Source organism: Phascolarctos cinereus, unplaced genomic scaffold (assembly GCF_003287225.1).
Source record: "Phascolarctos cinereus isolate Bilbo 61053 unplaced genomic scaffold, phaCin_HiC Scaffold_4;HRSCAF=312, whole genome shotgun sequence".
NCBI lineage: Eukaryota > Metazoa > Chordata > Mammalia > Diprotodontia > Phascolarctidae > Phascolarctos > Phascolarctos cinereus.
Window position 1 is genome coordinate 448,677,798 of NW_027555847.1, and position 576,716 is coordinate 449,254,513.

Sequence of the window (576,716 nt, forward strand, 5' to 3'; positions counted from 1 at the left end):
AACACCTCTAGTGTGGATGCAACAGGTTCTACTACTTTTAATCAGCAAAGTGCCTGGCATATGGTGGGCCAGCTAGGTGACACAGTAGATAGAACCCTGGGCTTGGAACCAGGAAGACTCATCTTCCTGAGTTCAAATCTGGCCTCAGACATTTACTAGCTGTGTGACCCTGGGGTGAATCACTTGACCCTGTTTGCCTCAGTTTCTCATCTGTAAAATGAGCTGGAGAAGGAAATGGCAAAACCATTTCAGTATCTTTGCCAAGAAAACCCCAAATGGGGTCACAACTCGACAGCAATAAAACTGGCACATGGTAAGTATTTAATAAATGCTGTATCTAGTCACCTGCCTCAAAAAAGTGTGATCATATTAGCCTCTTGGTATACAGCCTACTGGTAAGAGTAAACCAAATGTTAGCCCATGAAGTCAGGAGTGGAGGATTTGAGGTGTTGAGTAATAAAAAGAGAGCGGAAGGAAATAAGCATTTACATAGCAGCTGCTATGTGCCAGGCATTGTGCTAAATCCTTTTGCAAATATTATCCCATTTGATCCTCACAGTAACCGTGTGAGGTTAAATGCTATCATCAATTCCATTTTATAGTTAAGGAAACTGAGGCAAACAGAGGTTAAGTATCTGAGGCCAGATTTGAACTCAGGTCCTCCTGACTCCAGGCCCAGTGCTCTATACACTGTGCCACACCAGCTGCCTCCAAAACATCTAAGTAATTAATTCAGTTGGATTCAATAAACATCTGTTCAGCATCTGCTGTGCCCAATGCCTCAGGTAGTTGCTTACTGAGACTGTAAGTTGCACAGAATATGTATCATTCTGCATTGATAGGGGTAGTTTTCCCATCAGAAATTCCCTTTGCTGGTGAAATAACAAATGTAGTCTGGGAAAAAAATATGCAAGGCATCGTACTAATCTCTGAAGTAAAGTTAAAAAAAAGATAGTCCCTCTCCTCAAGGAGTTTTCATTCTACCAATGGGCCTACTATGTAGCTCGATTTCCTATCTATAATGGCACAGAGTATTTCTCAACCTAATCTCCCTGCTCCCAAAGTAAAAAGGTTTTGTATCTGAGCCCTTTTGAGGCTCTATTGAATTAAGCCCTAAAAATCTGCAATGCCTCTGAGCTGTTGAGGTTGACAGATTTTTGTGTTTTTCATATATTGAGAAGTTTTTCTTTTATTTTTGTCTACCTTTTAAAAAAGTATTTCTTATTGGTCACATTCCATGCCTCAATGAGGAATCAGAATAGGACTCCAGTGGAAGAAATAGAATCTACTTAATGTAATTTATTTACTCATTCTTTATGATTCCTGGTAACAGTAATGTATGTGGGGCTGTTTGTTCCTACATGAAATGGCCCCAGACACCTGTTTGTAATTTCATTATCTATTCTCTGTCAGCTGGCATTCCTTCCACAATCCCATCCTCCTACTGTTTCAAATCTTCTGTCCACCTGTAAAGAAAGGGAGGGAATAACAGAAGGGGAAATCAGATAGCCAAGACCATTTAATCAGTAACCTTAATCTACACTCAAGTCTAAGTAGATAGATTGTGGCCTGAGACTGGTTCTATGTCACGGTCAGATGGGGGACCTAGGCCTTTTCGTTTGTTTTAGAGGTATTTGTCGTAATATGGATCATACAGATTTGGAGCTAAAAAGGGTCTTCTCTGAACACTGATGATATTTGTCTTTCCAGTTATCCTTTTATGTTTGCAGTGATCCTCCCAAATATTTGTTAGTGCCTTTCTGTATCCATTTCCAGGGAAAGGCAGTACAGTACTGCCATCTCTCTTTTCTTTTCTCTTCATGTGTGTGTGTGTGTGTGTGTGTGTGTGTGTGTGTGTGTGTGTGTGTATGTTTGTGTGTATGTGGTGGGGGTGGAGGGGCAGTAAAAGGGTAAGAAGGAAGGGAAGGAGAACTTGTCCTTGAACGCGAAGTAATTTAATTTAAAAGACTAGATCAGGACACAACTTTGTTCTCTCTCCACCCTACACTAGGGTTTCTCTATCACCTACTAACTTGCTTAGAACAGAGTACTTCAAGTTCAGTCCTAGGGTTAGATCACCCTTACAAAGCAGTCTAGCCAAATTCCCAAGATGCTAGGTCACCTGGCAGAGATTCCAGATGGAGCACTGCCATTCCCTCACATTCTTACTGGCCCCCAAACAAACAAAATGTATGATGGGATTTAGCTGGCAATTTGCATTCTGGGAGCTATCAGATAGACTGAAGGCAAAGACATAGAGATCCCAGCACACCATAAGGTGAAGATGCCAAGCCTGTGAAGGGGTGGGGAAGGGGAGGGCAGGAACAGAAGGAGAGAAGAATGGGTCAGTTCAAGGAGGACCTCATAGAGTGGAAGTGGGAAAGGAAGCACAACATCTGGTCCATATTTTAACTGACTATTCTTGGTGATGAGGTACTAATTTCAATTGTTTTGCCAATCATTCAGATACTCTAAGTGCAGGCTAAAATTTGGCACAACTCTGATCCCCTCATACTAGTTATGGTTCTGCCTTGACTTTATAGACTTTGAGGCAAGCACCCCATTCCTCTGAAAATAGTTATGCAGAGTCTTCTCCAAGATGTCAAACATGGTCATGGTCCTCTTCTACCCATTCTTTTAGGGAAATGACATGAAGTTAGGCAACCAATTCTGACATAATACATAGTTCCAAATGTTTTAATTGAAACACATTTAACTTGATTTACTCTTCACTATAGTTTCATTAATAACTAACTATACAACGAACTAAATAAGCACCAATGTTGAGCAATGTAGTGTGCCCGCTCACATTGGGGTCAGACCTCAGTACACCTCAGCTATGCAGAACATTGCTTGGAATTTAATTCCATAAGGAGCAAAATGCCCCTAAGTCAAAAGGATTAGTCTAGGGATAGAGTTAGAGATAGGGAAAAGGAAAGGGAAAGGGATAAGGATAAGGATTGAGATAAGGATAGGATAGGCTTGAGGATAGGGATGCGAATTGGGCCTATGATTTAGTTGGCTTAGGGAACTCCTGGGTAAGGAAATTATGTCTACCAATGAAGGTCAGCACCCTCTTTGCAACTGAAAGTCATAGTTGCTTAGAGCACTGAGAGATTTGCCCAGCTTCACGAAACTGGTGTGTATCAGGAGTGGGACTTGAATCTAAGTCCTCCCAGCCTCCACTAACCCACACTCACAAATGGAGGGGAAAAAAAAAAGTTTTGCAAAACATGAATATCTCAAGCTAGAGGATTGGCATAGAACAAATCTATCCAAAATCTATTCTCTTGGGATAAACTTACATTAAATTACGTGGCTGATTTAACAGTCTTAGCTATCTAATTTCCCCTTCAATTATTCTCTGCCCTACCTTCCATCTAGACAGATGATTTGAAGCAGTAAAAGGATGAGGTTGCTGTAAGTCAGCACACCAAGGAATGCCAGCTGACAATGAGAGAGTAGAGAGCAGAATTACAAACAGGTGTCTGGGACCATTTCGTGTAAGAGTATAAACAGCCTTATGTACCTTACTATTGTCATAAGAAAATTATTAAATAAATCATGTTAAGGCCATTCTATCTCTTGTACTCACATCCCAACTTAGTGCCTCATTGTTGGATAATGGTAGCCCTAAATTCTTGAAGAATATACTAAAAGAGCATAAGTTCTGGCAGATCTTACCAAGTTGTTAAGTTTTCACACACAGGATCTTAGATTTAGAGCTGGAAGGGACCCTAAAGGTCGTCAGGTCCAACCTCTCATTTTTCAGATGAGGAAACGGAGGCACAAAGAGTTAAATAACTTTCCTGGAGTCACACAGCTTAAAAGTATCTATGGCAGGATTTGAACTCAGGTCTTTCTAAGTCCAAGTCCAACATGATTCACTATGCCACCTAGCTTCCTAGTCTGGTGAGGTGGTAGTGAGTTGCATGTTCTCCAAGACTTAGCCTAGCTAAATTCCCTTAATAAAAATATTCCCAAGGCATGTACCCCTCCATATTTGTTTTCTTATCACACGTTCCTTACATGTAAACCTTCCTCCAATGGTAGTGTGGAAACTTGTGGGGGAGACCATCTTTTGTATATGGTGGGAAGAGGACTTCTTTCTCGTCATTTACTTTGCTACAATTTGATTAAATGAATTTCGCTTTGAATTAACATGCCATTTGGTTGGTCTAGTGGAAGAAATACATCGGTGGGAGGTCATGAGATATGATTTTTGAGAGGATGCTGATCCATGAAATGCCTTAAACCTGAGATAGCTTTCTGGGATCCATGTTTGGGGGGAGAGGGAGGAGGGAGGATTTTTTAATAAATAAGATACTGGAACTGACCCTGCTACCTTTGAGGAGCTTAAATACTTGAAGAGATAAGAAAATAAAAAGCGTCTAAGATAGTGCAGAAATCAGTGCTAGATTGTGGTGTGAGCTCCAAATCCTTTAGAGGTTCGGAGGATGATAGCGGCTGAAGTAATCAGTAAAAACTTTTTGAAGGTATTGTTATTTGATCTTGGCCTTGAAGGATCGATAGGATTCGTCTTGGCAGAGGAGAACAAAAAGGACACTCCAGGTGGAGTCTTCTGGTTCGAACATTTATGAGCTATGGGACTACAGGTCGCTCACGAAACACCTCGGAGCCTCAGTCCCTGTATCTTTAAAATATGAAAAATAATACTTGTGCTATAGGGATTGTTGCAAGAAAAGTACTTTAATTTTTTTCAGATCATGGCATGTGTGAGTTTATTATTAATATCATAAGCACTACATACCAAGGCATAGAAATCGAAATACATATTTGTGAAACAGGAAGTCAACCATCTTGACTGGTTTGTGTTGGAGAGTAGTGGAAATAAGGATGGATGAGGAAGGTAGACCCATTTTATGGAGGACCTTGAAAGCAAGAAGACTTTAGATTTGATGAAGTAGTTAACAGAGAAGCATCGTAGGTTTTTGAGCAAAGAAGTAACACAATGACTGTCTAAGAGAAGATTAATCTTCAATAAATTGGAGTGGGGAGAAAATAAAGTTGAAGAAATGAGTTTTGGGGAAGTGGTTGTAGCTATAAAGGAGTTAGGGAATGAAAACTTGGACTAGGGTGATGGGTGTTAGAATAGAGATGAGAATATTCTGAGGAAGAGTTCAGCTGGACTTGGGAATTGACTAGTAGGGGGAATGATGTTGATAGTCAAAGATTCTGAGTAATTGAGAGAGTGGTATAAGCATTGATGGAGACAAAGAAATTGGGGGAAAGCTTATTTTCAGGGGAAAGTTTGCTAGGTAGTGCCAATGGACCCAACAAACAAGCATTTATTTAGTACCTTCTATGTGCATGATACTGTGTTAAGTGCAACAGATATAAAGATAAAAACAAAACAGATCCTGCCCTTAATGAATTTACATTTTCTCTAGGGGAATACAAAATGTACACACAAAAGTATAGTGCAAAGAAAATGGAAGCATGAGAGAGCATTAACAATTGGAGAGTTAACAGAATCTTCACGGAGAATATGGCCATTGAGCTGAGACTTGAAGGAAGCAAAGGATTCTGAAAGGCAGAGGTGAAGAGGTAGTGCAGTCCAGGCATGGGAGGTGGCTTTCCTGAATGGACTGAAGCAGGAGATGGAATAGAAAGTTTAGGACAGTTCATGAAGGAGAGTAGTATGAAATAAAGCAAAAGAGTTAGTTGGATGGCTTTAAATACTAGGCCATGGAGCTAATCCTGTTGGGCAACAGTTCTTAATCTAGTATCCACGGACTGATCTATCACCGCGCCCTCCCCCACCTTCCACTTATAAAGGGCCTATGGATAGATTTCAGGATGCTATGAATTTGGATGAGAAAAAAAATGTGTGTATGTGTGTGTATATACATATACACATATACACATATATGAAAAATATCTGTACATATATGTATATATCTTTTTTTCACTGACCTAAAATGAAATTTAGAAATTCTTTTAATGATGAATGCATGCAAGAAACGTTATTCTTAGAAGGGGTTCACAGGTTTCACAAGACTGATAAAGGGATCTATGACACACAAAAAGATTAAGAACCTCTGCTATATAGGCCATATTTAATGGGGAACCATAGGTTTTCCACTTATCTGGAAATGTCTATGACTAATTAGATTATAGAAAAGAATAATCCTGGAATTCTAGAGTGGGAAAGGACTTTTACAGTCACCTAGTCTCCTAATCACCTAATCTCCATTTTACAGGTAAAAAGGTCAAATCCCAAATTGTTTAAGAGACTCATCCAAATTTGTAAATCTAGTTTGTGGCTGAACTGAATCTACAAGGTATATAGTACCACAGCCTAGGTGAGAGGTCAGGATAGGAGATATAGATTTAGTCATCATTAGGTTGCTGGTTTGGCTTTAGGGCCCCCTAATTCACTCAAAGGTTTGATTTGGGATTTGGTTGAGTTCAGACAACCCAGGAAGTACCCAATCTTGTGGTCTAGAGAAGTGGCATCAAACTGAAATAGAAACAGGGAGCCACTAAAGCATACATAAAGATCCCTATGGATCACATATTTTACTTAGAAAATCACATATTAACATGATCTTCTGGTGCATTTTTATTTATTTCATTAAATATTCCCCAATTACATTTTAATATGGTTCTGGCCCCTACCAGGCAGTATTGTAGCTTGCATGAGGCTCATTAACCAGCTTCATTTGGTTGTTGTGAAGATCAAATGAGATAATGTATATAAAAATGCATTGTACAGTGTATGCAAATATTAGGAGGAAGAACGTAATGGATTTAGCATTAGAGGACATGGGTTTAGATCCTGACTGTGCTACTTACTATTTGATAATGGACAGTAACAAGCTTTTGGAATTTCACTTTTCAACTTCATAAAATGCAGCAGTTGGACTAGATCAGGGGTTCTTAACTTGGGGCCAATAAATTTGGTTTTAAAATATATTTTGATAATTATACTTCAAAGACTATTGTGGCTCCCACTGTGTGAAGGCCAGCTGTCCTAGATTTTTACTCACCCCTAAGGTGAGTAAGCACCCTTAAGGGGCTTGGGAATCTAGGTTCTTTGCAAATGGCTTCAGCACCCACTGATGGTGTTTCCCCCAGTGGTAGTGAGTGGTCCCTTGCATTCCAGTTCCAGTAACAGTCAGATTAGCAAAGGAATATTTACTATAAAAGATAATTGAACAAGTTATGGCATATTGATTGTGATGGAATACTATTGTGCTGTAAGAAATGATAAGCAGGATGCTCAGAAAAACTTGCTTTACATGCAATCAATTCAAATAAAATCAAATTAGTGAAATTAATTAACTTGAAGTAATGAAATCAATTAAAATTAAATGAAAGCAATTAAGTTCTCTAATAATGGTATATTTTCTCTGTCAGTTTCTGCTCTCTTCTGTGCTTTTCCACTGATCTGCTCCCTATTGGGTGACTTTGTTTTGTGCTGGGCATATCTGCCAAGATGTTCTCTGCTGCTATCTATGGTCTTCAGCTTCAATAAAGAAAGAGAGCTAGATGTGGAGTCGGAGGATCTGAGTTCAAATCCTGGCCCTTACACTAACTACTTGTGTGGCCTTTGACAAGTCACTTCATCATTCTGGATCTCAGCTTCCTTATCTGTAAAATGAGGAAGTTGGACCAGATCGGTAGTTCTCATTGAGTTGCATTGAAGGTTTGTAATGATAATCCAAGGGGTTCATGCTAAAAATTCTTTAGTGTTACCTCAAGCAGTCAATAATTACCAGATTATGTTAAAATACATATATCTTTGTTCTGCAGCAAGTATGTGTGTATTGGAAATATAGGTTTGTTTCTGCAGCAATTAGAAAGCACCATAATCACACACACACACACACACACACACACACACACACACACAATGATTTTGGTGTTCATGAAAGGATTATATCAAATTCTAATTTCTTTTGATTAACAGCATGTTCTTGCAGTATTTCATCCTGGCATCAAATTGTTTCCAAACTGCTGTAAGGGTTCAACATTTTACTGTAGTACAATTCCAATGAATTTGAATTTGAATGCTATATATAATGCAATATTCTATTGCACCAGAGTACCTCCCTCATTCCCCTCTGTTACTTTGTAATTATACCTTATCAGCTGTGTAATCATGTGATCAAGATGATACAAACATTTGTGCTCTTGTAGCACCAAATATTAAACTGTTTAAAAACCATGATCACTGGGCATGTGCATTACAAACTATCTCGAAACCATCACGAACCATCACAAACCTTCTGCAGAAACAAACCTTACACTACCTCTCATTGCAGTATTATGACTAATTTAAACTTATCTTCCACTTATGTTATTGTTCTTACATCTGGCAGATTTTTTAATTGAGTGGCAACACTAGTCAGTCATTCACTAGAAAGTGTAGACAGTGCACTAGTAGGAGAAAAGAAAGAGATTCTTTCATGATGACAAACACAGTTGACCACAAACTAACTAAAGCTGATGTTGTCAATGAATTGCTGGGAGCTGAACAGATATTGTCACTCCCAGCCTCTGGTTATTTTATAAATTTCCCACCTGCAGCTTGGTCATTTCCTCTTCCTTATTACCCTATATAAACCCTGTCACCAGTCCCCTCTGTGGGTACCCCAGCACTTGCTGTGTGGTGCCTTCAGCTGCAACTAATTTGCCCCGATTAAAGACCTCAATTTTGTTATATTGGCTGTTTCCTCCTGAACTCAGGTTGCCGCTTACAAAGGTTAGTTTATATATTAACATTATTGAAAACAAAGCAATATGTGTCATTGAATTTTCAGTATGTTTATCATTTCATATAGCACTTGTCATTAGCTAGTAGAAAAATAAATATTTTATTCTGTGCCTAGCTACTTCTTTTCTTTAATTGATTAGATGACTAAAATAAAAAATGAATTTCTATATCTCAGCAAAAGAACTATAAAATTATCCTACCATTTTCCACCACATATTTCTATAAGCAAGCATTTTCATTTTATTTTTGTTGTAAATAAAAATAAAGAAATAAATTTAAAGAAGAACGAGATTCAAGATAGTGTTTGTCTGGTGCTGAGCCAAATACTGCAAATCTTTGTTCAAATGAAAAGTCCAGTGTCAAAACCAAGCTTCTGTGTAATTATTGTATTATGTTAAACATCTTCCAAGTGGTAACTTATTTAATTAAAAATGTTATAATATTTAAAATAATTTGTGTAACAAAGAAATTTAATATAAAGTCTTATAGATAATAGTAAACATATGAAGGCTTCTAAATTATTTCTAATAGTTACAGAATGTCCCACAGAATTATTTTATTAGTTTTATAATTTTAATTGTATACATAGTTTTGTATATATTATATTATTCTTGATGTATAATATATAATTGATCTTCTAATTCATAATTATTTTGTTTTATAATTTTATATTTAGAATTTTCTTAAATATAGACAGAATAAGATTTTATATTTTATCATTATAGTTGTATAATGTACATTTTAATTTAGATTTTGGGATCAAAACTTATCATCATCATTATTATCAGCACTTAATGAATAATCTAAAGGAATATTATGAGTAGAATACAAAATTACCCTGGGTATTCACAACTCATTTTTGTTGTTGTTGAAGACTCACAGAACAGAAAACATGACCCACTAGTCTAGATGATCTGTATAGTTTCTACTCTTAAATTTATGATCCTGTGATATTTGCTGAGTGGTTATGGCAGCTTCTAGGATCTCAACTCTGAAAAGTTTGTAGCTTCAAGCTATTTTATCTCTTGAGATGCTGAGCCTACCCCGCCAGACTCAATCAGTAAATTGCAAAAGTCCATCTTCTTTAAAAGTTTTTCTTTTTTTAAATTTAACTTGCTTTTCTCATCTGCTACCATTCAGATTCTCTCTTTCAATGTCTATCATTTCCCTTGTCCCTGCAAATCCTTCCCAAGGGAACCATTTAACAAAATTGCATAAGATCTGGGTGAAATTGTGGTAGGAAGATGTCCCTCACTTCTCCATGAAACTCTTTCATGTTCCATAAAAATTGCAGAGCCTGAGTGAAGACTAAAATGGGCTAATGACCTTTGCCCTACTCTCCCCTGCCCCAGGGTAGGCAGAGGGGTGGGAGGAGGTAGAGTGGAGAGAGAGGCATATTGTTGTCTTTACATATTCAGATTCTCTACTGGGCCTAGCAGGGTTCTGAATATATGACAGATGCTCAATAAGTACTTTTAAAAAGAATGAAGGTGTCCTGTCAACTAGAATGCTCTGGAATGGGCGCATGCCAAGTTGTAAGAAATACCAAATGCCCCAGTGATTTTAATTTCTCTCGTTGCTTTCATACCCTCAAGAATGGAGTCATTGTGATATAATGAAAAACATCTGTGATATAATAAAATAATTTATTATTAATACTAAAAATTAATGCCAAAGAATAAATAATAAATATATAAAAGTATGCATATGCTCTCTGAGGCCATTTATCCTCCCTGATCCTCAGTTTTCTCATCAGTAAAATGGGGTTAATGTTTTTCCTACCTATTTCACAGGGCTATTGCGCGGATCAAATTAGATAATAAATATAAAAAATTTTGAACCTGCAAAGGAGTATCTAACTATGAGTTATCATTACAAGGAATGAACCCTATTGTATGGGGTACGACGTCCCTTACCAATAAATTGGAGACTCAGAGATTAGCAAAAAGAATAGTTTGTTTATTGGCTTTCTCCAGAAAGGGCTCCCTCAGGGCACTCAAAAGATGGCTCCGACCAAAGAGAACGGAAAGTGTGTTCAGCTCAGCAATGGCTCTTCTTCCCATTGGCTGGGCTTCGGAGCTCACAGTCTAGGCTTGAAAGAAAATCTTCCTATCCCATTAGCTGGGAGGCAGGCTTACATTCTAGGCATGAAAATTCAAAAACAAAGAACCAGGAAACAGGGTATAGCCAATCCAAACATACACGTCCTTATTTAGTAAACCTAATGCTGACATAGCAGTGGCCTGGTGATCAGGAGGGAGTTTAGGGCCGAATTCCCATGAGTTAGGTAATTCCTAGGAAACTGAAATTTTGCTATTTCCCCTCCCTAATCCTCTTCCCCCTTATCCCAGAGACAAGGGATGGCAGAAAACTAAGGGCAAGCAGTTCAGGTTGGGGGCAGGGCTTATTCCTTCTGTTGTGTGCTTAAAAACAGGGTCTAAGCAGGAGAGGGTTTTGAAAGAACAAGAACTATTGATCCCCTGAGGAGGCTACACTTTTGAGAGATCTTTCACACTATGCATCAAAATGTCATGATAACAGTCCAGATAGTTAAGAAATTAAAAAAGACTTAATAATGCTTCCAAATTAGGCCTAAGGATACTGCATTCCTGATTCATTGCCTCTCTCAAATATTCATTTATAAAGAAAACTGGGATCTTGACCATAATACTATTCAGAATGTCACCTAGAGGCAGGTCATAGGACAGATGTCATTAAACAAATTACCCTTGAACAGCTTCCTAATTCATGGACCCACCTAATAAAAGCAGATTTCCTGTCCAAAAAGGGAACAATTAACCCCTAGGTTCTTGTAGGTCACACTATTGGAGTATAAGTTCTGGCAGGTTTTATCAATCTAGAAAGGCTTTGAGTCTAGGCCTGGTAACACACTCTGTTTCTATGCTCCTAAGACAAGTACAAAAAGGGTCATTGCCAGAAGGCTAACTACCACAGGATGAATAATTTCTTTGGACACAGCAAACAATAAAAGAGACAAAAGTCAAAAATTGTCCTCAGGCCACTGTGTCCCCTTCCTACAACCCCTGAGATAGTGGTAAAATAGGGAGAAAGGAGGTACTAAGAAATTTTATTATCTATAGTCTTTATTATCTACAGTCTTAATTGATCATTTTTGTGCAATGCTAAAGAAGCCCACAGTCAATAAGCATTTATTAAGCACTTACTGCTGAAGAGACACTATCAGAGGAACTGAACCATACCCACATGACATTCTTAATATAAAGGAAACCATAGGAAATACAGATAATGCCGCTAAATGAAAGTACTGCTTTCAAGTTCTCCCCCATAATGCCAGTGTGAATGAAGAATCTGGGAAAGTTAGCTTTATCATGAACCCAAAGACAAAAAGAAACATAATTTTGTTTTGTCATCTTGCTTTGCAGTGCTCCTAACGCTCCTTAGCAAATGGACCAACCAAGAGAACGATGTATGGGATATTAACAACACTGTAAGGACAATTTTGAAAGACCTAGAAATGATCAATGCAACTAACAACCACAACCCAAAAGGAATGCCTCTGCCGGGGCAAAGGATTCAACATGCAGAAAAACACATTCATTTTTCCCCCTTTTTTAAAAAAAGTATTTACTTTTAGTTTTCAACATTCACCTCTATAAGATTTTAAGATCTGAATTTTCTCCCTCTCCCTCTCCATGGCATGTAATCTGATACAGGCGATACAAGTACAATCATATTAAACACATTTCCACATTATTCGTGTTCTAAAGAAGAATTAGAATCAAAAGGAAAAACCATGAGAAAGAAAAAAATAGAGAGATATAATAGTATGCTTTGATCTGCATTCAGACTCCATAGTTCTTTCTTTGGATGAAATACATTCATTTTTAAAAATATTTATTTGTTTTTAGTTTTCAACATTCACTTTTATAAGGTTTTGGGTTTTAAATTTTTTCCCATTCTTTCCCTTCCCCCTCGCCAAGACGGCATGCAATCTGATATAGCCCATATATAAATAATCATATTAAACATATTTCCACATTAGTCATGTTGTAAAGAAGAATTAGAACCAAAGGGAAAAACCACAAGAAGGGGGGGGGAGGAAAAATAGTATGCTTTGATCCGCATTCAGACTCCATAGTTATTTCTCTAGACATGAATAGCATTTTCCACCATGAGTCTTTTGGAATTGTCCTAGATCTTTGCATTGCTGAGAAGAGCTAAGTCTATCAAAGTTGGTCATCACATAATGTGGCTGTTAACTGTGTACAGCATTCTCCTGGTTCTGCTCACTTCACTCAGCATATAAGTTTTTCCAGGTTTTTCTGAAGTCTGCCTCCTCATATTTCTTATGGAACAACAGTATTTCCATTACATTCATGTATCACAACTAAACACATTCATTTTTGGACATGACCAATGTGAGAGTTGTTTTGCCTAACTTGCTACAAGCATTTTTTTTTCTTCTTTAATAAATTGGTGGGAGAAGGAGGGAGAGGAAATAAATAGTCTTTAAAAATCCAAAAATTAAAATAAGACTAGAGAGCATGAAGTTTTTACTCATTTAATGCAACAATTAATTGAAACCATTTGTTAGCACCTGTCTCCTAGGAAAGAAGTAACAAAATTCCACAAAGATGTTTTTAAAGTCATATCCTTAGAACTCAGTTGCATAAGTTAACATTATACAAAATTCCATAACAATTGTGACCATAGAGAAAATTTTGCTCAATGACTATTTGATTTTCCATAAAAAGTGAGTTACCACATACGAAGACCTAAGACCCTTGTCATGGAAAATGTCTCTCACTAATATGCGTACTAGATGAGTAGTCTGTTAATCATTCAACAATCCTTTATTAAGCACTATGTGCCAAGACTGTAATAAGCCCTAGAGATTAAAAGGCAAAAATACTCTTGCTGTTTTCAAGGAGTTCACCTTCTAATGAAAAAGACAACACATAAATAATTGTGTACCTACAAGACATTTACAGGGTAGATGGGAAAGCCATCTCAGAGGAAAGGCAATGGGGGTACAGAATCCAAAAGGCCTCCTGAAGAAAGGGATATTTGAGTTCAGTCTTGAAGGAAGGAAGAGAAATTAAGAGGTAGAGGTGAAGAAGACCAAAATTCCAGGCATCAGGTCAATTTGTGCAAAAGCATGGAGGGTAGAGATAGTCATATATGAGAAATAGCAAATATTGCTGGATTGTGGAGTGAGTAGAGAAAAATAATGTGAGAAGACCAGAAATACAGGAAGGATCCATGTTATAAAGAGCTTTAAATGACAAGCAGAGGACTTCATATTTGATCCTGAACATAATAGGGAACCAGCTAGTGAAGTTTATTGGGGGTGGAGGTGTGGGAATAGTTACATCTTTACTTTAGAAAAATCACTTTGGAGGCTAAATGGAAAATTGATTAGAGTGGTAAGAGGCTTGAGGCAGGGAGATCATTTAGAACATGATTACAGGGATCCCGTCCATATCATGGGGGTTAGGAGCAGGGGGCCCCTGAGATCTGGAAAATCTTCATAAAAATTTTTGGCCCACCATACCAGAGAAGTCAGAATTTTTTTTGTTTCTTTTACAGAACTTTATTGTAAAATCTGGGATAGGTATTTGATCATGGGCTATATGTAGGTCAATGTTAAAGTAAAAGTACTTTTTCTGTGTCGTCTGCTGGCCTTTGTGGGTTGTCTGTGGCTTCTGCAAAACTGCCCAACAATTCCCATTTAATTTCTTATGCTGACTCACAATATATCAACCACAATGAGTAAAGTCATGATGTAGAAGGGATAACTGTGCAAGAGTCCAGGTGAGAGGTGATGAGGGCATCAATTTGGGTAGGATGGTGGGTACGTGAGTAGAGAAAGGGAGATGTATAGTATATGCAACATGCTGTAAAGGTAGAAACAGTAAGATTTAATAACACATTGGATAGGTGAGATGAGTGCAAGTAAGGGGTTGAGGACCCTACCAAGGTAACTAGCCTGGGTGATTGAGAGCATGGTAGTGCCCTTGAGAGTAATGGGAAAACTGGGCAGAGGGAAGGGTTTGAGGGGAAAAATAATGAATTCCCAGTGATGACATAAGGCTATGAATCATGAAACACCATGATTCTAGAAGAATTAAAATTATAACTGAACAAGAAAGCAAGGGAAAGTTCACAATGAATGTGAGCAGGCTACAAGTTGCCAATGTTTACTTGCATGTATGAAGTTTCTTAAAAGACATCAAAGATACGTGTGACCAGGAAAGGTCACTTGTCCAGATAGAACATTGGTACCCCAAGATACTAAAAGAACAAGAAGAAGAAAAGTCACCATTCACATTGGGTGGATCCCCTATGGAGGATTTAGTGAAAAACCTGAACAAGAATTACCCAGGATGAGAAGCATGGGGATATTGTGACGATTCCATAAAAGGATCAAAGCCTAAACCTCCCATAGTCATTACAATCTGGAATAAATCTGAGTCCTTGTGTGACATCATCTTTTCTTTATTGGGGCAACACTGAGATATTGGCAGCATTTATTTTGTAGCTCCCTGGATTTCTGCCTGACCTAGTTAGACATTTAGCATCACTGGCCTAAATAATTTCATGAAGTGTGCCAAAATATCCCAAAGCCAGAACTTAAGCTGGAAAAAAGCAGGAGTGAGGAAATTCAGTTCCTTGGATAAATTGCAGGCCCTGAGGACTCAGGATAAAGATGCCTTCTATGAAATGAAACATGCACTGGATCCTTGAAGTAGAGAGTCACCCAATCTCTGGCCTGGATTACTGGGTCCTGCTAGCACCCAAGCCAGATATCGATGGTATTTTTATTCACCTCTTGCTTTCCTCAAACTGATTTGCACGCAGTGTCTCCTTCCCTGATTCCCGTGTGCAGCTCCAAATTAAGGTTCTGCTACATGGGAAGGATCAACTTTGGACATTCTCTAGGACTTTCTCCCTACAGAAAAGAGAAACGTTTTGGACTTAAAGGTAGTTTGACCCTTTGTGCACTTAAATGGGAAAGGCTGACAGAGCACTAGGAGTTTATTTAGTAAATCCCTATTCTGCACCTATGCTATGGTGAATAATTCTTGAGAGATGTCAGGGGCTGGGCATTATGATGTATTATAATAGGGATTCCCTAAAAATGAAAAGCAGGCATAATCTTTGTTACTCCCAGACTCTTTTGTTCAATTTTGCCACAATCCACTTGCAACTCTTTGGCCTTTTCTGAAATCAGCCATTAAAAACCAATCACAGACTTCATTTTGAGATGAATGAAATCCACCAGTAGCAAGCAATCTCAACATCTGAGATCCAAACAAGACACTTCATCTTCTCCCAACTTCCTAGGGACCAAAAAAAAAAAGTGAGTCTGATTTCTTCTCTAATATCCCATTGCTTTTGGCTAAAATAGGAGAACAAAATGTTTATACCTCCTCAGAAGTATCCCCCAAGTCCCATTCCATTTCCCTAAATGTCATAGGAAATCTAACCCAAGAAATATTAATAACTCCAACCAAACATAAACAGGCTTATATTTCAGAGACCATTGGTACTGGTAAGAGAATTAGGGATTCTACCAACCTCTAAACCTATGATAGGTATAGAAATAGATGGGAATGCACATAAGGTCTGAGTGGTGAGAGACTGAAGTGTCAGATTATGAATTTTCCCCTCATTCTACTTGGTGTTAAGGATGGACATGTTTCTTGGGAAATGAAAAGAGCATATATTCCTGATCACTGGGCAAGTTCTCATTAAGTCAAAGTTTGGCAAGAACTCTAGCACAAAAGAAAATTCCGGAGTGCAGTTCTTTGCTTGGGATTGTGTTAGAGATGGACCCAGATGTTAAAGCCCTTTTCATGGAGGACTAGCATGGAATGGAGGAAAAGGAAGACCTCTGGACCATGCCTCTCTGGAAGCAGTTCTTAAACATGAACTTTAAAATGAAGCAACCTGGGAGGGTGACAGTGATGACCTCTGTGTGATTGTCTATCTGGAGTTTTATTTTAGTTTTGTTGGGCTGTTTCTTTTTCTCCCTTTGGCTGAGGGGGACCCTCCTACTCCTCCTTTACTTAGCACCCCTCACTGTACTGCTGCTTTCCCAGGTCAGAGACCTCTATCCCCCACCCCTTACTTTCAGTGAATTTCTGTGAAAAATATTAATATCAAAAATAAATGGAGAAAAAAACATTTTCACAATGAAAAAAGGGGGGCCCAAAATGAGAGCCCAATTTTTAAAGCATGCATGGATACACTCTTCCTGGTGGGTAGTGCAGAGCACATGCAATGTTCTCTTTCTGCTGCAAACATAACACTTGGAACTTGGCAGAGCAAGTTTCCAGCCATGAGTAAATGAAAGGCTGGTACCAGGCAGGGATAAGTTTTCTGGTTGCCTTTGGAATATAACAATGATGGAGACAGAACTAAGTTGGAATACAAAAGGATTCTGCCTTTTTTGTGTTCTTTCTTTCCTGACAGCTTTCAAGTGAGGAGGAAGAACTGCTGTAGACCTCCAGGAGAGGCAGAAGCATCATTCCCTAATTCTCACCTGATTGTCACCTGTCTGTGAACACAGAGCAATTCTGTTTCTTTTGTCTCTTGTGTTCATTCTTGAATGAGTTTCTGGAGGCAGAAGAGACCAGGTTAGGACCTGGTGATCTATGAAAGGTCAGAGGAACTATCCGAGGTCCAGCAACCAGAGCTGGAAGCAGAGTCTTTTGCTGGCAGCGGTAGCAGTCGTATCCAGCGAGGAACTAGCTCTGAGGACTAATCAGCTTCACCCGGCCCAGCAACAAGCCAGCCCAGTTGAACAAAGGAACTGCTCCTTCATCAGCTTCACCACACCTGGAAGTGAATTTTGTGAGGATTTGGTGCAAGAGGAAATTACTCCCGTGGAAGTGAGAGAAGGGAAGAAAATAAGCCTTTATCCATCACCTATTATCTTCCAGGTACTGTCCTAAACTCTTTTACTAATATTGTCTCATTTTATTCTCACTACAATCCTGTGAGGTAGGTACTACTTTTATCTTCATTTTACAGTTTAGGAAATTGAAGCATATAGAGGTTAAGTGACTTGTCCAAGTCACAAAAAGTGCCTGCCGCTAGACTTAAGCCCAGGCTGACTCTAGGCTCAGTGTTCCATCTACTGGGCCGCCAGCTGCCATGGCCAAGATGTGCTGCCCAGGGTGAGGGGGGCCAGTGTTTAGTATCACTTTTATTTTGAACCTATTCTCCCCAAGGACTGAGTAGGTGCAGAGGGGAGAATGCACCGTATTTGAGGGGGATGTTTTCATACTTGGAACATTGCTGTACCTTCTCAGAATATATCCCTTTATAAAAGCTAGAGATATCAACTGGATATTAGGGCATTTGGGACTGGGGTTCACAAGCAATGGTACTAGAATCTCTAACCCTTCAGGTTTATCCCTCAAGCCTGGAGAGGAAGAATAGACAGTTTTCCTCTGGGGGCCCAAACTGGTCAATAGGAGTAGGAACTGAGGAGAGAAAGCCCAGAGGAGGTGCTATGACCCTCCTGAAGTTTGCTTTAAGTTGAAGCATCTGTCAAAGGCCAGGAATTTACTGCGAAACCAGTGGAGAAAATGGGCAAAAAAATACTAGAATTGTTTTGCAGTTATTGGGGAAATAAGTGTAGGAAGGGATTGGGGAGAGAGGAGAGGAAAGGCTAAGCCTAACTACAATCAATAACTTGCAGGGACAACTTTATCCTTTGTTCTAAGGGACTTGGCATCTGGGCTTGTAAATCCTCTGGGCCAAGTCTCGGAAAGAGCAAAGTAAGAGGAACTTTTCTTGATCCTTGGGAAGGAATGTCTGCTTTTTCTAAAAAAAAAAAGGGTAGTTTAAAAGTACATAGCAGTAGGTGGAGAGAGGAAGGAAAGAATAGGGACAGCCTTGTTGCCTATTACTGAGAGAGAGAGAGAGAGAGAGAGGAACAGCTCAGAAGCAAGCAGCAGTGGTATGGCTCAGACTCTGAAAACAGAGCAGGCTCTAGTTCTAGCCTCTAGCCCAGTTTGAAACCTGTAGAGAACTAACAAGGGTAAGAATCCTAGACCAAAGGAGAGCCCAAAGAGTTTTTTAACTCTGAGGCAACAGAGCTTCCTAGTTGATTGACAAAGACTGAGTCCAGTAACATTCTACTATTGCTCAGACTTAAACCCAAGTCATGAACTTTAAGAGCTCCGATCAGGAGGACAGCAATCAGACTTTGTCCAAACTTTGTCTTGAATCAGACCACTTGAAGAGCACTGAAAGCTTGCAGGTCTCCAGCCTGACCTGTCCCTGAGATTCTGGAGTAACACCACTCCCAAGAAAGCAGCAACAGGGCCTGCCCCGACCTTCCCTACAGAAATGCACAGAGTCTGGCCTTAAGATCAAATCTGAAGTCAGGAAGTAGCCTGGAAGAATGAGCCAACCAAAGAAGAATCCCATCATATAAACTATTATGGTGACAGAGGTGCTCAAAACACAAACCCAGAAAAAGAGAATGATTTTAAAATATCTACAGGTTATATCTCAAAGAAAAATACAGCTTACACACAAATTTGACTAGAATTCTTAGGAGGCATAAAGCAGTTTTTTTAAAAAAAGATTTTAAAATGTTTTTGTCAATGAAATGAGTGCTAGAGAAAAATATCAAAAAAGAAACAAAAAGTATTTTGATTTTTGAAAGGAATTTACAACTTAGTGAAAGAGGTATAAAATCTTACCCAACCAACAAACTCTCAGAAAATTAGAATGAATCAAATAAAAGATAATGACTCTCTGAAACAACAAAAAATATTAAGAGAAAGTCAGAAGACTGGAGGGAGGGGAAATAAGGTCTCTCACAGCAAAAACAACAGACCTGGGAAACAAATGAAAAAGAAAAAACAATTGAGTCATTGGAATACCTGAATATCATGACCAAAAAAAAGCCTAGATGTCATATTTCAAAAAATCTTAAAATAAAATTGTTCAGATTTCTTAGAACCAGAGGGCAAAGTAGAAATAGAAGGAACTCACCAACTACTTCCTGAAAGAAACCCCGAAATGAAAATTCCCGGAAATATGATAGTCAAAGTCCAGAACTTCCAGGTCAAAAGAAAAATACTGAAAGCTACCGGAAAGAAAGAATTCAAGTCCTGAGGAGTAAGTATCACACACAATTCAGTAACCACCACTCTCAAGGAGTGAAGAGCTTGGGATACCATGTTCTAGAAAGCAAATAAAATAGAACAAGAATAACTTACTCAGAAAAACTGAAACTACAAGGGAAAAAAAATGAACCTTTCATGAAGGATCTTTAATGACCTCCAACAATTCCAAATGAAAAGGACAGAGATGTGTAGAGACTCTGAAATTCAAACATAGGATTTAAGAGAAACATAAAAAGGCAAACACAAACAATAATAAAGTACTGAACAAGAATGAACTGTTTGCATTCTGATATGTGACCCCTAAGAGCCCTATCATCATCAGAGTTCATAGAGTCCAATTAGACAACTCCTGGGAGTGGTTCTGTTATGTTTTGATTAAGTTAAAAGAAAAATGGAGAGGGAGGAGAAAGAGGAATACATGCAGTGAGGATGTGAGGAGAAGGCAAGGTAAAGGAAGGTTAGGGAAAATTATCCCATATAATTAGAGTGAGCAAGTATATATATATATATATATATATATATATATATATATGTATATACACAAACAAGAAGGAGGGGATGGAGGAGATTGGCTGATACTTGAACTTCACTCTCCTCTGAACTGGTCAAAGGAGGGAAGAATACACACATAGAGTTGGGTTAAAAAAAATATCACTCAACAGCAAAATAAAAGGGGAAGGGAGAAGGATGAATTAGAGGTCTGTCATATTAAGGGACGGATTACTCCAGAGCTAAACAAACCCTAAGAATGTATAAAACAAATCATAGCTCTTTTTAAGGTAGAAAAGTATGAGAATCTGAGGAGGTATCCATAAATTGGAGAATGGCTGAACAAATTATGTTGTATAAACATGATGGAATACTCTTGTGCTATAAGAAATGATAAAGAGAATGGTTTCAGAGAAACCTGGAAAGACTTATATGAACTGATGTGGAGTAAAATGAACAGAACCAGAACAATTTATACAAAGACAACAATATGGTAAATACAAACAACTTTGAAAGAATTAGGAACTGTGATCAGTTTAATGACCAACCACTATTCTAGAAGACTAATGATGGAACATGCTACTTACCTTCTGATAAGAGGTGTGAAGAACTCAGAACATGAAATGAAACAATTTTTTTTGGACATGGCCAATGTGAGAGTTTGTTTTGTTGGATTATTCACGTTTTAACAAGGGTTTTGTTTTTCTTTCTTCCTCAGTTGGGAAGAGGGAGGGATTACAGTGGGAGAAAGAGAAGGCAGATATTTGCTGATTGAAAAAAAATTTTTTTAACTACATAATAGTACACTGACAATGAATTTCAGTGGAACAGTGTCAATTGATCTGTTTAAGTTATAGATAAGATGATGACCTAACAAGTTAGAGCCAAACAAGTTAGAGGAAGTCCCCACACTAAGAAAATCATAGTTCCTTAACACATCGACATTAGTGTGGTTTTATGGATGTAGGATCCAAGCTCCAGTGTATGGAGGTGTGGAGGCACTCCTTCTTTGTTCTAAGACTAGTCTTACAACTCATATATCAGGGACTCAGTTCCTCCTCTACTTATCTTGACCCGGTCTTCTCTGGTTTAGAATTCCTGTGGTCTTCTTAGGGCCTTCTGTTCATGTCTAATAAATCCTGTTTTATCTGTAGCCTCCTTCCTCTCTCCTGTACATTCTTTGTGAAAACAAACTTGCACCAGTAAAGTCTCAAAAAATACTAGCAAGATTATTGCACAAATCATGAAAGTAGAGCCTTCTACCACCTTGGACCTGTGCCAGTTCCAGCTCTGGCCTGTTTAAACCACTTGTCTTAGCCCAGTCTTCAGCCAGTTTTAATCCCTTTTGCCATCATGACACTTCCTCCCCTTTTGTCAAACATGATTAGAAATTAAACATGTTCAACAAACCAGAAACATGGTCTATCTAAATTAGCATGACTCTTTCAAGTAAGAGGTCAAGTTAGGGCTCCTGCAGAAAAGTATCCTTCTATGGAATTGCATAGACCATCAGTAGGGTACCACAGTGGCCGCTATAATATTACAGGTGCATGAGTTAAAATGTTGGGACACCATTCCCATTAGTTTCCGGCTTAGTAGGGCCTCCATCTGAAGAGTTTATTGATAATAATTCACACAGATACAGAATGTCTCTTAGCTAGTGAAATTTTGTGAACATGCCAAAAAGATGTAAACCAAGTCATATAAAAGAACAAAAAGCAAATTGTTAAAATTACACTAATAAATGACTGAGCACTCCATTAGGATCCAGAGTCTTCAGTTTTCACAGAGATTCTGTTCAGGAGGACAGATCTAGATAAAAGAAAGAACAAGGGAGGAGTCCCCATGTCTTTAGACAAATTCCCCCAGAGTCTATCTTTTTTTCTTTATGAAGAATGTATAAGATATGGTTTTTCCCCAATTCCTGTGCAAAAACCATGATTCCCTATTGGGCCATTCTGAACATTTCCCATAAGCATATGATAGTGCTTTTCCATTCTTTCCCACCATCCAGTTGTCTTTTTTTTTTTGTTACTATTAGCCCAAGATGCAACCAGTTCTTTATATCCAGGTTGTAAGGCCAATTGTTTTACAAAGATGCTGCTTTCTATTCCATCTGAGTATATTGCTTATCCATGATATCCTCCAGGTCATTTTGGGTAGGCTTTAGATTGAAGATTCCTGTAACCAGGGAAGGCTGAGGAAATCATTGCATCCTTAGACGATGCCTTCCACTATAAATCCTTTCTATTCCCAGAGGCTTCAGTCTTTACTCTATTTTAATACTAATATCCTATCTGCCTATGTCCTCATCATATCCTAACAGAAATATCCTGACTCAAATACAGAGGTACAGAGGGACATTTTGGTACCTTACTAGTACTTTGACATTTCAATATAGATTCATTTGTCCTTTCTTCCCAGTATGCTTAGTGCCAAGAGAATATGGACTATAAAAATACAGAAGTAAGAGTTTTTGAAATGATTACTGGGAAGAAGAGAAAAAAGAAAGCAGGAGGGGGTGAAGAATGGTGTAGTACACCATGTCTTAGGGCTTTAAGTGACGTTGTGATTCTTCCTCCCCTCCTGCCAAGGTTAGACACTGGGTAATGATATAGTCAAGTTGGCCCAGTGCCAGGAGGTTCTGCTGCTCTTGCTAATGACTTGTCTGTGGTCCTGCTGGGGTCTGTGTTCATCCTGACCACAGGTAGGCTTCTTCACTCCCACATAGAAGCAATCTTTTGGTGCAGGATCTCAGTGGCTCCACATCATGAAGACTTTATGTTCCAATAGTGAAGAGCAAGTCCTCCCCCAAACTCATCTGTATCACGTAGGTTGAAAATGACTATGATAGTTGCTTAATCAGAAAACTACAGTCATTTGAATATCTAACATAGGGGACAGGGAGAGAAGAACACTGACTTTAGGAGGAGATTGCATCTGGTATCTGTGTCTGCTACTGCCCGATATTACTAGACTTCCTGCTTTGATTAAACTGGATTGATTTAGTACATAGTCCAAAACACTTGTTATCAACAGCTATCAATATCTAGTATAAAACACAGACCTTCCATCTGGCATTTAAAGCTCTTTGTAACATGGACCTTTCCTACCTTCCTAGCCTTCCTATACTTAGCTCTCCTCCACACTCTCTATGGTCTCACTGGCCTATTTGCTACTCTTTGAACATAATGCTCCATCTCCCAAGTCTGGGTCTTTACCCTGGCTGTCCCCTTGTGATTCTCTGCCACCTCACCTCTGCCTCTTAGCTTTCCTGGCCTTCTTCAAGACTCAGCTCAAATCCCAACTTTCGTAGGAAGCCTTTCTGATTCCCACCGGATATACTTCGTTATTTACATCTCTTCTACTTCATTAAAATGTGAACTCCCTGAAGGGAGAGGCTGTTTTTGCCTTTATTTGTATCATATTATATTAGTATCATATCTTACATATAAGTGCTTAATAAATGCTTCTTGACTGATTCACTCAGTTTCTTGTGGGATGAGGGCTTGTCTAAAGTAGAATATCTTGAATATCTTGAATCTTGAGCAGGGTTCTTGGTAACAGGGGGAAAAGAGAGTGAGCTCCTATAAACCTTGAAGAACACACAAAGAAATTTAGCATGTTGAAGAACTTCAGCATCCTGTCAATTGGTCAACAAGTATTTGCTGACCATGTGCCAGGTACTGTGTTAAGTGTTGGGGATAAAAAGAAAGGCAAAAACACTGTCCCTCCCTTCAAAGAACTCATATTCTAGGTGGGGAGACAACATGGAAATAACTAGATACATACAAGATAAATACAGTGTCAATGGAAGATAATCTCAGAGGGAAGGAATTAGCTGTGGTCTTCCAATTATCTGGAGAGACCTAAAAAGTATTTTATTGAAGGCAAAATGTAAGCAAAATCCTAAAGAATGCCAGGGAAGCTAAAAGGTGGGTGTTAAGAGAAAGAACATTCTGGGCATCAGTCAATCAAATATGTGGACCTGGAAGATAGAGTGCCATGTTTGAGGAACAGCAACTGGACCGGTGTAGCTAGACTGTGGAGTGTGTGGAGAGGAGCAAAGATAGGAGGGTGCCAGATTGTAAAGGACTTTTATATTTGACCCTGGAAGTATTAGGGAGGCAGCCAAGGAAGTTTATTTAGTAATGATAAAAGTAGCTAACATTTTTATATTACTGTATTTCATGTACTGTGCTAGCACTTTAAAATGTTATCACATCATTATATTAGTAGTAGTTTATTGAGTTAGAGAATGACATGGTCAGACTTGAACTTCAGGAAAATCACTTTGGTAATTAAGGAGAGGATGGATTGGAGTGGGGAGATACTTGAGGTAAGAAGACCAATTAGAAGATATTTGTATGCCATAGTCCAGGTGAAAAGTGATGAGAGTGGTGGCTGTGTGAATGAAGAAAACAAAACACACACGCCAGATGTGATGTAAAGGTAGAAACAACAAAATTTGACAATAGATTGGTGATGTGTGATGAGAGCAAGTGGCAAATCGAGGATGAGATCATGGTTACAAGTCTGGGTGCGAGGATGGTGGTACCCTTATTGGGAAGAAGAAAGTCAGGTAGAGGGAACAGTTTGAGCGGAAAGATAATGAGTTCTCTTTTGGACCTGATGAATTTTAGATGCCTGCAGAACACCCAGTTTGAGATGTCCAAAAAACAATTGGTGATGTGGGTCTGGAGCTTAGACAAGGGACAAGTCCTAGATTTATAGACCTGAAAATCATCTGTGTAGGGATAATAATTGAATTCATGGGACCTAATGAGATCACCAAGTGAGACAGTATAGAAGGAAAAATGATAGAGCCTTGGGGAGTGACCTGGGTGAAAAGTCAGCAAAGGGGATGGTCAGACAGGTAGAAGGAGAACCGAGAGAAAGCAGTGCCACAAAAAAAAAAATCCCAACACCTAGAAGAAGACAGTATTCAGGAGGAGATGTTGTCAAAGGTTATATAGAGGCTCTCTGACATTCTATCCTCTTTGCAGCTATTGCCTGCTCAAGAACTTTTTAAACCTCCATCTTGGATTTCTTGTGAAGGAGAAGAAGGGCTCCTGCCTGATCTGAAATGGTAACAATGATGCTGCCTACACACAGTATTTTGCACATATGTTTGCCTAGATGAGCCTGAAACTGAAGTTCAAACCTCAAACCTCAAACTGTCTCCTTTGGTTTGCATTTCTTTCTCTGAGCACAAGTGCCTGAATAGAAATCCTGAGATATTTTTTTCCTAGTCTTGGCAACAGCCTCATGAATTTGGAAGTTCCCAGGTTCCTCCACTGATCCTGAATGGAACCTGGAGGAGTTTTTTTTTTTTATCAATACTATAATGCTTCTTGGAAAAGATGAGGATGAGTCTAAGCCATGCCCTCTCTTGCTAGAAAATATGGACTTTGAGGGACAATGCAGAGAGTGCTGAGCCAAGGTGAAGGTGAAATAGCTATCTGTTCAGCTGTACCATTGGGAAGTTCCCAAAGTGGGCAATATTGCACCCTGAGGGGCACTGGGATGATGGGAGAGGGAAGGTAATAGCCTTGGGTGTGTTGAATAGATAAGAAAATTTTGAAAAACTGTACATATTTCATCTGTTGTACAACAGAGTTAAAGTCACAGTGATTACATTATTTTCCAAATAAACACACAAAATGCAAGTTATAACTATCAGTGGTCAAGCCCGCCAACAGGTCTTAACAAGCAGGTGTTGGCAGGTGAGTGTGTCATGCATTATCCAGAAGTCCAGCATGCATCATCAAGAATATGTGTGTGTAATGACTTGTTTATAATATAATGCTATATGGTTACATGATACAATATTGCATCATCAACATTTCAGTGCAGGAAAAAACCCCACAAATTTACAATAAATTATTAAATTTAGATGTCACTTTTTAAAAAAAATTTCTATTTTTTTAAAAAATTGTTAAAGGATTAAAGATTTCCAGGAGGTATTGAGAAATTTTTTTAAAAAGGGGGCAGTAGGCCAAATAAATTTGGGAACCTCTGACTTAGATGTTCATATTTTAATATTTAATGTTTTAAATATCAGCTTCTTAGAAGAGCATAATAAGATTTATGGAGTTAGTGTTTCCTGTTTTATGTCTTTGTCAATGAATATATATGAGTTTTTTGTGTTTTTGCATTTATTTGGTGGAGCAAAAATAAAAAGCTGTCCAATACCTGATCTACATTATACATTGAGTACTTTACTGCTCCTTTTAGAGGAGAGTGGTTACTTTTCCTCAAGGTTCCCATCATTCTCATGCTAGTAGCCAGTTCTATGTTGATAAGAATCAGATTCATAATAAAATTCCCCCTTTCTCTTTTGAAGGATGAAATTACCATCAAGTCAAGTCAAGAAGTTGTTAGCTGATATGCTTTTGATAGAAGAGAGAATTCTGGCAAACATCTGGACAGTTGAAGTCCCCCATCCCACTATGTCATGCATCAGTGCCAGGTCTGTAATGTTTCCCTCAGCCCTTGCACTGTTTCTTCTTTCTAAGTGGTCAGTAGTATTTCATAATGACAAAACTGCTTTTGTTGGTCCTCCACTGACCTTCACCCAAATGTTCTCCACCAGGTTTGCCCCATCCAGTTCTTGAATTTACTCCTAAATAATCCTTCTTTTTATTTATAAGCTTCTTTTTTTTCTTTCTTTTTGGTGAGGCAGTTGAGATTAAGTGACTTGCCCAGGGTCACACAGCTAGTGAGTGTTGTGTGTCTGATACCGGATTTGAATTCAGATCCTCCTGACTCCAGAGCTGGTGCTCTATCCACTGCACCACCTAGCTGCCCCCTGAATAATCCTTCTTGATATGAAATAATCACACACACACACACACACACACGCACACACACACACACACACACACCCCTACACGCACGCACACTTTTGCGTCGAGGTCATTATAAAATTTGGTTCCATGTGAATATGTTCTGAATTTGAAATCAAAGGGCATGTGGGTTCAGATCTTGGCTCTGTGGTCATGTGACCTTGGACAACATACTTTCCCTTCTCTGGGCCTCTTCAGTTTCCTGAAGAGTTTAGACTAGATGATCTCTAAGATACTCTCCAGGTTTCAACCTTTGATCTTGTAATCCTATCACAACAGAGGAAAGAAGTGCACTTGAAATGAATTTTAACTCCCCTTTAAAGTATGTATGAAGTTTTCAATGAGCTTATTTTCACACACTGAATGCCAGAACAAGAATTATCAGTGAAGCAACATCAGCACTGTATGGGATGGAGGCAGTAATGTTATTAAACAGCAACATGAATATCAGCATCAAAAGGACACACAACCAGAATAATGAAATGTTCTTGGTCATGGTGGGACCATTGATATCAGTCATAGGCCAACCAGGAATATTTCAGGGAAATATCTATCTGGAATATTTGAATTTGATTCAAAATAAATATCAAAATATTAATTAAAAACATAAAACATTAATTGGCTGAGTTTTCCTAATCTAGTCTGACATTGCTTCCTGGAAAGCTTTTTAAACCTTCTGTCTTTTTTTTTTCTGCTTGTTATTGAAAAAGTGTATAGTACAATTGCTCATCTCTTAGCGGGCTTACAGTTTTCAGACTGACAGAAATGGATCATGACGCAGAAGCCAAGACTTCTGCAACTGGGTGGCCCACTAGATAACGTGTGGGATTCAGGAAGGCCTGAGTTGGACTTGCCTCAGATACGTACAAGTTGTGTGGCCCTGAAAAGTCATTTAACCTTCCTTGCTCAGCCTCAATTTCCTAACTTGTAAAATGGGGATAATAAAAGTATCTGCCTCACAATGTTGTTGTGAGGATCAAATGAGGTAATGTATGCAAAATGCTTTACAAACCTTAAAGTACTATATAAATGCTATCATCATCACCACCATCATTACTTAGCCAGAGCCTTTAGGAGACGTCATACTCACTCAGCAAAGGTCTTTCAACAAAAACATAAAATTATATGCAATCATAAGTGAACATTCCCTGGAGGGAAGTAGAAGGACCCAATGTATGGAAGACAGACTAGTCCTGCTCTGTTTTATTCAGTTGCCAAGCAAATGGAATGAAACCCAAAATCACAGCATCTGTCTCACTCAGTGAACTCTGAGTAACTAGCCAGCTCTCTAACACAGACTTGAGCCAAGTCTTTAGCAAAACCCCTTCCCTGCCCCTGAAGGTTTAGTGAGGAGCTAATGAAAAGGAATCTGCCAATTTTCAGTCATTTGGGGACACTCCAAGCTAAGAATGCATGTTGAGAGAATCAGGGCCTAAGAGGCCTGTATTTGGAGAGCAAGCAGGACTCTTTCCTGTTCCAAAATACTTGCCAAAGCCATGTCTGAAATGTCAGGAAGGAGCACATTTCTAATTTGACAGGTCAGCAAAAACAGTCACTTAGCTGAGAAGAAATGAGACTGTGAGCTGACTTTCTCCTTCCTTCTTCCTCCTCAGGATTTACTGGTCTTAGGGTAAGTAACTTTAGACATGCCCTTTTGAATTGGAAGCTCTAAAAACTTGGCTGGACGAAAAACACTCAATTTGTTCTGCTCTGTGAGTTTGGGGCTTGGTTTTTGTTTTGGTTTTTTTAGGGGTGACGGGGGAATAGGATGAAGCAGGAACTGGTTGGCAGAAGCATTCATCATGCTCTGATTTTGAAACAGTGGTTTAAGAAATGTTGCTTTATAAATAAATAGAAGTTTATTATTCCCTTTGAGCAATTACAATATAATCTTCCTATTATTCTGCTCTCTTCTCTAAAGAGTCTCCAGGAAAGGCTTTGTTTTGGGTTTCCTTGTAACTCCCTGGCTTTTTAAAGGGGTCTACTATGTAACTAATCCTTGAGATCATGACCCGAGTTGAAACAGCAGAGAGAAACTGTCTTTGAAGGAGAGATAGTGATTTCACAAAAACAAGCATTTCAATGATTTCCTTGTAGTATCTCGGAGCAAGGAAAGAGGTAATTAATTAGGAGGTAGGTTTCTGGCCAGCTTTTCTTCCCTCTCCTGGAGAAAAATAGAGGGAGGGAGGTGGTTGTTTTTGTTGTCTGAGTGTGATAAATCACAGACACTTCAAATGGACCAGTCACTAGGAATTGGGGGGAAAGGGGATTTGGCCTAAACTTGGATTTAATGTGTAGAAAATACCTTGTTATGGAAATTTCCCCCAAGACCAAGTGCTAGAAAGGTTACCTGAGGCCATTGAGAGGTTAAGTGACTTGCTCCCCCAGGGTCACACAGCCAGTAGGTATCACAGGTAAGACTTGAAAGCAGGTCTTCCTAACTGAGGCTAGCCTACCTACCATCTATTATATGCCAGATTGCTTCTCTCTAGAATTAAAATGCACTCTCACCCAGTTTATATATCATACCTTGAGACTCCTTGAAATGAAAGGCAAAAAGATTCTTCGTCTTGAGGTTTGGTCATGTATCCATCTGTCACTCCATTTAGTGAACAATAAGCCTTCGTCTTGACGCTGAGACTTGCGAAGTCATGCTGGAGACAGTGAGTCAGCTGTGAGCTGTGGGCCATCTACCAACAAGCTGTCCATCAGAACCCTGATTCCAACAAAGATACTGGGCTGACGCCTGATGATTTTGTGTGAACAAGTCTACTGGCTTTGATTTTAACGATCAAGTCAGCATTTTACTCCCATTTCTCAGCACACTCAAAACACACCCTTCTTTCCCACACCCCCTCTCTTCCAACTCCCTCCCATATAACCAAGTGTATTCAGTCCCTACCTTCCCTCCAATCTACATGATAGCCTGTTTAGAGAAGGACCCATTCCATTTTCTCTGCTGCACACTTCTCTGTATGCTTTTCTTTCTTTTCAACTTATCCTTATGATAGTCCTTTCCCCCATCTTTAGCCTTTGAAAAATGACTAACACAAGACAGGTGTGAAAACTATTGCACAGTTCCAAGGCAGGGGTTGGCGATTATAGCATGCATGCTAAAGATGGCTGGAGGACTGGGGATCACTGCCACAGTTTGCTCTTGAAAGAGTCAGCCAGGTGTAGTAAAAAGAGGACTGAGTTTGAAAGCAAAGGATCTGAGTATGAACCCAAAGTCTGACAATTACTCACGGTGGGAACTTGGGTAAACGTCTTCATTTCTTTGAGCTCTGTTTCCATATGTAAAATAAATGGAGTGTATAAAGGACTACATAACCTGTAGCCTAGAATGTCAGCTCTGGGTTTAATTGGTCAGATTCAGTTGTGAGAATGCTTTTCACAAACCACTCTCTTAGGTTCATGCACTCAATAAATATTTCCCTGGGAAACATCAGAATTTGGGACATCTTACCCCCACCCAGAATGTCCACGTAAGCACTCAGGCTAGTACCACATGAAATGCAGGGCAAGCTTTATTTCACCCCACAGAAAATGCAAAATGCAAAGGAATCGTATATGAGCCTATAGATACTCAAGATGATTCTCCTTCCCTCTCTTAGGGGACCTAATCTTCCACCCATGGACTTATATGGTCTTCCAGACTTAAAAGATTGAGGCTCTCCAAAAAATGGAAAGTGACTTGATCCCCTTCTAACTCACAATACTAATAGAAGACAAATTCTGTCTAAATTCCTCTCCCAAATTACAACCTTTTCTGCTTCATAGTCACATGGCTCCTCCTCGTCTTTGGTTCAAAAACTCTTCCACCATTCTGACATTGCTTTACCATAGATGCTACCTTTGGGGCAGAGAAGTTCACTTCTCCTTGGAGTGAAGAGTGGGCAGGGCTGTGGTGTAACTAGCTCAAACCAAGCTCAGAAGAGCCAGTATCAAATTTTCAGTGGGAGGATTTATACCTTGGAAATCAGCAAATGTTACAAACCAGAGCTTGATTTATTATTTTATTGATTGTCTAGATTTAAGAAAGTGATCAGGAAAATGTAAACAATGTAGATTAAACTTAAAAGTGGGTCTTGGGAAGGTATTTGCCTCTCCCCCCTGTAAGAGATGATCTCTCAAAAGTGAAGCCTCCTCAGGGGATCAATAGTTCTTAATATTTCTTGTTCGTTGCTTTCAAAACCCTCCCCCACTCAGACTCTGTTTGTTTTTGTTTTTGTTTTTTAAAGGCTTAGCAGAAAGAATAGCCCTGCTGCCTTTTCTTGTCTCTGGGATAACAGGGAAGGGGGTTAGGAAGGGAAAATTGCAGTAAATTTTGGTTTCCTAGGAATAACCTAACTCATGGGAATTCGGCCCTAAATCCCCTCCTAATCACCACACCACTGCTAAGTCAGCATTAGGTTTACTAAATAAGGACATGTATGTTTGGATTGGCTATTCCCTGTTTCCTTGTTCTTTGTCTTCGAATTTTTGAGCCTAAGAATGTAAGTCTGCCTCCCAGCTCATGGGATAGGAAGATTTTTCGCACCTAAGATTGTAAGCCCGCCTCCCCAGCCAATGGGAATAAGGGATAGTGGTGGGTGGAGGTTTGTGTTAGGACATATAATCTCATTTCTTTTTGCTTTCTGTGCCTTGCCTCTCTCCTCCTGGAAGTGTACTGGGGGAGCAGACGCCCCTTCTCTTGAAATTGTAATAAAAAGTAACCTTTGCTTCCACCTTGAGAAGTCTCTGAGTTTAATTGATTTAGAGTTGCTGTCCCACCCCCCCCCACACACACACGCAGAGCTGGTTGTTAAACATTTACCAGCACACTCCTGGAGATGGGGGGAGGAGAGGAGATTGTAAAGATAAGGGACTTTGTGCCTTTCCCTCAGCAATATATCTGCTCTCTATGTGTATTCTGGTCTCAGTCTGTTCTCTCCAATTCTTTGTCTGTTTTTTTTTAAAGGTCCAAGTCCAAGAGTGTAGCTCAATTCTAAGTGAGCCAAGTCTCAATCAGTTATTCTGAATTCATTGCCAGTGAGTTTCCAAGAGTAAGGGTACTTAATTATATTCCATTAAGGAGATAGCATCAAAATCCCAAATGTGATAGGAATAAGGATGGATATTTATACTTTTGTCTAAGGCTTCATCCTACTACCCTGTCAAACCTGACCAAGCCACTCCTATACTCTCCCACAACCCCCAGCCCCCTGAACTGCTACATCCCTGTCATGTCCTAGAATGAGCCTGACACATTCAATTTCTGGCTTGGTCTTCATCTACTTAGCCATATCCCTTTCTTCTTTCCATCACGTTGCTATATTTACTTATTCATTCATTCATGGTCATAATTTAAACACACAGCTTAATTAGAATATTAAATGCACAGTAAAAGTAGAAGCATTGAGGGCACCTAGGTAGCACAATGGATAGAGCACTGGCACTTTTCATCAACTCTGCATATCCAGTTCCCCTGAAGGTACAAAACTCTTTTAGGCTAGGGTCCCCCTCTCTTCTCTTCAGTCTCCCAGCCATAGCACAAGAGCAGTAGAGAGGGCCAACCTGGACATTCAGTTTCTTATTATAGATCTCCTAATCATGGACACAAGTAGCAAACACAACTAGGTTAGAGAGGGCTGCAGAAATGTCACCAATTTTTCCAGTTGTAACTACATGAGCAAACAAGAACATGTCCTAACATCTCTTCTCCCAGGGGGTTATAAACCACATTCTGAGGCCTGTTTTATGTCCCTGTCTGTTCCTGCACCCCAGCACTGAAACAAAGCCCGAATCAAATGCCCCAAAGGCTAACACCCCTGTGGTGTTGCCTGACTGTCCTAAGTCTAATACTGTTAGTCACAAGGTGACAGTCCTCAGCTATCATCATGTCTCTCTCAATACAAAGCTTTTTTTTTTTGCCTTCAAATGCCACACACTCTGTCTGATGTCAACCCCCTTCTCCTACTGCCTTAATCAGCCTTATGGGTCAAAAGGGTGGATGCAGCTGTGTTGGAACATCAGCGTACCAACAAAGGAGATAGAATGGCTCTGATAATATTACATGAAGAAATAAATCAATAAAACTGGTAGAGAGTTGGGGACTCTGCAGAGCTATCTATCAAATAGCTATTCACTCACTCCTGGGGTGAATACAAATGAGCAATGAAATGAGAAAGGCATTATAAAGAGCTTACTATGTACCAGGCACTATGTTAAAGGCTGGGGATATAAATACAAGCAAAAAAAAGATAGTCATTGAAGACAGAATGTTAATCTCACTAATTTTGTTTTCTGTGCTCCTCTTGAGAAACAAGCTGGTCACTGAAGCTTATGGATCAATTTTTTTTTTCCAACTAATTTGCAAGAACAATTTATGAAGCATTACTAATGTTGAGTAGATTTTGGCACTAGAATATGCCTAGGAGATATCTTAAGGAGTATCATAAGTTGGTCCAAACTCTTATCAGAAGAATATGCCTGCCTTTGTGGAATATCACAGAATCTCAGAGTTGGAAGGGACCTCGAAGGTCATCTAATTCAAACCATCCCTGAATAAAAGTCCACTTCCCTGGCAAGCGGCCATCCAGACTCCATTAGAAGACCTCCAATGAGGGAACCAACCATCCCTTTCTCTTTGGGACCACTATAACTATCCAGAAAATTTTCCTTAGATTGTGCTGAAATTTCCTTCTCTGCAAATTCTACCCATTAATTCTGGTTCTGGCCTCTGGGAGCAAGCAGAATAATGTGATCTTTTGAGATGTTGATGTGTTTTAAGATGCAATTTGTTATGCTGATTAAAAACAAGTGATGAAAGGAAAGTAAGAGAAGAACATCAGGCCCATTTAAGTTAAGTAGGTTCAAATTCCCAAATTTCAAGGTGGTTTTCTGGTAAAGGAGAAAGAAGTTACCATCCTGAGTGATTATTTATGAATAAAGGAAAAGCCACTTAGTGTTATCAGGTAATGTGACGGTCATTTAGGCTGCTCTTGCTGATTCTGAGAGAAATAAAACCTTCTCCAAAAATGTAATTTTGAAGGAATAGATGGATTGTATTTTCTTAATTTGGCTCTCACTTAGCTATGACTCATCACTGTCTGCCTGCACTCATGTGACTTGGAAAGGCAAATGGATGTTGACAAGGAAATCTAGCCCTCCAGTTTACAGATGTCAGCCCTGCTCAGCCTGAAAAGCTAGCAATGAGAGTGGTGCCTATTTCTTGTCATTTCCTCATCAGAAAATTCAGGGGTCCACACGAATGTCTAATATGATATTCCAAGAAAAGGCAGCTGATCTCTAACTTTAGAAATTACATCCACTGTGGCAAATACTCATGTCTTCTCTGCCTTCAGGCAGGACAAAGGCAAAAGTAGCAGAGATAAATGTCTGTTTACCCATTCCTAGGACTCCTGAGGATATCTGACACTTCTCTTGAAAATCTAGCCCAAGGTCAGCATGCCTCACACTCTAGATGCTCTTCTTTACTCTATCTGAGCAGTCAATCAACAGTATTGTGCATTCTTTTAGATGCTAGGGGAAATATCTAAAAATGATCTCTCTTTCCCAGCCCTCAGATCCAAGGATGGTTCAGGACCACTCTATTAGGAAGTGAGCTTTTCAGTGCCTGGTCCAACTGCTCCACATCTTCAGAGCTGAGACAAATCCCCCCACTCTTATGGCATCTACAAGGTAGGCTCAAATCAAATCTAGATGTGGTTTCTGAGATGCATGCTCTGTGGTTAGCTACCAGTTAATGAATTGCTAGGTAACAGGGACTTTCTGGTCACTACAATATTAAAGAAAAAGAAAACCAACAGTTTTCTGTGTTTATTATTATGATTATGTTGTTATTCATCAGTCATCTCAAAGATGACCAATGACATCATGATGTGATTGGTGATGTCTTGACTTGCCAGTGAATTGGATTTAAGCGAGGAAGAGTTGCACAAAGTCATCAGCTTTGCTCTCTCTTCCAGGGTCATGAAGTCCAGTGGCAGGATACAAGTCAAGATGACAAGTGATGGTCCAGGATACAGGCCAAATTCAGAGAATGGAGACAATCACTTATGGCTAGGGTAGCATTTGAACTAGGACTTGAGGGATGGTTAACATTTTGATAAGTCAAGATAGGGACAAAGGTCATTTCATTCATTCAGCAAATACTTATTAAGTGAAAAGCAATGTTCTAGGTGCTGAAGATAATAAGGACAAATAAAAAGCACTCCCTGCTCTCAAGAAGTTTATGGTCTACTGGAGGCTACATCATATAAACAGATAAATTCAAGATAGTCTGATGAAGGAGAAAGAGGCATTAACAACTAGGTGGATTAGAACAGGCTTCTCATGGGAAGTAATACCTAAGGTAGACCTTGAAGGTATCTATGGATTCTAAGAGGCCAGGGTGAGAAGTCAATGCAATCCAAGCCTGGTATGTGGCCTGATAGAAGAGATGGGTTTAAGGTCTCTCAGTTGCCCTTAACATGATTTAGCTTGTCTGCTGAGATGGTTTTACAGGAGTGTGGCTGCTGAGCATGCTACAGCTTTTTGGATCCACAGGAGAGAGTTTAGTCACTAGTGGACACCAAAGGTGCATGAGCAGACCTGAAAAGGAGTCAGCAAACCCTCACACCAGAGGTGCTGATCCTTCCTAAGCACCCCATTAGCCCCATTTTATTATATAGTTACAAATTTATCAGCAGTGATCCCATGGAGCATGTGCTTTGGATCCATGGAGATGGACCTCTTGCTAAAGCGACCTTTTGCTAAAGGAGAGGTGCTTTGCTTTGGGATAATGCAGCAATCCCTTTTTGGTACCCATGACTGGAAGGCATGTCAAAGAAGATTGAGCTAGGTAAAGTCACTAGCTCTATGGGTTATAAAGAGTAAAAAGAGAGACAGTTTCTTCTCTCCTTCAAGGTAGCCTCTTTGTTGGAATAAAACCAATTCCAGCTCTCTCTAGGATGTCTAGAAAGCTACAGGTGGGGAGAGGGGTTCCTTCTCCTTCCCTTCCACCTCCCCTACTCTTCTGACAGTAATGGCAACTGCAGGTACATGGCAGCAAGAACGTGTGCTTGCCTAGGGGAGTTTGAGCCTGAAATCCCTGAACATGAAGTCCCTGGCTGCTTCTTCTGGTCTGTTTACTTTCCCTCAGCCCAGGTCACAGACAGCTTTCCTGAGAAAGACACATTTCGAGGCCTGGCGGTAACCTTGTGAGTTCAAGAAGCTAGGAGTTTCTGAGGGTACTGGCTGCCAGATTCCCACAACGGAACCATTTCTTGGAGGAGAAGCATCACTTCCAGGAGGATGCTGCATCTGAAAGAACTAAGAAAACCTAAGCCATGCCCTACTTTTACCAGGGCATCAGGACTTAAGACTTTCACAGTGTAGGTCTAAGGTGAATGAGAAATATTTTTGCCTTTAACTTTCATAACAGTATACTAGGTGATGGATTACTACATCATAATTTATGACTTGTTAATGCACTTGTATGAGTCTTTTGGGTTTTAAGCATTTCTTTTATGGTGGGAGAAATAAATAACTATCCTATACCTGATAAAATATTTTGTACTTTTTTCTAGAAGGAACCCTAAATATCCCTTTAGAGGAGATGCTAAATATGACACATCCAAGATTTGTTTATAATATTTTCCTGGCACAAGGTGGAATAGGGGTGAATGAGCCAGAGGGTAAGAAATAGCCCGCATCTCTTTCTTTTTTAAGGCTAAGGCTTCCGCAGAAATGAACACAGGTTCACTCTCACCCAGAGCTGGAGTCCTTGGTAAAAGGGGCCCTCTAGACCATGGATAATATAAAAGTAGTAAAAGTAGTAAAGGACTTTGTCCCTGATCTTGAGAAGTTAAAATTTTAACCAGTAAGACAAGGCAAGGTGGTGGCTAGGTGGTTCAGTGGACAGAGTGCAAGCCTGAAGTCAGGAAGATTCATCTTCTTGAGTTCAAATCTGACCTCAGCCACTTAGTAGTTGTGCTACCCTGGGCAAGTCACTCAACCCTATCTGCCTCAGTTTCCATATCTAGAAAAATGATGAAGTAAATGACAAACCTCTCCCGTATCGTTGCCAAGAAAATCCCAAATGGGATCATGGAGAGTTGGACACTACTAAAACAACTCAAGAACAACAGTAATAATAATAACAACAAGAAAAAGAGAAGGCAAACACAAATAACTCCAAGTCAACACAAATGATTGAAATATAAAGATACCCACACTGCGCATTAGAGCAGTGCAGCAAGAGACAAGTGCAAATAGAAGAGTGGAGACAGTTGGTGGAAAGTTTCAATTTTGTCTGTAAGGATCTTATTTTTAGGACAATAATAACTGATGAGGCTGAGTCTTGCTACAATTTGGCATCAAGGCTGCCATCCTAAGACACACAAAAAAACATCATCGTTGAGATTCATGGGCAAATGCCACAGTTTTCCCAGCATCTCAGGCTGATTGAGCTAAAATAATTATAATTTTTTGGTACCCAGCAAGCTTGAGCAGTGTGATCTTATGGACTCAACACAATAAAAAATTTCCCCCACTATCCTGTCATATCTACTGGAATTCAATCATCACGCACTCTTCTTCTGGGGTTTTGAAATGTACGTAAATCTCAGGAGTTCCATATTTAAAAAGTAGTTTAAATATAAAAACTAAATCCAAGAGGTTAAGTGAGATACCCAAAATCCCATAACTAGTAAATTAAGAGAGCCAGAATTAGAATTCAAGTCTCATTATTCTCAGCCTAAGAATTTTTCCACTATGCCACTGTCTGCTTTATGCTCACTTAATTGTCAGAACCTTATGGGGATTTATTTATTGGAAGAGCTGACTGAGAACAGAATAGAATGCTGGACGAGTTTGTTTTGGTAAAGGGAAGAGTGGAGAGAGAGAAAAAGAGGTGCAGATTACAAGATAGAGACGCCGGTTACGTTAGAGCAACAAGAGCTTTGACCCAGGGTGCCAATTTAGAGGGTGCTGAGATGCTAGCAGTCTTTCCTCGGACTTGAAACTATAGAACTCAGTATCTAGTTAACAAGAATAATTAGTTAAAATAGGAAGTTATCAGATGGCAGGCTGAAATGAAATCCTCTCCTCTTCCTCTGTTCCACATTTCCCTCAACTAAAAGTTATCTATTTTGGTGCCACTTGTCGTAAGTGAAGTTTATAGTATTTGCCCTGGGTACAAAAATTCATAGGGACAGTCACAGATCATGGTTCTGCAAAGGGCAGACCCTTTTAGAGCACCATGTCTAGGGGATCTGGGTGGTAAGGAAGGGGAAGCAAGCATAAGAGGACCCTTAACTGAGTCTTTGGGATGGGGAGAGGAGCAAAGTTAAGAGGAAAGGGTTTGAAAAGAGAAGCAGGAGAATCACAAATGCAAAGTTTGTCTGCCTGATAGAAGCTCTATGGATACTGGGCTTTAATTGTTCCTCAGCCATACAGGAAGTCAATAGAGGGGTGAGGTTATAGAATGAAGCCTGGCTTTCTCCTAACCACCCCCTTCTCAGTCAACCTCTCTTTCCACCCACCCCCACTTCCCTTTCATTTTCTCCAACAACTTGTTAGGAAAATTAGGAGAAACTGGCAGATGCAACATGATTCTGCCTCCTGGAGTAGGACTGAAAAAATGAGTTAATAGGAGAGAGCTATTTGCCCAGGTCTCTAGGCAAGTGACTGTCTTTGTCCCTGTACTATGCAATCATGCATTTTAGAATCTGGTAGACTTCACTCAATGCAGTTTGTTTTAAATATGACTTATGCCAGGGGGAGAAAATTAAATTAGCACCACTTGGGCTTGTAAGCCACTAAATAAATTTTATTATGCAGAATCCCATACAAGGCATTAAGAAAACGGAGCTGTTTTTAGAACAATGGTGAGCAAGTGGGCTATAGACGTAAGCCACAAGAGGACAGAAAACTGTATATTTGAGGTGCTTTGTGTAGAGCAAAGAGTCAGATGACTTGTTATTTTTTCCAGACCTATGATTTCACCCTGTGAAGGAAGTCACTGATGGCAAACTCCCTCTTCCAGGGTAGGTCTCCACTCTTCTGTCACTTAGAGTACTAGAAAGGTTCTGGGGGTACTGAGGAGCTAAGTGACTTGTCCAGGGCCACAAAGCCATGATATTTTAAGGTTCACACGTGAGCTCAGCACTACTAGACCTAAAAATCAACTCCCTATCGACTAAGCCACAATACCTCATGATTCTATGTACTTAACAAACACAGGAAAGATAGATTGCATGAGGAAAAATGAAAATGGCAAAGCTAAAGGAAAGAGAAATTCTAAAATGTCTATAACAAGAGCTGTTATACCCAATGTCCCATGTGTTTTTATCAGCCTTTGTAAATCATGCAATGAGTGAGGGAGGCACTTAGAATTAGATAGTAGGAATAGGGGAAAGGAAATAAAGTTGCAAGCAATGGTAAAATTCCTAATGTATTAAAAAAAATTCAAAGGAGAAAACACAAAAAAACATGTCATTTAGCAATACTTGGTTGTCTGCTGTCTAATGTCTTTGAGATCAGTGAAGCAGAGAGATTCAGGGAGTCGACAAGGCTCAAAATCAACTAATCTCCATGAGCAGACTGATATTCAAAGAGGATTGGAGCAGAAGTCTTTGTTAATCATAATAAAGAATTTGCCGTATTCAAATGAAATAACAGCAGAGTGGATGCATGCCAGGGCAATACCAGTATTCCAAGCAGGAATAAAGGCAAAGCAAGGAAATTATAGAGCCTTCATCTCAATGTCTGTAATTTGCAAAATAATGGAAACAATAGCAGGGTAAGTTTGCCAAATGCATTTACAAATGGAGTATCATTCCCTTTAATCAAGCAGAGATAACCAGCAAAGCTGGAAAGATGATTTTTGGTTTATGAATTTCTTTTTCTGATAGAACTAAGACACAATTAATAATAATGCCACTGCATGTGACTTATTTTAGATACTCAGCATATTTTATGTGAAAGATATTTCCACAACGTATCCATTATTAGACATAAGGGAAAGATAAAAAGTTAAGCAAAGAGATAACGCAAAATGCCCTTTTAGCAATACACACGTTACGCTTCCAGGTGCTCTCAGTGGACAAATTCATACTACTGCCTAGAGCACAAAAGGACTTAACCCAGTCCTATCGTCCAAATGTCTGACATCGTACTAGAGCCAGCCAAGACAGACCACTGCTTTCCTCCTCTTAAAGATCCCTAAATTAGGAAATTGTACATTTTCTCTTGGTTCCTCTTCTAGTGTTTAACAGGCTTCACGTCAGTAAACTGCTTCCCATGTCTCATTTGCTGCAATTTAAGCCTATTTCCTATTGTTTGGGCCTTAGTGAAGATAGAGAACAGCTGGTCAGCATCCTCTTTCTTGTGCTTAAAAACAATTATTAAGTCACTGCTCAAGGCCTTCTGATCTAAATCAACAAAATGGCCTTATCCTTTCTGTATAGGTCTTTTTTTTTTTGGCTTTATTTATCCTTAATTTCCTCTGCTCCTCTACAAAAGGTCTACTTGCCTCTTAAAATGGTAACCCCATACCACATACAGGACCCAAGTCGTGGTCTGGATAATGCCAAGAATAGGCAGCTGATATAAAATGAAATAGACACAAACCAGTATAAGCTACATTGGACACAAATCTATTTGGGGATGATTTCTGCTCTCCTGTTTGCCCTGGGGGTTGTAGAAAGCTAAACTTGTGAAGCCAAAATAATCAATATTTATTGAAATGAATTGAATTGAAACAGTCCAGGCTTAACCACAGGCTACACCTCTAACCATGACTTCTGACAAATAGCTCTTACAGATGAAGGAAAATTCCTATTTTCTGTATAAAATATAAGGCTATATGAAGAGGATAGAATCTGATAACAATAAATGGAAATTTATACAGGTGTAGATTTCAACTCAACATAAGAGAAAGTTCCCTAATGATTGGGGCTATACATAAATGGAATAGACTTCCTCACTAAGAAGTGAGTTTCCTGTTACCAATGATGTTCAAAGGAATGACCATTTATAAAAATATAATACATTCATGTATTGGCCAAGTCATGTATTGGCTTAAATTAAATGATATGTTATCTAAGGTCACATCTAACTCTATAATTATTTGATTCTACCAATAAGTTTTGGACCAAAGTGCCCTCACCTACAGCCAAAAGCTCTTTGTAATACAAAGTGAATGAGACATTCAAGAAAAAATGCTTCTTCCTTCCTCCTTCGTACATTTTCATCCTCAGTATTCTCCTTACAGTACTATCCATTTGAGGTGATCCTTAGCTAACAACAGTTTTCTGCTTATAGCACCTGGGGACAACTCATAACTCACATACGATTCTTCATAACAGTGTACTCCAGGTTCTAGGTACTCTGTGCATCTGTAAACACTCAAAACCATAACTCACAAACCCCCACCGAGGTGTTTACTTTTACTTGTCAGTTGAAAGTAAAGACATTTTTAAAAATAGCACAAGAGCAGGAATAGAACTTCCCCCTAATAAACCTGGAGTATACTCTCCCATAAATACACTTGTTATCAATGGGAAGAGTAGACAAACTTAAAGCACATACATTATCTCCAAATTACTTTGTCTATATATTGTTTGTACATAGGTATTTGGATGTTTTCTCTTCTATAGACTGTGGGGTCCTTGAGAGGGCTATCTTTTTGCCTTTCTTTATATCCCCAGGGCTTAGTACAGTGTCTGACATATAGTAAGTGCTTAATATATGCTTTCTGACTGATGATTAACTGAATAGAGTGAGAACATTCTGAGTTCCAGTCCTGCCTCTGACACATTTATTGTCATTTCAGTCATGTCATGTGACCCCATTTGGGGTTTTCATGGTAGAAATACTGGAGTGGTTTGTCATTTGCTTCTCCAGCTCATTTTACAAATGAGGAAACTGAGGCAAACAGGGTTAAGTGACTTGCCTAAGGTCACACAGCTAGTAGGTGTCTGAGTCTGGATTTGAACTCAGGAAGATGAGTCTTCCTGACTCCAGGCTGGTGCTCTATCCATCGAGACACATAGCTATCCTCTGTCATAGATCAGCTGTAAAACCACAGGTAAGTCACTTATTCTCTCAGTATCCTAGTCAGCTCTCTAGTACAAGTTACAGATAAATTGTTGATCTGTATCAATAGAAGCATTTTCCACACTGGATAGAGCACCAGCCTGGAGTAAGGAAGACTCATCTTACTGAGTTCAAATTCAACCTCAGCCACCAGGATTTCCAACACCAAAAAAAATTACAGGTCTGGGTCAAAAAAAAAAGTACTATAATTGCACTGAGTCCCAGAGTACCACAAGGTTTCCTCAGACAAATCCATAATAATGTTGCATTAGTCCACAGAAACTCATTTAGATTAGTCTGTGGTAGCCTTATCAGTTGCAGCAAGCTTTGAATTGTGGTATGCTTTGTGTCTTCCATAGTTTCATAAGTTTACATGAACCAGACATACCTGATTCGCTTATTGGAATTGGTCAGTCTTTAGCAATGACCTGTACTGCAACACTTCATCCCAATTGGGCCATATGCTGATAGTCTGACTGACTGACATATCTTCAGTGACTCATGTTTCTTATTAGGCAATAATAACTAATAATAGCTAGCATTTATATAGAATCTACTGTCTTCTAGGTTCTGCGCTAAGCACTTTATAAATTGTACTTCATTTGATCTTCACACCAACTCTGGGAGGTAGGTGCTATTATTATCTCCATTTTACAGATGAGAAAACCAAGGCAGCCATGATTTAAAGTGACTTGCCCAGAGAGTCACATGGCTAATAAGTGTCTGAAGCTAGATTTGAACTCAGATCTTCCTGATTTCAGGTTCAGTGCTAAATCCTCTGAACTACTTAGCTGCCTTATCCCTGCTATGACTCCTCTTGTCTCCCCAGTCAGAGTACATCTGAAGTTTTTGATTGATGAAAATTTCAATAATACCTATGTGTCCCAGTGTTCAGAAATCCCAGGGCTTGGTGGTGACTGCTCAGCATAAATAGCAAGTATATATACACACACATATATTTGTATGTGTGTATGTGTATGCATATATGTATGTGCATACACATACATATACTTTCCCCAATAAACAGCCAATTTTACCTAATAGCAATGGATGAGCTTATTTCTTGGCTCAATTCTGATGTCTTAATAGACATATCACTTCACTTGCAGGTGCAATTGTCAATGCAGCTGATATTCCCAGACAGAAATGCAAGAAATCAAACTAATCATCTACATTAGGAAAACAAAGGGGATGAAAAATGCACATTGCGCAAACTCTGATGGGCCCATGGAGAGGCATCCTAATTTGTCCATCAGTATTTCTTGTAATGTTTCTTGTTCAGTGTTACAGATGTATAATGAGCTGGGCCCCAAATTAAGTAGGAGATGGAGTTTGAGAGGGATTACATTAGGAAGTTAAACAGTTCTCTCAATTACTTCAAACTATCCACGACTGAAAAAAAAATCTCTTCAATACTTCTGAACAATGTCACGTAGTTGTACTTATAGAATATCATGTTCTCAAAAGAATTCAAATGAGAAATGATTTATATTCAGCATTCCATCTCTAGCTTCATTGAAGGCCCATCCTGGTATGAGGCAGCTAGGTGGTACATTGGGCTTGAAGTCAGGAAGATCTGAGCTCAAATCCAGCCTCGGTCACTTCCTAGCTGTGTGACGTTGGGCAGGTTAACCTCTGTTTGCCTCTGTTTCTTCAATGTAAAATGGGGATAATAATAGCACCTGCTTCCCAGAGCTGTTGTGAGAATCAAATGAGAAAATATTTGTAAAAGTGCTTAGCACAGTGCGTGGCACCATAGTAGGTGCTTAAAAATGCATATTCCCTTGCCTCCCTTCCCAGACACTGCCTATAATGCAGGGCCTCCACATCTGTCTTTGGAATATCACATTTTTGGGGTGAACTCGGGTGCCACCTCCTTCATGGAACCTTCCCTGACCTCCCATCCATCTTTTAGTGTTTTTTTTCCCTACTCAATATTCCTAGAATACTTCACTCACTCATTGTATCAACTTTTTATTCTTTGCATGTGTCTTATTAAACCCAGTAAGTTTTCTGAAGTCAGGGACTGGTTCATGCTTGCTTTTTATTCCTAGCATCTAGTTTGACTTGCAAACATACCTAGGTGCAAAAAAAAAAAAAGAGTACAGTGAGGATGTCCATTAAAAAATTGTTGCATTAAATTAAGGCCAAAGGGTAACAGAAAAATTCACAGTCAGCATAAATAGACTATAACCTGTTTCAAATAATGACTTGAGCATGAGAAATAGCATTATCAAGGGCATGCATGACTGGAAAAGGAGGGTTAGTCAATTATGTTGTGAGACTGAAAGGCAACATCTGGAAAGCCCAAATGGCTGATTAGGATTAAGACAGCTTGGTGATGCAGTAGATAGAGCGCTGGGTACAGAGTCAGGAAAACTCATCTTCCAGAGTTCAAATCTGGCCTCAGACACTTCTAGCTGTGTGACCCTGGGCAAATTACTTAACTCTGTTTCCCTCAGTGTCCTCATCTGTAAAACGAGCTGGAGAAAGAAATAGCAAACCACTCCAGTATCTTTGCCAAGACAACCCCAAATTGGGTCACAAAGAGTTGCTCATGACTTAAATGACTCAACAATAACAACAAAAAGGAAGTTTGGACAGAGTCTTTAGATAGGATTCATGTGACAACCTGGATAACAATTGCATGGGATAAAAAGGTATTTCAGTCATTCCTTTCTCTACCATTGGAAACCTGGCTTTTGACCTCATCACTCTGCTAAAATTGCTCTCTCTAAAGTTACCAATGATTTCTCAATTGCCAAATCTCATGACGTGGGTCCTGAAAGTTCCTCATCCCTCCTCATCACCAAGTGCAGTTATCTCTTCCACATCACAGAAGGATTAGGAGCATGGCACTCCTGCATAAAATTTTTTGACCCTCCCTTCATACCAGAGAAGAAGTCTGAATTATTATGGTATTAAAAGATAAAATATATGTATGTTATACAACACTATACATATATTTTATACATTCCTGAGTTTCTAAACTTTTGCTATATCATCTGCTGGCCTTCATGTGTCATCTGCAGCTTCCACAAAACTCCCCCCAAATTCCCATTTAATTGTGATATATCAAAACTGTGATGGGGAAAGTCAAAATGTGGAAGGGATAACTGTAAAAGGATATGGCAATCTATGACCTTGCACTGTTCACAGAGCTACCCTTATCTATGGGTGGAAAAGGTGATTGCCTACCCCGTATGATTTGAATGACTCTGGCAAAGCACCCTTGCCTAAAAAGATTTCTGTTGCCCATCTGCCACACCGCCTGAAATTCTACCAGTAGAGGTCCATTCCTGTGGGCTAAGGAAAGACCCTTTTAAAATATAGATTTCTGAGAGAATTAATGCTTTGTGTGGTGGGTTTAAAAAAATGTATCCACATATTGATATGTACTAGTTTAATTATATCACTAAAAGTCATAACTTGAGTGAGGCTATCAAGGCTTGTCCTAAGGAAAGGTAATTTAGTGGGTACTGACAGTACTTTCCATCCAACTATGTAGTTCCTTTCCCTGATAGCATTGGCAAATTTCCTCCTGTGCTCAGCTCTACTCCCAGCAGTAATGGACCTCCCTGTGCTGTCCAATAGCTCCTTCTTTTGGTGCTCTCAATCCCCTTCCCAGTCATCCCCACCAGGCCACACCCCAGGCTGGACCTGGCCCCATTGAAAATGTTGTTATGCTGCTCTGAGATCACTTTCTTCCTAACATAAATCTATGATCCGAGAAGGGAGCCATCTCATAGGAACTAGATCAGAAGTGATTAATCCCATAATAAAAGGATTTGTTCTGTGAAGTTTGGAGTCAAAGGGCTACACTTGAAGATCTAGAGGGCCATATGTGGCCTCGAGGTGCAGGTTCCCCACCCCTGATCTAGAACCAAAAGGGGCCTTAGACATCTTTTTCAACTTCTTCATTTTATACATGAGGAAACTGAGTCCTGGAGAATTAAGTAAATTGTTTGAGATTGTATAGGTAGTAAGTAGCCAGGTAACAATTCAAACTCGAGTCCTCTTAAATCCAGCACACTTTCTATAAGCCCACAGCACTGAGGAAATGGGAATTTTTATAGAAGAGTCAGAATAGGGCAAAGGATAATTGAAAAACAACATAGTGCCTGGCACACAGTAAGTGCTTAAAAAATGTTTGTTGACTGACTGACATCTACATAGTCCAGGGATGACAGACCTAAGAGGAGCCCTATAGTGAGGGGTTTTGGTAACCAAGAAGAGAACATTATGACAGTATTTGTTGCCTGAAACAGCAAAATGGCACTGGGAAGTGGGAGAAAGGCAGTGGGAGGGCACCAAGTAAAACTTTGTCTACTTCTAATTTTTTCCCAGGGTTTTCCTGACTTGTATGTAGAAAGACAACTGAAAAAAATAACATGAAAATTCCTTGATTCTGCCAGAAATGATTGGATTTTCCCCCCAGAATTCACTTAATGAATCCACCATTACTTAATGATCTTACTAGGCTATTTCTGCATCACAAGTTTTTGAAACCAACCCATGATTGTGGTTCTGAACCTACACAATTCTTAGTCCTGTTTTTGTCATCTATGCTGTGTCTGGTAAATGTAAATCCACTCTCTGTCGGTGTCTCATATTGAAGGCCTCTTTTAAAGTCCCATATACTTTTTTCAAAGCTACTTTTTTTTTTGGTGGTTATACTCTTTACCCAGTGAGTTTCTAAGACTCAATTCACAGTAAATAATTTTTCAGCTGATGATACAGTCAATTTCCAACCAAAATGGGGATCAGTGAACTGTCTTATTCTTTTTATCTACCAAGGACCTAAATATGGTAGGAAAAATAAAGAAATTATTGACGACTCTGGAAAAATAAATCCTAAAGAACACTGTAGGAGAGCCTGCTGACTCTCACTCATAGTCCTCACTATGTACCACTGAAAAGGAGAAAGAAGATGGAAGGATGGAGAAAAGTAAGTAACACTTTGGATATAAGGAGCCAACTCTGAACCTTGGGTCTCACTGACCTGTAATTAGCTTCTAGGAGCTCCAGCTTCTTCTCTTTGAGTGAATCCAGGAAACCTTGCCTTTGGTCCTAAAGGGCATTCATCTTTCACTTCTTAATAAACTTCCCTGATCAATGAACCTCAGTTCAGGTCACTGAGCCTTCTGGGTCTTTCTATTCCCAGAATCAGCTTGGCTCTTTTGTTGCAGAGACCTGTCACACTGGAACCCTAATTACTGATCCTCCTTTTTCTGTCCCATCATCATTACTAGGCTCCCTTTTTCAGCACCTATTCAAATCTTTACATTCTAGTCCCTGTCTCTATATACTCCAGACTGCAATTGTGTATTTCTTAGATTTTGTTTATAATAGAACAGAAAATATAAAAATTCAGAAATAATATAACAAGGTAGGATAATTAGGGGGGTGTGTATGTGTGTGTGTGTGTGTGTGTGTGTGTGTGTGTGTTTTAAATTGTCCAGCCCCAGACTGAAAGGAACTTCAGCCTTCCAAATTTATTTAGAACTAATGTTCTCCTAGCCAGTTTGGGACTTGTGTTCTTTTCTAGGCTGCGATCCAGGTGCTACTTCATATACTCATATCTTTCTATTCCCATTCTTCATCTACTCCTCACATTTTCATTCCGAACACACCCCAACTGAATTTGGTATATTTCTATCAGTGTTGTCTAGGTAAAGGTCTTTGACTCATTCTCCCAATCCCAGGCTCACCCTAAGCTGATCAGGAAGCCTCCACCTGATGGCAGGGTCACCTTGTGATTTCCCACCCATATACTGTGCAATGGCTCAGCTAAGTAGATTCCATTCCCACCAACCCCCAAGGCCAAACCAAGGGAATAGAAAACAGGCACAACACTCCCATCATTTAAAGAAAAGAAAAGGCTCCTGCTTCAAACCAACAATATTCATAACAGAAACTCTTTTCTTTATATATAAACCTCACCTTAATTTTATTGGTTGATTTGTACCCCAAGCATGCCTGAAAATTTTCTCCTTAGTCCTATAACCAAGTGAGAAGGATTCTTCTTGGTTTTTAAAAAGGAGTCAAGCTCATGTGACTGGGGATAAAATGGGCCCAGAGATGCTTTCTGAGGTGATCCAGACAAACTGGCCTTCCTGCTGTGCCCCAAAACTCCCAGTGATTACAAGTAACAGGTAGGCTACCTGACTTACAGATTTTGTGGGTCTCCAGGATCATAGGGGAACACATACGTCCCACCAGGAGTCTGAAAGATATGTAGGACAAGCCAGTGACCTCATTGTTTGGACCAAAACCAGAAACATCAACCATAAGCTGGCCAATTCTTGTATTAAATGAACCTTCAACCTCATTGTGATGTTAGTAGATTCAAAGGATGATAGTAGATTCAAAGAATGAAGTCATAAATAATAAATACTGGGTGCATAATAGCTGCATAACAAATGTTTGTTTAATTGAATTAGATTATTGAATAAAAGCTAGGATAATTTATATATATATATGCATATATATATACATACATACATATATATATGTGTGTGTGTATATATATATATATATATATATATATATATTCCTATAGTACCTAGTACAGTGCAGGATATAATAGATGCTTGATAAATATTTATTGCTTTGATGTATTACATATGCTTACACTTTCAACAGTACAAATAATTCACACTTTTCTCATTTGTTTTGTTGGTATGCACACTAGTCCCAAGGAATACTGGAGAACTAAGTGTTATTTGAAGTCTGAAATTGTCTACTTAGAGCTAAGATTCTTATAGACTTGAGGACAATATTGAGAGAGCAGAGGTTGTGAATGTGCTAGGATGACCCATGTGCTACTATGCTTGTTTGTTTTTGCCATAGAGTGTTCTTCTCCTACCCTCACCCTTCAGGTTGCTACTTTGAATATAAAATGCTTTAAAGGGTAGTCTGACAGTCATGTACCAGAGAACCATAAAATATCAGATTTGGAAGAAACCTCAGAGATCGTCGAATCCAACTAAAAGTTGGCTGTACAGGTTTTCTATTTGAAGATTTCTGCTGATTGGAAACTTACTGCCTCATAAGACAGCACATTTCTCTTGAATGTAGCTGTAATTGTGAGAAAGGTTCTCTGTATATTGAACTGAAATCTGCTTCTGTGCCAGCTCTATCCATTGTTCCATATTTTGCCTTTTAAAGACAAACAAAAAAAAGTCTAAACCTTCTTCTAAATGAGAGCCCTGCAAATACATGAAGAAAGCTAGTGTAATAGGGATCTGGTACGTGTGCAAAGTATTGCTCAGTTGATGCAGCTTCCCTCCAGAGAAGCCTGATTCTCAAAGTCCCAATGATTTGTATTGGAAGTACATTGGAGAGATCATGGAGCATACATAGACATCCTGGTCCTGGTCTGCTAACCATGTGGTTTGGAAGAGCCTTTTTGGTTTTCTGACGGCCAGAACTGGTGGGATCCTCAGAGTGGTCTGAGTCAGCCCCAACAGCATCTCTTTGGCCGTTGTTTTCTTTGACTGTCCAAAAGTTGGACTAGGGAGTCTAGGGAGAGATAATACTGCAAGGGGAGAGCTTTAGGGCCTTTTCCCCCTTGAGACAAAGTGGGCCCAAGAAACGGGGTTGGCTTCTATGTTTGTTCTTTCCTGGTTATGAAGGTGACCTGGCATCTCAGCACCACAGACTATAGGTTTGCAGCCAGCCTTGATGCATTGGGGAGCAAGGAGTAACCTCTGAGAGTGACCTTTGGGATGCAGCCCGTTGGATGCCAAGGCAAAAACCACCCCAGTAGTTATGCAACATCTGGATGTGAACTTGTTGGGGCCAATGTTATATAAGAACTGAGCTAAGAGTATATCCCCAAGGTGTTTTGGGGAAGGGAATATTTAATGCTTTGTTCTTGCTATATCTTCAAAGAAAATATCTCTTTGAAAACAAAGTTAATACGAGCTCTAGTTTTGTTTTTTTCTGGGGGTCAGGAGGTGGGTTTTGCCTTTCTTTGTGTCACCAGGACTTAGCACACTGCTAGGTACTTCTTGACTAGACTTGGTTATAGCTTTGATTTCTTCTGCCATTGCATATCTCTTGACCATTTATCAATTGGGGAATGGCTCTTATTCTCTAAATTTGGCTCAGTTCCCTAAATTTAAGAAATGAGAACTTCATCAGAGAAACTTGCTACAAAGATTTTTCTTCCAGTTTCCTGACCTTCTTCTAATTTTGGCTATATTGGTTTTGTTTATGCAAAAACTATTTTTAACATTACAAAATCAAAATTATCCATTCCACCCATTGCTAGCCTTTCTATCTTTGTTTTGGTCATGACCTCTCTTCCAATACATATATTTGAGAGTTAAATTCTCCCATGCTCCCCTAATCTGTTTATGATATCACCCTTTGTGTTTAAATCATGTCACTCTTTTGAGCTTTTCGTGGTATATGGTGAGACATAATAGCCTGTGCCTACTTTCTGCCAGACTTCTTTCCAATTTTCTCACAGTTTTTGTTAAAAGGTGAATTCTTGCTATAATTGCTGAGATCTTTTGGTTTATCAAACACGAGGTTACTGTACTTATTGGCCTCTGTATAATGTGTGCCTGAGCAATGAGGTACTCAGTGTTGGGCCTGGAGTCAGGAGGATCTGAGTTCAAATTTGGCCTCAAACACTTCCTAGATGTGTGACCCTGGGCATGTCACTTAACTCTGTTTGCCTTAGTTCCTTATCTGTAAAATGATCTGGAGAAGGAAACGGCAAACCAGTCTAGTATCTTTGACCCCAAATGGGGTCAAAAAGAGTTGGACATGACTAAAACCACTCAACAACAACAAAATGTATGCCTCATTTATTTCATTAATCAACTAACCTGTTTCTCATCTGATACACAATTATTTTTATGATTATGGTTTGAGACCTGAAACTGCTAGGCCACCTTCCTTCTCTTTTTTTCCTATTGATTCCCTTGATATTCTTGACCCTTTGTTCCTCCAGATAAATTTTTTGTTATTATTTTTTCCTAGCTCTATAACTTAATTCTTCAGTAATTTGATCAGTGTAGCACTGAATAAGTAACTTAGGCAGTATTGTCATTTTTATTTTATTGGGTTGGCCTGCCCAAGAGCAATTAATATTTCTCTAGTTATTTAGATCTGTCTTTATTTATGTGAAAAATATTGTGTAACTGTCTGTGTTCATATAGACCCTATGTGTGTCTTGGCAGTTCTTTTAAATGGAATGTCTCTTTCTATCTCTTCCTGATGAGTCTTATTGATAATATATAGAAATGCTGATTATTTGTGTGGGCTTATTTTATATCCTTCAACTTAGCTGGTTTTAATTGTTTCAAATAGTTTTTTAGTTGAGTCTCTAGGGTTCTCTAAGTATACCATCATACATTTGCAAAAAAAGTAAAAATTTTGTTTTTTCATTGCCTGTGCTCATTCCTACAATTTCTTTTTCTTGTCTTATTGCTATAGCTAGCATTTCCAGTACAATATTGAATAGTGTAATAGATATCCTTTTTTCATCTCAATCTTATTGGAAAGGCTTCTAGTTTGTTCCCATTACAAATAATGCTTGTTCTTTGTTTTGGATGCATACTTGTTATTTTAAGAGAAATTCCATTTATTCCTTATGCTTTCTAGTGTTTTTTGATAGGAATGAGTGTTGTATTTTGCCAAAAGCCTTTTCTTCATCTATTGAGATAATCATTTGATTTTTGTTGTTTTCATTATTGATATGGTCAATTATGCTTACAGTTTCCTAATATTGAACCAACCCTGCATTTCTAGTATAAATCTAGCCTGGTTATTGTGTATGATCTTTGTGATATATTGCAAACTCCTTGCTGGAATTTTATTTAAATTTTTTGCATCAATATTTATTAGGGAAATTGGTCTATAGTTTTCTTTCTCTGTTTTTGCTTTCCCTAGTTTAGCTATCAAAACCGTATTTGTGTCATAGAAAGAATTTGGTAGGACTCCTTTTTTACCTATTTTTCAAATTGTTTATATAGTAGTGGAATTAATTGTTCTTTAAATGTTTAGTGGAATTCACTTGTAAATCCATCTGGCCCTGGGGGTTTTTTTCCCCCTTAGAGAGTTCATTTATGTTTCATTCAATTTCTTTTTCTCAGATAGGATAATTCGAGTATTCCATTTCCTCTTCTGCAAATCTAGGCAATTTATATTTTTGTAAATATTCATTCATTTTACTTAGATTGTCAGGTTTACTGGCATATAGTTGGGCAAAATAGGTCGTAATATTACTTTTATTTTATCTTCACTGGTTGTGCATTCATCCGTTTCATCCTTGGTATTGGTCATTTTTTCTTTCCTTTTTAAAATTGAAATTAAAATTGCATTTTATTCATTTTTCCCCATAAAACCAGCTCATATTTTTATTTACTTTCAAATTTTATTAATCTCTCCTTTGATTTTTCAGGATTTCTATTTTGCTGTTTAATTGGGTTTTTTAAATTTGTGGTTTTTCTAGTGTTATTTTTTTAGTTGTATGCCCAATTCATTGATCTGCTCTTTCTCTACTTTATTGATATAAATATTTAGAAATATACAATTTCCTCTAAGTACTGCTTTGGCTGCATCCCACAAATTTTGGTGTGTTATCTCATTGTTGTCATTACCTATAGTGAAATTATTGATGGTTTCCATGATTGATTCTTTGATCCACTCATTCTTTAGGATTGTTATTTAGTTTCCAATTAATTTTTCATCTCTATGTCAAAGGTCTTTTACTTAATGTAATTTTTATTGCATTATGATCAGAAAAAGGTGCATGTTAACATTTCTGCTTGATAGTTCAATAACTTCCTTTTTTTAAATTTGGGATTTTATTTTTCCCCCATTTTCAATATTCATTTTTAAAATTGAGTTCCAAATTCTCTCCCTCCCATTCCACCCTCTTCATAAAAAAGGCAAACAATTTGATATAGGTTAGATCTATGTAGTCATGCAATAGTTCAGTAACTTCCAAAAGAAGCATTTTCATTTTATTCTGGAAACTTTCCCAGTTGGTTAATGTTCATCTGCAAAAAAAAGAGCCACTCTTCTTTGACAACCCACAACAACCAGGATGACTTCTCCAGGGAATGATGGAACCTGTTTTGGTACTGCAGAGGCAAACAGAGCCCCAGGATCTGCACTAGAGCATCCAGGGCCTGCCAAGGCCAGCACAGCAGCTGTTTGTTTCCTCAACTCAAAATAGAGGCTTAACACATACAAGACCCACAAACACACATTGACAGAAAAACTTAAAGGAGCATCAGTAATAACTTATAATCACTGTTATACTCTCCGGGAATAATGATACTTCAACATATGATGTAGTTTGCAGGTCACTGAATCAGCTCTTTACATTTCATCTCAGCACTGTCCAAACAGTTTCCTCTAGGTCGATGTCTTCTGGAAAACCAAGCCAGGGTTGAGCTCATTGTCCTTGTTAGTAATGATCCTTCATGATGCAAAAACTCCCCCTTCTACCAGTCAACACTTAGCAAGGGCACCAGGATCTCCAGATCTCTTGAATTCATGGAATTGCTTCTGAAACTGGACACATCCATCTCAAGATCATTGTTCCATCACCTAAACCCAGGGAAGAAGTTTTAAAAAAGAAGTTGCTAGAAGTCATGGGTCAGGCTCAGGCAAGCCTAAGCCCAAGTGAATGCTTTAGCTGAATACAAAGTTTGCTATTTCTACCAGAGTGGGAGAAGGGAACCAGACCCACCTCTTCGAGGAAGTGCTTGAAGACTCCTGCTATCCTTAGCAGCTAGGAGGAGATGAATATGGCAGAAGGTAGATTACTTTTTAAGATTCATTGAATCATTACTTCTTTCTCCTCAGTGAGCAGGAAGGGAATTGCTTTGCACTGAATTATTTTCCTGGGAGTTAACAGGGCATAGGCTCAATGTTCCATGGCATATACCTCAATCCAAAATACACATATGCACATACTATCACTAGTTGCATAGCTGTGGGACATTCCACTTAACCTCAGTTTCTTCATCTGTAAAATAGGAATAATTCAGTTCAATAAACATTCCGCAACTATGTGCAGGTGGCACAGTGATTTCCATTCTCTTCTCCAAGATGACAAGGGGCCCACTTTTTTTTTTAATTCCCTAGGGGCAAAGGAGGTGTCTCTTTCTATATTTTCCCATAGAATAGTATTCAGCATACCATTGTTGATTGACAGAAAATGTTTTAACAGGTAAAACAGTAGGTGGGTGAGTTTCTATGTCTACATATGTGTGTATGCGATGGAGAGAGAAGAGAGTTTCAAATCCTCAGTTCCTCTTGCTTCACCACAACCTAAAGGCCTGAATGTGGCAGCTATGGAATCTTATAGGAATATGAAAAAAGACATGTGAGTTTTGTTGTAGTTTTTTGTAGAAGAACTTACCACCTGAGGGGATATCATATATTATAGGTACACTGAACTATAGGCAATTGATGTGCTCCTGGGAAGACATGTAAAAAATGATTTTTTTGTCCAACAACTCTGACTTTAAATGCTTTAGAAAGCAGTTCTATTTAGAGAACAGGCCCTCAGCAAAACTGGGATGTAGCTAACTTTTTCGTACGATGTTCTCTCATCTTTCCACATTATTTCTTAGCCTTCTTCATGGGAATTTTCACTGTCACACCACCCTATCAAAACCTGCCCCTAAGAAAGAATGGCATAAGACTGTGTCTGACTCCAAGACTAACCTAGCTAAACTCCAAGTTGACGCCAATGGGATTTGGGGAGGAGAAGGCGCTTTGTAAAATTGTTGGCTAAGGTATGGAATGATTACAGCCTATGTTTCTGGTGAGAAGACCTATATCGGTAAAGTCAGAGTCCTTTTGAAGATTTAAGGAACATCCAGCAGAGGGGAAGAGGGTTGTACTGCTTGTAGCTGCTCTGGTAAGACCACATCTAGAATATTGTAATAATAACAAATAATAATAATTCTTACTGACTGCAAGTCTAGCATTTTTTCCACTGTTCCTCCTCACTTCCTGGATTAAGTGCTGGAAAGGATCGTAGAGGTCATCTAGTCCAACCCCCTAATTTTATAGATTAGGAAATTGAGGCCCAGAAAGCTGGTTACTTGTCATCCAGTTGGTCAGTGACAGAGGCAGGATTTGATTCCAGGTCCTCTGACTCCAGCTCCAGCGCTAATTGCCCTACATACCATGTCCATGTTTTGTGAGTGCAGATTTTCATATGCTGCATTTTCTCAAAGCAGGTTGATATCTGCATTGAGGTGCAAATGGAAAATGTCTGTTAAATAGGAGGACTCACTAAACCAGTTCAAATAGAACATAACATTTAATGCCAAGCTTCCCTCCCTAAAGAAATCCGTCATTTAACTTGTTCCAGAGCCCTGAAGACAACCTTTCCGGTTTAATAGGAAAAGGAGGAATTCTTTGACAGCTGAGAAACGAACCCTGGAAAGTACTCAAGCTGGTTACAAATCACGTACATTTCCACCTGAAGTAATAAACCATTTATTAGCGCCTGGTGCCTAATAGTCACCTTTGTGGCTAGAACAGGGTTGTTGCTGATGCAAACAATTTGCTACATTGTTTTGAATATAAGCATTTGGAAGCAGAGAAAGCCACCGCTAATGACAGGTCACAAACATTCTCCATATGCATTCCTTTATGTTTCCCTCCCTCCCTAGACTGGGCTGGCTCCTGTTTTTGTTATGGAACAAAAGCCTCACTCCCAGCTGTGGCGCCAAAATCTAGCGCACACTGTAAAAGTAACTGACAGCTCGGATGTGTATGTAGTGAGTGGAGGCCAGGAGCGGCTCGACCAATCGCGGGCCGCCTCTTTCACTGAGCCACACATGTTTACAGGCAGCATTCTGCCGGTAGGAAAAGAAGGCAGAGGGAAAACCCGGACCTGGATTTCTGCTCAGAGCCAGAGCGCTCCGGGAACGGAAAAGTGAAAGTGGGTGAGACTGAGCTAGCGAATGAGGATCGGGCGTCGTAAACAGCAGAGCCTGCTGAAACCCTGCTGTGTGCCTTGACTCATCCCTGGAGCCTTATAAGAAGCTTTCCTTGCAAATTCCTTACGACTTCCTTCCTACAGTCCCAACAATTACAGTTCGGGGAAGAAAGCAAAGAATGTTTGAATGCTGCTGGGGGTGACTCACATAAAACTGAGAGAGTTGATTCAGTTCAACAATTTTCTGAGCACCTATTGTGTGCAAGGCACTAGAGATACCGAGAGGGAAATGGCACAGGCCCTGCTCTCCAAGACTTTGAAACCTGTTGGGGTTTCAGTGTTTACATTCAAGCCCATGTGGTCCTAGGAGAAAATTTGATCCCCTGGATAGATTTACAGTTTTGGTTCCCAACCTTTCAGAATGAAATTCTATATTCTCATCGTCACTATAAATTAATATTTAGTAAGTATGGGGTTAGTGGCAGAGAAACTTAAGGACACTGTGGAGTCTAGAGGGCAGAAGGCCCTGGCTAGAATCCCGCTTTTGACATTTCTTTCACGAATATAGTGTCTTTCTCCTCAAAATTACGTTGTACTTATTTTGCATTGATTTTGGATGTAGAAGGAGGGGGGTTGGATTGGAGCATTCCTCTTACAGTCGGACAGGTGCACAAGGGAAATGTGCTCCAGCCCACCTCACTAGAAGCCCAAGCTGGCATTGGCTGTATCCCAGCAAAGAGACTACCTGGAAAGGCAGAGCATGGAAGCCTTCTCTCCTCACTCCATGTAGCCCACCAAGTGGCATGATCTTCCTGGATCTCCACTGTCAATCTGCTTTGACATAGTCCTCTTTAATCTTAGTGCCTTCCCTCTGAGATAATCTCCAATGAATACTGTATATAGCTTGTTGATACATTGTTTTGTATGTCATCTCTCCCATTAGACTGTGAGATCCTGGAGAGCAGGGATGATACCTTTTGCTTTCTTTGTATCCCTAGCACTTAGCATAGTGCCTGGCACATAGCAGGAGTTTAATGAATGCTTGTTGGTTTGACAAGGCAAGCATATGCCTTGCTCCATGGGAAATGCCTCAAACCAACCCATTACCCTCCTGTATATAACATATGTGTACATGTTGTATCCTCCATAAAATATAAACTCCCTAGAGAGCAGTATCTGTTTCAATTTTATCTTTGTGTCTCCCTTGTCTAGCAGAGCGCCTGTTGAACAGTTGGCACTTAATAAATACTTTTTGATTGATTGAGCCTAGGTAAGCCATTTAAGTTCTCTATATCCTCAGTCAGCTCCCCCAGGTCTTATCTACTAAGTCACAAACCAGTTGGTGGAGGGGATTTCTACTCCAGGAATGCCTGCCCCACACTCCTGAAATCACAAATTACATAAAATCATTTGCTTATTTGCACTGTGCAGAGTGATGCTAGATGCTGCTGCTGTTAAGAAGAACTTGTCTCTGCCTTCTAATGGCTTATATAATCTAAAAATGAGAAGAAAAGCTGCCAGGCTCTGAAAATCTTTTCAGTAAATACACATGAGTGATCATAAAGGTATATAAATGTCAATCTCCAGAAATAAACATTTGTCCCCCAGAGACAAAGAAAAGGGAAACATCACATAAGGGAATCTTGGAGAAATGTTTGTTGAATTAATTATTTAATTAATGGGATGTCACTGTGTCATTTCTTGATTTCAATGTAAAATGAGGAAACTTCTGGAAATAAAAGCATGGTAGCAGAACCAACCTTCCAAATAGAATAAATGATATTCTATACCATTAAAATGGTATGCTTTAAGCAGTACCATGCTCACAAACATCTCTCCTCCCCAGTGGATAGAAATGTTCCAATTAATAGTCATAGCTGGAAGGGCCCTCAGAGGTCACTGAATCCATCCCCTACAATTCAAGAGATGAGGAAACTGAAGTCCAGAAATATTCAATGACTCCCCCAAGGTGACATTCCTAAGTAAGTGCTGAGCCAGCATTTGGACCTGGACCTCTGACTGTGTGAATGTAGTGCTTTTTCCACTACATATTTTTTTCCTTTGGCACCTTTCCCCAAGTACCCCATTGCTCAATATTCTCCATATTTCCTTCAGTTGCCTAGTTTCCTTAGACTGGTCATCTCCCTCTACCCTCTTCTGCTTAGGGTTCTACAGTTTGACATTACCCATAATTTTCCTCTCAGATAGTACTGAATTTCCAGATCTTTACTGATTCTTGTTCCACCAAAACTTCCCTGTCTCTTTCTATTCCCTCAAGAACTTACTAAGTAATTGACTAACTCTTTCCAACTAGCAATTCCAGTTAAAGCATTAAGGAATGATACTGTGTTACCTTTCAACATAAGATTTGTGTTCTGAAGGCAATCTTATAACTAAATATCATTTCAATAACCAGGTGATAGGACTTGGGAAGAAAACTGGCATGTGGACCTTTGGGGTCCTTCAAACGATCCTTTGTAGGCTCCTGCCAACTCAGATTACAGGAAAATCCAGGCCTGAGACAAGGGCGCTGATTTTTGACAGGCCTGAAGAACAGGTGCTAATTAGAACTTTGGGAATGAGTTGATATCAAAGAGATGTTACCAGTAGTTGTTCTCCCTGGTAGCATATTTAGACTTAGACTAATTATGATCCATCCTTTCAGCATTGATCATAGAACCACATAATGTTAGAGATGGGAAGAGATCATTGAGGGCCAAACACTTCATTTTTACAAATGAGACAACTGAGTCCCAGCAATGTTATATGATTTACCTGCTGTCACACAGTAAGTGAGTGGTTTTGCCCATTGTGTGAAGTGAAAAGGTATGAAGTTACTATAGTGTTCCCAGCTGGCGATAGCCTCTTCTCCAGGAGGAAGAAATCTGTGGCTTAAAAACAAAACAAACAAACCAAAAATGAAGAAATCTGGCAAACACCTTCATTTTTTAAAAATGCCTTCTCTTGAATGTTAAGTGAATAAGAAGCAATTTCACTGGAGCTATGTTTCAATTCTCTTTAAAAAGCATCATTAGTATGAAAGTGTAATCACTAGTCAGTGTCACTGCTCAATGCTTGGGCTTTCCATCGCCCTAACAAGTCTCCATTGGCCTTTCCATGGCCAATTGTACTCTTTGAATTCAAAAGGGAAAGAAATATTTTATAAGATACAAAGGGAGAGACTAGTCAAAAGCAGTATACACACACACACACACACACACACACACACACACACATATACACACACTGAGGAAAAGCATACCCTTGGGCTAAATATAAATGTGCAAATGTAATTAGGGTACTTGGTGGCATGGTATTTGAATCTTTTCCTTCTTGAGGCACATATTTTTACAACAAAAGTCTAATAATATGGAAGCAGAAAGCCTGTGCCCTCAGCCCCAACATCTACCATCAATGGTTTCAAGTTTCTTCTTTCATACTCAGGGAAAGAAGATTAAGTATTGAATGAATGAATGAATGAATGAATGAATGAATGAATGAATGAATGAATGAGAATAAAGAAGTAGCATAGCAAAGAAATACACAGCAGGTGCATAACTAGGCTTGAATTACTTCCATAATGCAAGTGGGGCAAAAATCTCAATCTACCAGGCAGAACTCCCAATTCTGATGGCCTTTGTGGCCACTCCTCTCCCTGCAAAAGTGCAAAAACTTGTAGGTACCCCTAGCAAGTATTTGGTTTGCTCATGAATCATCAAGTATCATGTACAATGATACAAGGCCCCAAAGCTGCTGAAGAAGGAGGGGTGAGGTTAGGAGTTAGCTACCTCAACATGAGTCATCAGTGTGATATGACAACTCAGAAAGCTAATTTAATCTTGTTAGAGTCATGAACAGGTGATTTTCCTACTGTACTCCAATGACATTTTGAGCATTATCATTAGTTCTGGGGACCACATTTTAGATTGAAAAGTTGGAGAATATCCAAAGAATATCCAGCAATTGGGATACTGAAAGGTCTTTGGGTTCATAGCATATGAGGATTGGTTAAAGGAAATGAAGGTGCTAAGTCTGGAAAAAAAGATTTAGGGGAATAAAATGTGTCATAAAGCATTTGAAGGGCTGACATAAAGAAAAGGTAAGAGGGTTCTTGTTGTCTCCAGAGAATTAAATAAGGGGAAACGGGTAGAATGAAGGTGAAGAAAGATAAACCAACATAAGAGAAAACTTCCTAACAGTTAGAGATATCTAAAAGTAAAATGAGCTGCCTTAGCTCACTGGTTTTCCCCCCTCAGTAGATTCCCCTGCACTTGAGTTCACTTAGGAAGGAAGGAAAAATAGATAATTAAGCACCTACTATGTGTTGGTCATTATGCTAAGTGCTTTACAAATATTATCCCATTTGATCCTCATGAAGAAACAAAATTTTATGAAATGGGATAAAAGGAAACAAGCATTTATTAAGCACCTACCATGTGTCAGGAATTTTACAAATGTTAACTCATTTGAGCTTCACAACAACCCTGTGAGGTAGGTGCTATTATATCCCTATTTTACAGATTAGGAAACTGAGGCAAATAGAAGTTTAAGCCTGGGTGACTGGGAGGATGATGGTACCCTCAACAGTAATAGTTCAAAAGGATCAGAGTATTTTTGGGGGGAATAATGAAAGGTTAATGAGAGAAATGATACCTAAACCTATCTAAAGGAAGAAAAAGATTTCAATAGGTGTGGTTGTGAAGGTATTTTTTCTAAGCTTGAGGACAGATTGTTCAAATGAATAGAAGCAGGAGAATTCAAGGACAGAAAAATAGCTAACAGTCTAGTTTGAGTGACATAGAATGCATGAACAGTAGTAGTGAGAAATAAGATAGGTTACAGAAATGAGTTAGAGCAAAATTGTGGAGAGCCATAAATTCTAGGATTAAAATTTTGTATTTTATCCTATAGGCAATTGGTAATTACAAGGTTTTTTAATCAGGGGAATGATATTCAACAAATATTTACTAAGTCCTACCGTGTAAAACATTGCACTAGGACCTAGGGATGCAAAGACTAAAACAAGACAGTTATTATATTTTTAAAAATATGATTCCACCTGTGCATTGGGAAGATTATTTTGCAAGCTGTGTGAAAGATAGATTGGGGTGAGGACACTGGAGGCAGGGCAACTAGTTAGGAAACTATTTCAGCATTGAAAATGAGAGTTAATGAGGACTGAAAGAAGGGGTGGTAACAGTACGGATAAGGAGGAGAAGTTTTGAGGAGGCACAGGGAACAAGCCTTGATAAATGATTGTTGTTATTGTTTGTACTTCATTCTTGAAGAGGACCATGACATCAGGAAGATGATGCCATGACTTGCAAACGAACTGGATTTAAATGAGGGAGGGCTATGCAATCCAGAGCCATCTAGGTCCAGTGGCAAGATATAGACCAGGATGACTGGAGATGGCCCCTGGCTATTGATTGAATGTGGGGAATAAGGGAAAAGAGCAAGTTGAAGATGACTTGGAGATTATAATGTGAATTACTGGAAGGATGACTGTGCCTTAATGGAAACAAAGAACTGGAATAAGCAGCAGTTTTGTGGGAGGGCAGGGTGAGAGATGATGAATTCAACTCTAGATATGTTGAATTGCATTTGGTAAATTCTCAAAAGAGCCTTGAACTTCTAAAATGTTTAATCTGGCCAAGAGAAAGTGCAGGGAGGACATGTTGGTGCCTTTTGGACTTAGAAGGGACATCATGAAGAAGAGGGTCTGGACTCATTTTGCTTGGGCTCAGAGGGAAAGAACTAGGAGCAATTGGTGGAAATTAAAGAGGCACAGGTTTAAGCTCGATATAAGGAAGAAATCCTAATAATTAGAACTGTCCAAAAGTGGGCTGTTTAAGGAGGTGGTGATTTCATACACCTGTCAAGGAATTTCTCACCTGGAGTGGATTAGATGATCTCTGAATCCTTTCCCGCTGAGATTCTAGGATGTTGTCAATAGAGAGCAAAGAGAATACTGTGTCCTCCTTCTGGGCCTGTAAGGTCAGAAGGAATGGACAGCTTTAGAGAGGGATGTGAAGGGAATTGTTGTCTTCTATGGAAAGTTAGTTTTCAGCTAATGAGAGGAGAGTGTAAGAGGTTTGAGAAGAGATTGAGGAAGGAGAGTTAGATTTCCCCCCTCCTCTTTATCCTCTATATGCAATCTATGAAAAACTCGTCATCATGCAAGATGACGTGAACCTTGAAGCTTTCACCTCCTCAGCACCCCTTGCCCCTGGGGGCCCTAGGGGAGGGGTGGACTTTGGAGAACTCCTCCCAGATCTTCCACTATTTAAGTGGAGGGGGTGCCCAATACAGTCACCTCACAATTTCCCACCTGGCTGTAAGACTTCATCACACTCTCATGCAGCTTACCCTCAGACCCCACCCCGCCTTTTCAGCTTCTTTGTATGGGTTGTCTTCTTCTCTTTAGATTAGCAATTTCCTTGAGGACAGGGGCTGTCTTATGCTTTTCTTTGTATCCTCAGGGCTTAGCACAGGGCCTGGCACATAGTAAGCTCTTAATAAATGTTTATTGACTCTGACTCCGACTCTATCACCAAGTTCTGCTATTTATTTTTCCAAAACGCATTTTATAGCCTGTTTTCCTCTTCATTCCCATTGTAATCACTCTGGTTTTATGTACCTGTCTCTTCATGCCTATAATACGACAGTGGTCATCTAGCTGGATAATTGCCTTCAATTTCTTTTCTTTCTAAGCAATCTTGTATACTACTGCTAGATTAAACTTCCTAAAATATTGATTAAATCATGTCATTCTACTACTCAAGCACCTGCATTATTCCTATTTCCAATTTCCAATCCAAATTTGTGTGGGGTCCTGGCTTTCAATGCTTTTTCTAATGTGGTTCATCTCTAGCATTATTTTCTTCTAGTTTCCAACTTTCTTCTTGGGGGGGGTAAGGTAGGAAGGTATTACTAGGTAATACTTGCTCAATCACTTGTTTTAAATTTAAGGTTTTATTAGAAAAATATTAATCAGTTTGAGCATTTATATTTACTTGATAACTAAGTGTTTAATTTCAATGCATAAAATATTATAATATTTTTTGTTCCTCTAAGTTTACATTTAAATTTTTTGTCCTTTCATTTCTAATTACTTTTATTAATATTATCATAAAGTATATTCTGTTCTTCTGGTTCTGTATTTTCCTGCCATTCGCATGGTTTCAAAACAGTTTTTCTAGATTTGTTTATTCCTCAGATTTGTCCATCTTAATTGCTGTATGGTGTTCTATTATATTAGTATATTAAAATTTATTTAGCCATTGCTCTACTGCTGAATTTTCCAGTTCTTTCCAGTCTTTTTTAATTGCTAAGAAAATATATAATTTTTTTTTGGTGTTTTAGATAATAATATCAGGGATTATTGCTAACAATGAAATGGGAGGGAATGGTCATTATTATAATTTCTGCTTTGTACTATTATGTTACTCTCAAAAAAGATTTTGCTAGTTTTCAACTCTATCAGAAATGAATGAGTGTATTTTTTTCTCCGTAACTCCACCAGCATTGAGTTTCATTACTTCTAATTATATCTGACAATTTTATGGCTGTAAGGTAGGACTCAAAAATTGTTTTAATTTTCTTCTCTCAGATTAAGTAAGCTTGAAGATTTCTCCAAATAATTATTGACAATTTGTGTTTCTCCTTTAGAAAATTGTCTTTTCCTATCCTTTGACTTGGGAGTTATCATTGTAACTTTTTGAAAATTATTTGTTTTAGATGTCAATATTTTTTGTCAGTCATTATTTCCCTAAATATTTTCCCCAATATATTTTTTTTAAATTATGTACTTTTTCCCAGCATGTACTTTCTATTCTAACTAGGCAAATCAACTCATCTTCATCATATACTATGTTTATTTTTCCATATTTCTGCTCCTAGTGTTTCCCACATCTTGATTGCACAGAATATCATAGAATTAGAGCTGGAAAGGGCCTTAGATGTTACCAGATCCAACCCATTCATTTTATAGTTGAGGAAACTGAGGCCTAGAAAGGTTAACTAATTTGTCCAGGGTCATACAACTAATAAATGTCTGTGGTAAGATTTGAACCCAGCCATTCCTGACATACATTTTTAGAAGCAACCATCACAAAGCAAACTTGTTTTATTTGACTATAATTTTGTTGCAAGGGTATGGGGAATTTGGGGAGCAGAATGAGGTGTAGTTATAGTGATACAAAAAAAGAAAAGAACATTAATGACTTTTAAAATATTCGAAAAAATCAGAAGGAAGTTCAGAAGGGGACACAAAAACAAGGCAATGTTGGTACTACCATAATAAATATAATATATATTTTAAAGTAAATTGAAAAAAAATTATTGATTCTAGTTAGCACTCAGAAAATTCATGTTACCCCTAACTCTCACATCACAACCAACCCAATACCTTTTCCTGCCATTTATGACCTTGATGATGACCTTAGTTATATTTTGGGCACAAAGTAATACAGCTGCAACCTAATAATATGGAAAAACAATGATGTAATTCTGAAAATCTGCCTAGGTGCCCACCATTTTTCGTTGTGATCTATAAGACAGAGTTGCTGGGATGAATCACTGATGCCTTTTACATCAACACTTATGGCCAGAGTGGTGAAAGCTTATTTTTCTTCAGGGAACTGAAGGTGGCTCTAGGTCCAATGGATAAATGATAAGCTTCTAAGAGTAAGGAAGTTGAAAATTGGATTGGAATGCTTGAAAAATATATTAAGAGCCCATTTTACGGATAGCACTGTGCTAGGCTCAAGGAGAGATGAAAAATAATTTTTTTTTTGGCTAGGCAGTGGGGTTAAGTGACTTGTCCAGGGTCACACAGCTAGTAAGTGTTATGTGTCTGAAGCCAGATTTGAACTCAGGTCCTCCTGAACCCAGGGCCAGTGCTCTATCCACTATGCCACCTAGCTGCCCACTGAAAAAGAATTTTTTAAAGAAACTCTTCCTGCAGTCATGAGCTTATAATCTAATGAGGATGTCTATATTTATATCTATACATAGAAACCATAATTCAAAATAGAACATGACATATGTGTAGAAAGAGCTACAAAGTTCTAGAAAAGCTAGAAAGAGGAAGTGAGAGCGTCCAAAGACAAACTTTCTATGCTTTACATTTTGCCTAGGGCCTTGTGTGCCAGAGGCTGCAGAGTCACAGAAACTCAGAATTGCAAGTGATCTCAGAGGTGGTTTAGTCTACCAAACCTGAACAAGAATCTCATCTACAGCATGCCTAACAAGTACTCATCACACAACCTTGGGTTGAAGATCACAAGGAAGGCCACTATCTTCTGTTATGGCTTATTCGACTTTGAGCCAGCTCTAATTGCTAGGAAGGTTTTTTTTTTTAACATCAAACCCAAAGCAAAAGTTTCAACAGTTGCTACTAGTTCTCTCCTCCTCTCCCAGGGCAAGAAGTTGAATTTTTCTTTCATTTGACAACCCTTGAAATATTTGAAAACAGTTATGATATCCATATCTACACACCCTCCTCTAGGCTTGTTTTCTCCAAGCACCTTATACTTTTCTACTTCTTCTCGTTCTCGTTCTCCTTCTCCTTCTCCTTCTCCTTCTTCTTCTATTAAAATATTTTTAAAAATGTTTTGCTATATTTTTTGTTTCCAATTACATGTAAAAATAATTCTTGACATCTATTTTAAAATAATTTTGAGTTCTACATTCTCTTCCTCCTTCCCCTCCCCCCTCCACATTGAGAAGGCAAGCCATTTGATATAGGTTTTATTTATATATATATATATATATATATATAGTCATGAAAAATTATTTCCATATTAGTAATGTTGTGAAAGAAAATACAAAGCAAAAAAATCATAAAAAAATAAAGAAAGTAAAAATAGTATCCTTTGATCTACATTCAGACTCCATCAATTCTTTCTCTGGAGGAGGACAGCATTTTTCATCATAAGTCCTTCAGAATTGTCTTGGATCTTTGTATTGCTGAGAACAGCTACAGTTGATTATCATACAATATAGCTGTTGCTATGTAGTGTTCTCCTGGTTCTGCTCACTTTACTTTGTATCAGTTCACGTAAGTCTTTCCAGGTTTTTCTGAAAAGGATTCTGCTCATCATTTCTTATAGCACAATAATATTTCATCACAATCATATACCACAACTTGTTCAGACATTCCCCATTTGATGGGCATCCCCTCAATTTCCAATTCCAAAAGAGCTGCTATAAATACTTTTGAACACATAGGTCCTTTTCTTTCTTTCTTTCTTTCTTGCTTGCTTGCTTGCTTTCTTGCTTTCTCTTTCTCTCTTATCTCTTTGGGAAACAGGCCTAGTAGTGATCTTGCTATGTCAAAAGGCATGCACAGTTTTATAGCCCTCTGGGCATAGTTCCAAACTGCTGTCTTGAATGGTTGGATCAGTTCACAATTTCACCAACAGTGCATTAGTGTCCCAATTTTTCTACATCCCCTTCGACATTTGTCATTTTCCTATCTGATAATAGGTATGAGGTGGTACCTTAGAATTGTTTCAATTTGTATTTCCCTAATCAATAGTGATTTAGAGCATTTTATATAACTATAGATAGCTTTGATTTCTTCATCCATAAACTGCCTGTCCAAATCCTTTGACCATTTCTCAATCGGGGAATGACTCATATTCTTATAAATTTCACCCACTTTTTTATGTTTGAGAAATGAGGCCTTTATTAGAGAAACTTGCTGTAAAATTTTTTCCCGAGTTTTCTGTTTTCCTTCTAATCTTGAGTGTATTGGTTTTGTATGTGCAAAACCTTTTAAATTTAAAATAATCAAGATTATCCATTTTATACTCAGTTCTTTCAACCTTTTTCATATAGCATGATCTTAAGCCTTATCGTCATTCTGCTCACCCACCTTTAGACAGTATTCAGCTTATCAACAGTCTTCCTAAAATGTCAGTCAGTCAACTAGCATTTTTAAATGTCTGCTAAGTGCCAGTAACTATTCTAAGTTCTGGGGATACAAAGAAGGGCAAACAAAACACGCAAACAAAAAGACTGTTTCTGTTCTCAGGAGCTCATTAGTCTAATGGGGAAGACAACATGCAAACAACCTTGTGAAAACAAGGCATATACATGATGCACTGAGGGTAGTCTCAGAGGGAAAGCACCAAGATAAAGAAGGATGGTGAAGGACTTCTTGCAGAAGGTGGGATTTTAGCTGAGACTTGAAGGAAGCCAGGTAAACCAAGAGGTAGAATATCATGCATGGTTTATATACATATAATCTGTAACCCAAATTATAAATCAAGCGTTTTTCTAAGTCTTCAGCTCATAATAGATTTTGACATTAGATTTTAGGTGTTAGAACTCTCAGATACAGCATGAGAATAAGGTACCAAGTAAATGCAACATGTCAGTGTAACTTGGGCTATATAGAGCATGTACAGATATGCCTGCTTCTAGCCAGTTACACATATGACTTAGCACTTGGGCTCTACAGAGATGACAAACTTTATGGCGGTTTTTGGCCATGGGATGGCTCAGCCCAGAAAGGACACATCCCTTTGGTGTGATGTAGAAACCCTTGAGCAGTCCTTCGGTCTTCCCCAACTCATGATAGCAGCAGTGGGACAGGGTGCTTCTGTCCCAGTTAAAGGGAAGATCATATTCCAGTTCCCACTCTTCCTTTGTCTCTCCATATGGCATCATGTAACTCTGAAACTTCCAGTCATGAGGGGAAGGGAGGGGTACATCTGGAATGGGCTAGGCCTTCTGGAATCATGACAACAGTTCTCATATGGCAATTAAAGTAAGGGAATTCCACTAGGCCCCCAACTTCCCTTTTTACTTGTGTTTCCTTTCCTGAATGGTGACCAAGCATTAACCTTGGACTGGAGGGTGGGTAGGGTAGGAAGGACTCCACAGGTTCAAGACTCTTTATTTCATCAGCAGGTTTTATGTAACTGTTTTTCTTGGTTGCAAGAGAGAATTCAATGTGGCATACTACTGGCATACCAGGAGATGACCTGTGTAAACAATAAAAGACATGAATAATTCTCATAAAAATGACTGACAAATTGAATTCAATACAAGATGGTTTAAAAACTTTAGGAAATTCAGCAGCTATTACATATCATAACAGTAAAGATAATAATGATATCCAGATTTTAATTTATTTAAACAAGGTTGCTATCATGGGTTGGGGGGTGGAATGTCTTTCCCTGGAGATGCTTAAAAATATGATAATAAATATCTGACCAAAATGATAATGGCATTTCCCAGGAACAGAAGCCTGAAGTACATACTATCTTGAGATTTTTTTCATCCTAAGACTTGAAGATAGCCTATGAGGAAGCCAGATGAAAATATATAATGAAGGCTATTAAGAGTACAATGAAAGTGTGAAATATTGCATATAATGGCAGATTTTTAAAAAATTATTGATTGGTTTTTCTTTCTATTTTTCTTAAAAGTTTTTTGTATAAGCGATGGTTTTCTGGGAGGGAAAGGATACAGGCAGAAATCTAGGTGATGTAAAAACAAAAAATATTAATAAAAATCCTTTTTTTAAAAAGTATACTCTAACACAAAAAGCAGTTAATAACATGTCAAACAGTTGTATTACAGGTCTGAGGAATATAGAGACAGGGATCCTGGATCCTGAATTTGCAACTAAATGCTATGGTCCTGTCTGTGGTAACATATAGCTCTAGTGGCTAAATTGGATTACTGTGACACAGAAACATGGTATTCAGCAAAGGATGGATCTAGAGAGAGGAAGAAAATGACAGAAAGTCTAAGCTACTTGATGTATTACTGCATTGTACTGATGTTAAAGTAGCAGAGAAGGAGATTTGTTTAGCTAAGGGAAAGTTTGCATTTTAGAAGGATTAAAATTATTTAAAATTAGTATTATTCCCATTAAAGTCTTCGATGAAAGAGAATTAACTTTAGAGTCAAAAGACCTGGGTTCAAATTCTGCCTCTGATTCTTACCTGTATGACCTTGGGTAAGTCATTTAACCTCCTTCCTAGACCTCAGTTTCTATAAAATTAGGAGGTTGGACTAGTTGATCTTTGAGGTTCCTTCTGGCTCCATCTGGAATCTGGATGATTCAATAAACCTGAAGTTATACTCAAGTTCTTGAAGGTTATACCAATAGAGAACAAACTCTAGCAGGGCCTGTCAAGATGACAGTATTTCAAGTATGAGACCGAAAGGGACGAGTAGTGGCACAGTGGATAGAGTAATGGGCCTAGAGTTAGGAAGAGCTGAATTCAAATGTGGCTTCAGACCCTGGGCAAGTCACTTAACCCTGTTTGCCTCAGTTTCCTCATCATGAGCTGGAGAAAGAAATGGCAAACCACTCTAGTATCTTTGCCAAGAAAGCCCCAAATGGGATCTTGAAGAGTCAGACATGACTGAAAAATGACTGGACAATAACAACAAATGAGACCAAAGATGGACTATATTCCTGTCATCTATTTATCATTGTGCTAAGTTTGGAGAGAGTAGTTCAACAGGTGATTAGACACCAGGTGATGACCTCAGCTCTAAAGACCCTATACTAAAGTCTGTGATAATTCTAATCTGCATCTATGTAGGAAGTATCCATACAGATGAAACCATGGATCCTCGAAGTATTCCTGTCTTTGGATTGGAAAGATTAATGGAAAAGGGAACCATGAGGGAGGAATAGTACTAACTAGGGGATAACAGCCTGTGATCAAATCAATAGAATGATAGTAATTCATAGAGTAGTAAGTTTGCAAACAAACTAAAAAAATACAAGTAGATTATATTTCTTACTGTAGTGTGTAGAACTGAAAACAGATCAATGTTAAATAAACATGAGTAAAATAATGGCAGGTTAAATAAAGCCCTGTGTGAATATAGTGAAAAAGAAAGAGGAATGGGGGAAGAGGGGACTTAAGGGATGAAGTTTAACAAAGACCATCAATGTAATTATAGGAAGAAAAAAATGAAAGAAATATGAACATGTAAAAAGAATCTGGAAAGGGAGGAACAGAAAATATATAAGCACATAAAATGAGGCTTACGGGTAAGAGAACTTCAGAAAGGACAAAGTAATGGAAAATAATTATGAATAATAAGTTATACTGGAGAAAAAACAGTAGACTTGAAAATAATGTCAACCAATAGAGATGAGCCAAAACATTGAACTAAGGTACCCAACACTGAAAAGTGAAAGAAAATATTGGAAAACAATTGATAAATACTTTTCTTCCACTTGTAGGATAATAGAGCATTGTAATCTCTAAGTAAAGCAAGCAAAATAAGATGCAATAAACATCCTCACCACCTCTGCAAACTTAATGATTTAGGGAGGGTCTATGAAGGGAAATGAGGATGAGGGATGTTATTGATAGACAAAGCAGCTCTAAGAGACACTTCAATACAAGATATAGCAGCTAGTAGTAGACTTTTGTCCTGTCCTGGACATCAATGACTTAGGAAGAGAGATAATAACTTTGTGCAACTTTGTCTCATTTAAATCCAATTCATAGGCAAATCATGAAATCACCCTGTGATGTCATTGGTCCTCTTCCAAAATGAAGGTCAAACAACTGGTTTCCACTTTCACTCCCAACCTTGTAATGACAGGAGTAAATTTCAAATTATACCTCAATATCAACATTTCCTTCAGTGAAGTTCTCTTCCAGAGCCATCCTTATGTAGAACTGATCCTAGGTTCTTAAAAACATAAGCATAGTACAACTTCTGGTAGGTCGTACTAAGAAAGACTTCAAATACAGAGACAGTGATAGATTGTATATCTGTTTTCTGAAGGCTACTCATATGAAACTCAGATAAGTTAGTCATCAAGTTTGTAGCAAGCTGATTAAGTTTGGCCACAGCACTCAAGAAGACAATCTACTAAATTATGAGATTTCAATCTATATCAGTGAATACATCTACTCCAATGAAATGATAGGGCCTTTGAAATAAATATCAAAATTGAAATTTTCAGAAAAAGTCAAGATACCACTAGTAAACCCAATAACAGAACTACACATTCCACAGAATATCCTTGTTCTATAATTTATCTACCTTTTATTATACTTTAAAAAATATATGCATACATCTATGCATGTATGTCTACTTCTATAGTTCAGGGTGAAATTACATCGAAACTCTGTTGTGTGGTTGAATAGGTCCAAGTTAATTGCTCCTATAAGAAAAAATTAACTGGGTGGAGGTTTATAGGCTCTTAGCCCAGAAAATTTGAATAAGTCCCTTGATTTCAAACTATTGTTTGTCAGCTGGCATAGCAGACATCATACAAAGTGACTTTTGAGTGCTGCCAAAGTGTAGAAAAGTACTTTTTCCTTAAATCTTTCTAACAGGCAAGGTTGTATACAAAGTAATTTATAAAGAATATCGAAATGAACTGTTCTCAAAGAGGTTTAGATCTATTGAAATAAACAAAGAAAAACCCCACCAACAACATCTGAATCCCACCAAAAGGAGAGAAAAAATATTTACATAAGGTAAGTATGTGTGTATGTGTGTGCATGTGTGTATACAGTACTATGCCACAAATTTGGGGGTATGGTGAATGATCTCTGCAAAGATTGAACAGTTTAAAACAGTGCTTTCTTGAGCCTGATTTCCTACCTCTCTACAACACTGTACCATCTATTTAAAGGTTTTGTGAATGTTTTGTGTTTTAGGAATTCAACACTCAGAGAAAGAATCTTTTCCCTCCAGGAAAAGGCAAACCCATATGTCAAGTAAACATTAGTTTAGTGACCTGCGTAAGTAACTTAAATTTTTTTTAAACTGGTAGTAGTTGGACAAAGGAACAATGGCTTACTACTCCTTGAAACTCTGTCTATTGATCTAGTGTCATTAATATTTTTCTCACTTTCTTTAAAGAAGTAACACAATTTACCTTCTACCTCTTGCCAGCACATATCCTCTGACAAAATTAGGTTGATTTCTTCAGAAGTCTCCCTACACAGATTCACACTATTACCACCTTTGTTCCTTGCTTACACTTCTACCATAGGGGATAACCTCCTTTTATTTATCCTGTCCGTCCTTTCAAGCCCACCTGCTTTGTAAATTTTTTGCCATGTTCTAGACTAGTTGTTAACAGGTAAAGTATATCATTAGTTAATGGGTATATAAGCATAAGAAATTATCTTTCCTGAAATTTAGACAATTGAGAGAAGTATAAATAACACATGATTCAGACGTTAATTCTGTTCAGATAGCAATATAATTTGAAGACTCAGCTCTCTCCCCTCCATATATGTACTTTCAGGAAAGCTATCTCATATTTGAAATAGTTCGTACGTCAGGTAGCAAAACCATAGCTCATGAGCCCCCCTCAATGAATATTCTTTTACTAGGCCAACCAGAAGTCATGTTAATTCAAAGCAAGAGACTTAAACAGTATAACAAAAAAAAAGTGACAAGACGGAGTCCATATAGGTTTAGACTCTTTCTTCAATCATAATACCTTTAGTGTCAGGGAACATAAATGATTTAGGAATGTTCATGGTTGAGCAATTAATGTCTCTAATATTGTGGAACTTCGCTTCTGGGCTTGCTGAGTTGCTCTCTACTACTACTCCTGCTCTCTTATGGGCATTTTCACCCAGCTGCTCTTACTGTCTGGTACCATCTGATTGATTTTTAGCTGTGATGTGGCTTCTTCATCACATTGTTGCAGCTGCTGCTGGGGTCTCATCTCTGAAAAACTCTTCGCTTCAGGATATTTCATCTCTTTTGAGATGTAGGCCCTAGCCAGCTGTACCCAGCCAGCCAGAAAAGCCTTTAGTTTTTTACATCTTTTTAACTCCTTTCAAGTTCTCTTAGTTGAAACTCTTATTTGACTTAGTACTAGAAAATTCTTTTTAATGTCTTCCTGCTCTATTACATCTAGTTGTGGTCTGTGAAAAAGCAACGTCTGGGTAGAAAAGACTAAAAGATCCTGGTAATCTTTGTTTTGCTTTACTCCAGCAATCAAATCACTGTACTTCATACATCATTGATCACCAATATCATGTCATATATCTACATCTAAGGCCCCCTCTGAAGGTTCATTATGTCATGAATAGATAGCATAGATAGATGTAGCAAGTGTTTATTAAGTACTTACAATGTGCCAATGTAACATGCTAAGTATTGGTGACATAAATACAAGTCAAAAAAAAAAAGATCATCCTTACCTGACAAGAGTTTACATTCTAATAAGGAAAGACAACACATAATAAGGGAGCTGGAAAGAGGGAGAGGGGGCAGTGAAGTGGATAGGAAAGACCTATGTAGAGGGAAAACTGAAAAATCTGGGAAGTCAGTAGCAGATCCAGAAGAGACGTGAACAGAGACGGCCTGGGCTCCTCATACAATAGTGATCTTGGGCCAGAACTCACCAATTAAAGAAGGAACTGCTGAGGCAATAGCAGAGAAGTAGAAGTAACTCTAGGTTCTTGAAGGCTACACCAGTAGACTAGTCTGGTAGTTCCTATGTCAAGCTAGAAATATTTTAAGTATGGATCCAAGAACATATTACATACCTTTGATGGGATTCCATGGCTGGTAAGCCAAGCATACCATAGAGAATAGGAGCAAACTCAGAAGACATTGTCAAGGACAGAGCAAGACCCTAAAATACACAGTCTTAATTCAGCTCTTTGATATACTAAGTACTTAAGAATCCAATCAAAATGTACTTAAAGTTCAAGACTTTCCCAGGGACATGTTATTGTGAATGAGATCTCTTCCCCAACAGCCCTATGACAAACATCCACTAGTTGAGTAGTTATTGTGGCTATTGAGTGAAATTGTGTGATAAAATTTGCAATGATGCATTCCCCCATAAGAAGTGATTGCCTAGTAGCTATCTCCAAAGACAGCCTAGTCTTCTATCCTCTACAAGTATGAGTGCTTTGACCCTAGTCAGTTACCCCTGAGGATTCCAGTTAGTTCAGGGAATGAACCCTAGCATCAAATAACTTTTCCTGAGTAATAGGCTTCATGGCTGCCATTCCTTTAGAGTATTATTGTATCCTATGACCTTGGTAATGAATCTGCACTGATAATAATAATAATGAGAGCTATAAATTATGCAGTGTCCCAAAAGTATTAGTGAAGGTTTAAGTTTTAATAAGCTTAACATTCCACTAACTTTTGGAATACATTAAATAAATGATAATAATTATTAATAAACTTATTAATTATAACATATAAATTATGTTGTATATAGTTATTTTAAATATAAATAGAATTATTTGTATTATAATTTATATAATGTTTATATATAATTTACATGATTAATAATTACTAATTATATATTATAATAAGTTTATTTATTAAAGCTTAAAACTGGACTAAGAATTTTGGGACACCCTGTATACAGTTTTGAGATGTGTAAAGAACTATACATATATTATATCATTTGATCCTTACAGCAACCTGGGGGGTAGGTGCTATCATTATCCCCATTTTACAGATGAAGTAACTGAGGCTGAGAAAAATTAATTGAATTGCCAAGGGTCACATAGCTAGTAAGTATCTAATGTAGGATTTAAACACAGGCTTTCCTGATTCCAAGTTCAACATTAGTCAGTATGTCACTTCAAGCTGTATTCTTGAATGAATTCTGCAGAATTAGCTTCATTTAGGGAGTTACTGATATCTGTTTCACTAGCCTTTAGCCCCTTTCTAAAAAAATACAAAACATAAAACAACTTTTTTTAGTATAAAGGGGCTGGTAGTCATTAGGCAACCCTTGTTCTGCAACAGGAATTTTTGTCCCACATGCAACTAAGTAGCATAGTGGATAAAGTGTTCAGTCCAGAATTAGAAGACCTGAGTTCTTAAACCAACTGTAAAGGACCTGTGTAGGAACATGCTATCTACCTCCAGAAAAACAATTGATAAATAGAAGTGTGCATAGTGTGGTTCTACATATGTTTATTAACTGTGTTAAATGGTAGCCTTTTTTTAGTTCAGGGTGGGAAGGGAGGAAAGGAGACAATTCAGAACTTAAAATCTAACAAAAAAATTAAATTTAATTTAAAAAAACCTGAGTTCAAATTTAGCCCCAGATACTTACTAGTTGGGTGAATCTGAGCAAGTCACTTAATCTTTGTTTGCCTTAGTAACCTCAACTGTAAAATGAGGATTATAACCCTACCTACCTCCTATGGTTGTTGTGAGAATCAAATGAGATAATATTTGTAAAGCACTTATCACAACATCTAGTAGGTAATAGTTGCTTGATAAATGTTAAAGCTTTAATTAAATGCTAGAGCATTGAGGTGGCACAACAGATAGAGTGCCGGACCTAGAGTCAGGAAGACTCATCTTCCTAAGTTCAAATCTAGCCTCAGACACTTACTAGCTGTATGACACGGTTTGCCTTAACCCTCTTTGCCTCAGTTTCCTCATCTGTAAAATGAGCTGGAAAAAGGAAATGGCAAACCACTCCAAGAATGGCAAACCACTTTGCCAAGAAAACCTCAAATGGGGGCACAAAGAGTCAGACACTACTGAATAACAACAACTATTACTATATTTGACATACAGCACAAGTGAACATTAACACTGATACACAGAGAAAGTTAGCTAGGTAATCAGACTTATCAGTGTCATCCTGCTATAATCAGCACTATAGCCACATTATAAGGGCCACTGTTTCAAAAGGTAGTCTCCCCCTGCTTTTTATATGCTGCTTTTAGGCAATCTCAGATCTGGAAAGGGGTTAATATCTTCCTAGTGTTATTGGCAACAGCTGCTTAACTCAAATCTAACTAACTCTTGGTATTTTTACCCCCCACCCCAAATTGCTCTATGCTGTTTTTTAAACAAAACAATTGTTAGAGATTACTTATTTTAATATCTGAGAGACAGTGTAGCGTAACAATGAACATTAGTACAGATAACTCAATCGATTAGTAACCCTTGTCTCTACTATAGAATAAAAGTTCTTTGAGAGGAGGGACTGTTTCATTTTGTGTCTTGGTATTTTTGGTGCCTTTTGTGGGTGCCAGTACATGTTGCTGTTGTTTTTCAGTTGTGTCTGACTCGATGTAACACCATATGCATGGGGTTTTATTGGCAAAGATACTGGAGTGATTTGCGACTTCTTTTTCTAGTGTGTCCCCATTTTACAGATGAAGACCTGAGGCAAATGAGGATTAAGCGACTTGCCTAGGTTTGCATACCTGGCTAGTAAGTGTCTGAGCCCACATTTGAACTCAAATTTTCCGAACTCCAGGCTTGATGCTCTATCCACTGTACCACCAACCTGCTGGCATATAGCCATAAATGCTTCCTCTATTCACTCTCAAAGACTTGTTCTCATATGATCAATCAATAAATTAGCATTTATTAAGCTCCTACTAGGCACTGAGGATACAAAGACAAAAAACAAATAAGATAATGTCTGCCCTCAAGGAGTTTACATTCTATCAGAGTGAGACATCTACACATATAAATACATACAAAATTGCAGGTGTGGGGATGGGAAAGCACCGGAACTGGGAGGAGGATCAGAAAAGCCTTATACAGGAAGTGGAGCTTGACCTGAGCAAAGAAAACAAGGGTTCCTACGATGGAGATGAGGGGGCATAGGATGGAGCACAATAATATGGAACATTGTATGTGAAGAACAACTGGGAACACTTTATGGACAATGGACAAATGGACAATAAAACTAGAAAGGTGTTGGAACCAGATTGTGAATAGCTTCAAATACTCAAAAGAGGAACTAATATTTATTTCTAGAAGTAATAGGGAGCCACTGGAGCTTATTGAGCAGAGGAGTGATATGGTCAGACCTACAGTCAGTAAGTCAATCAATAAATATCAAAGGTCTACTATATGAGAAAAAGAAAGTTCTATCCTTTAAGGAGCTACAACCTAATGGGGGAAGGCAACACATGAAAAGACACTGGAAAGGGGAGGAGGGCTGAAGGGAAGGAATCTGATGTGGGGTTGTTACAGAAATGTACAAAGGAGTGCAGCTGGGTGGAAATTAAGAAATGGCTGGGCTTCGATGGAAGTTCTGGGAGGAGCTCTCTCACTCTACCTTCCAATCAGAGAGAGAGTGCCCAGGAGCAGAGGGTCCTGATGAGGTGTGAATTCCAGGGCTATCCTTTAGGAACATTACTTTAGGAAATACATGTAAAATGGTTCAGAAAGAGTGGAAGCAGAAGACCAATTAGGAGGCTATTGCAACAATCCACCCACATTAAAATTAATGCATATCCTTAACAATGGAATTATTGGGTATATGATAATTTTAGTCATTTTATTTTGTATACTGCCAACTTGCTTTTCAAAAAGAATCTACACGTTTGCAATTAAGTGGAATCCAAATCTCATAGATTTAGACTGTAAAACTGGGAGGGACTTTAGATATCAATCTACTCAACACCTTCCCTTTACAAAGGAAACAGTCACCCAGAGTTCATGTCTGTGCTGAGACTAGAACCTAGATCTTCTGATTCTTGGTCCAACATTCTTTCAGTCATGTTGATGAAATTTGGAGTCCTTGAGGGGCAGGCATGAGGGTACCACTCTTCCATGGCAACAGTCCCTAGTCTCATGACTCAGGGTAAACAGCTAAAACAGGAGAGGGATGCTTTAGTTCTTCCAGGCATTCTCTGGCCCTCACCTCTGCCCTTTGGGAAAATGTAAGGTAAGTCCAAGGATGTGGGGCTCAAAGGTTGGCTTCATTCCCTTCCTTGACCTGACTTTACTGTCTAACCCCACCTCTACTCTGCTCCTCACCCTCCACAAAAACCCAGTTCTTTTAGAGGGGATAGAGAACTTCTACACTTGGGGAAGCATTTCTCCCTCCTCAGGGTGGCTCAAACAGAAGCCTGGAATCCTTGGGTCTCTTGCCCAATACCAACCCCTCCTCCTCCCATTCTCATCAGGAAAGTTTGAAAAGCTGAAAAGGACAAAACCCTTAGGGAAAGACAAGAGGATTGATGAGGGAGCAATGTCCCTAGGAAGACACAGCCCTCTAGTAGGGGTGGAAGTACTGTGTCCCTTCCTAGTTTTACTTTGGCTTTCATGGACACATCACTATTAGGGGAAGGGGGACTAGGACCCTAGCTGTCATTCATCTTTAGAATACTTCTTTTTCCCAGGTGGTTGGGTCACAGTTTCGGGCATTGAAGGGGTCTGGAAGCCTCAGCCCCTGACAAAAGAGCCAGAAAACTAAACTAGTTCCTTGCATCTCTACTCTCATCAACCTGTCACCAGTTACACACTGCCACCTTCACCTCATCCCACACGAAGGCTTCACCTCTGCCTTCTTTTAGAAAATAATATAATTACTTGTTCACAGTCCTTGAAATCTCCAGTCCTGGAGCAAATTTCCTTGGTGGGGCAAATACTCTGAGCCTCCCACTCTTTCACTGTAAGGAAAATCTTTTATTTTCTTTCTCACCTACTAGGATATTAGGTATTAAAAAGTCCCACCTTCTTGAGATTTAACTATACCCATTTCTCACTATTTAGCTAATAGTTTCTTTCTTGAAAGGGACTTTCCTAGCTAATCTCACCCTTCCCTTATACGCCCATAGTTTCTAGATTCTTCATTTTTTTTTCAGGTCAGGAAAGAAAAGATCAAGCTGAGTCTTTATAAATTCTTCTAATCCATAACAATTTCCTTCTAATCAGGGAAAATTAACCCTAGCAACCAAGTTACTGACTCCCTCAATTAATCCCCCCTTCCCTTCTCTTCTCTATCAATACTCAATTAGCTTTGAATCCCATGTTTACTAAGACCTAAAGTTTTACTGCCTGCTCAGGGCAACTTTCTTTTTTTTAAAAAGCCTTTAAAAAAAAAAACAGTTTTAAAATAAATTATATGATAGCTTCTTCCTAACTTCCAGAAATTTAATTAACTTACTCATGCTACTATGAAGCTCTACCCAACTTCATTCCAGTTTTCACTGAGATAGAGAGTCAGAATTGTTGAGGTGAGCCACTGACTTTCCTCTCAGATATCATATGAATATTCATGTCATAGTATTGAGTGGCAGCAGCTAGGTGGCACAGTAGATAGAGTGCTGGTTCTGGAGTCAGGAAGACTCATCTTCCTGAGTTCAAATCTGGCCTCAGATACTTCCTAGCTGTGTGACCCCGGGCAAGTCACTTAACCCTGTTGGCTTCAGTTTCCCCCTCTGTAAAATGAGCTGGAGAAGGAACTGGTAAACCAGTCCAGTATCTTTGTCAAGAAAACTCCAAAAAGTCACAGAGTTGGACACAACTGAAATGCAACAACAGTATAGAGTAGGAAATCCCATTCCCACAGGAATTTGAGGGTAGGCCCATGTCCAGAATGGGAAAGTCTTTCGAAAACATGGTGTTACCAGTCTCCATTATTCTCCAAGTAGACCAATTAAAACAACAATGACAAATGTTAGGTATCTCCTATCTATAAATCAAGGAGGAAGGGGAAAGAAGGATATAAGGAAATATAAACTATCAGAACTCCAATCCTATAGTGGATTCTACTCTGTCAGGCCATTTTCCAGAGTGTGTATGATGGAGGCAGTCAGGCTACTTGTTTCACTGGGGATGGTTTGGGGAAGGAAGTATGGCCTCTGGAATGTCAGTACCTGGGGCAAAGCTGTGGCTTCTCTGATCTCAGTCGGGCTCTGAAAATGACTGGCAGTAGTGTGATAAATGAATGGATTGTGAAAAGGAGAGACTTATCAAATGTTTGATAATAGTCTAGGTGTTTGCACCAGGGTGGTTATAGAAGAAGAAATGGATGTCAGGGATATTGGAAGAAGAATCAAATGATTGAATGAGGCGGCCAAATCCCTGGCATTCCCCTGAGGCTAAAATCCCATCAACTGGCCTTTCTTTGTGGCTACACTCAATCTCCCAATTCTCTTTACCCTTAACCTAACCTAGACCAGCCTAGACCTCCCTATGTACCCAGCCACTTCCCACCCTTAATCCAATCTAGGCTCCATTCTCCCTTGGCCACCCCCATAGTTCTCTTACCTCATAGACCACTTGGCCACTCCTAGATCTCTCCCATACTCTTTCTGTATATAAGGTCCATCTTGTCTCCATTAAGACCCTCGGATTATTATAATCTAGCCACTGCTCAGATTTTCACAATGTAGCCAATAGCTCCCAGAAGCTCAAATTCCTTAAGTCTTTGGCTAAAATGGTGAATTTTCAATAAACCTGGTTTTTGGCTAAAAAAAAAAGATTGGATGAGACATGGGGAAGAGTTAAAGATGTCTGCCAGGTTTCTAGCCTTTATAACTGGGAGAATGAAGATGAGACTATTTCATTTTTGTTTTTATGTTTTCAGTACCTACCACAATGTCTGACACAGAGGAGGTACTTAATAAATTATTGAATGAATGGATGAATGAATGAAATCAGGAGAAGATGAGTTCTATTTTGTACATGTTGAATCTGATATGTCATTGTGGTAGAAATAATCAGAGGGCAATTGAAAATTTGGGCCTGAAGCAGCAGGAAAAGGTCAGGTCTAGAGATAAAGATTTAGGAGTCATCCACATAGACAAGGAAACTAGTTTTATGTCCTGAGAGTTGATGAGATTACCAAGGGAGATAGTCTATAAAAGGAAATAGTATTGGGGAAGTCTTCCAATTAGGAATTGGGAGGAAGAAGATGAAACCACAAAGGAGACTGAGAAAAAGTAATCAAATAGATAGAAGAAAAACCAGGAGAAAGCAATATTCCAGAAATGAGGAGAGGAGAAATGACCACCAAGAGAGGGTTGGTCCACGGTATCAATTGCTGCACATAATTCAAAGATGAACCACATAACTTCTGGAGTTAAAAGGTACTTCAACAGCCATTCAACACAAGCCCCCTAAAAGAATCTCCAATACAACATGCCCAACAATGACTACAATAATAATGTAACCTTTGAAAGGGTTCAGAACTATGATAGAATTATGACTTAAGAAGGCTAGTGATGAAGCATCCTTTCCCTCTCTTGACAGAGGCAAAGAGTGAGAAAGCATTCTCAGACGTGGCCAATGTGATGTTGATTTGTTTTGCTTGACCTAACACTGCTGTGTTGCTCCTGGAGCCTCTTCAACTTAATAATATTCTTAAAATAGTGGTCCTTAAATCACCGGAGTCAGGAGGACCTGAGTTCAAATCCGACCTCAGACACATTAATACTTACTAGCTATGTGACTCTGGGGCAAGTCACTTAACCCCAGTGGCCTCCACAAAAACAAACCAAAAAACAAAAAACAAAAACCAAGCCAAACAAAACCAAAGGAAACAACTGAACAGGACACTACTGATATAAGCTGACTTGGGCAGCATTTAGTCCTTGAAATAATCCTTTTCTTAATGGAACCCAAGATTGAATTAGCCTTTTTGGCTGACATATTACATTGATTCACGGTAAACTTTCAGTCCACTAACAACACCTCTGTGGTCTTACCAGACAAACTGCTGTCTTCCGTCTTGTACTTGTGAAATTGATTTCTTGAGCTTTAGTGTCAGACTTTACTACATACATCCTTATTAAATTTCATCATATAAGATTTAGCCTAATTTTCTAGGCTATCAAGATCTTTTTGCATCTGATTTAGCAAGTAAATTATTGGTAACTTTTGAGAGGGCAGCTTGAGCAGTGAGGATAGAAGTTAGAATTCCATCAATCAGAAAACATTTATTATAGGCCTACTATGTGCCAGGCACAGTGTTAAATACTGGAATGCAAGGGATTGAGGAGGGAATGGGTGGTACAGCCAAAAGAGAAGAGAGATGAAACTGTGGCCCAGCGGAAAATAAGGGTCAAGGGAAGAGTTGTGGTTGTTGTTGTTGTTGTTGTGTGTGTGTGTGTGTGTTTTAAATAGGGAAGACCTGTTCTGTTGTATGTAGAAAAACAATCATTCAAGGTCTAGAAAAAATTGCTGAAGTGTACATAGAATTTTGTACAAACCTGTCAGACTTAAAGCTTATTTATGGTCCTGAATATACCGGATGGAGATAGAACACTTTGAATTTAGGAATTATGTAAGAAGCTACATAAAAATTCACATTTATGTAGCTTTATACTTTGCAAAACCTTTTAATACATAGTCTCATTTGCCACCTCCCCTCCCCCATAACCCTATAGAAAGGAGATAATGCACATTCTCCATTCCACAGACTGGGAAACTGAAACTAGGGGAAGTTAAGTGACTTGTTTAAGATCCCCACAGCTAGAAAGTGGCATTTAAAACCAGGTTTTCTGACTCCAAATCCCAGTGATCTTTCCACTACACCACCGTTGCTTATATTGCTTGAAAGAGTAAAATGTAGTATTTCAGAATATCCAAGAAAATCTGTATTCCCCTCATATCCAGGGCACCCTCCCGCTTCCCTCCCCAACTTCAAATGTGTACAAAATGTGATTTTAAATAAATATCTGTAACAGAAGCGTCGTTGCCATTTAGATGACGATTAACATGGTTCATTGTAAATCCCTCCATTTAAACAAGACAGACCTGGGGGGAGCCAAATAAATGCACACAGGGTGACTCTCCCATGGGACAACTGGCCAGCGTTTGCCCCTGTTGCTCCAAGCCCAGGAATTTAGTGTAGGGTTGGTAGGCAGAGAGAGAGAGAGGGAAAATAATCCAGTCCGGGTTTTGGTTGCACAGGGACTATTGGGCTGCGAGGAATGGCTAGTGAGGAGGGGAGAGGGGGCGGTGGTGGAAAACACACAACACAAACAGCTCGAGCGCCGCCGGAGAGCGGGGAGCGATAGGCCCGGGAGCCGGCGGCTGGGGCAGGGCCCGGGCGAGGCGCAGCGGCCGGCTCGGGCCGCTTGCATGGAGCCCTCGGAGGCGGACTGTACAGGCTGTGGCTCCCCGCGGGCAGCGCCGGAGGCAGCCCACCGCTCGCACACACCCACCACCGCTGCCGCCGCCCGCAGCCGCGGCTCTGCCCGGCGCTAGGAGAAGCCGGCAGCCCGCCTCCCGCCCGGGCTGGTCCGCCGGGCTCGGGCGGAGGAGAGGCGCCGCCGCCGCCGCTGCAACCCAGCGCCTTAGCACGGGCACTTGCATGCCTTGGGAGGTGGTCCCAGCGGCCCCTTGTTGCCCCGACCCCCGGCGGGTTGCGCCTCGAGCGACAACCCGAGCCCGAGGAGGAGGAGGAGGAGGAGGGCGAGGAAGAGGAGGGCGAGGAGGAGGAGGAGGTGGTGACAAACTCTCCCGCTTTGCACTGCGGCCGGGAGCCCCTGCGCCAGGCATGCAGGCTCGGCGTTTAGCCAAGCGCTCCAGCCTGGGGAGCCGCCGGGGGGGCGCAGCGCTGCAGCCGCCGCCGGGCCCGGCGCAGGCGAGGGAGGGCGCCCTGCCTGGGCTGCCGCCGCTGGCTCCGGCCCGGGAGAGCTGGAGGCCGCCTCCCCCGCCTCGCCGAGCCGGAGCCGGAGCCGGAGCCGGAGCCGGCTCCGGGGCCGCCCCCCCCCTCGCTGCCGGCGCAGCCACGGTCCCCGCCCCGGTGCTGCTGCTACTGGAGGAGGAGGAGGAGGACGGCGAGGAGGAAGGGGGGAGGAGGAGGAGGGGACGCGGGAGGTTGGAGGGGAAGCCCCGGGGGGGCGCGGAGGAGGAGGACGACGACGAAGAGGACGACGAGGACGAGGAGGTGGTCGTCGAGGTGGTGGAGGAAGACGACGAGGAGGACGTAGAGGAGCACTTCATGCCCCCCGCGGCCCCGAAGGGCCAGACCCGGGGCTCCCTAAAGGTGCGTCCCGCGCTTCGTGCCCGGGGACTGGGGCGCGGGAGGGGGCACCTGGCCAGGGCGCACTGGAGGCTGGCAGTGAGCGGCGGGGCTCGGAGGGGTGTGTCAGCTGGAGCCTCTCCTGCACCTTCCTGGGTCCTGCCTGTGCACGCGAGTGTGTGTGTGTGTGTGTGTGTGTGTGTGTGTGTGTGTGTGTGTGTGTGTGTGGTCCCCTGGAGGGGTGAACCACTGGGTACGCTACCAGCCCCCCCCCCCAAGCTTCTCAACTGCAACCAATTCTCTCTTCCTTGAGGCTTGCCCAGCTTCCCTGTGTGGGTAGGAGGTGGCACCAGGTGAATGCTCCTTGGGGAGCACGGAGAGGTGTCGTGGAATTTCTCCCACTCAGGGGAAGTGGGAGAGAGAGAGAGAGAGAGAGAGAGAGAGAGAGAGAGAGAGAGAGAGAGAGAGAGAGAGAGAGAGAGAGAGAGAGAGTGTGTGTGTGTGTGTGTGTGTGTGTGTCTTCGTGTGTGTCTGTGCGCGCGCGCGTGTGTGTGTGCCATACCCTGGGGTGGGGGAGTACTGTTGTTTTCAGTCTCGGGCTGGGTCTGTCAGATATTGAAGGCGAGCAGCAGCAGCAACAGCAGCTTCCCATGTTTATCGGACCAATCGCCTTTCTGCTTAGGACCTGTTGTTGATGCGTCTCTAGTAGTAGGCACTTGTTAGATGCTTATTCCTCTGTTCCCGTTTCATAGAAAAACAAACGAGCTTTTCTTTCGTATGAGAAGGTTGCTTGCAGTTTTAGAGTTCCCCCTTTTCCCTGCCAGTGTTTAAAAGGACCGTAGTTATTTCCGCAAAATTGCTGAATTTTTTTCAAAAGAAAAAAAAATTAGGGTCAGCCTGAGGACACTAGCAATTTTAAAAAATGAGCCTTTTTTCTAAGTGTATGTTGTTGAAATTTTAGAGTGCCCCTTCTGCGCTGAAGCAGAGGCCAGTATTTTGGTTTTTATGTCTTCAGCAGATGATATGGGGTTTATTTATTACACAACTGACTGTCTAGAGTTTTCAGGCATGGGATTGGATAACACAGAGATTGCATGAATATGTGTTGCCAAGAAGTTTTGAGAACAGCAGTGGTAAACTGTTGAGCAAGGGATGATTACTTTTCATTATTGCTGGGTTTGTGTGTGTGTGAACTCAATAGCTATTAACTTTTGTGGAACAGATGTGTATTGGAGTCAAGGGAATCATATGAACATGCCTGTTCTTTTAAACTTTCAACTGAAAAGGTAAAGATTATAAAACATACGTACTTCTCATGCTTGTGGAGAATGTCAGATCCACAAAGAAACAGTTGTTAAACAGTAGCAGAGGAGCAGTGGCTTCAATAAGCTAGTGAGGCACTTTCTTGAAAGCTGTCAGGACCATTTTTTTTTTTTGGACAGCTGCCTTCTCAGGCCCAGACCATGAACTTCATTCTGATTACCCATGTACTCTTAGAAAGCTTTTCAGATAGTGTGGTTCTAGTTTCTTCTAATTGCTTTTAAACTGGCCGTGGAACCAGTAATCTTAGGGTGATATATCTCTTGAAGAAGTGTTGCTTATCTCATAGAACATCACCTTTTTTAGGGGAGGGGGATCCTGAAGTATAACAAGTCTATTTTGACCTTGTCAAAAAATTTAAGCATAATTTAGGTGTCAAGAAGAACAGTGGCAGTTCTGATGTGCTCTAAGAAAATGCAAAAAAGAAAATCTAAATTAAAAATAAAATGTATTTTACTAATGTCCTATTTCACTTCATTATTGTATGGAAGTAACCCTAGGTTATCAAAGGCTATGCCAGCAGAGCAAATGGTCTGGAAGATCCAACCAAGCTCAAAAAACTTTGAGTGAGGGCTGGTTGATGGAATGTATATTAGAGGAAGATGAGAAAATTGGACATCAAGTAACAAATTTTTCTGCCACAGCAATTCAGAGAATATTGTCCATTCGAGAGACATTGAAGTGGACTGGAAAGATAGCTGGGTTTGGAATCAGACCTGGATTTAAAGTTACTCAGGCAAGTCACTTATAAGAACAGAGCCACATTTCCTTATCTGTAAAATGGGGATTATGTTTGTAGTACTCTCACTGCACAGGGTAAAGAAAGTGCTTTGTAAACCTTGAAGTGCTGTACTTATAAGTGTGGGTTATTATTGTTATTATTATTATTTCTTCTTCCTCTTCTTCCTCTTCTCCTCCTCCTCCTCTTCCACCACCATCATCACCACCACCATTACTTCATTTTAGAGGGCTTATGATCTTCATTGGTGAAGGTAATACCTTCAGTAATAAAGTCAAGGATTTTTGAACTATAAATATAAAGCAAGTAAACTAGGTGGTAGTGATTTGCATTTCAAAGAAGACTCATCACTTTTCAAAAGGATTCACTGCTGGATTCTATTTAAAATATTCGTTTTTCTAGAAATTTGGTTTGTATACAGCTTTTCAGGAGTATATTTATTGGAAAAAGAGAGATATACACCTTGATCGTCTTTCATTTATTGACAGGGAATTTTGATATCCTTTATCCCAGGTGGTCTACTAATAGAATAGAAAAAAAATTATTTTTGTTATCAGAATATAACATGTACCAAGTCAGTCTCTCACCTGATTAACTTATCTTATTCATTTAAGATGTGTATCTATCTTTTACAGAAAGGAGTTGAGTTGCCTTATGAATCAAACAATGCAAAATAAAATATGTAGCACTAAGAACAGAACACAGGTTCTGGTTAGAAAGCTTAAGCAGATATTCTTAACCAGGGGTCTGAGGCTAGATTTCTTCAGTTCTTCAGTCCCTATTAAATAGGGAGAAAATCACCTTTTAAAGTTTTCATTAACTTCCAACTAAAATTTAGTTTTTCCTTCAATTATTTAAAATCATAATTCTGAGAAGGGATCCATTGACTTTAATCTACTGACAAAGGGGTCCACAACATGAAAAAGATAAAGCACCCCTCATCTAAAGGAAACAGAGGAAATAGGTGCTAATAGACATTTGAGATAAATTGTTAGATTGCTACTGTTGGAAAGTGAAGTTCCTTGATAGGCAAGGCAAACAAGAAATGTTATATTACATAGTTTTCATTTTCTGGGAGGAGGGAAAGCAGACACTTTTATCTTTAAACACAAGCTTTTTTTCTTCTTCTTCTTGAATTAAGCTTGAATGGAATTTTAGCATGTGGATCCTTTTTTAAGGGCCATTGGGAAGAATAGTGTATCTTCAACTTTTGGTTTATAAAAAAGTATAAAATGTTTAAGGAGATGGAGGACATAAAATTATAACCAGTGAAGGCCTATCTTGGGTGATTGTCTTGGGAGTGGGGTAGGGTGGCTAGTAGGTGGCCCATTGCTTCATTTTATTATGCTCTAACTTTATACAAAACCAGAATTTGGAGAATTTAGATGGGTGGATAGATAACAAGACATTTGTGTGCCATAGACACTGTGCCTCTTGTGCATAACTATCCATAAATGTGACTGTGCATCATGGAGAGTGGAATTTGCTAGCATTAAAATATATATATATATATATATATATATATATATATATGGTTACAAAAAGTCATATGGTAACGTGTCTTTTATTGTACCTTCCTGTGCACTGTATCCTGTACAGCTACCTACCTTACTACCTCCAGATTTTGTTAAATTAGAAAGGCTGAATGATAGAATTGTTAGTCGTATTCTGCCAAGGTGAGTTCCATAGGAAATCTGGATTAGGAATATTGTTTCTTCATTGACCATCTTTCCAAGAGTAGTTAACATGTTGATTATACTCTCAAATATCAGGTGTGTACAGAGACTGGCAGGTGCTAGATTGAAGTGAATTCATGGTTTAAATTGCCCAGTAGTAGATACTGGGTAGCACAGTGAAAGTGATAGGCTTGGGGCAGCTGGGTGGTACAGTGGATAGAGCACTGGCCCTGAAGTCAGGAGGACCTGAGTTCAAATGCGGCCTCAGACCAAACACTTGACACTAGCTGTGTGACCCTGGGCAAGTCACTTAACCCCAATTGCCTAAAAAAGGAAAGAAAAAAAAGAAAGTGGTAAGCTTTAGATGTGATGGGTTTGGGGGAGTTGCAGTCCTGTTGTGAAAACTTAATAGCCAGAATTGTATTCTTTGTCCAAAAAGAAGGCCCAGAGGCCTAGTTCCTTACAGGCTGGGCAGCTAGCGTACTTGCAACTGGAGCTCTTTCCTAAGGAAAGAACTTTGGACTTTTCTATGCATCTGTACTAAATTCCATGCTACACAGAACAGAGGAGTTGACATTAACTTGAAAAGTTCTTAGGGTGAGTATGACCTGCTAATAATTTTGTTCATAAATGAATCTCGTTATGATCCCATCATGGTAAGCCAGTTGCAAAATGTATTTGTGAATAATTAGCTGAATTGACCTGTTAGCTGACCATTCAAATGTTAAATCTCTGTTGTCTGTTTATTCATTTAAAGAATATTTATTGACAGTGTAATCTGTGCAGAGCACTAATAGATGCTCTGAGGGATACAAAGATGTGTAAAACGTGGTCCTTTCTGTAAATGGGGTTTCCAGTTAGTAAGGGACAAACCAAGTATAAGAATAACTATCAGTGTGTGATTAGTGAGGGAAGCCTTCCCTCAGTTCTGGTCCTTTCCCCCAGATGTAAATGTTATCTTCTGCCTCAAATTTTCATTTTGTCTTGATGAGAATAACTGACCTTTATAGAAGAACTTTAATGTTTGCAAGAGTGATATACATGATCTCTTTTGAGCTCTCTTTTGACCTCTTCAGATTCTACTTCATATTATACTTACCTGGAATAGTCTCTTCCCCGGTAAAATGTAAGATCCTCAAGGTCACGAATTACATTATTTTTCATCTTTGTGCTCCCAGTACTTTGCCTTGTACTTTGCACAGTTTTTTTGGATCTAATCTGTGATTTCATTGTTATAGTAGTTTCCAGTGAGGAAACTCCCTCTGCCAGTACAGAGTAGCACCTCTTCTGCAATTTCTAGTCTTGCTTGCCTGGGCCATTGAGAATGTGATTTGCCCAGGTCTTCCTGAAGAGAAGGCCAGCTCTCTCTATCCTAGGCCAGGATGTTTATTACACATAGTAGTAGGTGTTTCCTCAATGTTTGTTGAGTTGAATTAGAGTGCACTAATAATAGTTAATAATAGCTAGCATTTATGTAGTACTTTAACATTTGCAAAGTATTTTACATCTTACTTGACTTAGAAATGGCACAACCAAAACACTATTGTTTTTATTCATCCTCCATTTTCAAAGAGGACTAATGACATCATGATGTTGGAGTAAAATAGTTGATGATGACTGTATCTTGTCTTTCTGGTGAATTGAGGTGAGGCAGAGTTGCACAAAGTCATCAGCCTCACTCTCTCTTCCAGAGTCCCAGTGGCAGGACCGAAGTCAAGATGTCTGGCAATGCCTGGGATGCAGAACAAAAATACTATAAGAATTCTGAGAAAGGAGACAATCACTTATGGCTAGGATGGTTTTTGAACTAGGACCTGAGGGATGTTTAACATTTTGAGAAATAAAGATGGGGGCTAAGGTCGTTTCATTCATTCAACAAACACTTATTATGTGAAAAGCAATGTTTTAGGTGCCGAGGATAACAAAGACAAATGAATAGTGGTCCCTGTTCTCAAGAAGCTTACTGTCTACTGCAGGCTGCACCATGTAAGTAGATAAATTAGTAAATTCAAGATAATCTGAGGAGGAAGAGAGAGCATTAACAACTAGGTGGGTTAGAGCAGGTTTCCCATCAGAAGTAACACCTGAGGTAGGCTGTGAAGCAATCTCTGGATTCTAAAAGGCTAGAGTGAAAAGGCAGTGCAATCCAAGGCTGATACGGAACCTGATTGAGGAGATGGAAATGGAAGATGAGGTGCCGAGCTGCAGGAACAACAAGCAGGTGTGAAAAGGGGTAATTTGAAAAAGAGCCTGGGAAGGTTGGGTTGAGCCAGATGGTGAAAGGCTTCAAATGTTGAACTGAAGAGTTTCTATTTTATCTCAGAGGCAATGTGTGACCTCTCTTTTTGTTTTAAGAAGACTATTTTGCCAGCTGTTTGGAAGGTAGACTGAAGAGAAGAGTGACTGGAAATAAGGAGACCAACTAGGAAACTTGGAATAGTATGGATTAGAGGTGATAAGGGTCTGAACTGTGGTTCCGGCCTTGAGATTGGAGAGAAGAGGATGGATGTGAGATGTTGTAGAAGTAGAATCAGCAAGATATGGCAACTGATTTGAGGAGGGGTGAGTTTCAGGAAGAGGAAAGAATCAAAGATTATGCTAAAGTAATGAATCTGAGACTGAAATAGGTAATAGGCAAATAGACTCATTTAGAGGAGGAATGGGTTGGGGGAAGGGGAGGATGACTTCTATGTTCAGCATGTTGATCATGTGATGCCTATAGGACATCCAGGTGGAAGTGTCCAGGAGGCAGTTGTTGTGACGTGGGACTGGTGCTCAAGAGAGAAATTAGGGCTCGATAGAGCACTGGGCTTGGAATCAGGAAGACTCATCTTCATGAGTTCAAATCTGGCCTCAGATACTTCCTAGCTGTTTGATCCTGGGCAAATCACAGTTCCTCATTTGTAAAATGAGCTGGAGAAGGAAATGGCAAACCATTCCAGAATCTTTGCCAAGAAAACCTCAAATGGTGTCATAAAGAGTCAAAAACAACAAAATAGATTTGGGAATCAGATACACAAAGATAATTGAACCTATGAGAGCTGATGTCATCACTAGGAGAGGGTGTAGAGAGAGAATAAAAAGTGCCCAGGCCAGAGTGTGGGGGGAACACCCGTGATTTTTTTTTTACTATTATTATTTTTTTTAAGGCAATTGGGGTTAAGTGACTTGCCCAGGGTCACACAGCTAGTGTCAAGTGTTTGGTCTGAGGCTGGATTTGAACTCAGGTCCTCCTGACTTCAGGGCCGGCGCTCTATCCACTGCACCACCTAGCTGCCCCGAACACCCATGATTAAGGGGAAGGGTATGGATGATAAGACAACTAAGAAGGAATTATGAGACAGGTTGGAATAGAGCTAGGAGAGAGCCTTGTCATAGAAGATGGTGGAGAAGAGTATCTTCAAGAAGTGGGAGGGAGGGTGGGGTTATCAGTGTCAAATGCTACTGAGAGTTCAAGGGAAGAAGATTGAGAAAAGGTCACTAGATTTAGCAGTTAAGAGATTATTGATAACCTTAGAGAGGGCAGTGCAATCAAATCCTGGGGCTGGAAGCTGGTTTGCAAAGGGTTGAGCAGTATTTGAGAGGTGTAGAAGTAGATGCAATGAGTGTGGTAGACTTATTCCAAGTGGAACAAATAGTATGAACAAATTTATGGAAGTGGGAAGAGATAAGGCAAGTTCAGGGAACAGCAAATAGTCCAGTCTCATTGGAACATAGGCTGTGTGAAGCATAGTAAGGGAAGATAAGACTGGAAATGTAGATTGCGGCTAGTTTCTGAAGGGCTTTGGATCCCAGCATAGAGAGCCTGTATTTTATTAAGTAGGCAGAGTTACAGAGTTGTAAGGGACCTCAGAGGCTAATTTAGTCTAGTCACCTAAACAAGAATCCCTTCTATGTTATGTGCACCAAGTGATCTTCCAGCCTTTGTTTAAAGACTTTAGGGAGGGGGAATCCACTGTCTCCTAAGGTGTCTCAGGCATCTACTTCTGCACTGGGCTTCTGCTAAACTGGTCTTCTCCAACACAAAATGAATTTCAATGTTTCCACAGTTTCCTCACCTGAAATTCCTTTATTTTTCAAATCCTACCCTCCCTTCAAATCCCAGCTCACATCCCATTTTCTCTGGGCTACCTTCCCTGACTATTCCAGCTCTCAATGATCCATTCTTCTTCAGAATTTCCACTGTTTGTTGTTTACACAGTTTATTTTGTACTTAGAGATTGCCTGTTATTTGCTAGTTACTCTTGTATGGTAATGATTATTGCATAACAGTGTACAGTGCCTAGTCTATAATAAGTGCTTAATAAATGCTTGTTAACTAACTAATAATATGGTTAATGTTTAAGAATTATATATTAAATAATGTAATAAATCATATTGCTGCTAAGCTTTAAAGTTTCCAAAGTAATTTCCTCACAACAACTCTGGGAGGTCATATGGGTGTTATGACCTCACTTTATATATAAGGAAACAGGAAAGTTACGTGATTTTCAGACTTGACTCAAAATTCTTCAAAACCAATGTTCTTCCCTCTTCCCTCTGCCACATATACATATTTTGTATTTTAGGGTCATTTATTTTTGGACATTTATTTACATTTGTTATATTGTACATATATTAAGGACACTTAAGGACATTTATTTTTATATCACCAACTTTGGTTATAACAACAGATGATGTTTATATGGTGCCTTAAGGATTACAAAACCCTTTACATGTATTACCTTTATTTCATCCTTGGAATAATTCTGTGATATAGTTGTTGATATGGTAATTCTAGGAACCTAATGTTCAGAGGGTTGGTAAATGACTTGTTTATGATCATACAGCTATTAAGCATTAGAGAAAATGTTCAAATCCTTATCTTTTTGTGTTATGAGTCCTAACTTTTTATACCACCAATATACTGTTTTTGTAGAAGGTTGGGGAAGAGATGAAGGTAGGATATGAGACTTGAGGAAAGTTCCAGTTTCCAAATACTCCTGGAAAGGCGAAACAGAAAAACTATCTGTGAGATCATAATTTTCTGCATCTAGCCAGAATCCAGATGAGTTCACCAGTTAACTCATAAGGTAGTGTCATCTGTTGGAGATCTTTGGACTGGGAATCAAGAGATATGAGTTCTAGTTTCATCTTCAGTAGCCAGTTAGTAGCCAGGTGAACTTTGTGAGCAATTTTTGTGAGCAAGCCATGTAAGCAAATTACCTACCATCTTTGAGCCTCACTTTCTCTATCTATAAAATAAAGGGGGTAGATTTGATAATCTCCGAGGTATACTCTAGCTTAAATTTCTGAACTCTTTCTAGACTAGGTATAAGGTATCTGATCTTAATCCTTGTATTTACTTCTCTTCTTCCTTTTCCCTCTCTTTGGCTTTCATTCTATTGAACTAACTAGAAATTGCTAACTCAGATGTAGTTTTTCTGTTTTTCCTTTCCAGGGGTATTTGGAAACTGGAACTTTCCTCAAGTCTCTTCCATGCTATCTTCATTTGTCCTCAAACCTCCTATACTTGGTTCTGTTCCTGGCTCCACTCACCAATCCTGGGCCTCATCCTTGTCATTGAAGTCACCTCTTTGGACCCTCCTATTTCTGCTGTCTTCCTCCCAACTGTAATTCTGGGTTCTCAGCATTCTTGGTAGAAGAGGTTACTATGGTAGGACCCTGTCTGACTGAGTTCCTGGCTTATTTTTTCCTGTCCCTTCAAATCAATTCAGAGGAACGCTGGTTTTCAATTCCCCATTATGGCTGACCCATAGCCCAAGTTGCCCCTGCCCAAGCTTCCTGGCAATGGGGAGTCATTGTAAGATTTTAAGCTGGACTTTTGGAATTGTCTCTACGTATATTTAGGAATTTACCCCCTATGGAATTATAGCTATGAAAGATAGTTGATCTATTTATTTTCTATTTTGCTTTTATAATGTGACTTAATATTCATATCACATATCCATTTTGAATTTACTGTGATATTTGGTGTAATACATTGATGCAAACTTAATTTCTCTGAGACTGTTCTGACAATTTTTGTTAAATAAGGATTTTTCAAACAGTTTTTTAGTTAAATTAAAAAAATTTCTTGTCTAAAAAAAATTAAAAATAACTAAAAAATGAAAACACCAAAAAAAAAAAAAAGAAAATGCCTGGAGAACAAGGGAAAAAAAGATTTTAGGCTGAAGAATGGAAAGATTGATGTGGTGGCTCTGTATGTAATGATTGGAATGAATATTGAAGTCAAGGAGACCAATTAACAAGTTTGTAACCATGAGGTTAAAGGCCTGACCTAGTAGTATTTGTGGTAAAAGATAGGAAAGGACACGCTTCTAGTTGCTCTTTTTGGTAGTAACTAGCCAGTATGTTTCAGCTGAGTTTTAAGGTCATAAAAAATAATGCTTTTCTTTCTATTTGCTATAGCAGGAAGATATGCATAAAAATTATCTAACAGCAAGTCATGTAGATAAAGTTAAAAAAATTGGTGCTAGGACATGTCCATGTTTGATACCACTTGAAATAGAAATTATGTTGTTTAGTCGTGTCTAACTTTTTGTGACATATTTTTGGGGGAGTTTTCTTGACAGAGAGATGTTGGAGTGGTTTGCCATTTCCTTTTCCAGCTTTTTTTTACAGATGAGGAAACTGAAGCAAACATGGTGAAGAGACTTGCCCAGGTTCACATTACCTAGTAAGTGTCTGAGGCCAAATTTGAACTCATGAGTTTTCCTGATTCCAAGCCCAGTGCTGTATTCACTTTGCCACCTAACTGCTTACTCCTTACTCTAATTTTTAGCAGTAGTGTTTTGATATGGACATGAAAGGACCTTTAATAGCTTAGCACCTTTAATCAAAGGCTGCTGATAGACTGATGGACACTGCCTATTGTCTTAAGTTGCTTTTAATTATTTTCTGAATGAATGTAACACAATTTAAGGGTTAGCAGTAGTTGAATAATTTTGTCAGTGCTTGAGTATATCTTGATGCTTATTATGCAAGATATCATCTTGAGAAATAGTCTTAAAGTTAGGAGAAAGCTGGCATATTGTATATTGATATGTTTTGTTTTTATATCATGCTTTTCATCATTTTTTTGTCTTTTTTTACTGTATCTTGTTACCATTTTTTTAAACAGTACCTTAATTTTTAATGTATTTCTAATTCTCTTAGCCCCTCCATAGGGATCTATCCCTTCTAACTTAAAAAAAAAAAGAATGAGAGGAAAGGCAGCTCATCAGAACTAAAACACCAGCTAAGTAACTAAGTCTAGTAGTATATGCAATACTGAATGAATGTCTTAAAAACTTGTTTAGAAATGTGAGACAGTCTTGGATCTTGAGGAGCTCACATTTGAATAGGGGAAGATAGCCACTTAGGGGAGGTTTTACCTCCAGGGCAGTTGAAAAAGCGCAGTCCTTGAGGCACAGCATCAATGCTGATAATAATGCATAGTCTTTACTATCTTTAACCTCTCTGCAAAGAAAGGGAAGAGATTTTTTTTCTAAGGCTCAAGCATGGTTATTATTACTGTGTTCATTTTCATTGTTTTTTTTTTCTATTTACTTTATTTTCTATTTCTATTTAGTCATTGTGTATAATGATTTCCTGATTCTACTTAAATACACATCAATTCACGTAAACCTTCCTATTCCTCTCTGAATTTTTCATATTTCTTATGGCATAGTACCACATTACAGCAATCCCATATCACAATTTGTTAAACCATTTCCCCATTGATGGATATCCATTTTATTTCCAGTTTTTGCTGTCATACACACACACACACACACACACAATACTTTTATCAATATTTTATGTACATATATGTGTATTTGAGTCTGTCTTTGACTCTGGCATAGCATTTGGAAGGCATGTCTCACAAATTGATCAGGTAGTAATTTGGTGTTAAGAATCACTCTATAATAATAACACACACTTACATGGCACTTTAAGATTTAACTAAGTGCTTTTCTCGTAACAGTCTTGTGAATTTTGTTGTGTCAAGAGTGTGAACCTCATTTTAGGATGAGAGCCTCAGACTCAGAGATAAGTAATTTGCCCATGATCTTAAAGCTTAAAGATGTCACATAATTCACAAGTGTTTGAGAGAGACTCAGGATGACCAGATTTAGAGCTGCGAAGGACATTAGAACTCAACTCAAACCAAGATCTCACTCTTAGGCTTCCTTCATTATACTAGGCTGCCTTGCTGTTATACCTTCTGATATCAAGTACAATTCTGTATAAAGTGGGTGTGAATTTTGTGTCACATTTAGGGCACTTAATAACTTTAGTAACTACGTTTTATTACTGTTAGAAGATTAAAATGATCCATGAATGAGGTATTCCTTTGAGGACCATCTTGTAGGGAAACTTGACCATCTTTTCATAAGAGAGTATGTTTACAATGCAGCTAGGTTGCCCAGTTCTATATTAGTCTTGCTGTACTTGATATTTCTAAGAGAGCTTGTGTGCCCACTGCTACCCTTCCGTTCCTTGTGTTCTCTTTTCAAAAGAAGACTGGATTAAAGTGCAAGAAACTCTCACTCAGGTGGGAAGTTGGTACTGATTAGTAACGAGTCTGAATTTTTAAAAAATGCCCTTTTTGTTACTTCTGGGTATATTCAGTGACGCACACTTGTAGCTCACAACTTGTGTTACCTTTCAAGTGTGCCCTAGTGAATCTATAAAGATAATTTGAAATGAGCATATTCATTGATCATATACATGTAAATCAGATGATTTATCCTAAATAGGTGAAAGACTGCATAGTAATCATGAATTTGCTTGGCAGATTCCTTCTGTGTGCCTCCGTCCCCCCCGTCCCCCCCTCCCCCGATAATGTAAGGATAAGAATTCTGAAACATACTTCCCTACTTCCAAAAAAGCTGCAATTATAGTTTGTAATCTCTCTGTGCCTTAATAGATGGCCTTCATGAGTTTTTGTGGACTAAAAACTCATCACCTGGTAGCCAGTCTCCTGGTATTGAGCCTTTCTTAATTTATCTAGTCTGGACCCCAGATAACAGATATGTAGTCTGTTGTCATATGGAATCATTGGCTCCTGGTTGCTCCATTCTAATTTTCAAGCAGTTTGTTATTTGGGGAAGGTTTTGTACCTTTTGTGACAAGCTGTTAATTCCCTTTTCAGTTCTTTCGTCCATGGCTTTCATTTCTTTTTCAGTTTTTTTCTCTCTGTCATTTCATTTATAAAACCCTTTTTAACTTAAAACCAAAATGACTTCTTGCTTTATCTCTTCTAGGAATTCTCATTGGATTTTTGCCAAAGCTGTATTTTTCTTTGAGGCTTTGCTTGTAATTATCTTTTTCCTGGGTTTGTGTCCTGAGCATTCCTGTCATCGTAATAGTTGTGTGTGAGTGTATGTGTGTTGGGATTCTTTTTTGTTTGTTTCTTTGTTTTCACATTCTTCCATACTTCCACCTAACTTTAAACTTGATGTTATGAACAGGTTCAGCACATTTCTGGGAAGAATGTGTGAGCTACACTTTTGTCCTTTTGAGTTCTGCTGCTAACTTGGGTGTTGAGACTCATATTGTTCCAGGATGTCAGAGACAGGTTAGGCTTTCAGTGCTCCTGTTATGGTCTGATCCAGGGTAAAGTCTTCTTGCTACCCTCCTGGTTTTCAAGTTCCTTTGGGACTGAGCAGTATTAGACTGTTGCTAGTCCCAGTCAGCCATTTGGAAAGCTTTTCTGGTTCAGAGTAACACAACTATAGGCTCTCCTTTATCTGGGATTCCTGCCTTGGTTATTTCTCTGTGGGCTTCCCTTTGGGCTAGAAGCTGGAACTGAGATATCACTTTACTTCTGGAATCTGAGACACACCACTGCTACTTGCTTCTGAATTTATCCTTAGTTCCTGCAACCACTTCTTACCCTGGAATACCACCCTTGGGGAATCAGGGCATCTCCTTAGGCCACCCTGCCTCTGTGACCTCGAGCTTGGCTGTAAGCAACAAAGCTGACTGTTGACATCTGTTCCCATTGTGGTGCCCTGGGATAAGCCTAGGTGTGCCTTGGTATAGGTCTGGGACCTCCTCTTGCCCTTGTGTAAAGCCTCTCTCTTGCACTAAAATGCTTCAAGTAGTGCTATCCTGGTCAGAACCCTTCTTTGGTGTCTGTAGACCTCTCTGTCTGTTTTTCCCTATGCAAAACTGGGTTGGAAAATGACTCAATATGACTTGGTATTGGATTTCTCTATCAGCATTCACTCTGGTGCATTTTCTAAATCCGTTTGGAAGAGAGGTGGGGTTTTTTTTGGGGGGGTAGAGGACAGGGGGCAGATTAGGTGTACTTATGCTACTCTGCCATCTTGGCTCTGCCCTGCATTTAGCAGAAACATAGTCTGTAGGTAGGCCTCTGCTCAAAATCTTTCTAGCTTAATGGACTCTGCCAGATTCTGCAGTAACTATTATAGGATTTGAGAGCACAGGGTAACCTTTTCATCAAGCCATGAAACTGTATTGCATTTATTTTTCAGTGTTTTATATAATCCTTTTTCACATCATAGGCATACTAATGCCATGCCTGTGAACTTTGATAAAAACCATTCTGCCTGTAACCAACCTCCCCTTAATGCTGTCAGTCCGTCCAGACAGTTTATCAAAGCTCCTTTTACTCATATTTACATACACCTCAAGTTATATATACTCATATAAACATACTCATCTAGACATCTCAACTAATTTTCTTATCTAAAATCTGTTTGTGTCTTAACTTTCCTCTTGACATCCAGTCTTGTCAACTCGGGTTGAAAGTGTCCCAAAACCTATTCCAGAACTCGTAGCAGCAGGGTCATATCACTGGCTTCCCAGCTATTTAACTCATTTAACAATTCAGTAAAAGACAGTTGACATTTAAAAGATACATCAGTACCTTAAGGATTTGTGATATTTTCACTGTTCCCTGGCCCTCTATGACCTTACCTAGTAGTTGGTCTTCAAGACTTAACAGTGGCTGATAAATTCACCAGCCTGCTGCTAGCAGTGGTGATGAGACTCTCCAAATCTAGTTAGTTTTATCCTCAGGCAACAGACATACTTTGTGTTACTGGGTCCATACCTGAACCGTTTCCAGCTTGGGTCGGGCCTGCCAGAGCTTGTGTTCTCCTGGCGTAACCTTCAGCAAATCACTGTCACCTTAATATAAGGATGAGGCATTAGAGTAGGGTATTAAAAAGATATCTGTCCTCCCTCAAGTCCTACTCCCATGCCTCATCTTGGCATGGAGGTAGCCCAGGGTTCCTTGAAGATTATGCCAAAGGAGGACAACATTTGGCAGATTCTCCCATGCTGGAAGGACTTTGAGGGGTCCTGGCAGTAGACTATGTCTGTTTTATGGGAACTGAGCATAGAGACACTCATCACCAGTAGGCTGGCCACTTGGGGATGATTACTTTGGCCACAACAATGCACAGAGCAAAAGAAATATATAAAATGGCCCTCCATTTTATGCGGCCCCCTTGGGCTTCTGCAGGACAAATAGGGGCAGAAAGTGCTAAGAATCACATTTTTAGGTCAACTATAAATGCTCATACTTTAAAGGTGAGACTAGTATGTATTTGGTACATAGTTGTTTGCATATTGTTCCCTTTCTCTGTTAGGTTGTGAACTGCTTGAAGGCAGAGACTGTTTTAAACTTTTCATATCTCCAGTGCTTAATAGTGCCTGGTACATAGTAGGTGCTTAAGAATTATTGACTTGATCCAGTGATCAGAAAGTGAATCTACTACTGGAAAATCTGAGTATATCTGTTACATCATCACTGCTAATGAAACCAGAAAAAGAAGGAAGTTGCAGCTAAATAAAAGGATTCTTTCATTCAACAAGTATTTATTAAACACTTAATATGCCAGGCATTGTGCTAGATATTGGGGATATAAAAAGGTCCAAAATATATTGGGTGTCCACAAAGCTTTAGTATAGTTTTAAGCTATTAAAGTTTAGGCATGGGGGACATGTGCAAAGATGTAGAGATGGGACATGGAATGTGGTCATTTTAAAAAATTGATTCATTTATAGTTAATTGATTTTTGCCCTGTAGCTGCCTAAGTCATAGTTCATTGTCTTTGAATTTAGTTCAGAAATTCAGTTGAATTAAGTTTAGAAATCTGATTCTCTACCTAATCACTGTTCTATTCTTTCCTCACAGAAATCTGCTATCCTTGGGGGATGAGGGTAGACACCAGGGAGTCTGGTCTAGTATCTTTATACTACTGGACTATCCTTCAGACATGTCTGGTTTGCTATCCAAAGAAGTCTGGCCCATTGTCTCTCACTTTGCAGGTGGATTCAAACAATGAATATTTCTTAATCACAGGAGGAAAGGAGGGGGTTTTTGTTAGCTTCTCATTCTCAATTTCTTACCAGTCATATTGTCCCCTCTGCCTCAGCTCTGTAACCAATCATATTGATTTTGCCATTGATTATTTTTATCAATTATAACTTGTTCTCTGCCTACGAAGTCCTGTTTTTAAAATCTTTTGTACTCCCTCAAAACTATAAGAGGGAGCTGACCCTCTCATTTGAGGTCTTAGCTTTGTTGAGGAAACTGAGATCTAATTTACTGGTAAATTCGTGCTGTACTAATAAATTGTTCATGCTTGGAACTTTGTGCCTCACTTTAATTTTAATTGTTACAGTATATTAGTGACAACATTTAGGCCAGTTTGGCAAGTATAGAAAGCATGTGAGAGGGATTGTGAAAGGTATTAAATGACAAACAATAGTTTGTATCTTATCCTGTAGGTAAGAAGGAGCCACTGGAAACTCTTGACCAGAGCAGTGAAGTAGTCAGAGTTGTGCTTTAAGAAAATTAAGTGGGGCAGCTAGGTGGTTCAGTGGACAGAGCACTGTCCCTGAAGTCAGGAGGACCTGAGTTCAAATCCAGCCTCAAACCAAACACTTGACACGTACTAGCTGTGTGACCTTGGGCAAGTCACTTAACCCCGATTGTCTCACTTAAAAAAAAAAAGAAAGAAAGAAAAGAAAATTAAGTTAGCAGCTATATGGAAAATGGATTGGAGAGAGGAGACTTGATATATTGAAGCCAATTAGAGGCTTTCTCAGGCAGGTGGTAATGAGGACCTGAACCAGGGTAGTACCCATGGGAATAGGGAAAGGAGACAGATATGAGATAATGTGGAATGACTTTGCAACTGATTGATATGAAGAGCAAGGGAGAGGGAAGAGATGTGGAAACCTCCAGTGCTGTAAACTTGAGTGATTAGGATGGTGGTACTTGCAATCGAATTAGGAAGGTTAGGAACAGGGGGATGAATTCTGTTTTGGACATGTTGCATTTGAGATGCTTATGGTATACCCAGCATTCAGGGAGCTTAGAGCTGAGTATGTAGATCTTAGAGTCATCTTCCTAGAGAATTTAATTAAATCCATTGTAATAATGATAATAATAATTTATATAACTAACATTTATATAGTGCTTACTGTGTACCAGGCACTGTGCCTAGTGCTTTAGGAATATCTCATTTGATCACGACAATCCTGGGAGGTAGGTGCTATTATTATCCCCATTTTCCAGATGAAGAAAGTGAGGCAAACAGAAGTTAAGTGACTTGCCCAGGGTCACACAGCTAGCAAGCTAAGGCCAGACTTGAACTCAGGTCTTTCAGATTCCAGGCCCAGCACTCTAAGTACCACCTAGCTGCATTGTAGCTAAAGAGTCTAAGATGATAGAGAATGAAGAGAAAGGTCAGAGCCCTTGTATACATCCAGGAATAGGTAGGGGTCAATCAATCATGATCTAATGGAGGGGACCGTGAAATAGTGGCCAAACAGGAGAACTAGAACAGAGCAATGTCACTGAAATCCAGCAAGAAGAGAGCATCCAGAAGAGAGGGGAGTGATCAACACTATTAAATGTTTCAGAGAGCTCCCAAATGATGAGAGTTGAGAAAAAAGTCCATTGGATTTGGTAGTTAATATCATTGCTAACCTTGGATAGAACAGTTTTAGTTGGGTATTGATGTCTGAAGGTAGATTATAAGGGTTTGAGAAATTAGTGGAAGATGAGAAATTGGAGACAAAGCTTATAGAGAGGATTTTTTAAAAATGAATTTAGCTTTGAAAGAGAGAAGAGATATAGGATATTAGTCTGAGGGGGAGGAAAGGTTAAGTGAAAATTTTTCAAGGCTGGAGAGAGCATAAGGAGAGCTTGAAAACTGGGTAAGAGAAGGGGTGATTTATGGGAGAAACAGAAAAGACAGGATGGTAGAATGAAAGCTTCTTGAGGCAGAGACTATTTTTGTATCCTTAAATCCTATTAGTTATTCATTATATATATATATATATATATATATATATATATATATTCCTATATAATTATTCCTTATATATATTATAATAATTCCTGCCACGTGGTGGGGGCTTAATGTTTGTTGATTACTTGATTAAGGGGATCCAGGCATCAAGTTGACAGGTTTGACTTGGCATAGGGAAGGCAGGGAAGTGTAGAATAATGGAAGACTGCAGTGAGGAGAGAGAGTAGCTTTAGGAGAGGTGAGGAAGAGGAGGTTATGGTCAGATGATGATTTCAGTTTTAGATAATGAAGCTTGAATATTGAGGGTGATGATGAGATCAAAGCATGCCTATCTTTGTTTGTGACTGCAGTAAAGTGAAGGCACAGATCATAGGAGATGATGAGGTTGATGAACCATGAAGCCAGAGTAATACTGGTGGGGACATTGACGTCAAATTAAAATCTCTAAAAACAGTTGGAGAGGAAGACTGTGAGCCAGGTTTCAAAGTCCTCAAGAAAGGAGGGAGAATGACCTGGAGGCTAGTTAAAAATCTAGATGGCAGTGAACCTCAAAAAGCAGTTGCTGAAAGAGGACACATTAATTAGCTCTTTTTGGAGAGATGAGTGATGGGGCTGATTTTATTTCATATTCAGAGGCAAAAAGAAACATAATTTTGTGAGATTTTTGGTCATCTTGTACTGTAGTGCTCATGGTAAGAATTTGCAGAAAGGTCAGCATGAAAATGATTGCAGTCTATGTGCCAGCCTCAGCTTTAGAAAATGAAGAGGTAGAAAAATTCTTTGAAGAAGTTGAGGAGACCTTGTCAAATCAATATATGTTTTATTTCTCAGTGATTCCAATTGCAAAGGTGGGAATAGGTGAGATCAGTGAAAACTCTCTTGGAAAATATGATAATATGATTCACAAATAAGGACTGAGAAAATTTGAAGACTTGTAGACTGCGCAGAAACTTCACCCTTATACATCATAAATATTTTCTTTGAGAATGAAATCAGAAAGTACTAGAATGGAATAGCATTACAGAAAAATGAAACACTGTATTTAGACAGATAGGAAATAAAGGGAACACACATTTATTAAACATCTGTTATGTGGGGGGTACTGTGCTATTTTACAAATATTATTTCTCTTGAGCCTCAACACATTTATCAAGCATCTACTATGTGCCAGGCACTGTGATGTTTTTTAAATATTGTCTCATTTGATCCTCACAACAACCTTGGGAGATAGGTACTATTATTATGTACATTTTTCAGATGAGGAAACTGAGGTAGGCAGCCATAAGTGACTTAGCTAGGAGTCAGTCTTTCAGTTGTGTCTGACTTTTTATGAGCCCACTTGGGGTTTTCTTGGCAAAGATACTGGAGTGGTTTGCCATTTCCTTCTCTAGCTCATTAAAGATGAGGAAACTAAGGCAAACAGGGTTAAGTGACTTGCTCAGGGTCACACAGCTAGTAAGTGTCTGAGGCTGGATTTTAATTCAGATCTTGATTCCAGGCCCAGAACTCTATCTACCCCTCCACTTAGCTGAGGCATTTACTAAATGGAAGCAATTTCTGAATTGGCTTATAAAGTAAGACTACTGACATGTTAGAGCAAAGATCAAAATGAATACAACACTAGAAGAATAAAAATGGGGAAAGATAGGACATGCAATTAAAACAACTTCAACTTGACTTTGTAAGTTATTGATGTAAAGAAATGGAAAATGGTTGGAGGAAAGGACATGGGCACCAACTACTGTATAATAATTTCACGTAAGTTTAAACAATGTAAATCATTTGTCACAACCAGCAGACTCATGAGATCCTTAAAAGCATCTTGGTAAGCAAATGCTTGGTTTCATTGCTGAGTGGAGAGAGTTGGCAGCCAAGGCCAAAATCAGTTTAGAATATGATTTCAGTGGTAAAATGTTATGGAGAAGAAGAATGGAAGATTATGAGCAGTGTTACCTTGTAAAACATTGAGAAGTAGTAGAGGGAAACAAAGAGATGAAAAATGGAAAATATTTGCAAATATCTTCTCTGTCAAGGATAGTGGAGCTACCACATTTGTACCTTAGAATCCCAGAAATGCTTCTATAGTAAATGAAACAGCACCGAAGCAAACAGAGAAAGGCACTCAACATAGACTAAGTAAATATAGAGGAAGCACATGCTGCAGGTGACAGTGCTCGGGGCCTTGAGGGATCAATTCTCCAGTTAGCTCAAAGAGGGAGAAGAGGCCAGAGGAGTGGAAAAAAATCTTAGACCACTCTATTGCCCAAAAAAGACAACTGAGCAGGCAGCAGTAATACTGACCCATGTGCTTACTTTTCATCTATTCAAAGTTTTTATGATAATAATTTATGTACAAATTGGGGGTACCTTTTGAGGAGGGCATTAGAAAGAACCAACAGGATTTCATAAGTAAACTATATCTTTAATATTACATAGTTAAAAGAAAGATATAAACATACAAGATTCCACTGTGTTTATTTTTTGTTGACCATAAAATTTTTGATTCAATACAGCAAAATGCCAGTGTAAAAGCTTTCCAGCAAGGTGTCTCCCATGTGTATTGTCAACATTGGATGATTTTTCCAAAGAGCTAACAGACTGAATCTTCTTTGTTGACCCTGTAGGATCATTAATTTCAAATGAGACATAAATAAGGCAACATATACTTGCCAAAAGTTTTTTGCTGCTGTCATGGAGGAGATCCAGAACAGGTGCTAAGTTGAAGACAAATTTCATTTGAAGTCCTATAATTGCTTTTGTTTGTAAATGACCTGCTCATTGAATACAGTCCTGGAACATTGCAGAGCTTCCTAAATGAGACTTATAATCACCTAAAAGAATTTGGGCTAACCATCCACCCAGGAAGAGACAAGTGGTTGAAAAATGTCTGTTGTCCAGGCTGTGATATGCAATTAGATGAACAACAGATGGAGTATATCCATCAGTACATAACTCATACACATACACATGTGTGTGTATACATATATATGTGTATATGCACATGCATATATAGTTACATATATTATGTGTTATACATTATATCATTATATATTATTTGTATCTGTATTTATGTACACCTTGTACAGATGCTACAAATGTTCACTGAGTTGGGTTTAAGATTGAATAGGAAGAAGAGAAGAGGATAGATGTCCTTTGTTAACTACAGAGTTCTTCTAATCACTTCAGACCTCTTCTTGAAACAAAGGCCCAGCTTTTTAATACCAGTATTCTTCTTGTGAGATATGCCCATGAGTCATTTAACGCTACAGTTTCTGAAATTTAAAATCACTCAAAGGGCAATAGAGAGAGACATTGTGGGTGTAATCAGGCAGCTGTGACATATTACAAAGGAGGAATTTTGAAGAATTGGTGTGGCATTAGCAAGACATCTATGAGCAAAAAAAAAAAGGTTGGTTGGTCACATGATGAGAGTGAAGGATAACTAGTGGACAGTTCATTTGCTTCATCAGTTACTATGAGATACTAGGAGGAATGAAGAAAAGCTCCTAGGACTTTGGGTAGACCTTCTGGCTAATTTGTGGACAAGAGTTGTTTAAGATGGGCTGGCAGAGATAGTTTGTAATATTGCATCCTTGGAGGGAAACACCTCCAGAAGATGGCAAAACCACTGGAGTATTAGAATATGTCTGAATATTATCAGAGACCCTCTGAGTACCAGTAACATTTAAAAATATTTTATTTTTTACCTAATTACATGTAAAAACAATTTTAACATTCTTTTTTTAAAAAGGTTGAAGTTCCAAATTCTGTCTTTCTCTCCTTCTCCCCTCCCTGAGGTGGCAAGTGATCTAATATAGGTTATACATATGCAATCATGTAAAAACATTTAGTCATTTTGTGGAAGAAAATTCAAGCCCTTGAAAGAAGAAAGTAAAAAACAGTGTGCTTTGGTCTATATTCAGATGCCATCAGTTCTTTCTCTGGAAGCAGATAGCATTTTTCATCATGAGTCCTTTGGAATTGTCTGGGATCATTGTATTGCTAAGAATAGCTAAGTCATTCCTAGTTGATCACTATACAATATTGCTGTTACTGTGTTGTACAGTGTTCTCCTGGTTCTGCCTCTTTACTCTGCATCAGTTCATGTAAGTCTTTCCAGGTTTTTCTGAAATTATCGTGCTTGTTATTTCTTGTAGCACAATAATATTCCATTACAATCATATACCACAACCTGTTTAGTCATTCCCCAACTAATGGAGATCCTCTCAATTTCCAATTCTTAGCCACCACAAAAAGAGCTGCTATAAAGATTTTTGTACAAATAGGTCCTTTTCCCTTTTGTTTATTTATTTGTTTTTTTTTTTTATCTCTTTGGTATACAGAGCTAGAAGGGGTATTACCATTGATTTTTTTTTCCTTTGGTGAGGCAGTTGGGGTTAAGTGACTTGCCCAGAGTCACACAGCTAATGTTGTATGTCTGAGGCTAGATTTGAACTCAGGTCCTCCTGACTCCAGGCCCGTGCTTTATCCACTGCGCCACCTAGCTGCCCCCATTACCATTGATTTTTAATTTAAAAAAATAGTTTCTTTGAAACCGTCTTAACATGCAGAAGGTCTAAACAAGCTGTAAATCAATTATTTGTGAAAAGAAGTCAGTAGATAAAGTGCTGGATTTAAAGTTCGGCAGACTTGGGTTTGAATATTTTCTCTTGACATTTTCTAGTTGTATGACCATGGGCAAATCATCTTTCCTCCCTAAGCCTTAGTTTTCTCATCTATAAAATGGAGATAGTAATACCTGTGATACCTGCCTTAAGCTTAGTTGGGAAGCTCAGATGAGCTCATCTATATTAAAGAAAAAAGAAAGGAAGAAGGCAAATGTACACTGATTAATTAATTGATGGCCAAGCATTGTGTTAAATACTTTACAAATATCTCATTTGATTTTCATAATAAGTCTGGGAGAAAGGTACTTTCATTATCCCCACTTTACAGATGGGGAAACTGAAGTAGGCAGAGTTTAAGTGGCTTACCTGGGATCACATAGCAAATGTCTGAAGTTGAATTTGAACTCAGGTCTTTCTGACTCCAGAACTGACTCACTGTGCTACCAGCAACCAAAGTGTTCTTGTACTTTTCAAAGTTTAGAGTGTTATGCAATAGTTAGCTATTACTATTACTTAATATATTATTTATTTATTTATTTATTGCCCCCTGTGTGAAGCCATCAAATCATTTAACCTTTCTGGGTCTCAGGTGTACTCATTTGTAAAATGAGTTAGATCAGGTGATCTCTGAGGATCTCTACCAGCTATAACCTGTGATTCTCAGGATTGTTAGTATTTCATATGTCTGCCTAGGGAAGTAAAAAAGGCAGTGGAAAAGAAGTTTGGATCAGAATGTTTCTTCCTGCTGCCCAATAGCCCTTGAATTGCAAAGCAGCTGGAAATCTGTTTATATTGTAGTAACAAAGGCCAAGGAGGAAGTAGAGAGAGGAGGAGGGAGGCTTTATGAAGAGGTTTTTTGGGGTGGGTGTGGAGAGGGCCAAAATACCTACTCTTTATTATTTTGATTTTTAGAACCTCTTGCATCTGAACAATTCCAAGTGCTCCTACAATGGCTTTCTTTATAATTTTTCTAATGTTATTTTATGTTGATAATATGTAGAGGTCCTTAGCAGTATAATCCTGGGCAAGTCATTGAACCTGTCTGGTCCTCAGTTTCCTCATCCGTAAAATGAGGATGATAATAACTACCTCCCAGAGTTGTAACAATCAAATGAGCTATTTGTAAAGTTGCTTTGCAAACCTTAAAGTTCTATGTGAAAGCTAGCTATTATTATATATATTGAGCTAGATTTTCCCCTTTTAGCCCAGGAGGGAAAAAAATAGTTATCTTCTTGGGCATGAATGGAAGAGGCATTCCTTCTAATGAGTTCATTAGTATGTTCAGTTGTATACTTGGCTATATAGGAGAATGCCCTGGCTATTGTCTCCAGCCATTATCTTGTGGAAAAGCTTCTTTGTAAACCTCAAAGCATTATATAAATGTGAGGAGGAGGAGTTGTAATTATTGCATATCCATCAGAAAAGGCCAGCTGACCCCTTTTGGAATGTGTGTAGTTAATGGACCTGGTTAGAAGTATAATGATGTCACCTCTGCGCTAACATTCTGTGAAGAGGCAGTATAGCGCAGGGATGTATTTGCTAGCTCCGTGTGTTTCAGCCTGGGGCTCATGCCCAAGAACTCTGGACACAGAGCTGCAGTACTCCTGCCTTAGAGAGGACACCATTCTCCACCCATTGGATAGGATGTGCCCAATATCCTAAACCAGGGGTAGGGAACCTACAGCCTTGAGGCCACATGTGGCCCTCTAGGTCTTCAGGTGTATTCCTGGGAAGTTTGGATTCAGTCAAAGAGCCATACTTGAGGACTTAGAGGGTCACATGTGGCCTTGACGCCCCGTCTTAAACCATGCTTATCTGAGTTCACTTCCTCCTCTCCCTTTCCTCATTTAGTAACATAATTGTATCTATCCTATACCATGATGAAAAATGTCCAGGATATTTGTAGGTACTTCTCCCCTTTCCCCCACCATTCCCCCATATATTCACCAAAATTTTAAGGTTGATATCAAAACCATTTTTCTTCTCCTGAAGTCACAGGGCTGGACTTGGGATATTCCAACTCCAAAGCCAGCAGCAGCCTCAGATTCTCCACTGTATTGCCTCCAGTGGCAGAGAGGGAGGAGAGAAGAGATTGTTTGTAGATATTACATGTTTTTAAAATTTTTTTAAATTTTTAAAATTTTTTTTGTGGATTTTACATATTATGGCAAAAAGTAAAAACAACTGGCATTTTCACAATGAGAGGTATCTCATTGTGGAAAGGTTACCTAAGAATGTGACTTCTTAAGCATTGCTTAAGACATGCTTAAAACATGCAATGAGAGATGGACAGCCGGGTTGAACAAGCAGAATTTTAAGCTTAAAAAAAATAGCTAGCATTTATATAGAGCTTTAAGATTTGAAAAGTGCTTCACAAATATTTTCTCATTTGGTTCTCACAGTAACCCTGGGAGGAAGGTGCTCTTATTACCCCCATTTTAAAGTTGAGGAAACTGAGGCAAACTGAAGCTAAATGACTTATTCAGGGTCACACAACTAAGTGTCTGAAGCACTATTTGAACTGAGCTCTTCCTGACTCAAAGTCCAGTGCTCTGTCTACTGCACCACCTGGCTACTATTATTTAATTATTTTCATCAGTATACACAGCTAGATAGCTAAGACCTAAACACTCTGCTTTTCCTTAGTAGTTTTTTAGTTTAATTCTTTCAGCAATATCCTCAACTCTTAATTGTCTGTTTATACACAGCCTAAATCTGTTTTAAATATCAATTCTCACACATAAGGATACATAGAAAAAGGAATTTTCTATGCTTTTCAGGAACAGTTGCAAGCTAGGAGCTAAACTTTTAATGGCAAAAGAATTGATTAGTGGATTTTATTTTTTAATAAGCTTTTGGTTTACATAAAAATGAACACTTCCAGATGTAGCCATGATTATTTTGCAAGTTATCCTGACTTTATATTGAAGACTTTCTGACTTTTGTTCACTACCTATATAGATATAGATAATCTATGTATGTATGTATATATAAGATTGAATATTGAAAAGTTTTTTTCTCCATAGTAATATATCTGTTCAAATAATGGGTAAATTAAAAAAATGAATCACAGAATTTTATTCCCAGAAGGAACTTCTTATTTTGTTCAAAAATTCTCATTTTGCAGAAGAGGAAACAGGACTCATGGGTTTGAATGACTTGCTCAGGGTCCCACTGCCAATTCGTGACAACCAGAACTACCTGACTTGGAGTCCCTGTTCATTTGAAGCTTGTTAAAAATTGCATCTTAACCTATTGGCTCTTCTTGCCTTCTATCAATCCATCCTACCCCCCTACCTGCAGCATAAGCGGCTGTCCCATTTGAATCAGCCATCCTCACCTACCTTACCTTCCTACCTCAGACCATTTTTCAGATTGGATGAGGGTACCCTATTCACTGTTCTATCAAATTCTATCCTTTTGTCATCTGTTTGCTTAGGAAAGGAGGTGAGCGCGCTCTTGTTCCAGAGCCTCAATTTCCCACAAACTGATTTGAGAAGGGAGTAAATATTTATTTTTATTTGAGGAGAAAATTTAGATTTTTTTTAAGGTAGCTTTTGAGTTTGTGGTGGTGTTTTCCTGTCAGTTTCTACGTGCATGTTTGTAAGACAAAAACCAAAACTTGTTTGACCGTTTGAAAGCATTTTAAAATGTGGTTGAAATTTTTATGTAGACTCCTGGATTCAAAGCACTTTTTTTTTGGTATGCTAGCCTGTTATGTGCTTTGTGGGATACAAAAATTAATGGGGTAGTTCCTGCCTCTTAAAATTTGGGAAGCCGAGTCACAAATGAAACTAGACAGTTTTCTCTAGATTAAGCTTAGGAAATAGAGGCTTGGGAAGAGTAGAGATTGCCAGTTATGGGTGTTTCAGTTTAATTTTTAAAATATGTATCAAGTGCTTATTAGGTGCAAGACTCTGCTGTTAAGCGCTTACATGCGTGGCACTATGCTAAGCACTGCAGATACTGAGGAAGACAAAAACCATGGCCTCTGCCCTTAAGGAGCACACAGTTTAATGGGGAGATAACATGCAAGCAACTATATAAATAGAAGTTATGTACATAGAGTAAAGTAGATGTAATTTCAGAGAGAAGTGGGGAAGGCAGTGAAGAGCTTGAGAGAGGCCTCTTGCATAAGGTAGGATTTGAGCTGAGTCTTGGAGGAAGTGTGGGAAGCCAGGAGGCAGAGGGAAGGAAGGGGAACATTCTAGGGAGAGCTAGTGAAAACTAGAGTTGAGAAATTGGTTGTTGTGTGGGAGGAATGGAAAGAAGGTCAGTGGATCGAAAAGTGTGTGGAAGGGAAGGAGAAAATTGGAAAAGGAGGAATGGATCAGGTTGTAAATTTGCAAGGCATTAGAAGCCAAACAAGATTTAATAGTTAATCCTGCAGGTGATGGGAACTCCCAGAGTTTATTGAGGAGAATAGGGACATGGTCAGACCTATACTTTCAGAAGATCACATGGGCAGCTGAGTAATGAGACTGGAGTAAGGGAAAGTTGAGACAGGGAGACCAGGGAAAAGGCTATTGGCAGTAAACCCAGGTGGTGGTTCTGTGGGTAGAGAGACAGACATGTGTAGGAGAGATGAAGACATAGAGGAGTCCTAAAGCTAGAAATGACTGGTTTTGACAAGATATGTAAAGTGAGCGAGAGTGAGGAGTTGAGATGGTGTTAAGTGCGATAAGAAGATAGATACAATGCAGACAGTGCTCACAAGGAGCGAACAGTTGAATGTTACACCATTCCTCACTTAAGATGCTCCATGCCTAGAGCATTCTTTTTCCTCATCTCTGCCTCCTGGCTTCCCTGGCTTCTTTCAAATCCCAGCTAAAATCCCACCTTCTTCAAGAAGCCTTTTTCAGCCCTCCTAAATCTTGATGCCTTCTCTTTTAGAGTACTTCCAATTTATCCTGTATAGATGAGATTTGTACATAGTTGTTCGTATGTTGTCTTCTCCGTTAGACTATGAGCTTCTTGACTGGCTTTTGCCTTTGTTTGTATCTCCAGTGCTTAGCATAGAGCCTGGAACATAGTAGGCACTTAAGGAACGCTTGTTAACTGGCTGACTGACTGAGTGGGGAGAGGGGAATATGTGTACACAAATAACTATGATAAGAGAAAGATGTGCAAAGAAATGGAATAACCGCAAAATGTAAATGGAAGCAAAAAACTTAATGTTGTGAGAGGCAGCTGTGTGGTACAGTAGCTAGAGTGCTGGGCCCGGAGTTAGGAAGACTTGAGTTCAAATCCAGCCTCAGATACATCTTAGCTGTATGACCCTGTGCAAGTCACAACCATTGCCTCAGTTTCCCCTACCATAAATTGGGGTTAATAATAGCACCTACCTTCCAAGGCTCTTGTGAAGATGAAATGACAAAATATTTGTAAAGCTTGCTTAGTGTAGTGGCTTTGCACATAGTAGGTTTATATAAATGCTAGCTATTATTATTATGAATTATAATGATCAAGTTTGACTTGGAAGAAGAAATAAGAATACGTGCTTCTGTCTCTTTGCAGAGGTGGGGAAATTATGAATGTTGAACATTATATGTACCATCAGAACTTAGCAGATGAGTTGATTAGTTTTAATGAACTATTTCTCCTCATTTTCTTTGTTACAAGAGGTCAGAGGGATAGATTTGAGGATTAAGGTGATGTAAATATATATATATGTATATATATATATTATGCATTGTATATAATATAATTAATATTATATGTGTGTATGTACACATATGTGAAATATATACATACTTACGCATAAGTATATATACACATACTTCTCTGTCTGTATGTCTATATCTATATCTTTATGAAAAGGTCCAGGCAAAGTGGTATAAGAAATTTGAGAAAGGCATGACTGTTGAACTTGGAATAAATTAGACCCTATTCCAGCATTGTTAGAAGCACTAGAAATTATTACCTCAACTAGAAGGAAAAAATAGAGGCAAGGGAGCCATGTGGGGGTAAGGATTATTTATGTCTACCATGTTAATGGACAGGAGAGTTACTTGAAGGCATTCCTCTGTAAGGTTTCCTCTGCAATAAATGCTAGAATTTAGGCCACAGAATCTGTGGCCATTAATATGTTTCTGATATATATTTCTATTAGTTATATGGATGTTTCAAAGGTCCTGAAGAGCCTTTCATTCTCCCAGCTGCCTTACCCATGAATTTCTGCCTGTAAACACATATAACATTTAGTTTGAACCATACAAGCCCTTCTTTATTCTACCTTTCATTTATTTCTGTACTTGTCTTATTTCTTCATGCTAGACTGTAGCCTCCTTGAGAGCAGTGACTGTCTTGTTAAGTTTTGTATTTTTCCTGTGTTCCTCAATCTTTATATTGTGATAAGTTACTTGTACAGTCCCTAGATCCCAGATCTATACCTACGATTACATCTCATCCTACCCACTAGTTTGATGTGCTAAGTAAAAGTTTGCATCTAATTTATTCACCCATTATTAATTGTTTCTCGAATTTTTAAGTCTTTCTTTTGTATGATACCTCTTCTAGTGGCTTTTACTCTCAGTATTTTCACTACTCACACTTTCCCTTAAATCTGGCATGAATGTTTGGGATTTGGGAATAGTAGGCTAACCTTTAAAAAAAATTAGCACAAAGTTGAAATCATTCTAGTTGTTAGGAAAATGTTTCTCTCCTTATAATATTAAAATCTAGGCATCAAGGAATCTTTGCCAACTTAAATGAAGTGAAATGAATGTTTTGCTTGGTTTTCCATTTTGTCTGACTTGACAGCTTTTACTTTGATTCCCATAGAAACTTCAAATGTAATCTATACATTTTCATTGTGACTGTTTGGTGGGTTAATAATAATGATAATATTAATTCCCTCTGTAATCACTTTCATCTGGAGAATCACAAAGCATTGTACAAACATTTATTAATTCACCCCATTTGAGATAAGTACATAGTAGAGTCACCATTTTACAAATATAGAAGCAGGCAGAGGCTACATCATTTTCCTTTTACTGTATAAGAAGTCAGTAGCAGAGCTAATATGAACTCAGATTTGCTGACTTCCATGTTCTTTGAGTGTTTAAAAAGCCCATTGTATTATGCAAAGGAGATTAAAAATTTAAACTCAAGATTTTTTTTGCTAGAATAAATTAGGAGATGAAATTAAAGTTTCTTTCTTCTGTAAGGACAAGAATAGTCATGCCATGTTGATCAACGTGGTCCTTAACACTGGCTTTTTAAAAAGAATTGTTTTACAATAGAGAACAAAACTCAAAACAGCGCTAATTCCTATAACAATATCATTGCAGAGGTACAGTTCAGCGAAAGTGAATTGGAAGGAGAAGCCAGCTACCCTTCCTCCCACTCAGGCAGTCACCTAAGCACTTGTTCTTAAGTATTTTTAGTGCACTTTTTTTTTTGGCTTGGTGAAGCCTTGTCAGGGAGATTTAGGGGGAAAAATAGGAGAGGAAAAAAAAGGGACTGGGAACATGTTAGCAGAGATAGGAAAATTCTTTTTAAAAAAGTGATTAGGTACTTGAGAAGGAATATTTATTATCTTCCTTCTCTGTATACCTTTGACTTCTCTGGTTGATGATGATTCCACCTCGTATTTATATAATTTGTAGTACTTTTCAAAGTGAATTCACATAGTCAGTAAACATTTGTTAAGTACCTACTGTGTGCCAGACTTTTTGCTAAGCAGTGGGGATACAAAGAAAGGTAAAAGACAGTCCCTGCTGTCAAGGAGCTCTCAGAGTAATGGGGGAAGTGACGTGTAAACAACTGTGTGCAAATAAGCTGCATACAAGATGAATTGAAAATAATCAACAGAGAGAAAGCATTAGAATTAAGAGAGATTGGGAAAGGCTTCTTGTACAGGGTGGGATTTTTACTGTGACTAGAAGGAAGCTAGACATCAGAGGTGTGAAGGGAGAGCATCCCAGGAATGGAAGATAACCAGTGGAAATGACTGGAGCTGGGACATGAAGTATTATTTGAGAGGAACAGCATTTTGTTCTCTCAACAATCCTATAGGAGGAGGTCCGGATAGGCTTTTTCAGACCTTGGAATAATGTTTATTTCTTTCATCCGTGTTCACCTTCTGGATCCAGTCATTTGCCATGTCTTGTCTATTCCTCTTCCATAATAACTCTCATGTCATCAGCCTATTTTATAGATGAGACTGAACCCTAGAGTGATTAAATGACTTTCCAAGGTCACATAGCAGAAAAAGCTGGCACTGTAAGCCAGTTGTTCTTACTCTTAGTGCAAAGGTTTTGCTGGCTTTAGTCTTTCCCCCTTGTACTGCTTTTTCATGATTTTCTTTGCTCGTTTTCTCAGTCCCTCCCAGGGTAACTAGGTGACACAGTGAATAGAGCACCAGCCCTGAAGTCAGGAGAACCGGAGTTCAAATCCTGATTCAAACACTTCCTAGTTGTATGACCCTGGGCAAGTCACTTAACCCTGTTTGCCTCAGTTTCCTCATCTGTAAAATGAGCTGGAGAAGGAAATGACAAACCACTCAGGTATCTTTGCCAAGAAAACCCTAGATGAGGTCATGAAGAGTTGGACATGACTAATCAACAAAACCACAACAGCAGCAACAACAAATCATCCCTCCTCTATACTTGTAACTATCATTATCTTGACAAATTTAGACCTGAGTCCTCTGATTCAAAAAAAATTTTTTTCTCTTTATTGAGTTCATCTCTTTATGTACTTTTTGCTACCATCTTTGCACAGTGGATAACAAAATCTACATAAAAATAATTCATATTTAAAGAAAGCTTTAGGTGACAAAGGGCAACAATATCAATTCTGTGAAATAGGTACTTTTACCCATTTTACCAGTGAGGAACCTGGGGAAGAAAGGTAGAAATGACTAACAATGAAAGAGTTATTAAGTGTTATAGAAATGGAACTTTGAAATCAGGTCTCCTGAATTCAAGCCTAGGTGTCTTTTCACAGCCTGGTGCCGTTTCTCCCACCCTATCTCCTTTTCTCTAGAGTCCTGTGTGACCTCCAGTTACTTCTGCCTCCCAGTTCTTCTGTCTGTTGGACAAATTCTCCTTTTTGTGTTCAGAGTCATCTTCTATCCAATCCCTATATATTGGTACACTCCAAAGCAATGCCATTGCATCTCTTTTCTTTGTTTATACTCTTTCTTACAAATATCATTCATTTCCATGGCTTCAATTATTAGCTGTCTCCAGAGGACTCATAAATATATATATATATTATATATGTATATATATATAATATATAATATATATTTACATATATGTATGTGTATATACATATATTTATATCTATATACATCTCCATCCCTGTTCATAAGATTAAAGGACCATAGATTTATTGTTGGAAGGGATTTTAGGTGCCATTTAGTCTAACCTCCTCAATTTACAGGTAAGGAAACTGAGACTCACAGAGGTTAAGTGAGGCAGGTAGTGACAGAGGCAGGATTTCAACCCCAAATTCTCTGACTTCAAATCCAAAGCTCTGTGCACTATACCGTACCATCTTTGTTCTCTCCCTTATTGGATGCTTTCATTTGGTCAAATCACATTCAAAGCTGAACTTACTATCTTTTTTTTGGGGGGGGGCTAGGCAGTGGGGTTAAGTGACTTGCCCAGAGTCACACAGCTAGTAGGTGTTATGTGTCTGAGGATGGATTTGAACTCAGGTCCTCCTGAATCCAGGATTGGTGCTCTATCCACTGTGCCACCTAGCTGACCCTGAACTTATTATCTTTCTCCCACAAACTTGTTTGCCAAACTTTTCTATTTTTTGTTAATGGAATTACATTCCTCTTAATCATACAATCAGTCAATAAACATTTATCAAGTTACTACTATGTGTCAGACACTGTGCTAAATACTGGGGATATATATATGATAAAAGAAAGACAGAATTCCTGTTCTCAAGAAGCCTACAGTCTAATGGGAGGAGACTATACAAAAAGGGAGCTAAAAAGCAGAGAGGTCTGGAGGGAGAAGCAGCGATGTTCCAGAGCAGCACAGCCAGATGAGAAATGAGGAAATGTTCTGAGCTGAGCTGCTTCTGAAAATGGAGATTTGGGAGTTCATGGCTCACCCTTCAAGCAGAGTGGCAAAGGGTGGTGACGAGATGGATTACTCAGGCCAATTGGATCTTGCGAGTTGTTCATCCAGGCTCAGACCTTGGAATAATGTTTATTTCTTTCATACCTGTTTGCCTTCCGGATCCAGTCATTTGCCATGTCTTGTCTATTCCTCTTACATAATAACTCTCATGCCATCAGCCTACTTCATTTCTCCATTCTCTCTCACCCAGGACTATTACTTTCTCATTAGTTTCCCTCCTGTCAGTCTTTTGCCTCTCCAACTCATCCTTTACATGGTTAGCAAAATAATACTCCTAAAGGCATACTATTTACCTACTCCAAAAACCTTTTGTTTCTTCTTGTTGCTTTTGGATAAAATACAAACCTTTTAGCTTGGTTTTTAAAGTCCTCCAAAGACTGGTTCTAACCTGCCTTTCTAGCCTGATTTCATATTTTCTTCTCCAAGCACTTTGGTTTAGCCAAATCAGACTGCTGTTTGTTCTTCAATTTTAGTCTTGTCCTTATGACTTTGTGCTCATGCCTAGAATATTCCCTCTATATTCCAACTGTCTGTTGAAATCTTTTTCTTCCTTCAGGGTTCAGCTTGTTTGCTGCCATCTCCTCAAAGCCTTCCCTAGTCTTTTAGCTAAAAGTGACCTTTATCTCCTCAACTTTTCTTATATTACTTGATCTGGCTCTCTCCCTTGCACCCTTGTATCATACATGTGAGATCTCTTTCCTGTTAAATTAAAAACTCTTTAAGGGCAGGAACTGTCTTGATCTTTTTATTTTCAGTGCCTAGCACAGTATCTTGCATGTATTACTTGCTTAATAAACGTTTATTGATTTCACTTGGTGATAAGTAACCTCTTCTTATCAATTAGTGACAGGTAAACTCTCCTTATCAATAAAAGCACCTAAAACTTGTGTAACATTGATTACTTCTCCCTCTTCTCCTCCCTCCCCCACTGTCTGGGAGGCCAGGGGTGTTAGATTTTCCTTCTCCCTCAGGGTCCTCCAGTACCTTGAAGGGGGTTGGAGAATTTGAGAATGGAGTATCTCTGCAAATGGCTTCAGCCCCTACTGATGGTGTTCTCTCAAATGTAGGGGTGGGAATCCCCTGCCCTCTAGTTTCATTTAACCATTAATAGATTAGCTTTTACACAGAAATGTTCACTTCAAAAAATATAACCACAAATATACAAATTTACTTTCCCAATATATGAGAGGCACCATTTCAGTCTCTAACGGGTGAAAAAGGGGTTCATAGCTTAGCTTGGTTCCTATAGAGCACAGTACTAGTTCCAAAACTGAGCCACCTCCCCAGGATTGAGCCCTAGGCTCGCTGTCTTCTCAGAGCTTCCATGCCAGGCTGGCTGGCTGTACCAACCTGCCTATAATCCTTGCTCTAAAGTGGTCACAGCTCAGACTGCTAGATTTGGAAGAAACATCCAGCACCTGAAATTGAGAAGGATAAATGACACAGAACAACAGAATTCCAGACCCATTTCTGGGAGCTTGGGGTAAAAAGAAGGAGCAGAGGAAAGAAATTCCTTCCCCTCTCACTGGTTCAGTTCTTGGCACCCATACTGTGGAGGAACTGTGACATTTTTACCCTCTGGATGCAACAAATAAGAGTGGCCAGAGAGGAGAGTAACCCTACCTGTATGGTAGAGGATGCAGAGGTCTCCATGTTAGACAATATGGACATGCTCCAAAGGCCCCCCAAAGGGTGCCATTTAGTTGAACTTGGCTCACCCACACAAATGGGTTATACTTGTTAAGCAAACAAAACCAAACCCAAATTCCTCCTTTACCCCCCAAAGAATCACTTTATTGTTTATTTTCTTATTATGATTGATGGAAACACTGTAGGCTCATAATTTTAGAGCCATATTTTACACATTTCCCTTCGATATCTATTATATCAAGTCTATCACTAGGTCTTGCCAATTCTTTTTCTTGGTTTTTATCATATTTGCCTATTTTGTTTTTCATTTCTATGATCATTATTCTGCAACCTGCTTATTGATGTGGGAATCTTATCCAAATGGACATGCCCTTCTGTGCTATCAGATTAGATTAGTATGAGCAAAGGATTATTTTTTTAGTATTTCTTTTTTTATTAATTTATTTTTAGTTTTCAACATTCACTTCCATAAGCTTTCAAGTTTTAAATTTTCTCCCCTTCCTTCCCCTCCGCCCTCCCCAAGACAGCATGCAGTCTGATATAGGCTTTACATATACATTCCTATTAAACATATTTTCGCATTAGTCATGTTGTAAAGAAGAATTAGAACCAATAGGAGGAACCACAAGAAAGAAGAAACAAAACAGAAGGAAAAAAAAGCAAATAGTATGCTTTGATCTGCATTGAAACTTCATAGTTCTTTCTCTGGATGTGGATAGCATTTTCCATCATGAAACTTTTGGAGAAGTCTTAGATCCTTGCATTTGAGCAAAGGATTATTAAGGTCGCATTTTGTTCTTTTGAGTTATGGAGGATGCCAGAGATACCATTTACCTAAAATCGCTCTTACTATTTCTGTGGAAGAGATGAATATATGTAAACTTTGTTGTTTAGTTGCTTTTTAGTTGTCTGACTCTTCATGATCCCATTTGGGGTTTCCTTGGCAAAGATATTGGAGTGGCTTGCCATTTCCTTCTTCAGTTCATTTTACAGATGAGGAAACTGAGGAAAACAGGGTTAAGTGATTTGCCCAGGGTCACACAGCTAGTAAGTGTCTGAGGCCACATTTGAACTCAGGAAGATGAGTCTTCCTGATTGCAGATCCAGATATTATTAGATGATTTTGGAACTGGTTGAATGGCCAGTCTCAGAGTAGTCATTAATGATTCAATATTGTCAAAGGAAAAATATTAATACTGTTTTCTATGTTTTAGGCACTTATCTTCTAGAAAGAATTTTTATTAACATTATTCTAAATCCAGACATTTCTGTCTTAGAGAAGAAAGAAGGAAACAAACATTTATTAATCACCTAGTATGTGCCAGGCACTGTTCCATACACTTTAGAAGTATTATCTCATTTGATCTTCACAACCACCCTGGGAGGTCAGTGCTATTATTATCCTCATTTTACAGTTGAGGAAACTGAGGCAAATAGTGGTTAAGTGACTTTCCCAGAGTCACACAGCTAGCATGTGTGGGAGGCTGTCTTTGAATTCAAGTCTTCATGAGTCCAGAACTAGCACTGTATTGTACCACTAATTTCCTTTTTTTTAAAAAATGATCTTTTTTTGGTACTTATCATGTCCAATGTCTGCCAACACTACTCTTGGAAGTATTTTCTGAATAATTTTTGAGACTTTGACCCCTCTTTTTCTTATTCCTTTATCATGTTTGTCAATATTTTTGGTCTTCTTTCCCTATGTGCATGTCTGCATCGATATCACAGACAACTGAAGTATATGCTGATTTAATTTGGAAAATCTTAACCAGTTCTTCATAGAATTTCATTACCTCCTTATTCTCAGCAATAGGATTGGCGCATAAACTGGACTTTTTGAGAATGTCTGTCCTTAGAATCGCAATCAGATGAATAGATGTCCCATGAAATGATGCTTCTTGTTAGCTTTGTACAATTAAACTATCTCTACCAGTACCTTAATTTGCCTCCCTAAGGAAATCCTGTGAGCCATCCTTCCACTTAGCTGTGGCTTTGATGTATCCTTTAGTTTCATTTATAGTGAAGATGTTACAGAAAATATGATTCAATTCCTCCAGTAGTATTACCCCTCATTGCCTCCAGGTGCCACAGCCAATGCCATTTCTGCCATGCTTCATCTAGCCCCATCCAGCCCCTGCCCCAGTGTCCACAGTGTCTCTGTTCTGTGTTGTCTTGGGCTGGAAAAATGAGTCATTGTGAGTTCTTTTGGATTATTCCACTCAGAGTTTGATTTGACACCTTTTTTCAAAGTATTTTAGAGGGTTGGGTTGGGAGAACTCATCAGAAATGTTCAATTCACTTTGCTGTCCTGGCTTTGCTTCTAGCTAAGTTAATATTAATGGATGGTATATAAACAGAGTGATTCTTAATACTCTGCTTTCTTTTTTTTTTTAAACCACAGTGCCATCATCACTGCAGACAGAAAGGAAGCCTCAGTTTGCTTGTCTGTAAAAGGGGGATAATAATGCTTATGCTGTTAACCTCACAGATTTATTGTGCACAGATTGCTTTGTAAATCTTAAAAGCACTATGTAAATGTTTATTGTTATCAATTTGTTATGGTTGCTGTTTTTTGAGGGGTAGGGGAATGTACTTCTGAGATTTATGGCTGGAAGATACAGAGAGGAATATTTCAGTGCTTCCAACAACTTGAACTATGTAAAAATGGAATGGGCTTCCTAATGAGGAAATGACTTCCCAGGAACTGGGGTTCTTGAACAATGTTTAGATCACCACTTGATGGGGATGTTTTCAAAGGAATTTGTGCTTCAGGTGCTAACTGGATAGATGGCCTCTTCAATCCCTTCCAAATGAGATTCTAGTGAGTTTGTAGGCGATACTAAGTTTGTTTCTGTTGTGATCAAATGAGATTGTGGTGTTGGAGAATTTGTTACTTAATTCAGTATAAAGGGAGCTATGATGGTGGGTTGATTATTGCAGTAAGAGTAGGTACAGATCAATGGGAATCCTAGACTTCCAAATCCATTGCCCCGAATGATGAAGAATCATTAAGTGTAGTTTCCTCACTCCCTCTACCCCCAAGTGACCTGTCTAGCTCTGTCTTTCCTTTGGGGATGTCCATTAAACTTAGAAGGCTTTGGCTGGTACAGATGGAACTCTTTATTCTGGGGTGTGGGTAGAATACTGCATATACTGTCAGGCATGGTTGGTGTGTTGGTTGGCTTTGTTAAACTGCTTCCTCTTTCTTTTTATCCTTTGTTACCTGGACTGGCTCTCTGGGGAGGCAAGTGTAGGTGATATGAAACCAAAAGATATCAATAAAAATAAGATTAGGAACAAAAAAAGAAAATGGAGCTGTGAATTGTACAGCACACTGATTATGTGATAAATCTAACCACTGGAGAATGATGGATAACTTCTATGGATAGTATTCCACTTCACAGAATAAAACAATAATGTTGCATAAGCTAAGGAGAAAAGATTAATTTTGTTAGGTTGCTTTGAAAAATAAGAGAATTCTAAGTTGTAGATTATAGCAACATTCACTCTAGGATAGAATGATATTCAGTAGGAACAAATGTAGGTTAATACATTAAAGGAAGAAAAATAAATTTTTATACATACAAAGTAAAGAACATTTGGAAAACCAGTTGAATGCAAGTAGAACTAAAAATTACATAGGGATTGTATTATATACAAAAATTGAATTTGAATCATTCATTAATTCTACTTTGTGTGTTTGTGTCTCTGTATGTGTACGCAACTGTGCATGCATGTGTGTATGTGTTTTTAATCCTTGTGATAATGGAATGTTACTGGTATGATGTAGTAACTTGGAATTCATTTCAGTATCCATAGCATTGGTCAGGTTCTTATAGAGGACTGTTCAAAGTTCTTGTCTATTTTAAAAACATTGTGGAGAGACTAGAGAGGAAATACATCCTCCATGCAGCTGCAAAAATGATTTTTCTAAAGTGTGAATAAGACTGATCATGTCACTGCCCTGCTCGGTAAACTAGTGGCTTCCTATTACCTGTAGAATCAAACATTACCTCCTCTGATTGATATTTAAGGCTCTTCACAAGTCATATGATCCAAAGATGGCATACTAAACATTTTCTCCAGTCCCTAGTAACTGTTAATGCCTCCTCCCCTGAAAGATGAACTTTATGCTAGATGTAGAATAATTACATTTGAATAGGGATGAAAAAATAAAGTCGATAAATAAAATTAAGAAAGAGAGAAACATGACAAGGTAGTAACTTTATGACTTTATTTATTCTCAGCACCTTAAAACCTACCTCCACCTTCCCAGCAGGGACATACACTAACCCATGGGCTTGTACTTGGGACCCACACTTTGAATCTCCTGCTGATGCAGAGACCAGTGGTATACTCCAGTCTCTGCCCACTCCCCACCCCATGAGGCAGGCATAGATTTTGCTCAGCCATGTGAGGAGGGGCGGTAGGGAATCAGGCTGCCTTCTGCCAGCAGTGGCCCTTTGGCCAGGGATCCCGTAGACTTTTGATTCTAGAACAACACTTGTGTCCTCCTCCCTTCCTGCAGAAAGGGTGCAGATGCTGATTCGGCCCAACCAGAGAAAAAAAAGAACGAGGGCCGTAAAAGGAACTGGGGTAGGAGGGTGACATAAATGACTGGGATTGAAAGATAGCTGGGGCAAGTCATATACCTGTGGTGCTACTTAGAGTAGGGATGAAGGCTGTGAAAATGTAAATTCTCTAGTGTAGAAGGGGAATGTGGTAACTTCTCAGTCTATCTCTGGGGATGCACCCTTCATCAAAGGAGGAGACAGAAAATGAATTGCAGGGAGTAATTGAAGGAAAAAAGTCTGAAACACCAGAGATTTCAAGAAGAAAATTCAATTAAAAACCTAGAGCAGACGCAGATAAATCAACAGAGAGAATCCTAAAACTAGAAGAAAGGATGAATAGTAAACACTGAAAGAGAGTGCAAAGCTTGCTTAATAAATTTTACAAGATAAAGAAAAGTGAACCAATGTCTCATAAAACAGAGCTCCATGGAATCTCCTAAGAAAGCTTGGAACAATAAAAAGGAATCACATAATGATTCAAAAGAGAAATAAATCCATGAGAGAAAAAATTAAGAAGGAACAAATGTCAAAATTTTTAATTCTTTACACATAAATAATTAGAAGATTAGAAAAAAATGAATCCACATTGACTCGTTTCTCCAAAGGAGTGAGAGAGAGAATAAGAGATTTGGAATACAGAAATACTGAAGTGGAAGAAGGTCTTGCAGAAGAAGAGAAAACGCAATAATGTTAAAAGAATACAGGATCTCTTTATAAGCAAAAGCCTTTAACCTCAAAGACAGGATGTGCAGGATCATAGGTCTCTGAGAACACAGAGAACTGAAAAACCTGAACACCAATAATGCAGGAAATAATGTAAGAAAACTATTGAGAACTTCTGAATACAGAAAACAAAGCACCAATCAAAATAATCCATAGGTTACCTCCAGAAAGCTCCATGCTTTAAACTCTAAGATTCACACATATGTATAGACACATGTGTGTATATATATATATATATGTGTGTGTGTGTGTGTGTGTTTGTATACATATATACATGTGTGTATCTATATATGCACATCAGTAGCTAAATGAAACAATTTCAATGAGAAACAGTAATTTCTGTAAGCTCTTAAGACTAACGCTGTGAAATATAAAGAAAAGGAAATTCAAGTAACATTAGACTGTAGGACACCTACTAACTAGAAACTGCAGAAGGGAATGAAATAATATATTCCAAAAAGTAAAGGAGCCCAGGGTACAGTCCAAAGTAATATACCTTGCAAAGCAGAGCCTAATCATCAATGGAAAATATGTTCAACAAAAGAGAGGCATTGAGCTGTTCTTGTAAACTCCACCTCCCTACTCCCCTGAAGAGTGCTTGTTCTGTAGTCAAAAAGACTCATCTTTGTGGGTTTGAATGTGGCCTCAGATACTTATTAGCTGATTGACCCTGGGCAAGTCATTTAACCCTGTTTGTCACAGTTTCCTCATCTGGAAAATGAACTAGAGAAGAAAATGGCAAAACAGAAACGAACAGAATATTCCATTTGCAAATGTACCAAAGAACAGGTAAATAAGAAAATGGTAAGTCAGTCCAATACTGAGGAATGACTAAGTAATAAAATAAATAACCTCATCTCTAGAGTGTTTTTTTTTTGAGAGAAACCTATGAATTTCAAAAGAAACAAGAGACAGGCAAAGTATGTAAGTGGATAAAGATCTAAGTGAAATTTAAAGGAATAGGATAATGAACACTAGAGGAACATAACTGAACCAGCATATTCTAAACCCCACAACTCTCCTACAGATGATCATTACATTTTGTAGGAAATAATTTCCAAGTGGGAAGGTACATAAATAGGGAGGTAGAAGATGTAGGGGAATGTGTTTTGCTGCCCTATCAAGTCCATGGATCAATAACAAAGAAATGATAACTCCTAGAGTATTTCAGCAAAAGAGGGGCAGCAGGAGAATGGGAAGGATAGCAGAAAGGAAGATTTGAAACTAGAGAATGAAAGGGGAGGTCTCAACCCCATGGAGGGATGTGATCATACTGAGGAGCACTCCTGTGTGGAAGGAGGTGTATGTTTACAATAAGAAAATGGGATCCTTATAATAAATTTAATCTGGGAGGTATTAGTAGACTGAGAGACTCTGAGACTGAGAGTGTTTTTGCCTCCATCAACAACTGCCTGTAAATTGGAGTTCCTATGGCCAGCTCAGAAGGGTAGGAGGACATGGGCCTGGAGGTGAAATAGGATGACCAGTGGGAACAGTAACGATCATAGAAAGGGCAAGGAGTAGAATTAGACCACAGTGGGGCAGCTAGGTGGTGCAGTGGATAGAGCCCTGGATTCAGGAAGACCTGAGTTCAAATCTGGCCTCAGATATGTAACACTTACTAGCTGTGTGACCCTGGGCAAGTCACTTAACCCCATTGCTTAGCCAAAAAAAAAAAGAATTAGACCACAGTTTGGGACACAACATAAAGTCTACCAAGAGGTACTGTTACTCCCATGATCTCCCTCATGAATGGGTACTTCTCCGAGTGAGATACAACAGAAAAAAAAATGAACGGTAGAGTAAGATCTAGAAGGATAATAGAGGTGGCAGAGTACATAGAGTGCTTGGCCTGTAGTCAAAAAGACTCATCTTTGTGGGTTTGAATGTGGCCTCAGATACTTATTAGCTGATTGACCCTGGGCAAGTCATTTAACCCTGTTTGTCACAGTTTCCTCATCTGGAAAATGAACTAGAGAAGAAAATGGCAAACCACTCCAATATCTTTGCCAACGAAACTCCAATTCCGACATGACTGAAACGACTGAACAACAACATAGAAATTATTTAGAAGAGGGAGCTTAAATCTGACACTTTAGAAAGTTTAGCTCCATGAGGAGTACAGAGAGATTAGAGAAGGACTAAATAAGTTATAGACCAAAAATCAGAAAATAAAAGTTCACATATCTAAAAAGCAAAGAGCTGCATAGAATCCAAATGAAAGGCTAGAATAAAATTTACTATACATTAGGTGAATCTAAAAAAGCAGGAGTTGCAATAATGCTATCAGACAAAGTATAAATCAAAGTTGATAGTATTAGCAGAGATAAATAAGTAAATTGAATTATGCTTAAAAGTAGTCGAAGACAAGGAACCAATATTAACATTAAATTTATGTGCACCAAATGTCATAACATTTAAACTCATAAAAGAAAAATTAACTGAATTGAAAAAAAGACATAGCAGCAATAATATGAAACTTTAATGTTTCTCTCTCAGAACTGGACAAATCCAACAGAAAGATAAACGCACAGGAAAATATAAAATTGAAAGGTCTTCACAACTCAGTCTCTTCCTGCTTTTCCAGTCTTCTTATACATTATTCACTCCTCTAACAGAAAGACATCTTTTCCTCTTTTTGTATTGAATGGCTTCATATATCTTCCAGATCTTTTTTTTAAAAATAGTTTGCTGTCATGAGTAGAATTTTTATGTGCCTTTTCCCACATTATTCCACGAACCCATTTAGGAGTCTGTAGTAGGGAGTCAGGTAAACAGAATTATGCTTTCAGACAGTGAAAATTCAAAAGATTAGATGATGCTGGGGTAGGACTCACTTTGCAGATCTACTTCCTTCCCTTAAATAAAATATGTAGGAACCTTTAAGATACTTTATGGAGTATTTCCTATATTTATACTATAATAGTACCACAGAGGATATAATCAATTTCCTGTTTCTGTGCTACAGAGCTCTATATGGGTATATGGAATGTATGGGGGGGGAGACAAGTGAGAGGAGGAGCAACATTGCACATCTTGAGATAAGGGGGAATGTGGGGGGAAGCCAAATCCCCCTAAGAGTAGCAAGCTTTCACTAAACCCAACCATAGAAGAAATATGAAGCTACTCAATTAAAAACAAACAACTGTGTCATTTTGAAAAGGCAGAATGGGGCATTAAATTTGAGGGTGGAATAGTCATTACATAGAGGGTTGGAGATGTGAATGTAAACTTGGCTTAACATATTTTCTGGGAGGTGATACTGTTCTGCCAAGTCTCCAGGCCCATCAAGTTTGAAGAGTATTTTCTATCACGTTTCAGCCTTTGCTAAATTTATAATCAGTTATCTTAAATATCAAGAGTATAGCTGCCTAAAAAAAAATAATTCTAAACACATTTGAGGAAGAGATTGATTTTCAGTTTTCAAAATACAGTTTTAATGGTTGACTCTTTCTTGCTGCCTTCCAAATGCCTGAGTAGCAACGTACTAAATGCCAATCTAGCAATTATAATTTGTTCAAAGTGTTTTAGTGACAATATGACACAAATAATCAGTGTATAATAATCATATTGATGATAAAAGACTCCAACAGTGAGTGAAGTGTTTAAAAGCATTTTTGCAAAGGTAAAAAACCAAGCCACTCAAAGACATAATATGCTTTTATAGTTCAATACTAATAGTCATCTCTTGAGAGAAAGATAAGAGATATTGGGGCATCTTGGTGGCTCTAGGCCTCGAGTCAAGAAGACTAGAGTTCAAATCTGACCTCAGATACTAGCTGTGTGACCCTGAGCAAGCCAGTTAATATCTGTTTACCTCAGTTTTCTCATCTGTGATGTGATAATAATGTGATAATAATAGCACCTATCTCCCAGGATTGTTGTGAGGATCAAAGGAGATAATAATTGTAAAGCACTTAGTAAATGCCTGACACATAGTAAGAGCTATATAAGTGTTAGTTATTGTTAGGGGTTGGCACCTGAGATGATTTTTGAAGGAAGTTAGGGATTCCCAAAGGTTGAAGTGAGTACAGAAGTCATTTCAGGCATAAGAGGTCAATTACTTGGGGAAAGGAATGGAGGGGGAAGGTCCTGCAATGAGGAATAACAAGTAGACAACTGGAAGCAGTGAAGGATAAAATTTTATTAAATATATTTTTATTTTAAAAGTATTTAATCAGTCAATAAGCATGTACTGTATACTAAGCACTGTGTTAGGTGCTGGTAATACAAATATGAAAAATTAAATAATCTCTCCTCTCAAGGAACTTACATTCCAATGGGGAATGAGTACCTTTAAAAATATATGTACTATAAATATAAAGTGAATAAATATAAATATATACAAAGTAAAGTACAAAGTGGTTTGAAAGAGAAGATGCTAACAGAAAAGGTTTTATGAAGAAGATGGTATTTGTGTTACATCTTAAAGGAAGAGAAGGGTGCTTTGAAGCAAATTGAGGTAAGGAAAGAGCCCCAGGTACATGGTATGGCCATTTTAAAGGCAAAGAGAACTGGAATGGGGAGTCAGATGGATCTTTAGGTTGGAGATGGAATGGGGCTGGACAGATAGGATGGAGTAAAGTTGTGAAGGGAGTTAAAAGCTGAACAGAGGATTTTTAATTTTATCCTAGAAGCAATAGGACACCACTAGAGTTGATTAAGTAGGGGAGTCACATGGTCATATCTTCCCTTAAGGAGAATTACTTTAGCATTCAACTTGAGGTAGTGAACTTAAGAAAGCCGTTCATCATGTACAAAACTGAACTTATTATCTTTCTGCCAAAATACTCCTCTCTTCCTAATTCCCCTGTTACTGTTGAGAACATCACCATCCTTCCAGTCACCCAGGCTCACAACCCAATGGTCATCTGGTTTCTTGACTCACCACCCTACCCCCTTCCAATCTTTCCCCAATTTCTATCTTTTGTACCTTCACAACATCATAGTTTATACTACTCTCCTCGGACATTTGCCACCACCCTGGTATAGGCCATTTTTTCCATCACACCTGAACTATTATAGTAGCCTTTTTTTGACCTTCCCACCTCAAGTTTTTCTGCGTACTTACTTGTCTGTTGTCCACTCGGCTATCAAAATGATCTTCCTGAAGCATAGATCTAATCAAGTCACTCACCTGTTCAATAAACTACAGTGGCTCCCGATTACCTCCAGGATAAAATATAAAATCCTCTGTTTGGCTTTCAACCCCCTTTATTACTTGACTGCTTCCTACCTCTGCAGTCTTTGTATAGCTTACCCACCTCTAAGTATTTATTCTATACTACCATAACTCTGGCTTCTTTGCTGTTCCCTGAAGAAGATGCTTCATTTTCTCTCATTCCTGGAATTCTCTCTGTCCTCATCTCTGCCTCCTGGTTTCTTTGGCTTCCTTTAGGTTTTAAGTAAAATTGTGCTTTCTGCAAGAAGCCTTTCTTAGTCTTCAATGCTAGTGCCTTTCTTCTGAGATTAATTATATGTACATATCTATATCTATCTAGAAAACATATCTAGATTACATAATAATAATTGATTTTATCTTAACCCTTTGAAGTGGTAATGATATATTAACCAGAGAGAATGATTAACCAGAATACTCCATTCTCCAAGTACTTTGAACAAGTTTACCAGATAACAGAGTATAATTGTGAAGTCCTTTTCAATGCCTAACTAATCTTGCAGTGTGACTCCAAAACAAAGCTGGGGGTCTTGGGGCAGTCCAAAAGGTTTTCATCACAGTGCCTTGACCCTTCTCTGAAGTCGTTCAGGGCACAACAGGAGTGCAGCCAAGGCATTGCCCAGCTTTAACACATTATATACTAATCCTAAATAGTTTCTCTGCCTTTGTGCCAAGTAATATTTTGTACTTAGCTTTCACCACAAGAAGAGTACAATATAACCTAAGAGAACAACAGTAGGCATACATTTTCCTGGAATGTAGTCAAAATCAAAGTAAGACATAATAGATACATGAGTAGTGATGCAGAAGACAAGAGGCCACAGACGTAATGTAAAATGGGTATTCAGAGACAGAGGAACAAAAGAAATGAGAAAAGCAGAAAGAAGACAAAAAGGTTAAGATGCATGACAGTTAGTCTAGGAGCCTTTGCTAAGTGCTCCCCCTGTGCCAGACATTGTGCTAAGGGCTAGAACAGGCCTGCACGACATACAGCCTGTGGGCCACTTCTGTCCCACCAGAGGATTTCAGGCAGCCCAAAAAATGTAGAAGATGTAAAGGAAAGTAAAGATGTAACTAGTGCTTTGTCCATGCCCTGCTTAACCTGCCTTCCACTACTCACTATTATGCCCATCACATAACTTGGTGGTGGGTTGCCACTCGCTCCTGTTTTGTCACATGACCCATGGCAACCAGCTATCACCAGTCTGTCTCTAGTCTGAGAGGAACGAGAGTCGTATCTTTTCGCTGTGTTTTTGGTGGTTACAGGCGTTTAACAGGGACAAAGTGAGTGAAGCCATGTGCCAATGCATCTGACACCCGCTGTGAGATGAGCAGTAACAACTTCAGAACTTCTTTCCCTCCCTTGCTACATGGCCACCTTCCGAGTTACAATATATGTGAGCAGTTGCTGTGGAGATTTTTTGGTTTTAATATTGAAATTTTTGGGGGTGAATTTGTAAAATGGGTGGTAAAAAGAAATGGAAGGTCTAAACAGAACATAGAGTGTTTAACCCGGAGTGGATAAATAGATACTTGTTTACTTATATGAGAGACAAAATATTTTGCTTTGTTTGCAAGCAATAGGTGTTCTGAAGGAATATAATCTTCATTGCCATTTCAAATCAAAATATTCTGACTTAAGCAAAGTGGACACCAATGAAAAACAAATTAAAGCATCCAAATCATTGAAAAATCTCACTGGGGAGCAACGGTTTTTCAAGAAAATAAACTGAGAAAATGAGGCAGCTCCTAAGGTTAGTTTTTAGATTTCTAAAACCGACAACTTTGAAGTAACCGAGAAACTGATTGGTTTGTACTCCATGTGAGGTCAAACTATTGGAAAAGAAATTTCAAATCAAGTGTACAAGTGTGTAACTGAAAAGTTAGGCATACCATTTGAAAACTTAGTGGCCATTTGCACTGATGGTGCTCCATCCATGTGCGGGAAAAACCTTGTTGCAGTAGCTCTTGTTGGAGAGTTTGCTGGCAAAAAACCCCCCCAAAAACTAAATATCATTACATTGTACATCAGCAAGTGTTATGCAGCAAAGTTTTGAATTTTGACCATGTAATATCTGTGGTACTTTCAATTGTAAACTATTTGTTCAAGGGGACTAAAACATAAGTCATTCCAAGCATTTCTTGAAGAGGTTGGTGCCACCTGCAATGATATAGTCTGTCACACAGAAGTTTGTTGGTTGAGCCGTGGAGGAGTATTGCAATGTTTTGTTGCTCTCAAGGAAGAAATCAGTTAATTCTTAGAAAATGACTCAAAAAATTTCCCAGAGCTGCATAATGAAGTTTGGAATAATGACCTCTATTTTTTATGTGACAACACAGGTCATCTAAATGAATTGAATTTACAGCTTAAGGGAAAAGTCAACTTATTTTTCAAATTATTGCTTCAGTAAAGGCTTTCAAAATGAAACTGAGGCTATTCAAAAGCCAATTGCCAAAAGGAGAAATGTGCCACTTTACTATGCGTATGAAACATATTCCATTGTGTGAACATGCTGAGTTAGGAAAAAAATATTCAGATGGTATTGAACTTTTGATCCAGGAGTTTGACAGAAGACTGACATTATCCAAAGAAGATGACATTAAATTTAAGTTAATTGAAGATCCTTTCTCTGTGGATATACAGAAACTCCCTGCGCATTTACAGCTAGAGATTGTTGAACTTCAGTGCTCAACAGTTTGTTGAAATAAATGCAGAGAAACCAGCCTTCAAGACTTCTACAAGAGGTTGGACAAGGAAAAATTAAAAAATCTGTGAGATGATGCTTTACAGATTTTCACTATATTCGGTAGTACCTACATATGTGAACAAACCTTCTCCATTATGAACTTGAATAAAGACAAACAATGATCAACTCTAATCGATGAATACTTGGAAGATATTTTGAAAACATTGGTTTCAAAAATGACACTGGAGTACAATAAACTGCTGACAAGAAGTGAAGAAGTGTAATATGTCCCATTAACTAAATGTAAACAGTAAAAAAACCTGACAAATGTATTAAACCTTGTACTGCTTAGCAAAGTAATTTTTAAAACATTAATGTGATTTCATAAGTAAAACTCTTAAGTAATAAGTGTAATTAATTGATATTGAAATTTCCCTTTTTTAATATAGCTTATTTGCAAAGTAGTTTAATCATTAATTATACCTTTACCTGGAAAGTGAGCCGCTAAAAACCTATCTGCAGCCGGAAGAAGCTTAACTTATTTTAATTTTGTTCCTACTCCCTACTGTGGAATTGTGCAGGTCTGGGCTAGAGGTACAAAGGCAGGCAAATAAAAAAAAGAAGCCTTTGTCCAGATGGAACTTTTCTATTGAAGAAAACAACATGTAAATGACTAGATACACACAGGATGTTGAGTAGATGAAAGGTCATCTCAGAATATAAGGCAGTGGTAGTTGGGGGGCCCTCCTACAGAAGGTGGTAGTGGAACTGAATCTTTTTTTTTTCTAGACTTAAATACTAAAACTTAAACACAATAGAGAAAAGAAAAAGAAACATATTATAAATTTAAATATTGAAACTTAAATACAGTATAAGAAAAGAAAAAAAAGCATGCCATGTGCACAGCAGAATGTAAGAGAGGATTCAAAATAAATAGCAAGAAATTTCCGTTTCGAGAAAGCCTGTATAATAAATACTACTTATTGTGTTGAGAGTTGTAGAACTGAATTTTAAAGGAAATCAGGGACCCTGACTTAAGAGCAAGGGGGAGGGTAGAGTAGCACGGATCAGGTTCGGCAGATAGAGGAATGGATCATAAGGTATATGAAATGGTTTATGGTGTAAGGTACTTGGGAAGTTAGGAAGGAGCCAGATTCTAGAACTTCAAATAAATGTTAAACAGACAAGTTTGTTTTTGATCTAGGAAGTAATAGGGAGCCACTGAGTTTATTGAGTATTGGGGTAGCGTGGTTAGACCTAAGCTTTAGAAACATCATTTTGGTAGCTAAATGGAGGATGGATTGGAGTGGGACATGGAGGTGGCTCAGGAGATAGAGTGCAGGGCCTGGCATTGGGAAGATCTGAATTCTGTTAGTCATAAGAATGAACCTTACAACTTGAAGTTGTTTTAGAAAGAAATTTTTTTGGTCATTTGGCAAAGGAGAGAGCTAGAAGAAGGCAAGGCTCCCTTCTGGTTCTCTGTGAGGTTTACATTATACAGACAGTTCTCACTTTGGACTGTTTGCAGATTTCTATATAAAGCATTTTTAATATAATGAGAATTTTCCTGTCGATGTGCGGGAGAGAGGGAGGGAGGAAGGAGTCTGTGTGCCCTGCAGGTAGGGGGCTGGTCCATGGTTTCAGGACATGTCGGGGCCAGGGACAGAGAAGTGAGAGCTAGAATGGAACACACAGGGCTGGGGCCAGCCACTTTGGGGCTTGGCTGGAACCCAAGAGAAAGAACATGGTGGAACTGGACACATAGAATGAGCACAGCATTGTACAGTAAAGTTATCATAGGTGGGGTTTAAAAAACATTTTTTTTTTGAAAAATGGATTTCTTTCAGAATTACTTATGTAAAGTCAAATTTGTGTAATGCAAATTACTATAAAGTGAGAACTGTCTGCATAGGGTTCAGACCACAGTACCAGCACAGGAACTTCAGAACACCATGGAGCAGTTCAGCAATTTTATAGAGAGAACAGTTACCAGACAAGATCCGTTGAGATGTATATTAGTTAAGTATAAACATTTAAATTTGGGGAACCCAAAACACAAGCACTGTGTGGACCCAAAACAAGACCAGAGTAGTATCTTCAGCATTCCCTGCCTGGCTTCCCTGAGGTCTCTGAGGTCATCCCCACCTTTACAGCAAACTTTTGGGTTAGACAGTATTCCAGCTGCAGAAAGCTGACTTCGGACAACATAATAAACAAGGTTTTCTGAATAATATAATAAAAAATATTTCCCTGAGGTTCAAATGCAACCTCTGACACTTTGTAGCTTTGTGACCCAGGGCAAGTCGCAACCTGTTTGCCTCAGTTTCCTCATCTGAAAAGTAGGCACGATAATAGCACTTACCTCTGAGGGACGTTGTAGGGATCGAATGAGATAATAATTGTAAAGTGCTTAGTACAGTGCCTGGAATATAGTAAGCATAATGTAAATGTTAGCTATTATTATTGTTATTATTAAAATATAGTATATAGAAGCTTTGGACTCATTCTTCCCATCTCTAAATCCACTAACAACTTAAGCCTGAAAAGCATAGTGACTTCCACCTTCAGTGATCTAGGAGTAACACTGGAGGTTGGAGTATGTATAGAAGGAAAGCTATATTTATTGCTCCTGAGCCCCTATTCAATAATGTTGCTTCCAGTAGCAGTTGCCAGTGTTTATCACCCCAATACCAGTTAGCCTGTTAATGTTTCCTGTATGTCATTGACAGCACCAGTGAACTTTTATAGAGGATTGTTTGCTAAAAAAGATATGCCCAGAAATGAAGTCCAAAAGCATTTCTCTAATCTGGGAAACCCTTTCCCCTCTGTACTTTGATGTAGAGCAGACTCAAGTATTAGTGATGACTACCAGACGTTTGCCCCACTAGGTTCACTTCTGGATGTGGCATAGATGATGGAAGAGTTGCAGGACATGATGTCTCAGTTGCTGGGTCAGTTGCCCACTGGAGCAATTTAAGGGGGTTGTCCTTCAGAACTGGACCCTTACCAAGCTTGATTGCTGTGACTGCGATAGACTCTCCTCAGGCCTCCTGTTGCTGAACCTTTGGTGGGTCTTCTGACCTTGAAAAGCTCACAAAGTTGTGACCGAATCCATTCCATCTCCAATTTTCATTCACCTAAAACCCAACATAGAAGAACATCAGGGGTATGTGTTCACATCCCCTACTGGAAGCCTTATAACACTTTTTCCTCCTGACTCAACAGCCCCCTAGGGAGAGAGAATAATTTTGTCTGTCTATATACCTTTTGTATGCATGCCCAGTTTCTTGCTCAGCAGCCGATTAAAAGGCTTTTCATCACTGCTCAGAAATAGAAAGGAAATGTCACGGAATACCTGTGCATGCTTTGAATCAGGGGCAGGACCTCCTCCCTCATGAACCATCATGTATTTGCAGAATGAGGTTCCTAAGCCTTCCCAGGTACCAGGTAAGGTAGATTGCTCAAAGAACCGGCCTCTTATTTGTCAATCTTCTGTTAAAATCAGATTCACCTTATTCTCTCAATAGTCACTGCTCTTCCACATGACTTAGAAGCTAGAAAGAAATTTAGAGATGATTTGACCCAAATGCCTCACTGAGTCCCAGAGAGGTTAAGTGACCTACCTTTAAATTAAATCACAGTATGTGGATTTCAACAGGAAATTGATGTTATTTCATTGTATTACATAATAATTTCATGTGAACAAATGTCAACTATAATTTTAATGAGCGACAAACCTGTCCTGAGGCTTGGCAGGAAAGAATTCTCCCTTCTTCCTCAAAAGCTTGTATCTGAAAAAAAGTAATTAAAAAATAATCCAAAAACTGCTTCTGATCTGGTTATAGGGTTCTCTTGATTATTCATTAAAAGGCTAACTAATGGAAAGTTGTTACCCAAGGCCAGGTAACTTGGAGATACTTTCTAGGGTGAATTGCTCATTGTAGTGGTAAGGTTGTACTTTAAGCAAAAATGTAGCTTTTCCAAAAAAAAAGGGGAAAAGGACCCATTTGTACAAAAATATAGCAGTTCTTGTTGTGGTGACTAAGAATTGGGAATCAAAGGGATGCTTGTCAATTGGGGAATGGCTAAACAAGCTCTGATATATTATTGTAATACAATTACAATGTAATATAGTTGTGCTGTAAGAAATGACAAACAGGATGATGTCAGAAAAACCTGGAAAGACTTACATTAACTGATGCATAGTGAAGTGAACAGAATCAAGAGAATGTTGTACACAGTAACAGCAATATTATACAATGAAGAATTGTGAATGACCTAGCTCTTCTCAGCAATACAATGATCCAAGACGATCCCAAAGGACTAATGATGAAGCATACTATCTACCACCAGAGAAAGAAATGATATTGATTGAATACACATTGAAGCATGCTATTTTTTTCTCTCTTTCATTTTTTTCTTTTATTTGAGTCTTGTACAAAATAACTAATATGGAAATGTTTCACATAATTGCACATGTATAACCTAAAAAAACCCTCAAAACTTAGATTTACTTCGCACATAAAAGAAGAGGATAATTGTTTAGAAAAGAATCCTGAATAAAATTCCTTCAAGTAGCATTTTCTCTCATACATTTAAAATAGAATTAATTTTCAAAACAAAACCACCCCAAAAAGATTTTACATACAACTTTTCAGGAATAATAATGATGATAAAGACACAATGATAGCTCACCTCTGTACAGTGCTTTAAAGTTTATAAAGAGCTTCTCCACACAAAGTGTAATGTAAGTTACTTGTTGCTATGGGAGTAAGTCTGCACTATGAAATGTATTTTATGTAAGGGAACTGTTAATTGTAAAGAAAATGAAAGAATTACACACACACACACACACACACACACATATCTTATTGTGATAGTTTGTGCCATTATGCACATTTCTTATAGGAAAACTTTATCCACTTTATTCTTAATTTTACTGCTTTGTGAATAATGTTGAGAGGAAATTCTAATATACTTGGTAAGCTTGAGAGAGAAAAAAATTATAGAGGACTATTAGCATAATCAGTGTTAATCCTTCCTATAATGCAACATTAGTATAATTCTAAGAAAGCAAGCTATTTCTTTAAGATGTGCATGCCATTTGTATTAATAGTCTGGCTTATACAATCCCATCTACTCCATATCCAACAAGGAAGTACATTGTTAGTTAAATCATCTTTTTATGAGTATTCTGATAGGATAATAAACTTCTGGTGGAGGCTTGAATAAAAGAGAATGATTCAGCTTCAGTGACTGGTTAGAAACCTGCTGTCATCTAAAAGCTCTAGATGTTACAGTCTTTGAAATGAAAATAGAGACTGAGGAGAACATAACCAGAATGAAAGAAATGAGGAAAGAATTTGAGAGATTGTAAGAATCTGAAAAGGATGAGGGTTGGAGTGCCAGGCAGGAAAAGAGAAATCTTGAGTAAAAACACAAAATATATAGTTGAAATATCTACAAGAATTAAGTGATAGGAAAGAGGTCCCAGAAAAGATATGAATCAGATCATTCAGAAAAGTTTGAGTCATATTGGACATGCCCCAAATTGACAGCTTGGTATGATGGAGGCAAAAACTTTTTGCTTTTTATCTTAAGAATTATGGAATGATGCCATCATTTCTCATGCTGTGTTTAAGAAACTCTTAGATTGGGGGTGGCAGAAGGAAGAAGATCTATACTGGGAAGCTATTTCAGGCTGAGGGAGGTTGACTAACCAGAGATCACTCAGTCATGTTGATCATTTCTTCTCAAATATTGAGTATCAGTTTGCAATATCATAGATTGAAAGCTGTTAGAGATCTTTGAATTTATCTTTCTGTATAAGTGAGAAAATGAAGACCCAGAGAGTTTGTGACTTGCCTTAATGTCACACAGGTCATAAATGACAAAACTCAGGGCTTGTGACTCTAAATTCATTGTTCTTTGTACTACACCAGTCAGCTCTGGTATGCTTCAGTGGCATAAATTATAGGGAGAAAGTGTTCCTCTTAGTCGTAGTCACTAGTAGAGAGAGTTTGTGGGAGTAAAGAGATCTGATACATTTATTTATACCAGCACTGTATTGACAGAAACACCAACAGAATGTTTCCAAAGATTAAAATATGACAGGATTTCCTACCATAAAAGGATGTGTAATAGACCTTGCAAACCTGAGACTAACTTACAGAACACTGTATGGAATATGACTTAAGTCTCTAAAATTTCATTTCAAAAAGCAGGGACTAGTTAGCTTGAAAGTGAGATGAGTTGAATTATTAAGCTGAGGTTAGAAAATTCATCCTCTGGGCATTGATAACATTGTTGAACCTAGGGGTTCAATGAGTCCTTGTTAAGATGTTTAGTTACCTATTCTTGCTACTATTTCAAATGTTCTTCAGCTCATATTCTTTTTATCTTAAGAATTAAGCAAAATCATAATGTAGTCAAAAGGGCCTATTAAAAGCAATAGTACTAGATTTGGTGGCTGAGAATTGGTAGCTCTTGTTCAAAATATATGTTAAATCAGTATGGCCTCAAGAATTGAAACTAAGGAGTTTTATTTTCATTTTTTTTGATTACTGATTTCTAAAGAGGGCTGGTATAGCATAGTGGATAGAAGCAGAAGTTACAGGAAAACCTAGGTTCAAGTCCCTCATCTGACACATATTGGGTCTGAGACCTTGGGCAAGTCACTTAACTTTTCATTCCTTTGTTGTTGTTCAGTTGTGTCTGACTCTTTGTGACTATTTGGGGTTTTCTTGACAAAGATACTACAGTGATCTGCCATTTCTTTTTCCAGATCGTTTTACAGATGAGGAAACTGAGGCAAACAAGGTTAAGAGACTTGCTCAGGGTCAGAGAGCTAGTAAATGTCTGAGGCCAGATTTGAATTCAGAGATGAGTTTTCCTGACTCCTGGTCCTGCACCCTATCCATCATGACTTCTAGCTGCCCTTTCACCCATCTAGGCCACCCTTTAAGGGCAAAAGATACAGAGAAAGTATTGACTGTATTGATAAAGGGAGTGTCTTTATTGGGGAGTTCCCTATGCCAGTGAAATCAAATCCAGTCACAGTCTCTGTCCCCTAATTTCTAAAATCTGGACTGCCAAATTCTATGTTTATATAAATTGATTAATATAATAAATAGGTTCTGTGAAATGAAAAAGAAAAATCTGATTATGAGATGTGAGATTTTTCTGTTTAGCTTTTCTGAGACTAATATGTTTTACATACATCATATTCTAATCCTAAACATCCATGGGCTATTAGTTATATCCTAGTTTTAGGAAGGAAGAAATTGAGTTTCAGGAATATTAAAACTACCATGAAAACAAAATGTAAAAGTTCTTATGGACACTGGTGTGCTCTCCTTCCCCCTCTCCTCCTCGTCTTTCTCTCCAGCTTCTTAGAGGAAATAAGACCTGGGACATATGGGAAGTGAAGAAACAATAGTCAGCTGGAATAGCAATTGGACAGTGTTCCTGCATGAATTCCCCTTGGAGGTAGAAAGGAGGAGATACTGCTTGCTTTAAAGCAGAGGACCCCACAGTATGAACACCTCCTAATTTAGCATTAAGGTTATAACATGGCACAGTAGAAAGAGCACTGACTCTTTGGTCAGAAGATGTAAGTTCAGATCTTCCTTCTGATTCTTATAACTTGGGAGACTGTGGACAAAGAACTTGACCTTGTTGGACCTGTTTCTCCTCATCTGTAAAGTGAGGGGTTGGAATAGATGGCCTCTGTGGTCCCTTCTTAACTGTAGACTATGATCCTATAAAGCAGGTATGGGGGGAAAATGCCCAGGACACAATGTTTTAAAATGAATTTGAGTTGGAAATTAAATATAAGATGCACTTCATAATTTTGTATTTTACAGAAGCTGTTTATATAGTGTCTGTCACTCGTCTGATGTTTTCCTGGCAAAATGTAACAAGATGTTTCTTGTTAAGAGTAATTTTTTCTTTGTAGTTGTGTTTCATAATTTATTATGACTATTAAGAGTTCTTCATAATTTTTAACCTGATATTTCTTTTAGGTGACGAAAAGAGGGTCTTAGAACTTAAAGCAGCATTTACTTAATTTGTTTATTCAACACTGAAATACATTTCTTGAATGCCTACCTCATTCAGGGCATTGTCCTTACACGAGGATGGAGGGGGGTCCTTAATGACCTGTGATAAATAAAATAAATAAAATAAAGCGTTTTTAGTGCATTCTTAGACTGTTTCAGAAACTGCACATTATTAATATCTATTTATGCTAAAATAAGTGGTGTTTTCTAGCCTATGCAAATAGTTTCACAACCACCAAAATTATTATATCGCAATACTAAAAGGATTCAGGATTTTATTAGTGTGAATGTTTCCCTTGCTAATTCAGATTGCAACTCCCTTATGCCTTTTTACGACTGAAGAAAAATCATCATCTTGTGATTCTTTTTCTGATAATGATCTTCCTTGAATTTAGGATGGTTCAGACAGTTAAGAAGCCTGTACTCTATTGTGAAATTGTTTTATCTGCAGACCAAAGTATCTGGGAGAACTTTTTTTTTATAATTAACTTATTTATTTTTAGTTTTCAGCATTCACTTCCATAAGCTTTTGAGTTTTAAATTTTCTCCTCCTCTTTCCCCCCTGCCCTCCCCAAGACAGCATGCAATCTGATATAGGCTCTTCATATACATTCCTATTAAACATATTTTCACATTAGTCATGTTGTAAAGAAGAATTAGAACCAATAGGAGTAACGTGAGAAAGAAGAAACAAAACAAAATAGAAGAGAAAAAAGCAAATAGTATACTTTAATTCAGACTCCATAGTTCTTTCTCTGGATGTGGATAGCATTTTCCATTATGAGTCTTTTGGAGATGCCTATCAAAGTTAGTCATCACACAGTGTGGCTGTTACTGTGTACAGTGTACTCCTGGTTCTGCTCATTTCACTCAGCACCAGTTCATACAAGTCTTTCCAGGTTTTTCTGAAGTCCACCTGTTCATTATTTCTTATAGCACAGGAGTGTTCCATTACATTCATATACCACAACTTGTGGGTTGTTTTCACATTTTTATGATCTCTTTGGGATACAGTCTTAGAAGTAATTTTGCTGGGTCAAAGGGTATGTACATTCTTATAGCCCTTTGGGCATAGTTCCAAATTGCTCTCCAGAATGGCTAGATCAGTTCACAACCCCACCAACAATGCACTATTAGTGTTCCAATTTTCCCACATCTTCTGGGAGAACTTATTGCTAAGAAGTTTGCTCCATGGAAGTTCCTGGAAGATATAACTATAGCTACTCTTTGGCAATGACAAATTTAATACCATCTCCTTCCTCATTTCTTCTATTGATGCCAGCTCCCAAAAGAAGGATGTTAGTGATGGTGAGATGGTAAAAATTTCTCCAGGAGTTTATCTGCCAGCTTTTTGTCTTGTTTTCTGTTTCTCCATTAGGGTCACTCTAGTGCTTAACTATTGACTTGAAAAAAGTGTCTGCTGTTACACAAGACCTGAAGAATACAGATTCAGAAAAGAAATGGTGACTTTGTCCCTAAATATTTTGTTGTTGTTGTTCAGTAGTTTTTCAGTCGTGTGCAACTCTTCATAACCCCAGGAACCATACCACTCTAGGCCCTCATCCTTCACTATCTTTTGAAGTCTGTCCAGGCTTATGTTCGTTGCTTCCATGACACTCTCTGTCCATCCCATCCTCTGCTGTCCCCTTCTCCATTTGCCTTTAATCTTTCCCAACATCAGGGTCTTTTCTAATGATTCTCGTCTTCTAATTATGTGGCCAAAGTATTTAAGCTTTAGCTTCAGTATTTAACCTTCCAATGAATGGTCTGAATTAATTTTTTTAAGCGTGGACTGATTTGATCTCCTTGCTGTCCAAGGGAATTTCAAAAATCTTCTCCAGCACCACAATTTGAAAGTGTCTATTCTGTGACACTCACCTTTCTTTATACTCCAATTCTCCTAGCCGTATATTGCTACTGGAAAAAGTGTAGCTTTGACTGTATGGACGTTTGTTGGCAAGGCAATAACTCTGCTTTTTAGTATGTTGTCCAGATTCACCATAGCTTTCCTTCCATGGAGCTAGCATTTTTGAATTTCATGGCTGCAGTTGCCATCTACAGTTATCTTTGAGCCCGAGAATACAAAATCTGACACTGCTTCCATTTCTTCTCTCTTTATTTGCTAGGAAGTGATGAGACCAGTTTCAATGATCTTAGTTTTTTTTTTTAATGTTAAGCTTCAAGCCACCTTTTACACTCTCCTCTTTCACACTCATCAAGAGGCTTCATAATTCTTCTTTACTTTCTGCTATCAGAATGACATTGTCTGCAATCTGAGTTGTTAATATTTCTCCTGGCAACCTTAGTTCTGGCTTTTGATTCATCCAGCCTGGTATTTTGCATGATGTACTCTGCATATAAGTTATATAAATAAGGTAACAATATACAGTCTTGTATACTCTTTTCCCAGACTGATTGGTTTACCGATCAGTTGTTCAGTATTTGGTTCTGTTGCTTCTTGACTCTCATACAGGTTCCTCGGCAGACAAGTAAGATGATCTGATACTCTCATCTCTTTGAAGACTTGCCCACATGTTGTGATCCACACAGTCAGAGGCTTTAGTGTAGTCAGTGAAGCAGAAACAGAGATTTTCCTGGAACTCCCTTGCTTTCTCTGTAATCCAGTGAATGTTGGCAATTTGGGCTTTAGTTCCTCTGCCTATTTGAAAACCAACCTGCTCTTCTTGTAATTCTTGGTTCGTGTATTGCTGAAGCCTAGCTTGCAGAATCTTAACATAAACTTAGTGGGATGTGAAATGAGCACAGTTGTTTGGTAATTTGAACGTTCTTTAGCATTGCCCTTCTATAGGAATGGGACATAAACTGATCTTTTCCAATCCAGTGACCGCTGTTGATTTTTCCAAATTTGCTGACTTATTGAGCACAGCACTAACTATACCCCTGTTCTTCTCCTGTCCTCTTGTCATCAGACTACAAAGTTGGAGTTGGCTTCAGTAGTGAGAAAGAACTGGATTGGAGCAGAAGTAAGGCTAGGATCAAACAATGTTAACCCTAAACAAAAATTCTGAAGTAGATTAAATTTGTCTTCATGTCTCTAACCTATACAACATCTTTCCCATCTGTCCCCTTACAGTGCTTCTGCTGTAATTCGTGGCCTTATCGCTTCTTACCTGGATCTTTGCAATGTCTCTCTTCTCCAGTCTGTCCTACAAAGTTGTCAAATTGATGTTCCCAAAACATAGATCTGACTATGCTGCTATCCTAATCAAAACTCTTAAGTGGTCCTATATTAATTCCAGTATAAAATATAAAATCTTCAGTTAGGCATTTGACAAATTAAATATTGAAATCCACCAAAATGCCCAGCTATTTTTGATATGGTTTGCTATCTATCTAAACCTACTCCCATGGGCGTTTTGTACAGATTATTTTTAGAACCTGTATACAAAATTATATTTTATCTTGCTAAATTTGATCTATAATTCTGTCCTATCTGATTGTCTCAAAAATCTAATTCTGCCGTATAATATATTAGCTGTCTGTCCCAGCTTTGTGTCATTCAAGGCATCAATAAAATTGAACAGAATAAGTTCTCTATAATCTCTCTCCTTCCTAACTTTTATTTTATGTTACTGCCCTTACTAAACATTTTACGTTACTGTCCACATATTCTTCATTGCTGTCATAGCCTAGTAACTGTTCTGGTAGATATTTTTTATATCTCCCACTCCAGGCCTTTGGATAGACATTCCTCCACGTCCAGAATGCATTCACTCCTCTCCAGAACCTCTAAGAATCCTGAGCTTGCTTCAGAGTATGGCTCAGGTGACAGCTATAACATGTGACCTTTCCTGATTTCCTTCCCTTCCCCCAATTGAGTAACCTTTCATTTTGTGCATACTTATTAGATATCATTCCAGAAATATTTGCATTTCACCAAGGAATGGTATAAACCTCAAAGTTTGCAATTGGAAAGAATGATTTTCAGAATTTCAGCTTTGTGTCTGACCAAATATACTTGAAATATACTTCCCCCTCCCTTGCCTCAAATCACTATCTAATGGTGTGTGTCAGGGTACATCTTTGCTCTTTTTTCTGTTCAACACTTTTGTTGATGGCTTGAATGAAGAGATAGAGGGATGCCTATCAGTTTTACCAAATGACACAAAGCTGGGACAGACAGTAAAATGTTATATGACAGAATGAGGTTTTTAAGAGATTCAGAGAGGATAGAATGAGACATCAAATTTAACAAGATAAAATGTAATTTTGCACATAGGTTCTAAAAATTGTCTGCATGATACAGCCATGGCAGTAGATTTAACTAGACAGTAAACTATATGGAAAATAGCTGGGGATTTTGGTGGATTTCAATCTTTAACTTGTCTGTCAGCAGTGTGATTTGGTTGCTAAATGGGCCAAAGTGATTTTAAACTGCATCAATTATATCTAGAATGAAGGTGATTGACCAGGTGTATTCTATGCTATTCATACTAGGTCTAGGGTTTTTCATTCAGTTTTGAGGAAAACACATCAGTAAGGTCACTGAGAAGCTGGAGGAGGGCAGCTACTAAGATGATGAGGTAAATTGAAACTTTGCCATGTGAGGGTTAAGTTGATGAAACAGAAGGCTTTTATCTCAGGGAAGGGAAGACACAATAACTGTCCTCAAATATTTGTTAGATTGTCATGTGAAAGAAGGATTAGACTTACTCTTTGTTGCTCCAGAGGGCAGAACCAATGGATAAAAGTTCTAAAAAGGCAGATTACGGCTTAGTATAAGGTAGAACTTGCTAATACTGAGATGTCTCCAAAAAATAGAAAGGACTGACTTGTGAGGCAGCAAGTTTCCTTTCACAGGAGTTGTTCAAGTAGAGACTAGATGAAATATTTTCAAGATGTTATGGAGAGGATTCATGTATTAGGTAACAGGTGGGCTAAATGACTAAGGTGCCCTCTAAATTATAAGATTTAATGTTATAATTTATGCTATAATTTATTATAATAAAATGTATTAATTTTATAATTTATTATTCATAATAATTATTTATACAGAGGCTCTTTACTTCATATGTGGCTAACCTTGAGATAAGGAACGTGGACTTGTCTTTGGACAACAGATTCTTTGTCATCCTTAATAAGTAAAGAGTACCACAGACTCAGAGTTGGAAGACCTAGATTCTAGACCCAAGTTTGTTTTATAACTTTATAATTTAACTACTCCGAGCTATACTCATTAGCAAAATGGGAATGATCATAACTATAGTACCTATAGAACCTACTAAAGTTCCTTTGAAAATAAAATGAAAGATTGTATTTGAAAATGAATGATCATAACTATAGTACCTATAGAACCTACTAAAGTTCCTTTGAAAATAAAATGAAAGATTGTATTTGAAAATGTAACTGTAAGGTGGTGGTAATGATAACAATACATCTAAAATACTCCGTTTCATCAGCGTGGGTGGCCCCAGCATTCCTTAGGAAATGATTTCATGAGTTACTGGTGGCCAAAAAAATCATCATCTGGTAATCAACTCTTTTTGGTGATGAGTTATTTTAAACTTAGGCTAGTCTTTCAGTGACAGATTACTGGGTCATATTTGAAGCTTTTCTGGCCTTTTATTTTTCCCTCTTAAAAAATCAATAAATTAATCAAGCATTTGTTAAGCACCTACCATGCTAGGCATTAGGGAAACAGATACAAAGAATGAAACAATCCTTACTTTTAATGTCAGGGAAGACAATGTGTAAATGTAAAAAATTAGTACAGAAAACCCTTAAAATAAATACAAGGAAGTCAGAGAAGGAGGGCATGAGCTTTATGTGCAAGGTGATGCTTGGGCTGCATCTTGAAGGAAGAGCAGGACTCTGTGAGGGAGAGGTGAGAAGGGAATGCATTCCACGAATGGGAGAGTCAGTGCAAAGGCTAGGAGATGGTATATGGAGATATGGGTGTAAGGAACAGAGAAAAAGAGTAGGCCAGTTTTGCTTGGCCAAAAAGTATGCAAAGGGGAGTAATATATAATGAGGCGGGGAAGTTGAGAATCATGTGGAAATTGTGAAGCTATGAGACAGTGACTGTGCCTTCAGCAGAAATAGGGAAATCATGAAGACGGCTGGATTTAGGGGGGAAAATAATGAGTTTGGATTTAGACATAGCATGTTTGTAATGTCAGTTCAAAATGTACAATAGTTGATAGGTTATGTGGGACTGAAGCTCAAGCTCTGAGAAACTGGGCCTGGATTTATAAATTTGTGGGTCACTGAAGAAGCTACATAGTTCAGTAGATTAGAGCCATGAACTTGGACCCAGGATGACTAGAGTTTAGATCTGGCATCATACACTAACTAGCTGTGTAAACTGGGCAAGTCACTTAACTTTTGTTTGCCTCAGTTTCCTCCTCTATAAAATGGAGATAATATCAATGTCTACCTCTCAGGGTTTTATTGTAAGGATAAAATGAAATATTTGCAAATTTGCTTTGCTAACTTTAAAGCACCATATAAATACTAGCTTTTATCTTTATTAAATTATTATCATTATCTGCATAGAGGTGATAACTAAATCCATGGGAGTTGGTGAGAGCTTTGGGAAAACCTTAGCACTCAGCCAGGTAGGAAAACCAGAAGTCTTGCAAAAACCCAGAGAGGAGAGAAAATCCAGAAACAGAGAGTGGTCTGCAGTCACTGCACCAGAGAAGTGAAGAACGAAGACTGAGAAGAGAATATTGGATGTGGTATTTAGGAGAGTGTTGGTAAGGTTGGAGAGAGAAGTTTCAGTTTCGGTTGAGAAGAGGAGACAAAGTGGAGGCAACGGATGTAGACAGCTTTTCATAGGAGTTTGACTTGAGAAAGAGAGAATGGATTTAGGGTGATAGTTTGAAGTGATGATAGGATCTGGTGAAGATTTTTGTTTTTATAAGATTAGGAAGATTTGAGCATCTTTGAAGGTAATCCTACCTCAGTATCTCATAACTGCATGTGGATGATCTGGAGTTCTCAAAGGCTGTGCCAGTGAAGCTCGCACTCTGAGAAGTCTTATTAAGAAAAATGTTAACATTATTGTTTCTTGTTGTCTTCCTAATGCATACAAAATCCCTAGGGCATATCTCTACTTTTATTTTGTGGTAGGAGCATATCTCTTCTAAATAGAATACCCTCCTAAGTTGGTGTTCTCAGCTCTGAATTGATACTATGTTGAATTGATGTTCTACCAATACACATACTGTATCTTTTCTTCCGGTCTTATTATGGCTTTTCTCTTTGAGCAGACCCCAGTTCCATAAGATTACTTAAACCTCTCCCACATTTCCACTCGTTAGCTTTCTCTTTCCTGACCTTTCAGAAATCCATTTTCCTCTGTCTTCCTCACTTAATGGAGGACATTTCTCCGTAACTTACTAGATGGTTTGCATTTTGGTTTGTTTAAGCCAACCGTCCCATTTTACAGTTGAGGAAATGGAATCCCAGGGAGATTAAGAGACTTTCTCAAAAATACCAGCAATAAGCATTAGAGGCAGTATTTGAACTCAGGTCTTCTGACTCCAGAGGCAGTGTTCTCTTCACTGTACCATGCTGCTTCCACTGGTAGTGGATTCCCTCTCATTGGGACTGCTCAGGCTAAGGCTAGTTGACCACTTTTTAGCTGCTTCCAACTGTTAGATTCTGCCATTCTGTGATTCCAGGCCTGCTCTTGTCTTGGGATCTTTCTCTCTTTCCTTCATTAGTGATTTAGGTTAGTTAGTCTCACCTGAGCTCCAGTCTCTTGCCTATTGGATGTTTCTAGGTAGACATTTTCAACTCAATAGGTCCAGAACAGAACCTTTTCCCTTATACCGACACCTCTTCTCAGCTTTCCTATTACTGTCAAGGGTCCTCATAAATTCTTGAAATATTCCTCTGAAAAACCAGGCTTTGTTAAAGCCCATTGTGATTCAAATGGAGCTACTTGACTATGCTTTTAAACCCAAATCTCTCTGGCTTTCTCCAAAAGTAAGTACTTGCTCATTTTTGTGGTTTTGATGACTCAGAATGAGTGTAAATAGCAATTGTTTCTGTTCTGGCCAGAAACTCTAAGCGTCTTCCCCTCCCAGATTAATTCTTTTGTAAAGGCAAATTGCCTCAATTCTTAGCTTTTGATCACTGAATGGGTTTTGCCTCAGACAAGCTAAGACCTGGGAAAGACCTTAGCTTAAAAAGGCCAAGGTCTCCCACTGCATCTGGAGCTATCTCAAGTCATGCTGACCTGTGTCTTGCCACTGGACTCCAGTGACCCTGGAGAAGAGAGTGAGGCGGATGACTTTGCACAGCTCTGCCTCACTTAAATTCAATTCGCTTGCAAGTTAAGACATCACCTTCCTGATGTCATTGGTCCTTCTCTGCAAGAATGACGGATGAACAACAACAATAACAAGGGTTCCACCATCTTTCCATTCACCCAGATTCAGAGACTAAGTGTTGTCTTCAACTTCTCATTTCTCCCTTATCCCACTTACCCAGTCAGATGCCAAGTCTTGCTGATTTCGTCTGTACAGTATTTCACATATCTGTCTATTTCTTTATGCTCACACAGCCACCGATTTAGTTCAGGTCCTTATCACCTTTCTCTTAGACTAATTGTCCTAATTGGCCTTCCTTCCTCAAGTTTGTCCCCCTCTCTAATCCTTGACTTTACTAAATAAAATACATGTCTTACCTCCTCCCCTTTCCCTCAAGGAAGGGAAAAAGGAAATAAGCATTTATTAAGCAAGCTGCTATGTGCCCAGCACTGTGCTGAGGGCTTTACTAATATTATCTCATTTGATCCTCACAACAACCCTGGGTAGTAGGTACTGTTTTTATTATTATCCTTATTTTACAGATGAGAAAACAGAGGCTGACAATGACTTGGCTAAGGCCACATGGCTAGTTAATGTCTGAAGTAGAATTTGAATTCAGGTTTTCCTGACTCCAGTCCCAGCACTCTATCCGCTATGCCACCTGATCAAATAGGAACTCTTCCGTTTGGCATTGAAAACTGTTTACAACCAGAACCTTTGCTACTTTTCCAGGCTTCTTAACACATTGCACCCTTCCACATTATCTGCAGTTGGGCCATACTGTACTTCCTGATGTCCTTACACACACTGTCTTTGTGTTGGCTGTCCCCCTTTCCTGTGGGGCTGTCCCTCTTTATCACCACCTCTTGGAATCTTTGTCTTCCTTCATGCCTCAACTTAAGTGCCATCTTCTACAGGATGCCCTTGCTTGTCCCTCTAGCTGATACTGCCTTCTCCTTTAAAATTATCTTGTATCTTCATTGTATGTATCTTCTATATATCTGTTGGTGTGGATGTGCAGGTACATGTGTGTGCACTAATGAATATGCACATGTGTACTTTTGTGTGTATGCCATCTCACCTGATATTATCGAAGGGAAGCTTCTTGAAGGCCAGAATCGTTTTACTTTTTGTCTTTGAATGCTCAGCATATCACATAGTGAGTATTTAAAAAGTGCTCATTGATTGATCAGTGTAGTCCAGCCCCCTTCATTTTACAGATGAGGAAATTGAGATCCAGCAAGGTTGTGACTTGTCCAGCTTTGCATAGATAATAAGTAAGTTGCAGAAATTTGTATCTCCATTTTTATATTAAATTGGAAAACTTTTTACTGTCAGTTCTTATATTTCTGCAAGCTTCTCATATTAAACATTTCTTAACCATTCTCATCTTTCAGTTTTAAAGCCTTTCTTTGACAATATAACCCTATGTATTAGCCAATTCCCCCTTTTTATGTCCTTCCAGCCATAAAAAAGAGTTTCTTTTGGAAGAGATAATGTTTCTATACTAACACTATGTATTCCATTATATACATTTTTTAAAAAAATCATTCAAAATAAGTTTATGCACATAAATACTTTAATATTTGCAGTTACTTTCTTGGACTCAGTGGGGCTGAATGTTTTAGCAGGTTTTTATAGTCATCTGTGCAGCTAGGGAGATTACTTATTTGTGATTTGTAAATTTAGCGCATAATTTGAACTAAAATATGAACTTGTTAGTTTTCAACTTGATTTTTAATCCCACCTGCCAATCATTGTTAAATAAAAATAAAAATGGTTTTAAAAAATAAAACTATTGGAAAATGGCAACTAATTGTCTATAGTCTATTTTGTTACCTTCTATGAAAACTTGATATACTTACAAAAGTGTTTCTCTAGGCTACTAGGTATTGAGGTCAATAAAAGGTAAAACTTGAATTCTTAATAATCAGAAAATAAAAGGTTCCTCAGTTTTTCAATCTGTTCTCTTACTTCTAGTTAAGATCATAACTAACATCCATAGAATCTTAGAATGCTGGAAGAGACCTTAAATGCCATCTAATTCCCCTCTTACTTGGACAGTAATTTCCATTCCAAATGATCGATCATTCAGCCTTGGCTTGAAGACCTCTACTGAGAAAGAACTGACTGCCTCCTGGGTGAAGTGTACCATTCCCTTTCTGGATAACAATTTTTTTCCCCTTACATCAAGGCTAAAGTTGCATCTTTGATTTTTCTACCCACTATTCTTAGCTCTACTTTCTGGGGCCAAGCAGAACACATTTAATCCCCTTCATGGTTTCAGCCTTCAGATATTGAATGATAGCTGTCCCATTCCAACCCCACCAATTGTTCTCTTCTCCAGTCTAAACATACTGAGTTCCTTCAAGTGATCTTCATCTGGCATGACCTTTGCACCCCTCATCATCTTCGTTGCCTGTCTTTGGACAATATCTAGCTAATAAGCTAATCATTCCTGATGTCATTCTTAAGATTTGCTACCCAGAATTGGATGCAGTCCTTCAGATATGGTCTTATTTACTGGGGCATGGTATAGTAAGACCATCACCTTACTAATGCCAGATATAAGATTCTATTAATTCATCTATTAATATAGGCTAAAGTCTTATTTATTTTCTTGGAAGCCATTTAATGCTACTAACATATTCAATAGGCATTCCATTAAGCCAGCAGACCTTTTTCACATGAATAAGGAAGGGGAAAGGAGGGAAGGGAAGGCAATAAGCATTTATATAGCACTTACTATGTGCCAGGCATTGTCCTGAGCACTTTACAAATATTTCATTTGATGTCACAACTCAGCAAGGTGGGAACTATTATTATCCCCATTTTATAATTGAGGAAATCGAGGTAGACAAGTTAAGTGACTTGCTCAGGGTCACAAAGCTGGTGAGTGTTTGAGGTCAGATTTGAACTTAAGTCTTCCTAACTCCAGGCCAAGCCCTCTATCTACTTTGCCATTTAGATGCCTTGAGGCTGAATAGATATACAACAACTCTTCCCCTACGTTATATTTGTGAAGTTGACATGTTGAGCCCAAGTGGCGGGCTTCACATGTATTCTCATTAAATTTAATCTTGTTAGGTTCAGCTTATTGAGATATTTTAGAATTTTGACTCTGTCATATATCATGTTATCTATGCCTTCTTGGTTTATGCTAGCTGCAGGTTTGATAAGCATGCTATCTATGTTTTTAATTTGAACAGCACAGGTCCATGTAGATTCTTGGAGTGCTCCACTAGAAACTTTCTTTGAAGATAGCATAGAACCATTTAAGACTTGTCTTTGAATATGGCTTTTTTAAACTTCTGAATCGATCTAACAGTATTATTTGCTAGCTCACACATTATCATCTTTTCCAAAGGTTATCATGAGACTCTTTGTCAAATGCTTTGCTAAAAGCTAGGTAAACTGTAAGTTATAGCATTCCCTTTGTCTACCAGCCCAGTAGCCTTGTCAAAAAAGGAAAAGGCTAATTTGTCATGCCCTTTTCTTGATGAAAACTTGAAGTCTCTTGGTGAGCACCGGTTCCTTTTCTGAATGTTTAGTAACCATCCTTTTAATTATGTCTTTTGTTTTGGTTTGGTTTTTTTCTTCCAAAAATAGAGGTCATACTAATTGTAGAATCTATATTCTTCCTTCTTGTGATACATTTAAAAAATCTGTTTTTCAAGATTGATTAAAATAAAGTTTCCTTGAATTTATACCATTTATCCTTCTAATCCCCAAATTCAATCTTTTAATTTGGTGGGAAAACAACCAAATGTAATAGGTTTTCTTAGAGTAGTAGGTTAAGCTGTATATTATAGTTTATGGGAATTTAATATTTTACTCAAATTCTTTCATTAGATTAAAAAATGTTAGTGTTGTGTTGTTTCTTTAGTATAAATTACTAGAAGAATTTCAAAACACAACCCAAACCTTTTTAATAAAGATTTTCACAACAACTTTTCACTCTAAATGTACAATTGGCTAATTTGCCTCAAGGAAAGCCAAGTTGTGCCTTGTTGAATATTAAATCATCAAGTAATTAAAGTCAAAACTTACTTTAATTAGTCTAGCATTGATTGTGTGAGACAGTGTTGTGTGTTTGGAATGTACAATATAATGTTCTGTTTCTGTTTTTAGATTTTAAGGAGTGAGGGCAGTTAAGGTGGCACAGTGGATAGAACATGGGCCCCGGAGTTAGGAGGACCTGAATTCAAATCTGGCCTCAGATGCTTACTAGCTCTGTGACCCTGGGCAAGTCACTTAACCCCTGATGACCTCCCCTCAAAAAAAAAAAGATTTTGAGGAGTTACACTGAAAAATTTAACCTTTCACTAGGTCACTAGGAAACCTCCATCAACTTCAACTATGACACAGAACTAAAACTCAGATATTACAAAAGACAAACATTCTAAACCTTATCTTTCCTCCAGAGCTCTGGACTTTTCTCTTCACATAAAACATACTGAGAAAATTGAGGGCATTTTAGTGAGCTTGCCTAGATTCATTACTCTAAACCTCTCAATGTCCTCACATTTCTTCTTCTTTCCAGCCTGAAAGGAAGTATAATAATTGCTCGCCATTCATGGGTTTCACATTCACAGTTTTGGTTATTTGTGTGTTGGCTATCAATAATTAAATGGGAATTTTTGTAGATATGCAGTGTACTGTGGAAAATCACAGACGATGGGCATATGTAAAGAAAATGACAAAAAAAGAGTAACTTGTAAATTCATAAATACTATATATTATTAATCTGTTTTATCATCTATTACCCTAAGTATACACATATGTTTATTATAAACAGTTAAATTTTGTTAAAAGTTTTGGTGTGCTAAAGAATTACAGGCCACGAATTTCCTTTGGGAATGCCTCCTCTTTGTTTCTTTAGCATCCAGACCCAGTCCTGTGATTTTCTCCCTCAGTGTTTTTTGAATCTTGTGCTTTTTGTAGAAGGAAATCTGTGAAGCAGTTGCTGCATACAGTGCAAGATACTAATCTCTCTTACGTAGAAACTGTAACTTTTTTTATGGGTGCAATGTGTTGTTTTCCTTATTTTGTGTATCAGATAAATGTGATCAGAATTATTAAAAGTAAAGGTTTGGAGTGGGGCCTAGAGTTATGTGTTGTTTCTCACATTAGTGGGGATCCTGCACCTCTAACCCCTGCAGATGTCGAGGTGACAACTGTAGTAACCTTCCTTTTTGCTAAGGAATATAGAATCATAGTTACAGAGTGAGGAGGGACCTTGGAGCCCTTCTGTTTCAACTCTCTCATTGTATAAATGAGAAAACTGAGGTCCAAGAAAATTAAGGAACTTGTTCAACGTAACACAATTAGTGTTAGATGTGGGATTTGAACTCATGTCTTCTAAATACAGAGCCATTGATATTTCCCCTATACAATATTGCCTCTCCATGTACCCTTGATTCCATCTGCTACTTCTCCTCCCCCAACTCCCACCAATCCCACCATGACTGTCAATCATCTTCCCTTCTCCTGTGCATTAAAAATGTCGCCCTCTTAACTATCTCCTTCCTCCTATGCCTACAAACTAATTCAGTCTTTCTCGTTTTTTTTTTTGTTTGTGTTTTTGGTTAGGCAACGGGGTTAAGTGACTTGCCCAGGGTCACACAGCTAGTAAGTGTTATGTGTCTGAGGCCGGATTTGAACTCAGGTCCTCCTGAATCCAGAGCCGGTGCTCTATCCACTGTGCCACCTAGCTACCCCTAGTCTTTCTTGTTTTTTAAAAAAATTTTTTTGCATTGAACCTGCCATTCCCTTCGAGCCATAACCCTGACTTTCCTCTTTTTCAGTGCCACCTTCTATGAAGAATAGTTTTAGCTTGCTGTGTTTGCATCCTTGATATCTCCGGTGCCCCTTGCAACCTTGCTTCTTACCCCACCACTCTTCCGATAAAGCTTTTTCCATTTTGCTGATAACCTCTATTTCTTTTGTCCTTTCTTGCACTTCCTATGGTATTTGCCACTATTTACCTGCCTCTTTTCCCTTTGATATCAGTTAAATGTATAATAGAAAAAGAAGACGAGTTTCACAGTATGATGAGTAGAGGTGAAGGGGAACAGCCTGAGTGATCCATTAATATCCTTAGCATGTTGAGTGTTTCCACTGAGGTGAACTTCTGGGAGGTGAACTCATGGACAGTTGGTGGTTGGGATTGTCAGACATGGTTGGACCAGAAGCAGTGTGATCTGAATTGTTGGAGGGAATATTCACATTGATGAGATCATGGATCCATTTGGGTATCAGAGACTGTCTCTTCCCTTTTGATAACCTTTCTTCTTTTGACTGTAACCCTATTACGCTGTCATGGTTCTACCATATATCTGCATGCTCTTGGTTACTAATAACTTTCCTAGTCCTTAAATATCAATTTTTCTGAAATTTCTGATTTTGGCCTTCTCATTTTTTTTTCTCTTCTCCCCCTTGGTGATCTCAATCCACTTGAATTGCTTTAATCATCACCTCTTTGCAGATATATTCCAATTATAAATCTCCATCTGCAGTGTCAGAATTTCTGCTCTGTCTTGCTGGCACCTCAAAGGCAAAATGAACTCATCTTCCCATATCACGACCCCTAAAGTCTACTCTTCCTAACTTTTCCATTTTTGTTGATGGGTACCATTAATCCTATTTGTCATATGCTCAAAATCTTAGCTATTTTTTATTTTTTTCCTCTCTCTTTTTCTCCCTTCTCTGCTCCTTTCCAGTTAGTTGCCAAGTTCTGGGAATTCTACCTCCATACTATATCTCTTCCATATGTCCTCTCATTTCTATTCCTAGTATAACCACCCTAGTTCAGACTTTCTTCTAACCTATTGTAATAGGTTCCCTGTTGATCAGCTTGTTATCAATCTAGACCTTCTCTAGTTGATCCCTTCATACCATTGCTCGTGCAGTTTTTCAAAATACCGTCCGATCATCTTACTCCACTAAAAACAACAACAACTTTCAGTGGGATTCTCCTTTGTTTCCCAGATATAGTATGAACTCCTTGGTATCAAGACCCTCTATAAAATGGCTTTGTTGTCTCTTTATGGTCAACTAGCATTTATTAAGCACCTAAAGATGGCCAAAAAAAAAAGGTCCCTGCTCTCAAGGAGTTCACAGTCTTTAGAGCCTTATCACATGTTATTTCTCTTTGACATACTTTATATTCTTCCAAAATCAAATGTACCTTGCTCTGCCTTTTCACCCTGATGTTGCCCATCTCTGTGCTTTTAGGCATGCCATTCTCCGTATCTTAAATGAACCATCCCGCGTCCTCATCTCTACCTGTTCAAGTCCTTCCCAGCTCAGGCAATACTTTACTTCTTTCACCTAGGTTTATCTATATAGATCCCATGCATTTATATTATGTTCTCTCTTTTTAGTTGTTCCTGTGTAGTTATTTCTCCCTCTCTATTCATTTGTAAAGTCCTTGAGAGCAGATTCAGTATAGTTTCTTTGTACCTTTAGCACATAGCAGTGTTTTTATAAAATAGTAGATACTTAATAAGTACTTTAAAAAAATCCCCCCCATGATGTTTTGTTTTTACCTGCTATTTTGCTTTTTCCCTTTTTAATCAGCCAGTCATAATTTAGTATAGAGAAAGAATGTACCCAAGATTTAAAAAATCAGCAGATACCTTACTTCACTGGGTTTGGGGCTAAGGGAGTAATATAATCAAATGCCTAGGAATTGGAAGCATTTATATATTTATTTATAACATTTTTTCATATGGTTATTGATAGCTTAGATTTCTTCCTCTGAAAACTACCAATTCATATCCTTTGGCCATTTATCATTTGGGGAATGGCTCTTATTCTTCTTGTAAATTTAATTCAGTTCCCAACATATCTTTTTTTTTTTTGTGAAAAACTAAGTATATTTCCCTTCACCCTATCCCGCCCACCATTAATTCTATTTTCTCTTTTGACCCTGTCCTTCCTCAGAAGTGTTTACTTCTGATTACCTCCTCCCCCAATCTGCCCTCACCTCTATCATCTCTCTGCTCTCTTGTCCCCTTCCCCCCCTATTTTCCTATAAGGTAAGATAGATTTCCATACCCAATTGAGTGTGTATGCTATTTTCTCCTTAAGCCAAATCCGATGAGAATAAGATTCACTCATTCCCTCTCACTTTCCCCCATTTCCCCTCCACCATAAAAGCCTTTCCTTGTCTGTTTTATGTGAGATAATTTACCCCATTCTATGTCTCCTTTTCACCTTCTCCCAGTATAAACTTCTCTCACACTTTAATTTTATTCTCCAGATATCACCCCTTCATGTTCAACTCACCCTGTGCCCTTTATCTGTGTGTATATATGTATGTGTGTGTGTGTGTGTGTGTGTGTGTGTGTGTGTGTATATGTATACATACATACATACATACATATAATTTTTACCCTTCACCTACCCTAATACTGACAAAGGTCTTATGAGTTGCAAATATCATCTTTCCATGCAGGAATGTAAATGGATGCAACTTTAAAAAGTTATTCTACTATAGGTATTCATTAGGACTGGATAAATTTGTCATGTGTACTTATCTTTCTGCATACCTCATGATTAACCCGAACTACATTTAAGGAGGAGAGTTCTGCAAGCTAGTTTTTGTTACTTTTATCTAATGGGGGAAATGGTTACTGCACGTACTCTCAAGGGTTGCATTTTAAATTCATAGAGCAGGTCAGTAACTTTCACCATGCTTTCCTCTAACCTTTTCTGCATGTGGCTTAGGACCCAAAGTTGGGAGGAATAACTGAAACACTGTGTGACAGGATTCCAAAGATACTGACAAGCTAGGACATTGAGCTGAATCGAATAAGATGAGATTTAATAGAAATAAATATAATATTATACTTCATAACTTTGAAAATTCTATTTCACAAGTAGAAGATGGGGAAGCAAGGTTAGAAAACAGTTTATCTGAAAAAAAAAAAGATGGAGGGAGGGAAGGGTACTTAGTGTACTGCAAACTCAATATGAGTCAATAGTATGATTTGGTAGCCAAAAAAGCTAATTTGATCTTGAGCTGCTTTGGAGTTTTTAGTGGACTGCAAATTCAATATGAGACAACAGTGTGATTTGGCAGCCAAAAGCTAATTTGATCTTGGAAAGGCATAGCTTTCCAGGAATAGTATTGCTATATTCTGTCCCAGTCAGACCACATTTGGAATATTGTATTTAGTTCTGGGACACTGGTAAACTGGAGAGCATCCAGAGAAGGACAGTTAGAATGGTAAGGCCTCTGAGACCAGGACATTTGAAGATAGTTGAAGGCACTGCAGGTGTTTTGCATGGAGAAGAAAAGTCTTGAGGGAGGCAAGGGAAGATGGGGGTTTGAGACATACCATCTGTCTTATCTGTCTTAAAGTATTTGAAAGTTGTCCTGTAGAAGAGGGACTAGATTTCTTCCGTTTTACCTCAAAGGGCAGAAGTAGGAGCTGTGGGTAAAATTAGGCAAGCAGTAAGGAAAAACTTTCTGATGGTTTGAGCTATCCAAAAATGGAATGGGTTGGAGTTCTTCATATCCACTGCCTGGATATGAATATTAGCATTCTTTTTAAGATATAGATTAGACTAGATGGCCACTGAAATACCTCAAGACTCTGAAATTCTGTCATTTTAACTAAGATTAAACATTCCATGTAGTAAGGTTCAGCAACCAATATATATTTAGTGTCCTCTCTTGTCATAGAACCAAGTTTTCAAAGTGAACTTTATCATCAACAATTGAGAACATTGTGTAGGCCTCTTCCATATTTTAGGCTATTCTGGGTGCTTTGAGTAAGAAAGACCTTCCTTCCCAGCTATCATTTCCAAACCATGTTGTATACCTAGGGACCAACATCCTCATTTGTGCCAGAACATCGAACTCTGTCACTGGGCACCACCTTGGACTCTTTCACCTTACTTTGCTTGGAATCAGATCTCCCTATCACTTGCTGGCCACAGTTTCCAAACCCTGCCATCATATATCTCTCCTTCTCCTTCCAGCCCCCTTTTATGTGTTACATTCCCCACCCGCCATCAAAGCTCTTTAGACAGCAGGTGCTGTCTTACTTGCTTGCATTTGTACTTCCAATTCTTAGTTTGGGGCTGGGAATCTAAACCTGACTGTTTTATCTGTTTGTCTCTATGTCTACCTGTCTTTCAGGGGACAAACATTGTAAAATAGTTCCAATAATGTTGTTGGGCATGGTTAGTGGATATCTTCTTTGGAATGATTATTCAGGACAGTTCATCCACTCCTTGAAGCCAAAGTATGCAGATCTGGATAGTGCAGGCCAAAAGAGAGGTGATTTCAGTCCAGAGACCCGTTCTCTGGCAGGCAAAGAGATCAGACACGTCTATAAACGATTTTTAGGGGCTTGGGTTAGGATCTCTTTAGAACCAGTCTCTAAGAACTGGTTGGCTAAGACAGGTAGCTAGGCACAATTTACTAGGGCATTTACCTGATGACATTTGACACCTTATTTGACACAGTAAATCTCTAGGGTAGGTGGTTATTGTTTTGAGTTCACTTGAATGCAGGCAGAAGAACGCACTGAACAAGTAGGTGGACTGATGTCAGAAACCACCCTCTTCTGAGTGAGCTGCTATGACAGCAAAATTGTGATGCTTTCGTGTTGAATAAAGGCTAATTTAGCTTCACTGATTATCCTACAGAGCGGCAACCAATTCAGAAAAGGCATCATTTAAACAGATTCACCTTACAAATAGATGCTGTTCACTTCTTGTTAGAAATAGCAGTGTTCCAACAGTGTTCCCAGATGCATTGTTTTGCTTTCTCTGGAGAAACAAAAGCTGTTCATGGCAATCAAAATTCCAAATTGTTTTTGTAAGTGAACTCATTAATTGGTTGTATTCTTATGTAATTGAATATTGAAGTGTTGTTTTCTTTTAGGAAATTGCTCTGGATAATATACATGTACACACAGCCCTATGTGTACATTATGGAAGGATTCTAGACTGGATATATAGAAGGAAGTCAGTGGTTTGCAAGAATAATGCAATTGAAATAAAGAATTAATCAACTTTAGAGGGTTAATGATGTAGTAGAAAGACGGCTGGCCTTGGAGCACAGAGAATAAATTTAGATTTAAGTACTGCCTCTGTCTCTATGATAGGGGAAAGCCACTCAACCTCTTGTCATTGCAGGAAATTCCCTAGGAATATAAATTACAGATAATCTGCTTTGGTGGAGGGGATGTGTGGTCTGGGAATTCCCCACACCAATGAGGTAATAAGTCTGGACCAAATTTATGAATTCATATAGAAATATAAGTGCACATATGATGTGTGTGTGTTTTTAAATTTTTAGCTGAGATCTTTGGTTTCATTGCTATAGGGAACTTCTGGGGAGGAAAATCTTCCTACTGATACAGATTTTCAACCATTGTGAATTTGAGAATTGCCCACACTGTCAGTATGTATACGATGTGGGTCTTCAACACAGATTTTCCTAACTCTGAGGACTACTCTCTATTCACTAATCATGGGTGTGTGTGTGTGTGTGTGTGTGTGTGTGTGTGTGTATGTGTGTGTGTGCGCGTGCATGCTGGGGGGGACAGAGAGATAGGAGGAGACAGAGAGAATAAATGTATTTTATGTAATACCGTGCCTTTGTCATACAGTGAATACACTTGGCTATTGTATAGTCCAGCCTGTATGAAGAATCCCTCCTTAACAAGAGCTCATTAATCCTCTTCTTGAAGACTTCTAGTGAAGGAAGCCTTTTGAAGCAGTCCCATTCCTTTTGGGATAGTTCTTAATGTTTGAAAGTTTTTTCTTTACATCAAGCCTAAATCCTCTCTTTGAAACTTCTGCCCTTTGCTCCTAATTCCACCCTGTAGGGCCAAGCAGAACAAGAGAACAAGTCGGGTCCTTTTCCTCCTCCTCTTCCTCTTTGTATTTCCTTCTCCTCCTCTTTCTTTTCCTCCTCTTCCTCCTTCTCTTGTGATCTCTTTTCATGTCTTTTCAGCCTCCTGATTGCCCTCTAGCTTATCTAGTTCATTCTAGTTTAATTCTAATGGGAGTTCCACCTCATTCAGACCATATCTGGAGTCCTGAGTTCATTTCCAGGAGTTGTGGACTCCTGTATTCAGTTTCTGTTGCAAAATTCTTACTTCTCTTTTTCTGGACATAATCCTTTTAATATAGCATAGGTTAGCATTAAACTTTATGGCTGCTGTGCCGCACTTCTGACTCACTGAGCTTGCAGTCCACTACTCCACGTCTTTTTCACATGAATTGTTGTCTAACCAGACCTTCTCCTGCCTATATTTGTGAAATTAGTCTTTTAGAAACTAAGTTTGACCTTCACATTTTCTCTGTTAAATTTAATCTTGGGAAGCAATGAGGTGTAGGGGCTAGTGAGCTGGACTTGGAGTCAAGAAGACTTGGATTGAAGTTGTGCCTCTGATACATTGATTAGATAGCTCTCAGGAACCCAGGCATCTCTTTAAGACTAAGTTTTAACAGCAGATGCTGAGTGGTGTTGATAGAGGGAATTTAGTCCTTAAGAGTTCCTTATGCCAATGAAATCATGAATCAGGTTTTGAAAAAAATCACCTTATTAGACCTGACCCATTGTTTTTAGCCTAATTAGTTTCTTCTAGAGTTTAACTGGCATAAAAGGTGTTAGTTGTTTCATCACATTTTGTGTCATCTGTACATTTGACAGTCACACCCTCTGTGCCTATAGCCAAGCAATTGGTTCTGTGCTATTCATCAACATTTTTTATCAATGACAGATAGCTGGAGATCATTAGAGATCACCTTCCAAGTTGGCAAAATTAGGTCTGGTTATTCAGCCACATCCAAATCCTATATACTATTATGTGGTATACTATTGTGTGGGACAGCGACCCCAACCCAAATTAAACTCAGAGACTTCTCAAAGTGGAAAGCAAAGGTTACCTTTATTGCAATCTCACCAGATGGCTGTCTGCCCCTCCGATACACGTGGGGAGAGAGAGAGAGAGAGAGACCTCCTAACAGGGACCGCCTTATAAAAGCAAATCTCCGCCCACCATGAAAACAAGTCTCCACCCACCACTATCCCTTACCCCCTTAACTGGGGGTGGGCTTACATTCTAAGCTTGAAAGTTTCTTCCTATCCCCTTAACCGGGAGGTGGGGCTTACATTCCAGGCTTCCAAGCCAAGGACAAACGGCTCAGGTTGGGGGTGGGGCAGGGCTTATTCTTTCTGTTAAGTGCTTAAAAACAGGTCTGAGTGGGGGAGGATTTTGAAAGTCCTGAGTAGGGGAGGATTTTGAAAGTCGTAATCAAGAATTATTTGACCCTTTGAGGAACCTTCACTTCTGAGAGTTGATTTCTCACACTACCTTCTGAACTCATTACCTTAATTACACTGAGAAGTCTTCACTGGGACATCCCATTCACTATGCTGTAGTCCGTAGTCCTCCATTTTATCCACAAGCATAGCATGAGAGACTGTCAAACGATGCCTTGCTAAACTCTTGGTATACTTTTCTGCTCCACCAGTCTAGTAAAGTTAGTTTGGCATGAATTGCTTAAAAAAATTGTTGGTGCCTTTTGTTCTTACATCACAATTATTTGTGGATATGCCTCTCTTGTCCTTGGAACTGAACCCTTCTGGGTAACAAAGAAAAATTAAGAAGTGAAATCAACAGTACAGTGATCAACTGATAACATATTCACCATTCTGTCCCTGTATTCTTTGACACTCTGCCAAGAAAAGGGAGATATATGTCATAAGCTCTTCTCCAGGATCAAGATTGGTTATAACACTCACTCCTCATTAGACTTTCTTTTAGTGTTTTCGTTTTTGTGATTATAGTCAACATGTATATTGTTCTGGTTCTGCTTACTTCAATCTATATCAGTTCATGTAAATCCTCTGATATTTCTTTGAATTCTTCATATTAGTCATTTCCATATGGCACAATAAGAGCATATTTCAGTCATATACCAAATTTATTCAACCACTTCCCAATTGATGAGCCTCCATTTTATTTCTGCTTCTTTGTAGTGCTTCTCTTAATGCTTTGGGATGCCATCTCCTTGGTGACATATATCCAGTGATAGTATTACAGGGGTATGACCTATTTTTGCTGAAACCTTGCTTTTAGTTATCTCTCTTCCTTTTGTAAGTATTTGTAAACCATCTTTCTATCACTGTGTTCTAGAATTTTGCCAGGAATAGAAGTTGAATTCAGTGTCCTATAGTAGATAGGTACTATCCTTTTTCTTTATAGAAAAATGGAACATCTTATTTTCTTTAAGATTTTTCAAAGATTATTGACAATGGCTCAACAATCAGATTTTCTTTCAGTACACTAGGATGTATATATTTCATCTAGGCTAGGTGCTTTAAACTCATTGATAACAGCTACATGCTGCATGACTGTCTCCTTATTTAACTTGGTTACCATTCCCTGCTAACAATTTTTGTTTTATCATTCTTCATCCTTCTAAGTCCAAAAGGCTTTTTTTATAACATAAAAAGTGGTTCAGCCTTTTCACTGTAATATGTTATCAACTTCATCCACTCCAAAACAGTTATTTTTCCTTTGGTCCTTCTTTTGGCATAAATATAGCCCAAAGCAAAAAAACAAAAAAACAAAAAAAATCTTTTGTTGTCCTTAGAATTCATCACCAGCTTCAGCTAGTTCTGGGTTTTAGCAGGTCTGGCATTATTTTTATTGAATAGTATTACACTTTTGTAGGTTCTGTCTTTGCTTTTATCTTCTGTTTCTCTTTTAAAAAACTGAATGTGTTGATAAGTTTCTCATGCGTCCACATTAATCTCTTAAGAGACTTCCCTTTTTCCCCCTCATTGAGATCACTTCTGCTAGTATAGAAAAAAAAATTATCATAAAGTACAAGATACTTAAAAACCTTAATGAAAATAAAATGCTTTTTTCTTTGCATAATTTCATTGGTTTTCAAGGTCAGGGAAGGAAATTGCCCTTGAAAATCACCACTTATTTACTCTTCTGAGATAAGCAATGAAAAGTTCAACTAGAAAGCAATTGGATTTCATTGTTTTATTACTAGTATCACTTCTAATTCTATCAAGAGGATAAATGAAAGTGAATAAATCTTTTCTTAATAAATAGATATTTAAAGAATTCCATGAGTGTCATTTTTTTGGAAATACAACATTTTGCAAAGTGAATTTCCAAATTGCATGGGAATTTCAGATGTAAAGCAAAACCTTAATGATTGGAATGAAAACTAGCATTCCTATACACTCAACAACAACAATATTAACAAATTATTAATTTTTTGTTCTGTGTACAAAGAACCATGCTAGTCTTTGAGCAGAGGAATACAGAGTTAAGTCACCTAAAGTAAGTTCTTCTCTCAAGGAGCAAACGGGGAATAGGACAGATACTGTGATATGCAAACATATGTGATAATATTAATGTGTTAATAGTAATATTAACAATGATGATGATAATAGCGAACATTTTTGTAGCACATATCGTGTGCTAGGCACTGATATATTAAATCAACGAATAAGGCCCAAACAGGAAGCTTGTTATCAAATGCAAGTAAGAGAGTAGTAATAAATCAGGGAATGCTTTTTTGAGGAGGTGGCATTTGAGTTGTACTTCAAAGAATTATATCAGAATCCAATAGAAAGAGCCCATCCCAAGTAGAAAGAACAACTTGAACTATGGCTATGGTATGGAAGTAAGAGAGTACAGATTGCTTTAAGGGGCAGAGGAGTTCCAATTGACTGTATCCTTAAGTATCAAATACTTTTCTTAGACATTAAAAAAACATGGCATCTCTATGTTTGATGAAGGAACTTGGGAGTAGTGATGAAAACAACTGAGAACCATAGACCCAATGACCAGATGAGTTACTGGGAAAGAGGACAGGATTGTACTAGCTGTCAAGATCTGTCTATAAACAGCCAGCCTTTTATGAAAAGATTCAGAAACACAGGAAAAGTGACTGGAGATGAGGAGATAAGAAAGAACAAAAGCTGAGGTAAGAAAGAGTGGTAGCATTAGAGGCAGGGAAGGTCAAGTAGTCATCTGTACCTCATATAATATTACTAATAGCTCACATTTATATATAACACTTGATTTTAATAGAGTTCACATACGTTATCTCAACACTTAAAGTCAAATTCTCAGGATACCTCTGGGGGGCAGCCTTCTATTTCTGAGTACCTCCCATGATCATGTCTTTCAAACTTGTCTTTTAAACATAGCCAACTCATCCTTCTCTCCTCCCCTTACATTTCTAAGTCTTAGTAAGGTGAATAAGATATAGTTAAATATTTGATGCTTACCATGATCTCAGAGTTCCCTTCCAACCTAGATATTCTGAGATTCTGGTAGTCATGTCATCCATTAAGTAACCAACAAGCATTTATTAAGGGCTTAGTGTGTCCCAGGCACTGGGCTAAATAGAATATCCCTTGTCTTTGAAATGGTTGGATTCTTGTAGTCATGTCATCCATTAAGCAGCCAACAAGTGTTTATTAAAGGCTTAGTGTGTCCCAGGCACTGGGCTTAATGGAATATCCCTTGTCTTTCAAACGGTTGGTACAATTCAACAAACATTTATTAATGTTCAGAGGTGCTGTGCTATGTGCTGAGAACACAAAGAAAAAAAAGAACAGTCCCTGCCCTCAAGGAGCGTTCATTCTACTGAAAAGATTTAACACTCAATCGATATATAAGTACAAGATAATTTGACTCTAGTAACTAGAGGGATCAGGAAAGGCAACATATAGGAGATGGTGCTTGGACTGAGACTGGAAGAAAGCTAAAGTTTCTAAGAATTGAAAGTGAAGGAGTATATTACCGACATAGACAACAGCTTGTGCAAAGACATGGAGGTTGGAAAATAGGAAGCCTCAGTTTGAGAACTAACAAGTAACACAAGCTTTGTGTATGGCTTTTCTCAGAAATTATGAACCTTAATTTAAGTTGTCGAGATGTCTATTTTCTCCTTTTTTACTTTTCCCTTTTTGTTCAGTTTTTCGGTAATTCCCTAGCTTCCTGTTCATATTCTTTCCTAGCAACTCTTGCATGTCCAGAAAATGAGTTAGGGGCTATTCTGTCTTTCCCACCTTTCTGATGTTTTTTTGTATGTTGAGTTTGGTGATCAGCACATTTGGGGAGCTGAGTGTGCTTATTGTTACTTCTTACTGGCATTGTCCTTTAATGGCTCATAATCGAGGTACTAATCCTCCTCTTCACTTACTTCATGTGTATGTGTGTGTATGCATATATTGTAAATACTTATATTTGTGTATATTGTCTCCCTATTACCTATAGAATATAAGCCTTGTGAGGCCAGGAATTGTTTCATATGTGTCTTTGTATTCCCTGTACTTAGCATAGTGTTTGGCAGATAGTAGGTGCTTAACAAATGCTTTTTGATTGATTGATGTGGAATTGATGGAGGAGGGATGACTAGATAGAAAATTTTTTTAAAAAGATCTGAAATTTTTAGTGAGCTATAACCTCAATATGAATTTATAATGTGACATGGTAAGCAAAAAATACATCTCAGGTCTCATTAAGAAAGGCCTGGTTTAGTGTCCAAAGCAAAGGAAGTGATGGTCTGCTTGTTCTTTGCCCTAATCAGATGTTGTCTTGAATACTGTGTTTAGGTCTGGATGCTATAGTTTAGGAAGAACATTTAAAAGCTGGAGAATATCTGAAAGAGGGTTACTAAGATAGTGAAAGGAGTGGAGATAATGTCATAAAAAAGGTTGGTTGAAGGAATTTTAATTATTGGATATCTAGTCTGATTGAGATGGAGGTGTGGAAAAGACAGAAATAGGAAAAGGCATAATAATTGTTTTCAAGTATTTGGAAGGATGTCATGTAGAATGAAAATTGGACTTGTTTTTCTTGGACTCAGAGAGAACCTGGACTAGTGTGTAGAAGTTGTAGATACCTATTTTGGTTCAATGTAAGGAAAACCTCCCAATGATAGCTATTCAGAAACAGAATGGGATGCCATAGAAACAGTCTTTTCTTCCTCACTGGAAGCCTGTATGGAATTTGTATGTCTGAGCCTGACCTCCCCTTTGTGTGGAATACTGGAAACAGCCCTATTATTTGGAGTCAAGAGACTTGGGTTCAGATTCTTGTTTTACTGCTTACAACCCTTTATAACCTTGGGGAAATTGCTTAGTTTCTCAGGACCTCATTTTCATCTACGAAATCAATCAATCAATCAAATAATATTTATTAACCACCTACTATGTTAGGCACTGTGTTAACTAAGCACTGGGGTTACAAAAAAAATAATCAAAAGACAGTCCCTGCCCTCAAGGAGCTTGCAATCTAAAGGGGTGGAATGGCTTTCAAGGGACCTTCTAGTTCTAAAGTCACTGTTCTTTGCCCCTTGGAGTTTATATTTACATGGTGCTTTAGGTTTCGTAAAACACTTTACTCACAACAATCCTATGAGGCAGGTAGAACAGGTAGTATTATCTCCATGTTACAAATGACAAAACCCAGTCTCTGAGAGATTAAGAGGCTTGCCAGTAGTTATGGTTATGTAATTGTCTAATACAGGATTTGAAGCCAATTTCTGGACTCCAAGTCTAGCTCTCTCTCTCTCCCTCTCTCTCTCTCTCTCTCTCTCTCTCTCTCTCTCTCTCTCTGTCTCTGTCTCTCTCTCTCCCCCCCCTCTCTCACACACACACACACACACACACACACACACACACAATCTATTGCCTATTAAATTCTAAGATGACATAGTTACTTTCTCCTAAGGTTCCCATCAGATTTGTTTCATTTAACTACCTCAAAATTTTCAGCAAGACAAGAATTTACCAGATGCTCTGCTTTTAGGAAAAGACTTCTAAGAAAAGTCTAGTTCATTAAGGTCCCCCATTACTGCCATTGCTTGTCTCTTCAAGTTTGGGCATTCTGCATTAGGTAAATGGCTCCTTTATATGATTAGGCTGCCACATAGTTATGACTTCTGCTTCTCCTTTTGCCCCAATGTGTGCTCCCACGTTTCTACTTCTGGGAATGTGTATATTTTCATGTGATACAGTGCTATTCTGTTGTCTCTTCTATAAGAACTACTTTTTAAAATAATTTATATCTTTTAAATATATATATATATATATATATATGTATATTATCAATTTAACAGATACCAAATAAAATGAGCATTTCCTTTTACAGAGTAAAACAGAAAAAGAATATTGTATGTGAAACTGTGAATCTATTATGTAGTCTTGCTTTTCCTTTTAAGTATAATAAATTCAGTTTAATTATAATTCAATGTGATTATAATTTAGTATATTAAATTAAATTAATTTTTTCAATAAACACAAATATATTTTCTCCCCCTCCTGCCCACTAGAAAAAGAAAAACAAAACACATATAACATATATATATATATATATATATATATATATAGAGAGAGAGAGAGAGAGAGAGAGAGAGAGAGAGAGAGAGAGAGAGAGAGTGTCAAGCAAAATAAATTGACTGCATACAAAAAAAAATTCTTTGTCTCAATCTGCATCCTGAATCTGTTATCTACCTCTCTATCAGGAAGTGGGAAGCATGTTTCATCTTGGATCCTCTAAAATTGTGATTGGTCGTTGTGTTGATTGGTCAGTCTGTCAGCAAGCATTTATTAAGCACTAACTATGAGCCAAGCACTGTGCTAAATTCTGGGAATGCAAATATAGGCAAAAAGAAAGACAGCCCCTGCCCTCAAGGAGCTTATATTCTAATGGGAGGAGACCGACACATAAAAGGAGACTGAAAAGTGGGGGTCAGGTACCCAAGCTGGGGGTATGGTGACCAAATCTGGAGACACCATGGAAGAGCTGGGAGAGGAATAAAGAATGGTGGGCCTGGGGCCTTTACTCAAATTGGAGGTTCCAGGGGGAAACTCATGGGTGGGACAAGAGAGCCTCAGGGTAGAGGAATAGTCCAGTGTAAGAAGGCCCTTGAGACAGAGATGAAGTCCATAAAGAAACAGAACCAGAAAAGGAACGTTTTTAGGTGTTGTTTCAAGTTGTTTGTCTTTACAGATCAGCATGTGTCTTTTCAAAGCTGCCCTGCCTGTCTCTGTTTCCTACTTATCTTCTTTCTATTCTGTCCTGTGAATTAAAAAAAAACACCACACTCCTGTAACCCTCTTTTCTTTCTTTTTTTGACATCTCTAGCACTACCTCCCTCTTCTCCTCCCCCCAATAATGTATACCTTTCCATTGCCATGTTTCATTTAATTAGCTCAACCTATCAAATCTCAGTGATTGTAAGGATTATATTTTTACTTCCTTGTATCTTAAACGTCTGCTCTGTTAATCATCACGTATTGATATACGGACATCTAACTAGGTAAATATTGTTGCTAACCCTCTTTCCTATTATTTTCTTCTTGAGAATTGCTGTGTACTTCCTACATTATCATTCTTCCTGTTTATACATCATGTCTTCTATAATACCTGATTTTATAGTTTTATCTTTTTTTTCCACTTTCCTTTTCAAATTTTAGTTTAAAGCACTCTTGAATCAGGTCAGTGAATCTTCTGCCAGGTGTGTTCTTCTTAGGTTTTGTGTGAGACACAAGGAAGCAGCAGCCCAGAAATCCAGGGCCAAAAACTGTGATCCTGAAAAAACAGCTCCTACCCTTCGATGTCCCCTAGGAAGCTTGATCTTTACTTCCCATATTCTCATATTCTGTCTCTCTCTGTCTCTCTGTCTCTCTCTGTTTCTCTGTCTCTCTGTCTCTGTCTCTGTCTCTCTCTCTGTCTCTCTGTCTCTGTCTCTGTCTCTCTCTGTCTCTCTCTCTCTCTCTCTCTCTCTCTCTCTCTCTCTCTCTCTGTCACCTAAAGCCAAAACCTCTAACTGGTGAAAGAAAATACCACTTATTCCTTCAAGTCCTTCTGTTTTCTGCCCAAGATTTCAAAGCTAGGAGAAACATATCTCATGTTTGTTTTGGAAATTTTTTTTTTCTCACATGAATCTGAAGATGTGTGTAATAGTTATTGGGTCTAATAAGACATGAAGGCCTCCAGTCTGGCCTCAGGAAAATAGATACTTTAGGAAAATAGTAGGCTAACCTCTTGATTAGCCACGTCAGGTGCACATCTCTGGGCTCTGTGGCATGGCCGCCACTATTCTTCCTTTTGGAGTTTTGTAAACAAAATTCCTTATTCCTGTTAATGGCCTGGAAATCTTTTTTTTTTAAATACTATGGATGATCTTTCGTGATCTGTGGTGCATAGTATGCTGTTGATCAGATTTAGAGCTGGAAGGGATCTTAGAAGTCATTGAGTCCAACCCCTTCATTTCATGGTTGAGGAAACTTGGGCCCAGAAAGGTTAACCGAGTAGCACAGGATCACACAGCAACTGAGCATCTAGGCATCCCAGAGTTGGTGAGCCAGTATTTCTAAATGGACCCTTCCCACCTTTTCATTCTTCTTATTTCTTTTACCTTCCTGACCCCCATGTCCTCTGATCCAGGGACAATAGTTTCCTTGCTATTCCTTGCACTAGACACTTGGAGTCATTTCCACTTTCTGTCATTTTCACTTAACTGTCCTCCGTGCCTGAAATTCCCTCCCTCCTCATCTCTGCCTCCTAACTTCCCTCAATGCTCAGCTGATGTTCCACCTTCTGCAAAAAGTCTTATGCTAGTGCCTTCTCTATGTAGATTATCTTCAGTTTATCTTGTATATATCCAGTTTGTACGTAGTTCTTTTCATATTGTCTCCTCCATTAGACTGTGTGCTCCTTGAGAACAGGAACTATCTTTACCTTTCTTCATAAACTCAGTGCTTAGCGCATGTTAGGCACTTAATAAATATGTGATGACTTTTTGACTAAATGTGTTGACTTGAGTATCTGACAGGATTTGAACCCAGGTCCTTCTGACTCTATGTCTCATGGTCTATCCACTTTGGGATTTCCTTTTTGGGGGCAGGGCATATGATTTTATTGTAATAAGGAACTCATGATGAAGGAATTTTAAATGAAAAAACCTCCCTCTACCAAAGCAGATTCTGGATTTTTCTGTTGTGGGGTGAATTCTTACACCTGTTGTATGACTGTGGTGTTTCATAGCTGTTTTTTCTTTGTCCTGATTCCCTTCTGCCTTGCTGGAATCTTTTTTCCTCTAGTTTCTTTCTTGAATAATTCTGAAGTTACAGAGTATATTCTAAATATATTCCAAAGTATAAAATGGCATTCCTTAAGCCCTTTCACTGCCTCTACAAGGAGACTTGCTGCTGTAACTACACAGGGATAGGAAACATGGCATATACTCTAGGTTCTGTGGACAGATCCTGTGTGCATTCTGGTATAAAGTACCCCTGCCAACTTCCAAGACAAATGTGCCTATTTACCCTTATATCCACATGGTCACTCCGCTTTCTTATTAGGTGTTAATAATTAGAAGTAATTATACCTACAGATGTTAGCAAAATATTTTTACTCACCTCTTTCTGCCTCTTACTGAGAAAGCCTTGTTGTCCTTGGATTTCTGGTAGGTTTACTGAGCTGTAAAAGAAAAAGATTCAGCAGTCTTCCAACTTGAAGATTCTGTGACCAAGAATTCAGTTTTGCATGATCATAACATTTATAGTTTTTTATCTTTACATTTTGTCATATTTGGTCCTTTTTGTTTAATAATGAGATCATGGCGAACTTAATACACTTGAGCAAACATTTTAAATTCACCAGCTATGTATACATCACTGTCCTAGGTGCTGAAGGTGGACCCTATACACAGCCTTTTATAGTTTGAGAATGGAAAGTGCTGCATGTGTCAGCAAGGTGGGAAGAAATTGCTCCTTCACTTCATGTTACTTGGGGAGCTGCCTGGAAGAGATGGAATTTTAGGTCTTTGAATAAATAGAAGTAGTTTGGAAAATGCCATGGTTGTCTATGACTCTTTCCTGTGATATCCAGTTAGTTACCACGTCCTGTCAGTTTCATCTTTGCAGCATTTTCCACAGCCATTCCCTCCTCATATTCTTTTTATCATCCTAGTAGTGGCTCTCATTATCTTCTACTTAGATTATTCCATTAGCCTTGGAATAGCTCCTCCTATCTCCACTCTCTTCTCATTAAAATCCATACTTCCCAGGACTGCTTCCTTATATACTGATCTGCTATTATAATGTCTCTCCTCAAAATCCTTTAATAACTCACTAGTGAATGAAGTCCAAAGGTCTTAGCCTGGTGTGCAAAGTTTTCTATGATCTGATATATTCAACAAGTATTTATCAGGCACCCACTGGGTGAATGGCACTGAGCTTACAAAAGTTGGTTGGTTATATGGTAAGAGTACAAGCTGAAGAGTTTGGTCTAAAAAAAAACCAAATGGTAAAGAACGCCTGTTGCCTAGACTATGATATGCCATTGAAAGAACAACTTATAAAGATCTTCCATTAGTATAAGTATCTTGGCCAAACAGTGTAAATGAATAATGTGTGGGGTCCAGGATTAAATAGGAAGAGGAAAATGGGCTAGTTTGTCCTTGGGAAATTGTACTTTTGGCATTAATAATGGTGATAGCTAGCATTTATGTAGTGCTTTAAGTTTTACAAAATACTTTACATGTGTTATCTTATTTAATCCTGACAACAGTCCTATGGGGTAGGTGCTATTAGTCCCATCATTTTATAAATAAGGAAACCAAGGCTGAGGGAAGGTGAGTGACCTGCCCAGGGTCACATAGCTATTAAGTGTCTGAAGCAAGGTTTGAACTTACATCTTCCTCACTCTGTGTCCAGCACTCTATCCACCGTACCACCTAGCTACCTGTCAAGGATGCTAATAATTCACACCAATGATTAGCAACTGTACAATACCACCAAAATAATATTGTTTTTAGTGATTTGCCTAAGATGTAAAATTGCAATTCCTAAAATTGTTTAGGCTTTTTAGACTAAAATAATGCCAAAGTCAGTAAAATTGTTAGTTTTGACAAATTGTCAGTATTCCCTGAAAAGTACATAACCTGAAATACTTCTCTGTGGATGTCCCTCATTTCTTGCTCTTGCCACATGACTATTTTTGGTCATACATTTCTTTGATAATGTCCCTTACTCTGCTTCTCTGGCTTAATTCTTCACCTCTAGTATGTTGCAGCTTGCCAGTACCCACCTTACATTTCTTCATTGTCCTTTGTTTGATCCTCAATTTCAGAAACTGTAGTGATACATGAGTCAAAACTGTGTAACAGCAAAAAAAAAATGTTGCTGTTTAAAAACGTAGGGCAGCTAGGTGGCACAGTGATAGGGTGCTAATCTCATTTTCTTTGACCCTGGGTAAGTCATTTAACCCTGTTTGCCTTAGTTTCCTCATCTATAAAATGAGCTGGAAAGCAAATGGCTAACCACATTAGTATCTTTGCCAAGAAAACCCCAAATGAGGTCTCCAAGAGACAGAAATGACTGAAAAAGATGAACAACAACAATTAAAAACGATGGGTCTTTGCTTCTGTCAATGAAACAGAGGTAACCAGAAAACTTTTTTTATATCATTCATTTCTTTGATAATATCCTTTATACTTCTTTTCTTTCGCAATTCTTTGTTTCTAATGGGACTAAGCCTGTTCACAGCCATTCATAAATTCCATTGTATTTTAGGTGAAGCTCAACTTGTTTTTTTTTTTGAGTATGTGGTGTTCTATGACTTGCAACCTTACAATATCATCCAAAGAATATTGACATTAAAAGTCCAGTTAGCTCTCTTGTTCATTTCTGGGCCCAACTTATTGTCCATTTTCAGTGCCTAAGACCTACATACTGAAAGCTGATCTTTATTATTCACCCAACTTCATATTGTAGCCTGAGCCATAGACATTTTTTATCAGTTTGGTTTTCCCCCCTTGTGATAGTTAGGCAGAACTCTTCAAAGCAATTTGGGTCTCATTGTGACACTCTGCAGATGAGAAAATCTTATTACTATTATCTTCAGAAAGTGTTTGTTAATTGACTATTACTATAGTACTTTAAATGTTACCTGATAGGATCATAAGAAATCTCCCTTCTTATTCTGTTATGGTGCCAGAAATTGCCATAATTAAAGATGCTTTTTGAGAGACAGTGTAGAGTACAAGGTAGAGTTGGCCTCCAAGCCAAGAAGACCTAGGTTCAAGTATCACCTCTGACACATATAGGTTGAATGACCATGGAAAAGTCACTTAACTTCTCAGTGTTCTGGGCAACTCTTTAAAGACTTTAATTTGTAGATAAAGTGCCAACCTGCATTGGCTGAAGAAGTTTTCTCACCTGGGAGTTCTCTTTATTAGCTGAATCACAGATCCACTCTCTATTCCGAGTCATCATCCAAATTTTGTTCTGTAGCATTTTTCTGGAGATAAATAATTTTTAACTATAAAAGCATTATGTGCTATGTGGAATAACACACAGCGAAGATGCAATAGAAACATTTATTAAGCACCTATTGGTGGCAGAGCACTGTCTTAGCTTCTAAGCAATCCATAGTTTGGATAAGACCTATGCTCTTGCTTCCAGAATTTACAGTTCTTTAGGGGAATAAGATACCAACACAAATATCTATGGGACATAATATTACTCATTAAAGGTATTAAAAAGTTACAGAAGAAGGTATAAGAGGAAGTTTGCATTACTGAGAGTTAGAGATGGAGAGAGGGAAGACTCCTGGAGAAAGCTGGATTTGAATTGGTCTTAAAAGGATGGGTAGCTGGTAGTGGTGGTGCTTGCCTGTAGTCCTTGCTATTATGGAGGCCAAGCTACAGTGAGCTAAAACCAACCAAGTGTCTACTCTAAGTCTAGCACATATATGGTGAATCCTCATGAGGAAGGTGGGGACCACATTGCCTATAGAGGGGTAAACTAGCCCAGGTCAGAAACAGAGTAGGTCAAACCTACCATGCCGATCAATAGTTGGATTGGGTCTGTGGGTGGCCACTGTGCTTCCAGTGTAAGATAGGGAGATCCAGTCTCCCAAAAACACAAAACCACAGACATACACATGCACACGCATAAACACACACACATTTAGGAATCAGCAAAGAGGGCATGAGATAGTCGCAGCCCTAGGGAACAGTCTGACCTAAAACAGTGGTAGAAAAATACAGTGTATAGTAGAGAGTCGAGAACTATCCAATTTTACTAGAATATGAATGGAAGGAAGTGATAGGAAATGTACTCAAAAAGAGCTGTGGAATATTTTGAATGCCAGGCAAAAGACTTTGAACTTCATAAAGGAGGCAATAGAGATTCTGAGGGTTTGTGAGCAGAAGAATGAGATCAAAAGCTAGCAAAGCAGTAGAAGTTTTTCTGATGAATTTAATAATTCCTCTTGCCAACTAATAGAGGGTAGGGTTCTGTAGGAATTCAGCTAATGAGACCTGGAAATATAGAAAGTTCTGGAACATGGAGTGCCACCAAGAGGAGAGAGGCAAGGAGGTTAGAGGCCATTACCCTGGCAGCTTAGCAGCATTTTGAATGGCCCTGCTTTGGGGGAATGAAGGACACTAAGAGATAGTAAAGGACATTTCTGAAGACAAATTTCACCATAGGATCCTCAATTCAGAGCTGGAAAGAAATTTACAAGCCATCTAAATCCAAACCTTTCATTATACCAACGAGGAATCTGAGACCTAGAGGGTTAAGTGGCTTGCATGAAGTCCTCCAGCCAGTTAAGTGACAGAGCTGGGATTCAGATGGTCCTCCAGCCCCAAATCCAGCACCCCCCCCACTACAATGTGATGCCTCCTCTGTCTTCTCTCAAAAGGCTTGTGTCAAGAGCTGACTTTGAGCAGATCATTGGTCACAGATATAGAGCTGGAAGGGACTTCACAGGCCATGTAGTTCACACTCCCTCTTCCTTTACAGATTAGAAAACTAAGGTCTAGCAGGTCAAGAGAGATTAACTTTCCCAAGGCTACAAAAGCAGTAAGCATTAGTTAAAATTTCAACCCAGTGAGGTCACTGCTCTGCAATGTTCAAAACCTCAACACAGAAGCATGTTGTCTACAAATGATTTAGCACCACGGTCTTCATAACAAAGGTGCAGTGAGCTCTGGGATGAGTGGTACTCCCTTTTAGCAGCTGTTACCTCGCTCCCAACATAGCAGTTTTGCTTATAAGACACCTGAGAAATAGTCCCTGGAGTAGCTAATGCATACTACTTTATAAAATGTGACTAAGGATCAGAATTTAGCAAACATTTTCATTCTATTAAAGAAAAAAATTGTATAGCACCACTTAGGAAGTAAATCACTTATTCCGTTCAATTCAAAAGAAATATTTGTCAGATGTCTACTATGTAAGACATTGGGCCAAGTGCAAGGGAAATAAATATCAACATAATAGTCCCTGTCCTCAAGGAACTTACATTCAGCTGAGAACAGAACAAAAGGCATTGTGGTACAAAATGAGGGATTTGAATCAGCCAGCATCCCAAGTCCTTTTTATCTATAGATTTGAGATCCCATGACCTTTTGCGGTATTCTGGGCCGTAAAGAAATTGGTTCAATTCCCTTCACAAACCAGAGGTGATAGAGGATGTCACCAAATGAGCAGTTGTCATCTCTTTTACACTTGGACTTTATGCTAAAATTCTGTGTGATACTGAGAAACATTTAACCAGCATTCATCTCTTTTTTTTTATGCCTTGCTGATGTCAATGATCAGAAGATTGTAAAACAAGCTTATATCTATTATAACTTTTAAGTAATCTTAAAGTTGACCTTCAAACCCATCTAAAAAGGTTTATTGACTTTATTATCTTTACTATTTTAACATATTGGAGGAGAACCTTTAATATAGGATTTTGAGATAAGGAGACAGATGCCTTTTTTTAAATAGTCAATGCGCAGTAAGTACAGTGGGATGTTGTGTTCCTACAGCTACGTTTCAGTCAATTATGTAAGGTTAAAATGTTGGCTGCTGTGCACTATCACTGGTAAAGTTTGTTCACTACTGATGCCCTCATCAAGGATGCCTTGATGTGTATATAGATTATTTCATAAATAGGCATATAGATTGCTGGTTATTTATGTTTGGGTAAGAACAAAATCTGAAATTTATTCCACACCTTTGGTGTCTTTCTCTCATTCAGATACTTAGAAAGTTTTTCTCAGAAAACCCTCAAAATTGTTTGGCCTCTAGCAAGGTCCTTCTCTGAGTATATTTGCACTAAGTTTTGGTCAGTGCCATTTACACTTTCACTAGGAGCATATCATAGACAGTGATGTTAAAATCCAAATATTGGAACTTCCTTGTCCCTGATGGTGAAGAGAGGTTTTTTTTTTTTATTGAAATCTCTGGAGACCTCTTCTATCTTTTGCCTTTTTGATTCCAGTTTCATCCTTAAATGCCCTCTGAATGAATTTGCTTAGTGGGTCTTTCACTAAGCTGTTTTTATTTTTTTCTAATGCCTCTCTTTATTTTATAATAAAATAATGCTTGTAATCTTCCACCATCCTCCTGAAGAGGAGTTTTATTCTCAACTTGTATTTGTTAATTGAGGTTTTTAGGATCTTTATTTATTAGATTTATTTATGTCAGTGAGTGACATACCCTTTTCAACATCCCTGGTAAAGCCTGAGGTAGCGATTATGGCCTTGGTTAGATTTGCTCTTTTGTTTAGTTAATCGCTAGAAGGACCAGGTGCAATACTTGATGCAAAAATTTTATTATAATTTTACTGTGAAAGAAAAAGTTTTCATTCTGTTTTATTTGTCTTATGGATAAAAAAATGCATGTATCAATTGACACAACTTGGTCCTTCAAGGCATTCTTAAATTCTGGTCCTTCTAGTGTTCAACATTCTCTCTACATTCTTATTTCCACTCTTAATTGACTTAGAAAAATTATTCATAAACAACGTGAAGGTAAGCAAAAGACATTTCTGAATTAGTACAGTCCAATTTGATGAGATTTCAATGAATATGCCATTTTGCTGTTTCACCTTCTAGAGATTAAATTTTGAAGAGAAAAAAATGAAAATAATACCTAGAAAAAAAGGAAGGATAACATTTCCTTCCTTTCATTCATTCTTTTTTCTTTCTTCCTTCCTTTCTTTCTCTCTCCTTCCCTCCCTCTCTTTCTTTCTTTCTTCCTTCCTTCTTCCCTCCCTGCTTCCTTCCTTTTCTTCCTTTTTCCCTCCCTTCCTTCCCTTCTTCCCTCTTCTCTTCCTTTCTTCCTCCCTTTTCTGACAGAATCTTTTTTTTCCAAAAACCTGTTTTGTTTTATTTTTTTAAGAAGATTAATATCTTCAGATCTTCAAAGCTCATGTTCTCTTGAAAGCTTTATATAATTGTCCCTCAACCTTTCATTAAGTCTGCTTAAAATGTATATCCTTTCTTTGCACTATGCTGATTTATGCTCACTTGTAGTTTGCTTTGTCAGTGTTTTTAAGCGTTATTCATGTATATTTTCTTTATGTGTATTAAGCTCTTTGAGACACGTGGTCTGTGCCTTTTCTTTTTTCTTTCTTTTGCATTGCCTCACACTGGTGTAAGCATAGAGCACAATGATGATGACTAAGTGTTTATGACTAATGATTTTTATGTTTCATTTCACAGGCTGGGAGCATTAAGCGTGAAATGACCTTCACCTTTCAACAGGAGGACTTAAAACGTGACTTTAGTAAAAAAATATCTTATCAACAATTGTTCCCTTTGGCCATGGCAGAAGATGTGAGAACAGCTGACACCAAAAAAGCCCACAGAGTCCCTGAACACGAAAAAGAGAATACTCGATCCATCTGTCTCCTGGAACAGAAACGCAAAGTTGTTTCGTCAAATATCGATGTTCCTCCAGCAAGGTAGGAAAGACCAACATGGACCCACTCGGCCAACAACTGTTTATTAAGTGCTTATTGTGCCAAAAATATCTATGGGTCTGGCCTTGTAATTATGTGGAAAACATTCAAAAGCTCTGATAAAGCGTCTTCTTTACTCATCCAGGATGATAAACAAAAGCCTCTTGCCAAAAGATTTCTTTCTTGAAATGCTCTACATTTCAGAGTCTGAGCTGGAGTCAGGCTTGGTAGTTGGAGCCTCTGTAGAATGGGTATACTGATGGAACAATACTTTAAGATGAGGGGATAATAGGAATAAAAATAGGAAAATCTATCCCCCAAATTTAGTGTGTAGGAACAGACATAGGCACAAAAATGAGTGCGTGCTGGTCTTTTTCTATGATGATATGTTAGGTATTGAGATAGAGACTGGATCTGTTATTTCATTGATATTAGGAATGTATAGGTAAGAAAACTATTTTTACCAATGCAAATTTGGACCTGCTCTGCAATGTATAGTCCTAGAGAGTTGCCTGGCACATCAAGAGGTTGTGACTTGTGCCGAGGCACACAACCAGTATGTGTCAGAGGCAGCACTTGAACCCAGGTCTTCCTGGTTCTGAAGCCAGCCTTCTAGCCTCCATACCATGTTGCTTCTCAGTTATAGCATAGAATTCACTATAAGGCAAGCCAGCCTTGAAATCTCTCTGAGAAGGCTTATTGACTTTATCTTACACTACTTTACCTATAAAGTGTTCAGGAGCATTGACTTAAATGGCATTGCATCAGAGTTTCGATGTCTATACTACAGATTATCACAATGGACCAAAAAAAGAAATAGAAAATAAATCCAGGTAAGAAATATGTTGTTTTAAAACCCTGATGGTACAGTTTAAAAGAAATTGATTGATCAAAGAGAACAAATAGAAATCTCACATACTCTTTGAGCTGCTACAACACAGATAGTTGCTTTAGTTTTAACATATACAACATATTTTGTTGCAAAAACTTTTCTAGCAAAACATTAAGATTAAAAAAAAGATTTAATTTTAAACAGATGAATTTCTGACAGCTAGTTCAAGGATAAGAATCTTTAAAAAGCAACACATGCCCTTTTCGTATTCTAATCTCTTTGTTGCTAATAGGGAGATTATTTGGTTTGATTTGGCAAAAGTTTCAGAAATTGGCAGGGAGTATTGTACATTGAGGTGGGGAGAAAAACCTGAAAAATGATAGCTTGTTTTCATTGTTTGAACTCTATTTTGGGTTTAGTTCAGAAGTAACTTCCCTAGAAGTTGTTTTTCAGTGTTCTGCTGTCTCGCCAAATTTGTAAGACTTTCTAAAATTTCAAACCACTTTGTTTTCCCCATCTTTGCTGCCAAATTACTCAAGTGTGTTAAATTCTCATATGCCTGCTACATGTTTTTAGCTACTTAGAATTCTTCATGTGGCTTGTCTTTCAAAAAAAGTGTATGTAAGGTTTGGGTTTTTTTTCCTTCAGTTGATCAAATTTTTTTCCCTGGGGATTTGGTAACTGCAGGTTGCTTTCACGTCTAAGAATTATGTAAATATGGGTTGTTCAGTAGAAAACACATAAAGTTATACATTAGAAGGTTGAAACCTTAAGTTCTACTTTTCTTTCCTTCTAAGCTTTTAAAGAAAGAAAAGAGTAGACTTTAATAATGTTAAGGAGCTTAGTGACAATTCAACATTACAGTACTAGAATTTAAATTAATTTAATTTGCATCGTCATTTGTATTTGTTTATGCACCATTGGCATTTGTCTCAGGTTCTTGCAGGTCTACAAGTACTAAGTACACTTTCCTACTTTAATGTAGTACTTACTGTGGTGATGAGAATCAAATGTTGTCCCAAAAGTCTTGGTGCAGCTTAAAGCTATTAAATTGCATATAAAACTGAATATGTAGAATGTTCTGCAAGCTTTAAGTGACTATGTAAATGCCAGCTATTATTATTATTGTTATGGGCACCATATTAGGAAATGTTATATTTTGAAAGAGGGGAGGTAAGGATGAAAGGAGGAGAAAAAGTCAGTATATTTCTCCTTTCTTCAGTGTTCTCTGATTATATTTTTCTACCCTCTTGAATTCACTAAATGTAATTAAGAAGCATAACAGTCAAGCTAGGGTTATGTAGCAAGACTGGTGAATGATGTAGAAAAATTAATTGGGTTTTAAATCTATTAATGTACAGCAGAATACTCTAGTGACAAGATGTGATTTACACTTATTAATTTCTTAAAGGAAATTTTAGTTGAATTTTCATCATTTGGGGTTTCTGGTAATCCAATAATTTCGTCACTGTGGTGTGAATTTAATAATTTCAGGTTGGCAAACAGCTGGTGAAATAAATTGATCATTTTCTCTGATGATGATACAACGTAAAGAAATCGGTGAATGTAATGGTGTGTTTTCAAATTATTTTTCTTTTGTCCCGAAAATTAACACATGCTATTGTGTCAGCTTTAGAATGCATATTTATGACAGTTAAACCTTCCTTTATCTTCTGTGTAGATCACAATTTTGTCTTAAGTAAATTAGCTTTTAAGGAGACAGGCACTCTTTCTATATTTTATTTATGATATAAGAGGAAACAACAAAGCTTTCAGTTATTATTACAAAAGCATTGCCATATCAATTCTCTGCTCAAGAAGTTTTAGTAGCTCCCTGTTGCCTCTAGGATAAAACACAAATGCTTATCTTTAGTATTTAAAGCCCTTCACAATCCAACCCCAACCCATCTTCTGAGATTACATTCATATTATCTTCGGTCATACCCTCTATTGCATTCAATCAGAACGGGCTGTTTACTGTTGTGTGTTTGGGACATTGCATTTCCTGCCTCCATGACTTTGTACAAGCAGTCCCCGGTTCTAGAAATGCTTTTCTACCACACCTCCACCTGTCATAGTTCCTAGCTTCCTTCAAGTCTCAACTCCAGGACTCTCTCCTACAGATAGACCTACCTGATCCCCTACGTTTTTAGTGTCCTTTCTTCCTCCCTGAAATTACTTTCTATGTAGTGTATATATTATTTGTATATATTGTATATATTATTGCATATATTTGTATGTACTATTTTTTGTATTCTTTGTATCTATTACTTGTTATATTATTTCCCCCCATAAAGGTAAGCTCCTTGAGGTCAGGGATTGTTTTATTTTTCTCTTCCTATCTCCAGAGACTTGTATATCACTCAATAAATGCTCATTTAAAAAGGTGCCATTTGGGAAACTGCAAACTCTACCAGGAAAGTGGCTTTAATATGCATATGCAAAATGGTCACTGGGATTTATTCATTGACTCTCTTAGAAAGAGAGGTTTTGACTTTTTTCTAGTTGGCAAGGTATCATCTTAGTAGGGTTACTGCATTCCTAAATAGCTAACTTTGTATCAGAACTAGGAGAATGTGAGTCATTGAAAACTCCTTTTGTAATGATGTGTTCTCCATATTAATTCAGTTAACTTTAGTATTTCTGGACTAGCTCTTTTAGACTTAGAGTTACTTTATTATTAATGCTTTCTGGGGAGAGAAAGAATAGGAATACTTTTCTGCAGACCAAGGAGAATTTGTAAGTAGTTTATGTTATAAATTAGGTAATATAAGCAGTGCTGAGTTAAATGATTATACACACTTTTTGCTATATTTTTTTTTACTTATAATATTGCCCTTATCTCTTAATAACATTTCACATGTATGTTTTGTTCACTTTACCTATATTGAAATCTCTTAGAGGACATAGTGTTTTTTTGTTCTTTTGGCATATTCCTCTGTGACACTTAATTCTCAGTAATTACCTGCCAATCAGCTGTATGACTGGGTAAATATTTAGAGGTAAAATCTCCCAAGAACAAATATATACTTGTATGTGAGCTCTGTGTGCAGCTGCTGATTGTTCTGGTGAGTTTCCAGCTATTAAAACTTATAAAGATAAAAAGTACTAATTAATAACACATATACTTGGAGCTTAATTGTGTGATATTCTTGGGCTTATTTTTCTAATCTGAAAGATTTACAGGAAAACATTTGTAAATAACCCAATAATTTTTGGTGAATGCTTTACAAATGCTAATATCAACAAAAAAAGTAAGAAACAAACCCACATCATTAATTGGTAGTTACTAGGAAGACTGACTGATAAATTGCATAAACCCTTTATGTAATCACCAAGTTGAGTTTATATCCATACCATTTATGTACAGAGGGTTGGAGCCTTTATCTTTGTATATCCTTCTGCTAAGTTCTTCCTTATCTGATGAAGTAACAGGAAGAAGTTAAAGATTTAGGTCTGAATCTTGGGCATTATTAACTTGCTTCCTGTGTCCCTTCACCACTTTGGGCCTCAGTGTCTTTAGCTGTAAAAATGAAAAGATTAGACAAGATGATCTTCAAGGTTCTTTCCAGTTCTAAATCCTGTGATCTTTATCTCTTCCTAAAAATTTTCAGATCATATACTGGAACTGCTGTTTTGAATCAGATTCTCCCTTTTTAATCAAGTCACTGACCAGTTATACTTTAACCAACTGCTTACCTGATGATGATGATGATGATAGAGTGCTGAATTTGGAGTCAAGAGACCAGAGTTCAATTCTACTCTGATTCTCCCTAACTCTGTGACACTTTGCAAGTTACTTAACTTCTCTGTGGCTCAGTGTTTTCAGGTGTAAAATAAGACTAATAATACTTTGCTACTTAGTTCACAGGCAGTGTGTTAAGTGCTTCACAAATACAGTCTCTTTGATCTTCACAATAACCCTGTGAAGTAAGCCCTGTTTTACAGTTGGGGAAACTGAGGCAAATAGGGTTTGTTTTTTTTAAGTGACTTGCCCAGGGTAAGATAATAATGAAAGCATTTTGCAAACCTTGAAGTGCCCTAGAGATGTGATCTATTATTATTAATATAGGTTAGAAAATATTTAAGGGGCAACATGGCAGAATTGCTGGAAAGCTAACCTCAGAGCCAGACATATACTGTCTGTGGCATCCTAGGCAGCTCTTGAAAACTGGAAGTTACACAGAAAGTATCTAACTGTGTTGGAAGTGGAAATGTCTTCATCCAGGTATTCCCCACAGCAGTAAAATTACAGGTGCAGTCCCTATCCTTAGAAAACATTTATATAAAGATACGATAGCCAGTTCAGTTGTCTGGTATGCTCATTTCCCTCAGAGTGTGCTTTTTTTGCTTGTAAGATCAGATACCTCTATGGATCTTGATAAATGCTACTTCTTCCAAGAAGCCTCCCCTTACCATTATTTTACCCTGGGTGAGTCATTTAAACCTCTTTTTGCCTCTGTTTCCTCAACTGTAAAATGGGAAAAGTAATGGCACCTAACTCGAAGAGTTGTTGTGAAGATCAAAAGAGATCCTATCTGTGAAGCAGTTAGCACAATGCCTGGCATTTCATAGGTATGGATGCTTCTTTACAACTTCACCTTCGCCACCCCCAACAGCTTTCTACCCGAGGCCTGGAAGTGATCTTTCCCTTCATTTAATTCCTCTAGTACATTATTTATCACTCCTTTATGACAAACACATGTAGTTTGTATGTTTTGTGTACATGTACTCCCTCTCTCCATATATATGGATGTGGCTTTATGTATATGGCTGTTGACATAGACATGCATATTGTATTCACATTTTCACAAAAGATGCATGATTTTTTCAATATTGGAACCCACATCACCTAATGCAGAGTAAATCCTGACTGACTTAGAAGGTAAATCCCAAGGAGCTGTTTGAGGCATAAGGAAATTAATGATTGCTCAGGGTCTCAGAACCATTGGCATTAGAAGTCAGGTCTTCCTGACACCCAGCCTGATATAATGCAACATTATACCTGACATATATGTTTGTATGCATGTATGTGTCTATTTTTATAGCTTAATAGTTGTACAGGCATGTATACATACATACATACATGGAAAGAGGGTGAGAAGTATACGCATATAAACCAGAGCAAGGCCTCCAATATGTTGACTACATCCTTTGTGGAGGCTTTTCAGAAAAACAGACAGGAATCATGAAGGATGCAAAAGTATTTTGATCTGTACCAGCAGGAGTGCCCTTATGAATGAGATTTTAGATGTATTGAAATACATACATATATGAATTATTTTTTCTGATATTGAATATCGATTAAAGGTATTAGCTCTTAACTAGAAAATTTTCTTCCAAATCTATATGCCATCCATCCTTTAAAAACATTAGCAGTGAAACAAGCATTCTTGGATAACTCAAATTATTAGAGCATGGCATTTGTTACTCTGTTTTGCCAGACTTTGTATTTTTGGAGGGTACTGATGTTTAATTTGGTTGGATTTCACCCAAACAGCAATTACAATTTGATTATGCAAAGCAGTGACTGTCTTCTAATTATAACTGTACAGTTAAAGGAAGCTATTAGCAAACCAGTTGCAGCAAGGAAAGAGTAAAGAATTAGCCAAAAATTTTCCAGAACTAACAGCAGTTTATTAGAATACTGCAGAATATCAGTCTGCTGTTAGAAGAATAAAATGAACCAAACTATAGTATTTGTTTTGCTTTGTTTTGTTTTTCCTTGCAACTGTCTCTTCTTTGCTGTTTGCAAATCATCTTCTCTTTATTTGATGATAGTCTAGAATTTTCATTGTTTAAATGAACCTGAGAGGTTAAATAACCTTTGAATGCAGAGTGTAAATGATCAGAAGGGTCACAGTACCTCAAATACTCATTGGAAAGGTTATGAACTAATTTGGGTGGCATTCTAAATCAGAGTTTAAAAATTTCTGTTTCATGTTGTATTTCTTTTGCTTAAATTTTCTTTGTATTTGATACAAGATGAACAAGGTATATAATATAAAAATTTTTTAATGCTGAAGTTATAAGCAAAGGAAGCATTTGGAGTTTGATTCATCTTGGGTATGTTCAATAAATTGCATGCTCCTTTGAGGATGGTTTCATTTTTGTCTATGTTAATAGTCAACAAATATTTATCGAGTGCCTGCTGTGTGCTAGGCACTCTGCTAAGTGCTGAGGATACAAAGAAAGACAAAAGGCAGTCCTTGCTCAGAAGGAGCTCACAATCTGATGAGCAAAGACAACACATAAAGAGAAGCTGAGAAAAAGTTGAGGGGGAGGGAGAAGGCAGGAACATGGTGAAGTCCAGAAGAGGACATCCTGGTGGAAAATGATGGGATGGCTGCCCTCTCTGATAGCTATCTTCCATCCTCCCCAGTCAGAGGGAGGGAGGGGCCCTGAGAGCAGAGGATACTGACAAGGTATAAGTTTCAGAATTGATGTGATCTTGCAGGTTAATGAGTTTCTAGATGCCATGATGAAGTCAAGGAGTGCAGTTGGATAGGAAATGATGAGATGGCTGCCTTACGTATTTCTAACACTTAGCACAATCACCTCTACATTGTGATCCATAAATATTGGATGAAATTTTTTTCATTACTGTATCACTATCAAAAACAGTATAGTGACTGGGGCCTCGCTGGTTCAGTTATCTGGTACGATAATTTTCCTCACTGGATGTTGGAGTAGATTGTGAGAGTATGGAATATGCTTTTTTTTTCTTTTATGAGGCCTTTCCTCACCATTATCTGTCCCTCAAATCCCTACTCCAGGACTGGAAATAAGCTTTCCCTTAATTTAATTCCTAAAGTACATTATTTCTGCCTCTTTTATGACAATTATCCCATACTTTCTTGTATTATAATTATTTGTGGCCTTATTTTTTCTAATAGCTAATATTTATTTAACACTTCAAGATTTGCTAAATGCTTTATACATATCTTATTTCATCCTCACAACTACCTGGTGAGTGAAATAAGTGCTATTATTAACACTTAGATTTTACAGATGACAAAATTGAGTCTGAAAGAGGTAAAATGATTTGCCCCAGGTTATACAGCTAGTAATGTCTGAGGCAGGATTTGAGCCCAGGTCTTCTTTTTAAACTCCAAACATAATATTCTATTTATTCTATAGCCTAGAGAAGAAGACTACAATCTTAAGAGCAGAAACTCTTTTTTTCATCTAGATAGCATCCACAGTGATATATACTCACACATAGTAAATTAGCAGTTTGTTGAATAAATGAATTAAATTCTATTTTTATTAAGTTTTATGACCTTCCTACAATCTTCCCCATACCATGATCTTCCAAGAAACAGGATCCTCAGATATATTCTTAGCTATCCTTTTTGTTGTCTCTTCTGTTACTACAATTCTTTGTATTTTGTTAGGTGCATTGGACTTAGAATATAAAGTGTCTATAGAATATAAAGTGTATTGTCTCAGCAGAGTTATCCTACAGTGCTTCCATTTTTCAGTAGCCACTCAGGGCATTGATATAGTAAGTTTTGTAGAGTGGCACTCCAGTGGCTTCCTATCATTCACTCAATAAACATTATTAAGCACCTACTATGTGCCAAGCACTGTACTAAATGCTGGGGATACAAAAAAAGGCAAAAGACAATCTCCGCTCTCAAGAAGCTTTTAATATATCATCTCTAGGATCAAATATAAAATCTTCTTTTTGGCATTCAAAGCTCTTTATAACTTGTCCTTCCCTACCCCACCTTTCCAGTCTTTTTACATCTTATATGTCTTCCTAAATACTCTGCCATTTGCTGACACTGGCCTCTTGTGGTTCCTTGTAGAAGATATTCCATCTCTAGAATCTGGGCATTTTTGCCAGCTGTCTCCCGTGCCTGGAATTCTCATCCTCTTCTCTGCCTTCTGACTTTCCTGGCTTTCTTCAAGTCTCAGGCATTAACTAGCTCTGATTAGGTCTTCAGATATGTTGGAAATTATATGGTTTGCAGGAGAGAAACATAAATTCCTAGGTAGGACCTGGAACCAACCTAGTCTCCAATAAGCTCTTGATCATACTTCTGGTCCAAACAGCCTAGAAATGCTGATGGAATAGATTTCCTAGGTTTTCTCCAATATGAATTGTTTTTGTTGCATTCTTAATATGAAACTCTTTTCAGCCCAAACCAGTCTAGCTTAGGATATATAGTTCCATGCTATTTTCTCTCCAGAAGCCATCATAATAGGATATCACAGATTGATAAGAACACACTGATTGCAAAAAATCAGTCAATAAAATGAAGTAATTTTTTTTAGTAATCCAGTGGTTTTTTTTCATAACAGTGGTATGCTCTAAAAGTGTTTCATTACCTGTTATCCCTGTGTTCCTGAAGTACACCTTATGCAATTTTAGGATTCTGAGAGACATGGATAAATTTGGCTGTCATAGCATTTTCAAGGCTAACACATTTGCATTCTCCTTATTTTTATTGGCTTTAAATATGGCATTTAGAATCTAGCTGTCTGTTTCCCACAATTGGATATAGTAACCCTTCATTATAAGCATTTATTATTTAATGCTAAATTATAATGGAGCACCTGTACAGAAATGCATGGCAGACTGTCATGAATACCAGTTGAATGTATAATCTAGGTCATTAGCATTAATACAAAAGTAATTCAGTGATACTGCAATACTTACCATTGATACTCATTTGATTGTATACTTTCTTTGTTTTCCCTTTTCTTACTGGATAAATTTGTTGGTCACAGAATGGACTGAAAAAAATTGGAATTCATGCTATTGCAAACTTTGCTATCTTCAGTTCTTTAGATCTTTGATATATACTTCTGTTCCAAGTTAAATCATTGGGTGAGTGGTAAAATATTTTTTAGACTGGAGACCTGGATTCAGTTCCCAGCTCTATCACTTATTAAGCATGTGACCTTGGGAAATTCAGTCAACCTCCAAAAGATATGAACAGGCAGTTCTCCAAAGAAGAAAAGCGAACTATCAACAATGTATGTGTTTTACATTTAAAACTTTATTGAATTATTTATTTGGCAATTTCTAAGTGTTATAGATAAGAGACTGCTTTAAACACCATAGAAGAGAGGGTTTTCTTTTTTTGCTTTAATAACAAAGAAAAAGAAAAAGAAAAAAAAGAAATCAATATACCATCCCAGTTGTCAGTAAGAAGTTAAATCCTTACCCAAGTAGAGGCCAATACAAACTTCAAAATAGTGGTACATTTATCATGTGACTTATTCCTCAGACTCTAATCTAGCAAACATGTCCACATTATTTGGTTACATCTAAGTAAAAACATTCCAAAACTACATTTTTTAAAAGTTTCTCTTTCAGGAAATTAAAAACATTTTAAAAATATTTCTTGTAAAACTTAGCACTAAAGTTTAAAAAATTGCAAAAACCTTTTATAGTCATTTTTGTAAATAAAGTTTAATTTCAATCTTTACTGAAGGGAGAAAAAGATCTTAAGTTTCTTATAAATATCCTCTAAAGACATATATTTAACTCTACCATAAGCTTTACCTGAAAGAATTTCCAAGGCTCCTTCACCAGAAGGGATCACCTTAATGAGTTACTTTCATTAAACCTTGCTTATATGAATAAGATCCAACTTCATTGACACTTGAATTCTTACCTGACTTTATTTCTCTTCATTAAGTTACTTTTCAAAATGGCTGATTTGAAAAAAAAATTCTTAAAAGAGGAACTCTGGTTAAAAGTAAAATGCTATTCTTTTCTTTCAAAATGACTACCTCTGTGGTTCCAATTAAACCTATAAAGTTTTGGGGGAATAGTTTGGGGGGGATTGTTGAAGGGAAAGACTTCAGATTGAACTCTTATATTTCCCATGATTTATGTGAATAGCATGTTCACATAAAAAAGTGTTCCAAATTGCTAATAATTTCACTTCATACAGAGCAAATTAATAGAAGATGCCAAAAGACAGAAAGTCAGTGTTGGAGTGGTTGTATTATGACAGACATTCTAATACACTGCTGGTAGTCCTTCAAATTGGTTTGACCATATTAGAAAACAGTTTGGAAGTATGTGAAAAGTCACTAAATTGCTCATACACTTTCACTGCTGGACAGATACTCCAAAGAGGTCAAAGACAGAAAGAAAGGCCCTAATATTTTTGTGGTAGGAAAAATTGGAAAACAAACAAAACAAATTGTGGCATATGAATATAACAGAATGTTATTGTGCCTTAAAAATAAATATGAACACTTCAGAGAATAAGAAAACTTGTATTAACTTATACAAAGTGAAGTAAATAGAACCAGCAAAATAGTGTGTACAGCAATTACAATAAGCCAAAAGGACACTAAAACTAAATTTAAGATTATGTAATTGTAATAACATGATGATCCTGGTTTTTGCTTACCTGTTTTTCTGCATAGATCCCCTTATACCTTGGCACTGTGAACTGGCCCAAGTTCACAAACTGATATGATTTTATTAATGGAAAAGATATTAAAGATGCATTACAATTTGCTTTGCCTCTATACTCTCAAGAACCACACAGTTCTTTCTGTCTGATTTTCAGCTAAAACTTCTGTGTGTGGGGTTTCCTCCTATGAAATTGTGAGTTCCTTGAATGGGGAATATGCCCAGAACTTAGCGGAGTACCTTGCCTACAGAAAGTGCATAATATATGCTTTTTCATTCCTTCATTCAAAAGAAGGGTCGATATTTGGTTAGAGTAGGATGTCTAAAAATGACTGATATTAAAATAAAAGGAATCAATAAAACTTTAATTTTAAAAATAAAAAATTAATAATAAAGGTGTTAGGTTGATAAATGAACTTGCTTTTAAATTCTCTTCCTTGAAACCTCACCATTGTACTTTTGTGTTATGATCTGCCTAGGCTGCTAGCAACTGAAGTTCCATTTTAGCTATGAATTAACTTTATTCCAAGAGAATAAGTTCTTTTTCTCTGAAAATTTTTTTAAAACCCTGAGTAAATGGATTGTCCCCTTCCTCCCATAATTGATTTTGTATTCTCATGAGGGAGAGAAAAATGAAAAGTTGTTACCCAAGATTTATTCAGAATGACAACTTTCAGAGTATGTAGTCAGTATGGATTTCAACAAGTGTTCTGTGTCCACATCTTTAGTACAGTACAATGACAACTGATGTTATATTATGTTCATTTTAATTTTAGAGCTTAATGTATTTTGAAAATTAGTTATTTATATTTCATAGTCATATCACTTAAAAACAATTGTAATTTAGGGTATGTCATAGGGAAACTTTTAAAGTTAATATTTATTTCTTTTTTTTATATCACTGAAATTTCTCCCCATATTCCTTCCTTTATTCTTCCCTCAGAGCCATCCTATAAAATATATTTTAAAAGTCAAGAAATGAGAAAGAAATCAGGAAACTCATGAATATATTGGAAAAGTCTGAAAGTATGTGCAGTGTGCCACACTCATGGACCCTCTACTTCTGTAAAAAGGTGAATGGGGATATCTTCTCACATCTCTTCTTTGGAGCTGTGGTTTGATAATTCTGCCACATTCACTTTTGATTTTTTTTTTCAGTTTTTTGCAGGCCCCCTTAGATAATCATTGAGAGGCAGATTTTGGTAATAAAACTTTTTTGGCCATGTCAACCCTTAAATCTTAGAAAAAAATTAAAATGCCCCTCAATCCTGTGTGGGCCTCCTTCTGCTTTCTGTAGTGATGGTGTCAGCATGTCAGGACACAGGATAGAGGGTGCTAAGACTCACAATTCTTAGGCCATCAGTAAATTTTAATTTGAGTTTTGGTTCTCTAAATGTGAAATCCTCGTCCTATGACCAATGAGTGAGCATTTTGCTAGAGGATCCAAATCGTACCAATTTTTACATTCTTACTGTGAACAAAACTTAGAAGAAAGAAGAAAGTTACAACTAAATAGAAGGATGGATCACAGGTACTTCTTGGAGAAACAAAAAAGGTTGGAGGGAAGGTTACTAAAATAGATTTTCTTGTATATCCCAAAGCTACAAGAAATATTGTTTTGCAGTACATTTGGTCTTCACATATTGTAGTACTAATGATCATTGTTTGCAAAAAGACAACTTTGCAAATAATTTTACCCCATGCACCAACATTGGTTACTGAGAAAGAAGTTGTAGGAAATGAAGGGCTTTTTAAGACACTGCAAAACAAATCAGTATACATACTTGGTGACCTCAGTGCAAAAGTGGAGACAAGTGAGGATAGATAGAAATATATGGGAAAATGGGGTTCCCTGAAAAGAAATGAGAAAAGCCAAAGACAGAGTTTACACAGAAGATTTATGCCTCTATATCATGAGCAATTTCTTTTAAAGAGAATTAGTAGGAACTGGACATGGTGAGAACATAACATAACATAAACAGATAACATAAAAAAAATGAGTTTGACTATATTTTAACAGACAAGAAAAGACTTCTTAAAGAAGTAGCAGTTATCCTTAAATCAGTTGTCTGTACATAGTAGACCATTGATTCTTCAGAGCTAAGATCAGAATTTATGATAAATGACAAAAAAGGATAATAGTGAGGAAAAGGTGCCATACAGTCAAGAAGATTTAACCTTGAGTTATTTAAACATGCTATTGAAAATCAGAATGGAAAAGAATGACAGAAAGGACATCAGTATTGATTACAATAATTTAGTCCAGAAGTTAAAACTATTTTAGCACCAAGGAGATCAAAAGAATCAACAGAATTCCTCAGTAAACATTTACTTGCCATGTGGAGAGAGAGATGACTGCTAAAGGCAACATTAGGCTAGCATATAAATACATGTAAAATCATAAAACAGTGGATCCATTGGAGGGTAAAGCTGGTCTAAAGAAAACTTGGCAAGATATCTTACCAAGTAAAGTCATCCAAAGTTGGAGTCAAGGATAAAAACAAAGAAAACTGCGAATAGAAGAAAAATGGAAAAGACTTGCAGAAACTGTTTTCTCCAAAAACAATGGAACCATCCCACTTGGATCTTAACATCACAGTCCCTGAGGTACTTAGAGAGAAAACAGAAACAGCACTAATGGGAATAAAGTTGGGAAATACAGTCTGTATTTCTGGAAGGGATACAGTTATGAGGGTATTGAGAAACTAATTTACGTGGTATCCTAAAGAAGGCGAAGTTAACAAAGTCGTGGAAGAAATCTCAGACTTTTTATTAATACCAAAAAGAAGATGAGAAAGCATTACCTACTGACCTACATACCTTCTCTCCCATCTATGCAAAATATAAGGATCACCTACACACAAATTAAGTGCATTTTTGATGAAAGCATTAGTAAGGAACAAGCAAGTTTTTGCAAGTGTTATTAAAATAATGGAACATCTTTACCATCTTATAATTGACTGAAAGCTGTAAAGAACATAAGGTCCCACTTGCTTGCTTTTTGTTGGTTAAAAAAAGTATTTGATTCAATAAAACAAAACTCCTCCCAGCAGGCTATTTCATAGAAAAATATCTCCTATCCATGCATCAAAACCATTCAGGATTTCTTGGAATACATAATAATAGAAATAACTATCCAGCGATGTTCTGCTAACAAACATCAGGTAGTGTATAAGACAGGGAAATGTATGCTTGCCAGAAGTATTTATCTGCATGAAGGAGAAGATCCAGTGCAGAATTCAGGTTGAAGAGGGATGCCCAGGGGATGATGGGACCTCCAGATGCTCCTGTCTGTGAATGACATTGTATTGATTTCCTCAACCTCTAAGACCTTGCAGAGCCCCTGAAAGATCTGTAATCACTCAAAGGAGATTGTCCCATATATCTGCACAGGAAAAATGAAGTAAATGAAAAGTGTTTATTGCCCGGATTTTAGCATGCATTTGTGGGCAACCTTTAGAACTTCTCCATCAGTACAAATATCTGAGACAGAAAATAAAGATAGTCAGTGAACTGATCCAGAGTTGAAAAAGGAGGAGAGTAGACTGGATTATTTTCAGGAAATTGTAAAGCACTTTTATTGCCTGTAAAAACAATGACCTATCTTTTCAGTACATCATTTTACTAGTATTGAAGGGCAACGAGACTTGGAACATCACTGTTTCTAAAGAACTAAGGATGGGCATCACACAGAAAGCAAAGGAAAAGCACAGGAGGTGGAGCCAAGGTGGCGGAATGAAAGCAGTGACTTGCTTGAGCTCTCCTCCAAACCCCTACAAATACTCATAAAAAATGGCTCTAAACAAATTCTGAAGCAGCAGAACCCAGAAAAAGACAGAGTGAAACAAATTTCCAGCCCAAGACAACCTGGATGATTGGTCAGAAAGGTGTATTGCGCCAGGCTGGGAGCGCAGCGAACCTGGAGCAGGCCTCAGAGGACTGAATCGCGGGCAGCTGTGGAGGTTTCCAGACTCCTCAATCCACCAATACCAAAGACAACTTAGAAGGTCAGTGGGAAAACTCTGTTTCTGTCACTGCTGAGAAAGGAAGGCGGGGTTTCAGCTCCATTCCCCAAGAGCTTGGTGGGGGGGGGCAGCTGCTTCTCGAGCTTCCGGCCCACAGACTCAGGGGGAATCCAGTGGCTGATCAGAGAGGGATTGCAAGGATCTCTTTGCCAGTGCTGAGACAGGAATCTCTTGCTTTGCCCATGTTTGGATCTGGGTCACAGTTCTGGGGCGTGCTGGGGTGAGGAGGAGCTGGCTTGGTGGAGCTTGTAGTGATGTGGAGAGGAACCCCTCACAGTTAGGACAGAAAGGAGTACTTGTAGTCACAGGCCAGGAAAGGAGTAAACACCTCGCCCTTATCATACCACCTTGGAAGAACTGAAAATTTACAGGTCCCTACAAGTATCTCTGAAAACAGCTGTACAAACCCCTGAAGCTTGGGACAGTACATTCTCCACATTGGAAGCAGATTCTACTTAACAAAGAGTTTAAAACTCAAGTAATTGGCTGGGATCATGAGCAAGCAGTGCAAAAGAGTCAGACTATATTATCTTACTTTGGTGAAAAGAAGATCAAAATATACAACCAGAAGAAGACAACAAAGTCAAAGCTCCTACATCCAAAGCCTCCAAGAAAAATATGAATCAGTCCAGGCTTGGAAGAGCTCAAAAGGGATTTTGAGAAGCAAGTAAGGGAAGTAGAGGAAAACTGGAAGAGAAATGAGAGTGATGCAAGAAAATCATGAAAAACAAGTCAACAGCTTGCTAAAGGAGACCCAAAAAATACTGAAGAAAATAACACTTAAAAATAGCCTAACCAAATGGCAAAAGAGGTCCAAAAAGCCAATGAGGAGAAAAATGCCTAAAAAGAAAAATTGGCCAAATGGAAAAGGAAGTCCAAAAGCTTACTGAAGAAAACTTCCTTAAAAATTAGAATAGAGCAATTGGAAGATAGTGACTTTATGAGAAATCACAACAGTAGAACAAATCCAAAAGAATGAAAAATTAGAAAACAATGTGAAATATCTCTTGGAAAACAACTGACTGGAAAATAGATCCAGGAGAGAATTTAAAATTATTGGACTATCTGAAAGCCATGATCAAAAAAGATAGACATCATCTTTCAAGAAATTATCAAGGAAAACTGCCCTGATATATTAGAACCAGAGGGCAAATAGAAATTGAAAGAATCCACAGATCTCTCCTGAAAGAGATCCCAAAGGAAAACTCTAGGAATATTATAGCCAAATTCCAGAGTTCCCAGGTCAAGGAGAAAATATTACAAGCTGCCAGAAGGATAACACAAGATTTAGCCGTTTCTACATTAAAGGACTGCAGGGCATGGAATATAATATTCCAGAGGGCAAAGGAGATAGGATTACAACCAAGAATCACCTACCCAGCAAAACTGAGTATAATCCTTCAGGGGAAAAAATGGTCATTCAGTGAAATAGAGGACTTTCAAGCATTCTGATGAAAAGACCAGAGCTGAATAGAAAATTTGACTTTCAAACAGGACTCAAGTGGAACATGAAGAGGTAAACAGGAAAGAGGAATCATAAGAGACTTATTAAGATTGAACTGTTTACATTCCTGCATGGAAAGATGATATTTATAACTCATGAGACCTTTGTCAGTATTAGGGTAGTTGAAGGAAAAAAATTATATGTATGTATATGTAGATAGATAGATAGAGGGCACAGGGTGAGTTGAAGATTAAGGGGTCATATCTGGAGAATAAAATTAAGGGATGAGAGAGGATTATACTTGGAGAAGAAGAAAGGGAGAGGTAGAATGGGGTAAATTATCTCACAAAAAAAACAGAAAGAAAGTCTCTTACAGTGGAGGGAAACGGGGAAGGTGAGAGGGAATGAGTGAATCTTATTCTCATAGGATTTGGCTTAAGGAGGGAATAACATACACATTCAATTGGGTATGGAAATCTGTCTTACCCTACAGGAAAATAGGGGGAGAAGGGGACAAGAGAAGGGGGATGATAGAGGGCAGATTGGGAAAGGGGGTAATCAGAAGTAAATACTTCTGAGGAGGGACAGGGTCAAAAGAAAGAATAGAATAAATGGGAGGGCAGGATAGGATTAAGGGAAATAGAGTTAGTTTTTCACATGTCTACTGTGGACGTGTTTTGCATAACTGCACATGTACAACCTATATTGAGTTGCTTGCCTTTTGAATGAGGGTGGGTGGGGAGGGAGGAAGACAGAAAATTTGAAACCTAAAGTTTTAAAAACATATGTTTGAAAAAAAATGTCTTCACATGCTAGTGGGAAATAAGAAATATAGGAAATGGGATACAGAAGTCTGTCCTGCCCTACAGGAAAATAGAAGGGGAAGGGGATAAGAGAAGGGGAGAGAGATAGAAGAGAGGACAGACTAGGGGAAGGGATATTCAGAATGCATGACATCTTGGGGTGGGGGGAGGGGGGAGATGGAGTGAAAATTTGGAACTCAAAATCTTGTGGAAGTAAATGTTGAAAACTAAAAATAACAAATTTATATTAAAAAAATGTTGCAAAGGTAAAAAAAAAAGGAAAAGCACAGTATGAAGCCGACTGCAACATATAATTAACAAGGAATTCTGAAGAAGAAAAGTAGTATAGGATGTCAATAAGGAAATTTATGACAGTAAGAGAAGATGAGTGGTCACATGGTGAGAATGAAGGATGATAGTTGTACAGCCAGAGTGTTTCACTGGTATCCTTGCAATATCAAGTGAAAACAAGGACATGAATGTCCTTGAATGTATGGTACATGAAGTGAGCAACCCCTTTGGTTAGTTTTTTTGGAAAAGCATGGACAAGAGTCACACAGAACAGGTTGGCACGGATGGATTATAATCTACATCCTTGCAGTGAATCAGTGAGATTGCCTTGGATCTGAATCAATGAGATCATCAATTCATTTGAGTACTTAAGAGATTTTCTTAGAGGAAAATGCAGCTAAAGAATGAAATTTCAAAAAAGTGAAAAGATTTAGAAAAACTCCCTCCCTAAAGTTTGTTGTAACATAATTTGATCTATGTTCTGATCTTAAAAGGGGCTCATGATTTTTACTTTAAAAAAACAAACCCTATGCAGAACATAGAATGCAACCATGTAATAAATAAAACTTCTACTGTGGACAACAACTTCTAGACTGATGAAATATTTTCCATTTTGGATTTTCCTCCATTTGCAAAAAAAATTATTTATATGGAGCTTTGGTATTCTAACAGACTGAGGAAGTAAGAAACATGCTTTATTTTATAATATTTTATAAATAATTTATTTTATAATACACTTAGTGCAGTGCCTGGCATATACTAGGTGCTTAATAAATGTTGAATGATTGATTGAATAATAGACACAGCACGAAGAGGTACAAAGAATTCTGGATTTGAAGTCAGAATTCAAGTTCTGCCTTTGGCACAGTGGAGTGACTGAGTCAGACAGTTAACTTTTCTGTGCCTTAGTTTCTTTATCTGTACAATATGGTTTGGTTTGCTCTGGCTTGGTTTACTCCCTACCTCATAGAGCTTTTTTGAAGAAACTTCTTTGTAAACTTTAAAGGATTTAATACATGTTATAATAATGATAGTTTCCGACAGTTGGTTGTCCAAGGTTGCAACATGGTTATAATCTTTTTGGCTGCCGATCAGAACTGACCAGACTACACCAAGTTCCACAGAGAGCTGAGAAGGGGAATCTTTACCAAAAACATTGGGATGTTTCCTCATGGAGCTCTTCTCGTTTGCCACGATTGATATATGCTCTAACCTGGAGAGTGAGCTCTTGTATTTTTCTCTCAAGCCTGTTCTTTGAAGATGCTGCATAATTTCACAACTGCTGAGCAGAAGGCAGCAGTTAGTAAAGTCATTCTTTGGCTGTTAGTGTTAATCATTGTGCAGAAATACCACTTCTGTGAGGTGCCAGACATTTGTACCTCATTAATAAGTCGCAGGTTGGTGTTTAACCTGTACTGCACGTGTAAAACTCTGTAGCTGTGAGTGTTTTCACATGGGAGGCTAAGTTTTCAGGACTGTGTCATGGTTATGCCAACCCTGTCGAGTTTTTTTTAAATCATCAGTTTAAAGAAAGAATCTAGTAGTGTTCCCCACTTTTCCACAGAAAATGATGCTAAAACAGCTTGAAAAAATAGCATTCATATAGGAGAAGAAGTTACAGCAAAACAAAAAAGTTATGCCTTGATTTATGGAAAATATATTGAACTGAGATTTTACCTTATACTAATAACACAAAATCACCTGCAATGGGTAAAAGTAGTATACCTCAGAAGAGTTTTAAAAGTAACTGCACAGTATACCCTAATCTTTGTTGTTATTCAGTTGTGTCTACCTCTTTGTGACCCTACGGCCCATGTCCCTGTGTCTTTGTGACTCCATGACCCCATCATCCTTGGGGTTTTCCTTGGCAAAGATACTGGAGTGGTTTGCAATTTCGTTGGATGAAAGCAAACAGGTCCAGTGACTTGCCCAGGGATACACAACTAATAAGTGTCCGAAGCTGGATTTGGACTCCGGTCTTCTTGACTTCAAGTCCAGAACTATCTCCACTAAGCTACCTAGCTGCCTTCTAGGCAAACAGAGATTAAGTGACTTGCCCAAGATCACACAGCCAGTAGGTGTCTGGGACAGAATTTGAACTCAGATCTTCCTGACTCTAGGCCCATTGCTCTGTCTGCTGAGCCACTTAGTTACACTAGAACTGTACTTGCTTTTAAGAATCAGAAATGTGAACTGTGGATTATTAATTTTCAAAGAATTAGAATAAAATACATTCTTCACAAAAAAAGAATATAACTCTTCTTTAACTCATAAGGCATTTCACTATTTTTCATTGTTTTAAGGCAGACCTGCACAACTTGGCAGTAGATAGGGCCAAAATTAAAATAGGCTAAACTTCTTTGGGCTGCAGACAGATTAGACCAGATACAGACTGACAATGGTTGGTTGTCATGGGTCACGTGACAAGCAGGAACATGCGCAGTGGTGACCCTACATGTTTTGTGGGCTATCCAGATTCCTTTGGTGGGCCGCAAGTGACCCATGGGCCATATGTTTCTCAGGCCTGTTTTAAGGCAGTCCTTTTGCACTATAGACATGAAATTTGCTGAAATCCTTAGTGAATACAAAGCATAGCCTGGAAGTTATGTTGTTGTTTTTCTTAAACAAATCCTAGATATTAGGTTGCCATTTTTTTCTCTTTCTTCTGAAGTAGGAAGTCAAATGTTAGAGAAGGAAAGACACTCAGGTTTAGAAGGTTTTAGTTTTTTTTATTTAAAAAAATTACTCTTGTCCCAATAAAGTATTATTACATATTTAAAACTTGCTTGACAGATCGGTGCTGACTTTATGCATGGTATTTTTTCTTTTAAAAAATACTTTGAGAAACCTGACTATTTTCTCATCTTTGGTGGCATATACTGTGTATGTATGTGGAAAAAAAAGTATATATCTATATGTGTGTGTGTGTGTCAGTGTATACACATGATTTTCTCTTTCAGAACTTAATATATACACTTCTGTTCACTTGAATAGATGGATGAATAGGTACATTAACCAGAAATCTGATAAAATATGTGTGTTCTCTTCCTCCCCCCTCTAGGTATATCATACATATACATATATGTACATATGTTTGTGTGTGTATGTGTGTGTGTGTGTGTGTGTGTGTGTGTGTGTGTGTGTGTGTGTGTAGTCATGTATGTGAGAGACTTCCTGGGCATAGCTCCTGATAGCACAGCTACATTGATGTAAGAACCATCCATGTTGTCTGGCATTTCTTCAGAGAGAAAAGATTCTGTTCTGTTTCAATTTATTCCACTTCCTCCTGGCGCACCCTCCCTCCCCCGCCCCCCACCCCCCACCCCAGCCCTAGCACATTTTGTCTGCAGAGACAAACTCCTTTGCTGCTAGATTTGGGCTTAGCTTGGATGGAGAGGATTATAAAAGAGGACATTCTCAGGACTAATCTCCCTTCATGACTACGAATTTACTTAAAATGGGCTCTGAAGGAAAGAAGAATCCATTGAGTTACTTAAAAACATTTGGTTTATGTTCATAAATTATCAGGCCTACCAATGACAGATGTACTAGCTTAAATACCAACATTTGTTTTGATTTTTTTAAGTCAAATTCTATGTGTTTCTTGCTCTAGAGTAGATGGACTTAAGGGAGTATGGTATAATAAGAGCACTGGATTTGTAGTCAGAAGAACCAGGTTCAAATCTAGGCTTTGATGAGGATTATCTGTGTGACCTTAGGCAAATACCTTTACCTGTCTGAGCCTCAGTTTACTCATCTGCAAAATGAGGAGGTGGACTTCTTGCTCTCAATCTATGACCCTATGACATCATATCTTCTGCTAGTTATATGTTTCAGATGTTGTGCAATTAAGATGGTCTGAAATGCAACAGAAAAATGAAGCCAGGACTCATGCTTTTAAAAGCTTAAAATAACATATCTGCCCTGTATTTTTTATTTTAAAAATTACACATGCAAATCTACTTACAGTTTGGGTCCTTTTAGTCTTTGTTCCATGGGATTCATTCATTTTGATGTGCATAAATAACTTATTCTTGCTGTATTGTGTTAGTAGCATCCTTGAGACATTTGAAAATGTGTTTTCCTCTCTTGCACTTCTCTGATTTACATGTTTTGCCCACATTTTCTGCCTTAAGCATCTTAACATGTTGCATGTTGGTTACCACCTTAAGATTTATTGAAACAAATTTATTTTGTCTTGACAAAAGATGTTCATTGGATTCATACTTAGGGACAGCAATTGTTAGATGCTTTCTCTTTCAGTATTTTATTTTATTTCTGTCTCTCCTCTGTCTTTCTCTTTCCCTCCCTCCTTGTCTGTCCCTATCTAGCTGCCTTTTTCTCTCCCCCATTCACTTGAATAGCTGTTTCCCTGGAATCTTAACGAAATGTACTTTTATTCATTATTCTGGCCAGAGAAGGATTTCTTTCTCAGACTCAGCAAGGCAGACACATAGAACAGACAAGATCACAGATTTAGAGCTACAAGGCCAATGAGTCCAAATCCCTGGTTTTACAGTTGAGGAAATGGTAGCATATCAAGATTAAATGACTTCCTCAGCATCCCACTGTTAATAAATGTCCATGGCAGGATTTGAATCTAGGTCTTCATGATATGAAGTCAAGTGACCTATCGCTTATGCTACGCTGTGAGAAAGATGGCCCTGTAAGAAGCAATAGCTGGAGGGGTCTTACATGTGACGCCCTGCATTAAAGAGAACTGTATCAATTTTAGTGTCTTCTACCCTTCCTTCCTGAACAAAGAAGAATATATCCTGGGACATGTCCTATATTAAGTGGTATATTACTGAAGATGCTAATTGTATTTTCATGGTTTATTTGGGGTTTAGAGCTTTCTATGTTGAGTCATACATACAAATAGAAGGAGTTCTTATTCTACTGGAATCACAGGATTTCTTTTTCATTCTGAATCATGCCTAGCTGAACAGAGCCCAAAGTTGATTTTTAAAGGTGCGATGGCTAAGTCAGCTCCACCAGATGTGGTAAAGGCTGAATGGTGGTTTCCTTAAGTAGTACAGTTTCTTTTATAGAGCACTATGTGTGCAAGAGTGAGAAAGAAGCTTTCTGTTCATGTTTACATAGTTTCAGCCTGGTTGTGGATAGCACTGGATAGGAAGTGTATATATGTATGTTTGTATGCATATGTGTGTGTGTGTGTGTATATATGTATGTGCTCACATTATTATATACACACATATATATACACACACACATCTACACATACACATATACATATACGTATATGTGTATATATGTACATATACCTAGAAGTGAACAGAGAATATTGACAAGGAAGGATCCAGACACTGAACCCTAGGCCGTCAGTCCCATCAGGTGCTAGTGTCAGAGTTAGTCCCTAGATAGAGAGTGCAATGGATAGAGCTCTGAACCTAGAATTAGAAAGACCTGAGTTCGAGTATGGCCTGAGACACTTACTTGCTATGTGACCCGGGGCAAGTCACTCACTTAACCTCTGTCTGTCTCAGTTTCATCATCTGTCTTATCATCTGTGGTGATAATTATAGTACTTATATCACAGAGTTTTGAGGATCAAATGAGGTAATTTTTGTAAAGTGCTTAACAGTGTCACACACATAGTAGGTGCATAATAAATCCTTCCTTCCCTTCCTCCTCCCCCTTCTCTTCCTCTTCTTCATCCCCTTTCCTCTCCTCCCTCTCCTCTCTGCTCTTCTCTCCTCTCCTTCCCTTCTCCTTCCCTTCTCCTCTCCTTTTCTTGAATCTGAATGGCCATTTCACTATAGTTTCTAGATCATTTATAATTGCTAGTTTATTGAAGATGGACCCTGGCTTCCTTTTTGATGCTTCTAGGTAACCTTTCATAAACTTAGTATAGTAACCTTAAAAGGATGGTAAAGTCATAAGATTTACATAGAGAAGAAAGATTAGAGATCATTGAGGCTAATCCCCTTGTTTTACCTATGAGAAGATGGAGGTCCCCAACGTCATAAAAGTGATAGGGAAGGTAGACTCTTAAGAGCAGCAATAGAAAAAGAAAACTTTTTATGTAGTTCTATAGTCATGGTCAGCAGCATGGAGAGACAGTATGGTGTAGTAGGTAGAGGTCCTGACTCAGAGTCAGGAGGAAGTGACTTCAAATCCCACTTCTCACTCTTACTACTTTGTTACCATTGGTAAGTCACAAACTCAGGGCTCAGGCAACTCTCTAAGTTATATAATGGCCATACCTTGCATTGTACATAAAGACAGGAAGATATCAATGTGAATCCAGCTTCAGATACTTCTCAGCTGTGTGACTCTGGGCAAGCGACACAACTTTTCTGAGTTAGTTTCTTCATCTGTAAAATAGGAGTAATGGAATCCTCTCTTTCAGAATTATCATGAGGAGTATATGCAATGAGATCTGTAAAGTGCTTTGCAGGCCTTAAAATGCTACATGTCAGCTATTATTATGGTGTAATGGATAGAGTTATGGATTTAGACTCAGGAAGACCCAAATCCAACTATGGAGGCTTATTAGCTATGTAGCCCTAAGCATGTCACTTAAGTCATTTAACTTCTGCCTCCTTTTCCTCATCTGTAAAATGGGGATAATAATAGCACTCACCTACCTCAGAGGATTGTTGTGAGGATCAAATGAGATATTATTTTTAAAATAGTCACACAGTATCACCTGAATAATATTGATATTAAAAAGATGAGACTTTGTTTTACAGTCAAGTCGGGATCATTCAAAGAATCTGACAATTTCCCAAAGGCAATCCAGCTGCCTTTCTTTCTCTTTTCAGTTCTGAGCCCAGCTCATTGTCCATTTGCTATGTCTATCCAAGGTTTACATACTGATGGATAAATTAAATACGTCATTGATCCAACTTCATGTCATAGCCTGGACACAGGCATTTACTTAGACCAGACTCTTTTGAGTGATTATGGATCTCATTCAGAAAATTTTGCAACGTTTGGAGGCTTGATACAATTGGGGCAATGTCATCTGCAAAGAAGGTCAAGAGAAAACCTCAACACCTCTGAGGAATCTCTCTTTCACTGGAACCCTGCTGGACAGTCTTCATGACAGTAGCAAACGAACATGTCTTCCTGTTTAATATTTCACTTGATATTAATAGTCAAAGATTCAGGAAACAAAATTATTTTTATAGTTAAGTCTCTCAAGGACTGTCGTGATGTTTTGGTTTGGGGAGCCACTTTGTTCACAGAGAGCCTAAAAAGTGATAGTTTGATTTACTCAAGCAAATGCTTTTTTTTGTAGTCAGCAAATAAATCAGTGGGATATTGTTTTCCTTATATTGTTTAATCAATTGTGTTACTCTAAGGATGTAATCTCTTAAAGAATTTGGTTTGTGAAAGACTGCTTATTCCCTTGGGAAGGACCTTTATCGAGGATGACTTCAATATATGTGGCTTTTTTTGTATGTGTGTGGGGGTGTATGCATGTGAATATATGTATGTATATTTTTACATATATGTTTTATTTTATTTTACAGAGATGGGAAAATAAATGAATAATCAGTCTTTTTTTTTAACGTGGTCTGAAAATTTCCACCTCCTTTTTGGTATCTTTCCCTTTTTCAGGTACATTGATAACTGGTCTTTGAATGCCCTCAAAATTCTTTCACCTCCAACTTGTATTTCCTCTTTGTATTCTTGATCTAGTTTAGCTACTTATCTCATCTTTGTTTTCTTTGGTGCCATTTCTACCTCCTCTAGAAGGACATCTGGGATAGAGAGGTTAGAGATTAAATGTGGTGATTCCTCTGCCCTTGATGGTAAAGAGATTTTGCATAGAAATCCTTGCTTTTTTTTCATACCTGTTATCCTTATTTTTCATCCTTAAATGCCCTCAGGATGAGTTTGGTTAATTGGATCTCTTACCAAACTTTATTTAAGCTTGTTTTTTTTTTCCCTATATGCCACTCATTCTTTTTTTTTTATGAGGTGATATAACTAATAATTTTCAACCATTCTCCATAAGATTTCATAAATGAATCTATATCCTAAATTAGTATCATCTCTTAACTTGAAAGAGATATTATTTGCTGATTAAGATAAGTTCTAGCTTTTTTGGGACTTTTTATCTTTATCATTTAATTGACATAGGAAATGGTTATAATCAGTGTCAATGTCCATCTCTCCTTCCTTACTGCATTTAAACAGTTTTTAAAGAATAGGTCAGGTTATAGTTGTTTTAATTATATCACTCTTTTTATTTTATTATTTTCATAGTTTTGCATTAAATTGATTTACTCATGTAAAGAAAGAAAAAAGATCAACTTTTCCTCCAAGCCAGTGACATCAGTGAATTCATGCACTGTAATTTTCTCCAACATAAGCAATATAGCATAGATGTAAGTATAATTCTCAACATAGCATAGAAGTACACATTATTCTTTTATATATTTTCTATTTTAGAACATAGTACAAGGTATGAATTAATTGGCCTTATTTTATGGTATAGCTAGACATAATTAATAGAATCACTGAGTGATTTTTTTTTAAGCTGGAAGGGACCATCTAAAACTACATTGTCATTTAAAAGATGGGGCAACGGATGAAAAGAACAAAGCAAAACGAGGAAACAAAAAAGCACTGTATGTGAGACTTGAAGAGGTTAGTTAGAAAAACATTCTACTTATAAAGTGGATTTTTAGATTTTTTAACTATATTTTGTTTCGTGAGGCAGCCCTAAAGCATAGGTTGGTCTTGTGGCAATTATTTTCCTTTAGAGGAAGAGATGAAACCTTTTGCTTTTTTTCTAAGGATGGTACCCTTGTTTCAGAGGGAGGGATTGTGGAATTTAGGAGATGGCAGCATGGAATAATAAATGAGATCATTGTGATGCAGTACTGCCCACAGACCCACAGAGGATTATGATATGAGAATCTTCTAAGTTAAAGCTGAAGGAGGATGAAAGTCCAAATGCAATGAGTAGGGTAATTTGACCATCCTAAAGCATAGCATTAAGGCAGCTCAGTGGTGCTGTGGATAGAGTGCCAGGCCTGGAGTGAGGAAGACCTGAGTTCAAATCTTGCTTCAGACACTTACTAGGTGTGTGACCCTGGGCAAGTGACTTACCTCTGTTTGCCTCAGTTTCCTCATCTGCAAAATGAGCTGGAGAAAGAAATGGCAAACCACTCCAGTGTTTCTTTGTCAAGAAAATCCCAAATAGGGTCATGAAGAGTCAGACATGACTGAAATGACTGAACAACAACAAAACATAGCATTGTTATTTTAATCAACTTTCCAAAGTGCTATGCAAATATGAGAGTATTTTTAGTCTGTTGATAATGGGAATGTTAGCTCTATGAGCGGAATATAGCATTATATACTCCTTTTTTTCTAGTTCCTGTATCTTTTAATCTCTCCTTTTTCCTTTTTTTTGAGGTGGGACAACTGGTGAAGCTTTGCCCAAACCAATGATTTCATAGATCTGGGGAAATCTCAGTATAACAACTCCTTACACTGATGCAGATCAACAACTAATTTCTAATTAATGGTCTTAGAAAGTTACCTGGAGCACTGAAAGGTTAAGAAGCTTGTCCAGGATTCACACAACAATATGTGCAGAAGTAGGCCTTCCTGACTCTTAAGCCATTCCTCAGTTCACTGGACCATGCTACTACTTCATCTTTATACTTATTTTTAAAAATTCTGTTGAATGAGAGGGTTGGCTATTGCTTCTTTCAGTTTCTGTTTCTAGACTATATTGGCTCTTGTCCCCAGGTCACATTTTCCTTTGCGGTAAGATAAAATGCTAGATCTATACTAGATATCAAGCTTTTTCTTCTTCATCCAGGGTGACATGGGTGGTGACATATCAAATATGCATCCATTTGACTAGTTTCCAATTTTTCCATGGTTGGTGGTAGGTTATCTTACAGCTTACTGGTGGCGGCTAAGTCATGTCCATGGGTGAGAGGAATGACTGGCCACAAAAAGGAAAATCGACTTCTTAAGAGTTCCTCTGGTATATGGGATAAAGGACAAGAGTTTCCTGATACATAACCATTGGGACTGGTGATGATGGAAATAGTGTTTGCTATGCCGTCTACTTACTTTTGGGATGCAAGGTAGTGTCATGATTTGATAATTTGTTCGCTGATTGGTATAGTCCCGTTGTCCATCAAGTGATGCTGTCATAAGCCTTGGAAATCACTAATCAAAAGTGGAGCTTCAACAGCTGTCAGCTCCGAGATATCAGAAAATTATTGTTGTTATTAATATCTCTTATTAAGGTACAAGCAATGCCATGAGACAGACTTTTCATTTATACTCTGATTTCATTTATACAAAAGACAGCTTTTGTAATTTAAAGAATCATTACTTATACTCAATTTCATTTATTTCTCTTGGGGATCAGTGATGTCTCTGTTCCAATACTAAGAAAACCAAACCTTAAAAATGGTCTAAGCCAGTCAGTCAATACACATTTATGAAGTGCCTACTATGTGCCAGGCCCTATGCTAAGCACTGGGGGTACAAAGAGAGGCAAAAGGACAGTCCCTGCCCTCAAGGAACTAAATCATTCTAAACAGGTCAAGGAAAGGAATAAATTCTCTTAGATATCAGAGTTATTGCTTTTGTGCTTCTAAATGGTCCTCACCCATGTTAAGAGGGATTGGGAAGAAGGAGGTGCTGCTACTATCTACCTCAATAGAAACCTACGAAAATGATTTCTTATACAGAGAATTGAATTGTCATGCTAGAAGCTTTCCTTTACCTTTCTGGGCTTGGATCAGTTCATGAAAGGAAGTATTTTATTATAACTTATGATAAACTAATACTCTTAAAATGTATACTTCTTTAGTGTAGTTTATTGTGATGTTTATTGTTGTATCTTCAGATTATTTTTTTGGGTGGCTTCCATTCCCCTGAGTTTCATTTGTTTTCTGAACAGGAAGAATGATTTTTTTTCCCCTTGATGAATAAGCAATTATTGTACATTTTAAAAGACATTAAATGTGCTCTGTTAACAAAGACCTAAGTGCTTCTGTTTTTTCATCAAATGGCAGGTTAACCCCAGTTGATTGTAATTTACTTAACAACAATAATAATAACAACATTAACAATAATAGTGTGCGGAGTGTTTTATTTATAGGTAGCACTTATGTGCACTGTCTGGCTGGGTCTCCACGTGGCAGCTGCTGTTTCTGTCTTCAAGATTCTAGAGGACCCCAAAGGGGTCTGTCTCCCTTTATCAAAGATCCACAGGGAATGACAAGGCTGTCTTTAGTTTAAAGCTTTCAATTGTTTGATCATTCAATAGTGATATTCTCTCTTGATAAAGGTATCAGAACTAGTATTTTGTTACTTTTAGTGGGGTTTGGTGTTTGTTTAATAAAATGCACAAACTACACATAATATTTTATAGATGGGATTTACAAGATTTAAAAACAATGAGGTGAATATGAATTCATCTTAGTCTGACCTCACATGAAGTTGTCAGTGAATCAGAAAATTCTTCAAATGCAACATTTTAATATATTTTCTGGTCTTTATGTGTGTGTGTCACTTTTATTTTAGTAGAGTAGAGCTTAAAAAATATTCTGCATATATTGATCAATATAGGAGCAGCTAGGTGGTGCAGTGGATAGAGCACTGGGCCTGGAGTCAGGAAGATTAATCTTCCAGAGTTCAAATCTGTCCTCAGACACTTCCTACCTGTGTGACCCTGAGCAAGTCACTCAACCCTATTTGCCGTAGTTTCCTCATCTGTAAAATGAGCTGGAGAAGGAAATTTCAACCCATTCCAGTATCTCTGCCAAGAAAACCCCAAATGGGGTCACAGGGACATGACTGAAAAACGGCTGAACAAACTGATCATTACTGGCTGATGATCTGTGGAAATAAAGACTGCAGATAAGATCTAGTTTAAAATAGAACTAATCACCCACTCATCTTGATAGGTTCTTTGGACTATTTTTGAATGACAGTCTGTGTAATTCATCTCTCGCTAATTTGTAGCCTCCTGTTTTATGGTTTTACATTTTCTATCTGAGGATTACAAGGTATAGGACTATTTAAAAAATTCTATACTACTTTTACAAGGTTTGGAGAGTTTTTTTAAAGACAAATTATATTTAGAACCACATGGATGAGTTGTTCATATTTTTTAATGTTTAGGTGTATTATATTTTTCCTATTCCTACTGAGTCTTTCTTGGGAAATTCCTTGTGGAAAAGAATCCTACACCTGAGTCCTTCTTCTCTGCTTCTAGGAAGTAGGAGTTTATCATTGTCTGCTTGATCCTAAACTTATTTGTGTGTGCTTCAAGTTATACGAGAGTTATGTGCTCTGTTCCCCTCCCTTCTTGAAAGAGAACTGGGCCTAGAGACAGAAAGACGTGAGTTCAAATCCAGCCTCTGCTGTGTGACCCTGGGCAAATCATTTAACTTCTACCTGCCTGTTTCCTCAACTGTGAAATGAGGATGATAATAGCACCTACCTCCCAGGGGTGTTATGAGGTTCAAATGAGATATTATTTGTAAAGTGCTTAGCACAGTGCCTGGCACATAGTAGGCACTTGATAAATACTTATTCCTTTCCCTTTCTTACATTTGAGATGAAAGAGATATGGCTTAGTGTTCTAGGGTTGCAAGCATAGACAATATTGCTTCTCCTTGTTAGTAATTCATATTCTTTGGTTCACATGCTTACATGGTTTATTGCAATCCCATTATTAGTTTGTGTCTTGACAGGTATGTATGTATATAAATAGAATGACATGTAAATCTGGAGGCTTATTTGCAGTCCTTAAGATTTTTTCCCTTTTGTTTATCTGCTCCATTCCTGAGATACATCTTTTCCATTTATGGAACCACAATAAAATAAACTCATTGCTACTAGAAGGAATGGGTCAGTCCATTGCTCCATGGCTGCACTCCCCATTCTCATCCCATTAGTGCACATATCCTCCCTAGGAGCAATAACTAAGAGTATCATTTTGTTTAAATTCCAGTGGTACTCTTTTGTTCTAAAACCATTAATTCATCTTCCAAAAGATCTACTTTGCTCTAATTAAGAAGTAGCTTACGCATTGGTTAATTAAATATTTAATAGCTTGATTAATAGGGAAGATTTGTAGAATTTTGAGTAGTCTGTGTTTGTCATAATGACTTTTCTGTTGACCATCTTCCCAAATCAATCATATGTCTGTTATGCCAGTCACTATGCTACACACTAGGAGACCAAAAGTGTAAAAGGCTTTGTCTTCAAGGAGCTTATATTTCCTAATATTTTCCTTACCAAGATCAACATCATCAAGTTTTTGAGTATTACCATTTGAGCACATGCCAAATACAAAGCATATGGAACTGAAGATGAGCTCTCTATCCCTAAGTCACTTAGAAAGAAGAAGTCCACTTAAGGAAATATGTTTAGTACTAACCAAAAAAAGTTGTATTTTCTTATTTTTAGAAAATTATTTTTTCTGTGTATGTATTTGTGTGTATATGTGTATTTTTGCCAAGACCTGTGATTTCATCAGTTGGGGAGTTTCTAGATGAGGAAATGCCCTCTCACCAAAGTATATTGGCAACTGCTTTGCCATTTAGGGTTTTAGAGAGTTTCCTGAGACAAAGTGAGACTTACTTAGAGTCACACAACTAAATATAGGTCAGAGATAAGATTTAAACACAAATGAGACTTCAACCCAGGTCATCCTTACTCTGAGACTATCTCTTTAACCAGGAATAGTTTTTCACTGATTAGACCCTTCACTAGCTGCCTTGCTGCCTGGACCAGAGATCATACCCTGAAAGTCTTAACTCTTTCAGCTCCAGGACACCCACCCTTGAGCCTCCAAGGCCTTCCTTGGTGAGTGCTTCAGGTATGCTGCTATTTTATACTAGCTCTCACCATGTTTCATTTTATGCCACTGTCATTTTATCATCACATTAGGTGCCTCATAGCCAGGAAAATACCCTGCCTCCCTTCCTGCTTTTCCATTTCTGGAACCACAATAAAATCAATTCATTGCGAATAGAAAAGAATAGGTCAGTCTATTCCCCTATGGCTCTACTCCCCATTGCTGTAACTTTCTAAATCAAAATTTTTTTCCTTGGCAAATGTGTGTGTGTGTGTGTGTGTGTGTGTGTGTGTGTGTGTGTGTGTAGTATGTGTGTTATATCTTCTTCGAACACAAGCACTTTCCAGACAGGGGCCATCTTTGTTTTTGTTTTTATATCCTCAGCTTTTAACATAGTGCTTGGCACAAAACAATTAATAAATACTTTTTCATTCATTCACTCACACATTATTTTTATTTCCTTAATATCAGTTTTTTTTAATATTGAAATTATTAATGTGCTTAGAATTACACAGATTCCAGGTGGTAGTCCCTCTTTAGTCAGTGATTCTGATGAATTTTCAATGTCTTCTTGTTTTATTGCAATGTTATTTGTCAGATTCATCTTTCCTCTTTTAATTATCCACATCAGGTACATTTAATAAGAAGCAACAAAACACCAATCAGTTAGCTCCGTGAAATAAGTCTTCTGCCTCCATGTCTCTGCTAAATCTGTCCTCTCTAAGGTGACCAGTGACTTCTTCCCCAAAGTATCAGAGAGCTTTTTTTTAGACCCCATATTCTTAACCTCTCTATGACTCTAAATGTTCTCGATCATCCCCATACTTTTCTCTTTTTACTTCTGTGGAGCTGTACTTTCCTTGTCCTCTTCCCACATCTCTTAATAATTCTTTTTATTTTTCCTTTACTGGTTCTTCCCACTACCTAATAGTGGGCATTACCCAAAGCTGTATCCTCAGCTTTCTGATCTTTTCCCTCAGTATACCTTTAATGAACTTAGCTACAGACTTAAACTATTATGTCTGTGAATGACATATATATATATATATATGCATATCTGTATATATCTATATATAATATATATTATATATGCATGTCTGTATATATCTATATATGTGTATGTATATGTATATATATTATACATGCATATCTGTATATATCTGTATATATGTATGTGTGTGTGTGTATGTATGTGTGTACACACATACATACATACACACATCCATAATACCTGTATGGAGACACACACATATCCAAGCCAGACATTTGCTTGAATCTCATATTTCTAACTTTCCATAATGTATATTCATGTAACTTAACCTTACTCAGCTCAAATTCATCATGTCTAAAATGATTCTCATTTTGCCTGACTCAATATAAATTAATAGTGTGAAGTGGATACCAGAAGAAGCTAATAAAAATATTATGCAGGACTAATAACAATATAGTCTGTTGAAATAGGCAATAGCCCCCCTCTCCAGTATCCTGCACATTTTAAGAGGAACATTGATTGGGAGTAGATCAAGAAGAGGGTACACAAAATGGTGAGGGAACTCAAAGTTATGTTATATGAGGAATGATGGAAGTAACTAGAGATATTTAGTCTGGAGAGGAGACTATACAGGGTGATATAATAGATTCTTCCTCAAATTTGAAGGATTATCATGTGAAGAAAAGTGATCAGATGTGCTCTGAGAGTTTCCATAGGGAAGAGCTAGGGCAAAGGGGTAGAAGTTAAAAGAAAGTTAATTTGGGCTCAACATAAGAAAGAAGTTCCTAATAGATTGGAATGAGCGACCTTGTGACATAGTGAGTTCCCTTTCACCAGAGATGTTCAAGAAGAAGCTAGATGGCTACTTGTTGGAAATATAATAGAAGGAATTCTTGTGTCACGTAGAGGGACTGACTATCTCAGTGGTGTCAATTGCAAATAGAAACAAGGTCCACTAAACCATTCATAAGGTCCCTGTGGACTGCATATTGACTTAAAAACTGTATTTTATATTTTTATTAATATGTAACACATTAAAATTAGATAGGAACTACATTTTAATCTGATTTGGGCTGTACTCAGGAGTGTTGTGGACTGCATGTAGCCCGCAGGCTGCATGTCTGCAAACCTCTGGACTAGATGACCTCTTAGTTTCTCTCTAAGTTTTTATAATTAGCCAAAATGCACCCTCCATGCTAATCAGGCCAGTTTCTCTTTGTTCTTGTAACACATCATGCTCATCCCTCTCTCCCAACCTCAGACCAGAGATAACCTTCCTCCCACATAAAAATCCTGTCTATCCTTCAAGACCCAATCTCTGAAGTTTTGTCTAGCAATTCCAACTAGGACTGATTCTCTCTTTTCTGTAGTCCTGTTGTAACATTTAGCTTAGCTCTTAATTGTTCTACCTTGACTAGATTTTAAGCTTCTTCAGTTCAGAGGATGCAAACTTTTTTGTACATATTTTTTATTCTATATAGCATCTAGCATTACACTGAATTTGTGTTTTGTAAATGCCTATTGATTTCTTTGACCTGTGTGTGATGGTAACCCTTTGCAAAATGGTTACTCTTTTTAGTATTCTTTTGTTCTCCCTCTAAACTTATATTGAAATGCTCTGATTTCATTCTCCAATAAAAAGGCTGGCTATATCTCCCCACAACATGTCATGGGTACCCCTGAGGGGTCAGAGATGTCTTTCTCTAATGCTATCATTTTTTATTTTATCTTTTTTTAAATTTTTATATTTTTTCCAATTACATATAAAAACAACTTTTAACATTTTTTAAATTCTCCCTTCTCCCAAATTCTTTTCTTTCCTCCTTCCTCTCCCCCCTACTTGAGAAGCAAGCACCTTGATATAGATTATACATGTGTAGTCATGCAAAACATATTTCCATATTAGCTATGTAGTGAAAGACAACAGGCCAAAAAAAATCCAAGAAAAATTAAAAAAAGGTTTGTTTTTTTTTAAAAGTAGGCTTTGATCTGCATTCAGACTCCTGCAGTTCTTTCTCTGGAGGTAGATAGCATCTTTCATCCATAAGTCCTTCAAAATTGTCTTAGATCATTGTATTGCTGAGAATAGCTAAGTCATTCATCATACACTATTGCTGTTATAGTGTATAATGTTCTCCTGGTTCTGCTCACTTCACTTTGCATCAGTTTACATAAGTCTTTCTTGGCTTTTCTGAAAGAATCCTGCTCATCACTTCTTACAGCACAATAGTATTCCATCACAATCATACACCACAACTTGTTCAACCATTCCCCAGTTGATGGACATCCCTTCAATTTCTAATTCTCTGTCATCACAAAAATAACTACTACAAATATTTTTGTAAGTACAGGTCTTTTTACTTTTTTCGGTCTCTTTGGAATACACACCTAGTAGTGGTATTACAGGATCAAAAGGCATGCAGTTTTATAGGTCTTTGAGCATAGTTCCAGATTGCTCTCCAGAATGGTTAGATCAGTTCACAACTCCACTAACACTGCATTAATGTTCCAATTTTTCCACATCCACTCCAACATTTGTTATTTCCATTTTCTGTCATATTAGCCACTTTGATGGATGTGAGGTGGTACCTCAGAGTTGTTTTGCAGAGAAAGTTGCATTTCTCTAATCAGTGATGCTTTGAGCAATTTTTCATATAACTACAGATAGCTTTGATTTCTTCTTCTGAAAACTGCCTTCTTATATCCTTTGACCATTTATTAATTGGGGAGTGATTTGTTTTCTTATAGATTTGACTAATTCCTCTATATATTTGAGAAATGAGGCCTTTATCAGAGACACTTGCTGTAGAATTCCCTCCCCCCCCAGTTTTCTGCTTTTCTTGGCTGCATTGGATTTGTTTGTGCAGAACTTTTTTAATTTAATGTAGTCAGAATTATCCATTTTACTGTCCGTGATGCTCTCTATCTCTTGTTTTGTCTTGAACCTCTTTCCTGTTTTTTCCCTCTCACGGTTAACTGTTATTATAGTACTGTGCCCCAGTACCATTTAACTAACATATCAATTAGCTTTTACAAAGAGATGCTTACTTTGAAGCTATAGTAAACAACAAACGTTTTCCCACGGTACCTGGGGATACAACTTTCCTTTTTACCGTCTCAGTCCTTGGGGAGACTGGGCTCATACTTTAGGCAGTTTTTACGTAGCATTTCACCCCACCAAGTTCACTTCCAAATCTGGTATGGCCAGTGGGTAGGTGAGTCTGCACCTCTGCTGCTGCTGGGTTAGGCCAAACATTTCCCTTAGAACTTCACTCCTCACCATCTGGCTTCTAGCAAATACCAGCATGGAGCCTCACTCCTCTGGCTCTGGTGACTCACCTTCCCTTTCAAACTCACAAGATCACAGCTATCTCCAGTCTCCTTCACCTAAAATAGGCAAGAACAAACACAAAGAAATCAAGATGAGAGGATCATATTCACCGAACAAATGTTGGCCTCAAATGGGGAGGCACTGAGACCTCTCTCCTTATGTCCTTGTGTCTCTCACCCAAACAGAGCCAGACTCTGATTGACTTTGGTCTCTGAAATGTACCCCAGTTCTGCCTCTGCCACTAGTCAGCATTCCCATTCCTCCTCATGTGCTTAGCAGACCAGAACCAGTTGCAGAGTGTCTGCATATTCTCCAAGCTGGGGAGCAGGACACTTCCATTACACATTATCATGCCTTTCTAGAAGTATCATCATCCCCTCTTCCAAATTACAGATAGCAGTCTTCAAGTTGGAAGAAACCTTGCCACTACTTGCTTATTCTACAAATTGAGAAAGAATAATAAATATGTAGCATTTATGTAGTGTTTTAAAGTCTACAGAGTGCTATTATAAATATTATTTCATTTTATCCTTACAACAACCCTGGGAGATGGTTGCTGTTATCATTATCATTTTATAGATGGGGAAGCTGGGCAGACAGAAGAAGATTAAGTGATTTCCCCAGGGTCACACAGCTAATGACATCTCTGGGATTTGTATTTAGGTCTTACAGACTCCAGAACCAGTATTCTAGTCACTGCATATGATAGCCTGATAGAAATTATAGGCAGCATATATAGGAGCATTGAACTAGAAATCTGCAGACATGGGTTCTAGCCCTACCTGTGCCACTAACTAGCTGTGAGATCTTGGGAAAGTCACTGTGAATACCTTTCCAGTACTCAGTTAACTCATCTGTGAAAAGAAGGGATTGGGTGAGATCACCAAGGTAGATCCTGTCTGGGCTAACATTCTGTCTTAGTGACCTTATGAAAAAGCCTTATGATATTACCAGAAGCTTTGGGGATTCTTGATTTCATTTCTGTTGTCTCTGCTTTGATTTGTTGAAGCTGAATCTCATCTTATTGTTGCTGTATTGCATTTGTTTTCTTTGTATTATTTAATTTCACCTCCATATCTTGACCTAGGTTAAGATCTTCTCTAATTTTAATTCATATTTGTGTCATCCTTTCTTGAGGCATTTATAGTAATAAAAATATTACATAAAATTAAAACTGTCACCCAGTCATTATACCATCTAGTCTGATGCTGAAATTTTTATTCTTCTTGTGTACAGAGCAGCACTGAACTAGTTACACTCACTTTTACATTGATTCTTAAGTGAATCTGAGATCTCATTGGTATGGGTGTTTCCTTCATTATTCTAGATCACAACCCACTCGTGCCTTCCCCTCCTTTGCAATTCTTGTTCGTGATTCACCTCAACCATTTCCTCTTTTCAAATTTAGCATTGGAAAAACTTCCGTTTTTACTTTAGCTTGATTCTAAGCCTGATTAAATTCTCCTTTATAAAAAGCCTCCTAGTCTTTCAGTAAAGTGGCTTGCTTTAACTATCTTTATTTGTGGCTTTACTATTTTAAAACCCATTTATTTTGATATTGTGTATCTATGGAGAAAAACTTCGTTAATTTGTGCTAACTGAAAAAAATCACTTCAAAGTAGTGAAAAGGCTAAGTGATAGAATATTTTAAAGTAGCAGATGTATTACTTTCAAGTAGGTACAATTACTCAAATTAAACTAACAGCATTCCATGGTAAGTGTCCTTAGGAGGTCCAATTTAATTAAGATGTATGAACTCTTTTTAATGAACATATCAATTATCTTTAAATAGATGCTTCTGAATTGTTTACAAGTATCATCAAGTATTTCAAACGTTGCTCCTAACTTTTTTACTTGTCCCAAAGATTTCAGTTCAGCTCAACAAATACTTATTTAAGATCTTCCTCTGTGGAAGATATGATGCTTAATGCTCAAGATGCAAAGTTAAAATCAAAATAGTCACTCCTTTCAAGAAGCTTGCATTTTACTGAGGGAGATAAAATGTGTGCACAGATAAGTATATACAAAGTAAGATCAGAAAGCATCATTGTTCTAGAGTTCAAAGAGCTCTCAGAGTCCATCTTGTACATCCTTCTTATTTTATGAATCAGGAAACTGAGACCCAGGAGGTTAAGTGAGTGGTCCAAAGTTATACAGGAAATGAGCACCAGAGGTAGATTTGGAACCAGTAACAGATTTAATAGCAAAGTATACTACTGGTAAAATACTTACAATTGAGTACTTTAATAAAGATAAAAAAGGAAAATCAGTAAAGCCATATTCATATTCTTAATTTGAAATGTATAATAATTGGATAGACTGGTACTTTAGCAAATCTTTGTTAATATTCGCTCCTTCTTAAAATTATTTTGTGGTACAGTGGAAAGAATACTGATTCTAAAGTCAGAGGACTTTAGATGGATCTAAATAAAAGTATATTTGTGGAAGAAAGGGCCATGCCCCAACCTTTTTTTCTTTTAGGCAGTTGGGGTTAAGTGACTTGCCTAGGGTCACACAGCTAGTAAGTGTGTCAAGTGTTTGGTCTGAGGCTGGATTTGAGCTCAGGTACTCCTGACTTCAGGGCCGGTGCTCTATGTACTGCACCACCTAGCTGCCCCCCCCCAACCTTTCTTTCAAACTACCTTAATAATGATGACAGTTTTAAAAATGCTAAGAGCAATTTCATATATCATAAGTAAACAGTTTGACTTTCCTGGGTGCTTTATAATTAGTCTTTAATGTTTTCCTTATATTTCTTCTGAATCTTCTGTATCCCATTTTCCATTGAGTTCTCGTCTTTTTGTTACAAATCCCTGGAAGTCTTTCAGTTTGTCAAATTTCCATTCTTTTTTTCATTCACTCAACTTTGCTTCTGTGTGAGGGGAAACTTAAGTAGTTCCTGTAACTGCAAACGACTGTGATTTTTGTGATACTATTGATTTTTTAGTTTATTTTTCGCAATAGGAATGTCTAAGTGGTTAGCTGAAGTGGTGAGACACTATTTAAAAGTAGTAGGAGAAGGTGTATAGTAGTCCATATGTGTGCAGGCATGTTAGGGGCAAAGTGAGGCAGGGAAGTGGACAGCCTGGCAACATTTCTGAAAGAGGTGTTCAGGATTGTTGACTTCCCTTGGATGCTCTCCCAGAAGCATATCTTTTTTTTTTAATTTATTTTTTCCAATTACATGAAAAACATTCCAAAAACAATTTTAAGGCTCATTATAAAATTTCAAGTTCCAAATTCTCTCCCCCCCCTCCCTTTCCCTTCCCCTCTTATTGAAAAGGCAGGTAATTTGATATAGGTTGTATATGTGCAGTCATGCAAAACATATTTTCACATTAATCATATTTTGAAGCAGCTAGATAGTACAGTGGATAGCGTGCCAGCCCTGGAGTCAGGAAGACCTGAGTTCAAATCCTGCCTCAGACACTTACTAGCCATGTGACCCTGGACAAGTCACTTAAACCTCTTTGCCTCAGTTGCCTCATCTGTAAAATGAGCTGGAGAAGAAAATGGCAAATCAGTCCAATATCTTTGCCAACCCCCCCCCAAAAAAAAACCAACAACTCCAATGGGGTAACAAAGAGTCAGGCATGAGTGAAAACAACCCAACAACAATAATAACAAAATATGTTATAAAGAAAACACCCCCCCAAAAAAAAAGAAAAAAAAAGAGTATGTTTCCTTCTGCATTCAGACATCATCAGTTCTTTCTCTGGAAATAAATAGCATTTTTCAATTGTCCAGAAGCATATATTTGAATGAAATAATGCATACTATTTAGCAAAGTGAGATAGTCTTCAAAATCTGGTCTCTGAGATTTTTGCATTTGTTCAAATATTAACCATAATCTTCGTAGTTAGCATGTATACTAGCAACTCCCATTGCTGTCACATTTATTTAATAAAAACAAGTCTTTCCTTTGGTAAAATTTATTTCTCTCTGACATTTTAGTCCACTATCAATTAGCTCATTTTCGTGCAACAATATCCAAAAATATTTTGTGTTAATTGCTTGATAATAAGTACAAGTCACGTGTGGACATGGGTGGAGAATACTGAATTATTTAGAAATTCATTAAATCAGGGCTAGCTAGGTGGCACAGTGGATAGAGCACTGGCCCCGAAGTCAGGAGGACCTGGATTCAAATCCAGCCTCAGACCAAACTCTTGACACTTACTAGCTGTTTGACCCTGAGTAAGTCATTTAACCCCAATTGCCTAAAAAAAGAGAAAAGATATTCATTAAATCTTCTTCACTAGAATCATAGAAAATATGATATTAGATTTGGAAAAGACCTTAGATATCATCTTATCTAATCTCCCATCCACTGCAAGAATACCTTCTTTAGCATTTATTCATTTACTTATTTATTAATTCAACAAAATTTATTGAGTGTATACGATGTGTAAGACATTTTACCAGGTATTATGGAAAATAAAAGAATTAGAGATGGTCCCTGCCTTGATGGAGCTTATAGTCTAATAAGGAAGATAAGACATATACATGAATAATTATAATGTAAGAAAGAATTGAAAGTGTGATAAGAGGGGCTATAAATTGATTATAAAGTACATGCTTTAACACTTATACTGAGGGAGTGCTCATTACCACGTTAGCAAGTCTCTTCCAGATTTGGACAGCTTTATTTCATATTTAGGTGTACAGTAGATGGAGTGCCAGACTTGGAGTCAGGAAGACTCCTCTTCCTGAGTTCAAATCTAGCCTCAGATACTTCCTAGCTGTGTGACCCTGGGCAAGTCACTTAACCCTGTTTGCCTTAGTTTCTTCATCTGTAAAATGAGCTGAAAAGGAAATGGGAAACCATTCCAGTGTCTTTGCCAAGAAAACCTCAAAAGGGGTCACAAAAAGTTGGACATGACTGAAAAACAACTAACAACTGCAAATTTCATAGAAAGTTTTTCCTGATATTGAGCCCCAAACCACTTTCATGAAATTTCCAATCCTTAGTTCTAGCTCTATACTTCAAAGAAACATAGAATAAATCTAATCTCTCTTTTACAGTCCTTTAGATATTTGAATACAAGTATATCCTCAGTGGCTGCTCTTCTCCAACTTAAACTTGCCCAGTTTCTTCAATAATTTCTTATATTAAAATGTTTTTTAGATATTTTACTATCATGATTGCTCTCCTAGACATACTGCAGTATGTAATGATGCCTTTTAAAATATGGTGCTTAGAACTGAATTCCATGCCTTATAAGGTGACTCGACCAGTGGGATTGTTACTTTCCTTAATTTGGAAGCTATTTTTACTAAAGCAGCCTGTTTCCTTAGATTACATCCACTGTTTTAGCAGTGCTATTCTTTTAGTTCATATAGTTAATTAAAATTCCTAGATATTTTTTACATATACTACTATTGACAGGTCTTTACTATCTTGTACTTCTGTGGATGATTTTTTTGAACCATAATATAAGATTTTACACTTCTGTCTTGTTTGATTTCAGCTTATCATACAATTAAGTGGAAGTCATATAATTTAAAAAAAAACAACATAGTAACAGAAAACAAGGTGGCACGCTTGTGCTGACAGGTTACCAGGATGGAACTGGCATTCTAACCTTTGGATAGCTTTTAGAAGTTGACCCTCCCGAGCAGCACAAATCTGAACATGCAAAATTGCCTTTTTCTTCCCCCTCGTCTTGCTCACTATCTTTTCTCATACACCTTGCTAGCAGAGAAAAAATGTGCCACACTGGAAGGAGAGCCAACTTTGAAGCTAGGAAGACATCACTTAACTTCTCAGAGCTCTAGAGACAACTCTTTCAGACTCTTGAGTTGTAGAGGAGATTCTCTCCTGCATTGGTAGAAGGAGTTTCCTCACCGGGAAGTTCCTTATGTCAATAAAAAATGTAAGTCCAGCCCCATCCCCTACCTAGCAGTTATGTCTACCTAAATATTCCTTACAATTTCTTAATTTCAAATTTAAGACCTGAAACATAGACTTCAGTCTTTTTTTTCCTGCCTAACGTCAAGCTTGTTGACTCTCAGGAATGATGAGTCTTTTAAGTCTAAATTAGCTAGACTTGTGTTGTGAATATAATTGTTTGAAAGTCTTTCACGCTACTAGTTTCAATAATGTGTCCTTTGATGATTTGGACGGGTGACGAGCACATGGTGCCATCTTTCATTCTTTAGTGACTTCTGTTGTGTAAACTAGCTTATGGCCAAATGCTCAGTCAGCCTGGAATTAATTAGCAGATTCCCTCATTGTATGTGAAATGCAGTGTTAGGGACACCTTCTGCATCTGAGGAGACAAGAAGAGCCTTTGGGCTGTTTTATTTGCTTATCCTAATAATTATGCATTTAATTTTAAATGATGCTTGATATTCATAGAATAGGGTTCCCTTGGCCCAAGAACTCCATTAAAAGTACCCCTAAAGTGTTCATTTACCTTAACTGCAATTTACTTCAAGCTGTAACTGCTTTTGGGGAGGATAGGGTCATAAGTATGAAGCATATATACCCAAACATGGTTACACAAGATTTTGGTTTGCAGGGCTCTCATAGACACTGGGGAATGTTGGGCTGTAGAACATCTCTCTCAATGGATAGATGCTGGAAGCACGGAGACACAAAGGGTTAGCTCCCTCGTGGGACCTGCATGGTGCATAGAGCTCACCCTCAACCTGAGACAAGAGACAGTCAATCATAGCTCTAGAGTTGGAAGGGACCTCAGACATCATTTAGTCTAACTCCTTCATTTTATAGATGAAGAAACTGAAGCAAAAAGGTCCAAGATGGAGCCCAACCCATTTGGTTACAACACAATACTAACAAGGATTTAAAATGTGTAATACTAAACATCAACTCTTGGTGCCACTATAGGGACTGTTATAATGGTTTTAGAGGAGCATGATTTGGGAACTAGGACTTCTTGGATTCAAAACTGTAGACAGTTCACCGAACTACAGAAGACCATTCTGTTTAGAGAGCTCAGATATAGTCTCGAATTGTGCTACTTCTACATTAACATAATAAAAATAAAACCATAAACCTAGTTAATGTGAAGTAGGTTGTGTATTTAGACTTTCAGGATTTCTGATCTCTTCTACAAAACTTTGTTTGCTTCTGTTTCTTGATAGGAAGAATGGGGTAGTGGGGGTGGGGAGAAGGACCCCAAACTTTAAGATTTAGACTACCAGTATCACAGAAACTAGATCCAGACCTAGAAGGGCTCACAATCTCTCTAGTTATAGGTTCATTGATCTAGTTCTGGAAGAGTTTGATTCCCTCATTTTACAGATAAGGAAACTGAGGCCCAGGGAGCTTAAAGTACTTATCCAGGTTCTCACAGGTAGTAACAATCAGAGGTAGAATTTCAACCCTGGTCCTCGAACTTCAGAAACTTCCCTTTCCCTTGTACGACACTGAATCTGCATTCAGATCATAGTAATACTGCCTATTGCTGAAATTGACTTGAGTTTTTTACTTTCTTATTACTCAGGAGATAAAACAATGATAATATAATAATAATTATTATTATAGTTAAGATGTATATAGAACTTTAAGGCTTGCAAAGCACTTCACATATGTCATACATTTTATCCTTACAAGCCTGAGAAATACATATGAGAAAACTGAGGGAGTCAGAGGTTAAGTGACTCGTTCAGAGTCACACAGTGAGTGTGTGAGGCAAGATTTGAACTCTGGTCTTCTACTCCAGGTTCAGCATTCTATCCATTGTTACGAAGACATTTCTAGTTTTTGTATTATATGTACCTCATAGGCTTTTGTCAGAAAGTTGCTTTGTAAACTTTAAAGCACTATGAAAATGTGAATTCTTATTACTAATGATACCCCATGGTTCTCATACTAAGAGCAAATGCTTTCAATGATGTTGAACTTATTGGTTGATGTTAGCTTTCAAAATTCACATTTAGAAGGCAGGGAGCTAGACAATGGAGACAGTTTTGTTTTGATAGCACGTACCACCCAGAAATTACATATACACACCTTTTTTTGTAATTTTTTAATTTTACACTTAAATACAAAATGAGCAAAGGAAAAAAAAGCATTGCTGTGTACACAGCAGACCAAAAGAGAGGGTTTAAAATGAAACAATAAGTTTCCATTTCAAGAAAGCCTATATAATAAATGTTACACCTTGTTTTCAAAGCTGCCCAGCTTTCTTTGCTTCTTTGTTGCTTTTCTTTTGTTTGCTGTGGTGCACTTTTTATTTTATTTTCTCACCTCCTTCCCCTCTCACCCTAAAAAAGACTACAATTAAGTGTGGAGATACACAAACACACACATTCACACATATACATAGAGATCTACAAACACAGACACACACACCCATCTATATGTATACATATACACACACATATAAGTAAGGCCTATGTACTATACTTATTTCCTCCTATCATCTGTTTCTCTGAAGGTGGATAGCATCTTCCTTCACAAATCCAAGTCTTTTCATGTTTTTTCTAAATCAACCAGTTCATCGTTTCCTATACCATAGCAATATTCCTTTCTGGATTCAAACAGCATCTTCCTTCATAGGATCTTAGAAGTTAATTTGGGTATTTATAATAGTCAGAATGACTTGGTTGCTCAAAGTTGTTCTTAAAACAGTACTGCTGTTACTGTATACAATGTTCTCTTGGTTTTGTTTATTTCACTCTTCATTATTTCATGGAGTCTCTCCATGCTTTTCTAAAGTCATTGAGCTCATCATTTATTATAGCAGGGTAATATTCTATCATGAACATATACCACAGTTTGTTTAGCCGTTCCCTAATTGACAAGCATCCCTGTAACTTTCAGTTCTTTGCCATCACAAAGAAAGGTGCTATAAATATTTTAAAACATGTCAGTTCTTTTCAATTTTCCCTTATCCCCTTGGGAAACAGACCTAATAGCGGTATGGCTGGCTTACATGGTATAGGCAGTTTAATACTCTTTGGGCATAATTCCAAATCTTTTTCCAAAATGGTTGGATCAACTCACAGATCCACTAACAATGAAGTAAGGTCTCAGTTTTTCCACATCCCCTCCAACATTTGTCACCTTCCCCTTCTATCATTTTAGCCAACCTGATAGGTATGATATGATATCTCAAGGCTGTTTTAATTTGTACTTCTTTAATTATTAATGATCTAGAGCATTTTTTTCATGTGACTATAAATTGTTTTGATTTCTTCATTGGAAAACTGCCTGTTCATATCCTTTGACCATTTATCAATTGGGGAATGACTCATATTATTATAGATTTGATGAAGTTCTTTATATAGCTGAGATTTGAGACCTTTTTCTGAGGAACTGTCTATAAGTTTTTCCCTGGTTTTTTGCTTTCCTTCTGATCTTGGCTAATTTGTTTTATTTGTACAAAACTTTCTAATTTAATGTAATCAGAATTATCCATTTTACATTTCACAACACTATCTCTTCTTTGTTCATAAATTGTTCACCTATCCATAAGTCTGACAGGTAATATGTTCCATGTTATTCAAATTTTCTTGTAACGTCTCACTTTATATCTAGGTCATCTATCCATTTTGACTTTATCTTGGTAAATGGTGTAAGATATTGGTCTATGCCCAATTTCTGCCAGGCTGCTTTCCAGCTTTCCCAACAATTTTTACCAAATAATGAAATCTTATTCCAAAAACTTAAGGCTTTACACTTGTCAAATACTGGGTAACTATATTCATTTGCTGCTATAGATCGTATGTCTACTTTGTTCCACACATCTTTTTTTTTTAAACGGGAGTCACATGACACTTGGATGCTTTGTGTAAAAAGAAATACAGCCTTCCAAAATAAGCTCACTGCATGAGAATTTTTTTAGTACTAATTCAGAATAATAATCCTGAAAATCCATTCATACATCAAGCACTCAGAGAAAATGGACATGAATAATAAAACAAATTTTTATTTATGAGTTACAATCCTGTATACTAATGGAAAGATGCTAGAAGCACTAAAACACTGAGGAATGGCTCCCTGTCTGGACTTGCATGGCAAATGAACATTACCTCAAATCTGAGAAAGGATACTATCAATCATAGAATCAGAGATTCTGGGATTTGGGAGGCCAATTAGTCCAACCCCTTCACTTTACAGATGAAGAAACTGAGGCAAAAGGCTCTGAGATGATCCCCCCCTTACTACCTCCTGCTCCCCAACCCCATAAAACAGCTGATTTGGGCAGAAAACTTACTCATGCTGAGGGTTGCTATCTCAGAGAGAGGGAAATATGCAAATTTTTTTTAGAGATATGCCTCAAATGTCACATTCCTGGGTCATCCTTTCTTTATGACCTGGGTCTGCTACTCTAGCTTCTCCTGAAAGGGAGGGGAAAAGGAGAGGTGGAAAAGGGAAAAGAGAAGCTTGAGATTATACTTCTTAATATTTTAGACTTCTTCCTTTAAGGAGGAAAGAAGATTGTTCTTCTTTATCCTTTTCTATACTTTTCCTTGTTCAGCTGGGTTTGCAGTCATCTGCTTCTTTTAGTGGGTCCTGATCATATCGAGGGGAGTTGTAAAGAAATCTTGCTCAGTTGTTCTCCAAAAGCTGCTTCTTCAATCAAAAGACAAAGGCCCAGTTTACCTTCCTCTGACTTTGTACTTTGGTTTAGACTGCTCCATGGGCAAATACTACATATGTAGACAGAAGGCTGCCAGCACATTCCAGAAATGTGGACAGTCCTCAATTTACAAACAAGTTATTTTCTGAAACTTAGAATTTAGAAAGTATTTTCCCATAGAAATATGATTATAAATACTATTTACCATCATAAGATTTAGAACTTGAAAAGATCTTAAAGCTCATCTGATCCAACCCCCTTATTGTATTCTGAACTTAACAAATACCAACTAGAATGGACATCTGCATTTTATAGATAGTAGAATAGAAAAAGAAGATTTTTACCTAAACATGTAGGTCTCTCTTGCATACACCTTACTTTTTCTTTTAAGTATATAATAAGATAAGTTTGTAGCTTTTGGAGCTGTCCAACTTGGTCTTCTTTCTGGTCTTCCTTCTGGTTTTTTTCCTCTCCATTAAAAAATACCTCAATGACTTTTTTTTTCTCTTGATTTTTTGCTACCCTATTCCTAAGTTCTCTTCTGACAGATGTCTTCTCATATCTCTTCTTTTGAGTCAGACTTTAAAAAAAATATTTGCAACATTTACTTTTGATTTTCTATTTACATTGTTGTGGACATTTTGTTATATGCATTATGTTCTTGTCTCTGCTTACTTCACTGCATGAGTTCAAAAAGGTCTTACCAAATTTCCCTGAAACCATTTACTTCATCATTCCTTACAGCACAACAGTATTCCATTGTATTCATATACCATAATTTGCTTAGCAGTTTCCCAGTAGATAAGCACCCCCTTGGTTTCTAGTTCTTTGCTATTACAAAAAGAGCTGCTATAAATGTTTTTCCTCATCCTTTGATCTCTTTGGAATATAGACTTAGTCAAGTCAGGTCAATAAACATTTGTTAACCACTTACTATGTTCTAGGTACTTTGTTAGAGACTGGGAAAACAAAGAAGGGCAAAAAGTCTCTGTTCTCAAGAATCTCACAGCATCATGCGGGAAGAGAACATGCAAAAAAACCCATACAAACAATGATATAGATAGGTTTAAATGGAGAATCTTGAAGGGAAGGTAGTATAATTAAGGGTCATTGGAAAAGCTTCCTGTAGGAGATTAGATATTAGCTGAGACTTGAGGAATAAAGGGAAAGCAGGAGGCAGAGATGAAGAGAGAAATCCAGGCATGGGAGACACAATCAGTGACAAGAAATAGAGTCAAGAGATTTAGGGTCTGGGGGGAGTAACAGCAAAGAGTCCAGTATCACTAGATTGTAGATTACATGGAGGAGAGTAAGAGATAAGAAGATTGGAAAAGTAGGAAGAGGCCAGGTTATGAAGTGCTTTAAAAGCCAAAAAATTGAAATTTGATGCTAGAAGTAGTAGGGAATGATTGGAGTTTATTGAATAGGGTTGACATATGGTCTGAAGATTGCTTTGACAGCTGAGTGGAGGATGGACAGGAATTAGGAAAAACTTGAGGATGGGAGACAACCAGAAGTCTGTTTATTGCATTATTTAGGGAAAGGGTTGATGAAGGTCTGCATCAGGTGGTGACAGTATAAGGGGAACAATGGGGGGATATGGGAGAGATGTCATGAGAGTGAAGTCAATAGGACTTGACAACCTATTGGATATGAGGCCTGAGAGAAACTGAGGCATCAAGGTTGTGAGCTTTGGTAACTAGGAGGATGATGATGCCCTTGACAGTAATAGAAAAGTTAGCAAAGTAGGAGGGCTTGGTAGTAGTCTTTGTGGTCTTACTGGATCATACATACAGTTTAGTGACTTTTTAAGCATAGTTCCAAATGGCTTTCTGGATTTACTGGACCACTTCACAGATACATGAGTAAGACATTAGTGTACATGGTACCCCACAGCCCCTACAACAATTGTTATTTATAATTTTTTACTTTTTTGGTCATCTTTGCCAATCTGATGAGTGTGAAGTAGAAACTCAGTGTTCCTTTAATTTGCATTTCCCTAATTATTAATTTGTAGCATTTTCATATATTTGTCTATAGCTTGCATTTCTTTGAACACTGCCTGCTCATGCCCTATGACCATTTGTTTATCTGGGAATGGCTCTTGTTCTTGCAAATTTGAATCAGCTCCTTATATATTTTGGATATGAGACATTTATCAGAGAACCTTGCTGCAAAGAATTTTATCCCAGTTACCTGTTTCCTTTCTAATTTTAACTGTGTTGTTTTAAAGAACTTTTTAATAATATGTAATCAAAACTGTCTATTTTAATCTTCTGTGATCTTCTCTACCCATTTTTTACTCATGAATTCCTCCTCTACCCATAGATTTGAATAGTAATTTATTCCTTGTTCCTCTAATTTGTTTAAGCTGTGACCTTTTATATCCAGGTCATGTACCTATTTGGAGATTATCTTGGTGTAGGGTATAACATTTAAGCCTAATTTCTGCTGTGCTGCTGTCCAGTTTTTGCAGTAATTTTTGTCAAATAGTTAATCCTTCTCCTGGTAACTGGGGTCTTTAGGTTTGGCAACTGTATTTGTTTGTTCTTATATATTATATTGTTCCACTGATTAACCTCTTTTAAAAAAACAATTACCAAAATATTTTTAATGCTTACTACTTTGTAGAACAGTTTGAGATCTGGTACTGATATACTCCTTTCCTTTCTTTAGTGGTTAAAGTGCTGGACTTGAGTAAAAAAAAGATATAGCTCTGAATCCTTCCTGAAATGCTTTCTAGTTATATGACTCTGGTCAATTCACTTAGGCTCTCCAAGTCTCAGTTTTTGTCACCTGTAAAATAATAGCTCCTACCTCACAGGGCTGTTGTGTTACCTCAAATGAGATAATTTGCATAAAAGTCTTTCCAAATTTAAAATGCTATATAAGTGATGTTTATTTTTTTTTTATTGAGAGCAGTGTGGTGTAGTGAGAGGTAGCTAATCTTGAAGTCATTAAGACTTAAGTTCAAGTCTCACCCTTGACATCTATCTATAGCTGTGTGACCATGGCAAGTGAATTTACCTTTCAGTGTCTCAGACAACTAAGATGAGTTACAGAGAAGTTTCACATCTTCATTGTTGGAGAGAATTTCTGTATGGGGAAATCCCATGCCAATGAAATCACGGATCTTTTCCTCCCCGAAAGAAATATTATTAGCTTCCTGACGCCTCCCTTTCCACTTTGGGCTGCTGTAATTGTTAGCAAGCTTTTCTTTACATAGAGCTGAAATCTGTCCCTCTACAGCTTTTGTTAGAGTCATCTTATTAGTTCATTTGATCAGAGCTTTTTGCTGGTAAACTCACTGTCAAATTATGTTCCTGTGTGGTCTGGTTAGAATTGCACTGAGAAAAACTGAACCACAGGCTTTACCTGTAACCCCACTAACCTGTGTATCATGAGAGACAGTAGAGGACTCAGAGCAACCCCTTATCTACCAAAATATATAACTCCATTACCTTACTGATGAGGAATATAAATCTTTGTAGGAGGTGTAGCACATCATCATAATTTAAAAAAGCTCACGTATGTTAGGGCATTGAGATAACTGTGAATTAAAGTGCTCTGCTTAGTTCCTACCTCAAGTAGTGAAAGAATATCTGATTTTTTTCTTCAGAAATGTTTATGTTATTTCTTGAGCATGATCTTTATTTTAAGTAGGCTTTAAGTTGTCACTTAGTATCTTAAGCAAACTGAAAGCTGGACTCTTCATTTCGGATTTCAATATTAACTTATATTTTAGTATTAAATGAGAACTTTTACTATCTAAAAAGGCAACATTTCTCTTCACCTCTTTTTAGAGACTCTTTATTCCTACTGAGAGTGCCTGAAAGATGTGGGTCTATGATGCTTTCCCCCACTTCGTTTTCCCAAAAGTATTTAATTAATATTTGGGGCTTTTGTTGCAACATTCATACCCTTAGAGTGCAATCTCAGCTTGTAGGTCATGGTTTTATTTATTTCAATATTCTATATGCATTTAGATTGCTTTAGAGACTTTAAGTGATATGAATGTCCAAGAAAATCTCAAGGAAGCTAATTTAGTCCATTTTAATAGCATAAGAAGACTGGTAGATTATTCTGTTAGTAAAGATAACAACATCAGAAGAAGACAATAACTTAAAAATCCTGTTTAATTCAACTACATTTGAACTTCCATTTGAAGAAGCACCCATATCATCCATGCTCACTCCAAACCTCGTTCAGTCCATGACTCTAGAATGCTTCCTGACTTTGTTCCCTTCCACTTGTGTGGAGACCTTTCCCGTTCTCTAACTTTTTTTTAAATTCCTTTGGAATTTAAGCTCTTTGAGGGCAAGAAATATCTTTTTGCTTATGTTTGTATTCTCAGAGCTCAATACAGTGCCTAATACATATTAAGTGGTTAATAAGTATTTTATTCTGTCTGTCTTTCTAACTATCATCTATCTCAACAAAAACTTTTAAGTACCTACAATGTACAAGACATCATATTGTGTTCTCAGATTATAAAGGCAGAAAATGACTAGTTCCTAACCTCAAGGAGCCTATACTCTCATGGAAATGATAGTGTCCAAAAGTAGTAGAAAGATCAAGCTAAGACAGAGGGCCCAAGTGTAGCAGTGGTCATTAGAGAAGATCTTGGAGGAAAAGGGTGAGGTAAGGTTAATATTTTAAAGACAGGAAAATATAATTTCTTTGAGATATTTACTTCAAGCTGTACAACATTAAGAAGAATTTACAGTAATAGGAAGCATAGTGGAGAGAGCTGTGTTCTTGGAATGAGGAAGAAATGGGTTCAAATCTTGTTTCTGCCACTTACTTAGATGTGTGACCCCAGTCAGTTAGCATTCATTAAACACCTGTTCTCTGAGCTTTGGCTTCCTTATTTGTAAAATGGAGGTAATAATATATCATAGGTTTGTTGTGGGGTCCAAATGACCATGTAGATAAAGTAATTTTCAAATTTTAACATGGCTTTTCCACATCATTATTATTGGACAATGCAGAGATATAGGTTATTGTGCTTTCAGGAATGGGACTTGGGATTATTGATTTAATAGGATCACAGAGGTGTGTATAGTCGAAGCCATGGTTTTTTTCAGTAGAAATGTATGGCTATGAGAGTCGGACTATAAGGAGAGCTGAGCACCACAGAACTGATGATTTCAAATTATGATACTGGAGAAGACTTTTGAGAGACCTTTGGATAGCAAGGAGGTCAAATCAGTCAATATGTAAAGAAATTAATTCAGGCTATTCACTGGAAGGTCAGATACTGAAGCTGAAGCTTAAATACTCTGGCCACATAATGAGAAGATGGGACTCAGTAGAAAAGACCATGATGCTGAGAAAGTTTGAAGGCAAAAAGAGAAGGGGACAGCAGAGGATGAGATGGGTAGATAGTGTCATGGAAGCAATGAATATAAGCTTGAAGGCTTTTAGGAAATAGTGGAGGATAGAAGTGCCTGGCATGCTGTGGTCCCTGGGATCATAAAGAGTAGAATACGACTGAATGACACAACAACAACAAGGTTCACAGAATATTAGAGCTCAAAGGGATCTTTCTTTAATGATCATTTTTCCTAACCCTTGATTTTATAGATAAGGATACTAAGAGAAAATAGCTTTCAGAGTTGAATTCTAAGTCAGCAAATCAACAACCATTTGTTAAGTGTCTGGGAATACAAATACTAAGCAGAAAAATAGCCCCTGGCCTCAAGGAGCTTATACTCTCAGGTGAAAGGTAGTATATAAAAAGAAACAGAAAAGGAGAAGTTGAGGGAGAAATTTCCCTAGGCATAGTGGACAAAATCCAGAGTCCAAAGTGGAGTCTAGAGGAGAATGAAGACACATGTGACCAGCACTTTCTTAAATGGAAGTTCTGGGAGGAAATACTAATCAGAAGAAGGGGATGCAGGGACAAAGCAGACTTACAGCGTGAAGAGCCTATAGGAGCATACAATGAATATCCAGGTTAAGAAGGCTGCTTTGGCATAGTTCAGAGAGTTAAGAGAGTGAGGAGTCGAACTTAGACAGGAATATTAACATATTAGAGGTTTTTTTTTTGTTTTTCTGCATGACACAGTAGTTAGATAAAAGGAAAATACTGTAAAAGAAAAATAATTTTAAAGGATGTTATTCATGTAAGCAGTATACCAACACTTCACTAATTTAAGCTAATTGAAGGAAAATTGATTTGAATTTCTGCAGTCAGAATTTCATATATATGTGTATATGTATATATATATATATATGTGTGTGTGTGTGTGCGTGTGTGTGTGTGTGTGTGTATATATTTCCATAGAAAAGAAGTTTCATTACTACTTAATGAGATTGTTGTGAGGATCATAAAATTTCAAAGTTGGAAATGGTTCAATCTCCAACCAGTCTAACTTTTATATAACCTAAAATCCCCTATTCATTATTCCAAATAAGCGGTAATATAACCTTCCTCTGAAGATGCTGAGTAGGGAGAAACTTCTTTTGTGCCATGGAAACCTATTCCACTTTTAGACATTTCTCACTGTTACGTGATAAGTACTTTGTAAATATTTTTTAAATTTTTAAATTTTTGTTTTTTTATTTAATTTATTTTGATTTATCAACAATCACTTCCATAAGCTTTGAGTTTTAAATTTTTCTCCCTCTCCCCTCCACACCTCTCTCCCCAAGACGGTGCACAATCTGATATAGGCTATACATATACATTCCTATTAAACATATTTTCACATTAGTGATGTTGTAAGAATTAGAACTAATAGGAAGAACCACCGGAAAGAGGAAACAAGACAAAACAGAAGAAAAAAAATAGCAATTAGTATGCTTCAATCTGCATTCAAACTCCATAAGTTCTTTCTTTGGATGTGGATGTACTTTGTGAATCTTAAAGTGCTATGTAAGAGTGAATTGTTATGGTTATTACCATGTACAATAAGTAAACTAACAAATTATTGCCTGGTACAAGCGTTAAGATTATGGATTTGAAGTTGAAGGGACCCCAGCGGTCACTAGTAGATCCTTTCACTGTACAGATAAGGAAGTCTGGAAAAGTGGAGAGACTTAGATAGTTCAAACCTCAGGTCTTAAAGACATTTTAAATCCAACCTGTCTAAAACCGAACTGATTGTCTTCCCCCCCTCCACACTTTCCCTTCTTCTCAACTTCCTCATTACCATCAAGTGCACCACCATTTTCCTGGTCTTCCAGGCTCACAACCTCAATTTCTTACTGTTTCTCAGTGCTCCCTCATATCTGATTCGTTGTCAAGTTCTCTTGAGTCTACCTTTATAACTTCTGTCCTGTGTGCCTGTAAGGGAAACTGAGGAGATCCTCCCCAGCCCATCGCATGACCGCCTCATGACCTGACATAAATAATGTAATTTAAAGTTAGTATGTGTGACCAGGAGTACCAAGGGAACAGAACATCAAAGAATAAAACAAGCTATGTTGCCAGGGTGGAACAACTCTTCTCTCAAGGAATATCTTAGATTCCTTGAGGAAAGCACGTACATATCCAAGGAACTGGCCTCTCCTTGGATACATACATAAAAAAAATAGGCATCTGGAGCTTTGGCCAAGCTCCACTTTTGTTCTCAGGTTGTTCTCCTGAGGTTTACATAGATATAAAAAGGGTCATTAAAAAGGGAAAGGGACTCTTGGAGGTCTTTGTTTCAGAGATGGGGACGCCCACTCTGTTGACTTTCCCAACCAAGACCCTGACTGCTGTGGTACAGGACTCCCCCAGCCAGATGTTCAGCAGTTGGTGCTTCCTCAGATTGGTGATGTATTTCTTCTTCTTTATCTCTCTATTTTTCTGTTAATAGTCTTTGCTTCTAAGATTGTATAATCATATGTAATCACATTTATATGCATGTATGTTTATGATTATTGCCATTATTAAATCATTTATAAACTAGGAAAAGGGTGAACATGTCTTTATGGGTACAGATCCGAACCTGTGAAACAAATTGTAAGTGCTTCAGCTCGTAACACCTTACTGTTACAGTGCCCCCTAGTCTCCTGCCATCACCCTGGTACAGGCCCTCATCACCTCATTTCCCAACTACTGTAATAAAGTGACTTCTGATTGATTGGTCTCTTTGCCTCAATGGAAGTCCATCCTCCACTCAGCTGTCAAAGTGATCTTCTTGAAGTGTAGGTCAGACCATGTGTCACCCTCTGTTCAACAAACTCCAGGGGCTCCTTATTACCTCTAGCATCTAGCCGCATAATCTTGCTTCTTCCTACCTTTAGTCTTCTTACCTCTTTACTCTCCTCTATGTAGTCAGCAGTCTAGTGATACTGACCTCCTTTCTATTCCTTCCACCAGACCAGATCTCCTGGCTCCATGCCTTATCACTGACTGTGTCCCCTATTCCTGCAATTCTCTTTCTTCTTATCTTTGTATCCTGGCTTCCCTGGCTTCCTTCAAGCCTCAGCTAAAATCCTTCCTTCTGTAAAAAGCTATTCCCAATCCCCCTTAATGCTTCCCTTCTAAGATTATCTCTAGTTTAATCTGTGTCTTGTTTGTAAATAGTTATTTACATGTTTTCCCCATTAGACTCTGAGCTCTTTTAAAAAAAAATTTAACATTATTATTTAAAGTTTTGAGTTCCAAATTCTATCCTCCCTCCCCCTGCCCCGGAGATGGTAAGCAATCAGATATAGGTTATACTTGTGCAATTATGTAAAACATTTCCATATTTGTCATTTTGTACAAGAAGACTTGAATAAAAGAAAAAATTGAAGAAAGTGAAAAATAGAATGCATCAGTCTGTATTCAGTCAATATCACTTCTTTCTCTAGAGGCAGATAGTACGCTTTATCATTAGTGTTTTGAGGTTGTCTTGGATCATTGTTTTGCTGAGAAGAGCTAAGTTGTTTACAATTCTTCATCTAACACTATTGCTGTTACTGTGTACAGTGCTGTCCTGGTTCTGTTCGCTTCACTATGCATCAGTTCATGGAAGTCCAGGTTTTTCTGAAATTGTCCTGCTTGTCATTTTTTATAGCACAATATTATTCCATTACAATCATATACCACAACTTGTTTGGCCATTTCCTAATTGATGGGCTTCCCTTTGGTTTCCAGTTCTTAGTCATCACCAAAAGGGCTGCTATAAATATTTTTGTACAAATAGGTCCTTTTCCCTGTTTTTGGATGTCTTTCAGATATAGACCTAGCAGTGGTATTGTTGGATTAAAGGGTATGCGCAGTTTCATAGCCTTTTGGACATAGTTCCAAATTTGAGCTCTTTTTTAAATTTAAATTTTATTTTTATTTTTAGTTCCACATTCTCTCCCTCCTCCTTCACCTCTACCACCCATTGAGAAGACAAGAAATATATCCATTATACATATATAGTCATGCAAAATGTATTTCCACACTAGCCATGTTCCAGAAAAGAAAATAAAGGGGGAAAATCTTTCAATCAGCACTCTGAGTCCGTCATTTCTCTATCTGGAAGTGGATAGCATCTTCTATCATGAGACTTTTGGAATTGTGGTGTATTGTTGTACTGAAAAGAGTTCCTAAGTCTTTTACAATTGATTTGCCTAATAATATTGCGGTTACTTTGTAGATTGTTCTCCTGATTCTGCTCACTTCTCTTTGTATCAGTTCATATAGGTCTAATTGGGTTTTCTAAAGCCATCCTTTTCATCATTTCTTAAAGCACAGTGGTATCCTATCAAATTCATATATCATAACTTGTTCAGCCATTTCCCAATTGATGGGCTAATCCTTGGTTTCTAATTCTTTACAATACATATTTTTACACTTATTAGGCCTCTTCTTGTTTCTTTGATGTCCTTGAGGTTTAGAGCTAGTAGTGGTAATGCTGGGTCAAGAGTATGCACAGTTTTGTAACCCTTTGGGCATGGTTCCAAATTGTTCTCCAGAGTGGTTAGACTAGTTCACAACTCCACCAACATTGCATTAATGTTCCTGTTTTCCCACATCCCCTCCAACATTGGTCATTTTCCTTTTCTGTCATGTTAGCCAATCTGATAAGTGTGAGATGGTACCTCAGAGTTGTCTTCATTTGTATTTCTCCAACTATTAGTGATTTAAAGTATTTTTTATGTGACTATTTATAACTTTGATTTCCTCCTTTGAAAACTGCCTGCTTCTATCTCTTGACCATTTAACAATTGAGGATACACTCCAAGCTCTTTGAGAACAAGGATTATTTTTTCTTTATATTTTCATCAGTTAGCATAGTTATCTGGCATATAGTAGTTGCTTAATAAATGCTTCCTGACTTGACTTGTAGATGGCCTGTAAGAGCCTTTCTCTATTTCATTCTGTGACCCAATAACCTATGAGAAATCCTAGAAAAGTAATAATATAATTTGGATTTATGTATCTGTATAAGTGGTATCTCTCCACAGTAAAATATGATATACCTCAGGAGTATAAGAACTGGTTTTTTTCTTTACATATCCTTTGCATAGCACAGTGCCTAGCATAAGGTGGCATTGTTATATCTAACTAATAGATTTTAGTTGACTTGAATATCAGTGAGTGGAGAAAATAGCAAACAAATTATGTTAGCATGCTGAATTTAAAGGTAGAGTGGCTCTTATCAATACAACAGTACAGCACAATTCCAAAAGTTTTCATGATAGAAAATGCTATCCACCTCCAGATAGAAAACTGATGGACTCAGAATGCAGATTGAAACATTTTCCCCCTTTATTTTCTTTTCTGGTACATGGCCAGTGTGGAAATATGTTTTGAATGACTGTACATGTATAATGGATATATTTCTTGTCTTCTCAATGGGTGGGAGAGGTGGTGGAGGAGGGATGGTTAAAGGTAGACAGCATCCTTGTCATCCATTTAAATTTTTAAAAAGTTTTATTGATATCTTTTGTTTTATATTACCTAGATTTCCCCCTGTATCCTTCTTCCTCCCTTCCACTTTCTTTTCCTAGAAAGTCAACCGTTATAATGAATAATTTAAAAAGAAAAGAAAAAAGAGGAAGAAGTGAAAAAATAAGCAACACTGATTAATACATAAAATAATCTGATGTTTTACTCCTATGGAAGCCCCTTCCCGCTACATCTACAATGGAGTTGGGAGAAGTGTCTTCCTGTATCTCTTCTTTGGGGATAAGTGCGTTCTTTATAACTTTGCAACATTCATATTCTATTGTTTTGTGGTTGTTCTTTCCATTTACATTGATTTAATCATTGTGTATGTTGTTTCCAGCTCTAAATCTAAGATCCTAATGGAAGTTAGAGGAAGTTCATCTGTTTCTCTATTGGTGAACAGAGGCTTTTGTTATGTTCGAAAGGTGCTTTTGCTAGCATCTTTTTTCCCCCTGGCATCCAAAAGTACTGTATCAATACAGCAAAATTAGGTGTAGGGAAATATGTATGATAGGATAGACCAGGGGTGGGTAACCTGCGGCCTTGAGGCCTCAAAACCACAGGTTCCCCACCCCTGAGATAGACCATATCTTACGGCAGTTTAGGCACATGGATAGGAATACTTATAAGTGAAATAGATACCGTATCTTATTTATAGCCCGTAAGAGCATCCTGCATTCCATGTGAATGCTGGGGCCCAATTGTTGTAACTCCTGCCATCCCAAGGCATGCTTAGAAGGGAGTGAAGAGGGAGATCAGACAGAAGGCACACTTAGTTTGTCATAGCTGCACTCAACCTTGCTTCTAGTACTTATATAGAAAGAGGGATGGGGCCAGAAGGAGATCTGCTCTACAGCTGACCAGAAAGTGTGACCTTTGATTTCTGAGGGCACAAATGTCATTGTTTAGAAAGACACTTTCGGGGCAGCTAGGTGGCACAGTGGATAGAGCACCGGCCCTGAAGTCAGGAGTATCTGAGTTCAAATCCGGTCTCAGACCAAATACTTAACACACTTACTAGCTGTGTGACCCTGGGCAAGTCACTTAACCCCAATTGCCTATTAAAAAAAAAGACACTTTTCAAGTACTTTTGGGTTGCAAATGTTTGCTTCTTATAACAAACACAAGGCTTTATGGGTCCCAGGACTCAATTTTGGGAAGCTGTAATATATACCTAAGAAGGAGGATTTATTAGAACCACTATTATAGACGTGGAGCAGCTGTGTGGCATGGTGCATAGTGTGCTCAACTTCCTGAGCTCAAATCTGGCTTCAGACACTGTGTGACCCTGGGCAAGTCACTTAACCCTATTTGCCTCAGTTTCCTCATCTGTAAAATGAACCAGAGAACAAAATGGCAAACCACTCAAGGATCTTTGCTTAGAAAACCCCAGATGAGGTCACGAAGAGTTGCACACAACTGAAATGACTCAAAACCAAATTATAGACATGGATGCTTTATTAGAGTCATGATTTTACCTGTGCTGGTACTCCTTCCACTGCGGCATATTGTAAACTCTTCACACTTTCTCATAGTGTAGGAATCTTGTCCATGTTTTTCTACTGATTAAAAAGATTTACTCAATGCTCTAGAATTTTCCCCCTCTTCCTACTCTTATTCTTGGGACCGCAATTTATATATCAATGCCCCTCATATCCTCATGTCCTAGTTCATCAGCAGAGGAGAGTCAAAAGAGTACTGTCTTGAGAGTTAGAGCATCTGAATTCAAATCCTGTCTGAGGCAGTGGATGATGGTGCCCTGGATCTGGAATCAAGAAGACTTGAGTTCAAATCCTGCCACACACACTTACTAGCTCATTGATCCTGGGCAAGTGACTTAACCTCTGTTTGCCTCAATTTCCTTATCTGTAAAATAAGGATAACCATAGCACCTAACTTTCAGAATTCTTGTGACGATCAAATGAGCTAATATTTGTAAAAATTATAAAAAGAATACATTGGCAGACTTTAAAGTGATATATAAATCCTAGCTATTATTATTGTTATTCTGTTATTATTTCAAATACTACCTGTGTAGCCTTGAGAATTCATTTTACGTCTGCGAGCCTCAGTTTCCTAATTTATAAAATGAAGTGGTTGGACTAGATGACTCCCAGGACCCTTTCAGCTGTAGATCTTTAATCTCTTCATCTGTGACTTCATTGAACCTCAACCACGCGTCGGGATAGTCATGCCCTCGATCTCATTACTGCTTGCAAAAGTCCTACTGGCATAGTCCATGACTATAAAATCCCACCATGTGGCCATACCTGCTGCCCTTCCATCTGTCCCTGTGTCTCACCATTCCTAAATCTGTCTGTGAAAATGTTGTATCCCCTCAGAGAATGTAAGCTCCTTGAAGGCAGGGAGTGTTTTGCTTTTGTATTTGCAGCCCTAGGACCTGCTTTATACTAGGTTCTCAAATATGTCTTGATTGATTCTTCACATGTCTGAAGGGGTACTGCCCTACTACTTGAGCCATCCATCAGTCATCTCTCTTCCTTGCTACAACTGGCCTACCTCTTCTGCTGGTGACACATGTCCTAAATGAATTCTTTTTTATTTTTAAATTTGCAACCAAGTCATCATTCGTAATATAGTTCAGCCTTCTTGTTTGCCATATATCTTTTCCCTGATAGGATTCCTCATCAAAAAAAATCAGTGTTAGAGAAAGACTCTTCTGGCAGCCATACTACCCTATTGGAGTTCCTGGAAACTGGACTACCTAGAAGCCATTTATTTCTTCTCTGTTGCCTCGGAGTGTGCCATACCCTGACTTAGCTTCATGACATTTCTCTCTCATAGTTCGGTCATGATTTTTTGTCCTGTAGACCTATTTCTATCTTCCCCTACCTTGGGAGAAGCCTCACTCTCTTTTCCTGAGTCGTCAATGGTCAGTGGCAAGACAAAAGTCAGGATGACTAGTGATGGTCCAGAATGCAATGGATGACCTTGGCATCTTCAGTGTCTGACCAAGTTCTAAGTGTTCCATGGTACTTTTGCGACCTTCATGGCCACTAGAACAAATTGTTTCCATTTCACCCATTCACTGGGAAAAGGTGTGAGGCCTGTCAGTTACCCTCAGCCTGGTTTTAGCTTGTCTCCTGAGATGCTTTACTGAGGTGTGCCACTGTTCATGCTACAGCTTCTTGGAGCCACAGGTGAGAGTTGGGTGAATATGGACAGCGGAGGTGGATGAGCAGCCCTAAAAAGGGCTTGGCAGCCCTCATACCAGAGGTGCTGGTCCTCCTGAATACCCCATTACAACACTGGCCTCCTTGCTATTCCTCACATAAAACGCTTCCATCTCCTGACCTCTGGAATTTTCCCTGGTTGTCCTCAGTGCTTGGAATGCACTCCCTCCTCATAGTTGGCTCCTGGCTTCCTTCAAGTCCCTTGTAAAATCCCACTTCTACAGGAAGTCTCCTGATTTCCATTTTTTCTAGTTCCTTTCCTTCTGGTGGTTATCTCCTTCTTGTCCTGTATATGACTTGCTTATACTAATAGCTGATTGTGGGCTGTCTCCTCCATTAGACGATGACCTCTCTGAGAGCTCTGACTGCCTTTCTGCTTGCTATTCTGCAGCTCTTACCTTAGCACAGCATCTGGCATATGGAAGGTACTTAATGTTTATTGACTGATAGAACAAATTATTGAAATTAGTCTTGTAGAAATGAGTTTAATCATAGGGTATTAGAAGCAGATTGGATTTTAAGAGCCATAGATCTAGACCTGGAAGGGAACTCAGAGGCCATTAGTCTAATCACTTCATTTTACCAATAAGGAAACCGAGGCCTGGATTGTTCAGTGTTACATAGATACTTAATGGCAAAGCTGGGAACTGAGTCCGGGTCTCCTGACTCCCAGCCTTGTCCTTTTCCACACTGTACCAACAATTTTAGTTTGTTTTTCTTTGAACATGACTTCTGTTTATTTAAGACTTCTGTTTATGATGTTGTTATTTGAAACAAATGGCTGTAAGGTTTATTACTACTTGCAAAGGGAAGGTGTCTCAACTTTTCTTCATTGGCCATTTTTCTTGCTGAAGGATCTAGGTTTCCTTGGATTGGCATCCATGATCTTATGGCAAAGTGTCGAAATGTTAGAGAGTTTTCTTACCCTGCTTGCACTTGAATGACTGAAAGGACCAGATGATTGACCTATGTAGTTTCCATTATCAGAAACTTCGTATGCCGATGCGGTAATCAATTTTTCTTCAGGGTTCACTCCAAGTTTGGGGCAGGCATCAACCCCCAAGATGGTTGGCATTAATTTGAAAATATACTCTCTTGGCTATCTGTCTTACATGACTAAGAGAACACAAGGATCAGTTTGCTGGGAAAACATGAGAACTATCCCCCAAAATGTAGCTTTATAGGAATAGAAAATGGGTATATACAGACCAATAGGTTGTCATCCTCTGCCCCACCATATATAGTACATATATCGTACTCTTCTATAATAGTCTGAATAGTCTGAATAGTGGATATCCATCCACTTAAAATGTTTGACACCACTCATGTCTTCATTGTATGGTCTCAGAGTAAAATGTTTAAAATCAACTAGTTGAGCATTCACTGCCAACATGTCATTAGGTGCTATAGTCATGGTGCTTCCTACCAATAAATATCTCATTTGTTCTCTTTATATTGATTCCCCTCCGCTGTACAGAATAAAAGTATTGACTATGCAAAAAAAGAAAAGGAAAAGAAAAAAGAAAATATACTCACTTTTTCATGAGCATTTGCTTTCTAAAATGTCTCTTCAAGAGCTGGACAGATCCTAAAAACTCAAAATGAATAAAGAAACTCGAGAGCAGCATCTAGCTTCAGCTGCTTTTGAAGAAAGAGTGATATTTGACACAGAACGGTATCAATGGGGAAGGCCACATTTAACTTTTGTTGTTTGGGTTCAGCACTGGAACAAAACCAGTTTTTCTTGTCTCTTTTTTGTCTGACTATGGCAGAAAGCCCAGAAGTATGAGTTTTTGTGCCAAGAGATGGTTCTAAAAATAGTGCCGGGTGGGCAGGAAGATTGTTTCCTCATGAATGCAACTGGTGTGTGACAAGTAGTGTGTGCACCACAGCTCCCAAAGGGATGGGCAGTGAAGCATGGTGTTATCATCTCTGCCACAGACTCTGCTCCCAACTGTTGGAGTTTAGAAACATTAGCCTATGCTGGTTTACTTTTCACTACCGACTCTAGCCAAGATGAAGTTTGCAGATCAAACAGTTGCTGCCTTGCCTGCTGTTTTCTTTCTTTGGAATGTAGGAGTTTAATTATATGCACCACAATGGTGAGCTTTCAGAGATGGGAACAATACTTTGGTCATGCATTGCTTAGGTATTGGTTATTTACAAAAGGTATGGACCTCATATATTGTCCTGTGCCTACAGGAAGTAAAAGGGTTTTTGTTGGTCTCCTGATGAGACTTTAAAAGTGGATTATTTATTGTTCATTGGTTCATTGGGGTACTTTGAGGGGACTGAACATCATTGAACAACAGACTGTAGAACATAAGTGGAGCGTGCACTAGACCTGTTGGAAAAGTCAAGCATCAAGCATTTTTCATCGTTTCCCTAGAGCAAAGCAGGCCCCAGCCAGAAAAGTTTGAGTTCAGAGACTTAACCTAGCCTTTCAGTCCAGCCAACTAAACAAAATATAATTAAAAAGCTTAGAAATCACATTGCCTGAAGGTTGCTGAACTGATATGTTTTTGAGTTTGGTTCTTCAATAAAGGTTTACTTTATTTCAATATTTTTTCCTGTCCATATACATAAAATTTTGCTTGGCAGCTTGAGAGATTAAGGTTGATTGATTTTTATGGTAAAAGCTTATTGTGCCTTAGGAGATACTACAAAATATCCAGGGCATGGTATGTAATGAAATCATCTATGTTGAATGTATTAAAATTGAGCAATTAAACTCAGCATGCTAGTTGGTTCTAAAAACAAATACTTCCTAAAAAGAGACTAGTGACTCACAATACAATGAAGCAGTGGAAAGACTTTAAAATCTCTCCCTGACATTTCTCCTAAGCCCCAATCTCATATTTTCAGTGGCTGCTGGACCTATATCACCCAAACGCTCTGCTGAACAATAAAATCAGTATGTTCACTGTTACTTTTCTTCCTTTTAAAATATATCCTTTATCCTTACTTCCTGACTTTGTTGAAGATACCGCCATTCTCCCAACCACATAGGCTGGCAACCTGGGGAGTTGTTCTTGACTTTTCCTTCTCCCTTATCCCCCACATCAAATGAATTGTCAAGTCTTATCAATTCTGTCTTTGAAATAACTCTTCCATCTGTCCCCATCTTTCACACCACCACCCTTCTAGTCAGGGGGCTTATTACCTTTTGCCAGGGTTATTTTAATAGTCTGCCCTTTTCAATTCATCTTTTACACCACTACTAAAATAATCTTCCTAAGGTACAGGTCTTACCTGCTTCTTTCTGAAAAACCTTCTGTGACTCTCTTTTGCATAAGGAATTTTAAAAAATCTATTAGTGTAGTAATCAAGGCTCTCTGGAACTGGTTGCAACATAATCTCTGATACCTCTATGTGTTTGTCTATACTGCACCCTCCCCTCATACCATTACCTCTCTTCTGCATCATTTAATATTCTTTTCTAACTTTTCTTCCTGAAGACCCATTTTAGGACACCTAACATCCACGATACTTTTACTGATCTCCTTGCCACCATTCAATTTCTTTTTTTTGGGGGGGGAGGGGGTTAGGCAATTGGGGTTGAGTGACTTGCCCAGGGTCACACAGCTAGTAAATGTTACATGCCTGAGGCCGGATTTGAACTCAGGTCCTCCTGACTCCAGGGCTGGTGCTCTATCCACTACGCCATCAAGCTACGCCCTTCCCTCCTTCAATTTCTTTAGTCTACTATACTTGACATTTTCTACATATTCATTACCTATGAGCAGCAGCATGGCCTGATGTATGAACCACTGAAAGTGGAGCCGTGCAGATCTAGTTTCAAATCCTACCTGAGACTAAACTCCTTGAAGGTAAGGATGGTGTCATTTTTTTCAGCTTTGTATCTACATTGCCTAGTAAAATACTTTGCACATAGTAGGTGCTTAGTAAATGTTGAATTGAAGATTTCGGTATAGAAAGAAACCTCTATGCTAAAAATGCATAGGAGTCCAAGGAAAAAGGTGCATTTAAATCTGGCGTGATGGCATTTGGATTGAGAATTACAGCTACATAGAGCTGTGAAAATAACAAGATATTAGTAGATAGGGTTCTCATTTAACTTTCAAACATAACAAGGCAACAAGCCTTTGAGTCTATTCCACTCTGGGGTTTTTTGAGGTGTATTCTTGCACTCTAGATTATGGAAGATGAAAGGAGAATGCCCTCCTAGCTAAGACCATGCAACCCATATGGCCACAGAGGATCCTTGTGCAATGTTTTGTTGACTCATGGAACATGAAGGCATTTCCTTGGGTATTAAAGGACAGAACCGAAGAACAATTTCATGCAGTCTGTTAATTTTTTTTATACTTTGGTCTCTCCTCCTCCTGAGGGATAAAGGAATCTTCTTTGAAAGAGATCTTCTTAGGTATTTAAATTCAGTTCAACAAACATTTTGCTGTTTTTGTTCAGTAGTGTCCAACTCTTCATGACCTTATTTGGAGTTGTTGTTTTGTTTTGTTTTGTTTTTGGCAGAGATACTAGAGTGGTTTGCCATTTCTTCTCTAGCTCATTTTACAGTTGAAGAAACTGAGGGAAACAGGCTTAAGTGACTTGCCCAAGGTCACACAGCTAGGAAGTGTCTGAGGGTAGATGTGAACTCAGAAAGATGAGTCTCCCTGACTCCAGGGAGGCCGTTCTATCTGCTATGCCACCTGGCTGCCCCAAACATTTATTCAGCACCTGCTGTGTACAAGGCATTGAGCTAGGTGATGGAATTACAAAGACAAAGGTTCAAAGTTCTTGTGCTTAAGGAGCTCACATTCTACTTGGTGACAGAACACTTTAAGTTGTTAGTACATACAGAATAATTTGAGGAGGCATGGAGCACTAACTCCCAGGAGGTAGCACCTGAGTGGTCATTGAAGGAAGCCAGAGATTTCAAGGTGAAGGTAAAAAGGGAATTATATCTGATAGCCCCTCTCTTTTACCCAGTTTGATCTCATTGTTCTGCTTTTGGAGCATCTAGAGTTTTAGAATATGATGTTTAATTGCATGGCTAACAAGACCTAAAAGTATTATCACTCTTTGTTGATATACAAAATACATAATATTCCTCCCAATAGCCACTTATGCTTATGTCCTATATGAATTCAGAACAAGATGTATGTTTGAGAATTTGCTATTTAAATGTCAGCATGGGAAGTTGCATATATTCCATTGGAGATCCATGGTGCCTAAATACTTAGCTTAAAGAATTGAGTTAAATTAACAGAGCAAATTCACTCGAATAAAACCTTGCTGATTTACTTCACTGTGCTATTATACTTTGTGGAAACGGCTTCCTTTCTATTGTAGTTGGTATAGTTTGGAGGTAAGCAACCATTTAGAAATGAGATGCAAAGTTATGCAACTTGTTTGGGGTTCTTGCTTGAGCTCCTCTCCTTTTTTTCTCCCATTCCTCCCTTCCCCTTTTCTACTAATTTGAGGATATATTTGAATTGATGATCTCTTTTTGATGCAAATATTCACTGTGAAGGTTAAACTTATCCATTCATAACTTAGTATTAATTACTTTATTCAGAGTACTTTACTCCTAACTGAATTCTTTAATAACTGAAAGATGTCTGACAAATGTATTCTAAAAATGAGAGAACAATAAACATTGTCACTAATTGTTAACTGTTCTTTATCATATTGTGGGGGGGGGCTAATACTATTATTTTTTTCCATTTTGTTTTTTCAACTTCTTATCCTTGAGATATTTTATAAAAATAATCCCTTAGTGCTTTTAAAAATGTGTCTTGCCTCCAACATAAATTTCCTTTGTGTGTAAATACAGTGGTGTGGTCCAAACATTCTTCTCAATTTTGTCTTCCTGTGTGCCTTTTCAGTTTCTTTGACCAAGGCATCAGAAATTGTAATTAAGGTCCAAGTCTGGTGATTCTATTATTACTAATTATTAAAATATGTAATTTTAGAAAGACATATAAATTTTATAACTTTATAAATAAAGACAAATAAGTTTTCATGTATTTGTTGTCCCTCTGCCAGTTTGATCTGTAACTATTCAGAGGGTGATAATGGCTTAGTTGGGTCTCATGCTAAGTTTTCTATAGAGTTGGTTTGCTTCAACTGCTTTTCACTGTTTTGTTCATAATTTTAGCCACCTTAAACCTCAATATTTTGAAATTAGCTTATATTTTAAGATAGTGTTCTCTTTCATTAATGTGTCTCTGTTCTTGACAAGGAGGTCAAATGTTAGCCATCTGAGGAGATTTCTGGGTTCTCTTGGGCTCTGTGCCATGACAAGTGCTTTACATCAGCTAAACTTTTGCAGAAAATTTTTGATAATTAAGGTCAACCTTATTGCCTTTACCATTTTTCATTTTCAGATTTGATGACTTGTTTCTTTAGGTCAGATTGAAGTTGTTGCATTGCTGAAAGATCCTTTTGTTTCACTTTTTAAATGTTGTTTTTAACTTTTGCCCTAGGTAGTTAATTGCATCCAGATAACTGACTGATATGACTCCCTTGTAATTAACTGGTCTTTCTATCAATCTAGTCAGGGTGTGTGTGTGTGTGTGTGTGTGTGTGTGTGTGTGTGCATGCGCGTGCATGTGTGTGGTGGTGGTGGTGATGGTGATGATAATGACGATGGTGATGTTTCTGGTATATTCTCCAGAAGAAAGGATTCATGATACATAGGTGTATATGTGTGTGTGTGTATATATATATATATATATATATATATATATATATATATATATATATATATATATATATATACACGTTCTGAATAACCTATTAGCCTTAGGCCTCTGGTTTCTAAACCTGAGCCATATTTTTTCCAACATACTTTTTGCTCTTCTTCCTTATGGCCACCTTCACATTTAGGTTTTGAGGTCTTAAGAATATGGTAACTTAGTGTAGATTATTTTGTTCAATTCTTCTTCTTCATTCTTCATGATAGTTTTTTGCCACATAAACTTAAATTATCTTCACAGTGGGTCTTTTTGCTTATGCTTGTCACTAGTACTGCAAAGCAAGATGACAAGTGTGCCCACAGTATAGTAGGATTTTTTTTGTGATTGGGCCAAAACCATCTCTACCAAATCCTTTGTTGGCGACTCCAAAGACAATTTGGCCTTCAATTTAGCTACTATCTTCTTTTGCCTTCTGCTTTTACCGCAAGAATATCAGATGCATTGATATGGGTCACTTCTTCTAATAGCATGTCACTTCACTAGTCATTGGATAAGGATTTTATCCGTCTTTGATCTGCAGTTAAATTAATTTTTAGAGACAGTCTAAAAATTGCAGGACTCTTTGCCCCTTGCTATGCCACTCTACCACTGTTACTGTGGAAACAGAGTGGTACTGCCTGACTGAGAACCTTTGAAAAAAAAATTTTTTTGTTTCATAGGTTGCCATGGCCAAAGAATTAATCATTTAATGGCCAGCCTACTTATGATGGATCTCTTTATTTAGCTAGGTTAGTCCCTTGGACATAGTCTGTTGCTGGGGCTAGACTCATAGCCTTTCCAGCATGGTATAATCTGTCAGAACTTGCCTTTTAAAGGAATAGCCTTTGAGAAACCAGACACATCTGTGCCAAAGTGAATCCTGGAGTAAGACTTTGTCTCATCTAACAACTAGCTGAAAGATCTATGCTAAAAGAATGTGAATGGTATGGGAGAAAATATGGAGCAATTGGACCAGAAAGAGATGTGGGAAGGTTTTTCCCCTTCGCTATTTTGCCCTGCAGTCCAAGTGGCTGTAATTGTTCTCATGTCACCAGTACACCCTACAGAAAATCTTGCCTGGTCCTCCTAGTTGTTAGCACTTGCTCCCACTGCCTAAAATTATTTCCAGTTTATTTTCTATGCATTTTGCATTTTGTTATCTGTGTGCATATCTCCACCCCCACCCCCCAAGTAGCCTAAGTTCCTTGAGGTGAAGGACCTTTTTTATTTTGCCTGGTATGTAGTAGGCTCTTAAATAAAGGTTTTTTGAATTCAGTTGAATTGAAAGAGACCAACTGTCTGAAGCCAGAAGATCTAGGTTCAAATCCCATATTGGTGCCTAGTACTCAAGTGGCCTTGGTCAAGTCCCTTATCTTCCTTGGGTCTCAGTTTTCTAGTCTGAAAATTAAGATATTGGATAAGATGGCTCTGATGCCACTTCCAGCTATAAATCTATGATCATAAGATTTGATTTGAATTGAATCATTTTGATATGGCTATAACTCATATATCATCATAATGAAGTATCACTCGGTGAAATTAAAACACTAGACTTTTAAAGTAATGAAGAACTTTGGATCACTGAAAGCACCGTGCAGTTTCCCAATGCAGTTTGACCAAATGTCCTCCTCTAACTCAGTTCTGGAGCCCTGTTACTGTTTGTCTGCTAAGCTTCCTCAAGGAAGACTTACTGATGAACTGAGTCAGGCTCAACTACATTTCATAGCCTGGGCAATGTGCATTTTTCATTCACTTTGATTTTATGGTCAACACTTAAAAAGTAATCTCAAGTCATTATGGAATTTACTGAGTAGGCTTTGGAGTGATCTGGGGCTGAATCAGTCAATCAGTCAATCAGCAAGCAAATAATTAGTTTGATGTTTACTATGTGCTAGGCACTGTGCTAAGTGCTAGAGATACAAAGAAAAAGCAAAAAACAGTCTCTGCTCTCAAGGAACTTCCATTATTATTGGAAAGACAACATGTACATAAATAGGTAAATATAAGATACAAAGTAGACAAAAAGTAACCTAAGGGAGGATGGTACTAGCTCTGGAGAGATTAGGAAAGACTGATGGTGGCACTTGAGCATAGCAGGAAAGGAAGCCACAGATTCCAACGGGTGGAGTGGAGGGAGGAAATGGACATCTTGAACAAAAATACAGAAATAGTGTATCATTTGTGAAAAACAGAAAATAAACCAAGTTAGCCAGACTGTAGAGCGTATGAAGGACAGTGATGTGTAAGGAGACTGGAAAGAGAGGAAGGGACCAGGTTGTAAGAGTTTTAATGCCAAACAGTTGGCTTTACATTCAATTCTGGAGCCACTGCAGTTTATTCAGTATTTATTTATTTTGAGCTTTTTGTGACTTGGTCAGACCAATGTTTTAGGAAAATTAGTTTAGCTACTAAACAAAAGACGGGTTAAGAGTGGAGAGAGAATTGAAGATGAAAAGACTAATTAGGAGATAATTGCAATGGTCTAGGTGAGAGATGATAAGAGACTGTAATTATTATAGTGTCTTCTCCAAATGGTACCATTTAGAACATGGTACTTAGCATCTAGAGGAGAGCAGCTAGGTGGTGAAGTAAAGAGAGCACCAAGCCTGAAGTCAGGAAGACCTGAGTTCAAATGTGGACTCAGACACTTACTAGCTGTGTGATCTGGGCAAGTCAGTTAAACTTGTTTACCTCAGTTTCCTTGTCTGTCAAATGAGATGGAAAAGAAAATGGCAAACCACTCCAGTATTTCTGCCAAGAAAACCCCAAATGGGGTCACAAAGAGTCAGATGCGACTGAAAAGACTAAACAATAACCATTTATACAAAATCTTTATTTTGTTTGTACTTTGTATAAGTCTTCATGATAACTAGCAAAATTCCATAGGTGAACATATATCTTTTGCCTTCATATCTATACTCAGCAAGTTACTGAACAAAGTTATTTTCATGGTTATTCCCACCATAAAATCTTATATAATTTTAACATGTGAACAGAAGATGCTGTGAGAAAAGCCTTTAAATTTCATTCTATCTCCTAAGTTTATGAACTTTTTTCCACAAATCATCAAATAAACATCTTGAATTATGTTTTCTACCTCTAAGTCAGTTTGTGTGATTGAATGTATGTAATCTGCCATGGAAAATTATCTGTGAAAACTTGCCCTTCCATTCTCATGTTTTCATCAAGGATGCCCTTGGTATAGGTGATAATTATCATAAAATTCCCCTTCCTCCCTCATTGCAGAGGTAGGAGGACCATGAGTGGGAAAAACCAAATATATTGTCAGATTTAGTTTATATGATAGTTTTGTTGAACTATTTTTTCCCTTTTACTCTTTCTTACAAAGGATGGCTTATTGAGTAGGGGAGGGAGGAGGAATGCATTCAGAAATGAAGGTGATGTAAATGTAAGAAATATTTAAAAATAAAAATTGACAATTCCTAGCTTCATCTTCATCATCACATGGTACAGTAAGGTAGGGAAACCCCCTAAAATATGGTAGTTCTATTGTTGTCACTGACAGAGCAATCAAACACTCTAGATATGCCAGCGGATCCGTTTCCATTTTCAGCCTGTTGTTGTTCTAGTTCTGTCTACACATGTTCTCAGGACGATCTACCTGGCTGGCTAGATTTCTTACTAGGTATTCTATAGATTTGTTTTCTCCTTAACAGCTTTTCCCTGTTTTGTGAGGCAATGCTGCTAATAAATTCCTGTAATTTTCCAGTATAATGTTTTGCAAAAGAATTTATAATCCAGCCTTGCCTTTTGTAGCTATTATCTCTCTGGTATATATCTCACAGGTGCTGACTAAAGTGGTTTCCAGGCCCTTTATTATGATTGTGTTACATCAGTGTAAAACTTTTTTTTAAATGGTGCTAGTCAGTTTTTAAAAATTTTTGTCCACTTTTGTTTTGGGGTGGGATTTTTTTGTTTGTTTTTTTTAAACTTGACTGCTTGTGTAAACAAGCTGGGTGGAACTTGCAGCATTTTCAAACAGTCTTCTCATTTCAGGCTTTCTTCTAACTGGTATTTACTTTGACCTTTGTTCTAACATTTCAGGCTGACTGCCCACAGGCAGCTGATTCTGAAATGATTCCAACCTTTGTAACCAGTCATTTCCTCTTTGTCAAGATAAGAGCTTTTATTTTTAATGTTTTGGTCATTGTTTCCCATATCCAATGCCTTCCAACTTTCTTCTTCAGGGAATTATTCATGATACATAGACTTTTAGTTTTTAAGTCTTTTTCATTTCTTAATCTTGAAGTCTGCTTCCCAACATAGTTTTCATCCTGCTCCTTTATATCTTTTGAGTATCAAGATACCTATTGACACTGTAGTGGGTATTGTCAAATTGTTTGGTTTGGATAATCATGTCAGGTTCTTTGTTAAAGATCTTTCTTTTCCATCCTTTCCAATAGGTGTTGGTATGTAAACTGCAGCTATCTCCAGTTAGTAAGTTGCCTTTTATCTTCTATATTAGAGATTGTAGGATTCTGGAAGAAAAAAAAATGGAGGAAATGAAGGAAAGGATTACGTTTTGGAGGTGGGGCAGCCTTCTGGGTCTCTGTTTATTTGAAAAAGCCAGTGAGTGGCTCACTGGTTCCTCTAGTCATAGCATTCCCTGACAGTATCTCATCCTGCAGCCCAGCGATGGAGGGACCACAGACTATACCTTCAGACTCCTTTGTAACCCAGGAATGCTACCATGTCTAAATTGTTGACCTTCACAGGCTGGCCTTGCCAGTAAACATAAAGTGATTTGAGACTCCCTCGCTCCCACCCTGACTGTCTCCTCAGTTGTTTCTGGCTAAAACCTCTCTAACAAGAGAGAAACCTTTTATCCCACAATTATAGATAAAATATATAAAATTCAAATGCCTGGCTGAAGCAATACACTGACTAAAATTAGTTGATCAACAAGCATTTATTAAGTGCCTTCCATATACCCATGGTAGGCACTGGGGATATAAATACAAAAGGTGGAAAAAAATACCAACTTCTCAAGGGGCTAATGCTGGAAACAAGTATGTATATAAGAATATACAGAATCCATATAAAGCCATTAAATACAAGATAGTTTGGGAGGGAGAGCTCTAGTAGTCAAGGGCTAAGGAAAGGCTTCATGTAGAAGATTATACTTGAGAATCCCCTCTGAGAAGAGAGGGATTCTGTGAGGTAGAGGTTAGGAGGGAGTACATCATAGGCATGGAGAATGACAGATGCAGGGGCAGAGAGACAGAGATGGAGTGCCATTTGTGAGAAACAGAGAGAGGACCAATTTGACTGGAGTATAGGAAGCATGAAAGGAAATAATGCATTACATAGAAAGATTAAGTTAGGCCTAGATTGTGAAGAGCTTTATGTAGATATAAATTTATATACATATAAAGGACTGCTTATTTTATCCTATAGGCCATAGGGAGCCATTGAAGTTTATTGAGCATGGGAGTGGCACAGTAACATTTGTGCTTTAAAAAAAAAGTTTGGCAACAGCATGTGGGACAGACTGGAGTGTGGAGTCTTTTTGTCAGGGAGCCATTTGGGAGGCCATTAAAATAATCTAGGTGAGATGACCTGAATTAACACAGTAGCTGTGAGAACAGAAACAAAGAATCAGACGCAACAATCAGTATTCTTGCTTTATGTAACTGAAAATAAAAGGCATGAAATTGCAGCTAAATAGTCCATAAGTTCTCATCAAATAAAGGAGTTGGCAGAGTTGGTTTTTACCATGCAGCAGGAAGCATAATTTCATGGGACTTTTTTATCTGACAGTGAAGTACTCATGATAATTATTTTCATGGTGGTCTTTTTACAAAAACTTATACACTAACTTCTGTTGCAAAGGGTAAAGAGGTAGAGAAATTCCATTAAGAATTCAGCAAGTAAATTAAAAATCCTCTAAATTAAATAAAAATATTCCTTGATATACTTTGTGGCTTCATTTAAAAAATGAGTATAGATGAATATGATGAAAAATGTGGTTTAGAAGTAAGGAATGATAGTGGCTTAAGACATTATTGTTGTTTGTCCTTCTTGCTCAAACAGGACCAAAATGACAACATGATGTTAGGGTCAGTGGACAGTGTGTCTGGCTGTGGCTGATCATGCCAATAGGAGCTTGGAAGGCTCTACTGCATATGACCATTTGAGAGGGAGATGTCTCTAAAGTTGCACATCTTATATTTCTTTTGAAATCATATTGCATTATATATTTGTATGTATTATATCATAATATATTATATTATATTATATTTCTATATATTATAATATGTTAAATTATATTATGTATTTCTAGATATTCTATATATTTACATATTATATATTTCTGCTTTGCTCATAGAGCACACACCTTCTCTAAAGTAGACACATCATGCTGTACAGTCCCATGCCAGTGTCTCTCAGGTCTCACAATCCATACCAAAGTTCTTCAGAGAGACCTTGAGAGTATCCTTGTATTGCTTCTTCTGACCCCATGTGAGCACTTGCCTTGTGTGAGTTCTCTGTAAAATAGTGTTTTAGGCAAGCATACATTTGACATTCCAGTAGCATGGCCAGCCCCTCAGAGTTGTGCTCTCTGCAGTAGAGTTTGAATGCTTGGCAGTTCAGCTCGAGAAAGGACCTTAGAGGCACTGGTGCCTTTTCTTGCTGGGTGATCTTCAGAATATTCCTAAGACTCCACAGAATCCTCATATCTATATCATGTGAATACTTTCTGTAAGAAAAGAGTCAAATGGTACTGGACATGTTGAACACCAAACAATACTTTTTAAAGTGAAATTGTTTATATTTTAATAGAAAATAACCCATTCTGATGGAGTCATTCCTGAACCAGCTGTGTAAAGACAAATTCCTATCTTTTTACAGCAAAGATCAAAATTAACGCAAAGCTAGAAGAATACAAATTTAGAAAGGTTACATTGTACAATTAAAACAACTCAAACTTGACTATTTAAACAAGTTATTGACTCCAAAAAAGAGGGAAATGGACAGAACAAAAAGGACATTGACAGCAACTATAACGATTTCATAAAAAGTTTAACTGTCATAAATCAGTTGTTATACTAAAAAGACAAAAGAGCCTTAAAATTTGTATAATCAGAAATACTTGACTTACTTGCCAAGTACCAGAGACATGGCAGCTAATGTTAACATTGCTGTAGAATAGTGACATCAAACTCCAGTAAAAAGGGGTGGGGGGACACTACCCTCTACATAAGGATCTCTGTGGGCTGTATATATTGCCTTAGTTTTAAAATGTAACGTTATCTTGCTTTATTGTATTTTTATTTATTTTGTTAAATATTTCCCAACTAAATTTTAATCTGGTCCAGGCTGCAGTGGGGAGTGTTGCTGCAGGTTTGATGTTTCTAGTGTAGAATATGAACTCTCTTGTGAAGTTTTACCAGGAAGAATGGTAGAAAGTTGTGAAAAATATCATCTTATAAAACAGTGACTAGCAATGGAAGGGGGAATCCACATAAAAGAATGCTTGGTGAGTGAACCAACTAAACAAAGTCACCCTGAGGACATTTAAGGATGAAGCTAGAAATGGGACGAATGATGGAACAGGATCTGCAAAAATTTTTATAATAACAATAGCTGGCATTTATATAATACTTTAAAGTTTGCAAAGTGCTTTACAAATATTACTTAATTTGGTCCTTACAACAACCTTGGAGGTAGATGAGGAAACTTACGTAGACAGAGGACAAGGTCATACGACCAGTAAGCATCTGAAACTACTTTTAGACTCAGGTTTTCTTGACTCTCGGTCCAATACTTTATCCATTGTGTCACCAAGCTAAAACAACAACAACAATAATAATAATGGTGATAACAACAACAATAATCTCTTTATCATCAAGAACAGTAAAGCCGCTATTTGGATTCCATGTACGTTGTCCAGGAGATGTTTCATGAGTAAGTATAAATGACACTGAAGGCAAAAAATGTGGGGAAAGCAGCCATCTTAGACAGTGTCTGCAAAGGAGGTCTGTTCTGCAGGCAAAGTAGTGGAGGGGAAAATTGTGGACCTTGTTGTTTCCAAAAAAAAAACGGGGGGGGTTGGTATAGCAATCAAGTAGAATTTCACTATCCATATGTCTGATTCCCTATTAATATGAAAATTTTATCAGACTAATCTATACATGTATAAAGAGCATCTTTAATATGCATAGAAGAAAGAAGTAGGCCATCTTTTACAAGCAGCATTCCATGGTAAACTACTTCTCTACACACTTGACTGAAAGATGTAGAGATTACAAGATCACACTGTTTGCATAAAAGTGAATATTATTTGTTGACTATGAAAAAGGATTTGATTCACTAGAGCAAAATATTGCTTCAAAGGTTCTCCTTCAGTAAGGTGTCACCCATGCATATGCCAAGATTATATTGCTTCTTAAAAGATATGAGAAAAAAGAACCTTGTTTAACAGCACTGATCATTAATATCAAGTGAGGCATAAAACAGGGAGATATATTCTCACCAAAAGTATTTGCCACTTTCGAAAAGGAGATCTAGTGCAGAGTCTAAATCAAAGAATGGTTCTCCACCATCATTCCTATATATGGTGAGGGCCTACAGATCCTGCTGTTTGCATCTTACTTGGCAAATACGATTTGTAAGACAATATTTGTAAATGAGATAATATTTGTAAAAAGCACTTAGTGCTGTTCCTGACATGTAGTAGGTGCTATGTAAATGCTTAATCCCTTCCCCCTTCCCTTTCCTGTTTGTAGATATCATTGTACTCATTGCACCAAACTCTAGTTCTGCAGAACCTCCTAATTGATATCTATGATTACTCCATTTGGAGTTTGGATTAACTACCCACACAGAAGAAATCATGTGGATGAAGAAAACTTATTTTGTAGACTATGATTTCCGTTATCTGAACAACCTACAGAGATTTTTCTCAAATTATATATCTTGGACAACCACTGCAAATAGATAGTAAGTTTGGCTCAGAATTGAAGGAGGAGGAGGCGGCAATCTAGTGCCATTTAGAAAATGAAGTTTTTTAAATGTCCCCCGAGGAAAAAGAAGGGCTTACGGTTTTTAATACCAGTATTCTTTTGGTGATGTCATTTGAGACATTTATAGTCTGAAGAAATGAAACTGAGGATTATCCAGAGGACAATTAAAAGAAGTCTAGTTGGGGTGATCAGACTGCAACATGTTACAAGCAGACAATTAAGTACATAAGAGAGGTATGGTATAGAGGATCACATCAAAGAAACATATACTCACATAAGCACTGAGCTAGAGTAAATGCTGTTCAGGCTATGTGCTCTGTTGGCAACCTCACTATGTTAGGAGAAAGGGCCAAATACCCCTAGCAGGTTGTCTGTAGTCCCTGTGATAAACTTACAGAAGAACATGAAAGAGTTCTTCTTTTCACTGTGGGCAGACATGAATGGGTTGCACTCTTCAGCATTGAAGGGATTAATCATATCTGTTAGCTGATAGGTAGAGTGCCATATTGAAGTATTCTTAATTTCATCTCCATAGTCCATTTGTTTTCTAAATATTAGCTTTTGATTGTCATTCTGTTGCCTATTTCCTTGATTCCAGCGTCTACCTTCTGTTATAATCATTGATTATAAATCTTCGCAGTATCAGAGGACCATAGAATGATGTAACGTGTAGAGATTTTAGAGATCAATTCATAATTGTTAGAGAAAAATAGGAGGTGGGTTGGTCAGAAATTTTCTCCTTGTTCTTTGTGATCATCCTACAATCTGAAGCTATGTATAAATTTTGTTCATGTAGCAGATTCTTTATTTCAGGGTGTTGAAGATCAATATGCGTTAGTGATATTTATATATGTTAATATAGTCTTTATAATAGTTGGGTCCCTACCTCATTGGGTTGTTGTAAGGATTCTTGAAATAACCAAGAAAAGTCAAAAGTACTGGGGGGAAAAACTGTTAATAAGCTAAGCAGAAAACCAACCTAATATCATCTTTTATTCTGTCATTTTAAACAGTCCATGCAAATAGCTAGCGTTTGTATTATACTTTAAAATTTGAAAAATGCTTTACATACATTATCTTGTTTGAGCCTTATAAATCCAATATGTAAAAACTATCCATCAGGTGATAATGCACATAACAGAGCAGTATGAAGGAAAGTTGTTGGGTGTAGTTAATATGATGAGAAAAGGGTCCTGAGTGACAAAATCCTGAGAAGAGTCAGTGAAACAAGCCATGGAGGGAGAAAGGTGAGCAAGTGTGGCAGACAAGATGAGAGGGTGAGCTGTGAAGGACCTCAGGGAACAGATACTTGCCTCCCCAACACCATGAAAAGCAAAAACCTACCTTCTGAAGGAAAGAGTTTGTAATGATTAAAAAGTGGTTCATATAGTGAAAAATAGAATGCCATGGGAAATACAGCTTAAAAAAGAAGAAAAAATGAAAAAAAAATTCCTATTATGGCAAAAATCCATGAAGCTAGTATCCTGAGAGTGAAGAATGGATTGTGATATCAGGAAAGTTTAGGAGAGAGAAAAAAGAGAGAGGCAGGGAATTAGGGGGGAACTTCCCTGAGCTGAGATTGAAGGAAGACAGGGATTCTGAGAGGTGGAAATTAGGAGAGATTGTATTCCAGGTAAATGGTCCTAGATAGTCTGTGCAAAGATCCAGAGGTGAGAGTGTTGAGTTTGGAGAACAATTAACTTGCCAATACAATTTGTCTGGATCATAAAATTTGTGAATGGGAATAATGTGAAATCAGTCTGGAAAGGTAGGCAAGAGCCATGTTGTCACAGGCCTTAAATGCCACTCTATGGAGTTTGTATTTTATCCTGCAGGTGATTGCTGAAGGTCATTGTGGGGCAGCTAGGAGGCATGATGGATAGAATGCTGGGCCTGGAGTCAGGAAAGCTCAACTTCCTGAGTTCAAATCTGGCCTCAGATACTTGCTAGCTCTGTGACCCTGGGCAAGTCTCTTAACCTGTTTGCCTCAGTTTTCTCATTTGCAAAATGAGCTGGAGAAGGAAATAGCAAACCACTTCAGTATTTCTGTCAAAAAGGGTCACAAAGAGTGAAACATGCCTAAAAACTAAGCATTTTGTTGAATTAAGTATGAATAAATCATACTGTATTCATACTGCAAGTTAATACGTGGTATATAAAACCACATTAAAAAGATATACTGTCTGTCCTTTGCATGTGTGTTATTTTTTCCTTTGAAACATAAACCAACAAGATCCATCGTCCAACTCTTATATAGTCCAGTGGCTTTTGGGAAGCATCCTGAAATGTTCAGAAAACAGTTATTTTCCAAGTCCTTGTCCTCTTTCCCCACTTCAGTTTTTCAGATGTTCAAGCAGTAGATAAAAATAAAAAGCAAATGTAAATGCAGATCAAAGGTTTTCCAACAGAATCTAGTTTTGTCTCCAGCACTTTGTAGTTCTGCCTATTTATAGTATTAACTGTATTCAAGTTCCATAAACAGAATCTTTTGAACTCAAAACAAAACAGAAATTAGTACTAGCTAGTTAGGTTCCAGAATAGCAAGAAGACTTGTTTCCAAAACTATTTCTTAGTGGCTAATTCTGCCCACCAGTGAGCTATTGCAATGTGGTCTGATTTCAGCAGGAGTCCAGGATCCACACTAGAAGGCAGAATTTGCCCTGTGTGATTAGACAAGCGATTCAGAAACCTCTTGGAGGCAGGAAGCTAGAAATAGTAGATCGAGGAAACAGATGCATAAAGCCCAAGTTAAGCCAATAAACGCAAGAATTTCTGGGCTTTCTCTTTGTCTGGCCCCCATGCCTGGGATGTTTTAACGTCTTCCACTCCAGCTACTGACCTCTCCCTGGTTTTCTTTAAGTAGCACCTAAAATCCTACCTCTTACCTGAAGTCTTTCCCAGCCCCTCTTAATCCAGTGCCTTCCCTCTGTTAATTGTTAACTATTTATCTTGTATATAGCTTGCTTTGTAGATACTTGTTTGCTTGTTGCCTCCCTTGTTAGACTGTAAGCTCCTTGAGGGCAGGGACTGTCTTTTGTCTCTTTTTGTATGCTTAGCACTTAGCACAATGCCTGGCACATGGTAGGCACTTAATAAGTGTTTAATGAATGAAAGATGTCCTGATGAGCAAGAATGTTAATCTCAATCTGGACAATAATATACCTGTGTTTAAAGTTAAGACCATTATGTTTAAAGGGAATAGTCTTAATCAGAGAATATGAAAAGAGCATAATTCTTTTGGGGAAGGAAGTACTCTATTAGGAAATAAAATTAATTTTTCATTAGCAAAAAATGTTTTTAAGGGGCTGAGTTTGAGATCATTTTAATTTTTCCCTTATCTATCCAAAGTGCCTGATTGTTCATCTCTTATACAAACTGTTTATTTTTACGATCTACCCAGTGATAAGTTAATGTTGCTGTTCATTTTGGAAAATGTTATTGCATCTTTATTCAAATAAGCAGAATTTGAGTCTGTCGATGCTATATTTAGTACTCCTTTAAGACGTGTAGGAACTCCCAAAATTACAGGAAAAAGAAGTTTTACAAATTTTAAAAACATATCTTGTTCAATCTTCCTGAGAACCCAATGAATTAAGTGCATTATCTCCATGAATTAGGTGCATTGTTTTTTCAGATGAAGAAATGAGGCTGAAAGAAGTTAGTTAAATGACTGGCCCAGGGCCAGTCTGAGGAGGTCTTCTGACTCCAAATGCAACATTCTATACACTTGTGTCTCTAATACAGATATCTTTTCCTTTATGGAAATGTGTAGCTTATTATATTATTTACTGATAATGAATGTGTATAGAAATAGAATGTAAAAATTGGAAGAAGAAAAGAATTTAGCATGGTGCGTTTCATATCAGTCAGTGAGCAAACATGAAGAAAAAAAGGCACACTGAAGTGGACAGAGGGCCTAGATTTCATACCAAATCAGAATCTTTGAAGGATATTTAGTCAAGAGGCCTGATATGTCTTGTGGTACTTCCTAGGTCCCTTTCTGGAAGGACCATTTGTTTGTTCTTTTCTCCCAGAAGGGAAGAAATAGGAGCAGTGACTGGAAATTGCAGAGATTAATTTAGACTTCATGTAAGAAAACACTTGTAGAAATAAGAGCTTTCCCAAAGTAAAATGGACTGCTTCAGGAGCTAGTGGTCTTTTCCTTATTAGAAGCTTTTAGGCAAAAGTTGGATGACTTCTTATTGGGTATATTGAAGAGGGAATTCTTTTTCAATTGTAGATTGAACTAGTTGGACAATCCCTTTTCCCTTCAGAATCTAAATTTTAGAATTCTGAAATACAAAGTTTATATATACCAAATTTTTTCAAAAAGATATTCTGTCAGGGTTGATTATAAAATTGCAGTGCAAATGTACCCACTTTCAGAAAACATATTATTTCTTTTAAATTTACTTAATTCTTAATCTAGTTAATTGGTCACATTATGAAATGATTATTTGCTTTCCAAAAGGTTTCAATGCATGATTTCTTGAAAGAAGAGGTCCATCTATGCATTTAAGTGTTTTTTAAATCATTAACTATTTTTGGAAAACCTTGGAAACTTAAAACGAAGGCCTTATAAGTTAAAATTAAATGAAGAAAAATAAAAATAAAGCACTTCTGAAGTTATAATGAAAACTATTGGAAAATGTTAAATTTATTAAAACTTGATTCAGATACAATTTTAGGGGAAAATCTACCACATAAAATGAGGTACACCTATATACCACGTTAGTAGACTCATTTAGGTCTAGATTCCTTTACAAGAGCTCCCCCAACATTGAGAGAGGGAAGATAGTAATGCAGCTGCAACTTGTGAGTTTTGTGTTTTTGAATCAAAAACAGGATCAGGGTAGAGGAAAATTACATTATTTGTAGTTTTGGACTATAACCATTATAGAAAAAGTAGGGAAGTCTGGGAGGTGGGGTAGGGAGGTGGAAAGGTGGTTAATATATGTTTTGCTTGATTATGCACCACAATGAGACATTATGTAAACCTGTTTAATTCTATGAATAAATCTGAAAGTGATCAATGGAGTGAGTAGGTAGAAGAGAATTGGATGCTGTGGTCTTCTTAGTCATTTTTACTTGCTAAATAAAAGGATTAGATTGTCTGTGAGAGCCAAATAAAGCAAATAAATGTCAACAACCATGAGCAACAACCATGGATTAGTTTCAATTAAGAGTGCCTCTGATGAGGGTTTAGCTTACCCAGGGTCAGGGAGATGGATTAAATGACTTATAGAAGCTTTTCCAGACCTATAATTCAATAGCACTGTTTTATACCAAAAAAGTTAACCTCAGAATCTGATTGTTTTGATTTATGCCATGCCATCAGTAACTGCTTAAATGTTTAATGATGTGTCTTTTATTGCTAACTATACTTGATAAAGGGTTATACTTGGAGTCTGAAAGTCCTGAGTTCAAATATGACTCCAGACAGTGAATAGCTATATGATCCTAGGCAAGTCACTTGACTTCTAACTACCCCAGTTTCTTCATCTGTAAAATGGGGACAGTAGTAGCCCTAACCTCACAGGGTTGTTGTGAGGCCCAAATGAGATAAATTATGTACAGTGCTTTGCTAACTTTAAAATGGCATATAAATGCTAGCTACTTTTATTTTTTGAAAATTGGATATGACTGATTCTAGCAAGGAGGGACTTGAAGATTTCTTAAATGAATGTTTGAAAATTTTCCCCTTTGTGAAAGCCCCTGAGTCTTTCAAGATAAAGAATTATGTAACTGTGACTTGACGAAAATGGAGAATTAATTTAATGATGCAATTATCATTTTAGGCACAGAATGTGCAAAGGCAGGGAGGTGGGAGAAGGAAATATAGGGAAATATCAAGCCGTTTTACATAGAAAATGCTGTGTGGAGAGGAAGTAATTTAGAACCAGTCTAGAAAGATTTGTTGAGCCAGATTGTGAAAGGCATTGAATGTCAAACAGAAAAGTTTGTATTTTATCATAAAGGCAATGGGGAGCCAGCCACCAAAGCATGTTGAGCAGAGAGTGACATGGTCAGACCCATATTTTACAAAAATCAGTTTGGTAGTTGTGTGGTGGATTACAGAAAGGAAAGACTAGAAATGAAGAGACCAATTACATGATAGCTACAGTAGTCCAAGGAAGAAGTGATGATAGGAGGGAAGTAGAAAACTGGAAAAGAATTTTTACAACCAATGTCTCTGATAAAGACCTCATTTCTAAAATATATAGAGAACTGAATCAAATTTATAAAAGTACAAGTCATACCCCAGTTGACAAATGGTCAAAGGATATGAACAGGCAGTTTTCAGAGGAAGAAATTAAAGCTATCTGTAGTCATATGAAAAAATGCTATAAATCACTAGAGAAATGCAAATCAAAATAACTCTGAGGTACCACATCACACCTGTAAGATTAGCTAACATGACAAAACAGGAAAATGATAGATGTTGGAGAAGATATGGGAAAATTGGAACACTGATGGTGGAGTTGTAAACTGATCCAACCATTCTGAAGAGCAATTTGGAACTACTCCCAAAGGTTTATAAAATTGTGCATACCCTTTGACCCAGCAATAGCACTTCTAGGGCTGTATCCCAGAGAGATCATACAAATGGGAAAAGGACCCACGTGTACAAAAATATTTATCGCAGATCTTTTTTATTGTGGCAAAGAATTGGAAATTGAGGGGATGCCCATCAATTGGGGAATGGCTGAAGAAGTTGTGATATATGAATGTAATTAAATACTCTTGTGCTATAAGAAATGATGAGCAGATACACTTCAGAAAAACCTAGAAAGACTTATATGAATTGATGCTGATTGAAATGAGCAGAACCAGAAGAACATTATACACAGTAACAGCCACATTGTGTGATGACTGACTTTGATATGCTTAGCTCTTCTCAGCCATGCAAGGATCTAAGACAACTCCAAAAGACTCACGTAGAAAATGCTGTCCACATCCAGAAAAAGAATTATGGAGTCTGAATGCAGATGGAAGCATACTATTTGCTCTCCTTCTCTTTTGTTGTTTTGTTTTGTTGCGTCATTTTCATGGTTCCTCCTATCAGTTCTAATTTCTCTTTACATCATGACTAACGGGAAAATATGCTTAAATATAAATAGAGTCTATATCAGATTGCACACTGTCTTGGGGAAAGGGGAAGAGAGGAAGGGGAAGAAAATTTAAATCTCAAAATCTTATGGAAGTCAATGTTGAAAACTAAAGATAAATAAATAATTTATTTTTAGAAAAAGAAAAAGAAGTGATGAGAGGGTCTAGACACCAGGTAGTGGCAGCCATGTGAAAGGGGAGAAGGATTTGGATCAAAGAGATGTTGAAGAAGTATAGTGGATAGTTGAATGTATGCTTCTACAAAGTCTTTCCTGATCCCCCTCAATGCTGATGCCTTCTTTATGTTGATTATTTCTAGTCTATATATCTTATTTGTATATGGTTGTTTGCATATTGCCGCTCTCATTAGACAGTGAGCTCCCTGAAGGCAGGGACTGTCTTTTGCATTTCTTTGTATCCCTAGACTTAGCACAGGACTTGGAAAATAGTAGGCACTTGATAAATGTTTCTTATTTTACTTAATAAACAAAAAGGCGTTTATTAAATGCTTACTAAGTGCCAATCACTGTACTAAGTGCTGGGGATAAAAATACAAAAGTAAAATTAGTCCCTTACTTTATGGTGCTTACATTCTAGGAGGGGAAGACCACATAAAGATAAGTCTTAGCAATCTGTTAGGTAATGGAGTGTGGGGGAGAGGAAAGCATAAAGGTTAACTCTTTGGTTCAGCCTGGATAACCTGAAGGATGTGGTGATACTCTCTCTAGAAATAGGGAAATTAAGAGGACATTGGGTTTAGGGAGAAATATGAGTTCCATTTGAAATATGACACATTTGAAATTACTAGGGAATATTCTGGTAGGGAGGTCCAGCAGCCATTGGTGATACAGAGCTGGAGTTCAGGTGAGGTGAGGGTTGGATGTAGAAATTTGGGAGTTGTGTACTTAGAGATGTTAGTTGAATCCAGTGAGAGGATGAGATCACCAAGGTATATGTAGCTGTGGAAAGGGGCCAGGACAATTCTATGGTACAGCCTCACATATAAAGGTTGGGACATGGGTGATAATCTAGGAAAAGGACAATTACGAACAATTAGAGAGGAGGAAAACATCACCAAAACTTATTACAGAGAGAGTTTCCAAGAGGAAGATTTAGTTAGCAACATCAGATGCTGCAAAAAGAATAAGGACTGAAAAGACCTCTGGATTTAGAAAGTATGAGATTGTTGGTAACCTTGGAGAGAAGATTCTGTTAAGTAATGGGGCTAAAAGCCAAATTACAGAAGGTTGAAAGTAAGTGGGAAGTGGGTGGAGCCAAGATGGCAGAGTAAAGCCAAGGACTCATCTGAGGTCTCCCAATTTACCCTCCAAACAACTTTAAAATAACTCCTCAAATAAAATTCTAGAACCAACAAAAAAGTCAAGGTGAAACAGTTTCCTAGCACAGAGCAATTTATGAGGTTGTCAGGAAAGGTCTGCCTCAGTGAGGTGATGGTCAGACTTGGAACCTAGCACAGACTGTGCAGCACAGACCACTCAGGCACCAGCAGTAGACTTTGGAAGTGGTTCAGCAGCAGCAGCTTCCAGGGCTCTCAACCCACAGACAGTAAGGGGATTGAACAACTGGTCAGAAGGAGATTACAGGGAACTCTTTGATGGCACTGGATGCAGGACTCTGTTGCATTACCTATATACATACTTCCAGGTTTCAGTCCCAGAACTGAGGAGCACTACCTCACTAACGCTTGTGGCCACAGGGGTGATGGGGGCCCTGGTCACAGTTCCAGGGTACGGAAGAGTGCTTATGGTCACTCACAGACCAAAGCACGGGCCAGGAGAGCAGTGAACACACCACTTCTTAAATCATACCACCGTGGAAGAACTGAAAACCTATGGGTGCCAGAACTAGCTCTGAAAACAGCATCAAGAAAGTCCTGAAGTTTGGGACGGTACCCCCTCTACCCCAGGAGCAGAGTCCAACTTTAACAGAAAATTAAAAGTCAAGAAGTAGTCCAGAAAAATGAGCAAACAAAAAAGAAGAGCCCAACTATAGAAGGTTATTATGGTGACAGGGAAGATTAAGAAACAAACTGAGAAGAAAATAAAGTCAAAACAGATACATTCATAGCTTCAAAGAAAAATGTGAATTGGTCACAGGCCCAAAACAAATTCCTGGAAGAGCTTAAAAAAGATTTTAAAAATCAAATAAGATAGCTGTGTGACCCTGGGCAAGTCACTTAACCCCAATTGCCTAAAGATTAAAAAAAATCAAATAAGAGAAGTAGAGGAAAAACTGGGAATGATGCAAGAGTATTATGAAAAGAGAATCAATAGCTTGATAAAAGAGGCACAAAAAATTGAAGAAAATAGCATCTTAAAAACAGAATTGGCCAAATGGTAAAAGAGGTACAAAAATTCATTCAAGAAAACAACTCCTTAAAAAGTAGAATTGGCAAAATGGGAAAAGAGGTACAAAAGTACACTGAAGAAAATAATTAATTGAAAATTAGAATTGAGCAAGTGAAAACTAATGACTTCGTGAGACATCAAGAAACAATAAAACAAAGTGGAAAAGAATGAAAAAATAGAAGGAAATGTGAAATATCTTATTGGAAAAACAGCAGACCTGGAAAACAGATTGAAGAGGGATAATTTAAGAATTATTGGACTACCTGAAAACTATGATTAAAAGAAAAAAGAGCCTAGATTTCATGTTTCAAGAAATTATCAAAATCCAGAGTGTAGCCTAGAGAGGAATAACTGATGAACTGGCATGATAGAAATATGAAAATTGGTTGTATAAACTGAGGCTGAAGAAAAGACTTGGAGTTTAAGAGGGAGAACATGAAAAGTGTCTTCATATATTTAAAAGCTGTCCTCCATCATTTTGCTAGTAGGAGGGAAGTGTAGTTCATGATCTCTTCTTTGAGATTATTATTAGTTTTTCAGTTTCTTAAGTTTAGTTTCCTTTTTAGTTATCTTTTCATCTCCATTTTTGTAGTCATGGTGTATATTGTGTTTCTGGTACTGTTTATTTCATTTTGCATACCTTTCCATTTTTTATAAATTTATTATATTCATAATTTCTTATGGTACAGTAATATTCCATTGTATTCATATAAGATAATCTGTTCTTTCATTGCCTATTCAGTGAGCACCCCCTTTACTGCTAGTTGTTTGCTATGCAAAAAAGTGCTGTTATGAATATTTTGTTACGTAATTAGAATTTTGTTTACATCTTTGACCTAGTTGGAATGTATAACCAGTAAAGAGATCATTGGTTCAAAGGGTATGGATAGTTTATTCACTCTAATTTTGAATTATCTAGTACCATTAAGCCATTGCAATTCTCCTTAGAATCATACAGTCTCATACCAGATTTCAGTGGCTTCAGTACTCAGTAACTAAAATCAATGCTGTTTCTTTTTTTAATTAAAATTTAATTGAAGAATATCAGATTAGTAAAAGAACTCACAGCTCATCTAATCCAAACATTCCCTGGCCAAGAATCCCTTCAACAAACAACGAACAAGGTTTCATTCAGCCTTTGCTTAATTTTTTTTTAGGCAATTGGGGTTAAATGACTTGCCCAGGGTCACACAGCTAGTAAGTGTCAAGTGTTTGTTCTAGGCTGGATTTGAAGTCAGGTCCTCCTGACTTCAGGGCCAGTGCTCTATCCACTGAGCCACCTAGCTGCCCCGCTGCTTACTTTCTAATGACAAGGAGCCACCTCCTTTCTTCATGATGGAAGAGTGAGAGAAGAAATTCAGGAAGTTTTTCCTCACTTTGAACTGAAATTTGCCTATAAAACTTCTACTCATTGTTCTTCCATCTGCCCACTTGTCCAAACATAGCTGGTGCAAACCCTTTTTCATAGGACAGCCCTTCAGATTCTTGAAGACAAACTATCATTTCCATCCAAGTCTTCTCCCCCAGGTCCCACATCCCCATTTTATTCAGAGTGTAAATCTGAACTCACACGCTTACTAATTGTGTGACCCTGGACAGATCACTTAACTTTTCTCAGCTTCAGTTTCTTCATTTGTAAAATGGAAATAATAATAGCACCTGATTCTTAGGGTTATTGTGAGGATTAAAATGAGATAACATCTGTAAAGTACTTTGCAAACCTTAAAGTTCTATATACTTGCTAGTAATTATATTATCATCATCATCATCATTAGATCTACCCGTCTGTTATCCCTTGCTTTCACTACATGGTTAGGCCACTTCCATTTCTGAGGAAACATTTCCTAAATAGTATTCCTTTATAATAGCTGGGTATAGTGAATATGGAGTGCCAGCCCTGGAGCCTGGAAAACTCAGTTTCAAGACCTGCCTCTAATGCATACTATGTGATCTTAGGCAAGTCACCTAACCTCTCAGTGTTCCAGAAGAGTCTTAAGACTAGATGGTACAGATGAGTTGTAGCTCTGGATCAGAGGACACAGTTTCCATACCAAGAGTTTCTCACATGAGAGCAGGAACCATCTTTTGCCTTTTTTAATATCCCTTGTTCTTAGCACAGTTCTGGCAAATAGTAGGCACTTAACAAATGTTAATTGACTGACTGATGAAATCACAGGGCTAGCCTGCCCCACCCCCCCGAAAGAACATGTTTAAATATTCAGAAGAAAAGATCAAGTTAACGTTCTGAGATTATTATGTGTCTCTGAAGGAGAAAAATAAACCTTAAGTGAGAGAGTTAATCATTCACTACGTGTAGAAATGGTGGAATAACCCTACTGACTTTTATTTCAGCAAAGCAGGCTGTTTGTTGATTGTATTCCAAATGGTAGTTAAGTTAATGTTTTGTTTAGCTTGGTACAATCTACTGGAATTTCTTCCCTTCTGTTTACATTGCTTTTTCCTTTTGGCAGGCTTTAGCCCACTAATATTTGCTGTGTCTGAGGTTCTGAGAAAATTATTTACTTTAGGCATCCAGGTGAAATGTGCTGACTAGTAGTGGAGAGGGAGCATACAAATTTGGTCCACACCTTTAGTATTGAAAAGAAAGAACCATGAACCAAAGCAAGAAGACAGAGTCCTGATAATTAATGTAAAAGGCTCTAGTCACACGTGTGCTTTTGTCATTTCATCCTATATCATTAGGAAGGAAATAATATAGTAGACCAGGCTGACATTCTTTTCCAGCATTGTATCAGCCCTTTCAGTTTTGCAGTCTGGTCAGTGCTGTGGCAGTTTGGCCAGGCCATGGCACAAGGATTCATTCTGAGAGTAAATAGAATAGATCCTAATCGGATGAGGTTTCTCTGCTCCAATCAAAACCAAATTCAACTTAGTAGGTATTTGTCGAGCACCTTCTTTGTGGCATTTCCTTGTATCAATGATGGCACTAACTGGGGGGGGAAGGTTTTTTTAAAACTTGGTAAGTACAGAATAGTGAACAACAGCACAACAGATGTAGCCCCCAGATTTTCTAAGAACATTATGAAGATATAACCACACCCCATCAAAGGATTCCAAAGCCCGTTATAACATCTTGTGACTATCCACCAAGTCATGTCTGTATTTGTTTCTATTCAATCCATTTCTTTTTATGCCATTGTTTCATTCGAAGTTGAATTTTGTAGACTTATATCATCATCAGGTCATTATTATGCGCTAAATTGCATGACAAGGACCATAAGTGATATAGTGGTACTTAGAATGAAGAGATCAATATGGATCAAAAGTGAAGGACTATTTAATGGTGACAGTCAAGATGAGACTCATGTGGGACCTTAACTTCTGAGGATGGTTGGGATCAATAGATAGAAAATGAAAAGGTATCCTAGATAAGGACAGTGAAGCATGACAGAAGCACAAACAAGCCTGTGTAGAAGACATTGAAAAGACTGGCTTGATGGGTTTGGAGGAATGGAGGAAAATAAGGTTGGACAGGTCATGTGAGACAAGATTTTGAAAAGCCTTGAAGGACAGAATGAGAAAGTTTTATTTAATCCAATGGGCAATGGAGAGCCATTTTAAATTCTTAAACAGGGAGCAAAATTGCAAAAGAGATACTTTTAGGATGATTAGTATAATAATAGTTTTTGTACTTTCCACACAACAATGACATTCTCTCTCTCTCTCTCTCTCTGTCTCTGTCTCTCTCACTCTCTCTGGTGTTCAAGTATTGTTTTCATCTTAGAGATGTTGAAACATAGGCTCTGAGAAGTTAAATCCCTTGCCAGTGGTTTATAAATTGCATTGTGTACATTATCTTATAACAGTCACATGAGATAGCTACAAGTCAAATCGATTCAAGTCAATCAAGCATTTAAGCTCTGGGAATACAAATACAAGCAGAAAGAAAGACAATCCATGCCCTCAAAGAGCTTACATTCTAATGGGAAAACACACTACATAAAAGGAAGCTGAAAAATGGGGGTGGGGGACAGGGAAAGCACTTGGTCAGGCATGGTAGAAAAGGTCCAGAGTCAGGAATGGAGCTTGAAGAGGAATGAAGACATGGCTGATCTGGGAATTTTCCTTAAAGTGAATTCTCTAGGAGGACCAGCCAGTCAGAGAAGGAAGGAGATAGAAAGGTGAATAGTAATTCCGGGATGAGAAGTCCAGAGCGGTGATTGAATTTCTAGAGTGAGGAAAGTCCAGTATAAGCTAGAGAATGGATCTGAACTCAGGTGTCCTGACTTCAAGCCAAGCATTCTATTTCCACAGATAGTTACATGAGAACTTCTTTTACTATTCAAGATTACAGATGCTAATCAAACAACCTTAAAAATATTTCACTGATGGCTTTTGTCCTGCATGTTCTTTTCAATTTAAGTCACACACAGAAAGCTTCATCACCATCAGTAGTGTCAAATTTAAAAAAACAAAAGACAACCACTATGATAGTCCAAAAACTGTATTCTGTATTTTTTTCTGAAGGGTGGCCTCTTGAGACCCAATTTTTAATTTAAAAGTTTCTTGTACTGCTAGATTAAAAACAGAGAAAAAATAAATAATGACATATGAATCAGTTGTCTGGATTCAGATGACTGGTGTTTATATTCTGGCTTTGCTACTTACTACCTGTATGACCTCGTTAGCCCTAAGTTTCTTTATTTATAAACTGCATAGATGGACCTAGAGAATCACTAAATTCTTTTCTAGTTCTAAATCCTATTATCCTGTGTAAACTCTAATTTCTCTTGACATTATGAGGGTGCCTACCTACCATGCCTCATTCTTGCTCTGTCATAAAATTCTTGATGACATCATTTACTCCTGTTCTTCTTTGGAGTTCTTTGTTGGTTAAATGTTACCACCTGCTCATACCCACCATATGCTTCTCTATTTCTCTCTGTGTGATACTCATCTTTAGTTCTTTTCAAGCAGTGGTATTCCACATCTCACTGCCAAATAGCAACTTAGATAAAATGTTAATGTTGGAAAGATGGGCCTTTGCTTTGAGGGAAAGCTTAGAGTCAATAAAAGCTTTACAATTTCCTGAAAATAAGGTTGCCTGCTCTCCTCTTTTTCAACTCTGGGCTCAGCTCATTGTCAACATTTAATATGTTTTCCATATATCCATACTGTTGGATAAACAAAATAGGGTGTCTATCCAAAGAATGTCAAAATCTGGTAAAAACCATTCTTCATCCACTTAGGCTTTCCTGTATGGCTGGATAAACCAAACTTCTTTTAAGTGCCTAGCAGATCTTTTCTAGGAGGCATTGTGACTTTATCGAGCCACACAATGTACCCACAAATAGGAGCAAATGGAGGACCTCACTATCCAGAGGGAATCCCTCCCCAACCTGGGCTCTGAACTGTATCTCCTCCATCACAGTGATGGGTATCTTTGGAGATCAAGCATCAATCTGTTTTATATCTAATGTTTACTATCAGTGCGCCTCTGAACAGGATTTTTTCTGTTATATGTTTCAAGGAATCCTGAATGACTTTGGTGTCTCCCCATTCATTATAATAATACCCCACTCATTGCCCATACAAAACAACAAAACTCCTAATAAAACCCTAATACTCCTCTAATAACTCAAATTGTAGCTTATGTATACCTACCCATCCTGTGATTATTGGCTATGTTTAAATCTGTTGTAGCCTAACTTAAAAAAAAACTTTAAAAAAATTGATACCTTTTATTTTTACATATCAATGAAGGTATAATTGTTTCCTGTGAAGAGTGTACTTTGAGTAATTATTTCATATCTTAGTATCAGTCATTGGAAGAAAATGTGAGATATCATTTAATCCAACTATTTTATTTTCCATATGGGGAATCTGGGCCTTGAGAATGAAATGTGTATGTGTATGAATGTGTATGAAAAGACATATACAAGATCGCACAGGTAGCAGGTAGCAGAACCACGATGAAAATTCAAGTCTTCTGTCTCCAAATCCAGTACTCTTTGCACTATGCTATACCCTGTAGAGTTGGATCAAAGCTTTTACATTTGTGGAATCTGGAATCTTTCTTTTCCCTATATGCAGTTGGTAACAAATGTCTCTGTATTCACACAGCACTCATTTTAGTTTAATAGCTTTCTATCTCAGTGCAGACATTAGCTCCTTTCCACTGTAAAGTAAACTTAATTCTTCCAGGTCAGAGTTCAGAAGTCATTTTGTTCTGGTGAGACTCACAGTTTTTAAGAAGTATAGTTCACAAACATACTTCATTAGCAATTTAAAAGTCAGTTTCCTTTCTTTGACCTTAAAACACTACTACTCTTAATCCTGATATTTATGCTTCATCATTGATAAAAATATCACCTGGGCTTATAGCCAGTCAAATTCAGCTGCAAGGAATAACTATTTCTTAATTATATTTGAATGATTGCCCAACAGATATAGGATTTTAGCTATATCCATAAAACAAGAAAATATTTAAAAATGATACCAGATAGGTATTTCTTGTTTTAGAACTCAATATCACACACTAGGTATAAAAAGGATTAGGCTAACTTGTTTCTGGTGCCATGTGGTCAGTGTTTACATTCCTTTCTCAATGCCTACATTGTCCGCTCATCAAGTATTTTCTTCCTCTAACCTTCTTTGGCAGAAACCTTGAGATTATTTTTCTCTTGAGTTGTTTAGTTTCCATGATAGGTTTTTAAAATTAAACCTTTAACCCTTTGTATTTAGACCTTATATGCAAATCACAATCAGATATGTGAAAAATTCTAGGGCTCCTACCTGATATCTACCTTTCAATCATTGTAACATCATTCTATTGATGGATGAGTCTGAAATCTGGACTCAGTTTTGTACTCCTTTTATTATGTACCTGAAGCTTTCTTTCCTTTGGGGGAAGATGAGAAATTTTTTTTTTAAAGTAAGCTTTCATTGATATCTTTTTTTTAATCTCACCTTAGTTTCCCACAACATCTTCCTCCCTCCCCTTCCCAGATGCTGTCCCATGTAACAAATACTGTTTTTTAAAGAGAAGAAAAAATAAATACAATTGATCAATAAATTTGAAAACTTGTGCAGTGTGAACACTTGTGGACCTCCTAGTTCTACAAAGAGGTGTTATGAGAATGTCTTCATCTATCTCTTCTTTGAGAAAGCTTGTTCTTAGGGGCGGCTAGGTGGTGCAGTGGATAGAGCACCAGCCCTGAATTCAGGAGTACCTGAGTTCAAATCTGGCCTCAGACACATAACACTTACTGGCTGTGTGACCCTGGGCAAGTCACTTAACCCCATTGCCTAACAAACAAACAAACAAACAAAAAAACAATATTGAGAAAGCTTGTTCTTTGTAATTTTGCAACATTCACTTTTGTGTGTGTTCTTTCCATTTACATTGTTGTAGTCATTGTGTATATTTTCTTAGTTCTGCTTAACTTCACTCTTGCTATTCATATAGATCTTTTCAAGCTTCTTTGTATTAACCACATTCACCATTTCTCACAACACAGTAGTGTTATATTCATGTACCACAATTTGTCTAGCCATTCCTCAATCAATGGACATCCACTTCATTTCTGATTCCTTGTTGTCACAAAAAAGTGGTTATAAATATTTAGATGCATGTGGAGACTTTCTTCTTATTTATCAATATCCTCCTTGAGGTATAACCTAATAATGAAATACCAGTGTTAAAGGGTATGTACATCTTAGTCACTTCACTTGCATTATTCCAAACTGTTGTCAAAAATGATTGTACTGATTCACAGCTCTATGAACAGTGCCCCTGTGTGTCTATCTTCCTGTAGCCCCTACAACATTGACTATTGCCATTTTTTGACATCTTTGCCAATTTGTGGGGTGTGAATTGACACTTCAGGGTGGTTTTGACTTGAATTTTTTTTATTAGTAATTTAGAGCATTCTTTCATGTAGTTGTTAATAGGTAGCAATTCTTTTTTTGAGATTAAATGTAAAGATTAAAGATTAACATCCTTTGATATTTTAAAAGGTTCCTCTCTGCCTGTATTTTGCATGGTTATTAGCATAAATGAGTTTTGTACTTTGTTAAAGGTATTTTCTACATGTGAGATAATCACATAGTTTTGGATTTTTAAAATACTATTTATTTTTCTCCCCAATTACATGTAAAACCAATTTTTAACATTTGTTAAAGTTCCAAATTCTATCCCTTTCTCCCTCCCAGCTCTACTTTCTAAGATAGTAAGCAATCTGATATGTTATACATGTGCAATCATGTAAAACATTTTCATATGGGTCATTTTATGCAAGAAGACTACAACAAAAAAAGGAAGGAAGGAAGGAAGGAAGGAAGGAAGGGAGAAAGAAAGAGAAAAATAATATGCTTCAGTCTGTATTCATATAGGGTGTTTTTATTTTTAATATCATTAATTATGTTGTTTTGAACTATCCTTGCATCTATGTTAGTCATAATGAACGATTCCTTGAATAAATCACTGTTGTCTATTTAACAAGATTTTATTTAAAATTTTTTAATTGAGATTCATTAATGATATTAGTCTACAGTTCTGCTGTGTTTTATCTTTCCCTAGTTTAGATATTAAGATTATGTCTCATAAAAGGAATGTGGTAGGGTGCTTTCTTTATCAATTTTTGAGAATAATTCATATGGTATGGATGCTAGTAGTTCTTTAAGAGTTTGATAGAATTCTCCTTTGAATCTGACAAGACCAGGAATTATTTCTCCTAACTTTTTGGTTGATTAGAGAAATGCAAATTAAAACAACTCTGAGGTACCACCTCACACCTATCAGATTGGCTAATATGACAGAAAAGAAACGTGATAAATGTTGGAAAGGAAAATTGGGACACTAATGTACTGTTAGTAGAGTTGTGAACTTATTCAACCATTCTGGACAGCAATTTGAAACTATGCCAAAAGGACTGTAGAACTGTGCATACCCTTTGACCCAGCAATAACACTACTAGGTCTGTATCCCAAAGAGATCAAAAAGGACGTAGTTGTACAAAAATATTTATAGCAGCCCTTTTTGTGGTGTCAAAGAATGGGAAATTGAGGGGATGCCCATCAACTGAGGATGGCTACACAAGTTGTGGTCTGTGAATACTATTGTGCTATAAGAAATGGCAAGGAGGATGATTTCAGAAAAACCTTGAAAGACTTCCATGAACTGATACAAAGTAGAGTGAACAGAACCAGGACAACATTGTACATAGTAATAGCATTATTGTACAGTGATCAACTATGAATGACTCAGTTATTCTCAACAGTGATCCAAGATAATTCCAAAGGACTCATGATGAAAAATGCTATCCTCATCCAGAGAAAGAACTGATGGAGTCTGAATGCACATCAAAGCATACTCTTTTTCACTTTTTTTTCTTTTTGGTCTGTTTTTTTTCCACAACATGACTCATATGGAAATATGTTTTGCATGATTACACATGTATAACTTATATCAAGCTACTTACCATCTCAAGGAAGGGTGAGGGGAGGGAGGGAGATATGTTGGAACTCAAAATTTTTAAAAAATGAATGTTAAAAATTGCCTTTACATGTAATTAGAAAAAATAATATATATTTTTAAAAAGAGCCTGAGCTATTATCAATTTTTTCTTTGCATCCCTAGCATCTCAAATAGTGCTTTGCACAGAGAAGACACCTAATAAATGCTTATTAAATTAAATTTAATTATTTGATGGTCACCTTTCTGGTAAGGAGTTTTCTAAACTTAGCTTGGCTCTCCCTCAAAAGTACAGTTTATTGCTCTTCCCATTTCCACATTTCTAACCAGGTAGGATTATGCTAGACTAACATGGCCTTTGAGAACTTGTGATTACCTTCATACTTGATGAGGAAGCAACAAAGTAGGGCTTCAGTAGAAGATCTCTTTTATGAGCGCCTAGAAAATCTCAGACTAATGCCCAAACACCCATTATTTATGGATCTACTATAACATACTCTCATATTCTCTTAAATATATAGAATATGGACTGAACCTGGTCATTTCCCTATTATTGCCATCTTCCTAATTACTTATTTCCCTCTAATTACCTTGTACTCAACTACCTTGTATTTGTTTGTATCCCTCTTCACGTTTATTCCACACTCTTGCCTTGTGCACCTCTATGCATTTGTCTGTCCTGTTAGAATGCAAGCTTTCTGAGACTAAGGATTGTTTCATTCTTTGTATTTATGAAGTCTAGCACAATGTCTGGCTTATACTAGGCACTTAATAAATGCTTGTTAGTTGATTATTAGAATTTCCTTTACAACTACCCTACGTATAGTGAAACCACATACATAAGGACTGTATTTCAATCTGCTATTGGAATACCCATGAAACTACTGAATTTCCAACAAGCCATGTAGATAAATCAAAGTGGTTAGTCACTTGCTATCCACACTTGTCTTCCTAACACTGGTAGCAGATGTTGAAATTCAAGTGGTGGGGAGGTGTGGGGAATGAGAAATAAGAACGATGGTTGGTGACATTAAGTCTCACATCTTTCCTAGAAGGAAACTTTTAAAGAGGCAATTTGGCACTTGTCTTAAGAGTTGAACACTTACCTGGAATAATAGCAGAAATTCGAGATTGGGGGAGGGGTGTTCGGGGAGGGATGAAGGGATCCTGATGTTCCTGATTTCTTGTCCATGTGTTTTAAATAGCTTTTGTTCTATTTCCAGGGTTTTTAGTAGTCCAGATTGCTTTGAAATACCTCTCCCTGCCTCTATCTCCTCATCTTCCTCCAAACCTTCCCCCCCCAATCCTTTCTTCTTCTGGTTTCTGCATTCTTTATTATATTCCTCACTAATATTAGCAGTAAACAGAAAAGGGGAGTGTGGAGAACAGTGTTGATGGACTAGAAGTAGGATGGAAAAGAGGTGGCAGAATGTTCTGTGACCAGGGGTACTCAACTTGTTGCTGGTTGTCCTGTCATATAACATTCCTTTCTTTAGGATTTCACAAATTAAATTTCTTTTGAGTGAGACATGAATCCTTATTCAGGCATAGCAAGACGGTCAAAGAAAAGATGACTTCAGATAATTTTTTATCCAGAAATTAGTTAAGGGTCAAGTGTACCTTTTTCTCTGTTTACTTTTAGGTTCCTGTTATTGAATCATGCCATGTATTTTTCAAGTTCTTACCTTGACCTACATGGCGATGGGGGGCTTTAGTACTGTGAAGTCTTGAAAAGATGTATCTTGGAAGATAGCTGCAATGCTGTCATAAATTAGTATTTCTTTTAGAATAACATTGGTACTGATGTGGAAAAATGTGTTATTTCCCATGACACTCTTGTATAAAATGCCATTTCCTCAGAAACAACCAAAAATACCAGTGTTGATTTTTCCTGTGCTCAGGAAAAGCAGTTGAGGTTCCCGCAGTGTGCTGTATGGAGAGAGCTTCAGAAACATGATGTCATCCTAATTTGCACTGCCAGGGGATGAGCTCATCGGGGAGGGACCTTGCAGAGTTACAGCTGTGCCAATTCATCACTTGCTATGGTTTACATCCTCCAAGCTCCTCTCTCCCTTGCCACCCCCTCCACCCGCCCACTGCCTGCTTGAGCTGAACAAGAGACACTGCATTATGAATTATTTAAAACCCAAAGCAAACTCCTGCAAAATATAACTAAGCATCACTCAGAAGGCACAAAGGAGTGAACTCTGAATTTTGGTTGCTTTGTATTGTTAAAACAGTTACATAGCTGTTGTTCTCAAAGATACAGGCTGATTTTTTTTTGCGTGTTCTTTTTTACTCACCTCCTTTGTCTGAAATTGTCACCTTACCCTACACCTATTTTAAGCAACACCATGCTCTTCAGGTTATATATGCTCACTATTTAGACTATATATTTGTTCATTATCACAATTGAAAACTTGGACTTGAGCTGTACAAGGGGCAATGAAGCAACATCCTCATGTTCCTTCGTACCTTGTGAAATCATAAGATACATTGTGTTTGGATATTTGTATTCCACAGATTTGAGGTCTGCAAAGACCTTTAGGGATCATCTAGTCCAACCTCCTGATTTCTCAGGTGGGGAAACTATGACCCAAAGAAATGGAATGTCGTCACACACTAAGTAGCAAAGCTGGATTTGTAACCAAGATCTTCTGACTCCATAGTCACTAGAGTATTCACATTGCCATGTAACTTCCATGCTTCCAGCTTTTAACTGATAGAATTTACAGGTGAATTCTGTGGCTCGTATATTGCACTGATGTTTTTGTCTTTAACAATACAGTTGAATTTTCAAAATATATATATATATGTATATATATATATATATACATATATATATATATATATATATATATATATAAATTTGCGTGTTCTGTAGATATTTTCTTCTTTCTAAATGACAGCCAAATTTTTCATTTTAGGTTCATAGGATTCAATTTCCCATGAACCCATAGGAATTTTATAGTTCTTTCTCAAGGAGTTAAACAAAACTTATATGAAAATTCTGGAGCATAATCAATTTATAAGGATTTTATCAAAACCTTCATGGTTTACTTATGGTGTTTTTAAAAAACTGCTATATGCTATTTCCCAGGTGCCTTCTGCATTTCCAATGATGGTCAGAGAAAATCTGAACCTAGTCTTTATAAGCAGGGAACATAGGAAATGTCATTTCCTTCTGGCTTTGAGGTATGTTCATAATGTTACATTGAACTATTTGAAAAAAGCAAAGGCTAAAATCATCATCATTGTGGTCTTCATCATCATCATCCAAAATTGCATTCATATTCTCTCCAAAGCTATGCCAGTCAGAGTGCAAGGTCTAAGGACTTTCTAATAAGTTAGAAAGACTTCAAGTATAGGTCCTATAATGTACTCTATCTGTCATCTAAAGCCTGCCTAGCATTGTCAGTCAATCAGCAAGTATTTATTAAGTACCTACTATGTGTTAGGCTCTATTAGGCACTAGGAATACAATGATAAAAGTGAAAGTCCCCACTCAGGGAATTCACAGTTTATCTGGGAGGCAACATATACATGTAAGTCATTTGGTGGGGATGAGGAGTCAGGGGAAGATACTAGCAGCTCAAGGATCAGGATATATGGTTGTCCTTCATTCTCAAAGAGGACCAAAAAGCCATCACTGTATTGAAGTCAAGGAACAGGGTGTCCGACTATGGCTGATCAGATCAGTGTGAGCTCGGAATGCTCTACCACAGGTTGGACACAAATAGTCCATATGAACATTTGGGGTGGATTCTCTAAATTTTTACATCTTACATTTCTTTTGAGCTACTTCAATTCTGTTTTGCTTATAGAACACAGCACCTTCTCTGGTACAGAAGGTCACACTTGAGCTGAGTCTTAGAGAATAGGATTTCTAAGAATCCGAAGTTAAGAGGAGTACATTCCTCACATGGGAGTCAGCTTATGCAAAAGCACAGACATGAAAAAATGGAGTACTGTGTCTGAGGAATAGTTAGAGAAATACAGTTTGACCATGAGCATGAAGGACTTTAAATGCCAGTTTATATTTATATTTGATGCCTGTATATACATATATATATGTGTGTATATGTATATGTGTATATATACAATCTTATGTAATAATATATGTTCTCTATATATAACAAGGAGCCGCTGGAGTCTGTTGAGTAGGGAAGTAACATGGTCAGGCCTGTGCTTACTTGGAAAGGTTCACCACCAGATTGGCCAGAGGTTACAGAATTCTGAAGGCTTATCAATTCACAAGGATCATCTACTGAGTCAGAGAGGGGTTGTAATTGGTCAGTGAAAGAACAACCCACTTTGATTAAACCATAAATCCTTAAAATATTGAAGTGCAGAAAGATATGGATAAGAATCACACACAGTATTAAAAACAAAGATGAGCTGTGATCTGTACCAGTACAAGGAGATCATGGATGCATTGAAACATGAGAGACAATATGATATACCAGACCTGAGGTCAGACCTGCCCCCCTCAGTTATTAGCTCTGTAACCATGGGAAAGTCAGTTCCTTCTTCTCAGCCTCATTTTCTTCATTTACAAAATGTAGATAATAAAAATTGCAGTGCCTACCTCACATGGTCATTGTGAGGATTTAAGATAATGTTTGTAAAGTTTTTTTTGTAAGTTTTACAGTACTACATAAATATCAGTTATTGTTATGTAATGCCTATAAAGTAAGACCCCTAGCTCACATATTCAATAGACATGTAAAATGAGCACATATTAAAACTTTTCTGCTTAGTGGTTGCATCAGGAAAGCCTATACAGAAGGGGGAAGAATCAGATATGATTCCTTGGCAAAGGGGCCAAAGTAAATGAAGAAAGTGAGAAAAATTAAAGTTATTTCAGTAACTAGGGTGGCTTTATGTACAAAGAATTAGGGAACTAGTGTGTTTTGCTGATCAGGAAAAAAAGTAAAACAAATTACTAGGTTGTCTTTCAAATCGCCATACATTTTTTTTATCCCAACAGAAAATTATTGTGATTCACATAACTTTACTGAAGGAATTGACTTAGCAGTCATTCAGTCTCATTTCCTCACTTAGCAGAAAAATAAATTGGAACTCAGAGAAGTTGTGTGACTTGCCCAAGGTATAGCATACTACTGAAGGCTTCCTTTCAAGCTGGCATTAATCTATTAATCTACATTCCTTATGTAACATCATTCAGCCAGTTATAAAACCAACTAATTCTGTCCATCCCCATTTCCTTCATCTGGTCCACAAGAATATCATAAGAACCTTTGCCAAATTCCTAACTGAAATCCAGGTAACCTCTGCTTACTCAGTCACACTACCGCAACCACACTAAATCCAAACAAAAATGGATTTGTTCTCTGACATTTGGATTCAGTCAAAGGGTCACACTTAAGGACCACAGGTTCCCCACACCTGGTATAATCGAATATGACTTCATTTTAAAAAAGAAACAAGAAAAATGAAACTTATAGAGGAGTATGGGAAGATATATGAACTGATCTGAACCAAGAAAACAACACATACAATGATGACAACAATGTAAAAAAAATTTTTTTAACTATATACTTTGTCATGATAATGATCAAGAGTGACCCTGACAAAGAGAGGAGAAAATGGAGTTTTCTTGCCTCTTTTCTGAGATGGGGATTCTTAGGTGGGGAACATAGCAAATATTGTCAGATTTGTTTGAACTATTGACTAGTTTTGTTGCATTACTTTTTATTTCCCTCTCTTTATTCTGTGTCATAGTGTGAGAAATGATCTCTCAGAAGTGAAGCCTTCTCAAAGGGTTAATAGCTCTTGTTAATAGTTCTCACAAAGGGCAGCAATTAGGAGATCACTGGTCATTTGGAGAGAGCTGTCTCAGTTAAATGATAAGGTCAGAAGCCAGATAGTAAGAGGTTAAGAAGAGAGTGAGAGAAATTAGAGGCACCTGTTGTAGATGGCCTTCTCAAGGAATTTACTTGTATTGTTGAAACACAATCCTGTCTGACCTTGCCAAACCCCCCCCCCAGTTTTTTTTAAGCACGGAGCAGAAAGAATAGCCCTACCCCCAACCCAAACTGTTTACCCTTTCAAAACTTCCCGCCTTTTTGTTGCCAGGGAAGATTTCCGTGAATAGATTATGCCCCCTGAAGCCAAGCCACTGGGATAAGGGGAAGGGGGTTAGGGAGGAGGAGCTCACGTTAGGGTATAAATAAGCCTTGCTTTCTGTAACCAACTTGTACTCCCTGGCTGTACTCCCTGGCCGGTGCCATTAGTGCAACCAGGGGCGGTACCCTTTCTCATGAGAAAGCAGTAAACTCCTTTTTGCTTTCAAAGTATCTGAGTCTTTGTCTTGATTTTGAGTAGTGGTCTCTGTCCCACACAATAGGAATTGTCTGTCCAGGGAGGGGCATATTTAGAAATGGAAGTGATATAAAAAGCAAAATAATATTGATCATTTATTCTAAAATATTACCTATGTTCAACAACAACTTCATCAGTCTACAGTTTTCAGTACCTACCTTCTTTCCCCCTTTAAAAAACTGGGACTTTGCCCTTCTCCAAGTTTAACCACAGTTCCCATTTTCCACAATTTCTGAAAATATATTATCAACATTTGTATAGTCATATCAACAACTACTTTCACTGCCAGGGGGTATAATTGTTCAGCCCAGGAAACTTTAACTCATCTATAGTTATTAGGTGCTCTTTTATTATCCCCTCATCTACCTTCACTTCTCATTCCCTCTCAACCATGTTTGTTGTCTAAAGAGTCTTCTCCTTGACAAAGAAGACAGAAATAAAATTACAGTCGAACAGTTCAGTTTTCTCTCAGTTTGTGTCATTCATCCCCAGGCTTGTGGTCTGCCACTTCCTTGTTGTGCTTGCCTTCAACAAAGTTTAATCAAGATGACTATTTTTGTTATCTTTAGCATTTCTTTTTTTTTTTGCAAGCCTAGGTTTCATTTGGGACTTTAGCTTTAACACTGTGTTTTCACATCTGTTCTTTTATGTCCTACTTGATTAATTTAATGGCCTTCCTTCTGCCCTTCTTGAACCTTGACCACATCAGACAGTTCTAGAAGCACAAGGTAATATTCTTTCAATTTATGCCACTTCCACTTTACTAACCAGGTTAGTCTAGAGTAGTAGCTCCCCTTCTTATTTCCTCATAAAGACAAAGCTGGGAATTTTATCACATGTAATATGTAACTGGTTTATACATGATAACCCCATAAGTAGCCCATGTGGATATCAGATGGTCTGTGTGGCACAGTGCATTAGATTTGACTTGTTACCTTATTAATTCTCACACTATGTTTTAAGACAGGTGAGGGGTATGTTCTGATATTTCCTCATATATTGATAGAAATGCAGAGTCTCATTAATTAATCAATTAGGTATGAATTGTTCTCCCTCCTTCTTTCTAAATAAACAACAGAAGCTTCTTTAAATATACTCTTTCCCTCTATCCCCTTACCCTCTTTCTCTCTCTAGTCTTAAAGGCTCAAATTTTGTTACTGATGTAGTAACGAGAGTAATAATATAAGAACAACATGTAGATGTATTTAAATATTTCAGTAGTATATTGCAATGAGAAAGAGCATAACCAGACTCACCTCTAACTATAAGCTGCAGCTGCTGACTCATTCCAACACTCATACTCTCCGAGTGGCAGTCAAAGTTTCTCAGGAATTCTTTTTAGGATATTTTCTCCACAGGATGAGTTAGATTCAAGTTCCAGGAAATGTCTCTTAAGACTATTTCTCCTTGACAGGTAACACACTTAGTCTCTCTGTACTCAGTCTCTCTCCAATTATGGCAGTTAAATTCTTCAGATTATAGTTTAACTGCCATACTCTCTTGGAGTCTGTTCCCTCTAAAAGGTACAATAACAGTGTTCATAGTATTTCTGGCAAAAAAGGTTTTTATGTGGTGGCAAACCTGTTGATGGTGAGCTTAAATTCTGTTGTATCGCAGTTGTCAGTGATCACTTGAAAAATTGGTCAAGGAACCTCTGCCCAATAAAATGGTGGCAGTGGTGAGCCTACGGCTCCTGCAGCATCCTCTGTGGGTCAGAAGACGGGATAGCGACCACAATGAGGAAGGTGACAAAGCTGACAACCAAGAGCAGTTTACCTTTCAAGCCTCTCTTAGTCATTCTGGCCAGGAGTAAGAGCGGTGCCCTGCAGACGCATAAGCCACCAGGGCAAAGAGGAGACATGACCAATGAGTCCCTAAGGTAAATGTGGATCCCATTTTTTGTAGAAAATTGAGGAACAAGTGCCGTAATGGCAGCTCTAAAACCTAAATTTCCCTTGTGTCTCTCTTCCTGCCTGCTTCCAGAGAGCCATCCATTATCACAATTAAAAAGAAAAAGGAAGAAGGGAAGAATGAACAAACTGATCAATACCACAAAAATTAACATTTTATGCAATGTTCCACACTTATGTACCCCCTCCCACCTCTACAAAAATGAGTGTAATGGAATATTACTGTCCTATGAGAAATGACAAATGTGATTAATACAGAGAAGAATGGAAAGACATATGAACTGATGCACCATTGAAATAAGCAGAGACCAGAAAACAATATATATGATGACTACAACAATGTAAATAGAAAAAAAAAAAGTTGAAAGTGAATTCCAAAGTTACAAAGAATAAGCTTGACCTCAAAGAAAAGACATGAGAAGACACAAGGGATTTTTAGTGAGAGTTTCTGAATGATGTTTGTGAATAGTGCTAGGTGCTAAGACAAGCCTTTCCAAACTTAGCTTTGAAGTGCTTATTAGTAAAAAAAAAAAAATACAGACTCTTGAAGGCAGGAACAGTGTTTTTCTCTCCCCAGTGGCATTAGGACTGTGCTTACGTAATGTTTATTGACTGAATGATTTAGAAATTGTAAATATTAAGTGAATCGGTTAAATTGATTTTGTAGTGACCAAAATGTGGGTGTGGTTTATTTGAACACACCTGCAAAGCATCAAAGGAGATTTAACTGCTTTTTAGAAAGCGTTTCTGTATTCTTATGAGTGGTGGGCAAAAAAGAAAAAATTCATAGGAAAAGTAAGAGTTGGATACATGGAGACCAGAAATGCAATTGAGAAAATAAAATATATTTGAAATATGGACATAAAGGAAAGTGATTAGGGGGATTGGATGTGGGTTTAATGCAGAAAATAGAAGATTAGGTGGTAGGATATATGGCACAAAAGTAAAGATGAAGAGAAGAAAGGACAAATTCATTTGATGTCTTGTGTATGGAAAAAATAGACTCTTGCTCAGCATATCCTCAGTTGTAATGTCATTTCCAAACTGTTGCCACTCCTAAATCTAGGAGGTCATTAAGGTTCAGGGTAAATGCCTTTTTATAGTGTTTTGGTCTCAACAGATATCAAATGGCTTAAAGAAGAATGTTTCTTCTGAGAAGAAAACATACATAGATAATCAGAGGTCTTTGAACTGAGAAACAAGACCATTTTCTTAGCTTCAAATTAATTTTTCATTCTGAAGCACAATATTCTTGCTAGCATGCATTGTAATTACAAACCTCAAGGATCTTAAGTTCCCATTTTATATTGAAACTCATACAACTCAAGTTAGCCAAGTTACCAAATGCACTGTCGTGAATTATTATTTTGCATAAAGAGAGTTATTTTAAAAAAATACCTAAATTGAATGTTGTTGCTCTTCTGAACTGTCTTTTTCTCAAGAGATTATCCTGTTCTGTAGTGGAAGGTACCTGAAACAGGTTATCTAGAGACTTTTTATACAGATCTGTGATTCTGTGATTCAGTGCTGAAATTTAAACTTTGGTTCAACATCATTAGTATGAAGTTAAGAAATACTTCAGTAATTGAACATAGAATGTAAGCTCCTTAAGGGAAAGGAATATTTTTTTAAATTTTATTACAAGTCCAAGCACAATGTCTAGCACATATAATGATGTGAGAATTACTTGATATATAATGCAAAATAATAACATTTATTATTTATTATTTATTTATATTACTTATACAATAAATCCTAACTTTTGACATCTTTTAAAAAAGTTTTATTATAAAAAAATGTTCTTTTGCTGCAATTATTTACTTGCTTTGGCATTGTTTTTACAAGATTTTGACACATTCTTTAATACTTCATCATGAAACCACACATCATGTGGGATATGAAGTATACTCCTTTTTTCCAAATCTAGCCTTAATTTTCAGTGGAGTTCCTAGACCATCAAAACCTGTTGCTCTCCATATTTTTATCAAATTTCTTGTCCTTTTGTAATACATGGCATTGCACAAGGTTGTGTTAAAGCGTTCTATCTCTGAGATTTTAGGAATTCTGGAACAATTCTGCTTCTCCACATGTCAATATATTTGTCAAAAGTTCCTGATCAGTTAAGAAAAAAAAAATCTCTAATCTGTTTTTGGTCTGAGGCTTTTCTTGGACTTCTGACCACAGATTTGGTATGACCTTCAATAAGAAAGTGAATTTTTTCAGTGAAATTGATCTTTTTCTAATCTTCATTAACACAATCTTGATATTGATAATCTTTTTTTCCTTCATAGTAACGGTAAATAGCTATTGTTTACTAGTTTTCTCACTGTTCTTCCAACTCCAAGAAGCTTATGGCTCACTTTAGGGGAATTAATAACATCCTATCCAATTGTCTGAAGGTCTTTGCTTGTTTTCTGAGGATTAAATTGGCTATTTTGAAGCAATACTTTGTCACTTCTTTGCATTTGATTTTTCTTTTGTCTTGTTTTTTTTCCCCCCGAAACAACTGGTCTCTTTGCATTATCTCTATAGTTGATCCTGCTTAATAATTATAGGCTCAAATGATCTTTGAAAATCTCAACTTCCCCTGGCTAGCAGCCATTGCACTATCTCTAATAGTCAATGAAATGTGCTCTTTGAAGGGCAACTTTTGCATATTTCTTTGGAGCATTATTCATTTTTCAAAACTACAGAATTAACAACATGAGAGCAGTGCCTCTGAGATCCAGCCACAGTGCCCTTTGCTCCAGCTCACACAGGACGTTCTCTGTCTGTCTCTGTGCTTTCACCCTGGCTTCCCCATCATTCCTGAAATATTCTTTCTGTCTCACCTTGGCCTCTTAAGTTTCCCCTACTTTAAGTCTCTGCTGCAAATCCTGCTTTTGCAGGAAGTTTTTCCTGGTCTCACCAGCTGCTAATGCCTTTTTTGTATTACCTACATGTTTTCAATTAGTCTGTCCCATTATCTAGTGAGATCCTTGATGGGAGGGTTGCTTTTCTTTGTATCCCCAGCACTTTGTTCAGTGTTAGGCACATAGTAAGTGCTTAATAAAAGTTGGCTCACTGAGTGACTATGTGTGTGTTCTTCCAGTTCTGTCCACCTTTTTTAATTTTTGTCTTTTTAAGTCAGGCAGTAATATTCCTTTTTTTTTAAACTAATATACTGTCATTTATTCATCTATTGCTCAGGAAAAGCATGTATGCATTATTCCCTGTCCTTTGAATTACAAACAATACAGCTATGGGTGCTTGGCAAACTTAACAGTGCTTAACAATGTCTTTTTATAATTTTAATAACAGTCTTAGAATACAGTCCTAGAAATGGGATCACTGGATCAAAAGCTGTGATCAGTTTTGTAAGCTATATTGCATGTACCCAAATTGCTTTCCAAAAAGCACCAGTTCATACTAAAGTTCTAAAGTAATGAAGTACTAAAGCAGTTCTACTAAAGATGTAATAGTGGACAGGTACCTATGCAGTCCTACTAATATTGAATTTTGCCACCTTGGTAGCTTTGGAGTAGTTATAATTGTTTTCATTTTTATTTTATTAGGAAGTTTCAGGTGATTACTAATAATTGCAATCCAGTAGAATGTAAGATCCTTGAGAGAAGGCTTTGGTTTTCATTTTGTTTTCATATCCCCGGGTCTTAACAGTGTCTTTCATACACTAACTGATTAATAAGTGTTTGCCAGGATTAGAATTTAGGCTTATGCTTTTGGGAAGTTTCTGCTTATGTCCTTTGGTTATTTAAGTAAAACTGAATAATCTCCTCCAGCCTTTAAGTCTGATTCTGTGTTCAATTGGGAATAAATATCTAATAAATTTGCATCTGTTGCTCATGGACTTGTGAATAAGGTTTTTGACATAAATATTTACTGCAAGGTACTTTTTCCCTAATCTGTTTCTTTTCTTTTCATTTTTACTTCATTGTATAAAATCCTTCAATTTTTACATAAATTATTTTTTCCAATAATTTCCTTTCTTTCTATAGGTAAACATTTTCCTTTTCTCCATAATTGAAATATCATTTCGCTTTCTTCTAATTATTTTTATATTTAGACCATAAATCTCCTCTAAAGCCAAATGTGATATTTGTGAAACTCTTCAAATCTTAAGGAGATATATAAATTATTATTGTTGTTATTATCATTGTTATTATGTTTTGCTGTGGTGCTGCATCGTGGTGCTAGCTGTTGTTGTTTGTCCTTCATTCTCAAAGATGACCATGACATCAGGGAAGTGATGACATGACATGCAAGTGAATTGGAGTTTAGTGAGGGAGAGCTGTGCAAAGTCACCAGCCTCACTTTCTCCTCTGGAACCATCTGGGTCCAGTGGCCAGATATAGATCAAAACGACTGGAGATTGCCCTGGACGCAGTGGGAGCTGCTGTTGGTAACCCTGGTTCTTAGACACAGTGTAGTGAATGCTCTGGCAAGTGTTATCAAGCTGGAGATATTGTGAGTATGGGTCAACTGATAAGAAGCAGATCTGTCATCGGAGAAACAGTTTAGCTAAGATTAAGGGGCTCATCATCAGATTGCCTGCAGCATGCAATGGAATTTTCAGCCATTGCAATGCTGTAAGGCTACCTGCTAATTCATGGTGAGTTGGAGGATGGGTGAGAAGGAGCTTTGTGATTTTCGTTGGTGAAGAAAGAACTAGGAACACTTGTACTTGGTTGCAAGTCAAGAGAAAGAACACTTAGGCTTAATGTAACAGGGGGAAATATCTTCACAACTAGAAAGGTCCCTGAGTGGAACAGACTTACCTTAAGAGGCTGTGGGTTGCCCTTATTAGAGTTTTTGGATGCCATCTTCACATAGTTTAAGCAAAAAGGTGGAAAACTGCTTGTCAAGTATCTTATAGAAAGTGTTCTTGTTCAAATATAGTTTGGATTAGAAGTACTCTCTAGGTCCCTTTCACCTCTCAGATTCTGTGATTTTGTTTCTAAATCCCTCACATTCATATATGTTGTTTCTTAAAAGTTTTTCCAGTCAAATTATTTTCTGATCTTGTTTTTTGTCTCAGCCTTTCTTTCTGTACCCACTTTCATTTTTCTCCCATTGTATTATGGTATTAATTGTGTCAGTTGATAATTTTAGTATTTATCTTTGCTGCTTTTATATTGTTTCATTATCTTCTTCCAAGAATCCCTAGCTTCACTGAGTCCTTAAATTCTTCTCGTTACTTTTTTTTTTGCTGATTTTTAATCTGAACCTTAAATTTCTTGAGTGTTCTTGTTAACTATTTAATCATATCTTTGAAGGTTTCTTTTGTTGTTTGGGTACATCTTTTTTGATGTCTTTCCTCTTGCATTTCTTACTCTGTAATTATTTTACATTGTTTTTCATTTTGGTCACTAGCTAACATCTGGATTGCAAAACACAATCTTGAATATAGACTGCAGAATTCTTTTATAATTTGCTGTTGCCTTGTTTGTGAGTTTTAGTTTTCTTTTGAGATTTTCCAGCAATTTCATGCCTTTTTTATGTTTCTTTGATAGTTTGAGAGGGTTCAAAAAAGGGAAGCTCCCTTGTGACCTGGTAAACACATCAAGATCTGATATTTTCTATAATTCCTAGTCAGTAGTAGAACTGTAAAGATACAGTCTGTTATAGGAAGTTGTTGTTAAGTCATTTTCAGTCATGTCCAACTTGTTGTGACCCTGTTTGAGCTTTTTTTTCTTTTTTCTTTTTCTTTTTGGCAAAGATAGTGGAGTGGTTTGTCATTTCCTTCTTCACTTCATTTCATAGATGAGGAACTAAGGCAAACAGGGGTAAGTGATTTGCCTAGGGTCACACATCTATTAAGTGTCTGAGGCTAGATTTGAACTCAGGAAGATGTCTTCCTGACTTTAGGCCTGACACTCTATCCACTGTGCTATCCAGCTGCCTGTAGGAAGGAAGGGGTTTACAAAAGTCAGCTTCTCAGCTTTTCCCCATTGAGGGAAGTCTTGCTGTGTATATTCTAATAAGGACTATTCTCATTAAGATTTTATAACTATGAGAAATTAGATCTAAGGGTTGATAGTTGTTGCTGTCTTAGTCACTTTGGGGGATCAAAGTACTGTTCTGCAGTCTTTATTCTCCTACTGGAATATTGCCCTCATTGAGATATTTTGAAAATCAGTTTCATGGTCTTGAGTACCTTAAAACCATGGTAGTTAAAGCATGGATTTCTTCTGACCACTTTTCCAATTCCATTGTAAGTTCAGTTACCTCTTGCTCACACATTAACAAAGTGGTAATCCAAATCTAGACATTCTACTATCATTACAGATGAGAGTAGACCAGTATAAAAATCTAATAATTCTGTTCCATTGCTCACCTACAAATGCTCTTGAGGTGGGTTTTTTCATCAGTAAATAACATGGACAGACATCACAAATGAATGATCACTAGAACTGAGCAAGAGGAGAGCAGACTGGATTGACTTTGGGAAATTGCAGAGTTCTTTTAACAACCCCATAATTCTCCCTGAAACAGGAGACCCATGTTTTTCAGATATCAATATAATACTAATGTTATTGTATTTCTCTGATTCATGGAACACTACAATTTCTGAAGAACTGAAAATGACTGTCACCCAGAGGGCAATAGAGAGGCTCATCATAGATGTGAGCATGTTGTAACACATCACATACACCAAATTATGAAGGAAAACCAGAATAAAAAGATAACACCCAAAAATATGTGAACAAAAAAAATTTTAATGGTCTGGTCACATGGTAAGAGCAAGAGATAAATAATACACAACCCATTTGTTACATTAGTATCTTCACAATGTCAAAAGAAAGTGTGGATTACCTCCAACGCACTAGTTGGATGCCCCTATAATGAATTTCAGGGATGTGAACCAGAAGCACACATGGTGGGCAGACAAAAATGGATTATAGTATGCATCAGTAGAGAAAATATCTATATTGACAAGGTCACTAGTCCATTTGAATACATGAGTAAGGTTTTGTTTATGCTGTATTTTTTAAAGATATATTTTATTTTGTCACAGCATAAGTTCTCTGCATAATAGTTTATATCATCAGTGATAGGAAGTGTAGTGTGTAGCTAAGGTATCATTTACCACTTAAATTTACAGATCCTGAACCAGGTAAAAGGTGATCAAAGATGGAAAATTGATTTTTAAAAGTTATCTCTACCCAGTGGTGGTGCTGGTATGTGCATGGAGCCATATGTGCAACACCTTGAGTGGTAGCTAAGTTATCATCTTAAATTGTTTGCCCTTTTCTAAGGTCACTTTTGGGCTTACTGTTCCCCTGTGTTTTTTTAAGACAAGAAAATGAAAACTCTCAGGGCAACGCAAACTACTGGTGTCTGAAGTACATGTTGCTCTTTTCTCCCTAAATGTTAAAATGTAGTAGCAAAAATATGAGTTTTTGTGCTATGTCATCATCATCATCATCATCTTACATACATACAAATATACATATACATACACACACACAGATTGTGTTTGAAGATTTACTAAGTACTTTTGCATACATTATTTAATTTCATTCTATTCCATTTCACATGTGTTTTGTCCTTCCAGTTTTTAACTACAAATGCTCTTCGGGTATCATTGTTGCCATTTTATAAATTAAGAAAATGTAATAAAGTGAAATACCTTCCCTTTCATTCTCCACCTTGCACTGAACTTTGCAGTTTAACTCTGGGTCCTGTATTCTGAATGACTTTAATACACAATCCTGTGAAATACAGCAATGCACGACACATGTTGAAGCTGTGAGTTTGAAGTCCTTCCAGGAAACCCACACAAATCAGTTTCTTATACTTTGTTTCTAGTGAAAATAACAGTAACAGTCGTCTCTGTAGTTTGTAGAAAAACTAGTAAGTGTTCTTAAATAATATTGATGGTGTAGCACAACCCTTCCTTACACATGGTTCTTCTGGAAGCTCCCCCAGATTCAGAGCACACTTTGCATCAGCCTCTATTCAAAACCATAATCCACGAGCCCTGCCCAGTGTTTTTATTTCACCAGGCAACCAGAAGACATAGTAGTTCAAAGCAAAAGGCATTTAGTTAAACAGTATAGCAAGATAAACAGCAAACAATTCCCTCATACACACAGTGGCAGTCATCTCTCCCACAAATTCCCACACTATGAATGGGAGATGGAAAAAGTAAATATTCTTGGGAGAGGGCACATGCACAGGCAACCTAGCAAAACTCCTGCCCCTCAGGCTGCATGCCGCTGGAATCCAGCTTCCTCTGGGACACTACCTCTTGCTGCACCAAGTCGTCTGCTAGGCATTGCCTCTGCTTTGTTGCCCCCTGCTGGTCCCCTGCTGAGCTGTTCACCCCTGATCTCTACTGTGCAGGTCTTGGTTGGCTTCACCTGCTGGTTCATTGATGAATTGCAGGTTTCATGTGACTTCTCAGTCACCTTGTGCCTGCCAGCCTGAAATCAAGTTTAGTCTGCCTTTTTTTGGACATTTGCTTCTGCCTCAGCTGCCACTCAGGTTGCTATATGTACTGAAGTGGGTACAATTCCTTTAGTTCTCATCATGCCCTTTATCACTAACCTTGGTCCGTGCTAGTTACCCCAAAAGCTTTGCTTAGCAGCACTGCAGAGGCAGGTTGAATGGATGCTCTTTTGTGGTTCTGCCTGTGTTCAGGCCCCAAAATTGGTGCTTCCTGTACAGTGGAATAAAGTTCTCTGTGCTTCGTCATTTCAGAATACTGCTAACTAATGACGTCAAGGACATAGATTCTGTATGTGGACTAGTTTATGCTGAAGCCACAGAATAAATGACCAAAATAGCCATTTTGTAAATGATTATTGTTCATGAAGATAACCAGGGGAAAGGGAGTAGATCAAGTACAAGATTCAGCAGGCCTAGAGTCAGGAAGACCTGAGTTCAGATGTAGTCTCAGACGCTCACTATCTGTGTGACCCTGTGCAAGTTACTTATCTACTATCTGCCTCAGTTTCCTTATCTGTAAAATAGGGATAATAATAGCACCTACCTTTAAGAGTTGTTATGAGGATCAAATGAATTAATATGCACTTTATAAACCTTAATCTGCTATATAAATGCTAGCTATTATTATTATAGTCATAATTATTATTGATTTTTAATGCAAAAACCATCATATCATTATTATCAATTTCTAAATGAGGTGGTGAAAGGTTTTGTACAACTGGCTCCACTACTGACTAGTGCTGAAAGAATATAATTTAATACCCCTCTGACTCAATTTCTGCATCTTTTCCAGGAAAATCTCATCCATCTCCCTCCCTATTTTATCATAAAGAGCTGGTGGAAATTAATTGAATAAATTGGTTAAACTGCAATGAGCTACATAGGAGTAGAAATGAAATATTGTCGCCTTTATTACTAATTAAGATAACAGTAATAAACCCCCTCCACACATCTTCAAAGCAATAAGATATTATTATTCTCCCAAGGCTTACAGGTCTGATCACCATTCTTAGCAGCTTGCAAAGTTGTTTTTAAGTATTTCTGTGATAAGAGCATATCATCAGTTTCCAAGTTAGACCAAAATAATCTAAAACACAACTTTCCTATCAGTAATAGCTAAATTTTTATGGGATGAGATTTTTGAAATAAATTCTTCTTTTAAAAAATGTTAGGGGCTGCTTCCAGGAGCCACGATGGCAGAGTGAAAAGGTAGTTACTCTCACTCTCCCCTATCAACCTCTGAAAACCCAGAAAATATCACCCCAGAAAAAAAACCGTGGAACACCTGAACTAGAAGAAAGACAGAGAGCAGCAGTGCAGCAGCCCAGCAAATGGTTCTCCCAGAGCCTCAGCAAAAATAAGGGAGGCAGAACTACAAGGGGCCCCTGGCAGATAAGTACCCTGTGGCATTCATCTGAAAGGAGGTGAAGAAAACAACCTAAAGGCTTCCTAAAGCCCGCCTTGCTGATTCCAACCCAACACCAGGTGAGCTGTAGGAGCCCTGAGCCTCCAATTGTGAAGAAATCCTGAAGCCCAGGTGGTAGAGCAGGCAAACACCAACACCTGGACCTCCAGTGCCTCAGTGAGGGGGGGGGGGAACCGTGGAAACCAGCTCAGAAAACCACCAGGAGCCTTGGCACTCCACCAGTGCATTAGCAGAAAGGAGGGAGACAACACTGCAGGGGGCCCCAGGCAGATAAACACCCTGCAGCACCCATCTAAAAGGAGCTGAAGAAAGCTAAAGGAAAGGAAAAGCAGGCAACCTAGAATTGCCTGAAAGTTCCAGCCTTGCTGATTCCAGCCCAACACAGGTAAGCTGCCAGAAACCTACAGCCTCCAATTCCAGCATAAGAGGCCCCAGCACAAAGCCAGTGACCAAGACCTAGGCTCCCAACACAAGAATCTTGGGTCAGTACCCTCTGTTCCCCAGCAGGAGAGCTCAATCTCTTTAAAGGACAGGGAATAAAGAAACAGCATGAGTAAAAAGAAACCATAGATTCATATTATGAGAAGAGTGAAGATCAAGACAGAAATTCTGAAGAGGACAACATTGTCAACAAACCCACATCTGCAACAACAAAAGGGAATATGAACTGGTCTGAAGCCCAAAAAGCCTTCTTAGAAGAGCTCAAGAAGGATTTTAATAGTCAAATGAGAGAGGTAGAAGAGTCCTTCAAAAATACAATTGGCCAATTGGAAAAAAAATACACTGAAGAAAACAAGTCCCTAAAAAACACAATTGGCCAATTGAAGAAGGAAGGACAAAAACTAACAGAAGAGTACACTGAAGAAAACAAGTCCCTAAAAAACACAATTGGCCAGTTGAAGAAGGAAGTACAAAAACTAACAGAAGAAAACAATCTGTTAAAAACTAGAATTGGACAAATGGAAACTAATGTCTCTATGAGAGAGCAAGAATCAGTCAAACAGAAACAAAAAAATGAAAAAATAGATGAAAATGTAAAATACCTCATCAGTAAAACAACCGACCTGGAAAATCGACTCAGGAGAGACAATTTAAAAATTATTGGACTACCTGAAAATCATGATGAAAAAAAGAGCCTGGACAGTATCTTTCAGGAAATCATAAAGGAAAACTGCCCAGAAGTCCTAGAACCAGAAGGGAAAATAACCATAGAAAGAATCCACCGATCACCACCTGAAAGAGATCCCAAATTGACAACGCCAAGGAATATAATAGCAAAATTCCAAAATTACCAGATGAAAGAGAAGGTGCTGCAAGCAGCCAGAAAGAAACAATTTAAATATCATGGAACCACAGTCAGGATTACACAGGACCTTGCAGCTTCTACATTAAAAGACGCAGGGCATGGAACATGATATTCCGTAAGGCAAAGGAGCTTGGAATGCAGCCAAGGATCAATTACCCAGCAAAAATGAGCATCATTTTTCAAGGGAGGAGGTGGATATTCAACAAAATAGGAGACTTCCAAACTTTCCTGATAAAAAGACCAGAGCTCAACAAAAAATTTGATCTTCAAGTACAGGACTCAAGAAGGACTTAAAAAGGTAAATGGGACAGAAGGATACAATATGTTGTTAATAAGGGGGGGCTGTTTAAACCCCTACAAGGGAATATGAGACTTGCAACCCTTGAGAACTGTATTGTTATTACACCTTGTTAAAGGAGTATACATAAAGAGGGTGGATATTAGTTGACTTTGATGTAATGATAAAAAAAAATCTAATCAAGTGGGTTAAATGGATCCAAATAAGTGGATCAATCTGATCTTAGAAAATGTACTGAGAAAGGAGGAGGCAGACAAGGGTAAATTACATTACAGGAAAAGACACAAAATCCTATTACAGCAGAGGGAAAGAAGGGGGGGAGCATTGTTTGAACCTTACTCTCATCAGATTTGGCTCAAGAAGGGCATAATATAATCAGTTAGGTATAGAAATCTAACTTGCCCTATAGGCAGTAGGAGGGAAAAGGGGAAAGAAAAGGGAGGGGGGAAAGAAGGGAGGGAAGAGCAGTAAGACTAAAGGGGAAGAAAAGGGAAAGGGATAATAAAAGGGGGAAGGGACTGAAGGAGGCGTGGTCAAAAGCAAAACACTAGTGAAGGGGAAAGGAAAAAGGAGAAAGAAAAGCATAAATAGGGGGAAAAGGATGGAGAAAAAGACACAGATAGTAATCATAACTGTGAATGTGAATGGGATGAACTCTCCCATAAAACGGAAATGGATTGCAGAATGGATTAAAAACCATAATCCTACAATATGTTGTTTACAGGAAACACATTTGAAAAAGAGTGACACATACAGGGTAAAGGTAAAAGGCTGGAGCAGAATATATTATGTGTCAGCTGAAGTAAAAAAGCAGGGGTAGCAATCCTGATCTCAGACAAAGCAAAAGCAAAAATAGATCTAATCAAAAGAGATAAGGAAGGAAACTACATCCTGCTAAAAGGCACCATAGACAATGAAGTAATATCATTATTAAACACACATGCACCAATGGTATAGCATCCAAATTCTTAAAGGAGAAGTTCAGGGAGTTACAGGAAGAAATAGACAGCAAAGCTATACTAGTGGGGGACCTGAACCTCCCCCTGCACTAGATAAGTCTAACCACAAAATAAACAAGAAAGAAGTTAAGGAGGTGAATAGAACATTAGAAAAGTTAGGTATGATAGACCTCTGGAGAAAACTGAATGGGGATAGAAAGGAATATACTTTTTTCTCAGTACATGGCACATACACAAAAATTGACCATGTACTAGGGCATAAAAACCTCACAATCCAATGCAGAAAGGCAGAAATATTAAATGCATCCTTTTCAGATCATGATGCAATAAAAATTATATGTAATAAAGGGCCATGGAAAGATAGACTAAAAAATAATTGGAAACTAAATAATCTAATCCTAAAAAATGATTGGGTCAAACAACAAATCATAGAAACAATCAATAATTTCATTCAAGAGAATGACAATAATGAGACAACATACCAAAACCTATGGGATGCAGCAAAGCAGTTCTTAGGGGAAGTTTTATATCTCTAAATGCTTACATAAATAAAATAGAAAAAGAGGAGATTAATGAATTGGGCATACAACTAAAAAAACTAGAAAAAGAACAAATTAAAAATCCTCAACTAAACACCAAATTAGAAATATTGAAAACCAAAGGAAAAATTAATAAAATTGAAATTAAGAAAACTATTGAACTAATAAATAAAACTAAGAGCTGGTTTTATGAAAAAACCAATAAAATAGATAAGCCTTTGGTTAATTTAATTAAAAAAAAGAAGAAAACCAAATTACTAGTATCAAAGATTGAAAGGGTGAAGCTACCACCAAGGAAGAGGAAATTAAAACAATAATTAGGAATTATTTTGCCCAACTATATGCCAACAAATTTGACAATCTTAGTGAAATGGATACATATTTACAAAAATATAAATTGCCCAGATTAACCGAAGAGGAAGTAAAATACTTAAATAACCCCATCTCAGAAAAAGAAATTGAACAAGCCATTGATGAACTCCCTAGGAAAAAATCTCCAGGGCCAGATGGATTTACATGCGAATTCTATCAAACATTTAAAGAACAATTAATTCCAATACTATATAGACTATTTGGGAAAATAGGTGAAGAAGGAGTCTTACCAAATTCTTTTTATGATACAAATATGGTGTTGATACCTAAACCAGGAAGAGTCAAAATAGAGAAAGAAAATTATAGACCAATTTCTCTAATGAATATAGATGCAAAAATTTTAAACAAAATACTAGCAAGTAGATTGCAGCAACTTATCACAAGAATAATACACTATGACCAGGTAGGATTTATACCAGGAATGCAGGGTTAGTTCAATATTAGGAAAACTATCAGCATAGTTGAGCATATCAACAACAAAACCAACAGAAACCACATGATCATCTCAATAGATGCAGAAAAAGCTTTTGATAAAATACAACACCCATTCCTATTAAAAACACTAGAAAGCATAGGTATAAATGGAGTCTTCCTTAAAATAATAAATAGCATATATCTAAAACCTTCAGCAAGCATTATATGTAATGGGGACAGGCTAGAAGCATTTCCAATAAGATCGGGGGTGAAACAAGGATGTCCATTATCACCACTGTTATTCAATATTGTACTGGAAACCTTAGCTTTAGCAATAAGAGAAGAAAAAGAAATTGAAGGCATTAGAATAGGCAAAGAAGAAACAAAGCTATCACTCTTTGCAGATGACATGATGATATACTTAGAGAATCCTAGAGAATCAAGTAAAAAACTACTTGAAATAATAAACAACTTTAGCAAAGTTGCAGGCTATAAAATAAACCCACATAAATCATCAGCATTTCTATATATTACCAACAAAGCCCAACAGCAAGAGATAGAAAGAGAAATCCCATTTAAACTTACTGTAGACATTATAAAATATTTAGGAGTCTACCTCCCAAACAAACCCAGGAACTCTATGAACACAATTACAAAACACTTTTCACACAAATAAAATCAGATCTAAATAATTGGAAAAACATCAGTTGCTCATGGGTAGGCGAGCTAATATAATAAAAATGACAATCCTACCTAAGCTAATTTACTTATTCAGTGCCATACCAATCAAACTACCAAAAATTATTTTATAGAGTTAGAAAAAATAATAACAAGATTCATTTGGAAAAACAAAAGGTCCAGAATATCAAAGGAACTAATGAAAAGAAATGCAGGGGAAGGTGGCCTAGCAATTCCAGATCTTAAATTGTATTATAAAGCAGCAATCATCAAAACTGCTTGGTACTGGCTAAGAAATAGGGAGGTGGATCAGTGGAATAGGTTAAATATGCAAGACACAGTAGTCAATGACTATAGTAATCTATTATTTGATAAACCCAAAGACCCCAGCTTCTGGGATAAGAACCCACTCTTTGAAAAAAACTGCTGGGAAAACTGGAAAAGAGTATGGCAGAAACTAGGCATAGACCCAAATCTCACACCATATACCAAAATAAAGTCAAAATGGGTTCAGACTTAGATATAAAGGCTGATACCATAAGTAAACTGGGAGAACAAGGAATAGTTTACCTATCAGATCTATGGAGAACAGAAGAATTCATGACCAAACAGGAGATAGAGAACATTATGAAAAGCAAAATGGATAATTTTGATTACATTAAATTGAAAAGTTTTTGCACAAACAAAGCCAATGCAACTAAGATTAGAAGGAAGGTAGAAAATTGGGAAAGAATTTTTACAACCAGTCTCTCTGATAAAGGCCTCATTTCTAAAATATATAGAGAATTAAGACAAATTTATAAGAACACAAGCCATTCCCCAATTGATAAATGGTCAAAGGATATGAACAGACAGTTCTCAGATGAAGAAATTAAAGCCATCTATAGTCATATGAAAAAATGCTCTAAATTGTTATTGATTAGAGAAATGCAAATCAAAACAACTCTGAGGTACCACATCACACCTATCAGATTGGCCAACATGACAAAACAGGAAAATGATAAATGTTGGAGAAGATGTGGGAAAATTGGAACACTAATACATTGTTGGTGGAGTTGTGAAATGATCCAACCATTTTGGAGAACAATTTGGAACTATGCCCAAAGGGCTACAAAAATGTGCATACCCTTTGATCCAGCAATAGCACTTCTAGGGCTATATCCCAAAGAGATCAAACAAATGGGAAAAGGACCCACATGTACAAAAATATTCATAGCAGCTCTTTTTTGGTGGCAAAGAATTGGAAATTGAGAGGATGCCCATCAATTGGGGAATGGCTGAGCAAGTTGTGGTATATGAATGTAATGGAATACTATTGTGCTATAAGAAATGATGAACAGGCTGACTTCAGAAAAACCTGGAAAGACTTATATGGTCTGATGCTGAGTGAAGTGAGCAGAACCAAGAGGACTTTGTACACAATAACAACCACGTTATGCAATGACTAAGATTGTTAAACTGAACCCTTCTCAGCATTATGAGTATCTAAGACATTTCCAGAGGCCTCGGGATGGAAAATGCTGTCCACATCCAAAGAAAGAACTATGGAAGTTGAATCGCTATCACTTATTTTTACCTTCTGTTGAGTTTTGTTTCATCTTTCTGATGGTTCCTCGTATTGGTTTTAATTTTTACTTACAACTTCACTAATGTGAAAATATGTTTAATGGGTATGTAAGTGTAAAGCCTATATCAGATTATGCGTCGTCTTGGGGAGGGTGGGGGGGAGGAAGGGGGAGAAAAATTTTCAGCTCAAAAGCATATGGAAGTGATTGTTGATAAATCAAAATAAATTAATAAAAAAAAATGTTAGGGGCAGCTAGATGGCGAAGTGGATAGAGCACTGGCCCTGAAGTCAGGAAGACCTGAGTTCAAATCTGGCCTTAGACCAAACACTTGACACTTACTAGTTGTGTGACCCTGGGCAAGTCACTTGACCCCAATTGCCTTAAAAAAGAAAAAAAATTCAGAAAAAAAACGTTAGAGTACTAGCTGTTGGAAATTGTGAAAACTATCCATCAGAAGTGGGATTCTGCCCCAGAGAAAAAAGTTAGAGTTGGTGATCCACTCAACCTTTATCAAAACTGACTTGGTCAACATGAAAATATTTGAGAATCATTGCATCTTTTGTTCGTGCCTTTTCAAAAGTACTCTTAGAGAATCCATCCGGTGCATTAAAGCCTTCTTATTCATTTCATGTTTTAGAGGTACCAATGTAGCACTGAAGCTATTTATCGTTTCTTAGTCTCAATCTTACTCAACACCCTTAAAACCAAACCAGTGAGCATTCCTGGTAAGAGCTAGCCACTCCATTCTTCACTCTTTGGGATCACACACTCTCATTTTTATCCTGGCCACTCTCCATCCTAACTGTGCTGCTGCTTCATGCTCAGCCCATAGTATTTTTCATTCATTCATTCATTTATTCTATCTTTCATTCACTACAAGTGTATAAATAGCAATTGTTTCTGTTTTGGCCAGAAACCCTGAGGGTCTTCCCCTCCTGGTTGATTTAGTTTTGTTTTTAACTAGGAAAAGAAGGCCATTCTCTGCCTCATTTCTTATCTAGCCTTAATCACTGAATGGGTATTGCCTCAGACAAACTGAGACCTGGGAAAGACCTTAGCTAAAAAAGGCCAAGGTCTCCCACTGCATCCTGGGCCATCTCCAGTCATCCTGATCTGTATCTTGCCACTGGACCCAGATGGCTCTGGAGGAGAAAATGAGACTGGTGACTTTGCACAGCCCTTCCTCACTTAAATCCAATTCGTTTGCATGTCACGGCATCACCTCCCAGATCACAGTGCTCTTTCAGAATGAAGGACAAACAACAGCAACAGAGATTCCCACAAGGATCAGTCCTTGGTCCTCTTTTCTCACAAATACTGTTTTGCTTGGTGATCTCATCACCTCTCATGGACTCAATTATCAGTTCTATGCTGATGATTCTTACATCTATTTATCCAGCCCTAACCTCTCTCCTGACCTCCAGTCTCACATCTTTAATTGACAATTAGAGAAACAAATTGGATGTCTAATAGATATCTTAAACTCAACATGTACAAAACTGAACTCATAATCTTTCCCCAAGTCCTACTCACCTCTTCGTAACTTCCCTATTTCCCTGCTACTATTAAGGATATCACTAATCTTCTAGTCTCCCAAGCCCAAAATCCAGGTGTCATGCTCAATTCCTACCCACCTCAATCCTCCTATCCAATCATTTACCAAGTCCTGTAATTTCTACCTTTGTAACGTCTTTCATAAATACCCCCTCTGTCCTCTGACACTGCCACCACCCTGGTGCAAGTCCCTCATCTTCTTATGCCTGGAGTATTGTAAGAGCCCACTAGCTGGTCTCCCGGCCTCACATCTCTTCCCATTCCAATCTGTCCCCACTCAGGTATCAAACATTTTCCTAAAACAGAATTGACCTTGTAACCCCTCTATTCAATAAACTCCAGTGATTCCGTGTTACCTCTAGGATCAAACATCAGATTTTCTGCTTGTTTTTGAAAGTCCTTCGTTACCTAGTCCTTTCCAGTGTTCTAGTCTTCTAACACCTGACTGTCCTCCATGTAATCTGTGACATAGTGACCCTGGCCTCCTGGCTGTTCCTTGCACAAAATACTCCATCTCTCATCTCCATACATTTTTGCTCACTGTCCCCCATGCCAGGAACTCTCACCCTCCTCATTTTCTACCTCCTGGTTTTTTTCAAGTCTCAACAAAAGTCCTACTTTCTGCAAGAAGCCTCCTTAATCATAGTGCCTTCACTTTGTTGAGCATCTCCAATTTATCCTGTATGTATCTTGCTTGTACATAGTTCTTTACATATTGTTCACTCCATTGGTCTGTGAGCTGGGACTGTTTTCTGTCTTTCTTTGTATTCCAGTCATTCTTTGATTAAATGTTTGTTGACTAGCTAACTGATAATGCTTTTTAAACTTCTTACACTAAGTCACAGCTTACATACTACAGTACACTTAGATCCACAGGGTTGCTCTTTGAGCTATCATTTTGCTTTTTTCCAAGACTGGGGAATTTTCCCATGTTTTTTGCAACATGTCAAGGCATATTTAACATCTGGGCATGCCGGTTTGACCCTAAATCAGAAAAAAAAAAAACAACAACCACAAAACCCTACCATTTGCATTTATTTAATTTACAAGACATTCTTACATTATTTTATTTGATCCTTAAAACACTTTCTATGAGGTAAGTAGTGCATATATTGCTTTCATCCCTATTTTACAGGTAAAGAAAATGAGACTAAGAAGGTAAAATGACTTCCTCCAGGTCACACATACTTAGTGATTGAACTTGGATATGATCCAAGATTTTTCTAAGTCGTAAGTCTAAGGGCAGCTAGGGGTGCAGCAGATAGAGCACTGGCCTATTGAAAAGAAGATCTGAGTTCAGATCCAGCTAGCTGTTTGGCCCTGGGCAAGTCACTTAACCTCTTTCTACCTCAGTTTTCTCATCTACAAAATAAGGATAATAATAATAGCATCTACCTCCATTGTTGTGAGGATCAAATGAGATTATATTTGTAAAGTGCTTAGGACGGTGCCTAGCCCATACCAGGTGTATAAATGTTAGTTATTATTATTATCATCATTATTAAAGTCCAATGATCATTTCACAGCACTACTTTACTCCTAAGATAGAGTGGAATCCAACAATCTATACATCTTTGCCATACACAAAAAACTCCCATCATCCCTGGGAAGCCCACAGGAACTGTTTATTATCAAGGTAAAAGTTGAGGCATCCTAACTTGGCCAGAGTCAATGGGCAGAGTGTTTGAGGTTATGTCCCGTTCTTATAATTTTGGGACATAAAACTTAAATGACAAAATTCTTCCAGCAACAGCTTCTTCGTGCCAGGCCTTTTTTGTGGGAATATTGTACTAGAAATAGTTCTGAGTCACATAAACAATGTGAACATGAATTAGAATTGTTCTGTAATTCACATTTATATTGTAGACACAATAACAAAACTGTGTTTTAAGCTCTTCATTTATTATTGTCACGGTGATGAAATATGTTTCACACTTCCCTCTGCTTCTATTCTTCCCATAAATAGTATTTTCATAGCTTTATTTGAAGGCAGGTAGGTGGCACAATGGACAGAGTGCTGGACCTGAAGTCACAAAGACTGCAGTTCAAATTCAGCATCAGGCATTTACTGTGTTACCCTGGGCAAGTCAGTTAACTTCTGTTTTCTCATCTGAAAAATAAGGATAATAAAAACACATATTTCCCAGGGTTGTCGTGAGCATCAAATGAGATAATAATTTTAAAGCACTTAGTACAATGCCTGGCACCTAGTAATCACTATATAAATATTAGCTATTTTATTGAAGGGGACAAGAATGGCATTGTTACAAAAACTAATCATTCATTCAACAAACATATATTAAGTGAAGTGTATGGGGGGAAAACACCTATATTAACTTTACTGCTCTCTCTGCCCCTTGGCTGTGGCTCCATGGCCTCCCACCCTGCCCCTCAAAAAAAGCCTTTTTAATGTCCCTCCAAGTGGAATTAGAAGAATGGACATGGGCTGAGAGACCTCCACTGCTGCCACATCTGAACTGGGGGCTGGGCTTGAGATCTCTTCACCAAGAGAAAAGACCTTTGCTTCACTCACTTCACCCATTTGTCTGGCTCCATGCACCTGTCTTCTACCCATCTGAGCTCTGGTACCCACATGTCCTATGTAGTGGCCCCCATGTGTCCATGTTTGGCCCCATTGTGTCTGCCACGCCCCTGCCCCATCTTCCTCCTCCTGTTCTTGCTTTTTTGTCGTTAGCCCCAACAAGTCCTTGAGCCGTGGGCCATCTCCCATCCTCCACTGGCATATGACCTCCCTACCTCCCTCCCTTTCTCACATCTGTGGGCAAATTCATATTACATAAAAATCGCTGTACATAGAAGTCTGTGGAATGGTCCATTTACATAAAGCAAGAACTGTCTGTGTTTAGGGAGCAAGGTAACCAACAAAAAAAATAATAATAAAAATCAAGGAGAACTAGTCAAAAAAAAGGAAAGGAAAGAAAAAAGAAAAGAAGAGAAAAGAAAAAAGAAAAGAAAAGAAAAGAAAAGAAAAGAAAAGAAAAGAAAAGAAAAGAAAAGAAAAGCAGTGTCTCAGAAAGCCACAGAAGAATGTATCGAGGACAGGGTTGTCAACAGTGTCAAATTCTACTGAAAGGTCAGGGAGTATGTTACCTGAGAAAACATCAATGGATTTGGTATTTACACTATCTTTGACATTGGAGAGGACTATTTTAGTTGAGTAGTGGGAAAGAAATCAGAATGGGATTAGGGGGTAAGCAGGTAGTGAGCAGGTGGGCATAGACTGTAAATATTTGTCAATGAGCAAGAGAAAAGAGCTTGGACCATAGCTTGAAAAAGGGTGTGTTGCCTTGGGAGGCAGTAGGTTACCTTTCACAAGAGACCTTCAAGCAGACTCTCAGTTTCACCAATGATTTCAGCACTTAACTGATGACTTACTGGCTTCCTCTCCACCCCGATCCACCACAGTCATCCTTGATAAGTTTGACTTTCATCTCTAGTCCACCTTAGCTACCCCTGAGCATGCCATACCATAGAGCTCAGAAACAGAAAAGAACTTTACTCCCACTGTCCTGAACTCTAGCCCTGTCTGATCACAATTTCCTCTCCTTTTAAATATCCCACAGCTTCATTCCTCCTGAAGCTAGTATTTTCTCTCATCATGAGCTGTGGACTCTTAAATCTTCATTTTATGGTAACAATAACAGGAAGCACCTGGGAGTTTTTGCAGTTCTTCAGTCAGGAGTAGGTATGCGGCTACTAAATGATTTGTAAAATTGATGTTTCTGTCATAGGACTTCAGATATTTAGCATGCCTCCCTACGCAAAAGCTTAATGGAGGAGACAGAGAGTTCTGGAAAAGGAAAACCAAAGTGTTAATAAAACATTTTAGTGATGCCTTTTTTTTTCTCGTGGAAATTCTCAGTTTGATGAGCTATTCAAAAATAAATCGAGTACCAACAAACTAGGACTGCCAGCTGATATTTGGGTAAGTCTGGGATTTATTTGTGCCATCAAAATGACTGTTCTTATTGTGGATATGAAACTTAGCTTAAACACATGAAGTTATGGACTCTAATTACTTTTCCATACATTGAGGAACCATATAGCATAGGAATGCTCTTGATGACAAAAGTGAGTGAGGTCACATAATTGACAAAATTAAGTTTCTCAGAATATTAAATTCCCATGTCCTTATGGAATGAGCTGTGAAGTCCAGTTCCTGCTCTCTATAAAAGAAAGCTTTGGGTGGAATTGAGTGTTCTACCCTCCAGCCATCCAATCAGAAGGGAGAGAAGGCTGAGTGAGGTGGGAAAGCATTGCTATTCCAGGCGAGTGAACAGCACATGATGAGATCTGAAGTGATTGGCTTATCCTGAGAAGGGCTCTTGTTCCTGAAGTTGAAACATATAATTAATAGGGGCAGGCTGTCCCTCTGGTTTCCTGTTAACATTTCCAAATATGAGGTTTCCAAGGACAAGGAGGGGGGGCTCTTTGTCTTCCATCTTTAATGCTTCAAGTAACAGACAATTGTCCTGCCTTACAGTTGCAGAAGGGTGATGATCTTGCCACCTACTGTGGAAGTAACAGATAGTCCTTTCTATCTTATTGTTATTCTTAGCTTGACCCATCTTTATCCTGACATTCCCTAGAAGTCTTAGCCAGTTGTTTGAGGACTACAGTCTCTAAAAAGCACCATACAGAAGCTACAGTAATTTAACTCAGCCATAGTTAATCATTTTGTCTGTTGATATTCTGATTTCCCTGGCTTCTTCCTTTAAGTCCTAGATAAAGCCCTGCCTTCTAAAGAAGCCTTTCTTGAACCCCATTGATTCTAGTGTCTTTCCTCCACATGTCCCAATATACTACCTTCCCTTCTAGCCTCCTTCAATGTTACCTTGCCTGTCCATTCTGAACTCTTGTCAAACTGCCCATAAACTGACCACTAGTTTCACTTTTTCTTTGCCTCAGGGAGACAAGACCAGGGGTCCTGGATTTGGAGTCAGGGGACCTGGGTTTCTCCAATTTATACCTGTATATATCTTGTTGTACATAGCTGTTTACATATTGTCTCCCCCAGTCGTTTGTGAGCTCCCTGACAGGAGAAACTGTCTTAGCCTTTCTTTGTATTCTTAGCGCTTTGCACAGTGCTTAATACACAGTAGGTCCTTAATAAATGCTTGTTGATTTGATTCAACTTGATCTTGAATCTTAATAGATTCTTTGCCTCTGTTGAGCAAATAAAACCTGGATTTCCTCTGAGGACTCACCTCGCTACCTTCCCAATTACTGGTGCATGCCTTAACTATTCCTCCCATCCCACAGATCCTGAAAATGAAATAAACATACTCTTTGTTCCTTACTCCTCCTTCCAGATCCTAATACTGCCAATATCACTCAAACTCTCCTTTCAAGTTTTTCTTCCTGATCTTTGTCTCTTTTATATGATAGTCTTTGGGACTTGGCACTTGGAAAAGGAAGAAAGTAGTAAATGGTATCAGATGCTACAAGTATTTCAAGAAAGATAAGGAGAGAAAAAAAGCCCCCTGAATTTCATGATAAGGAGGTTATTAGTGACCTTGGAGAGAACTGTTTCTGTAAAGTGGAAGGAACAGAAGCCAGATTATAAGGGATTGAAAAGTAATGTGATATTTTGATGACTGTCATCTTAGCAACCATAATAGCCATAGTGTAGGTATGGTGTGCATGAATGCACTGTGGACAGATTGATGAAATACAGGCAGAGTTATATCATTTTAACACACATATCATTTTACCAGAGTCTTTCCTGTAAATGAGGTTTTGCATTAGCTGGAGCTATTGAGGTGACAAGTTATAAATATTTGCACTTATTTAATGAGAATTGAAAACCTTTTGAAGTACAAAAAATGGGAAGTGTGATGAAGTTTAAGAAGCATTTTGAATGGCTTGCCTTAGATTTTTCTGAGGCAAATCTACCAAGTAGGAACAAATCCTACTGATTGAGTACTGATGACTTGTGACATAATGCTCAATCAATACATTAGACTGAACATAATTTTGGTTTAAATTTGTTTGCTGTGCTTCCATTTTTAAAATATATGCAACTATTAAAAAGTCATCCCCTCCCAAAAAATGAGTTCTAAGTATGTCATTATTTTTCTAGAAATTGTAAAAATTAAGAAGTCACATGCAGAAAGTTGAACTACCTCAAAGTAGTTTAGTGAGAATATGTGAGTATTAGGTGCAGTTAGGTAGTATAGCAGATAGAGCACCATCCCTGGAGTCAGGAGGACCTGAGTTAAAATCTGGGCTCAGACTAGGCATTTGACACTTATTAGCTATGTGACCCTAGGCAAGTGACTTAACCCCAATTGCCTCAAGCAAAAAAAAAAAATGTGGGAATGCTATTAGATATTTTTCCCCAACTCCTCCATGAAGATATCAAATCCTGACTTAAGTAGACCTCTTCTGTACATTCAGTCCCATTTTCCATTTTTTCAAGTATGTTAACTTCCTTCTGACATAATTAGAATATAATTTCTTATATTAAAGGAAGGAAGGAAAAACTCCTCAATCAAAACTGAATCAGGATTAAAGATTAAGAGCTAAAAAGACCCTTAAATATCCTTTAGTCCAACCTCTTCAATTTCCAGATGAGGAAACTGAGACCTAGAGAGGTTGATTGATAGGTGTAGCAAATGGCAGAGATGGGTTTTGAACTGAGATCTGAGTCCAAATTCACTGCCCCTTATGCTGCATGATGAACAAAAGTGATAGCAAGGTCAGTCAATCAAACAGTAAACATTTTATTAAGCCCTACTATGTGCCAACACTGTGCTAAGCTCTGGGGATACAGAATGAGGCAAAAGATAGTCCCTGCTCTGAAGGACCTTAGAATCTAATCAAATCATTCAGCAAGTGTTTTTTATGCCCTCACTATATACTAGGCACTGTCCTGAGCTCTAGGATTACAAATACTGGCTGCCTCAAGTCTTTAAGTTTTAATAGCTTAAAAATTAGATTAAGACTTTTGGGACATAATGAATAAGCAAAAAGAAAGACTGCTCTTGCCCTCCAAGAGCTTACATTCTAAAAGGAGAAGGGCAACATAAAAAGGGAGAGAGAGGTACCTTCATGGGTGTACAGTGGCAAAATATAGAGTTAGAAGCAAAGTTAGGAGAAGAATGAAGGGTGGCTGGGCTTATGGAGGCTCTTGGAGGAAATCACCAAAGGGAGATGAGCTGCAGGTCACATTTATACATAGTTTTTTAGATTACCAAGTACTTTTCTCAACAATTATTCTATGAAATGGGTAGTACAGAATTTATCTCCATTTTGCAGTTAAGGAAAATGACTTAGGTGAAATTGCATGCCCAAAGCCGCACCACTCTCAGAAAAACTCAGATCTTCTGATACCAGCTCTATTACTCTTTTTTGGAGGTGGGGCAGTTGGGGTTAAGTGACTTGCCCACACAGCTAGTGTCAAGTGTCTGAGGCCGGATTTGAACTCGGGTACTTCTGACTCCAGGATTAGTGCTCTATCCATTGCACCACCTCGCTGCCCCCAGGTGTTACTCTTGCTTTGTATCTGAGAGCCAGAGAAAAAAATCAGACACAAAAGGCATAAACTGCATTTAAGATTGCTTTCAAATACTCAAACATGTTTCAATCCTTCCCTCCCCTAAGATCTCAGTAGTACAGGTTTCAGTCAGTCAGTAAGCATTTATATAAGCATCTGCAATGTGTCTAACACATAGTGCTGGGTGTACGAAGAAAGGCAAAAGACAGTCCATGATCTTAGTGAATACACAATCTAATGGGGGAGATGACATAAAAAAACCCCGCAGCTATGTAAAAACAAGATCTCTGTCTCGCTGTGTTTGTGTGTGTGTATTTGTATGTATGTATATATGTATTAGAGCTAGTCTTACAGGGAAGTCCCTATAATTAAAGAGGACTAGAAAAGGCTTCTTGAAAAAAGTGTGACTTTAGATGGCACTTGAAGGAAAGGACTTGAAGGAAGCCAGGTAAGCTTGGAGGCAGAGATGAAAAGTTTAAGAGTTACAGATATGGGATTCAGCTAGTGAAAACCCTCCAAGTCTGGAGGTGGAGTGTTTTATATGAAGCACATCAATGAAGTTGTCATCACTGATGCAATTCAGACTAAAACTGGACCTAAAAAAAAAAGCAAGCACCAAAAACTGGGATTTTCCAGTCTATGGGGAAATTATCTTATTTCATAGTCTTGAATGAGGAATGAGACTAGGAGGGACTGAGGAAAAAAGACTTAAAAGCCTGAAAGTCTCACCTGTCAGCTTTCCTCACAAACAAACAAATCAGTGAGGAGAGTAGCAAGAAGTGGAAAATAAGGATAGGTATATAGAAGATGTGCTTTACTTTGAGAGATTGGGGGTCTCATCTGCAAAAATGTAAATGTAAACTTTCTGTGATGAGCCTTCAAAGAACCGTTACAAAATGATCCAGGGGACTTTCTCATTTGTTTGCTTCGAATGTTTGCATACAGATAACTCACATATATTTAGTGCTTTCAAGTACATTAAGAGTTTTCCACACAACAAGCTTGTGAGGTGATACAAATATTATCCCCACTTCACAGATGAGGTAGTTGAGGATCAGAAAGGTTAAGTGACCTGCCTTAGGTCACCCAGCTGATCTGACTCCAAATCCAGTGCTCTTTTCCCTAAGTAGTGCATGTAGATTAGCAATATGGGAGCTTTTGCTGCATGTTGGAAATATTTGGAAATATTCCTGATATTTAAAAAAGGATAATAAATAGGCCCAGGTAACTACTGACCTATTAAGTCTCTTGAACACAGTTTTCCATTTATAGAACAAGCGCTTAGAAGAACTAGGGAGAAAAACCAGTAGGACTATATACTCTGACATTGTCTTCCCAGCCCTGTTCCTGACTTCTAGACTTCAAAAGCATGCTCCCTCTGCTGCTGGCACTTCCCTCAGTGCTTAAAGCCTCCTCTCCCTGGAACAATTTATCACACCTGAGGCCCATTCACTGTGTATATCCCTCCACAAGGCCTGCCTTACTTCTCCCATTAGTAAGTTCCTCCTGAAGCCTCCATTTTGTAGAGGGCCTGAAACTGGCTTGCCTTCATTCTCCTTCCAGCCCTGTTCCTGGCTTTCTCTGGATTTCAGAATCATGGCCCTTCTTGGGTATGTTTGCTCTCTCTTGTGTTTTCTTCCCCCATTAGAATATAACTTCCTTAAGGTAAGGACTGTTTTTCTTTTTGCTTGTATTTGTATCTCTGATGCTTAGCACAGTGCCTGACACATAATAAATGCTTAATAAACACTTTTTGCCTTACCTTGCCTGAACCAGCTAGTTTTAGAAAAGGGTGGTTTGAAATGGGTATAAATTTGTAGAGGGTCAGCAACCTTCAGAATATAAAATCTGTTTTTCATATTTTTAGAAAATAACATTTTTAAATTAGTTAGATTTTGTTTATACTTGCATACCTGGAAGCATGTATTTTAGTCGTCCCAGAGGGATTTTTACATAGGCCTTACCTGTACTGGCTTATACCTTTTTGTTATTTTGTTAGGTATATGTAAGATAAGACAGTAAAGAGACCAAAGAATATGTATCCATATTATTTATGTGTATGTATATGTGTGATAGCTATATACACATATATACATAAACATATCTCTCTGTCTATCTATCTATCTAGAAATATATGCCAAGAACTGGGAGAAGGTCCCTAAGGAACTTATATAGTGTCTACGATTAGCACATTAGTTCAATGAGTTTACCAGATTAGCTTATTGTCTCTTTGGATATGAGAGATAGCTGACCCTGGGGGAATGAAGCAGACCTGGGAGGGATTATGAGCATTTGCCAAATGAGGTCTGTGATTAGGGAGAGGAAGCCCAAGTGGGATACTGTCATTGAGACTCTGGTGCTTTGAATAAGAAGGAGAGGAAAAAAAAGATAACAGCTCTAGGCCTATTCACTAGCAAGGCTAGTTTGCCTCTTTTTCATATTAAGTGTAGATTCAGCCTTTTTTTTTTAAACTAAAAGTTTGCAGGTTATTGCAAGTCTGTATGTGGCTTCCTGACCTCTAATTTAGTGTAACAGAGAATCTGGGCTCCCATAATACACCTTTAGACCTCATTTGTAGAGAGATAGCAGCAGCTTTTGACTCAGACTACAAAAACTAGGTCTGGCTTAAATTAGCTGATACTCAAATATACTGGTGTCTTTAGTCACAACAACATCAGTTTTAGATTAAAAGCCAGAACCAGCTGACATAGTGGTTCTCAGCTCACAGTTGACCAAGGGGAGAAGCAGAATCATCTCTTTGTTCTGTTTCTATGCAACCTTTATTTTAGTGACATCATTAAAGGGACCACCATTTTTATTTTCATTTTGCTCCTAGAAAATCTCTAATTTTTTTTTCTATTTCCTATACCATCCTATTTTCTTTCATTTATGTAACTTTCACTTTTTTGTGGTGGCAAATAATTGGACATTGAGGTAATGCTCATCAGTTGGGGAATGACTGAATGAGTTGTGGTATATGGATGTAGTGAAATATTATTGTGCTATAAGAAATGAAGAGCAAGAAGATTTTAAAAAAACCTGGAAAGACTTACATGAACTGATGCTGAGTGAAGTGAGCAGAACCAAGAGGACATTGTACACAGTAACAGCAAAATTGTGCAGTGATCAAGTATGATAACTTAGCTCTTCTCAGTAATACAGTGATTCATTCATGTAGCTTTCAAAGACTACAATCCAGAATACAACTTTTCTGAATAGGAATCTTTAAATATTATTCAGGTGGTAGATTTGGTGTACCACCACCACCAAAAAAATTCATTGGTCTGGGTACTTAAATACCTGGTAGTAGCCCATTTTCATGTTTTTGGAAATCATGCACCAAGATTGTAAATATCATGGACACTAAGCCCAAAAGGGCTATGTGAAAATTCTTCTACATGAAAAATTCTGTTTAATCAGTCCCGTGTTGTTGTTCAGTCATTTTTCAGTTATGTCCAACTCTTCATGACCCCATTTGGGATTTTCTTGGCAAAGCTACTGGAGTGGTTTGCCATTTCCTTCTCCAGCTCATTTTACAGATGAAACTGAGGCAAACGGGGTTAAGTGACGTGCCCAGGGTAACTCAGCTAGGAAGTATCTGAGGCCAGATTCGAACTCTCGAAGCACAGTCTTCTTGACTCCAGTTATGGCACTCTGATTTATCCACTGCACCCAGTAAGCTGCCCAATTAGTCCCATGCTTAGATTCTTTTATGGTAAACTCTTGGCCCTACGTCTGTATGGGGGTGGAACAATATTCATTTCCTATCTGGAAACTGAAACCAATATCTGTGGAATTCCTGAATTTGAATACTCTTGCACATTTTCTTACATAGTTTCACATATCTGGAACACTGCCAGGAGTCTGTGAGGGATCATTTTAACTAGTATCCATTCTGAATACTCACATCTATCAGTAAGCTATTCACTTTCTGACATGAAACCATGTAACGACTTCCTGCTTCAGAAACACTAGCTCAAGTTCCTTTAAATACAGTGGTTACAAGGAACATAGTTATATTTTGTTCTGATGATGATTCTTTTTGTGAACTCAGTTTGTCAACATGTTACCTATTTCAGAAACTGAACTATTCATCTTCATGGAATCATTCCCGTAGATTTAGAGCAGAGAAATCTGTCCAAAATCCCACAGCTAATAAATGGAACAGTTGGAATCCTTAACTCCAAATCAAATATCCCTTCCTCTGCACCACCTTGCTTTTCATATCTGAATTTTGTTTAGGTTTGATATTTATAGGACAGTCTAAATAACACATTGTGTTTCTTTGTTCTATAAGTGTTATGTCTTTTGGTTCCAGATCATAAAGTTCTGCCCTGATAAAGCCATGTGATGTTTTTGTTGTGTTGGGGGTGGGGGGACAAAAGGATGGGAGAAATGTTTAAAGACAGGATTAGGGTCTCTTGAGATTAAATTGGGGCAAGGGAGTAAACGAATCTTCATAGCTTTCTACAATCCCCTTTAGCAACTCTCTATTAGAAATTACTTTCAAGGGTGTTCTGTTATTTGGAGGTTACTTAAACAGGCATGACATGCTAAAGTAAGCTGTCAATCAGAATAATTTTTAAATCCACTGAAGTAACTTGTAAAGTTTTGTCTTTTTTTTGAGGGCTCCTTCAGTGGCTGTTTTTCAATTTCAGACCAGGGAGGTGCCTTTTTGTGCTACCACGTGATTAAAATATCACCAAAGTAGTATCTGGTAGTAAACTGTTGAAGACTTGAAAGGTTGTACTACTCTAGCATTTCTCAAGCTGTAAAATCTCAAGACAAGAAGTTTTTTTTTCCTATTAACTTAATTAGACTAGATTATCTCTGAGTCCTAATGGTCACTGATTAGAACTTAAGTATGGATCATAGTCTACACAAATTAATTTTAAAGCCTCTTTCCATAGCAGATAATGTAAAATAAAAGTAGGTGAGCAGAAAACCACCCTTCAGAAAGACATAGTTATCACTGATTATGAGAGACTAGTGCCTTTCAAAGAGGGCCTGAGCATAGTAGGAAATCTAAAAATAATTTAGCCCCCTGATACATCCAGAGATAGCAGAAAGTGATAAGCATTGAACAAGAAAGGTTTTCATGCATTATAAAGTAGAAGATCATCTCAGCAAAAGGGATGTAATATTAGCCTGTAGCCATATGGCAGCTAACTAGTTCAAAATAATGCCTTGTACATAGGATTTAGAGCTGGCAGGGTCTTCAGAGACCATCTAGTCTGACTTCCTCATTTTACAGTTGAGGAAAATGAGGCTAGGGAGGTTGTAACTTGTCCAAGGTCACACAGTAGTAAGTATTGGAAATAAGACAGGTCCTCAGATTCTGGAGTAACTGTTCTTTCTATTACTGGGATATGTATGTATATATACATACATACATACACATATATACATATACTAGATTATATATATATATATATAGAATATGATATATAGTTTTTATAGAGAGGTTATATATATAATCTCTGTATCTGTATATGTCAGTGTAATATAGTAGATTATACTATCAGTATCATGTAGTAGATTTTATATATGTATGTATATCAATGTAATGTAGATTATATATGTCATTGTAATATGGATTATACTATCAATATAATGAAGTAGAATTTTATTTACATGTATTAGTGTAATGTAGTATGTGTGTGTGTGTGTGTCTACACACACACACACACACAAAATGAAAAAATCTATCTATATGCAGTTCCATTCAAGGAGATAGTTTACTTTTAAAATTGGCTTTTAAATCTTCAGGTACAAGATAGGATCATAGATTTGGATCTGAAAAGGACCCTAGAGGTCATCTAGTCTAAGCTTCTCATTTTACAAATTAGGAAATTTGAGGTCCTTAGAGAAGTGGTTTGCCTATGGCCAGTATCCAGGTTGTCTGGCTCAAAATGTAGCATTTTTTCTACTACATCAAAATATCATCTTCGTTGTGCTAATAGGGAAACTGAGGCATTGGTACTGAAAACAGAATCCAGGTTCTCAGTCCTATGTAGATGTAATAATGGATTTTTTTTTTCTAGTCCTAAATGATGGGTTTGCACCAATTTCTTCAGTGTGTTCCCATTGAGTTCCCCTTCTTACTAACTGTACCCGAAAGATGTCGTCCTTTTTCAATAGACTACGATGAAACTAACATCTACTTATAAACAAAATTTCAATTTTGTTCTCATGGTGTCATGGATGCAAAGGAGATGGGAGATAGGGAGGGCAGAGGATAACAGCCCCATTGAAGAATTAAAGGGCTCCTTAATACTCATTTACATTCTTTACAAATACAATAAATAAAACAATTACTGTTCTCAAAGAAGTCATAGGCTAATGGAGGAAACAATAAGTTATATAGATATATGTACACACACACACACACACACACACACACACACGCGAACTCCTTGGCCCTCTTTTCTCTACACACATCTTCCATTGACAATCTGATTTACTCCCTTGGCTTCAACTGGTCCCTCTGAGCAAATCATACCTAAATTTGTATTTCTGGTCTTGATCTCTCTTCTGACCACCTACAAGACAAGTCCATATGTTTCACACTACCACATTAAACTAGTGATGTTCTAAATTAAGTTTATCCTCCATTAAGCCTTCTTCTGACCACTATTACTAATAGTAATAAAAGCTAGCATTTAAATAGCACTATAAGGTATACAAAGTGCTTTATATATACAATAAGATTTGATCCTCATAAGTAGTGTCGGGGAACTAAAAGTGTATCTTCATTTTATAAAAAGATTGAGTAACTTAATTATGCTCACACAACTAGTAAGTATCTATGCAGGATTCAAACTTAGATTTTCCTGAAGCATACTATTTTTCACTTTTCTTGTGATTTTTTTTCTTTTGATCTGTTTCTTCTTTCACAACATGGCTAATATGTACGTAATAAGCCCCAGTGCACGTATATAACCTATAGCATTGCTTACTGTCTTAGGGAGGGAGGGAGGAAGTGAAGAAGGAAAGGAGAAACCTTGGAACTCAAAAATTTTTAATTAATGTTAAAGCTTGTCTTTACATGTAATTGGGGAAAATAAAATATTATTCAAAAAAATTTTAAAGCAAACTTAGGTTTTTCTTACTCCAAGTTTGGCACTTTCTACTATGTCATGTTAAACAAATTGGTATCATTCCTTTTATTTGTGGTCCCATAAGTCTACCATGTTCAAAATTTAATTTTGAGATTATCTTTGACTCTTTCTTCATCAACTTTCCCATGTAATTAGTTAGCCAGTGCTGCCAAATCCCACCCTGATAATCTTTTTCATCTCTCCTTTCCCCTGTGTTACTACAGCCACCACCATAGTTCAGGCCATAAATGCCATCTGCCTCAACTATCTTAACAGCCTCCTAAAATTTTTTCAAGCCTCAACTCTGTCTCCCCTGACCCATCAAACCTTCATCCTACTACCACAATATTCCCAGTGAAATTCTTCTATAAGAAGCCTTTCCTGATCTGCCATAGTACTAATGCCTTCCCTCTGATGTTTATTTCCAGTTCAGTTGTTTGAATGTAGTTGTTTGCATATTGTCTCCCCCACTAGACTTCCAGAGCTGGGACTGTCTTTTGCCTTTCACTGTGCCCCCAGCACTTAACAGTTCAGTGCTGGCACATAGTAGGCATTTAATAAATGTTTATTGATTGATTGATTCCTTCTGCATAGATCATGCTTATGCTCAAAAATCTTAAGTGATTTCTCTGTTGCTTGAAAAGTTCAGGCTTTTTACTTGACATTTGAAACCCTCTGCTCTACTTTGCAGCTTTAAGTCATAATGCTTACTTCCTTTCACACAACCAGACTTGAGCCAGATTGACTCACTGTATTTTCTGATGCTCGTGCTGTTGTTCAAGTCAGTCACTGGGCTTGACATGTCCTTTCTCCTCTACTTCACCTGCAGAATTCCTTCCTGTCCTTTAAAATGCAATGCAGGTGTCACATCCTCAGTGAAACTTTTCCTGATTTTGCTCTTTGATTAAGGACCAAAGACTTCATGTAGCTCTTTGTTTTGAACATAATTTACTTATTATGTAACATTTTATTATAATTATAGCTAATGTAACTGAACTACTGTTAGGCCCAAGTACTGGAGTGTTCCCTCTACATTGAGGGGCCCCTCTGGTGTGGACCTGTGTCTTGAGTTCAGTCATCAGGAAGCCTGACCACCTAAAAGAGGAGGAGGCAAGATTCAATAACTTAACTTTTTTCTTTTTTTTCTACTTTTTTATTAATTTATTTTGCTTTATCAACAATCACTTCCATAAGCTTTTGAGTTTTAAATTTTTCTCCCTCTTCCTCCCCACCTCCCTCCCAAACTCAGCACACACACAATCTGCACATATATATCACACATACATATGCATTCCTATTAAACATATTTTCACATTAGTTATATTGTAAGAATTAGAACCAATAGGAGGAACTACCAGAAAGAGGAAACAAAACACAACAGAAGAAAAAAAAACAGCAAATAGTTTGCTTCAATCTGCTCCTTTCCTCTGTGTCATCACAGCCACCACCATAGTTCTTTCTTCTTTGTGGATAGCATTTTCCGTCATGAGGTGTCTTAGATCCTTGTATTGCTGAGAAGGGTTAATTCTATCAATATTAGTCATCGCACAACGTGGCTGTTACTGTGTACAACATTCTCCTGGTTCTGCTCACTTCACTCAACATCAGACCATATAAGTCTTTCCAGGTTTTTCTGAAGTCTGCCTGCTCATCATTTCTTATAGTACAATAGTATTCCATTACATTCATATACCACAACTTGTTCAGCCATTCCCCAATTGATGGGCATCCTCTCAATTTCCAATTTTTACCACCACATACAGAGCTGCTATAAATATTTTCTGTACATGTGGGTCCTTTTCCCATTTTTATGATCTCTTTGGAATACAGCCCTAGAAGTGCTGTTGCTAGGTCAAAGGGTATGCACAATTTTATAGCCCTTTGGGCATAGAATAATTTAACCTTTAATAATTGTTATACTATGCCGTAAGACTGAAACTCAAACATGATCAGAACATATAGCAGTTTGTGGGAATACTAAATAGTAATTGTTACATTTCACCTCAGTTCTTCACTGTTCCTTCAGAGTCCATGTCTTCATTTCAGCCAGGTCAGGGCTGAAGCTACTATTGTTGGTGGTCATCTTCGCCAGTATAGAAACTCCCTGATAGACCCAGCACCTCTGGACCTCACAAGAGTTCCAAGCCTTATCATATCCATCTCAAAAGTATGTAATCAGTACTCCATATGCAGGAAAGAAACACAAAAGACACCCAGGGCACAAGATCCAGTCTCAGACTCAAGAAAGACTTCTGTGTGCTCATGATCACATGGCAAACAAGTTGGGGGAAAAGGCCAAACTATCCTTTTCTCACTTCTCATGGGAAATCCCCAACTTACATGATGCCTCCCAAGCTATGGAAGGGTATCTTATCACAGGTTTAGGGAGGTTCAGAATCCTAAGTGCAGTCATGAAGCACACAAGAAGACAGGTAAGACAAAGCAAGTTGGTTTTAGTGAGGGGACATACAGTTAAGAAGGGCAGTCAGGGATGATGTAAATGGGACAGGTCCACTGGGGTTCAATGGAAGGGTAAACAAAACTAGTCAAATCTGGTGGATTTTTAAAGGGTTCTTACTAGGTCCAACAAGATCAGGCATCAAGAGGAGTGGGTAAGGAGCCTGGACCAGGGCACTGGTGCTGATTATGAAGGGGACCCCCTAAGGAATTTGCTGCTAGGTTTTATTCATTTTCCTTGCCAGCAAGAAAAAGAAGTTTTGGCAATTACTGCTGGTCTCACTTTGAGAATGTGATTCACCTTGTCTGAGACTTCTTTGTTTAGTCCCTGGTGGGGTTAGGGAAAGTAACTACAATGGATCAGAAGAGAAGATGGGTCAGGGTTGTAGTCACTCTCTTTTTATAGGTCTATTGATTCATCATATCTTTGTGCTCAGTGGCTAATAAAGGAATTGCTTCAGCATCCCCGTGGTTCTCAAGCAGTGTCATATGTGGTTATCCAGAAGTATCAAAGGAAATCATTATCCCCAGAGGCATCCAGGACCTGGGCTAGCACACAGGGTCCATCAGAAACAAGTTGGGAAGCTTTGGCATGCCCTGTTCAACTTCCAGCTACACCAAGAATCAGGAGGGCAAAGGTCCTGTCTTATCTAACCTTTTATCACCGTCTAGAAACTAGCACTGTTTTTAGCATGCAGCAAGTACTCAATGTTTGTTGAGTGAATGAATAAATTATTAAATTAATTTCATTAACAAATGTTTATTTTGACCTCTTGTATGTAGGCAAAGTGACAGTACAAGAAAGAGATATTTCCATTTTTAATATAAAGCATTCCATTCAGTTATCATAGTCCTGGACCTGTTGTGCTATTTTTCCATATCGATTAAGCCTCTGCATAGTTAGCCATTTGCTGTGTACTTTAATTATGCATTTATAATTTGTCCACAATTGGACGAATGGAAGTAGGGAGATGGTAGAGAGGAAAGGGTGAATGCAGTCTGTCATCCAAGTGGAAACCAGTGTTCCTCAGTGGGTACTCAATTTAGATTTCTTTTCCCACTTTGAAGAACTGCTGACGCCGATATGTGAAGCCAGGCAGAGAGAGATTAAAAGCACCTTGGAAGCCTAGACAGCTGAGGATCATTAGTAAACTATACTAATCACATGGTTCAGTTTAGTCTTGCGCAGGAGCACAAGGATGCACTAGATGCCCTATAAAGGCCCCGTCTGTCTCTGTCAGTCTGTGGTTCAGTGGTCAAGAACCAGTTTTTGTAAAAGGAAAGTCTAATTTCTTATTGGGCCATTGAGAAAATCCATATTGACCAAAGACCCTGTATTAAAACCAATGCAGAAGATTCAGCAGTTTGGTGCAAAATTGCCATTGTGCAATGAATACTCCCCAGTTGTTCTCACCACTGGAGGAAAGCTTGATGTTTCCATTTAAATATTACTATTGTTATGTGAAGAAATAACTCTGAGAGCTACAGGATTTTTTTTTAAATAATGATTAAATTACTCTGAACTATTTGTTGGGAGCTTTGTCTAGTTTAGCGGTTAGACAGACTGAGAAAAGGACTTAAAGAAAATTCTTAATTTCTGAATGGATTTCTGCTGTAGACTGGAATGAAGAAGGATGGAATAATTATTGGGCTAATTTAATAGCAGAGCAGTTCTCTTTGTGTATTTTTTTCTAGAATGCAAAATCTAGTAAAATTAATTTTAAACAATGACATCTGGTCACAAAAGGCTTCTAAGATGTTAGTGCAAATATCGTTTCCATTAAAAGAAATTGTAGAGTCAGGTGGCTTTAGGCAACATCAAAGTATTTGGTAATCTTTTCTTACCAGCCAGTTTAACAGAAATTCTCTAACTCATTTTCCTTTCTACTTGTGTACATTTTTTTCTACCTTCAATGACTGGCTACAAATCTGGAACTCACCAGGTTTAAGGATGTGTTTCCCTCCAAGGTATAGTTCATTTCCCTCAGCCACAGAGAGACTTCCTCATATTCATATGTTGTTCTCATTAGTATCCTAAGTATTTTCTACACACTAGCAGTTGGATGGGAGAAAAAAAATCTGTCCACATGGTGCCGATAAATACAACCAGACTGACTCCCCAGAAGGCTTTTTTTTTTTAATCCTGTGAATAAATAGTAGCAGTGTTAGCTTTCCCATTCTAAGGTAACAAGTTGAAGTGGTCATTCTGTGATTGTTCAGTTCCCAGGAGAGTCAGTTTCTAAAACCATCATTTCATTTCCCAGTAACAGTAGCTACTCAATCTACCTTCTGCTTTTTAATACAATTTGAAGGTTGATTGCACTGAGCTAGTTTTCATAGAAGAAGAAAAAGGAGATGGGACTACATAAAAATGCTTTCTATGTAGTACAATGTTATGCCTCTTGCAATGCACGTATTATGTGAAGACTTGGTCTTTTCTATGTCAGCCTCAAAGGTGAGGAACATCCATGTTCACTCTAGTATTGTATTTGTAAAATATTAGTTTATCTAAGTATTTCTTAAATCTATTTTTAGCTGACATTTTCCTAATGTGGTGATGAGTAACATAAGTTTACTATATACTATGTGAAGCAATCCTCTCCATTTTCTGTCTACTCTAAATTATCTCTCCAAGTCTTTAAGTAGTATATCCCTATTTTGTATTCTTGGACTTGGTAAATAAATCCTGATCTTATTCATACTTTCCCAACGAGAATATAAGTTGGTAAGAGCACAGATCTTTTTTTTTTCCTGAAGTCTTTGTATACCCAGTGCTTTGCACACTGTAGATACTTAGTAATTATCAAATGAGTGAATGAATTGAATGTTTAGTATTAAATGGGCAGCTAGGTGGTGCAGTGGATAATGTGCTGGGCCTGGAGTTAGGAAGACTCTTCGTGAGTTCAAATGTAGACTCAGACAATTCCCTAGCTGTGTGACCCTGGACAAGTCACTTATTCCTGTTTACGTCACTTTCTTCATCTGTAAAATGAGCTGGAGAATGAAATAGCAAACCACTCCAGTTCCTTTACCAAGAAAGCCTCAAATGGGGTTAGGAAGAGTCAGACGCAACTAAAAAATGACTGAACAACAAAAGACACTAAGTAATTATCAAATGAGTAAATGAATGAATGTTTAGTATTAGAGAGTCCAGTGGTACCCTCTTTTAGTCTTCATCAATACAAAATAAGTTACTAATTATTTTAAATTGTCTTTATATAATAGACTACACTATTTTAGTTGACCTCAGGTTCTATTTTCTTTCCTGAGGTCTATCAATCAGAACTTCATACAATATTATAGATGTTGTATCTGTCAGGCAGGATAATGTTTCCATTTTGTTTACAATTTCTTTCCCAAAGCTACCCAGCATCGTTAGCCTTTAACCTGCAGCAACACATTGGGCTAATGTCTTTAGGGCATGGCTTACCATACTTGCCAGGTGTCTTTTCTAAGTTGTAATTAATACCACCAATCTCATCATCCATTATTGGTGTGATTAACAAAGGGAACCCAGTGGAGCCACAGTAAATGAATTCACTACTATTTTGTAGTGTCTCTATCTGGAAGACTTTAAGAGTCCCTCAACTTCTGGCTGTCAGAGTCCTACAACCTCTGCCATAAGACAGCCATCATATCCTCCTTAAAACTTCTTTTTTCCAGGCTAAATATCCCTGATTCTTTCACTTTATCCTCTTATGGCATGACTTCCAGTACTCTGACAATTCTGGCTACTTTCTTCTGAGTAGTGTCCAGCTTATCAATGTCTTTCCTAAAATGTGGCATCTAGAACCAAGTGTATGTGACAAAAATAGATGGACTATTGCCTTACACTATGGATCCTTTAGCTTTAAAAATCTTGCCATAATAGCAATGCCTTTTTTTGGCTTTTTGATCTTTCACTCCATTAAAAATTCCAGATATTTTTCACATAAACTCTTATCTAGCCATACCGTTTCTATTCTGTACTACTGAAAGAAGTATTGGTTTTTACTCTGCCGTTTGCAATAACCAGTAGCATAGTGCCTGGCACATAGTAGGTGCTTAATAAACTTTTGTTGACTGACTGAAAACATGAATGTCTGGGAAAAGTGTAATTTTGTGCTATTGTCTCTTCTGATAGAATGCAAACTCCTTGAGGGCAAAGACTGTTCCATTTTTGTCTCTGTATTCTCAGCACTGAGCATAGTGCCTGGCACATAGTTGATGCTTAACAAATGCTTATTGGCTCAGTGGCTGATTATGGTGTGTTTGTGTCTCCTCCACTTGGGCTTCTCGTGTACTATGACTTTATCATCACTGGAGAAAGAGAGTCAGTTAATTGGAAAGGTAGCCATTTATATATGGTCCAGGCTGGGTATGTGAAAGCCAATTCATCTTAGAAGCCATTCTGTGTCTGAGAGCTCTGTCAATATAATTTGTATTATTTTCCCTTAAATCCAGTCTCCTGTGCTTGCCTGCATTGAAATGTGTCTCCTATTCTGAACATTGGCATTAGGGCCTGGGTTCACCAGAGCCAGGATCTTGGGAGGAAGTTCTCTACCTCCACCAGTCAAAAGGGCTCCATGACCCAGATCACTTCAACCATTGTAACACTGATCCTTTCATTTCCCTGACTTACATATGACACCCCCCCTCCTCCGCTCCGGGTATTGTGGTTGCTTCTGATGCTCAGCTTTTCTTGTCTCAGAGCTCAGCCTGTTTCCTTCATTCTTTGACTCTCCGATGGCATATTGTTCCCTCTGAAATTGGTATTTTACTTCCCTCCTGGTCTGCTGCTTCAACTAGGCACCTATTACCAGTAAAACAAGTATACCTGATCTACTTTTTGTTCCCCAGGGCAACTGACATTCTCTTCCCCCACTCCCCCTGCCTTCCTCGGTTAAGAATGAAAGCCTGATCAGTCACTCAGCCAAGTTGTCTCCTCAGCTAGTCCCTTGGACCCACACAGCCTGAAGTGTCCCTTCACAGTCCTAATTAATCTCATGTGTTAGGAACAATGCCTTGTAGCAGAAGGAACAGGGAAGGGAACAGGCGCTTATTAAGGGCCCACTATGTGCCAGGAAATGTGCTAAGCACTTTACAGATCTCATTTGCTCCTCACAACAACCCTGTGAGTTAAGTGTTTTTGTTGTTGAGAAAACTGAGGTGGACAGAGGATAAGTGACATACCCAGGTTTACCTAGCTAGTAAATGTCTGAGACCAGATTTGAACTTAGCCTCAAAAGACTCTTGAAACTCATCCACTTTGGCTTGGAACATCTCTGAAGGAAGTATCATCTGTAAATTGGGACATTACAAAGTCAAGTACTATTAAAAATCCCTGAGGACTCACACAATTTATACTTCTCCAGCCACAGAAGTACCCATTTTACCTGCTTTTTGGAGTTTTTCCCTTTTATGCATTCATTTATTATTATATTCTAATATACAGATGATACTTCAGGTATAGTGTTACAATGACAGTTATGAAATAGTCCCTTCCCTCAAGGAATTCATGTTCCACTGGGCGGAAATAGTATCACTATAGATAAATTTAGGGAAGTAATGGAGTAAAATGATTGCCTCAGTCCCATGGTGACAGTGTTTTGTTTTAAAAAAAAGCATACACATTATACATATATACACATGCATATATGCATATATGTATATATGTATATATGCATGCACACTGTATATAATACATATGTTATGCACAGTATTTATCTTTGTGTGTGTGTGTATGGTAGAGATCCTTATCAAGTGATTTTTTTGAAAGTTCAGATTACATTACTACTTACCTCTTACCTACTTGCATGTTTTCTTCGTCCAGGAACTCCAATGCATGAGTCAGGAGTGACTTTCACTTATGTTCCTCATAATCCTCAGAGGATTATTTGCTTTAATGTTCAAGAATCCTACCCTGTTAGTGTCACCTGCTTGCCTGGTTTGGAAGTACTCCTGCTCAGCTGTAGTTCTCACAGTCCTCTATGAAGTTCTTATGAATGAGGATCATGTTGACAATCTGCCAGCCCTCAGCACAGTGGTCATTTATAAAGGCAGGTTATAGTCTTTGGCCCGCAGTTTCACAATTTCACCCTTGAATTCCTTTGCAACTCTCTGGTAGATGCCATCTGGTCCTGATGGTGTAGCTATACCTATATTATCATTTAGGTTTTGATTATTCTGTGCATTTAAAATGATTTGATCAAATATTACCACTTGATTATTTAAGGGATTAGAGTACAGTTTGAAATTGAGAATGGTCTTGCTGAGGAAGAGATTTCACTTTGTCTGCTGTCTTTTCATCCTCCAAAAGATAGCAGATAAACAACCAAAAATATCATTGGGTACTAGTGATTCTCTAGCCGTCTTCCTGCACACCTCCCCCCTACACCCCAAAAATAAAAGTGCTTATAGAATTTATATGCATTCAAGTTGTTTATAAGCTGAGAGTAGCAGTGGTTGAGGTGATATGACTGCCATGCCCTTCTTAGGAGTATAATGGAAGATGGCTCTGGTAGAAATAGAATTTGTCTGTGAAAAGTAGCAAATTAATTTCGTTGTGGGAAAGTGTGAGATAATTCAATTCAACAAATACTTATTGTCTGTTGTGCCCAAGGCACCGTACTAAATATGAAACAAAAATCAAATAGTCCCTTCCCTCAAGAAGTTTAACAGGAGGGTTTGCTATGTAGCTAAGTATATACAAAATAATGCATCTTAAGGGATAGGTTAAAATCAAAGTAGAGCAGTGATTTCATTAATGTGAATATGCCATTCATGCTCCATCTAAACCTGCCCATCCTGAGCAACTTAGATCTTCCAAGTTCTTCCGTAAGTTTGACATCGGGGATCTACACAGCATGCCTACTGTACGTACATCCTTGTGTTCTTTAGACAAGGTGCTGATGGAATGTGAAGCTTGTCCCTTTTTCTCTTGCTTACCCTTTTTTTCTGATGACATACTTTATATCCATTCTCCAGAGTGATTCCTCATCTGTTGTATTACCTTTGGGTAATCCTCAACTTCAGATATTTGGAGACTTTAATATTCAGTGATTCACAGCCATACAATATCAGCGGAAGAATATTGTTGAAAAGATGAGACTTTTGTTTTGGGAGAAATTCATTGAAAGAATTGTAAAATTTCCCAAATGCAATACAGTCAATCAACAAGTATTTATTAAATACTAACTGTGCAAAGTGCTGGGGATACAAAGAAAAGCAAAAATGTAGTCTCTGCCCTCAAGGAGCTTGAATTCTAACGAGAGAGACAACATTTACAAACAATTGTACATTCAAGATATATGCAGGATAAATTTGAAGGTAAATTTGATATTGATCAAAGGGAAGAAACTGGGGGGAGAGAGAGAGAAGGTCCCTTGGAGAATATGGAATTTATGCTGATTCTTAAAGGAAAACAGAGAAGCCATGAGGCCAAGGTAAGGAGATGGAGCATTCCAGACATAGGGGTTAGCCACTGAAAAGGTACAGGATTGGAGAGGAAGTGTTGTGTGTGAGGAACAACACCCCTTTTTGCCTCCTCTTATTTGCTTTTGCCTGCATCCTACTATCCATTTTCAACGTCTGTTCCATATATGTGTATTGACAGATGAGATCATGGGTTGTCCAATTCCACATAATAGCATGGACAATAGTCATTTCCTAACTCACTTGCCTTTTTCTGTATTGATAACTGGGTTGATGTTGTTGATCTTGAGTGATATTGGCTCTCATTTAGGAGGCCCTGCAATGTTTCTGGGCTTGATATGATCAGTACAGTAGCATTCAAAAACAAAAGCATCTGGAGGCAGCTAGGTGGCATAGTGGATAGAGCACCGACCCTGGATTCAGGAGGACCTGAGTTCAAATCCAGCCTCAGACACATAACACTTACTAGCTGTGTGACCCTGGGCAAGTCACTTAACCTCATTGCCTAGCCAAAAAGCAAAAAACAAAACAAGACCAAAAAAACGTCTGGAGGACTCACCATCTGTAGGGAATTCTTTGACTTGAACTCTGTGCTACACCTCTTCCATGACAATGGCAGTCACATTTAAAGAACGTACATCTCTCTATCTTATGCCTCACACAGTATTAATAGTCATATGTTATCAGTGTCACTTCTTGTTATTTCCTTAAGGGAATCTTTTTTTTCTGTTTTTGACATATTTATGGTAGTAGCCATCTTATTTGCAAATAGCCTTTAGTTACATTCTACCAAATCAAATGGGTTTTTACAATTTAGGGGGGGAAAAAACGCAGTCAGACCTAATATTCTCTATATCTTTCAGTTAATTTGGTGATTTCAAAGATGTGGTTTCCTGTAGAATATTGCCTTCAGAGGCCTGCCCCACTTCTAATGCCTTCATCAAGGATTCTGTTAGGGGTAGCTAGGTGGTACAGTGGAGAGAAGAACTCCAGCCTTGAAGTCAGGAGGACCTGAGTTCAAACCTGGCCTCAGATACTTGACACTTACTAGCTGTGTGACACTGGGCAAGTCACTTAACCCCAACTGCCTCACCAAAAGAGATAAGAAAGTAAACATATGAGTTGGTGATTATTGATATTCCCTAGTTTATTTTTTAAAGAAGAACATAAATTTGTTTATAAAAATATCAATTTAGACCTGGAAGAGACTTTGGAGATGATGTGGACCAACTGTCTCATTTTCTAGATGAGGAAAATAAAGCCCAAAGAGATTATAAGTGGCTTGCCCAAGGTAAAACAGGTTGTAAGGGGCTGAGTGGTTCTGAACTCAGGATCTCTGAGTCTAAATTCAGTTCACTTTCTTTCCATTGTACTATACTGCTTCTCTTCTAAGATTTTTTTCTCACACTTTTGGTACCCTGCCTTTTTTTTTGTACCTTGAGGATGAATTCCTCATTGTGTCAACTCCAGGTTAATTCTTAGTCTTGTACAATTGCTATTCCCATCTCTGTTTTTTTCAGTACTGTTTCTGCTTATTTTTAACAGTTTGTCTGGCACTGATGTTAAAGTTTAGATATGGTGGTTCTGCTGCATTTTATAATGAAAAGAGTTTGTTATAAAAATCTTTACAGATGTTTTCCCTTTTTTATCTCTTGTCCTCATTCAAGTTTCATCTTTTAATGCTGTCAGGCTGGCTTTGTTTATTTGGGTCTCTAACCAAACTTTCCTTAAACATGTAATTTTCTTTCTACAGCTTTCTATTTTGTGACACATTATGGCTCATAATTCCCCACTATCCTTCATTATAAGATTTCATTAAGTTTTTTAAACTTTTTATTTAAGTTTATATTCTAAATTGGTGTCATTCTTGCTACTGTATCTCTCTTCGTGGGAATGAGCTCAAATGTTGCCTGGTGGCAGCAGTTTCTAGACATTTAGTTACCTTAATATGGCAGTTGATTTACATAGGCTATACTTCTATATGAACTTTTTATTAATGTCCTTCCATTCATTTCTTAATTTTTCAGCATTAATAATTTATTTAAATAGGTTTAGTTAGAGTTATTTTGAACTCATCATATCTTTTGTTCATTTTTATTCCTCTAGATTTGTGTTAATTTTTACACTTGCTTGAAAGAGTCAGTGGTTTTACTATGCTCATATAGTTGATTCAGGAATAAATCTCTCCTCAGTAATGAGTCATTGTTTTATGTCTGTTAAAATACAATTAATTTCATTTTTTATATTCCTTTCACTTATCATCTATAAAATAAGCAAACAATAAAAACATGACAGTTGAAAAGATGGTTATGAAGGAAAGTGATTTTAAATGGGTATTATGAAGACAACAAAATGAAGTATTTTGAGACTAGAATGACATTTAGACAGTTCAGCTGCATTTACTATTTTTATAGATAGACGAGATAGAAAACAGATTGTAGGTACATGGCATATTCCACTTAATTTAGACTAATAAGCTGGTGTTGTGTGTGTGGTTTGTCTTTCATTCTTGAAGAGGACTGTGACATCAAGAAGATGATGCCATGACTTGCAGTTGAGTTGGATTTGAATGAGGAAGGGCTGAAAGTCACCAGTTTCACTTTCTCCTCCAGAGCCATCTGGGTCCAGTGGCCAGATATAGATCAGGACAACTGGAGATGGCCCAGGATACAGTGGGAGACCTTGGCCTTTTTAAGCTAAGGTCTTTCTGAGTTCTCACTTTGACTGAGGCAACGCCCATTCAGTGATTATTTTACTCTTATGGAAGCTTCCAGTGGTCATCAGAGAGAGCACCATGGGAAGGAAATGAATCTGGTCATTTTGGAATTTATGGAGACAAGTCCACCACACTAAGGAAGAGATTTCAGTCTTAGCACTAAATAATTAATGAAAATGAAATAGCCATCTTCACCATTTCAAGTAGTGAAAGTAAGTTTAAAAATTTATTTTCCTATAAAGAAAAAGTTCCTTTCTGACTGCATAAGACAAACATTTGTAGGAGGTATAATTATTTTAAAAATGAAATACAAATACACACCATGGTCCAGTTGAAAGAGCACTGAATTTGCCATCAAAAAACTTGGGATCAAATTCTACCTCTTTTTAAACTTATATTTGTGACCTTACCTCTGTTACTTCCTTCACAGGAAATTCTAGGATTGTAGATTTAGATCTAGAAGGAACGCAAGAGTCATTTCATCCAATCCTTCATTTCTAGATGAGAAAACTTAGACCTAAGGAAACACAGGATGTTATCTGTGTAGTGAAGACTACCTTTAGTACCCATGAGGAGATTCAAACCTAGGTCTTCTGACCCACAATGTTTCTTTGCTACCTAAGTAAGTTTAGGAAAAGTCATGTAATCCCCCTACCCCACCCCCAAAAATTTATCTGTAAAATTAGCCAAGATTGAACTAGATGATTAATCAAGTTTTATAATAAACCTTGTATAAAATAAGCATTTTCGTTTCATTCTGTTTTATATATGTTGCTGTGCCTTGTACTGAGAAATTTCAGAATGAAAGAAATAGCTATTTTCTAGAAAAGAGTTGCTAAATCTAAATCATACAAGCTACAAGGTGGATGACAAATCAATTTTAAATGGTTTTTTCCCTTAACCTATTTTAATTGTACCATTTTATTTCCCATCTATTTATAGATAAAACACTAAAGCCTTGAGTCATTCAAATCACCCTGAGTTCTTGATTCAGTTTCTCTAGGGCATGGAAAAAGTTTATCAGTTTTCTCTAAAGCTAGAAAAGAGAAACAAACAGATATTTAGCCAATGAAATGTTATTAGGAGAGGCTTCATTTGTGTTTTGATTATTTTTCACTTCTTAGTAAAGCCTAAATTAAAATGGCCTTTTATTAGCAATTTACACTTATCTTAACAAATTTTTCTATTATACTTAGTATAAAATGATACTTCAGTTTTAGCAGCTTTAATGGATAGAAAAACTAGCCACAGAGGTGGAATGATTGTGTCTTGATATCTTTATATTTTTATTGATACCTTAAACACTAAATATGGATCGCAGTATGTAAGCCAAATTGGGATTAAATGTGAAACAGGCCTAATTCTGGGCTTCCCAAGTACTGTAGTATATACTTAGCTTCAATCTAAAATCTCCCCACCCCACTTGGCAACACTAAACTTTATTCAAGTATCTCTTATTTCAGGAAACTGGATATAGTCTGGCCAGTAGCCTCCCAGTCTAAACTAACAGTCTGGTGTTATGGCCAGCAGTTACCTTTTTATAGTGTTTTTGACCATGGCAGGTCTTTTGTCCTATTCTGCTTTGGAAATTATTTTCTTTTCCAAAAATTTTTGCCTGGTGGAAAAAGAGCTAAAGATAAAGTTTTGTAATGCATCTTATATAAAATAAGCATGTTTTACTTCATCCTGTTTTTACACATGTTGCTCTGCCTTGTGGTGAAAATTTTTAGAATGAAAGAAAAAACTGTTTTCTAGAACGGAGGTGCCTATGGTACCATTCACAATTTGCCCCCCGTATTACAGTATCTTAATTGTTTGCAATCATGAAAACTGAAAATGGTAACCCCAAGTAATGGAACAAAAAAGTAATGGAGAGAAACAGCAGAGTTTATATTCAGGGCATAGTCATACCTTAAGAAGGAATATGAATATTTTTTAAAGAATCTTAAAATGCCACATATCTTAAATAGAGCTTTGGCAGAAGATGAGGTCAGGCAATCTGCAAAAGCCTATTAGAATGAGGTGAGGGGAGGAGGATCCCCCAAGAAAAAGATCATTGTGGAAAGCCCCAGGAGTCAGTCTGAGTTAAACCAGACACATCCCCTGCACACCTTAGAGAAGAGAGCCCTTGACCTGTCTGACGTATTAGCTCTGAGGCAATTTACTAAAAATAAAGATAGTGAGGTAAACTCTAGCCAATGAGAGTGAAGATGACTGTCCGAGAGACAGCACATAGCATAGAACAATACTAGAAATATGAGCATGGGGAATGAACTGAATTTTTATAAATCACAACATTTTAAATGCATTGGGGGATTTCTATTTAAAGAACCCCTTAGTGAATTCCTTTGAAAACCACAGATCCTTTTGCAACATGAATATATATCTCATAGTTCACCTATTTTTTTGATTAGGTTTTTATATGCTACATTTTCTTAATGTTGAAATAACCTGTGTATACAGGAAAAAAATCCTTTTAATTAGCCACACAATTTTAAATAAAATAATAAAATGAAAAGTAAAAAAGTCATCTTGGGTACACATATATCTTTTGGATCATAGGAAAAATACATAAACAGACTTCAATATCTTGTTAGATGTCTTAGAAACCTAGCTTATAGAGGATGTCATACACAGAATATTTTAGTAACTCAGTTGTAGGGCAATAAATATATGCAAAATATAATCTCTACATCCAGACATGCTCTGTGCTCCTACTTCTGCTTTGGCTCACTACTGCTTCCTATGCCCTCTCCTTGTTGAATTTCTTTAAAACCCCATCCAGATGTCACTTCTTTCATAAAGCCTTCCCTGACCTCAAGTCAGTATTGACCTTAATATCTCCCATTCCCATAACTCTTTAAAATTTGCAGTTCTCAGAACAACCCTGTGATGTAAGTAGTGCAAGTATTATTATGCCCATTTTAAATGAGGGAAACTGAGGCACAGATGGGGCTCTTTACATGCTCAATTTGACCTGGCAATTTAATTAGCAGTGTTGGGATTCAAGCTTGGATCGGGGTTCTTTATCCTCTGCTAGGCTCTCTTATCCAGAATCATCAAACAGCACTTTGTTTCACAACTCATATCCCAGGACTTCCAGTCCAAATGGCTTTTCAATCAATCAGTAAACCTTTATTAAGTACGTACTATATGCCAGACACCGTGCTAAGCTCTGGGGATACAAAAAGGGGCAAAAAACAATCCTTTCCCTCAAGAAGCTCACAATCCAACGTTGGAGACAACATTCAAACAAATCTATACAAAGTTAGCTATATATAGGATAAATAGAAAACAATTAAGAGAAGGAAGGCACTGGAATTAAGAGGGGTTGAGGAAGTCTTCCTGTAGGAGGTAGAATTTTAGTTGGGACTTAAAGGAAGCCAGGGAGATTGGTAATTGGAACAGAGGAGGGAGAGTATTCTAAGCATGGGGAACAACAGAGAAAATGCCCAGAGCCAAGAGATGGAGTGTCTTGTTCATGGAACATCCAGGAGGCCAGTGTCACTTTGATTGAAGAGGACTTGTTAGGAAATATAGGTAGGAGGGGTTAGGTTATGAAGGGATTTGAATGGCAAACAGAGCATTTTGTTTTTGCTCCTGGAGGCAGTAGAAAGCCACTTAAGTTTACTGAGTAGGGGGCTTGTGACATGATCAATTTGTGCTTTAGTAAAATCACTTCAATGACTGAATGGAGGATGGATTGGAATGAGGAGAGACTTGAGGTATGCAGACCCACCAGCAGGTTATTGCAATAGTCCAGGTGTGAGATGATGAGGGCCTGTACTAGAGGGGGTGATATTGTCAGAGGAGAGAAGGAATGTATATTTGGGAAATGTTGCAAGGGTGAAATCAACAGGCTTTGGCACAAGATTGGATATGGAGGGTGAGACATACTGAAGAATTTAGGATAACTCCTGGGTTGCAAAATTGGAGGTCAGCAGAGAGATTGGGGCAGGATAGGTAGATTTGAGAATCATCAGCATAAAGGTGGTAATTAAATCCATGGGAGCTACTGAGTTCAACAAGGGAAATAGTATAAAGGGAGAAGAGAACAGGGCAGGACAGAACCCTGAGGGACACCTGTGGTTAGAGGGCATGATCTGGAGAAGGATCCAGCAAAGGAGACTGAGAAAAAGTTGGCCTTAATAGATAGGAGAAAAACCAGGAGAGAAAAGGGTCATGAAAACATAGAGTATCAAGGAAGAGTGATCACCAGTGTCAAAAGTTGTGGAGGGGTCAAGGAGAATGAGGATTGAGAAAAGGCCATTGGATTTTGCAGCTAAGATCATTAGTAACTTTGGAGAGAGCAGTTTTGGTGGAATGATAAGGTAAGAAGTCAGAGAAGAGAAAGTGAAGGTATCTATTGCAGAAGATCTTTTCAAGTTTAGCTACAAAGAGATATAGGATGATGACAAGCATGGAAGGATCAAGTCGGGAGTTTTTAGGATAAGGGAGACATGGGCATGTTTGTAGGCAATAGGAAACGAGCCAGTAGAGAGGGAAAGATTAAAAATAAGTTAAAGAGTGAGAATGACAGGGCAGTCTTTTGAAGGAGGCTGGATGGAATGGGATCACTTAAACAACAGGGGGAGGAGAATATGGCAGAAGGCACTTAAATGATAGGAGATGAAGAAGAGGGGAGAAGAGGAAGTTTATAACAAATGGACTGCATTTTTTTATACAAAATATAAGGCAAGGCTCTCAGCTGAGAGAGCTGGGGGAAAGGGAACCATGTAAGGTTTAAAAGGGGGTGGAAAAGCTTGAAAAAGCTACTGTGAAGAAAGGGATAGGAAGGTGTAGTAGGATTGCCTAGAAAGCAGCAAGGGTCTAGTTGGGTTATGTAACATAAATCTGTAGAGGACCCAGTCAGAACAGTTGCATGATTTTCTCCATCTTCGTTCAGCAGCACATGTGTAGGAATGAAGTTAATGGAGATGTGGGAGGGTGTCATCAGCGATATCATAAGGGGGCTGAGGATTCACAAGAGGAGGACAGTGTAAAATTGAATTGATTCACCATGGTGTCAAGATGAGAAGAAAAGAGAATGGCTAGTGCAAGGAAGATGGCCTGGGAGAGAATTGAGGGACCAAGAGATTGGAGGTCACAATGTGAATTAAGATAGGATTGTGTAAGGGAAGGCAGAGAAAGAGGTGAAAAGCTAATAAATGATGGTTGGATAAAAGGATTTCAGAATTCTTGAATGTGGAGGAGGTACATTTGTAGGTGATGGCAAGATCAAGGGTATAACCATCTATGTGTGACTCAGGTGTGGAGGAATAGTTCATGGGAGGTGAGTAGGTTGAGGAAGTGAAAGATTAGAGTATTTGAGGGAGAATGATATATGTGTGTTGAAGTCCCCTAGTATAAGGACAGGAGTTGGGGAGGAGAGAAAAATTGCAAGATAGGTATTTAAACTCATTAAAGAAGGAAGGAAGGAAGGAAGGAAGGAAGGAAGGAAGGAAGGAAGGAAGGAAGGAAGGAAGGAAGGAAGGAAGGAAGGAAGGAAGGAAGGAAGGAAGGAGAGTGACTGTGGATGTATAGACAATGGGTACCAGGATTTTGATTGGGTGGTAGATATGAATAGTGTGAACCTCAAAGGAAGAGATGTTCCTGAGTGATGGAGGAAGGAGGAGAACCTGGAAGTGGCAGTGAGGAACAAGGAGTCCAACTCCCCTGCCTTGAGCTGAGGAGAGTGAGTGAAGGTGTAGACAGTCCTGGAAAAGGTGGCCAGGGAGACTATGTCATCATGAGGAAGCCAGGTTTTAGTAAGAGATAGTAGAAGGAAAGAGTAAGAGAGGAATAGATTTAAGATGAAGAGAAATTTGTTGTCTGTGGAACAGGCATTCCAGAGGGGAGGGCACAATAGAAAGGCTGGGTAGAATTAGGATAAAACTCCTGAGTGGGAGCTTTGAGGGGGATGGGAGTGAGGAATTGGGTGGTAGGAAGTGTGGAATGAGGTTTGGATATGTTCTACTGGAGATCAGAGTCACTGGGATGTGAAGGCTATGACCAGGCATGAAAATGTTCATCATTGAGTTGAGGGCACCACTTCTCTACCCTCAAACGACAGGCATAGGAGGATATGGGAGGCCTGAAGCCAAAGGGAAGATTGCTTTCTGAACAGGAAGCAGACCATCTAGCCCCTACATACTTATTCCTGAAAAACCTTAAAAGTTCACCCCTGACAGAATAATGATGAAGAAATCTAATAAAAAACCAAAATAAGTCACTTCTTCTATTCCAGACCTTCACAGAAAGTCAGCCAAAAGCCCACAGGTAATAGGAAAGGAGGCCATCAGCAAAGCCAGCACCAGTGAAGAATTACTTCACAGCATGACCAGAGATAAGTTAGATATAGATATACTTTCAAGGTTCTGTGTCCAGTGGCAATAAGAGTAGAGCTCGGGGGAGAAAGCTCCGGGGTGGTCAGACAGCCCCAGAGTGGGGACTTTGGAAGCCCAGAAAACAGTTGTGGATAGTGACTAGCTTAGTGCCACAGTGTTCAGATCAGGCCAGCTGAGTTCAGGCTCTGAGGTCCCTGACTGGAGAGTCCATAGAAGACCGTGAAGATCTAGCACACTCAACCTGAAAGATTTGGGGCAGGGAATCTGGGGGACCTGACTCTGTGAGGTGGAGATAAGCACAAGAATGCAAGGGAATTTAATTGAAACCAAGAAGGGCCAATGACCCCTACTCAAAAGTAGAGTAGGGGACTGAGTCTGACATTGGCACAAAGTCCCAATTCAGGAACTGAAGAGGGAAACAAAACAAAACAGAAAACAACAGCCACTATAAAAACAATTGCAAATATCAAGATCCCCAAAAGGAAAGAGAACTCCATAACAACTTTGAGCAGAGACTTATAGGAGAAAAAATTAATTTTCCATAAGGACTACATGAATACCTAGAAGAAATGAATTAATATGTTAAAAAATGAAATAAAAGCTATGGAGGGAAAATTAGAAAAAATCTAAAAGAGAAGTTTCCTGAGAAATGAGCTCTTTGAAGGCTAGAATAGACCAATTAGAAATCAATGAGTCCCCCAAGAAATATTAGAACAAAATAAAAAGACTGAAGGAATAGAAGGAAACAGAAAAAATTCTCCAAAACAAAGTTTCTAGAAGGAGGGCCAGGGAGAGAGAATTTAAGAATCATTGGACTCCTAAAAACTATGATTAATTTTTTAAAAGTATAGATACTATATTCCAAGAAATCATATGAAAACTGCCAAGATCCATTAGAATCGGCCAGCAAAGTGAAGATAGAAAGAATCCACTATTCACCACCTGAAAGAAACTCCAAAAGGGGAAGTCCCAGAAATGTCATAGCCAAAATCCAAAGCTCCCATATCAAAGGAAAAAAAAATACTGTAAGCATCCTGAAAGAAGCAATTCAAATATCAGGGAACTACAGTCAAGCTCACGTAGGAACCGGAGACTTCTGATATAATTGAGACATCTTGGAACAGCTTTCTTAAAGGCAAAAGAGAGAGCCCTACAGCCAAAAATAACATACTCTGCCAACCTGAGTATAGTCCTACAGGAAGCAAAAAAAAAAAAGGATCTTAAATCTAATGGAAGACTTTGAAGAATTGCTGGTGAAAATATGAGAGATGAGTAAGAACTTTGAAGTACAAACAAAAGAGAAACCTAAAAAAGTTAAATTTATTTCAGTAATTGTAAGGATCTGTATGATGATATAGTGCTCACATTCTAATAGAAAAAAACAAGTCTTTTCAGAACCTTAAGTATTCAAAGGATATTGAGGAAGTTAAATAAATAAAGGAGAGTTTCAGGGCATCAAGGGGGATATATTGTTTCTGTTCTGAGTATCTGAAGACAAAAAAAAAAAGGAAGGTAAAAAGAATACACTCTAATATATAAGGAAGAAGGGGGTAGAACTCACTGTTTTATACTTGGGATATGTAACAAGAAGAATAATACAAACATAGAGGGATGAGTGAGAGGAATGGGTATCAGTAGACTTCTCATCCTACCTTAGCCCCCTCCTCTGAGTGGTGAGTTTCTCCCAGGAACTTTGATTGAGAATGCATAAACCCACCATGCTCACTCCTCTGTGGGCTCCACTCCTGACTCTCTGGACTGCTGCCCCTTGTCCCACTCCAGCCTTCTCCTTCCCCCATTAAAATATAAGGTCCTTAAGGGCAGGGACTATCTTTTTGCTCTTATTTGTATTTCCAGTTTTTAGTATAGTACCTGGCATATAGTAAATTTAATAAAAGCTTTGTCTATTTATCCCAGGCCTGCCTTCCTCCTCAACTCCCACAGAAGAAAAGTCCAAGCTGCTCCCTCTTCTGGCAAAATTGTGCCCACACCACATCACTCCCAACTATTTTTGCCCCTTTGGAAAAAAAAAATACAGTCAAAGAAGACTGGTCACTGCCTCCTTTCTCCATATTCTCTATCTGTTGTGCAGGTTCTTTCTCTTCAAAATGATATCGCTGTTTGCAGGTAAGGAAAGAAGCAGAAGGCCAAAATACAATGTTCTCTATTTTTTCAAAAGTGTCGGGGTGGGGGAGGGAAGCAGCTCATCTTTCTGGCATTGGCAAACTGTGAATTCTCACATCAGTGTACCATTGGGTTTCCTTTTCGTCTCTTTGTTGTCTTCCTTAAGTGATCTGTTATCACTCTGAAACCTGACTGGCAGGTCTTCACAATATCTAGGCTTAAACAAAAATTGCTATTGTTAAAATGGAAGTGACCGTGAATTCAATAGCATGTAATTATGTCTTACCAATAGGTGTGGGGTGACCAGTGTTTGGCTGCAGGGAGAGATGTAATCTTATAACTTTCTTCTTTAGTCCACGTGTGAACTTGTATCAGATTATTGACCTGTAGGCTTTCTGAATTACACTGCCTCCATAAAATCCATTAGCTTAGGACCTTTTGTAACTATCTAGCAGTTACTTACTACACTTTATACATAATAAGCGCTCAGTGAATGTGACACCACCACCACCTCCACCATCACCACCAGTAGGCAGCTAGCCAGGCCAAATGTGGCCCAGCCAGAATGACATCTGATGCATTTTGAGAGCAATCGGCATATTTTGCCAGCCCTGTCTCTGCTCTTGCCAGGCAGCTAGCTCTCAGACTCTCAGCAGGAGGGGACATGAAAGTCTTTTGCCACACCTGACAGCATTGTCAGACAGACAGACACAGTGAGAGAGACAGAGACAGAGCACGCTACTGAGCTGAGACCCATCACCCCTATAGAGACGGGAGGAGAGAAAACTATCAGCTGCTTTGGACACTCCTCTCCTAATAGGCTTCATGAGTACAATCTGGTTTCATTTTTGTTTTTTGGGGTTTTAATAAATTTTCATGTGACACTCAAGTCACAGCCCAGCAGAGGGCAGTAGCTTACCCACATAAATTTGATCTTACACAGCAGAATGAGTCAAACAGATTAAAGATGGGCTCAGGTGGTTTCTGAGAGAAATAAATATGGGCTGTAATCAGGAGCTCAGAGCTACAAGAATGATTGGACATAAGCACTGCCTTCCTCCGAGAGGCACTTTTCAGTCAGTCTGTGTGGATGTGGCCCACCAGTCACACAGCAATGTCATTGTTGCTGAAATTCTAATGCATGGATACATCTGTGAGCCTTTATGAATGTGGAGGTGGGGGGGAATCAAAAGCAAGGAGTAACCCTGGGTTAAAATTTGGTTCTCTTAAGTCAAAATTTTATTGTGTCTCCTTTTGGAAGGAGTACCTGTTATTTCTTTAGTGTGTCAAATTAAGTGGTGTCAAACAGAACAGGAGCCAACAAACCATCTATAAGGATCTCAGCTGCTTAGAAAACCACATAGTAACATTATCTATGTCTATTATGTTTTTATTTATTTTGTTAAATATTTCCTAGTTACATTTTAATCTGGTTCAGCAGCACTCAGGAGTATTACACCACATGGTCAGCTCCAGTTTTTGATGTCTCTGATGCAGATAACTCCCGACATGGAAACTCCCTCTAATATCTCTGTTGTTAACTTAGAGAGTAGTTGTGTGGGGCACTGAGAAATAGTCACAGAGCTAGCATGTGTCATAGACAGGCCTTGAACCCAGATCCTACTGGTCACAAGGCTAACTTGCCATCCCCTACACTAAGCCTGCCTTGCATCTCCAAGTAAAAATGTTGTGTATGTTCCATTTTATTAATTAGTGAATGTTCTATTAGATTTTCCTTCAAAGACTTGTAGAAATGGCCAGTTCCAAGATATGAGATGGCAGTGAATAGTTGGAATAAAAAATAAATGTGGTGATTATGTCTTCTATTTTCTTTTTAATGCTCTTATGCCACTTGAAATTTTTACTTTGTTGGGGGCAATTTGGAGAAGAAAAATAAATCTAGAAAGCATACAATTCAGAGAACACAATTCAGGCCAAGGCTGATACTGAGAGTGGTTTGGATCAAAGTTGATGCCAAAACTAAAAGAAAAGTTAAGACCAAGAGGTAAACAAGCTATTAGTCTTCTTTTGTTGCTTGTATTCCATGTCATATAGTGTCATCTGATATTTAAGAGTTTTGGACTTGGAGTGAGAAAACTAGAGTTCAAGACCTGACTACCACTTAGTAGCTCTGTGAGCTTGGGCAAGTCACCCTCTGACCCTGAGTTGGTTCACCTATAAAATGAGGATAAATAATGCTACCTACAGCTCAGAGGGTTGTGGAAAGGAAAGGGCTTGTAAAACTCTAAAATAGTGTATATATGGTAAGCTATTATTATTTTGTGTCCGTTTATGTAAACAAGGGTTCATAACCAGTTTATTTACAAGGTAATGAGTTGTTGAAGCCATAGCAATTCCCATCTGCTCAGGCATGGCTTGTGATCTCAGTGGTGGAGAGAAGACCCACTTGGACAAAATCACTGATTCTTGGAGTATTAAGGTATTAGGTACAGATACCAAGTAAGCTTCATATGTAGAACTGTTCTGAGAGGGTTTCTGAATGTACCTTTTTCCTCAGGATTATAGGATCCCAGATTTAGTGTGAAAGAGACCTTGAAGGTTCTGTTGTCCAGCCCCCTCATTTTATAGAGAGATTCGCTGACCTTGATCCCCCAGGGAATAAATTGCAGTTTAGATTGGGACCCAGGTCGTCTGATTCCACAGCCAACATTTTTTCCACTGTACAACAATACCTCCTTTTGTTGTGACATCTACTGATGATGAAGGTGCATACTGTCATAAGAGGTAAAAGAACTATTCAACATTTGATGAACCCCCACATTGGCTTCATTAGAGCAGTCCCAGGATTACCATGAAATGAATAGCAGCACTGCTTTGACCCATAAGTCATCCAGAGAGGGTGAGAAATAGCATTGTAATTAGCTTCAAATCATACATCCAGTGCTTGCTTAGTTGACCATTGGAAAGTAATTTAGTTCCTCTGAGCATCAGGTTAATTATATAAAAAACTAGGATAATAGTAATTGTGGTATTTGCTTTATAAGATTGTGGGGAGGATCGAAGAAATAATGAATATATAGTACTTTGCCAAATTCAGAGAACAGTGGCTAGAGCTCTGGACCTGGAATGAGGAATACCCAAGTTCAAATCCAGACTTATACATTTGGTCCCTGAGCAAGTCACTTAACCTCTGTTTGCTTCAATTTTCTTAACTGAAATGGGGATAATAATAATAACACCTACCTTCCAGGGTTGTTGTAAGGATCAAATGAAGTGATGTTTGTGAAGTACTTAATATAGTGCCTGACACATAATAGGCTCTGCTTAACTATTATTAACATATTTTTGTTTATTGTTTTTTCCCTCTGCTCTACTCCCTGTCCTCCATCTTCCCACCCCCTTCTGCGATAGGCATGTTCTGAAGGACTTTCAGCTTGGAACTCCCTCCCTACCTCTTTCCCTAGGTCCTGGTTAGAGAATATGTCACATGTGGCCCACTGTATCATGTAAGCTGCTTCAGCCATGCCTCACTTTACTTCCCCAAATCTTCTCACTAGCAGCCTTACCTCTGGATGATCTCCCACTTTTTCCCCTACCCCACACTTCCAGTTATGGAACCATGATCAAATCAATACTTCTACTGTTACTGCTATTGCTACTGGAAGGAGTATGCCAATCTACTTTTCCAAACTCTACTCACTATCCCTGTGACTTTTCAAACCAAGATGCTGGCTACCGCTCCCCTATAGGTGTTGTCTCTCCAATTAGTCTCTAAGCTTCTTGAGGGTGAGGACTATTTTCACCTTATTTTTGTACCTCCAATGTTTGACACTTAGTAAGTGCTGAATAAATGCTTTTTCATCCATTCATTCATGCATGTCAGCTATTACTATGAATTATTTAGAGATTAGAGTGGCAAGTCAAAAGAACACCCTAGAGGTACCAAATTCCCCAGCTTGGGAAAGTACAAAGTTCAAGAGACTGTTCCCAAATCTGAGATATTATCTTCTCTCCTCCTACTCCTCAAACAGTCTATTTCCTGCTTCCTGGAGAGAATGATATTCCTACCATTTCTGCCCACCTCAGGTGAATCTGAGATCTTTGAAGCACAAGAGGACTTGCAAAAGAGCCACTGGAAGAGAAACATCAGATTCTTGACAAAGATGATAAGACTTTTTTGGCTCAGCTGAGCAAAGTATATTATTGGAATCAATTAGAAATGCATGGAATAGCTTTGGTAATGGTCAGCCCCCATATTCAGGGGACCTTTGTAATTTTTCCTTTTTTAAAAAAAATCAGGTCAACAAATATCAAGGAAAATATCTTTTAAAATAGTTTAAAGATTTACAGTAATATGAAAAAGGATCTTTTTTTATCATTTGTTAACCAAAAACAGTATCACAAGTACATGAGACATTGCATTGCAACTAGATTTATTATAACAGAAATGAGTATACATGCGGAACCCAAAGCCAGAGCAAAGAGTTCACAATCCATGCAGTATGACAACTCAAAAGGCTAGTTCGAGGGTCCCCTTAACATCCCTAATAGTTATTTTAGATTTTTTTAATTGTTAAAAGGAATATAGAACAATAAAAACCATTAGAAGACATGTTCCTAAATGATTATCCCCTTTATCCCATATGCCTAATGGATTTCAACATTCAAAAATTTGCTATAAAAATTAAGATTAGTAAGTGCTGAATAAATGCTTTTTCATCCATTCATTCATGCATGTCAGCTATTACTATGAATTTGGTTGCATATAAGCATTTCAGCAAAGACAGCTGTGAATTATATGTATATGTATATATGTATATATATATGTGTATGTTTATGTTTATGTATATGTATGTATATATATATATGTTTATGTATATGTTTATGTATATGTATGTGTGTGTGTACGTATATATATATATATATATATATATATATATATATATATATATACATATATATTTGGCAAGGCAAATTGGGGTTAAATGACTTGCCCAGAGTCACACAGCTAGTAAGTGTTACATGTCTGAGGTCAGATTCGAACTCAGGACCTCCTGACTCCAGGGCCAGTACTCTATCCACTGTGCCACCTCGCTGCCCCATGTGGATTATATTTTGATCAGAGAGCACCATCATGGATCCTGAGTTTGGGGCAGGTAAACTTCAGTTTAGCTGTATGTGTATAGTGAATTAAATCTTACTTTTCCCCAGTTTCCATTCCACCTATCTTAGCCTTTATGCAAATGCAAGATATGTTTGCACACATAAACAGTAATATATGAAATATATACAAAAATATTTTATTTTGGTTTCATACTCTTGTCCATAGAGGTAAAGGGAAATGGTAAAGTGATTCTATTTCATTATTCATATAATTAAAACCAAAAAGTGGGGACAGGTATTTGCTCTAAATGTTAAATTCCTTGAAGGCAGGAACTGCTTCCATTTTATCTTTGTATACCCAAAGCCTAGTAGAGTGCCTAGCACATAGTAGGTGGTAGTTGTTTTAATGTTTATTGAATTGAATAGAATTGCCCAGGTCTGCTATTCTTTCATTCATTGATTTATCATACATCTATTAAGCATTTATATACTAGACTCTGGAGATTAAAAAAAAAAAACATGCAATAAGCCCACTGGGTCAGTCAATGATCACTTTATTTTTCCTTCATAGCCCAGCCCCACCCCCACTTCCACCCCAACACTTAAATAATGACAGAGAATAAATCGTATGAGTCATTATTATCACTTTTACATGTATTATAGAATACCTTTCAAAAGGGTATTAAGCTTTGATGCTGAATCAAATTTAATAGTTATTGAATAAAGTGTCCTGCACTTAGAACCTGAACTATCTAATATTCCGAGGTTAAAGATTAACATTCTGACCAGGTACAATATGTTTCTTTGAAACCTGTCCTATTTTCAATTTTCAGACATAAGCCCCTCCTTTTTGTAGTTTATCACAAGCTTTGATACTGATTGAACTTGGTCTAGACAGATAGCAAAAGACTTTTCAGTAGTTGCTAAGGAACTGGATTAGTTGCTAATCTAGGGAATGTATTATTCATTTTAGTTTCCATTTATTCCTTCAGCACTTTAATTGCAGATAAATGTTTTTTAGAGCTCTCCTGAGTCCAAAGTTTCTTCACTTAGTGGGGTAGTAGAAATGATATAAGGCTCTGTTTACATTTGCCACACTAGCACTCCAGCAGCATTCAGAGATGACATGGTTCTGTTGAAAGTAGAAGCATCTGGCCACCCAGAGGGAACCACAGACATTGATAAACTTTGCAAGCAGCAGCCGACTACTCACCCAGAGTTCAGTCATTCAGTCATTGTTGCCCTGCTCTTTAATCTAACACCAGCATCTCAAATCACCTCTTTATGTGTCATATGGTATAATTCTGGTAACCTGCTTCTAAATTTAGGTAGTTTAGAGAATCATTTGCTTGGATAAATGGTACAATTTTAGCACTACAGTTATGCTAACTTAAAGAAATTGCATTAGGAAAATCTAAACATAAAAATGGATGGTTAAGGAGATGATTATTTTGTATTGTGATAAGATCCTTACTTTAAAAATGCATTCACAGCAAACTTCCAATAATGATGATGACGATGATGATGATGATGATGATGATAAGTAGACTTACATAGTACTTTAAAATTTTCAAAATGCTTTAATATACTTTAGAATAAGATTCTTTTTGCAAAATTTTCAGGAACGTATGCCTGTCACATATAAAGCATACTATCATATTAAAATTTTTTTTCAACTTTCCCCATGAAATACTTATTTAGAAGTATTATCTGGTTTTAAGAGAGATAACTGGGATGTTGTAGATAGAAAATTGGCTTTGGTGCCAGAAAAATCTTACACATAGATAAGTGACCCTGGGAAAATCACAACAACCTCTCAGTGCTCTTGCCAACTTTCCAAGATTATTAAGTTGCAGAGAAGTTGCCAACATAGTAGTAGCATGAATTTCCTCATCTGGAAGTTCCTCATGACGATGAAAAAACAGGCCAAAGCCCTATTCCTTTCCTATCTCCTGTGCCTCACATCGCCCTTGTCACTTTTGCATCCTGTCTTTTCTCCTTAAAGTGACATTCTATGAAATGCCAATATTTACTGTGGATGCAGTATTTGCATCCATGAAGTTTTATCGTATTTAGGTAAACAGAAGACCAGTGGTGGGGATGAGAAGGTCGTGAAATGCACAGATCTTTAGCAGTAAGTGACCACTGCTGTTTCTGTTTCTGACTATTCCTCCCAAGGACTTCCTGCCATGTCTGATAGTCTGTGCCTCCTCTGGCGTTAAAGTCACCCAGTTTTACAAGCCTGTCCTCCTTTGGCACATTGATGATCAAGGTCTCCAGGTCATTATAAAGTTTTTCTTTGACCTCATCAAGGTTCATCATGGTAAGAGCATACACACTGTTGATGGTGGCATGGTTCTTTCCTACAAGTGGCAATTGCATTGTCATGTGCCAGTCATTCACTCCTTTTGGGAGGCATACAAACTTGTTGACTAGATTAGTTTTCATTGCAAAACCTATACCAGCTTCATGGCACTCCCCATCACTGTAACCACTCCAGCAGAACATGTATTCACCTCTTACTTTGGTAAGCAGGCCTTCATTTGCCAGCCTTGTTTCACTCAAGACTACTGTTTGGATGTGATACCTGCTGAGTTCTCTCACAAGAGCTGTTCATCTTTCAGGTGTACGGGATTTTTGTGTTGTCCATAAGCACACATTCCATGTACCAATGGTGAGTGGAATCATCTTCAAAAGAGTTTTTGTCCATTTTTTTTGTTTTGACCACAGGTTGGGATCCCTACCTGCCATGGTAAGCAGGCCAGGGTTAGGTTAGGTGAAGCAATTTGTGGGGTACCTTTTCTAGCCCCTTCTTCATGCCAGGGGGTGAGCAGTGCAGTCCTTAGAAAAGGCCAGGGAGTTGCCAAATCCTACTGCTACTTCAGTTCAGTGAGAAGACAACCCTATAGCCTCGGCCTCCTATGTATGGGGTTGTGACTACAACTCCCAGTGTATGCACACCTACTGCTTCCTCACTTGTCTGTTGCCACAAGACTTTGAGGAATGTAAAAATGGTAAAATGGTATGGGTGATGTCTTTTGACTGACACATAAATTGGATTTAAGTGAGGCAGTGTTGCAGAAGTTATCAGCCTCACTCTATCTTCCAGAGTCATCTAAGTCCAGTGGCAGGACAAAAGTCAATATGACTGGCAGTGGCCTGGGATGCAGTGGATGACCTTGTTTTTGATGTTTTACCAAGCTCTAAGTACTACATAGCACCTACTTCAGCATCCTTCATGGACATTGGAAAAAAATTATTCTCATCTGCTTATTCCACTGGAGGAAGTCTTCCCATGATTGGGGTAGACATCCTCCCAATTCACCGATGAGTTTAAGGGCCCTTGGTTATCCTAAACCTGGTTTAGCCCATCTGCTGAAACGATTTACTGGGGTGTGGCCACTGTACATGTTATAGCTTCTTGGAGCCACAGGTGAGAGTTGGGTGAGTCAGGTAGACACCAAAAGGGGAAAGCCCCGAAAAAGGCTCGGCAGCCATCACACCAGAGGACCTAGTCTTCCCTGGACACCCATACACCCCACATATAAAATACATATATGACAGCTACTGGTACCATAGAGATGGGAAGACCTTTCTTTCTTTGTAGAATCTTCAGCCATTCTCCCCATGAGTACAGTTTCTCCGATGGTCAGACTGCTACCTCGGTTCCCAGCGTCTGCTGCTGGGAATCACATTCCTTGAAGCTGCTACTTGCCTCAGATAAGTGGCTGTATCCATATCTGGAGTGTGTTATCTCTGCTCCCTGTTAGATGCAGTGTCTCCTACCAGTCAGGTAATTCCCCTTGAAAACTACATGGTCAGTGATGGGGTGGGAGTAAGGGAGAGAAACAAATTCTCTTTCCCCCTCCCCCAAAGAGGTCTCTTCTTTAGGCAACCCCCAACTTTCAACCTTTTCCACAGCAGAACTCAAACTGTTTAAATTCACCCAGGGCCCAGCTTTTTAAAGCCCTCAGACATGTGCCTAATTTGTTTGCCCGCTTCTTGCTTCAATCAGAGAAGTATTTGTAGCTCATAAAGGGACCAGTTCATTGAGGCATCTCAACAGTTAGTTAATCCCCCATTAGCACCTTGTGCCTGGGCCTTTTGTGACAATGTCAATTGAGTAGGGATGGGAAGGAATCACATTCCCCATCTGTTACAATGTCTTTGAAATTTTGGTGGCATAACAGGTGTGGAGTATTGCATATGTTGTGAGAAATGGTCACTGTGCTGGTTGATTTTACTTATCTGAGCTCATGTATCAAGAAAGTACTGATGTAAAAACAAATTAAATTTAAATTATATCTAGCATTTATATAGCTTTAAAGCTGCAAAGTGATTTTACATATTATGTTTTCTCATTTGATCCTCAAAATAACCTGATGGGGAAGGTGCTATTATTATCCCAAATTTATGGAAGAAGAAACTGAGTCTGACAGAGGTTAAGTGATTTGCCCAGGGTCAGATAACTAACTGCCTTAATATTGTAAATAGATTAATTAATTATAGCATCAAAGGTAATAGCAGAAAAACCCTCTATAGAAATCTATCTCCTGCTGAATTATAAGAAGCAGTCACATAAACAGACAGCAAAATTGTGTCTAATATATGTCATATAAAATCTATTTAAAATTTTGAAACAAATCTGGACTCCAATATAAACTAGAAAAGTTAGTAAGGACAAGTTAAGTTTTCTCATAATATTCAGAAATCAAGGTTTGTGACTGACCAGGAGTAGACCTTGGGTTTTCACAGAGTCACTACATAGGTGTTACTATTGCAAACATCTGAGCTGTTATTGTTGTTTAGCCTAAAACAAAGTACTTTACAAAGTAAACTAATACTGTTTTTTAAAAAAAAGATTCTTTTTGCCCCCTAATGATGATGATCTTATTTTTTACAGTAGAATTAAAGGGCTAGAACTTGAGAACCATTAGAGGAAAGTATCAGATTCATCTTTGTTTGTGAATCTGGGGTGTGATCACTAGAGTGACACATCCTTTTCATCCTGTGGGATTCTTTTTCATAACTTAATGTAAAGCCTCCATGGAGAATCTGCAGACCCAGATGTGCAGGGGACTTTCTTTGCAATCTTCTGGTATCTTGTGGATACCGTTGCAGCACTTGGACTTTCCATGTCTTATCCTTCACTCTTTGTTTTGTTTGGTGTTTTGTCGGGAGACTGGGTCTCCCTGTCCTGCTTGGGTTGGAAGTAGAGCAGCTACTCTTGGGTCTGATCCCACATTGAGCATATGGGAATTCACCTCCTCCACTGGCAGCCTGGTATCTGCTGCCCCCATGGGCTTACCATTTTGGTGCCAGACATAGTGCAGTCACCCAGTTAGCTTTGGTCCTACCATAGCTCAGTACTCCCAAGCTCAAGTGATCAAGCTTCAGCCTCCCCAGTAGCAAGAATTAGAGGTGTACACCACCATACCTGTCCCCTTCATTTTTGATGTTTAATCACCTCCTTCTCCTTTTCTGGTTCATTTCTTCATAATATAAGCTCTTGGGGGCAGGGACTGTCTTGCTTTTGTATATTTCTATCCAGTCCTTCACACAGAATAAATACCTAATAAAGGATATTCATTCAGAGAAAAGAGAAGAGGACCCAGGACAGACTTTTGTGATAAAGTCGCAGTTAGGGGCTGGGATATGAATCATGATATAATGAAGGAGTCCAGAAAGAAATGACCAGACATGTAGGAGAATTGAGAGAGCAGCATCACCATGAAAACCCAGATAAGAGAGAATTAGCCATAGCATAAGGTGATTGATGATGTCATAGGACCCTCTCCATTGTCTTTTCATTAACTCACACATTGATTCTTCAGAAACTCTGGTTTCCCATTCCTTGAAGCCACACAGCATCACTGGAAGAATATTTTTTGAATAATGGGCCACTGTCTAAGGGAGAATGGTGGTAAAGTAGCAAACAAATCTGGTACTTTGTGTGAATTTATTTATACCCCAGAACTGCTTCCAAATTGGTGTAGAACTTCCATAGCATGCACAGCCAAAGTCTGGATACCACATAGGGTAGCATCCTTTCCTACCTTCACTCCTAAAGCAGTAACAAGTATGAGTCTTCAGGTTTTTAAAATGCCCATTAAAAGCTACTGTGATATGTTTAGTATAGGGCCATTTGGGCCCGAAGGAACTAAGGTAGTTTTCATAGGCTTAAGGACACTTGAAAAAATCTGGCATGATCAGCATCACATATTAAATAACAAATCTCCTTTCAATACAGGTGGCACAATGGATAAAGTGCCAGGCCTCAAGTTGGAAAGTCTCCTCTTCATGAGTTCACATCTGGCCTTAGACACTTCCTAGCTCTGTGACCCTGGGCAAGTCATTCAACCCTGTTTGCCTCGGTTTTCTCATCTGTAAAATGATCTGGAGAAGGAAATGGCAAACCACTCCATTATCTTTGCCAAAAAGACCTCAAATGGGGTCACAAAGAGTCAGACAAAATGACAAAACAATAACAACAGCAACAACTGATTGTGTGCTAGTATTGATTGGTTCCTGTGTTACGTTTCTTAAATCTCAGTTAGCCATAAACAATCTGGTATAATGGATTGAATGTTGGACTTGAAATGAGTTTGAAATTCAGCTCTACCTCTATATTACCTGGGGGCTCTGGGCAAGTCACTGAAGCCAGGCCACAGTTTCCTCCTCTATAAAATTCTGGGATGGACCAGATGGTTTTTAAGCCCCTTTTAATTCTTTTAATAAGCCTCCTCTACTCTAAGATAAGTTCTTTCGCATACTGAGCCAACTGGTTATATCACTAAGATGTATTTTTTGCCAATTTGAGAACTTATTTTTTTCTTCCATAAACATCTTTATTGACTAGTTTTTAATTTGCTAAATCCTATAACATAATGTGATTTTAATGCACTTCATTTAATAGGCAGAAAAATATTCTTTTTAAAAGGTATGACTAAATAACAATGGGACAATTTCAAGAGATGAAGTTGTTTATTATTTAGCTGCAATTATTCTAAAATTCTGGGACTATCTTAGAAAATTAACCTTATGCTTTAGATACAGTACTTAAAGATGTTCAATTAATGAAAGAGATACCATTGCATTATGGGCTTCTAAATTACCTGAAAAGAATCATAGACCTTTAAGAAAATTGTAGTACATAATTAATTCAAAGCTAGTTTCAAATTCCAGAAAAAATATTTAATGTAAATTGTAGTTTTGTCCCTTACATATAGTAGACTGCATGACATGGTGGAAAGGGTACTGAACCTGATGTCAAGAGTGTTTGGGACCAAAACCCAGTTCTGTGACTTTACTGGTGCCTGAGGGACCTTAGGCAAGCAATATTTGCCTTCTGTGGCCCTCAGTTTTCCTCATCTGTAAAAGTTAAGAGCTCTAAAGTCCGTTCCAGCTCTAAAGCCTATCACCTTGATCCAGATGTTTAATAAATATTTGTTAAATTTAATTAAATTATTTCTCAATGACCCAGATAATTGGGAGGCCCTCTGCAGCAGTTACCAAGAGAATAGTAAATTCAAATCTGTGTTGTATGTCTTCATGTTTAATTATAAGTATTTGAAGGTGTAGCCTCATCCAATCAGTAATTATATGGTACTGTGTGTAATGAAATGAAAGTGTTTTTACCCTACTGCCTTGTATATATCTGAGAGAACAAACATAAAGGAAAATGAGGTACATGTGCATGAACGCGCACACACACACACACACACAAACTGCTACGTCTTTAGGTTGATTTTACGTGTGTGGAAAGCTTTCTAAAATAATTACTAAAATAGTCATATATAATTCATATAAAGGAAGAAAGGAAATAAGCATTTATTAATCACCTATTGTATGTCAGGCATTGTGCTAAACACTTTACAATTATTATCTCTTTTGATCTTCTCAACAGCCTTGCAACACAAGTGCTATCATCCCCATTTTACAGATGAGGAAACTGAGGGAAACAGGTTAAGTGACTTGCCCAGGATCACATAGCTAATAAATGTTTAATTCTGGATTGGAACTCAGGTCTTCCTGACTGTAGGCCCAGTGCTTTATCCCACCGTGCTACCTAACTTTTATGATACATATATATGTGTGTATATGTGTGTATGTATATATATTTTATGTTGTATTTATATGTGTGTATACACACATAAATATATGTTTATATATATTCATATTCTTTGGGATAGAAAAAGGGACATTGACACTGATTATAATAATTTTGTACACAAATTTAATCAATATAATTTTTAAAGCCTTAATAATAAAATAGTTAAACTACCTGCCAAGTGAAGACTTCATTGGGAAGCTGAGAGCAAAGCAACACAAGTTTAGGATATAAATTCCTTTGTAAAGTCTTACAGAGAAGGATCATGGAAGATTATGAACAATATTACTCTATAAAACAGAAAGAAACATGGAGAACAAAGCTACTTTAAAGAAGGTTTTGCAAAGACTCAGCTAAGCAAAGTCATCTTGAGGGCATAAAAGGATGAAACTTAAAGAGGAAAACAGACAAAAGATGGAAAAGACGTACAAAGTTATTGTTGGGTTTTTTTTAATCTAACACACTCTTTCATTTTCAAGTACAGTGAAGCCTCCACACTTTTCTCCAACAGTTTCAAATGTCCTTATAGAGGAGATATAAAAGATATTGAAGAAAACAAGTATAGAAGAAGCATCTAAATGAGACCAACTATTCCCAGAAGAGATCTATGCTCGAAACAATGTGATTTTGAGGGCACTGAGGGAATGATCTCAAAGCATATAAAAGAGGGATAATATACCAAAGGCATGGAAAAAGTCTTCAGCATTATTACTGCCAAAAAAAGCAACCAAGAAATGATCAATAACTATCTACCCATGTGCTAACTTCTCATCTATATTAAATTTTTATGAGAATATTCTAAACAGCCAGTGAGAGCATCATTGGTGGGGCTGTAGATGTAAACGGGCTTTCACAAGAAGTATTTCACATTGTGCCATATCATTACCACTACACAAATGACTAAAAAAATATAGATCATCCCAGATCTTACCATGTTTACTTTGGTGGTTGGCATAAAAATTACTATAGAATCAAAGTTGCTAAAGTTGCTAAATATTTTCATTGCTTCCATATGTTGACTGATTTGTTGTAAATTTTGTGGTTTCTTGGGTTTGGAGGGGGATGCTGAGATCTTTTCCTTCTCTAAATCTGTTTGATAGAATGTGAGCTCCTCAAAGATTTCACACTATTTCATTTGTGTCTTTATATCTCTAGGACTTAGTACAGTGCCTAGCAGATAGTAGATTCTTAATAAATGCTCATTAATAAATGGATGATTTCAGGTAAAATTCACTTTAAGCAGCATGATAAATTTTTTCTGATCTATCATTAATATAGAAACTTCATTTTTCCACTGTACTATAAAATCCTCCCTGAAATTATCTCAAGATATCATTGCTTTTACAAATTATATAACATATGTATGAATTAAAGCTACATATGAAAAAGGTCACTGTATTGCATATGTGGCTTGTTAATTTCATATTGTGCTTTTCTCATTTTAATGTGTTGTTTTCTCAGCATTTGGCATGATTTAGATATCTCCTGGTATATCATGTGATTTCAGCTTTCTGATATTAACCTCTTTAGTAGTCTAAACTCAAGTGAACAGTGATTCACAGTAGTCGTTATACTAATCAAAAGACTATCATGTTGTTTTTCCATTTAGTCTAACTAATTGACCAAACTTCATGAACCAAAGCAGCCTCATCAGGCAGATAAATGATTGCAGAAGTGCTCTTTTTTTTTTTATGAGTGTGGTGCCCTCACCTGTGCTGTCTCATCCTTTGCTCTATTTTAGGAAATCTTCAGAAGAACTGGATATGGATAAAGTAACAGCAGCAATGGTACTAACCAGTTTGTCCACCAGCCCTTTGGTTCGAAGCCCTCCTGTGCGACCAAATGGTAAGTGTGTGATCCTCAGGAAAATGTTGCTTTATAGTCACAGAATCTTCATGCTTTGAAGGACCTTAAAATCCATCTAGTCCAGATGCATGACTCCCCTCCAAAATGACTCTTACAAGTGGCCTTCTGGTCCCTATACTCAAACAACTCCAGTGATAAGAAAGTCATGTCGTCATGGCAGCCCATTCCATTTTTTGGAGAACATTTAATTGTAAATAAATTTATTAGCAAATTTATTAGAATTTGTTCTCTAATAAAATTTATTAAAGCACTTAGTTGTCAATAATTTTTTCTTTAATTTCTACCCAGTATTCTTAGTTCTGTTCTCTAATGACCTTAGTTGCCAGATCCAATGGGTCTTTTACTTTTTTAGCACTCATTCTGTTGACCTCTCAGCAGTTTTTGAATCTGCTGACTGCTCCCTCCTGTTGGATAGGCTTCAGGGACATCACAACCTCCTAGTTCTCTTCCTTCTCTATGTAGGCAATTTTGCCCTCCAAAAAAGCTTCGTTTAAACTAGTGCCTCATGTAGAATAAGTAAATAAGGAGACTTTGGCATTAAAAATAAAATAGCTATAGTTTTCATGATTCAGAAACTATTCTTTGTCTCCTACTGCTGCTCATCTTCTTCCTAATCCCTTAATGAAAATCTTTCCCTCAGAGATCTATCTGCAACCCTATGTTTTCTTTAGACAAATTCATTCAGTCTCATAGCTCTCAAATACATAGCACTAACCCTGACTTCTCTTTTGAGCCACATCAGTCACTTAGCATTAATTAGGCACTTCTATGTGCCCTACCCTGAGGATACAAAGAAAAGCAAACTCAAACGCACACAAAAATACACCAAAAAAAACCAGCTTCTGAATTCCCTCAAGGAGTTCACCACCTAATATGTCCAGATCAGCATATTCAAAACCAAAATAATAATCCTATCTTCTAAATTTGCTCCCTTTTCTGATTTACTATTTCTCTGCATGGTACCACCATTTACACTGCATCCATATTTTAAATATTTGAATTCTCTTGAGTCTTTCTTCTCTTTCACATCTCATATAGAATCAATTATGATCAGTATGTGGAATCATATTGATTCCACCTCTACAGTATTGTTTGTAGCCATCCCTTTTCTTTATTTCTTTGCCACAGTCCCAATACAGGCCCTCATTAGTCTCTCCTGGAGTGTGCTTCCCTTCAGCTGTTCCAGCCTACACTCTCCCCTGCTTTCAAACCACTGTTTATAACCACTGCTAAAATCATCTTTCTCCACACAACAGCCAAAGCTTGGCATAGTACAGTAGGACAATCAAATCATTTACTCTGGACACTAAACTTCTATACAGTAAGATACCAATCACATGAAGTTTTTTTGGCTGCCATGTCACAGTTCACTTATATTGAGTCTGCAGTGCACTAAAATCCCTGAGTCATTTTTACATAAACTGTGGTCTAGTCACATTTCCCTCATATAAGACTTGTGGTTGATTTTTTTTTAACCTAAGTGCAGGGCTTAAGATTGATTCTTATTCATTTTCATCTTATTAGATGTGGGCCCTCTTTCTAGATCACTGGGAAATTATTTCTTATCTCAATCCTGTCTTTAAATATATTAGTCATTCTCTCTACCATACATAATTCAGACAAAATAATTCCCTCATGTAGGTCATCTGGGTACTAACTTGCTACCTCCTCACTAGCCTCAGGTTTCAGGCCCTAATTCACACAAGATCATAGGTTTAGAACTGGAAAGGGTTTTAGAAGTCATCTAGGCCAGAGGTGTCAAAGTTACTGCCCATGGCTACAAGCAACCTGCACTCCTTTGTGCAGCCTCAACCAAACTGAAATATAATTTGTTGTTGTTGAATCATTTTCAGTTATGACCAACTCTCCGTGACCTCATTTGGGATTTTCTTGGCAACGATACTGGAGTGGAGTGGTTTGTCATTTCCGTCTCCAGCTCATTTTATAGATGAGGAAACTGAGACAAACAGAGTTAAGTGACTTGCCCAGCACCACACAGCTAGTAGGTGTCTGAGGTCAAATTCAAACTTGGGTCCTTCTGACTCTAGGGCCAGCACTCTATCCAACTTCACCACTTAGCTGCCCCAAAATATAATTAGAAAATGTTTTGCAAAATAAATAAAAATATAACACAACGTGGATAATTAATGTTAACGTGTGGTTTTTCTAAGCCAATATGTAGCCTGTAGAGATCCATTCTACTTGAGTTTGACATAGTTGGTTGCTTCTCATCCTCTCATTTTACAGGTGAGGAAACTGAGACCCAGTGAAGTGGCTTGTGCAATCATTTTATCTTGTACAAGGTTCTAAGAGGCATAAATTTAAACTCTAGTTTCTGATGCCAAATCCATCACTGTTCCCATTGAATCACCCCTGCCTCTGTTATCCATGTTTGTTCAGTTCTTCTTGGTGTGAATATCATTTTCATTTTTAGGGAAGGCAGAACCAAATTAGGATTGAATAGTTTAACTTTCTCTGTCATCCATTATCGCAATCTTATCTATTCCAGTCATCTGACCAATCCAGTCTTTGTGGTTATTTTTCTGTTCTCCTCCCCCATGGAAGCTAAAAAGTCTTTCCTGTCTTCCTTAGCTTTCAGAATCCTTAGACCATCCTGAGATTTAGACCTCTTGACACTCTTCCTAAGATGCAGGTGCTAATCTTTAGTACTCTGTGTCAACAGGCAATCACAACATCATGGGACTTATTACAAGAGAACCAGGTTTATTACAAGAGAAATGAACATGCATGTGGAACCCAAAGAGTTCACAGTCCTTACAGAAGTTTGCATGTTTCTAACAGTACAGCAAAAGGAGGAGGAGAAAACAGGAAGGGATGTGGCATGGGGTTGGGGGGGAGGTACAGTAACCACTCCCAAAGGGGAGGAGAAAGGGGATGACAAAAGTCACATTCTTTTTCCTTGGGAACCACTGGACTATGAAGATAGGAGGGTCCGCTTATCTGCAAAGGACCTCAGCTGCGCAAGCATTTTCCCAGCCTGGCACAGACTAGCTGGCGCCTGTCTTGCCTTCCAAAGACACGCAGAGAATCCAGCTTGGGATGCAAACAACACGTTATGTCAGCTGAGGGGTGGGGCTTTGTTCTTGACACATTCAGGGCCTCCTGCATGCTCTGGGTTCAGTGGTTCTGGAAAATATGGCAACTCAAAATGACACGTTCAGGGGAGCCCTTAATAGCCCTTAACATGTGCTGTCATTAATCATGTAATAGCTAGCATTTATATAACTCTTTAATTTTCACAACAACCCTGAGGAATAGGTGCTATTATTATTTTTTTTTATTTTTTTGCTAAGCAATAGGGTTAAGTGACTTGCCCAGGGTCACACAGCTAGTGTTATGTGTCTGAGGCCGGATTTGGACTCGGGTCCTCCTGAATCCAGGGCCGGTGCTGTATTCACTGTGCCACCTAGCTGCCCCAATAGGTTCTGTTATTATCCTCTTGTTACAAACGAGGAAATTGAGGCTTAGAACCACCACATGACACAGTCTGTAAGTGTCTGAGGCGGAATCTGAACTCCGATCTTTCTTACTGTACATTCTGTCTACTGTGCCACCCAGCTGTCTTTCATTACCTGAAAGTGATTCAGTCTTTTATACATTTTCCAGAGCTCTCTGAATAGCTCTGAAATTTACTTATTTAAAGTCTAGGGTATATTTTCCATATTTGTCTATCATAAAATCTTAGATAAAGTAAACCCCCCTCCCTCTCTGTTCCTGTCTTTGCTGGTCCAGCAATAAGTCAATAAGCATTTGACTGTGCTAAGCTCTGAGACTGCAGATATAAGCAGAAAGAAAGATAATCCCTGCCCTCAAAGAGATTACATTCTATTAAGGAAAGACAATACAGGAAAGGGAGGTGACAGGGGAAAGAGGGAAAGGTACCTTTAAGGAGGCATTGTAGACAGGAATGGCGCCCCAAGCCTAAATCTTCTCTGCACCATCTTTCTAGTTCACTGCTCCTAGTCTTGTCCTCTAGGGCTAAGCATCATCAATCTAAATCTCTCATTTGACAGCCCTTCAAAGAAAACATGCGGGCCCTGCCACGTTCCATTTGTGTGTCCTTCTGAGGCTCAGTTTCCACATTCCTCCAAGGGCCAGATCAGCTGGAGCTTGGGCTCAGGCATTCTCAGTAATCACAGATATCTGCAGGAACTTTCTCCTCTAGTCCTTGACCGCAATCCTGGCCTCTGTGTGGCTGCAAACATGTAGCTGCCTCTCCTTCTTTTGTGTTTGTTCCTTCTTGATCTTAGGAGAATTGATAATCTATGGTGGCGGTGTCCAGGACAGCAATTTCATGAACCAGTCAGTCCCTTCCTTATTGATCAGAATCAGGCCCAGCATAGCAGCTCCCTCATCACTTCCTCTACCTTCTGAAAGATGAAAGTAACCAAAGGAAGGTCAAGAATTGTTCTCATTCTCTACTTTTAACAACAACAACAAAAAAGACATGCAGTAGATGTTGATAACTGAAGGTCTGTGTCACAACCTCTACGCCAGCTTTTTGATAGGTGTAACACCCAAGAGGTAAGACACCTATCCTTGCATCTTCTTTTCCATATATAAAGACTCTTCTTCACACAAGTAAAATGAGCGCTTATACCTAAACTAAAATAGGAAATAAATGCACGGCAATAGAGGTGAAAGAGCTCCTGGTATCACCTACCTATTCTTCCCTGACCAGTCATATAGTTGTCCCTGTCACAACCCATACCTCTTACCCTATAATATGTCTCTGCAATATTTCCATTTTGCTGATCATCTGAAACTCGATTTTTCCCCTAGATCTACTTTTCCATGACTCTACTGGCTATCCCTGTGACTTTTCAAACCAAAACCTTGGCCACTACTTCTCTATAAGTGTTGTCTCTCTCATTAGTATCTAAGCTTCTTGAAAGCCAGGACTATTTTCACCTTACTTTTTTGTATCTCCAATGTTTGGCACTTAGTAAGTGCCTTTTCATCCATTCATTCATATGTTAGCTATTACTGTGTATTATTTAGAGATTAGAGTGGTACGTCAAAAGAACCACCCCAGAGGTGGATTTTCCCCCAAGGTAATGTAATTTAGAATACAGTGAAGTTATTTTCCTTAACGATGTTTTATTTCCATTGGAAGGAAGGGAGGCACAGAGGCACTTTGCAACTCTTAACTGATTTAATCCTCACAACAACCCTGAGACTTAAGTGCTGTTATTATCCCCATTTGACAGCTGAGGAAATTGAGGCAGGCAAAGGTTAAGTCATTTGCTCCAGGGTCACACAACTAACTAGTAAGTGTCTGAGGCTGTATTTGAATTCAGGTTTTCCTGACTCTAAGCCCAGAGCTCTATCCACTTAAATTACCTAGAAAAGGGAAAAGAATTGATGATGAGAGGGATGGGCAGAGATCAAAGAAAATCATCTGTTCTCCTAGAGAACTGAAAATAACAAAGTTCATTATAGATGTTGACATTTTTTATTCTGGCCCCTGAATCAAACTTGTTAAAATTTTTTGACGTTAAGTAAGTAAATATATTGTTAAACAAAAACCCTACTAGCAATGAAAAAATCCACTCCTAAAAACTGCCCAATCCAGAAAAAAAGTAATGAGCATGGTTTGAACATTTACAAACATGTTTGCAAACATTTACATATTACAGGCATGAAGTTATGTTAAATCTGACCAACACCCAGGCAGTCTTGTCAAAAACATGCTATTTTCTAGTTAATAACAGCAGCCTTTATGAGGTATTGTCAGAAGACCATGAGCTATTCTGTGCTATGAGTTGGTGGCATCTATCTCATGATTTAGCATATGCTAGAGGAGACTCGACCAATTTCCACAGTACTAAATGGTAGTAAAACATGACACGTTTTTGATGTAAACACTACCCTCTCTGTTTATAGCATGGCATTTCTCATGTAAATAACTTGAAAGGTGGGCATTCTGTTTGACTTTCTTATCTTACAAAAGAGCTCTTCGGCAGTAATATATTTAAAACATACAACCTATTCCAGAAACACGGGCCACAGAACTCTTTTGAGTTCATCAGGAAGAGAGAGATTATAATATAAATAAAGGTTTCCATTTTTCATCCTTGTCATTCATTATGTCTGAAGTCCTTTGCTATTTCTTATTGAGAACAATTCTAATATTTCTTTGATGCTAAAAGAGTAGAATTACAATAGGCATTTTTCTTAAAGCTGAATGTTATTTGCTTCCTTAGAGTAAACGTTTGTTCATACAGTTATAAAGTAATTTGATGTTCGGTTAGGCAAAAAAACCCTGCTCAATTAATAAATTGCCTGATTCTGTGATTTAATCTATAACAGGAAATAAAGCAATTTATAGTAAATGAAGGTATTTCTTCCAATAGTAAAAGATTTGCTCCAGAATTGGTGATAACCTATTCTCCATGAACTCATTTAATCAATTGTGTTCAATCTCATTTAGTCAGAATTTGTTCTTTGAAAAGGTGAAGGGTTAAGAACATAACAACCAGCAAAATCTTTAGCAAATACTTTATTTGCTTCTTTTTGGGAAAAGGAAAGGCTGCCACTAAAGAATACCGTAAGTCCACTCTTTTATCGGTAGGATAGTTCATTAGTTTGATCTTCTGAATAAATTACGTTTCTAAATGAAATATAGTCCACATACGAGTAATGGATAGGTTATAAGTCCTCGGCATTATGTGACTTGACCAGCAATGTGATGAAAATTGCTTCTCAAAAATTATTCATGCTTTCAGTGAATAAAATTATCACAAAATTAATAACTTTTGTTTTGAAAATACACATTGTATTAGATTTATCTCATAAAGATACCAGAATCACCAAGTCTCAGAGTTGGAAAGGATTTCATATATTTATTAAGTTTATTATTTATTATTATTAAGTTCATGGACCTTACCCTCGTCTACAGTGTACCCAGAAAGTTGCTTTTGCCCAAACAACAATAACAGCAAACATTAATTAAGCTCTTATTATGTTTGAGGCCAAGGGCAACTAGGTGATGAAGTACTCAGAAAGATTCATCCTCATGAGTTCATATTTGGCCTCAGACACTTACTAATTGTGTGACCCTGGGCAAGTCACTTAACCTTATTTGCCTCAGCTTCCTCATCTGTAAAATGAGCTGGAGAAGAAAATGGCAAACCATTCCAGTATCTTTGCCAAAAAAAACCATCCCAAAATGGGATCATGGAGTCAGACACTACTGAAACAACTCAACAACAGTGTTCAAGGCATTAGTAGTTGCTTGGGATACAAAGAGAAAATGAAAAATAGTCTCTGCCTTCAAGGAACATACATTCAGGGTAGCTTAGGAGGTAGAGAACTCTTCTACTAGAGGAAATCAGACCAGAACAGTTTCCCATAGGAGGTGGTGACTGAGATGAACTTTGAAGATAGCTAATGATTCAAGGAAGCAGAGATGGAGCTCTCCAGGCAGGGCATACCCATTCCCTTTTCACATTGCAATAGCTTTTATTGTTAGCAAGTGTTTACCTAAGTTGACCCTAATTTGTCTTCTTGAAATTTCAACCCATGGCTGAACTTTCTTCTCTCTTCCACGTGACAGCCCTGCATATTCTTTAATATAGCTGTCATTTTCTTCCCACCCCATATGTCGACTCTTCACCAAGCCAAACACCCCAGCTTCCTACAGCTGATCCTCACATGACATAAAGTTGAGGCCCTTCACCATCTTACTTGGCTTCCTCTGGACACTCTTGGGCTTAGTGTTCTCTCTCTGAGGTCACCTCTAGCTCCAGAGTTCTGGTCCTATGTTTTGTGTTATTCCCTAAAATGTGGTGCCTAGAATTGAATGATAGTGCTCCAGGTGTGGTCTTTTCATGGCAGAGCACAGTGGAACTGTCACTTCCCTAATCCTAGAGATGTCTCAGTTCTCTCCATGCAACCTAAGATTGGATTAATTCTTCTTCACTGCCATATCATGCTATTAAATTATATTGTGTTTGCTATCCACTAAAACCCCGAGATTTATTTCAGACAAACTTCTTTCTAGCCATACCTCCCTTATCTTGTAGTTTGTAAAGCTGTTGCTTTTTTTTTAACCCAAGTATAAGGCTTTACATTTATCCCTATTAAATATCATTTCAGATTTGACCCATTATTCAGATTTGATTCTGTGTCATCCAGTGAGTTAGCAACCCCTCCCAACTTTGTGCATCTGCAAATTTAATAAATATATGATCTCTTCCTTTATTCAACTCATTCATAAAATGGTTAAACAACACAGGGCCAAGCACAGAACCCTAAGCAATTCTGCTAGAAACCTTCTTCCAGGCTGATGTAAAACCATTAATGACTGTTCGTGGGATCTGGGTTAAATGAAAGTTCACCAAGTCTTAAATATACTACATGATGGTGTTGTCTAGGTTTTAATCTCTCTATCTTGTTCACAAGAATAAAATAAACAGAATAAACACCTTGTTCAATGCTTTCTAAATCCAGGTAACTGTATCTACTTCATTCCCCTGATATATCAATTTAGTAACCCTGACAAAGAAAGAATGACAGTTTTCTTGTGAGCTGCTTTTAATGAAGTTGTGCTGGCTCCTTTTTCTTTTCTAAATGTTTGCTTATTATCTCTTTAATAATATATCCTGGAATTTTTCCAGAAAATGAAGTCAAGCTCATTGGCCATTTTGCAGATTTTTTTTCCTCTTCCTATTTTTGAGATTCAGTACATTTGCTCCCACTTAAAAGCTACATTGCATGAAATGAAGTCTACTTAAAATACAAAAAAATTGCATAACATTTCATAGCAAATGCAGCACTAGCCAGTCATTATTTATGTTTTGTTAACATTAGCAAAGCTTAACATGAATGACCAAAGATAACAAGAAGAAATGAATAACTAAAATGGATAACACCTGACATTTAGAGCTACAGACTTTATTCCTGCCTAACCTGGCCTTTTTCCCTAACCAAGTTGAGGAATATTCTAGAAGTCAGTATCAAATAAAAATGAGTATAAAACGCTTTTACTAAGAGTGCTAATCTATAATTTGTCATCATTTCATCAACTATATAATATTAATAATAATGTTAATATTTGTCAATGAGAAATTACTAGGGTTCCCCCCTCTGGGTTAAAAATAACTTTAAGTCATTAAATATGTTATTCAGTACAGAGAAATAAAAAGAAAATGTGGGCAACTAGGTGGTGCAGTGGATAGAGCTCCAGTCTTGGAGTCAGGAGGACTTGAGTTCAAATCTGACCTCAGACACTTGACACTTACTAGCTGCGTCACCCTGGGCAAGTCATTTAACTCCGATTGCCTCACCAAAATGCAAAAAAAAAAAAGGAAAGAAAAAAGAAAGAAAGAAAATGAAGAAAATGTATGTACATATTTATGAAAGCTAGGCAATTGACTAATGTTGAGCAACATTGAAGACATATTAGCCAAAACACCTTTCTCTAGGTTAGCAAAAATAGTTCATTAAAACTGTTCACTTTATATAGCACTTTGATAATAATGATTCTTATTGGCCACTGAGGTCCCTTCCTGCTTTGAGATGCTGTGATTCTGTGAATTTGTCTTTAATTTTCCAGTATTTCAATATTCCAATGGAATATGAATCTATAAACTCCAATGGAATATGAATCTATAAACTCCTTTTCCAGTGCTTTCTAAATCCAGGTGACTACATCTGCCTCGTTTCCCTGATATACCAGTGTAGTGACCCTGACAAAGAAAGAATGACAAAATGAATCTATCATCTCAGTGATGAGGAAATTCCCTCCACTGATACAGATTGTAACCTATCATGCCTGCCTATCCTGCATAATTCTCATTCATGCCCCATCATTAGGGCAAATCAGAAATATAGAACCTGCCTTCAAATACCATGTCTGTCATTTGTTTACAGAGGTTCCAAAATTATTTGGCCTACTGTTCCCTTTAAAAAAAAAATTGCTCAGCCCCCCCCCCGAAAATCTACTTTCTTTAACCCTTTAACCTTTTTGAAATTTGCATCATTTCAAAAAATATATGAAATATTTTTAAATGATGCATCTTAAATTTAATAATTTATTGTAAATTTGTGGGTTTTTGCTGCATTGAAATTTTGATGACATAATATTGTGTCATGTAACTATATAATATTGTATTGTAAACAAGCCATTATGTATACATATTCCTGCTGATACATGCTGGTCTTCCCGACAATGTGTGACATGCTCGCCTGCCAACACTTGCTTGTTAAGACCTGTTGGTGGACTTGGCCACAGATTGTTTGTTTATAACTTGCATTTTGTGTGTTTATTTGGAAAATAATGTAAGTACTATGACTTTAACTCTGTTATTCAACAAATAAAGCATGCATAAACAATTTTTCAAATTTTTCTTATCTTCTCTTCTTTCCTTATGCTTGTACCACCCCCTTAATTTTATTCAACGTCTCCCAATTGCACCCAAGACTACTACCACCCTCCTGGATCGTTCCAGTGCCCTCCAGGGGGCAGTATTGCCCACTTTGGGAGCCTCTTACTACATGTGTGACTGTGGACAAATTGCTTAATATCTCTGGACCTCAGTTTTTACATCTATTAAAAGAAAAAAAGAGTTAAACTATACTATCCATAAGGTGTCTTCCAACTCTTAACCACCCTATTGCCCAAACTTGTCATCTGACTTTTTTTTCTTTCCATGTCTGTTGCATACTGCCATTAAAATATCCTTCCAAATATTCAAGGGTTTATCCTCATCAAAATTCTCTCCCCAAAGCTTATTCATTTTTACTTCTGGGGTTCCCAACATGAATGTAGCTCCTTCATATACAGTCTACTCCATTCCTCCTTTTATCTTTTCTGTTTCTTTTAAATTCACTTACATATGTACATTTTGTACATAGACTATTGAATGTTAAAATAATCATAGCCAGCATTTATAGAATACTTTAAGATTTGAAAAATACTTTACACATATTATCTTCTTTAATTCTCACAACAACACTGTTAGATAAGTGCTATTATCCCAATTTGACAGATGAGAAAACTAAGGTTTAGAGAGGTCAAGTAATTTGCCCAGGGTCACACAGTTAGTAAGTGTCTGAGGCAGGAGTCAAACTCAGGTCTTCCTGACTATCCACTGTGTTTTATTTGTTGTTCAGTTGTTTTTAGTCATATCAAATTCATTGTGACCCATTTGGGTTTTCTTGGCAAAGATGCGGGAGTGGTTTCTCATTTCCTTCTCCAGCCCATCTGACAGAGAAGGAAACTGAGGCAAACAGAGTTAAGTGACTTGCCCAAGGTCACACAACTAGTTAGTGTCTGAGGTGAGATTTGAACTCTGGAATAATGAGTCTTTCTGACTTCAGTCCCAGGGCTCTGTGCACTATGGCACCACCTAGCTTCCCATCCATTATGCTACCAGCTGCCTAATATTAGATTCTTGAGGTCAAGGACTGTTTAATTTTTGTCTTTATATAATTAGCACCTGGCTAGGGACTTGTACATATGAGGTTCTTAATAAATATTTGTTGAATTAAATTGAAATGTTGAATCCTTTAAAGTTAGTATCATCTCCATTTTACAGATGAAGAAATCAAGGCTCAGACTTACACATTGTTATAGGCCTAGGATTCAAACCTAAGTACTCTAGCCAGTGTTTCCTGCTAATTGTCAGTCAGTTTATAGTACTTCCCTCATGAATAGAAAGGTGAAATAAAACATCAAAGTTGCTTGTATTTTTTTTCTATATATTCTCCTCCAAGTTCAGCCTTGGCTATGAGATTAGCAGCTTACTTTATATGAGAAGTCAGACCCAAAGGCTTTGCTCTGTCATCTAGCCAAATTTCACATCTCTTCAATGGTTAGTCGTAGACAAAGCTAAATGAACATTTATTTAAAATAACGAAGAGATGATAAGCTCTTGAGTGTAACCCTAGCATGTTTGGGATGGGGATGTGTAAATAGAGTTCTGAACCTTGCCATCACCACTTCATGCAAATCATTTAACACAATATCCATGATTGAACAAAATCAGAGGCAGGGTGCCCAGAGTAAAGAATTCTCATTTCTGACACTTGGTGGACCTCAGTGTAAAGAAATATGTATTTATTCATTGATGTGTTTGTAAACAGAGGGCCTCAGCGGATCTTGGAAAGAAGGGGGATTTGTGCCTTCAAGTACAAGCAGTAGTGGGTACTGGAGCTGGAGTGCCCCCAGCGATCAATCCAATCCGTCCACCCCATCTCCACCTCTGTCAGCCGATAGCTTCAAGCCCTTCCGAACACCCACTCAGCCAGATGACGGCATTGATGAAACAGAAGCAAGCAACCTTCTCTTTGATGAACCCATTCCCAGGAAAAGAAAGGTTTGTCTAGCCTCCAGTTAACATAACTGTTGTGTTCTTGGTTTTGTGAACAGGCTTTACATTTCAGAACAGTCTTTTTCACCCTTAAAGCCAGTTGTCTGTTCTGCCTCAAATTCTGCCATTGTGAAATGCTTCACTTTAAACAAAAGTTGAGTTGATTCTTTAAGATAAAATCTTTTTGAGTAATCTTTATAATGCCTACTGCTCAGAATGCCAAATAATACAAGGATGGTCTTTTTTTCTTTAATTTTATATCTTCAGATTAGTTTTGTTCTGAATCTGACAATAGTACAGTGAATTTGTTTAATGAGAAGGGTGAGATTGTTTGCTTTCAATAATTTATAATTGGAAAACAAAATTGGCTTCATTAGCTCACCTTATAAGATGCTTCATAGCAAAAGCCAGCATCTTGCAATATAATATCAGAAATTAACTGATTCAATCATATTTTTCATTAAGAAATTTAGGAGTTTTTTTTTAATTTTGCTGTGATTATTTACAAATATCTTTGTTATTTTACCAGAGCAGTGAAACAATTTTTTAATATTTGGTAACACGACTTAAGGTGCCCATCAAGATGACTAAAAGTAAATCCAAATTAAAGATCACTATTATCCTATTGAGGATTTTTCTGTATTTATAATTTGGTATTGCTACACCTCTTTTTTTTCTATTAGTTCCTTTGATATTCTTGACTTTTTGTTCTTCCAAATGAATTCTATTATTATTTTTTTCTAATTCAGTAGAATAATAATAAATTCAAAAATATTCAAATTTTTCAAAAAGAACTTGATACTAGTATTTATAGATGAATGTTTTCATAGCCAGTCTTTGTTATTAATGCTTTTGCTGTCTTGTCCCTCCAAACTCATTTTTATCCAAATACCCCTAATGAGCTCTAGTACAAAGAAAATTATAATTAGAAAGGCCTAAGATTATAAGTGGACACCAATTATCTTACATACACTCTATGGAGAAAGACTAATAATCAGCTAATTGTGTTATACATTATTGTATGGACTCCATGACTTCTTTTAAACAAATCTTTGATGGTTCTAAAGACTACATTGAATAGATGAATACATCATGTATGTCTAACACTGCTAAGCAGACTAATTTTCTGTGTATACTGATCCACCATTGCAGTGAGCTTTGAAGGCTGTGTCCCAACCTCAGTTCTGCCTCAACTCTCTCTGTGCCTTCTCTAAAAAACAGTTCCGTCGATTGTAAAAATGGAGTTAATAATACAACTGTGTTTCTTGACCTTATCAGATTTGATGTGCAGCACACATGTGGACTTCACATTAAGAAAACCTGATATATGAAAATCTGGATCTAAACAACAACAAAAAAGAATTTGCTTTATAAAAAGCTTTACAGCAAGATATTTTTAAATAGCAAGCTTCCTGGCACATTTAAAATTAACCTATTTTGCAAAAATATAATTAACTCATAATTTTCTACTTATAAAAAGTAAAGCTATATTGAAGTATATCTTTCTTTGAAAGAAAGATGCTGTGCAGATACAAAAATATCATTCCTAGATTTGATCTGTATTAGCAACATTATACATAATTATATACCAAGTGAAATTCAAAGCAAACTCCTGAGCTTTACTGCGAATAAATTATTTATTTATTCTAGCTTCTCTCAACAAGGAAAACAAAGAGATGGCATCAGTCCAACATTTTCTTCTCTGCCTCTCTCTTAACATAACAAGTCATGTTTTACATAGTAGGATGAAAAGGAACTCTCCCTAGGAAGAAGGTAAAAAAACAAAATGTTTATTCTTGCTTCTTAGTGACTTCTCCCTTGACTCAGACCCTGGCTGGCCCCTGGGAAACACTCAGGAGCCGCTTAATGTATAATGCAGCTTAAATTAGCTAATTATGTAACCTGAGCCAATTGATTATTTTGAAACTCAAGTTATTGACCCTTGAGTCCTTAAACTGGCCCTGGTAAGGGAAAGGGAGTAATACTGATAATTATCAAGTTGAAGAAAGGACTCTGAAAAAGATGGAAAAATAGAGTTGTTTTTAGGAGGGCAGAGTGAAACCTTTCCCCACTTGCACTACCCCACCCCACCTATTTCTGTTTAAATTCTGTTCATTTTTTTTCTCATCATTAATATAATGGGTGCACAGCACTGAGTCAGTAGTAATTGATTGATCTGGGAGGTGATTTGGGCTTTCTTTTACAATTTTAATTACAGCTATCATTATTAATGTTGTTGTGTGCCTGTTCGGTTTAAAAAAAAAAAATCTCTGACAATTCTGTTGACCAGGAGTTCTTAACCTTTATTGTGTCACAATTACACTATATTTTTTAAAAAGTTCGCAAATCCCAGGTTAAGAACTGCTGTACAGGATAAATTTTAGTACGTTTCTATCACATGTATGTGTATGTTTAAGGACACAAGATTTCATATCACTCCACAGACAGAGAGTCTAACGCTTCTAAGACTTTGTAGATGGTCTTAAAGAGTTGTTGTGGCTTAAAAAAAAACCCATCATCTTAATAATGAGGATGGTCTCTGACAACAAACATATATCTCATTTCTGGCCTTGTATTTTCAGCTTTTCCAGCTTTGTAACATCTACTAGAGTTTTAGATCCAGAATCATAACATTTCAGAGCCTAGAAGAGATCTCCATTACAGCAGGGGGTTCCTAACCTGGGGTCCATGGACCACAAGGACAAATTTCAGGAAGTTTATGAACTTGGATGAGTTTTTTAAAAATCCATCTTTATTTCAGTGTAATTGGTTTCTTTCCATGGCACAGAAAAAATTAAGAACTGTTGCCCTACTAGAATCCCTTCTGTACTGTGTGGTCATTCAGCTTCTGTTTGAAGCCCTCCAAGGAGGGGCACTCACTAGCTTCTGAGGTGACCTATTCCCCCTGTGAAAAAGCTTCTTCCAACATCAAGCCTGTCTGGCTCATTGAGAATGAGGGTCATCTAATTGCCACTAGGAGGCCCTGATGCCTCATGTTCATCATTCTAAAGGGTGATACCACTGGTGATGAGCCCCAGCTTCACCAGATAGCTTGGTGAGACAGAAGGGCCTGTTCCTTGCCGGAACCTCCTTTCTGACTGGTCATGGAAACACTGCCTTTTAGTTTGTGGCTGTAGCCACTGTAGATGGAAGCTATGTCTGCACCTTAAACTGATTTTCAATTCAATTTGGAGTGATTAATTACTTTCTAAATTGTAGGATTTAATGTTAGCCCATTGCTCAGCACATAGTAGACACTTAACAAATGCTTGATTATTATCATGGAAAAGTTACACAGGGCTTCACACTAAATGTCTGTATAATGCATAATGAACTATATATATATGCTGTGCCATATTTAGGTCTGTATACATATATGTGTGTATATATACACACATATACAGACTTACACATGCACACAGACACCTATTGTTTGCTACTGAAAGTCTTGTCTCTTAAAGTAAGTTGTTCCCATTTCAAGATAGGGAACCATACATTTTACTTCTTTTGCATCCTTCATAGTACCAAGTACAGTGTAGAAAACAGCCAGAATGTAACAGATTATATAATTTTAGAATTAAACCCTATGAGGAATTTGGGACACTGTGGGGATGGCAAGGGAAGAGCCAAGCAGGTTGCTGCATCTCACAGTTGCCTCAAAGGCCATGTAGTCCATCCCCTAAACGAAAAGGAATTCCTCCTATATTATCCTCAACAAGTAGTCATCCAACTTCTGCATGTAGAGTGTGGAAAAGTTTCCTTCACAGCTTTTATTGCTTTGGGAACAGCTGGAGAGATGAACAGTGATTATATTTCTGTGTGGTTATTTGGGGGTAGTAGGAGAAAGTAGGCCAGTTGCTGGTGTATGTCAAGATGGGTGATCAGCTTTGACGCTAAAAGAATAAAATCTTGATAGGGAATTGGCTTGGAGACAGAGAATGTGTATTGGACGGGTGAGTACATTACTGGATGTGAGAAGATAGAGTGAGTTCAGGGAAATAGTGAGAGAGGCTGAAGGCCAATGGCAGTTCACCAGTGTTTGTCTTGGTTTTCATTTCCTGGTCATCATTGTGATTTGATGGAGTTGTTTATGGATTTCTCTTGGGCAGGATTCATGGCTTGTTGTTCTAATACCCTTATATAATACAAACCAGTGTGGGAGCAAGTAATGATGATAGCTGTTGGAACTAATCTGTTCCCATGATGTTTCTTTAAATCACATCTACTAAGCTTTTCCCCAGTTCCCACCCCAAGAATAGGCTATAGCCACACTGGCGGCAGCAGACAGGCATTTCTAAAGTGGGTTAATGACTACATGCAGCCACTCCTAAAAACCTCTGGGAGAAAAATAAGTTGACCCAGGAATTTAAGAAGATTGATTTCCCTAGGAAAGCAAATAGGCATTTCCAATAAGTATTCTTCCCACCCCTGCCCCAATGTTTTGCTGTGAAAATTGAACACAAAGGTTACCAACAAAACCAGCTGAGAACTGAAGACTGAGCACCTCACTTCTAACACGGATTAAGGGCCAGTAGAATTTGACCAATAGAGTGGGCAAAGTATTTTTCTTTCCATTATGGGCATATGACTGCTAAATATACAAAGAAAGTGTGAATTGGTCTCCATCCTATAGGAAAAGGGAAAAAATGTCTCTCAACCATTCAGGTTGTGAAAAAGAATAAAGTGTTTCATTAAAAAAAAGGACTTTATAGAAGGAAAAAAAAGATTGAAAGAGGCTATAGGAATACCGGCCTGTGTCAGGAAGTTGGATGGTGGGAGAATGTTAGACATAGGAAAAAGGGAATAAGGACCACTGAACACTTAGAGTTACATAATATGCATAGGGCTCTTCCTTTTGAGGAAGGAATAAGGTCTTCCAAGGTGGAAAGCAGCTTCTTGTACTCTACAACTGATACTATGAATCCATAGGTATCATCAGGAGTGTAATGATACAGTAAAAGTCTAAGGAAGAGCTAGGCAAGATGTCTCATGCCTGAAATCTGTACAAATGGGGGAGCTAAGTGGTTAAGGGGGAGCTAGGTGGTGCAGTGGATAGAGTGCTGGGCCTGGAGTCAGGAAGACTCTTCGTGAGTTCAACTCTGGCCTCGAACACTTACTAGCAGTGTGACCCTGGGCAAGTCACTTAACCCTGTTTGCCTCAGTTCCTCCTCCATAAAATAGGCTAGAGAAAGAAATGACAAACCACTCTCGTATCTTTGCTAAGAAAACCACAAATGGGGGTCACAAAGAGTCAGAAATGACTGAACAGCAACTGAGGCTGGTGGATCACTTGCTCTCAGTAGTTCTAAGCTGCAGTTGGGTTAAGACAATTGAGTCTGGCATTAATAGAGTGAACCTCCAGGAGTAGGGGGACTGTCTGGCTGCCTGAGAAGTGGCAGTGCAGCCCAGGTTGGAAAAACAGAGCAGTTAAAGCTTTCATGATGATCAGTATTGGCTCGGGTCTATGAATGGCTGTCGTCCTTCAAGCCTGGGTGAGAGAGGGAGACTTGATCACCCCGTGCCCCCCCAAAAAAAATCAAAGGAAGAAGAGATTGAATATTAGTTGCTGATGACAGCCTGTTAAGAGGTCCTAAAGTAGATATTTGTTGATGTGACACTAACAATAGAAAGGCCTGCTGTCTTCTTGAGGCACGTATTCAGATATTATCGGGATTTCCTAAAGTTTGTCAAGTCTGACGAACACCACCCACTACTCATGATTCATAAAGGGATAAATTATACTTCCAGAAGAAACTGAGAGTTACTAGAGATCATAAAGTACTCAGCAAGAATTTGAAGATATTAAGGCTAGAGATGGTGTTTTCATCACTAATGCTGAGTGAAAGCTGGAGTTTCTGAAAGGAAAATCAGATTTGGGGATAAATCAGCTAATTAAGAAAATGGTATCTACAAATAGGATTTGAATTTCTGGGAAGTGGCTTGAAATATAGGAATGAGGGTCTCTAGGCCTGAGGTTAGGGTACACTTAATGAGGCCTTGGTAAAAATGTATTTGTCCCAAGTCTCAGAAATCTGGGCAAAAGGACTTTAAACTGAAAAGGAAGGAGTGGCAAGAAGACTGCCTTTGTGAAGATAATTATTCCATATGCCTGAAACTGGAGATTTCTAAAACTTTTGTCCTTGCATAGGGACAGTTTTCCAGTTGCCTTGGTAGAAGTGTAGGAGTACTGTACTTCAGAAGCCTCATTTCCTGATCTTTGCTAAAAGAGCAGCCTTTCAGCCACTTTCTCCACATTATCCAGAATTGTAGATGAAGCAGGTTTGAAAATAGACCTTCAGACAAGGAGCAGCCACAACCCATTCTCCTCAGGACGTACCCTCCACTGTAATAGTAGCTTAAAGTTACAGAAACTAAACTGTAAAACACTTTTCCTCTCAGTAGTGCTGGTAAACAAAGTAGTACAAATTTTATACCCATTGTACCAACAATGAAAACTGAGCCAGAAAAAAATGTTAGGTGGCTTACTTAGAGATAGGAACTCTAACCCAGGTCTTCTGACTCCAGATCAGTCCTCTACACCGGTGGTGTCAAATAGAAATAGATGCCTGCAGACCACATGCTGACTTGTTGTTCATTTGCTGTCAGTCATGTCCGACTCTTCATGACCCTATTTGGGATTTTCTTGGCAGAGTTAGTGGAGTGGTTTGTCATTTTCTTCTCCAACTCATTTTACAGATGAAGAAACTGAGGCAAACAGGGTTAAATGACTTTACCAGGGTCACACAGCTATTAAGTGTCTGAGGCCAGATTGGAACTCAGGAAGATGAGTCTTTCCTGACTCCAGGCCTCATTCTCTATCCACTGCGCCACCTAGCTGCCCACATACAAACTTAGAAAACCACAAATTAACATTATCCATGTTGTATTGTGTTTTTATATGTTTTGTTAAACATTTGCCAATTACATTTTTATCTGGATGGGGCCTTGAAGTTTTGCACAGGGAATTTGACACATCTGCTCTTATGCTGACATCCTTCAATCATCTTATTATTCACAAAGGATTGGCATGAGTTGCTGTGATGAAAAATCATTTTAGTGTAACTTCTAACATAGAAAACTAGTGGAAGATTGTGTACCAGATGACGGGGACTGAATGAAATGAAGACATATTGTCATGATAGGCTTTGCTGGCAGTTTTGAAGCAGTGACATATGAATAAGTAAATAACATGTGTTACAAAGATTTCTGTAACATGACACTGGTGGTAATGTTTGCCTTTATAATACACAGCTTCTTTTTTTTTTTAAATCAGATTAGCACCCCCATTATCCTGTCAAGAATGAATGAAGCATTTACGTAACTAGTAAGTAGTGTACAATGAGTAAAACAAAGGAAATTCAAACATAAAGTAGTAATCAGTGATCTAGAAATTACAGAAAAGCTTAGGAAGACAGATGAAATGTCAGTTTTCAAGCCAGTCTTTCTTTAGATAATAAGACTGAGATTGTCCTCTAGCAAGCAGTCACACAATCATTTATCCTGTTTACTATAAATTATTTGAAAGAAACCTACTATACAGGAATCCACATTTATAGAAATAGCAAATTAGGGAAATGACCCTTTAAATAATTCCTGATATCCCTGGGCAAGGAGGCACTCTAATGAACTAAGCAAGCAAGCAGCCTTTGTTAAAAAGCCATAGGCCAAATAAAGGAAGGATCAGAGGATCGATTGGTAAAACCACAGGCAAAAATGCTGTCTGTTAATTAAATAACTTTACCAGTTAAAGAGGTGAAATAAGAAAATTACTGAAAATATTTAGTGTATAAACTTGAGGTTTTAAAAAGGAATAATTAAAGCACTTGCAGTTGAGGTAGATTTGAATTAAATTTAATGTATTTAAATTAGTCATTAGGGAAGCTCAGTTTTATCATGTTTCTAGATATATTTATGTATGGAATATATGTGTATGTGTATATACATATATAAACAATCAAGTATAAATACACATATGCATACATACATACATACATACATACATACACACACACACACTAATTGCTTTCAATGTACCGGACGCTGTGCTAAGCACTGAAGATACAAAGAAAGGCAAAAGACGGTCCCTGCTCTCAAGGAACTTATAGTCTGATAGAGGAGACAAGATGAAAGCAACTATGTACAAACAAGCTATATACATCACTCTATAAATGAGAGATAATCAGTAAAGGGAAGGCACTAGAATTAAGGGGGATCAGGAAAGACTACTTGTAGAAGATGGGATTTTAGCTGGGACTTGAAAGAAACCCAGGGAAGCCAGGAGGCAGAGATGAGGAGGGATAGAATCCTAACCATGGGGAACTGGGGGATAGATTGTCTTGTTTGAAGAACAGCAAAAAAGTGAATGTCCATGGATGACAGAGTATATGGCTGGGTATAAGGTGTAAGACTGGACATACGGCTATTGGGCAGGGGGAGGTAGGTTATTAATGACTTTGAACACCAGACAATTTTTTTTATTTAATCCTGGAGGTGGTAGGAAGCCACCGGAGTTTTTTGAGTAGCAGGGTGACATGGTTGGATCTATACTTTGGGAAAAACGTGTTGGCAGCTAAGTGGAGGTTGGACTGGAATGGAGAAAGAAGCCAGCCAGCAGGATCCTGAGATAGTCCATGTGTCAGAGGAGACAAGTGGGTGTATATGAGAGATGTTACAAAGGTAAAATTGACAGCCCTTGCAACAAATTAAGGGTAAGGGAGAGGAGGGAAGAGAGAGTGAAGGGTTGAGAATGATGCCTAGGTGACAGGGAGCACAGTGATGCCCTAACAGTAATAGGGAAGTCTGGAAGAAGGGAGAGTTTTGGAGGGGTGAGGGAATTATTAGTTCATTTTTGGACATGTTAGGTTTAAAATGTCTAGTAGGCAATTGGATATGCAAGAGTGGAAGTGATCAGAGAGGATGGTCTGGATAAGTAGATTTGAGAGGTATCAGCATATGTGTCACTGTGGGTAAGGTGCTGGGCCTAATAGAGTCAGGAAGACTCCTCTTCCTAGTTCAAATCTGGCCTCAGACACTTACTAGCTGTGTGACCCTGGGCAAGTCACTTAATCCTGTTTACTTCACTTTCTTCTATGTAAAATGAGCTGGAAAAGACAAACCACTCCAGGATCTTTACCAAGAAAACCCTGAAAGAAGTTACAAAGAGTTGGACATGACTGAAAAATGACTAACCAGCAACAGTGTAGAGATGATCATTGAATCCATGGGAGCTAATGATATCACATTAAATAATATGGACTCAGTACTAGAGGGAGAAGAGTGCCTAGGACAGAGCTCTGTGGAATACCACAATTAGGGGGTATGAGCTAGACAAATATCCAAGAGAGGAGATTGAGGAGCAGTTAAGATCGTTAGGAGGACAGCCAGGAAAAAGCAGTGCCACAAAAACCTAGAAAGAAAAGAGTATGAAATAGAGAGGTTCAGAAGGGGGAGGATTGAGAAGAGGCCATTAGTCTGGCAACTAAGAGATTGTTCATAACTTTGGAGAGAGGAGTTGCACTAGAAAGTGAGGTTGGAAAGCCAGACTTGCAGAGTTAAGAGTGTGAAAGGAGGGGCAGCTAGGTGGCGCAGTGGATAAAGCACTGGCCCTGGATTCAGGAGGACCTGAGTTCAAATCCATCCTCAGACACATGACACTTACTAGCTGTGTGACCCTGGGCAAGTCACTTAACCCCACTGCCTAGCCCCCCCCCAAAAAAAAAGTATGAGAGGAAAGGAAGTGGCGAGATACTATCGTAGATGGCCTTTTTAGAGAGCTGAGATATGGGATGAGTGCTAGAGGTCATGGATGAATCAAGTGAGAGTCTTTTGGGACCACAGACTGAGGGGACTGTCTGTGCCCTCAAGGAGCTTACATTCTAATGGATGAAGATAGTACATAAATGGCGACCTGGAAAGCAGGGAGGTTCTGTGATGCGATATGCAATATGATGGCTTCTGTCAAGATAAGGGGAAAGCTCATTTATCAGAGCCCAGGAATGGTACCAGGGTCTAAAATTCCAGGGGGAAGGGAGGATACATTCTTTTTCTTCTTATTTTTAACCTTCTTACGATATTCATTACTCTGAAATAGAGGTTATTGTTTAGTCATTTCAATCATGTCTGACTCTTTTAAAATCTATTTCTTGGCAAGGATACTGGAGTGGTTTGCCATTTTCTTCCCCAGTTCCTTTTACCTATGAGGAAACTGAGACAAATATGATTAAGTGACTTACCCAGGGTCACACAGACAGTAAGTGTCTGAGGCCCGATTTGAACTCAGATCCTCCTGACTGTAAGCCCAGCACCCTATCCATTTCACCACCTAGCTGTTCCTCCCACCTAGCTGCGTTTTAGAATAATGATAGATGTTTACTATTTGTCAGCTTAATTGTACAACTTTATCCTACATGTCAGATCACTGAAGCAGATATTTGTGGATTTATTGTCTCATCTTTGTTATTAATTAGAGGTTGTCCCTGGCAGTGGTGCTTATGAGCTTTAACATGCCTTAAATTAAAACTATATTATATATTTTGTACAAAATGAAAGTTTTACAAAATATCCAATTAGAAATGTGAATCTAATCACAAAGGAATGTACTGATTCTTTTTAAATTTTCAGTTTAGCGTTTGTATTATCAACATTAATAATAGTTCACATTTACATAATATTATATCTTTACGAAGTATTTTTCTTCCAACAGTCCTATCCCTAAAGGTAGCTAGCTAGTACATTGGCTAATTCACTGGGTGGGCCTGGAGTCAGAAAGCCTTGGGTTCCATTATCTGACATTTAGTAGCTGGGTGACCTGGGGTAAGTCACTTAACCTCTGGCTTCCTTAGTTTTCTCAACTGTAAAATGAAAGTGATAATAGCACCTACCTCCCAGGGTTGTTGTGAGGATCAAATGAGGTAAAAATTATAAAGCACTTACTAAGCTTAGTGCCCAGCACATAGTAAATGCTTAATAAACTCTCATCTCCTTCTTTCCTTCCTTCCTTCCTTCTTTTTCTTTCCCTCCTTCCTTCTTTCCTTCCTTCCTTCCTCCCTTGCTCCCTCCCTTCCTTTTTCCTTCCCTCCAATGAAGTAGGTAGGGTGAATTTTATTATCCCTATTTTGCAAATGAAGAAACTTGGTCTTAAAGAAGAAAAGTGATTTGCTAAAAAGTAAAAGCTGGGATTTTTGACTAAAGAAAGCAACTATTCCATCTTCTCTCTAGACCCTGTTGTTTTAAAAAATGTTATCATCTTCATTAAAATAGTCACATTTCCTTTTGTAAGTGCTAGGTAGTAGTTAAGAGGTGAGGTAGATGAAGAATGGGTTTAAAGTTAGAAAGACACAAATTTCATTCTGACCCCAACTTACTTAACTAGCTAGGTAACCCTGAACAAGTCACTCTAACTTCTCTAAGCCCCAGTTTCCCCATCTGCCAAATGGGGGTAATAATAGCACCTACCTCACAGGATTGTTGTGAGGATCAAATGACATAACAGATATAGAATGTTTTGCAAACTCTAAAGCACTATATAAATGTTAGCTATTATACCTTTTATTCTTTTAATTTTTTTAGATGTTTGCTACATTCTTTTAATCTCCGAGCAAATTCCCCCATTCCAACTTCCATAGGAACACATCAATTTTATAACATAAATTGAATTGAGAAAATATGTTCATCTGGAGCAATGGTGTCAAACTCAAATAGAAACAAGGGCTTCTAAACCATACAGAAGGATCACTGCAGGGTACATAACCGAATTAGAAAATCACATATTAGTATTATCTGTTTTATTTCAATTTTAAAATTTCATTAAATATTTCCCAATTCACTTCTCATCTGATTCACCTGCCTTTAGGAGTGTGGTGGGCCACATGTCTGACACCTCTGATTTAGAGGAAAGGGTGATGTTGGAGGTGGGGAGGAGTTCAGTTGAAAGAACCCTAGGCTGGGGAAAGGGAGCTCTGATCTCAACTCTCCTCTTAACTAGCTTTGTGCTTTTAAGGTCATTTAACTTCACTGGGCTTCTGTTTTTTTCCAGCAGCTAAATTAGTACAATAGACCCATTTCATGCTAACTGCATACTGTTATTTATAACATATTTTACCAAAAATAACTGTATTTTACAAAACAAAAAACAATTTAGTGAGAATTACTGTTTTACATACTTTTGCAAATCTCTTTAATGTCTCTTAAAAAAAACTAGAATTCTCATATCTGCTTCTACATTTAATCTGTTGTGATATGTTGGTTTGATTGGACTATGTCAAATCCAGCCTAACACAGATATGTAGTTGGAAAGGGGAAGAGTATTTTAATAGGCAAATAACATCCTAACATTTTTATGAAAAGAGTTTTGACTTCACAGACCCCCCTGAAAAGAGTCTTGGACATCCCCAAGAGCCCTCAGACCACACTTTAAGAACCACTGCTCTAGGTCTAGCAGAGCAAGTTTAATCTTCCTTTAAAAAAAATTATTTTTTCAATTAACAGAAATCTGTTTTCTCTTTCCCATTTCTCTTATTCCATTGAGAAAAATAAACTGAAAGAGAGAAACAAATTCAGTGTAATAGTCAAGTAAAACAAATCCACAAATTGTGTTTTTAAAAAATGTCTTATTCTGTACCCTAAGTCCATCACCTCTGTCAGGAGATAGATAGCAAGCTTACTGAAATCATGGATGGTCATTGCATTAATCTTATAGCTTTCAAAGTTGTTTGTCTTTACAGTGTTGCTATTGTATAAATTGTTCTCTCATTTCTACTCATGTCATTCTTCATCAATTTATACAAGTCCTTAGAACTATTCATTTTTATAATATTGTTATAGTATAAATCGTTTTTCTGATTCTGTTCACTTCACTAGTTCATTAAAGCTTTTCTATTTTGCATTGAAATCATCTAGTTCCTCATTTCTCATAGAACAATAGCATTCCATCTCATTCATATACCACAATTTGTTCAGCTATTCCCCAATTTTTTATGTATAATTCCAAATTTCTCTCCCAAATGGTTTTACCCATTAACAGGTCCCCCAATAGTATATTAGTGCTCATGTTTTCCCACATCCCCACTAATATTTATCATTTTCTGTTTTTGTCATCTTTGCCAGCCTAATAGGTATGAGCTAGAATCTTACAATTGCCTTAATTTGCCCTTATTACTAGTATTTTAGAGCATTTTTTCATATGGATATAAATAACCCAGGTTAATTTAAGAACTGCCTGTTCATATCCTTCAACCATTTATCTATTGGGGAATGGTTCTTATTACTAATAATCTGAATCACTTCTACATATATGTACACAAATATACATATACATACATACATACATACATACATACATATATACATACATACATGGGGGGGCTAGACCTTTATCAGAGAAACATGCTACAAAAAAGTTTTCCCACTTGTTTTCCTTTTAATCTTCATTTTATTAGATTTGTTTGTACAAAACCTTTGAAACTTTATGTAATTAAAATTGTCCATTTTACTTTCTGTGATCCCAGGTTTGCTTTGTATCCCAGGTTTGATCATAAACTTTTCTTCCATCCACACATATCATAGGTAATTTTTGTCCCATTTTTTCTAATTTGTCTATCATGTGACCTTTTATAGTTAAGTCAAGGATCCATTTAGCACTAATCTTAGCATAAGGTGTAAGGTATTGGTTCTGCATCTAATTTCTTCTATACTGCTGTCCTGTTCTCCAAGCAGTTTTTAATCAACTAGTGAATCCTTATCCCAGAAGCAGGGGTGTTTGAGTTTATTGAACACTAGGTTACTAGGTTTGGTTGCTTCCATATATTGTGTAGTTAATTTGTTCCACTGATCAATCTCTCTAGTTTTTAGCCAATACCAAAGGATTACTGCTTTGTAATAGAGTTTAAGAGCTGGTATTATTAGGGCCCCTTCATTCCCACCTTTGTTCGTTGTTTTCCATGCCATTATTAACTTTTTTTTGCCTCCATATGAATTTCATTTTTTTCTAGTTTTATAAAGTAATCCTTTGGAAGTTTGGTATGGCATTAAATAAATATATAAATATAAGTAGTGTTATGATTTTTATTATAATTGCTCACCCTACCTATGAGCAATTAATATTCCTCCAATGATTTAGGTCTGTGTTTTTCTAAGGAGTGGTTTGTAGTATTATATATGTGGTTCTTTGTTTCTTAGGAGGTAAACTCCCAAGTATTTTTTATATTCTGTAGTTATTTTAAATAGAATTTCCCTATGTTTCTCTTACTATGGGTTTCTGTTGGCATCATTAGAAATGCTGATGATTTGTATGGGTTTATTTCATATCCTGAAATTTTGTTCCAATTATTGTTTCACTTTATTTTTAATTGACTCTCTTGAGTTTTTTAAGTATGCCATCATGTCATCTACAGAAATTGATAATTTTGTACCTATGCTTTATTCCTCCATTTCTTTTTCTGGTTTTATTGCTGTAGCCCTCATTTCTACATCAAAGCAAAGCAACATAATGGATCACCTTCAATATTATTGGAAAGGATTCCAGTCTATCCCTATTAAATTGATGCTAGCGCTTGGTTTTAGATTGGTATTATTTATCATTTTGTGGAGAGGTCTGCTTATTCCTATATCTTTTAGTGTGTTAAATGGAAATGGTGGTTGTATTTTGTCAAAAGCTTTTTCTGTGTCTATTGATATAATCATATGATTTCTGTTGTTTTTATTAGTATGATTAAGTTTATAGTTTTTCTAATATTAAACTAATACTGCATTCCTGTTATAAATTCAACCTGCTCGTAGTATATAATCTTACTTTTAGCCTCTTTGCTAATAATTTATTTAAATAGCCTCTTTGCTAATAATTTATTTAAATTTTTTGCATCAATGTTAATTAAGAATATCAGTCTATAATTTTCTTTTTTCTGTTTTGACTCTCTTTATATAGCAAGACTATAATTGTGTCATAGAAGGAATTGGGTAGGATCCCTTATTTTGTAATTTTTGCATGTAGTTTATGTAATCCTGGAATTCTCTTCTACTTGACAGTCCTTCGTATTTTAAGGCAGATATATTGTTTCCTCTCCTCTCCCTCATACCCTCCAACAAATCTTTTCTTTACCAAGCTAAGCATCCCCAGGTCCTTAAATTTCTGTTTGTATGGTATGGTCTCACCATCCTGGTTGCCCCTCTCTGGACCTGATCCAGATCAGTGGAGGCAGTGTGGTAACAGTAGATTTGGAGATAGAAGACTTGATATCAAATTCCAGCTCTGCCACTTAAAATCTATTTGATCTTGAACTAGAGACCAGTGTGGGTGACATCCCAGGCTGTCCAGGGCTGCTGCTGGGGTTGACAGTAGGGAGATCTGCTACTACTGACATGCCTCTTCACTGGCAGCCCCAAATATACGTTTCCTTGCTCTAGGGGTGGTGAGGGCTTCTTTCACTGTGAAATAAAGTGAAAGAAAAAAAGAAAAAAAATTATCCTCAAAACGTCTATTTATTTTAGAGTGATAGAAGTCCTGGCTTCTAGTGATAGAGACCCTGCGCCTCAGCCCATCTGTATAATCAGGTTAGACTAAAGGGCTAACTCCTTTCAGTTTGATATCAGTGATCCTATGGTCCAAACAGGACAGAGTTCAGTAGGATTATCAGATGTCTAGTTCTGGATATCATACCTCTATTAGTGAAGGAAAGGGAATAAGCAATTTATTAAATGCCTACTATGTGCCATGCACTATGCTGAGCACTTTACAGTGTTGTCACATTAGATCCTCAAAACAACCCTGGGAGGTAAGTGCTATTATGATGCCCAATTTGCAATTGAGAAAATTGAGGTGGACAGAAGTGAAGTGATTTCCCCAGGGTCACATGGCTAGTAAGTGTTTTAAGTTGGATTTGAAGTCAGGTTTTCCTGACTTCAGGCCCAGTACTCTATCCGCTGTGCTACCTAGCTGCACAAAGTATCCCATGTTATTTTATGTCACTTTTCTGGCTACTAAGTAGTTACACTTTTAACTCATAATAAACTTTCAGACTACTAAAACCCTTGAAGTGTTTGTTCGCCTGTCCTTATTCCATTGATTTTTTTTAACTATGAATATAGGATCTTATGCCTATTAAATTCTACCTCATTCCCTTCAGTTCACTATTCTAGGTTGTCAAGACCATTTTGAATTCTGAAATCTATCATTCACAGTACTAACTATTCCCTATCAGTTTTGTATTTGATAAACATGCTATTTTCACCTTCTTCAAAGTAAATGATAAAATACTGAATAAAATAGGTCAAAGGCAGATCCCTGGAGCACGTCAATACAGACTTACCTCCAAATTGAAACTGAGCCACTAAAGGCTATTTTTAGGTATGGTCATTTAAACAATTTCTAAATTCACCTAACCATAGCCCAGATCTCTCCATTGTATCCACATGAATTACATGAAAAACTTTGTCAAAAGTTTTGCTAAAATCCCATTTTACTATATCTATGGCATTTATCTGATCTACCAATATAGTAACCCTGTCCCCCCCCCAAAAAAAAACCAAGTTAAACCTGGCATGATTTGATCTTGATGAAGCCATGGTCTTCATTGCTTCTCATTCTAAATATTTGTAAGCTCATCTCTTATTAGCTGTTCTAGGATTTTGCCAGGAATTAAAAGTCAAGCTAACAAGTCGGTAGTTTGTTGTTATTGATTGAGGGGGTGGGACGGCGTGGATTGGAAGGGAGGATTGTTTTTTGTTTTTTAAGTCAAAACATTTGGCCATTTCTATTCCTGTGGGACTTCTTCCATACTCTATGATTGTTCAATGACGATTCACTGGTAGAAGCCAAGCAATCCTATCTGCACAGAATAGGATTCCCAGAATCCTAAGAAGTACTTCATCTGGGCCCCATAACTTGAATCAGTTGAGAGTATCTAGGCACAATCTTATAATTCTTATCTTTTACTTTAACTCTCTGTTAGCCATTTTTATTTTAGCCTTCCTAGTCTAAAAGTTATTCTCCTTGGCAGAGAATCTATTATCATCATCTTACTCTCCCCAGGCAGTGGTGTTTTCCCCTATTGATCACCTTGCTACCAAAATACCTAAAAACATTCTTTGTGGCCCTTGCCATTTATCAATAACCTCAGCTCAGTTTACACTCTTGAAACTATTCATACATGATTTTGTCACTCTTAGATTGTATTAATTTTCAGGTACCTGCCCTAAGCTTCCATCTTTATAAATATGTATCTTTATAAAAGTCCAGGTTGGTCAGAGATTTCTCTATGTATACACCTTGTTTTCTTTAGACAACTCCTACTTTTCTTTTCCAGTGGGATCATTTGTGTTTGTAGCACCAGACTTTAGTTTCATGTCCCTCTTGGGCTGACTTCCCCCAAGAGAATTTTAAACTATGATTTTATTTTAAAATTTTATTTTATATAGATTTTATTTTAAACCAGTGAAGAGCAGCTATCATTCCTTATTCTCACTACATGACCAGCACAGTTCCTTGTCTGTGCTTACATTTCCTGAATGATCTCCTTCATACAGCACAGCACAGTGACTAGAGAGCCAAACTTGTAGTCAGTAAGACTTGGGTTCTAGTTCTGCCTTGGATATGTACTAGCTGTGTGACAATGGACAAGTCACTTGACCAATCAGAAACCCCAGGAAACTCTTTAAGACTGTATGGTACAGAGAGGTTTCCATTCTGCATCAGTGAAATGAGTTTCCACATTAGGAATTTCCCTACCCTGAAGAAATCACAAGGTTGGACCCCCCCAAAAGAAATCCCTTGCACCTCCTCATGTACATAGATCATTGTTAGATATGTGCTAAAATTTACTATTTTAATTTAATTCTGTAATTCAGTAAGCATTTCGTTAGGACCTATTCTGTGCCGGGCACTATAGATTACTAGGTACTGGGGAGATAAAGGTAAAAACCTCAAAACAGTCCCTGCACTCAAGACATGCAGCCTGTTTTTCCCACCATACTTCTCTCCACTGATCTTGGGGTTGCCCATAATTTTGATTTCTTGGAAATTATGATATTCCAAGATTCATAATCATGCAGCCTCACCAAGAGAACATTTGTATTAACAAGATATCCTTTTGTATCGGGTAACAGCTTGGGATTCTTAAAGTCACTGCATAATTTCACAGATGCCATCCAGCCCTTTCTTTTCCTCCTGTTCAGTTCTGAGCCCAATCCTTTGTCTATCTGCAGTGCCAATTTTTGATCTATAAACTGATATTCTAACTAAGTGGATTGCCCATCCAACTATATGTCATAAGGCAGTGAGGTGGTGCAGTGAGTAGAATGCTGGACCTAAGTTCAGGAAAACCTATTTCAAATCCAGCCTCAGACACTTAACAGCTGTGTGACCCTGGACAAGTTATTCAGCCTGTCTGCCTCAGTTTCCTAATCTGTAGACATGGGGATAATAAAAGCACCTACTTCCCAAAGGTATTCCGAGAATAGATTTTTATAAGGTGTTTTGTAAACCATAAGGTGCTTATATAGATGTTTGCTATTAAATGCTACCCACGTGACAGTCTTGACCTTAGATTTGTTTCATCTTTTAGTTGTGTTGTTTTTTTTTAACATAGATTATTAAGCCAATCTCATGTGACCAATCATGGAGGTTACTGAGGATGCTATAGACAGATATATGGAGCCCTTTCCTTCAGTACTTCTCTCTGTTGCAGGTTCAGCAGTTTTATTGACTTCATTACAGACTTGGTGTTTTGCATTAAGATAAAAGGGCTTTTCATTAAACTACATTTTCAGAGATTGCTTCATGCATTGGATAATCGGCTTCATTTTTCCCAACATCTCTGAAAGTATGACTAACTAGCCAAGGATTAAGCAGCCAGGGAACAGCAGTCGTGAACCTGGGCATTTGGATGCTGCCAACTTGGTTTGTTTTGGCCACCATGGCCCATGCTGAAATTTGATAGCTGTTTATTTAGCCAGTCCTTCCTGTTCTTCCTTTCCCCAGCTTGATTTATTTCAGCATAACAAACAGCCACTAGTTTATCTGCAGACCCAGGCTATGTTTGAGCCATCTGTAGGTGGCTGTAGCTTAGTGAAATTTAAGCAAGCCTGTACTCCCAAGTAACAGATGTAGTAAATCCATGCTTTCACTTAAAAATGAGAGTCCCAAAACAAGACTTTTTTGTGGAAAGCCTATTATCCCAAAGTTAGCAAGATTATAAAAATCAAATTGAAGATGACTTTTATGCCCCAAACTTATTTGAGGAAGTAACAAGCTTTGTTTCACTGTAAGATGATGTTGTTTACTCTTTTCAACCAAGATTCTTCATGACCGCACTTGGGGTTTTCCCAGCAAAGATACTGGAATGGTTTGCCATTTCCTTCTCCAGCTCATTTTACAGATGAGGAAATTGAGGCAAACAGAGTTAAGTGACTTGCCCAGGGTCACAGAATTTTTAAAAGTCACCTTACTGATGGTGATGTGGAAAATTAAGATCAATGTGAAAGGACTTTCAAAAAAAGTGCTAACTTCAGGATAAAGCAAAAATAGACTTTCTCCATTTTTTATGAAAGGACTTAACAACTTAGACAGGTTTTGTTCTCCTCACACTAGAATTTCAACTAATATTTTTAGATACCCTTTAAAAATAGATTTTTTTCCAACCTCAATATTAATGGGTGTTTTTTTTTTAAAGATTGCTTTTATGATTCCTTTGGAAATCAGAAGGACTACTGTGTAGCTGTATAAACAGAATGTCTTTCCGTTATTTGTGCTGAGAGAGGGATGTGATGATTACAAAGTATCCAAAAGTAATTTCTCAATCTTGTGCACATTTTTCAGCAGTAGACTTTCTAATGATAAAAATCATCTTGCATTCTTATAGTATGCACAACCTAAGTGGTAAGGAGCATTCTTTTACAAAGAGGAAACCAACCTGAGATTTGGGTTTGCTGTGGATGGTTCACAAAGCAGCTAATTTACAAAATATCAAGCATTAACTTGAAACGTGAAAATATCTGACAAAGCAGCCTGCAGGTAGCTGCACCAGAAAGTGGTCATTTTTACATGCAAGTGGTTTGACTAAATTAACCAGACAAATGTATTATCTAACACTCCACATATTTTAAAATTTATGAACAGGTTTTCTAAAGTGCTATCAACTTGTCCCATGAAAAGAATAAGGATTCTTTCAGGTCTCTAGGACCAGCAAGCAAATTATCATGTTTCCTGAAAACCTAAAATAGAAGAAGTCAAGAGACATGGGTCCTAGTCTCAGCTTTGGTATCAACTCATTGTGACAGCCTAAGAAAGTCACTTACCTTCCTAGGTCCTCAGTTTCTTTATTTGTACAACAAATATATTATACTCAAATGTTCTCTGAGAAAAGCCCTTCTAGCTCTGACATTCCATGATTGCATTTTTGTAAGCCCTTAGAAGATTTCTGTTTGACCTAGGGCAGGCTCTAACTTGTATAGCAAGTGAAGACCACCCTATTTGTTTTGGGGCTATATATATAAATTGTTAGTGGCAGGTAGGTAGTGAAATAGATAGAGCCCTGTGCCTGGAGTAAGGAAGACCTGAGTTCAAATTTGGCCTCAGATACTTACTAGTTGTGTGACCCTGGGCAAGTCCACTTAATGATGTTTTCCTCAGTTTCCTCATCTGCAAAATGAGCTGGAGAAGGAAATGGCAAACCATTCCAGCATATTTGCCAAGAAAACTCCAAATGGGGTCATGAGGAGTCAGACACAACTGAACAATAATAACAACAACATACAAATAGTTATAAGCTAGATATGGTGGCACACATGCCTCTAGTTTCTACTGCTGGGGAGACAGAGGCTGGTGGGTTGCTTGAGTTCAGGAGTTCCAAGCTGCAGTACAGCAAAAGCCAACGAGTGTGCCCATTAGCACCCAGGAGTGGAGGGCCACCAAGCCCATTTTGTATGGCAAACTAGCCCAAGCCAGAAATGAAGCAGGACAAAGCTTCCATGGCCATCAGTATTGCTATTGGGCCCAGGAATGACCTTTGCACTTCCGGCCTAAACAACATAGGGAGACCCAGTCACCAAAACAAAAATGAGGGGAGGAGAGGTTGTAACTGAGGTTTTCACCAGTAAGGGGAATAAGTGAGAAGAGTCCTGTGGTCTATTTCTTTGGAAGTTTTAATGTGAATGCATCTTTTTTTATTTGGCTGAATACTAAGGAGCAGCACCAAGAGAAAAAATATTAGTCATGTTCCCTTATGAGAAATGTACATTTCTCTTCATGCCAGCTGAAGCCCTGAGATGACTTAAGATATTATAAGGGCAAGAGACAGCTGTTCTTATAAATTATCCTTTTTTTCCTGGCACAGAGGAGCATACCCACCTTGTCATCACATTTGGCAGTTGGCAGCATTAGGCCCCAAACGAAAGTCTCATGCATATGAAGCTGTTTTACCTAAGAAAGCATTTCTGTCTATTTTGCATCCTTGCTGTGTCTTATTCATAAGACTTTGAATAAACAATTGCTTGTCTCTGCATCTTAGTTTCCTCATCCATAAAACCTATAAAATAACCTCTAAGGTAGTTGTGAGGGTCCAATGAGGAAACATCCTTGAGCACATTTTGAAAATGGACTGTGCCGATGCATTATTATTTTCTTCACCTATAAAAAATGGAGGGAATGGGATTAATTAATCACTGAGTGACCTTCCAACTCCTGTTTCTATGATTTTTTTTTAAGTATGGCTCCATCATCTGACAACAGGTTGGATATCTGGTACCTGTGAGTTCTAATTGAATCATCAACTCCTTGGGGCAAGACATATTTCCTCTATTATAGTTTTACCATCTGGAAAATGAGTAGAAACCATCAGGGTGTGATAATTCATTAATTAATGTTGATGTGCAAAGTTTCATACTGTACTTTGAATTAAAAAAGTAAGCTAAAAATAGGCTTCTTTTTCAAAGCCCACAAGGGGAGGATTTTAACCTTCCTTTTTCTATTGGCTCCCATGATCTTCCATGTATTCAGATTAGCAGTTTGAGGAGGCCAAGGAACCTCGGGATTCCAGAATCTCTTCTCACAATAAACAGACTCGTAAGAATCTCGTACTTTGAAATCACCTAATCATGTCTTTGTCCCACAGCTACCTTTAACAACTCCCAGCTTTAGTGGCTCTTGTAGCTAAATGGTAGCACATTTCAGGGGGATTAGTCAACAAGCTGTTTGTAATGCATTGAAGCTTTGAGAGGGCTAAGGAACAGCTACATTACTGTACTGTGAGTGTGCCAGCTTCCAGAATAGGGCCTCTTGAAAAGAGTGGGCCACTAGTCTTGCAAAGCCCTTTATGAATGGTGTGTTGCTTCAGACATAACTAATCTCCTTTGGCAGATTGAAGCCGTGTTTCTGCACATTGTCCTCAGCCAGCAGGGCCCAAAGCAAGCATTTCCAGGACAGTGCAGCCAACCTCAGCTGTGTGAGTCTCCAAAGACTTTTATCTTTTATCATTTCGTAAACCTTTGGGACATTCTAATGGAGATGGAAGTTCCTGTCTTTACTGTTTTTATTTTTATTTTCAATCAAGAAAACTTTTTCTTTCTTTGAGTCCTTGTTCCATCTAATGAACTATTTTTCACAAGAAGTATAACCAATTGAGAGAAGAATCTCCATTGCATGGCCTATCATCAGTGAGATTTCACTTCAGGAAACATGCACAGGAATGTTCTACCAGGAGTCATTGGTTATTTCTTTTTATACAGCTCACATTTCTATCCATGATGTGATGATATAAGCAATTTAAGTGTTATTAACCCAACTCTCTTGGGTCCAGGCCTGTGATGTAATTGGTGTAGGGGGCTCACTAAGAGGAAACTACCAGTGCTGATGGGCAGCTACACTGCAATTTATAGTCTTAAGGATTTGCCTAGGCCACCAAAAGGTTAAATGACTTGCCCAGGATCCCACAGTCTGTCTAGGAGGCAAGACTTGAAGCCAGATTTTCCTGGCTCAAAGGCCATTAAATTACCAACCCCACTTAAATAACTTATATTCACATCGTATTTTATAGACATAGAATCATATCATACCACAGGCAGAACTGGAAGCCAGATCTTCCTGACCCCAAGGCCACTACACAGCTGACCTCACTTATAATAATTTATATTATACAGTATCTTATAGACCTAGAATCACATCATCAGATTAGGGCTTAGCACAGTGCCTGGCACACAGTAAGCACTTAATGCTTATTGACTAGCTGACTAACGTTATCTCACTTGATCCTCACAGAACCCTGTAAGGTGGGTAGTGTATATGTAACTATTTCCAGTTTACTGGAATTAAGCAATTTGCCAAAAGTCATAGAGCTATTAAGTAGCAGGACTTATATTCAGATCTTTTGATTCCAAGTTCAGTGATCAGGGCATTTGGGGAAGTGTCCAAGATCACAGGAACACTCAGTGTATGGAGGTGTTTGCATAGAATGATGCTTTTAAATGAGTAAGGGCCTCAATGGACAGATATGAAACATGCCTTCTTCCCCTGTAAAATGGAGGGATGGGTTAGATTAGAGTTCTCACACAACCCAGCAGTAAAAGAGTAAGGCAAGGAACCAGATTAAAATGTAATTAGGAAATGTTTAACAAAATAAATGAAAACACAATACAACATAGATCATGTTAATTTGTCATTTTTTAAGGCATTTTTTAGTGGGTAGGAAGCTCTTTCTGTTTGAGTTTGATACTACTAGACTAGTTGACCTCTCCATGTTCCCTTCCAGGTCTGCTTCCAGGATGCCATGATCCTCTTGGCAGAGAGGAGGGGACTGCTCATGCAGAAGGGTGCACATATTTCTTACTTAGTTACTTTTTCAGGTGTTTTGCTTAACTGTTTTTTCCCTTGTTATAAGGGAAGGTACAGCAGGAGGTCCAGGGAGGAGAAAGGGGAGAATAGAATCAGGAATGACTCTGCCATATTTTAAAAAGGCATCAATAAAATTTTGTTTAAAAAAAAAGAATGGGGGGGGGTGAAGCCAAGATGGCAGAGTAAAAGCAATGACTTGCTTGAGCTTTCTCCCAGACCCCTCCAAATACCTGTAAAAAATAGTTCTAAACAAATTCTAGGGTAGCAGAACCCACAAAAAGACAGAGTGAAACAAATTTCCAGCCCAAGACAACGTGGATGGTTGATTGGAAAGGTCTATTGCACTGGGCTGGGAGAGGAGCGCAGTTCAGCATGGGCACTCAGGCAAAGACCAGGACTCAGCAAACCTGGAGCAGGCCTCAAGAGACTGAATCATGGGCAGCAGTGGTAGTTTCCAGACTTCTCAACTCACAAACGCAAAGACAACTTAGAAGGTCAGTAGGAAAGGTCTGTCAAACTTTAGTGAGAGAGAAACACTGTCAAGCCCCAGTCCTGGCACAGCCCCGGAACAGCACCTGCTTCCAGAGCTCTCAGCCTACAGAAGGAGGGGGAATCGAGGGGCTGATCAGAGTGGGATTGCAGGGATCTCTTTGCTGGTGCTGAGGCAAGATTCTCTTGCTTTGCCTGTGCTTGGATCTGGGTGGCAGTTCTGGGTGGCGATCCTGAGGTAAGGAGGAGCTTGTAGTGGCAGTGAAGAGAAAATCCTCCTCACAGTTCCAAGGCAGAAAAGAGTGCTTGTGGTCACTCATAGACAAGAGCACAGGCCAGGAAAGGAGTAAGTACCTCGCCTTTGATTGTACTACATTGGAAGAATTGATAATTTACAGGTCCCTAGAAGTATCTCTGGAAACAGCTGCACAAAACCCTGCAGCTTGGGACAGTACATTCTACACACTGGAAGCAGACCCCTACCGTAACAAAGAGTTTAAAACTCAAGTAATTGGCTGGGATCATGACTAAGCCTCACAAAAAAAGTCAGACCATAGAATCTTTCTTTGGTAACAAAGGAGATCAAAACATACAACCAGAAGAAGACAACAAAGTCAAAGTTCCTACATCTGAAGCCTCCAAGAAAAGTATGAATTGGTCCCAGACCATGGAAGAGCTCAAAAAAGTTTTGAGAAGCAAGTAAAAGAAGTAGGGGAAAAACTGGAAAGAGAAATGAGAGTGATGCAAGGAAATCATGAAAAGTCAATAGTTTGTTAAAGGAGACCCCAAAACATACTGAAGAAAATAACACCTTAAAAATAGACTAACCCAAATGGCAAAAGAAGTCCAAAAAGCCAATGAGGGGAAGATCGCCTTAAAAAGCAGAATTGGCCAGATGGAAAAGGAAGTCCAAAAGTTCACTGAAGAAAATACTTCCTTAAAAATTAGAGTGGAGCAAATGGAAGCTAATGACTTTATGAGAAATCAAGACATTGTAAAACAAAACCAAAAGAATAAAAAAAAGAAGACAATGTTGGAAAAACAACTGACCTGGAAAATAGATCCAGGAGAGAGAATTTTAAAATTATTGGACAATCTGAAAGCCATGATGAAAAAAAGAGCCCAGATATCATCTTTCAAGAAATTATCAAGAAAAACTGCCCCGATATTCTAGAACCAGAAGGTAAAATAGAAATGGAAAGAATCCACCAATCACCTCCTGAAAAAAGATCCCCAAAGGAAAACTCCTAGGAGTTTTCCAAATTCCAGAGTTCCCAGGTCAAGGAGAAAATATTGCAAGCAGCCAGAAAGAAACAATTCAAATATTCTGGAAACACAATCAGGATTACACAAGATTTAGCAGCTTCTACATTAAGGGACCTGAGGGCTTAGAATATAATATTCCAGAGGTCAAAGGAGATAGAATTACAACCAAAAATCACCTACTGAGCAAAACTGAATATAATGCTTCAGGGGGGAAAAATGGACATTCAGTGAAATAGAGGACTTTCAAGCATTCTTGATGAAAAGACCAGAGCTGAATAAAAAATTTGACTTTCAAATACGAGACTCAAGAGAAACATAAAAAGATAAACAGGAAAGAGAAATCATAAGGGACTTGTTAAAGTTGAACTGTTTACATTCACATGGAAAGATATTTGTAGCTCATGAGACTTTTGTCAGAATTAGGGTAGTTAGAGAGAAAAAAATTGTATGTATAGATAGAGGGCACAGGATGAGTTGAAGATGAAGGAGTGATATCTGGAGAATAAAATTAAGTGGTGATAGAGGATTATACTGAAAGAAGGAGAAAGGGAGAGGTAGAATGGGGCAAATTATCTCACATAAAACAAGCAAGAAAAAGCTTTTACAGTGTAGGGGAAGTGGGGGAAGATGAGAGGGAATGAGCAAATCTTATTCTCATCATATTTGGCTTGAGGAGGGAATAACATATACACTCAACTGGGTATGGAAATCTATCTTACCCTACAGGAGAATAGTGGGGAAGGGGATAAGAGAGCAGAGGGATGATAGAAGGGAGGGCAGATTGGGGGAAGGGGTAATCAGAAGCAAACACTTCTGAAGAGGGACAGGGTCAAAAGAGAGAATAGAAAGACGGGAGGCGGGATAGGATGAAGGGAAATATAGTTAGTTTTTCACAACATGATTACTGTGGAAGTGTGTTGCATGACTACACATGTATAACCTGTATCGAGTTGCTTGCCTTCTCAATGAGGGTGGGTGGGGAGAGAGGAAGGGAGAAAATTTGGAACCCAAAGTTTTAAAACAAATGCTAAAAATTGTTTTCACATGCGACTGGGAAGTAAGATATATAGGCAGTGGGGTATAGAAATCTATCCTGCCCTACAGGAAAATAGAAGGGGAAGGGGATAAGAGGGGGACGGTGATACAAAGGAGAGCAAATTAGGGGAAGAGGTATTCAGAATGCACGCTGTCTTGGGATGGAGGGAGGGCAAGATGGGGAGAAAATTTGGAACTCAAAATATTGTGGAAGTGAATGTTGAAAATTAAAAATAAATTTTTTTAAAAAAGCGATAGTTCCACAGACATCTTTCTGGCACATTCATACCAATGTTCTGTATACTACAATAATAAAGATGGAAAGGCTGTAGGTGTTTGTTTATTTGTTTTTTAGTGAAAGAAAGGAAATCTGAAAACACAGAACATATTAAACTGGTTTGAATTTTAAATGCAATTTTCTCTTCACATTATAGAACTCCATGAAGGTAATGTTCAAATGCCTTTGGAAAAACTGTGGGAAGGTACTGAGCACAGCTGCTGGAATCCAGAAACACATCAGAACCATTCATCTTGGGTAAGACACCCCTTTATGTAATGCATGCAAAGAAGAGTCACAGAAAACCACCTATTTTACACACACACACACACACACACACACTATCTAGCCCATCCAAGAATAACAAATACTTATATAAAGTTTTTCAGGTGCAAGAAGATTATAATAATGATAGTTAATGATTCATTTCACCTACATGGTACAATGGTAAAATCCCAGTGTTCCTTCATTAGGATGTACATTCCTTTAGGGCAAGGACTATTTTTGCCTTTCTTTTTGTAGCCTCAAAGTTTAGTAGTGTTGAACACATAATAAGCACAGAAACATTTGTTGTTGATGCTAACTTGCAATCAGGAAGATAAGAGTTCAAATCTTGTCTCAGACACATTCACTAGCTGTGTGAATTTAGGCAAATTGTCTAATCTCTTTCATTTTCAGTTTTTTTACTGAAAATAGGGAGAATAATAGCACTTTCCTCATAGACCTGTTGAGGGCATCAAATGAGACAATGTAGGTAAAGTGCTTTGTAAACCTTAAAAACATACAGAAATGTTAACTGTTATTAACATAGTTTGTTCACAGATTCTTTTCATAGATTTTTCTTTTTACCAAAGAGCATATTAATGTTAGTTCCTAGTTGCCTAAACAAGGTATTAATTTAAGTATTTTAACTATAATGTGAATGAATGAATCTGTCAGTCAGTCATTGTTATTGTAATCATTTGGATAAATAAGAATAAATAACTGATAGCTTACAATGTGAAATATCACCCTATCAGTAGTAGAGTACGGTTTTGAGAGGATAAAAGAAATTTTCAAAACAGTGCGACTTAAAGTAGTTAATAAAAAAAATTAATGAATGTTATAGAAATCAAAGCAATAGTCCTGAGCACAAGGATTTTTGTTAGGCACTTGGTAGAATGGTCTGCAGTATTGTTCAGAAATTGAAAGAGAGAGAAAATTCACTGCATACAGATTTGCATTTAAGGAAATGTAAATATAAGGAAGAGACAACATGGTGTTATTAAAGCTTTGTAACCCAGGTAAGTCATTTCAACTCTCTGATGCTTAGTTTCCTCATCTTTAAAATGGGTATTACAAAATTTGTACCATCTACCCTACAGGACTAATTGTGGGAAAAGTGTTTGTAAATTATAAAGGGCTATAGATATGTGAGTTGATATGTTGTTACAAAAGGCAACATAGTACTTTGTAGAGTCAGTACTGGCTGGGGAGTTGAGAGTCCTGGGTTCCAGTCCTTAATCTGACCATATTAGCTTTGTGACCAAAAAGAAGGCACTTAATTACTTGTAAACCTTGGTTTTCTCATCTGTGAAGTGGAGGGGAGGAGGGATAAGGGAGAGAAGGGGGAGAATGGTTATAATAACAATAATAACTGACATTTGTAAAGTGCTTTAAGCTTTGCAAAGTACTTGCCCAATTTGAGCCTCATAAACAACCCTGCAAGGTAAGGGTTTATTTGTTTGTTTACTTATATATTAGAGCAGGTGGGTGGTGCAGTGGACAGAACAACAGTCTTGGAGTCAGGATAACCTGAGTTCAAATTCAGCCTCGCGTACTTACTAGCTGTGTGACCCTAGGCAAGTTATTTAATGCTGTTGTTCAGTTTCTTCATCTGTAAAATGAGCTGGAGAAGGAAATGGCAAACCACTCTAGTATCTTTGCCAAGAAAATTCCAAATGGGTCACAAAGAGTTGGACATGACTAAAACAACTGAACAACAACAAAATTATTATAAATTATATATTATTCTGTTCTATTATGCTTTATTATTATAAATGTTTAATAATAATTTAAAATATGGATTTTAAAATATTTTAGATTATTCAAGATAATTTTAATTTACAAATTAACTTAAGTGATTAACTATTTATTATTATTTGTCATTGTGAAGGTTATTATTCCCTTCTAACAGATGAAGAAACTGCAGTTAAAAAGAAATTGTGACCTGCTTAGTGTCACACGGCTAGTAAATATCAGAGGAAGATTTAAGATTCAGGTCTTCCTGACCTGAAGACTTGCTCTTTGCCAACTACATAATTACTTCACCCAACTCACAGAGAGTTTTTGTAAAGTAAAAACCTTAAAAGCACCCTATAAACATGAATCGCTGGTAAAGTTAGTTTTTGCTTTTCCTCTAGACGCATAGGTGACTCAGACTACAGTGATGGAGAAGAAGATTTTTACTACACAGAGATCAAACTCAATACAGACTCAGTAGCTGACGGGCTCAGCAACCTTTCCCCAGTTTCTCCCTCTCAATCCTTGGTGTCTCCTCCAACATTCCCCACCTTGGATTCCAGCCGTACTGAAACTCCATGTGCCAAAACGGAGCCGAAACTGATGACGCCTCTGAGCCAATCAGCTCCTACTACCCTCTACCTCGTACACACTGACCATGCTTACCAGGTGAGAATGCTTACCCAAGGCCTTGGCTCCACACAGTTACATTATAATCTGGCATTTACAAAATGGCAGCATTTTAGGTCATGGTTATCTTTACATACTACAGTTTAATAACTAAGATTCTTTAGCTCCTTTTCTTTAAACAACCACAACAAAAGACACATCTTAGGAGTTTTCTCCAGGATCCTTAGAGAACAGTTCCTCCCAGAATTTTTCCTTAACTGCTTGTTGCTAAATTAAGGTATCAGTGGAGAAGGAAGCAGGAATGACAGATGGTATCTCCCTGCCACTCAAATGTATGACTTCAAATATAGTCTTTGAAATGGGCAGTAAGTACCCTAGGAAGGGCCCCTTTGGCTGGATGGAATCTTGGGTATTTATGAGGTCAGAGGGAGAAGCTTGAGGGGGTGGTTCAGTCTCTCCTTTCGATTAACTCTTATTCAGCCCATTGTTTTGTCTTGCTTGATTATAGTGCTTTCTGGAAGAACAGTAGCTCAAAGTTGATCATTAAATCCTGTGGAACAATCAACTTCCTTCCCTATGGTTTTTGGTTTTGTGGGGGTTTTTTATTGTTTAGGGAGAAAGAATAATATAACTTGACACAAATTATTTGTGCTTGTTTAAAGTGGAAATTTTAACATCTCTGCTTTTTTTTTCATGATTATAGTCTAGACAGAAAATCCTGAAATTTTTACCAGGTACTTTATTTTTTTGTTCTTTTTAGAAACCGACAATTGAACAATGTCTCCTTTTATCCCCTAGAGCTGTTAAGTAGGCATGGAAAAAGAATTCTTTGCACCTACTCCCTTTTGCTGTGTTTACCCCCTCCCTAGCAGATAATTAGTTTAAGATATTAATATAGTTCTGACTTTATCTCTGAGGGCTCTAAATTGGTAGTGACAGCTTTTCTCTGTGAAGAAGACTTTTCCTTTGTAACTTTCTCTGTTTTTGCTCTTGACAGGCTACTCCCCCGGTGAACATTCCAGGATCCACAAAATTCTCTCCGAATGGCAGCAGCTTTAGCATCTCTTGGCAGTCTCCACCAGTTACCTTCACAGGCATTCCAGTAAGTGGGAGGGTGTAACCACAAGAAATCTAATGAAGGACAGATTCTGAAGTTGGAGTACAAATAAATTGCAACTTAATTAAAAAGTCTTTAAATTGAAAAGGAAGGAAAAGGGAGGAAAACTGACTGCTGATTTCTATCAAACTGGATACAACAGAAAATAGCTGCAGCATAGAAATACCAGTAAAGAGTCACAGAGTTCACAGTGTACAAAATATTAACAAAAGAACCAGGAATCTCAGGGCTCAAATATATTAGGACCATAGGTGTGGAGCTGGAAGGATAATTATAGGCCATTTAGTTCATTTGATACATGAGGAAACTTGGGCCCATGGTGCTTAAGCTACTTGCCCAACATCATACAAGTAGGAAATAACAGAACTTTGGTCCTATGACTCAAAATTCAACTTTCTACTATAAAGTAGCAAGGTGAGCATGAGATCCTAACAGAAGATAGCAGATTTTATCTCTAGGTTATCCCTGATATTTGGTGAGATGAACCAGTAAGACCAATGACTGGAATGACTCTTTGGAACATTATGCCATATTTAGAAGGATAGGGAGAAGTGAGTAGGGAGGGAGCAGGTGAAGTAAAGTAGTTCTGTACATTAAGGATGCATATTCGTATGTGTAATCTGAGGAACCAGAGGGGATATAAAAGCTGGTATAGAGAAGTTGAGTGAAGATCCATGGAAGTAGAAGCAAGAACAGCAGCGATTCATGTACTTGAATAGAACAAGGAAATAGTTGAGGAACTAAGTCAGCAAGGAAATAGATGAGGAATTAAGCCTCATACAGAAGCAGGATGTAGTAGTGATAGAGACTTCAGTTATTTGGATATTGGCTCTAGTTTTATGGGGCTTGTTCTCCACCAAAAGCACACCAAAATCACCCCAAATAGCTTCTTTTCTTGGCCCACCATGAGAATTTCATCAATCACCTTTCTGTCTTCACCATCAAAAGCAGTAAGTCACATCACTTGGTCCCCAACATCACAGCCCCAAAAGGACTTATAGAAGATGTAGAAATGTCACTAAAGAGAACAAAGACAGGAAAAAAAAACAGGTTAGGCCAAGAGGAGAGCTATGCTAGTGGCAGTATTATTGTGAGGGAATTTCTTGGCCTCTGAGGCATCAATTCACAAAGTAACTGAAAGGCAGGAAGATACCAAAAGTGGGGGGAAATCTTAGACCTTATATTAGTACAGAGAGAGAGAGAGAGGATATCAGCAACTCCCACACTATATGCTTACTTTCTCACCTATACCAAATGTTCCTGAGAATCATTAGCACACATCAAGGGCATCCTCAATAAGGTTATTATTAGAGAACCAGCTTTCTATACCAGATTCTATAAAATGGACCTGATCTTTGCCGTCTCATAATTGACTGAAAGAAGTTGAGAGCACAAGATCCTGCTGCATTTGTTGTTTATTGATTATGAAAAATCACTTGATTCAGTAGAGTGAAATGCTTCCTTGAAGGCTCTTTTCTAATAATTTGTCTCCCATCCAAACATCAAAACCATTCAAAATCCCTTGAAACACATGGCAACAGAAATAAACTTTGTTCACCGACTCTTTGCTCATAAATATCAGGTGAGGTAAAAGGAGATCAGTGTATCTCACCCAAAGTGTTTGCCATCACCAGGAATGCTCTCCCCACTTGCCTTCCTCTTTGGCCATGTCCTGTAGCCAGGGTGTCCAGAACCTGGCCAGGGCTTCTTGACTCTTTATATGGCTTGGATAAGATAGGAATCACCAACTCTGTTCCTCCCAGTGAGGACTACCAGACCTCATTCTCTGCCCTGCCCCTGTGCTAAGCAGACACCCAGCACTGTCTTCTGATCTACTAATGAAACCCAGTGGCCCTTGGGCTTTGCTGTCTGACCTGCTGCTGTACAGTTAGGACTTCAGGGCTTTTCCATCCACCCTGAACTTTTCTTTTGCTATGTCCTGCCTCCTTAAATTTGAATGTAGGCTCTTTGAAAGCAAAGACTGTCTAAGTTTTTCTAGGTGCTTGGCACATATTTAATGCTTAATAAATTCAATCCTAGAGGAAATCCAGCACAGTTGAAAAAGAGATTCCTTGTGGTCAATGAACAAACATTTATTAGCACCTGCTATGTTCCAGGCACTGTACTAAGCTCTGGAGATACAGAGCCAATCCCTGCTTCCAAGGAGCTCACAGTCTAATCAGGGAGACAACATGTAACAACAGGCTATATACAGAATAAGTTGGAAATAATCAACAAACAAAAGACACTAGAATTAAAAGAGATTAGAAAAGGCAGAAGGTGGGATTTTAGCTGGGACTTGAAGGAAGCCAGGGAAATCAGGAGGCAGAAAGGAAGAAGGAGAGTATTCCATGCATAGGGGACAACCAGTGGAAAATGCCTGGAGCATAAGGCAGCTAGGTGGCACAGTGGATAGAGCACTGGCTCTGGAGTCAGGAGGACCTGAGTTCAAATCCGGCCTCAGACGCATAACACTTACTACCTGTGTGACCTGAGCAAGTCACTTAGCCCCAGTGTGTAGCCAAAAAAAAAAAGCCTAGAGCAGAGGGATGGAGTGTTTTGTTTGAAGAACAGCAAGGAGGGAAGTGTCACTGGATCACAAAGTATGTAAGAGGTGTTAAGGTGTAAGACTGGAGAGGTATGGAGGGGCTGTAGCTGGTGAGGACCTCCAAATGCTCTTTGCAAATGACATTGTGCTGGTTACATCAAGCCCTGGAACAGTACAGAGAAATTCAGTATTTCTTAAAAGAGTTTGGCCTGACTGTCCACATAGGAAAAAACAAGTAGATGAAAAAACGTCTGTTGCCCCAGTTATGAAATGGAATTGAATGGATCACTCAGGATCTTGAGATTGTCCATCAGGATATATGTCTAGGAAAGACAATACAAATGCACAACAATTTGAGACCTAGATTGAAAAGAAGAGGATAATAGGATGGATTGCCTTCAGGAAACTGTGAAGTTCCTCTAATGATACCTAATTTCACACAGAAACAAAGACTCATCTTTTTGATACCAGTATTTCTACTGATGGTGTTACATGGCTGGAGCATGGAACACAGCAGTCTCTAAATTGAAAATTAATGTCAGACAAAGTTGCAGTTTGCATAGTGAATGTGATTAAGCTGAAACCACTAGAGCTGCCTAAAAGATAGATTTTTGAAATGATAGCTCCATAGGTATAACGTTCTGGATGGACAAAAAAATTTTGAAATCATTATTTTCCTTCTAAGTTCTAGGAAATCTATACTATTTGACAGGTTGAAAATAAATTACTACATGGATGTTCAAATGTAAATATTACATTAAAAGCATATGATTTGACATACTAAATGATTGCTTCCTTGATTTGAAACCATTTCATTTTGAAATATATTGGACCTTTTCATAGCTTATCATATCATGTATAGACCTGTACACTGTTGATACCAATGGTTGTATTTAATTTCCAATAAGGCTTTAGTAAGTGGCTTATGATAATAGATATTAACTTGCTTTTTCCTTCTCGCTCCCTTCTCCAAGATCCCTTCAAAAGCTTCTTACTGTCAACCTTTGGCAACTCCCAGAGGTTTTCTGTGAGGGCTATGGTATCCTGCAGAGCTGATAAAAATGAAAGTGGCTGAATCAATTATACTGCTTTCCATCAATGAATATTTATTAAATTCCATCGAGGAATAGCTCAAAGCAAAAGGCATCCTGTGGCAGCGTTTTCAGCAACCTTGTCTCAGCCTCGCTCACCAAGTGTAAAATGCTCCTGGAATTTGATTTCCAAACAATGCAATAGACCTAAAGTCATCATGAATGTTTCCTGTTTTGTTGACTAGTAGTGATAGCCAATAGCACTGTGGATCCTAGAATGCAATTAGCAGCACCACCAAATATAGAAGGGAGAGGGGAACAGATTAGGCATGTCGGTATTAGTTGACTGCAAGCAAGAACATTGATCCCCTGTCACATTGACAGATCGTTCCCAGTGGAGGTGAACATTCAATCCATTTTGGCTTTTCAGGTAGTCATGAAAAGGCCTCTGTGCCTTATGCTGTCATTTTTATAAACAACTCCATCAATATATACTTGGTATATCAGAGACAGGAACAGAGTATAGAGATATGTATAGACTGTCTTCAGTGTTTGGGGGACCTAAACAGTGTCTGAGGTTTTGACTTGGGAGGCATTTTCAGTAGACTGAGCCATGCTGCTAGCCTAAAGTAAAAGCAGGTTCATCGTGGAGATGTCATAGCACAGGTACAGATTTCTGTCCAATCATAATCTTATCTTGGTGCTTGTTATCTGGCTTTTGTGACTAGACATGGTACAAAGAAAATCTTAAGTTTTGGTGTTCGGCAGATCAAATTGTGACTGGCTAACATTCTTCAAGCTGAAGGATAAACTAGTCATTCTGATAGAGACATAACCCAGTCTTAACAGTGTATTTTTGTTGTTGTTATTGTTAAATCTGCCTTACACTCAGTGTTCTCTTAGGAAACAATGGGATGCCTGCAGGATAGCTTTTGTTATATTTTGGCTATTTAGTAAAGAATTTAATAATTTTCATAAACAGAAAAAAGACTGGATTCCTACCTTTATCTCAATATTTGCATTTTCAGTGGCTTGTCACATATTTGGTCATTTAACTAACTGTTAAAAGGAAACATTTGGGGCAGCTAGGTGGCACAGTGGATAGAGCTCTGGCCTTGTAGTCAGGAGGACCTGAGTTCAAATCCAACCTCAGATACTTGACACTTACTAGCTGTATGACCCTGGGCAAGTCACTTAACCCTGACTGCCTCACCAAAAAGCAAAAAAAAAAAAAAGGAAACATTTAATAAGTATTAAGATGGGGAAAGGGAAGGGGAGGAACAAAGAAAGAAGAAGAACAGGACTCCTTGGTGCAAACTCTGACAGAATTACCAACTTGTTCTTCAGCCACAGGATGCTGAAACTGTTTTTGCCTGGTCTGACCCAGCCTATAATGTGGATCATCTCAGAAGTCACTCTGGCCAAGCCTTCATTAACACGTACTTTTTAAAAAACTGGATATTTCTAAAGGTTTTTGTTTTGTTCTAGAGAGGAAGAGGTCTGAGTACTGTAATGGTCTGTACACTGCCAAGTACTGTCACCACTCAGTTGCTTACTATAGGCTCCTTACAGACTCTTTCCATTGTATCATTGGCTAGTAAAAAAAGGCCCTGTGCAGTGTGGCAAGTGAAGGACTCTTTAAAAGGCTGCTTTCCTCTGTTGGATGTCAGCAGTATTCCAAAAATTTTCTGGGTAGAACCCCTCTGACAGTTGGAGTGCCTAGAATAATGCTAGCCAGACTGAAACTAAGAACATATAATTTCCCTATGCAAGTCAATTCTAATTCTTCTAAATGAGTGTAATCTAGTTTTCAAAAGGTAGCTAGGAAAATTATGAATTATAATGAGCTAGCATTAACGATGTCTGTGGCTGTGTCTAAACTAAAAAGTGTAGCAGTCTCCATTTTATGAAATGTTCTTTGTACTTAAAAAGTAAGTATTCAGAATTATTACTCCACTGCTTAAACATTTTTTTCTCCCATATTTTTGAAGACCTAGTATTAAATGGGTAAATATTTTTCCCCACGCTCATTAGATAAGAATAATCCCTGTCTAGGAAATCCAGGGGTTTGAAGAACAAGGGAAAAAGGACAATTCCAAAATATTTGGCCCTAATGAGTTCCCTGGATAAGATTTCTTCCCAGAGATACTAAAGCAGATAAAGGTGATTTACATACTTATAAATATAAAAAAGAAAGACATTTCCATCTTCTATATTCTGGGAGGGAAAAAAGATATTAATTACATGTTTCAGGAAAATGTTTTCCCTAATCACCCTTTTTTTTTCTTTTAATTATTTCTATTCCTTACTCTGCTTCCTTATGACTAGATCAAGAGTATACTAACCAATAGATTTGGTATCATTTGGTAAAAGAGCATAAAAACAAAGTAAAATAGAAGGAGGCTTTAGGGATTCAGAATGTCACTCTCAAAATAAGACAGCTAATTAATGTTCACATCTGACCTCTTAAAGGAAGCTTCAGAACAATGCATGATGAATATACAGGCAGGGCTTCATTCCACATCTATTGGATAAGAATTGGGTTGGAGAAGAAATTCTCCCACCTTCTTAATGGAACCACTGATACCTATAAATCAACTTCCAGGTGAGGCAAAGAGGATTTTTCTCCATCTTCATCTAAATTCATAGCACTCAGGGTTACAACAAGCAAAGATCCCAGATAACCAAGAACAACCTTGAACCTGAATTCCTGAAATCGGCAACTTCAGACTAAGCCCATTGAACTAAGATAGACAAGGAGCACCAATCTTCACACGGGTCATTGATTCAGGCTGACATTGCTGTACTCCAAACCCAAGATAGTTTCAGGCAGCCATAAAGAAAGAAAGGTATGTCCTACTTGAAGCAGCTACAGATTCCTAAGACAGACCATATGAACAATATCCCCAAGAAACATGGGGAAAACAAACCAGAAACGGTATTGTCATTTAAGATCTCACCACCTTCATGTAGTAAAAGACAGAGCTAACTTGCAAATAAATGTTTGCAGCAACCATGGTTATCTAGAGCTGAGGAAAACTGTGTGGCTGCATTTTTAATTCCAGTTTAGTTCAGCAAATATTAAGTGCCTACTTTGTGCAAAGCCCTGAGAGGATGGAGACAAAACCATCAACACTGTCTGATCTCCAGATGCATGTATTCACCTGGGGGAAACAGCATGTAAACAGATCATGCGATGCATGATCTTTGAGGAAGGAGAACGTGTTAACAATCTAGAGAAGTTAGGAGAAGCTGCCGAATCCTGAAGGAAGCTAGAGATTCTAAGAGGTTAGGAAGGAATTCATTCTATGCCTATAAAGAAAAGCTATGCAGAAAGATGCTCTTGCGATAAGTATTGACATTTCAAAAACAAGAACATTTTAATATTTTGATATTAAATACTATAACATTTTGATAAAATTCAAATCTAATAAAATAATTTTTGCTCATATAGCAACCATGGCACAAAGTATAATTTAAATAAGTTATTCTTAATAATGGTCTATAAATGTGAATTTAGTGAAGGTTTTTTCTGACAACCCCATGAAATTAGATAGTATCAGTAATTTTAATCTTCATTGTACAGGCAAGGAAACTGAGACTCAAAGCCCACAGGTGACATGGCTAGTAATTGAGAGAGTCAGCACTCAAAGTCAGGCCTTCTGACGTCTGGATCACTGCTTTTTCCATTACACTAAATGGCCTATGACTTTTTTCATCCATATTAAAGACTATCAGAGGCTACAAGGTGCAAAAATATAGTATAATATGTTCATTATTAGTTGCCTGGTGTGTAGTATTCTAAGCCCTGGAGGAAATACAGACTAACTATAGGGCCTTCAGTCTGTCAGGAAGCTAAGACAGATGCATACATTAACTACAATTGATGGTATTAGAGCCAAGGGTACTTCATTGGCTTTCTATATTAGTATTAATAAACTCCACACCCTAAAGAAGATCATATGCTTCTGATGTTACTGGAGAACACATTGAAATTATAGAATATGAAGAAAAACTTCTGTACTCTGTATTTTGGACATAAACTTACCAGAGATAAATGTATAAATTAACTTAATTATAAGCTGTTTTGCTAGAGAGAGAAATTCAAAAGGGGCAAGGTTTCCCCCAATACTTTGTAAGTCTTTATGGCATAAGCCATTTCCACTCAAAATTAATAGTATTCCCAAATGAAAGACAAAATTCAAGAGAATCCCTCTATAGCCAGTCCCTCTAAGAATTCTACTTTTCAGCTGGTCAAAAGCATTGTAAATGTAAAGCAAGGTGCTTCTGCTAATTGAATTAATCAAACATTTTTTCCTTTTCTTTTTATTATCTTTACCCTAATCACTTTTGGGGGAAAGGAGCCATTCCTGAGTTAATTGGGAGCCTTTCTCTTTAGAAACTGATTAGGTCTTTGATAATGATTTTTAAAGATTTCAATGTAGACACTATTTCAGAATTGATAGTTAAAGATTAATAAGGGTACCTCATTAAGAGTACACTAAATAAGTTATTTACATTATTTTGCAATATGGTGTGGCCTAAAGAAAGAATTGGGCAGTTAAAAGTGAAGAGGAGAGGTGGACTTAGTAAGTTTCCACAAGAAGTCAGTCAGCTAGCATTTATTAAGCACCTGTTATTTGGTAGGCACTATGCCAAGCCCTGGGATACAAAGAAAGTTAAAAAAGAAAAACAAAACCAAAGTCCCTGTTCTCAAGGAGTTCATAGTCTAATGGAGGAAGCAACATGCACAAAAGATATACAAATGAGATATATACAGGATGAATTGGGCTTGTCTTAGAGCCAAGGGTACTAAGATTAAGGAGAACTGGAAAAGGATTTTTGTGGAAGATGGGACTTCAGCTGAGGCTTCAAGGAAGCCAGCAAAGCCAGGAGGCAGAAGTGAAGAGGGAGAGAGTTCCAGACTTGGGGGGACTGCCAATAAAAAGCTTAGAGTTAGAAGATGGACTGCCCTTGTTGTTCCAAGGAACAGGAAGGCCAATCAGTGTCCCTGGATCACAGAGTACACAAAGGAGAGTAAGGGGCAATCTAACAAAGAACTGTTACATGAATAAAATATCCTTTGGGAAATGTTATTAGTCCCTCTGAGAGAGAACAGATGCTTACTGATGATTTCGTTTCTAAAGAGTTATAGAAGACGTGTACTTTTTATGTAGTAGACATTTTTCTTGCTAAATATTTCTTCTGATGTTCAATTTGCTGCATAGTTTTCCCTCTGTAGAAGAACAGGTTGTGGGGGAACTAGGAATTAATTTAATTTGGGGTTTGTTTTGCTTTTGGTTATTTTTTTAAAAGAGACTTGTAATTCCCTAGGCATTTAATCCCAGATGTATTTATGATGATACATAGATAAAAATCAGTCAAGATGAGAAGGCATGAAAAGGTTGTGGTATCTGCAGTTGATGAAATTGTGAAGTCAGTCAAACTAAAGAGAATAGGCATTGATTGAGGAGGGAAAATCTGAAATAGTTTAGTAATCCAAGCAGATTAACAGAGAGCCTTCTGGCTACAGCATTTGAAAGAGGTTGAAAGGATTTCAAGTTTCACACTTTTCTCAAGAGTTCTCATTTAGTTGAACTGCCTCTGTGGAGGTTTTCTAAGCAAGAGTCAGTGGATTAGAGGTAAGCTAGTGAAGTAAAAGAACAAAAGAGCTAAAATTCTGAAGTTATCTAGTCCTACCCAGTTATTTCAACTTAGACAAGTCTCTGTGCCTTGGTAGCTATCATCTGTAAAATTAGAATAATGACACTTACCCTACCCTAGAGGAAATTTGAGAAGACGATAAAAATAGATGTTAAAAATGGATTTTTTAGGAGTACTTTTCCAATATAGATAATTTCTAAGGATAGCATTTAGAATGCACATAACAGAAAAATATGGCTTTGACACTAAAATTGCTAACTATACCAATAAGACAATAAAAAGAAAATGAAGGAATTAGAATAGGCAACAAGGAAACAAAACTATTCCCTCTGTCCAGATGGTAGGTGTATGCTTAGAGAAACCTAGAGAATCAATTGAAACAAGTAACTTTAGCAGAGTTGCAGGATATAAATAATAAGCTCACATAAATCATTGGCATTTCTATATACTACCAACAAAACCTAGCAGGAAGTGACAGAAAGAGAAATTCCATTTAAAATAATTGCAGATAATGTAAAATACTTGAGAGTCTACCTGCCAAGACAAACCCAGGGATTATATGAATACAATCATGAAACACTTTTCACACAAATAAAGACAGATCTAACCAATTGGAGAAATATTAATTGGGTAGGCTGAACCAATATGATAAAAATGACAATTCTACCGAAGTTAATTTACTTATTCAGTGCCATACCAATCAAACTACAAAAAGATGTATTTTATAAAGCTAGAAAAAATAGTAACAAAATTCATCTAGAGAACAAAAAGTCAAGAATCTCAAGAGAATCAATTTTTTAAAATGTGAAAGAAGATAACCTAGTAATTCCAGATTTTAAACTATGTTACAAAGCAGTAATTATTGAAACAATCCAGTACTGGCTGAGAAATGTAGTAGATCAGTGGAATAGATGAGATATACAGTCCACGGTAGTAAATGACCGTAATGATCTAGTATTTGATAAACCCAAAGAGCCAAGCTTTAGGGATAATAACTCAACATTTAACAAAAATTGCTGGGAAAACTGGAAAGCAGTTTGTCAGAAACTAGGCATAGACCAACATCTCACATTGTATACCAAGATAAAGTCAAAATGGATAACTGATTAAGACATAAAGGGTGATATCATAAGTAAACTAGGGGAGCATGGAAAAATGTACCCGGCAGATCTATGAATAAGAAAAGAGTTTATGACCAAACAAGAGAGAGAGAGAATTATAGGAAGTTAAATAGATAATTACATGAAATTAAAAAGCTTTTGCACAAACAAAACAAATGCAACCAAAATTAGAAGGAAAACAGGGACCTGGGGGTAGGGGTGATTTACAGCAAGTTTCTCTGATAAAGGCCTCATTACTCAAATATATAGGAAACTGAGCCAAATTTATAGAAATAAAAACCATTCCCTAATTGATAAATGATCAAAAGATATGACAAGGCAATTTTCAGAAAAAAGAAATCAAAGCTATTAATAGTCACATAAAAAATGCTCTCAATAAGTACTGATTAGAGAAAATGCAAATTAAAACAACTCTGAGGTACCACCTCATACCTATCAAAATGGCTACTACGACAGAAAATGAAAATAACAGATTCAGGAGGGGATGTGGAAAAATTGGGACACTGATGCCGTGTGTGGAGGTGTGACCTAGCCCAACCAGGCATGCCCTTTGACCCAGTAATACCACTACTAGATCTGTGTCCCAAAGAGATGAAATAAAAGAAAACAGGTCCTATTTGAACAAAAATATTTAAAGTATCTTTTTTTGTGGTGGCAAAGAATTGGAAATTATGGGGATGCCCATCAGTTGGGAAATGGCTGAATAAGTTATGGCATATGATTATGATAGAATACTGTTGTGCTTATGAAATGACAAGCCAGATTATTTCAGAAAAACACGGAAAGGAATATATGAACTGAAGCAAGGTAAAGTGAATGGAACCAGGAGAATATTGAATGAGATAACAGCAATATTGTAAGTATGGTCTTCTCTGATCAAGACAGTAATCCAAGATAGTTCCAAAGGACCCATGATGATTTTCACCTCCAGGAGAAAACTGATAAACTCTGAATGTAGAGTGAAGCATACTTTTCTTTGCTTTATTTTTATTGTTTTGTTTTGTTTGTGCTTTCTTTTGCAACATGGCTAATATGGAAAAATAATAATAATGGCCTGTAAGGACTCTCAGGTGTTTGCTGTGTGATTTGAGCTTGGCCCTTAACCTGTATAAGACCTTGCAAGAATTCTGAATGAGTTCTCACCTCTGAGGATGAAGTACCACACCCTTATTATGGGCCCCAGGCTTGTTCACAGTTCTGGAGAGGTGTAAATCCTACCTGAAAAGAGGATATAAAAGTAAATTTTGGAGCTGATTCTGGTCATCCCTATATAGTATGACAGAAGAGAAGGGCTTCCCATCTCTTCTGCCTCTGCACGTGGACAGAATTGCAGGATCCCAAATGGAAGAAGACAGGGCCCTACATTCCAGAGACAACTATACCTCCTCCCCAGAGGACTTGTTTGTGGATTCCAACGGCTCTAAGAAGGAGATTGAAAATGAGGAAGAACAGAATCATGGAAATCCTTGGAGAATAAGCCTGAAGGACACCAGCCTACCTACAGTCACAGACCTCTGGCCACAATTTGGGCATGGAAAGACTCTTCGTTTCTTCCAACTTTTTGAGACCCAGAAGACACCATCCATGTGGCAGGAGGTAAGAGGGAGGCTAAGAAAGAGGAAAAAGAAGAAGGCACAATGTCCCCCAGAACTTACCCTGCGGGGCCCCCAGACAGCAAGATCACCAGACCCAGAGGAATGCCTAACAGATGATGAGATAAAAATGATGGCTCCAGTAGCTCCCCAGCCTGGCTCCCAACTGGCTGACTGTTCCCAGGACCCTCCCTCAGAGGGGGTGGCCCCATGGCGGTATGGCCCTGCCAAGTTTTGGTATGACATACTGGGGGTCCCTCCCCATGGGAGAGGTTTTGATTATGGATTTCGACTCCAAAAAAAGCCACCAGAAGAGGAGGAGACACCCCAAACAGACCACTCCTTGCTGAAGGATGAAAACTTTCTGATGGTCACTCAGAAGTCCTGGGAAGATGACATAATTTGGGATAACAGAGACATCCAAACATCCTTCCCTGATGCCCAAAAAGTTTCTCAGGCAGGGTGGATTCCCTCTGAGAAAACCAAATTGCTCAAAACAGGTGACCATGACCCTTCTCAGCCTGGTGGGTCCATTTTCATCCCTGAGAGTGAAGACCTTATCTATAGCCAATGGGAGGACAACATTATTTGGGATGCCCAAGCCATGCATAAGCCACTGTATCCTGCAGTCCTAACTATTGACCCAGATGATGAGAACCTCCTGCTGTTTGATATCAAGGAGCCTGAAGAAGTAGTGTTCTCAATCCAGAAGCAGCTTTCTGAGAAGGGCCAAATGATGGGAGAGGATGAAGCTGAGCAGACTCCAGCCCAGCTGAAAGCCAAGGACCCCTGGAACCTGTCCAATGATGAATTTTACTTCCCCCAGCAGCATGGCCTTCAGGTTCCCTTCAGGGACCCTATAATCCAACATTCAGTTCCAGCATCAAAGCTACACTCCAGCCTCTTTCCTACCCATATGGTAGCTGAGCAACTCTCTCTGTTTCATCGACCACCAGTCAGGTGGCTGGGCAAAGGGCCCCACCCTGTCCACAACTTGACTTCTCACATCCAAAAGAAAGCCCAGGAACGGGAGCAGGAGCTGCAGGCTTCAGGGGGAGGTCACATGTTTTTTATGAAGACACTTCAGGACCTGAGTGGGCAGGATGGAGATCTCATTCTGGTTGAATGGAGCGAGGAGAATCCACCATTCTTGAACCAGGTCGGAATGGCTTCCCAGATACAGAACTATTACAAAAGGAAAAATGGGAAGGACACTGGGCCTCCTGCCTGCAAATATGGGAACCCTGTATTCTGTTCATCTTCACCCTTCCTAGGGCAACTCCATGCTGGACAGTTCTTACAGGCTTTGGAAAACAAACTTTTTCGGGCTCCCATCTACCCACATCAGATGGCAGACACAGACTTCCTTGGTGTGGTAACCAAAGCAGGCTACTTTCTGAGGGAAGTGAAAGATATATTTACTGTTGGGCAGCAGTGTCCACTGGATGAAGTTCCTGCCCCCAACTCAAAAATGGCAAAGAATTACATCCATGAATTCCTCCAGGTGTTTATATATAGGCAGTTTTGGAAGAGCCCTCACAGGCCTCGGAGGATTCGCATGGAGGATATCCACAGGGCCTTCCCCAAACTTTCTGAGAGCAGCATTCGAAGGAGGCTCACTAAGTGTTCAGATTTCCATCGGACAGGCATCTATTTTAATTGGTGGGTACTGAAGACTGGATTCCGCCTGCCAAGCAAAGAGGAGCTGAGGGTCATGGTGACCCCAGAGAAATGCTGTGCTTTGTATAGCATGCAAGCTGCCCAGCAGCGTCTCAAGGATGCTGGCTATGGGGAGATATCACTCCTGAACACAGAGGAGACCAGTGATGAAAGTATGTGTTTCAATGATGAGATCCAGGCTGCTCCATGGAATACAACTCAGGCTTTCCTGGCAGCCACCAAGGGACAGTGTCTGCTACAGGTGACAGGAGCGGCTGACCCCACAGGCTGTGGGGAGGGCATCTCCTATGTCAAAGTTGCTTGTAAACCTAAGCAGAAAAACAAAACTAGCTTGAAGTCAGGGAAAGTGATGGGTACTGATGCAGACCTTCGGCGTCTCACCCTGAAGGAAGCCAAGAAGTTGCTGAAGATATCTGGGATATCAGAGAAGGAGATCCAGAAGCTGTCCCGCTGGGAGGTAGTTGCGGCTATACGAGCCCTATCTACCAAGGAGCTGTACTCAGGGACCAAGACCAGAGCCCTCACCAGATTTGCGCGAGCGCCCCATTCCTCAGGGGCAGAGCAGCAGAGAATCTACCAGCAACAGGTCCAAAAAATTTTTGACCTCCAGAACAAGCTCCTGGCTTCTACTGAGGTGCTGTCCACAGATACGGACAGTAGCAGCTCAGATGAAGAAAATGATCGTATGGTGGAGCGGATGTCTTGTGAAATTGAGGACCTCCTGGAGGGTAAGACCAGCCCTCAGAGGCTGCAGAGAGAGAAGGAAAAGCAGGAGCTCCAGGAGCTGCAGCAGCTGATGCTCAGAGATGGGGACGCTCACCTCCAAGACAAAGGCAAGGAAAAGAAGCAGAATCGGCACTCAACCACCTCAGCTCCTGTATCTCTGGTTATTCACCGGACTTATATTGATGAGTCTGGCAAGGAGTATGTGCGGAGTGAGGTAGTCCAGGACCCAGCAGTGATCAATGCATACATCCTCGTGAGGAGCACCAAGGATGAGGACTCCATCCAGAAGATCCTTCTGGAAGATGAGCAGAAACAGCAGGAATTGCGGAAAGAGAAGAAAAGGCTCCAAGATAAACTTCGCCGAATCCGCAGAGCAGAGGAAAGGAAAGAGCAGAAGGAACGCCTCCCCCCAGAGCATCTTCCCAAGCCAGAGGCACCTAAATTGGATCTAATGTGTGGTAGCTGCAGATCCCATGGACACATTAAGACAAACAAGATGTGTCCAAAATACTGCCCACCCAAGGACCAGGGCCCCAGGCTCAAGGTCATGAGCCAGGTACAGGAGAAGGAGCTGGCTAAACTGCTCCCTCAGGAGTCCCTTATCAACCTCCAAGGAACCAAAATTTTCATGAAGGGAAAGCCATTTGAAACCATGAATGAGGTCCAAAGGGAAACTTTGAAGGTGAAGGTTGAGAAACGGTGCCTGCCCCAGGACAGCCAGGCTGGCCCTCCCCAGAAGAGACAATGTGTGCCTCTGCCCCAGAAGAGCCAGTCTGGCCCCCCCCCAGAAGAGACAATGTGTGCCTCTGCCCCAGGAGAGACGATGTGTGCCCCTGCCCCTGAAGAGTCATTCTGACCCTCCCCAGGAGAGACGATGTGTGCCCCTGCCCCAGGAGAGCCAGGCTGGCCCTCTCCAGAAGAGACAATTTGTGTATATGGACCCTAGTGAAAGTTTGAGCTGCATCCGGCATCCATGCCAACCTGCCCCTCCTTGCCCTCCATCCAGTAAACATGCAAAATCTCCTCATCCAGTATGTTCTCCCCAGGTCCATTTGGAAAGGCCTGGAAGGACTCCTTCTGTGAAGCTTATGGCCAAACCCCTTCAGAAATCTCTGCCACCTCCAGTCCAGTTAGCTCAGAGGGAACCTGAACATCCCTCAGAACCCCTGCGTAAAGACTGGAGTCTTCAAAATTGGCTTCAACAGAAATACAGAAGTTTAACAGGGCCTTCCCAGAAAGGACTAGACTTCATGGCCCAAACTCAGAAACCAGTGATCCTTCCGCCCAAGGCAGGCCCAATTCCTCCATGCCTCCTGTCTCATTCTGCCAGAAAGTCTCAGAATCCCTTAACCTGTTCAAAGTCATGGTTGCGTGATTCATCTGGCCAGCAGTGCAAAAGGCCTAGAAATTCTGTATGCCAGCTTAGTCAAGAATTGACCCAGGAACCCACAATTGCGTCCAAACAAGTTCCTCAGGACAAACTGGGCAGATCACTTCAGAGACCCCCATTGGACAAGGACACACAGCCAGTCCCCGTACAGAAGTCAGGTGCAGGGGTACCCCAAGTTCCTTCTCTGGACAGAATTACAAAGGGCCTGGCCCCGAATCAGGGCAGTATTCTGTATGAGGACCTCCAGGTTTCTGACACAGATGAAGAAGAGAATAATGAAGAGAAGGAAAAGGTATAGAATAAATAAGGAAACAGTATACGATTTTGCTTTCTTGTGATTTGGGGGTGTGAGAGCTTTTGCAGGTGGAGAGGAAACAAGATGAAATTTTGGAGAATCTTGGTGGTATGCTTGAAAAATCATTTTATTTGAGATAAAAGGACCTGACTTTCAGTTCTGGACCTTCGACATATATGGCCTTAGGTCATTCAACCATTCTTATCTTTAGCTCCTGTATCCATCTCTAAGAGCAGAGCATTGAGCAAGATGATCTCCAAGGCTCTTCTAGCTCTAGGCTGGATGATATTTGAATGAGAAGAATGTGAGAAAGTGAAAAGACAAGACAGGGTCAATCCTGGAGCATTTCCTATGGGAGGGAGGGCCTAGGGTCATTTTTATCTCTTATTGCATCTTCTCGCAAGCTGTAGAGAGTCAGTGATTCTCTGCCCATATCCTTCCCCTTGCCACAGACCAGCATTTTCACCAAGAGAAATTGGGGACTGAGTCACTAGGAAGAAGATGACCAAGGTCAAGACGATATACCAGGAAGACCATAGGGAAGACTGCAGGGGAGAAGACACCCTTACCTATCTCCTCTACACAGTATAGTTCTCAGTGTTGTAGATGGTTTTATAGATGAGGGGTGGAGAGATAGGTCTTGTGAACAGGAAATGGAAAATGGGAGAGGATGTGACTAGATCCAAAGCCAAGTCTACAGATGGTCTCTTCTGATTCTGCCATTTATTCATCCAGGGGATGAGTTCAGTCTATTCAGTTAAATATCTGCCTCCAGAAAAAAAAAAAAACTGATACTGTCTGAATACAGACTGAAGGATGTATTTTTCACTTTCTTTCTTTCATTCTTTTTTTAAATTTGAGTCTTCTCGTACAAAATGACTTGTATGGAAATGTTTTACATGATTGCACATGTATAAACTATAATGGATTGCTTACCTTCTCGGGAAGGACAGGACAGAGGGATAGAATTTGGAACTCAAAACTTTTTTTTAATGTTAAAATTGTTTTAACACGTAATTGGGGGGAAAATAAAATATTATATATTTTTAAAATTATATACAAATACAAATTGAGCACTTACCCTATCATTGGAGTCTGGTAAAAATTAATGTAGAAGGGGTTGTTCCCTTCAAGATAAACCTACACCAGTAACAATCTCTAATACTGGATAAATCATCTAGAATAGTCCATGGGGCGGGGAGAAACAAGTCTCCAACAAGCCACTTGACACTTCATGGCTTTGAAAGCACGATCCCTTGGTTTCTGTAAAGTATTTTAAAGTGTAAATAAAACTTTTCTATTTTTGAAAAAAATAAAGATACTTTTCAAATATAGATTGTTACTAAGGACAGCTTCCAGAATGCACATAACAGAAGCTTGGGTATTGTTCCTTGGCTGTCACCGTTTTTAATATGTTGTCTTTCTTGTTTTACATTTTTTTTTTAAAAAAAAGCCATATTGTCATTATTTTTGTCTGTTTTAAAAGGCAACCTCTGGGAAGACAGAGAATGTGCCTTTTCTTTGAGTAGTCAGTCTGTGTATCCAAGTGTCTTACACAGCACAGTTTGATGAGAGGGAGGATTTTAGAAAAACAGGCATTACATTATAAATTGTGTTTTCTGTGTTTTCTACTAGGTTTCCCCAACACACAATCGTCCTGTGGGCATAGGAGAGCAGAGACAACAGCAGAATCATTCAGTCCTGTCTTCACCTCCCAGAGGAGCAGTCAGCTTAAGGTAAGCCGAGGAACAAGTCCAGTCCCGAGAAAGCCGAATCACAATTAGAAATACATCAAGGGAACAGAGAAATAAGCAACAGAATCTTCTTTAACCTGTCCTGTGGTAGAGTGGTAGAATTAAAATACCCTCTCCTTCAGTCCCACTTTTTGCATTCAGAAGTCACTGACCCAGAGTTGTCAATTGGAAGGTGGAGGAGAGTAGTGGTAAAATTTCTAGAATAAGTTTGTTTTATTAAGGGACAGGTAAAGGCATTTGTCATGTTTAAGGCACAATAGTTGTATAAATTCAAGGCACAGATTTTTATTCTAAACTCTGTTAATTCAAAATTATCTGCTTATACCAGGTCAACTTAAAAGTCCTGGCTTCATCAAATAAGTTTTCTATTGAATGAGATACCAAATTTTCTTTCTTTCTTTCTTTCCCTCTCTCTCTTCTCTTTTTTTTTCCCTTTGGCTAGGCAGTGGGGTTAAGTGACTTGCCCAGGGCTACATAGCTAGTGAGTGTTATGTGTCTGAGGCCGGATTTGAACTCAGGTCCTTCTGAATCCAGGACTGGTGCTCTATACACTGCGCCACCTAGCTGCCCCATACTAGATTTTCTTAATCAATCAAAGAGGATCTCCTAAAAAAACCTTACAGAAAGGGCTGTAACTAAGAATTTTTGTACCCAGGGCAGGTTGTGGAGGAGGCTAGGAAGTACTCTTAGACATGACTCAGAACCCACTGTGGGGTTGGAAACAAACAGGATCTATATCAGCCAGTACAGTTGCAACCACACACAGATGCCCTGGACCCCTGGGTCCCAAAGCCCCTAGAATGCCTTCTTGAGATGCCGTGAAGGCCCTGACAATCCATTGTGCCGAGCTGCAAAGATTGAAGTGGGTGAGCAGGGGTGCTAACCCAGAGAGGTGGAGGTGAGCATAGAAACCCAGATAAACAGGTTGAAACCAAGTAGGGTCTGTCACCCCTCCCAAAAAGTACATTAGGGATAAAGCCTGCCCCTGGCAAAAAGTTCAAGTTCAGGAACTAAAGCTGGAGAGATGAGTGAACCAAAGAAAACACTAACTACTATAAAGAATTCTTGTAGATACGGAGATATAAGAAAATCCAACCTGGAAGAGAGTAATTATAAAGACCAAAAGCAGAGACTCAAGGGGAAAAGAGTCAGTTTTCCACAAGGACTATGTGAATACCCAGAAGAAGTGAAGCAAAAGAGAACAGATGAAATAAAAGATCTGAAAGAATCAGAAGAGAATAAATAACTTACAACAAAAAGTGGTAAACCTTGGTAAGATAATGGGCTAACTGAAAAGCATAGGCCAAACAGAAATCATTGACTCTTCTGAGACAGCAAAGAATATGAAAACAAAATAAAAATACTGAAGAAATAGAAGAAAACATAAGCTATCTGATATCAGAAACAACTGACCTGGAAAAATGGTCAAGGAGAAGTAATTCAAGAATGGTCTTCCTCTCTGAAAATTATGATTAAAAAAAAAAGTCATGGACTAGTACTATTTCAAGAAAGCATAAATAAAAACTGCTCAGATCTATTAGAACCAGAGGGCAAAGTAAAGATAGAATGAATCCACTAATATCCCCGTGAAAGAAATCTCTAAAGGAAAAGTCTCACAGACAGAACTTTGAAGTCAAAGGAAAAACACAGCACAGATCCAAAAAGAAGCAGTTCAAGTACCAAAGAAACACAGTCAGGATGTCATAGGACCTGGCAGTTTCTACTTTACAAGAGAAGAAATCTTCGAATACAGTATTCTAAAAGGCAAAACTGTTGTCTTGCAAACAAGAATAACTTACCATGAAGAGTTCGAAATGTAGGTTTTTTAAGTTTTATTGATATTTGTTTTACAAACATTCCCAGTTTACCCCCACTGTGGGAGAGGTGTAACAAAGTAAAACAATAAAACTTAAAATATAGTGACCTATCTAAAAGGATATGCAACATTCCACATCTGTAGCACACACACAACTGTGCATACACACACACAACTTATTTAACAATTCTTTTAAAATTGTTCTTTTTAATTAATAGACATCTATTTTCTCTCCCTCCTACTTAATTAGAAAACAGAGAGAGAGAGAGAGAGAAGAAAAATAAATTCTTTCAGTGGCTGTATACAAAAATATTTGTTTCATTCTGTACCTTACATCTACTCTCTTTCAGGAGGTAATAAAACCCAAAAAAACTCAGCACAAAGAGTTAGAGACTTCCACTTAAAATAACTACATAATGTTGTCTGGTTGTCCATTCTCAGAGAGGACCAAAATGACATCGCTATGTTGGGGTCAAGGTCCAGTGTGTCTAACTGTGGGTGATCAGACCAATGTGAGCTCAGAGTGCTCCACCACAGGTCAGGCACAAATAGTCCCTGTGAACATTCGAGGTGGATTCTCTAAATTTGCACATCTTGCATTTCTTTTGAGCTTCTTCATAGAGCACAGCACTTTCTTTGATGCAGGTATCCCATGCTGGGTGATCCTTTACTAGTGTCTCCCGTGTCACTCAATTCCACAGTTCTTCAGGGAGACCTTGAGAATGTCCTTGTGTTGCTTCTTCTGACCACCATGTGAGGGCTTGCCTTGTGTGAGTTCCCCATAAAATAGTCTTTTAGCCAAGCATACCTTTGGCATTTGAACAATGTGGCCAGCCCGTTGGAGTTGGGATCTCAGCAGTAGAGTTTGAATGCTTGGCAGTTTAGTTCAAGAAAGGGCCTCAGTGTCCAGTACCTTATACTGCCAGGTGATATTCACAGTCTTCCTAAGACAATTCAAATGGAAGCAATTCAGTTTCCTGGCATAACACTGATAGTCCAAGTTTCACAGGCATACAACAATGAAGACACCAAGGTCATCTACTCCATCCCAAGCCATCACCATTGACTCTGTCTGCCACTGAACTGTGACAACTCTGGAAGAGAGAGTGAGGCTGATGACTTCATGCAACTCTGTCTCACTACATAATGTATAACATACTTGGAATTCTACCTAGCAGGAAACATGCAAGAACTATGTAAATTCTAAGCCACCATTACAGAAATCAAGACAGACTTAATAATGGGAAAAATATTATGTGCTTGTGATAAAAGTAGCCCAAGTCAATATAATAAAAATGACAGTACTTTCTAAATTTATTTATTCAATACCATAGCAATCAAACTATCAAAAGATTACTTTGTAGAAAAAACAATAATAATAATTAGCGTGGAGACAGAAGAGGTCAAAATTTCATGGGAAATCATGAAAAAAGTGGGAGTGAAGGTGGTCTGACAGTGTTAAGGCTCAATTGTGCTAAAAAGAAATAATTCTTGAAACAATTTGGTTGCTGTTTGAAAAACAGAGAGATCAATCAGTGGAACAGATAAGGTGTGCAACATACAGAAGCAACCAAACCCCAAAGCCTAGTATTCAGTAAATATAAACACTCCAGCTACTGGGATAAGGACTTACTATTTGATAAAACTTTCTGGGAAAATTGGACACTAGTATAAAAGAAATTTAATTCAGACAATCACTTCAAACATTATACCAAGGTGAGCTCCAAATAGATACTTGACCTAAATATAAAAGGTCACATCATAAACAAATTAGAGAAAAATGGAAAAAGTACTTATCACCTTTATGAATATGAGAAAAATTTATGACCAAACAAAGAATAGAGAAGATCACAGAAAATAAGATGGATAATTTTGACTACATGAAATTTAAAAGGTTTTGCCCACACAAATCCAATAAAATCAATATCACATGGAAAATTATTAATTGGGGAAAAAATTTTGCAGCAAGTTTCTCTGATAAAGATCCTGTTTCCAAGATATATGAGGAAATTATTCAAATTTATAAGAGTAAGGGTCATTCCCCAGTTGATAAATGGACTAAGGATATGAACAGGCAGTTCTCAATGAAAGAAACTCAGACTCCTTATGGACACATGAATAAATACTACAAATAATTAATAACTAGGGAACTTTGAATTAAAATACTCCTGAGATTACATCTTGCACCCAATAGATTAGCAAAGATTATAAAAAAGAAAAATGGTAAATGGGAGAGATGAGTCTTTCTGACTCCAAATCCAGCACTCTATTCATTGTGCCACCTAGCCATACCCTACAACATTCTGTAAAGCAACTTAGAATTATACACACACACAAAAATTACTAAATGGTACATGCCCTTTGGTCTAGCTATACCACTGCTAGGCTTAGATCTGAAAGAAGTCAAAGAAGAAAAAGTTGATATATGTACAAAATTATTTTAGCTTCACTTTTTGTGGTTAGCAAAAAAGTGCAAACTTAAGGAATAGATGAATAAGTCATGGAATATGAATGGGATGGAGTACTATTGTGTCGTAAGAAGAAAATACATTATTTCAAAGAGACATGGAAAAACTTGTATGAACTGATGCAGAGAGAAGTAAGCAGAACCAGAAGAACAATTTATATTCATTTTTAAAACAAAAAATTTTGAAGACTATTAAAAATCATTTAATGAACAGAATAAGAACCATTGATACGATAACAACACTTAAAAGAAAAACAGCTTTGAAAGCTGTAAGAGTTATGATCATTACAATGACTATCCATGATTCCAGAGGACCAATGATGAAAATGAAATGGTTGAATATTTGCAAATATGTGAAATACCCAGATTGACAAAATAAGAAATAGAGAATTTAAGCAATCCAACTTCAAGCCATACATGGACTCCCAAAGAAAAAATTCCAAACCAGATAGATTTACAAGTAAATTCTACAAAGCATTCAAAGAACAGTTGATTCTAATATTACATAAATAGTATGCAGAAATAGCAGAAGAAGATAAGGGATCCCACTAAATCCCCTTTGTGACATAAATATGGTCTTAATTCATAAACCAGCAGAGTTAAAACAGAAAAAGAAAATATAGTTCAATATCCCTAATGAACATTATTGCGAAATATTTTAGCAAAGAGGCTAAAACAACATATCACAAAAGATTTTACATTGTAACTAGATTAGATTTATACTAGGAATGCAGAGCTAGTTTAATATTAGGAAAACTCTAAACTTTATTTTCCATATTAATAATAAAATGGACAATAATCATATTGATTATATCAACAGTTGCAGAAAAGGCTTGGGCAAAATACATCTATTTCTGTCACAAAATACTATGAAAATATGGGAATTAATGGAGTTTTCATCAAAATAATAACTATTATACTATATGTCTAAAATGTAGAACTACCATTATATGTATGGGGATAAACTAGAATCCTTTCTGATAAAATCAGGTGAAACAAAGATGGCCATTATAACCACTTCTATTTGCCATAGGACTAGAACTGCTCACTATAGCAATAAAACAAGAAAAACAAATCAAGAGAATAAGTATAGATAAAGAAGAGGCAAAATTATTACTTTTTTGCAATAGAAATGATAGTATACTTAAAGCTAGTCAATTAAAAATTAATTGAAAATAAGAACTTTAGCAAGCTTATAGGATATGAAATAAACCACACAAATCACCAGCATTTCTGTAGAACAACAATGGAAAAAAAAACAGTATGAATATAAATCTGTAGAGGAAAAATAATGGACCTTTAATGGAATATATGACTTTTGTGTATTTCTTATGAAAGGACTATAGCTGAGAAAGAAAAAACGATCTGGGTATACTCAGCCTCCCATTGGGCATGTTTCTAGCATCTCACTCCCCACCCTTATCACTACTTCCAGCACTTCATACCCATCAAGGCAACATGGCACCCTTGTTACGAACTCATCATGAAGGGTCAATACCCAGACCCCAGTTTTGCAGGTTTCATCCCTTATGTGCCTTAAATGATTGATTTATTTGATAGGAACTTGGGGAATGTGGTCTATCAAATTTATGACCCAGGCTTCTGTGGTATCATCTCACTAAAAACTTTGAAATGTAAACACTAGATAGAGTCAAAGAAAAATAGAATGACAAATTTAAGCAGTTGGAAGGAACTGTATGATGATACAGTGCTAACATTGTAATGAAGGGAGAAGTAGCAAGTGTCTTTTCAGAACACAGTTCTGAAAGGGTATTGAGGGAGAAAAATAAGGAATAATCTAAGGTGATGCCCATTATTTGGTTAATAGCTAAACAAATTGTGATGTGTGAATGCAATGGAATATTATTATACTATAAGAAACTATAAAAGAGATGATTTCAGAGAATCTTGGGATTTACAAACTGATGCATGATGAAGTGAGCAGAACCAGGAGAACAATTTATGCAGTGAGAACAACATTGCAAAGGAAATCTTCCCTGAAAGATTTAGAGCTCTGATCAAACCAGCCATGTCTCTTGAGAACGTATAACGATGCATGCTACCCACCTCCTGACAGAAAAATGATACTCCCAAAGTAAAACAAGAGACAAATTTTTGGACATGTCCACCATATAGATTTGTTTGCTTTACCGATGCTTATTTGTTACAAAGGGTTTTTTTTCCTCCCTCTTTTTTTTTAACTTGTATTTTATTTTTCCCAATTACATGTAAAGACAATTTTTAACATTCATTTTTTTTATAAGATTTTGAGTTGCAATTTTTTCTCCCTCCTTCACCTCCTTCGTCTCTAAGATGGTAAGCAATCTGATGCAGGTTATATGTGGGCAATCATGTAAAACATATTTCCATATTAGTCACGTCATAAAAAAAGAAACAGAACAAAAGGAAAAAACTACAAAATAAATAACATGAAAATAATGTGCTTCGATCTGCATTCAGACTCCATAGTTCTTTATCTGGATGTGGATAGTATTTTCCGTCATGAGTCTTTTGGAATTGTCTTAGATCATTGTATTACTAAGAAGATCTATGTCAATCATAGTTGATCATCGCACAGTGTTGCTGTTACTGTGTATGATGTTCTCCTGGTTCTGCTCACTTCACTCTGCCTCAGTTCATATAAGTCTTTCCAGGTTTTGTCTGAAATCTGCCTGCTCATCATTGCTTATAGAACAATAGTATTCTAATACATTCATATACTACAGCTTATTCAGCCATTCCCCAATTATTGGGCATCACCTCAATTTCCAGTCCTTTGCCATCACAAAAAGACCTGCTGTAAATATTTTTGTACATGTAGGTCCTTTTCCCTTTCTGTCTGTTTTTAATTGTGTTTAAGGAAAGAAAGGGGATAGCCATGCCAAAAGGGTCATTAAAACATTTTTAAATTCACAGATGAGAACAGAAGGAAGTTCAGAAAGAAACACAAAAAGCAGGATAGTCTTGAAATGAACATGTGGAATATATTATGTACTTTTTTAAAAGCAAGTGGCATGACATAAAGACTCAGTTTCATATATGATCCTTTTATTGTGTTCTATATATATAGAAATCTTTTTTTTTTGCTGTTTAAATTCAGAAGAAAAAAAAAGAAAACAAGCAAACCTCAAGGGGTAACATTGTTTTATGAACACTTAAGCGATTTTTAAATTTAAAAAAAAACTTCCATGAAGAAATTATAGACTTAGAGCTGTAAGGTAACTTAGACACTATCTAGCTCAACACCCTCTTATTACAGATAGAGAAACCAAAGACTAGGAGGTTAAATGAATTGTCTAATGTTATATAGGTTGGAAGCAGCCAATGTAGGATTTGAACTCAGGTCCTCTGACTCCAAAGCCAATGTTCTTCCCACTTACTATATACCACCTCCAAAAATATTTAGTGGAGTTGCATCTGCATCCCAGAAATAGGGGGATTAAAATTTAAGAGGTACAGCAAGGTATCCAGTTATCTAGGCTTAACCATTATAATTCAATGATGCCATTCCCAAAATTTAATAATCACTTGAAATCCCAGATAGAATTCCATTTCTTCATATAGTTACAGGGGTTTTTTTCTGCTTTTAGGAGATTAATATAACTCCAGTAACTAGCATAGTGCCTAGTACATAGTAGGTACTTAATAAATGCTTCCTAATAAATTGATTGATAATAATAACTAATATTTATATAGAGATTCAAGATTTACAAGGCACTTTACACGATTTGTCTCATTTCATCCTCACAACAACCTGTGAAGTACGTACTACAAATATTTTTGTCCCTGTTTTATCAATGTGGAAACTGAGACTTGGGCTTCAGGTTCAAGAGAAAGTCCATTGATTAGATGCCTCTTTTCTATCCTACAGAAAGCCACGGGGGGAGGGCAAAAAATGCCGGAAGGTTTATGGCATGGAGAATCGAGACATGTGGTGCACTGCGTGCCGTTGGAAGAAGGCCTGCCAAAGGTTCATTGACTGAAGAGTGGAAGCCTCAAAGGTGCGGGGTGTGGATGCCCAAGAGCCTGCCAACAGCTGCCCTTGACACTTTTCTTGCCCTCTCCTTCCACTCCTGGTTTTGAAAAGAGCTTTTTGCATTAACCACAAAAATGCACTCGTAGCCAAGGTGAAGCCCTTCGAGAAACCTGTGTGTGGAAGAACAGCAAAAAAATTTTTAAAGTAACTAGCATCACCAACCAGTATCCAACCTGGAAGCAGCTATAACTTTTTTTTAAGTTAAAAAAAAAGTTAACCTTTTGCTCTGTGACTTCCTCACCACCCTGGCCCCAGTAGATCTTGTAACTGTACTGTGAACTTCTGTAGCAATTAAAACAACAAACCCTTCTTTCCCTAGAATGGAGGTATCTTTTGCTATATTTTCTGACTAACATAACCTTCCAAGATTTTTTTTTTCTGACAGCAACCCACCACATAAGCTACAGTTTATTCAACAGCATTTGTACAAAGAATGGACTTTACTCCGTATTTCCCAATGTGAACAGTCTTGCTTCTCTTTCCCATTTGACCCCTTGGAGCCATGCGTACCCTGCTGTGCTATAGGGACAAACAGCACTCATGATTTCTTTTCCATTTGGGGTTTTCTTTAAAAAAAAAATGGCCACACACGAGAAGTCCTGTGGGAGCTATTAACCTGTAAGCCCCCTGGGCCTTTTAAGAAACAAAAAAGATAACAAATGATGGAAATCACCAGCAAACTTCAGCCATGAGCTGAGATCAGGAAATCCAATTGTCATCATTGGGAAACATCTGGAAGCTTCACTTGATTTCCCAAGAAGCTTTTTCTAATTGCTTGGCTTTCTATGATGTAGTGGCCATGCCATGAGGGGCAGCATCCTGCTTCTCTTCATCTTATTGCAACTCCATCAAGAACTGGTCCATGTAGCCGTCTGGGTAACCCTTAATCCTTTTTTTCAGGGATGTGATCCAAACCAGCAGCTCAGCTCTGTTTACTATTATTGCTTGTTTGTGAGACTGTTGCCAGCTTAATGGGTCACTAGTCCTTTCCACAAAAAAAGAAAAAGAATTCCACAACTAACTTTTCGGAAAAGGTATAAAAATTGGAAATGTCCCATATACATAAGCCTGTGAGGTTGGTTTTAAATGCAGAACACAGCCTACATAGTCTCATCCATTCTAAAAAGTCATTTGGAGGTTAGAAAACCGGTTCCTATTTTGAGTGCACTTTTATAGATTTTTATGCTTTTGCATGTCTGGTATATGGGTTAATGAATACTATAGATCTTTGTAGGGGTTAATGCAAGATACAGACCTTTATTTTTTATCATTTGAAAATTTTGGGGCTATTTATTGATAATTATCTGAGTGGAGAAAATACAATTAACAAAAGGAAAATGCCATGTTGGATGTATACAAGATGTAGTTATAGGAATATCTCTGTTTAGTAGGGTCAAGGTTTAAAATAGGTGGTATGTACAGGATTGAAGGCCTTAGCTTAAAAGAAAATTCATTTGAGAGCTAGGCCCAGCCCTACAAATAAGTTAATTTTCCATCCAATCTAAAACCTATTGCCCTACTAAACATTTACTATCTCCTACCCCTGTGTGAAGAAGAATAGCACCTTAGAAGATGTATTGTTTAGAACTCGAAAATTAGCATCAGCCATAGGAATGTTAAGTAAAATTGCACAAATGAAGGGTGTTACCATGTTTAGAAATTGCACACACAGATACACACACAAATTTCTAAACTGAAATCTTATTATGCCTTATTTCCCTTTTTGTATTTTAAAAAAAGGGAAGTACAGGTAGGTTGCACAGTGCAATATACTGGCCCCCATTATTTATGCTTACTTTCTGGCAAATTTTTTTTTCAGATCCCTCATAGAGAGAACCATGGTCCTTTGTTTCTTATGGGTTAATGACTGGCCTGATTTAATCATTTCTTTTTAGTCAGTTCTACTGATACTTCTTTAAAACCTTTTAGCTCCAGATATCAGAAAATAAATAGCATTTGTACAACCTCACCCAACTTTAGTAACACAATTCTTGGGGGGAAAAATGCTTTCTAATACTTACTATATAGTATGACATTCCCTGGGTCAGCCATGAAAACAGTCTTTGAAAAATTCCATCATCTTCTCGCTCATTTATTTGCCCCTAGTCTCCCCACCCCCTCAAAAAAACAAGACTTTCTTCCCTCTCATGTCATTGTGCCTGTCATACTACTGTCTTATAACCAAGATGACACTACTCACCCACTCAGTAGGACAGTTCAATGTAGGGTTAGGAGTTTGTTGTGGTTTCTCTTATGACTAGTAATACGATCAGTGTCCAGTCTCTGAAGCTCCTTGGCCTATTTACAGATAGAATCTATTCCTTGTTCATCTGATTTGTTAGTAATGAAGAACTGAATTCTCCACATTCCATGAGACCTAGGTGTAGGGGAGAGCTCTGCATGGCATCAGTTTCTGTGGCCATTGTACTTGGCCTCAAACCCCACCCCGCCTCCCAGGAGATATTCTAGCGTGGTATGATGTTCTCCAGAAGTACTCTAGATAATTTTCTCTCCCCAACTTCAGTCATCATCTGATTTTCAGACTTGATACAGCTGAAATGAGAGGCCTATGCAGCCCAGCCACTTACTTCCCTAGGCGCCTACACAAACCATCACTTCAGTTTTAAAGCAAGAGTTCCTAACATTTTTTGAGGTCGTAGACTCTTTTAGGCAGCCTGGCTAAGCCTATAGACCCTTTCTCAGAATAATATTCTTAATAGATATGGTTACAAAGAAAATCAATTAGACTGAAATACAATTATCAAAATCCTTTTTAAAATACAAGTTTATAGACCCTAGGTTAAGAACTCCTGGTTTAAAGTCATCATTGTTCATACTGAGTCACCAAATCATCCAGGGAAGAGCAATGCAAAAAAAGGTCCGGAGTTATTCATCTAACTGGTTTCCAGAGAGCAAGTTTTTATTGGGCACTAGACAGTGTTCCAAAGCCAGGGGTACACAGCACTGGCTTTGCTTTCATAATACATGCTTGCATTGGCATAGTGAACAACCCAGGCCCCATACTGTGGCATTTGAGATAGCGGGGAGATGTGAAGTTTTCCCTAACTGACCTGGGAGAAAGGGAATTGTGACTTCTTAAATATAAACCCAAGAAAGGTCATTGTTGTTGTTTATAATCCAAAAAACGGCTCCAAACTACAAAAGCAAATTCTTTTATCTATTTTAAAGAAGTAGGATAATTTGGTTGTAATTGTTTATGTCAAGTGCCAAATTAAACCACATTTATTTTATAATATTACATTGGGCAATATATCATCTTAATTCGTCATTTGGTGGTTGGAGGAGGAGGAAGGAAAGTTAGAACTTGACCTCATTCTGAAAGTTCCAACTACCCTTTTGCTACTTATATAAATGCCTCATGCAACTAACTGGAGCTCTGCCCACATAGAAAGAGTGACAAGAATATGAATTAAGGTCCAAAAATATTTCTAAGAGCATCTTTGTGATCATCACTTTATGATTTTTCGCTAAGTTTCCTGTCTTCTCTATAAAGGGCATTTCTTTACTGCCAACACTGTATTCCCCAAATATCTGAAAAGAAAATGGTACCCTGAATGTACTGTGATCAGCATGGCCCCTTCTAAAATCAGGCATCATTTATCTTAATAATTCTCATAAAAAATGCTTTTGCCAAAGCCCCTCAGTGCTTTCCGGTAGAGATGTACCAAACTTCCTTGAAAGGGGAACTTAAAAAGTACAGAAGGGAGTTCCCATTGAGGGAACCAGGTGGGAGGTAGGAGAAGACATAGGCAGGAGTTCATCTACCTGGCACAGATTTGAGTGGTGCTATGACCAAACTGAATTTAGGGGTTCACCCTTCCACCTCAGATCATGACACCATCATGGCTCGCTGAAAAGAAAACAAACTGCAGGCTCATCTAAGGAAGAGGGAAAGGCCCTGAAGAACAAAAGCTTCCATTGCCTGGGTGGAAAGGTCACCTCTCTCCCTAATGTAAAACACAGCATGGATGCTCCCACCCCATCATCCCATACGTGTTGGCCACTTTGTCTTCTCTTGCTGGGAGCACCCGGGGCAGTCACAAGCAATGAATTCACTCACCCAGCATACTTTGTGCTTTGCACCATATTTTTGTCCATAAACTGTGACCTGGGAGGCAGAGAGGGAGAGAAATGCTGTGCTGAGGTGCCACTTTTATTACAGAATTGCCTTTCTGGTCATAACTGTTATCTGCAAATGAAACTTTTCAGCTGAGTGATGCAGTTGTTATAGGCCTTTGACTTTCCATGAAATTTTAGCAGAAGGCTTCATTTGCATGGTAGAAATGAGTTCTGAAAGTGAAGTCTAACCTATGAACTTTAAAGTTGATAATTAAATATAAGTGGACTCTATCTTTTACTTCACTCTAAGCTACACTGGAAAGCAGATCTCAGTTCTAAATCCAGAGTCAGTGCTGCAAATGCTTTTAATTTTTTTTTCCCTTCTGGAAGGCTTCTATAGAAAGGGAAAACTGCAGCATTCATCTAGCCTGAGAAGTGACTAAAATTGTATATAATAATAGCTCACTTTTAGACAGTGCTTTACCATTTACAAAGCACTTTACACAGTCTCATTTAATCCTTTGAGGGCAGCAGGGCAAGTGTTATCACCCTCCCCTCCCTTTTAAAATAAAGTAGGATACCTTGATAGTAGTTGCAAAATAATGTAAATAATACTTATTTCCTCAGGGAAAATTAAAGGGCAGAACATTTGTAAATTAGGTCTGGTGGACCCTTAACAGGAGTAAGAGTTTTAATATGTATTTTTAGTGTTTTTTTTCTAGTCAAAGCTATGTAGCAAAATGAAGATGATGTCTGAATTCATCGGAGAGAAACACACTAACGGGAGGCCACTGTCTTAGGTAGCATGCAGCGCCTCCCCTGCCGTGTGTGTGTCTCCCTTAAGGAATAGGTATATATTTATAACTGATCTGAAGCTCTAAGATTGGAATTTGAATCCCAAACAGATATAGCCTGTGGCTTCTGCAGCCCTGCAGGTGTTTGTTGACTTTGTATAAAGCTTTTCTGAATGTACTTGTAAACATGAAGTTTTGTCATCTCCTTTTCCAATCCCACAGTTAAATAGCTATATTATATAAGTGGAAGTCTGTACATGGAAGCAGGTTAAAATGTGTCTTGCACTCCATAGCATGTTGTAGTGCAAACTTAGAAGTACCTTCATGGGTAAGGTGTACTGCTTTCTTCCAGATACTGTCAAGTTTAGATCGATCTTTCTTCATGTCTTCTGTAGCGCTGACCCAAGTGGAAGCCTGGTAGAATTCATGAATATAAATGAGAGCCAAAGCAGGGTAGGATTCATGAATACCAATGTGGCTGTGGAGCATATTATACAGTGCTCTGGGCACACAGGTCTACTAGAAATTCATCTCCCTAAAAACACAACTACCAGAGCTGCACGTAACAAACTCCCCACCTCCCTCAAACCTACAGCACTTTTTGCTTATTAGAACATCTTGGTAGAATTCTTTTGCATCTCAGTTTGCTAGTTTAGAAAGCCTACAAGTAGCATTAAAATGTTTAGGTGCCATTATTAACACTGAGTGACTGTCAGCCTGATAAGCTTATGGAAATAAAAGTTACTCTCTAGACTAAAGAGTTTCCTCATTGTAGATATCAACCCTGTGTTGTAAGTCCCAGGAAGCAGAAATACATGATTTTCCCAGGCTTGTGTTTGTCATAGGAATGGTAATCAAAGGAGGCATTACTGGTCTGATCATTTTTTGTATATAGTTAGTTTTTTGGTTTGTTTTGCAAGACAATCTCATTCTATGTAACTTTGCTGTTATTCTGGGATTCAGAACACTATTTTGTCACATCAGTGTGTAAATTTAAATAACACTAAAGTTAACTTCATTTGTTTTGTTTTTTTTAAAAAGCCCAATTTTAAAACCTCCACCCTTCTAAGAAGCAAGAGACTCTGCTAATAAGCTCTGGTGCTTAACCTCTCAAGGGGACCAAAAACATTTTTCAAGATGCTTGATGCTTTGTCAGCACAGGCTGCATCATCATTGGTCAGTGGAGACATTATTCATCTCCATGAAGCACATCTAGGGCAATGTCACTGTCGGGCAAGAAGGAGGAGGAGCAGCCTTTAGTGCTAACGATGCAACTCACTCCCTAAACGAAGGGCTTCACCATTTGGACTAGTTACTGGTCATTCACTAGGTCTCTTATCTCACTGCAGCAAGGACAGGAATAGGCCAAACTGAAGATATACAATAAGAGAATCCCCATGTTTATAGCTCTTCCTTTCCATTACCATTACCAGGACCTAAAGTTGTGCTTCAAAGTACTATGTAGTGAAAGAGACATCCTAAAAGAGACATTTCCTATGCCATTTTAAACTAACAACTTTAACAGAGGCACTTTTTAAAATAGGGCATGTATTTACTTGTTTAAGATGCTCGATATGAAGTTACTAGCTGTCAGTCCTAAAGATGAGCTTACTCTATGGGAATTATAAAATTGTACATAATGAGAAATCAATCAACATTGGGTGAGGTGAGTTTTTTTTAATCTCTCTATAGGCCCAAAGATAGAATTCTTGGGGAATCATCCAGAGATGGGCCTCTTTAGTTCCCAGAATTAATTATAATATCTTTAGTGAGGTCTCTAACAAACCAAATGCTTCATCTTTCAATGTGAGAAATATACTCATAAGGGACCACAAGTTATAAGAAGGTGACTGTGTTCTCAAGAGTCAAATATGTTAATCAAAACAAATTTTTTTTAAATTAAAAGTGAGGTTGGTATACTAAAGGTTTTAATTCTTGCCTAAATATTTTTGGCTTTATTTAAACAAAGCTGTGGTGTCTATATACTTTGATCAGGTCCATTTCCAGATGCTTCAGATGTGTGTCACCTAGGTTTTCAGGTGGGGGAACATTACCTGATCTTAATCTTAAGTTTATGGAGCAGTTGGGTGGTGCAGTGGATTGAGTTCCAGACCTGAAGTCGGGAAGACTCATCTTCCTAATTTAAAATATGGCCTCAGACACTTATTATTTATGTGACCCTGGACAAGTCACTTAATCCTATTTGCCTCAGTTTCTTCACCTGTAAAATGAGCTAGAAAAGTAAATGGTAAACCACTCCAGTATCTTTGCCAAGAAAACCCCAAATGGGGTCACAAAGAGTTGGTCATGACTAAAACAACTGAACATTCTTAAGTATGAACCAGAATGAAGAGGGTAGATGCACATTCAATGGTCTACCTCCTTTGAGGTAACCAGGAAGACAGGCAACCATTTGGCCTCAAAAAGGCCTTAAAACCTGAAAATCTGAGGGATCATGCTGGATCCTGAGATCATAGCTTTAGAGCTGGAAGTGACATTATAATTCATTTAGGAAACTGAGGCCCAGACATGAAGTGACTTGTTCGGCTCTGTCATTGAGACAGGATTCAGTCTCAGACCCTGTGATTCTAGTGCTCTTTCTATTAAACCAAGCTGAATCCTGGAAAACTTTGTATGTATTATAGCCCATAGATCTTGGGTCAAATTCCCAACCAATTTTTATTTTTTAAACCAAAAATATTTGTTTCACCTAAAGGTAGACTGAGCCTTACTGAAGGTATATACAATATATTCTATAATGAGAGCCAGCATTGTGTCATGTCTCCCTTGCTCTCTCAGTCTCATGCATTAGAATTCTATGGAGAGGCTGAAAACCTGAGCTGTTTAGTGAAGAGAGAAGTCAGTGAGGTCATATCTCACCAGAAATTATTTTTTACTGAAGACAAATTCAGAAATGTGATCTCCTTGGACTTCTGTCTAAACAAAAGTCATCGAAGCATGATCAAAGTTAGCTCTCCTGCTGGTTATAGAGTACCCAGTAGCACTGAAAAAAAAAAACCCTGCAATTGTAAGCTTTCTTACTGATATTACTACCGCAACCACTGTGACAAGAAGGGAGTAGCCCAGGAGAGCTGTTGCACCTTGAAAGCAGGCAGCAAGGGAGTCTTCTGCAATTATCGTAAGATAACACACTTTGCTTTCTAATGCCAAAGCCCTTTGCCATCCTCTCTGCACTTCTCCATGTTCCTTCCATCTCCCCACCCAAGTTTTTGCTATGAAACCCCACTATTCTTACCTGACCTAGCAAAATTCTTGTCACCTTACTACAAAACTATTAATTTTGTGTATATTCTGGAGCTTCCCCTGGATCTCCAAAGGAGGCTCTGTGCAAATTTAAAAAATAATAATAATACATATATAAGCTTCTCTGAGGGCAGTTAGGGAATTAGCCATGGCTATATCTTGAAAGAGATGAGCTAGAACATTATTCATTCATTTGGATAGCTAACCTAAATAATTTTTAAGCCCTATGTTAAAATTGAGTGCTGTTAGTTTTGAAAGATAATATGATATTGAAGCCATTACTAAGTAAATACTTGGAATTATGTTTTGAAGTAGTCCATGAAAGTTAATTCAGAAAGATTAAAACCTGCTCCTTGTTAGAGTCAATTCTGGGGCAGATCCAATGGATTAGGGTCTAAACTGATCAGGAAGACCTGTCCAGGGACATGCATCACCCCAAAGCCAACCCAGATGCTGAGATGAGCCTGAGAATCAGCCTCAGAACTAACTCAGATTGCAAGAAGAAGGAAACAAGTCTCAGACCTGAGGATGGTATGAAAATTAGTTAATAGAGCAGGGGTGTGATAGAGCCAAGTTGAGCCAGCTCATGAAAGCTGATTTTTAAATTTTCGGTGTGATATGGATAAACAGTACAAATCACGGCTTGATTTATTGTTTTGGTGTCATCTAGACTTAAGAAATTGATGAAGAAAATGTTAATAATGAAGATTAAACTTAAAAGTATGTCATATATACATTTTTTTGTGCTAGCTGTTAAAGCATTTACCAACCTACCCCCTTCATAGGGTCTCTGTAGAATAGAGAAGGTGTCCAGGGTTTACTTGTCGTCTGGACTCAAACCCTGAGACAAGCCTGAATAAAGAGCGATTTCAGACTGGGAAGTTAAGGTTTACCAGGCTTCCAGCTTAGAGAACTTTCCAGTACTACTTCAAAAAGAGTATGTGAACCACTTCTTTCTCTGAGTTATCAGATAACCTGTACTTCATACACTAGAACTTATCTTGTCAATTTCCAGTACATCCCTAGCTGAAGAATCCTCTTTACTACTGTCAAAAAAACAGCTGTGAATAATTAGAATTTTACTCTTCAAAGAGGTCTGTGACAAATAGGAAAGAATAATAAAATAGAACATGAAAATAAAATAATCTGCCTAATTAGTCTGCATTCTTAACTATGTACATACAAGTCCTAAAATGTTAAACACCAAGTTAAGTCCCAAATTGCCAAATAAGTTTGTCCTACCCTAAAAAAGTGGGGTTTCTTTACTTCTAGAAGGTTCACTTTTTATCTACCATAAGAGTAAATCCATCCAAAAATTAAAAGCTAACTGAAATTTTAAAGTTGGGGGAAGCCAGATCAGAAAAATACAATGTTAAATAAGAGTTAGATGTTCCCTTTATTGGAATTACTCAAATTCTAGTGTAGTTAAAAAAAAAAACTTGAGCCATCGTTAAATAGCTTAAGGAAAATATGGATTTAATGGGTTTTACTTCACCCTTCTATTACTTTATCATCCTTGACCCTTAGCACTCTCATTATCATGAGATTTTATCAAAGAGCTACCAGAGGCTTCTGGAGAATTGTGCCCCAGCTCCTTACTTTCAAGGAGGTGAATGTAGTACTATAGTGACTCTTATTATGGGAAATTCATCATAGTTTACTAATTCATATTAGTCTGGTTACATATTCATAAATACACATGTCCCAAAAGTTTCTTCTATAGTAAATTGAATGTTTTAGATATTGTTTTTCTGATGCAAAATGTACAGTATTAAAAGGAAAATTGCTTGGTGTTACACCTCCTTAGGGTATGTGTTTTAGGTACACCCTAAAATAGAAGCACATTTTACAGTAGTTGCCAACAACTTTTTGGCTATATTGAGATTATAAGATTACCTGGACACATGCATGAAGATGAGTTTTAATATATGTCTGAAAAGTGAATCCTTTTCAATTGAGTTGGCATAAACACTATAGCTCTGGAAATCTGAACTTTGTGCATATGTGCACGCACACGCGCGCGCGCACACACACACACACAATGGGAAGCTACAGGCTTTTGAAAGAAGATGATTACGTTCTGTTGCTTTTTTTTTTAAAGCTCTATCAGATTTAGTACCATTGGCATAGTTACTAAGTATGTTTCCAAAGAGTGGCCCCTTTATAAATGCATCCAAAAATGCAGCACACAATTCTTACATCTAAATATTGCATTTGATTCCCAGCAGTCATTCTATTTTATTCAGAAAATTAATGAATAGATATAGCAGCTCAGGGAAAAGGTGAAAAGGTTTATCCATTAAGAGGATATCTTCCTTTCTTTTGATCTGATTTCTGAGGGCTAATTCTTATCTTTTGTTTACGTTGTCTTTTCACTATCACTAATTATTTTTTAAAGGCAGTACCATCACTACCTTAGAACTGGTGACTGAGCTAAGGAAAGAAAAGGATCATCCATGACCTAGTTCTTGGTCTCAGTTTCCCTGTATCCTAGCTAATAGGCACTAAAGAGTTTGAAAGGGGTATGTTTTCTTAGCAGCCACTTGAGTATCTTCTGTCCTTTGGGTGGCTTAGTCTGATTAATTGAACAGCCTAGCTTACAATGAAATGTTGATGTTTTAGCTATTTATCAAAAGAATACAAACCACACTGCCATGTTTGCAGAGGACAGCAGCAACCCTGCAGTAACTTGCTGCTGCTGCTATACAGCTGATTTATACTTCTGGTTCAAAGGGAGGTCCACTGGGGGACAAATGTCATTGTGGCTCGAAAGGCAGGTCCCATACCTGATCGCCACCTTTCTTCAGGGAGAAATTTCCATTTGTCTGAACAGCTTAGATGTTCAGTGAATGCACAACCTGCTTTATTCACTACAGAAATGTCTGTTTGAGCTCTGATAGCTGGCAAAAGCAAGATAATCTTTTCGGATTTAATAGCTTTAGTTGCCCACCCCTATCAATATCATGGGTGTAGGGGAAAATTAAATGCAGCAGTCAGAACCAGTGACTTTTATTCCAAAACAAAGATCTTACGGAGACCCACACTTGTGAGGACAACTTCATATTTAATCTCCACTCACTTTAAGGCGTATTCTTAACCCTCCATTAAATAGGAAAATGGACTAGCCCCTGATCATTTGAATGAGCAATGTCTTCTCCAGTATAATCACTCTATTGTAATCATCATGAAAGGAGAGGAAGGCAGCTGTGAGCCCAAAACATTTTTAAACACCTCTACAAGGCTGCAAAAACTTTCTCCTCCATTGGAAATCAAAATATGAGATGTTCTGGCTAAGCCTACTGTGGATTACAACGTTATAGAGAGTAGAGATTACCCACTGCCGCCTCAGTTTGCGGCTGCCTGAATTCATGTTACAAAATATCCCCTCAGACATCAGCATTACCTAATAATAGGAATTCCTCAAATTCAGGATGAAAAGTACCAGTTTGTAAGTCAGACTCTTGTCTGTATCTTAAAACATCTTTTAGCTTCTTGAATATTGATGGTTCTGACTTTAACCAATGTCTGGGTTAAGAAAAAGACCTTGTTGGTGTATTCACTGAATATTTTGTAAACCCCCTTCAATCATTACTGGAGAGCTTTAGAAGAGACTTAGCCACACATTGTGGATTTTAGGGACTAAGGTAGGTCAAACTCTAGAGCTCAACACCCTGAAAATATTCCTATTTTGTGGCTTCAATCACTAAAAATACCCTAAATCTAAAATAATATAGGGATTGGGATTATATGTTAGCTATTTAAAGTATACTATTCATTACTAAATGTTCCCTTGCAACAGAAATTTCTTGATATGCCCTAACTTTCCTATTTTTCTACATTAAGTGGTTAGGAAATATTCTGCCATTTAGACATATTCTGTATTGAGAAACCAGGTCCTGATGCAGTTTCCAGCATGCTAGCTGTATCAGTAACCCAATAGACTTTTTAGAAGAGCTCAGGATAAGAAGAAATTCGCTAGGTCCCAAAGGGTTTATGAGCACTATCAAATGCAATTACTGAGAAGGAATCAGTAGCATTTTTCAGATGGGGGTGGGTGGGAGGGCATGATGACTATGGCAAATCTCACCCGCACCCAGCCCATGCTGAGGTTTAAAGAACCTCTGCTCCCAAAAACCAAGCCATCTTTTAGCTAATTTTAAACACCAAATCGAAAATCAATAATGTAATGAAATTATTTTTTGTTTTAAGAATGGGATAGAATGGGATACATAACAGATAGAAATGCTGGCCAAGAAAGCCTAGGTTTGGGGATGATATATCTATGTAATGGAGAACAAAGAGACAAAAGAAAAAAAGGAAAAGTAGCCAATCTTCCTATTATCATTAAAGTGACACTTGCTATTTAATTAGGCAATGATTTTGAAGTTGGATGGTTAGATCATTGGAAATTCAATGTGATGGGGAAACTGATGGTAAAGAACTTGCTTACAAAAATCTTTAATATTAGTGAATGAATGTAAACAGTTCCAAGCTATGCATTTTCATACTTTTCATCAAGTAACATGTATTTTGTATGGAGTCCAAGTAAGGTTTTTTTTCCATAGATGTTTATCATTATTGCAAATGGTACATAAAAACCTTGACTGCATGTGCTCACTGGGAAGGTTAGACACTCATCCATCTAGTTTTTTGAGCTGATGTGCTTTTTAAAAGTCAGTGCATTTAACTTCAGACTATCACCTTTTTTGTAATATACAAGTCCAACCATTTTAGTGGAGAAATGACAAGTGTTTTTCTATTTTACCCATGGAGCAAAATGCTGGCTGTATTAAGTATACCCTTTATTTAACAAGTGTGATAACTCGGGACTCCAAACTGTATACAGTTTGTAGGTACTTGCATAGGATAGCTGCAATATAAATGCAATAGATGTTTTCTTGTGTTTTTGTTTTTTTTTAAGTCCGGGGGGGAGGGGAGGGTGGCAAATCTGCTCTAAAAGGTTTGGGTTATATCATTTCAAAGAAATAACATGGAAATATTTTCTTTCTTTAAAGCAAATCATTGATTGTTTAAAAAAATAGCATGGAGACATTTTCCTTTGTTTCAGAATTCTATACAGATCACATGCCCCCTTCCTCATCCAACTTGTACTTGTGCTCCTAGTCTTTTCGTTAACATTTCCCCATTTGCTCCTTTATCAGGACTCATCTGTGTTGCTTAGTGTGAAAAATACTCTTCTTCCTTTGCCTGTTAATAGGATACACAGACTGTTCAATTCTTTTGCAATCCTGACCCTGCTTTGTGTCTAGAAAGAGTTTCTCAACCATCTGTGACTGCCATTTCATTTCATAATTCACTTTTTAAAATATGAGAAAAGAGCTTCCAAACCTGATACTTTGGGTTATACTGGATATATTTGCTATATATTTAGAAGGTATGGGGGGAGGGGTGGTTTTTTATATGATTTTTAGCCAAATTCCAGTGTTCTGATGATTACTTTTCTGGATATCTAGCTGTAAATAAAGCCTGTAAAGATTCAGGTGAAGAAACCTAAAAATGACTGTTCATCAGCTTTGTGCTAGCTTTTGGCATATTGTACATAGATTAGATTAAAAAGTTTAAATGTTGGTGTTTTTTTTTTCTAAATACTGTTACTCTTTAAAAAAAACTATTTTGAATGTGTTGGGGTTTCTTTGTTTTTGTTTTCTTTGCTTTTCATTGTTTTGGACTTCGTGTGTTGGTAAAAATAAATACATGTTTCCTAAAGATTTAACACCAGGAGAGAAAAACAACAACAACAAACTGGTGCTGTCTGGATCGTGAGAACAATTTTAAATGGAAGGTTTGTGATTTAAAGCCGTCCACAGCGTACACACCAATTGAGCTGCACTTTTCCCAAGAGACCAGCCACAGTCTACCTGAAATGGGCTTTCAGAGGACCATCAAATGTTTACAGTTTCTGTTGCCCGTTGAAGTGTAAAATAGAGAAATGACTCCCTCCTTATAGTTGCATATTTGATACATTAGGGACATGGGAGCATTCGATTTAAGTAGAAAGAACAGTTTGTAAGAAAACCATTTAGTCAGAGTTCTCTAATCTTTGGGATTTCAGATTTTGTGATGCTTGGATGTACCAATAAACATGCTGTTGCTTCTCTTGTCTAACAACACATCTCTGGCCTGTGTTTTACTGCCTGTGGTTCTACTGAGAGTGGCCCTAGCATGAATCTGGTCCGGGTCCCAGCCTTTCAACCAGCCCTTCTGACCGACTGCAAGGATGTCCACAGACCAAGAATCTAAATGCACTTGTATCTGATTCACTCTCATGGAGTAAGTCTAACTTTCCCATAATAAAAAAGATTTGTGTATCTGCTTCTAGTTGTCCGTTTGTTTAAGCAAACAGTAGCCAAGTTATGCACAAGAATAGATTTAATGCTTCCCAAAGAAGTAATTGGGGGTTTTCACTTTAATACTTCCAATAGAGCTATGATCTCATCAATGTGGGCAGTCCTTCTTTTGTTCAGATATTGACCTATCATAGGATCAGAGATTTAGAACTAGAGGGAATCTTGGAAGCCATAGGGTCCAGTCCCCTCATTTTACAGATGAAGAAACTGAAGCACAGAGAAGTGACTTATCCAGGGTTCTAGCGAGTAAGTATATGAGGTGTCATAAACACTACACTACGTAGCCTCTCAATCCCTATGCGGCTTTTGCCTATGTCTGTAGCCCCTTCCAATTCTAAATCTGTTAACCTGGTATCCTCTCATAAATCTTCCACAAGGAGCCCAGCCAACCACAAGGAGTCCAAGGCCCTTTCTCTATATCTTGATACTGTATAGATCGAGGTATAGCTTGTGGAGTGACGACATCTGTGTGGCGCCGTTGCAGTCTAGGGGTCTTGAGAACCCTTAAATGCAAAGACAAAGGGCACAGGTCTGCCTTGAAAGAATTTGACCACTAAAGCCTTCTTTCAGTCCAAGTAGTTTATTAAAACAACGATTGGGGTGGGCAAGATTCTTAGTGAGTCAGTGCTATTTGTGACACCAATACAAGTGGACCAGATTTTAAGAATCTGAGCAATTTAATGGGGCCAAGATGGACACTTTTATGCAGAAGGACTGTGGGGAGATCTGGATGGGATTAAGGAGTGGCAAGTAGCCTGGGGTGATCTGGGGGTGTCAGAGAAAGGGGCCTGGAAGGGATTAAGGAGTGTCAAGTAAGATAATTAAAGTAATCAAGGTGGGCTAGGGTGGGCCAGATACCTCAGGTGAATGCCAGGAACTGGGCCCTTTGGGAAAGTCCAGGGGCTTTTCCTTTTGGGGGCCCAGATCCCAAAGACATGGTGTTTTCCTTTTAGGGGTTCAAATCCCATCCCCATCAGCGTGACTCCTTTTCCAGTCATGTATCTATCTGAAATTGCTTTAAACAGTAAACATCATACAGAAAAGCAGAAAAACCTGTCTCTCACATACTGGTGTACCGCTGTTTTAAACAGTGGTCAATCAATGAGAAAGGATCAGATTTCATCTTTGTCTATACAAAGGTACATTATGGGTAATCTCTCACAATATTAGCCTTGGAAAGTATAATTTAGATCTATAATGAATGGCAGTAAAGAGAAATTTGGGGCAAGTAAACAAGTTTTCCTTGGGGAAATATTTCCTTTTCCTTGGGAAGAGAGGAATATACTGACCCAACATTTTTGGAAGGTCATTGTCCTACAGCACTTGACAATTTGTGATGTTAAAAAACATACCGGGGCAGCTAGGTGGCACAGTGGATAGAGCACCGGCCCTGGATTCAGGAGGACCTGAATTCAAATTTGGCTTCCCACACAACACTTACTAGCTGTGTGACCCTGGGCAAATCACTTACCCCCATTGCCTAACCCCCCCCCCAAAGAAAAACCATATCAGAAATAAGAGGTTTTCTCTATGTCTGCTGATATGTCTAAAGATTTACTTGCACAATAAACTCTATTCTCTGGCATTGCTAATTGAGCCATTAATTAGCACTTCCCCCTGCATAGAGAACCATAGAATATCAGAGTTGAAAGGGACCCCTGAGATGATAGTGTAGGTCATAACTGGAACATCAATTTCTCCTGCCATATGCCCTGCTAATGATTGTACAATCCTCCCCTGAAGAGCTCCAGAATAACTCCCAAAGTAGCCCATCGCACTTTGGAGCAGCTCTAGTTATCAGTAAGTTCTTCAATACGGTAAATCCATATCTGCCTCCTGGTAACCTCCATAAATTATTGGTCCTAGATCTGCCCTTGGGGATAAAGCAGGAAAAAAGTAATTGATCTTCCACATAGTCCTTCAAATGCTGACATTTGTCATGCTGACAATAGCTATGCCCCCTTCAATTCCCTTCTATGAGCTAAACATCTCTGGTTCCTTCAAACAATCCTCGTGGCTTTTTTAGCTCCCTTGCCATTGTTTTTCCCTCTTCTGAGAATGTTCCAGTTTGTTCCTTAAATGTGATGCCCACAATTTATGTGTGCTTTATGTTTTAAAAAGTTATTTTTACATAAACTTTCTCATTTGATATAAAATAGTATATTGGGACTCTGGCCTCCTTTGTTTTGAGATATTATACTACTATTAATACAGCCTAAGTTTGCATTCTTTTTTTGTTGTTGTTATTACCTCACACTGCTCCTATCAAGCTTAGAATCTACTAAAACACTTAGGTTTCACATGAACAATCATCTAGTAGGATTAATCAACAGTCATTAATTTTTTAACCCTCCTGTGTCTTTTTGAAGCCAAGTTTAGTACGTTTTATATTTACTCTTATTAAATTTAATCATGTTAGTTTTAGCCCCATCATTTCTGCCAAAATTCTTTCTGAATCCTAACTCTCCTCTACAGTGTATTAACTATCTCTACCAGCTTCATCTTAAATTTGATAAATGTTATTGGTGACTTTATCCAAGTCACTGATTTTAAAATGTTGAACAGGAGAGTGACAAGGCCAGAACTCTGTTACGTTCTACTAGACACTCTTTAGTGGTGTCGAGGAAAATTAATATTGTGCTGTATTACTTAATAACCAATATTTCTCTGTGATCCATCTTTTCCCCACTTTTGACAGACCCCACTTCCGAAGGGCAGGCAGGATCTGAAGGGGTTGATTGAGTAAGGTGATCACTCCCAGCCCCCAAGGCCATCTGCTCCTTAACTAGCTTGGGTAGGCTCCTCCCAAGTGGGAACCTTCCCTCCCATTCCCCAATTACCCCCTTCTGTTTTGTAAACAGAAGCCAACTAGGGTTCTAGGCCCTCCCCAGGGGATATGCCCTTTGTCCTTGCCTTTCTTTCATCAAAGTTGGGGGTGACCTGTCTACAAAAGGGAGACCAAGCTGGGGAGATCCTGATTGGGGTGATTTTGCTCTGCTAGCCAAAGATTGCTTAGAAGCAGCTGGGTCTCAAAGTAACTAGCATTCATGAAATATTAGAGAGGGGTATAATCAGCCACATCTGAAGGCCAGCCCACTTTCTCTAGCTTCAGATTAATCCTTTCACCTGAAGATTAGTCCTGCCCCCCCCATGAAGTAAGAGGGAAAAACTGAGAACTATTAACCCACCTCCTTGTTAAAATGTCCACCAATTGGGATTGCCTTGCCTTTGCCAGGGGAGATCCAAATGATATACTCTCAGACCAATCAGAAGGAAGACACACCTAGGTTTAAAGGGCCCTGTTAGCCCTCATTCTTTGGTGAAAATGGAAGCAGACCAGAGATCTCTTTATTAATAGGTTTGGTGTCCTATTAATAAATGATATCATGGAGAGTTGCCTCAGTTTACCTTTTTGTTAAATTTCACTCAACACAGTGTTCAGTCAGCTCCAAGTTCACATAAACACACTATCATCTATTTTACATCTACCCACCTTGTCCACAAGGATAGCATGAAAGATTTTGCCAAATGTCATGCAAAATCCTATTGTGCTATCTCTGTGACATTCCCCAGATCTATCAACCCAGGAAGTGTCAAAAAAAGGAAAAGAAGTTAGTCTGGCATTATTCTTAATCTACCCAAACGAGCTCAAAATGAATAATTCATGCCTTGATAAGGACTCACAACCTACCCTTTAATTATGCTTTCCAGGATTCTGCTAGGAATGGAAGCCACTTTGAAGAATCTACTCCTTTTGAAAACAAGAAATTTGACTGTCTTCAGTACTGTTACACCTTTTACCTTCTCCATAATTTTTCAACGATCAGCAACAGATGAGTTAGTTACCCAGGCACAGCCCTAAAGATTGACCATGCTTGAGTAGGGTCCATCATGCTAAATGAACCTTAGTCAGCATGTCAGTCAATAAACATTTATTAAGTGCCTACTGTGTGCCAGGCTCTTTGTTAAGTGGTGAAGATGCAAAGAAAGGCAACAGAAAAGTTTTCAAGGAGCTCATAGTCAAATGAGGGAGACAAAAAAATATATATTCTATATGTATACAGTTGTATACAAATAGGCTATAAACAAAATAAATTGGAGATAATCACAGAAGGAAGGTGCTGGCATTGAAAGTCCTAGTTAGAGATCAGATAAAAGGGTAGCAAAGACATTTCTGCAGGGGTAGAGCTCAGGGGTACAATGCACCAAGTTCCTATCAGGAACCGAGAAGATAAGTCAATGAGCAGGAAGTGGAAACCACCAAAACCAAAAAATTATAACAAGGTCTAAGAATGACTCCTGACATAAGGCAAGACTGGTTCTCTGGCTACTGAACACCAAGTGTTTGGTACCAAATAACATAACAGTTTGAGCTTCCCAACCATTTCCAAATTGTTCCACCCATACTTTGTCCATCCTCCTCATCCTCCTCCCACCAGAATCTGTATTCTGGAACCCTGGTGTCTGACAGGTGAGGTTTTATCTTATCTTACCTGGAACCAGGTAGAACATAGGTTGTCTGATTTGAATACAATGAGAGAAGGCAGAAACTCTATATCGGCTTCTCTCTTATACTGCTTCCCTCCATGATGGGACCAGAGACAATGCCCTGGATGCTTTAACCATTTCATTTTCAAAACTCCCAAGTGGAGCCCAGCTGTCCTAATTGATGAGTACCTGCCATTGGCCACTATGTCTGGTCATCTGCAGCCACACTTCACCTTATGTCATGGCCTTCATCTTCTTAGGCACCTTGTTGCCACATGCATGCCTTCCAACCTCCACTGCTATACACCATACTGATCATTATCTTCTTCTATAGCTCCAGTCACCATCCCTGAAACTTTCCAAACCAAAATACTTCTCTCTGGCCACCACTTCCTTGTATATGTTGTCTCCCCAGGTAGAATGCAAGGCCCTTGATAGCAAGGCCATTTTCATCATTGTATTCATAACCTCAGTACTCAGCACACTCAGTGCTTGGCATATAAAAGGGCTTAAATTTTTTTCATTCATTCCATTCCCTAGTGACTATTTGTGTTCTAGTCTGCACAATCCAAAAGTTGTTTTTCTTGACACAGAAAAGTAAAATAAGAACTGAGCAGTTTTATCTTCTCTCTGTTGTCCTGTTATTATCTTCCCATTCATCTCAAGCAATGGACCTATTCATTGCCTTGATGTTCTACTTATCCATACCGTGGCAACTATATTATAAAAATGGGATGTGAAAGGAAGAACAAATACAGAAAAAGCAGTGGGGGGTGGAGGGCTGGTAATGTTGGAACCTTAATTCACTTGGGTTGAAGAGGAAACAAGGTCTACATCTGGAAGGGTGTAGAAGTCTTCTGAACATATAGAAAGGTGAGAAAACTGGGGGATTGGGTGAGGAAGGGACTTTTAGAGGGGTGTGTGGATTGGGATTTGGGAGGGTAGGGGGAGAATTTAGGGAGAGACTTTTAGAGGGGTGGGTGATGGGGTGGTGGGGGGGAGAAGATAAGGTGACAGGGATAGGGTAAAAAGAGAGGCTGAGAGAAAATTGTGAGTAAAAATAAGATGGAGGGAAATTCACAAATAGTAGTAATTATAACTTTGACTGTGAATGGGATGTTTATAGCAGCTCTTTGTAGTAGTAAAGAACTAGAAATTACAGGGATCCACATCAACTGGGGAATGGCTGAAGAAGTTGTGGCATGTGGTTATGATAGAATATTACTATGCTATAAGAAATGATAAGCTCAATGATCTTCAAAAGGCATGGAAAGACTAGCATAAAATGACGAAGAGTGAAGTGAGCAGAATCAAGAGAACATTGTATACAAGAACAACAATATTGTTTTAAGAATGACTTTGAGTGACTGTCATCTTGACTATTGTAAATACACAAATTAAACAAAGGATATATGAAGAAAGATGCTATCTGCATTCAGAGAAAGAATTGATAAATAGAAGTATATATAGAATAATTTTACAAATATATACATATATATGGAGAAAGAGAACAGTAGCCATCTCTAGGGTGGAGAGGAGGGAGGGAAGAAAAAAAAGGAATAAAAAAGAAATGTATGTGATAACTTTGTTGTATATTTGGAGGGAATAGCAAATTGTGCATGGTAGATTTGCAGTTTCATATGCAATCATCTTTTTTTATTGGACTGTGTTATGGAAATGCTTGTTTTGTTCCATGAATTGAAAATAAACTAAATAAATAAAGAAGAATCCAATTTTGCTTATCAGCATTCTTTCCCAGCCTTACTCATTCTAAGCTTTATCATTTCTTATATTTTTACAGGACTATGCACTTCATTTGCATTCATCATCAGTTACCTGCTTTTGCTGCAATCTTCTAACCATGTCTCTTCAAAAATGAAAGCATCAGTTACTTCCATATGTGGTCATATCTTAACTTTAACACTTCTCCCTTACCTTCCTCATAAGCATTTTGTTGATGCCATCATAACTTTGTTCTTGAGAATCTCATCTCTCTCAAAGTAACTTCACTGGTAGAATTTGAGGCTATAGGATCCTACCTATACATTTTTCTGAAATTTTTCCTGAGTATACACATCCAAAAATCTGTTGTATGTGCTAAACTATGCCTAGTGTTCAAGTATGTATTGATTACAAATTGACAGGTCATGGGCACTACCTTCCCAGATTTATGTCACTTTCATTTCAACAGACAGTTCTTCCTCACTATTCCTCTGTTCTAATGCTCTTCTCAATACCACCTCTGCTTCACACTGGCATGGTCAATCACTTTTGAGATACTAACATTCACATACAGAATTTTAAAATTCTCTCAGGTTACAATTTTCTATCCTTACATCTCTCTTGTTCTCTCACATTAAATCTATCCTTCATCGCTTATCGTGACCTCCCTATTCTCCCAACCAGCCTTGCCTAATCCAGCTTCATTTGCCTTCATATCTATTCAAGATTTCATGATCTACCTTGTGTTTCACTACCCACTGTTCTTTTGACCTGCTAAGCTGTCCTCTGCAAATTCTTATCCCTTAATCCCCATCATTCTATCTCTCCACTAATAAATAATCAATAAGCATTTATTAATTGCCTACTGTATGCAAGGTATTATGTTAGGCCTTGGGGATACTAAGATAAAAACCAAAGTATTCCAACCTTCAAGAAGTTTACTTTCTGTGAAGAGAGTACATTACATGTACATTAAAAAATATGTAGATTAAATATGTGCAAAATAAATACAAAATGAATTGAGTAGAGCACTAGCAGCTGGAAGGGATCAGGAAAGGACTCATGGAGAAGGTGGGACTTAAGCAGAAAGAAAGAAACTAGGGACTTTAAGAGACGGAGAGGTTGGGGGACAGACAACTTGGGCAAAGGCATGAAGATAAGAGAGGGGTGTTGTAGCTAACGAACAAGAAGGCCATTTTGGATAGACCATATTTTATTGAAAGGAAGGTAATATATAATAGATTTAGAAAGGTAGCTTGGGACCAGGTAGTGAAGGGCTTTAAAAATTAAACACAGAAGTTTATATGTGAGTGACTGGAGTTCATTAAGAATGGCAATGATATGGTCAGATTCGAATTTTTAAAAACTCACTTTGGAAACTGTGGAGGATGGGTTCAAGAAAGAACAGACCAGAGCCAGGGTAGGCAATTATAAAGCTATTACCATAGCCCAATCAAGAGAGGTTGAAGATCTGAACAATTGTGGTGGCTGTGTAAGAATAGAGGAGCAGATGGAGACAAGAGAGTGTGGGGAGATAGAAATAACAAGATTTGTCAATTGATTAGAAGTGTGGAGCAAGGAAAAGTGAGAAGTAAATGAAAACACCAAGATTGTGAACCCAAGGGCCTGGAAATATGTTGTCCTTGACATAAATGGAAAAGTTCAGAAGGGAAATGAGCTATGAGCACAATACTACAGATCTGGAAAGGACCTAGAAGGTAATCTAATCCAATGCCCTCTTTTAACAAATGAGAAAATGAGTAGCTAAGGTTAGCACAGACTAGTTAAAAAGACTAAGTTTAGTTTGGGATGTGTTGCTTTGGAAGTAACTACAGAATATAGAGTTTGAGATATCCAGTCATCTGGGTATTTTATCCAGTTTACTGGAAATATCCAGTTAAGCTACTAAAGCTTAAAATCACAGTAAGATTTTGGGGATACTGTGTATAATTTTAGGAATCATAGACATGGAGATGATAACTAAACACATGAGAGTTGTTGAGGTCATAAGTGAGAGAGGATAGGAATAAAAGAGGGCCCAAGACAGAGTCTTTAAGTGTGCACACAGTTAAGAGATGTGATATGGAAGACATCCAGCCAAGGACATTGAGAAGGCGTGATCAGACAGGTAGGAAGAGGCCAAGAGAAAGCAGTGTCAGGAAAACCCAGCAAGGAGAGGATGTAGGAGGAGAAGGCAGTCACCAGTGTCAAGTAAGATAGGAAAAAGCCATCATGTTTTCCAATTAAGACCTCATTGGCAATTTTGGAGTTTCCATTAAGTGATGATATCAGAAACCAGATTGCAAAGGGTTTAGAAATGAGTGATAGACAAGGAAGTGGAGACAATGGGTGCAAACAGCTTTTTCAAGGAGTTTGGCAATGAAAGAGAGAGGCAATACAGAATAATGGGTTCAAAAGTACAAGATGGAGGAATCATGGTTTGATAGTCATCATTTTGAGAAAGATGGGGGGAAGGGTTAGTGGATGACAATCTCAATATAAGTCAGCAACGGGATATGACAACCAAAATCTTATCATATCCTGGGCTGCATAAAGAGAGGCGAAGCTTCCAGGAATAAGGAAGTGATCATTCTACTCAAATCCATCCTGGTCAAATCTCACTTGGAGTATCGGGTTCAGTTGTGGGTGCCATGGTTTAAAGAGGACATTGATAAGATGGAGAGTGTCCAAAAGAGGGCAACCAGGATGATGAAGAACCTTGAGTCTGTCATCTGAGGATTGGTTGAAGGACCTAGGAGAAGGAGAACTGAAGGCAAAGGAAGGACTTCGAGTAAATGAAGAGCTGTCTTGTAGAGAAGGGATTAAACATGGGGGTTTTTTTGGCCCCAGAGGCAATGGATAGAAGATACCAAGAGACTAATTTAGGCTTGATGTCAGGAAAAACACCCTAACAATTAGAGCTTTCCAAAAGTGGTATGGGCATTGATGATTTGGACTAAATGGACCCTGACGTCCCTTTCAATACTCAAATTCAGTGATTCTTTGATCTTCCTACAACAAAAGAGGTATACAAAGTTATTGGGCTAACAGTGGGATTTTGTGCATGGTGAGTTTTCCTGTTTTCTTATTTTGGGGGGAGGATATCAGGTCCTTGCAAATAAAAGGTTACACATAAATCATTATTCTTCTTTTTATGGAAAACAGAGGAGGATGAGAAGGTGGCAAGGAAGGAAAATTCATCCTCATTATCTTGGCACATTTCTCTTTCCCCAAATTCATGTCGCTACTTTGAACATAATAAAAATTCAATAAATGTTTGCAAAACAAACAAATGACTATATATGTCCCAGTTATTCTCCAAGTTCTCACACTTTTATCAATATGTCTTTCCTCCATTGACACAGTAGACAGTATTAGGGGAAAGCAAATAGTATGATGCTAGAGATGGTCTTAGAGACAGTGTAGAACAAGAGATAAAACACTTAACTTGAAGTCAGGAATAGCTAGCTCTAATTCCTGCCTCAGAGACTTACTAACTGTATGACCTTAGGCAGGTCACTTACTCTCTCTGAGACTCAGTTGCCTTATCTGTAAAATGAGAATACCTATCATCTACTTTATAATGTTGTGCTGAGGATGAATTGATGTGACTTCTGATGTGATTACAGATTAGCTCTGTGTTTCTGGTGACTCTGACCTGGTCCAGATTTTCTACCAAAAATCCTTTTGTTTCCATAATGCTCTATATAAACATCAGTTATTATTATCTTATTCTTATCTTGTTTGACATAATTCATATAGAAATGCTACTGGACTGTTGAGGGCCAGATCTAAAGAGTCTAATATGTGCTAAGGAATTTAGGTCAAAGCTTGACTCTTTCCTTTTCCTACCCTTAAGGGCTCATTTACTCAGAATATTTGGTTCACCAATCTCCCGTGCCTGGGAGGTGTTAGAACACTCCGTCCCATCCTTGAACCTTGATAGCAAGCAGGTGTGTATAATTAAAGTTGCACATAAGGGCTGGGGTTAGTCATGTAAGACTCTTGGGAACACCTGGGGGTGATTGTTAGCTTTCACTATTTAAACTGTACCCTCAGAATAATAAATGGCTCAGTCTTTCACTGACCCACCTGGCCCATGCTTCTTCATTGCACACTTCTCCATGAGGTGCCTCACTTAGTTGCAAGTGACACTGGACAAGTCATTATGCTGCTATTATTATTTTATATACATATATATATATATATATATATATATTATATATATATATATATATATATATATATATATATATATATATATTATATATATATATATATATATATATATATATATATATCCTATGGACTATTGTACACATAAATAAAACAAAGTGCTTTTGTAATCGAATAAAAGAACTAGGATATAAGCATATCTTCATTAGGATCACTGAAAGGATTGTACAACTCCAGTAGCAGATAGGATTATGGAAATGGTATGTATGAATTCTCTCCTCACATGATTTTTTTTACTTTTTTTATTTAGTATTTTATTTTCCCCCAATTACATGTAAAAACAACTTTTAACATTCATGTTTAAAACTTTGAGTTCCAAATTCTCTCCCCTCTTCCCTCCCCACCCCCCATTGAGAAGGTAAGCAATTCGATATAGGTTATACATGTGTAGTCATGTAAAAGATATCAATAATAGTCATGTTATCCTCACATTATTTTTATTTCTTCTGCTACATCTCTACATTTTGAGTATTTTTCCTATATAGTTTGGAGACTATGAGAATCCAGTATGGCAACATCTATTAAAAATAATAAGTCTTTGTGGCTCAGTATCATATCCAGGTTATTGTGGGCAACAATTTGGTATGTAATAATGCTTACGTTCCATGGAAGTTTATTCTTTAAAGTCTCAAAGTTATTTTAAAGTTTGTATTTGTAGTATGGGAATTTTTCATGTGTTCAACCATGAAAGATCGTGAGCTTCTAATCTAAAATTCTATCTGCCAACTCATGTTTTGCTAGGTATTCAGTATATGCTAAATTTTTGCAACATACAGTAATGTGTTACATAACCTGCTATTTCTTGGCATGATTAAGTTATTGTTTTTCTTCTTCTTCTTCTTCTTCTTCTTCTTCTTCTTCTTCTTCTTCTTCTTCTTCTTCTTCTTTTTCTTCTTCTGTCATTCTGTCATGTCTTACTCTCCATGACCCCATGGACATGCCTGGCCCTTGTATCCTCCACTATCTCCTAAAATCTGTCCAGGCTCATCTTCATTGCTTTCATGACACTATCTATCCATCTTACCTTCTGTCATTCCCTTCTCCTTTTGCCTTCAATCTTTCCCATCAAGATCTTTTCCAATGAGCCTGTCTTCTCATTATGTGGCCAAAGTATTTAAGCATCAGCTTCAGTATTTGACCTTACAGTGAATAGCCTGAATTATTTTTTTTAAGTATTGAGTGATTTGATCTCCGTGCTGTCCAAGGGACTCTCAAAAGTCTTCTCCAGAACCATAATTCGAAAGTGTTAGTTCTGTGGCACTCATCTTTCCTTATATTCCAACTCTCATGGCTACTGGAAAAACCATAGCTTTGACTATATAGACCTTTGTCTGCAAGGTGATGTCTCTGCTGTTTAGTATGCTGTCCAAATTTTCCATAGCTTTCCTCCCAAGGAGTAAGTGTCTTTTAATTTCATGGCTGCAGTCACTGTCTGAAGTGATCTTTGATCACAAGTATATAAAATCTGTCACAGCTTCCATTTCTTCTCTCTCTGTTTACCAGGAACTGATAGGACCAGTTGCCAAGACCTTAGGGTTTTTTTTTTTTCATGTTAAGCTTCAAGCCAGCTTTTACACTCTCCTCTTTCACTCTCATCAAGAGGCTTTTTAATTCTTCTTCACTTTCTGCCATCAGGATGGTATCATCTGCATATCTAAGATTGTTGATATTGCCCCAGGCAACCTTAATTCCAGCTTTTGATTCTAGCAGCCTGGCATTTCCCAAGATGTACTCTGCATGTAAGTTAAAAAATAAGGTGATAAAACACAGCCTTGTCACATTCCTTTCCCAATTTTAAGCCAATCAGTTGTTGCATGTCCTGTTCTAATTGTTACTTTTTGAGCTGCATACGGGTTCCTCAGGAGACAAATAAGGTGATGTATTATTCCCATTTCTTTGAGGATTTGCCACATTTTGTTGTGATCCACCCAGTCAAAGGCTTTAGTGTAGTCAATGAAGCAGAAACAGATGTTTTTCTGGAATTCCCTTGCTTTTTCCATAAACCAGCAAATATTGGCAATTCTGTAGTTCCTCTGCCTCTTTGAAAACCAGCCTTCTCTTCTAATAATTCTCAGTTCACAAAATGCTGAAGCTTAGCTTGCAGAATCTTCAGCATAACCTTGCTGGTGTGTGAAATGAACACAGTTGTTTGGTAATTTGAACATTCCTTGGCATTGCCTTTCTTTAGAATTGAGATACAAACTGATCTTTTCCAATCCAGCAGTGGCCACTGTTGAGCTTTCCAAATTTGTTGGCATACTGAAGGCAGCACTTTAACAATATCAACTTTTAAGATTTTAAATAGCTCAGCTTGAATTCTGTCACTTCCACTAGCCTTATTGTTAGCAATGCTTCCAAAAGCCCATTTGACTTCATTCTCCAGGATGTCTGGTTCTAGATCAGTAACTACAGACCATGGTTATTGGTGATGGTGAAATCTTTCCTGTATAGTTCTTTTGTGTATTCTTGCCCTCTTCTTAATCACTTCTGCTTCTTTTAAGTCCCTACCATTTTTGTCTTTTGTCATGCTCATTTTGCATAAAATGTTCCCTTGACATCTCTAATTTTCTTGTCTTTCCCGTTGTATTGTCTTCTAGTTCTTTGCATTGCTCATTTAAGAAACCGTCATATGTCTCCTGCTATTCTCTGGAATCCTGCATTCATTTGGATATATCTTTCCCTTTTATTTTCCTTCATTCCTCAGCTATTTGTAAAGCCTCATCAGACAGTCATTTCGCTTTCTTGTTCTTTTTTTCTTTGGAATGTTTTTGTTGCCGCCTGTTGTAGAAACATGTCCCATCAATTCCTTGCAAACAGAGTGAGAAGAAATGGAAGCAGTGTCAGATTTTTAGATTCTTGGGCTCAGAGATCACTGCAGACAGTGACTGCAGCACTTGCTCCTTGGGAGGAAAGCTATGGAAAACTTGGACAGCATACTAAACAGCAGAGACATCACCTTGCTGACAAGGGTCTACACAGTCAAAGCTGTGGTTTTTCCAGTAGCCATGTATGGCTCTGAGAGTTGGAATATGAGGAAAGCTGAGTGCCACAGAATTGATACTTTCAAATTATGGTACTGGAGAAGACTTTTGAGAGTACTTGGACAGCAAGGAGATCAAATCACTCAATACTTAAAGAAATTAATTCAGGCTATTCACCGTAAGGTCAAATACTAAAGCTAATGCTTAAAAACGTTGGCCACATAATGAGAAGACAAGGACTCATTGGAAAAGACCCTGATGGGAAAGATTAAAGGCAAAAGGAGAAGGGAATGGCAGAGGGTAAGATGGATAGATAGTGTCACGAAAGCAATGAAGATGAGCCTGGACAGATTTTAGGAGATAGTGGAGGATACAAGGGCCTGGCATGTCCATGGGGTCATGGAGGGTCAGACGTGACTAAAGAATTGAAAAACACAAACCTATACAATATTACAAACCTCTGTCCATAGTTCTTCAGGCACTGTAGCAGATCTAATCCCTCAAATCTATTTATCATTTCCACTTCATATTCGTAAGAAATGTTATTTAGGTCATATCTGTTATAGTCTGATGGTTTTCCCTACTTTCTTCAATCTAAGTATGAATTTTGCAGTAAGAGGCTCATGATCTGAGCCATGGTCAGTTCTAAGTCTTATTTTAACTGATTGCACAGAGCTTCTCCACCTTTGGCTTATATAAGCAATATGATTTCTATATTGACCATCTGGTGATTTCCATGTGTAGAGTTATCTTTCGGATTGTTGAAAAAGAGTTTGCTACGAGCAGCAAGTTATCTTCACAAAACTCTGTTAGTCTCTGCCCTCTTTCATTTTGTACTCCAAGGCCAAACTTGCCTGTTATTCCAATTACCTTTTGATTTCCTACTTCAGCATTCCAATCCCCTATGATGAATGTGAAATTTTTTTTTTTTGGTGTTATTTCTAGAAGATGTTGTAGGCCTTCATAGAACTGATCAACTTTGGCCTCTTTGGCACCACTGGCTAGAGCATAGATTTGTATTACTTTGATGTTGAACAGTCTGCCTTGGATTTGAACAAATATGCTGTCATTCTTTACATTATATCCCAGCACTTTTTCTCACCCTTTTATTTATTATTATTTATTTATTTATTTTATTTATTAAGGCTACTCCATTTCTTCTAATGGGTTCTTGCCCACAATAGTATATTAGATAGATAGAGATACAGATATGAATGATTAATAATGATCTCTAATTCTAGTCTCCTTAAAGATAACCCTCCTGTGATTTCTGATATCTCTGACCTACTCCACAATTTCCACCAAAAATGCTTCTGTTTCCATAATCAAACCAACATGACACAATTATGTGTTCATTGCTTTCTTGATGACATATATTTGGTTCAGTTCAAGTGGATGTCACCCATGGATGGCCTTTCAATTCCATTTTTGAATCTTAGCTATGTCAGAGGCTCCATCTGGACGTAAACCACTTTTGGTCACATTTTAGCATATCCAGTGGCATGCACCTACTGTCAGCCTTTACTGTTGTTCAATGAAATGATTGCTTTTTGCTTCAAAAGCATTTCTGTAGGTTATCATGTGATCTAAGAACATCTATCGATCCTATTGCTCCTTTTTGATGAGGAAGTATTCATTTTTCTATAGTTGCTTTAGGTCAATGGGCTCTATGTTCTATTAATATTGTACAAGTTTACATTTATCTACTTTCCATATCTGTTCTGATCCATTTTATAGTCCTGGAAATATAAATAAAGATTGATATTGAGAAGGTATAAATTGCTTTAAATGTGTACTTTGATTTCCCATTGAACTTTGATTTCTGGAAATGCTGTAAGTCTCTACACATTCTGTCACCATTTTCTCCTTTAAGGCTTTACCTCAATGCCTAAAGAAAACAAGGTATTTGTAAATATCACCTTATCCACTCATTCAATTCAATGTCCACATTCAAACCTGAAGCCTTCAGTTTCTTTTTTCCTTGACATAAATTAAAAATTTTACACTTATATGGTTCAAATGACATTCTGATATAATTGAATAAAGATTCCACAAGACAGAGAAGCTGCTTAATGTGGTTTTTGGTGGAGCCATATAGCTTGATGTTATCCATATTCACCAAGTTGTAAATAAGATGTTTGGGGGCGCGGTGGATAGAACACCAGTCCTGAAATCAGGAGGACCTGAGTTCAAATCTGGCCGCAGACCAAACACTTGAATACTTACTAGCTGTATGACCCTGGGCAAGTCATTTAACCCCAACTGCCTAAAAAAAAGTTTTGGTTTGATCCTCTCTAACTTAGAAGCCATATTTAGTTCAATTAAATAGGGGTTTTAATGGATTTCAAGGTAGGAAGACTGATAATTGGCTTAATCTGTCTCTTGAGAGGTGTTTTGTTTCATATCAATTGTTCTTTGATTTTATTGTGATTGTGAAATGCACTAGAGAACAGTTTTACACAATGGATAGTAAATATTCTAGCATTCTCTCTCTCCTTACAGACACACATACACACACACACACACACATATACACATATAAAATCTATTTTGAACGTTTGTAGTATAAGAAACATTAATCCCCTGGCAGCCATACTGGTGATGTCTCTTGGGACTTATCTAAACTGGTCCCTGGATGAGAGGACTCTTTGCTTCTACTTGCTTTCAGCTTAATACTCCTACCAAGGCTTATGCTTCCCTAGAATAGTCTTCAAAAAACCAGTACAATGTCCACACATAACTAAGCTTCAGAGTAGGGCTTTATTTGTTTTTCTGAATAAACTCATGTAAGAATGAAAACAGGATTATAGCATTCAGACCTAGAAGGGGTTGTAGTGGTCATCTCTTCTAAAATCCCTGTTTTGCAGATGAGGAAATTGAGGCCCAGACATAAAGTAACTCCCCAAAATTGTAGAATGAGTGAACAGAAGAGCTAATAATATACTCAACCCCAGGACTTCTGTTTGAATGGCTTATTCATATCCTTTGATCATTTCACTTAACAAATTCAATATATATTTCTTTTTTTTTAAATATAAATTTATTTATTTTTAGTTTTCAACATTCAGTTCCACAAGTTTTTGAGTTCCACATTTCTCACCCCTCCCCCCACCCAAAGATGGCACGCATTCTGAATATCCCTTCCCCTAGTCTGTCCTCTCTTCTATCTCTCTCCCCTTCTCTTATCCCCTTCCTCTTCTATTTTCCTGTAGGCAGGATAGACTTCTGTACCCCATTTCCTGTATTTCTTATTTCCCAGTGCATGTGAAAACATTTTTTTAAAACATGTTTTTAAAACTTTGAGTTCAAATTTTCCCCTTCCTCCCTCCCCACCCACACTCATTGAAAAGGCAAGCAACTCAATATAGGTTGTACATGTGCAGTTATGCAAAACACTTCCTTAGTAGACATGTTGTGAAAAACTAACTCTATTTCCCTTAATCCTATCCTGCCCTCCCATTTATTCTATTCTTTCTTTTGACCCTGTCCCTCCTCAGAAGTATTTGCTTCTGATTACCCCTTTCCCAATCTGCCCTCCTCTCTATCATCCCCTGCTCTCTTGTCCCCTTCTCCCCTATTTTCCTGTAGGGTAAGACAGATTTCCATACCCAATTGAATGTGTATGTTATTCTCTCCTTAAGCCAAATCCTATGAGAATAAGATTCCTCATTCCCTCTCACCTTCCCCTGTTTCCCCTCCACTGTAAGAGACTTTTCTGTTTTTTTTTTGTGAGATAATTTACCCCATTCTACCTCTCCCTTTCTTCTTGAGTATCATCCTCTCTCATCCCTTAATTTTATTCTCCAGATATGACCCCTTAATCTTCAACTCACCCTGTGCCCTCTATCTATCTATCTATATATACATACATACAAATTTTTTTCCTTCAACTACCCTAATACTGACAAAGTTCTCATGAGTTACAAATATCATCTTTCCATGCAGGAATGTAAACAGTTCAATCTTAATAAGTCTCTTATGATTCCTCTTTCCTGTTTACCTCTTCATGTTCCACTTGAGTCCTGTATTTGAAAGTCAAATTTTCTATTCAGCTCTGGTCTTTTCATCAGGAATGCTTGAAAGTCCTCTATTTCACTGAATGACCATTTTTTCCCCTGAAGGATTATACTCAGTTTTGCTGGGTAGGTGATTCTTGGTTGTAATCCTGTCTCCTTTGCCCTCCGGAATATTATATTCCATGCCCTGTGGTCCTTTAATGTAGAAGCTGCTAAATCTTGTGTTATCCTGATTGTGTTTCCACAGTACTTGAACTTTCCTTCGGCAGCTTGTAATATTTTCTCCTTGACCTGGGAACTCTGGAATTTGACTACAATATTCCTAAGAGTTTTCCTTTGGGGATCTCTTTCAGGAAGAGATCTGTGGATTCTTTCAATTTCTATTTTGCCCTCTGGTTCTAATATATCAGGGCAGTTTTCCTTGATAATTTCTTGAAAGATGATGTCTAGGCTCTTTTTTTGATCATGGTTTTCAGATAGTCCAATAATTTTTAAATTCTCTCTGCTGGATCTATTTTCCAGGTCAGTTGTTTCTCCAATGAGATATTTCACATTGTTTTCTAATTTTTCACTCTTTTGGATTTGTTTTACAGTGTCTTGATTTTTCATAAAGTCACTAGCTTCCAATTGCTCTATCCTAATTTTTAAGGAAGTATTTTCTTCAGTAAGCTTTTGGACTTCCTTTTCCATTTGGCCCATTTTTCTTTTTAGGGCATTTTTCTCCTCATTGGCTTTTTGGACCTCTTTTGCCATTTGGGTTAGGCTGTTTTTTAAGGTGTTATTTTCTTCAGTATTTTTTTGGGTCTCCTTTAGCAAGCTGTTGACTTGTTTTTCATGATTTTCTTGCATCATTCTCATTTGTCTTCCCAGTTTTTCCTCTACTTCCCTTACTTGCTTCTCAAAATCCCTTTTGAGCTCTTCCAAGGCCTGGGACTGATTCACATTTTTCTTGGAGGCTTTGGATGTAGGAGCTTTGACTTTGTTGTCTTCTTCTGGTTGTATATTTTGATCTTCTTTTTCACCAAAGTAAGATAATATAGTCTGACTCTTTTTGCGCTGCTTGCTCATGATCCCAGCCAATTACTTGAGTTTTAAACTCTTTGTTAAGGTAAGAGTCTGCTTCCAATGTGGAGAGTGTAATGTCCCAAGCTTCAGGGGTTTGTGTAGCTGTTTTCAGAGATACTTGTAGGGACCAGTAAATTTTCAGCTCTTCCAAGGTGGTATGATAAGGGGCAAGGTGTTTACTCCTTTCCTGGCCTGTGACCACAAGTACTCCTTTCTGTCCTGTAACTGTGAGGAGGGGTTTCTCTGCACAGCCACTACAAGCTCCACCACGCCAGTGCTACTCCTCACCCCAGCACCCCGCCCAGAACTGTGACCCAGATCCACACACGGGCAAAGCAAGAGATTCCTGCCTCAGCACTGGCAAAGAGATCCCTGCAGTCCCTCTCTGATCAGCCACTGGATACCCCCTCAGTCTGTGGGCCAGAAGCTCAGGAAGCAGCTGCCCCCCTGCCAGGGCCACACTCTTGGGGAATGGAGCTGAAACCCTGCCTTCCTCTCTGAGCACCGACAAAAACAGACTTTTCCCACTGACCTTCTAAGTTGTCTTTGGCATTGGTGGATTGAGGAGTCTGGAAACCTCCACAGCTGCCCGTGATTCGGTCCTCTGAGGCCTGCTCCAGGTTTGCTGCGGCCTGCGTGCCCATGCTGCGTTGCGCTCCCAACCTGGCGCGATACACCTTTCTGATCAATCATCCAAGTTGTCTTGGGCTGGAAATTTGTTTGACTCTGTCTTTTTGTGGGTTCTGCTGCTTCAGAATTTGTTTAGAGCCATTTTTTATGAGTATTTGGAGGGGTTTGGGGGAGAGCTCAGCAAGTCACTGCTTTCACTCTGCCATCTTGGCTCCGCCTCGCAACATATATTTCTTAAATGCTTACTTTTTGCACCTATACTGTAATCAGTAAATCTATTTTGATGGAGGAAACATAAGTATTGGGCATAATTGGGCTGTACTGGCATACGTGGGGAAGCATTACCATTAGCCATCCCTTTCCACTCATATCAAGGGTCAATGGGAATCCTCAATCAAAGGATGATGATAGCATAAATGAATGACAGACTTTTCAATATGTCAAAGAAATGCAATTCTTTGCATGTAGTTGAATATACAGATTTTATTTAAGAATAAGCCATGTCAAACAGAAGAAAAAAGATTTAACACTGCACAAAATTCTACTAAGTAATGGTAAAGGAGCAAGTATTCATTAAGCACTTACTATGTGCCAGGCACTATGCTACGTGCTTCACAAATGTTATCTCAATATTCCTTAAAATAATAAATAGCATCTATCTAAAACCTTCAGCAAGCATTATGTGTAATGGGGACAGGTAAGGAGCATTTCAATAAGATCGGGGGTGAAACAAGGATGTCCATTATCACCACTGTTATTCAATATTGTACTGGAAAGGTTAGCGATAGCAATAAGAGAAGAAAAAGAAATTGAAGGCATCAGAATAGGCAAAGAAGAAACAAAGCTATCACTCTTTGCAGATGATATGATGCTATACTTAGAGAATCCTAGAAAATCAAGTAAAAAACTACTGGAAATAATAAACAACTCTAGCAAAGTTGCAGGCTATAAAATAAACCCACATAAATCATCAGCATTTCTATATGTTACCAGCAAAGCCAACAGCAAGAGACAGAAAGAGAAATCCCATTTAAACTTACTGTAGACATAAAATATTTAGGAGTTTACCTCCCGAAACAAACCCAGGAACTCTATGATCACAGTTACAAAACACTTCACACAAATAAAATCAGATCTAAATAACTGGAAAAACATCAGTTGCTCATGGGTAGGTCGAGCTAATATAATAAAAATGACAATTCTACCTAAGCTAATTTACTTATTCAGTGCCATACCAATCAAACTACCAAAAAATTATTTTATAGAGTTAGAAAAAATAATAACAAGATTCATTTGGAAAAACAAAAGGTCCAGAATATCAAAGGAACTAATGAAAAGAAATGCAGGGGAAGGTGGCCTAGCAATTCCAGATCTTAAATTGTATTATAAAGCAGCAATCATCAAAACTGCTTGGTACTGGCTAAGAAATAGGGAGGTGGATCAGTGGAATAGGTTAAATATGCAAGACACAGTCAATGAGTATAGTAATCTATTATTTGATAAACCCAAAGACCCCAGCTTCTGGGATAAGAACCCACTCTTTGAAAAAATTGCTGGGAAAACTGGAAAAGAGTATGGCAGAAACTAGGCATAGACCCAAATCTCACACCATATACCAAAATAAAGTCAAAATGGGTTCAGGACTTAGATATAAAGGCTGATACCATAAGTAAACTGGGAGAACAAGGAATAGTTTACCTATCAGATCTATGGAGAACAGAAGAATTCATGACCAAACAGGAGATAGAGAACATTATGAAAAGCAAAATGGATAATTTTGATTACATTAAATTGAAAAGTTTTGCACAAACAAAGCCAATGCAACTAAGATTAGAAGGAAGGTAGAAAATTGGGAAAGAATTTTTACAACCAGTCTCTGATAAAGGCCTCATTTCTAAAATATATAGAGAATTAAGACAAATTTATAAGAACACAAGCCATTCCCCAATTGATAAATGGTCAAAGGATATGAACAGACAGTTCTCAGATGAAGAAATTAAAGCCATCTATAGTCATATGAAAAAATGCTCTAAATTGTATTGATTAGAGAAATGCAAATCAAAACAACTCAGATTGGCCAACATGACAAAACAGGAAAATGATAAATATTGGAGAAGATGTGGGAAAATTGGAACACTAATACATTATTGGTGGAGTTGTGAAATGATCCAACCATTTTGGAGAACAATTTGGAACTATGCCCAAAGGGCTACAAAAATGTGCATACCCTTTGATCCAGCAATAGCACTTCTAGGGCTATATCCCAAAGAGATCAAACAAATGGGAAAAGGACCCACGTGTACAAAAATATTCATAGCAGTTCTTTTTGTGGTGGCAAAGAATTGGAAATTGAGATGATGCCCATCAACTGGGGAATGGCTGAGCAAGTTGTGGTGTATGAATGTAATGGAATACTATTGTGCTATAAGAAATGATGAACAGGCTGACTTCAGAAAAACCTGGAAAGACTTATGGTCTGATGCTGAGTGAAGTGAGCAGAACCAAGAGGACTTTGTACACAATAACAGCCACGTTATGTGATGACTAATATTGTTAAATTGAACCCTTCTCAGCATTACAAGGATCTAAGATATCTCCAGAGGCCTCGGGATGGAAAATCCTGTCCACATCCAAAGAAAGAACTATGGAAGTCGAATCACTATCATTTATTTTTACCTTCTGTTGAGCTTTTTTTCATCTTTCTGATGGTTCCTCCTATGGGTTTTAATTTTTACTTACAACTTTACTAATGTGAAAATATGTTTAATAGGAATGTAAATGTAGAGCCTATATCAGATTGTGCGCCATCTTGGGGAGGGTGGGGGGGAGGAAGGGGGAGAAAAACTTTCAACTCAAAAGCATATGGAAGTGATTGTTGATAAATCAAAATAAATTAATAAAAATTTTTTTAAAAATGTTATCTCAAACTGCAACATTAAGGTCCAGTTGTCCATGAAACTCATTTATCCTTTCACCACTATAGTCTAAAATTGTCCTTAGGAGAACACATTGTTTTTTTGAAGGATACCAATTCAGTGACACTGGATTTTTACTGTAGGAATTAACCTTCGAGCACAGTGTAAGAATTGGGTTGCCAGAATAAGTCAACATCTCTTCTAATCCCTTAGAGATAGGAGGAAGTTGAGAAGTTATGGAGGAAGGAAAGAAGGAAAAAAGGAAGGAAGGAAGGAAGGAAGGAAGGAAGGAAGGAAGGAAGGAAGGAAGGAAGGAAGGAAGGAAGGAAGGAAGGAAGGAAAGGAGGGAGGAAGGAATGATGGAAGGAAAGAAGAAAGAAAAGAAGAAAGGATCAAAGGAACGAAAGAAGAAAAGAAAGAAAGGAGGATGGAAGTAGGGAATAAGGATGAAGGGACAAAGGGATAAAGAAGGGAGAAGCAAGGAAAGAAGAAAAGAAGGATGGGGAAAAATAGAGAGAAATAAAGAAGATTTGAGTGACAAAAATGAGTTTGCAATTATGGTACAAATACTCCGACAGTGGGATGTTGTACTCTGATTAGTCACTGAAGAAAGCAAACATTCAGAGTAAGCTTTTTCTGCTATTGCCCCAACACCTCTTCTTACGCTGTAACCAACTCTTCACCCAAGTCAGCGTTAAGTAGCCATTAGAATCCAATCACATTTTCCCACTAGTTTCATCACAGATAGCCCTGACTAGGCAAGTCCCAACGTGCTAGCATGAAATTGTTTACTTTTAATAATAGCAACTTTATTTTTGACTGCAGTGAGACCATAACTCTGGTATGTTTTGTTTTGGTTCATTTACTTAGACAGCCATCTGGCAAGATAAACCAGCAATGTTCGAATGAGATATTCTCAAGTGAAGGAAAACATCTTCTGTTAGAAATACTGAGACTATGGCAGAGCCCAGGCTCTTCAAGTCCCCCCCACAACTTGGCCCCAACCGATTTTGCCAACTGTCTCTCATAGAAAAGTCCTTCTTGATCCTGATGCTACAACCAAACTATACCACTCAGTGTTGCCCCAATCCATACATTACCCTAGACTTCTGCATAATTTCTCACATTATCCCTTTTAGCTGCAATGGGCTCCTGCTTCTCTAGCTATCAAAATCCTGCCCATTCTACAAGGTTCAGCTCAATTTCCACCTCTTCTATGAAGCCCTCCCTGATGTCCTCCAAGGTCAAAGTCATTATTCCCTCCACTGAACTCTCATAGAATTTTATACCTGCCCAATCTTACAATAATAATAGTGATATTTATATAGTACTTTATATACATGATTTTGCTTGATCTTTAAAAAAAAAACCATCCTGGACTACTAGTGCCAAGATGACAGAAACCCCTTTGAGGTCCTCCCAAATTCTCCTCCAAACAACTAGAAAACTGCCTCAGAATTGATTTAGGAGGGAAGCAGCTCTCCAGTCCACCAGGAAAGGTCTGTCTCAGTGGAGTGGGAGGGGAGTGAGGTCTGAGAGCAGCAGCAGCAGCCAGCCTCACAGTAGGGGGCCTGCAGTAAGGCTCCAAGCCTGGGACAATTCACCAGTGAGGCCCCACCCTCCTGCAAACCAGCAGACCCCTGGCAAGTGAGCAATCTTTGCAGGGTGGCAAAGACCCACCCAAGTGATCCCCACCCCCAACACAAGCCACCAACAAGGCCTTGACCCCACTGCTGACCAATAGTGAAGCCTTACCTGGGGCTGGCCAACATCAAGACCTCACCCCTGAGGCCAGCCAGTAGAGAGACCCTGTTTCCATAGCAACTTAGGGGCAGGGCCCCACCCCTCAAGCAGACAGCAACAAAATTACTCCTCTGGAGCCTACTAACAGAGGCCCTATTTCCATAGCAACCCAGCAGCAAGGCCCCAGCCCTGGAGCAGGCCAGCAGCTAAACCGCACACCCAGGGAAGCTAACAGGGAGGCCCCATCCCTCAGTACAAACCAGAAGGGAAGCCTACCCTTCAGAGAAAGCAAGCAGCTAAACCCTAAAGGCCAATGAAAGCCAGCAGAGCCCCAGCACAAAAACCTTTGGACAGTGCAGGACCAGAGCCCACCTCTCACATAAAAACACCATGTCACAAAAAAAAAGCAGGAAAAAAATTGAACAAAAAAACCCAAATAAACAAAAAAAGAACTTGACTATAGAAAGTTACTGTGGTGACAGGGAGGATCAAGGCATAAATATAGAAGAGGACAATAGTGTCAAAATGGCTACATGTGAAGCCACAAAGAAAAATGTAATTTGGTCTCAGGCCCTAAAAGAATTCCTGGAAGAGGTTTAAAAGGATTTTAAAAAGCAAATTAGAAAAGTAGGGGGAAAAATTGAGAAAGGAAATGAGAGTAATGCAAGAGAATCATGAAAAAAAGAGTCAATTGCATGGGGAAAGAAATACAAAAATTTACTGCGGAAAATAACTCCCTAAAAAAAATAGAATTGGCCAAATGGAAAAGAAAACACAAAAGCTCACTGAAGAAAATAATTCCTTAAAACTTAGAATTAAACAAATGGAAATTAATGACTCTATGAGACATCAAGAAATGATAAAACAAAATTTTAAAAAGTTAAAAAAAAAACAGAAGAAAACATGAAATTTCTCATTGGAAAACAATTGACTGAAAAAATTAGATCCAGGAGAGATAATATGAGAATTATTGGGCTACCTGAAAGCCATGATAAAAAAAAAATCCTGGACAAGAAATCAAAAACAAAACAAAACAAAGCAAAACAAAAAACGGCCCTGATATATTGGAACCAGAGGGCAAATTAGAAATTGAAAGAATCTACCAATCACTGCCTGAAAGAGATCTCAAAATGAAAACTCCCAGGAATATCAGACAAATTCCAGAGCTCACAGATCAAGGAGAAAGTATTTCGAGCAGCCAAAAAGAAGCAATTCAAATATTGTGGCGCTACAGTCAGGATTACACAGGATTTGGCAGCTTCCGCATTAAAGAACCAGAAAGATTGCAATATGATATACTGGAAGGCAAAGGGGTTAGGATTGCAACCAAGATTCACCTACTCAGAAAAATTGTATATAATCTTTCGGGGGGGGGTGGGGGTGGAGAATTGATATTTAACAAAATAGAGGACTTTCAAACATTTCTAATTAAAAGACCAGAGCTAAATAAAAACTTTGACCTCCAAATACAAGACTCAAGGAAAATATAAAAACATAAAAAAAGAAACAAGAAAGAGAAGACACAATAAATTCAATAAGGTAAAACTATTTATGTTTCTATATGGCCACCACAAAAAGAGCTGCTATAAATATTTTTGTACATGTGGATCCTTTCCCCATTTTTATGTTCTCTTTGGGATACAGACCTAGAAATGGTATTGCTGGGTCAAAGGGCTATCAAACATTTAAAGACCAACTAATTCCAATATTAAATAAATTATTTGGAATAATAAACAAAGAAGGGATCCCACCAAACTCATCATATGAAACAAATATGATGCTGATACCTAAACCAGGAGGAGTAAAAACAGAGAAAGAAAATTATAGACTAATTTCCCTAATGGATATTGATGCAAAAAATTTTAAATAAAATACTAGCAAAGGGATTATAGCATTATATGACCAGGATCATTCACTATGAACAGGTGAGATTTATACCAGGAATGCAGGGCTGGTTCAATATTAGGGGAAAACTATCAGCATAATTGCCCATATCAATAACAAAACCAACAGAAATCATATGATTATCTTAACAGATGCAGAAAAAGCCTTTGACAAAATACAGCACCCATTCCTATTAAAAACACTGCAGAACATAGGAATAAGTGGAGCTTACCTTAAAATGATAAGTACTATTTATCTAAAACCATCAGCAAGCATGATCGGTAATGGGGCTAAGCTAAACGCCTTCCAAATACAATCAGGGGTAAAGTAAGGATTATTTAATATTGTACTAGAAATGTTAGCTATAGCAATAAGAGAAGAAAAAGAACTTGAAAGAATAGGCAATGAGGAACTAAAACTACCACTTTTTGCAGATGATATGATGTTATACTCTGAAAATCCTAGAGAATCAACTAAAAAAACACTTGAAATTATTAACAACTTTAGCAAAGTTTCAGGATACAAAATAAACCCACATAAATCCCCAGCATTTCTATATATTACCAAAAAGTCCAGCAGCAAGAAATAGAAAGAGAAATTCCATTTCAAATAACTGTAGACAATAAAAAAATACTTGGAAATCTACCTGCCAAGACAAACCCAGGAACCATATAAACACAACACTTTTCATACAAATAAAGTAGATCTAAACAATTGGGAAAATATTAATTAATAGGCTGAGCCAATGTAATAAAAATGACAATTCTACCTACACCAATCTATTTATCCAGTGCCATACCAACCAAACTGTCAAAAAATTACTTTATAGAGCTAGAAAAAAAAATAAAATCTCAAGGATTTCAAGAAAATCAATGGGGAAAAAATGCAAAAGAAGATGGTCTAGCCATACCAGATCTCAAACTGTATGATAAAGTGATAATTATCAAAACAACCTGGTACTGGCTAAGAAATAGTCATGGATCAGTGGAATAGAAGTGAATAGAACAGAGAAGAATAGAAGCTTGCAGGATTCCTCCACCAATCACACAGGATTTGGAATATAATACTGTGAAGAAGAGAAAATATTGGAATGAGATTCTGATAATCCAGAATAATTTACCCTGAATGGCTGAGTATGATACTATAGGGGGAGGGGAGGGAAACTGTGATAGAACAGAGGATTTTCAAGCATTCTTGATGAAAAGATCAGGGCTAGGTAGATATCTGAATGCAAACACATAATCTAAGAGAAAACTAAACAGGTAAATACATTTGAACAACTGGAAGTGGCTATACAATGATGAAGTACATGCCTTCTAATAGAAGGAAAAGGGACAGAACCTTCAGAACCCTACTGTCTTCGAGAGTCACAGAAGGAATTAAACAAGGCAGAGGGCTTAGGTGGTTTTATTTTATTTTTTTATTTTTTTTATTTTATTAGGTGGTTTTTTGATGGTCTTAAGAGAAGAATAAAAAGGAAAGGGAGTTTTAAGAAGGAAAATATACTAAAGAAGAAATGGGGAAGAAAGGGATAGAACTTTTTCTCAAAATTAAAATGTGTGAGAAGAATAATACATAAACATGGAAAAAGGGGGTGGGAGAATTAGGCATCACTCACCTGAACTAGGTAGAATTGAACACACATAGAAACAAAGATTTTGAAGTTGAAATGTATGAAATTTAATAGAAAAACAGGTACAGCGAGAAGAGAGAGAGATTTAAGAGTAAGGTTAATTTTTGTTTGTTTGTTTGTTTGTTTAGCTAGGCAATGGGACTAAGTGACTTGCCCAGGGTCACACAGCTAGTAAGTTTCAAGTGTCTAAGGCTGGATTTGAACTCAGGTTCTTCTGACTCCAGGGCCAGTGCTCTATCTACTGTGCCACCTAGCTGCCCCAAAACATTTGTTTGCTTGGTTTTTGGGTTTTTTTGCTAGGCAATGGGGCTAAGTGACTTGCCCAGGGTCACACAGCTAGTAAGTGTTATGTGTCTGAGGTCACACTTGAACTCAGGTCCTCCTGACTCCAGGGCCAGTGCTCTATCCACTATGCCACCTAGCTGCCCAAGGTTAGTGTTCTTCAGGAAAGAAATGGACATAAGTGGGGCAGTTAGATGGCGCAGTGGATAGAGCACCAGCCTTGGAGTCAGGAGGATCTGAGTTCAAATCCAGTCTCAGACCAGACACTTGACAGTTACTAGCTGTGTGACCCCAGGCAAGTCACTTAACCCCAATTGCCTCGACAAAACAAAACAACAAAAAAACCCAACAACAATAACAAAAGAAATGGACATAAGTAAAATTATTTCAGTGGGCAAATCAAAAAAGAAAATAAAAGAAAAAAAGGTAGGGTGATTAAAATCTGAGCAAGGGGAAGAGAGGGGAGGCAGTAATGTGAAAGCAGATTCCTTCAATTACAGAATACTAGTGTTTATCATAATCCTCTTTCATCATCTTCCGTGTAAATAGGGTAAAAAGGGACAAAGAGAAGAAAACATAAGAGTATATGAGTCTGATATATATCATCAAAACTATTTGGTGTTCATTAAAAACAGAAAAGTCTTCAGCAGAACAAATTAGACTCATAACATATAAAAGGAAGTAAACAGAGGGCATTAACCCAAGCAAAGATTCATTATTCAATAAAATCTTTTGGAAAAACTGGAAAGGAGTCTGACAAATTAAATTTAGGCTAACATCTCACAATTCATACCAAGTTAAGTTCCAAATGGATATGACTTTGAAAAAAAAATGACACATCATAAACAAATTATAGGAATAAGGAAGAAAGTTTGCAGAAGATAAGATAAACAATATTGATTACATAAAATGATTGGGGTTTTTTGCACAAAGTCAATGCAGTTAAAAGAGAAGAGAAATAGATAATTGGAGAAACTCCAATATTGTCTAACTAAAAAAGGTCTCATTTCAGATAGATAGAATCCCAAAAGGTATTTCCTTTCTTATTCCTCTAATTTGTTTATGATGTGACCTTTTTTTAAAAAAATCTGTCTTGCATCCATTTAGAACTTATGTTGGCGTAGGTTTATACCCTCTGTTTGTTTCCTTTGGTATAATGTGAGTCTAACCTATTCTGCTGGTTGATTCTTCTGGTTTTTTATTGAGTACTGTTACATTTAAAAGTTAAAGTAAACTGCGACACAAGGCTAGCAGTAATCAATAAATTGGGTCAATGGCCTCTCTCGGTGACCAAAGACCCCAAGTGAGACCTGACAAGGTATTTTCTAGCAATTAACAAGATGACAGAGCAAAATTTTGAGCTACAGAGATCTGTCATCTTCTGATTGGCTATTGACAACATAGTCAGAATTGAGATTACATCAGTTGGACAGCCCCTTCTGGGACTCCCTTAACCACAGTCAAAATGTGTGATTTGAGTCACAAGACAAAAGTACCCACACAATGAGAATAGTCTTCAGGTAATAGGAGTTGCTAAAATAGTTTAAATTGATGCAGTTTAACCTTCAGGTTAACCAAGTTTCTCTACAAAGTGGGTGGTGTTACAAAGGTGGAGGTAATTATAAGACAAAAGCTTGACCTGTGGGCAAGTTTGTCCAGGCTGTTGTGGCAGGGGAAGTTTATGAGGAGAAGGAACCACAAAAGGAATAGTATATCTAGTACCAAATGTTTTTGATGATTACTACTGAAATAGAACATTTTCACAGACAGAACTCTTATTTCCCACAATCACCCAGACATAACATTGACCTCTCCCTCCAAAAAAACTTCAGAACATTATTTTATCAGATATTGCCATGCCAAACACTCATAATCTCCAAGCCTTGTGAAGCAAAAAGCTTTCAAAATAAAAAGACCTAGCATAAGATATCAAAACCATGTGGGAACAGGTTGAGGTATATCACTCCCATTATCTTGTCTGCAACTGAAATGGCACCAATGACATTTTTGGTGGGCCTATGAAGATGACTTTACATCTCAACAATTTTAACCAATTACAAAAAGCAAATATTTTCTTTTCCTGTGCAATCAAAAGTACATTGAACATTAAATACAAAAGAATAGCAGCAGGACAATAACTAGTCCTAGGATCATTTCTTTGAATTCCATCAAAAGAGATGAGAAGAATGAAATAAACTATAACAACAACAACATAATAACAATAGCAACAATAATTAACATTTACATTATGCTTTAAGGTTTGCAAAATTAGTTATGCAACATCTCATTTAGTCACCACAATCCTGAGAGGCAGATGCTATTGTTGCAGTCTAAGGGTGCTGGGAACCCTGAAATTCAAAGGCAAAAGGCACGGGTCCTGCCTCCTTTCAGTCAGAGATAAAGTTTATTGTTTTACCAATAGAGGGGGGGGGGCTTTTAAGAACCAGTACATTGGTGATGCTTACATTGACAAGCAGCCAGACTCTTAAGGAATTTGAGCAATTTAATGGGGGGCAGGATGGATCTTATATACCAAAAGACTGTAGGAAGATCTGGATGTGATCAAGGAGTGGCCAATAGCTTGGGGTAACTGGGAGGTAACAGAGAAAGGGGTCTAGATGGAATGAAAGAGTAGTGAAATAGCCTGGGGTGGGGCCAGGTGCAGACAACAAGGGCCACAATGAAAGGGCAATTAAAAGGATTATACTGGGATGGGATGAGTGCCCCAGGCAAACACCAGGGGTCCAGTTCTAATTTCGCCCCCCATCACTATTATTATCCTCATGACAGAAATTAGCTTCATACTTGGCTCATGGAGAGGAGATGTTTCCCAAGAGAACCCTTGAAATATGTTCTTATCTAGTCACTTTAGGACCTCACATTTAGAAAGAAGTTCAGAGGTTTCTTTCCTTTGTCTAGTCTAAACTCATTCATGTGGAAGGATTCCCCTCCACAAAACAGGCAACTACGTGGCACAGTGAATAGAGTGCTGGACTTGGAGTCAGTAAGAACTGAGTTCGAGTTCTGTCTCAGATGCTTACTAGCTATGTGACTCTGGGCAAGTCACTTAACCTTTGTCTGAGTCTTTGACTCAGTTTCCTTAACTGTAAAATTAAGACAATAATTATAACTTCCTCATAGGGTCATTATGAGGATCAAAAGAGAGATTTATAAGGAGCTTGTAAACTTTATTTGTCTTAAATAGTATTTTATTTTTTTCCAATCATGTATAAAGATATATATATTTTTTGGCTAGCCAATGTGGTTAAGTGACTTGCCCAGGTCACACAGTGTCAAGTGTCTGAAGCCAAATCTAAACTCAGGTTCTCCTGACCCCAGGGCTGGTGCTCTATCCACTGTGCCACCTCACTGCCCCCAAGACAATTTTTTAACATTCATTTTTAATATAAAATTTTGAGTTCTAAACTTCTCCCTAAGATAGTAAACAATTTGATATAGCTTATATAGGTGTAATTGTGTAAAACTTATTTCCATATTAGTCATGCTGTGAAAGAAAAAATAGCATAAAAAGAAAAAAACAAGAAAAAAAATAAAGCGAAAATAGTATGCCTCGATCTGCATTCAGACTCCATCAGTTCTTTCTCTGGATGTGGATAGCATTTTCCATCATGAGTCTTTTGGACTTTGTCTTGAATCATTCTGTTGCTGAGAAGAGCTAAGTCAATCATAGCTCGTTATCGCACAATGTTGCTGATACTGTGTACAATGTTCTCCTGGTTCTGCTCACTTCACTTTGCATCAGTGCATGTGTCATTCCAGGTTCTTCTGAAATCCACTTTGGCAAAATTTAAAACACTATATGGATGCTAGCTATTACAACATCCCCATGAAGAGCTCACTAAACTTCTGTCTCTACCCCACTGAGGGGGAATTGAAAAAGTAAATTATGAGGTTGGAAAGGTAGGCTGTGGTGAAATTATGAAGGACCTTAAATGTAAGCTAGGGAGTCTCAGACTCCTAAATTTTTCTAAAATTATCATAGAACTCAATGGAAAAACACTTTAGTTCAACTAAATAAACATTTATAAGTACTATTTTCAAGGCCCTAAAGCTTAAACGTTTTTTTTTTTTGAATAATATAAGCCAGGAGCTTTTATTCTCCTAGGGGAAGGGACTAAGCATGTATCAGGCCCTATTCTAAGCACTTTACAAATAGTATCTCATTTGATCCTCATAAACAACTTTGGGAGGCAGGTGCTATTATTATCCCCATTTTACAGATAAGGAAACTGAGGTAAATGAGGGCTAGTGAATTGCTCAGGGTCACAGCTGAAGGATCTGAGGCTGGATTTGAACTCAGGTTCTTCTGACTATAGCCCTACTGTTCTATCCACAATGTCACTTAGCTGCCTCAAGGGAGACGGACTATGTTATGAAGTTTCACTTAGAAACTTTCACGTAGAGCTCAGCTTTTCAGAAATATAAGGTAAATGAAGTAAGGTCCAAACTATACTTCAAAAGTTGTAAGAGCCAGATGCTGATCTTGTGATCCACTGGTAGCAGAGAATTCTACAGAACTACGTGAATTCCTAGGCATGGCCCCAAACCTGTGCCAAATCATCATTCTAGAAGCTCTAGTTCTCACCCAACTATGTAAATACAGTGTTGTAGATGTAAAGGAATGTTTCACCTCACTTTTGTGTTATATTTTGTCACTCCTGCTAGTCCTGTCAATCCAAGCCCAATTCTTGTGTGTGTGTGTGTGTGTGTGTGTGTGTGAGAGAGAGAGAGAGAGAGAGAGAGAGAGAGAGAGAGAGAGAGAGAGAGAATTGGGGTTAAGTGACTTGCCCAGGGTCACACAGCTAGTGTCCAGTGTCTGAGGTCAGATTTTAACTCAGGTCCTCCTGACTCCAGAACTGGTGCTCTATCCACTGGACCACCTAGCTGCTCCCAAGACCAATTCTTAGTACCCTAATTCTCCCTTTTGTCTGAGGGCTGTAGTTCTCTCTCCTTGATGCCCTGACCAGCCATGACCAATGTTAGATACAGTTCCCAAGTAACCAGTCCCTGGTTGCCACAGTGCAAAAGAGGGATAGAAAGAGGGCGGCACCACTACAGATAACTTCCACTTTCCCTACCCCCATTCTTCACCTTCCTCTGGCATTGACCCTACTGGGGACAGTAGCAGAGTGTGAAGTTGCAGGAACAGGACAGTGTCAGGACCTCCTGGTCACCTGAAGTCTGAGCTCTCCCAGGGAAAGGACAGAGGAGAGGGGAGAAGGAGATGACTGGAAAGGATGGGTTGGGGAGCAGAAGGGAGGGGAGAGTTTGGAAGAATAACAGAAGGAAAGAATAGAGTATGGATAGATGGGGGGGAGTTAGGAATACCATAGGCTACAGAATAACAACAACAAAAAAAGGTAAAGGAGAAAATGGAAGGGAGGAGGAGAAATGGGATACACTCACTTTTCCTTTTGCTGGTGCCCCAGAACAGATCTATATTTTTCTTTAAAACTCGAAGCCTATTTATACTTCTCATTTAAAACCAAAGGAAATAACTTGGCAAGAAACACTGAAGGAAGCCCAAAACCTGTCCACTTACTTATAAATTGGTGAAAATTCATTTTTTTCTAGCTGAAGAATTACAGCATTCAAGTTACCAGCCTTGAGAATACTATACACATCAAGGAAATGGCATCAATAAAATATGATGGGGGATGGGGCAGGGTAACCCACCAAAACCCAATAGCAACTCCGACAGAACATAGTTGTGCCCAATGTAGCAGCCCTAGGACACCAGGGTGGAGGGCAACTTCTTCCCACTTGGGTCAGATCATATACACATAAATGAGTCCTCAGCTTGCTCTTCTGGTTCTATGCATTTCTTAGCCTTCTTTGTGCTTTCAACCCATTATGACTGTCTGGGGAAGCCTGTAGACCTCTTCTCAGAGTAATGATTTTAATAGCTATTTAAGTAATTAAAGCAAAACTGTACTCACTCAAAACTTCACTAAGACTCTTGGGACACCCTGAATGTAAGATTACAAAGGAAAACAGTTCTGGGGGTGGAGTTACTAAAATATATTTAAAACAAGTTTACAGATCCCAGATTAAGAGTTGATGGAATGCATTCAAATGAGTGGGGGTTTCAAATATGGGAACTGATATGTTAGAGATGAAACCCACACAACTGCACTCCCTTTAAGCAAATCAATGGGATACAACCAAAACATAAAATGCTACCTCTATACTTTCCAATCTCTTTGATGACTTTTTTCAGCTGAAGAAAGGAAGGAAGGAAGGAAGGAAGGAAGGAAGGAAGGAAGGAAGGAAGGAAGGAAGGAAGGGAGGAAGGAAGGAAGGGAGGGAGGAAGTGAGGGAAGGAGGAGGGGAGGGAGGGAGGAAGAGACCCTCTAAATAAACATGCAGGACTTGTTTATTTATAGTGCATATCCTCCTCTCTCCTTCCAGTTATACTATTCACAATTGCAGATATTTTATAAACCTGGGTGCCTTCTCAAGTTAGCATTTTTGTTGCAACAGTGGAAGAAAAGCAGAGTTTTTCTCTGAGTTTGTTATTTTCAACTAAAACAATGCCAGGATTTCTATGAATTACCCATTTTTTCAGGGACTCAACCCTTATCAAACACTGACCTCTGGTGGGTTACTCTGGTGATGCACTTGCTAGAAATAAATGCATTGCAGAAGCTAAAATACAAGTCTGAAAAGAGGTCTTCAGGGGTAGGTATATCATATCAACAAAGTCAGCATGGAGGTGGTGCCCCTTTTGAAATAAAACTGTCACCAACCTTCAGTCATTTCAGTTAGATCTGCCTCTCTCAGAGATCTGCCATGTATCATCAGGGAGAAATGACAGAAAAGGGCAGACTCAAGTCAGAGGACTTGGGCTCAAATTCAGACTCTGCCAGTTCTTAGTTGTGTGAACTTAAGCAAGTCACAACCTCTCTGTGCCTCAGTTTCCTCATCTGTAAAATGAAGTGGTTAAACTAAATAGATGATCTCAGTGGTACCTTTGAGCTTCAAATCTCTACTCCTTTGACAATAATTTCTGAAAGGCTGTGTTCACATTCTAATTTTATTAAACACTTATTAAATGCCAAGAATTAAAGTCAAGCTCACTCACTTAAAGTTTAGAAACTTGGTTCTCTTTCCTGTTTATGAAGATTGAGACATGTCCTTCTTTAATTCTGTGGGACCTCTCTCATTTTCCATAATCTTTCCAAATCACTGGCAGAGGCTCGGCATTGTCTGCCAGTATGTTAGAATGCAGTTCATTTGGACCTGGCTACAAGCTCATCAAGGTCAATCAGTAAACTGGCATTTTACTACGTGCCAGGTGCTGCACTAAGTGCTGGGAGTACAGAGAGACAAAAGCACGATGCCTCTCCTAAAGAGGCTCGAGTTCTACTGGGGGTATTCTAAGTATCTCCCCCCTTATCTTAGATATCAATCAATCCATCAATTTTTATTAAGCACGTACTATGTGCTAATACATGTTATCCCTATGATCCACTTTTTTTTTGTCCTGCCTTTCTAACCCAAAGATCATTCTCCTTGGTAAAGAAAACAGAAACCAAACTGGAGCTGAACAACTCTGCTTTCCCTCCGTTGTAGGTTATCATCCTCACCTCCACTTGGAGCAGGGGCTCTGTCTCTCTCTTGATCCCCCTCTTTTCTCAATACAGTTTAAAAAACAAACAGCTGAATAAATCCCATTCTGTTGCTTGATCTTAGCTTCCCTAGCTCTATATTTCTCACACAAATCTCCTAGAACCATACAATATTTTATTCATTCTCAAGGCACTGACAAACTATATCCCAGGGTTTAGAAAAACAAAACAAAACATTGAAGGATTTGATGACTGACCTACTGTCAGTGGTCTTTGAATGATGGTGGGAAAATGCAGGACAGAAAAGCAAACGCCGTCCCAATTTTCAAGAAAAGAGAGTAGACTGTGGAATTGTCTGTCAGAGAATTTTACTCTGACTTCCATTTTTGACAGTGTTTCTGAATTGGCTGATCAGAGGACAGCCAGAGATATACTTTCCCTAGATCTTAGTGAAGCTTCTGACAAAGTCTTTTATGTTATTTTTATGGACAGGACGGAGATGGGGGCTGGACAAATAATACTATTGCCTATAGTTAAGTGAAGTCCAACCTGGCCAAATGGCTGGAGCCAAGAACAGCCATTAATAGATCGACATCACCTTGAAGCAAAGTTTCTATTCTGCCCAAAGCACTGTAATAGGAAAGATAGACATGCCAGGGCCCTTGCTCTTATGGAGTCTACCATATAATTGGGGGCAGGAGGAGAGATAAAGTATGCAAAGAGCCATAATACAAGAGAATTAAGTGAATCTGAGAGGTCTGAGCAAAGTGTTATGAGAAATTTGTGGAGGAGAATCTTTTCAGCTGAGGAAGGAAAAGAGGAATCATGGGGGCATTGTTGTCTGAGTTGAATCTCAAAGGCAAGACGAGACTTCAAAAAGGGGTGGGAGATCAAAGGGTCCATTCCAGGCATGGGAGATGCAGTGAGCTGAGAGGGTGGATGCAGAAGAGCTCAGTCAATCAATGCTAGTCCTGTTGGGCTGTCAAGAAGAGTATACAAAGATATGAGATAAAGGAATGAGATAAAGCTAGAAAAGTTACAGCCAAATTGTGCAGGATCATGACTACTAGATCAGGGAAGTTTATAATTTATTCAACAGGCAACAAGGAGCCCTTGAAAATTTTTGATTAGAGGAATAAAATGTGAAGTGATGAGACAGGAAGATTACATTGTCAAAAGTCTGTTTGAAGGCCATGAAAGGTAATCTAGGTGTGGAAAAAAAGGAAGGTCTCAATAAGATTATTTCAGTAAAATTGAGAGGAAGGGTTAGAGATGAGAGATATTATGAAGAAAGCCTTGACAGAACTCAGTAACAGGATGGATATGGGGAGTGACACACAGATGGAAGAGTCAGAGAAGCCAAAATGACAGGCTTGGATGACTGGGAGGATAGTGGGGCCAGCCGCTACTGGAATACCCTGGACAGATAAGTGATGAAAGACTCAAGGTATTAAGTGATTGCCATTTTATTTTATTTTTTTATTTTTATTTTTTATATATATATAAATTTATTTATTTTTAGCTTTCAACATTCACTCCCACAACTTTTTGAATTCCAAATTTATACCCCATCTCCCCCCTCCTCCCACCCCAAGATGGCATGCATTCTGAATATTCCTTCCCCTAGTCTGTCCTCTCTTCTATCTCTCTCCCCTTCTCTTTTCCCCTTCCCCTTCTATTTTCCTGTAGAGCAGGATAGACTTCTGTACCCCATTTCCTGTATTTCTTATTTCCCAGTAGCATGTGAAAACATGTTTTTAAACAAATATGTTTTTAAAACTTTAGGTTTCAAATTTTCTCTCTCCTCCCCCCACCACCCTCATTGAAAAGGCAAACAACTCAGTACAGGTTATACATGTGCAGTTATGCAAAACACATCCATAGTAGACATGTTGTGAAAAACTAACTCTATTTCCCTTAATCCTATCCTGCCCCCCCATTTATTCTATTCTTTCTTTTGACCCTGTCCCTCCTCAGAAGTATTTACTTCTGATTACTACCTTTCCCAATCTGCCCTCCTCTCTATCATCCCCCTGCTCTTTTGTCCCCTTCTCCCCCTTTCCTGTAGGGTAAGACAGATTTCCATACCCAACTGAATGTGTTTGTTATTTCCTCCTTAAACCAAATCCTATCAGAATAAGATTCACTCATTCTCTCTCACCTTCCCCCGTTTCCCCTCCACTGTAAGAGACTTTTCTGGGTTTTTTTGTGAGATAATTTACCCCATTCTACCTCTCCCTTTCTTCTTCTCCAAGTATAATCCTCTTTAATCTTTTAATTTTATTCTCCAGATATGACCCTTTAATCTTCAACTCACCCTATGCCCTCTATCTATCTATCTACATATACATACATATAATTCTTTTCCTCCAACTACCCTAATACTGACAAAGGTCTCATGAGTTGTAAATATCATCTTTCCATGCAGGAAGGTAAACAGTTCAAAGTGATTGCCATTTTAAAGATGCATTTATCCTTAATTTCCCCACCTTCCTCTTGTATTTGGTGGATAGGTTGTGATCTTGCAGGGAATTAGAAATTTCATTTTACAGATGAGAAAAGTGAGGTCTAGAGAGGTGAACACAAATGACAGAGTTAGGAATGAAACCTAAATCTTTTGATGCTAAAGCCAAAGTCAGGGCCCTTTTTGTCTCCCCACAGTTATGTTTCATGCTTCACATCATCATATTTTGGAACTGGAACAAGACTAAACTATACTTCACATTGAGCTTACGCAAGAAACATGTGCAAGTCCAGTCTAGGAAAGGGGAATGTGTCTTCCCCTTTAAATAAAATGTCTTTATTCTCTCTCTGTCTCTTTCTGTCTGTCTTTATTTCTCTCTGTCTGCCTCTGTCTTTGTCTCTGTCTCTGTTTCTGTGTGCATCTGTCCCTGCCTCTCTCTCTCAGTCTCTAGCTCTCTGCTCTGTTCTCTCTGTTTCTCTCTCTCTCTCTCTCTCTCTCTCTCTCTCTCTCTCTCTCTCTCTCTCTCTCTCTCTCTCTCTCTCTCTCTGTCTACCTCTGTCTCTGTGTCTCTGTTTCGATCCCTCTTGTCTCTCCTTCCACCTATATTCTAGCCTTAAAGTTATACAGAATCAAAAGAAACAACGTAGCACTCTTTCAAAACCAAGTAGTGATGGAAAGTTTAGTTTAATGCCCAAGAGATTAAAAAAAATTATTTCAGACGATACTAAATTTAGCACATAATAAAGCTCTGGAGTAAGTAGGTGGCAGCATTTTTTCCTACAGATCTGGAGAGAATCAGAAGGATCTAAAGACTCTTTCCCCTCCCCCCATCTTAACTGCAGTCTGCCCCTCAAGGTTTTTCCTTCAGATCTATATTATTATTATCAGCACCTCTATTATAAAACTCTCTCAAGGTACAATTATCACCCTTTAATCTTCAGGAAGGTTTTCCCCTTTGATCTGACGTTGTACATGGCTTCTCACTGTCTGAATGTTATCTGATATTCCTTCCATCTTCTACTGGACTTTTCCAAGCCCAGGGTCTTCTCCGTTCTTCACATTTCTCTCCCAGCAGGTCTACACTACTCTTCTTGTCTCCTAGCTTGGTGGGAGGGAGAGAAGTGTCTGGAGCTAAAATTCTGCTTTTAACACCAGCTCCTTTGTTCTTTTCCCTTGTTATTCTGTCAAGTCATATTTGAGGTTTTTGTGGCAGATACTGTATCAGTTTGCCATTTCCTGCTCCAGCTCATTTTACAGATGAGGAAACTGAGGCAAACTGGGTTATGTGACTTGCCCAAGATCATACAGCTAGTATGTGTCTGAGGCCAGATCTGAATGCAGGAATGAGTCTTCCTGACTCCAGGCCCAGCACTCTATCCACTGCCCCACTTAGCTGCCCTTACATTGGAATAAATCTTCAGTTTTTCTTTAGGTAGAGAAGATGTGTCACTCCCACTTTAACCAATAAAAATTGAGAAATGTTCTTTATTAGGCCGCACCAAATAAGACAGGGAGGGCATTTATTCAACAAATTCAGTTTATTTAGGGTCAACAGAGTGGAAAGATTGGTGGTCTTGAAATCTAAAGGCCTAGTTTTGAATTCTAGCTCAACCAATTAATTAACCCTAGGACCTTACTGAAGCTACATCCTCTCTCCTCTGCCACAAGTCTCTCCCTAATCCATCATCCTTCACTCACTCACCAAAGTGATTTTCCTAAGGGGCAGGTCTGACTATGTCTACCTCCATACTCAGTAAACTCCAGTGGTTCCTTATCACTTGGAGGAACAAATACAATGTCCTCTGTTTTCTCTTTCAAAGCCCTTTATAACCTAACTTGTCCCACAACCACCACCACTCCAGTCTTCGCACACCTTATCCCACCCCATATGCTTTATTCCGGAAACATTGGCCTCCTTGCTACAAGAATAAAACACTCTGTTTCTATGCTCTAGGTTTTTTCTCTGGCTGTTCCCCCAAGCCTGGAATGCTCCCCTTCCCCCCATCTTTTCCTCCTGGCTTCTCTGACTTCCTTGAGGTCCTGGCTGAAATCCTACTCTCTACTGGAAGCCTTTCCCAATCCCTCTTAATTCTAATGCCTTCTGGGGCAGCTAGGTGGGACAGTGGATAAAGCACCAGCCCTGAAGTCAGGAGGACCTGAGTTCAAATCTGGCCTCAGACCAAACACTTGACACTAGCTGTGTGACCCTGGGCAAGTCACTTAATCCCAAGTGCCCCAAGAATAAAAAAAAATTCTAATGCCTTCCCTCTGTTAATTATTTCCCATTTGCTCTGTATATAATTGTTTGTATCTATTTATTTGTTTGTTGTCTTCCCCACTAGATTATGAGCTCATTTGAGGGCAGGGAACAGGCTTTTTGTCTTTCATTGTAACCCCAGTGCTTAGGATGGAGCCTGATATGTGAAGGGATTTAATAAATGCTTACTAACTCTCTGGGCTCAGTTTATCTGATTAAAAAAGAAGGCTGTTGGGGGCAGCTAGGTGGCGCAGTGGATAGAGCACCAGCCCTGGAGTCAGGAGGACCGGAGTTCAAATCTGAATTCAGACACATAACACTTACTAGTGTGACTCCGGGCAAGTCACTTAACCCCATTGCCTAGCCAAAAAACAAATAAATTAATTAAATAAGGCTGTTGGACTAGATGAACTATAAGAAACCTTCTGTCCGTACAGTTGTATTCATTAATTCACTATATACAAGGCTGCAACCCTATTTATCTCTCTTCTTCAAGGAGTCATGCAAAAGAGACTATAATGGCTTTAGGGAAGTAGTTCTCAAAACTTTTGGTCTCAGGATACCTTTATACTCTTAAAAATTACTGAGGACCCCAAAGGGCTTTGGTTTATGAGGGTTACAGGTATCACTATCTACTGTAATTTTAATTAAAACATATTTTCAAAATATTCATTTATGAATTAATTTAAAATAACAATAACTAAATTTTACATATTAACATAAATAACATATTTTATGAAGAATAACTATTTTTGAAACAAAAAAATTAGGGAGAAAAGTGGCATTGTTCTACATAGTTTTAAATTGTTTTTGCTGTCTGGCTTACTAGAAGATAGCTGTATTCTCCTATCTGCTTCTGCATTCAGTTTGTGGTTTTGGCTGAAGTATGTGAAGAAAATCTGGCCTCACACAGGTATGTATTTGGAAAATGGAAAAACTTTTTAATATACAAATAATATATTAGTATTATTATGAAAAAGACATATATATATATACATACATATATATATATCCACACATATGTAGTACTTTGCAGTCATTAAAGCACTAGATACATATTAGTTATTATTCTTTTGATTCTCTTTTTTTTCTTTATGACAAAGGTCTATTTAGATGTCTTCTTAATTCTCATAATTGTTGGTCTTAATGTTATTATAGAGTTCTATTATATGAATACATTGTAATGTGTATAATTATTCCCTTATTGTTTTTTGCAATTACAAAAAAAGTCATTTTAAAAATATTGGAACATATTATTTTTGATAAACAAACTTTTTGAAAACTCTCTGATAATACAAAAAAAAGGAATTATAAAGTAAAAGAGTCTGACTTTTTTAAATATAGCTTTTACTGTATATTACCACAATGCTTTTCAAACCAATCACCTAGTTTACAATTTCACCACCACCAATGAGTAAGTGCATTCATTACCAACATTGAGGTTCATTGCTTTAAGTATTTTGGCCAATTTGATGAGTGCAAAATGGCACCTCAAAATTGTTTAAATTTGAGTCTCTGACTCTCAGTGAGGTCAAGCATTTTCCCAAGTAATTATTAACAACCTGTGCTTCCTCTTTTGGAAATAATTTGTTGATATCCTTTGATCATTTCTTCATTGTGAACCGGTAGTTAACTTCATTAAAAACTTTTTTTTTAACAATTCCTTATATATTTTACTATCAAGATTCTATCTCACATATATACCATAAATGTTTTATCACAATCTGCTGTTTTCCTTTTGAGTATACTATTTTTTGCTACACAGAAATTTTTTTATTGTAATTAAACACATCCATCTTATGCTTAATAATTGCTTTCATTTTATAATAAAAGTCCTCTTTCTACACAAGTAAAATACCTTATTCTATTTTTCTCTTTTTGATAAGTTTAGGTTTTGTTTTATTTTTTGGTGTGGAATTCACTGAGGTAGATGGTGTCAGATGTAGTTTTTGGTACATTTCTCAAAAGAAAACTGATAACAGATTTTCCCAAGTATATTTATTAAATAATTCATCCTTTTCACAGTCTTTATTTTCAATATGTTTATAAAAGGCTCATCTTTGCATTATCTGTTTGGATGTCTATTATCTCTGTTCTAGTTCATTGATCTATTTCTATCTTTTTTGCCTAGTATTAGATATTCTTGATGATTAACATATTGTAATAAATCAAAACATATTTAATAAGTGCCTGCTGTATACTATGTGATGGAGACACAAAGCCATAAAATGAAAACAGTCCTTCCTCTCAGGGATCTTGAATTCTATCAGGGGAATATTTAGCCCAGTGCCAGGTACTTGGTAGGTGCTTAATAAATGCATATTGACTGACTGAAACATGTTCATGCATAAGCAGTTATAAAGTATATGGAAAGTTAGTATGATGGAATTTTTTGTGAGGAGAAGAAATAACAGCTAAGGAGATCAATAAGTTTTCATGGACCAGCCAGGGGCTTGAGTTGAGCTTTGAAGGTAGGGTGGGGATTCTAAGAGTCAGAAGTAAGAAAACGGTACATTCCATACATAGAAGAGCCAATGCAAAATCTGAGTTGTTGTTTATCTTTCATTCAGAAAGAGGACCAATGACATCATGAGAGTGATCTTGACTTGCGTATGAATTGGATTTAAGTGAGGCAGAGCTGCAAAGTTATCAGCCTCACTCTTTTCTCAAAGTCCAGTGGTAAGACAAAGTCAAGATGTCAGGCAACGGCCCAGAATGCAGTGGGTGACCTTGGCCTTTCTAAATTAAGGTCTTTCCAAGTCTCAGAGATGGGAGACGAAATGAGATATGGGATGGGAGTAACAGTAAATAGCCAGTCTTGATGAATTGAATTGTGCATAAAGGAATGTAATACATAAAAAGTATGGACAGTTAAGTGGGAGCCAAATTTTGAAGGACTTTAAATGCTGAACAGATGAGTTTGTATTTGATGCTACAGGCCACTGCAGGGTTTTCATTAGGAAAGTGACATGGTCAGAATTGTGCCTTATGAGCTATTTTGCCCAACTGTATGCCAATAAATTTGACAATCTTAGTGAAATGGATGAATACTTACAAAAATATAAATTGCCCAGATTAGTGGAAGAGGAAATAAAATACTTAAACAACCTCATTTCAGAAAAAAAGAAACTGAACTCCCTAAGAAAAAAATCTCTAGGGCCAGATGGATTTATAAGTGAATTCTATCAAACATTTAAAGAACAACTAATTCCAGTACTATATAAACTATTTGGGAAAATAGGTGAAGAAGGGGTCCTACCAAATTCTTTTAATGAGAATTATGCCTTAGGAATATTCCTTTTGGCAGCCATGTGGAGAATGGACTAGTAAGGGGAGACAAGTAATAGGAGAAAGAATAGATTATTGTAATAATACAAGCAAGAGGATATAAAATCCTGAATTAAGGTGTTGGCCATAAATAAAGAGATAGATGGGACATACATTGTAGAGGGAATACTGTTTAAATATCGGGAATGAGAAAAAAATTGAGAGTTCAAATTGGGAACCTGTATGGCAGGAAGGAGAGAAGAAAGAGGTGACAGCAAATGGCCTCTATTTTCTCAACAAAGTATAAGAAAATGATAGTGTTGGAGACTTAAGGAAAAGTCAATTAGGAAAGATTAAAAGGACTGCCTTAAGGCAATAAGGAGTCAGTGGGAATTAGATAATATGAACTGGTAGTAGACCTTCTAAATAGTTCCAGAGCATGAGTAGGAGTAGAAGAAATTGATGGTAAGTGAATCCAGGGTTGGGTCTTGGCAAGGTATAAATGGTAATAGAGCACAAGAGGGACAGGGTTTGGAGAATAGAAAAGACAGTGAGAGCCAAGTTAAACTTGTCATCTATAGCACAAGGACTGGGAAGGAAGGAAAGGGAGGCCAAGTATTGGTCTAGAAGGGTACTAAAGGGTGAAAGGACTATCTAAGTAAGTACAAAGAAGATGTTTAGGAGGAGAGAAACACAGGCAGAGATGGAATGATAAGAGGTTGTGATCAGACAGAAATATTTCAGAGTTCTTGATAATGAAAGTACAACACTTGTGGCTGAGGGTGGAATGGTTTCTGTGTATTGCTGAGGTAATACATTTGTAATATGCTTTAAAGTCTGGGAAATGGAGGAACCAAGAAGGGGAACTATGGCTATTCTATGTCTTATTGTCACCAACAAGGAGGAACTGGCTGCTAGGGGCACAAATGAGAAACTTGGAGGGAAATAAGCACTCCAACTTAGACTTGGTGATGGAAAAAGAAGAAAGCCAGGGATATTCTGATATGTACCCCAAATTTTAGGAGAATAAATCTCAAAAGGCTCAGAGAAAGGAGAGGTAGGATCCAGTGGTCTTAAATCCTATAAGGAAAGTTAGCTTAGGCAGGATGGAAAACCATCAAGGATAAAATGTGGAAGAAAGGGAGAAATAATTGCTGTGAGGAGAGGGCAAAAAGGTAGTTGCGTAAACTACCTGTTGTGGATACTCAGGGAAATCATCAACCATCTACAATTTTAAAAGGCACATGCAGATGACAGAAACAAGGTCAGGAAAAGAGAACACATATTCTATCAATTATTCATTTCACAAGCATTATTAAGTATCTGCAACACCAGACACTGGGTTAGGCTCTGGAAATGCAGAAACAAAACTGAATCATTCCCTGATCTTAAGGAGTTTACATTGTATCAGGGGAGATAACAGAGAGAAAAGCAGAAGCATCACTCAAGCAGATAGGGCGCAGGACTTAAAAGAGTCAACAAGACCTGGGTTCAAATCTCATTTCAGATTCTTAGTAGCTGTGTGACCTTGGACAAGTCACCTAGGCCTTTCTGGGCCTCAGTTTCCTTATCTGTCAAATGAAGGGGTTGGACTTAATGGCCTCTAAGTTCCTTTCTAGTTCTTATGATCTATTCCTTGGCCTCTGTTGTAAACAAGGGAGATGGCATTGACAGAATATTCTCATTATTAGTTTCTGAGGGGGGTTTTTTGTTTGTTTTTTGTTTTTGCTAGGCAATGGGGTTACACAGCTAGTAAGTGTCAGGTGTCTAAAGCCGTATTTGAACTCAGGTCCTCCTGACTCCAAGGCCAGAGCTCTATCCACTGTGCCACCTAGCTGCCCCATATTTTCACTATTAGGACTGCTTTCATAGCCAGCCCCAGAGGGACCATATCTGTGATACCCTATACATATGAAATATATACAAGAAGTAAATTTTTAAAAATTACTTTTCAAAGTAGTCACATTTTTTCTTTAAAAAATTATACAATGCATCTGCACAAATAGGTCTTCCTTCAGGAAATTAGTGGGCTTTTATTATATTCCAGGTGTCCCAAAAGTCTTAGTGCAGTTTTAAACTTTAGTAGCTTACATAGCTTAATAGCTTAAATATAATTAGTTTCTGGGACACTAATGCATTGTTGGTGGAGTTGTGAGTTGATCCTACCATTCTGGAGAACAATTTGGAACTTGCCCAAAGGGCATACCCTTTGACCCAGCAATAGTGCTTCTAGGGCTGTATCCCAAAGAGATCATACAAATGGGAAAAGGACCCACATGTACAAAAAAATATTTATAGCAGCTCTTTTTGTGGTGGCAAAGAATTGGAAATTGAGAGAATGCCCATCAATTGGGGAATGACTGAATGAGTTGTGGTATATAAATGTAATGGAATATTATTGTGCTATAAGAAATGGTGAACAGTCTGACTTCAGAAAAACCTGGAAAGACTTGAATGGTCTTATGCTGAGTGAAGTGAGCAGAACCAGGAAAACGTTGTACGCTGTAATAGCCATGTTGTACAATGACTAATGTTAATAGACTTAACCCTTCTCAGCAATACCAGGTTCTAAGACATCTCCAAAGGCCTCATGATGGAAAATGCTATCCACAAAGAAGAAAGAATTATGGAGTTTGAATGCAGATCGAAGCATACTATTTGCTATTTTTTTTTCTTCTATTGTATTTTGTTTCCTCTTTCTGGTAGTTCTTCCTATTAGCTCTAATTCTTACTTACAACATCACCAATGTGAAAATATGTTTAACAGGAACGTATATGTATAGTCTATATCAGATTGCATGCCTCTTGGGGAGAGGAGGTGATGGAGGGGGAGAAAAATTTAAAACTCAAAAGCTTATGGAAGTGATAATTTAAAATAAATTAAAATTAAAAAATCTTAGGAAAAATGTTTTAAAATATTTTAACACATAATTGGGGGAAAAGTAAAACATTATAAAACATACAATTAGTTTCTTTCCTTTCTGCTACATAGCATAGCAGGGCATAATAAAAAGAATACTAGACTTAGAGGCAAAAGACCTATGTTTGAATCCTGGTCTACCACTGAATAACTATGTAATTCTGGACAAATAATTTAACTGCTCTGAGCTTCAGTTTTCTCATCTGTAAAACAGAAATAATTCCTACCTCACAGGATTGTTATGAGAAAATTCTTTGTACAATAATAATAGCCAGCATTTATATAGTGCTCTAAGATTTGTAAACTGCTTTACAAATATTCTCATCTGATCTTCACAACAACCCCATGAGGTAGGTACAATTATTATCCCCATTTTATAGATGAGGAAACCAAGTTAGAGTTTATATGACTTGCCATGGGTCACATAGCTGATAAGTGTCTGTGGCAGGACTTGAACTTGGGTCTCCCTTCCATCAGCTCTGGTGTTGTATCCACAACACAATGCTCTGTCTTTTTTATTTTTATTTTCTCTGTCTTTCTCTCAACAGTGATTTAACAGGCTTAGGGATTTATTTCCCAGTGGGAACTCCATTTACTTATGCAAATCAGACCTTCCTGGACAATTTAGACAATTGCCTGGGGCACTAAGTGGTTGAGTAACTTGTTCAGGGTCACATAGCCAAAATGGGTCTCATTCAGAACTTGAACCCAGGTCTTCCTGCCTGAGGCCAGCTCTTATCCATTACTCCCCATTGCCTTTCATTACTACTGACATTGCTGTTCAGATATCAACCTCTACCCTCCCTCCATCACGTGATCTCAATCTTGTCTTCATCCTCTCATTTCCCTGCTTTTTTGAATATGTTGACTTTCCTCTTCAGTTTCAAATGGGAGTACTGCCCCTCTCCATTTCCCATTGCATTATATTCCTGCCCACAGTTGCACCTCCTTTCCACTCAGCTCTTTCCTTCGAAAGTCTTCTTGGAGTTGAAGAACCCAAGGGAACCATGTAACTCAGCACAGTGCTGACATCCACAGGGCCCACTGCCTGGCCCAGCCTTGGCCTTCCTCCCAGCCTATAAACTACTATTTAATGGCAGCCATGGTCAGGCTAGGCAACAGGTACTGCCTATGGTGAATGAGCCAGAGGAGCAACTAAGGGAAATCCCACTCTGATCTCCAGGGAATGTGCTCTTCATTCTCAGGGGATCCTTTGAGCTCTCTTTTTTGTCTCTCAAAACTGTATGAGTGAATGGAAAGCCACTGTTGTCTTTTGGAGTCATAAGATGTTGGTTTGAATCCCGCCTCATTCAATACTTGTGCAACCTTGGGCAATTCACATAGTGTCTCTGGGCCTCAGTTTCCTCATCTGTAAAATGAGAGAATTGGACTTTAAGGTTACTTCCAGCTCTCACAATTATAGGCTCCTAAATCTATAAGAATCACCACCTTCCGAATGTGTAGGATTCTCTCACTGCCATTTTCCTTCTAATGGTGAAAAATAACAGCTGCTATTTTCTATATTCACATTATTATCTGCAGCTCGTGTGTGTACGCGTGTATACACCATCTAGGTAGCAGAATGGTGGTGGGACCTAGCTTCAGGAGCACAGTTCAAATTTAGCCTCAGATACTTATTAGCTATGTGACCCTGAGCAAGTCACTTAACCTTGTTTGCCTTGGTTTCCTCATCTGTAAAATGACCGGTAGAAGGGAATGGCAAACCACTTCAGTATCTTTGCCAAGAAAACCCCAAATTGGGGTTGTGAAGAGTCCGACACGACTGAACAAAAACAAATGTGTGTATATGTAACCCTGTAACGTTTCAAAGTGCTTTTATAGACGCTGTCTCATTTGTTGTGACAACAGCCCAGTGAGCTGACAGACAGTTGAAGTATTCTCTCCTTTTTACAAATGAGAAAACTGAGGATCACAAATTAAATGATTTGCTCAAGGTCACTTTACTAGTAAATGGTGGAGCCAGATTTGAAACCCTAATTCTAATTCCAGGTCCATTTCCACCATTACCATAATGCTTCCAAAAGCCCTTAAAATTGCTAAGTCTCTAAAAGAAGTTCAGGACCCCAAACCCCAGCCCACGATTCTTGCGGGACTTGCGCCTGTCTCCTTTTGTCTCGGACTGCCTTCTCCCTGTCTCCCACCCAGAGGGCTTCCAGTTCCTCAAGGCAGAGATTGTGTCTTGTCTTGGGGCCGGCTTCAACACAGAGATTGTGTCTTTTCTTGGTCCTGGCCCTACCCACCAGCTGCTAATTACCCCGTGTTGTCCAGTGCCCCGGGCTGCGGGGGCTGATCTTGACAGCGGGGACTCGAAAGCAGCAACGGGACCGGCGGCTGGTTTTTTGTTTGACAAGGACGCTTCTGTTTTCTGCAATTTCCCATAATGGGCCGGCGAGTGCTGCTAGTGTTGGTGCTGCTGCTACTATTGCTGCTGCTGCTGCTGCCGCCGCTGCTCACAGCCCAGCTGGCCCTGATCCTCCCTTTGAAAGGAAGGGCCCGCTGCTGTCTTGGCCACTACCCTGCGCTGCCGGGCCGCTCCCCAAACCCGGTTCTCGAGCCTCCCTTCTACAAACAGGAAATAACACTGTCAAACCAACAGCTTGTGGGAGCAAGAAAACCGCCCTAAGCTTCTTCATCGAGTTAAAGAGCTTTCTATTTTCTCCTTGTGGGTTCTTTAGCTAGCCAGGCTGGCTGGATAAGCAAGTCCGCCAGTGAATGCCTCCTTTTTCTAAGTTGAAAGTAAATAAAACATCCCACGAGGCTGTCTCCAGCCCTTTAATAGAACCATTTCTGTTGATTACCCACATTGGTATCCAACAGGACTGCAGTTGGTTGTAAACATCTGGGGGGGAGGAGATCCTGGAGGAGAGGTGTTAATTTAGTTAAAGGCTTTCTTCGATGAATCTCATTTTGGCAGGAGGAAATCAAGACAAGCTGCCTAATACCATTCCATCTACAAGCTTTTGTAAGTTACTTCCCCCCACCCCCACCCAATCCTTAATTAATTTTGCAATCCTTTTCACTGTCCCCAAAGGATTAGGCCAGAGTAGACAGAAAAACTAATAGAGCGAAAGACTAGCTCATCTTGAAATGAAATGTTTCCCTTGCCCCTATTTTAAAGTACCTTTCGTCCCCACATCTTCAGTCCCCACAACATCCCTGCAACTCGAAGCTAAAGATACATTTCAAGCCATGCTCATTTGTAACTTTCCAAGGTTACTACTTCCTTTAGATTTTGCTTCAAAACAAGTTAGCTTACCAGGTGAGTTGGTGAATTAATAAGACTTTCTTCCATCACAGGCAGTTCCTCACAAACCAAGATTAAAATGTGAGATGGTGCTTTTAGGTTTACCTTTTATAAGTTGGTTGAGATAACTTTAAAAATTGTGAGCGATATATACAATGCTGACAATAAAGGAAGTTAAAACAGTATAAAAGGAAGCTGAACAATCTTAACTGCAACGAACAATCTTCGTTCCAGACAACAGAAGATGAAAGCTACATCTACTCCACCAGGAGGTGAGGAGCTACTAGTCGGAAATGTAACATATGTTGTCCCACTGGTTGTTTTGGTCAATTAGGTTTAACTGTTGTTGGGTTGTTTTGTTTTGTTTTTTTCTTTCCCTTTATTAGAAGGGAGGTTTCAAAGCGGTGTGTGGGGAGGAGAGATCAGGAAAAGACTAATGTAAGAATTATATATAAATTTTTGTAAATGGGGAGAAAAGGAGTGATATGGGATCAACTTCTGATAGAGAGTAAAGTTTTATTTCTAAAAAATGTGTTTTTGGAGGGAATAGCAAGTTGTATGTGGTAGATTCACAGTTTCATGTACAATCACCTTTTTTATTTTACTGTATTATGAAAATGATTGCTTTGTTCTATGAATGCAAAATAAAATAAATTTTAAAAAATGAAAAGGCAAAGAAAAAAAGAGTAAGTGTACATATTAGGCATAAATAAGGAAGCTACACTGAAGAATGGGTTAGGTAACACATCAGCCTGGCATCTGTTTACTTTTGGAAACATGACTATGCTCTTATGCTAAGATGTTGAGGCACCAAAAATCTCCTTTACAGATAACTTATTCCATTCTGCATCTGAAGCTTTGTGTTGAGGGGAGAGAGTAGGTAGGACTACAGCCTCCTAGCAATATTTTTCCACTGTAACACTATGTAGATAACCTCTTTGTCAGAATATTGCAGAAGGAAATTTATATTCAGGTACAGGCTGGGCTAGATGGCCTCTGAGTCCTCTTTCAATTTGGATTGTGTGATTATGAAAGACAGCTGCCATTAGGGTCACTATCCACGTGAATCTACTCAGCCCTTTGGACCAGAAAAAGAGGGGGAAATGGCCATCCTGTCCATCTGTGGAGCTCAAGTCATAATGCTGGAACTTAATAACTTAATTTGTGAAGAAAGATCATATCTTTTCTCTTCTCTTTATGTGTTTAAAAAAAGGAGTCAATGATGACTATCTATTTATTTCCAAAAACCATAGTGCTTTTATGCTTCAGTTATAAAAAGTGTGATAGCAGTTCTCCATGGTATCAGTACATCAAGTCCTGATATTTAGATTTACCCAAATGATGTCTCTGCCCTCCATGAGAACTTGTAAGCCCAGGGTTGCCATAGCTGTTGATCCAAGCAGATGGAAGGAATTAATGGATTCTCAATTCAGGGGTCACAACTGCAGGTGTCATTGGGAAATTCAGGGCAGCTGTCAGGAGACCTAGACAAAGACCATAAAACAGAGAAGAGCAGTCAATCCTTTGAGGTCACCTTCAAGGGTCACACAAACCAAAAATGAATTTAAGCCACTAAAGTGTTTCCTTAAGCAGTACAACCAAATTTGCTGGTTGGTATTGAGGTGCTAAGATGGAAATGGAATTCTCCCTATGTAAATTTCATCCTGATGGACAAAACCTTTAATTTTTTTCTAATTATTCCAGTTGTTCCTTTTAATTCATTTAGGCCCACCCAGATCTTGGTCCCCCAGTAGGAAGCTTTGATTATCACTTCCTATAAGATACCCTTAGCTGGTTTCTAGTATCTGCTTTTCAAGGAAAGGACAGGTGTTAGTCACTTTATAAACAAAAGAGGGTTTTTCTTTGATAATGACAAAGAAAGAAAATCCCCAGCCCAGCCTCAAGAGAACATAAAAGGAAAAATGGTACTGGAATGAAAGGCTAGAAATTACAGTGATTTTTTTTTTTGATGAAACATTTTGACTTTATCCCTTGAGGAAATTAATTCAAACCCTGATTCAAACTGCTTAATTGTTCAGCCAACAGATGCTGGTCCATGCTTCTTGCCAACATCATTTATAAGGAGAAATAACAGAGAACAAGGCTAATAGATCAACAGAAATAGATCAATAAATAGATATTGCCCCTGATGAATATGTCCTACTAGAAGGAACAGCTGAAGCAAATCATGATAAGACTTGGGAGAAGGGCAGAGCTTCATTCTTTGACATTTCTAAAAACCACTGGAATCCCAGAAGGGAGCAAACAGAGAGAGGGTTAAGTGCCTAGCCTGCTGGCCCAGCATCTACCAATTAAGAGCAGGATTCCAGACATCACCTAAGAACACATATTTCCAACCTAGAAAGGGTTCAATGCTTACTAATAGCTTTTTCCTATCAATGTGTTGTGAATCGGAGTAAGACAGTAAGTGCATAATTGCGTGTTATCTCCCCCTTTAGAATGTGAGTACACAGAGGACGAGGTCTATGTTTTTTTTTTCTTCTTTGTATTCCCAGCCCTAAGTACAGTTCTTGGGGCATAGCAGGTGCTTAATAAATGTTTACTAAACTGAAATGAATTAAAATAAGGAAGATAGTCCTGATGTATTCCCTCAAAGGGCCCTTGCTGATGCAACTCATCCTTTACCATACACTCGTCTCCTCATTCTTCCTTTTTTCTTTCTCCCTCTTTCCTTCTCTTTCCATTTCATTGCTTCTTTTCCCCCTTTGCTCGGTGGGAAACATTTACTTGCTGAATTACAGGTGATTTTGTGACTGATTCCATCTACCTCTGCTGACTGGACTTCCCTTTTCAGGCCACTCTCATCTTGTCTAGTTCCTTTGCTAGTCTGAACACCCCAATCATAATTCCCATAACCTAGCTTCAAAAACACCCTCTCAGAGAGTCCTCCAAACCAGCAGACCCCTCGGTCCTGCACAAGAGGCCCTTGTCATCATTTTACCTGAAATCTAATCACTTCAAGCAAAAGGCCAAGAAAGGAATACATGTTTTCAAAAATCAAAGAAACACCAAGGGAAATTAAAAACAGGCCAGGGCAAATAAGGAAGAAACAAAGTTATGGAAAATCATAAGATCATAGAAGGAACCTCCAAGATCACGTAATCCAACCCCCACATTTCATAGCTAAGGAAGCTCAGGCCAGAAAGTTGAAGTAACATGCCCATCACAAAACCAACAAGCAGCAAAGCTGAAGTCCTATTATCATAGATTTCGAGTTGGAAGAGACCTTAGAAAACATCTAGTGTAAATCCCATATCTTATTGATAAGAAGACTGAGGCTTAGAGGGGTGAAGCAACTTGCACAAGGTCACACAGCTCCCAGGTAGCAGAGGCAGTATTCAAACCGAGGCCCTCTGGCTCCAGATCCAGTGTCCTTGACATGACATAATATGGGAGAAATAAAACGGAAGGTAAGGATTGCAAAACAGCATAAAACTCAGCAGACTATGTGATATAAAATGGACTCAAACAAAAAAATTAGGTTGCTGAACTGCCACTATAATAATGTTTTGTGGTAGGATCTTAGAGAAGTTAGTTAGTTGTTCTTTGTGCTGGAAGAAGATGAAAATGACATCACTATGTTGGGGTCAAGGTACAGTGTGTCTGTTGCTGATCAAACCAATATGAGCTCAGAAGGCTCTACCACAGATTGGGCACAAATAATCCATGTGAATGTTTGGGGTGGAGATGTCCCTAAATTTGTGCATCTCACATTTCTTTTGAGCTATTGAAATTCTGCTTTTCTCATTGAGCATGGTGCCTTCTTTCATATGGGCATGCCATGCTGGGTGGTCTTGTGCCAGTATCTCCTGTGTCTCACAATTGATACGAGAATTCTTCAGAGACACCTTGAGAGTGTCTTTGTATGGCTTCTTCTGACTTTCATGTGAGTGCTTGCCTTGTGGGAGCTCTCCATAAAATAGACATTTAGACAAATGTACTTTTGGCATTTGAATAGTGTGCTCAGCCCATTGGAATCAAGCTCCCTTCAGTAGAGTTTGAATGCTTGGCAATTTAGTTCAAGAAAGGACCAAAGTGAGGCAGCAAGGTGGTGAGGTAGATAGAACACCAGCCCTGGAGTCAGGAGGACCTGAGTTCAAATCTGACCTCAGACACATAACATTTACTAGCGGTGTGACTCTGGGCAAGTCACTTAACCCCAATTGCATCGCGTGCCCCCCCCCCAAAAAGGACCTAAGTATTCAGTACCTTATCTTGCCAAGTGATCTTTGGAATCTTCCTAAGACAATTCAAATGGAAGCCCATGCATGTCTAATACCTCTTCTCTCTCATACTTGCCTTCAAAGCCTCCCAAAGAGTGAACTAGCTCTGGAAATGCTTGGGTCAACTTCATCATCTATGTGTACATCCCTGGAAAGTATACTGCCAAGGTAAGTGAATTTATCCACAGTATTCAAAATTTCTCCATTTGCTATAACCCATGGTTGGTGTGGTGCTGGCTAGTGGAGAACCTCCTGGATCCTCAGTTTCTCCATCTGTAAAATATAGATAAAAAGACACTGCCTCAAAGAGTTATGTGAATTAACTCACTAAGGACTTACATGAACAAAGTTTACTGTATATTTATTTTATATATTTTTTTAAAAACTAGAAGTGATCTTAGAGATAGAAACTGGAGCCCTAAGTCACATAGCTAGTTAGTGGCAGAGCAGGTAATAATAGTTAGCATTTATATAGCAGTTTAAGGGTGGGTAGGTGGCACAGTGGATAGAGCAAGGGACCTGTCCTTAGGAACACAGGAATTCAATTTTGGCGTCAATCACGTATTAGCTGTGTGACCCTGGGTAAGTCACTTAACCCTGTTTGCCTCAGTGTCTTCATCTGTAAAATGAACAGTAGAGGGAAATGGCAAACCACTCCAGTATCTTTGCCAAGGAAACCCCAAGTGAGGTCACAGAGAGTTGGACACATTAACCAACTAAACAATGAGAACAAGCATTGTAAGGTATACACTGCACCTTACAAATATTATCTCATTTTGTCTTTATAACAGCCTTGGGAGGGAGTTGCTCTTATTATCCCTATTTTTAGAGATGAGGAAATTGAGGCAAATGAAAGTTGTGACTTGCCCAAGGTCACACTGCTAGTAAGAAAACTTGAGATCAAGTTTTCCTGACTCCAGGTACAGTGTTCCATCGTACCAGTTTGCTTCCTCCCCCCTCCCCCATGTGCTCAGACACCTTGATTTCTAATCTAGTGAACTTAAAAATAAAAAATTATTCCACGTGAGATGGGCTCACCATTCTAGAACATTGCTGATGACCAGGCATGAAAGTTTAAAATTTATTTTGTAAGGATACCTTTATGGGGAAACACATGCAGCTCACATAAAATTATTAAGGTACTTTATATGGTTCTCTCAGGCTTGTTTGTAAGGCTTCTATCCAGGGACATGCAGGGAAAAATTGGTCCCTAACTCTCCAAGTCCTTTGTTCACCAGAAATATGAACTCTCAAGATCCTAACCTTAGAATGGTGCCATTGGATACCAGTAGCTATTGACACCCTCAAGGTTTGGCTATATACTCCAGCATTCTCTTCCCTCAGTATCATATGAAAGTGTCCCTGACATTAGTGCTGCCAACTGTGGACATATGCAAAATTCCCTTTTATATAACTAGGCACTCACTCCTACTTTAACTCCTACCAAAAAATCTGTTACTCACAGAAGTGGCATAAATTTAAATATCAAAGATCTCCAAGAAAAACTTTGCAAAGGGGTTCACATTCAACTCACCACCTTAAGTGACTTCGTTATGTGTGGGGGAAGTAGATATGGAGGAGGGTGGGAGAAGGATGTTCTCCTTCTGGTGACTTCTTTTGTGGACTCACTGGATTTGGAATCAGAAACAAAAAATCTGTACTCTCTTATTTACTATCTGTTGTTGTTCAGTCGTTTTCAGTCATGTCCAACTCTTCATGACCCTTTTTGGGGATTTTCTTGGCAAAGATGCTGATGTGGTGAAGCAAAGAGGGTTAAGTGACTTGCCCAGGGTCACACAGCTAATAAGTGTCTGTGGTCAAATTTGAACTCAGATCCTTCTGACTCCACACCCACTTGACTGTCCTTATTAACTGTTATACTTGGTCAAATCACTTAATCCCTTTCAATTTCAATTTCTATATCTGTAACTAGAAGACTTGGATAGAATGACCACGTAGGTCCCTTGTAGCTTTACATCCCATGGGTCTATGAGGCCTCACTGGGACTATTTGCTTGGGCATTACACTTTAGCAAAGCCACATGTCTGGAAACAGTTCACAAAGTTAAAGATTTGGAGCTAGAAGAGACTGCTGAGGTCACCTAGTCTATCCAAAGCATTCTGAAAGGTCCTTCATTTTGTCAATGAGGAAAGTTACTTGCTCAAAATCACACACAGGTATTAAGTGGTAAAAAACCAGTCTGAACACAGACCCTCTCACTACAAATTCAGTATTCTTTCCACAGCACTGCTTTGCCTTTGTAGATTCCAACCTGTAAATCCCCTCTTCTCCATTAGTTCCTGATATCATCATGCCTCCTCACAGGACATCCCCCACCCCTCATTCTATCTCCCCTTCAATCTATCTTTGTACAGATAGTGGAATAATCTTCCTGATCTGGCCAGGCCAGGCCTCTGCTCAGAAGTCTTCGAAGGTTCCTGGTTGCCTGTGAAATCAAATTCAAACTCTTTTACCTAAAATTTAAAATTCTATGTAATTGGACTTCCAGTCAAGCCTGGGGTATGTCGTGTGTATCACATGTGGAAGGAGATGGGACTCCTGATTGGCTTCAAGAATGCAGAGGCAATGATGCTTACCTACTGTGTAGAGGGCTCCTGAGATGGTTCCAGAGCTTCTTCAGAAGAGGTGTGGGGAGTCCAACGCTCTTTGGGAAAGAGTCGAGGAGAGAGAAGTAACACATATGTAGGGGAAGCCAGCTGTTCAACACATCCCCGATTTCCAGTTTACTTCCCCGGGGATTGAATGGACGTCCTGGGGAAGATTAGGCCCTCTCCATTAGCCCTCTCCCAGTTGAAGAGGTTATTCCCTCTTATCTATTTTCTGTCATGTTAAGATCTGTAGAACTTCTCCAATTTCTGTTTGTTATTATACATGGTTAAATAAGCTTTTTCTCTACTTATTCGTGCTGCTCTTTTGTATAACCAGAATTTGGTGAAAAGAAGTTAATTAAGCTTGCAAGTCTAAGCTACTCCCATGAGAGTGACCAGGAAAGTTGTTTTTCCTGAACATTGTAACCCTAGAACAGAAATATTTGAGGGGAAAGATTAATATAATTCTAACCTGAAACCTCTCTCGGAGACTGGAGAAAAGACCATTGAGCCTTGAGGCACTCCTGGGGCCTACCTGCCTCTTCCTCCCCACCTCTCCACAGGAAATGTGCTGAAGCTACAGGACATACCTCCGGTTCTCCTCCTCTCTACAATGTTGAGCTAGGTCTCAGATCATATCTATCCATGCCTCCCACCAGCCTTGTCTATACATTTAAGTAACCCATGTGCATATGCCTATTTTACATCTTTATAATCTGGCATCACTATTCTTTCCAATCCTACCTGGTAATGCTCCCCTCCATTCACTCTGTGTTCCAGTCAAACCAGACAAGTCTCTGACCTCCCTCCCCCAAACAGGCCCTGGGGTCTCACACTCCCTCCATAGGTTTACTATTTCCTGGACCTCTCCTCTTCACCTCTTTAATTCTTATCTATTCTTCAAAACCCAGCATAAGTGCTACCTTTTTCACAAAGCCTTCCCTTGACCTCTGGTCAGTAATAGCCTTCCCCCTCAGACCACTTACAGCACTTTGGTCCTTATTTAATGAACTTATCTTGTAATTTATATTATATTATATTATGTTATATGATATTATATGATATGATATGATATTGTATGATATGATATGATATGATATATTATGTTATGTTATGTTATGTTATGTTATGTTATGTTATATTATATTATATTATATTATATTATATTATATTATGTTATGTTATGTTATGTTATGTTATGTTATGTTATGTTATGTTATGTTATGTTATATTATATTATATTATATTATATATATTATATTATATTATATTATATTATATTATATTATATTATATTATATTGTGTTATATTATATTGTGTTATATTATATTATATTGTATAGTAGAGCTGTCAATATTAGTCTGCTGTCCCCCAGTTATTCTGTAAAGCAGGGACTGGCTTTTCTAAAGCCTATATCTCATCTCTGATGAAGGTCTGACATCAAAGAGATATAATGAATTGATAAAATTACTTATAATATTGTATATTTTGTAACATTGTACTTCTACTTCCTGTTCCTTCTGATCTGTTCCTGTGAATGGCCTGCACTGATATAGTTTATTCCTCATTGCTCCCCTCTTCTTTTTTCTCCCTCTTTTATTGATCTCCACTCTTTCTCTGTTTGCTCAGTGGGAGGCATATTATATGTGTGTGTGTGTGTGTGTGTGTGTATGAATTATGAATAAGAATGAGTCATTCCCCAATAGATAAGTGGTCAAAGTGTAGGAACAGTTTTCCAAAGAAAATATGCAAGCTCTCAATAGCAGTATAAAAGAGTACTCCAAATGACTAACAAAAGAAGTCAATTTAGAACAACTCTGAGGTTTTATTTCATACCCATTAGATTGGCAAAAAATGACAAAAATAAAGATTGTAAATATTAAAAGGGCTGTGGGAAGACAAGTATACTGATGCACTGTTAGAGCTACACATTAAATAAACCATTTCCAAAAATAATTTGAAATTATACTTTAAAAAGTCACCAAACTATCCATATCTTGTATATCTTTTGACTCATTGATTCCAACACTAAACATGTAACCCCCAAGAAGTCAGAGCCAAAAAGAAGTCACATACATACAAAAATAAAAATGAAGTTGTACTTTTTTAAAGAATCAGAAGGAAAGTGGGAAACAGTTGAAGAAATTGTGACATAAACATCATAGAATATTATATTCATCATAAGAAATGATGAGTATGAAAAATTCAGAGAAACTTAGGAAGACTTGTATGAACTGATGCACAGCAAATAAGCACAACCAGCACAATTTACAAAATAGCCATAATACTGTAAAGGAAAACAACAATGAAAGACTTTACAACTCTGATCAATTTGGTTTCCAATCATGACTTCAGAGAACTGATGATGAAACGTAGTTCTCCTTTCTTACAAAGAGGTGATGGGCTAGAGGGACAGAAGACATACTTTTTCAGATAGGGCCAAAGTGTTGGCTTTGCTTGACAATAATTATTTGTTATAAGAGAGGATTCTCTTTAAGGGTGGGGAACAGAAAGTGACAGAGATGTGAAAACAACAACGACAACAACAAAACATTTTAGAAGAAAAATAATTGTTACTCCCGGTACCAAAAATACTCTTCTGCACGAAGTAGGCACTTAGTAAATTATTTTTTTGCTGTTCAGTGTCTGGAGACTCTAGTAATTCTTTCAAATTGAAGTTTTAGAAACAGAGTATTTCTGTTTATACAATCCCCTACAGGAGAAGAGATCATATTCCCAGAAGGGACACTTGTGAAATCCCCCCTCTCACTACTTCGGGTTTTTCTGTCCACTTTCTAGTTCCACTTTTACATGGTACACTAACCTGTCTGAATTTTAGTGAAGGACTTGAAGACATTCTTAAATATCCTTTAAGTTTTTAAGAAAAGGGACTAGGACTTTTAACTCTGATTTCCTTGGTACAGAGAACTTCTGGGGGAGAAAACTCTCTCTACCAAGCTGTGACCCAGGCAAAACCATTTAACCTCTGTTTGCCTCAGTTTCCTCAACTGTAAAATGGGGATAATAATAATACCTGCATCATAGGGTTGTAGTGAAGATTAAATGAGATAATATTTGTAAAGCATAATTGCATAGTGCCAAGCACATCGTAGGTGCTTAATTAGTGTTTGTCTTTCCTCCCTTCTCTGAAATGTAAAAGTGTCCCAGAGCTGCCAATTAAAGGGCAGGGAGGGCAGGGTCACACTAGCTGGATTACCAGAGTTAAGATCTGAATCCATGTCTTCCTGTCTCTGAGGCCAGCTCTCTAGCTACGATGCCATTCTGTTTCACCCAACAAGAGATGAGCACTAAAGATATTTTTAAAGAAATCTTATTAAAATGTAAGTAAAATATCACTAAAAGGAAACTGAGCTCTCAGTAATAGAAAAATCAATTAAGGTCTTGGAAAAGAGATCATGAAACATATATCTCCTCCTTAATAGCAGAGAAGACAGAATATTATGGTCAAACAAGGTTTCTCTGAGATTTTGCTTTAATTGCTTTTGCTTTGTCACGTGGGAAGGTTCTATCTAGGATGGGAGTAGTTAGAAATGCCTATGACTTAAAAACAAAAGGCATCAATAAAACGTTAAAAAAAAATAAAAGAAATCATGCTTCTTCAACATTCTTTTCCACACGTGGAATCAAAGCACATAGACATTTAATTAGAAATCAGAAGCTTTTATGATCAAGTCAGTATAGTCTGACAAAGAGAACTTTCAGTCTAAAGAACTTGGGCTATGGTAATAAGCAAAAATAATTAATGCAATGCCCCTAATCTTCAGGGAAGACATGGTTATTTTAAACATTTGATACAGTATTACGCAGATTGTATAGCACTTTCTCTCTCAGAAGTTCAAAGCATTTAAGAACATGATCTGACATCCTCACCAAATAATTAGTATTAACAAAGAGAAGGGGGCCGGGGTAGAGAAAGAGAGAGAGGCAGATAAATAGATAGACAGACAGAGATAGATAAGAAATACAATCCTGTGATGTACGTACTATTATTATCCTCATATGGAAAAGTCTGGAGTAGTGAAAAGAGTACTAGACCTGAATTCAAATCCTTCCTTTGGCACCCACTAACTGTAGACCATGGGCAAGTTATTTAATCTCTCTAAGCCTTAAAAGACTCTCTTAGATTTGTCTAAGTTACAGGTAGGTTGTGAACTATGTTGATGGAAGGAGTTCTCATATCAATGACATCATAAATCCTTTAATAGTATCTTCCTTTTACAGGAAACAGGTACAACCCAGAAAAGACTTTCTGGAGATCAGAGTTTGGAGATACTCCATATCAAGTACACAAAAGGGAATGTGTTTTTCCCCTCTCTCTCCTATCCTCCCCCTCTTTCTTTCTCTCTTAACTGCTTCTGCCTACAAGTTCTATTCTATTTTAATTTGCCTCATAAAATCAAGATGTTCGCACCCACCTAACCACTTTCCCCAGGTGCACTATTTCCTAATCCCTGGCAAACTCATTCAGGCTTCAGATACAATGGTTCCCCCATGCTTTATCCAATAGAGTCCTTGCAATTATAATCTGTTCTGATGCTCTGCATTCACCTTTCAAGTCCTTTTTTTACAATAGTAATAAAGATATTTTATGTTATTCTATGGAGATCAAAGCCCTTCCAAGTAACTCACTCAAGATTCTGGACAGGTGGAAGTGGATAGCCTGTGATAACCAATGTGTTTTTACTAGAAGTTGGAGGATGGAATAATTAAACCCAAACTTTCACTTCCTAGTCCATTCTGGAGTCAATAGACTCCTGTTTCTCCAGATTTTCCTGTAATGGTCTCAACTTGGAAGGAAGCAAATTCATATGACAGGAGTATGACAGGAGCACAGTAGGGAAGCTGGGTGTTTGAGTCTAGTTTTTGTTCTGATCCTGGCAGGGGCAATGGCAGAACAGATCCATTGAAAAAGAATGAAAGAAGGAACAGAAATATTCTCTTCCCTTCCCCTTGATTTCTTGGAGTTTTCACACTAGGGGTACCAGTTGGCTTGTGGAAGGGTTTGAAGAAGGATTCTTAACTTTCTCATTTCATAGGCCCCTGGTAAAAGAGTGTATTTGCAGTGCATGGATGGATAGATAGATGGATGGATGGATGGATGAGTGGATGTGTGCATCTACTCAGTAGACATATACAGTTATCCCTTCCACATCAAGGGGGTTAGGGGCTCCCCACTGCCTCCCGAGATTTGGAAAATCCATGTAAAACTTTTTGACTTTCCCTTTGTACCAGAGAAGAAGTCTGAATTTTTTTTCCTTTTTCTTTTATGAGTTGTTTACAGTACCTTATTGTAAAATTTGGGGAAAGTATTTGGTGATAGGCTCTGTGTCATCTGCTGGCCTTCTCGTGTTATCTGTGGCCTCCACAAAACTTCTAAAAAATTCCTATCTATTTTCTTATGCTGACCCCTGATATATTAAAATCTCAATGGAGAAAGTTGCAATGTGGAAGAGATAACTATATATAGTTTAATAGTTTAAAACCGGGGCAGCTAGGTGGCACAGTGATTAGAGCCCTGGCCCAGGAGTCAGGAGGACCTGAGTTCAAATGCAGCTTCAGACACATAATACTCACTAGCTGTGTGACCCTGGGCAAGTCACTTAACCCCGATTGCCTTACAAAAAAGTTAAAAAAAAAGAAAAGAAAAGAAATAGTTTAAAACCACACTAAGACTTTGGGGACACCCTGTAGATTATCTAGCTAGGTAGATAAACAGATACATGCATACATATACACATATATACACGCATACTATTTGATATGCATAGATGAAGACCCACATATTTTCCTCCACTAAAGACCTACTGTGTTGCTTTATTGTGGCACAGAGGTGACCATGGGTTCTTGAACAGTCAGAGTTCAGAGCTCCAGCAGGGTCCTCCCAAGCTGGACAGGCTTCACATTCAGGCCCAGCAATGTCCTCTGTGTCTATAGTCTCACTATTGGCCTGGCTAAGATTGGAGCAGTTCATCACCAGAAGGATGGCACATAGATGATGATTTTTTTTTCTTGCCACAGCACTCATGAAAGCTATCTAGTGAGCTTGGAGCGCAAGAATTTTTCATCATGGGGAATGTATCACAAAATTTTCCTGGGCCGACTGTAACAGAAAAAGAAGGAACACCATAGATCAGTGCAAGAGCTTACCTCCAGAATGCCATCTTGTTACTAGTCATTTTAACTAATTATTTTAGCGAGCTAAGTACTAAACTCCATCTCAGTGCTGCTAGAGAAATTCAAGTACTGTTAGTGCCTTCTAAATGAGGGCAAGACCCAAGTTGCCTTATCATGGTTATGGCTCTAAATAAGGTGCAGAGGAAATGTTCACACTAGAGCAATTACAAATCCTTAAAGTATTAAATGACAATATAATATATCCTGAGACTGGATTTGAATTTCCTCTGCTATCCTTACTTTACTAGTATTAAATGAGACCAATTCAGAGAAATACTAGAAATACTCACAGGGAAAAAAATTATAACTCTCTGAAGTACTAAGGTGTAAAATACAGAGTAAAGTACATAAAATGCATATGTGTACACATACATTAACATTCAGGAGCCCTGGGTGCTAGCACTGACTATTGCCAATAATTAATTGAATAAGCTTGGCCAAGTCCCTTAACCTCTATAGGTCTAGTGTTTGTTATTATTGAAATGGAAGAATAGGACTATATGGTCTCTATGGTTGTTTTTATCTTCAAAAGCCTCTGATTCTATAGGTTGATAGGAAAGGTTGTATGGTGTATAGAAGAGTAATGAGCAAATTCAAAGTCGAATACCTGGGTTAGAATTCTAGTCCTTTCACCATGTGTACAACCTTAAGCCAGTCTGAGCCTCGGTTTCCTTATCTGTAAAATGGAGATAATACCCCATATGGGGTATTCCCCAACTTGTATTCATGGGTTGGATCTCCAGAGGGTGGCTGCTACCTCAGATTCTACTGAGAAGTTGTGGGTGCCCACTTCTGTGCTTCTCATTCGTTACTAGTCAGTCATTAAATATGATTGATTCAAAGCAAAAGGGCAGCCAGGTGGTGCGATGGATAGGCACCGAGCCTGGCCTCAAGAACAGCTGAGTTCAGATCCAGCTTCAGACACAATTGTCTATGTGACCCTGGGTAAGTCACTTAACCCTGTTTGCCTCAGTTTCCTCATCTGTAAAATGAGCTGGAGAAGGAAATGGCAAACCACTCCAGTATCTTTGCCAAGGAAACAAACACACAAAAGAGGTCAGGAAAAGTTAGACATAACTGAAACAACTGACGACAACAGCAAAGCAAAAGGAATATACTAAATGGCAGAGTGAAAATAAGGACTGTACAACATTCAATAAGCCTGGGATCCACTCCCCTGCAGCACCCATTGGAAGAGTGGACACAAATTTAGAATAAAATAGTAATAGGGCATACACAGAAAGGATACATGTGGCCAAAGCAGACTACAGCTCTGGTCCTCCAGAGCTCTGACAAACTTTCTCTCCTCTGAGGTCCTCAAAAAGCTCAACCCTGGATGCAGGATTTCTTTGGGGCTTCCAGAGTCTTCTATTCTCTGCAGCTCAACTCTAGACTGCCAGGATTCACTCTTTTGAGCACATGGCCAATTCTTTTCTTTCCTGCCAGAGGTCCTACTCCTAGAAACTGCTTCTGTCCTAGTGACAGCTTCTTTGTATCCATGTCTATCTAAAGTATATATCTATGTTCCACAGCTGTACCTCATACTTTCTCAAAGTGACTTCAGTTGCTGGGTGGAGTGATTCTTTCTGGGTGGGTAGCTTTGCTATTGGGTGCTACATCTAATGGGCGCAAGGAAGAAGGAAAATTCTCTCTTCCCCACAAAAGGTAAAAAGCTGGGTTCTTGCTGGCTGCTTTTCCCTGCTTCATTTATCTCTAATGTTAAACTTTCAATCCCCTGGCTCTCTCTAGGGCTCAGCTGTCCCCTAGGGATCCCAAGTCCCCTAGGGATATGGACAATTTTCAGCCCAGCCAATTGAGTTGCTCCTTCTGAATCAATGGGAGAAGCTTTATATATTGTAAAGGTATAACCTGGTGTTAACACGTGACTTCATCATGTCATTGCTTCAACTGAGATAGGGAAAAGGATCAAATCCTCCCTCTCTCTCCCCCATTAAACATTCCCCATGTCCAATATATCAATAAGAGTGCTTTTTGGTTAACTTCATGTGGCACAGTTCACATCCATTTGGAAATAAACATTCTTGCACAAGGATCTACCATAATGGATCCATAACTGCCATAGTGGTCCTGGAGAATTACACTCATTCAATTCATAATTCACAAGTACCCAATTTTTTGAAATGGACATAATTTTATAAAATTTTAATAGATTACTACCTGTCTTGATACTTTCAAAGACTTGCCCCAGCCGAAAGACAATATAAGGAAAGAAAAAAGAAAAATCAAGCCTCTTCCTCAGCACACCTTCCCCACCATTGCCCACCAAGGATAAACTTGGTTTCTACAGTTTCCAGACTCCATTGAGCTCTCTCCACAAAGATGAAGAAAAGGAGACCAAATGCAAGTGAGGTGGGATGTTGAACATCTCTCTTTCCTGCTAAAGAGTCCCTCTGCTTTGAGCTCAGTCAGGTACCTGATACTACAACAAATGGGAGCTGGGTCTTGTTGGGGAGTGGGGGGTGGAAAGGGTGAGATAGAGGGATGCTGGGAAGGATAGGGCTCTCCCTCTCCCTTTCCTGCTTCCTTTGCTGTGGACCCACGGGAGTTGAAATTCTAGGTCCCAGTTTAATACTTCATTATCCTTGATAAGAGTAATTATATCAGCTGAGCTGGGGAGTGGGGGAAGAAGGATCAAATTTCCAGGTAGATATGTATGTGTGTATAGATAGGTAGATAGATAAATGGATAGATAGATAGACAGAGAGATAGATGGATGGATGAATGAATGCTAGTCCTGGAGTCAGGAACATTCTACTTGCTTGATATCTCCTCCATTATATTGTGAGCTCTTTGAGGCCAGGGACCGCCTTTTGTCTCTTATTGTATCCACAAAGCTCAACACAGTACCTGGCACACAGTAGGCACTTAATAAATGTTTATTGACTGACTGACTGATCTCATCTGTAAAAAAGGAAGATGATAATACTTGTAGTATCTACTTCACTTGGTTGTTGTGAGGCTCAAATGAGTTAACATATGTAAAGCACTTTAAGTGTTATATAAATGCCAAATAAATAATGCAGGTGAGGAGAGGAAAGGAGAGGAGAAAGCTTATCACTACAGTAGACTGAAGGGCCTTGCTTTCCACTGTAGAATATGCAGGGGTATTCTGGTACTCTTTCTGGGCTGGATACCATGTGGAGAGGAAAGGCCTTGTGATGGGCTGCTGAGTTACAGCTAAGGTACATACAAAAGACTCTAACGGAGAAAGTTTATAGATCTCCCTGTCTCCCTCTCCTTTAGAATGAAGAGAAGGAAATGCTGTAAAACCTCTGGGTGGGGGAGCCCAGCCCCTCTTCCACCTAGTTGCCATGTCGCCTCAAACACATGGCACTTTTGTTTCTTTTGTCTCTGTTGTGTTTATTCTACCTGATCCTAAGGCAAATGCGAAGGAGTATCAGAGACCAGAAGACTCAGTGTACTTCAGAAGGTCAAAAGACCCACTACATGTCCAGTGATAGGAGTCCATAGTATAGTTTGCTGTAGCTGCATCAGCCAAGCCCAGGGAGCCAGTGAGGAGCAACCTTCTTGACCCAGCTCTGCCATGGATCAACCTAGCAGTCAAGACGCTATTTCCATCAAGAAAGGAACAATTCATCTAGTATCTATGCCATATCCCAAAGGGAACTTGGTGGAGGCAATGTGTAATAATCACCATTCCAAGTACAAATCCACTCTTCCCAGGGAGCAGGGTATAAAAGGGAGAGGGTACCCCAATTTAGGGAGATTTCTATACTTCAAGTCTTGATCTATCTTTTCAGTAAAATCTGTTTGTAAAAGTTAAGTGATATTCATTGGTCTATTGGTAATTGAGGAGAAAGCAATTGGGGCAAGAAGGAAACTAGGCAATTGATTTTGGAGAGAATGAAGAGATGAGGCATTGTGAGTAATAGTACTTGAAGGCCATTCCAACAACCCTTCTGGATTCTTCCTATAATCTTAAGGGAAGATATAAACAAATTTGCTCTATCATTGAAAGCCTGAATAGCTCTAAAATATGTGTGTGTGTGTGTGTGTGTGTGTGTACATATATTCACAGCTTGCCCCCCCCACCTATATATTCACAGCTTGCCACAGTGCCTGGCACTTAGCAGGCACTTAATAAATGCTTGTTCCCTTACCTTACATATGTATATGTATATATGTATACATATATACACACATATGTTACAAGTATTTCATACTACCTATGCAAAATAAATACAAGGTAATATTGGAGGAGAGACACTGTAATAATTATAATAACTAGCAGTTATATAGCACTAATTTAAGGTGCACAAAGTGCTTTGCAAATATTGTCTCATTTTATCCCCACAATAAATCTTGGAGGTAGGTACTATACCATTTTACACATGAGGAAATTGAGACAGAGGTTCAGTAACTTGCCCAGGGTCACACATCTAAGTATCTGAGGCAGGATTTGAACTCAGCTATACAGTACTGTAACTCCAGGTGCAGAACTCTCTCCACTAGACCACATAGTTACCTAATAGGCAATTGGCATTTGAGGGGATCAGTAAAGACTCTAAAAGGCAGTGATGAGGAAGGAGCTGGTTCCTGGGATGGGGGCCAGCCTGTGCAAAATCAAAGAAATGGGCAATGGAATACCACATGTGAGGAATAGGAAAAAAGGCCAATTAGGCTGGACTAGGGGGCAGTGAGGTGTCGAAGTGGATAGAGCACTGGCCCTGGAGTCAGGAGGACCTGAGTTCAAATCCGACCTCAGACCAAACACTTGACACGAGCTGTGTGACCTTGGGTAAGTCACTTAACCCCAATTGCCTTTTAAAAAAAAAGTACATGAAGGGGAGTAGTGCATAATAAGCCTTGAAAAAATAGGCTAGAGCCAGACTATGTAGAGTTTTAAATGCTATAAGAGGGATCCACAAGAGTTTATTGAGCGCAAGAGTGCCAGGAACTCTTCTGGCTTTAGGAAGGCCACTTTGGCAGCTTTGTGGAGAATGAGTTGGGAAGAGGAAAGGCTGGAGGTAAGAAGGTCAATTAGGAATGAGTCCCGGGTCAACAGCACCCATTCTCCAGGTTGTGTCTCTGTTGCCTCTACACAGCAAAAGCATACAGTTTGCACAGAAAATAAAACTCAACCCTGAAAAGGAAGTAGATTTTTCTGTTCCAAAACCATGTGGACATAGCTGCTGTTTGGATATTTTCACATTGTAAGATTCTCTTCTGTGATTCTTGCCTAGCTGGACCCCAAAGTGGGAAAAATGACTTCCCCATCTCTCAGTTCTGCTCTTCCCGGCACCACCCTGCCTCTAAGCTCTCTTGTGAATTGGAGGAAACCAGGGTCATAGGGGCTGAAAGCGCCTGGAGCAGAGTGGCCCACAAGAAGGTAGCTAAATTCTGCTGAAGCGGGAGTGCCCTCTGAATGAGGGTGGGGGATAACTGCTCCCCAGAGCTAATGGGTTCAAGCCTGGTTGACACCAGGTTTTATAGAGTGTGTGAAACTCCCTTTCAGGGGCCTGTGGTATGAAGAGAAAGGAAACTTTTTGGTTTGAGGTTCTGCTGGTGATGCTGAATAAGGAAGGCCTTTCTCTCCTCCCCACTTCCCTGGGAACTGTTTTTCCTCCCTAATATCAGGATCCCTACCTAGGAGATCGGGTTCCCTTCTAGTTTCCAGCCAAATCCTTAGGGAGCATCATATATGTGAAAGAGACTATGAGGAGGAGGGGCAGGAGCGATAATACAGAGCTCAGCCTCCCTCCGCAGACAGAGCTAACTCTGGGTAGAGTAAGGAAAGGAGGAGGATACCAGGTCTCAATGAGACCGGCCTCTCTCCCCACCCCAATCCCCAGAAAGAATGGCAGTAAGCAAAGGTGAAAAGCGAATGAACTTTGTAAGCTGTGAAGCTGTACAGGTCAACAAGCTGTTTTTATTATACACAAGAGAGAGCTTACCTCAGAGTCAGGAAAACCTGGGTTCAAGTTCAGTCGATATAGTCTTAAAGCATTTCTTAGGGCGCTGAGAGGTTGTGATTTGCCCAGCATCACTCAGCTAGTTAAGTAGAGTATCTAAGACATGACTCCAGTTCTTCCTTAATCCAGGTCCAGAGCTCCCTCTAACTACACATGCCCCTGTTTTAAAAGCAGTTGCTGGCTAGGCACAAAATAGTTGTCCATACATAGTGGTGGAATGAAATTAATTAAATTATCATGTTATTTATTTAACGTAAAAATAGACTCTCCTGCCATAACCCCCCAGGCCTTCTCTTCTCAGAAGCCTCCTTTCTGCCCCTGGCCCCTGACTTCAAGAGCAGAGCTGGGAATCATAGCAACATCTGCCTTGGCAAGCCGCAGCTAGGGTGTAAATGGTCAGAACCAGTTTAGCTGAGGAAAGCAGAGGTGAGGAGGAGGTGGGGGAGGGGAGGGGAGGGGAGGGTGTAGTGTGGGGGCTGGGTGTGGACGGGTGGGAGTCGAAGCTCTGGGTGAGCTGATCCATGTCAACTACCAGAGGCAGCAACAGGATTCTTAAGATTACAGGATTTAGAGCCCCAAAGGACCTTAGACCTCGTCGAAACCAACTCCCTCACCATCCCCGAATCTCTTTCATCCCCCAATCTCATGCTGAGATTCACAGGCTGTTCAAATTTCCCCTCCTGGGAAGGCAGCTTGAGATATCCCAGTCAGTATCCTGAAATGTGGACTGGATGGAGTAGCCACCAGGCCCCCGGGAGTCAATTGCTATTCATACTCCCACATCTGCACACATAAAGAAAGGCGCTCTAAGCGCAGCGCTGCGGGGTCCTGACTCCGCGGCAGAGCCACCAGCTGTCGGGATTGCGCTGAATTGGGGGCACAAACCCCCCAGTTCCCTGTGTCAACCGCGCCCTCCCTCCCTCCCCAACTGCTCAATGGGGCCATCTGGTCCGAGTGCAAACACTGGTGACATTTAGGGGGAGGGCAGCAGTGGGATGATTGGGGAAAGACAGGAACTGGAGGATTGAGCTGGCAATGTGTCCGGTTCCCTGATTATTCCTCCCCAACTCCACCACCCACTCCAAGCTTCTCTCTTTTTCTGAGATCTTTAAGCTCTCTTGCTTCCTCCTCCAGGGAGTCCCCCATGGTTTACCAGCATACTAGGAGCTTGGTGGGACGTGGGATGACAGAAAGGGAGCTTTGTCCCAAGTGCCCAGGTTAAGACACTCGCGGAAGGGAGGAGGGGGATATTTGAGCAGCGTATGAGTGAATCCCAAGAGCCGGATGGATCCTTGTCCGGTCCTTGGACAGGAAGCAGCCTTTGCGTCTGTAAGCAACCACGGCTGAGAACTAGAAACTGCAGAGCTGGTAGTAGCTGCAGCGCCCCCCTCCCCCCGCTTTCCTCTCCCCACCCCCCTTTCTCCCTCCCCTCGCTTTGTCCCTCTTCCCTTCTCCGCCCCAGGCCCTCATATCCCCAGGACGCTAGCTACGCCTCTCCCTTTTCCTCATGGAACAGCTGCACTCTTCTCCTAGGATCACAGGATTTAATTACTAGTTAAAGAGGATTTCGTATAATCTAGTTCAGTCCCTTCCTTTTACAGCTTTGGTGTAATCGCAAACGCCCCAGATTTAGAATCAGAGGACCTGGATTCAAATCAGTTAGTCAAAAAATATTTATTAGGCGCCTGCTATGTGCCAGGCACTGTGCTGAGGATAGAAAGAAAGAAAGGCAAAAGACACTCCCTGTTCTCAAGAAACTCACTGTCTAACGTGAAACGACTATGTACAAACATACAGAACAAACTGGGGGTAATCACCAGGGCGAAGGTAGTAGAATGAGAGATTCCCTGCTACATAGAGGAAAGGCTTTCTGTGGAAGGTGGGGTTTTTGCTGGGACTCGAAGGAAGTTAGGAGGCTTATTTCTTGCTGTGACTTCATTTATCCTTTCTAGGCCTCAGTTTCTCCATCTGTAAAATGAGAGAATTGATCTAGATCAGGAGTTCTTAAATTTTTGTGCATGACGGAAACCTCTGGACCCCTCAGAAAAATATTTTTAAACTGACAAAATAAAATATATGAGATTACAAAGGAAATCAATTTCATTGAAATACTTATTAAAAAATTTTTTTTTAAATTTCTAGTCTTCAGGTTAAGAACCCCTTAGACTAGATGTCCTGAAAGGACCCTAACAGTTCTGAAAGGCTGGTGAGGCTCACAGAGGTGGCAAGGTCAGTAAATGACAGCGCCCACATTAACCCAATCCTCCCTATTCAGAGGTGAGCCTTGTCCCATCACACCACGCCACCTCCGGGTGGGTGAATGTCGGGCTGCTGCTGCCTTTGTAGGCGTGGAAAGCGAAATTGACGTTGTGTATGCAGCCTGAGCCAGGAGTCAGGGTGGGAGCTGCAGGACTGTCTCCCACTGGTGACAATGGGGTGGTCTCAAAGCCTGGTCTGTCAACCACGAGCCTGGAAAAGTGGCCTTGAGTCAGTAGTTCTTTTTGTAGCCCTCCCTGTGCGGGGTGAAGGGCTCAATGAGAACACTTGGGAGTCCAGCAGCTGCCCGAGCTGCTCCGTGCCTTTTGCTGGTGGCCTTCCCAGTCCAGAGAGCAGGGTCACAAACAATGTCTGTCAATGACCAGCCAGAATAACCGTTCCTCGCCCAGCCCCGCCCTGCCTCTCCTGGGACTTGAAACGGGTCCTAAATGTGGAGGATCTCAGGCAAGCTGGGGGAATTTTTTTTCCTTAAGATCCCTTACAGAGCCTCCTTGCTGTTTCCAACCAGTGAAATACTTCTGATAACAAGTATCTAAAACGATAATGATGTTTGTGTGTTTTGAAGTTTTTTTGTTTCTGTTTTTTGGTTTGTTTGTTTTGCCTTAATTTCTTCACTGAACCTATGGTTTCATCTGTGTAAGCTCCTCCCAGGAGCTTCCACCAATTCAGGTCTGCAGTTTTTCTGCAATTTGCAGTTGTAAAGAAAGGTCTGGAAACACTGAGGGATTGAGTATTTGCCCAGGGTCACACAACCAATATATGTCAGTGATGGACGTGAACCTGTGGTCTGAAGCCAGCTTTCCACCCAAAGACCACACCACTGTATGAAGTTAACATATCTTCAGTATTTATCTTGCCTTTTCAGTTCCTTACCTTTCTTGATTATTTCTGATTTATCCTATTTATACATACCTGTTTCTATGTTGTATCCCTCCCTCCCTGAGAGCAGGATCTGTCTTTCAACTTTCTTTTTATCTCCAAGGCTTAGCCCAATACCTGGCAGGCATGCTTAACAATTGTTTAGTGACTGACTGACAGGAAGATAAAAATCTTAGGAAATACATGATCATTATTGAGCAGTATTTCACAAAAACAAGAGATCATCAGTTATAATCCCCTCATTTTACAGATGAGGAAACTGCCATCAAGGTAGGAAAAGTGATTTGCCAAAAACCATGTGGCAAATCAAGGCCTAGAAACTGAATTCTGACTCCACTACCTCACTGCCTCAGATTGCAAAATAATAATAATAATAATAATTCTTAAAACATAAATTTCTGTGGTACTTTACAAAGTATCCTTCTCACAATCATCCCTAGGAAGTAGGCTAAGTATTATTATCCCCATTTTACAGATGAGGAAATTGAATTGCCCATAATAATACAGTTAAGTAAATATCAGAGCTGGGCCTCAAATCAAAATTGGCTGTCCAAGTCCAGTGCTCTTTCCCCTGCACAAACCAGTGTACAAAGTACATGAAATAACCAAGTTCCTTATTCTCTCAGCTCTTATAATATAAAACCAACAACTACATTTAAAAAAAAAAAAGAAAAATTCATTCAAACTTTGTACTTAGAATCTGCCCAAAGTACTAAAAACTTTTTGTTCAAGGCTTAATAGGATTAAAAATAAGCAGAGATATAAATATGTTTTATTTTAAATCATCCTTTTAAAAAAAGATGGAGAAACTAAACTTTTTTCAAAGTCCTTAGCTAACAAGGCCTTATGGGAGATTGAAAATAAACTTAATTGAAAAAACAGTGCTCACCATAAATAGGTCCAGCTTCTAAGCAGGGACTTGGTTAAAAAAGACAACAGCCAAACCAATCAACTGGGAAGGTTCCATGTTTCAGAAAAGGAAGGTCACGAGATCCTTCTCAGAAAATCTTAGCATTTAAAAGGATACTCTGTCCTCTTCTCTCTCCTTAGGCCTCCAGTGAGTGGTTTGTTTATTTGCTTTGTAAAAGGATTTTCATGGGTTAAAAAAGCAAAAGGGTATTTCCTGATTATTCCTTAACGCATACATACCAAAATTATTAGGTACTAATTTAAAATGAAGAAATACAGTCTTAAGTTTGCAACAGTACAAGATAAGCTACAACACCAGACTATTTGGAAACATTCTAAAGATGAGTGCTATTCATCTATTAAACAACATTCGTTAAGCGCCTACAATGTTCTAGCCAAAAGGCAGCTTTATTGGATATCCTCCAGTAACCTGTCCAATGTTAAGATCCTGAAAGATCTAAACATATCTTTGTTAAGATCCCATAGATTTCTTGTAAGATTTAACGAAAGAGATAATTTCATTCAATAACCCTATGATTACTACTGCCTCATCTACTCACCGAGGCTGTTTCTCCCCTGCAAAGTGCAAATCAAAGAAGGCTTTTCCATAGTGATGTGATTCTTCAGATGTTCTGGCTTCCAGACAGCATTGGGCTGATTACTTAAAGCCTTTTAACATTGTTGAGCTTCCTAAAGGAGATTTCCTGTCTTTCTTTTATTTGTATTTGTATCTCCAGCACTTGGTACAATTCCTGGCACATAGTAGGTGTTTAATAAATGTTTATTGACTGACACAATTGCTGAAGCTCATCTTAACTATTCACACAGGAAACACTAAGGCAATGAAGAATGCCTGTTGTCCAGACTTTGATATTCAGTTGGATGAACAACCCATACAGCTTATTCATGGGGAGTGGGGGTGGGGGTAATCTATCTAAATATCTATCTGACCCCATCGACAATGCATACCCAGAGCTGAATAAAGGATGGCATGTTAGGTTACATGTAGGAAATTATACAGTGCTTCCAGTGACCACAAGTTTTGTCCTAAAAAAAAAAACCCTCTTTAAAAAAAAAACACACCAGTATTCTTCTGGTGCTGCTATATGAATCTGGCTGGGAATCCTGGAATGTCACCATATCCAAAAATTGGAAATTTTAGGTCACCCAAAGGGTAATGGAGGAACATGTGTATATGTTCCTGCTTATTCCAAAGACTAATTACACACTATCTCAGAAAATACCCATTCCATTTTTGGATAGTGCTATTTGTTTTTAAAATATTTTTTCTTATATCGAAGAAAGTAACCCATATTTATGTAGTGTTTTGTAACTTTACAAAGTACTTTTTTCTTTTTCTTTCTTTTTTTTTTTTTGGTGAGGCAAATTTGGAGTTAAGTGACTTGCCCAGAGTCATACAGCTAGTGAACGTCATGTGCCTGAGGTCAAATTTGAACTCAGGTCCTCCTGACTCCAGGGCTGGTGCTCTATCCACTTTGCCACCTAGCTGCCCCTAAAGTGCTTTTTTCACAACAACCCTATGAAGGAAACGTTTAACTGCACTTTAATCTAGAGTGGGAAAATACTATATTTCACATATGTTTGTCTTTTAATATTTGTTATTTATGGAAAATGATTTTTAAAACATGCTCTACCACCAACAAACTTGGTTATCAGCCAGTTTGTATTCCTCTTGCTCCAAAATTAACCAAGACCAGAATAGCTATTTGATGTTGAATTGTCTTGGATAGTTGTGTCGCTGAGAAGAGCTAAGTCAATCACAGCTGATCATTGCACAACATTGCTGTTACTGAGTACAATGTTCTCCTGGTTCTGCTCACTTCACTCAGCATCAGTTCAGATAAATCTTTCTAGGCTTTTCTGCTCATCATTTCCTATAGCTCAATAGTACTCTGTTACAAATTCATATACCACAACTTGTTCAACCATTCCCCAGTTGATAGGCATCCCTTCAATTTCCAATTCTTTGCCACCACAAAAAGAGCTGCTCTAAATATTTTTGTACATGTGGGTCTTTTTCCCTTTTTTATAATTTCTTTGGCATACAGACCTAGTAGTGCTATTGCTAGATCAAAGGATATGCACAATTTTATATCCCTTTGGGCATAGTGATGTCTTCAAACAAATAGTTCAGTTGTATTGCTTAGATTCTCATGCTCCTCCCTTTCATTACTTTGTTTTAACTTTTAATATATTTTGTATTTACAGTCATCCCTCAATATTCACCGATTTCACATTCACAGTTTTGGTTATTCATGGATTGGCCATCAGTAATTAAGTGGGAATTTTTGGAGATTTGTGGCTTACTGCAGAAAGTCACCTCCAATATATATATGTAAAGAAAACTAAAAGAAAATTTACTGTCACAAATGTATACTGCATATTATTAACCTATTTTATAATTTATTTTTTCTTTGTCTCTCTACTATCTAAACTCAGCCACATGATTTTTCTCCTGCAACGATCTTTGTATCTTGTTCTTTTTCATAGGAGAAGGAAATATATGAAGCAATTGCTGCAGTTATACTGGTGGCTTTCAAGACTTTGTAAGACTATGCAAAGGGTGCAAGATACTAATCTCTCTAGCATAGAAACTGCGATTTTTGTATGGGTGAAATGTGTATTAAAAATAAAGGTTTGGGGTGGGGCCCAGAGCTATTCATGGTTTTTCACATTTGCTGGGGTGCTGTGCCGGTAACCCCTGTGAATGTTGAGGATTGATTGTACTTATCTGTGTATATACTGTATCTCCCAATTGAATGTAAGCTCCTTGAGGGCAGGTATTGTTACATTTTTGTCTCTGCACCCTCAATGCCCAGCACAAGGCCTTGTGTATTCGGAGACACAATAAATGCTTGTTAAATGAAATTGTATTATTATTTCCACTTTACAAGTGATGAAACTGAGCCACTCCCTTTTCCAAACCCCTCCCCTAAAGGTGAATTCACTTGTGCAAGGTCAATGGTTACCCAATGGCAGAGCCATTGACAGGACTCAAAGCCAGTTCTTCTGATTCCAGATTCATTACATTTTACTGCCTTTGCTCTCTGTCTCTCTTCTATCTATACCCAAAATAAATCTAACCTTTTTTCCATATCAAAGTCCTTCAAAGATTTGAAGACAGTTATCATGTCTCTCCTCTCCAGGCCAAACAAAACAAAATTTCCTTTCAAACTGCTGATAATCTTGTTCTCTATCCTTTGGGCAAGCTTCAGTTTGTCAACGTTCCTTTTAAAATGTGCTGCCTAGAATGAAATACCAATGATCTAGTTGTAGCCTGACCATTGCAAAGTACCTTGGTCTGGACATGTTACTTCTAACAACATAACCTAAGATCATATCTGCTTTTTTGGTAGCCACATGACTCCTATTTTTTTTTCTGTTAACTCCTAATTTGCTTTAGTGAATATCTCCAAGTCTTTTTCATATGAATGGTTACCTAATCATTTCCTCCATTTCCATTTCCTCAGTTGATGATTGGAACCTAAACATAGGACTTTATATTTGTACTGCTAATTTTTTAGTTGACCCATGCCTTCATCAATATAAGTATTTCTCCAAACTGTTTGAACTGCAGTCTATTCATACCTTTTCACCTGGTGGAAGGAGGAGATAAATGTATAAATATGTACGTACACTTACATAGATGCAGACACACATAAACACACATCTATCACTATCAAGCTGTAAAGTGTTAAATTCAGACCATATGTCCAGCTTGTCTAGAGATTTTCAAAGCCTAATTCTATCATCCAATGTATTAAGAGTTTTGTGGCATCCACACGTTGCAGAAGCATATTATATATGTCTTCATCCAAGTCATTGATAAAACTACTGAACAAGGCAGAACCAAGGACAGAGAGACTTGTAACATGCTAATAAATACATCCTTCCATTAATCAACATTCTTTAGGGATTGTCATCCAACCAGCTACAAATCCAATTATAAGGAGTCCCAAAAGTCTTGTGCAGTTTTAAGCTATTGAAGTCCCATTAACAGCTTAAAAGTCTACCAAGACTTTTGGGACTCCATACATATTATCATCCAGGCACATTTCTCCATCTTGTCCAAAAGGATATAACATTATAAAATGCCTTGCTGGAATCCAGATCTCCAGATCATCAAGCTACAACTTAAAGGGACCTCAGAGGCCATCTGGCTCAACTTTGTTGTTTTACATAGGAAGAGATATCCTTATCTATAGAATTTTCCTGTCCCTTTCTAGTCTAAAATTAAATGGTTATATGTTCTAAAGCTCTAGTAAAATAAGCTTAGTTTGGCATGATGTAGGTAAACCCATGCTGGTTTCTATATTGCTGCCCCCCCCCAAATGCTCACAGATCACCCATTTAATATTTTTTTTTTGCCATGCATCAAGATAAGTAATTTCTCATTTCTACAACACTTCAACATTTGCAAAGTTCTTTTTTTACAACAACCTTGGGAAGTAGGTAGTGCTAGTTTTTATCCCTATTTTGCAGATGAAGAAACTGAGACTCTTCTTACAGTGGAGGGAAACAGGGGAAGGTGAGAGTAAATGAGGGAATCTTATTCTCATAGGATTTGGCTGAAGGAGGGAATAACATATACATTCAATTGAGTATGGAAATCTGTCTACCCTACAGGAAAATGGGGGGGGGGAAGGTAACAAGAGAGCAGGGGGATGATAGAGAGGAGGCAGATTGGGAAAGGGGTAATCAGAAGGAAGTACTTCTGAGGAAGGATAGGGTCAAATGAAAGAATAGAATAAGTGGGGGGGCAGGATAGGATTAAGGCAAATAGAGTTAGTTTTTCACAACAAGTCTACTATGGAAGTGTTTTGTACAACTGCACATGTGTAATCTATATCAAGTTTCTTGCCTTTTCAATGAGGGTGGGTGGGGAGGGAGGAAGGGAGAAAATTTGGAGCCCAAAGTTTTAAAAACACATGTTTAAAAAAAATGTTTTCACATGCAACTGGGAAATAAGAAATACAGGAAATGAGGTACAGAAATCTATCCTGCCCTACAGGAAAATAGAAGGGGAAGGGGATCAGAGAAGGGGGGGAGAGATAGAAGGGAGGGCAGACTAGGGGAAGGGATATTCAGAATGCATGCCATCTTGGGGGAGGGAGAGGGGCAAGATGAGGTGAAAATTTGGAATTCAAAATCTTGTGGAAGTAAATGTTGAAAACTAAAAATGAATAAATTTATATTAAAAAAATAAAAATAAAAAATGTATTAAAATATATTAAAAAAAAGAAAGAAACTGACACTCTGAAAGGTTAAGCAACTTCCTCAGTTAGGAAGTGACTGAGTCAAGATTGAAAGCAAACTCTCCAGATTTCAACTCTACTGCTATAACATCCCTCAAAGTTAATGTTTCTGAAATGTTCTCAGCTTCCAGATTCCACCTTTCTCCCCTTTGAGAATCTGAGGCATATGCCTGTCTCCGCTTTGTCTTCTAATATGGCTACCATTCTCAAAAATACTCAAAACATTGTAATAAGTTTTATTGATGCCTTTTGGGTTTCACATCAGAGGAATTTCTGGAAATACCACCCTCATTACCTTCTAGATTTAACTCCCCATGGTAATAAAGAAAAAAAAAACAAGCAAAAATAGTTTGAAAAATTATTTTTTAAAAAAAATCCTGCCCTACCAGTTCCATGCCTTTTTACCATGAGGTGAGAGGTCTGTTTCATTATCTGTTTTTGAAAACTATGCTTGATTTTACATTTAATTATAGTTCAACTATGTTTTAGTGACTTCAAAAAATTACATTGTTATATTTCTGTCTGCCCCTTCCATTATGGCCTCTAAAAATCCTGTTCCATAACCACCAAATTTCTCTTCACTTTAGACCTTTTTCTCTCATGGTCCACCCGCCTGCTGGCACCGACAAAGATTTAAGTTCAATTAACACTATATCCCCGACCACCTTCTCCGATGTTGGCTGCAAATTTTTCTCTTGTCCCCTGATACACTGGACCTGGAGGGAAAGTCAGAATACTCCTTGCTCTAGATTGTCCCAATACTGCCACTTCCAGACTGCCCGTTTGCCACCATCCCTCAATGACCTCTTCTCCTTTGAGGTTCATTCTATCCACACTAATCACCCAAATCAGATCCTAACAGCAGTCATCTACTGAGCCCCAGGTAATTCTCTCTTCTTTCCTAGTTCAGCCCTTGGTTCACAGAGCCCCTGGGTCCACTTCTGCCTTTATACTAAGCAAATTTAACATATATGTTGCTATCCCCTTAAATTCCCTAATCTCCCAGTTTCTCAATTTCTTCAAGTCATGGGACTTGAGGAACCTCCACCTTGATTATACATATAGTTGGCCACACCAATGAGCTGGCTGTCACCTGCAGGTGTTCCACTTTCATTATTAAAAACCCCAAAATTCCTTGTTTAGATCTTAGCCTACCATACCACCTCTCTTTGTGTCTTATTTCTCCTGAATTTATTCCTCTGTCTCACCAGGATCACAAATGTCTCCATCCCTCAGTAGTTCCAGGCCATCACTCTTGCTCAAATATTCACTTTCATCCCTTCCCAATCTCAACCCTCTAAGTAACCAATATAAATCTACACTGTTCACTCTGTTCTCGAATCCCTTGTCCCCCTTTTCTAGAAACAGTCACATCTTGACAAACTCCAATTCTAGATTAACCCCACCTTCCGCCTACTTTACTCATAATGTGGTTTTGAACAGAGAACTTTATGAAATGACACAAGAAAACTAATGACTACAAAGTTGTATTGTCTAATCTCAAATGGGTCCTCAACACAGCAAGGCAGTCCTTTAATTCATCCGTGATTGATTTTTTAAAAAAAAATCAAACTCTACAAGGAAGATGTTTCAAACCCTCTCTTCTCCCCTTAAGGCTCCCATACCACCACCTACCTGACCTCAGGTGAGAACCTTGACTCATTCTTTATTAAGAAAATAGAGGCTATCTACAATGAACTCCTTCCCTTCTCATCACTCAATCCCTGATATCATTCAAACTCTGATGAAGAGGCAATGCTTTTCCTGACTAAGGCCAGTCCCTCTATATGTACCTATGGTCCCAACCCCTTCCATCTTCTCCAACAGATTGTCGCCACAATCATCCTCTCCTCTCTCTAATCTTCGATCTCTCCCTATCTGCCAGTTCCTTCCTTGCTGTCTACAAATATGCCCACGTCTTCCCATTGGGGGAAAAAACTACTAAAACTTCGACTCTCCCATCTCTTAAAACTATTGTTTTTTCTCCTCCCTTTCATAACATATTTCATAGAAAAAGATATTTTTGCCATTGCTTCTACTTCCTCTCCTATTACATTTTTTCCTTTCAGGGCCAAATACCCATTGACCCACACTTCTCAGCTCTCTGTTATCTGGCTTCTGACTTCATGACTCAACAAATGGCAGCTAGGTGGAACAGAAGATAGAACACTGGGCCTGGAGTCAGGAAGACCTGAGTTCAAATCTAGCTTGACATTTATTAGCTGTATGACCTTGTTCAAGTCACTTAAGCTGTCTGCCTCAATTTCCTCAACTGAGGATCAAATGAGATAACTTGGGTTCTCCTGACTCCAGGGCCGGTACTGTGCCACCTAGCTGTTTTCTCAACTGTCAAATGGGTATGATAATAGCAGCACCTACCTCACAGGTTTCTTATAAGGATGGAAATGAAATAATATTTGTAAAAGCACTTAGCACAGTACCTGGCAAATAGTAGGCACTTAATAAATGCTTGTTCCTTTCCCCTTTCCCTTCCTCCAGTCTCTTTCTTCTCATATCTAATCTCAAAATAGCTGCTAAAGGGATTTTCCTTCAGCACCCACCTCTCCAAGTTACCACCCTACTTGAATAGATTCCAGTGCCTTCCTATTGTACTTGTAATGTATTTGTGTTTAAAGTGCATTTGCACAGATAGCAGAAATTATAGGAGATTGTAATAAATTATTTTATTGTTGACACAATTATTGTTTGTATTCTAATTGTTTGTTGATTGATTGGATGACATACTGGGTTTTTTTGTTTCTGCCCATTTCACTCTTCATTGGTTCATAAAGAAAAGAGAATTGTGCAGAATTCAGAAGATAGGAAACATGGTTCCTCAGGCCAGTTGGATGATAAGTCCACTAAACCTGCTCTATAATGAGTCCATTGTGCCCAGAAGAGGTCAAAGGACCCTACCAGCTACAAGAAAAACCACCAACCTTACTGAGTTACAGTTCTAACCAGGTCCCTTGTTACTGCACCTGGGCCATGAGGGTGCTAAGATCCTGGTTCCAATGTTGCTTCACCTGCACCTGCTAATGAGTATAAAAAAGGAAGTGTGAGTCAAGGGTCCTGGGGAACCATGTTGCTGTACTCCTTTGCTTGCACAAAGGAGGACTCTGTACATTGCCCAGAATTCCAGAACCAGGCAGCTCCAATGTCTGGGGAGACTTGTGGGGTTTAGGAAAGCACACTGATCCTGCACCAACTGGATAGATGTTTGACGCCTCATTATGCATTGTGTTCTCTGGTTACCAAGTTCTGTTTATTTAGTTATTGATTCTATACAAGTAAGAACACAAAAGGTAGCATTCCAGCATGTGTTTCTGCTTGGGTGGGAAGCTAAAACCATTATGCTAAGGTCATATGGCCAGTGCTCATTTAAATAGAGCACATTTAAAAAGAAGGTTCAGTTAGTCAATGAGTGGGAACTCGGATCTCAATTTGGATTGGCTAGATCTATATTATAAGCCCTTCTCTCCCCCACACCACCTCCAAGACAAAGACTGGTGTCGCCCAGTAGCAGGAGGTGAAGTTGACAGTAGAATGTCTTAAACTCTGGTAACCTAAGAGAACATGGCACACAAAATTTCCACCCCAGTGGAAATAAACTTAGGGGCCCTGCTGCAATAACAACAATTTCAGGAGGAACTGGGGGGAGGGGTCTCTAGGAGGAAAACAGAATAAAACTGAGAGAAAATTTTTTTCTGGAAACCCCCAATGAGTTTGAGTTATGAAAACTCTCATAACCAACTGCTATTAGCTGTAGAGGTTTCATCCAGAATTGATTTTTTGTTGGGGTTTTTGTTTCCCCCACTCCTTGAAAAAAAGCTGCTTAAAGGGAGTCAGGTAGGTCTTCCTGGAATTCTATAGTTTTACCTATATTTTATTTTGAATAAAACAGGAATTTTTTTGGAGAAAAAAATTTTTCTCTCAAATTTATTTTGTTTCCCTTTCAGGCTCTTTGCCCATTCCTCCTGAATTGTTGTTGTTGAAGCAGGGCCCCTAAGTTTATACAAATGTCCTACATTTATGCTATAGATGTTACTGTTTGCCTCAGCTGTTCTATTTCTCTTTGAATCTATGCTGAGTAAAAATCTCATCCTTTTCTGCTACAGCTACATGTTTGGGCTTTTTTAAGCTGTGTTTTGTTTCATTGTGTTGCTGTGTATATTGGTTACAATTTTAACTATAAGGAATAGTACAGATATTAAAATGTCAGAGCATTGTTGTAAGGTGTTTGAGTTAAATGCCCACCAGGGCCTTTTGATGTTAGGAATGCTGGATGGCACTGCAGACAATGTTGTAGAGTAATCACCAAATGAGACAGTGAATAATTTGGAGGCTATGGGAAATATTTAATGTTAGAAGAAGGAGACAGATCCTATTTGTAGTCAGTGAACTACCTGGATTGGTGGGGCATTCCAGCATCCCTAGAGAGAAGTGTCACAAGAAACACCTGAAAACCAGTAACTAAACCTTTCCCTGAGGAAAAGAAACTAGAGGTAAAACTCAAGATGCTTCTGAAAAAGGGAAAGACTGTCTGAAGACATAGTCCAGCACACTGATGAGAAAAAAGCAGACAGCTGGAAGTACAGGGCAATCTGGAAGCAAGCCAGAGTCATGTTTTCACGATGCCAAGTTACATTCCTTTTCAGGAGAGATGCCACGTCCAGCTGGTGAGGAACCATTTGAGTCCTGGATAGGATATGCAAAAAAGACATTACAGCAATGACAGGTGGACTGAAATGTCAAAAGGGAGGTGACCACTGACAGTCTAAAGGGAATAGCTTTCTATCTGATGTGTGGTTGAAAGTCTGAAAAGTCTGATGTCATGACATTGGAATGCTTGCAAAATGAGAAAAGCAATTTGGACTTGCAGAGAATTCACAGCAAACTCAGCCTAAATTTATCAACACTCACTGGTATGGAAGGGAGGATCGCTCTGAGTTCATGCTGCTGCAGTGGAGACATTGCTTTCAAGGCCAGTAGTCAAGGAAGGGGTAAAGCCAGAAGATGGAGGCAGTGTTAGGTTCGCCCAAAGGAGGGCTGACCTGACCTGACAGGAAACAGGCAGACACAACTAGTTGGCCTTGAAATGACTATATCACATGCTAGATATAGCATGCTACTGGGTAGTAAACAATCATTTGAACAAAGAACTGATATATTAGAACAAGTGTCCCCCTAGAACACTGCAAAACGAAGCATTTAGCAAAGCACCTAGTAAAACACCATGTAGAACCCCTTTGGTTATATGGGCCCTCTGGTTACCTTTTATTTGAAGTCAGGAGGTTAGAGAAATGGCAAACCATTCCAGGATCTTAGCCAAGAAAACCCCAAATGGGGTTATGAAGAGTCAGACAAGACTGAAAATGACTGAACAACAACAAGGCTAGGGAAAGCCTGCCGAGGAATGAAACAAGAGGCAGAACTAATATTCCTGGAATGAAAGAGGATCTCAAGACCAAAGGTCAAGGCAGCCAGATACAAAATCACCAACAAGGCATAGCCAAGGAGGCTGAGCTACCTGTAAGCACAACTGTGGACAAAATGAAGATAGGCGTGCTGACTGTTCTCAAGAAGGGAACACCACCCTGGTTTGGCAGAAGCCACCACTGAACTGTCCAGCGGGACTGACAACTACTCTCCGGAGTGCCCCATGCTGACCTCAGCAGTTTGCGCATGAAGCGTTGTGGAAATACCATGCTTTCTGTAATTACCAAAGAGTTCAAGATCTTCTCTCTCTCAGCTCTACTTCTTACTCTAGGCCAGTGGGTGTTTACATCTGTGGAACTACCCAATCATAATTTAGCTCGGAGCCCCAGCCCACTCACTGACCTGGCCTTCTTTGGAATCTGTCTCCTTTAAATGAGCGCTTGTCATGTGACCTTGGCATAATGACATCAAGTGCCCCCGGTCCCCACAGCAACAGACACATATGCCAGTCTGCTACAAGTAGTGTTTTTATTCTTAGCATAGAATTGATAAATCAATCCACAATGTTTAGTAAGAAGAGAACACAATGCATTATAAGAATGAGTAATGGACCTGTGATATAGGGGACTCCCTGTGAGGAGCTACCACACCACCTTCTCTGCAGCCTAGTGTTAGCTGACTAGAGAATCGACATGTCCAGGACCCATAGCCAATTTGTGTCAGAAGCAGGACTTAAACCCAAATTTTCCAGGTTTTGAGGCTGCCTCTCTATCTGCTATCACACAATGCTTTTCATGATTCTCAATAAAATTCATAAAACAGCTACTGATTCCCCACCAGCTCATTTCTCTTCTAAACTACCCAGGTGTCTGCAGATAAAAAACTGATCTAGACTCAGGAATTCTAAACATTGGACAGAGTCCTCCCTTCACCCAGCAAAGGCATATAACAACAACAACAACATTCCCCAGTATATTTGCCTCATACTTCCCTTAGTTCTGGCCATCAGGTACAGACTCTGGAATAGGAGTTGTGTCTCTCTCATGGCACAGATGCTACAGGAATGTGAAATCTACCATGAAATGAAAGGTTCTTGGGAGATCAGGTGAATTTTCTTGTGGTTGGTAGGGTCTACTGACTTCTCCTGAATACAGATGATCCATCATGGAGTTGGCTTAGTGAATCCATCATCCAGCCCAGGCCAGGAGTAAGGCTGCCATTGTCTTCATTTTCCCTTTCCCCTGGAGTGTGACAATACCACCCTCTGGTGCCTTGGCATCTCATCTCTCCCCCTCATGTCCTATTGCCATCTTCAGCCTCTATCCTTGCTGCTCTGTTTTGCAGGATGGAGGAGGGGCATACTGAGTGACCATAAAAAGGCTTGACAGCATTAATCCTCTATTATGTGCCCTTCCTTCCATCTTTTGTAAGTGTCCTTTTAAATATGTATTTGCTGCAGAGCTCACTCTGCAAGGCCATTGATCTTTTGAGTTGCCTTTCTATTTTCTTCCTCATTGGAATCATTTGCAATTGTATTGTCATAATCCATCTTGAGACTCTCCCATTTCTTTATCTTAGAGTCTCAGTCCTTAGGGTAATATGTCCCTTTAATCAGAATTTTGAAATTGGCTATTCTATAGTCTAAGATGCATTATGAATACATTACATGTTCCCCCTCCATCACTGATTCAAATTCTCCACCAATCACTCTCTACCAATTTTGAGGTCATTTATACTTTAAGACCAATTCCTTTTTGAAAGTAGGAGTTTGATATAGAGCAACAGTTCCCCTTGCCATTTCCTCTGTTATTGAGGCAAGACAAGGCAAGAATTTGTCAGATAATCTGCTTTGAGTAGAATAAGACTTTCAGTTAGTTAAAGTCCTCAGTAACTACAATAACATGTTTTTGCTAGTTTTATATTCTATATCAGGACTGCATCATCCGTATACCCTCCCAGCCTTAGGCAGTCTGCAGCGTGCAACAAAGAATTCACTTCTGTTTTTCTCTCTGTTTATATCTTCATCCAAATGCTTCCACCTTGTTTCCACTCCTACCTCCCATCCATGGTTTTCTACACAGTTATTTGTTTTGATCCAGTTTTGGATTTTCATTGATATATTTCTCTGAGTCTTACTAATATCTATACATTTTATTTACCTAGTTGTGTTAAAATGTCAAGCTTACTTATGTTTGCACCCAGAGTCAGTGAACATCATAAGCATTACTCCTGATCTTTTTTTCTACTTATTTCCTCCTGTGATTATTTGATTCTTTCATATAGACACAATTTAAATATAAATCACAAATTTTGATATCAATGTTGACTATTGTCTTTTTTAAAAAATGCTCATCTTTAGCAATTGTTACTAAAAGAAAATATTTGAGAGAGAATCAAAAAATGTGACAATCTCAGATGATGATGATGATGATAATGATGACGGTAGCTAGCATTTCTTTTGGCTTTAAGGTTTTTGAGAATGTTTCACAACTATCTCATTTGTTCCTCACAACAACCCTAGGAACTTTTGTTATTGTGTCATTTTTCAGTTGTGTCTGACTCTTCATGATCCCATTTGGGGTTTTCTTGGCAGATACTGCAGTGGTTTGCCATTTCCTTCTCTAGCTCATTTTACAGATGAGGAAACTGAGACAAATAGGCTTAAGTGACTTGCCTGGGGTCACACAATTAGTAAGTCTCTGAGGTGAGATTTGAACTTAGGAAGATGAGTCTCCCTGACTCCAGGGCTGGTACTCTATCCACTGTACCACCTAGCTGCCCCACCACACCCCTATGATGCAGTTGCTACTATTATTCCCATTTGACAGATGAGGAAACTGAGGCAGACAGTGGTTACTTGACTCATCCAGGGTCACAAAGCTAGTAAATATCTGAGTCAGTCTTCCTGACTCCAGCTTCCATGCTCTATCCACTGCTTCATTCTCAACACTTCTCTGAAGTAAATTGTATGAAGTAGTATTACTCCCTATTTTATTGATACAGAAGCTGCAGTTTGGAGAAGTTAAGTCACTTAGCTGCCAAGTTCATGCTGCCAAGTCTCCTAGCACCAAGTCCAGCATTTCCCCACTAAACCAAGCTGCTTCTTTATGTGTATAGCTATATGGACACATAAATAATAACTGTATTAGGTTTAGAATCTAGATTAAAGGAATTTTAGAAAAGAAAACTTTAGGTAAAATTGGACTAATGGAATTGCTCATTTTGTTTGATGCTTATTAAGGTCAAAATTTAAAAAAATAAAATTTAAAAAATCATCTGAGGTTCAAATAAGTAGAAACTAGATTTAATTCTAAGGCCGTTTGCTCCTACTTTATTCCCATATCTGTTTATGAAAAACTACTCACTGAATAATATTGTAATTTCAGAAAAAGAAAACCACCTCAGCAGACCAAATTCACCGACCTCCTTGCTGTCCTTCAAACACCCAACTTCATGCGTTTTCATTGACCGTCCTCCATCCCTGGAATTCTTTTTCCTTCCTCACCTTCACCTCCTGGCTTCTCTGGCTTCCTTCAAGTCAGCTAAAATAACATCTTCTGCAAGAAGCATTTCCCTGTCTCCCTTAGTCAGGAGTTTGCTAGTAAATATTTAACAACCAGCTCCTAGGAAATTTTTTTTAAAGCAAAAATGCACACAGGACACATTATAAGTTTAATCAGCATTATTAACATTTTTCTTATCACTAGCTTAATCCCTGATTTGTAGCATTTGACAGTTTCTCAGGTGTAAATGCTCACACAGGTAATTTAAAAATCATCCTTCATGAGCCAATAAGATCTGGCTGTAGCACACCCCTGCTTAATGCTAGTACCTTCCCTGTGATGTTAGCTCCATTTTATCCTGTATACTATACCTCTTGTTTGTACATAGTTGTTTCATTGTTTTCTCCCCCATTCGACCGTAAGCTCTATGAGGGCAACGGCTGTTTTCGCTTTTCTTAGTACAAGGCCTTCCACATAGTAGACATTCAGCAAACAGTTATTGACTTGACTTAATTTGATATAATCTATCACTTTAGGTGAGTACCTGGAATTAAAGCGACAATTTAACCAAGTAGATCAATACGTAAACCCCTTCTTTAGTGATATATTTGGAGGGAGGAGATGGCACTGAAATTGTCACAGGATTTAGAGCTGGAGAAACTTTAGACATCACCTAGTTGTCCAACATTCTCCAAACTATTCTCCCACATGGATAGATTACATCTGTATGATTTCATACGTGCTTATTGTCCAATCATTATCGTGTCTGACTTTGTGAGCCCATGGACTAACCATCCATGGCAAAGATAGTGGAACAATTTGCCATTTCCTTCTCCAATTTTATGCAGGCAGGGGTTGAGTGACTCGCCCAGGGTCACACAGCTAGCAAGCGGCTGAGGTCAAATTTGAACTCTGATCTTTCTGGTCTTTCTGACTCCAGGCCCAGCACTTTATCCACTTTGCCACCTAGCTGTCCCTCATACATGCATACATACAAACATTTGACAGATGAAGAAACTGAGGCCCAGAGAAGTTAAAGCAGTTCCCCCATGGTCATACAGATAGTAGGTGAAAGAAGAGCCTGGATTCAAAGCTCCCCCCCACACACACACACACACACACACACACACACACACACACACACACACACATACATATACACATAGAGTCCAAATTCTGTGCTCTCACTACTATACCAATCTGTCATATCATTTGGTTCAGCTGATTGCCTCTGCTTCTCTTTGCATTTACAGATTCTGCAGCAGAATGGGGAGGAAGGTAAAAGCAGGAAATTGAGGAAAAAGTTAAAGGAAGCAATGAGGAAAGGTGAGAGAGGCACAAAAACATATATGGTGGCTTCCCAAACAACCTCTGTAGTGCCAGGAGTCTATGGATGGCAGAGGACCTTCAGCCTGCTTGTTAAAAGACATTTCTTTTGGCTTTAAGCTAAAATTTCTATTCTGTCCTTTGAACAATGGGGTGGAGTAGGGGGAAGCAGAGGGCAGAACTTTACTTAGAGATTTTCAGCCTTCAGATTTTTACCACTAATGGAAGGGGTAAATTGTACAAAGTAAGCTGCCCATTTTCCTATTAGGCCAGGGCAGGCAGGCAGGATTTCCTGGGGGCAGCCAACATTTACCCTTCCACTGCAAAGAATTACAGAGTACAATTTTTTCCATAACCAAGGCAGTCTATATTCCTGATTGCCCTGTGCGGCAGTTGGGATTGGGGTTGATGCCAAAAGTGCAGAAGGAAGACCATAGGAACAGTTGCTCTGCTGATATTCCCTTATTCCCTCATAGCACATGCCATATGGCATGGTGGGGGGCTCCAGCCCGGCCCCTGACAGAGGCCTTCCTCCTGCTCCAATTGGCAGGTAGATGAAGTTGCAAGTTCTTTATTATCATTTTTTTTCCTGAAAGCTTTTCCTTGTAGGTGAAATTTTCCTTTTTAATTTTAGCCCAAAAATAACTCTATTTTTTCCTCCCCCCCCCCACTCGCCAGAAACTGCACTCTGACTATTTTTGTAAGATAAAGATCCCCTTCTCTTTATTTAACAGAGGATTAAATATTCTGATATTCTGACTACCAGCAATTCAGATTCCCTCCAAACTGAAATGCAAAAGTTCTCAGGGAACAGCTGAATGTAACCTATAAGAGGAAATTTTAAGAACAAAAAAAGAAAATTATAAGCATTTTTATTCTTATGCAAATTTCTGGACTCAGCACAGGTTAATTTTAATTGCATTCATGAGCAGCAATTTTGCACATGCTATTTCTAATTTATATACCCACCGACAGATTTTGTAGTTATAACTTATTCAAGTTGGCAAACAAAAAACATTTCTGCACATTTTTGGTCAAGTAATTCCAAGTGATTAGATGAAATTCTATGAAACTAAAAACACCAAACATCCCATTGAACACAATATTCACTTAGTATTGATCTTCAAATAATTCTAACCATGTGTACTCTTGACATAGAAAGGAAGCAATACATTTTTTTTTAAGTTCTATGAAATCTGGACTGAGTTACCATGGGATAAAGAAGAAAAGGCTTAATAAAATAAGACATGTTGACAAGAGTATATTAGAAAGGAACCTTATTTGAAATGACATTTCCTTAACCAGAAGTTACAGTACAGGTATGAAAAGCCTGACCTAGCATGAGGACTGAGCTGAATGGGAGGAAACCATTTAAAAAAGGGAGAGGAACTGGGGCGGGGGAGGCTGGAACCCAGCTATACAGAACTATAACTAGGAATTTTTCCCTTGGGCTAAGAAAAAACAACAATTTTTTCTCTGGGGTGGCAGCACAGAGGGCTTTTGGAACACAGATGTAATTGTACTGGGAGAAGGAATAGCTTACTCCCCCTAGCCCACTAAGGGTTCAGAGGAATGTGATTCCTTGGGAGGTCATGGGTCCCTTTGGTTGTCTACCAAGGGACAGTTGTACCACTCAGGAATATAGACCAGCAGAGGTATAGATAATAGCAGTAGCCCTTCCCACCCCACCCTCCTTCTCCCTACATGATGTCAGTGCCCTTGGACAAAGTGCAGTGGATAGAGAGCCAGTCCTGGAGTCAGGAAAACTCATCTTCATGAGTTCAAATCGGTCCTCAGACACTTACTAGCTGTATGATCCTGGGCAAGTCACTTAACCCTGTTCGCCTTAGTTCCTCAGATGTAAAATGAGCTAGAGAAAGAAATGGCAAACCACTGCAGTATCTTTGCCAAGAAAACCTCCAATGGAGTCACAAAGAATTGGACATGATTGAAAAATGACTGAACATGAAAGTTACAGCTAGGAACTGTGGAGCTGGAGCAAAGTGGATTCTTGCAGCTATAATTAAGCCTGTATCTAACTTGGGAGGAGGTGGGAGGAGTAGTTCTCAATTATTTAGTGATTGTGACATATAATATACACACATATATGCATATACATATGAGATACAGAAATGTACATATACACATATGTTATACATGATGTGTGTGCATGTATATATATATAGCATACATATATACATAGATGTCTTGCAGGCTATTTGCTAGGGACCTTGAGCAAGTCGCATATATCATGTCTGTATAGTATAGCTTTTGTGAGAGATATATCTATTTATATATACACATGCACATACATGTGAGATATATAGGGAGATGTGTACATATAATACATATGTATATAAATATATACATATATATGAATCATTTGAGTATGTGTGACTCTGGGCAAGCCACATAGCCTTTTAGTGCCCATAAGTAATTCCTTAAAATTATAAATAAATAAAATTATAAATTATAAAATATTTAAAAAAAAAATTTAATGGCCCAAAGCTCAAGCCAATAGAAACTTGAAATTGATCTACATTGGTAGAAGGAGTTTCCCCAAAGGAAGTTCCCTTCACTATTGAAATCACAGGTCCGGATTCCCACACTGCCCCCCCAAAAAAACCCAACTTACAAAGTGCTTTTACCCATAACAACCCCATGTAAATATTATTTTATCCATTATACCAATTATAGAAAGGAAGTGACTTACCACTCCACAGAACAAATGGGGCTCAAATCCATGTTGTTTGACTGCAGGTATGTCTCCAAAGCACAAGCATGTTCTTTCCATTACACCAAGCTATCTCTGAATGGGGCCTTCATGCCATTAAAGCTATGACAGTGCTCCCCTCCTCCCCCCCAGGGTGACTTAGCCACATGAGAAGCAATAGGAAAGCACCTCCTCCAGAGCCATCGGGCATTGATTGTTTCAGTTCTAGCTCCTGGGTATCCTAAAGGCTTGTTGTTGTTTTCCCTTCATTCTGAAAGGGGACCATGACATCAGGGAGGTGATGCCATGACGTATAAGTGAATTGGATTTAAGTGAGGGAGTGCTGTGCAGTCACCAGCCTCACTTTCTCCTACAGGCTTGAGATGTAAAGGAAGCAATCATTCCTCTCTGACCACTGTAACTGCAGACGCAGAGTGCCATGTCAGCAAGAAAGGAAGGGTCATGTAGTCAGCAGCACGGTGGTTCGGTGCTGATGGGTTTTGGTCCGTTTTTAAACTTAGACTAATTCAACAAGTATTTACTAAGCACCTACTATACACATTGCCCTGTGTCAGTTGCCTGTGACACAGAAAAAAATAATAATAAAATGACCCCTGACCTCATGGAGGGGCATTGTAATATATATACAGAGAAGTCAGTGCAAGATCACGTGAGGAGGAATGGAGCACTGAGAATTAAGAGAATATATTTAGTTGAAGATTCACTGAACTCTTCAGAGCAGCCTTCACCTTGCCAAAAAAAAATGCCCTTTTGGACAAATGACCTTCATTCATTCATTCAATTTGTAGTTGGCATTTGTAGAATCTTGGTTGTTTATCATCTAAAATATCCATTTTAAGTATGGAATTAATAATGGCTAGCTAAGGTATAGAATTAATAATACCTAGCTGGCATTTATATAGCACTTTAAAGTTTGCAAGGCACTTTACAAGTATTTCATTTTATCCTCACAAAAGCTATGATTTTCTGGGAGGTGAGTGCTATTATTATTCACATTTTCCAGAGGAAACTGAGGTAGACAGAGATTAAGGGACTTGCTCGGGGTTAAATAGGTAGTAAATGTTTGAGGCTGGATTTGAATTCAGGTCTTCCCAACTCCAGACCCAATGGATAGAGTTATCCGCTATTAAAACTTTCTGATTCAGTTATCTTAAGAAAGTCAGTGGCTTTGGACTTGGATCAGAGCACTGGGGGAACAAATACAGCTTCTGCCACTTATTCACTGTGTAACCTTGATCATTTAACATCTGAGAGCCTCAGTTTCCTAATCTGTAAAATAAGAGAGTGGGGCTTGATGGCCTACACGGTACCTTCCAGCTCTAGGTTGATGCTCCTATAACACCCTCTTCCTCTGCACAAAGGCAGCTATGATCCTAGGACTTTTTGTTGTTCAGTCCTGTCTGCCTCTTCATTACCCTGTTTGAGGTTTTCTTGGCAAAGGTACTGGAGTGGTTTGCCATTTCCTTCTCCAGCTCACTTTACAGATGAGACAACTAAGGCAAACAGGGTTAAGTGACTTGCCCAGGGTCACAGAGCTAGTAAGTGTCTACGGCCAGATTTTAACTCAGAAAGACGAATCTCTGGATTCCATGCGAACACTGTATCCACTATGCCACCTAGCTGCCCGATCCTATGACTAGTTAGCCTCAAAGGTCCATTCTGCCTCTAAAGCTGTGACCTTCTGATCCCACTACTAGATTTCTACCCCAAGGAGACAAGAAGAAAAGTCCAACATCTACAAAGATACTGAGAACATCATTTGTAATGCCCCAAACAAACCACATGCCCATCAATTAGGAAATAAGTGAATGAATTATGGTATGTGAATGGAATGGAATATTACTGGACCCTAACCAGCAATGCCTCTAGATGTAAAGCCCCTCAGACTTTACAGGGAGAGGGCTGGCTGCTAGGAGCTGGGCTGAGTCAGCTACTGGGTAAGAAGAAATGACAAGACCCAGGAGCCAAAGGGGAGGGGCTACAGACAAGGGCTAGCACAGAGAGAACAGGGTGCTTGAGATACATGCCAGGTGGATTGTCAGAGCTGAAAACTAGAAAAGACAAGCTAAAGGCCAGAGACAGAGGACAGAACTTCTCCTTGCTATAACCTACGTTGGAGTGCATTCCCTGCTGCTGCAGCTAGCCTCAGAGACATTATCAGAGGTCCCAGGAAGAGGCAGGATGCCATATAGAAAAGCATTGGCTATGTGAGCTTCAGCTTGTATCCATGTGCTTCAAGGAGCAGCCAAGACCCGGGTTTGGAATTCCTGTCTTCATCTAAAGACTACCTTGTTAGAGATGGTACACTGTGAATTGGTCTAACTGTCCTAGAAAACAGTTCAGAATTGTTTGACTGCAAAAGTCAGTAAACTGCATATACACACTCACCTAACAATACCATTACCAGACACATGCCCCAAAGTATATATGAACATCAATTAGGAATGATGTTGTGTTTCCTACACTCCTTTGTTCATTTGCCAAAGTCATGGTTGGAGAGGGAAAAAGCAAACTAAATAATGCCTTTCCTCAAACTTTCCAGCATCTGTATATTGCCTGGGGGCTGCAAAATCTAGGAGAAGATGCAGTCACATAGGTGCATGGTAAATGTTTTGTTAGGTATGTCTTGTCATTAATGTTTCTATGCTGAATGTAACACTGAATACAATATTCAAGCATGCCTATCCATTCCCACGGGCAATCTGGAATGTGCTCCTTAGCCAACTGGAGGTGGCACTGGAATTCCTGAAGGAGTGGACCAAGATCAGTAGGTGGGAGCTCAGAACTAATATTGGCTAAATCCACATCAACCACATTCCCTAATCTGACAAGCTGCTGAGGTCTCCCAAAGAGAAATGAAACTGGGGGAAAAGCTCAGCCATATTCTGAGAACCACAGAGAGCTCAACAATTCTCCATCAATTACATCCAGTCTGTGGCATACACCTCCATCACCAGCGTAAGCTTGGGACACCTAGATCTTGATCTTTCTGGTTGAATAAGATCATGCTAGTGACCAAAAGCGCCACACAGAGGCCAAATGAAGAATGCAGAGACAAAGGGCTAGATGTTTATGAAGTGATAGTGTAAAGAAAGTACAACCAAGGGCAGTTAGGTGGTGCAGTAGATATAGCACTGACCCTGAAGTCAGGAGGATGCCAGTTCAAATCCGGCCACAGACACTTAACACTTACTGGCTATGTGACCCTGGGCAAGTTACTTTACCCCAATTGCCTCACAGGAAAAAAAAGAAAAGAAAGTAAATACAACCAAAAGTAAAAAATATTAAATGGCAACAAAATTTTAGTTCAATATAATATACTACATTATTACTACCTTGTTCACGTAAAGCACATCTAACTTTGGAGGGACATACACTGTGTATGGGGAACTGTGGATGTGTTTGTTTGAGTATATCTTCCATATAAAAAAATTAATAAGAGAAAACAGTAAAGCACTATTCTCCAAGTGGGGCAGTTAAGTGGCACAGTGGATATAGCACTGGCCCTGGAGTCAGGAGGACCTGAGTTCAAAATCTGGCCTCAGACACTTACTAGCTACATGACCTGGGCAAGTCACTTAACCCTGTTTCCTGACTTTCTTCAGATCCCAGCTTAAATTCCACCTTCTACAAGAAGCCTTTTCTTAACTCCCTTAATTCTAGAGGCTTTTCTCTGTTGATTATTTCCTATCTATCTTATATAGTTGTTTGAACAGAGTTGTTTGAATATTGTCTTCCCCTTTAGACTTTGAGCTCCTTGAGAACAGAAACCATCTTGTTGTTTTCTTTATGTCCCCAGACTTTGGGCATAGTGCCTGGCACATACATAGTAAGCACTTAATAGTGGTCACCAGTCCTCCTGGTATCATGTCTGGCAGAAGAAAATACTTTTGTAGTCTGAGTGACTTGGGGGGATGGTGGTGCCCTTGATAGTGTTAGGGAAGTTAGGAAGAGGGGAGAGTTTGTGGGAAAAGATAATGAATTCAGTTTTGAAAATTTTGAGTTTAAGATGTCTATAGTACATCCAGGTAGAAATAACTAATAGGTAGTTGGAAATCCAAGACTGGAGGTCAGGAGAGAAGTGAAAACTTAAGTAGATCTGGCAATCATCTACACAGAGATGATAATAGAATCATGGGAAGTGATGAGGACCCAAGAGGACAGTCTAGAGAAAGAAGAGAAGACCCAGAACAGAGCCTCAGGGGACATTCACATTTAGCAGGCAAGACTTGGATGAAGATCCAACAAAAGAAACAGAGGAATGCCCATACAGATGTGAAAACCAGGAGAGAGCAGTGTCATGAAAAACCTAGAGAGAAGAAAATATAAAGGAGAAGAGAAAGAAAACAAGAGAGCAGTGTCAAAGGCTGCAGAAAGATCAAGAAGGATGGGGTTTGAGAAAAGGTCATTGAATTTGGAAATTAAGAGGTCACTGGTAACTTTGGAAAGAATCGTTTCAGTTGATTGCATGAGACACAGCCTATCCAAAGGTATGGGAGACGGAATAAAGAAGGTTAGTGAATAGTTGTGGTGAATATACTTCATTAGTAGTTTGTTTAGAAGTTTATTTATGGTTGCTTGCATTTTTAAAATAGAAAACACCCTTGAAAACCCCACATGTCCTAAGAAAATTAAAGTCCTATGTATGGCTTTAAATATTAAACTGAAGGGTTGATATTTTAATCTGGTGAGCAATAGAGAACCACCAAAGTTTCTTAAAAAGGAAAGTTACATGAGCAGACCAGTGCTTTCAGGAGATTAGGTTGGTAGCAATGTAGAAAAAGGTTTGTAGCAGGGAGAGACTATGAGCAGGGAATCTAATTATGCAGCTAATATATTAGTGTTATATTATAATGTATAAGCTAATTAGGAAGCTATCTATTATACTATATAAGCTATAAGCTAGCAAACTGGTGATGAGGGCTTGAATTGGATTGGTGAGCATGAGAGTGGATAGGAGATGAATGAGAGTGGGGTGGTGGAAGTAGAAATAACAAAACTTGGAAGTTGATTGGATATGGGAGATGCAGCAAAGTCAAGAGTTGAGGATGAGGTTGCAAAACTGAATGACTAGAAGGGTCATGATGTACTCTATAGAAATAGGGAAGATTGGGAGGTGTGCATATAGTAGCAATGATAATGAGTTCCTTTTGGGAATTTTTGAGCTTTAGATGCCTACAGGATAAATGTCCAGTAGGCATTTGGTGATGTGCAGTTCAAGTTTAGGTTTGGGGAATTCTGGGGATCTCTCTCATACACTCATAAAATGCTTCTTGTATTCAAAATGGATATGTCATATACACTAGTCTATGAATTAGTTAATACAAGTATCATCTACATTTTACATATGAGGTACAATGCTGCTAAATGAATTACCTGAAGTTATACATCTAGAAAGAAGTTGAATGAGGATCAAACCCAATGCCACTGACTTTAAATCTAGCATGCAATTGATTATTCTACAATGCATTATGTAAAAAGTACATGCATGACATCAAAGGGTATTCCTTTCCTTTTATAGCATCCTCTTTGGCATCATCTCCAAACTAAAATGAATTCACAGACTGGATCCCAATAAGGTGACTGACTACTGCCGTTCTCATAGTTTTAGGGACAGCCCTGAAAGCCTGAGTTTCTGGGACTGTTGTTCACAAACCCCTACTAGTGTGCTTCCTAGTCACAATTAGCCAGCCAGACAATTAGGTTTTAATCAAAGTATTTATTAATTCACCCCCTAATTAGGACAAGTAGACTGATTTTAGAAGGAAAATAAAATCAAGTCTCCTTTCTCAGAGGGAAAGCCTAGTCCCCATATGGCTTCTCAGAACATGTGGCACTCTACCCATAGGAATTAGGGATGTGGAGTCAACTAGAAGTCACCCCCTCACCCTCAGGGAAGAAATCAAGATATTCTAGGTAAAATTTAGTTCATGATTCCCTTTAGCATATAGGGTGATCCAACTTGAGGTCTTAACAAAACATCTCTAGGTGTCCCTTTTAATGGATGACTCATCAATATGTTTCTAGGGATTCCTATCATGCATAAGGCAATCCCGCTGGAGCCCAAACAAAAATTTCCTCTCATTTTCTGTACCATATGGCACCCAAAATTTCCAAAGAATCTCTTGGAATGCACAGGGCAATCCAAATGGTATTCCTAGCTCACCCCATAGTAGGATAGGCAGGCTTAGTTCAAAAACAAATAAAACAGAGTCAGATAAGTCCCAAACACACGTGAGGTTCTCAAAAGGGATTAATTACTTGGATTGATTTCTCATGGTTTCTAGGCCAACAGACAAACCTTAGTCTATGATCCTGTGGTCCAAAATGATCTCAGACAAGCTGTCTGGACTCATGTCACAAATAAAGCAAGCAGTCTAGGTCTGCTTAAAGTCAAGATAGAAGTTTAAAAAAAAAAAGAAGAGTTATGATCTATTGTACTGTGCTTTAGGAGAAATGCTAGGCACCAGGATATTAGGGATTTAAAATCCATACTGATCATATGACTTATAATACTCATATTGGCTACGGTAACACAAGAGATATCAGTACATAAATTTTCAAATAAACAAAATTTATCTCAAAGAAACTGGTCTATCTTTGTAAGAAAACACACTGGAAAACAGACTGTCCAATTATATCCTGAAACAAAAAAGAAAAATGCTATTATTTTTCCTAGTGGATCCCTGCAAATTAGGGTGTCCAAAAATGAGAATCCTGGATGGAGAATCTCCCTAGTGGGTCCCGGCAAATGCAAAGGTCCCAAAATTGACCAAAAGATCCAACAGTATAGCACCCCTAATGGACTTACTCCCCAACTGTCAATTCTCCTCAGAAAAGTGATTCCTACTTTCCTCAGGGTTCTAGGTATAACCTTGAGGGATAGATTCTCTAGCTCATGAACTCTACAGATATGTTTTCTAAGAACAATCAGCCCGTACATACAATTAGCTTCTTTTTTTTTAAGCTAAGTTCATATAGCATATTCCTCCATGTTTTAGGTTATCCACAGTCAGGTCTTGCATCACTTGGGAACAAGGCCAGAGTACATGAAGACAAGGGTCTGAGTAATGATATGTCCAATAGACTTAGCAAAAAAGCTCTAAATCTGATCCTTTAATTTCTAAGATCAAACAGTCCTGGGGAATTTTACCTAGCAATTGGTGATGATAACAATGAGGATGTACTTGTTCTCTTTTTTTCTCCCTGAGCTTTGGAGTATGTTTTCTTTGCTGTTTAAAGGGTAGAGCTTAGCTTCTGAGAAAAATTCTGAAAAATGAGGTTCCTGGAAAGAGAGCTGGGTTATCCTGTTGGAGAGGTCGTTACCCAAATGATAAATGGTTTAAGGATATGAACAGGCAGTTCTCAAGGGAAGAAACTTGGGCTATCTATAGCCATGTGAAAAAAAATGTTGTAAATCAATAATAGTTAGGAAAATGTGAATTAAAACAATTCTAAGAATCTATTTCACACTCATCAGATTGGTAAAGATTTATTGGTAAAAAAAATGACAAATGTCTAAAGAAGTATAGGAAAACAGGCACACTGATGGTGGACCTGTTAATAGGTACAACCACTCTGGAAAGCAATGTGAAATTATACAGAAAAAGGTACAGAAAGTACATACTTTGACTCGGCTATAGCATTGCTCAGCCTATGTTCAAAAGAGATCAAAGACATAGGGAAAGCTCCTATGTGCATAAAAATATTTATAACAATTATTTTTGTGGTGACCCAAAACTAGAAACTAAAGAAATACTCATCAGTTGTGGAATGGCCAGATAAACGTGATATATGAACGTGATAGAATACTATTGTGCTGTAAGACATCAGGAAATAGATGATTTCAAAGAGACTTGTATGAACTGCAGAATGAAGAACAATTTATAACATAACATCAATATTATAAAAATGGACAATTTTGAAGACTTTTATAAACTAATAATAAAATGAGTAGAAGCAGGAAAACAATATATTCAATAACAATAACACTATAAAAATAAACAACTTTGAAAGCTGTAAAAACTTAGTCAGTCAAGAAGCATTTATTAAATGCCTGCCATGTGCCAAGCACTGTACTAAGAACTGGGAATACAAGAAGCAAAAGACAGCTCCTATCACCAAAGAGCTCACAGTCAATGGGAAAGACAAGAAAACAACTGTGTGCCAAAAAATCATATGCAGGATAAATAGGAGACAAGGCAATGAAATGACCACCTGTGATTCTAGAAGGCTGATGATGAAACATGCTATCTACCACCTGACAGAGAGATGATGCACTTAGGGTGCAGAATGAAACTTATATTTTTGTATATGGCCAATGAGGGAATTTGTTTTGCATAACTATATGTATTTATATGAGGAATTTGTTTTTCTTTTCTCTTTCTTAATGGGGTGGGGGGGTGGGAGGGAGAGAAAATAGATTCCTGTTAATTATTTATAATGTTGTATGTACTTTTAGATGAAGCTGCTGTATTGTTAGTTTTGTATAATTGTTTTACTTTATTATGAAAGAACTCATGAGGTTGGAGCAATTTGGAAATGTTTGTAATGTAAAAACAGAAAACCTCAATAAACTTTGAGGGGGTGATTCACCTTATAGCATTGATCTATATGTTCCCCTTAAAATGGTCAGAGTGCAGGCTCATTACTCTATAGAATGTGTTCTCACCAAAGCAGAATGGGGAAAGGGGAGACAAGCCTACTATTTACCTTCCATTACATGTTTTAGGAGGTAGTTGGGGTTACATGACTTGCCCAGGGTCACACAGCTAGTAAGTGTCAAGGGTTGGAGGCCAAATTTGAACTCAGGTCGTCCTGACTCCAGGGCCGTTGCTCTATCCACTGCACCACCTAGCTGCCTTCTCCCATAACATTTATGCTCACATGCGCGCGCACACACACACACACACACACACACACACACACACACCCCTTCTCCAGACTTAGCTGAACTGTTCTTCAGCTCACAAATAGTCTCTCCCTAGACCCATGCTCAGAGTTTCTAGTTTTGTAGCACCTCTTCAATTCATGTACATGGCTAGAACTTCCAGGGACCTCAGAAATCATCTAGTCCGGCCACTTTCGTCTTTTCAGAAAAAAGAAGTGATGGCGTAATATTAACCAAACAAGGGAGAGAGGTGGTCATGGGGGGGGTGGAAATAGATAATGTAGAGTACATCTAATTAAAAAGCTTTTGCATGATTCAATGTAGCTAGAAAAGAAGAAAAGCTGTTGATAAGTAACAAATAATTATTTTGTTGGTTTTTGGTCTAAAGTTATGATTTCATTGGTATAGAAAACTCCCTCAACCAATGAAGTTTTGCAACTGCTCTGCATCTTTTAGATGTAGAGAGTGGTCCCAGGCACTATAGGTATAGAGCCACTTAACATCTGCAGCATTTCTTGAACTCAGAACCTTCTGATTCCTCAAGACTGCCTTTCAAATATCTCTAATATCCTGATACACAGGGAGTGTGTGTGTGTGTGTGTGTGTGTGTGTGTGTGTGTGTGTGTGTATCTACCACTACTGGACATATACCTTGAGGAGCTGACAAGGCAGTGAGCAGAATCAGGAGGATGGTTTACACAAAGATCACCTTCATGCAAAGGAAAAAAAAAATTGAAAGACATTAGAACTCTGAGCAATGCAGAGATCAATCTTGACTTGAAAGTGCTAATAGTAATATATACTTCCTAGCTCTTACCAGATACAGATGTGGAATGAAGGATATGCTGTCAAACTTGGCCAATGCGTGCATTGATTTTTGCTCAGCTGTATTTTGCTACAAGGGACAGCACCGGAGAGAGACAGGGTAGCAAGACTGGGAGACATTGGGAAGTAATGGTGATTTTTTGTAGGAGTATCCATTTTTGTAAAAAGTGAGGTGTCTTGCCCATAGTCAAACAGCTAGTAAATCAGGGAAGTAGGATTTTAATCCATATCCTTTGAATCTAAGTAAATGAATTTTGCTACTCTGCTCTTGTCTATAAAAAGGAACCAAACTGCAGCTTCTAATACATGAGGGAAACTGAATGCGTACTCATCAAACTCAGATTCAGAAAAAGAAGCTGCAAAAGGTTATTTCAGTCTGGGAAATCTTCCAAATACTCAAGTGATAGTTCCACTATCCTTGGAGCCAGATAACAGCTAGGATATCGTGTTTAGTACTAAGGAGCATATTTTAGGAATGCCATTGATAAAAGAGAGAGAGAACACATACTCTGATGAGGGCAACTGTATGGTGAAGGGTCTTGGGTCCATGGCTTAGGAAGACTGGTTGAAGGAACCAAGATTGTCTTGCTTGGAAAAAAGACTCAGAAAGGAGATGGTAGCTGTCTTCAAGTATCTGAAAAGCTGTCCTATGGAAAGGGGCTAAATGTGTTTCAGAGGCCAAAATGAAGAATAATAACAATTTGCAACGAGGCAGTGTAAGGCTTGATGTAAGGACTTGCTACCCTAAAGTAGAATAGAGTACTTAGGAGGTTGTGGGATCCCCATGCCTGGAGGTCTTCAAGCAAGGGCTGGAAGACCACTTGCCAGGAATATTGTGGAAGATATTCTTGCTCAGGTACAGGTTAAGCTCAGTCGTCTCTGAGGTCCTTTCCAACTCAGATGATCCATATAAAGTCTGGGAGTTGGCACTTAATAGATGATACTGACAAATATTTACACAAAAGTCAGCATATAAAATAATCTATTTGGAAGAAATATTGCATTTAGTAAATAAATGAGCTTCACACACACACACACACACACACACACACACACACACACTGTATGGCATCAAAGCAAATTAAAGAAAAGCCAGAGAAGTGGAAAAGTTAGAATAATGACCAGCACTTAACATTTGCAAAGTGCTTTAGGAGCATTAATCCAGCTGAGCCTCACAGCAGCCTAGCATAAATAAATTAGCACAAATGGGGCTTTTCCCCAGGGATGGCTAAATTTAGAGCACAAAAAATTGGTGATCACAGGGCTCTGGAAACACCCACACACACACCTTGAACTCTCCTTGAATTTCTCCACATGGTCAAGTCTCTGGAGTTCACCTGAGGCATTGACTCTTCCCAAATAATTAAATACCCTTTCATGGTCTGCACCTGGCCCCACTCTAGACCTCCACTGCTTGATCCCATCTAGACCCCAGTTTCCCTTGGCCATGTAGTCCAGGTCCCATTCCCCATCCTTCTCTGTTACCTCCCAGTCACCCCATATTACTTGGCCACTCCTAGATCCCTCTCACAGTCTTTCTGTATATAATATCCATCTTGGCTGCCATTAAGGGGCTCAGATTCAATCTGGTTGGCTTGCATTAGCGATACAAATGTTCAGATTCCTTAAGAGTCTGGCCAATATGGTGGATTTAAAAAAAACAAACAAACTTGTCTTTGGCTGAAAGAAGGCGTGGGTCAAATTCATTGGGGCAAGACTCACTTGTCACTATTTTGGTGTCCCAGAACCCCTAAACCTCAACAGGACCAACAACATTCCAGGCTTTACCTCTTCACCAGAGTCAAGCTAACTAGCTCTTCCCTTAGGCTGCCATGGCTCCAGAACTCTGAGTGTCTTTCACCCTAACCCAGGACAGAAAGGCCTGGGAATGTGAATGGCAGAAGACCTCAGTCTTTATACCTCCCCAGCTGAAGGTGGGTTGAATATCTGGGAAGAAGAGAAAGAAGGAGGCAGGGAAGAGTAGGGTTGCTCATCTCCAAAGCCTAAGGTTCAAGACAGGGCACTTTGGCAATACATCAGCCTGCCCATTTAGGCCCTGGCCAGTTGAGACCTCCTTCTCACATCACTTATTTGGGAGTTCTATATGCATTGGCAGTCAGGAAGAAGAATCCTGTGAGCATTGAGGGCCCTCACTACCTTAAGGTTCTAAACCTGTTGCCAGACCTTCTCAAGAGTAAAATGAGAATGCAGTAACCCCATATGACCAAGGCCAGTGTACTCTCTTTTGCAACCTTCTTATCTGACAAATGGTGAAGGTGAGACACTTGGACATGCATCTGCTGGGCTTGGATCAGGTTATTAGATAAACTCCCACTCACACCACCTTTAGGCCTTTGCCATTCTTTGCCTGGGGCTGAACTTCACCCCAAAATCAGTACAAACAGGGAGAGTTAGGTGCCTGGGACTGTGCCTACATATGGACAGGGATAGTAGTGGTAGAGTGCAAGGTGGATGAGTGGATGGAGGTGTCACACTTCCCTCTCTCATGCCAGCAATCCAAAATTGATCTCATGTGGTTTAAGTAGCACCTAGTAACCTAGAATTTAAAATAGAAAGCTGTCTTCTTCTATCTCTTCTTTCCTTCACAGAAAAACTCTTAGAAAAAGTTGTCTAGTCTCTTTACTTCTACTTCCTCTCCTCAGATGCTGTCTCCTGGTCTTAGTCTTTTGCTGAATTATCATCCAAGTCTTGCCTTCTATCCCTGCGTGTCTCCCAAGGTTCTATCCTGGAAATGCCTCTTTTTTCTTCCTCTCTCTGTTTGCTCTCTCTTAGTGATCTCATCAATTCCACTGGGTTCAGTTATCACCTCTTTATCATTCCCAGATCTATCTATGTAATACTGTTTTCTCTCTGAGCTCTAGTCACACAATGAGTGCTTGTTGGACATCTCCATCTGCACCATAAGCATCTCAAACTCAACATGTCCAAAATGGAACTCATTTCCTAACCTTAGTGTTTCCCCTTACCCAACCTTACCCCTTCTCCAAACTGCTTTGTTTCTGTTTAGGCCACCACCCTTTACCTAGTTATCTAGTTTTACAGCCATAGAGCCATCCTCAACTATTCTGTCTCCTGGATCCCCAATATTTTGCAGTTGCTAAGTTTTACTCACTTTACCTCTCCACAATCTCTTGTATCCACTGCCTTCTCTTCACTAACATGTCTACCAACCTAACTGAAGACCTCATCACTACTGTAATAACCTCTTCACTGAACTCCCAACTCCCAGGTCTTCCTTTCCCTAATTCATCTGCCACACAGCTCCTTAAATCATCTTCCAAAGCACAAGGTTGACCATGTCAATTCTCTGCTCAGCAATGGCTCCTCAAAAATCCTTAATGAGTCAGAGAATGACAGGACACCAGCACAAACAGAGCTGGTAGGACTGCACTGTCATTTTCTCTGGATTGTTGTAAAACCAGCAGTTTTACAACATCTAAGATGATGGAAACTCTTCAGCTTGGCATAGAAAGGCCTTCACACTCTGGCTCCAGCCTCCCTTTCCAGGTTTACTGCATTTCGCTCCTTTTGATAACCTCTATATTCCAATCAAATTAGCAGTTTTCTTATTCCATAAACTCAGCATTCTATCTTATGTTCCTATGCCTTTGTGTACAGTATCCACCATATCCGGGATGCATGCACTTCCTTCTTACCTCCACCTCTTATGATCTGTAGCTTCTTTCAAAGCTGAGCTTCCTTCATAAATTTTTCTGATTTCCCTAGATGTTCATGCTCTCTGTGTTCTCAAATTGTCATGTAGATACTTATCACTTGCATGTTCTACCTGCTTGTAGAATATAAACTCCTTGAAGGCAGAGGTTGTTTTTAATTTTCTCCCTGTGTCCCCAGTACCTAGCACAGTACCTTGTGTATTTTACTCATTTCAGAAGTACTTACACTGTATTGGAAGGTCCCAAATGGTTTAAAGAAATAGGATCCTTCTCCCTCCCCACCCCAAACCCATGTGTCAGGGTCTCTGAGTCCTTTGCCTCCAACCACCATTGAGGGTCACTTTATTGCTTCTTGCTCTAGATGGAAAAAAAAATCACTAAATCTGAGGAACTGGGGCAGGAAAGAAGGTGGTGGAAGGGATTAGCTTCCTTTATCTTCAACTGAGAATTTTCAGCATGTCCCCTCTAGCGTATGTAGAGGTGGATGTTGCTGCTTCTGCTGCAGCAGAGACCACTCAGGTTTAAGATACGGCATCATGGCCTACATTCACTATATGCAGTAAATTATAAGGTCATAGAGGGCAAGGGACAGCATCTGTATAAAAAGACAGTGCCTTTTTAACTTGCCTTGTATACCAGGACATTCTTTTGATGATGGTGCCATGTAGGTCAGCATGAACAGTAGGTTTGAGAAAGAAATAAAAAGAAAAACACAAACAAAAAATAAGAATACTAACAAAAACCAAATATTTAAATGACACACAAATGAATTATCTAAGATAGCCAGAGCAATTAATCCAGGTTTACAGTATTAAATAAATCTCAAACATAGTTCCTTGGAACAAGTGAGAGTAAGACTTAAGCAAATTTGACTAGTATAGGCAATTATAAAAAATTTCCTTCTGCATAGTGGTTCTTGGACTTTAAATTGAAATTGCCCTCCAAATGGCATTCCTTAAGCAAAACTTCTTGGCCAGAGGTTTCCCAATAGGTCATGAGATTTGTTTTCAGTAATCAATAGAGGGAGGATGCCCACTAACCACATTGAAGTTCCTGAAGAATTGATACAGACCTAAGAAGAGTATGAATAAAAAGTAGTTTGAGGTAATATGACGATAGACCACAAATACTGACAGCAATCGGGGCTTTCAACTTCCATTCTGAATCCTGTTTTAGCCAAGAAGAAGCTTGGCTAGAAAAGCATGCTTTCTAGTCTGAAATTTGTTGTACATAATTGGGTCTCAAAGAGATAAAAAATACAATTCTTACCTGGTTACAGAATTCAACATGCAATCAGTTCTTTGAATTAGGATAGGAAGTCACCATCTCAAATACTCAATTGCATTACTTTCTCATTTCTCCTTTGAAAACAAAAATCCTAAATGAGTCAGAGAATGACAGGGCACCAGCACAAACAGAGCTGGTAGGGCTGCACTGTCATTTTCTCTGGATTGTTGTAAAACCATCAGTAATTAGGTGGAGGCGTCAGTCGTATCAGTCGACATTTGCTAGACCTTCGCAAACTCATTAGACTAGTCAATTTCCAGTGGCACTTTTCCCCCTAGTCATGGGCAAAAAGTTCATTCAAATTGATTTGAAAATCTCTTTTTATGTAGCATCTTTGCTCCTTGGGTTTTCTATTTTCCCTCTTGTCTCTAGGGTGAGAAACAAAAGCAAACTAACTGGCTTTGCTTTTATTTCATATTCAGACTAATTATTCATTTTGATGTGGCTGCAAAGACCAGGAGAATGAGATTGTCAAAGTGGCAAGGGACCATTTAAACATACATCCCAAATAGATGAATTTGCATAATTTATGTTAATGATCCATTGTATTTTGTTAAACAGCCGCAAAAACCTAGTGATCTTGGAAAAGAAGAGATTTTAAAAGATGTAAAAGAGATTTGAAAGCAGATGAACTTGACTATTGAATAACACCACAAAAAATGAAATTGATTCTATTTTAACAGACAGGAAACAACTTATTACTGATGTAGGAGTCATTCCTGAATCAGCTCCCTGTGTACAACCAGACCATCAATTATTAGAGCAAAGGTCAAAATTATTGCCAAGCCAAAAGACTAAAAATAAGAAAAATAGGTAGTGTGCTATTAAAATAGTTCTAACCTGACCTATTCAAATAAGTTGTTAGTGCCTGAAATAGGAGATGGACAAATGGAATCTCATTGACACCAATTACAATAATTTCATAAAGAAGTTTGTATAAATTGCAAAAAGGATATCAAAAGGAGTTAAAAAGTGCCCTAGTCAGCAAACACTTAACTTCATTGCCAAGAAAAAACATATGGCAGCCAAGGGCTCCGCCAGTTTAGAATATAAACTCGTTTATAAGATTGCATGGTGAAGTAGATGATGAGCAGTATTGCCACAAAAATGCAAGGGATGTAATGGAGGATAAAAGCAATTTAAAGAAAGCTTTTTGGATTGACCCAATAAGGCAAAGTCATCATAAGAATATCTAAGGATGAAACTGGAAAGAAGATAACAAACTGGCAAAAGATGAAAATGATCTTCAAATATTTTTAAACAAATTTTCTTTACTGTTGAGAACAGTGGAGCCACCATAGTTGGAGTCTAACATCACAGTCCCAGATGTGCATATTGATGAATTTGACATAGGACTGAAGAGAACAAAGATGGGAAACAGCTAGACTAGACCAAGTGGACATGGAAGGCTATGCTGAAGGCAAAAACAATCAAGATTGATTTGCATAGTAACTAAAGGAGAAAAGGATACCAAAAGTGTGGCAATAATTTTGGATCTTATTATCATCCCCAAAAAATCAAAGGATCTATAACAACTAACCTGTATGCCTAATTTCTCATCCATCTACATTTTAATGAGATAATGTACAGATGCATTAAGGGCATTTTTGATGAGGTTATTATAAGGGGATAGGTAGGCTTCCATGAGCAAAGTACATGGTACTCCTCATCTTTGCCATCAGCAATTTAATTAAGAGATGTAGTGGATAAAAGATCCCATTACACTTATTGTTTCTTGACTATAATGAAGCATTTAATTTGGTAGAGCAAAACATAAAAGTGGCTCCCATGCATGTATCAAAATTATATAATCTTCCTTGAAAGACATAACAGAAACTACAACAACAACAAAAAAATGACATGAGATACTCTTATTCAATGACCCTGTGATCATTAGTATGAAGCAAAACATAAAACAGGAAGACACGCTCATCAAAAGCATTTATTTGCCACTGACATGAAGAAAATCTGACATAACATTCAAGCCAATGAAAGATTCCCTGGGAAATGCTGCTGTTTCCCTCTCTAACTCCCTCTAAATGCTGCTGTTTTCAAATGACCGTGCTGATTTCATCAAGCACCATAACACTGTAGAGGCCCCATAATGTAGCGGCCTCTATAATCACACTAAAAAATTAGTCCTAAATATTCACTCAGGAAAAAACTAAGTGGACAAAAAATGCCTACTCTTCAGACTATTATATACAGTTCAATGGACAACCTATGGAACTTGTCTGTCAGTACATATTTCTTGGACAGTTTTTGCAAGTGGGCAGACAATGAGAAGGCATAGAATTTAAAAAGAAGAGCAAGCTGGCATGCCTTTGGAAAGTTATACAATTCTTTTAATCATCCCAAACTTTCCCCTGGAAAAAAAAGTCAAAGTTTTTAATGGCAATATTTTTCTAATGCTATTGCATAGCTGCAAGACATAGAACATTATAGCCTGTGAAGAACTAAAGATTAATATTACCCAGAGAAATAGAAAGGCACGTGGTAGATGTGAGCAGGGTCTAACACATTCAAAATCGGGAATTGTGCAAGATAACAGAATAAAGAGTGTATGAAACGAATGTATGAGGAAAAAAGATGGCCTGGTCACATAGCAAGGGCAAGATTTACTAACCAATGTGGCACACCATGTACTCCACTCCTAGCATGTTGAGTGGACTTTTTCATGGTGAACCTATGAACAGACAAAGGGTCACAAAGGATTGACAGGTCTAGATAGTTTACACTGTGCATCTTTGGCAGGCCCACGCACAGTAATAAGCTCACAGATCCATTTGAGAATTGAATAAGATTTAATGCCAAGTAAAGAAAAAGATTGAACAAAAATTCATTACTGAGTAAATAATGTCTGCTTTTTCCAAGCTTAGCATTTTGCTACTTCATTGTGGATTGCAACCAGAAATCACTACCAAATAAAATACATTTATTTTCTTCCCCTTCTCTAGCAGAATGTAAGCTCCTAGAAGTCAGGGACAGACTAGTCTTTGTCTTTGTGTCTTCAGTGGTTATAACTATGCTTTGAAAATATTTCATGCTTAATAAATGTTTACTGAATGTATGAATGACCTCTAAAAACATTTTAAAAGCAATTGTTTCTTTCACCAATGGCCAAAATACCCACAAGAAAATTACCCTTCATCAAATTCCATGACAACCTATGCATGGCATCTAATTGTATATCATTCCAGTGGCTTTTTTATTTGTTTATTTTTTTGGGGGGGATAGTACATCAAGAGAAATCACATTCTTAATTTGAGAAACAGGGACCAAAGGAAAGATGACAATAAGCCTTTCTTTCTCTCTAAACTTAGTTTATAACATGGTAATGAGGGAGATGTCACACACCCATCTTCACTCAGGACCTTTTTTCCAGAACTGAATCAATCATTAACTGTAGCAGATGGGCTGCTGTGTGTACATGTGTGTATGAGTTCATGTGTATGTGCATGCATTCACATGTGTTTGTGTGTTTTAGTGAGACCTTCAGGCTTTAAGTGCTTTGTGAGTGCAGGAAAGTGATTGGAATTTTCTATGTAAGAAAGATAAAGGGAGGTGATTACTGTTTCCTAGTTCTCAAATTGGATTAATGACTAAGAAGTGCTCTGCAAACTGTCAGGTTTTGTTATTACAAAATTAGGCCATTAAAAGAGGGACTAGATAGAACATTCATTCTCCCTGATTCTTTGCAGAAAGTTCATTGTCACCAGACCTTCTAAGCATTGTTACTGGAGGCCATCTGCCAGGACATGGAAATAACTTTGTTACACAGAGCACTTCTTTGTAGTGATATAGATTATAACCTAATTTCATCTTTGTGAGGGAAAAAAAGCAGGTTTTACATCAGGCAGAGACATTTTTGCTTGCTTCTTGACTTTATTTCAAAAAGATATGAATAATGCTGAGAAGCAGGAAAGCTTTCAAGAAAACTGTTTTTCACATTTCTGATGAGGATAAATATGAGCTGGAACTCTAAAGGACATTTGGAAGATGCTGACAATGATGATCATGATGACAATGAGGAGAGTTGATAATATTATTGCTCTTGAAGGTTTGCAAAATAATTGCCTTACAACAAAACTGTGAGATGGGAGTGCCACGATGTTTATCTCAATTTTACAGGAGAGGAAATTGAGGTTTAAAGAAGTTTAGTATTTTAAGAACATGGTCTCACAACTAGGAACTAAAAGAGGAGGTAGGGGTAGCTAGGTGGAGCAGGGGATAGAGCACTGGTCCTGAAGTCAGGAAGACCTGAGTTCAAATCCAGCCTCAGACCTAACACTTACTAGCTGTGTGACTCTGGGCAAGTCACTTAACCCCAATTGCCTTAAAAAAGAAATATCTTTTTTAAAATAAAAGAGGAGGTAGATAGTGAAAACATAATTTTAATTTAAGAAAAGTATAAATTATAAGCTGACAGTGCTTACACCATTATTTGAAGTTTTTAAAAGATGAATAAAGTTTTAGATTGTAGCAGACATATCCAGTAGCAAGAACTCCACTTCCCATGAGGCTATGTACCCAGAGAGCTGTCATTTACAGGAAGAGAGCAAGGACTCAGGGAGGAGGAAGGCAATCAGCATGTAGGGATGAAAGGGAAGTAAGTATCTGGGAGAATGAGTGACAGCTGTGAGTACAGTAAAAGCATTGGCTATCAGGCCAGTGACTGAGGCTTTCTAAGCCAAAGGCCAGAGCTGCAGGAGCTACAGGGACCTGCCTGGTTGTTGCCCATAAATGAAGTCAATAGATGCAGATCAGATTGTGGAAATGGAATGAACAGGGCACTACACCAAGAGGAATCTGGAAGCAGAAAATAGAGAGCGAAGGGCCTTGTATTCTACACTGATGAAGCACTGACTCTGCCCATTTTGGAAGGCTTCTATTATTAATGTTTTGAGTTCAACAATTGTAAACAGGTTATTATTTTTTTCCTTGCTCCTGGACCCACGTCTGAGTTCCATTTTTGTCTTTCTCTGTTTGGCTGCCATAGTTGCTAGGTGAGCTGACTCAGATGACTCTAGAAGTGAGCTAAATGCAGAAGTTTCCTAAGGGAGAAGCACCAGACATCAGCCATAGGAGAAAGAGTATTAATTCTTGAGAGCTCTCCAGATTCAACTATGAAACAATGACTTGTAACACAGCGCTTTCTTTGAAGCATCGTAACTACCCAAAAACATCAACCAAGATTGAATTAATGTCGGGAAGGGAAAAGGTAAAACTTCATTATGTTCTCTGAACTCTGAATGCCTAGTCTCAGTACACATAGGATGTAACTGAATCAGATGTTTTCAACAATAAAATAGATAAAGGTGCAACCCCTGGATTATTTTTGGAAAGTGAAAAACTGTTATTTCAGAAAACAGAAGTCTTCCACCTACCCCACCCCAGTCATAATAGCTTCTAACTTCCAAACTCCCATGACACTGCGCTAACCGCTGTTGATAACCAAATGTTTTCTACAAGCAGATTCTGGGAGGGCAGAGACCAATTCATTCCCCACTGCACTCCCACCCTTACTCCCAGACTTTTTATTGCCAGCATCTGGAACAGTGCCTGGAACGTAATGCTTTAAAAATTCTTGTTGATCAACTGATTGATTTTGGCTACTTCCAGCCTTCTGTCCTCTGTCTTACCTGACTTCACCAGCACAATTCCTTCAAAAACCAGTCTGACTTCAGGGCTAGGTACATTGTTCTTACTTCTTAAAGTGAGATTCCCCACTCTAATTGTTCTTTCTTTTCTACTAAAATATTAGTGACAACGCTTTTGCACTTCTGGGTGCAAATGAACCATTTTATGAATAAAAACAAAGATATTTAGTGCTGAGAATGAAATACTTTTGAGCTTAGGTTCCCACACTCTCTTCACTCCTCAAATTCATTGTACTTTGTTTTTTATTTATGTATTTATCAGATTGTAATTTACATTATGTCTATCTGTGTACATTTCTTATACCTGCTAGCGGGGGTGTAAGTTGCATGAAGGCAAGAACCATATCTTCATCATCTTAGTAGTTCTCCAATATCTAGCGCAGTGGTCCATGTCTTCTTGTAAATCCTCTCAGCCTGGAGGCCTTCCTGTAGGCCTGATAATATCACATGGGGAACTAAGGCAATTAGGCTGTCCATCTATTATCCATTATAGTTGCTACATGACAGGCTCAACTCCTTTTCTGATTATCCAGACTCTGAAAGATATCCTTTATAATACTGCTTGTGGGTAAATCATCATTGTAAATATGCTTCCATCTACTTATTCTCATTATATGTTTCTTCATAGTCCTTTGGGTCAATCATGATTTTTATCCTTTGGATATTGTGGTATTCATGATTCATAGCCATACAAAATCACTGGAAAAATGCAGATGTTAAAAAGATGAATTTTTGTGTCTGAGGACAATTCAGAATCATTGAAAGCCCTTCCTGATATTCAAAAGGATATCCAGGCTATTGCAAAGGCTGTTGCCTTGCTTCTGTTGAATTCTGGGCCCAGTTCAATGTCCATCTTCAGTGTCTGTCCATCCTCATGAACCAGTTCATAATCTAAAGAGCTGGTGTTCCTTCTGAGTATTATTGACTTACTCAAAAGACTTTGTAGTATTCCAAGGCTTGATACACTTAGCATCCCACCATCCCAAAACAGTAGCATCTGATAGTCTTTGTGATTCATAGGAAATCTCCCTTCAATTTTGGTTTTCCACTGAGTATTTTACACTGTTAATTAAGGACCTTAGGCAAATTCATCTCCCTGTTTTATGCCTTGGTTGATTTTGATCATCAAAGAATTTTCAACAGTATCTCTGTTTTTGCTTCTATCAAGGAACCTTGTACAATCTTAACATGGACAACATCTTGTTGGAGAAGACTCTTAAGGCTACATTTTGCTCTGCAAAGTCAATTTCCTTTCAACAAACAATGAGCACAGGGGGATCTTTAATTCTCTGAATCATTCGGTCAATGTTGTGTTGGTGAGATGTGTTTTTATTGCAGAATGTTGCCTGTGAAAGTCTTTGCTGGTCCCTTCTCACATCTTCATCAAGCCTGCCCTGGATGTATATTTAAATCGTTCTCATAAAAAATTTATAGAGATTGGAAAGTAAGCAAATAGGGCAGTAATCATTGACATCTTCTCGATTGCCCTCTTCAAATCAGTAACGTGTCTGTGGCTTTTTTTCCCCATTTGGTGTTTTCTTCTCCTTCAGATATTTCAATAATTGACCTCAATGCCCTCAGAATTATTTCTCCTCCAACACTGACATTCTCTACACTTATTTGGACGAGTCCAGCTACAGTTCCATTCTTGTTTAGTGCAGGCTCCTTTTTCTTATTTAGTATATCAGAAACTAAGATGTTAGAGTCTAAATATGGATAATTCATGATCTTTCACAAAGAAAATAGTTTGTTATAGAAATATTTGCTCATCTATTCTGTTTGTTGTCTGCTTTTTTGTCCCATTTCTAATTTCATCTTTAAAGGCTTGGAGGGATAATCTGACCCAACTGAGCCTGCAAACTTATTTTATCTCTCCATTGCTTCTAGATGAAGTCATAAGCATTTACTGTCCTCCAAAAGGTTTGGCTAATGAGTTCACAGTCTAAACTATAAAGGCAGCTAGATGGCACAGTTAATAGAGTGCTGAACCTGGAGATAGGAAACCTGAGTTCAAATCTGGATGAAGACATTTACTTATGAGCTATATGATAATTTGGGCAAGACACTTAACCTCTGTCTGCCTGAGTTTCCTCAACAGCAAAATGGGGCTGATACTAACTCCTACTTCCCAGAATTGGTGTAAAATAATATCTGTAAAGCATTTTGCAAACCTTAAAGCACTTGAATAAATGCTAGTTGTTATGATTACCATCGTTAATAATAATACACTTGTGTTACCCTTGTCTATACTATTAAGAAAATATTTTTGAGGATCAAATGAGATAACATTTATAAAGTATTTAGCACAGTCTCTGGCATATAGTGGGGCTTAATAAATGCTTATTCACTTCCTCTTCCTTTTTAAGCTCTTTTGGACTCCTTATCATGCCAATTGCTTCACAATGGTTAAAATTAGGTAGGAAATGTTAGCGCATGCTAACTTTCCCTTATTCTGTTTCTCAATTGGGGGTGGCAGTGGAGGTGGGGAATGATATCTTATTTGATTATGCATGTTAGAGTTGTTCTATTTGTACCACATATCTACTTTTCATCTTTATCTTTTCTTCTAATTTAGTTTTGATTTTGATCTTTGTTCTAACAAGTCTATGGTTTCACTTCACATAGACAGTTGATTTTGATATGGCTCCCACATCCGTAACCAGTTATTTCTTGTCTGTTGAGATAGTCATTCTCATTTTTTTTTCTGTGTGATTTTGCATGTGTATGATATTATTCAATTCTCTTCATATTCAAAGCCTTCTGGCTCCTCTTGAAGGAAGTATTCATGATTTATAGGTCCAAGACTTCAGTGTAGTCAACAAGCCTTTCATTCCTTAATCCCTTTTTTCCCTACTTAATAATATTTTATTTTTTCCAATTACATGTAAAGATAGTTTTCAATATTCATTTTTGCAAGATTTTGAGTTCCAAATTTTTCTTTTTCCCTAAGACAGCAAGCAATCTGATAAAGGTTATACATGTACAATCATGTTAAACATTCCCACATTAGTCATTTTGTGTAAGAAGTCATTCCTTAATCCTTAACCATATTTTCCAACACGTTTTTTCATCTTTTTCTCCAATGTCTGTTTTTGCATTGAAGCTATCAAGTGCTAGAGGATATATAGATTTGTTTAGAGAAAAGATTCTTAGCCTAGGGCCTAGGAACTTGGTGATAGATAGATAATAGATATAAATAGATAGATAGATGGATAGATAGATGAATGGATACACAGTATTTCAATGTAATTGGCTTTTCCTTTGTAATCTTATTAATTTTACTGTATATTTTTAAAAAACATTTTTCTGAGAAGGGCTCCATAGGCTTCACCAGAAGGGGTCTATGATAGAGAAAAGGTTAAGAACTCCTGGTTCTACTGGGTTCTTCATAAAATTCTTCTACCTCCTAAAGCTCTATATTAGTTATGGACACATATACCACAGTCATCTTTGCAGTGTGCTTTTCAGTTCTGCTTATTATGAGAAATGTTAGAAGAGAAAAATATGAATCCCATGAAATGAAGGGACTTCTTGTCCTTAGTCGTTATTCCACCAACCTGTTTATTTGTTTCCCCAAGGATAACCTGTAACCTATCCTTGCATTTAGCTGCAACTTCTGATTACATTTAATAGTTGATAAATAAATTATTTGTAATAAATACAGGAATGAATTAAGTGAGTGAGGATGTTTTCTCTTAAAGAATAGGGTTGGATTTTTTCTCCATTTTTGGAAGGATGGGATTTGTGGTTTGTTTTTTTTTTTAACAATTTATTATAAATTCCTATCTGCTTCTAAAAGATTAAGATGGCAAATCAGTTATTCATATGGATTTTGGATTTTGCTTTAATTTACCTCTTTATTCCATTTTTTTCTGTCAACACAGATTTTTGGGAAACCTTTCTCTGCTTTCTTAGCTAATAATAGCTGGAATTTTATATAGTGCTCTTAAGGTTTGCAAAGCACTTTATAAATATTATCTCATTTCATCCTCACAACAACCCTGGGAAGTAGCTGCTATAATTATACTCTAACAGGTGAAGAAATTGAGGCAGACAGAGAGGTTAAGTGACTTGCCTAGGGCCAAGGTCATATAGGCCTAAGGTTGGATTTGAACTCAGGTCTTCCTGGCTCTGGTGCTCTATCTACTTTACCACCTAACTACCTTTAAAAAAATGTGGATAATAATACTTGTAATACATATTTTACAGGATTGTTTTGAAAAAAGTGTTTTATAAACTGTAAAGCCCTATGTAGATGGAAACTTATTGTTGTTATTTCTTCATATTTGCATGTCATTCACTCTGACCTACTTGCTATAGTTAAAAATAGTCTATTCTGATGGACATCATCTCCTCTCTTCCACTCCTTTAAAGCTCTCAGTGTTTTTACCCATTTCCTTTTATCCTTCAGTCTCAGGGGAATTGCCAATCCTATCCTCTTCCTTCTCAGCTGGCATCCTGTTCCAGAAGGTGGTCAACCCCTTTCTCTCATCTTCAATCACTCCTTCTCTTCTAGGTTCTCCTCACTTTGCTTACCAGTGTGTTTAGGTCTCTCCTTTCCTTTAAAACAAACAAACAAATAATCCTTCCTTAGACCTTAATACTGTATTTCACCGTATAATCATCTCAACCTGTCTTTTAGTCCAAAAACTAGTTTATAACCCTTCAGCGCTTAATCATCTGTCGTATGGTATAATTCTGTTCATCATGCCGCTTAAAAGGTAAACAAAGCAGCAATGTATTCACCAGCAGCATATGGATATGCCTTTATCTCTTGCACTTTGTGAGACATGAGCCTAGAATTCTCAGCACATGGGCATTATCAATATATTTCTGAAAGCCGACTTGCATGGTTTGTTTAGAGCACTGCAGTACTGTCAGTATTGTTACTCAACCCAATGAAGAGCCATAGGCATGCAAGAGAAGCTGCTATGAGTAAGTCATGTGGTATGCAAGTCACTTACATCTTCCCAATTTTAACATATATTCATGAGTATTCCATGCATTCTAATTTTGCACCAAAGACAATTTAGTAATAAATGATTTTTAGGTAATACCAGCACATTTTTTTAAAACAAAATTGCTTCACATAATGGTCGCACCCCACTTTTTTGCAGAAAATTTGTCATAAAATCTGTGACTAAAGATTATGTGGTGACATATGCTAACTGCTACCTTTAGTGCTAAACTTGTAGAAAAAAGAGTCTACACACCACTCTATCCTCAACCTCCTCCAACCCTCCTGCTTCAACCCCATCACTCTACTGAAACTGATCTAACCTCTTTATTTCTAAATTCAATGGTTTAAAGCTCTTTCCCAGATTGTCTTCTCTCCCTACTCTCTCACCCATGATGATTTCTGCTCCATCTTTACCATAGGAATAATTCACTGACTCAAAGCAATTTTCTCATCTATAAAATAAGCACTAGACTAGATGATATCTAAGATTCCTCCCATCTCTAATATTTTATGATGTTGGGAAATTTGACCAAAATTTGAGAACTTCTTCATCTCAAGATCTTGACAATTCTTGCCCTCAAACAAAAAAGGATGGATGACCCTTAAAGAAACTCAGAGGGAAAAAATTTAGGGTTTGATAACCTTGCTACCTTTTATTCTCAATAGAAGATCCTCTACATTTTATCTGAATTGAAGAGTCAGGACAGTATTCTGTGAGGTCACACATTGGAGCTTTTGCTAAGAGATGGAAACTATTGATAACATCTCTTGCATTCTTTATTTGTTCCTCCCAAATAAGGCATTTCATTGTTAATTTAAATGTAAGGTATACTGCTGTTTTCTCAAAGGAAGTTGGCACTTCATAAATAAGAATGCAGAAAAAACCCCAAGTATGTAAATCTGTGCCAACCCTCCCAGTACCTTGGGGTTAATTTAGCTGTCACAAGGATTTTTCCCTGGGAGGGAAGCAATCTGCCCCCATGGGACAGCCAGGAAACCAATTTACAGTTGCCTCATTCATTCTGCCTCTATGTAATTTTTTCATCAAGATATGATTTACTATGTCGAAAAGCATTGATAAGGTCAATAACCATATTCTCTTCACGCTCTGATTAGACAGTATCTTTGGACAAATCTCTAAATCATCATGCAGCAAGTAATAGGTCTTTCACTGCAAGATCATAAACTGCCAGCACTAGATAATTAAACTTCCTGAATCAATAATGTGACTCTTGACACACCAATAGGACTTTAAAGGAGTTTGCTACAACTGTTGTGTAATCACCAGGGATATTTATTTCAGGAAAGATCTTTCCATGCATCCAAAGCAGCATCTGTTGGCATTTCTGTTGGAAATTTAATAATAATTTACTTTTGTATACTGCTTTAAGTATACAAAGTATATTCTTCATACCCTGAGCCGAAGGAATAACTTTCCCTGAAAATGAGGCACAGGGCAACCAAAACATTTAGGATTAAAATGTTAAATCTGTAGGAGACTATAGAGGTCACCCAGCCCAACAGATGACGTACAAAGAGATTAAGGAACTTAAACAGAGTCATATAGCTAGTGACTCAAACTTATGTCTTCCAAATGCATTACTATACCATACTTTCTGGGATGTAAAACAGCAGATGATATAAAGGGACCAACTATCCAGGTTTGGGGTTAATCACATCCTTCTCTTCTTACCACCTGCATTAGCCACTATTTTGTTCCTTCTCATATCCTGATTACGAATGGAAAAGGTGGGGCAGCTAGGTGGCACAGTGGATAGAGCACTGAAGTCAGGAGTTCAAATCCAGACCTAGACACTTGACACTTAGTACCTGTGTGATCCTGGGCAAGTCACTTAACCCCACTGCTTAGCAAAAATGCAAAACCAAAAAAAAAAAAGAAAGGAAAAGGGAAAGGAATCATAGACTATTAAAGGAAGGGTAGTTTAATAGTGAGGAGGGAGGGAAGAAAAAAAAGAAAAAATAAATTTGCATGATAACTTTATTATATTTTAAAGGAATAGCATGTTGTGTTAATAGAGTTGCAGTTTCATGTGCAATCATCTTTTTTTATTATACTATGTTATGGAAATGCTTGTTTTGTTCCATAAATTAAAGATTAAGTACATTTTAAAATTAAGAAAAAAGTTGGAAGAGGCATTCAAGATAACCTACCCAATCTACTCATTTGTTAGATAAAGAAACTGAGACTGAATGGTTAAGTAACTTGCCTGAAGAAAAACAGGGACAAAGCAAAAACCAGAACCCAGATCTCTTAACCCATAGACCAGCATACTTGCCATTAGACCTATGTCTGTTAAGCTCCCAACTTTATAAGCCCATGACATTTCTTCTCAGAAGAGAGTAGTGAGTGGTTCAGATTTGGAATTTTAAGTCTTACATCCCCAATCAAGGAGAGATAGCTCATCTGAGATTCTTATCATACATAGTATCCCAGACACCCAGAGTTGGAAACCATCCCACAGGTCATCTACCCCCAACCACGCTTTGTTTATGACAAGTATTCATCCAAATCTTACATAAAGGCCTCCAGTGATTTGGTATTAGTTTAAAAAAAATATAAAAGTTTATCAATGGAACGGATTAGGTAAATAAAACCTGGAAACATATATAGCAGGACAGTGTTTGGGAAATCTAAGGATACTAAGTACTGGAACAAAGAATCACTGTTACACAAAAACTACTAGGGAAACTGGAAAGGAATCTAACAGAAATTAATTTTAGACCACTCCCACCTCTGACACTTATGGTACAACTACCTGTGTGACCTTGGGCAAGTCACTTCACTTCTCTAGACTGGCATTTCCTCATCTGTAAATTGAGGAAGTTGAGTTAGTCAACCCAAGAGATTAACCTGAGTTCCTTATCAACAGTAGATTGTGATTCAATGATTTTATGATACCTCACACCACATGCCACAATAAATTCCAAGTTGACACATGACTTAAACATAAAATGTCATTTAATAAACAAATTAGAGGAGAAAACAAGGAAATATCTTTCATAATTACAGATAGGAGGAGAGAGTTGCTAAACATCTAGAAAGGGAAAGCTGTGATTACAGAGAACTAGCATGGTTTCATCCAGAATAGGTCATGCCTGAATCATTTCAATTCCATTTTTGACAAGGGGCATGGGGAATCCTGGGCTCATTTGCATGAGGGCAAAGTGTTCACCTGTTGGCCTATGCTACAGAAAGGGTTCTTTCTCAATCTCTTCTGCCCCCACCCTTGGAATATGGGTGCCACATATGTTGGCCATATTTCCATCTCCTCCCACCAGGCTTGACCTACTTTCAAGTCATTGCCCTCTTGAGGCTCCACCCCTACAGAGGTTTGTCTCTAAGCATTCATGGAGGGGGCAACAATGTGGAGTAGGGCCAGTTTTAGATCATGTAGCAACCTAGCCCTCACCAAATAGCCAAATTCCTTTTCATTTGCAACTTGACTAAGGGAAGCCCTGGATTCATATATTCTTTATCCTGATTTAGGAAATTTATAAAATATAACTATCAATAAGATTCTCTCTCACACTTCTCTCGAGCCCCCAGCCAGATCCCAGGGGGAAAATCAGCAATATAATGTTTGAGTTCTTCATCTATCTCTTTGTGTTTCTCCTTCCTCACTCTCCACACAGTTTGCCAGTCATAGCCACTGTTCCTCCTTTTACACCTTCCTATTAATGAAACATATGGATCAGAGGAATTATAATCAATCAAATTTTTATCTAAGCAAGCATTAGTGCTTATTAAACAGAAAATGTGAACAAACTTTAAAGAACAGAAAACCTATGGATTTAACATATGCCCTCTCAGATATAGGAAGAGCCGAGAGAGGGGAGACAGGCTCTTTACCATCTGCTCAATAGAAAGTCAACAGTGACCAGTGGCTCAAACACTTTCTCCTCAGTGCCTCAGACTTTCCTACATGGCCACTGAAGGTAAAAGTGGTCACTGCTCACAGAGCTGCAGGCGCAACCCCCTGCCAATCATGTTACATTGGCATCTCTCAGTCTCTCAGCTCAAATTCCAATTTCCCAGTAGAGTAATGTTTACAAGATCACAATACAATTAGGAGGATTCAGAACTGGTTGGACGGCCAGGCTCAAAGATTCATTTTTAATGGCTCCATGTCAATGTGGCAGGAGGTCTCCAGGAAAGTAAACCGGGGATCTGTGTGTGGCTCTGGGCTATGGAACATTTGTATCAAGTACAGGAATAATAGCAGAGATGGCATACTCACATCCTTATCAAATTTTCAGATGACACCAAGCTGAAAAGGAAAGCTAACATTCAATGACAGAGTCAAGATCTAAAAACATTTTGCCAGGTTAGATTATTAGGCTGAATCTAATAAGATGAAATTCTATATGGATGAAAATAAAGTCTTATGCTGGGGCACATAATATCAACTTCATGAGTACAAGATGGGGAAGACATGCTTTGAAAAACAATTGTTCTTGAAAATACCAGTTGGCTGGGGAGCCGTAGACTACAAGTTTGGTATGACTTGTTAGCAGTGTGATGTGACAGTCAAAAAAAGCTAAAGCAATCTTAGGATACATTAAGAGAGGTATAGATTTTAGGAATAAGGTGATAGTCCTACTGTACTTGGCTCTCATTTGCAAAATCTTATCAAGAAAGGTTTTGATGGTCAATTATTAGCCATGTCATCCAAGAAAACAGAAAGTAGAGGGTAAAAAGAGATGGTAGAGAGTAAAACTAGTTTAAAGAAAACTTGGTAAGAAATATAATTAAGCAAAGTCATTCCGACAGTATTTAAGAATGAAAATGGAACAAGAACTACAAATGGATAAAAAAATGGAAAAGATGTGCAAAAATCGTTATAATAATGAACAGTGAAACTAGCACACTTGGAGCTATCATCACAGCCCTGGATATTATTATAGAGGAGATAGAAATGGTACTAAAGAGAACAAAGATGGAAAAAGCAACCAAGTATATGTAAAGGAAGGAGTTACTCATTCCAATTCAGCTGACGTTGTCACTGAAGGCCCATAATGTGATCAGTCATAAAGTGATGCAAAAGAAGTGTTAAGGAGTTTCCCTAAACCTCCATCTGTGCCAAAGAAGGCACAATTGGTGGGGGGGAGGGGCTGTGTTTAGAGACAACTATGTGAAGCATATTAAAGAGGGGAAGATACCAAAGGCACTCTCCCATCTTTATAATATCTTTATTACTGTTTGTTTATATGAGCTGGAGGACATTATCAGTTAAGATATAGTAGGGAACAAACAGGTTTTTGTAAAGAATATTCAACAAATCTGTATCATTTCACAATTAGATGAAAGGTGCAAAGAATATAACATCTCATCTTGCTTTTAGCTGAGATTGAAGGAAGCCAGGGAAGCCAAGAGGTAGAGATGAGGATAGTGTTTCCGGGCATAGGAGATGAAAGCTAGCTTGAAAATACATGAAGTTGGGAAATGGAGTTTCCTGTTAAAGGCCATTGTTACTGGATGGCACAGTATGTATCAGGGAGTAAAGATTTAAGAAGACTGAAGGCTTAAAAGATTAGTGATCTTTGTCCCTCTTCCTACATCACAGCCTGGTAATCGACATACATCGATAATGCATGTAATGCACCTTGCAAACCTTAGAGTATGTGTGTGTATATCATATATTGTATATGCATACACATATCTATCTATAGCTGTATCTCTCTGTGTATAGGACATCAGCCCAATCTGTTGCTATGGCCAGACACTGTTATTTGAGACTACAAAGTGCTGTGCTAGGTGCTCAGGAGGATAAACAGATAAATAAGTGCCCATATTCACGTAATGACTGATCAGACCAATGAGAGCTCGGAATGCCCTCCCACAGGTCAGGCACAGATAGTCCATGTGAACATTTGGGGTGAATTCTCTAAATCTGCACATCTTGCATTTCTTTTGCACTGCTGCAATTCTGCTTTGCTCATACAGCACAGTGCATTCTGGGAACACCATGCTGGGCTGTCCTGTGCCAGTGTCTCCCATGTCTCACAATCAAATTCCAAAGTTCTTCAGAGAAACCTCGAGAGTGTCCTTGTATGACTTCTTCTGACCACCATGTGAGCGTTTGCCTTGTGGGAGTTTTCTCCGTAAAATAGTCTTTTAAGCAAACATAGTTTTGCCATTCAAACAGCATGGCCAGCCCATTACAGTTGCACTCTTTGCAGTAGAGTTTGAATGCTTGGTGGTTTAGCTTAAGAAAGTACCTCAGTGTCTGGTACCTTATCCTGCCAGGGGATCTTCATAATCTTCCTAAGACAATTCAAATGGAAGCAATTCAGTTTCCTGGCGTGGTGCCGGAATACTGTGCAGGTTTCCCAGGGATACAACAATAAGGTCAGCACAACAGCTTTGTAGACCTTCAGCTTGGTAGTCAGTCTAATACCTCTTCTCTGCCACAACTTTCCTTCAGAACCTCCCAAACATTGAGCTAGCTCTGGCAATGTATGGGTCAACCTCATCATCTCTTGTACACATCCCTAGAAAGTATATTGCCAAAGTAAGTGAACTCATCTACAATATTCAAAATTTCTCCTTCTCTGTAAAATGAAGAGGTTAATTAACTAAATGACCTCTAGGGTCCCTTTCAGTTACAAACTTCTATGATTCTGTGTTTCTCTTGTAATATTCTGCCACAATAATTAGCTTGTTCTAAGCCAAGGGAGCACCATAATGGTCCCTATTCACTTTGTGCCTTTCTCTTAAACTTATTTCTTTTATCTTCAATTTATCTTAGATCAAAAGTTCTGAATTCAGTCACCATCACTGAGCCCCCAATACTTAGATACCTGGATTCTTTGCTTGACTTTACTTTATATTAACCTCGTAAGCACAGGTATAATTCAGTTTACTGGAAATAGTTGGGTAATGAAACAACAGATTATATTATTGTGTCTGGATAGAGAGGCATCCAGAGCAGAAGGGTCCAACACTAAGCCGAGTGCTTCCTAACCAGAGTAAAATGTAATTGGGAAACTTTTAATGTAATAAATTAAAATGCAATAAAACACTTCTTGTTGTTCTGTCGTGTCTGACTCTTCATGACCCCATTTGGGGTTTCCTTGGGAAAGATACTGGAATGGTTTGCCATTTCCTTCTCCAACTTATTTTACAGATGAGGAAACTGAGGCAAAACAGGGTTAAGTGACTTGTCCACGTCATGCAACTAGTAAGTGTCTGAGGCCAGATTAGAACTCATAAAGATGAGTCTTCCTGACACCAGGGCTGGCATTTTATCAGCTCTGCCACCTAGCTGCCACAACAAGTCCATGTGCAGCACTGCTTTCTGAGTGTAACATCACTCCTCTAGGATGCCTTTTGAGCAGTGGTGACAAATTCAAGGATGTCAAAGTCTAATATGGAAGGCATCCTGGAAGATGCTTATGGAGCAATGGCCTCGAACTCAAATAGAAACAGATCCCTAGTAGTCTGGGTAACACATTGACTTCGAAAACCACAAATTAACATTATCTAAGTTGTATTTTTATTTATTTTGTAAAATATTTTCCAATTACATTTTAATCCCGATTTAAGAGGCCCTCAGGAGTTTTGCTGCCAGCCTAAGCGGGCCTACTTGACACCTCTGCTCTGGAGGATAGAGGGGAAGTCACAGGAAAAGTTGACCCTTCCTTAGGACTTCCTGAAATGCCAAGTTTGCTCCAACCTCACAAATTCAGACTCTCCCATAGTCACTGCTTCCAGTTCTGAGATAGCGTCTTCCTTTTTATACAAATTGCTTAGCGCTTGACACAGTCTCTCATACAATGGCTTGGATTGATTCAAAGAGGTGGACAGTCCCTGATCACATTCAGTACTGATTGTTTTATTCAATCAAAAAGTGTTCTTTCCTAGTTAAAGAGTCACAGCTAAATTGGGGTGGTTTCAACTCTGCCCTTACACTACAATGGTCTCGGTCCTCTTAAAGGCACTTTCTGCTATACTCTACTGAAAAGAAACTGAACATGAAACACAAAGGTAAAAACAATAAATGAATTCATTAAAAAAGCATTTAATGTTTGCCAAGCACTGTGCTAAACTCTAAGAATATAGATACAAAAGAAAGTACTTTTCCTCAGAGTTTATATTGTAACAGGAGGGAGAATGACCCAAATAGGGTAGTGATGGCCCTGGAGGGATATTTTACCTTGATAAATTATTATTATAAACTATAATAATATTTAGGCAATCGGGGTTAAGCGGCTTCCCTAGGGTCACACAGCCAGTGTGATGCTGGATTTGAACTCAAGCCCTCCTGACTCTAGGGCTGGTGCTCTATCCACTTCACCAGCTAGCTGTCTCCTTGATAAATTATAAGGATGGTGAGTGGAATCATAGCGGAATAGATGATAGACACTTTCAAATAGCAATAGCAGAGTTGATTTGGTTATAGGTCCAGAACTGAAAAGGGTTGGGGGTGAGCAGGGCAGGCCACAGTGACAGCAACTTGTAGAGAGATTGACTAGGAGTCTAGATATATCTCAGCATTACAGAGACAACTGCCGATGTGGGGAGGGGAGAGCCAGGGTAATCTATCCAAGTCTGGAAGGATTAAGTCCTCCAGGGCTTGGTAGAACAGAACTTAACCTTCAAAGGCAACAAGAGGTTCAAAGTTAATATAATTTGTTATATTCTTCCTAAAAATTGATGTGAGGGAAGAGTAAAGCAATAAATGTGAATATTTGTAGATTATCTTAATTTATCTGTCCCATCCTCTTTTTCTACAAATGACTCACAAGTGGGGAATTTATGTGCATATGGCCATAAAGAATTCCAAGGGGCAGCTAGGTGGCGCAGTGGATAGAGCACCGGCCTTAAAATCATGAGGACCTGAGTTCAAATCTGACCTCAGACCAAACACTTGACACTTACTAGCTGTGTGACCCTGGGCAAGTCACTTAACCCCAATTGCCTAAAAACAAACAAAAAAAAAAGAATTCTATTGGTTTATTCAGCAGTCCTCAGACATGGGGAATAATCTACTAATAATAAAAACAATGGTTCATATTTCTATGCTTTACTTACACACTACTTTCCTTACTTTCATTCCTTGGAAGTAATCCTGTTTTGTTCTTGGTGGAGGTAATGATGGTATCTGAACCTATGATTCCATTTCAAAAATGTGAAGTTCTAAATGAGGAAACTTTCTTTACCAAAGCTAATTGGGGGCAGCCAGGTGGCACAGTGGACAGAGAAAACCGGCCCTGGAGTCAGGAGAACCTGAGTTCAAATCCAGACAGCTGGATTTGTGACCTGGGCAAGTCACTTAACCCCACTGCCTAGCCAAAAAAAAAAAAAAAGACTGGTCATTATAATTACACAACCTTCCAAAGCTAATTGGTATCTCCTCTGAAATTTTTGTCTTGGGAAGTTGCCTGGAGTACTAAAGAGGTTAAGTGACTTGCCAAAGGTCACACATGTAATATGTGTCAGAGGCTGAACTTGTGGACTTGATCCCAGATATTCTTGACTGGAAGTTCTTGACTTAGTGGATTATTCCATGAGTTTTCTTATTCCCATTTTACAGGTAGCCATTGAGGCCCCATAAGGGTAAGTGACTTTCTCATGATTCCAGTTAGTTAACTGGCAAAGCTAGAGACCACATTCCATTAGTCTGACTCAGAGTCTCCAGTTCTCTCTTCAAAGCTTCATTGTTATTAGTTTTATCATTTAGGTCCCCCCAAAGATAATTTGATCTTTTGGGGTTTTAATCATCAAACGAACATGATCTTCATATGCTAATTTATGGATGTTAACTACACCGTTCTCTGGTCTAAAAATATTATGATCAATCAATCTTTTGAGGAAAAAACATTGCTTTATCTCTGCTTACTTGATTCCACCATGTTCCTTGTAACTACATCATCTAAATTTAGATGAGGGGGAAAAAATGTCATTTCTTGCATGGAAAATGAACAAGAAAAACATACTCTTTAGAAGCTGTTAAAAAAAAAAAAAGACAAGTAGTTTCCAACTGCACTGTACTATCCACCCGAAATGTTTCTTATCTCCTTGGAATATTTGTTCACTTAGCGAAGGAGAGTATGTTCAGGATAAGCTAGTCCAGAGGCTTTTGTCTGCAAAAAAAAAAAATAGAAATAAGCATTTTGAAATGAAAGTAGAAACAAAGAGAAAAGCAAATATGAATGCAACTCTCATTTTGAGACCCTGCCTCCTACATCTTTTGCACAGGAATCTTAACCAGAAACACAATATTTTTTTATCTTTGGTAGAAAAGAAATCTATATTTCAGGGACCATCCAGAAAGTTTTTATATTTCACAGCCAAGTTTTTTGAAGCCTGTGTGTTAAATGAATATTCACAGATACCAGGTGGAAAGTGAAGGTGGCATTACTAAAATTGCCACAGGCACTTGTAAGAGAATTGTATTAAAAGAGACTATAGAAACTCTAATTCTAGTGTCGATAGAGAGCTAGCCTCAGAGTCAGGAAGACTTGAGCTCATGGGAGCATAGATCTAGAGTGGGAAGGCACCTTAGACACTCTTTGCCCTGGGTCACACAGCTAGTAAATATTTGGGGCAGAATTTGAACCCACATCTTCCTGACTCCTAGTCCAGGACTCTATTTTCTATACAATGGGCCCCTGACTCTCCTGTCTCACCTGTGACACTTATTAACTTGTGATCTTGGGCAAGCGAATTGCCCCAGTAGAGCGAATTCCTTAATTGGCAATTATTCACACCAGTAAAATCACATTTCTCCTATTTTAAAAAGAGAGAGAAAAGAAAAAGGGAAAAAAGGAGAGGAAAAGGAGAAGAGAGGAAGAAAGAAAAGGAAAGAAAGAAAAAGAAATAGGAGAAAAAGAGAGAGAGAGAGAGAGAGAGAGAGAGAGAGAGAGAGAGAGAGAGAGAGAGAGAGAGAGAGAGAGAGAGAGAATGATTTAGTGTGGCCTAGTGGATAGATAAAGTGATATGGTGACAAAAGATTAAGGTCCTAGCCTGAAGTCTATCAAATATTTGATTTGGGCAAGTCGTTTAACCTCTTTTAGCCTCAGTTTCCTCAAGTGAAAGATGAGACAATAATACTTTACAATACTTCACAGGGTTGTAAGGATGAGAGGAAGAATCTATAAATGCTTTGAAAGACTATGAAGTGCTGCATAAATGTGGGTATTATTTACTATACCCCACACTAGATGTTGCATTATTTAATAAACTAAATAAAATAAAAATATAGATCTTTCTGTTAGTTTCCAACAGGCCTGAATATAGTGACCATGTCAAAACTGTTCATATCTGGTTCTATCCAGTCCAAACCAGTTTCACCTGGTCCTAACCAGTTCAATTCAGTTTAATCCAGTCTAAACCGGTTTAATCTGGTCCACATCCAGGACAAACTGGTTAAACCCTTCTCAGAATGACGTTATATACTGAAAGAAATACAGGATTTCAATTAGATGCTAGTGAAAATAAAGATATAATTTTTCCCCATCCAAGTTCATGGACCTCCTTACACCTATCCGCATATCCCTTGGGGGTTCATGAACCCCAGATTAAGAACCATTGCTTTAGGGTCTGCCTAATTTGGGAATCTGAGGAAGCCCAGAGGGTTGGTAGCTCCCAGGGGCTTGGTTCACTTAATTTCCATAATAATTACAGAAAACGTTTTCAAATTTATGCCCTATTTTGTCACTGAAGCTCAACATTAGGCTTACCAGATAGCATTGTCTTTTTTTGTTTGTTTGTTTTTGTTTTTGTTTTTTTGTACAGGAGGGAGGGCTAGGAAAGCTACAGAACAGGGTATTTATAGTACACCACACCTATTTCTTCAAGTTTTTAAAGCGTCTCTTCAGGCCTTTGGTTTTGTTTAAAAAACCAAAAACCAAAAGACACCAGGTGGTTCAATGACCTTGCCAGTGCATTCATTCCCTTTGCCATAGAATTCAGATCTAGTCATTTGAGGTCAGGCTTTTTCCTATCAATCCTTTGCAGGTACTCATCTCTGGATTTTCTAAATGCTCTTTGTCTTTTTTGACGCTTAATCCTTTGATGAACGTGTAAACGTTATCAGTGTGAGTGTTTCCTCCACTTTCTTAAACTGGAAAGATCAAAATGCCTGCATACTGTGGAGGAGGAAATAACAAGCTGTCTTTCTTGTTAACGGGATGAAAAAAAAATTTAGCATTCTATAATCCTGAAGAGTATGATCATTTGTTGCCTATCAGTGGTGGAAATTCTGTGGAAAGTCTGATTCCTTCCCTGAGGAATTAGGGTTTTGAATTTGAGGTCCTGAGATCTAGGATTTCTTTTCCTAGAGAGTGGTCAGGATGGGATTAGAGGTGCCAAGTAAATCACTGGACAATGAAACAATGGTCAGCCTGTCTTCCAGTGCCCGACTGTGCGTCGGGAGGAAGTATTCTGAGCACGAGGGGAGATCCCATCCTTAGATAAACAAGGTAATTTTACACGAAGCAACGGCCCCGTTGAGAATTTGTTTTATGATCACGCTAGGCTTGATAAGGTCAAGGTAATTTAGTGAATTAACAACAACATTAAAAAAAAAAAGTTCAGCAAAACTATTTGCCCCTCAAACCCAAAAGGATTTAGAATGCTGAGAATTCCGAGGTAGACCCAAAACTATGCCGATAGGTTTTCGTGCCTTCTTAATCCACCTCCTCCTTTAGCTTTCTGCCCCGGGGCCCATAGGATGCCCAGACTGCCAGTTTGGAAGTCTCTAACTGGAAAGAGAAAGGCTTCGTCCAATCAGATCAAACTTCCCCCAGGGCCAGGTGAAAGCTTAATTAGCTTAACCAGTTCCCTACAACTTATTAGCACCTTGTTAAGTGGAATGGCTCTCCTTTCTGGAGGAAATGAAGCTTCTTTGTGATGTTTTAAATGTAAGAAACTACTTGCTTTCTTATATTGTTACCGGTAATTGACTGTAAGTTACTCGAGGGCATAAACTGAATCCTATTCATCTGCCCAAATTCACCTCCACACCCCACCCCGCCAGCCTCCCAGGAAGATGCCTTGCAAATTATTGGGGGTGGGATGCAGGCAGGGGAGTAGGAGTGGGTGGGGGTGGTGACGGGAAATCTCCGGCGAAGAGAAATCCCTGGTTATGGAAACCCCCTTTCCGAATTCAGATCATTTACGATCTTTGGGCACTAGGAGGTTAAGTCACTTGTCCAGGGCCATCAGGCTGTGTTCACTTAACTCAAACTTCCTTTTTCTTATGCATTTTAGATGGTCTAGTGTAGTCTTTTTTAAAATTTTAAAAAATTTTCTACTTGTGAATTTCAACAAACACCAAACAAGTGAGATTAAATGGAAATACACACACACACACACACACACACACACACACACACACACATATAAAAAACACTTTTTGCAAACCTTAAAGTGTTAACATAAAGTATTATAAGAAACTATGAACTTCTGTTATGGACAATTTGAGAACAATATAATGTGTATATAAACACATACATAAATATGCAGCATGTCCCAAAAGTCTTAATGTAACTTTAAGCTATTAAAATGTTATATATATGTATATATACATATATTCAATTTAACAAGGTAGCAACAAAACCTCTATTTGTGTCTCCTATAATTTTTTCATGCTATCTTTCTACCTGTAAAATATTTCCCAGGGTTTTGGAGTCTTTGGAGATTTTCAAAAGTCTTACCTTCCTTTCCCATCCCCCCCACTGATACTGGGAATCTCTTAAATATTCAGAATTTTAACGGTACATTTGCAAAGAGTGGGTGGAGGTAAATTTTTGGATCTCTAAACCAGTGAAGTTAGTAAAGAAGGAAAAGTTTTTTGGGAGTTCTGAAGGCAATTAAGTAACTGCTGAGTTTTAATCCATAATTCATGTTTATTTTGATTTACTATTGCTTAAAATACTTTAATGTAACTTTATAAACTTTTCCCTTTTAATTTAAAGTTATCTGTATTGAAGGATGTAATTTGAATTTCATAGATTATTAATTCTGTGCTGATAGCAAAGAGTTCATACTGAGGTGGCTTTAAAAACTCAGCAGATTGTCTTCCTTTTATTGTGTTTTCTTATGTTGCTTATTGCTTTTGGCATCAGCCTTACTTTTTGTGTAGTGAGTGTATGTAGTTCAGCTAATGTTTTATTGTTTATTGTTGAATATCTCTTCATTAAGAGATTTTGGGAAATTCATCAAACTCAATAATGAATTAATTTCTTCATAACATACTTGAAATTATTCCTAATAAAACGATAAAAAGCATGACAAAATTTAAAGTTGACAATGATTCACATCTCAGTTTCCAAAGCATTCTTTTCTGTTCTTTTCTGTGGTTAATGTTATCTTCCCTCTCTCCCATATATCTTACTCCTCCCCCTAATCTATGGGAATCCCCCAAAGCTCAGCCCTTCAGTCTTCTGCTTTTCTCTCTCTACATTCATTTATTCATGGAGCTCATGTAAGCTCAAAATAGCAGCTTTCTACAGGACTAGTGTCCCCATCTTCATCTGCATTTCCAGTAGCCTACAGCACATTAGAACATTAGGATCGTCTCCATTTGGAAGGTCTATCATCAAAGACTAACCCTGGACATGTCAGAAACAATATATTTATCCAGTCTGACACGGAGCCGCTTTCCTCCTTGATTTCCAAATTTTCAACCTTGGTGGATATCTTTGACTCCTCACCCTCTTTCTTTCTAGTTAATTAGTGAAAAATCTTCCAAAGGTGTCTCTTGAATTCCACCCCTCTCTCCCTTTCCTCAGCCAGTAGTTCCAAGCTTTACCACCACTTGTAACAGAATCTCTCAGAGGACTTCCTAGCCTTGGTTCTGTCCTCAACTCTCCTCAATTCTTCATCCAGGAATTATGTGTCACAGTGGATAAGAATGATGGACTTTGAGTCAGGGAGACCTGAATTTAAATCCAGCTTCAGACACTCTCACTAGCTGGGTGACAGCCAGGGCAAGTCACCTAACTTCTGTCTAACTCAGTTTCCTCATCTGTACAAGGGGATAACAACAGCACCTACCTCACAGGGTTAAAAATACTATAGAAATGCTACTATTTGTGACTATGACGGCCATGTTTCTGCACCAAAGACCTCTAAGTAAACCTCATTTTGCTGCCACAACTTCGTCTGCTTATATATTGATATGCAGCTTTGGCAGTCTCGGCAACTACCAACAGCAGGGCAGGTCATTGCCTTTGTGATGATGCTCCCTTACCTCCCACCCCAGGCAAAGGTACTACTGAACTATCTAATACAATTCATGTGTTTGCCAGTAATTGTTTCTTCAACTTGTGATTATTTATCTTTTGCAGCTTTTTTTTTACTGCCTATCAGCTCTGCTTCTATCCAGCTCAGGGGATAAAAGCACCCTGCATCTTAACCTGGTTCCTAACCTTTTTTGGTGTCATGGATCCCTTTGGCAGTCTCATGAAGCTCAGAATAATATTTTTAAGTGCATGAAATACACAGGATTACAAAGGAAATCTGTTCCATTGGAATTCAGTTAGGAAAAAAAATTATTTAAAAAAATCCAAATTCACAGACCCCAGGTTAAGAGTTTCCCCCAGAAGAATTCATGACCTAACAAGAGATAGAGAGCATTACAAAATATAGAATAGATAATTTTGATCATATTAAATTGAAAAGCTTTTGTACAAACAAAACCAATGCAACCAAGATTAGAAGGAAAGCAGAAAGCTGGGAAACAATCTTTACAGCAAATATCTCTGATAAAGGCCTCATTTCTCAAATAATAGAGAACTGAGTCAAATTTATGAGAATACAAGCCACCTCCCAATTGATAAATGGTCAAAGGATATGGACAGGCAGTTTTCAGATGAAGAAATCAAAGATATCTATAGGTATATGAAGTGCTCTAAATCACTTTTGATAAGAGAAATGCAAATTAAAACAACTCTGAGGTACCACCTCACACCAATCAGATTGGCTAATATGACAAAAAACAAAAATGATAAATATTGGAAAGGATATGGGAAAATTGGGACACTAATGCACTGTTAGTGGAGTTGAGAACTGATCCAACCACTCTGGAGAACAATTTGGAACTATACCCAAAGGGCAACCAAATTGTGCATACCTTTTCTTTGATCCAGCAATACCACTACTGGGTCTGTATTCCAAAGAGATCATGAAAAAGGGAAAAAGACTTACATGTGCAAAAAAATATTTATAGCTGCCCTATTCCTGGTGGCAGAATATTGAAAACTGAGGGGATGCCCACCACTGGGGAATGGCTGAACAAGCTGTGGTATATCAATGTAATGGAATATTATTGTGTAATAAGAAATGATGAACAGGCAGATTTCAGAAAAACCTGGAAAGACTTGTATGAACTGATACAAAACCAGGAAAATATTGTACACAGGATCAGCACTATCATGTGATGATCAGCTATGAATGACTCAGCTCTTCTCCACTACACAATAATCCAAGACAAGTACAAAGGACTCATGAAGGAAAATGCTATCCACATCCAGATAAAGAACTGATGGACTCTGAGTGCAGATCGAAGTATATTTTTTCACTTACTTTATTCTTCCTCGTGTTTGTTTTTTTTTCCTTTTGATCTGTTTCTTCTGCCACAAGTGTAATGAATACTGAAATATGTTTTACATGTGAGCATATGTATAAACTATATCCAACCGTTTACCACTTCAGAAGAGGGGAGCAGGAGGAGAGGGGAGAAAAATTTGGAACTCAAAATCTTGTAAAAATGAATGCTAAAAATTTTCTTGATACGTAATGTGGGGAAAAAAAAATACTATTTAAAGCAAAAAAAAATGGGGGGGGTTCCCCCAACAGAAAGAAAACTTCTTGAGGGCAAAGACAGTTTCAGCTTTTAGCCTTGTATTCTGTGCCTGCCCCTCCACCCACCACACTGGGACAGATAAATGCTTGTTGATTGGTAAGGAGAAAGTTGTTTTGTTAGAACTGGGGGAGGGGGAGCAGGAACCTTTTCAAGTCATCTAGGAATCTCTTTAGGAGGAGATGGAGTCAAGGAATCATAGTTAGAAACCAAAGAGGCCAGGAGACAGAACTTACTTTTTGTTGTGGCCCATGGGTTATCCTTATGCACAAATGCAAATTATACCCATGCCTATACCTCCTGGCAAATCCTCTGCACTGCGAGCCAGTGCTGAGAGGGAGCTTGGATAAGGATCCTTTTAACCCTCTCTTGCTTAAATTGGGTTTTAAGTAACTTGTAAGGCTTACCTCCCCAGCTCTCCTACCTCTTCTTAGCCATCTCCTCCTTCACAACTAGCTTAAGACTCATCTCCTCTGGGGTTCCCTGTTGCCTAACCTCTCATTCATTCCCTCTTGCACTGAGGTGCCAGGCCTTTACTAGGCAATGGAAATACATTTCCCATAAAGACAAAAATGAAAAGTCCCTGTCCTAAGCAGCTTACACTCTACTGGGGTAGAGTGGGGGTGGGGGGAACAAAATAGATAGATAGACAGATCTATAGATAGATGTATGTATGTATGTATGGATGGATAGATAGATAGATAGATAGATAGATAGATAGATAGATAGATAGACAGTCAGATAGATGCTAATTATATTCAGATTAGCTTGTGGATCTGAAGTGCTAACATTGGAGTGAAAAGAGGCTTGTAGGTGGTGAGCCTTGGATGTGACAGGGACTCTAAGAGGTGGAGATGAAGAGGGAGAACATTTCAGGCATTTAGGGAACAGCATGTGCAAAAACTTGTGGAGGTAAGGAACAAGTCATGTATAGGTTACAGCAAATAGGCCATCCATCTCAGATAGAACTCATGCTATACTGCTGGCATTACAATGATTTCCTCCAATTATTCTGAAGGCTGATGTTAAGAGACTGTTTTCTTAAAATTCTAGGATTTAGAACAGGAAGGAAGGAAGGAATGAAAAGAAAAAGAAAGAAAGAAAGAAAGAAAGAAAGAAAGAAAGAAAGAAAGAAAGAAAGAAAGAAAGAAAGAAAGAAAGAAAGAAGGAAAGAAGGAAAGAAGGAAAGAAAGAAAGAAAGAAGGAAAGAAAGAAAGAAAGAAAGAAAGAAGGAAAGAAAGAAAAGAAAGAAAGAAAGAAAGAAAGAAAGAAAGAAAGAAAGAAAGGAAGAAAGAAAGAGGAGGAAAGAAAGAAAGGAGGGAAGAAAGAAAGGAGGGAAGAAAGAAAGGAGGAAAGAAAGAAAGGAGGGAAGAAAGAAAGGAGGAAAGAGAAGGAAAGAAGAAAGGAAAAGAAGGGAGGGAGGGAAGAAAGGAAGGATTTATGAAGCACCTAAGTGCCAGGTACTGCGCTAAGGACTTCACAAATATTATCTCATTTGATTTTCACAACAACCTAATGAGGTAGGGAATTGTTATTATCCCTATTTTATAGATGATAAGTATCTGAGGCCAGATTTGAACTTAGGACTTCCTGACTTCAGGCCCAGTACTGTATTCACTTCACCACCCTGCTGCCTTCCTAAGGAAGGGACCTTAGACATCATCAATTTACAGGTAAAAAACTTAGGCTAAGGAAATAAAGCGCCTTATTCAAGGTCACACAGACCCTAAAGAAATGAACCAGAACTCAAAACCAAGTCCTCTGATTCCAAATTCAGGACTCTTTCCTTTATATCATACTTGAATGTAATGGCCAGCAGAGTACAAGCTATAGAAATTCCCACTAGGTCAGAAAACCTTCCCATGCAGGTCCAACATCCAGATGGCCATCCAAGGACAAGTCTAGCAAAGTGCAGAGAAGCTCATCACCACAAGTTGTATATCCAGTGGTTATTTTTGGCCATAAGCAACTCACAATATAGTCTATTATGGTGCAGAAGGCGTTAGGATCAGTGCCAATGGAGAGAGTAGCATATAAATGAAAGCGCAGATCCCTGAAGGAAGGTTAATTATTTATGTGCTTAAATAACTTTGAAAGACATAAGATGTCTGATCAGTGCCATGACCAACTGTGACTCCAGGGGACCAATGATGAAACATGCTACTCATCTCCTAACAGAGCAATAATGGTCTCAACATACAGAATAATGAACACACATTTTTCACATGGCCAATGTGTGGATTTGTCTGATTTGACCATGCTTATTTGTTAATATAATTGTTTTTCTTTTTTTTTTCATGGGGGAGAAGGAAGAAGAGAGGAAAGGAAACTAGTCATAGTGATATCTGAAAAAAAAAGAAAAGAGAGAAAATGGGGTGATTGAAGAATTTTTTTTTACACACACAGAAGAGGACAGAAAGATGTTCAGAAAAACAGACAAGCAGGACAGTGTTTAAAGCAACATATTGAATTTATTATATACTTTAGTTTTTCAAAGAGCAAGTTGTACATAATTGAGTTGTGTTTTCCCCACTATTCCTTTCTATGTTCTACTTTGTATATGGAAATGTTCTTAGTATATGTACATTTGTAAAGTAAAAGAATATATAAAATTAATTTTAAAATTTTACCTAGGAGAAATTTTTTTTCCCCTTGGGGAACATACCTTACCTCCTTTACTAGATAGCATACTTCTTGAGGAGAGAACTTTTGCCTTTTACATCTTTGTAGCTCCCAGTGTAAAACCCAGGGCCTCATATATAGCAAGTAATCAACAAATATATGTTGAATTAATATTTTCTGATTGTGTTCTGTAAGGACATGGTGCATAGTTTGAAAGACTTCATCAGGCACTTGGTTTGGCTAGGTACGTGTTTCATGTATTTGTTTCTTGCCTTTTGATCATTAACCACCTAAAGGCAGTGGATCATAGCTTCTACCCAATAATAACTCAAATTTATATAGCACTAAGATTTACAAGAAAGTCAGCTCAGCATAGAAGACCAGTCTTGGAATCAAGAAGGCTTGAGTTCAATTATACCTGCCTCTGACATTTGATGTGTGTGACCTTTGGCAAGGAACTTGAAGTCTCCCCACCCTAGACAGCTCTGTAAGACTTCGCACTGGAAATAACCAAACAAAAGTGACTAACAGGGAAGTGAGACCCAGAGTAAGGAAATAGTAAGAGAACACCTAGTTGCTTATATTAAATTCAAGTCACCTGGCCCAGCTGAACTACATTCTTAGGTACTGCAAGAGACATGACGGATGAGCCACTGCAGGTGATATTTGAAAGATTATGGAAAATGGGAGAGGTACCAGAAGGTTGGAGAAAGGCAAATGTCCCAATTTTCAAAATGGGATCAGAACAGAAACTGCAAACTATAGAGTGGTGGTTTGACTACTTGGTGAAATTCTAGAATGGATCATTAAAGAAATGGTTGGCAAAGATCTGCAAAACAAAGTGGCAATTACAAACAGCCAACATGTTTTCATCAAGAACAGGGCCTGTCAGAACTATCTCATAGCCCTTTTAAACTAACAGATGAGTCAGTCAGCCAACAAGCATTTATCAAACCAGATACTGTGTGAAACTGGCAATAGAAATATGAGGGAAAAGAAAGATGGTCCCTACTATCAAGGAGGTTACATTTTAATGGGAGAAGATAACACATAAAAGGAAGCTGAGAAATTAAGGTAGACAGGAGAGAAAGGGAATTGGTGGCAAAGTGGTAGCAAAAGTCCAGATTGTAACCTGGTGAGAAAAGAAGATATGGCTTACTTGGCTACCCTCCTTAGATAGAGGTTCTGGGAGGAGGAGCCACCCAGTCAGAAAGAGGGTGTGATCTCATGGGCAAAGGGTATTTCTGATGGGTGAATTTCAGTGCTGAAACATTTTCTGGGGATGATAAATGAGTCCAGATCGAAGCCTGGTGAAAAATTAAGATAAGAATGCTGTCGACATAATTTACCAAGATTTTAGCAAAGCTTTCCGCAAAGTATCTCATACTATCCTCGTGGAAAGAGTAGAGGGATGTGTACTAAATAATAGCACAATTAGATTAATTCAAAACTAGTTCACTGGGTAGACTCAAAGAGTAGTTGTCAATGGTTCAATGTCAACAAGGTAGAAGTCACCGGTGGAGGCCTTAGGGATCAGTGCTTGGTCCCAGGCTTTTTAACATTTTTATCATTGACTTAAATACCGGCAGACTGGTGTTATTCTATCTTCACAAAATTTGCAGATGACCTAAAGTTTGGAGAGATAGCTAAAACACTAGATGACAGAAACATGATCCCAAAAGATCCTAACAGGCTAGAGTAATGGGCTGAATCAAATAAGATGAAATTCAGTAGGGACAAATGTAAAGTCTTATATTTGGGTACACAAAATCAGCCTCACAAGTATAAGATAGGGAAAGCACAGTTAGACAGTAATGGTTCTGAAAAATAAAGGAGTTTTTAGGGGACCACAAGCCAACATCATGGTCTGGCAGCCAAAAAGGCAAAGGTGATCTTGGGCAGAATTAATAAGAGCATGGCTTCCAAGCATAGAGCAGCCATAGTCTCATTGAATGGTGCTCTCATCAGACCTCACCTAGAATATTGTATTTAGTTCTGGGAACTATGTTTTAAGAAGGTTATAAACTGACTTGTCCAGAGGATAGCAACTAGGATGATGCCTTGCATTCATATCATATGAGGATTCATTGAGGGAACTGGGGATATTTCATCTAAAAAAGAAAAAACTCAGGGGAGTAGGGAGACAAGAGAGCTGTTTTCACGTATCTGGAAAACTGTCATACAGAAGAATCATTAGATATGTTCTGTTTGACCCTGAGGGGCTGGACCAGGAACAATGGGTAAAAGTTACAAGAGGGCCAATTTAGATATGATTTCAGGAAAAACTTCCAAACAATTAAAGTTGCCCCAGAATGAAATGGGCTACTTCAAAAACATCTAGGTGGTGGCAGTGGATAGAGCATGGGGCCTGGAGTTAGGAAGATCTGAGTTCAAATACGGTTTCAAACACTTACTAGCTGTGTGATCCTGGACAAGTCACTTAACCTTAGTTTCCTCAATTGTAAAATAGGGATAATAACAGTACCTTAGTTCACTCACAGGGTTGTTGTGAGGATCAAATGAGATATTTGTAAGTGCCTGGCACTGAATAGATGCTACATAAATGTTTATTTGCTTCCCTCTGCTTTAAGAAATGGTAGGTTCCCTTTCCTCAGAGATCTTCAAGTATAAGCTAGATGGCCACTTGTCGGCTATATTTCAGTAGGGATTGCTTTTGAGTATGGCTTGGATAAACAGCCAATGTAGTCTCTTCCATCTCCCAAATTCTGTGAGGTACAAATGAATAGTCTTCTAAAGGGAGTTCCACTTCAAAGAAGTCACAGATTCTGACCAAAAAGAAAAAAATTCTCCGAGGTACATCCTACAGATACTGTTATTATTATCCCTATTTTATTAATGAAGAAACCAAGGTTGAAAGAGACAGAGCAATTTTTCTAGGGTTACATAACTAGTAAGTGTTGGAGTCACTATTTGTACCTGGGTCTCTTGACTTTAAATTCTTTAACCTTTTCAGGATGCCAATTCTATCCCCCAGAAGGCAATAGTAGGTGTTCAGTCAATTCCTACTGATTGAATGAGCAAATTATGCTCAGTTATTAAGGAGCAGCTAATGCCATGTGCAGAAATGTTGTATTTGGTCAGTGTTTTCCCTTTTAGAGGTTACAGGCTGAAATAAATACTGTTTATGTTGAAGAAGGAAAATGAAAGGAAAGGAAGACTAAAACCTTGACAGCATTAAACCCAGAGAGGACCCCAGATGTCTACAGGTCCCCTGAGGCTTTGACAATGAAATCTGCCCTGAAATTTCAGGGGTTGGCCTTCTCTTTGTAAGGGAACATCGCTTGGCTGATGTACAAGAAATAAGAACTGGTACCTGCTCTAGGCCTAGAAGTCATGTGTAGTTTAGTTTTGCATGAGTCCAGAATGAGTTCACAGAGAAAAAAAAATTGGCCAAAAGATATTCATGTAAAAAACCACAGCTATCTCCTCAGTAATGATATCATCTGATTCCATACATTGATCATTCTCTTCTCTGCCTTTTTGACACCCCAAGAATATGTCTAATTATCTTTGAAGGAGTTATGGCATCCTCAAGAGTCTCAAAGCAATGGAAACTTTCTAACTCTAGGCCCAGCACTCTATCCACTACACCCACCTGGTTGCCTGTAGAGCAGAGAGCTCTTCCCCAAAACTCCATTTAAGGCCAAAATAGTGCCTGGTACCTAGAATGGACAGCTAGGTGTCACTCATCTTCCTGAGTTCAAATCTGGCATCAGAAAATTATCAGCGACCCTCGGCAAGTGGCTTAATCCTGTTTGCCTCAGTTTCTTCAGCTGTAAAATGAGCTAGAAAAGTAAATGGCAAACCACTCCAATATCCTTGCCTAGAAAACCCCAAATGGAGTCATGAAAAGTCAGACAAAACTAAAATGATTAAACAATATTGCAAAACTCTGCCCCTCACAAAGATCTTATCATCTACTGGGGCATGAAGAGAAGGGTTAAGACGTGAATACATATAAGAGGGAGAGGCTGCCTTTAATGGAATCTCTCCAGTGAAGCTTCAGGCACATTGTGATGAGGCGAGGTCCATTCTGTTCACTGAAGGAACTCCAAGATGTGAGACTCCTATGGAGCCTTGACTGGAGATCAGGTGGTAAAAATTTGGAAAAGAAAGAAGAGAGTGGTAGAGGTGGCAGGAAAAGATCAATGAGTTGGATAGGGAAAACAGGATAGAGAGGCAACTGACAAGGGTGGGGCAGTTAGATATTGGATAATAATAAGCTCATATTTATTTAGCATTTATTTTACTGTTTATTTAGTAGTGAACAATAATGACAATAATTCACATTTGTTTAGCATGTTAAGATTCAAAAAGTGCTAAACATTTACAAACAGTATTTCAATTGATCCTTACCAAATCCTGCATAGTGTGGTGGGAGTTGGAGTCAGGGAGACCTCAATTCAAATCTTCCCTCTGACATTTGTCAGTCAATTAGCCTCAATGAACTTCAGCTTTCTCATCTATAAAATGTGGGTAATGCCTGTTGAACTGATTTCACAGGGTTTTTTTGTTAGGCTCCAAAGAGATAATGCATACAAAACACATTGCAATATATGTAAACCTCTCTATAAATGTCAGTTATCATTATTAGCGAGCTGTCATGAGATGGATATGCAAGCTGCAAACTGTGGTTGAAGCAAAGATACATAAAACACTCATTCTACGGTATATTCAAACCTAGACAGAATCCTGACTTTGCAGACAAGCTAAGAGTCTTTAATATATGACAGCCTGACTTGAGAAGTCAGTAATTCTCCATACGGGTCACTGAGAGATGAGGAAACCAAACAGCAATTTTCTCACCCTTTTCCCACATGCTGATGGACAGTTCCTTACCCCCTTCTCAATAGTACTCCATAGGAGGTCTCTGAAGATATAGGAAATTGTATTCATTTGCTTATGGTAGGCAGATAATTATTCAACTACTTGTTATTTACATTGATTTTATGTCTTAATGCTTTTACTATTGGATTTATGACTCTTTCATGGTCTTATAATAGAGAGTGCTGTAAAGGATGGGGGCTTAGGCCATGATATGAAACCCAATACTGAAAACACCCACATTGAACCTGGGAAGAATAGCAAAGGGCTACAGGGCCAGATCTCTCAGAAATGTCAGGGACCCATATTATAGCCACATGTACACATGTAACTTTATCCAAGTTAGTATGTTATTAAGTGCATCTGAGACATTATGTGCATTGACATGAGAGACTTGGGCATCTCTTCTAACTGGGGAATCTGGGATGGCTTCATGGAGGATGTGAGTCTTGAAGGCAGAGCCAGTACAAGTTAGGACCAGATCAGAGAATGACAAATAGTTCCATTTGGCAAAAGCAAAGAGTAAAGGAAGGGAAGTAATATAAGTAATGAGTTCACTGTCACTGGAAATGTTCAAGCTAAAGGCCAATGATCATGTCAGGTATGTTATAAAAGGATTTTGGTATTGGCAGGAATGTTGGCTAAATAACCATGGGAGTCTCTTGACACTCTAAGGTCCTAGGAGTATCCCAAAATTAAAGAAGGGTGGGGCATATCACTATAGTGTCATCCTTTAATGAGTCAGAACTATCAGTGAAGTGCATGAGGTAATCAGGAGGTCTTTGATTCTAGTAGGGAGCTTACCCGTAGAATCATAGGATTATGAAGTTGGAGTTGGAAGTAACTTACAGATCAGAGTTCTGATGAGTAAGATCCTCATCGAGGAAGGAAAATGGTGTCAATTAATTTTTCTGCCATTCCTTCTTCCCTAAGTTTTGCTTTTAAAGGAAATAACTGAAGTCTATAAATCCTTTGACACACAAAAGATATGGAAAAGTCCTGTAGAATAAAATGTCAATGATAGTTTTCAGTAAATTTTATTATATAGTATGGGGCTGTCTCCCATACTTGGAATACAATTCTCCCCGGCCTCTACCTCTTAGAATCCCTAGCTTCTTTCAAGGCTTAGATCGTGTGTACAAAACCCTGGTCATCTGTCTTTTCTCCCTCCTCATTGTGGATTATATGTTCATCAGTTTACATGTTATACACTCCCAGTAGAATCCTTGGGGGGAGGAACCATTTTTCATTTACTTTTTATCCCCATCACTTACCATAGTGCCCTGCATGTAATAGGTGATTCATTGCTATATTGTACTGCATTTTATCATATGTAATGGGGGGAGGGGAAGAGAGAATGAGCCTCTTTCTTTTGCTGCTGTTTAATCCTACCTGTGGAGGGTAGGGGGTGCTCAGGGAGGACTAGCACCTCTGGCATATGGGCTATGGAGCCCTTTTCAGGGCTGCTTATCTACCTTGGGTCTCCACCTGATTCACCCAACTCGCACCTGTGGCTCCAAGAGGCTGTCACGCACACAGCTGCCACACCCCAGTAAAACCGTCTCAGCAGAAGGGCTGAATCAGGTTGAGGGTAACCAATAAGTCTCAAACCTGTTGGTGAGTTGGGGGTAAGTACCCCAAGCATGTGAAGACTTCCCCCAGAGGAACGGGTAGATGAGAACAATTTGTTCCAGTGGCCTTAAAGGTGGCTGAAGCAGGCATTGTTGGAGCAGAGCTTGATTAGACATCAAAGACACCAAGGTCATCCACTGCATCCCAAGTCATCACTTTTCTATTGCCACCGGACTTTGATGACTCTGGAAGAGAGAGTAAGGCTGATGACTTCGGGCAACTCTGCCTCGATTAAATACAATTCATACACAAGTCCAGACATCACCCCATGATGTCACTGGTCCTCTTCAAAAATGAAAGAGGAGGGGCAGCTAGGTGGCGCAGTGGATAGAGCACCGGCCTTGAATTCAGGAGCACCTGAATTCAAATCCAGCCTCAGACACATAACACTTACTAGCTGTGTGACCCTAGGCAAGTCACTTAACCCCACTGCCTATCCTAAAAAAAAATAAATAAATAAAAGAGGGGCCACAATCCTGCCTGTGTGGAGTAAAATCAACTCAGTAGATTTGGGGTTCCATGTTGTAACAGTGTTGATCCGGTGATCCATCTCGTACAGTTATTTGTATTTAGATAGAAGGACCCACAGTTAGGTGAGGAGAATATTGGCTCTGGAGTCAGAAGTTCAAAACCCAGGTCTGATTCATACTGCCTGTGTGACGTTGCCCAAGTCACTTAGTTTCCCTTGGTTTCAGTTTGTTCCTCTGTAAAATGAGGAGGTTGGAGTAGATGATCTCCCACATCCCTTTTCCCAATAGGTCTGCACTCCTACAATCCGAGAAGGAACAAGGGTGACAGTCTTTAAACGAAAGAGCGTCCATAGAATCCAGCAATTTAGAACATAAAGAGTCAGATATCAGCATTGTATCAGTCTATTCCTGCCCGCCAACTGCTAGCGTCCTCTCTCCCTACCTCTATTGAACTCCTTTGTATTTATTTTATTTTTATTATGTATAGAATTACATGTGTACTTCTTCTCTCCCTTTTAGAATATAAGCTCCTCAAGAACACGTTCAGTTTGGTTGTTATATTCCAGCACCTACCACAGCGCCTGGAACGTCATAGCTGCCTAATAAATGCTTCCTGATGGATCGATTGTTTTAGGCGATCAGAGTCTGTGGGAATGCTCTCTTCTCCACGGAGTCCAAACAAGTAGGAATAAGCAATTGGAGGGATTAATGTAAAATGGAAACACTTCCCCACACTCTGGGAATGTGACGCATCATAATGCATTATCCAGAAGCAAAATGAAAACCAGCCCAACCGGGCAGTTCTCTGATAACCCACTCATCATAAAAGATACATAGCAGGGTGTGCCCCAGATCCAGTTCCATTGGCTCGTCGTGAGAACTCACCATAAATGGCTGCTTCCAAGGAAAAGCAGCTCCTAATGGAGGACGTGACCAACCCCCAAAAGCTGGAGGAAATCCCAGCACAGGGTATTGTTCACAAGGAAGCAGAGCAGCCCCAAACCCAGGCAGATAGCCAGAGGATGGTGAATTTGGGAACAAAGTACGAATGATTTGGCTTCTGGAGCCAGAGTGATAGGAGATGAATCTAGCACAGGTGACGGATATCATTCTCCAAATATGTGGACATATTCTCTGTTTTACAGAGGAGCTTGCCTTCCACGTGGTGTCCAGAAAATAAAGATCAGGTAAATGAGAAAGGAGTAAAGTGAGAAGACAGTAAATCCAGCTCCTGACAGTAATTTTCATCTGCATTTATATAGCGATTAAATGAGAAAATCTTAAAGTACTATAGAAATACCAGCTATTATTACTTTTGAGCGGATGGGGTGAAGAGTGGGGTTTTTTTTGTTTGTTTTTTTGTTTTTTATTCAACTGGAATACCTCTTACTGCATTCTCATGCTTCCTGGCCTTTGTTCATGCTC

General features: G+C 38.3%; 1 protein-coding gene and 2 long non-coding RNA genes across 6 annotated transcripts; all 3 read left to right on the forward strand.

The window, feature by feature from the left end:
* Positions 1-28,640: 28,640 nt before the first annotated feature.
* LOC110200821 (uncharacterized) lies at positions 28,641-36,761 on the forward strand. Its single transcript, XR_002322314.2, has 3 exons — positions 28,641-28,845; positions 34,777-34,898; positions 36,361-36,761. It is a non-coding gene; the product is annotated as an uncharacterized LOC110200821 (long non-coding RNA).
* Positions 36,762-83,249: 46,488 nt separating this feature from the next.
* Positions 83,250-432,828, forward strand: ZNF704 (zinc finger protein 704). 2 transcript variants are annotated; one of them, XM_020976199.2, is made up of 10 exons: positions 83,250-83,935; positions 177,356-177,597; positions 349,149-349,252; positions 361,385-361,617; positions 388,651-388,751; positions 390,896-391,163; positions 392,122-392,226; positions 409,924-410,024; positions 418,197-418,326; positions 432,573-432,828. In XM_020976199.2, exons 1-9 carry the CDS (start codon positions 83,258-83,260, stop codon positions 418,306-418,308), a joined length of 1,944 nt encoding a protein of 647 aa, XP_020831858.1. In that variant the 5' UTR covers positions 83,250-83,257; the 3' UTR covers positions 418,309-418,326; positions 432,573-432,828. The 2 variants fall into 2 exon arrangements, with proteins under 2 accessions (XP_020831858.1, XP_020831857.1); XM_020976198.2 differs by having other exon boundaries at positions 418,197-432,828.
* Positions 432,829-481,251: 48,423 nt separating this feature from the next.
* Positions 481,252-508,184, forward strand: LOC110200824 (uncharacterized). Of its 3 annotated transcripts, none has more exons than XR_002322317.2 (4): positions 481,252-481,945; positions 482,281-482,499; positions 486,556-486,639; positions 507,807-508,184. It is a non-coding gene; the product is annotated as an uncharacterized LOC110200824 (long non-coding RNA). The 3 variants fall into 3 exon arrangements; XR_002322316.2 differs by lacking the exon at positions 507,807-508,184 and adding an exon at positions 488,847-489,387 and having other exon boundaries at positions 481,257-481,945; XR_013486207.1 differs by lacking the exon at positions 507,807-508,184 and adding an exon at positions 488,847-489,387 and having other exon boundaries at positions 481,293-481,945; positions 482,462-482,499.
* Positions 508,185-576,716: the final 68,532 nt, after the last annotated feature.

What these genes read in the sequence shown, in the direction of transcription:
- ZNF704 (XM_020976198.2), top strand. Translation starts at nt 83,258, where the DNA reads ATGCCTTGGGAGGTGGTCCCAGCGGCCCCTTGTTGCCCCGACCCCCGG. An exon ending in CCATTCCCAGGAAAAGAAAG is followed by an intron (nt 361,618 to 388,650) that starts GTTTGTCTAGCC and finishes TTCACATTATAG; the next exon opens with AACTCCATGAAGGTAATGTT. An exon ending in ATCAGAACCATTCATCTTGG is followed by an intron (nt 388,752 to 390,895) that starts GTAAGACACCCC and finishes CTTTTCCTCTAG; the next exon opens with ACGCATAGGTGACTCAGACT.